This window comes from Aotus nancymaae, unplaced genomic scaffold (assembly GCF_030222135.1).
Source record: "Aotus nancymaae isolate 86718 unplaced genomic scaffold, 86718_ANA_hifiasm-v0.15.2.pri h1tg000083l, whole genome shotgun sequence".
Classification (NCBI taxonomy): domain Eukaryota; kingdom Metazoa; phylum Chordata; class Mammalia; order Primates; family Aotidae; genus Aotus; species Aotus nancymaae.
In genome coordinates this window covers 7,695,845-8,272,560 of record NW_026988498.1, presented here as the reverse complement: position 1 = coordinate 8,272,560, position 576,716 = coordinate 7,695,845, and the positions used below count along the sequence as shown (strand labels likewise).

General features: G+C 44.9%; 12 protein-coding genes and 2 non-coding genes across 36 annotated transcripts in view; 4 read left to right on the top strand and 10 right to left on the bottom strand.

The window, feature by feature from the left end:
• CAMK1D (calcium/calmodulin dependent protein kinase ID) overlaps positions 1-35,191 on the bottom strand; it is a 446,292-nt gene extending 411,101 nt beyond the window's left edge. Inside the window, exon 1 of the mRNA XM_012443436.3 lies at positions 34,755-35,191. Within this exon, the coding sequence (XP_012298859.1) occupies positions 34,755-34,846 (92 nt within the window). The 5' untranslated portion in view covers positions 34,847-35,191. The remainder of the gene's footprint in view (positions 1-34,754) is intronic.
• An 83,776-nt stretch (positions 35,192-118,967) lies between these two features.
• On the bottom strand, positions 118,968-167,489 carry CDC123 (cell division cycle 123). 2 transcript variants are annotated; one of them, XM_064369008.1, is made up of 13 exons: positions 167,171-167,489; positions 165,112-165,183; positions 159,460-159,517; positions 159,160-159,192; positions 153,361-153,456; positions 151,455-151,561; positions 139,808-139,856; positions 133,729-133,804; positions 131,587-131,709; positions 130,401-130,429; positions 122,457-122,585; positions 120,175-120,312; positions 118,968-119,239 (listed from the first exon to the last, which is right to left on the bottom strand). In XM_064369008.1, exons 1-13 carry the CDS (start codon positions 167,242-167,244, stop codon positions 119,213-119,215), a joined length of 1,011 nt encoding a protein of 336 aa, XP_064225078.1. In that variant the 5' UTR covers positions 167,245-167,489; the 3' UTR covers positions 118,968-119,212. The 2 variants fall into 2 exon arrangements, with proteins under 2 accessions (XP_064225078.1, XP_012298847.1); XM_012443424.2 differs by lacking the exon at positions 153,361-153,456.
• NUDT5 (nudix hydrolase 5) lies at positions 167,358-190,472 on the top strand. Of its 9 annotated transcripts, none has more exons than XM_064369009.1 (10): positions 167,358-167,537; positions 172,074-172,177; positions 173,449-173,506; positions 177,793-177,883; positions 179,111-179,160; positions 181,329-181,436; positions 184,709-184,804; positions 185,665-185,766; positions 187,647-187,700; positions 190,234-190,472. In XM_064369009.1, exons 2-10 carry the CDS (start codon positions 172,115-172,117, stop codon positions 190,341-190,343), a joined length of 732 nt encoding a protein of 243 aa, XP_064225079.1. In that variant the 5' UTR covers positions 167,358-167,537; positions 172,074-172,114; the 3' UTR covers positions 190,344-190,472. The 9 variants fall into 9 exon arrangements, 8 of the variants coding, with proteins under 8 accessions (XP_064225079.1, XP_012298855.1, XP_064225083.1 ...); XR_010339694.1 differs by lacking the exon at positions 167,358-167,537 and adding an exon at positions 167,574-167,719 and having other exon boundaries at positions 187,508-187,700; positions 190,234-190,279; XM_012443432.2 differs by lacking the exon at positions 167,358-167,537 and adding an exon at positions 167,574-167,719.
• Positions 174,212-228,361, bottom strand: SEC61A2 (SEC61 translocon subunit alpha 2). Of its 6 annotated transcripts, XR_002478534.2 has the most exons (14): positions 228,245-228,361; positions 224,977-225,044; positions 222,082-222,147; positions 213,328-213,406; positions 207,698-207,829; positions 207,462-207,571; positions 202,110-202,263; positions 200,985-201,145; positions 199,824-200,021; positions 196,220-196,411; positions 195,079-195,155; positions 180,987-181,062; positions 177,920-178,057; positions 174,212-174,314 (listed from the first exon to the last, which is right to left on the bottom strand). XR_002478534.2 is itself a non-coding variant. In XM_021670626.2 (13 exons), exons 1-13 carry the CDS (start codon positions 228,249-228,251, stop codon positions 177,980-177,982), a joined length of 1,398 nt encoding a protein of 465 aa, XP_021526301.1. In that variant the 5' UTR covers positions 228,252-228,361; the 3' UTR covers positions 176,471-177,979. The 6 variants fall into 6 exon arrangements, 5 of the variants coding, with proteins under 5 accessions (XP_021526301.1, XP_021526302.1, XP_021526303.1 ...); XM_021670626.2 differs by lacking the exon at positions 174,212-174,314 and having other exon boundaries at positions 176,471-178,057; XM_021670627.2 differs by lacking the exon at positions 174,212-174,314 and having other exon boundaries at positions 177,979-178,057; positions 180,934-181,062.
• Positions 210,442-210,543, bottom strand: LOC135271595 (small nucleolar RNA U13). Its single transcript, XR_010339721.1, has one exon. It is a non-coding gene; the product is annotated as a small nucleolar RNA U13 (small nucleolar RNA).
• Positions 228,362-232,737: 4,376 nt separating the features above from the next.
• DHTKD1 (dehydrogenase E1 and transketolase domain containing 1) lies at positions 232,738-288,398 on the bottom strand. 4 transcript variants are annotated; one of them, XM_064369068.1, is made up of 18 exons: positions 288,166-288,349; positions 280,591-280,746; positions 277,369-277,580; positions 274,902-275,096; positions 272,972-273,241; positions 269,676-269,847; positions 266,477-266,675; positions 262,440-262,752; positions 259,463-259,547; positions 258,562-258,701; positions 254,017-254,167; positions 252,164-252,270; positions 246,109-246,273; positions 242,768-242,850; positions 241,934-242,103; positions 239,614-239,732; positions 238,216-238,301; positions 232,738-235,147 (listed from the first exon to the last, which is right to left on the bottom strand). In XM_064369068.1, the coding sequence occupies exons 1-18, from the start codon at positions 288,317-288,319 to the stop codon at positions 235,105-235,107; spliced, it is 2,820 nt and encodes a 939-aa protein (XP_064225138.1). In that variant the 5' UTR covers positions 288,320-288,349; the 3' UTR covers positions 232,738-235,104. The 4 variants fall into 4 exon arrangements, with proteins under 4 accessions (XP_064225138.1, XP_064225139.1, XP_064225140.1 ...); XM_064369069.1 differs by lacking the exon at positions 288,166-288,349 and adding an exon at positions 283,252-283,599; XM_064369070.1 differs by lacking the exon at positions 239,614-239,732 and having other exon boundaries at positions 288,166-288,398.
• A 23,225-nt stretch (positions 288,399-311,623) lies between these two features.
• UPF2 (UPF2 regulator of nonsense mediated mRNA decay) lies at positions 311,624-436,919 on the top strand. Of its 2 annotated transcripts, XM_064369042.1 has the most exons (22): positions 311,624-311,729; positions 320,159-320,538; positions 325,819-326,598; positions 336,836-336,996; positions 346,657-346,854; positions 349,660-349,809; positions 351,322-351,425; positions 353,892-353,977; positions 374,685-374,793; positions 384,709-384,822; positions 386,616-386,732; positions 389,778-389,963; positions 393,042-393,245; positions 394,340-394,615; positions 397,290-397,473; positions 401,590-401,729; positions 407,830-407,934; positions 408,283-408,381; positions 413,682-413,849; positions 424,103-424,244; positions 426,503-426,623; positions 435,637-436,919. In XM_064369042.1, exons 2-22 carry the CDS (start codon positions 320,177-320,179, stop codon positions 435,644-435,646), a joined length of 3,816 nt encoding a protein of 1,271 aa, XP_064225112.1. In that variant the 5' UTR covers positions 311,624-311,729; positions 320,159-320,176; the 3' UTR covers positions 435,647-436,919. The 2 variants fall into 2 exon arrangements, with proteins under 2 accessions (XP_064225112.1, XP_064225111.1); XM_064369041.1 differs by lacking the exon at positions 426,503-426,623.
• On the bottom strand, positions 315,453-316,136 carry LOC105710858 (transcription factor BTF3-like). The gene has a single exon (XM_064369037.1). The coding sequence runs from the start codon at positions 316,134-316,136 to the stop codon at positions 315,651-315,653; it is 486 nt and encodes a 161-aa protein (XP_064225107.1). The 3' UTR covers positions 315,453-315,650.
• Positions 351,991-352,824, bottom strand: LOC105710833 (small ribosomal subunit protein eS1-like). Its single transcript, XM_064369015.1, has one exon. The coding sequence runs from the start codon at positions 352,814-352,816 to the stop codon at positions 352,022-352,024; it is 795 nt and encodes a 264-aa protein (XP_064225085.1). The 5' UTR covers positions 352,817-352,824; the 3' UTR covers positions 351,991-352,021.
• Positions 365,455-369,158, top strand: LOC105710913 (peptidyl-prolyl cis-trans isomerase-like 3). The gene is given in 3 exon segments (XM_012443441.3): positions 365,455-368,304; positions 368,306-368,385; positions 368,387-369,158. Coding segments are annotated over 3 exon segments (483 nt in total). The 5' UTR covers positions 365,455-368,145; the 3' UTR covers positions 368,631-369,158.
• Positions 428,506-432,619, top strand: LOC135271587 (ATP synthase F(0) complex subunit C1, mitochondrial-like). The gene has a single exon (XM_064369081.1). It carries the CDS (start codon positions 429,072-429,074, stop codon positions 429,468-429,470), a length of 399 nt encoding a protein of 132 aa, XP_064225151.1. The 5' UTR covers positions 428,506-429,071; the 3' UTR covers positions 429,471-432,619.
• On the bottom strand, positions 433,662-433,767 carry LOC135271593 (U6 spliceosomal RNA). Its single transcript, XR_010339720.1, has one exon. It is a non-coding gene; the product is annotated as a U6 spliceosomal RNA (small nuclear RNA).
• A 43,469-nt stretch (positions 436,920-480,388) lies between the features above and the next one.
• On the bottom strand, positions 480,389-524,438 carry PROSER2 (proline and serine rich 2). Of its 5 annotated transcripts, none has more exons than XM_064369024.1 (5): positions 524,378-524,438; positions 504,985-505,112; positions 502,793-503,012; positions 486,626-486,878; positions 480,389-483,786 (listed from the first exon to the last, which is right to left on the bottom strand). In XM_064369024.1, the coding sequence occupies exons 3-5, from the start codon at positions 502,928-502,930 to the stop codon at positions 482,846-482,848; spliced, it is 1,332 nt and encodes a 443-aa protein (XP_064225094.1). In that variant the 5' UTR covers positions 502,931-503,012; positions 504,985-505,112; positions 524,378-524,438; the 3' UTR covers positions 480,389-482,845. The 5 variants fall into 5 exon arrangements, with proteins under 5 accessions (XP_064225094.1, XP_064225093.1, XP_064225095.1 ...); XM_064369023.1 differs by lacking the exon at positions 524,378-524,438 and adding an exon at positions 517,537-517,696 and having other exon boundaries at positions 504,985-505,115; XM_064369025.1 differs by lacking the exon at positions 504,985-505,112 and having other exon boundaries at positions 524,378-524,433.
• Positions 524,439-569,709: 45,271 nt separating this feature from the next.
• The window catches only part of ECHDC3 (enoyl-CoA hydratase domain containing 3), an 18,004-nt gene continuing 10,997 nt past the window's right edge, over positions 569,710-576,716 (bottom strand). Inside the window, exons 4-5 of the mRNA XM_064369078.1 lie at positions 574,069-574,269; positions 569,710-570,566 (exon numbers count right to left, since the gene is read on the bottom strand). Coding sequence (XP_064225148.1) covers positions 570,246-570,566; positions 574,069-574,269 — 522 coding nt within the window. The 3' untranslated portion in view covers positions 569,710-570,245. The remainder of the gene's footprint in view (positions 570,567-574,068; positions 574,270-576,716) is intronic.

The window sequence follows — 576,716 nt, the reverse complement described above, 5'->3', positions numbered from 1 at the left end:
CCATCAATTACACTGCTATGAACATTCATATGCAGGTTTTTGTATGGACACATATTTTCATTTCTCTTGGATGTATACGTAGAAGCAGAATGGCTGACTCGTTTAGTAACACCATGTTGAACCTCTTGAGGAACGACTGCTTTCCAAAGCAGCTTCACCATTTTACACCCACACAAGCAGCCTAGGAGAGTTCTAACTTCTCTGCATCTTCACCAACACTTGTTATTATCTGTCTTTTTATTACAAATCATCCTGGCAGGTATGAAGTGACATCTGGCTGTGGTTTCGATCTGCATTTCCCTGATAGCTAAAGATGTTGGGCATCTTTTCATGTGTATGTGGGCTATTTGTGTACCTTCTTTGGAGAAATGCCAATTCATCTCCTCCAAATTCTTTTTTTTTTTTTGAGACAGAGTCTTGCTCTGTCACCCAGGCTAGATTACGTGGCATGATCTCGGCTCACTGCAACTTCCGCCTCCCAGGTTCAAGCAATTCTCCTGCCTAAGCCTCCTAAGTAGCTGGGATTACAGGCGCCCACCACCGTGCCTGGCTAATTTTTTTTATTTTTAGTAGAGACAGGGTTTCACCATCTTGGGCAGGCTGGTCTCAAACTCCTGACCTTGTGATCCACCTGCCTCGGCCTCCCAAAGTGCTGGGATTACAGGCATGACCCACCACGCCTGGCTTCTTCAGCCCATTTTCAATTGGGTTACCTACTAATTATTGAGTTATAAAAGTTTTTAACGTATTTTAGATTCAAGCCCTTTACAGATTTTCAAAACACATTTCCCATTCTGGGAGTTGTCTTTTCACTGTCTTGATGGTATCCTTCGATGCACAATTTTTGATGAAATACAATGTATTTATTTCTGTAGCTTGTGCTTTCAAGGCATAAAAATTCACACCTATGTTTTTTTCTAAGAGTTTTATAGTTTTAGTTCTTATATTAGGTCATTGATCCATTTTGAGTTAATTTTTATATATAGTGTGAGAAAATGGTCCAAAATCATTCTTTTATATATGAATACCTAGTTGCTCCAGCACAATTTTTTAGAAGACTATTCTTTCCTTCACTGAATTATCTTAGTCAATAAGATAGTCCAAAGAAAATAAACCATAAATGGAGAGTTTATTTCTGGACTCTTAATTCTAGTCCACTGATCTATACACCAGGACCACACTGACTTGACTTCTGTAGCCCTGTAGTAAGTTTTTAAATCAAACTGTGAGTCATCCAACTTTGCTCTTCTTTTTCAAATTGTTTTGGCTATTTTGGGTTCCCTGTGTTTCCATATGAATTTCAGGATCAGCTTCTCAATTTTCGCAGAAAGGGCAAGCTGGGATTTTGACAGGTAGTGTTTAATCTCTAGATCAATTCGGGGAGTTCTGCTATCTTCACAACAGTAAGTCTTCCAATCCATAGACACTGGATGTCTTTCCATTTATTTCAGTCTTCATTAATTTCTTTCAATGACATTTTGTAGTTTGCAATGCACAAGCATTGAACTTCTTTGGTCAAATTTACTCCTAAATATCTTATTCTTATTGATAATACTGTAAGTGGGATTGTTCTCTTAATTTCTTTTTTATTTTTCCTTGCTAGCATATACAAATATAATGGATTTTTGTACACTGATCTTGTATCTTGCAGCCTTGATGAACTCATTTATTAAATGGAATAGTTATCTAGGTGATTCCTTAGGATTGTCTCTCTACAGGATCATCTTATCTGCAAATAGAGATAGTTTCACTTCTTCCTTTACAATCTAGATGCTTTTTATTTCACTTTCTAACCACCCTGGCTAGAACTCCCACCACAAAGTTGAATGTGGGCGGTGAGAGCAGACATCCTTGTGTTGCTCCTGATGTTAGGCTAAAGCATTCATTCTTTCTCCATTAAGTGTGATTTTAGCTCTGCGAATCGACTTTTTTAAACTATTTGTAGAAAAAGTTATTTTGCGGTGGCTCACGCCCGTAATCCCAGCGCTTTGGGAGGCCAAGGCGGATATATTAAAAGGGCAGGAGTTCAAGACCAGCCTGACCCAACATGGTGAAACCCCGTTTGTACTAAAAACACAAAAATTATCTGGGCAAAGTGACACACACTTGTAATCCCAGCTACTCAGGAGGCTGAGGCAAGAGAATCACTTGAATCCGGGAGGCAGAGGTTGCCATGAGCTGAGACTGTGCCACTGCACTCCAGCCTGGGTGACAGAGCCAGACTCTGTCTCAAAATAAATAAATAAAAAATAAAAGATTATTTTGGTGTTACGTCCATTCATAACAGGATCTAAGTATGCTGATTTCCCAATACACAACTTCCTTAATATTTAGTTATCTTACAGATTTTCAACATTCTTTATGCTTGTACTAGGTAAGAAAGACAATAACACGCTCAAGTAACTCTGAAGTTCAAGAAGACAAAAATGGGCAGATTTAATAAAACCCAGTGTCTTTGGTGAACCAAACACCTGCTAATCTAAAGTCCAAGCAATGGACATTAATGCCAATTTGACAGTTCCCCAGGTTGCAAGTCACTCAGTTCACTGCCGAAATAAGGGCTTTGTGCTGAGCACATTCTGAAATTCTGTATCACTTTTCCTGCTTTGACATTCCCTGAGTTCTCATTCTGTTGCTCACCAAAATTAGTTCCACCACAAAAAGCTCTTTACAGTAACAACAAAACAAATTGGAAAGATCTACTCTAATAGTATTTAAATACATAAATCCTAAAACAAACAGGGATTTGACACTTAGCTAACTTATTTAGTTCCAAATGCTTCAGATAAAAAACTATACTCTAAAACCTGGCTTATGTGGTTTGAGGCCCTAAACAAATTCTATTAGAGCAACAGCTTGGTTAGCTAGAATACAGACAGAAGAGTGCAGTGGAAACGTGTGGGCTTAGAAAGGCCTGGCTTCAAATCCCAGATCTGTCCATTACTAGCTGTGTTTCCTCAGACAAGTTACTTCTCCTCCATGTGCCAACTACAAGACAAACAAACCAACAAAAACACTGCTACTTTGCAGGGATGTTGCAAAGATTTAAATGGCACTGGCTGGGTGCGGTGGCTTACGCCTATAATCCCAGCACTTTGGGAGGCCGAGCTGGGTGGATCACCTGAGGTCAAAAAAAATTAAAATAAAAATAAATGACACATTTAATCAAAGTGCTTGTAAGGAACACAGAAAGTGCTATTATTACTTGAATATTTTTTAACTCTTCAGGAAATCAAGTAGTCCATACTAATTCCTGGTTTTTGTTTTTTGTTTTTTTCTTGAGACAGAGTCTCAGTCTGACACCCATGCTGGAGGGCAGTGGCTCAATCTCCACTCACCGCAACCTTCGCCTCCCAGGCTCAAGCGATTCTCCTGCCTCAGCCTCCCAAGCAGCTGGGACTACAGGCTCGCACCACCACAGTTGGCTAATTTTTGTATTTTTAGTAGAGACAGGGTTTCACCGTATTAGTCAGGCTGGTCTTGAACTCCTGACCTCATGATCCACCCACCTTGGCCTCTCAAAGTGCTGGGATTACATGCATGAGCCACCGCACCCGGGCCATAATTTCTGGATTTTAAACTTTTTTTTTTTTTTTTTGAGACAAAGTCTCACTCTGTCACCCAGGCTGGAGTACAGTGTCACAATCTTGGCTCTGCAACCTCTGCCTCCCAAGTTCAAGTGATTGTCCTGCCTCAGCCTCCTGAATAGCTGGGATTACAGGCATCCGCCACCACACCTAGCTAATTTTTGTATTTTTAGTAGAGATGGGGTTTCACCACGTTGGCCAGGCTGATCTGGAACTCCTGACCTCAGGTGAGCTGCCCACCTTGGCCTCCCAAAGTGCTGAGATTACAGGTATGAGCCACCATGCCCAGCCTGGTTTTTAAACTTTTATGACTAAAATCTTTCTAAACAGTATTAGCATTTTTATGTCTGGGTATGACAGTAAACAGACTATTGCACCTTTCATTTTTTGTATTTTTAATATGAAGAGAAAGTAGCATTTCTGAGCATTTCATGTGAAAGATCCTATGTAAGTTACTGAAAGGTGAGTCAGGCTCACCCACAAGTAGCTTATCATCTAGTATAAGCCAGTGTGATGCACACCATAAGGAATTCACATGCATTACCATTACAAGATATGACAGAGATAAAAACTGCCCACGGGGCTGACTAGTGAGAAGCTAGGCACACATTCCAAAACATGCTTTTCATCAATATATTCCAAATATGAGCTCATGCAATTGATGTTCAACTGTTCTCTCTAAAAGGTGATACAGTAAGTCCTCAATTGTCCAGTAAGTTCTTGGAAACTGTACGAAAAATGACATACTGGAATATCATCATTTTGTTCCACATCATTTCATTTTAACATTGATGAAAAAACATGAAAAATTTGGTTTTGTTTATGTCATTTCGCTTAAAGTCACAGTTTCCAAGGAGAATGGGCTGGTGTGGAAAAACCCACACAATGTCAGAAGTGTCATGAGTATCTAGAAAGACAGTTTTTCTTCTTTTGAAAGGTTTTACTCTTGTTTTATATTCCCAAGTCACCTGAAAGGCCATGTCTCTACTCTGAAAATTCAGCAGGCAACAGCACGATCGCAGGTGCCTTTTCTACCAATCAAACATGCCCCTAGGACCAGCTAATTGGCACATCTGGGATCGCCCAATTAGCAAGACGATGAACACTGACCAGACTCCGAAAGTGAACACGGACTGCTTCTGTACGCCACACCACAGCTGTCAGAGAGCTCAGACTGTCTCACCGATTCTCGGCGGCTGGCACCGTCTTCTTAGGAAAACTTGAGAATTGGCGGAGCGCACTGGCTCAAGCCTGTAATCCCAGCACTTTGGGAGGCCGAGGCGGGCAGATCACTTAAGGTCAGACCAGCCTGGCCAACAAAGTGAAACCCCATCTCTCCTAAAAATCCAAAAATCAGCAGGGCATGGTGGCGTGCCCCTGTAATCCCAGCTACTCAGGAGGCTGAGGCATGAGAAATGCTTGAACCCAGGAGGCAGGGGTTGTAGTGAGCCGAGATTGTGCCCCTGCACTCCAGCCTGGGCGACCGAGGGAGACTTCGTCTCAAAAAAAAAAAGAAAGCATAATTTTCTAGTCCTTCCTACATTTTTTAAGAATTGCTACCCAAGATTTCTCTTTGCAGGATTCAGAAGCAATCACCCGAGTCAAGCTGTGACCACCCCAGGAAGGGAACAGCATTTATTCTACAACTTTATAAGGTGCAGGTCCATTGTCAGTGCTCAATGTAGATACAAAGCTGACCTCCTTTCACTGTTATTTTCAAGACACAACCAGTTCTTCTTTTCATTCCTACTTCCTTTTTTATTTCCAATAAAGAAAAAAGGCAGGCTTTCAACTAAATCAAAATGGAAGTATCCATAAAAATGCACAAGCTACTTCACACAGGCATATACTTTTCATTGATTTCATCTCAAGCTCAAACCATTCATTTTAACTCAAAAACAACCTGACAAATGACCAACTAGCCAATTTTAGCATTATTAAATATGTGAGCCTTAAATTAGTTGAGAAATGCTCTTAAGCATATATTGACTGGGGGACATCATGGTAAGCAAAAACTTCCCTTTTTTCTGGGCAATAATCACATGGAAAACCAAAGTGCCATTATGTTATCCACTTCATAAAAGGAAGGATTTATTTGGCCTCCTTTTGGTTGTCAAACTGAATAATCATTACATAAAATAGCCTTCAAGTGTGACAGATTCCTTGTAGCCTAAAAACCTTTACTCTCATACAAAAATTAGCCAGGCGTGGTGGCACGTGCCTGTGGTCCCAGCTACTCGGGAGGCTGAGGCGGAAGAATCGCTTGAACCCAGGAGGTGGAGGTTGCAGTGAGCCGAGATTGCGCCACTGCACTCCAGCCTGGCAACAGAGCAAGATTCCATCTAAAACAAACAAACAAAAAAAAAAACAACAGAAAGAAAAAAGAAATGCCCCTTCACACCTGGATAGAGATGTCACAAAAAAAAAACTTTTCCATGTCTCCAGTAAACTTTAGTGCTCCATAAACTTTTTTAACCACTAACCCTAAGAAAATTTTAGTCACCTTTGATATTAGGCTAAAAAGAGTAGAGAAGCAAGTTTTATAATTGAAAGGGATTGGAATCAGCTACCTGATTTGTGAAACCCAGTGTGAAATGAAAATGGGGTTACTCTTGTTCTAATAAAGAAATACTAAGGGGCCAATCACAGTGGTTTGTGCCTATAATCCCAACACTTTGAGAAGCCAAGGCCAGGAGTTCAAGACTAGCCTGGGCAATAGAGCAAGACCCAGTTTCTACAAAAAAAGAAAAAATTTAGTTTGCCAAGTGTGGTGGTATGCACCTATAGTTTGCCAAGTGTGGTGGTGTGCACCTGTAGTCCCAGCTACATGGGAGGCTAAGTCAAGAGGATCACCTGAGCACAGGAGTTGGAAGCTGCAGTGAGCTATGATTGCACAATCTCACTCTAGCCTGGGCAATGGAGCAAGACCCTGCCTCTAAATTATATATATACATACACACACACACCAAAAAGTACTAAGGGTTTTAAGACGGAGAGAGTAGTGCATCAGATGAAGCATGGAGCCTTTTGCCCATGGGACCCTGGGCAGCCATGCAGGGTGAACACCCGTGAGGCCAGCCCCAGAAGGAATTGGCGTCTAGGCCCCCAGAGGTCACACTGGACTCCAGAGGAACGCGGCCTCGCAGTCTGTGACGTGGCCTGTGAGCTCGGCTGCATGCCTGGGGTGCCTTCCCTGGCATTAACCATGTGCAAAATCAGAATCTCAAACTAGAATGTTCAACAGCTTGGCTCCTAATACCTTTGCATGTTAACCTAATATGAGATAGAGTTTAAACTCCTTCTGATTGCTATGAAACTACCTGTGACAACATGAAAAGGTCATCTTGCATTTAAATCACAAGAGCCACAGAGATTTCCAAACATACCCTAAATAGAAGCAATCAGCAACTTTGCATATCACACCAGACAATCTTTCTTAATAGACTGGGTGTTCAAGATTTTTAACTTTCCCATTTGCGATCTCCTGGTGTTTTCCAATTATTAAAAATAGAAAGAAACCACTTCAAGTGCATTCCTATATGGTGGCTCCTTTATTACACAGCTTATTTACAATGACTTCTTAAAATTAACAAGCCCTGAAACAAAGTAAATGTGGTCTAAAAAACTCCTGAATAACATTTATAATACATTGTAACAAGAAAAGAAAAATCATCATTTTAGTGCAACAAGGACAACCACAAAAACAAAAAATCTTCAGTAATGAAAGAGCAACGAGCTTCAAGTCAAAGAATATCTCTTCTGCCTGGGCGCGGTGGCTCACGCCTGTAATCCCAGCACTCTGGGAGGCCAAAGTGGGTGGATCATAAGGTCAGGAGATCGAGACCATCCTGGCCAACATGATGAAACCCCATCTCTACTAAAAACACAAAAATTAGCTGGGCATGGTGGCGCATGCCTGTAATCCCAGCTACTCAGGAGGCTGAGGCAGGAGAATCACTTGAACCCAGGAGGCAGAGGTTGCATTGAGCTGAGATCATGCCACTGCACTCCAGCCTGGGTGACAGAGTGAGACTCCATCTCAAAAAACAAAAAAAAAAAAGAAAGAAAGAATATCTGTTCTGCTCCCTCATCTGTATAAGTGACCAGGACAACACCCACTCATACAAGAGAACAGGGACAGAAATAGTCTACATGTTGTAGCCATTTGAAAAAATAAAGCAGATTTTGTCTGAATTTCTGGATATCTGACTGAATTTTCCATGACCTTTTGCCAATGGATACCTAAATTATAAAGATGGCATATTTTTTTAAAGTTCCAGAGAATACCACGTTTTGTTTGCCAGAACCCTGGGAGGAACACTATGTTTTTTTTGTTTGTTTTGTTTTATTTTGTTTGCCAACAGCCTGATTCAATATCTCAGGGTCCTCTGGATGTTTCAAAAATTATCTTTTTCATTTGCCAGGAGACAAATAGCCACGCAATAACAAAATAAGTGGTTGATCTAGAAAAGTGGTCACTAAGCCCAGGCGCAGCGGCTCACACCTGTAATCCCAGCACTTGGGAGGCCAAGGCGAGAGGATCACCTGAGGTCAAGAGTTTGTGACCAGCCTGGCCAACATTGTGCAATATCGTCTCTACTAAAAATACAAAAATTAGCCAGGCGTGGTGGCAGGCACCTGCAATCCCAGCTACTCAGGAGGTTGAGGCAGGATGATCGCTTGAACCTGGGAGGCAGAGGTTGCAATGAGCTGAGATCACACCACCGCACTCCAGACTGGGTAACAGAGCAAGACTCTGTCTCAAAAAAAAAAAAAAAATGGTGACTAAGCCTGTTCCTCTCTCAGCACAGAGATTTCTCAGGAGTGTGAGTCAGGTGGGGGAATCCAGACCCCCGAATCCTCACCTGCAGAATCCTAATAGAATTTCCAGCTCCAACTTCCAGACAAGGCCTGCACAGTGCCTCGGGAGAAGCAAGACAGGAATCACAGCTCTGGTGACTCAATAATAAACTAATAAGGACTCTTCACACTATCACATGAGGGTCCCCTGGCAGCACTCCCTGGACCAGTGGCTGGTGGTGGACCCCCCCCCAGAGGAGGTTCAAAGCCAGTTCTGGAAACGTCTGTTCCATCTCAGTCAGGACAGCCTTCCGGAAGCTTCTTCACACAGCTCTAGATTCAAATCCCGGCCCTGTGAGTTATTCTTTTAGTCATGTGACCCGAGGCCAGTCTGTTCTCCTCATCTGTCAAATAGTACTTAAGCCACAGGAATGCTGACGGGGTAAAGGACCCATCAAGTCTCTAAGGAAGTACCCAGTGCCAAGCAGAAATCCAAACACCATAGCCACGTTATTCATTCATTCATTCATCCATTCATTTAGAGTCTCCTTCTGTTGCCCAGGCTGGAGTGCAGTGGTATGATGTCAGCTGATTGCAACCTTCCACCTCCCAGGTTCAAGCGATTCTCCTGCCTCAGCCTCAGGAGTAGCCGGGACTTCAGAAGCCTACCACCAAACCTGGCTGACTTTTGTATTTTTAGTAGAGACATGGTTTCACTGTGTTGGCCAGGCTGGTCTCGAACTCCTGGCCTCAAGTGATCTGCCCACCTCAGCCTTCCAAAGTGCTGAGATTATAGGCCTGGGCCACCATGCCCAGCTGCATGCTCCAATTTTGGAGAAATCGGCATACAGACCAAAAGTCATAAAACTGCAAAGGGGCCCAATCTATATGGGTAAAAAATGAAAATCACCAGCCGGGCACAGTGGCTCACACCTAGAATCCCAGCACTTTGGGAGGCCGAGGCAGGCAGATCACGAGGTCAAGAGATCGAGACCATCCTGGCTGACATGGTAAAACCCCGTCTCTACTAAAAAAATACAAAAACATTAGCCAGGTGTGGTGATGTGTGCTTGTAGTCCCAGCTACTTGGGAGTCTGAGGTGGAAGAATCACTTGAACCGGGAGGTGGAGGTTGCAGTGAGCCGAGATTGCGCCACTGCACTCCAGCCTGACACTTCGTCTCAAAAAAAAAGAAAATCGCCAAATACACGCTGCTTCCCATAAATAATGTCAAGACCACAACAAGCCATGTTTGAGAGGGGAAATCCCAACGAGGAAGTAATAGAGTAATGGCATTCAGCAGGATACCCCAGGACACAGCCCACCCGGGATACCCAACGAATGGAAGGACAGAAGAAGACAAATGTCATTTATGTTCAGCTTTGGGCCGTTACTGGGCAAGAGTCTTTTTTGGAGTAGCCGCAGCACTAAAGCAGGATCCTAAAGACAGTTCCCTGACAACTCACCCTCTCCCAAGCATAGCAAGGCGGTATCCAAGGAAAAGGTCCTATAAACAGACAAGGGGGAGAGGCAGGGCAACGCCCCGTGGATTAGACACTCACTGCAGCTAATCCACGCACTCAGGGAGCAACCCTCACGTGGAAGACGGGGATGATTTACAGAGACGAAATCCAAAGGAAGAAAGTAGAGGCGGAATGTTCTCAAGAACTTATCAGTAACAAAAACATTTAGAAAAGCAGGCTCTCTAAACCACTGTGGAGACAATTCCGTTACTCAGGATTTTTAAAACAGAACCAAATAAACTCACCATCCATTACTCAGCTTGCGAGGTATTTTGGAAAATCACGTGAAAGAGATCACATGCAAGAAAGTGTCCCCTGCTCTCAAGAAGCTTTCGGCTGCATCAGAGGAAATTCTCCCAAAAGCAAAACACATCAGACACTGAGTGGCTCACGCCTATAACCCCAGCACTTTGGGAGGCCAAGGTGGGAGGATCACTTGAGGTCAGGAGCTCGAGACCAGCCTGGGCAACATTGTGAGAGTCCCCATCTCCACAGAAATATTTCTAAAAATAAAAAAAATAGGACAATTGACTCTCAAGAGTATGAGTTGAAGACTGAAAGAATAAAGGCAGAAAGGGCCAGGCGCAGTGGCTCACGCCTGTAATCCCAGCATTTTGGGAGGCCGAAGCAGGCAGATCACCTGAGGTCACAAGTGACAGACCAGCCTGACCAACGTGGAGAAAGCCCATCTCTATTAAAAATACAAGATTAGCCAGGCATGGTGGTGCATGCCTGTAATCCCAGCTACTCATGAGGCTGAGGCAGGAGAATTGCTTGAACCCGGGAGGCGGAGGTTACAGTGAGCCAAGATCTTGCCGTTGCACTCCAGACTGGGCAACAAAAGCAAAACTCTGTCTCAAAATAAAAGAATAAAGACAGAGAAGCCCAAAGTAAGCTACAAAGCTACAAGCAACTGGGAGCAGTAGGTAGAAGGGAGCAGATCTGAGTTGGCCCTGAAGAATCAGTGATGGGCTCTGGAAGCAGGAGCAAGAACACAGAGACTGGAGTGAGCCTGTGGGATCTGCAGGACACGGGGCTGTGTTTCAGGATGCACGGGGAATGGTAGGACATGGGGAATGGCTAGGAGCCAGCTCTTCTGACCATTACTCTAAACCGGCTTCCTTACCCAGGTTGGTCGATTTTGCTCCCTGAGCAAATTTTTTTTTTTTTTTTTTTTTTTTTGAGACAGAGTCTTACTCTGTCTCATGGCTGGAGTGCAGTGGCGCAATCTTGGCACACTGCAACCTCCACCTCCACCTCCCGGGTTCAAGTGATTCTCATGCCTCAGCCTCCCAAGCAACTGGGATTACAGATACCTGCCATGACACCTGGCTGATTTTTGTATTTTTAGTAGAGATGGGGTTTCACCATGTCGGTCAGGCTGGTCTTGAACTCCTGGCCTCAAGTGATCCTCCTGCCTTAGCCTCCTGAAGTGCTGGGATTACAGGCATGAGTCACTGCATCCGACCTCCTTTTTTTGTTTTTTGTTTGTTTGTTTGATACAGTGTTGCTGTGTTGCCCAGCTAATTTTTGCATTTTTGAAAGAGATAGGGTTTCACCATGTTGGCCAGGCTGGTCTCAAATTCCTGACCTCAGGTGATCCGCCTGCCTCAGCTTCCCAAAGTGCTGGGATTATGGGTGTGAGCCACACATCCGGTCTGCCCCCGAGCTCTTAATAGAGAAAATGTGGCGCATACCCATGTCCCCACCATGCAGAGCAGCAGATGGCAGGCAATGTAAGTATGGTATGAAGTGTTTAAAGGGTTCATAGGGAATAAGAGTTTTAGTTTTTTTGGTTTTTTGGGTTTTTTTTTTTTAATGGAGTCAGCTGGAGTACAGTGGCGCGATCTTGGCTCCTTGCAACCTCCGCCTCCCAGGTTCAAGCAATTCTCCTGCCTCAGCCTCCAGAGTAGCTGGGATTACAGCGGCCCACCACTATGCCAAGATAATTTTTATATCTTTAGTAGAGATGGGGTTTCACCATGTTGGCCAGGATAGTCTCGAACTCCCAACCTCAGGTGATCCACCCGCAACAGCCTTCCAAAGTGCTGAAATTACAGGCGTGGAGCCACCATGCCCAGCCTATTTTTATAATGTCTTTTTTTTTTTTGAGATAGGGTCCCCAGGCTGTCGCCCAGACTGGAGTGCAGTGGCGTGATCATGGCTCACCGCAGCCTCAACTTCCTGGCCTCAGGTGATCCTCCCACCTGTCTCCAGAGTAGCTGGGACCTGAGGCAGGCACCACCACACCCAGCTCATTAGGCATGGACACAGTACCAATTTCCGGGAAGAAAAGGACCACATCTCTCAGTTGCCACTGAAGCCCCAGCTGGGAAAGCAACCAGCCTTAAGCAAGCGCTTGACAAATGTCTGCTAAATGAATACCTGGTGGCCACCTGGGAAGCGGGTCACTTAAGAAGCTTTACCAGAAAAACGATTCCATTACCAGCTCTTACGATTCATCTCCATCTACCACTTCTGTTAAAAATTGCTCACGGCCGGGCGCGGTGGCTCACGCCTGTAATCCCAGCACTTTGGGAGGCCGAGGTGGGCAGATCATGAGGTCAAGAGATCAAGATACATCCTGGCCAACATGATGAAACCCCGTCTCTACTAAAAATACAGAAATCAGCTGGGCGTGGTGGCACGTGCCCGCAATCCCAGTCACTCCAGAGGCTAAGGTAGGAGAATTGCTTGAACCCAGGAGGCGGAGGTTGCAGTGAGCCGAGATCGCACCACTGCACTCCAGCCAGATGACAGAACCAGACTCTGTCTCAAAACACACACACACACACACACACACACACACACACACACACACACACACATACAATGTAAAAGATTTTCTAGGCCAGGTGTAGTAGCTCACGCCTGTCATCCCAGCACTTTGGGAGGCCGAGGCAGGTGGATTACCTGACATCAGAGTTCCAGACCAGCGTGGCCAACATGGTGAAACCCCATCTCTACTAAAAGTATAAAAATTAGCCGGGCATGGTGGTGCACGCCTGTAATCCCAGCTACTCGGGAGGGTGAGGCGGAGGTCACAGTGAGCCGAGATCACACCACTGCACTCCAGCCTGGCACCATAGTGAGACTCCACCTCAAAAAAGGAAAACGAAAAACACAAACACACACATTAGCCTAGGTCGACACAGGACTGGGATCATCAGTATCATCTTGCCGTCCACATCTTGCCGTCCCACTGGAAGGTCCTGAGGGGAAGGATCACGCATGGAGCTGCCACCTCCCACGGTAACAATGATAACAGAACAGTGTAAAAGACTTTTTAGGCCAGGTGCCTAAAATTCTGGATACCTCCTGGAGGACCTGCCTGAGGCTGTTCTACTGTTGACTGTTTTTATCTAAATAAGTAGAAGGAGTATACTCTAAAGTAACAATAAAAAGCACATAGCAAATACATAAACCAGTAACACGGTCTGTACCTCATAACATGGAATTACCAAGCATTAGGTACCGCACACAATTGTCTGTGCTGGGCTTTATGCAACCGGCAGTGCAGTCGGTGTGTTGACCGCAGCATCACCACAAATGTGAGTAACGCACGACGCCACACATCACGACAGGGACAACGAGGCAACAGGAGTGTCTCAGCTCCATTATAATCGTCCCGGGACGCCACTGTCACACACGCAGTCCGTGTATCGCTGACCATGTTTCAGGTGGCAGTTGCCACAGTATCTAACACCTGGTGAACGCTCAGTAAATGTCTGCTATTATGACTACTAAATAATATTAATAACTAATAGAATTAATAATCTTATATTTAATATATTAATAACGTAATGCTTATTTTTTTAGACGAAGTCTCACTCTGTTGCCCAGACTGGAGTGCAGTGGCGTGATCTCAGCTCACTGCAATCTCCTCCTCCTGGGTTCAAGCCATTCCCCTGCCTCAGGCTCCTGAGTAGCTGGGATTACAGGCACGTGCCACCATGCTCAGCTAATTTTTGTATTTTTAGTAGAGACAGAGTTTCACCATATTGGCCAAGCTGGTCTTGAACTCCTGACCCCAAGTGATATAACCGCCTCAGCCTCCCAAAATGCTGGAATTACAAGCGTGAGCCACCACGCCTGACCAACCACGCCCAGCCAATACATAGTTTTAATAATGCTATTTAAATATATTATTAAAATTACGTATTCCTTTATCTTACAGAAGCCAGCATCCTATTTGGCACACAGCAGCTCATTATATACTCATTGAGCAATGCTATCTAATTTCTGACTTCTGGAACTTTCTTAGGCAACAGCTCAGCTCACTGTCCCTGAGCCCCAGTCCCAATGAGGTAACCTTCTACCACTGCACAGTCACACTGTTTTACTGTCTCCCTAAAAAGTTCCCTCAGGACAAGAACCATGTTTTGTTTACCAGCACTTCCTGAGTGCCTGGCATGGAGGGGACTCAACCCATCGTATCTGATGGTTTTGGTTTTGTTTTGTTTTGTTTTAAAGCTGTGGGATCTGCCTCTTAATTCTCCAAAGTCCTGGCTGGATGCGGTGGCTCACGCCTGTAATTCCAGAACTTTAAGAAGCCAAGGCGGACTTTACCTCACTTGAGGTCAGGAGTTCAAGACTATCCTGGCCAACATGGTGAAACTTCCTCTCTACTAAAAATAAAAACTTAGCCTGGCACGGTGGTGCGTACCTGTAATCCCCACTACTCGGGAGCCTGAGGCAGGAGAATCACTTGAACCTAGGAGGCGGAGGTTGCAGTGAGCTGAGCTCACGTCACTGCACTCCAGCCTGGGTGACAGAGTGAAACTCCATCTCAAAAAAAAAAAAAGAGAATTCCTATGATGGGACAGCCACCACCAACAGCGGGAGGAGGGGTCAATGTCCTAAAGAGGCCACCATGACCACTCCGCCTTTTATGACACTACCTAGGTGTCTCACCAGCCAAGGCAGGGCTACCACGTAAAGCAGGCAGAGCCCCTCCCTCACCTAAGCCACCTGCACAACAGACGTGGCAGCAAGATCAGTGCCCCCAACAGGAAGACAAATCCCATTCTTCTTCCCATGAGCTTCCACAGAGACCATCAGAATCACCACGATCAGGCTGAACGTGGCAGCTCACTCCTGTAATCCCAGCACTTTGGGAGGCCAAGGCAGGAGGACAGCTTGAAGCCAGGAGTTCCAGTCCAGTCTGGACAACAAAGAGAGAACCGATCTCCACAAAAAATAATAATAATTAAAAAAAACAATAGCCCGGCAAGGTGGCGTACACCTATAGTCCCAGCTACTAGGGAGGCTGAGGCGGGAGGATGGCTTGATCACCTAGGAAGTGGAGGCTGCAATGAGCTACCACCACACCACTGTGCTCCAGCCTGGGTGACAGAGCAAGACCTAGTCTCAAAAATAAAAATAAAAATCACAGAGCTCACAGAGACAGAATATACTAGTCTCTCAGCATTTCTCACAGTGAGCCTTCAAAACTGTTCACTGAATGAACAAACGAACAGACGAATGAATGAATGCTATGACTCTGGCTGACTTTACCAGCCTCTGACCTCCTCTTTGGCATAATCGCCATGACTGCCGCCCTTTAATTCTAGTCCAGCCCTTTGTGATTTCAAGTTTTCTCTCCCATCTCTTTCTCCAGGCTCACTCTTACAAAAGATAAATTACTTCACAATGATGTATACATTGCTGGGAGTGCCTAATATTTTATACTTCAGAAAATGCTGTAGGCCAAAGGAACAAAGTCTGTAATGGTATTCCTGAAGGCATCACAGAGAGGTCTTTCCTCAGAAGTTAACACATGATAAGGTGTAACACCTATCTATCTGCCTAAAAAATTAAAATCAATGCCCTTTCATTTAGCACCTGTAATCTGTGACATGTGTTATAATCCATTTTTTTTTTTTTTGAGGCAGGGTCTTACTCTGCCACTCAGGCTGGAATGCAGTGGCGTGATTCGGGCCTCTCAAAGTGCTGAGATTACAGGCGTGAGCCACTGTGCCCAACCTGTAATCATTATTATTCTTGTTATTGCAACAAAACCTCACAACAAGCTAGATCCGCCCGCCTCCGCCTCCCAAAGCGCTGGGATTACAGGTGTGACCCACAGCGCCTGGCCAAATTTTTTTTAATAGGACCTTGCTGTTTCACCCAGGCTAGAATAGAGTTGTGCCATCACGGCTCACTATAGCCTGAAACTGTGCCATCTCCCGGGAGCCCAAAACTCTTGGGCTCAAGTGAACCTCCTGCTTCAGCCTCCCAAGTAGCTGGGAGTATAGGCATGAACCACTGTGCCTGGCCAACAAACTTTTATTTTATTTTATTATTTTGAGATGGAGTCTTGCTCTGTCACCCAGGCTGGAGTGCAGCGGTGCGATCTCGGCTCACTACAACCTCCAACTCCCAGGCTCAAGTAATTTTCCTGCCTCAGCCTCTGAGTAGCTGGGATTACAGGCATCTGTGACCACGCCTAGCTAATTTTTGCATTTTCAGTAGAGACAGGGTTTCACCATGTTGGCCAGGAGGGTCTCGAACTCCTGACCTCCAGTGATCTGCTTGCCCTGGTTTTCCAAGTAGCTGGGATTACAGGTGTGAGCCGCCAACCCAGACACAAACATGTATTAAACACGAAGGTATCCCACCCGAGCCAGGCGCTGCCTGTGTGTGAGGCCGGCTCTGCTGGGGCCTGGGAAAGCCTCTACGTAGCCACAGCACAGGATAATCCTAAGTCAGGTCTTCACAGAGACTCTGCGGGGATCGGAGGCGCCTGTTCTCTGCTCTCTGCTCCCTGAATTGGTTCCCTGTCACCTACTTAGGGACACAGGGCCTGGACCCCCCGCAGGCAGGGGGGAGGCAAGCAGAGCAGCAGGGGCACCGACTGCCCACAGCTCCTACTTCCTCAGGAGCCACACACATCCTCCAGAGCTCCTTTCACATCCACAAAGCGAGTGACAAAGGAATAGAGACACAATGGCTGAGGCCACCCAACCTCCAGCACCGACTGCGTCTTCTCTGGTAACCAGCCCTCTGCTCTGTCATGACGCCTCCTAATGACCACAGTGCACATCCTCATCCATAACACAACAGGAAGATGACGTGGCCAAAGCCCAAGGCCTGGAGGTGACGGAGATTAACTGAGGGACCCGGGCAGTTCACAACATCTCAATGCACCTGTTTCACAGCCTGCAAAATGAGAGCGCTAGTCTAGCTGATCATCTAAGTTATAAAGACCTCACTTCTTCTTTTTTTTTTTTTTTTTTTTTTTTGAGACAGAGACTCGCTCTGTCACCCAAGCTGGAGCAATCTAGGCTCACTGCAACCTCCACCTCCTAGGTTCAAGCAATTCTCCTGCCTCAGCCTCCCAAGTAGCTGGGATTCCAGGCACCCGCCACCATGCCCCGCTAATTTTTATATTTTTTAGCAGAGATGAAGTTTCACCATGTTGGCCAGGCTGGTCTTGAATTCCTAACCTCAAGTGATCCGCCTGCCTCAACCTCCCAAATTCTGGGATTACAATCATGAGCCACCATGCCCGGCCCCAAAGACCTCATCTTCTAAGCCAAGGAGTCCCCCGCCCCCAGGTCATGAACCGGTACCAGTCTGTGGCCTGTTAGGAACTGGGCCATAGAACAGGAGGTGAACAGCTGGCAACCAAGCAAAGCTTCATCTGTAGATGCCCCCATTACCCGCATTACTGCCTGGGCTCTGCCTCCTGTCCAATCAGCAGTGGCATTAGATTCTGATCAGAACACAAGCCCTACGGTGAACTGCGCCTGCAGGGGATCTAGGTGGCCCGCTCCTTATGAGAATCTAATGCCCGATGATCCATCACTGTCTACCACCGCCCCCAGGCGGGACCGTCCAGTTGCTGGAAAACAAGCTCAGGGCTCCCACTGATTCCACATTATGTCGAGTTGTAGAATTATTTCATTAGATATTACAATGTAATAATACTGAAATAAAGTGCACAACAAACACAACGCGCTTGAATCATGCCGGAACCATCCGCCTCCCCCGGTCCATGGAAGAACTGTCTTCCTCGAAACTGGTCCCTGGTCCCTGAGAACCACCGTTCTAACCTCAAGAACTTCCAAAGACTGCATTCTGAAGAGGGGCTGGCTTCAAGGTTTGGGGCGTCTGCACGTTGGCAGAAGGCAGGACTGTGCGTGTAACAGTATTTATTTTATGTCACGAAGCAACTGAGAAGCTGGCTTCCTGTGTCTTACCCTAAGCAGGGAGCGTCAGCCACACTTGGATATGAATATTTTTTATCTCCTTTTTCTCACAAGTATAATTAGCTCTCTGGAAGTGCGTGGAGTCGGGTCTCATCTTGGCGGCAGGAACCGTCCTACTGCTGATTCTGGGGATGTGTTTAGAAGTGGTCATGAGGATAAATAGACGGTGACTGTGAGAAGAAGCCAAGCAATGCCATCACCACCACCATCACTGCCAAGCTACACAAAATACTGACACACTACACGTCTGACACCCATAGAGCTCACAAAGACTATAGCTTACAGAGGTCAAAGCCACCCCTATATCCACAGCCAATTCTCAACAGGTGCACAGTGATTCAGGCACACCACCTGCTAATATACTGAAATACCTCGCGTTAGTACAGAACCACAGCCCCACCCCCGCAGGTCCAAACCCACCACTAATCTCTGGGGTTTCTCCCAAGATCTCCCCCCAGCGCCCCGGAAGGACTCAATGCCCAGGATCCATCCAGCCAACGACTAACTCTTTTTTATTCTTTTTTAAGACAGAGTCTCGCTCTGTCACCCAGGCTGGAGTACAGTCATGCAATCTCAGCTCACTGCAACCGCGGCCTCCCGGGTTCAAGAAATTCTCCCGCCTCAGACTCCCAAGTAGCTGGGATTACAGGCATTCACTACCAGGCCTATCCTCTCCGAGTCTTGATGACCTTGTGTGCCAAATGAGGTGAATGACACTCGCTTACCTTCTAGACTTTTTATAAGTCCCAAATGAAATGAGGAATGTGTGATGCTCGGCATATATTATAGTAAAGGCCTAACGTTAATAGACACAGGAGGAATTACGATGTTATGAAGATTATAGCTTTAAAAATGCTTCCTTCTCGGCTGAGCGTAGTGCCTCATGCCTGTAATTCTAGCACTTTGGGAGGCTGAGGTGAGCGGATCACTTGAAGTTAGGAGTTCAAGACCAGCCTGGCCAACATGGTGAAACCCCGTCTCTGCTAAAAAATATAAAAGATTAGCCGGGCGTGGTGGTGCATGCCTGTGGTCCCAGCTACTTGGGAGGCCGAGGTGGGAGAATTGCTGGAACCCAGGAGCCGGAGGTTGCAGTAAGTCGAGATTGTGCCACTGCACTCTAGTCTGGGCAACAGAGTGAGCCTCTGTCTCAAAGAAAAGAAAAAAAAATTTCCTTTTCCTCACCATCAGTGTCACATTCACCTCTGGAAACCTAGCTGTTATCTTTTGGGCAGACGTCCTGTGGAAGTTGGCTCAGACGTTGACCTTGAATCTGAAAGTTATCAACACAAACCTCAAAGTTTCATGGTCTGTTTTCTCTGGCTTTATTTGAGTGTTGTTACATCGTTTTCATTTTTGGTTTTTAAGCGATTGGTGCCTTAAGAAAAATTTAAAAGAAAATTAGAACAGCAACATGTTATCCTTGCAGAGAATTTGAAAAATATGGAAAAACGTAAGGAAGACAGTAAGAATCGGCTGTTAGGCCAGGCGTGGTGGCTCACGCCTGTAATCTGAACACTTTGGGAGGCCAAAGTGGGCAGATCACTTGAGGCCAGGAGTTTGAGACCAGCCTGGCCAACATAGTGAAACCCTATCTCTACTAAAAATACAAAAAAATTAGTCATGATTGTGCTACTGCACTCCAACCTGGGTGACAGAACAAGACTCGGTCTCAAAAAAAAAAAAAAAAATACTCAGCAAGGATAAAACCAAGATTCCACAGTTTGTTTTTTGTTTTGAGACAGAGTTTTGCTCTTGTTGCCCAGGCCGGAGTGCAATGGCGTGATCTCAGCTCACTGCAACCTCTGCCTCCCAGGTGCAAGTGATTCTCCTGCTTTAGCCTCCCAAGTAGCTGGGATCACAGGCATGCGCCACCACACCCGGCTAATTTTTGTATTTTTAGTAGAGATGGGGTATCGCCATGTTGGCCAGGCTGGTCTCGAGCTCCTGACCTCAGATGATTCACATGCCTTGGCCTCCCAAAGTGCTGGGATTACAGGCATGAGCCACCATGCCCAGCCGATTCCACAGTTCTTAAATGGCAGAGCTAGGACTCAAGCCCAGACCTCCTGACCTCCGCTTCCTTCAGTGGGATGCCACAGCCACCTCCCAGCGACTCCTAAGAGCCTACCTAAGTCAGGAATTTTGCAAGTAGGTTGTTAAACCACAGGGAGCTTCGAATCCTACCAGATGGGAGTATTTACACCATGGAAATCAGCAAATGTTACAAATCAGAACTTCCCTCCCACCAAGACCAGTTTATTAGCACACAGCTGACTCCAATGGCTCCTTCCCATACCATAACACATGCACGCACAGAGGGTGAGGTTTGGCTTTCTTTAAAATATCAGTCAGACTTCTCTATCCATTGACTCCACTAACCAGCTTGATGTTAGCAGCCTGATAAAAAGAGAATGATGGCCGGGTGCTGTGGCTCATACCTGTAATCCCAGCACTTTGGGAGGCCGAGGTGGGCAGATCACTTGAGGTCAGGAGTTCAAGACCAGCCTGACCAACATGGTGAAAGCCCGTTTCTACTAAAAATACGAAAAAATTAGCCAGGTGTGGTGGTGCATGCCTGTAATCCCAGCTACTCGGGAGGCTGAGGAAAGAGAATCGCTTAAACCCAGAAGATGGAGGTTGCAGTGAGCCGAGATCGCGCCACTGCACTCCAGCCTGAGCAACACAGAGAGACTCCATCTCAAAAAAAAAATAGAATGAGCACCAGAGTCAGGAGACTCCTAACTTTCCACATGCTCCTTAGCAACCTCTTCACCTGAGTCATTTTACCTTCTGACCCTCCATGTCCTTATCTGTTAAATGAGGTCAGTAACTGCTGCTCATTCACTAAGAGTCAGAAAGAATCATGGATGCCAAAACCACATTGCAAACTGCAAAACAGCAAGCGGCTGTGGAAAACAGTACGGCAGTTCCTCAAAAAATGAAATCTAGAATGACCATCCAATCCGGCAATTTCGCTTCTGGCTATATACCCAAAAGAACGGGAGACAGGCACTCAGACAGCTGCACACCATGTTCACAGCAGTACAATGCACAACAGCCAAGAGGTGGAAGCAACCTGTGTCCATTAACACGCAAATGAATAAACAAAAATTAGCCGGGTGTGGTGACACACACTGTGATCCCAGTTACTGGGGAGGCTGAGGCAGGGGAATCGCTTGAACCCGGTAGGTGGAGGCTGCAGTGAGTGGAGATCGTGCCACTGCACTCCAGCCTGGGCAACAGAGCGAAACTGTCTCAAAGAAAAATACTTAGGGAAAAATATTGTGTCTGTACTGAACATATACAGCCTTTTTGTCAGTATTCTCAAAAGAATACAGTGTTCCAACTATGTACATAACATTTACATTATATTGGGTATTACAAGTAATCTAGAGATGATTCAAAGTACATGAGAGAGGAAGCCGAGGAGGGCAGATCACCAGAGGTCGGGAGTTCAAGACCAGCCTGGCCAAGGTGGTGAAACCCCATCTGTACTAAAAATATGAAAATTGGCCACGCATGGTGGTGGGGGCCTGTAATCCCAGCTACTTGGGAGACTGAGGCAGGAGAATCACTTAAACCTAGGAGCCAGAAGTTGCAGTGAGTCAAGATCGCACCACTGCACTCCAGCCTGGCAACAGAGTGAGCCTCCTCTCAAAAAAAAAAAGTCAAATATGAAGTCTTGTTATTATATCAAATACTATATCCATTTGTCAAAGAAGCTGAAAGGGCCACAGAAAGCCAACACTGTCCATCACGACTAGGGCCCCAAACTCCGTTTTTACTGACCATGCTAACACACACCAAAAAATCCAAGGAGCATAATTCTTGTGCGTTATTGCCAAATGCTGGCTGTCCCCAGTTCATATGCAAAGTACGTTCCGAGACGCCACTGAAAGTTTGTGGTTACTGCTGTTGCTGCTGTCTGAGGCACGTTCTTACAGAAGTGGAATTTTTCATGGTGACCTGAATCCTATTCCGACCTAAAGACGCCCTGGTGTCCACCGCAGCGCCGTTACGGTCTCTGAACTCCTGCCCTGGCCCTGGAGGAAGAAGGAAAGATGGGAGAGGCAGCAACACAGCAGCCTCCCTTTCCAGAGCCCAGGACATTTTAGGGTCCAATTTTGCAACCGTCGATGTAGGTTGGTTTGAGGGTCCTTTTCCCAGAGCCCCAGTGCATCATTCCCACCGGCCTCACTCAGCCCTCAACTCCTCACTTTGCCACGGATTTGAGCCTCCCAGGAATGAAAGTACTTCTTCTCCCTTCTGCCTCCCATTCAAACGCTAATTAAGTCTTGAGAAAAAGTTATTTCCTTAAAATCACTTACATCGTAATGACTGGCAGCCTCTCAACCTATTTCGAAGTATTTATAACTTGTCAAGTTTTAAGGCAAATTCGAAGCAGTCTTTTTTCAAGGTTAAGGAAGTATCAGCCCATAAATGGGAGGACACCTGGGGGCAGGGGACACTGGCCTGCCAGCCGCTCCATGATCCCTGCTGGCTTTGTACGACTTCTCTTTCCCCATCCACACATTTTCCAAAGCTGCACAGGTTTAGGGTTTTCCTTTTTCACAACACTTTGGGCCTTGTACGAGGGGACAGGGTTGTGTTGGGGAGGCAGGCGGGACTGCCACTTGAACATCAGAAACTGTCTGAGGTTTTATTTAATACGATACCTTTAGGATTCCATTTACGGCACCAAATCCAATTTATTGTAAAACCAATTTCAGTGATCTGTGTTGTGGTCATGAAAGACAGAGAAAGGTCCTCTCAACAACTAGAAATATTGACTACTTTCAGTTGGAGGAGCTTTTTCTTCCTCTGCTCAGCCTGTGATAGAACCACCAATAAATCATGACCCTGGATGTTGTGTGACTGCCAAAGGAACTGAAATGGACAGGTCAAGAGAAGGAATCATGCCCGATTTGGAAATTCACTCCCTATGTGTTATGCTAACATCCTGTAACCTGGGACATTGAAAGCTTTTGAGATCTCCTCCCACCTCCCATGCAAAAATCCCCCAGAAGGATATTCTAAATAAATACATGTTCTTACGTGATATATACATATGCATATTGCCATTTTTAAATACTCTAGCATTAAAATAAATTCAGTACCTATAGGTTTTAAACTATGAAACTCCACGATGGTTAGACACTGTAAGAAAGTTACTTAAGTCCTCAAATCAACACAAGTTTCAGTAAGAAACAAAGCAGAAAGCCTGAAGCAGTTTCCCGAGAAGAAAAGCATGTCAAATCAAAGAAAAGCCAGTCTGCCTGCAGACCTCCGCGCAGTGAGAAGGGACTCTTGCCCAGGCTGATGGAGACGGAGACAGATGTTTTAAAACCAGCTAAGAGTGCAGGGAGAGGTGCAGAGAAAAAAATGCGGAGGAGCTACCCAGAGGGAGGGCTGAGCCTGGGACACACAGCTAACTAGGTCACTCCAGCGCCGAAGCTGGGCCAGAGGACGTTTCAGGCAGAGTCTTTTGCTTAATGCTAGCATTACATGAACTAATCACCCCTGTTGGGAGCAAATGTTGAATGGCTCAGCGTGCCTTCCAAATCTGTGCAAATGGCCTCTGAAGAGCAGGGACAAATGAGAGAGAGCGGGCATTTACTGTGCACACACCCACGTGACGCGCACTGCTCTCAGTGGTTTGCACGCACCCTCGTTTCATCTTCACCGCAAGCCTCACATTAGGTTCGAGTGTTATCCTGTTTTACAGATGAGGACGTGAGGCTCAGAATGGTAAAATAATTGGCCCAAAGCCATACAGCTAGGAAGCTGTGGACCCAGGATTTCCACCCATATCTGTGTAACCTCCAAGTCTATGTTCTTAGCCACTCACTGTACCGGGAAGAACAGCTGTGGACTGCTCTTCCCTGGCTGATTGAAGAACTGTTTATGGTTTCTTAAATCAGTTTCAGGGAAGATTAAATATGCACCATCATGCCTATGTGCAACAAGAGCTTCCAAAAATCAATTTCCAACAGATACTGACATGTTCTTCTCCACCGGAACTGGCCCCAAATGTCCAAGGGAAGTCAACCTTGGCTGCTGGAGGCAACTACAGCTTGATGACAGTTACCATATATTCAATCCCAGTTATGTGCCAGGTACCTCACACATGTCACTGAATCCTTACAACAATGCCACGAGGCAGCAACTCCTGTCTCCCTCTTAAACTCAGAGAGATTAAGGAATCTATCCAGAGGCATTCAGCTATGAATGCCTGTACCAGAACAATCTTTCAATCATGTTCTATTGCCTCCCCTACCTGGCCTCAGCAAATATACCCTATGAAAGGCTTACACTCAAGGTTCAGTGTTAACCAGGAGACAGAATCCCCCATTTCTTTTTTTTTTTTTTTTTTTGAGACAGTCTCACTCTGTCGCCCAGGCTGGAGTGCAGTGGTACAATCTCAGCTCACTGCAACCTCCACCTCCCAGGTTCAAGTGTTTCTCGTGTTTCAGCCTCCCGAGTAGCTGGGATTAGAGGCATGCACCACATGCCAGCTAATTTTTGAGTTTTTTTTTTTTTTTTTTTTTTTTTTTGAGACGGAGTTTTGCCCTTGTTACCCAGGCTGGAGTGCAATGGCGCGATATCGGCTCACCGCAACCTCCGCCTCCTGGGTTCAGGCAATTCTCCTGCTTCAGCCTCCTGAGTAGCTGGGATTACAGGCACGCACCACCGTGCCCAGCTAATTTTTTGTATTTTTAGTAGAGACGGGGTTTCACCATGTTGACCAGAATGGTCTCAATCTCTTGACCTCGTGATCCACCCGCCTCAGCCTCCCAAAGTGCTGGGATTACAGGCTTGAGCCACTGCGCCCGGCCTGAGTTTTTAGTGGAGACAGAGTTTTACCATATTGGCCAGGCTGGTCTTGAACTCCTAAACTCAGGTGATCTACCTGCCTCAGCTTCCCAAAGTGCTGGGATTACAGGCATGAGTCACTGCACCTGGTCCCCCACTTTTTTCTCTTTCTTTCTGGGGACATGGTCTCTGTTACCCAGGCTGGAGTGAACTGATACCATCACGGTTCACTGCAGCCTCAACCTCCCAGCCTCAAGTGATCCTCCTGCTTCGGCCTCCCAAAGTGCGAGGATTACAGGTATGAGTCAGCACTCCAGGCTGGAAACTCTCCATTTCTAAGTCCTGCTGAAAGATTTGGAAAAATTGCACATGACATGGAGAACAGATAGCTGAAGGTACAAAATGAACTTGACCTATGGCATGTATTTGGAAGTTACCTTTGATCTAACTGGAGCCTGAATGATCAATACACTGCATAATAAGTGAAAAAAAAAAGAAAAGAAAAGAAAATCAAGTGAAATCTAATTAAAAAAAAAAAAAAAAACTAGCCCAAAGAAAAAGAGATCTCCCTCACCACAGAAGGCCAAACGGGCATAGCGAACATGAACTGAGATCAGGCTGGAATCTTTCCCAAAGTCCATGTGTCCTCCTGGACTAAATAAGCATGGAATTGGCCATTTTGCATCAGGGAAATAACTTGGGTCCACTGACTGGGGCACCAGGCTTCATGGTGGCCACCTCTAAGCAGATCCTTCATTAATTAAAGAAACATAATGGCCGAGCGCAGTGGCTCATGCCTATAATCCCAGCACTTTGTGAGGCTGAGGGGAGCAGATCACTTGGCATGAGGCATTTAAGACCAGCCTGGGCAACATGGTGAAACATCCTCTCTACCAAAATTACAAAAATTAGCCAGGCATGGTGGCATGTGCCTATAATCCCACCTACTTGGGAGGCTGAGGCAGGAGAATCGCCTGAACCCGGGAGGCGGAGGTTGCAGTGAGCTGAGATCGCATCCCCGCACTCCAGGCTGGGTGACAGAGTGAGACTCTGCCTCAAAAAAAAGAAAAGAAAGAAAGAAACATATCCCCGGTGGGCAAGTTGACCAGTAATGTGACAAATCTCCGCTGGACCAATGCCTAAGCCCTTCCAGAGGAGAGAGGAGGAGAGGCAGGAGGACAGAGATTGAAGGGGATTTAAGGAGATTTATTTGGGGAAAGGAAAGATTAAAGAGATTTACAGAGATCCAGCCAAAGAAAAACTCAACAAGTTAACCCCTGAAATCCTCCCCTGAGAGCACACAAATGTCCACCTGGCACCAGCCAAAACTAATTACTGTCCATTCAGTTGCCAAGTTTGAACCAGAAATATGTACTTGAGACATAGTCGTCATTAGCTTCTCCAGGAACAAGCTCCAACCAGAACTCCCATTTCCCAAATCTCACTTTACTAATCAATAAGGACACTGAAGTTTGTTCTCTTTATTTATTTATTTTTTTTAGTGCACTCTCACTCTGTCAGTCACCCAGTCTGGAGTGCAATGGCGTGATCTCAGCTCACTGCAACCTCCGCCTGGGGTTCAAGCAATTCTCCTGCCTCAGCCTCCCAAGTAGCTGGGACTACAGGTGCACAGCACCACGCCTGGCTAATTTTTTGCATTTTTAGTAGAGACGGGGTTTCACCATGTTGGCCAGGCTGGTCTCGAACTCCTGACTTCAAATGATGGCCCGCCTCAGCCTCCCAAAATGCTGGCATTACAGGTGTGAGCCACGGCGCCCAGCCTGTTGTCTTTTTCAATCAAGAAAAACTTTTAGAACAGGCATGGTGGCTCATGCCTGTAATCCCAGAACTTAGGAAGGCTGAGGCTGGCGGATCACTTGAGCCCAGGAGTTTGAGACCAGCCTGGGCAACACAGTGTGACCCCCGTTTCTACAAAAATAAACAAAATTAGGCATGGTGGTGTGGGCCTGTAGTCACAGCTACTCAGGAGCATGAGGTGGGAGGATCGCTTGAGCCCACAAATTCAAGGCCGTAGTGAGTTATGATCACACCACTACACTCTAGCCTGGGCGACAGAGCAAGACCTGGTTTCAAAAAAAACCAAAAAACAAAATATAAAACATCCTGTCAAAGAAAAGTAGTAGTCATAATTCTTGTGTTTACTGTATTTCCCACTGAAAATGTTTGGGCTTTAAATTGCCAGATCAAGTTGGACAGTTTGAGGTTAAAGGCCCACCTGTCAAAGTGATCCAGCTCTTTCGACTGATAATTTTAAAGGCACAAAACAGCACTTTTGCAGTGTTAAACAGCTCTTTCTGCTGCTAACATTTCCAGCCTAGCACAGGCGTTTCCCACTGTGACAGAAGAGGAGGTACCTCAAAGTCCCCCCCAGAATTTCACCTTCAAATTCAGAAATCCCTCCCCAAGGGAGCCCAGAAGCCCAAGGCTTTGAGCTTGCCCTGTAAGTTTCCAGAGCCTCCCAGCACATGGGCAGCCCCAGTGTGCAGACAGAGCAGGTGCTCTGAAAACTCTTGAGGAAACTGAACAAAACCTGCAAACGAACCCTTCTTCCAACCCCAGGTCCTTGGAGAATCTCACACCCCACATCCAGTCCACCAACAGTTCCTACCAGCTCCACCTTTAAAACACATCCAGAATCTGGCTGGGCACGGTCTCACACCTGTAATCCCAGCACTTTGGGAGGCCGAGGCAGGCAGATCACGAGGTCAGGAGATCAAGACCATCCTGGTCAACATGGTGAAATCTCGTCTCTACTAAAAATACAAAAATTAGCTGGGCGTGGTGGGGCGCACCTGTAATTCCAGCTACTCAGGAGGCTGAGGCAGGAGAATCACTTGAATCCGGGAGGCGGAGACTGCAGTGAACCAAGATCATGCCACTGAACTCCAGCCTGGGTGACAGAGCGAGACTCCATCTCAAAAACAAAACAAAAAAAACACACATCCAGAATCCAACCACTTCTCATCACCTCCATGGCTGCTTCCCAATTCTAAACACCATTACCCCTCAGCTGGGTCACTGCAGGAGACGAACTGATCTCCCCACTTCTGCCCCTGAACCCCAACCTTCTGCTGCCAGCACAGCCACCCCAGGATCATGAAAAGCACAAGTCAGATCAAGTTACTTCTGTGCTCAAAACTCCCCAAGGTTCCCCATTTCACTCACAGCGAAAGGCAGAGTCTTCACTGCAGCCTAAGAAGCCCTTGTCAACCTGCCCTCCCCACACTTGCCTTCACCCTCCCCGCATCTGTCTCTCACCTTAGCTCCCCTTATCCTCTCCCTTGACCGCATGGCCTCCTGGAAGCCACTGGACCTCAAAAATGCCAGGCATGGCCAGGCATGGTGGCTCACTCCTATAATTCCAGCATTTTGGGAGGCTAAGGTGGAAGGATTGCTTGAGATCAGGAGTTCGAGACCAGCCTGGGCAACAAAGCAAGATCCCATCTCTACAAAAAGAAAAAGTATCAGCCAGGTGTGGCGATGAACGCCTGCAATACCAGCTACTCAGGAGGCTGAGGCGGGAGGATTGCTGTAACCCAGGAAGTCAAGGCTGCAGTGAGCTAAGATCGTGCCACCGCACTCTGGCCCAATGACAGATGGAGACCCTGCCTCAAAAAAAAAAAAAAAAATTCCAGGCAGGCTCCCGCATCAGGCACTTGCCCTTGCTGCCGCCTTTGACTAGAAGAGTTTAGGTTCAGACAGCCCTTCCAGATCTGCATTCCAGCGTCACCTCAAGCTGCCATCGCCCCACCCCACACATCCCCTTTGGCTCTCGGTTCCTGCCCAACCTGCAGCTTCTAATGTGCTGTTCCTTTACCTTCCTTGCCCCTTGTGATTTCTGTGGCTCTGGAAGAGCAGGCATTCTCGTCTGTTCACTATCTTCTCCTCGGGGCCTAGAATATAGCAGGTGTTCAACTGATATTTTTAAATGTATGAGAGGCTGAATTTACACCACGCCTCAAAACAAGAGGACTGGGAAATCCAAACGTCTAAGGAAGACTGCAGCGGGGATAACCTCGAGGAGAAGTCTAGGGCCTTCCCGTCCCTCCTTTTTTCTCGGTAACGTTCTTCCAAATGCTTCTCATGAACTCTCAAATTCTGAGTAACCCCAGAAAAACGGCAGTGAAATCCATGAGCCAAGTATACGAACCGCCGCAAGTGTCTGTGCGTTCTCTACCCCACCACACACACACATGCGCGCACACACACACGCGCACACACATATACACACGCACACGCACACGCGCACACACCCCACACCACACGCACACACACGTGCGCACACACATACACACGCACGTACACACGCACGCACACACACACACACTACACACACCACACACACACACACACACACACCCCAAAAAGAAAAGTTGAGTCTGTTTTCCATCTGGACTTTCAGACAAATCAATCATCTGTGTCCATAATAGGTGTATTAATGGGCAACTTCAGGCTAAGAAGCGGAGTTTGAGATGAGGGAGGAAAGACGGTGCTTGACCCACAGAAGCTTCTATTTATACTCTTCCTAAAGCAGCGTGCAGCAGGCACTCATTTAATGGAAAAGGAGACACACAGCTATCGACATGAAGTGGAATCAGCGTGCTGGTCCCGAGCTCTCATTTTGCTACTAGTACGGTCACAAAAATGTCCCTCCAGGGCCAAGCGCAATGGCCCGTACCTGCAATCCCAGCACTTTGGAAGGCTAAAGTGGGAGGATTACTTGAGGCCCCGAGTTTGAGACCAGCCTGGGCAATACAGCAGGACCCTGTCTCTACAGAAAATAAAAGAATTAGCCAGGCATGATGGTGCACACCTGTAGTCCCAGCTACTTGGGAGGTTCAGGCAGGAGAATCACTTGAGCCCAGGAGTTTGGGGCTGCAGTGAGCTATGATTGCACTACTGCACTCCAGCCTAGGTGACAGAGCAAGGCTCTGTACCAAAAAAAAAAAAAAAAAATTTCCTCCAAACAGAATTGAGCTACATCTAGCCACACAAAGAGCGCCCCTAGGGAACAAAAGCAAATGCCCTCCTTATACAGGGAGCCACAGAATCTTAGGGTTGCCAATTGAAAATTGTGCCAGGCACAGTGGCCCACGCCTGTAATCCCAGCACTTTGGGAGGCCAAGGCAGGTGGATAACCTGAGGTCAGGAGTTCAAAACCAGCCTGGCCAACATGGTGAAATCCGGTCTCTACTAAAAATACAAAAATTAAGCCAGGTGCAGTGGCTCATGCTTGTAATCCCAGTACTTTGGGAGGCCAAGCTGGGCAGATCACAAGGTCAGAAGTTCGAGACCAGCCTAGCCAACATGGTGAAACCCCGTCTCTACTAAAAATACAAAATTAGCCGGGTGGCACATGCCTGTAATCCCAGCTACTTGGGAGGCTGAGGCACAAGAATCACTTGAACCCAGGAGGCAGATGTGAGAGTGAGCCAAGATCACGCCATTGCACTCCAGCCTGGGCTACAGAGTGAGACTCTGTCTCAAAAAAAAAAAAAAAATTAGCCAGCTACTCAGGAGGCTGAGGCAGGAGAATCGCTTGAGCCTGGGAGGTGAAGGTTATAGTGAGCCAAGATCACACCACTGCACTCCAGCCTGGGTGACACAGTGAGACTCCATCTCAAAAAAAAAAAGAAAAAGAAAATTATTTCATCTTCCCTGTTCCCCTCCCCCCAGCCTGCCTTGATTTTATAGATGAAGAAACTGAGACAGGGCGAAGGCAATGTAGGTCAATGTCCAAGCAGCCCACAGGCCACAAAACGCCTCATGGCTGAGCCAGACCTGGAACCCAGTCTCAAATCCTCCACCATCCCTTGTCCAGCCATCTACAGACAGGAATGACTTCAACTTCAAATGTGCAGTCTATATGAAAAACATGTATTCCTACCCCGCGGAGATGAAGATACATTTTCTAGGGCATGTCATGTTCTGTACTCCAGGGGAAATGAGGTTTGTTGGGAGACTCATTCTGTAATGTGCCAAGTACCCAGGCCTCTCCATTCACAGGCATTTCACAGCCTGGAAATTGAAGAAGTGACTTGGATGAGTCTGGGGTACTTCCTGGACACCACACCGAAGCTTTCTTCCCATCCATGTACTTCTCCAAGTAGTATTTTAGGGTTTTTTTTTAATTTTTATTTTTTTATTTTTTGCTTCAGAAATCAATGAAAGATAGCTACAATAGAGATGGCCTGAACAAATCCACCAACAGAAATGTGTACCCCTCATAATTTGCCATTACATAATATTTACTTGCTCTCATAGTGCGCCGAGGGTCTGAAAACATGCTGACTAACAAACAATAATTCAGTCTCACCATCTTATTCAGAGATATGGGTATGTTCTGGGACTCCCTTTTATAGGAGGCTGAACTGAAGCGTACAGGTTGAAAGGTTTCTCCCTGAGACCTGACTCAGAGGTGCGTCAGACAACCCAGACGAAACCACAAAGCCCAGTCCTTTCTCCGTGTTGCTCTTTGCTTCCTCAATCTCATTTCCACCCCCCGGGGCCAACCTTCACTCCCGTTTAGCCCCCACTCTAACCACACAGACCAAACGCCTTGACCCCTTAGCTTCCAACAGTAAATGCTCTGCTCTGTGAGGCAAGATACGTAGATAAGGCAGCAGATATCAGATTACAAAGTCTGGCAAAGTGAGTGCGCCTGCAGCCTCGTAAGATGCTTTATTTTAAACGCACGTGAACACTGGGAGCTAGCTGACAGCCAAGCTTCTTACAGGGCTTTCCTGGCTTCCTATCTTAAAGACGTATGGTGACAGCGGGGCAGAAGTGACTGGAACTGATGCATATTTTGGAAACAAACGCTGGTGGTTAATCTCTGGTGCCTTTCATTTGTGATAGATTTCATTCAAAACAAGAGAAGGGCCCAGACTCAAAATCCACACTGTAGGGACCAGAAGTCACCTCCACATTAAGACTCAGGCCAGGGTCACTGGTCGTGGCCCAGGGTGGAGCAAGCATCTTGAACTGGGGACCACTTCCAGAAAGTCCACCAAGGCAAAATAATGACAATCCAAAAGCTCTGAAATGCTTCCGAGTTTAGATAATATTATGCTATCACGATTGCCATCATTATGCTTTCTTATTTATTTATTTCATTTTAGTTTTTTGGGACTGAGTCTCACTCTGTTGCCCAGGCTGGAGAGCAGTGGCGCGATCTCAGCTCACGGAAACCTCCGCCTCCCAGGTTCAAGCGATTCTCCTGCCTCAGCCTCCCTAGTAGCTGGAATTATAACCACCACACCCGGCTAATTTTTGTATTGTTAGTAGTGACGGGGTTTCACCATGGTGGCCAAGCTGGTCTCCAACTCCTGACTTCAAGTGATCTGCCTGCCTCGGCCTCCCAAAGTGCGCTGGGATTACAGGTGTGAGCCCCCCATGCCCCACCCATTATGTTTTCTTTACTTTAATATTAAAGTTCAATTTCCAAATACTAAAGTTAAGTCAAATTATCTACTAAGCATTTGCCATTACAAAATCTACAAAGTGTGTCAACCCTGTATGGATAATCAAAAGTGACTCTGCCTATCTGTGAATACCGGCTCCGCCACGTAATAGCTAGCTAAGGTTTGACAGCTCACATAATATCTCTGCCGCCTTACTTTTCTCATTTGCAAATTGGGTATAATAGTAAATACCTGCCTCATAGGTTACTCTGAGATTTAAATGAGTTAATACCCACAAGGCATGTAGAATAATACCTGGTCCTAGGTATAGATTTCAGAATATCACCTATGATTACCATGATTATTATGTGGAGTAAAAACATCTTGATCATCACACTGTTTCTCTTTCCCTCTTCTAGGTCCCCTGCCGGCACTACAGTGGGAAGTTCCTTTGCCAAGAATTGCATCCCAGGCAGAAGGCAATGCTTTGGGACCCTAAGAGAGACCCATTCCCAAAGCTCACAGGGAACAAGGCTGGAGTCCAAGAGGCTGTTCTTCCAGAGCTGTACTCTGGCACCAGAAGGCAAATTCCCATTTTTCCCCAAGGTGAAAACCACCCGCAATCATCTCCAAACAGGCTGGCCGAGGCTCAGCAGCCCGCCACTGCAGAGGTGCAGCTGCAGGAGTCAGTTAGGGGACAGTGCATCAGTCACCCAGAGGCTGGAGGCCAGTGTGGGGGGCTCAGTTGGGAACAAGGCACGCACAGGAAGGCACTCACACACGGTGGGTCCCCACGCTCTCACACCCTCTCATCCTCATCGGCCGCCACAGCTCGGGTCCTGGATGACAAGAAAAGGCCAAGCTTTCTTGGTACTCAGTAACTTGAGCATCTCAGAATCACAACCCCAAAACCGAATAAACCTCAGTGGCAATCTTCAAAAGTTTTGACCCAAACTAACCCCTTACCTGGCTGCACTGAGAGGACACCCCAAATCCTTCTTTATTAAAAAGGTACGTCTTTTTTGTTTTCATTTCAACAAAGCTAGCAAAGAGGTGCCCTTCCTGAAAGGCAGCAACCACAGCAGGGAGACCCCACTCCAGTCCTCAGCTACACCTTTCTCGGGAATCAGAAGCAGAGCTGGGAACGCCGCCTTCACAACCCTCCGGGGGACCCCCCCCTGCAGATCTGCGTGGGGGGTAAGGGAAAATAACTGAAGAGCAGCAAACCCTGAGCCTGGAGGCGACGACAATCTGGGTAATGTGGTGCTGGAAAAACAGACCAAGCACAAAAACAAGCACTCTGAAAAAAAGGAAGGAAAAAAAGAGCACCCAACAACACATTGATCTATCCCATGAAATATCTCCTCCTTTTCTTCCCAGCCTAACCAACACCTTCATGAACCCCTGCAAAATGTACACTTCAGACTGCACATCCGTGCGTGAATACACATACACTGACAGATAATGATCCACAACAAACACTGATCGTATGAGGGAAGAAAATAACTTGAACTTCAGACTCATTCGGCAGGTCCTGATTCTCTTTCACTATCAGCCTCCCCACCTATGCTGAGCTGCTCCAAAACAAAACGAACAAGACCCAACTCCTGGGCAGAAAGGGAACGGCAGCCGAGCTGAGCAGCACATGCTTCGAGCGTTCCTGCCATTGACTTCGGATTATTTCTGGTTCCTTGAGACGCAGCCATCAGCATGGGACTCAACGCAGCCCGGAGAGCACCGCCCGCGCAGCGACGCGCACAGACCCCTCCCTTGGAGATGCGCTCCCCGGCGCGTGCGGCCGAGCCCACGAGAAATGCACAGACCCTCCCGGGAGGCTCTGCCCACGTGTGACCATGAGCCCTGCGAAGCCCTTCCCTTCCATCCTCGTGTGGCCACCCAAAGTCTTGCCTACACCTCGTACGTGCAGATGTCAATTCCATAGGAATACATGATGTAAAGACAAATGGGAATGACTGGAGGCTGATCTTCTCGTGACCACGTCTCGCCAACGCGGTGCGCCCATGCACACGGCGAGTAAACGCACACAGCCGGTAAACAGCCATCCCCACCATGCTCAGCCCACAGTCACGCGTGGGGAGAAGGCAACGGAGAGGGCGGCGGTGGCAGGGGAAGTGGGAAGTCGCCCGCCCGCGTGGGCTGCTCCCTGACAGCTCGGCGCTGCCCCTCCCCCTCCCGGGAACGGAGCCCACCCTGGGGTCGCAGGCCCACGCGTCGCGCGCGCTCGGGGGGCTCTGCAGCGCCGAGAACGGGACAATGAAGACGCAGCGACGGGCCGGGTTCCTGCCGCGGTGGTGGCGGCGGCGGTGGCAGCCGGAGCCGCCCGTGCAGCCCCCGCCGCGGCCACCTCCGCCCTCACCTCCCCGGCCCCACTTACGTTCCGAGGGTCTCCTTGAACTCGAAGATCTTCTTGATGTCTTCAGCCTGCTTTTTCCAGGAGGAGCTGCTCTCGCCGTTCTCCCGGGCCATGGCCGACAAGCGCGGCGCGGAGGGGCGGCTGCGGGCGCGCTGGGGAGGGGGCGCCGGGGGCGCGGCGCGGGCGCAGGGGCGGCGGGGATGCCGGGCGCCGAGCCGGGCAGCTTCGGCTGCGGCGCGGCTTCCTCCTCTGCAGTTTCCTCTTTCGCTCTCGCCGCCGCCGCCGCCGCGGTTCCTCCCTGGCTCTTATTTCTGCTGCTCTCGGGCACAGACTTCCTGCCGCCGCCGCGCGCCGGCTCCTTTGCTGCCGCCTGCCAGCCTCACTTTCTGCTACTTTCTTGCCTCCCTCCCGCTCCCTCCCCGCCGCCTGCCGCGCTCCCCACTCTCGCGCCTCCTCCCCCTCCTCCCCCTCCTCCCCCTCCCGCGGGCTCTCCGCCCTCCCAGTGAGCCCCAGCCGCTCCCCGCCTCCCGCGCGCCGCCTTCGGGGATGTCCCGCTCCCCTCCCGGGAGCGCCGGGCCGCGGCCGTAGCGCCCCCTGGAGCCCCGGCGAGGGCGGGTGCGGGCCCCCGGCAGGTGCGGGGCGCGCGCGGGAGAGCCCCAGCCCCTCGGGGAGCTGGACGCGGAGCCAAGTCTGGGGGCGCCGGGGCTTTCCCGTCTCTGGCGGGAGGGGGCGCCTCTGCGCGGCTCGGAAGCGCTGAGCGGGCGGGAGTGCGCGGCGGCCGGATGCGGGGCGCCGAGGGCGGGGCGCCTTCCCGCGCTGGGGCGGGTAGCACGGGGGACCCGAGGGGCGCGGCGCGGCGCGGCGCGGGGCGGGCGGGGGCCGGTTGTTATGGCTACGGGCGGCGGCGGCTGGGATGCAGGCGGCGGCGGGAGCTCCCCGGGCCCGCGCGGCGGGCGGGAGCTCGTTCGCATTGCACCAAATCGGTTTCACGTCAGTTTCGGGACGGACCCAGGAGGAGCAAGCCGGGGAGCCTCCGGGCGGGCACGCGCCGGACGCACCAGCAGCTGCCTCGTGGTCCCTTTGCGAGCAAAACTCCCAGGGGTGTTTGGAGGCCCTGTGGGGGCCCCGGCGCTGGGCTGGAGGAGCCGGTGGAGCTGGCCGGCCTGGCTACCCTGGCTCACGCTTGGCCCCTTCTCGCATCTCCCTCTCTCCTCCTAGAGACTTAGTGGAAAGTGATCGTCTGCCCCGCAGTCCCCTCGAAGGAGGGGCTCACCTGCTTTCCTAGGGGCAGGCACCCGCTTTCCTAAGGGCTGCCAAAACTAACCCAGAGAATTCCCTCCCGACTCCCATCTCCCAGCTGTACGTTGGCCTGCCCGCCGCACTCCTGGTGTCCACCTGTCAGAGGGCGGCCCACGTGCTCCAGTTCCCTGGTCCCTAACCTGCAGGGGCGGCCTCTTGATCGGAAAATTTTAGTTTTCTTGGTATCAATACTTCCTCTCCCCGGGGCCCCTCCTTGGAGTTGGATAAACAGCCCTGTCTCTTGACTGGGGACACCTGTCCCATTTTCCCAGGACTGTTCCAATTTCACTGTAAAATGAAAAAAAAAAAAAAAAAAGAAGCCTGCTCCCTGTAAAGGAAATTTCATCCAGCACCTTCTACCTAGTTCTGACTCTGGCTGGAGTGGAGGCAGGCCGGATGCTCTCCCTCAGCTTCTTCCCTGACCCCAAAGAAGTCAGAGGACATCCACCAGTGCGGTGGCTCACGCCTGTAATCCCAGTACTTAGAAAGGCCGAGGCGGGCGGATCACGAGGTCAGGAGATCGAGCCCATCCTGGCCAACATGGTGAAACTTTGTATCTACTAAAACTACAAAAATTAGCTGGGTGTGGTGGTGCATGTCTGTAATCCCAGCTACTTGGGAAGCTGAGGCACGAGAATCACTTGAACCCAGGAGGCAGAGGTTGCAGTGAGCCGAGGTCACGCCACTGCACTCCAGCCTGGCAACAGAGCAAGACTGTCTCAAAAAAAAAAAAAAGAATGCCGGGCGCGGTGGCTCACGCCTATAATCCCAGCACTTTGGGAGGCTGAGGCGGGTGGATCACGAGGTCAAGAGATCAAGACTATCCTGGTCAACATGGTGAAACCCCGTCTCTACTAAAAATACAAAAATTAGACAGGTGTGGTGGCGCGTGCCTGTAGTCCCAGCTACTCAGGAGGCTGAGGCAGGAGAATTGCTTGAACCCAGGAGGCGGAGGTTGCGGTGAGCCGAGATCGCGCCATTGCACTCCAGTCTGGGTAACAAGAGCGAAACTCCGTCTCAAAAAAAAAAAAAAAGAAGAAGAAGAAGAAGTCAGACGACACCCTGGCATCCCCATTCATAGGACCTCCACGCTAGTTTCCATCTTTCAAAGATGGAGCTTAAGGTTCTCCAAACTGAGAAGAGCAAATAGAGAATTTACTTGCCAGTTAGATATAGAATAAATCCACAACCCTATTTCCAAGAGGGAAAGGTGAGAAGAATTACTAAGGAACCTCTCTTGTAGTTGGGGTACATTGCCAAAGTCCAAGGCAAACAGCATCCCCTTCAATAAGAAATACATTTGGAAAACTGTCATGTATTTAACTTGTGCCAAAGGTTAGATAATACGAACAATGGGAACCAGAGCATAAGTCAACTAAGATCCCAACTGATGCCCTCCCATGCCCCATAATCAACATCTTCTCGTCCTTCCTTTCTCCTTTCCTTCCTCCCACTCTGTTTCCTTCTCCTTTCTTGCCTGGTTCTCTCCTATGTTGCCCTTGCTCCCTGACCTCAGGAACAGCGAGCGGCCAGAACTCATGAAAACAATTCTCATTCTCAGCTTTTATCTCCACAGCTAAAGAAGGGCTGATTCTCTACTACTCAGCCATAAAAAAGAATGAAATCATGTCTTTTGCAGCAATATGTTTGGAACTGAAGGCCATTATCTTAGGTGAAATAACTCAGAAAGAGAAAGTCAAATACCACATGTTCTCACTTGGAAGTGAAGCGCTAAGGCCAGGTGTGGTGGCTCACGCCTGTAATCCCAGCACTTTGGGAGGCCTAGGCGGGTAGATCACCTGCGGTCAGGAGTTCAAGACCAGCCTGGCCAACGTGAAACTCTGTCATGACTAAAAATACAAAAATTAGCCAGGCATGGTGCTGCATGCCTGTAATCCCAGCTACTAAGGAGGCTGAGGCAGGAGAATTGCTGAAACCCAAGAAGCAGAAGTTGCAGTGAGCCAAGATTGCACCATTACACTCCAGCCTGGGCAACAGAGCAAGACTCCATCTCAAAACAAAAAAAAAATGGGAGCTAAATAATGTGTACTTGTGGACACAGTGTGGAATAATAGACGTTGGAGACTAGGACGGGTAAGAGTGAGGACGGGGAACTGATGAGAAATTAACTAATGGGCACAATGTACCCTATTCTGGTGATGGTTAAGCTAAAAGCCCAGACCTCACCACTACACAATATATCCATGTAACAAAACTGCACTTGTACCCCTAAATCTATACAAAAAAAAATCATTAAAAAAAGAAGGCAATTTTACAGTAACAATAAAGATGAAGGGAAAGCAAGGGAGAAGTTCCACATGGCTCTGTGGCCATGACTTTTCCTACCAGGCTGTAAGCTCTTTGAGATCAGGCTATAAGCTCCTATTAACTTTCTCACCACTGTTTCCCAGCACGTGACATGGTAACCTACCCATACTGACTGATTCACAAATGTGTGTCAAATGGATAAAGAAATAAAATTAGGATCAGGCGCGGTGGCTCACGCCTGTAATCGCAACACTTTAGGAGGCCAAGGCAGGCAGATCACCTGAGGTCAGGAGTTAGAGACCAGCCCAGCCAATATGGTGAAACCCTGTCTCTACTAAAACTACAAAAGTTGGCTGGGAGTGGTGGCACACGCCTGTAATCCCAGCCATTCAGGAGGCTGAGGCAGGAGAATCACTTGAACCGGAGGTTGCAGTGAGCCAAGATCGTGCCACTGCACTCTAGCCTGGGCAACAGAGTGAGACTGTGTCTCAAAAAAAAGAAAGGAATGCAATCGAGTTAAGACTGCTGTTTGGTATTTGTTGTACTGGTAGAACTGCTATAGGGAGCTTTATTTCTCTTCCAAACTTTCTGTAATGATGTTCATTTGACATTGTCAAGCTATTCTCAGCTGGATTAGGTCCTCAAGAAAAAACACACTTTTCTTTCTTTTCTTTCTTTTTTTTTTTTTTTTTGAGACAGAGTCTTGCTCTGTCACCAGGGTGGAGTGCAGTGGTGCAATCTCAGTTCACTGCAACCTCCACCTCCTGGGTTCAAGCAATTCTCTTGCCTCAACCTCCCGAGTAGCTGGGACTACAGGCACATGCCACCACACCTAGCTAATTTTTCTATTTTTAGTAGAGAAGAGGTTTCTCCATGTTGGCCAAGCTGGTCTCAAACTCCTGACCTCAAGTGATCCGCCCACCTCGACTTTCCAAAGTGCTGAGATCACAGGCGTGAGCCACCATACCTGGCCAAGACACAAACTTTTAATAAGGAATTGGATGGGCCAAGGCCAGAAGAATGGCTCCCATGACCCAAAGAAGGAAATGGAAATGCCAAAGACAGATTCGGTCTGCCTTTATGATGGTCCTTTCTCCCTTACTGAATACTACGTAAAATGAAAGCTCTTGATGCTAGAAATTGCAATAAAAACAATAGTCTCCATTCCCTAAGAATGGTTAGACCTTAGCCCTTCACTGTGGCTCATTCCTGTAATCCCAGCACCTTGGGAGGCCAAAATGGGCGTATTGCTTGAGCCCAGGGGTTCAAGACCAGCCTGGGCACATGGCAAAATCCATCTGTAATAAAACTACAAAAAAATTAGCCAGGTGTGGTGGCACATGCTTGTAGTCCCAGGTACTCGGGAGGCTAAGGTGAGAGAATCACCTGAGCCCAGGAAGCGGAGGCTGCAGTGAGCCATGATCTGTGCTTCAGCCAGGGTGACAGGGTGAGACCCTGTTTCAAAAAAAAAAAAAGAAAAAAAAGAAAAAAATGCCTTAGCCCTGTAAACGACCTAATTCCGTTCACTGGAGGGCCCTAACTTTGATATTCTTCAGAATAACTGGCCATCTCCTCCAGTTTGCCATTTTTTTCTGGAGGAACACAGATCATGGCTCTTCCCTCATTTCACCCTTAATTCTGTTGTCAATAAATGATCGACAACATTCAACAGCTCTCAGTCAAAAGCCATCTGTTAGGTCAGGCACAGTGGCTTACAACTGTAATCCCAGCACTTTGGGAGGCCGAGGCAGGTGGATCACCTGAGGTCAGGAGTTCAAGACCAGCCTGACCAACATGGTGAAACCCCATCTCTACTAAAAATACAAAATTAGCTGGGTGTGGTGGCGCATGCTGTAATCCCAGCTACTGGGGAGGCTGAGGCAGGAGAATCGCTTGAACCCAGAAGGCAGATGTTACAGTGAGCTGAGATCGGACCATTACACTTCAGCCTGGGCAACAAGAGCAAAACTCTGTCTCAAAATAATAGTAATTTTTTAAAAAGCTGTCTGTTCCCCATCAATTCCACTCCAGTAAGCTCTGCCAGACAGTCTGGATTACTAAAGCTTAGGTCCTCCACCTTTATATTTCCCTAAAGCCCTTAAAATTTTAGGTTTAAAGAGCCCAAAGAAGAAACACTTTTAGTATCCCATCATTAAAGAGTTACTAATTTTATGCCCATCAAACTGTTTTCCAAACAACCCTCTTACCAATAGATCATGCTTAATGTGGCCCAGGTTCAGTCCTGGGCAAGTTTTGGGGAGAAATAAATACTATGTAAGGCAAATACGCAGATTAAGGTTGAAAATTTCAGACGTATTTCTGTTCAGCCTCTCAAACGTAAAGTGATAAACCAGGAAGACAAGCTGGAGTTGTGGAAAGAACCAGAAGTCTAGAAACGATGCTCAAGTCTCAGATCTGGACTGAGTGTGTGTTAGACACTTCACCTAGGTTGTAGAGGGAGGATGGTACATAAACTAGATGACTTTTTTTTTATTTTGAGATGGAGTCTCATTTTGTTGCCCAGGCTGGAGTGCAGTGGTGCAATCTTGGCTCACTGCAACCTCCGCCTCCCAGGTTCAAGCAATTCTCCTGCCTCAGCCTCCTGAGTAGCTGGTACTACAGGCATGTGCCACCATGCCCAGCTAATTTTTTTGTATTTTTACTAGAGACAGGGTTTCACCATGTTGGCCAGGCTCACCTTGAACTCTTGACATCAGGTGATCCGCCCACCCCGGCCTCCCAAAGTGCTGGGATTGCAGGAGTGAGCTACCGCGCCCGGCCTCTAGATAACTTTTAGAACTTCTAAATCAACATTTATTTTCATATGATAAAAAGCTTATCTGGAATATCATTACTTTGTCTTTGAAAATTTAAGAATTATTTGGCCCAAAAGTATATTGATCAAAATATTTTATTAAGTGACCTTATATAGATACACATAAAAAACTTATTTAAAGCTCAACAGGAAACATTGTTTGGAAACACACAGACAGCCTTATTAAAAGTTGGGGCCAGGCATAGTGGCTCACACCTGTAATCCCAGCACTTTGGGAGGCCGAGGCAGGCAGATCATGAGGTGAAGAGATCGAGACCATCCTGGCCAATGTGGTGAATCCCCATCTCTACTAATAACAAAAAATTAGCCGGGCATGGTAGTGCCCACCTGTAGTCCCAGCTACTCGGGAGGCTGAGGCATGAGAATCACCCAAACCTGGGAGGTGGAGGTTGCAGAGAGCTGAGCTCATGCCACTGCACTCCAGCCTGGGCAACAGAGCAAGACTCCATCTGAAAAAAAAACAAAAACAAAAAACAAAAGTGTTGGGCATTATCCTCTCCATTAAACGGATTGACAACACTCTTAAATTGGGGGTGGGTGGGGCTCTTCTCACAAGTGCTGTAAAACTGTTAGCGTCTTAGTTCCTAGAAATAGTAGTTATGGAGCTCATTTCTTATAACTGCTGGTTTACATAAGTTGTTGGTGGTGTGCACTAGAATCAACACCAAGGAAACACATAACTAAATGAGGAATCACACAAAACTGCCACGTTGGCAGAAAGCAGCCTGTCAGTCAGGCAACAGGAAAACAAAGACCTCAGCGCTGCAGTTGCAGGTTTCTTTTGGAAGAGGTAAAGTCTAAAGGAATCTTCTGACCTGACTCATAAGGAAACTGAGCATGACCCAAGGAGAATTCCAGCTAGCCTGGACGGCTGGGGCCCACTCCTCAGCACGAACCTTCTGAAAGTAGTTGTTCATGCAAGAATGCATCTAGTTCAAAGACAAATCAAGGGGGGACCAGCCCAAAATCTTTACAAAATTCCTCCAAAAAGAAAAAGGAGCTCTGGCAATGCAGGCCTTGTAATAAAAAGAAAAGAGAGGAGAAGGGAAGGAAAGGGAAGGGAAGAGGAGGGGAAGGGAAGTGAGGGGAGGGGAGGGGAGGGGAGAAGAGGGGAGGGGAGGGGGAAGGGGAGGGGAGGGGAGGGGGAAGGGGAGGGGAGGGGAGGGGGAGGGGAGGGGAGGGGAGGGGGAGGGTAGGGGAGGGGAGGGGGAGGGGAGGGGAGGGGAGGGGAGGGGGAGGGGAGGGGAGGGGAGGGGGAGGGGAGGGGAGGGGAGGGGAGGGGAGGGGAAAAAAGAGCAAAGAAATAGGAACAAATAGCAGTGGAGAATCAGCACAGGAAAAACTCCACTAGAGAATAAATAAAATTTGTGTTAAAACATGTCAACATTTTTTTAACTTAAAACATTGAATTAAAGCAAAGATGCAGTTGCTCAGGGAAGATAGGGCAAAGCCATAGAAGGAATTAGAACATGAGCTGGAATTGCTCAAGAAAGAAGCAAGGGCCGGGTGTGGTGGCTCATGCCTATATTTGCAGCACTTTGGGAGGCCGAGGTAGGCAGATCATCTGAGATCAGGAGTTCGAGACCAGCCTGGCCAACATGGCGAAACCCTATCTCTGCTAAAAATACAAAAATTATTTCGTATGGGTGTGGCGGTGGACGCCTGTAATCCCAGTTACTAGGGAGGCTGAGGCAGGAAAATCGCTTGATCCCAGGAGGTGGAGGTTATACTGAGCAGAGATTATGCCACTGCACTCCAGCCTAGGCGACAGAGTGACAGTCTCAAAAAAAAAAGAAGAAGAAGAAGCAGGGTCAGGTGCAGTGGCTCATGCCTGTAATCCCAGCACTTTGAGAGACCAAGATGGAGGATTGCTTGAGCCCAAGAGTTCAAGACCAGCCTGGGTAACATAGTGAGACCCCATTCCTACAAAAATTTTTAAAAATTAGCCACGTGTGGTGGCACATGCCTGAGGTTCCAGCTACTTGGAAGGCTGAGACAGGAGCCTTGCTTGAACCCAGAAAGTCAAGGCTATAATGAGCTATGAACATGCCACTGCACTTCAGCCTCAGTGAGAGAGCAATCCTATCTCAAAAAAAAAAAAAAGAGGCAAGAAATAAAATACCATAGATATAAAGACTACATTGGAAATGGCAAAAGGGCAAATGGAAAATTGCTTAAAGAAAAACAAACAAAAAATAACTCAAAAGGAATAGAGAATACAAATCAAGAAAGGGGGGAAATAAGATGGAAATGAGCAAGATTAACTAGAAAGTTATATGAAATACGTAGGAAGCTCAATTTATGCACAAATGGAACCCTTATGAAGAGACTGAAATGATGCAATAAAAAGTATTTAAAGATGTTATTCAAGAAAACCTTCCAGAAATAAAGAAAGGGTTAAATCTACAGACTAAGAGGCACATTATGTATCGGAAAACACATGGATGGTAAATATCAACATGTGTCCTAATAAAATAAACTACTTATCTCCAAAGAAATAGTCCTTCAGTTTTCTCAGAGGAAAAAAAAAGTCACATATATTGTTGAAAAAAATCAGTGGTGCTCACTATACCTTCAACTCCTGGTCTCCATCGATCCTCCTGCCTCAGCCTCCCAAAGTGCTGTTATCACAGATATGAGCCACCTCACCCAGCCCATTTTAGTTATTAATCTTCACATTAATCCCTTCACATTAATGAGGTAGGTAATATTATTGGTCCCATTTACAGTGGGATTTGGAAAAGTTAAGTAATATACCCTAGGTTACCCAGCATGAGTAACTAAAACCCAAGCAGCCTGGCCCAGAGCCATGCACTTAACTGTTATAATGTCTCTGTCAAAATGTTACTCAAAACATTACCAGAAGAAGGAAAAATGGATGTCAAGGAGACAAACACAATAGATGTCCACCATGATGTAACAATCTTTTTTTATTATTATTTGAGACAGTATCTGTTGCCCAGGCTGGAGTGCAGTGGCACGATCTCAGCTCACTGCAACCTCTGCCTCCCGGGTTCAAGTGATTCTCCTGCCTCAGTCTCCCAAGTAGCTGGCATTACATGTGCCTGCCACCACACCCAGCTAATTTTTTGTATTTTTAGTAGAGATGAGGTTTCACCATGTTGGCCAGGCTGATCTCAAACTCCTGACCTCAGGTGATCCACCCACCTCAGCCTCCCAAAGTGCTGGGATTACAGGCATGAGCCACTGCACCTGTCCATAAAAATCATTTTTAATGAATAAAGAGTGTTGTTTGAAACCAAAATAAAATAATCAAATGACTTCTTTTTAAAAATCCCCAAATGTTTATATTTTTCTTAACCAAACCATTTTTTCATTTCATTTTCTCAGACCTCACGGAACTTTTAAATGAACACATCCCATTGGATGTTTACGTGGAAGACATTAACCTGTCTACTTTAGGCCTGAAAATAGTTCAGACTGGCCGGGCGCGGTGGCTCACGCCTGTAATCCCAGCACTTTGGGAGGCCAAGGCGGGTGAATCACGAAGTCAAGAGATCGAGACCATCCTGGTCAACATGGTGAAACCCCGTCTCTACTAAAAATACAAAAAATTAGCTGGGCATGGTGGCGCGTGCCTGTAATCCCAGCTACTCAGGAGGCTGAGGTAGGAGAATTGCCTGAACCCAGGAGGCGGAGGTTGCGGTGAGCCGAGATCGCACCATTGCCCTCCAGCCTGGGTAACAAGAGCGAAACTCCGTCTCAAAAAAAAAAAAGAAAATAGTTCAGACTTTCTCTGAGACCTACATTTTTGCTTCTTTTACTACTCACATTGAAACACAATCTTGTCAGTTCCTATTAGAATTAAGAGTCTATTCTTAACAACTCAATGAGACAGATTTCATGATGTGCACAGATGCGTTTATAAAATTAAGGACACTACAACATTAAATATACTGCCTCTATTATGAGGAACTAGCCCTAAACAAAAATGGGATTTCCCCTAATTTTCTACCCTCACCTGAATTTTACTTTGTCTATAGCAGATGTGGAAACAGAATCTTATCAATTTACATTGCATCTTAATAGTATATTTCAAACAACTGAGGGAGGTACATTTGATGATGTGCATCAAGCGCATTTATAAAAACCTAGGGCATTAAATCAACAATGCTTCCGCATATAAGCAGAGCCGGGCCTAAACGACCATGTGGCCTCAAAAAAACACTGCCCAAGAACGTTTTCTCCAAAATTCGAGATCCTTTTTAAAATTTTTTCTATAAAAATGTGCCATTATCAGGAGAGGGGAGGCTGATTTTAAGATGTTCTTACTTTATTTTGAACTATTTGAACTACAGACAGATAATGCTGAAGCAAGGAGAGAAACCAATCTTTTAACAAATATCTTCCGATATTTGGTAAATTACCGAGCTAGTACCTCCGAGGTCATTGAGACTATGACTTCTAATTCTCTGCGCTGACCTTAACTACATCCCCCAATCTGCTGGACTGCCTTAATTTCTCTCTCAGGCATTTTTTAGCTTGTACTTGAAATAGACACTGTGGATAGAAAAATGAATGAAGCGCAGTTCCTGCCCCCAAGATGTTAACATCTAAAAAAGGAACACAGACATGTAAGTAGACAGCAAGAATAAAATGCGATTAAGGCAACAATGGAGGTTTGCACGGAGAGCCGTGGGAAAGCACAGATTAGAGAGGGCCAGCTTCCTGGAGGTGTCCTAAGAGGCTTCACGGGAAAAAAAAAAAAGACTTGTAAACTGGAAGGATCAATAGGAGGGTGTGGATTTCAAGCAGAAGAAAAAACACATGCAAAGACATAAAAATCAAAGAAAGGTCTGTCCATCACCATAGTCTAGGTTTGGTTTCAATCACCAAATCTTAGTGGCTTTTACTACCAAAGATTTGCTTCTCACTGCCTTCATGAATGGGCTGGGCAGGGACTGGCAGAGCAGCCACCATCTTGAATTCTGCTAGTCGCTATGGCAGGAACTCAATCCGGGTCTTGAACCGGCAACTAACTGCCCTGTCCCTTTGGCAAACAGCGCTAATGACGTCCACAAATACGTCACCTAAAGCTCTGTGTTCAGGAAGTGGTGGTGTGTGTACCAAGGTTACAGTGTGGTGAGCGTGGAGGGCACAGCCAATGGTGCTGGAGAAAACGTGAAGGGTCTGTTTGTGAAAGGCCTCGGGTGTCCTTCCTTTGGACCAAAATTTTCGTTAAGTGCTTCAGGTGAATGTGACAATCAGGGTTGAAAACACAGCAACACCCTGCCGTCCCTCTCACCGACGGCTCTGTCGCCCGTAGGAAACATAGGGGCTTGTAGTGGATGGCTTTTCCAGTCCCCATGGGGAACAGCCTTAGCCACATTAGAACGTTGCACACCCGTGAAGGAATCCAGATCAATAGCTCAGGAGAAAATTCCAGAGTTCCTACTTTGGATGTTAGTGATGGATTTCAATTCCTAGTGATTAAGAAATCTTCAAGTCCAAAAGGATTTGCCAAAGATGGTCCAATCAGCCATGATTCTGAAATGAAACACCATCTACTATGGGGGGCATTCCTCCAGGCATTAAAGTCAGAGATAGTCAGGGTCAGCGCACAAATCCTAACTCCAGTTAGGTAGAGCCATGCAGTGGAATCGTGTTACTGGTGAGTGGGCGGGTACCCCATGCAGAAGGACTTTGCAGACAGCCTCGTGCAGGAAACAGACCAACAAGTAATTGGCTTCCCCAGTCAGTCTGGTGAGAGCCGTTTGCTTGTTCAGGCTTTTGCCTTAGGGCTACAGCAAAACAACTAAGTGGGTGTGAGAGAGGGGTTTTCTGTTTACTTTCCTTTCTTTTTTTTTTTTTTTTAGCATGACTTAGGTGAAAGGCATCTTGCTATGTCCCAAGATGCTATGGTGCACTGAATATAGAGTACAAACTAGAGCAAGGCATTGTGCAGAATAAAAGCGCCCAGGTCTCATGTGACATGTAACATACTCCCTGACTTCAGGCATTTTCCAGCCCTTTCTTCAGATGGTGGTAACATACAGAGAGGGATGAGATAACATCTGCAAAGCACTTTGGACTTCTTAGAAGAAAGACAGCAGATAAACGTAAGGTATTAATAGTATGCCTTTTTTTTTTTTTTTTTTTTTTTTTTTTTTTTTGAGACGGAGTTTCGCTCTTGATACCCAGGCTGGAGCGCAATGGCGCGATCTCGGCTCACCGCAATCTCCGCCTCCTGGGTTCAGGCAATTCTCCTGCCTCAGCCTCCTGAGTAGCTGGGATTACAGGCACGCGCCACCGTGCCCAGCTAATTTTTTGTATTAGTAGAGACGGGGTTTCACCATGTTGACCAGGACGGTCTCGATCTCTTGACCTCGTGATCCACCCGCCTCGGCCTCCCAAAGTGCTGGGATTACAGGCTTGAGCCACCGCGCCCGGCCTTTTTTTTTTTTTTTTTTTACTAGCTGTCACATCTGGCTCTTTGTTCTTTCCCTGGATTATAAAATGAATGGTTTCAAAAGAAAAAATGTCCTACTAAAAACATATCCACCCACAAGACTTCCACTAGATTGGTGCATTTAATATTAGATGTAAATAACCTTGGACAATCATAAGATTCTTGTTTCTGGCAGGGGTTTTCCAGCTGAAGAAAATCTATTAATTAGCAAGATGCTGCCAATATGTTATTTCCTATGAATGCCTTGGAACTATAGACATTAACTCTTCTAAACCTACACTTTTGGACTCCAGAAACATATAGCAGAAATATATAGCAGTTTTCTTATTCAAACTATAGACCCAGCCGGGCACAGTGGCTCATGCTTGTAATCCCAGCACTTTGGGAGGCCAAGGTGGGCAGATCACCAGAGGTCAGGAGATCGAGACCAGCCTGGCCAACATAATGAAACCCCGTCTCTACTAAAAATACAAAAATTAGCCACATGTGGTGGTGTGCGTCTTTAGTCCCAACTACCAGGGAGGCTGAGACAGGAGAATCACTTGAACCCTGGGAGCGGAGGTTGCAGTGAGCCAAGATTGTGCCATTTCACTCCAGCCTGGGCAACAGAGTGAGACCCTGTCTCAAAATAATAATAATAAAACTATAGACCTATAAGTACAGACCAATAAAGGTGAATGACTTGTAGGTTTTAAAATTTTTTTAAAGATATTGCCAGGATTGCTGAAGGAATTAAGAGTCAGACAGAAAAAAAGAAAGATATTGCCACTGTTGGGCCACTGCGGGTCTCTACTTCTCTAAATGTTTCTGCAAATGGAGGAAGGGTAAAGGGCAAATATCAATCCAGAATGTTACAGGGCAAAAGCTAAGTGCCTCTCCGCATTCCAGGTCCAACTGCTTTTTCCACTGCTCACCAATTGAGGTTTCTGTGGAATTTACGCCTCAGATGGACATAAACCAGTCTATGGGTGCTCGGATGACCACTGCACTCGGGATAAAATATAGGTACCTACCTAATGCAATCGCTGGCCTTAAACTGACACATTTCAGAAAGATGTTTCCATTGCAGCCTTGAGAAGAACCTTTATCCTAATTACATTTACACCATAACTAAGAACAGAGAACAGTGAGGAGGAGCTTAGCCCAGGGTGACTCTAGCCCCTCAGCCTTCCCCAGCCATTCCCCCTAAAGAGGCCCCAGCTTCCAGATCTCAAGCACCCCCCACTCCCCTGAAGGTTAACGATGCTGTTTCCTGCTGAACCAGCCAGAAACAACAGGCAAGTGGATTTATTTTTACCCCAGGCTTTGTCATCTATCATTACTGAAAAACTAAGAGACAGCTTTTGGCTGAGCAGCCTGCAGAATATTCAAGATCTCCATGCAGAATTTGGCCCTCCGTCTGCTGCAACCCATCTTATTTGGAGTGGCCTTCTCCTTCCTGCCAATGCTCCTCATTAGCAAGGATCTCTGCATTCACAACAAACTCTCTCTCTTGGTCTGGAGGCTAAGGGATCCTGTGACGACATCATCATGCAGCACCGATGACGTCATAGCTTCTTGGGTGGAAGCAAGTCATTGGTACCTTGGATGACATGGTCTATTGAACCAGAGCGGGTAACAAATTTAAATAGGTCTTGCAGACTTTCTCAGCACAGACTTAACCAGCAAAAACTTACGTATTGACATCTTACAACTGAACATGTATGTACGTTGCTTAGATAAATGTAATCACTGTAAACACCTGCATGATCTGGGATTTTGTTCATATTTTGAAATGGGAGCTTTTATGTTTACAAGTTCATTAAAAACTAAAAACTTCCTTTGAAAAAAACTTACTTATTGAAGTGCATTCTCCCTAAATTTAAGTATATTTCACTTGTTGAGGGTATCTGTCGCTGGTCTGCAAGACAGAAGTGATAGCGCCAGCTGATCTTACGCCTTCTGGAACCATGAGACCCAGCTGGGCACTGCACTGGTGACTCTCCATTACCTTCCGTGTTACAATCAAACTATTCATTTTAGGTTTCCAGACCTCTCTGTTCATGGAACTGTGCATGCATCTCCTTTCTTGTCTTATTTTCCTGTCAAGCAAAGTTGATTTAAGCCCTTTAAAGTCAATCCAGGCCAGGCACAGTGGCTCATGTCTGTAATCCCAGCACTTTGGGAGGCCGAGGTGGGTGGATCACCTGAGGTCAGGAGTTCGAGACCACCTCAATGTAGTGAAACCCCATCTCTACTGAAAATACAAAAAAAAAAAATTAGCCGGGCATGGTGACACACGCCTGTAGTCCCAGCTATTCAGGAGACTGAGGCAGGAGAATCACTTGAACCCAGGAGGCAGAGGTTGCAGTGAGCCAAGATCACGCTCTGTGGCCCAGGCTAGAGTGCAGCGTTGCGATCTCAGCTCACTGAAACGCTCAGTTTCAAGCGATTCTTCTGCCTCAGCCTCCTGAGTAGCTGGTATTACAGGTGTGCAGCACCACACCCTAATTTTTGTAGTTTTTGTATTGCTAATTTTTATATTTTTCACAGAGACGGGGTTTCGCTACGTTGGCCACACTGGTCTTGAACTCCTGACCTCAAGTGGTCTAGCCACCTTAGCCTCCCAAAATGCTGGGATTACAGGTGTGAGCAACTGCTCCCAGCCAGTATTTGGTTTTCTGTTCCTGTGTTATTCACTTAGGATAATGGCCTCCAACTCCCTTCACGTTGCTGCAAAGGATATGATTTCGTTCTTTTTATGGCTGCATGGTATTCCATGGTGTATATGTACTAGATTTTATTTATCCAGTCCACCATGGATGGGCATCTAGGTTGATTCCATGTCTTTGCTATGATGAATAATGCTGTGATGAACCTATGAGTGTGTATGTCTTTATGGTATAACAATTTATATCAGGATAGCTTTTGACAGATGGGGAAATTGAGGCATCAGAACTTGCTCCAGATCATATGGCTCATCAGAAAAGAGTGGAGCTTGCTATCAGTTTCCATCTGAAAGCAAAACCCACTGTGCTGTCCTGCTCCAGAGAATGTCACTGAGAGGAAGACTGTGGTGGTTCATTTTATGTGTCAACTTGACCGCACCACGGGGGTCATGGTGAAGTAGAAAATCCTCCCCAGTGTGGGAGGGCATCAGCCAATCATCGAAGGCCTGAATAGAGCAAAAAGATGGAGGGAAGAGGAATTTGCTCCTTTCCCCTTCCTGCCTGATTGTTTGAGCTGGGAAATCCAATTTCTCCCACCCTGAAATAAGGAGTTTGAGACCAGCCTGGCCAACATGGTGAAACCCTGTCTCCACTAAAAATACAAAAACTAGCCAGGCCTGGTAGCACGTGCCTGCAGTCCTAGCTACTGGGATAAGGCATGAGACTCGCTTGATCCCAGGAGTTGGAGGTTGCAGTGAGCCAAGATTGCACCACTGAACTCCAGCCTGGGTGACCAAAAAAAACACAAAAGAAAACCTTGGAAAAAGTTCAAGGTCTGTATTTATCACTACTTGGTCCAGAGAATGGCGCTGGGGACAGAGGTCACATCCAGGGGTTCTTTTCTGTTGCTACTGTGGCTACTAGTGTGGGAAAGCCCATTGATACCAATACAGACGCAAAGCCTGTTTCCTTCAGCTGTCGGCCTTCTGCTGAGAAAGGAGAGAAGCCAGAAGCAGGTTTCCCCATCTCTCCTATATGCACTGACCCCACACCTGCTTGCCCATGGCAGTGTTACTCATGCCATTTCCCTAAGGGGTTTAAGTCACCAGGCAATTAAAACCCAAGATGCTGGGTGTGTGGTTCCAAATTTGAATCAGGGCAGCCTTCACGACGCCCAATTATTACTTGGAAATCCAGCATTGCTCTGGAATCCCTGATCACACTTGCATTTCCAAGCACAAAGCTCCAATTTCTTCTTTCTGACCCTCTCAGCCTATTTCCCATGAAATAAACAAGCACAATGCCATCATTCTATCCCGAGCCTTCCTACAGCTCCCTGGCAGAAAGTTCGCGGGGGTTTTCTCTCTGTAGTTCAGCTGACTCAGATCTCTCCTCTCCCCCTGGCTGCCTCGAGGAGGCCGAGGTTCTAGGTTTTCTGGTTTCAAAATAAATTGGCAGAAATCTGAAGTGATGCCAATACCGCCCTCCTGCCCGCAGGCAGCTGGGTCCCAGTGGGAGGTCTCTTAGCAACCAGGCTCAAATCAAATATTTGGGCGTCTGGACACATTCTGATTGGAATGAGATCATAAACAAAAACTTCTCTCTTTCCCTCAGCCCAGTTACTAAGCCCCTGGGTTGCTGCCCTGGACCGGGGAAGTCTGTGACTCATGCAGAACCTTCAGTTACAGGCAGGCCCTGCAATGAGGCATCGCAGCCCCAGACGGCCAGGCCAGAGAGCCGCTTCTATTTCTGTCTTGATAGGTAGCCTTGGACAAGACATGCCAACTGCAACTTTTTCGTGGCTCTGCCTACCTGAAACCCAAAGTTTCAATTTGATCCAGTCAGACCTTCTGCACGCAGATCCTTCCAGAAATCAGAATGTTCCCAGGTTCACGGGGGCATGAGCTTCAGCTCAAGTCAGAAGCAAACCAGAAGAAATGAGGGTTTCCAAGTTGTCTCTTCCTCCATCTGCCATCTCGTCCTTCCTTCCACCTTCCCTGCAAGTGATAACGCATGAGTGAGAGAAGGGGCAGATGGGTGCTAGACAAGCACCCAAGGGTAGTTTCACATCTTTTATTTTCCGACCTCAAATCCCAGGTTTTTCCTATTTTTGTACACTCAGAAAAACAAAATATACCGATTGTGGCTTTGGTTGCTAATTTCAATTGGTATCCTTACATACAGGGGAGATTTTATCTCAGCTTTTTTTTTTTTTGAGACAGAGTCTCACTCTGTCCCTCAGGATGAGGTGCAGTGGCACGATCTCGGCTCACTTTAACCTCCAATCGGCTAATTTTTGTACTTTTTGGTAGGGATGAGGTTTCTCCATGTTGGCCGGGCTAGTCTCGAACTCCTGATCTCAGGTGTTAGCCTTCCTTGGTCCCCGCAAAGTGCTGGGATTACAGGTGTGAGCCACCATAAAAGCTCTATTTTATAGATAGAAAAGCTGAAATAAAGTCTCCCCTGTATCTAAGGATACAGGTAACAACCTTTTAAGATACCGTACCCCGGCCGGGCATGGTGGCGCAGCCTGTAATCCCAGCTACTTGGGAGGCTGAGGCAGGAGAATTGCTTGAACCTGGGAGGCAGAGGTTGCAGTGAGCTGAGATAGCGCCATTGCACTCCAGCCTGGGTGACAACAGCAAAACTCCATCTCAAAAAAAAAAAAAAAAAAATACCCTACTCCTTACCCTGGGAGACAAACATTGCTAGGACCTAAATCAACACTGAATGAATTGAATTAGCACCCCAAACACCTGGAAATGTCATCTCTTCTTTCAGTGGTAATAAGCAAGTGTAAACTAGGCACCATTGGTCTGCCTCCGCCATGCTCTTACTTTGTGGCTTTACAGGCAGCAAGCTGCATAACTCCTCTCGGCCTCAGTTTTCTTATCTGGAAAATGGAAATAATAGTAGTACAGACAGTGCTCTGCTTACAATAATTCAATTTCTTTTTTTTTTTTTTTTAACTACTCAGGAGGCTGAGGCAGGAGAATCATTTGAACCCAGGAGGCAGAGGTTGCATTGATCCCAGATCACACCACTGCACTCTAGCCTGGGCAACAGGGCGAGACTCCATCTCAAAAAACAAGGAAACACCTAAATCAAAAGAAGTCAATAAATAGTAGTAGCTACTGTTGTTGTCAAGACTTTTTCACTTGAAAAACAAGATCACTTGATCAGTTTTATTTGAGCATGAAATAAAAGCACACGGGTTACTCAGTTCTGCTCATAAAATTATAGTAATTCTTGGCCAGGCATGGTGACTCACACCTGTAATTCCAGCACTTTGGGAGGTCAAAGTGAGAGGATGGCTTGAGGCCAGGAATGATACCAGCCTAAGCAGCATGACAAAACCCCATCTCCACCAAAAACACAAAGAATTAGCTGAGCGTGATGGTGTGCACCTGTGCTCCCAGGTACCAGGGAGGCTGAGGTGGGAGGATTGCTTGAGCCTGGGAGGTCGAGGCTGCAGTAAGCCATGATGGTGCCACTGCGCTCCTGCTTGGGTGACAGAGTGAGACCCCATCTTAAAAAAAAAGAAAAAAATTATGGTAATTGTTTATCTAAAAAGCTGCAGAAGAATACAGAACGAGTCAGTCAGCACCCCTGTTTCTATGGCTTAAGGTAAGTGATTTCTAAATCATTCCTTGGTCTTAAAAACCAGCGGCAATGATTGCTAGAGCATTTGTTAAAATAATTATGGTCAAAGGAAATACCAGAGTCTATCACTGAGATTCCACAGCGACCTGAATTCCATACTGAACATCTTCTTTGCTCTCCTTTGGAAATAGCCTGAGGTTTTCCTTTGGGAGGCTCTGGAATCAATTTTTGTTGATATTGTTTATGCTACAGAGGATGCCAGACTTCAAGCACAGAAAGGTACTCCTGCAATGAGCCTGAACACAGTGTCAAGGTTTGACAATAGACACATTTCACCATTTTCACCGTTGTCAGCAGACAAAGAAGCTGGCATTATCTCTAATAGCCCAAAGCTGGAAACAGCCCAAGCCCAACCCGTAAAGACTCTGTTCCCACAAAGAAAGGGAATATCAGCCTTTCACTGAGATAAAGATCCTGTTCAAAATCATATCAGGGGCCAGGCGTGGTGGCTCACGCCTGTAATCCCAGCACTTTGGGAGGCCTAGGCAGGTGGATCACCTGAGGTCAGGAGTTCAAGACCCGCCTGGCCAACATGGCGAAACCCCGTCTCTACTAAAAAAACACAAAAATTAGCCGCATGTGGTGGCACACACCTGTAATCCCAGCTACTCAGGAGACTGAAGCGGGAGAATTGCTCAAACCTGGGAGGTGGGAGTTGCAGTGAGCCAAGATTGTGCTACTGCATACCAGCCTGGGTGAGTGTGAGACTCTGTCTCAAAATATATATATACATATATACATGTCAAGTAAAAAATTCAAACGAAGTAACAATGATTGTATTAGTCTAACAGGTTTGGAACTAACAAAGGGCAACGGGATCGTCTACGTAGTAGATGCTGACATGAAGATCAGCTCTCGATCCCCAAGAATGCAGTGTTGTGATACACGTGGGGACTTTCTTGTTTGTTGTTGTTGTTGTTGTTGTTGTTTAGCTGTGTCTGCCAAGCCTCGGGGCACCACCATTCTGGAACCACCTTAATCCAACGTCAAAGCTTGGTTTTTAAGAAAATGTTTCAGAGACAAGGTCTTGCTGTCACCCAGGCTGGAGTGCAGTGGTGCCATCACGACTCACTGTAGCCTTGAACTCCTGGGTTCACGGGATCCTCCTGCCTCGGCTTTCTGAGTAGCTGGGACTACAGGTGCATGCCACTATGTTGCCCAGTTAATTTTTTAAAAATTCTTTTTGTAGAGATGAGGTCTCACTATGTTGCCCAGGCTGATCTGAGACTCCTGGCCTCAAGTGATCCTACCACGGCCTCCCAGAATGCTAGGAATACAGGCATGAGCGACTGTACCCAGCCTATATATGTATTCTGGGTAAGTGCTTGGTTATCTTTACAAAGAACCCTTCCTTGTAGTCCATGTTGACTGAGCATCTGCTGTGTATCAGGCATTGCTGGGGAAGTAACAGTGACGTGGCATTCTTTTGGAGTTGACGTTCTAGTGTGGGGCACAAACAAGAAACAGACCTGTGACTGTACCTCTTTACAAAAAGCAATGCTCACTTTTAAATGTTACAGCCGCACCATCAAGTAGGTAGGGCTTTTTTTTGAGACAGAGTCTCACTCTGTTGCCCAGACTGGAGTGCAGTGGCGTGACCTCGGCTCACTGCAACCTCCACCTCCTGGTTCAAGCGACTCTCCTGCCTCAGCCTCCTGAGCAGCTGGGACTACAGGCTCACGCCACCACACCCAGCTAATTTTTGTATTTTTAGTAGAGATGGGGTTTCACCATGTGGGACAGGATGGTCTCGATCTCTTGACCTCATAATCCGCCCACATCAGTCTCCCAAAGTGCTGGGATTACAGGCGTGAGCCACCGTGTCTGGCGAAGTAGGTAGGGTTTACTATGTGCATCAGATAGATGAGGACGCAAACTTGGCTGACATCAGCCAGCTGGAGGTGACAGAGAGGCTTGGGATCTGAACCAAAGTCACCTGGTACTTCTCCTTTGCCAATAGCAGGTTAAGTAATTTAGATCAACTCTCCTACGAAAGACAACTTAAAAGGCTGGCTGAAAGATTTGTTTAATTTTCCTACGAGCATCAAAATAATAATAAGGTAGTGAAGAAACATCTTCCAGAATCGAGGCCAGGACAAGCCCAGAAGAGGTTCGCCCAGCCCGCAAAGCTGTTATTCTAAGGCATTTGTCAATCTGGAAAAAAACAGCTTTGAAAATGAGCTGTTCTTTCCATAGTCTCACAGGGTAAAAGAACACAATTCAAAACCCAGGGCCTGCCAAGGTTGGGGATTGAGATACACCACTCCCCATGTCAAGCAAGGCCCTCAGGGTCGGGGAGAAGGGCAGGTGTGCAGCCCTCAGGCTCACAGACAAGTTCAGATTGGGCAGCCCAGGAGTCTCAGACTTTGAACTTGGATTAAGGTGGTTCCAGACTGTGGTGCCCCAAGGCCTGGCAGACACAGCTAAAAACCTCTCTGGAACACGCCACCATTATTCACGTATATACATATATATTCATACATATGCAACGTATTCATACATATGCAATGGCTGATACCACCTAAGAAAATTCAGGCACTCAAGAAAGGAGGACATCATAGCTGAGCATGGTGGCTCATGCCTGTAATCCCAGTACTTTGGGAGGCTGAGGCAGGTGGATCACTTGAGGCCAGGAGTTCAAGACCAGCCTGGCTAACATAGCGAAACCCTGTTTCTACTAAAAATGCAAAAATTAGCTGGGCATGGTGGCATGCAACTGTAATCCCAACTACTCAGGAGGCTGAGGCAGGAGGATGGCTTGAGCCAGGGAGGTGGAGGTTTCAGTGAGCGGAGATTGCGCCACTGCACTCCAGCCTGGGTGACAGAGCGAGACTCCATCACAAAAAAAAAGAAAAAGAAAACAGGACATTAAGAGCTAGGAAGGCAGGAAGAGCCACGAGTGCAAATGGGCTCGCAGAGACTTTAGAAATGGGAATTCTTAGACACAGGCCAACAATACTGTCCACTGCTTTCAAAAACACAAAAGCCACACCTGACAATTTTGGTAACTTGAAACTACAGAAAACAACATGAAAGATTTTTTAAAGGGTCAACTAGAAATTCTCAAACTGAAAAACACAGTCATTGAAGTTAAGAAGTCAACGGCTGACTTAATAGCACATCATCTCAGCTGAAGTGAGAAGTAGTGAACCGGAAGACAGGTCAGAAAAACTATCCAGAATACAGCTTGAAAAGAGAAAAAAAGGAAAACGTGAAAAGGAGAGTGCGTTAAAAAGATCTAACATACATTTAATTGACATTCAGAAAGAGAGAAGAATGAGATACTGGAGCAAATCCAATGTTTGGAAAAATAACAGCCAGGCATTCTCCAGAGCTGATGGCAGACGTCAACTCACGGTTTCAAGAGCCCAGCAAATCCCAAGCAACCTAAGTCTGTAAAAGTCCACACCTAGATACAATGTAAAAAACTGAAGACAGGCTGAGCACAGTGACTATCACGTGTAGTCCCAACATTTTGGGAGGCTGAGGCAGGTGGATCACGAGGTCAGGAGATTGAGACCATTCTGGCCAATGTGGTGAAACCCCGTCTCTACTAAGAATACAAAAATTAACTGGGTGTGGTCGTGGTGCCTCAAGACAGGCTGAGCACAGTGACTATCACTTGTAATCCCAACATTTTGGGAGACTGAGGCAGGAGAATTGCTTCATCTTCTTCTTTTACCATCTCCCATTATACATTATCTACTGCAGTTTCTTTCTTTCTTATTTTTCTTTTTTAGAGACAGGATCTCACTTTATCACCCAGGCTGGAGCACAGTGGCATGATCACAGCTCACTGCAGCCTCGACCTCCTGAGATCAAGAGATCCTCCCACTTCAGCCTCCCAAGTAGCTGGGTCTATAGGCACCCACCACCATGCCTGGCTAACTTCTGTATTTTTTTTTAAGAGACAGGGTCGAGCTATGTTGCCCAGGCTGGCCTTGAACTCCTAGGCTCAAGTAATCCTCCTGCTTCAGCCTCCTAAGTAGCTGGGACTACAAGTGTGTGCCACCATGGCCAGCCTGCAGCTTTTTCTAAAACTACATAGATTTTTTGGCCAGGTGCAGTGGCTCACACCTATAACGCCAGCACTTTGGAAGGTCAAGGCAGGTGGATCACCTGAGGTCAGGAGTTCAAGACCAGCCTGGCCAACATGGCGAAAGCCCGTCTCTACTAAAAAATACAAATATTAGCCAGGCATGGTGATGGGCGCCTGTAGTCACAGCTACTCGGGAGGCTGAGGCAGGAGAATCACTTGAACCTCGGAGGTGGAAGTTGCAGTGAGCTGAGATCACGCCACTGCACTCCAGCCTGGATGACAAGAGCAAGATTCCAACTCTAAATAAAGAAATAGCCCTCAACGGTGGGGGGATGTTCTGATAGGCCTTTTCTGAAAGAAGCCCACACATGGGGGTGGCGGCAGTGGGGAGCATGGGGGGCAGCAGTGATTAATCCCCCCTTAAACGTTCTGCTGTTCCCCACGCCCTCACCCCTGATCAGAAGCAGAAGTGGAGTTTATACAACAGCTCCCCAGGCTCTGGCCTTATGCAAAGCATGCTTCACCACCACCGCAGATCCTGGGAGTTACTTAAAGCCAAGCAGCAGATGGGGCGCCGTGGCTCAGGCCTGTAATCCTAGCACTTTGGGAGGCCAAGGCAGGTGGATCGTTTGAGGTCAGGAGTTGGAGACCAGCCTGACCAACATGGCAAAACCCCGTCTCTACTAAAAATACAAAAATTAGCCAGGCATGGTGGCTCTTGCTTGTAATCCCAGCTACTCGGGAGGCTGAGGCAGGAGAAATGCTTGAACCTGGGAGGCAGAGGCTGCAGTGAGCTGAGATCACGCCGCTGTACTCCAGCCTGAGAGACAATGAAAGATTTTGTCTCAGGAAAAAAAAAAAGGCTGGGCACAGTGGCTCATGCCTGTAATCCCAGTACTTTGGGTGCATCACAAGGTCAAGAGTTCAAGACCAGCCTGGCCAGTATGGTGAAACCCATATCTACTAAAAATACAAAAAAAATTAGCTAGGTGTGGTGGTGCACACTTGTAGCCCCAGCTACTCGGGAGGCCAAGGCAAAAGAATCACTTGAACCCCACCTGGTAGGTGGAGGCTGCAGTGAGCAGAGATCTCACCACTGCCCTCCAGCCTGGGCAACAGAGAAAAATTCCAACTAAAAAAAAAAAAAAAAAAACACCATAGCCAAAAAAAACACCATAGCCAAGCAGCAGGCCCTGAAACCTCTTTACGGTAAAGCAGCTCCCGCAGCATGCTAATTTGCAATGGAAATGCAGCCACTCAAAGCAGCTGTATGGCCGATCTGAGCCGACAAGGGAAGGACGCCCACAGGCTGTCCCTCAAAATCTCTGTTCTTATCAGCCTCGTCTCTCTCCCCGATATGCTTGACAGTGGCGTTCTGCCCCAAATACCAGCCTGTGGCCCCATCTGATGTCCCCTGTCATCTCGGGAGCTTTAGAAGAACCATGATGTTCTATACATGAAATGACACACAGAAGTCACTCCTTCAATCGGGGGGCCTTTGCAGTTTCTGAAGAGTGTTCACATGGTGGAAAGCCTGTGGTTATGAAAGGCTGGGTGTGTGGCCTCAGGTGGATTTGGGGGCCAGAGGGAAGTGACTTGCTGTCTGTTTGAGCAGTTACAGGAACCTTCCCTGCACTCCGCAGCTGCAGCCTCGGAGCAGCACACACAGTGACTTCCCACCTACAGGACTAATCAGTGCCCAGGAAGAACAATGGCCACCCACGTTGCCTTCACATGCTCAAGTGACTTTGCTGCCACATCACTGTCAGTGGGCCACATGCTTTGGTTGGGTTTGCCGATTGTGGAAATGAATTTACACCAATTTGTCTAGCTGAACCCTTGGTCAGTTTTCTGTCCTTGTGACCAGTGGCTGACATTTAGATGATGTCTGGCTGTTGGCTACAGCTACGGAAAAGATCAAAGCTCCCTGATAGAGACCTATCCAAACCTGTTCTTTTTTTTTTTTTTTGAGACAGAGCCTTACTCTGTTGCCCAGCCTGGAGTGCAGTGGTATGATCTTGGCTCACTGCAACCTCTGCCTCCTGGGTTCAAGCGATTCTCCTGCCTCAGCCTCCTGAGTAGCTGGGACTACAGGAGCACACCACCACTCCTGGTTAATTTTTGTGTTTTTTTTTTAGTAGAGACAGGGTTTCACCATGTTGGTCAGGCTGGTCTCGAACTCCTGACCTCGTGGTACGCCCCCTCGGCCTCCCAAAGTGCTGGGATTACAGGCATGAGCCACTGTGCTCTGCCGTTTTTTGCTTTGTTTTGTTTTGTTTTTTGAGACAGAGACAGAGTCTCTCTCTATCGCTCAGGCTGGAGTGCAGTGGCACAATCTTGGCTCACTGCAACCTCCGCCTCCTGGGTTCAATTGATTCTTCTGTCTCAGTCTCCCGAGTAGCTGGGACTACAGGGATGTGCCACCACGCCCAGCTAATCTTTGTATTTTTTTTGTAGACACGGGGTTTCACCATACTGGCCAGGCTGGTATTGAACTCCTGATCTCATGATTCACCTGCCTCAGCCTCCCAAAGTCCTGGGATTACAGGCATGTGCCACCATGCCCAGCCCCAAACATGTTCTAACAGGTAGAGGACAGAGGGCAGGTAGACCCTGCCACGGAGCCAAATGACAGAATTTGGCAATTCTGTAATTCTTCTGAACTCAAATAACCAGAAGTCACAGAGTCCATCAGTTCACTCCAGCCTGTATATACACACACAACTTGTTTGGCCACAGTGGTTTTTTGTTTGCTGTAAGTCACCACCATTTTTTTTTTTTTTGAGACAATCTCACTCTGTCACCCAGGCCACTGATAGCTCACTGCAACTTCCACCTCCTGGGTTCAAGCAATTCCCCTGCCTCAGCCTCCCAAATAACTGTGATCACAGGTGCAAGCCACCATGCTCAACAAATTTTTGTATTTGTAATAAAGACGGGGTTTGACCATGTTGCCCAGGCTGGTCTCAAACTCCTGACCTCCAACGATCCACCCGCCTCAGCCTCCCAAAGTGCTGGGATTACAGGTGTGAGCCACTGTGCCTGACTGAAAATTGCCAACATTTAAAATGTCAGAGATTTCATACAAAAATCTGGATTCCTCCTGCTCTGGAAAAATTAAAAGCCTAGCAACACTTCTGATTAGCTGTCATCACTTGAGGCGGAACGGTCCAACTTAATTAGGATGGGGCACGCTGGGTATGATAGTTCCACCATGCACAAGGATAGGTTTTATTGGGCCTGAAGCTTATATTAGTTGGAGTGACTTCTCTAAGAAAAATAAATTGAATTAGAAATACAAAATGGCTAGGGTCCCTCCAGAGGCCTGAGCAAGTAAGGGCTCAGGACACTTAACTATCAGGTACTGCCACCTCTGGCCCCACCCACGGCTACTGTTTCACACCCGCCTAGTTTGCTACATTCCTCGCCATGCAGGTTTCTGAGTCTGTGACCTCTTGCCAATACCTTGCGGCCACCCACGCCTGTCACCATGCCTAGGCCCCGGCCCTGATGTTCAATATAAACACAGCTGGCCCCGGCTCTGTAAGGAATGCCTCACCCTCCCTTAAACTCCGTAACTAAAATGAAAAATTATAATTTTTTTTTCGAGACAGAGTTTCGCTCATGTTGCCCAGGCAGGAGTGCAATGGTGCGATCTCGGCTCACTGCAGCCTCCACCTCCCAGGTTCAAGCAATTCTCCTGCCTCAGCTTCCCAAGTAGCTGGAACTACAGGCGGGCACCACCATACCCAGCTAATTTTGGTATTTTTAGTAGAGACGGGGTTTCACCATGTTGACCAGGATGGTCTCGATCTCTTGACCTCATAATCTGCCCGCCTTGGCCTCCCAAAGTGCTGGGATTACAGGTGTGAGCCACCGCACCCGAACAATTTTTTTTTTTTTTTTTAAGGCAGAGTCTTGCTCTGTCATCCAGGCTGGAGTGCAATGGCACAATCTCAGCTCACTGCAGCCACTGCCTCCCAGGTTCAAGCAATTCTCCTGCCTCAGTCTCCCAAGTAGCTGGGACTACAGGCACATGCCTTTACACCAGGCTAATTTTTATATTTTTAGTAGAGATGGGGTTCTGCCATGTTGGCCCAGCTGGTCTTGAACTCCTGACCTCAAGTGATCTGCCCGCCTTGGCCTCCCAAAGTGCTGGGATTACAGTAGTAAGCCACCATGCCCAGCTAATTTCATTTATTTAAAAATGTAATAAAAAGAAGTCTTCATGTTTTACAACTCCTTCCTTTGCTAGGTTAAAAGAACAGACGAGTCCAAGCATCTGTGTAGAGTTAATATACCAGGTGGGTCTGGCTGGGTGCAGTGGCCTACGCCTGTAATCCCAGCACTTTGGAAGGCCGAGGCTGGCAGATCACCTGAGGTCAGGAGTTCAAGACCATCCTGGCCAACATGGTGAAACCTCGTCCTAAAAAATACAAAAAAAATTAGCCAGGCGTGGTGGCGTGAGTCTGTAGTCCCAGATACTCTGGAGGCTGAGGTGGAAGAATTGCTTGAACCTGGGAGGCAGAAGTTGCAGTGAGCTAAGATCACGCCATTGCGCTACTCCAGCCTGGGCCAAAGAGCAAGACTCTCTCTCAAAATCAAAAAGATTACATATATACATATATATGTATTATGTATATGGAGAGAGAGAGAGTTGCTTTTCACACACCTCTGTGCTGAGATATATATATACACATACACACACACATATATATGCCACCTGGTATGTATGTATACCCAGGACGCAGAGGTTGCAGTGAGCCGAGATTGTGCCATTGCCCTCCAGCCTGGCCACAAAGCAAGACTCCGTCTCAAAAAAAAAAAAAAAGAAGAAAAAGAAAAAGAAGGGCATAAGCAATATGAATAAACCTCCGCTAGGTCCATAGCTGAATTTCCGTCGGTCTGGGATGCTCACGGGCTCACTGAGGTCGCCCAGGGTCTGGTCCATTGGTCTCTAAATGGCTTTCTTTGGGGAGAGCAGAAGGGAAATATGCAAAGAAAAAAGAAAACGTTTCCTGAATGCATGGAAGACCATGTTGCCACAAGTAGCTTAGAAATGACATGATCTGCAGTATTCATTGAGCAACTGCTGTGTACACTACTCTTGTATACTAAGTCTCACACTAGACACCACAAGCTACTTGCAATTCCGTTGCAGAAACAGACGCTGTCAGAGAAAGTCAGATAACAGATAATTATTTACTATAACAAAGGCTTGTAGGATTTAGAGACTTGACCGGGAAGATGTTCGTGGAGTAGAGAGGACTTGATATGAACCCCTGGGGACGTGGATGGGCAGGGAGAAGGACTGAGAGAACTCCAGATGGAGAGAACAGCACATGCAAATGAGCAGAGGGATGGGGCACGGTGGCTCATGCCTGTAATCCCAGCACTCTGGGAGGCTGACGAAGGCAGATCACCTGACGTCAGGAGTTCGAGACCAGCCTGGCCAAAATGGCAAAACCTCATCTCTCCTAAAAATACAAAAATTAGCCAGGCATGGTAGCTCATTCCTGTAGTCCCAGCTACTCAGGAGGCTGAGGCAAGAGAATCGCTTGAACCCGGGAGGTGGAGGTTGCAGGGAGCCCAGTCTTGGCAATAAGAGCAAGACTCCATCTCAAAAAAAAAAAAAAAAGGAGCGGAGGAGACTCAGACGTGTTTTAGCGGCCCAGGGGGAGGCCAGCCTGTTGTGGTAAATAACAGGAACAGGAAAGTAGCCAGGGGCCTGATCTCCAAGGAACTTCAATGTTAGATGAAGGGCTTTGGATTGTCTAGAATTATCTAGATCACAAGCTTTTGGATTGATTGATAATGGGCTTAGAGTCAGTATTAGAGAATAATAAATACAATGAAATTGCACTCGGGCAGTGCTTTTCAGTTCGGTGAAAATAAACATTGCTACCTATTCCTATTTGATTGTTATTTATGCTCTGCATTATACAATCCAGGCTTATCATAGAAATCTGGGCTGGGAGCAGTGGCTTATGCCTGTAATCCCAACACTTTGGGAGGCTAAGGCAGGAAGATCACTTGAGGCCAGGAATTCAAGACCGGTCTGGGCAACAGAGTGAGACCCCGTCTCTATTTATAAAAATGTATTTTTTTGAGACTGAGTCTCACTCTGTTGCCCAGGCTGGAGTGCAGTGGCGCAACCTCTGCCTCCCAGGTTCAAGCAATTCTCCTGCCTCAGCCTAACGAGTAGCTGGGACTACAGGCACATGCTACCATGCCTGGCTACTTTTTGTATTTTTTTTTTTTTTTTTTTTTTTTTTTTTGAGACGGAGTTTCGCTCTTGTTACCCAGGTTGGAGTGCAATGGTGCGATCTCGGCTCACCGCAACCTCCGCCTCCTGGATTCAGGCAATTCTCCTGCCTCAGCCTCCCGAGTAGCTGGGATTACAGGCACGCGCCACCATGCCCAGCTAATTTTTTTTTTTGTATTTTTAGTAGAGACAGGGTTTCACCATGTTGACCAGGATGGTCTCGATCTCTTGACCTCGTGATCCACCCGCCTCGGCCTCCCAAAGTGCTGGGATTACAGGCGTGAGCCACTGCACCCGGCCTACTTTTTGTATTTTTAATAGAGACGGGTTTCACCTGTTAGCCAGGATGGTCTCAATCTCCTGACCTCATGATTCACCCGCCTCGGCCTCCCAAAGTGCTGGGATTACAGGCATGAGGCACCATGCCCAGCCTATATATATGTATTTTAATTAGCCACTTCTTGAGAGGCTGAGATGGGCAGATCGCTTGAGCCCAGGAGTTCAAGGCTACAGGGAGCCATGACTGCACCACTGCATTCCATCATGGGTGACAGAGCAAGGCCCTTTCTCGAAAAGGAAAGGAAAGGACAGGAGACGGGAGAGGAAGGGAGAGGAGGGGAGAGGAGGGGAGGAGGAGGGGAGAGAAAGGGAGAGGAAGGGAGAGGAAGGGAGAGGAGGGGAGGAGGAGGGGAGGAGGAGGGGAGAGGAAGGGGGAGGAGGAGGGGAGAGGAAGGGAGAGGAGGGGAGAGGAAGGGAGAGGAAGGGAGGAGGAGGCGGGGAGGCAAGGGGAAAGGAGCTCTGGAAGACGGAAGACAGCAAAACCTAAAAGCTCCATTGTAATCCTATCGATAAGAGAAAAACCAGTTAACATCTTGGCATATTTTTTTCCTGTTTCACTTCTAAATATGTATTTATTTCAAAATGGAACCAGTGTATCTATTTTCACATAACACCGTATTATGAGACTTTCCCCATGATATGGAGTATTCTTTGAAAACAAAATGTCTTGGTCTATTTTGTGTTGCTATTACGGAAGACCTGAGGCTGGGTAATTTATCAAGAAAAGAAATGCATTTCGCTCATGATTCTGGTGGCTGGAAAGTCCAAGATTGGGCAGCTGCATCAGGTGAGGGCCTCCACTCCAGGCAGAAAGCAGGAGAGAGTGGAGGTGTGGAAAGATCACAAGGCAGGGAAGGAAGCAAGAAAGAAAAAACTGGAGAAGCCACACTGTTTTTTTTCAGGGCGTCAGACTGTCACCCAGGTTGGAGTACAGCGGCGTGGTCACAGCTCACTGCAGCCTCCAACCCCCAGGCTTAAGCAAGAGTAGTGTTAGTATACAGCAGGTGCTCAGTAAATGCTATAGATTATCTCATTTCTAAGCTACTTGTGGCAACATGGTCCTCCCGAATAGCTGAAACTACAGACTCATACCACCATGCCCGGGTAATTTTTTAATATTTACTTTTGTAGAGATGAGGTCTCGCTATGTTGCTGAGGCTTGTCTCAAACTCCTGTGGTCTCAAACTCCTGGACTCAAGCCGTCCTCTCGCCTCAGCCTCCAAAGTGCTGCGATTGCCTTACAGGTGTGAGCCCTGCATCCAGCTGGACTTTTTTTTTTTTTAAACAATCTGCTCTCCAGGGGACTAATGTATTCCTGCCAGAGGGAGAACTCATTTACCCTTGCAGAAGAGCACTGATCTATTAATGAGGAATCTGTCCCCATACCCCAAACATCTCCCACTAGGCCCTACCTCCCAACATAGCTACATTGGGTATCAAGTTTCAGTGTGAGTTCTGGCAGGGACAAACCACATCTAAGACAGCACAAGGCGTTTACCAGCCACACAAGCTCCCATTTTCCGGATGTATCACAATGTTGTTTACAGTTGCTCTCTGTTGAACCTTTGAGTTGCTTCCAGTTGTTCATTATTATAAATAATGCTGCAATGAAATCCCAGGATATAAATATTGGTCGGGATCTCTCTGATGACTTTGTGCTATGAACTTACTAGAGCAAAGGGCATCAATATTTTTAGGACTGTTGATCTATATTGACAAATTGTTTTTGAAAAAGATTTTAGCAATTTACACATTCATCAAGTGTACATGAAAGGGCTTGTTTTCCTGCAAATGTACCCTAGAGTTAAGTATTCTTCTTATCTTTGCTAATTTGATAAGGGAAAACTAGAATCACAGAATTACATTTAAATAATCATTTTGTTCCTTGAGTGTTTGAATTCTTTAAAATGTATTTTTTATTAATGTCTATTTCTATGAATTATTTATATTTTTGCTTACTTTGCACTTACTTTTCTCTTGGTGCAAAGCATTCATTACATATATATGTACTTTTTTTTTTTTTTGAGATGGAGTCTCGCTGTGTCATCCAGGCTGGAGTGCAGTGGCGCGATCTCGGTTCACTGCAACCTCTGCCTCTCGGGTGAGAGCTGTTCTCCTGCCTCAGCCTCACGAGTAGCTGAGACTATGGGCGCACACCACCACGCCCAGCTAATTTTTGTATTTTTACAAGAGACAGGGTTTCACCATGTTGGTCAGGCTGATCTGCCCACCTTGGCCTCCCAAAGTGCTGGGATTACAGACAAGCATGAGACACTGTGCCCGTGCCCGGCCAATTTTTTTTTTTTTTTTTTTTTTTTTTGAGACAGGGCTTTACCCTATTGCCCAGGCTGCAGTACAGTGGTGCAATCATAGCTCATTGCATCCCGGAACTCCTGGGCTCAAGTGATTCTACCATGACTAGCTAGGACTAGAGGCATGTGTGTATTTTTTGTGGAGACAGGATGCTGCTATGTATCCCAGGCTGTCCTCAAACTCCTGGCCTCAAGGAATCCTCCCACCTGGGCCTCCCAAAGCACTGGGATTACAAATGTGGGCCACTGTTCTGGCTTGTTTTATATTTTTAAAGCTTTTAATATATTTGATTGGTATTTGTTGTAATATGTATTTTAATTTTGCTTATGGTATTTTGACCAAAAAATGTTTTACATTTACTATAATTTATGGGTCTCCCTTTTTAATTTCTTCCATTGATTATTTAAAATTACAATGTCCTCATAGGCCGGGCATGGTGGCTCATGCCTGTAATCTCACCCTTCAGGAAGCTGAAGCGGACAGATCACTTGAGGTCAAGAGTTCAAAACCAGCCTGGCCAACATTTCAAAACCTGTCTCTACTAAAAATACAAAAATTAGCTGGGCGTGGTGGCGCACACCTGTAGTCCCAGCTACTTGGGAGGTGAGGCAGAAGAATTGCTTGAACCCAGGAGGTGGAGGTTGCAGTGAGCCAATATCACACCACTGCACTCCAGCCTGGTGACAGAGTGAGACTATGTCTAAATAAAAAAATAACAATGTCCTCCTTGACTCTGAGATCATTTAGATTTTCTTTGGATTCTTTTTATAGTTTCGTTATTGCATTTTGCTCTGAATCCATCTTGAATTCATTTTGACACGGTTTTATCTCTGATGGTGAAGGTAAACACAACTCGAGACCTCTCTCAGACACTTCATTCTCTTACCTTCATTAATTAAATAATTCATCCTTTTAGCAGTGGTTTGTAAAACGCCTTTATCATAAACTCTTACTACATGTTCTGGGATCTGCTTCATGATTGTCTTCCGTGTTCTGCTCATCTATGTTCTGCTGTTTTTACCAATAACACACTGCTTTCACGACGGCAATTTTACATACACCTGTAGAACTTTTCATTGTTTCAAAGATCTTTCATTCATGTACTTTTTGTTTTTTTGAGACATAGTCTCACTCTGTTGCCCAGGCAGGAGTGCAGTAGTCCGATCTCAGCCCACTGCAGCCTCAGCCTCCCAGGTTCAAGCCATTCTCATGCCCCAGCCTCCTGAGTATCTGGGATTGTAGGCATGCATCACCATGCCTGACTAATTTTTTTAGTCACAAGTGTAAGCCACTGCACCTGGCCTCATGCATGTACTTTTTTATTTTTATTTTTATTTGAGACAGTCTCACTCTGTCACTAGGGTGAAGTACTCTGTCACCAGGCTGAAATACAGTGGCACGATCTCGGCTCACTGCAACCTCCACCTCCTGGGTTCAAGCAATTCTCCTGCCTCAGCCTCCCAAGTAGCTGGGACTACAGGTGTGTGCCACCATGCCCAGCTAATTTTTATATTTTTAGTGGAGATGGGGTTTCATCTCACCATGTTGGCCAGGATGGTCTTAATCTCTTTTTTGTTTGTTTGTTTGTTTGTTTGTTTTTGAGACGGAGTTTCGCTCTTGTTACCCAGGCTGGAGTGCAATGGCATGATCTCGGCTCACTGCAACCTCCGCCTCCTGGGTTCAGGCAATTCTCCTGCCTCAGCCTCCTGAGTAGCTGGGAGGTCTTAATCTCTTGACCTCGTGATCCACTCACCTTGGCCTCCCGAAGTGCTGGGATTACAGGCGTGAGCCACCGCGCCTGGCCCTACATGTACTTTTATACGTTATTCCACATGAAAATGGAGATCATCCGTTTCTCTCATTCCTTTTCTCCTACTTATTACTCAGGTAAAAGCAAATGTTCTGAGAAACATATGCCAGGACTAAACCTAAGAAACAGATTTTGCAATTCTGGGCCTCTTCTTGGGTGAAAAAAGAAAAACAAAATAAAAAGCTTTTTATTTTTAAAATGAAAAGGTTTTTAAAATGAAACACTACTAAACAGAAAAAAAAAAAAACCAGTAGTAAAATCTGAGCACAAGCTGGTCTTATTTTTTTTAATTGAGGACGGGTGTGTTGATCTCAAGGTAAACCTGAGTCTGTGAAGGAAGCCGAAGTTATGATCACCTGAGATTTACTTTCCTAAACAGAAACCTTTCCAACTGAGCATAGACTCCATAGAGGTGAAAATACATTCACTTACTCTATTCTTTTTTTTTTTTTTTTTGAGATGGAGTCTTGCTCTGTTGCCCAGGCTGGAGTGCAGTGGTGCAGTCTTGGCTCACTGCAACCTCTGCCTCCCAGGTTCAAGTGATTCTCCTGCCTCAGCCTCCTGAGTAGCTGGAATTACAGGCGCACGCCACCTTGCCTGGCTAATTTTATGATTTTAGTAGAGACGGGGTTTCACCATGTTGGTCAGGCTGATCTAGAACTCCTGACCTCATGATCCTCCCGCCTCGGCCTCCCAAAGTGCTGGGATTACAGGCATGAGCAACCACTCACGGCCCAGCTTACTCTGTTCTTTAGGAGTGACACATGAATCATCGATGGAGTCTACACTGAAAGTCATCTACTGGGGCTCATGTTCCCATAAAGAGGGTCTGTAGTGGTAGGTACCTGTCACCTTTGTGGCTCCCTCAGTATGGGGTCAACTGTCAAGGATTAGGGAGGACTGCTGCATCCAAGGATAAAACTTTGCCAATCAGCTTGACCTGTAGCCTTTGCCATCATCACAAGCCATAGCACAGCTGAGTCAAACAGCCTAACTGATCAGAGCAAGGCGGCCAGGAGGCCGGGGTCATTGACTATCTCTATAACGGTCCACCCTGCGCTCCCTACTCAGCTATCCTTGGGAAATGAGTACCCCTGTTCACAAGCAATCTCTGGGCAAGATGTGCGTCAGGAAAACCCACCGCCAGCACCAGAAAGCAACTAGAAGTGGTCATCCTCTTAGGAAGAGGCAAGTCAGTCCGCCTGACCATCAGTGATGGCACATGACCCTCAATCAGCACATGCTTGTTGAATGGATGCATGCATGAATGAATGACGCTGGCAATGAAGACGTGTGAAAGGCATCTTAGACCAGCGCACTAGGCTAAATAATAGTCAATATCAGGTCGTGACCTTAGCAGTTTGGAAACTGTACATGGCCTGAACACGTGTGTAATTTCTTTTTTTTTTTTTTTTTGGGATGGAGTCTCGCTTTGTCACCCAGGCTGGAGTGCAGTGGCACTATCCCAGCTCACTGCAGCCTCCTCCTCCCAGGTTCAAGTGATTCCCCTGCCTTAGCCTTCCAAGTAGCTGGGATTACAGGCACGTGCTGCCACGCCCAGCTGATTTTTGTATTTTTAGTAGAGACGCCATGTTGACCTGGCTGGTCTCAAACTCTTGACCTCAGGTGATCCACCTGCCTCAGCCACAGGCATGAGACACCTTGCCCAGCTTGTAATTTCTTTTCTCTGTGTTGAACAGTCCAAAAGAATGTTTTTTTAAAAAAAGATATATGTGCCAAGCAAGCCACATTATGTCCAAATCTCAGATCTAGAGAGGCAGCCTTGTGTTTTTTTCTGCAGATGAGTAAATAAGAATGAGATGAAGGAGAGAGAGGGGCTGTTTATGGGAACAAGTATCAGATGCCCCCATTAAAAACAAGCACTAGGCTGGGCGCGGTGGCTCACACCTGTAATCCTAGCACTTTGAGAGGCCAAGGCAGGTGGATCACAAGGTTAAGAGATCAAGACCATCTGGGCCAACACGGTGAAACCCCATCTCTACTAAAAATACAAAAATTAGCTGGGTGTGGTAGCAGGTGCCTGTAATCCCAGCTACTCAGGAGGCTGAGGCAGGAGAATCACTTGAACCCAGTAGATGGAGGTTGCAGTGAGCTGAGATCATGCCACTGCACTCCAGCCTGGCGACAGAGCAAGACCCTGTCTTGCAAAAAAAAACAAAAAAAACAAAAAAAACCGCTGGTCCAAAAAGGCACACAGGCATCTGATTTCCTCTGCATTTTCTTTGAATTGTGTTTTCACGGAAAGTGATGTTTCTGAATAATATCTTGCCTGGGGCAGCTCATCTTTTCCAGAAGTGGCCATGAGAACAAAACGGGGTCCCGACCAAGGGAACCCACTCTTCGTGTTGCCAATAGTTGGGGTTTCTTTGGTTCACAGTGATATCCTCCCTTCTCTTCATACACACAATAAACCCGTGCATCCCAGCGCGGCAAGCCAGGTGTTGGCCGCTGCTAAAGCATGGTAGGTACAGTCATCAAAATTTTTCTGAAACTAATCAAACCTCATTAAATCAGAAGGAAGACTGATCATAATTGGAGAAAATCTTAATCTCAGCATTTGAAAAAGGAGGATGACAACCTGGCCTAACAGAAAGCTGCCTCATCGAGGCGTCCATGGGGACCACATTAATAAACTGAGAATGAGACACATACTTAATAGGGATTGTTGTCTGGAAAGAAATGCAGAGACCAAGGTACTGAAAACTCCCCCAGAACAGTTTATCTTAAACTATCTCCCACATCTTTATTTACCTTGGTCATTTGTATGATCTTTAAACAAACATTTTTTTTTGAGACGGATTCTCATTCTGTCTCCCAGGCTGGAGTGCAATGGTGCAATCTCAGCTCACTGAAACCTCCGCCTCCCGGGTTGAAGCTATTCTCCTGCCTCAGCCTCCCGAGTAGCTGGGACTACAGGCGTGAGCCACCATGCCCAGCTAATTTTTGTATTTTTAGTGGAGATGGGATGTCACCACATTGGCCAGGCTGGTCTCAATCTCCTGACCTCATGATCGGCCCGCCTCAGCCTCCCAAAGTGCTGGAATTGCAGGCATGAGCCACCGCACCCAGCCAAAAGAATTTTTTTTTTTTGCTCAGTAAATACAGAAAGGCTTCGAATCAGCTACTGCTTGGTTGCTGTGAATTTTAAATTAGAAGTGTCTGAACTCAATGAACCTGCATCACAGACCGAAATTCTTTTCATCATCTACCATAAAACCCACACACGTAGCCGAGCCTCGGTCACCCAGTTCCACAGCCACCACTTTGTGGGTGCAATGAGGCTGGTTTCCCACCTCTGTCTGACTTCTTCCTTGATTCCCCTCCCAGCTTCCATACCTTGAGCTACTGTAAACTCACAAAATGCAAATTCATGTCAATATTAGCCTAAACAGAACAAGTAAATCTCATCAATAATGGATTCCAGAAGCAAAGAGGGATTTTTGAAAGTCGCCTGCCATTTGGATTAGCCCCACACGCACCCTCTTGATCCCCACGAGGGACTGCAGGCAGCTGGAGGCAGGAGAGCCTGGCGGTTAGGAAAACAGGCTTTGGCACTAAACAGAACTGGGTTTCAACCCCAGCTCCGCCTAGGGCATAAGTCCTCTGAGCCTCTGTTTCCTCATCTGTGGAAGTGGTGAGATGGCACATAAAGACCTGGGCACGCTGCTGAGGACACAGAACACACTCAGGAAACCATCGCTGTCACCATCAGCAGCAACAAAGAGTTCCTTCTAAGGAGGAACCAATCTCCCGACTTCTAAATAAGGGACTGGGCAGGGCGCAGTGGCTCATGCTTGTAATCCCAACACTTTGAGAGGCTGAGGCGGGAGGATCACCTGAGCCCAGGAGTTTGAGACCAACCTGGTAACATGGTGAGACTCTGTCTCTAACTGAATAAAAATTAAAAATTAAATAAGAGGCTGAGCATGGTGGCTCATGCTTGTAATCCCAGCACTTTGGGAGGTCAAAGTGGGTGGATCATTTGAGGCCAAGAGTTGGAGACCACCCTGGCAAGCACGGTGAAACCCTGTCTCTACTAAAAACACAAAAATTAGCTGGGCGTGGTAGTGTGCTCCTATAGTCCCAGCTACTCGGGAGGCTGAGGCAGGAGAAACGCTTGAACCCGGGAAGCGGAGGTTGCAGTGAGCCAAGATCACGCCACTGCACTCCAGCCTGGGGGACAGTGAGACTCCATTAGAAAAAAATCAAATAAATAAATAAATAAGGGAAGAAAATGTGAAATCGTTCTTCCATCTCCCTGGAGCTATGGTGTGAAGGGGACATGGAGAATGGAAAATGCTTTCATGCAAGTGACAAGTCGTAGTGACAGTATTTGCTAACCTGAAGATCCAGTCTGTGAATGAGATCACCTTCAAAGGGAGCCAGCTCTGAAACATCACAGCTGTCTCTGCAGAGTTACATGGAAGAAGCCACCGAAAACTGGGCCAGTCCAGGTAGATGGTCCAAAAACATAAATAATTGCTGGAAGCCTGCCAGACACACTGACTCAGAAGGAGTCCCCAGTGGTGTGGGCTGCAGTTCTGTGGCAGGGTTGGGGCGACCACCTTGCAGCACAGCTCAGCCGGCAGCTACTCAGGAGCTCCAACCCCACCTCAAATATCAACAGCCTTGACTCGACAAAGGAACGTTTTTCCAAAAGTTTATGGACATGTTGGTTTTGGAAATGCAAAGCACGTTTCCCTCCAAACCGTCTTCCAAAGATTTGTTCGGTTTTTGTCAGATCAAGCCCACAAAGACCCCAGGGTTAAAGGAGAAGCTGGCGGATACCCCGGGACCGAGCCCAAGCCCGGGGGCCAGTGCCCTGCTTTCTGAGTTGCAGCAACTGGGCAGCAAAATAAAGCCTTCCTGTGCCTCAGTTTCCTCACCTGTGAGCTGGAAATGACAGTGTGTTTATCTCATGGTATTGTTGCAAGGATTAAGTGAGTTGATGCATATAAAGTGTTTAGGTACCTCCCAGTACATAGCAGGTGCTCAATAAATTAGCTGTTATTATTTCTCTTTTTCTAAGAAATGGAGTCTGTTGCCCAGGCTGGAGTTCAGTGGAATAATCACTGCAGCCTCAAACTGTTGGTCTCAAGTGGTCCTCCTGCCTCAGCCTCCCAAGTAGCTGGGACTACAGGCATATGCCATTGCACCTGGCTAACTTTTTTTTAGTTTTGTAGAGACGAGGTCTTGCTATGTTGCCCAGGCTGATCTCAAACTCCTGGTGTCAAACAATCCTCCTGCCCGGAACTCCCAAACTGTTGGGATTACAGGGGTGAGCCACTGCACCTGGCCCAGCTGTCATTATGTTTATTATGAAACCAGGAGGTCACAGAGTAGGGGCCGCAGCGGGGAATTTAGGCCTCCAAGGACAGTTAGGAGTTTTACAAGAACCCTGTGGCGAAGGAGGAGGATTGGGAAGCAGCCTCCCACGCCACGGCGGCCGTTTATTGAGCACCTAGGGTGTTCCGGGGATGGTGCATCATCTCTTGTGGCTGCTGTCACCTCCAGTTTGTTACTGAGGACTGGAGCCCAAAGAGGCAAAGAAACTCATTTGCACCACGACATCCCTTCAACAGCCTCGCCTCGGGTGCTGGACTGGAAAACATGAGTGGCCTTCATAAGCAGGATGTTTATCAGTAACTCCCATGTTAAGAACAGCACTCTGGGAGGCCAAGGCAGCTGGATCGCTTGAGTCCAGGAGTTTGAGACCAGCCTGGGCAACGTGGTAAAAGCCTGTCTCTTAAAAAAAATAATAATAATAATTAGCTGGGCATGGTGGTGCGCAGCTGTGGTCCCAGCTACTAGGGAGGCTGAGGTGGGAGGATCACTTGAGCTCAGGAGTTTGAGGCTGCAGTGAGCCATGATTGCACCACTGCAATCCAGCTTGGGTGATGGAGCAAGACCCTGTAAGGAAAGAAAGGAAAAGAAATGAAAGAAAGGGGAGGGGAGAAGGAGAGGGGAAGCGAGGGGAGGGAAGTGGAAGGGAGGGAGAAAGAAAGGAAGAGAGAAGCACCACCAACAGCCTTCACACGCAAGAGAAAGGCTGAAAATGCGAGCCCTGCGAGGTCATTCTTGTCTCATTTTCTCTTTTTTTTTTTGAGAGAGAGAGTCTCACTGTAATGCCTGGCTAGAGTGCTATGGCACGATCTCAGCTCACTGCAACCTCTGCCTCCTGGGTTCAAGCGATTCTTGTGCCTCAGCCTCCTGAGTAGCTGGGATTATAGGCACGTGCCACCACACCCCGCTAATTTTTGTATATTTAGTAGAGATGGAGTTTTACCATGTTGACCAGGATGGTCTCGATCTCCTGACCTAGTGATCTGCCCACCTTGGCCTCCCAAAGTGCTGGGATTACAGGCATGAGCCACCCCACCCGGCGAGAATCCCAACTTCTTAAAGCAATTCCACAGCACCGCCCATGAAGGGGCCTCAATTGTCCTTTTCTTCACTAGAACATTCTCTGCACACTGCCACTCTCTCATGAGTTCCTGGGTCCATTTCTATACCCAAAGCAGTAAAAGCTACCAAGAGGGCATAGGTGGGCTAACCTGAGTGCCCTAGGAGGGGAAACTGGCACTGGCATTTCTAGTGTTTGTGAAAATTGGTGTCTGCTTCTACTGATGAAGGCAATTCAGGAATGAAGGAGTTTTCATTGCACAGGAGATTTTCGGGGGACTAGTCATCAATTATTGCTAACCTAAAAGACAACAAAAAAAACCTGGTAGGGCCGAGCATGGTGGTTCACGCCTGTAATCCCAGCACTTTGAGAGGCCAAGACGGGCAGATCACGAGGTCAGGAGTTTGAGACCAGCCCAACCAACATGGTGAAACCCCGTCTCTATTAAAAATACAAAAATTAGCTGGGCATGGTGGTACGCACCTGTAATCCCAGCTATTCAGGAGGCTGAGGCAGATGAATCGCTTGAACCCGGGAGGTGGAGGTTGCAGTGAGGTGAGATCGTGCCACTGCACTCCAGTCTGGGCAACAGAGCAAGACTCTTTCTCAAAAAAACCCTGGTAAGTGCTGAATACTGTAAAGAGAGGAGGAAAGGGGTACCTGTGGATGTTCACCATGAATTTTATTATTATTTTTTTGAGACAGAGTCTGGCTCTGGCACCCAGGCTGGAGTGCAGTGGCATGATCTTCGTTCACTGCAAACTCTGCCTCCTGGGTTCAAATGATTCTCCTGCCTCAGCCTCCTAAGTAGCTGGAATCACAGGCACCTGCCACCACGCCTGGCTAATTTGTACTTTTAGTAGACATTGGGGTTTTACCATGTTGGCTAGGCTGTTCTCCAACTCCTGACCTCAAGGGATTCACCTGCCTCAGCCTCCCAAAGAGCTGGGATTACAGGTGCGAGCCACCACACCCATTTCAACTGGAAAATTCAGTTGAATGGGGTTGGAGTGGAGAGATGGGCCAGACCATCTGTTCATGGAGGAAAAGTCCCATCATCTCTAGGGAAGTAGAAGCACCAGCCTCAGCTTCTCTCAGGAGGTTTAGTATCGGCAAGAAAACATTCCTCTAGCTGATCACAGAAGACAGTGGGGATAAAGGCAGCAAAGCAGACAATTATTGAGGACTAAATACATTAATAACTGTTTGAAGACCAAAAAACTCCAGAAAGCAGAAATCCTAGCTTTCGGGTCTCATACAGGACATCTGGTTCACCTAAGTGAGCAAATACTTATTGAACATCTACTAAGGACCCAGAACATGGGGTATTAGGAAGAAGTTGTTGGCCATAAACACTGCAATTCACTGAAACATTCTCACCCTGGGACAGAGGTGGAATCTACTTCATTGGGTTGAATGACGCATCTGCGACAGCTAACCTCAAGTTCTGCTTAGAGGCACACAGCTGTCCTCTCTAGCCAAGGTTGCCCAAAGCCCAAGGCTTTTTTTGGGGGGTGGAAGTCACAAAACTACAGATTCTGAAATGATTCAATTTTTTTTTTCGAAGACGGGGTCTCCCTCTGTCGCCCAGGCCGGGTGCAATGGCATGATCGGGGCTCACTGCAACCTCCACCTCCCAGGTGGAGCAATCCTCAGCCTCCGGAGTAGCTCGGATTACAGGTGTGTGCTACCTACCACACCTGGCTAATTTTTATATCTTTAGTAGAGACAGGGTTTCACTATGTTGGCCCGGCTGGTCTAGAACCCCTGACCTCAAGCGATCCACCTGCCTCAGCCTCCCAAAGTGCTGGGATTACAGGCATGAGCCATCGTGTGCGGCCAGAAGTGATTCAGATTTTGACAAAAATATATTATGGATATCTTCAGGGATATGTGACTGTCCTTCTCATGGTCTCATTTTGCCTTTTCATAGTTTCCAGTTTTGTTCATCACCATGACTGCAAAGAAAACATCTTTAAATCCCTGAGAATCAAATTAAAGTCAAGTCAGGAAACTTTTTCCCACTTAATATTATAAGAACATTTGTCAGGGGAATCCCCTGGCATTCAATCTGAACTCACCCTCACAAACTGGAGAATTTTCTTGAGGCAGATTACTATGTCCTAGACAAGGAAACCCCTACCTCTTGCATGATTTTTTCTTTTCTTTTTTTTTTTTGAGATGATTTTTGCTATTATCACCCAGGCTGGAGTACAATGGCACTATCTCAGCTCACTGCAACCTCTACCTCCCAGGTTCAAGCAATTCTCCTGCCTCAGCCTCCTGAGTAGCTGGGATTACAGATGCCTGACACCATGCCCAGCTAATTTTTGTATTTTCAATAGAGACGGGCTTTCACCACATTGGCCAGGCTGGTCTCAAACTCCTGACCTCCAGTGATCTGCCCACCTCTGCTTCCCAAAGTGCTGGGATTACAGGTGTAAGCCACCGAACCCGGCCGATTTTTTTTTTTTAATGAGAAATTCTCATTCTTAGATGGGTTTACAAAAACTACAGTTGGTTTTGCAAGCGTAAGTGCACTGAAATTTCTGTTTATAATACTAACAGAAGCCCTTTTTTTCAGTTGAAAAGGTCACATCAAATATGCACTCAATTCACTTGGGATTATTTCTATTGGCAAAATACTCTATGTTAAATGTAATTAATGAAGAAAGATCATTTACTAAAAAAAAATTTAAATATCTGACATCTCAAGATTCCTCTATCTAATCACCTCCTAGTATCATCAGCTGGCATTTGGATGAAAAGGAGGGCAAATTAGTATAATCCTTGCCCTCAACTATCTAAATTCTGTGCTTGGGACCCAAACTATTCCAATGAATACGGTAAAATAGCACATGACCTAATCGACGCTTGGATTCACCTCCATAATAAAACAAGCAGGAGGCTTATTCAGCTTAAAGTTATAATTGATTTGATCCTTAAAGTAGTTTGAGCAAATGGATCCACTGGCCATTTTGTTTGGTTGTCATTCATTCATTTATCTACTCAACATGTATTGGGCACCTATTATGGGCTACTATGCTGAGTGTTGGAGATTTCACAGGAAACAAGTAATCCTAACGGCTTGTTTCCATGGGACAGCTTTTTTTTGTAATGAGGTTGGGGGTAATAATGGAAATGCCTAGAACAGTGTTGGAATAGCTTCTCTTCTCCACTCCTCAGAGTCAACTATGGATCTGAAAGATGCCCAGGTGTCTGAGATGAGACTGAGGTGAGACAGTTTCCTTCATTTTTTTATTTTTTTCTTTTTCTTTCTTTTTTTTTTTTGAGTTGGAGTCTCACTCTGTTGCCCAGGCTGGAGTGCAATGGCGTGGTCTCAGCTCACTGCAACCTCCGCCTCCCGGGTTCAAGTGATTCTCCTGCCTCAGCCCCCTGAGCATCTGGGGTTACAGGCATGTGCCACCACGCCCGGCTAATTTTTGTATTAGCTTAGACGGGGTTTCGCCATGTTGGTCAGGCTAGTCTTGAACTACTGACCTTGTGATCCACCTGCCTTGTCCTCCCAAAGTGCTGGGATTACAGGCGTGAGCCACCACACCTGGCCAAGACGGTTTCCTTTCTTACCAGCTTTCCCCAGCCTTCTCAGACAGAAGCTCTTCACACTGCAATGAACTGCTTCCGCGTCTGCCTTTCCAAAACTCTTAGTGTTCTCCTGACGTTTCCACTCAACGCAAGTGCTCTCTGGAATCCAAGTGCCGCTTAAAGGAAGTCTGATGCAGACCAAGTTTAAGATGCTACAGACTGGGGCCTTTCAAATAGGAACTATGCACCGTCCCTTCAGGAGTGCAGAAGCGTCTGGAACGAGCTGTTGGCCGCGGGGATGGTGCCCTACCCTGGTTCGCGTTCTTCCTGGTGCCCGCAGCGGTGGTGCTCTCAGTCCCGCAGTATGTTAGCACAGGCACATTCTAGAGCACATTGTATTTACGAGGACTTCTCTAAAAGAAACTATTTCCTTTTTTCTTTTTTTGAGACGGAGTCTTGCTCGGTCGCCCAGGTTGGAGTGCAATGGCGCGATCTCGGTTCACTGCAACCTCTGCTTCTCAGGTTCAAACAATTCTCCTGCCTCAGCCTCCTGAGTAGCTGGGATTGCAGGCGTGGGCAACCATGCCCTGCTAGTTTTTGTATTTTTAGTAGAGATGGGGTTTTACCATGTCGGCCAGGCTGGTCTCGAACTCCTGACCTCAGGTGATATGCCCGGCTCGACCTCCCAAAGTGCTGGAATTACAGGCATGAGCCACTGCGCCTGGCCGACTATTTACTATTCTTCATGGGCAGTGAAAGACATGTCCTGCTTTGAAACTTTGGAGTTAAATTGCAGTGCATTCCTCAGCCGGCCTCTTACACTTCCTCCCACGGGGGTTTTCATTTGAAGCTCTAAGCTGCCTATTATCAATTCCTTACTACATGCAAGAAGCGTGCTAGGATGCTGAAAGATACAGACCCCTTGATCAGGAATGGGGAGGCTGATGGGAAAAGAAAGTGAAATTTTGATAGGTTCTATAATATGAGTGTATGCCGAGCTCAATGGGAATGCATGGAAGCAAGTGATTACCATCTTTATTTTTTATTTTTATGCTTATTTTTTTGAGACAGGGTCTCACTCACCTACCCAGGCTGAAGTACAGTGGCACATCATAACTCACTGCAGCCTCAACCTCCTAGGCTCAAGCAATCCTCCCACCTCAGCCTCCTGAATAGCTGTGACCACAGGTGCACATTGCCATGCCCAGTTAATCTTTTATTTATTTTTTATTTTTTATTTTGGTAGCAATATGGTCTCGCCATGTTGCCAGGGCTGGTCTTAAACTCCTGGCCTTAAGACATCCTCCCACCTCAGCCTTCCACGGTGCTGAGATCACAGGCGCCTGGCTGTGATGACCTTCTGAAAGGGGCTTAACAGACAGATGAGAACTCTATAGCTGCAGGGTTAGAATTGCAACATTCCAGGCAGAGAGAAAACCGGGAGAAAAAGAACAGATGAGAGAGCATGGTATTGGGGAGACCCTCAGGCACCACCGTACCCAGGAATAACGCACACTGGGGCACGTCGTGAGATGAGGGTAAGAGGGAAGGCGGTGGCAGATTGCAAGGCTCTTGTGTATGTTGTACTGAGGGTCCATCACCCGTCTGTTAAAAATGGGAAACCATGGCCAGGCGTGGTGGCTCTCTCCTGTAATCCCAGCACTTTGGGAGGCTGAGGCAGTGGAGATCAAGAGTTCGAGACCAGCCTGGCCAACATGGTGAAAGCCTGTCTCTACTAAAGATACAAAAATTAGTGGAGCGTGATGGCAGGAGCCTGTAATGCCAGCCACTCCGGAGGTCGAGGTAGGGGAATCGCTCGAACCTGGGAGGCAGAAGTTGCAGTGAGCCAAGATCGCGCCACTGCACTCTAGCCTGGGAAACAGAGGGAGACTCCATCTCAAAAAAAAAGAAAAGTAAAGTAAACAGGTATGTAGTCATGGAACGTGTCGCCCAATCACAGGTCACTCTCACAAAAGCAGGATTTGGAGAAGAAATCCGCCTTCCTCCTTCCTACTGAGCAGGAATGAGGGGGAACAGCCCAGAAGAGGAGGAGACTGGAAGTCTCTGGTGATCAGCAGGACGGGTGCCCCTTGTCCCTGCAACCTGCTTCTTGCCCAGCAGACTGAGAGTTCAAACTGGCTTTGGGAAGTCCTTACCAGCATGGCCCAGCTCCATCACAGAATGGCTTGGAAACCCAGCTGCTCTGGCTCTAGCTAAGCCACTTCACTGCTCAGAGCTTGTCTCCACTGTCCTCATCCCTGGCCTTCCACTGTGGAACCTGGGAGGCCCTCTCAGTAGAGAGCTGGCACCATGCACTGCGCCACTTTGCAGGCTGGGAGCAAAGAAGCCCCTCTCTGTGTGCTGGGCCCTGACTCTGAGACGATGACTGGCTGCTTGGAGAATTACACAAATACTCTCACGGTCCTTACAGGCTGGACCACATCCCCATCCATGCTATGTGTAGTAGTTCACACGGCCCTAACCTGAGAAAAGTCAGCATAATGGATTCTTGAGGTCAAACAAGAAATCAAAACTCAAAGAGTTAGTTTTTTTTTTTTTTTTGAGACAGGGTCTTGCTCTGTTGCCCAGGCTGGAGTGCAGTGGGCAACAGAGCAAGGCTAACTGCAACATCCATCTCCCAGGTTCAAGCAATTATTTGCCTCAGCCTCCCAAGTAGCTGGGATTATAGGGACCTACCACCATGCCCGGCTAATTTTTGTATTTTTAGTAGAGATGGGGTTTCACCACCTTGACCAGGCTGATCTTGAACTCCTGACTTTGTGATCTACCAGCCTTGGCCTCCCCAAGTGCTGGGATTACAGGTGTGAGCCACAACACCTGGCCACTCAAGTAATTTCATATGTAGGTCTCTTCCATAAGCAATTCTTTTTCTTCTTCTTTTTTTTTTCCTAGTGACAAGGTCAGTCCAGGCTGGAGTGCAGTGGCACAATCACAGTTTGACTGCAGCCTCAAACTCCTGGGCTCAAGGGACCATCTGCCTCAGTCTCCCAAGTAGGTGGGGCTACAGGCGTGTACTACCACACCCAGCTAATTTTTGTATTTTTGGTAGAGATGGGGTCTTGCTATGTTGCCCAGGCTAGTCTCAAACTCCTGGCCTCAAGTGATCTTCCTGCCTTGACCTCCCAAAGTGCTGCCACGGTGCCCAGCCTGAAAAGTTCTTCTTACAACACATCTTACAGGATTCATAACCACCACACCACCTCCTCTCCAGGGTAGTTGACAGCACAGTGTTCAAACCCTGGTTCCATCACTGCTTCTGTAACTTTAGACAAATGACTAACTGTGAGTTCTTAGGCAAATACTCACCTACTCTGAACTTCACAAGGGAATACTAGAACCAACTCAAGTGATTTTTGTTAGGACCACATGAGACGATTTAGATAGAAGGACTTGTAAAATGTCAAACATGACATAAAATGATAGCCATTATAATATTGATTATTATTACTGATATGGTTCGGCTGTGTCCCCACCAAATCTCATCTTAAATTGCAGCTCCCATAATTCTTATGTGTTGTGGGAGGGATCCAGTGGGAGATGAATGAATCATGGGGTGGGAGAAACCATTCTCCCATACTGTTCTCATGGTAGTGAGTAAGTCTCATGAGATCTGGTGGCTTTATAAGGGAAAACCCCTTTTGCTTGGCTTTCACTCTCTGCTTGTCTGCCACCATGTAAGACGCGCCTTCTGCCTTCCACCATGATTGTGAGGCCTTCCCAGCCACATAGAATTGTGAGTCCATCAAACTTCTCTTTCTTTATAAATTACCCAGTCTCGGGTATGTCTTTATCAGCAGTGTGAAAGCAGACTAATACAATTACATATGGCCCAGTTTTCATCAGACACTCAGTGTTTTTACAGTTTTGAATAACGGAGAAGATCCGCTCTCATGCTCATGGATGGAGCTGAGAAACATTCTAGAAAAGCTTCTTGGCCAGGTGCAGTGGTTCATACCTGTAATTCCAGGACTTTGGGAGGTCAAGGCAGGCGGATCACTTGAGGTCAGGAGTTGGTGACCAGACTGGCCAACATGGCGAAACCTGTCGTAGTAGGTGGGGCTACAGGCGTGTACCGCCAAACCCAGCTAATTTTATTAAAAATACTCTACTAAAAATATAAAATCTAGCCAGGCATGGTGCTGTACGCCTGTAGTCCCAGCTAATCAGGAGGCTGAGACACAAGAATCGCTTGAACCTGGAAGGTGGAGGTTGCAGTGAGCTGAGACTGCGCCAGTACACTCCAGCTTGGGCAACAGAACGAGACTCTGTCTCAAAAGAAAAAAAAAAAGCTTATTTTGTTTCCAGTTACTGGTCCCAGTCTCACATTGGATGGCATTGCCACAGGTTTTTTGGCAGAACTTCTGAGTCCAAAGTACAGCTCAGCACAAACAAAAGCCTGGCTCAGACCCAACATCTAAATCAATGAATTAGTTCTCCCTCATCCATTAACCTTGGCCTGGCTCAGCGGAGAATCGCGAACTCTAAGCTACTTGAGATGCCTGGAGGACTGCAGCGGAAAATGCAGGGGGCCCTCAGTCTTCCAAAGAAGCAGAGGCCAAAATCACCAAGACGATCTGGCCATCTTAGTTTCATCTAATCTTCTAGATAGTTCTACGGATCAAAATGATGAGTGACCAAAGTGATCAAGAGAGATAATACAAGTGAGAGAGGGGTGTGCTCTCCCACGGTGATAAGCTGAACCTAAGTGACTATATCACCCTACTTACCTTTCTTTTCACATGGAGTTTGCTCTTGTCACCCAGGCTGGAGTGCAAAGGCGCAATCTCAGTTCACTGCAACATTCGCCTCCCAGATTTAAGAGATTCCCCTGCCTCAGCCTCCCGAGTAGCTGGGACTATCAGCTTGCGCCACCACACCCAGCTAATTTTTGTATTTTTAGTGAAGATTAGGTTTTACCATGGTGGCCAGACTGGTCTCTCAAACTCCTGACCTCAAGTGATCCACCTGCCTCGGCCTCCCAAAGTGTTTGGATTACAGGTGTGAGCCACTGCGCCCGGCTAGCATTTTCTTTCTTTCTTTAATTTTTCTTTTTGAGATGGAATCTCCCTCTGTTGCCAGGCTGGAGTGCAGTGGCATGATCTCAGCTCTCTGCAACCTCCACCTCCCAGGTTCAAGCAATTCTCCTGCCTCAGCCTCCCAAGTAGCTGGGACTACAGGCGGATGCCAACACGCTTGGCTAATTTTTGTATTTTTAGTAGAGATGGGGTTTTGCCATGTTGGTCAGGCTGGTCTCGAACTCCTGACCTTGTGATCCACCCTCCTTAGCCTCCCAAAGTTCTGGGATCACAGGCGTGAGCCACATTGCCCGGCCTCTTTTCTATTGTCTGCACTGCCAGATAGAAAGAGTTCCCTATGCTTTAGCTACCTGACACCAGCTACCAGAATTGACAGACTATTGTAAAATGAAGGGGTCTCACACACAGTCTCTTTTTCTTTCTTTTCTTTTTTTTTTTTTTTTTTGAGGCAGAGTTTCACTCTGCCGCCCAGGCTGGAGTGCTGGAGTGCAACGGTGCAGTCTCAGCTCATTTCAACCTCTGCTTTCTTTCCAGGTTCAAGTGACTCTCCTGCCTCAGCCTCCCGAGTAGCTGGGATTACAGGCATGTGCCACCATGCCCAGCTAATTTTTGTATTTTTGGTAGAGATGGGGTTTCACCATGTTGGCCCGGCTGGTCTTGAACTCTTGACAGCAGGTGATCCACCCCCTAAGCCTCCCAAAGAGTTGGGATTACAGGCATGAGCCACTGCACCTGGCCCAGACTCTCCTTTTCAAAGACAGGTCACCGTTCTCAAAGTTGCAGGATCCAAATTTTTCTCGATGACTAATTATGAGCCTGCCTCAGTGAGCATCTAATTACACCCAATGTCATGTACCAGACAGTTCACCACAAGAAAGCCTGGGCAACATAGGGAGAGCCTGTCTCTGCAAAAAGGAAAAATTCAAAAATGAGCCAGGCATACAGTGGCTCACACCTGTAATCCCAGCACTTTGGGAGGCTGAGGTGGGTGGATCACAACATCAGGAGATTGAGACCATCCTGGCTAACACAGTGAAACCGTCTCCACTAAAAATACATAAAATTAGCCGGGCGTGGTGGCATGTGCCTGTAGTCCCGGCTACTTGGGAGGCTGAGGCCAGAGAATTGCTTGAACCCAGGAGGCAGAGGTTTCAGTGAGCTGAGATCGCGCCACTGCACTCCAGCCTGGGCGACAGAGCGAGACTCCATCTCAGAAAAAAAAACGAGCTGGGCGTGGTGGCATGTGCCTGGAGTCCAAGCTACTCAGGAGACTGAGGCAGGAGGATTGCTCGAGCCCAGGAATTTGAGGCTGCTGTAAGCTAGGATCACGCCACTGCATTATAGCCTGGGCTATAAAGCAAGACCCTGTCTCAAAAAACAAAGTAGGCTTAAATTTCAAAGACATGTTGTCAGCCATTGGCCACCATGATCACAGAATAATTCCATATGGCTCCTAACACATATGTAACATTGAGAAGCAATGCCTCTAGTTGCGTCTGTTATAAAAAACAGGTGAGATGGGTGTGATCCCTGAATACCATCTTTAAAGAAGATTCTTTTTTTTTTTTTTGAGATGGATTCTTGCTTTGTCACCCAGGCTGGAGTGCAGTGGCACAATCTCAGCTCACCGCAACCTCCACCTCCCAGGTTCAAGTGATTCTCCTGCCTCAGCCTACTGAGTAGCTGGGATTACAGGCATATACCACCACAGCCAGCTAATTTTTGTATTTTTTGTAGAGATGGGGTTTCACCATGTTGGTCAGGCTAGACTTGAACTCCTGACCTCGTGACCTGCCCGCCTCGGCCTCCCAAAGTGCTGGTATTACAGGCATGAGCCACTGCTCCCGACATAAAGAAGATTCTATTGTAAAATAAACCAGTAAGACTTTCTCAATGAGAGCTGATTGGTAAACAGGAATACTATTTTTTTTTTAAGATGGAGTCTTGCTTTGTCACTCGGGCTGGAGTGCAGTGGCACAATCTCAGCTCACTGCAACTTCTGCCTCCCGGGTTCAAGTGATTCTCCTGCCTCAGCCTCCCGAGTAGGTGGGATTACAGGCATGCGCCACCATGCCTGGCTAATTTTTGTATTTTTAGGGGAGACTGGGCTTTGCATGTTGGCCAGGCTGGTCTTGAACTCCTGACCTCAAGTGATCCTCCTGCGCTGGTCTCCCAAAGTGCTGGGATTACAGGCGTGGGCCATCGTGCTTGGCTGGTAAATAGGAAGAGTATGAGCCAGTTGTTACACTATTGGAGCTTGAAATCTGCCACATGTATCTACACCAGGAATATCAACAAATGCTACAAATGTGGGCTTACTTTTCCCACAGAGAACTGGTTGACCCGCATACTGTTACTGAGACATCACCGCTTCCGTCCAGGTCCTGCTGCTTGCTGCACAGAAAGCCATTCACTGAGATTTCAACCATTGCCAAGGAAGAAGCCTTTTTAAAATTATTATTTATTTATTTATTTGAGGTGGAGTCTTGCTCTGTCACCCAGGCTGGAGTGCAGTGGTGCGATCTCGGCTCACTGCAACCTCTGCCTCCTAGGTTCAAGCAATTCTCCTGTCTCAGCCTCCCAAGTAGCTGGGACTACAGGCACGTGCCCCCACAGCTACCTCCACCTCCCGGGTTCAAGCGATTCTCCTGCCTCAGCCTCCCAAAGTAGCTGCGACTACAGGTGTGCACCACCACGCCCAGTTAATTTTTGTACTTTAGTAGAGACAGGGTTTCAGCATGTCAGCCAGGATGGTGTCAATCTCTTGACCTTGTGATCCGCCCGCCTCGGCCTCCCAAAGTGCTGGGATTACAAGCATGAGCCACCGCGCCCGGCCAATTTTTTGTATTTTTATTAAACACGGGGTTTCACCATGTTAGCCACAATGGTCTCAATTTTCTGACCTCATGATCCGCCTGCCTTGGCCTCCCAAAGTGCTGGGATTACAGCCACCCTGCCCGGCCCTTTGATACTTTTTTTAGAGGCCTGAAGGTCCTTTCCTGAGGAAGGAACTCAGATTTAAAAAAAAAAAAAAAAAAAAAAAAAAAACAAGTTTCAAGCTTTAACAGCAGAAGGGTCCATTTCTATGTTTATCCAAAAACAACCGTCTCTGGGGCTCTTGGCCGGTTTCAGTAGCAGGCTGCGTACCAAAGCCTGGAACCCTCGACGAGGAGAGTCACACACTCTTCCCACACACACACCCTCCTGTTTTCTGCTCAGTGCCAACTTCGGTAATGGTCTACGCAGAAAGCTGGGCTCCCCAGGTACTCAGGAGCATCTTCACGCTACGTAGCCAGACTTAATGTGGTTGACACATAAGGGTTATTAAAAAAAAAAAGAGAGACCAGGTGCTGTGGCTCACGCCTGTAATCCCAGCACTTTGGGAGGCGAAGGTGGGCGGGTCACAAGGTCAGGAGTTTGAGACTAGCCTGACCAACGTGGTGAAACTCCATCTCTAGTAAAAATACAAAATTAGCCAGGTATGGTGGTGTGCACCTGTAATCCCAGCTACTCAGGAGGCTGAGGCAGGAGATTTGCTTGAACCCAGGAGGAGGAGGTTGCAGTGAGCTGAGATCATGCCACTGCACTCCAGCCTGGGTGACAGAGCAAGACTCCTCTCAAAACAACAACATCAAAACCTTCATCTGATGTATTTTTTCCATCAAGAACAATGCTTTCGGCCAGGCACAATGGCTCACACCTGTGATCCCAGCACTTTGGGAGGTCAAGGCACGTGGATCACTTGAGGTCAGGAGTTCGAGACTAGCCAACAAGGCAAAACCCCATCTATACTAAAAAGACAAAAACTTTAGCCAAGCATGGTGGCACATACCTATAATCTCAGCTACTTGGGAGGCTGAGGCAGGGGAAGACTCACTTGAACCCTGGAGGTGAAAGATGCAGTGAGCCAAGATGGCACCGCTGCACACTGGCCTGAGTGACAGAGTGAGACTCTGTCTCAAATAAACAAAATAAGATAAATAACAAATAAATCATAATAATAAATAAATGCAAACAACTAGAAGAATGTATTCACTGATTACAATTTCTGTCAAGGTAGGAATGGCTGATACCAGATCATTTCCTGAGGACAGGTTTGGAGAGGAAGGAGGGGATAAAGAAAGCAAGGGGAAGGATGGGCAGCAGGAAGCAAGACAGCTGCAGAGTCAGAGGTGGCATGTACAGAAGACGTGGCCGACAGCTTCATTATCCCCAGACCCTATCTGATCAGGAAGCTTGTCTTCAGAGCACAAAAGGAGAAATCAACACGAATACACACTGCACCCTCCGCTTTACGCCAGCATCTCCCGGGGCAAGGCGCTCTCACTACATTTTCTCCTGGAACTGAAAACCAATTCTAGGTTACTCTGTACACATTGATCTAGTTGTTAATGCTGTAAAAACACCAGTTTATGTCAAAGCCAGAAAAATGTATCAGATAAAAGACAAGATTAGACTAGTGCCTATTGTCGGCAAGTATCTGAGAAAAAGGCACTAAAGGTGGCAATTTGGAGAAGGCTTGAAATAATACACACTCTTCGGGCTGGGCACAGTGGCTCAAGCCTGTAATCCCAGCACTTTGGGAGGCTGAGGTGGGTGGATCACGTAAGGCCAGAAGTTCGACACCAGCCTGGCCAACATGGTGAAATCCCATCTCCACTAAAGATACAAAAAAAATTAGCCAGGTGTGGTGGCGCATGCCTGCAGTCCCAGCTACTCAGGAGGCTGAGGCAGAAGAATTGCTTGAACTTGGGAGACAGAGGTTTCAGTGAGCCCAGATCGTGCCACAGCACTCCAGCCTGGAGGACAGAGCAAGATTTCATCTCAAAAAAAAAAAAAAAAAAAAAAGTCTTTGTGAGTCTTCTTCCTTTTTTCTTTTCTTAATAAATAGAGATGGGATCTTGCTGTGTTGCCCAAGCTAGCCTCAAACTCCTGGCCTTATACGATCCTCTTGCCGTGGCCTCCCCACATGCTGGGGTTACAAACATGGGCCACCTTGCCCAGCCAGTAAGCCTTCTAAAGATTTATCCTAAGGAGATCAAATAAGAATCCAAAGATATATCTAAAAAATATGTCTACAGAATTTTTTAAATCCTAAATATCTATCAATGAGAAATGGTTAAAATATTATGGTAGGCTGGGCGCAGTGGCTCACACCTTCAATCCCAGCACTTTGGGAGGCCGAGGCATGAGGATCACTTGAGGCCAGGAGTTCACAACCAACCTGGGCAACAGAATTGGACCTCCATCTCTACAAAAATTTTAAACAAAGTCAGGTGTGGTGGCACACACCTGTAGTCCCAGCTACTTGGGAGGCTGAGGTGGGAGGATCCACTGAGTCTGGAAGTTCGAGATTTCAGTGAGCTATGATTGTGCCACTGCACTTCAGTAGGGGCAAGAGAACAAATCTCTGTCTCTAAACAAAACAACAACCACAGCTACACACACACACATACACACACACAAAATAGTACCACCACACAAATTAATTATTCTTAACCATTAAAAATGATGTAGATGATTAGTAATATGAAAATATGAGCTGGGCACAGTAGCTCACACCTGTAATCCCAGCACTTTGAGAGGCTGAGGCAGGCAGATCACCTGAGGTTGGGAGTTCGAGACCAGCCTGACCAACATGGAGAAACTCCATTTCTACTAAAAATACAAAATTAGCTGGGCATGGTGGTGCATGCCTGTAATCCCAGCTACTCGGGAGGCTGAGGCAGGAGAATGGCTTGAACCTAGGAGGCAGAGGCTGCAGTCAGCCAGGATTGTGCCATTGCACTCCAGCCTAGGTGACAAGAGTGAAACTCTGACACACACACACACAGGCTGGATGCCATGGCTCACGCCTGTAATCCCAGCACTTTGAGAGGCCAAGGTGGGCAGATCACAAGGTCAGGAGTTCGAGACCAGCCTAACCAACATGGTGAAACCCTGTCTCTACTGAAAATACAAAAATTAGCCATGTGTGGTGGCATGCACCTGCAATCCCAGCTACTCGGGAGGCTGAGGCAGGAGAATCACTTGAACCTCGAAGGTGGAGGTTGCAGTGAGCCGAGATCACACCACCGCACTCCAGCCTGGGCGACAGAGCGAGACTCCATCTCAAAAAAAAAGAAAAGGAAATATGATCAAAATTATGCTGATGAGTGAAAACTTTTATAACAATATGCTTATTATGACACTGCTCTTACAGATTTACATATTTCTGTATATACATTCATAAAAAAAGAGACTGGAATGTATTTGGCAAAATGAAAACAGTAGTTATGTATGGTAGATGTGATTTCAAGTGGATGTTTCTTTGTTATCTGTATTTTTCTAGTATTTATGCATTTATCACCAATTATTTGCATAGTAAAAGTCATAGTGTTTTGAAAAGGAACATCACCAATGAAAAAGGAAGTGGGGGCAGAGAACCAGCCTTTATGTATGATGGATGTGGCTGTCATTTTTGTCTCTCTTGAGCGAAGGTGATTTAAGGATATGTGTGGGCATGTAAATAGTGGTAGAGAAAAAATAGTCATTGCTGGGATACACAGATTTTTTTCTTTTTGGAGATATGGTCTCATTTTGTTTTCCTGGCTAGAGTGCAGTGGTATGATCATAGCTCACTGCAGCCTCTACCTCCTGGGCTCAAACGATCCTCCTACCTCCTGAGTAGCTGGGACTACAAGCACACACCATCATGTCTAGCTGAAATTTTTTAAGTTTTTTGTAGATACTGGGTCTCACTATGTTGCCCAGGCTGGTCATGAACTCCTGGGCTCAAGTGATCCTCCTGCCTTGGCCTCCCAAAGTGCTGAGATTACAAACATGAGTTACTGTGCCCGATCCACAGATTTTCTTATGTTGGGCTGGACCTGGTTTCTATTCGTGTCTCATCTACCTACCCCTGTCCCCTTAACATTGGTGAGATCTATTCTTTCTAACTTCATTAATGTCTGAGAGATGTGATGTTCACTGAGAACCTTTTAAATTTTTCCAGCCATTGTATATTGGGGGAAATGCCAAGTGCCACTTCTCATAAAACTAAAACATTCTCCATAGCACTTTTTTCTTTTGAGATGGAATCTCACTCTGTCACCCAGGCTGGAGTGCAGTGGTGCAATCTTGGCTCACTGCAACCTCCACCTCCCAGGTTCAAGCAATTCTCCTGCCTCAGCTTCCCAGGTAGCTGGGATTACAGGCTTGTGCCATCATGCCTAGCTAATTTTTGTACTTTTAGTTGAGATGGAGTTTTGCCATGTTGGCCAGGCTGGTCTTGAACTCCTGACCTCAAATGATCCACCGCTTCAGCTTCCCAAAGTGCTGGGATTACAGGCATGAGCCACTGGACCCGGCCCCCTTCAGTACGTTTTAACTAGCCTGTCCTTCACATTTTCTTACGTATTCCCTGAAATAGACAAATATTGAAATTTTGAGAACAAAGCACTGTATATCTCCCCACCTGCATGCACCGCACTTCCATTCTCCTGTCCTGTTTCAACTCTGGCCATGAAGAGGCTTCACCTTTAACATGAAGAGGCTGTTGCCCCTGGGGCAGGGCGCCCTCAGTCTAAGATGTTCAAAGGCATCCTGTGGCTGGGCGCGGTGGCCCACACCCGTAATCCCAGCACTTTGGGAGGTCGAGGCGGGTGGATCACGAGGTCAGGAGTTCGAGACCAGCCTGGCTAACATGGTGAAACCCCGTCTCTACTAAAAATGCAAAAATTAACCAGGCATGGTGCTGGGTGCCTGTAGTCCCAGCTACTCAGGAGGCTGAGGCAGGAGACTCACTTGAACCCAGGAGACAGAGGTTGCAGTGAGCCAAGATCATGCCACTGCACTCCAGCCTGGGTGACAGAGCAAGACTCTGTTTTTAAAAAAAAAAAAAAAAAAAAGTAAAAGTTTCTTTTAGAGAAGTTCTCATAAATACAACGTGCTCTAAAAATAAAAATAAATACACAAATAAATAAAGTCATCCTGTATGGCAGACAGAACAAGGAAGATCATGCCCAACTAGAGTTCGTTGGAATGCCATTGTGAACTTGATTCGGCTCATCAATATCCAACACACCAACTCTCCTTGACCAAACAAAGAATGCATGCTTTTGATTTTCCCTGCAGCCAGCCCTGTCCAGGCTTTTATGGAGAATTCCAAGATCTCAAGCTTCCTACTCCCATAGAATTAACCTGCCAGACAGAGAACCAACGAGTGAAAAATGCAAGACGGTGGATGTGCAGGCCCTGAGCTGGTGGTGGGACCTGGAAATGCTGATGAGTTAGCGAAATCGAGTCGAGTGCAGACTGACATGATCGGGAAGGGATGCTGGGTCATGGAAGACGGGCAGTTTTAAGTTGGCAAATGGGCCAAGCAGAGGCATGCGGTATGCAAGGAGAGGTGAGGATGCTGCCTTGGAAGAGGCTTAGGTTCTTTTCAGAGAGCAGGTTAGAAAGATGAGATTGCACCAAGTTAAGGAAGGTGGTGAAAAGCCCGGGAAAGAGCCCAGGCCTGGGGCTGTAGCAGAAGGCAGCCTTCACATAGCAGTGGGGAATGAGATCTTTTTTTTTGAGATGCTCTGTTGCCAGGCTGGAGTGCAGTGGCACGATCTTTGCTCACTGCAACCTCCACCTCCTGGATTCAAGCGATTCACCTGCCTCAACCACCCAAGTAGCTGGAACTACAGGAGTGTGCCACCACGTTCAGCTAATTTTTTATTTTTAGTACAGACAGGGTTTCACCATGTTGGCCAGGATGGTCTCAATCTCTTGACCTTGTGATCCACCTGCCTAGACCTCCCAAAGTGCTGGGATTACAGGCGTGAGCCACTGTGCCCTGCCCGAGATTAAGGTCTTGAGCAACAGAGTGATGTGATGAAGGCAATGTTCTACAAGTTAGCACAATTTCTTAACAAGATTTTAAGGATGGTAATTCCTAAGAAACCAATAAACACACGAGCACATGTTCTCCGTGTTCTGGGCAAGCCTGCATTCCCTGCTTTTCCTCTTGTGGTTTTCAGCCATCTAAAACAAAGACTCTTTCTTACCCCAACCATTAACCAGTTTTCCTGCTTTTGTTTTTCTTAATTCACGTAGGTTTGCAATAGCTCCACTGAATTTGGCTTTGGATGGAAAAAATCCTCCATTGTCCCTCCAGCTAGAAAAATACCTTCTTCTTTTTTTTTTTTGAGACAGTCTCGCTCTGTCACACATGCTGGAGTGCAGTGGTGCAATCTCAGCTCACTACAACCTCTGCCTCCCCAGTTCAAGAGATTCTCCTGTCTCAGCCTCCAGAGTAGCTGGGATTACAGCCATGCACCACCACGCCTGGCTAATTTTTTGTTTTTTTTTAAAGGTGGGGTTTCACCATGATGCCCAGGCTGGTCTTGAACTCCTGAGCTCAGGGCAATCAGCCTGCCTTATTAGCCTCCCAAAGTGCTAGGATTACAGGTGTGAGCCATTGTGCCCGGCCTAATTTTTGTATTTGTAGTAGATATGGGGTTTCACCATGTTGGTCAGGCTGGTCTCAAACTCAGGACCTCACGATCTGCCCACCTTGGCCTCCCAAAGTGCTGGGATTTCAGGCGTGAGCCACCGCACCGGGCCCATTTTTTCTTTGGAAACAAGACCACAGGACCTGGTGTGCTCCCAAATATAATATGTGCTGAGTGCTCCAAGCCATGTCAGCCAAATCTTCCACACTGCTCCCAGGACCACCTGCCAGTTCCCACCTATGGGTTGGGTGACCCCTCACAGGCCAATAGGAACTCAGGTAGGAGCTTCATGAGAGACAAAGGGGACAAAGCTGAACTCCTACCTGAACTCCAAACACGACGCCTTCGTCCACACAGGAGCCACTGCGGTTGTGAGACAGCCCTCCTGAGGTGCTTCTGACCTGAGAGGATAAAAGAGCTGCTTGGTTTGGAGGGAAAAAGCCTAAAGAAAGTCACCCTGACCCTTAGGCCACATAGGTCTTGCCTCAACTCTCAGAACAGCCTAAATATCTCCAAAGAAATGCTACCTATGGCCAGGCATGGTGGCTCACGCCTGTAATCCCACCACTTTGGGAGGCCAAGACAGGAGGATCACTTGAGCTCAAGAGTTTGAGACCAGGCTGGGCAACATAGTGAGACCCCACCTCTACAAAAAAAAATTTTTTTTGAGACAGAATCTTGTTGTCAGCCAGGCTGGAGTTGTCAGTCAGAGCAATCTCGGCTCACTGCAACCTCCACTCCTGGTTCAAGTGATTTTTCTGCTTCAGCCTCCTGAGTAGGTGGGATTACAGATGCCTGCCACCATGCCCAGCTAATTTTTCTACTTTTAGTAAAGATGGGTTTCACCATGTTGGCCAGGCTAGTCTTGGACTCCTGACCTCAGGTGATCGATCCACCTCAGCCTCCCAAAGTGCTGGGATTACAGGTGCGTAGAAAATGAAAGAGAAGTTCCTCTTCAAAGTGTCCTTGGCTGTCCCAGATATTCGCCCTGACATGTCTAGACAAGCCCAGGCAAGCATTAGATCGTAGCTTCCTTGTTTTTCCCTATTTGGAAATACTTTTGCCTTTCTCAGCATTCCACAAGGTACTTCCTTTTTCTTTGTTCTCCCTTGCCTTTACCTGTTTAAGGAAGTTTTAAGTTAGCCAATCAGATAAAGCCTAGAATGTGAGGTCCTGTTCCAGCCAATGGAAACAGGACACAGCAATAAGGTGAATGCATTAGGTTATAAATGCTCCTGTCACCTTTGTTCTAGTGTGCTCTCATTGCAGGACTGCTGGTGAGTCACACCCTTTCTGCAGAAAGTAAAACTGCCTTGCTGAGAGATCTGTTCTCTCAGTGTTGGTTTCGTTTCTTTGTGATACCAAGTGCCGACACCCATTTCCAACAATTTTGGTGGCCCATACAGGGATTGAACCTATGACCTTTGTGTTATCAGCACTAGCCTGGAGAGCACGCTCTCATCAAAGGGTAGAAAGAAAGAAAACTTGAGCCAGCCTGGGAAGGATCCCATCTCGTGCCATTTGTACAGCTGGATGTGGGTGGACACAGCATACTAGAGTCAAGAAAGCACCACCACCGTCAGAATCATGGGCTATCATTCCAGGGCCAAGACCTACCAAGTTAAAGAACGTTTGAGGCCGGGCGCGGTGGCTCAAGCCTGTAATCCCAGCACTTTGGGAGGTCGAGGTGGGTGGATCACGAGGTTGCGAGATCGAGACCATCCTGGTCAACATGGTGAAACCTCGTCTCTACTAATACAAAAAAATTAGCTGGGCATGGTGGCACGTGCCTGTAATCCCAGCTACTCAGGAGGCTGAGGCAGGAGAATTGCCTGAACCCAGGAGGCGGAGGTTGCGGTGAGCCGAGATTGTGCCATTGCGCTCCAGCCTGGGTAACAAGAGCGAAACTCTATCTCAAAAAAAAAAAAAGAAAATTTGATTTCTGCATACCTTATATATGGCTTCTCTTTCCTTCCTTATTCTGTTTCTAGCTCTTTTGTCATTGATGTAACCAAGTCAGACTCATCTCAGACCATTGCCTTTGATGCATGTGGGAATGTAAAAGGTCAGCAACAACTAACTTCTTTAAACAAGTGTCTCTGTCCTGGCCCTCTAATTGACACAATTATACCTAGCTCCCTCGCTGTGATCACCTGCAGCTGAGACATCAGTTTTTTGTCCCTGCTGAACTTCCGAAGGAGGGGTCTGTGCTGATCTGAAGTCCCTCCTCCATTTTACTAAAGGAACTGCCCCTTCCAACTGTCAGTCTTACCAATGTAACCCTCTCCTTCTCTCTGTCACTACTTCCACCTTAACTAACTCTGGACCTACGCTTAGTCGCTTTTATGTAATATGGATTAATGTAAATGGGAAAGACACCCTAGACATTTTTCAGGTACATATTGTTTCCCCTTCTTTATCGACGTCAGTGGCCTCAGTTTTAGGCCTGACACTGGTTGTACCCGCACTTAACGATAAAACTAAAGTATCTATTGTAAAGGCAAAAGATCTAAGACAGACTTTAGCCATTGAGACAGGATACTGAGATGCAACTGCCTGACTGTAATGGATTAAATATTCCATCTGCACCCTGAATAAAGGCAACTGTTATGCTTATGAGCACAGGAGACCAGAGGTCCGGATTGTCCCCTTTCCAGTGGATGGTCTTGTCAGCCAGGCAGGGACTGGATGGTGGCTCTGTTTCAGAATCCCACAGCCTAGGATAACCTGTCATGCCAAGCTCTCTGTCTGTTGTTTCCCAAAACGACACCCTGTGGGTCAGACCCGGAGGGCAATTAAGCTTCTGCCTTTAAATGCCAAGTTTACTTAGCGCCTCTCATGGCAGGGGGAGAATTTGGCATTCCTTAGGAGCATAGGAGGATGCAAAGAGCTCACACCCTTTCAAGAGCTTACTCCTCAGTCCACCCTTAAGCGACCCCAAGGAGATGTACGGTGGTACTGTAGGGCCTTCACTGGATACTCTGCCAGGTAACTGGAGACGCACTTGCGCTCTAGTCCAGTTGGTCATCCCTTTCACCCTGGCATTTCATCAACCTAAGAAAGTAAAGGAAAATGCCACAGGTCAAGAGAGCTCCCTATGAGTCCTTTGATCCTGAAGTTTATATAGATGTCATTGGAGTCCTGCAAGGCGTGTCAGATGAGTTTAAAGCCCGTAGTCAAATAGCTGCAGGGTTCGAACCTGTGCTGCGCTGGTAGATAACTACCAATAAAAATGTAGACTGGATACATTGTATTCATTATGATCGGCAACGTTTTGTGGACTATACCAGAGATGCCATCAAAGGGATGGCTAAACAATTAGGACCCACCAGCCAAATGGCCTAGGAAAATAGGATAGCTTTAGATGTGATATTAGCAGAAAGAGGAGGTGTTTGTGTCATGATTGGAACCCAAGACTGTAGCTTTATCCCCAACAATACTGCCCCTGACAGAACTACAATGAAGGCATTGCAAGGTTTAACAGCCTTATCTGATGAACTTGCCAAAAGCTCTGGAATCAACAGCCCTGTTACCAAAATGATAGGAAACTGGTTCAGCAGATAGAAAGGAATTTTAACCTCAGTCCTCTCCTCATCTGCCCTCATCATCAGTGTACTTCTGCTTGTAGGATCCTGCATTATCCCCTGTCTCCAAGGTTTCATTCAAAGGCCTGTCTCTACTACCCCCACTAAATTGTTTCCCAATCCTCTTCTACCTTACTCAGAGAGACTACTTCTTTTAGACAATCAAATAGAACAACTGAGTCAGGACATGTTAAATAAGGTTGAAGAGGAATTATAAAATAAGAGGAGTAAATTGTATACATTTATTAAATGTCTGTTGAATGAAAAAAAGATATATAATAAGTGAATCAGCACATAGAAAGGTGCTTAAAATCATTAGAATTAGGCAAATGCAAATTAAAACCAGAGTGACGTGCCACGTCACACCCATGAATGGCTCAGTTTGAAAGACTGACAATATTAAACATCGGCAAGGAAGTGGAGCAACCAGACTGCTCTTAGTGCTAGTGGGTACAGTTACTCTGGATAGCAGCTTAGTGGTATTTCATAATTACAGTGAAACATACACTGACTATATGATCCACCAACTCTATTCCTAGGAATGTGCCCAAGAGAAGTGAAAGCACATTTCCTGAAAAAGACACATCCAAGCACGTGGGGATCAACGTTATGCTCCCTAGTCCAAAAGGAGAGACAATCCAATTTCCATTGCCAGATAATGAGATAAATTCTTAAAGATATGGCAATCTCTCATTATATTACTAGCATGAAACAAAATTTCTTGTTTTATTCATAAAACTTTAATTATAATTTATTTATTTTTAGAGAACGGGGTCTCACTATATTGCCCAGGCAGACTTCAAACTCTTGGAGCTCAAGTGATCCTCCTGCCTCAGCTTCCCCAGTAGCTGGGACTACAGGTGGGTGTGTCACTGTGCCTAGCAAAATGAATGTTGAGGCCAGGCAAGTGGCTCACACCTGTAATCCCAAGACTGTGGGAGCCAAGGCGGGTGGATTACCTGAGGTCAGGGGTTCGAGACCAGCCTAGCCAACATGGCAAAACCCTGTCAAAACTAAAAATACAAAAATTTGCCCAGTGTGGTGGTGCATACTTGTAATCCCAGCTATTCAGGAGGATGAGACAGGAGAATCACTTGAAGCTGGGAAGCAGAGGTTGCAGTGAGCCAAGATCACGCCACCACACTCTAGCCTGGGTGACAGAGAGAGAATCTGTCTCAAAAAAAAAAAAAAAAAATTGAGGCCAGGCGCGGTGGCTCACACCTGTAATCCTAGCACTTTGGGAGGCCAAGGCAGGCAGATTGCTTGAGGCCAGGAATTTGGCACCAGTCTGGGCAACATGCCAAAACTCCATCTCTACACAAAATAGAAAAATCGGCCAGGTGTGGTGATGCATGTCTGTAGTCCCAGCTACTCGGGAGGCTGAGGTGGGAGGATCACTTGAACCTGGGAGGTCGAGGCTACAGTGAGCTGTGATTGCAGCACTGCATTCCAGCCTAGGCAACAGAGTGAGGCTTTGTCTTACCAAAAAAATTAAAAATTAAAAAATTTAAGAAAAAGAAAGACTAGAGTTAAGAAGAAGTTGAAAGAAATAACTTGTAAGTAGTACATTAAATTAAAAAGTAAGAAGTGGTGTATCTGAAGCCTGGCACGGGAGCTCACGCCTGTAATCCCAGCACTCTGGGAGGCCCAGGCAGGCGGATCACCTAAGGTCAGGAGTTTGAGATCAGCCTGGCCAAATGGCGAAATCCATCTCTACTAAAAATACAAAAATTAGCCAGGCATGGTGGCGCGCGCCTCCAATCCCAGCAACTCAGAAGGCTAAGGCAGCAGAATCGCTTGAATCCAGGAGGCGGAGTTTGTAGTAAGTCAAGATTGTGCCACTGCACTCCAGACTGGGCAACAGAGTTAGACTCCATCTCAGAAAAAAAAAAGTGGTGTATCTGACTATATGAACTTTTAAAAATGTCAAAAATTAAAAATCAAACTATTAAAATGCAAACTGACCAGGAAAAATATTTGCACCAAATCTGACCAAAGGGTTAATATTTTCATTTCGTGAGAAAAATCCTTATTAATTGGTTTTTTAAACATGTCTTTAGGCTGGGCATGGGGACTTATGCCTTGCTGAGCACTTTGGGAGGCCGAGGCAGGCACATCACCTGAGGTCAAAAGTTTGAGACCAGCCTGGCCAACATGGTGAAACCCCATCTCTACTAAAAGTACAAAAGTTAGCCAGGTGGTGTGGTACATGCCTGTAATCCCAGCTACTTGTAGGCTGACGCAGGAGAATTGCTTAAACCCGGGAGGCAGAGGTTGCAGTGAACCAAGATTGTGCCATTGCACCCCAGCCTGGACGACAAGAGTGAAACTCTGTCTCAAAAAATAAAAATAGTCTCCAATGGGCCAGCACGGTGGCTCACACACACCTGTAATCCTAGCACTTTGGGAGGCCAAGACAGGTAGATCACTTGAGGCCAGGAGTTTGAGATCAACCTGGCTAACATGGTAAAACCCTGTCTCTACCAAAAATACAAAAAAATGAGCTCGGTGGGTGGCTTGTGCCTCTAATCCCAGCTACTTGGGAAGGCGGCACATGAGAATCATTTGAACGCAGGAAGTGGAAGTTGCAGTGAACTGTGATCATGACACTGCACTCCAGCCTAGGAGTAAGACTGTCTCAAAAAAATATGAAAATGTACCTGTGCGTGGTGGTGCATGCCTGTGGTCCCAGCTACTGGGAAGGCTTCAGTGGAAGGTTCAACTGAGCCTGGGAGGTTAAGGCTGCAGTGAGCCATGATTGCACCACTGCACCCTAGCCTGAGATACAGAGCAAGACCCTGTCTCAGAAAAAAAAAAAGTCTCCAATGAAAAAATGGAAAAGGACATAAACCTATCATTTGGAGGGGAGCGGTGGCTCACACCTGTAATCCCAGCACTTTGGGAGGCCAAGGTGGGCGGATCACAAAGTCAGAAGATCAAGACCATCCTGGCCAACATGGTGAAACCCCCATCTCTACTAAAAAGACAAAAATTAGCCAGGCGTGGTGGCACACGCCTATAGTCCCAGCTACTCAGGATGATGAGGCAGGAGAATCCCTTGAACCCAGGAGGCAGAGGCTGCAGTGAGCTGAGATCACACCACTGCGCTCCAGCCTGGGCAACAGAGCAAGACTGTTGCAAAAACCAAAAACCAAAAAACACCTATCATTTAAAGGACTATAACCAATAGACAAATACATGAAATAAGGCTCAGTTTTTCTAATCAGAAAAGAAGTTAAAATATTAAATTTTCATTTTGCTGCTAAATTAGCCAAACAAAATTTTAAATTAATATAACTATTACTGGCAAGGAAGGACTTTATAGATGGAGAGCAAATAGATGGAGACTGTAATTCACATATTATAAATTGGCATAATCCATTTCAAAGTCATTTTGGCACAAGACCTCAATAGTCATCACTCGTTTACAGAGTCAACAACATTACAATGGAGACGGCCTATGCATAACAGTGTGAAGTTTCTTGTAGGGCTCCTTATAATAACAACAGCAAGGCAGCAATTTAAATGTCTAAACAGACAGGGACTGATTAGACAGCTTGGTTACGCGCTTAGAACCTGGAATCAAACATGGTGAGAAGCCCTGCCCTGGCACTCACAGGTTGTTACCAACCGCTCTCTGAAATTCCGCATCTGAAAAACAGATCATGCTATCACCTGCACCCTAAAATTATGAGGATTAAATGAGCTAGTGCATGGGCTCACACAGCATTCAACTTAGCATACAATAAACATAGTACGTGTCAGACCTTTTTGTTGCCCAGGCTGGAGTGCAGTGGCGCGATCTCGGCTCACTGCAACCTCCGCCTCCTAGGTTCAAGAAATTCTCATGCCTCAGCCTCCTGAGTAGCTAGGATTATAGGTGCGCGCAACCATGCCCGGCTAATTTTGTATTTCTAGTAGAGACAGGGTTTCACCACATTGGCCAGGCTGGTCTTGAACTCATGACCTCGTGATCCGCTTGCCTTGGCCTCCCAAAGTGCTGGGATATTTTATTTCTATTGTAATTGTCCGTAAACTTGTCATTTCATACATAAAAATAAATTCAAGGCCAGGCATGGTGGCTCATGCCTATAATCCCAGCACTTTAGGAGGCCGAGGGGGGCAGATTACTTGAGACCAGCAGTTTGAGACCAGCCTGGCCAATGTGGTAAAACCCCATCTCTACTAAAAAGACAAAAATTAGCTGGACATGGTGGCAGGTGCCTGTAATCCCAGCTACTTGGGAGGCTGAGGCAGGAGAATTGCTTGAACCCAGGAGGTGGAAGTTGCAGTGAGCTGAGATCACGCTACCACACTCCAGCCTGGGCAATAGAGTGAGACTCCGCCTCAAAAAATAAAATAAAATAAATAAATTCAAGACCATGAGTTCCAATTTTTGATTCAGAAATGAAGAGCGGCTGGAACAGTTTGCCTGGGCCACCACATCCCTTCCTTGTAGCTGTCCTTGGCTCAGCCGGCCAGGAGGCAGTCACTTCTTGGTACTAACTCTGTTATACTTATGTGGGCACCTCTGACTTCTATCTAAAAGATTCCATTTTTTCAAGCTTTCTTACTTGTATTTTTATTAATTTTATTGTTTTATTTACTTATTATTTTAATATGCTAAATAAATTTATTTATTTATTTTATATATATATATATACACATACATATATATATTCTCCTGCCTCAGCCTCCTGAGTAGCTGGGACTACAAGGACATGCTACCACGTCTGGCTAATTTTTTTTTTCTTTTAGTCAGCTCTGACTGTTAGAAAGTACTCCCTTGGGTTAATTCTTTTTCTTTTTGAGACCGAGTCACTCTGTTGCCCAGGCTGGAGTGCAGTGGCATGATCTCAGCTCACTGCAACCTCTGCCTCCCGGCTTCAAGTGATTCTCCTGCCTCAGCCTCCCGTGTAGCTGGGATTACAGGCGTGCACCAGCACACCCGAATAATTTTGTATTTTTAGTAGAGACAGGGTTTCATTATGTTGGCCAGGCTGATCTCAAACTCCTGACTTCAGGTGATCCACCCACCTCGGCCTCCCAAAGTGCTGGGATTACAGGCATGAGCCACTGCACACGGCCTCCCTTGGGTTAGTTTCTAATTCACAATCATTGCTCATATGGAAGGAACTATAACCAGCTATCTATCCCCTCTTGCTAAGAAAATTAATGATTCCTGTCTCCTGTCCTGGCATCCACGTGTCCTCGCTGTCCCTTATCAAGCGACTCAACAGACGTTGCAGGCATTTTTTTTCAGACCTAGAAGTTGACAGTTTCCTGGCACCAAGTCAGAACTATGTAGTTCCCAGGTTAGTTAAAAGGGTGTCGAGGTGTTAGATTTCAGGCGTCTAGCTGAGCTTCAGTCCATGCAATTAGGAGCCCGGCCAGAGCAAGTGAATCTTTTAGGCTCCTGGGTGATGAGTCACAAATTCCATATAAGGCCCAACTTCCAGCCCCTGGCACCGAAGATGAATGTAAGTGTTTAATCCTCTTGAGTTGCTGCATTTTTATAGGGAGTTCTAACAAAAAGGGATTACTCCACCCTGGTTATGAGGAAATGCTTTGCTTAAGAAGCAGAAATAGAGAGGGCAGGTGAAAAGGCTTGATGGCTGAAAGAAAACACTTGTAAATTTAGAGTTTTCAAATGTAAAATAATTTTGCTAGAAGACAAACAATGGATTCAAAATGTTTATGGGAAACTTTTTTTTGAGATAGGCTTTTGCTCTGTCACCCAGCTGGAGTGCAGTGACGTGATCACATCTCACTGCAGCCTTGATATCCCAGGCTCAAATGATCCTCCTGCCTCAGCCTCCCAAGTAGCTGGACTACAAGGATGTGCCACCACGTCCAGCTAAATTTTTTTTCTTATTTTTTGATTTTTTTGTAAAGACAGGGTCTTGCTATGTTACCGAGGCTGGTCTCAAACTCCTGGACTCAAGCAATCCTCCTGCCTCAGCCTCCCAAAGTGCTGGAATTACAAGCGTGAGCCACCATGCCCAGCTGGGAAACTATTTTGAATTTAGCATTCCTAACCCACTCAGATTGTCCATCAAATGTGAAGCAATCAAAGAGACGCTATTAAGATGTGCACATGAGAACCTGGAAGATGTATTCCCCAAGTACTCACCATGAAAAAGCTGCTCAGGAACCACTTTGGCAAAACAAAAAAGGAATTAAAGAAAGGGAAAGAAATTGGATTTAAAAAAAAAAAAAAGAAAGATTGGCCGGGCGCAGTGGCTCATGCCTGTAATCCCAGCACTTTGGGAGGCGGAGGCGGGTGGATCACCTGAGGTCAGGAGTTTGAGACCAGTCTGGCCAACAGGGTAAAAGCCCGTCTCTATTAAAAATACAAAAAAGTAGCCGGGCATGGTGGGGGGGCGCCTGTAATCCCAGCTATTCGGCAGACTGAGGCACGAGAATTGCTTAAACCCGAGAGGTGGAGGTTGCAGTGAACTGAGATAGCACCAGTGTACTCCAGCCTGGGTGACAGAGCGAGATGCTGTCTCAAAAAATAATTACCTAATTTTAAAAAGAAGGATTGCCAAGTCTCACCCAGAAGATGTGGCATGTAATAGGGTTGGGGGCGTGGGGAAGTGGGGTGCAGTCTGGAGCTTTCTGTCAAGCAGCAAAATTCTAGAGCCAGAAGATTGAATTTCTGTTTTTATGGGTCCATACCTGTCCATTTGAGGGGGCCTTTCTGGAATAACCCACGGCTCTTTGCAAATATTTACCTCCCTTGATCCTGGTCTCCGATCCATCTCATCTTCCACAGCTACTGATTCGCCTGACTATCCACAATGGCGTTTCTACTGGGAGTTAACACCTGCAGTTTCCAGACCTGGCCTAGCAGTTTCCCAAGGGGTGCATCTCTGATTGTCTTCCAGGGGATTTCCAACTGCAGGGAAGAGAGAAGTGCTGAGTTCAAAGCTTTTGAGCCTGTGGTGACTGATTTTCTGAGCCAAAAGTCAGAACACAAGACAAGACTGCCAAATAAGAATTGACTTTCCTGAACCAAAGGGAAAGACTTTTAAACCAGACAGCTCTTGCAAATTCAGGGTGTATGGCTACCTTGATTGTCCTCAGGGGCCTGAGGGACAGAGACGACACAGCAGAAGCGGCCACCCCATGGGCTCCCCTCACCTGAGCAGGGTGAAGGCACATGGTGCTCCAACAGACTCATAACTGGCACTCCCTGACACCCATTGTCTGTAGGGATTTATTTGCTGATTCTGCAGATGAGAGCCTGAGACAGATGGAGCACATGTCTGATAACTCAGCGTTTTTTGTCCCTAACAATTTAACTCCAACCCCACACTGTGTGCTCCACTTAGCAAGCAAGCTCTTCAGCTAGAAGGCAGTTGAGCAGCCTGGCACTGTCACGCTGGCATGTCCTTGTAAGTAGGGTGGGGTGGAGAGTGGGCTGTCTTACCTCCATCTTAAGTCACTTATCAAAGTATTTCTTCCCACCCCTTAGAACAGTCTATCTGATTATTTTATTTTATTATTATTTTTTGGATAGACTGTGTTGCCCAGGCTGGTCTTGAACTCCTGGCCTCAAACAACCCTCCCACCTCAGCCTCCTAAAGTGTTAGGATTACAGGCATGAGCCACCATGTCCTACAGGCATGAGCCACCATGTCCAGCCTAGTCTGATTAAAAAAAATTTTTTTTAATTGACAAACAATAGCTGTACATATTTATGGGGTGGTGATGCTGCAACAGACATAATGTAGAGTGACGAGGTCAGGGTAATCCACATATCCACAACTGCTGGAAAATGAGGAGAGACCCAAGAGAACAATTTTTTGAATTTGAGTTTTTGAAAATATACATTTAATTTTAAAACCTTGCAAAACAGGCCAGGCACAGTGGCTCATGCCTGTAATCCCAGCACTTTGGAAGGCTGAGGTAGGCAGATCACCTGAGATCAGGAGTCAGAGACCATGCTGGCCAGCATGGAGAAACTCAATCTCCACTAAAAATACAAAATTAGCCAGGTGTGATGGTGCATGCCTATAATTGCAGCTACTTGGGAGGCTGAGGCAGGAGAATTGCTGGAACCCAGGAGGCGGAGATTGCAGTGAGCCGAGATCGTGCCACTGTACTCCAGCCTGGGCAACAGAGTGAGACTCCATCTCAAAAAAAAAAAAAAAAATCACCCAGTTACATAAAAATACTATTTTACAACAGTGTATTATGCATTTTTTTATTCTGTCTTGAACATCTTTTTATATATTTATTGTATATTTGTGCTTTTTCCTTATGAATTGCCTGTATAGCATTCTTAAACCGATTTTTTTTTAACTGCAAAGTCCTATTATTTATATGTTGACTATATTAAGCTTTGATCTGGCATGTTTTTTACAAAGTTTTTTTCTATTAGTTTAGCTTTTGATGTAAATGATGTTTTAAAACATGCACTTGTTTTTACATTTTGTTTGAAATTTTTAAAAAAGAATAGTCCACCTGCCAATAGCTCTGAGAAATACGATTTTCCATCTCATTGCAGCTCTGTGACACAGTAGTGTTCCTTACAGATTGCCACCATAGCAGTCACACAGCGAGCTGGCCTACCTCTCAACGCATCTTGATCGTGGGCTCTCAGGAAGGACAACGCCAGGAATTCATATACAGATGAGCCTTTGGGCCCACCCTTTGTCTCCAGGGCTCCTACAGATGACACATTGGTCTCGGCCACTAAAATGTCCCAGTGCCAGTTGAGAGAGGAAGATAAGAACTGGCAGGCCCCCCTTTCCTCTGGACGTTGTGTCATATTCAGTGAACTCCGCCTCAAGAGAGATAAGAACTGGGGAAGGCTGACTCCTCATGGAGATGGTTTCATGCCCAGTAGACACTTGCCCCGAATCCAGAGAAGATGTAGGTGCTTTGCAAATATTTACCTAGCTACATGGCAACCGGGCGGTGCTGTCAGAGTTCCGTGTCATTTCAGGGCCACGTGCCCCACACCCCATTCTCCCCTCTTATGTTACAAAGGCGAGGTCCTTTCCCATGGCTACCTTCCCAAGTGTTAAAAAACACGTGAAGGTCAAACCCCTTTGATTTCTAAATCATGCTGTTAGCCAAGACTGAACTTCCAATGGAGAAAATTCCAAGTTTGCTTTCATGTGTGAAGTGAAATGACTGTCCCCCTCTCAGAGGCATTTGAACTAGAGCAACTCCATCTTGAATAAGGGCTGGGTAAAATGGGATGAGACCTACTGGGCTGCATTCCCAGATGGCTAAGGCATTTTAAGTCACAGAGTGAGACAGGAGGTCAGCACAAGATACAGTTATAAAGATCTTGTTGATCAAACAGGTTGCAGTAAAGAAGCCAGTCAAGTCCGGTGTGGTGACTCACGCCTATAATCTCAGCACTTTGGGAGGCCAAGGTGGGTGGATCACAAGGTCAGGAGATCTAGACCATTGTGGCTAACACAGTGAAACCCCGTCTCTACTAAAAAAAAATTAGCTGGGCATGGTGGTGCGCACCTGTAGTCCCAGCTACTTGGGAGGTTGAAGCAGGAGAATCGCTTGAACTCAGGAGGCGGAGGTTGCAGTGAGCCAAGATCACGCCATTGCACTCCAGCCTGGGTGACAGAGCGAGACTCCGTCTCAAAAAAAAGAAAGAAAAGAAAAAAGAAGCCGGTCAAAACCCACCAAAACCAACATGGCAGCAAGCACGTCCTCTAGTCGTCCTCACTGCTGCACTCCCACCGGCGCCATGACAGTTTACGGATGCCATGGCAACGTCAGGAATTACCCTATATGATTTAAAAAGGGGAGGCATGAATAATCCACCCCTTGTTTAGTTTATAATCCAGAAAGAACCACAAAAATGGGCAACCAGCAGCCCACAGGGCTGCTCTGTCTACGGTGTAGCCAGTCTTCATTCTTTTACTTTTCCTAATAAACTTGCTTTCACTTTTCTCTATGGACTCGCCCTGAATTCCCTCTTGTGCGAGATCCAAGAACCCTCTCTTGGGGTCTGGATTCTGACCCCTATCCAGTTACACCTGGAGTTCAGAGTTCAGGTCCATCCGTCCCTTGTCAGGAGTATCACAAGCACCACAGCCTTTGCTAGTTCTGCCGCTGATCTTCCCACAGGTACATTAAGGAGACCCAGTGTTTGGCGCTTAAACAAATCACCAGCAACAAAGCACAGTGGAGAGTCCCTCGGGAGCGGAGGGGACGCCGCCAGTGCCTTCAGAGACCAGCTGCCCTGAGCCGCCTTCTCTGAATGAGGGAGGAGCTCCTGGCTGGGGATGTCTCCACCGTACATTTCTAGAAAGACTTGATTATAGAGAATAGAGAGGAAGGCCTAGGTCACTGACAGCACAGGGAGCAATTCAGGCTTTTGTCTCCGTGTCAATGGTGTGGTGAGCCGTGCCCTGGCCCCTGCTGGTGGCCTGAGGGTCTGGGGGAAGGCTGGCATCCACTCTGCACCAGGGGCCTCGACCTTCACTGACACACGCGTGGCGCCATCTTGTGGCGCATCCCATTTCCAGGTTGGAAGCAGCCACAGCCCGATTCTTCCCACTTTACAAATTTTGTGAAATACAGTATTTAGACTATTTTAGACTCGTTTAAGAAAACAGCATAGCCAGGCATGGTGACTCACGCCTGTAATCCCAGCACTTTGGGAGGCCGAGGCGGGTAGATCACTTGAGATCAGGAGTTCGAGACCAGTGTGGCCAAAATAGTGAAACCTCCATCTCTCCTAAAAATACAACAATTAGACGAGAATGGTGGCATGCACATGTAGTCCCAGCTACTCAGGAGGCTGAGGTGGGAGAATCACTTGAACCCAGGAGGCAGAGGCTGCAGTGAGCCAAGATTGTGCCACTGCACTCTAGCAGCCTGGGCAACAGAGCGAGACTCCGTCACAAAAAAAAAAAAAAAAAAAAAGATGGAACAGAGAAAGCCTCAGACAGTAGCGTGAATCCAGCGAGAGACACAGAGGCAGGATGTGGCTGGAGGGCTGGAGAAAAGTGAGATCAAAAGCAATACAGCGGCTGAGTGTGGTGGCTCACACCTGAACTCTAACCATAGTCAATTGGTTAGAATCCAGTCATAGTTTTCACCTGCGCTCCAGGGAAGAGGTTATACAAGGGCTCATTCGTAGTCACCTTGAAGGTGTCTGCTACAAGCTTATTATCATACTATACATTCTAGAAAAGCTTCTATATCCCAAGTCAGAGTGAAATCATTTTTAAAATCTGTGTATAAGAGCAGCAGTTCCATCCACCTGCTCATCCTGTGCCTTTATCTTCCAGGGCAGATTCAGGTTTTGCAGTACCTAAAGCTCTCACAATGTGAAATGCCCTCTTAAAACCATATTCTGGCCAGGTGCGGTGGCTCACACCTATAATCCTAGCACTTTCAGAGGCCGAGGGGGTAGGGATCACCTGAGGTCAAGAGTTTGAGATCAGCCTGGCCAACATGATGAAACCCTATCTCTGCTAAAAATACAAAAATTAGCTGGGCGAAGTGGTGTGAGCCTATAGTCCCAGCTACTTGGGAGGCTGAGGAACGAGAGTCACTTGAACCCTGGAGGCAGAGGTTGCAGTGAGCCGAGATCATGCTGTTGCACTCCAGCCTGGCAACAGAGCGGGACTCTATCTCAAAAAAAACCAAAAACCATAGTCTGCCAGGTGTAGGTGTTCCTCGGCTGTGCTCTGTCCATGCGTATGTGTTTGTGTGTTTCTTTTTTTCTTTTTCTTTTTTTAGGGGGAATCTGACTCTATCACCCAGGCTGGAGTACAGTGGTGCAATCTCGTCTCATTGCAACCTCTGTCTCCCAGATTCAAGCGATTCTCCTGCGTCAGCCTCCTGAGTAGCTGGGATTACAGGTATGCGCCACCATGCCCAGCTAATTTTTGTATTTTTAGTAGAGATGGAGTTTCACCCTGTTGGTCAGGCTGGTCTTGAACTCCTGACCTCACGTGATCCACCTGCCTTAGCCTCCTAAAGTGCTGGGATTACGGGTGTGAACCACTGCACCCGGCCTGTGTGTTTCTAATATCCTTTGTAAAGACGCATTTAGCATTTAGCAGTGCATCAGGCTGCTATTGCCTGGGAGGGCAATTTACAGTGGTTTCTGATTCTGTTAACGAATGGCATCTGCTAGCTCAGCGCTTGTAAGTATGATTTAGATTACGTTCCCTAAACTTATTTTAATTTTCCCACACCTTTACTTCATGTGTTAGTTTGCTGGGGTGACATAACCAAATACAACAGACAGGGGTTTAAGGGTGGCTTAAACAACATGATTTACGGTCTCACAGTTTTGGAGGCTGCAAGTCCAAGATCAGGGTGTCAGCTGGGTGCGTTTCTGAGGTCTCTCTCCTCGGTGTGCAGATGGCCACCCTCTTGCTGTGTGCTCATGTGTCCTTTCCTCTGCGTGTGGGCATCCCTGGTGCCTTTGTGTCCAAATTTCCTCTTCTTATAAGAACACCTGGCCTGGCACAGTGGCTCGCGCCTGTAATCCCAGCACTTTGGGAAGCCGAGGTGGGAAGATCATGAGGTCAGGAGTTAAAGACCAGCCTGGCCAAGAAACCAGCTTGGCCAATATGGTGAAACCCTGTCTCTACTAAAAATACAAAAATTAGCGAGGCGTGGCAGCAGGTGCCTGTAATCTCAGCTACTCAGGAGGCTGAGGCAGGAGAATTGCTTGAACCTGGGAGGCAGAGGTTGCAGTGAGCCAAAGATCACGCCATTGCACTCCAGCCTGGGAGACGGAGCCAGACTCCAACTCAAAACAAAACAAATAAACCAAAAAACTCCTGGGCCCCAGAGATTTCAGTTTAATTGGTCTGGATGAGTATTTCCCATTGATTAAGAAAAAAACTACTCTCCAGGTAATTAGAATACACAGCTAGGGGCCAGGCACAGTGGCTCATGCCTGTCATCTCGGCACTTTGAGAGGCCGATGTGGGAGGATCCCTTAGGCCAGGAGTTCTAGACCAGCCTGGGCGACATAGCAAGCCCCTCTTTCCCCACCACACACACACACATCTGTCTCTATGTTAAAAAAAAAAAAGTGGAGGGATATATGACTAGGACTGAGAATCGCTGGCCTAAATGGATGGGTGAGCTTAAGAAGGGCGTTCATAGTCCAGGTGAGCAGGAGGCCGCGAGGGGAGGCAGCCAGCAGGAATGCCACGGGATATTGAAAGAACGCGGAGCAGGAGGACTTTCTGGGAGCTGAGGATGTTTTAAGGGTCATGGAAAATAAATTTACACACGTCAGAGGGAAATTACGTGGGGTGTATGGAATCAACATCCAACAAGAAAGGCAGGAGGCACACAGAAAGCAGGTTCCTAAGCCCAGCTGGTTGGTTATTACAGATAGGTGTGAGGTCCTGAGGGCGCGGGACGGAGATGCAGAAAGGAGCATAGAGAACACTGGGAAGCGACCTGGCGTGGCGGATCGCCCCTGTAATCCCAGCACTTTGGGATGCTGAGACAGGGGGATCTGCTGGAGCTCAGGAGTTCAAGACTAGCCTGGGCAACATGGCGAGACCCTGTTTCTACTAAAAATAAAAATAAATTTGCCAGGCGTGGTGGTGTATTCCTGTGGTCGCAGCTATTTAGGAGGCTGAGGTGGAAAGATAGCTTGAGGCTGCAGTGAGTCATGATCATGCCATTGCACTTTAGCCTGGGAGACAAAAAATATGTATTATTATTATTATCTTGAGATGGAGTCTCACTCTGTCTCCCAGGCTCAAGTGCAGTGGCATCATCTCGGCTCACTGTAGTTTCTGTCTCCTGGGTTCAAGCAATTCTCCTGCCTCAGCCTCCTGAGTAGCTGGGACTACAGGTGTGTGCCACCACGCCTGGCTAATATTTCTATTTTTAGGAGAGATGGAATTTCACCATGTTGCCCAGGCTGGTCTCAAGCTCCTGACCTCAAGTGATCTGCCTGCCTCGGCCTCCTAAAGTGCTGAGATTACAGGCATGAGCCATGGCACCCAGCCGGATACTGAATCTTGAACACAATAGCGTCAGGACAGAAGCCAGAGTCTCTCTAGTAGCTAAGTTCCGGAATAGTGTCTTTTGCATCTCCAGAGTTTTTCCAGTCTCCATTCTCTCTGGGGAGCTTACACACTTCGCGCTAATTTCCTGAGGCACCTCCCATCCGACCAGTACATGCTTTTGTTAGCCAGCGTTAGTTTCTGTTGTTTGCAATCAAAACTTAACTGATTGCCCACACTTCTTCCCATTATTTGAGTTTTGCCAGAGCATTATTTTGCATTCAGAATCCAGAAGTGAGCAGACCATATCCTGGAATCTTTGTCTCTCCTTTTTTTTTTTTTTTTGAGATGGTGTCCCCTCTGTTGCCAGGCTGGAGTGCAATGGCGCGATCTCGGCTCACTGCAACCTCCAACTCCCTGGTCCAAGCAATTCTACTGCCTCAGTCTTCCCAGTAGCTGGGATTACAGGCGTGCGCCACCATACCCAGCTAATTTTTGTATTTTTAGTAGAGACAGGATTTCACCATGTTGGCCAGGATGGTCTCAATCTCTTGACCTCGTGATTCACCTGCCTCACCCTCACAAAGTGCTGGGATTACAGGCGTGAGCCACCACGCTTGGCCCCTGTCTCTCCTTTCTTAAAACTCATTTGAACATTCTCATTTTTATTTCAAAGGAGACAAATCTGTGGCCACCAAGCGTGAGGAGAGGTGGCCATCTGATGTCCTTTTCACTCATACCTAAGAGCTCATTGAGAGGTACCTGTGTGCTTCAGCGCTGGCCTGTCTTTTGTCTGTTTACAATGTTGTATCCATTCACACTGCATTCATTTCCTCATGAGGATCTGAGACTGGCCAGCACGGTGGCTCGTGCCTGCAATTCCAGCACTTTGGGAGGCTGAAGCAGGAAATTTACTTGAGTCTAAGAGTCTCCAACCAGCCTGGGTAACAAGAAAATGAAAGCAAAGTCAGCCAGGCGTGGTGCTGTGTGCTTGTAGTCCCAGCTACATGGAGGCTATCATTATGCCATTCAACTCCTGCCTGGGCAATAGAACATGACCTGGTCTCCAAAAAAGAAAGAAAGAAAGAGAGAAAGAGAGAGAGACAGAGAAAGGGAGGGAGGGAGGGAAAGAAAGAAAGAGAAAAAGAGAGGAGAGGGAGGAAGGGAGGAAAAGAAAGAGAGAGAAAGAGAAAAAGAGGAGAGGGAGGAAGGGAGGGAAAGAGAGAGAAAGAGAAAAAGGGGGGGAGGGAGAGAAAGAAAGAAAGAGAGAGAAACAGAAAAAGAGAGAGAGGAGAGGGAGGGAGGGAAAGAAAGAAAAAGAAAAGAGAAAGAAAGAAAGAAAAGAGTATTTGAGAGCATTCCTTCCTCACCATTCCTTCTTTCCTATGTTCCTATCTGGTATTCTGGGTTTTTTTGGTTTTTTTTTTGAGACTGAGTCTCTCTCTGTTGCCCAGGCTGGAGTGCAATAGTGTGTTCTCAGCTCACTGCAACCTCTGCTTCCCAGGTTCCAGTGATTCTCCTGCCTCAGACTCCCAAGTAGCTGGGATTACAGGCGCCTACCACCACCCCCAGCTAATTTTTGTATTCTTAGTAGAGACGGGGTTTCACCATATTAGTCAGGCTGGTCTCGAACTCCTGACCTCAGGTGATCTGCCCGCTTCAGTCTCCCAAAATGTTGGGATTACAGGTGTGAGCCATTGTGCCCAGCTCCTGGTGTCCTCTTTCTTTGGTGACTTTTTTTTTTTTTTTTTTTTTTGTAAATTACTAAGATCCCCAACGCTCTTAGCATTACCAGTTCATGCAGAGGAGGCTATGCTTCTTTTGTTAAGTGAGAGAAACCAAGTCTGGCTTTGGGAGTTTGGGCTTTCACTGGCCTGAGAGATATACATGCCTTTTACAAAATGAAAAGCAAATGGTCCTAAAAGCAATAACATTACTTGACATTTTTGAGGCATTTTTCATCTTCAAAGCAATTTGTAGACATTAAAGAATAAGCTGTCAGCCCTTCCCAAATAAGAATCATTGCCTAAGTGCTTAGTACAACCCTGTCCTCTTCCTCAGACCTAAACAATGGGCCCTGCTTATAAACTGTGTCTGAACAAAATCACTTCTTAGGAGGAGAAAACGGAGGGCGGTGGGGGAATGAACTCATGAGAAAGAAGAAAAGAAGACCTAGAATTGACCTAGTACCTTCTGTGAGTCTGGGGTGACAGTTTGGAGAACACTGGGGCTTCGGTTTGGCTCAGCTGCTATTGCCCAGGCTGAAGTGCAGTGGTGAGATCTCGGCTCACTGCAACCTGTGCCTTTCGGATTCAAGTGATTCTCCTGCCTCACCTGCTGAGTAGCTGGGATTATAGGCACGTGCCAACCACTCTTGGCTGATTTTTTATATTTTTAGTACAAACGGGGTTTCACCATGTTGGGCAGGCTAGTCTCAAACTCCTGACCTCAGGTGATCCACCCACCTTGGCCTCCCAAAGTGCTGGGATTACAGGCATGAACCACCATGACCAGCCTCTTCCTTTTCTTGGGGGGGCAGGGCGCGGAGAGGGGAGGGAAATGCAGTGGTGAGATCATAGCTCACTGCAGACTCAAACTCCTGGGCTCAAGTGATCCTCCCACCTCGGCCTCCTGAGTAGTTAGAAGTACAGGCATGCACCACTACATCTGGCTAATTTTTCTTTAAAAAAAAAACAAACCCTTTTTTAGAGACAGGATCTTGCTGTGTTGCAAGATGTTATTTTATTTTGGTTTTCTTTGATTAAAAACACAAATACGCTGGACGTGGTGGCTCATGCCTGTAGTTCCAGCACTTTGGGAGGCTGAGGCAGGCGGATAACAAGGTCAGGAGTTTGAAACCAGCCTGACCAACATGGTGAAACCTCATCTCTACTAAAAAATACAAAAATTAGCCAAGTATGGTGGTGCCCACCTGTAGTCCCAGATACTCGGGAGGCTGAGGCAGGAGAATTGCTTGAACCCAGGAGACAGAGGTTGCAGTGAGCCAAAACTGTGCCACTGCACTTCAGCCTGAGCAACAGAGTGAGCCTCTGTCTCAAAAAAACAAAACAAAACAAAAAACAAAGACACACCTGAACACGTTCTGTTTTTAGGTCATGCACGCCAGAGTTATTGTCTAACCCATAGGATGTCTTAGATTCCTTGTCCTCAATCACCTTTTTGTTTGTTTGTTTGAGATGGAATCTCGCCCTGTCTCACTGGGGAGATCTCAGCTCACTGCAAGCTCTGCCTCCCAGGTTCAAGTGATACTCCTGCCTCACTCTCCCAAATAGTCGGGATTATAGGCGCACACCACCATGCCAGGCTAATTTTTTTGTGTTTTTGGTAGAGACAGGGTTTTACTATGTTGGCCAGGCTGGTCTCAAACTCCTGACCTCAAACAATCCACCCACCTCGGCCTCCCACAGTTCTGGGATTATAGGCGTGAGCCACCATGCCCAGCCTAGTCCTCAAGCATCCTTCCAATGTGTACACATGCCTGCACTGTGTGTGAGTGGTGACTTTACCATGATTTATTCTTTCCTTAGCATGAGCCAAGGACAACATGTGAATAAAACAATGTTTAGTTCCTGCTACAGTGAAGGTTTTGGAAAAGTCAACGTCTTTGGGGAGCAGTTTTGTCTTCTGTTAAAAAAGAAGAGGCCGGGCGCGGTGGCTCAAGCCTGTAATCCCAGCACTTTGGGAGGCCGAGGCGGGTGGATCACGAGGTCGAGAGATCGAGACCATCCTGGTCAACATTGTGAAACCCCGTCTCTACTAATACAAAAAAATTAGCTGGGCATGGTGGCGCGTGCCTGTAATCCCAGCTACTCAGGAGGCTGAGGCAGGAGAATTGCCTGAACCCAGGAGGCAGAGGTTGCGGTGAGCCGAGATCGCGCCATTGCACTCCAGCCTGGGTAACGAGAGCGAAACTCCGTCTCAAAAAAAAAAAAAGAAAGAAAGAAAAGAAGGGGGCTAGGCACCTATAATCCCAGCGCTTTGGGAGGCCAAGGTGGGTGGATCACAAAGGAGTTCAAGAGCAGCCTGCCCAAGATGGTGGAACCCTGTCTCTACTAAAAATACAGAAATTGGGCCGGGCACAGTGGCTCACACCTGTAATCCCAGCACTTTCAAAGGCCAAGGTGGGTGGATCACCTGAGGTCAAGAGTTTGAGACCAGCCTAGCCAACATGCTGAAACCCTGTCTCTACCAAAAATAGAAAAATTAGTTGGGCATGGTGGCACACACCTGTAATCCCAGCTACTCTGGAGGTCAAGACAGGAGAATTGCTTGAACCCAGGAGGTGGAGGTTGCAGTGAGCCAAGATCACACCACTACACTCCAACTTGGGTGACAGGGCGAGATCTCTTCTCAAAAAATCCAAAAAACAAAAATTAGCTGGGCTTGGTGGAAGGTGCCTATAATCCCAGCTACTTGGGAGGCTGAGTCAGGAGAATTGCTTGAACCTGGGGAACGGAGGTTGCAGTGAAAGGAGATCTCACCACTGCACTCCAACCTGGGCAACAGAGTGACACTCTGTCTCAAAAAAAAAAAAAAAAAAAAAGGAAGGGGCTGGGTGTGGTGGCTTACACCTGTAATTCCAGCACTTTGGGAGGCCAATGTGGGCGGATCATCTGAGGTCAGGAGTTCCAGTCCAGCCATGGCCAACATGGCAAAACCCCGTCTCTACTAAAAATACAAAAATTAGCAGGGCATGGTGGTGAGCACCTGTAATCCCAGCTTGTCAGGAGGCTGAGACAGGAGAATTGCTTGAACCCAGGAGGTGGAGGTTGCAGTGAGCCAATATTGCACCATTGCACTTCAGCCTGGGTGACAGAGCGAGACTCTGTCTCAAAATAAACAAAAAAAAGAAAGGAGGGAGGAAGGAAAAAAAGTAGGCCAAATGATCTCTGAAGCCTTTTTCCTACTCAACATTTTCTTGAGGCTGGGTGCAGTGGCTCACACTTGTAACCCCAGCACTTTGGGAAGCCGACACCAGAGAATCGTTTGAGCCCAGGAGTTTGAGACCAGCCTGGGCAACATAGGGAGGTCTTCTCTCTATACAAAAATTTTAAATTAAAAAACAATTATTAGCCTGATGTGGTGGTGCACACCTGTACTCCCAGCTACTCAGGAGGCTGAGGTGAGAGTATCACTTGAGCCCAGTAGGTCAAGGCTGCCGTGAGCCGAGATGGTGCCACTGCACTCCAGCCTGGGTGACAGAAGTCCACCCAGTCTCAAAAATACAGATAGACAGACAGATAGACAGACAGACAGACAGACAGACAGATATATGGATATTTTCTTGACTCTGTTAAAAAGAACATGCCTTTCATATACCGTACAGAGGTCTGAAAGCAGAATGGTGACAACAGCTACCATGTGTCTGGGGCCTGTAGATGATTTATCTCACTTAACAGACACCGGAAAACTCTTCTTACACTTTGCAGGGAATAAACTTCATCAAAAACTGTCACATAAGATTTCTGCTTTTTTTTTTTTAAAGCAATCCACAATTATCAAAAAGAGAAATGGCTGAGATGAGAAAACCTTACTCAGAACTCAGAAAATACAAATCAAAATGAGACTCAAAAACAAAACTGGCAAAGCCTGCTGTCTCCAGAAGGCCCATGCGAACTGCCACCACCTGTGGAACAAAGCAGGTGTTTCTCCCAACCCGTCAAAGGCAACAGCCGAAATGTCTTCTCTTCAGAAGGGAGGACTGCAGGGACGAGCTGACGAAGCACACAGATTTCCATTTTCTGAATTCAAGCACAAGCCTGAGACACCTCAAAGAAAGAACAAATGCCAGTAAAAGGACAATTAAGAACTTACCTTAAGGGCTGTGCGCAATGGCTCATGCCTGTAATCCCAGCACTTTGGGAGCCTGAAGTGGGTGAAGGGCTTGAGGCCAGGAGTTTAACAGCCTGACCAACATAGTGAAACCCATCTCTACTAAAATCACAAAAATTAGCTGGGTGTGGTGGTGCATACCTGTAATCTCAGCTACTCAGGAGGCTAAGGCGGGAAAATTGCTTGAACCCACGAGGCGGAGGTTGCAGTGAACCTCAATTGTGCCACTGCACTCCAGACTGGGAGACAGAGTTGACTTCATCTCAAAACAAAACTAATCTTTAGGCAGGCATAAATGATATTGGGCTTTAAGAGAATATTCCCCGCATATTATCCTACATCTGATATTAACATCAGGAAAATCAATTAAAATGCACTAAGTAAACAGTACAAAAATCATGTTTTAGAAAGTGGAGAGTTGAAGTCCAGTTTTCTCAGGAAAATGTATGCAAAAATGTGAAGAGAATTGTACAGTTTATGAACTATCTGACAAATTTTGCCTGGGTCTTTTTATTTTATATAGTCTAAATGTTTTTTCTTTTTTTGCAGTGGGGGATGGAATCTCACTCTGTTGCCCAGGCTGGAGTGCAGTGGAATTATCTCAGCTCACTGCAACCTCGGCTTCCTAGGTTCAAGCAATTCTCCTGCCCTCAGCCTCCTGAGTAGCTGGGATTACAGACATGCAACACCACACCCAGCTAATTTTTTTTTTTGTATTTTTAGTAGACGGGGTTTCACCATATTGGTCAGGCTGGTCTTGAACTCCTGACCTCAAGTGATCCACCCACTTCAGCCTCCCAAAGTGCTGGGATTACAGGCATGTGCCACCACACCCGGCTAATTTTTGTATTTTTAATAGAGACTAAGTTTCACCATGTTGACCAGGCTGGTCTCAAACCCCTGACCTCAGGTGATTCACCCACCTCGGGCTCCCAAAGTGCTGGGATTACAGGTGTGAGCCAACGCACCCAGCCCAGTCTAAATGTTTTCAATTGGTATCAAATACATTCACATTTTCTTTATCTTGGTAAAGTGCCATTTTGACAAAGCCAGCTTCCAGAGCTAAACTTAAAATCAACCATAGGTCAGTAGGCACCTATGAGCAGTTTAAAAAAACGAAAAGTATTTTTAAAGAACTTGTACGTCACACAACTGGCCTCAGAAATGGCATCTGAGGCCAGGTGTGGTGGCTCACACCTATAATCCTAGCACTTTGGAAGGCTGAGGCAGGAGGATTGCTTAAGGCCAGGAGTTTGAGCTCAGCCTGGGCCACATAGGGAAACCCCGTTTAAGAAAAAAAAAAGGGCATCTGATATACTGAATACAAAGAAAAGATCAAGTACTGAGGATGAAGATTACCACTGTATACCACACCAGGCAGGTACCCTCGGAAACCGTGACGTCTGTATCCTTCAAATTGCTTGGTGATGTCAACTAATACAGAAAGAGCTCTTAGTAGAATGTCTGGCACATCATAAAGCCTCAGTAAATTAGGCACAATTGATACCATCATCACTTAAAAATGGTGGTCTTTTAAAAAGGCCATATGGCAAAACCCATCTCTACAAAAAATAAAAATAAAAATAAATCAGCTGGGTGCGGTGGTGTGCACCTGTAGTCCCAGTTACTTGGGAGGCTGAGGCAGAAGGATTGCCTGAACTGAGGAGATTGAGGCTGCAGTGAGCTGTGATTGTGCCACTGCACTCTAGCCTGGGCAACAGAACAAGACTCTGTCACTATATAAACAAAATAGGCTGCGTGTGGTGGTGCACACCTGTAATCCCAGCACTTTGGGAGGCCAAGGTGGGAGGACCACTTGAGGATCACGAGTTGGAGACTAACCTGGCCAACAGGTGAAACACTGTCTCTACTAAAAATACAAAAATCAGCTGGGTGTGGTGGCGTGCACCTGTAATCCCAGCTACTTAAGAGGCTGAGAATCTTCCTGAGGCAGGAGAATCGCTTGAACCAGGAGGCAGAGGTTGCAGTGAGCCGAAACTGTACCAATGCACTCCAGCCAGGGCGACACAGCGAGACTCTGTATCAAAAAATAAAAATTAAGGCCAGGTGCGGTGGCTCACGCCTGTAATCTCACCACTTTGGGAGGCTGAGGTGGGCGGATCACAAGGTCAGGAGATGGAGATCATCCTGGCCAACATGATGAAACCCCCATCTCTACTAAAATACAAAAAATTAGCCGGGCATGGTGGCACGTGCCTGTAAGTCCCAGCTACTTGGGAGGCTGAGGCAAGGGAATCGCTTGAACCCAGGAGGCAGAGGTTGTAGTGAGCTCTCCAGCCTGGCAACAGTGAGACCCCCATCTCAAATAATAATAATAATAATAATAATAATAATAATAATAAATTAAAAATAAATACAGACTGGGTGGAAGAGCAACGTATTTCATAGAAAGTATTTTATTATCAGAACAGTTTGGTTTCCTATGTTTAAGATCTACTTATTGTTATTTTTACAAGTAGCAAAGTCCCTCCGTTGTTTCCCCCAGGTGAATGTACTTGAATATAAAAACCAGCTGACGTCCACACTGGCCGCCCCACCCTGCATCAGGGTTAGCAGGAAGTTGTGGCTGATGAGCAGCTCCCAGAGCGGTGGGGGTTCCTCTTCTCCAGCTCCAGCACGCTCATCAGTCATCCTCTTGCTGATTTCTCTTCTATCAAAAAAAAACAAGATGCAGTTAAAACAGCACATGCTCCTTGGATGTCTGCACAGCCAAGATCACGTTTTCTGTCAGCAGGTGTAATTTTCTAGAGGTCCTGGCAGTGGATGGCAATGAAGGTGATTAAAAACTGTCATGGAAAACCATGCTTTAACTAATTCATAAAATAGTTTCATCACTTTGATTCCTGAGCAAATTATCCTCAGGTATTTGAATATTTTCTTCTCTTTCTTCTGTACATACAAAAGCTCCTACACAGAAATCCACTCAGAAATATGAATACTCACATTCCCTCAAGTAAAATCACCACCAGAGCAGAGGCTTGGTCTCCTTGAAGCCCACTAACAACATACACGCTTTCTTTTTTTTTTTTTTGAGATGGAATCTCACTTTTGTTGCCCAGGCTAGAGTACAATGGCACGATCTCAGCTCACTGCAACCTCTACCTCCTGGGTCCAAGCGATTCTCCTGCCTCAGCCTCCTGAGTAGCTGGGATTACAGGCGCCTGCCATCATACTCGGCTAATTTTTGTATTTTTAGTAGAGACGGGGTTTTGCCACATTTGCCAGGCTGGTCTCAAACTCCTGACCTCAAGTGATTTACCTGCCTCCGCCTCCCAAAGTGCTAGGATTACAGGTGTGAGCCACGGCGCCTGGCAATATGCACACTTTCTTCAAAGTTACAAGTATGCTGAAAAAAGTTCAAAAGGCACATACAGCCCAAAAACATGTTCTGTCATTCTAATCAATAAATTACGCCTTCAGCTCCTATTTCACATTCAATCAGAAAATGATCTAACTCAGTTACTCGGTTCCATTCATAACCATCAAAGTCTAGGTGATACAGGATTCAATGAAATATCATATAAAAGCCAATCCGAAGGTCCATTTGAAAAGACGGCCAGCACACTAAATGCACATAGACTTTACCAGCTTCAAGAAGTCTATTAGTTTGTAAGCGTCCTCCCCGGTAGAGAGGTCTACAAAGTCCTTGGGCAGCCGGTAACTCAAATAGGGGCTGGGCTGGACTGTCACCTCACTGTTTGTGCAACGGAAAGCTGGGGAATCCTGTACAAAGAAGAAAAAGGAGAAAGAATGTCAGTCCTTTATTTTTAGGCCTATTCTCCGAACTAAAAAAGAACCTAGCAGAACAATTTCAACTCCATGTTTTCTTCTGTGCATGATAAGGAGAAAGGAAGATTCTAAAGTTAAAATGGGCCAGGCACAGTGGCTCCTCTCTGTAATCCCACCTAGAGCACAGTGGCTCACTGCAGCCTCGACCTCCTGGGCTCAGGTGAACCTCATGCTTCAGCCTCCCGGGACTGTAGGCACACGCCACCACACTTGGCTGATTTTTTTTGCTTTTTAGTACACACAGGGTCTCACTATGTTGCCCAGGCTGGACTCAAACATCTGAGCTGAAGCACTCCTCCGCCTCAGCCTCTCAAAGTGTTGAGATTATAGGCTCAGTGGGCTGCTGCACTCAGCCAAAAGTATTATCTTCTTTTACTTTAAGACAAATTCTCCTCTGTTCTCAGGCTGTAATATAGTGGTGCGATCTCTGTTGCCCAGATTTCTGTTGCTCACTGCAACCTCTGCCTCCCGGGTTTAAGTGATTCTCCCACCTCAGCTTCCCAAGTAGCTGGGACTACAGGTGTGTGCCACCATGTCCGACTAACTTTTGTATTTTTAGTAGAGATGGGGGTTTCATTATGTTGGGCAGGCTAGTCTTGAACTCCTGGCCTCAAATGATCCACTTGCCTCGGCTTCCCAAAGTGCTGGGATCACAGGCATGAACCACCTTGCCCAGCTGCCAAAAAAAATTTTTTTTGAGATGGAGTCTTGCTCTGTCACTCTGGCTGATCTTGGCTCACTGCTACAACCTCTGCCTCCGGATTCAAGCAATTCAGGAGAATTCAGGCTGCCTCAGCCTCCCAAGTAGCTGAGATTACAGGTGCCCGCCACCATGCCCGGCTAATTTTTTGTATTTTTAGTAGAGATGAGGTTTCGCCATGTTGGCCAGGCTGGTCTCGAACTTCTGAGTTCAGGTGATCTGCCCACCTCAGCCTCCAAAAGTGCTGAGATTATAGACGTGAGTCACTACATCTGGCCCAAAACTATTTTTTAAAAGATATAAAATCCTCACAAGAGAAGACTACATAAAAATCTCGGGACACATAATTGCATATGTAGCACGATCTCATTTATTTACAAAGCTCTATGTATGTATTTAAATGCATGTTATATATCAAAATATAAACAGTGGTTCTCAAGGTGGTAGAGTCATAGCTGATTATATAATTTTCTTTAAGAATGAGCACGTTACGTTAATAGGCAGAAAACAGCTCTACAAAGTTATTTAAAGAAAGTTTGGCTGTGAAACTGAGAAGAAAGGAGAGAGTGGCGGGTGAAGAAACCAGGTTGAACACTGTTTTGTTTTTCAGATGGGCGATATCTGAATATGACTAAATCTGGATGGACAGAAGTTGGTACAGAGGAAGAGTTTGGAAACAGAGCAGAGGCCATCTGGAGAGAGAGGGGGACACAGTGTCCTAAGGGGAGATGAGAGAGGGGGACACAGTGTCCTGAGGTGGGAGATGAGAGAGGGGGACACAGTGTCCTGGGGGGGGGATGAGATAAGAGGACACAGTGTCCTGGGGGAGAGATTAGACTGAGGAAGAATAGATAAGCTTGTAGGTGTGATGAGAAATCAGCTAAGAGAATTCTCACCAGTAAGTTCCCTTTTCCTGGAAAAAGGAAGTTAAATCATCTGCTGCGAGGAAGGAAGGAAGATGGGAGACGTGAGGAGTGTGAAGGCATGAACCAGGCACTGTGGACATGGAGGAGAAGGCTGACAGGAAACTGCTGGTGCGCACGTGTGTCCCTGTTCTCCATCAGTCAAAGCAGGCGGGGCTGTGGTCAGAAGGAACAGACGCATGCGCTGATCTCGGACCAAGATTCCTCCAGTGGGTGTAACAGAAGCAGCTCAGAAAAAGAACTAAAAAAAGTGATCAGATGATCCTTACTTCTGTATATAAAGTGAAGTGGCACACGCTTCTTTGACCACCACCAGGGGCAAGTGAGCTATTAGTCAAGCTGTGTTACACGCTGCACGGCCCAAGGGTCCCGGCCACTGCTGCCTACCTATGTGTCTGAAGAGCAAGCAGTCAGCAGACTGGAAAGGTTTACGTTCTGTCTTAAAAATGCCTTACCTGCCCTTGAGCATCGACTTCACTGAAATCACCGTTTAAGTTGTTCTCAGATGTCAGTTCTTCCCAGGTGAACAGCAGTGAATCTGTGACTTCGCCAAATGGATTAAAATCAATTAGCCACACCTTTCCCTGGAACACAGAGAGGAAAAACAAAAACAAATACAGTCTGTACTCTTTCTTCTTAGAAAGAAATACTTTTTTATTCGAAGACAGGGTCTTCTGCTGTTGCCCAGGCTGTAGTGTAGTGGTGTGACCACGGTCTGCAACCTGAACCTCCTGGGCTCAAAGGATCCTCCTGCCTCAGCCTCCTGAGTAGCTGGGACTACAGGCATGTGCCACTACATGCAGCTAATTTTTGTATTTTTTTAGAGACAGGGTCTCATACCCAGGCTGGTCTCAAATTCCTGGGTTCAAGCGATCCTCTCACCTCGGCCTCCCAAAGTGCTGGGATTAGACACGAATCAAGTCACCCGGCCAGAAAGATAGTCTTCGTATTATTCTAATATTAAAAATCTTAGGACTTATTTCAAAAGATCATCCCTCTAGGTCCCATCTGATAAAGGGCCACCTGTCTGAATAGAGTAGACAGAGATCTAAGGGAGGGTCCCTGTGAATGTAGAAAGAAGGGACCCACAAAAGCTCTGCCTAAGAGATAACTTCCAACTCCAGCCTCAAACCACATTGGAACTTTAAATCCAATGCGGTGGCTCACGCCTATAATCCCAGCACTTTGGGAGGCTGAGGTGGACAGATCACTTGAGCTTAGGAATTCAAGACCAGCCTGGGCAACATGGTGAAACTCTGTCTCTGCAAAAAAAAATTCAAAAATTAGCTGAATGCAGTGGCACACACCTGCAGTCCCAGCTACTTGGAGGGCTGAGGTAGAAGGATCGCTTGAGCCCAGGAGGTCAAGGCTGCTGTGAGTCATGTTCACAACACTGCATTCCAGCATGGGTGACAAAGCAAGACCCTGTCTCAAAAAAAAAAAAAAAAAAATTCCAGCAGGAAAAGGAACTGTCACCCAAAGGCTCAGCGGCTATAGTCTGACCAAAGTGCTTTCCCCAGAGCCTTCAGTGCTCTGTTCAGGGGAAGCTGGACAGAGTTAGGCAGTGCCTGTGGCTCCAGAGAACAGCGCTCCTGACTTGGGAAGGGCTGCAGCCAACGCAGATTTTTTTTAAACATATCCAAGTAGAAGATGCTGTTTTCTTTTCTCCCTCCCCCTCCCTCTCCCCCTCCCCCTTCCCCTTCCTTCCTTTCTTCCTTCTCCTTCCTCCCTCCTTCCCTCCCTCCCTCCATTTCTCTCCCTCCCTCCCTCTCTCTCTCTCTCTCTCCCTCTTTCTCTCTCTCTTTCTTTCACAGTCTCACTCTGTTGCCCAGGCTGTAGTACAGTGATGCAATCTGGGCTCACTGCAACCGCCTCCTCCTGCTTCAAGCGTTTCTCCTGCCTCAGCCTCCCGAGTAGCTGGGATTACAGGCATGCATCAGTATGCTTGGCTAATTTTTGTATTTTTAGTAGACACAGGGTCTCATCATGTTGGCCAGGCTGGTTTCAAACTCCTAACCTCAAATGATCCTTCTGCCTTGGCCTCTGAGTGAGCCACTGTGCCCAACCCGAAGATGCTGTTTTCTTTCTCTGTGAATGTAGTAGGTGTTCAGTCTGCACAATAGAGCTTGACGGCATACAAAGGGGAGGTAAAAAAAAAACATGCCAACCTCTGAAAGAAATGTCTACCTCATCCTGTTCTGAAACCACAGTGGGCAATCTGGTGACTCGCCTCAGGGAAGGGTCACCTCTGAGCTGAGGGCACTGTGCTGAGGTAGGGCTGGGGCCTCTGCGCAGAAAACAGCACAGCGCTGACACACGGAGAGTGGGGGCGCATGGACCACAGCGCCAGGAATGACAGCCACGGCGTCTGATGATGAACACCTATCGCCATGAACTGGACAGGTATGTCCTTGAAAAGTTTTATCTTTGCTCCTTTTGACTTTTCTCACTGAAACATTTGTGTATTTGTGCCGTTTGGTTACTAATGAATTTGTTTTTTCTATAAATGTGTTGCTGTCATGTCCTGAGCGGGGGTGTGTGTGTGAAATTCCAAGCACCGAGGCCGCGGAGCCAGCATGCCTCATATCTGGCACAGTTTCTCAGCTGAGTGAGAGCAAAATCTTCAGAAAGATCAAACACTGACCAGGTGCAGGGGCTCACACCTGTAATCCCGCACTCTGGGAAGCTAAGGCAGGAGGATCACGAGGTCAGGAGTTTGAGACCAGCCAGGCCAACACAGTGAAACCCGGTCTCTACTAAAAATACAAAACTTAGCCGGGTATAGTGGCTCATGCCTGTAGTCTCGGCTACTTAGGAGGCTGAGGCAGGAGAATCACTTGAACCTGGGAGATGGAGGTTGCAGTGACCTGAGACTATGCCACTGCACTCCAGCCTGGGTGACAGAGTAAGACTCCATCTCCAAAAAAAAAAGAAAGATGGAACATCTTATTAGGACTTGCTTCAAATACCAGAAGCTTCTAGGAAGTGGCAGAGGCCCACTGCAGGATGTTTTCACCACACCCCATTTCGGTAAGTTCCTCATTGTATAAAAGCCCCAGGAGACACCCTGCAAATCTCTCTCGCCGCCTGAGTTGCTTCCTCACCTCCATTCAGCACCCACTTCTTCATTCCTGGAACTATAGGAGACACTATCAGCCATCAATGTACTTCTTGGTAATGATGTCGGCTTTATTTTGGAGAACACTGCTAAGATGTCTTCAATATATGTCACGATAACAAAATGGACATTTTCTAACCTCCAGACCCTTTCTACTTGACTTTTTATAATCAATAAAACCATCTCATTACTTTTTTAAATGGTTACATCATCTTTAGTACAGAAATATGCCACAATGCAAAAAACCAAAACATATTTTTTCCTTTTTTTTTTTGAGACAGAGTTTCGCTCTTGTTGCCCAGGCTGGAGTTCAGTGGCACAATCTGGGCACACTGCAACCTCTGCCTCCTGAATTCAAGCAATTCTCCTGCCTCTGCCTCCCAAGTAGCTGGCACTACAGGCATGCACCACCACGTATGGTTAATTTTCTGTTTTTGGTAGAGACAGGGTGTCACCATGTTGGTCGGGCTGGTCTCCAACTTTTGAACTCAGGTGATCTGCCTGCCTCAGCCACCCAAAGTGCTGGGATTACAGGCATGAGCCACTGTGCCCAGCCCAAAACATATTTTTAAGTGAAAACAAACCACCACTGTTAATTGGCAGTGTACTCTGTAACTCAGAAGCTATCTTCTGGTACAAAAAAATTAGTAAGCAATAAAAAAAAAACAGCTGTAATCAGGCTTTTATAAACTAGGAGAATCAGGACTTTATGGCTAAAACTTTTTTATTTTATTTTTATTTTTGAACAGAGTCTTGCTCTGTTGCCCAAGCTGGAGTATGGTGGCGCGATCTCAGCTCACTGCAACCTCCTCCTCCTGAGCTCAAGTGATTCTCCTGCCTCTGCCTCCCAAGTAGTTGGGATTACAGGCACCTGCCACTGCGCTGGACTAATTTTTGTATTTTTAGTAGAGACAGGGTTTCACCATGTTGGCCAGGCTGAGATCAGATCTCCTGATCTCAGGTGATCCACCTCCCTCAGCCTCTTAAAGTGCTGGGATTACAGGCGTGAGCCACCACACCTGGCCATAACATGTTTTTCATGTGACATATCAAGCACAAACATCGTGAGAAGTTAATTCTGCTTCGAGGAATCCAACAAGCAAAGAGCAGTCAGACTGTCCTTGTACCAGCTGACTGTCCCCCTACCCCAATCAAGCTCTAGGGACCAGACACTGTGTTGCGCACTGGGGTATGAAGGTCAGTAACACAGAATCAATTCCTCCCAAGACCTCAGGCTTGAGCAGAATCATATCTCCACCTCTTCAAAACAGAATCAAAACCATCCAGCAGTGGCAACGTGCAGGGTATTTTGCTTCAAGAGAGGCCAGAACGGGGCATTGTGACGGTGGAGAGCGCACAGGAGCACCTGCCTATATGTGCAAGGGAAGGCTGGAAATGCTTCCCAAGGACCTGGGCACCTGAGGGATAACAGCAATGCTCTGGGAGGAGAAGCGTGGTGCTGGTAGGAAAAGCGATCACATAAGAACAATGACCCTCACATGCAGAGGCCACGCCACGACAGCCTGATGTGGGAACAGGTTATTTTGGTTGGAGTGTGAGACATGTGAGGGCTCCAGAAATATGGCCAGCCCCTTATGGTAACTCTCAAGGCCTGCTGTTCCAAACAGGATGAAATTCATGCTACTTAACAAGCCCTTTAAATTGTCACTGAGATTATGAGGAAGACCGGGAAATCCCCAAGGGTTAGAAACAAGAAGAACCCAAAGCACAGAACTAAGTGCAGCAACTATACTGCTGTGGACACCATGGAAGGGTTTCCCAGCAGATCAGCCACAGGAAGGCAATTAGAACTTAGATACAAACTCCGGAGGGCTGCAGTCTCAGGAAACGGAGTGCCAGGAGACAGTTCTCCTCGCAGGAGACGATGCCGCTGTCTTTCTGTGAATGAGTTTTGCGGAGCATGGTAGGAGCAAATGAAAAAGCCAAAATGTAGGATCTTTGGGATTCTCACAAACAAAAGAAGCAGCCCACTAAATATGAACTCCAAAACTGATTTACAAAACAAACAAAAAAAAACAACCAACCTGAATGAGAGTCTGTAAACGCAACAGGGATTAAAGCACACGGAACTTGGGAAATCGTCATCAATCTGAAGGACAGTATAATATATTGGTGCTAGACAAAAAGACTAAGGTGATCCATACAACATACTGAAGAGGAAAAAATGATAAACATAAAAGTAATACAGAAAAGAGAAGCAGAAATTTTTCTTTTATAAGCAAACTTCCCTGAGGCCTTAAACTCCGTCTGTAACCTCAACCGTCTCTCCAGTCTCTGAAATTCTGCAACAATACCAAACACACGAAGGAACAAACACCAGACAGAGCCAATACTGAAATGTAGACCAAGAAATTACAAAAGAACTAGACAAAATCCATGGGGAGGCATTTTTTAAAATTATGGCTCAAATTCGAAAGCCAGAAAAGAAACCATATATGTGATCTTGTTCACAGCAAAAGACTAACGACAAGGCCTCATCTCTGGAATACCTCAACAGTGCCTACATTTTGAGGACAATAAGGCAACAGAAAAAAGTGAAAAAGACACAAAGCAATGGTTTACAGAAACTTAAATATATGAAGAGATAAACTTCATCCTCATTCACTAAGAAAAATAGAAACAGAAATTATACTGAAACATCGTTTCTCTATCAAACCCAAAAAACCCTGAAAAGCATGGCCCTCTATTATAATGGCAAGCGCTGAGGAAAGCTGCATCCTGGGGGATCTGGTCAGGTGTAACCTCTAGGGAGGGTCAACTGCAGTATCTGTCAAAATCAAAGTACATTTCACTTTTGAGCCAGCAATCCCACTTCTAGGAATTCACCCTGCAGATTCACCTGCAGCGTGTGAAATAACATGTACAGGGTTATTCACCTGGCAGTAGTCTGCAGGAGGCTAGACACCACCTACTACTGTTCACTGATAGGCATGATAGATCTGAGCATGGCTCACTGCAGCCTCAACCTCCCAGCATCAAGCCATTCTCCCTGCTCAGCTCCAGGGAGTAGCTGGGGCTAGAGGTACAAACCACCACACCTGGCTAATTTGTATGTAGAGACAAGGTCTCACTATGTTCAGCCCAGGGTGATCTCAAATTCCTGGGCTCAAGCCATCCTCCTGCCTCAGCTTCCCAAAGTACTGGGAATACAGGTGTGAGCCACCACAAAGGCCTAAAGCCCCTCTCTCTCGTAACTCTTTTTTTTTTTTTTTTTTTTTTTTTGAGATGGAGTTTCACTCTTGTTACCCAGGCTGGAGTGCAATGGCGCGATCTCGGCTCACCGCAACCTCCGCCTCCTGGGTTCAGGCAATTCTCCTGCCTCAGCCTCCCAAGTAGCTGGGATTACAGGCACGTGCCACCATGCCCAGCTAATTTTTCTTTTTTGTATTTTTTAGTAGAGACAGGGTTTCACCATGTTGACCAGGATGGTCTCGATCTCTTGACCTCGTGATCCACCCGCCTCGGCCTCCCAAAGTGCTGGGATTACAGGCTTGAGCCACCGCGCCCGGCCCTCTCGTAACTCTTAACACACACCATCGTCTTTGAAGACAAAAAGGTGAAAATATAGTGATGTCTTCTGACTTAACAGAGTTAAATCAATAGTTAACAGTTATTCTGGGACATGACCATATGAGCCATATCTTTTTGTCCAAAAGTGATTCAAAGATGTCCAAAGGTGATTCAGATTCAAATGATTATCTTACTACAATGAGGCTAATCTAAGCATGGAGGGGGAAATGAGAAATAGTCTGCTGGTGTGTAGGTAACACATGGGAAAACGCATCACCAAACAGCATTTAGTGACCGAAACTTCTTTATAAAGATTGTAAGTCTTAGACAGTGAAACCTCTGCTCTAGAAATTCTTCATTAAGTCAGCAGTAAGTAGCTATACTAACAAGTCACTTTAACTTTTTCCTTACAGAAGTTTTTTTTTATCACTTTTAAGGTTTTTTTTTTTTTTTTTTTTTGAGACAGAGTCTCACTCTTTCACCCAGGATGGAGTGCAGTGGTGTGATCTCAACTTGCTGCAACCTCCAACTCCCGGGTTCAAGTGATTCTCCTGCCTCAGCCTCCTGAGTAGCTGGGACTACAGGCGCAGGCTACCACACCTGGCTGATTTATTTTTAGTAGAGACGGGGTTTTACCATGTTGGCCAGGCTGGTCTCGAACTCCTGATCTCAGGTGATCCGCCTGCCTCAGCCTCCCAAAGTGCTGAGATTACAGGCGTGAGCCACCACACCTGGCCAAGATTTAAGGAATAAACTACTCTAATCCTCTTTTGTCTAAAGATAAAAGTAACTCAAACTGTGAGTCACTTTTAGTTGACTAAAAATAATTATTTAAATATCAAGTGACAAACTCCTGGCCACATTTAAGTGTGCAAACTGAACTATTTTAAGCAGGCCCTGACCTCCGACACAAATGAGAACCAGGATGTAAGGTGCCCATTTACCTACCTGTTGAATAAAGAATCCCTAAATCACGGTACACAACAATTTCAGATATTCTGTCCCCTAATGTTAGGCATATTTTAAGGGAGATTTTTGATCATGGTGAATTTCAAACACCTTAGTTGGTTTGAGAAAATTTTGAGGAGGAGATGGTGTCTCGGTCTGTCACCCAGGCTGGAGAGAAGTGGCACAATCAAGGCTCACTGCAGCCTTGAACTTCTGGGCTCAGTGATCCTCCCAACTCAGCCTCCTGCATAACTGGAACTACAGGCACATACTATCTAGGCCTGGATAACTTTTTTTTTTGAGGCAAAGTATCACTTTGTCCCCCAGGCTGCAGTACAATGGTGCCATCTCGGCTCACTATAACCTCTGCCTCCTGAGTATCTGGGATAATAGGCACCTGCCACCATGTACGGCTCATTTTTTTTGTATTTTTAGTAGAGACGGATTTCACCATGTTGGCCAGGCTGATCTTGAACTCCTGACCTCAAGTGGTTCTCCTGCCTCGGTCTCCCAAAGTGTTGGGCTTACAGGCGTGAGCCACTGTGCCCAGATTGGGCTTTTTTTTTTTTTTTTAGTAGAAATGAGGTCATGCTATGTTGCCCAGGCTGGTCTCAAACTCCTGAGTTCAAACGATCTCCTTGCTTTGGCCTCCCAAAGTGCTGGGAATACAGGTGTGAGCTACTGCGCCCAGACAAAATATTTTTTGAGCAGTGGATCCTTCACACACATAACGAAGGCATGCTCCGCCTGCTTATAAAAACAGCTCTTATTATAAAGAATATCAGATAGAGTTTTTACTTACCCTACTGTCTCTGTATATATCGAACACAACTGTAAAGGAGAAAAAAACTCAGTTATTAACAAACTAATATTTTATGATGTAAATCTCCTTTTGAAAATTAAAGTATGTTTTAATCAAAAACAGCAGAACATAAATGATCTTGAGGATTTAATGCTCCTAAATCTCAAACTTCAAACATAAAAAGCCATCCTGCAAGGTTTTATTTATCTAACTTTGCTTTACTTTTCTCTGTTCCCCAGCCATAATCCCCTATATTTAAAAATTCAAACCAAACACCAACATCATCTCAACCAGTTCCCATTATAAACTGGTTCTATGGGAAGGAAGGAAGGAGTCACTGAGCAAAGTCATCAATCACTGATCTGGGAGAATATGATGAGTAAACTTTATACTAGATAGCATAAAATCTAACTAGGCTTGAAGCATGCATGATTCATCTTATTTTAAGTCAAATCTGCCACAGAGCCCAGTCTTGGCAAGTAGAGAAAATGTAAATCACAGCAGATACAATTTTCAGATGTATGAAAACTCTCACATAATATACTTTCAATTCCTAAAAACAGCCCACAAATGTTTACTTTGTAACTGGTGCTGCCTTTGATCATTCAGAGAAGCTAGAAAGGTAGATGGACTTTGTTCTCTGTAGATAGCCCCTTTGAAATACACAATCAAACATTAAAACAAGAGAACTGACTCAGTAGTCAAAATAGATTTTAATTAAGATGAAATTAACATGGCCGGCATGGTGGCTCACACCTGTAATCCCAGCACCTTGCGAGGCCAAGGTGGGTTGTATCACTTGAGGCCAATAGTTCAAGACTAGCCTGGCCAACATAGTGAAACCCCATCTCTACTAAAAATACAAACAATGAGCCAGGTGTGGTGATGTGCACCGGTAGCCTTAGCCACTCAGGAGGCTGAGGCAGGAGAATCACTTGAACCCAGGATGTGGAGGCTGCATGAGATCACACCACTGCACTCCAGCTGGGTGACAGAGTGAGACTGTCTCCAAATTAAAAAAAAAAAATTAACATACAAACCATCAAAAATAACAAATAATAATACAGTAAAATGTTTAAAATACAGTACTTCAAATCTAGTTATTAAGATATACACCATAGTAAATGAGGTCCAGTAATATTATCTATTTCATTTCATTTTACTGGATCAGTAAAAAAATACTCACAGTCTTCATCTAAGAATTTATACTGTATGTGTTTCTTGAAAAAGTCTTGTATGCCTCTGCAAATATCTTCTTTTTGTTTAGAAATATGATCATAGTATTGTGTATAATCTCTTTGAGAAATACCTGGCAAGAAAATATTTTATATCTTGTTATTATACAATATTCTTTTCAAACACATCAGCATGTGATTTAAACATTTTGAGGAAAGAACCACTGAAGGAGATAAGAAGATCACCCTGATGGGTACCGCAGTACACATGACCCAGCTGAAAAGTTTCATACGAACAGGTGAATCTTTAAGTTCTACACTGCCATGCCTTCTGACTTCTGGAAGAATTTACTGTTTTGTTTTTTCTGTTTTTTGAAATGGAGTCTCACTCTATCACCCAGGCTGGAGTCCAATGGCGCAATCTTGGCTCACTGCAACCTTTGCTGCCTGAGTTCAAGCGATTCTCCTGCCTCAGCCTCCTGAGTAGCTGGGATTGCGGGCGCCTGTGACCACGCCCGGCTAATTTTTTTTTTTTTTTTTTGTATTTTTAGTGGAGACAGGGTTTCACCATCTTGGCCAGGCTGGTCTTGAACTCCTGACTTCGTGACCCACCCGCCTCAGCCTCCCAGAATGCTGGGATTACAGGCCTGGGCCATTGTGCCAGGCCTTTTTTTTTTTTTTTTAAAAGAGACAGGTTCTCATTCTGTTGCTGAGGCTAGAGTGCAGTGGCACAGTCATAGCTCATTGCAACCTCCACCTCTTGAGCTCAAGTGACCCTGCCATCTCGGTCTCCCAAGTAGCTGGGACTACAGGCATGTGCCAACATGCCTGGCTCATTGTTTTATTTATATGTAGAAACGGGGTCTCAGTATGTTGTGCAGGCCGGTCTTGAATTTATGGCCTCATGCAATCTTCCAGCCCTGGCTTCTCAAACTGTTGGGATTACAGGTATAAGCCACTGCACCTAGCCCATGGAAATAGTTATTTTCATGTAATACAATGGAAAGAATTCGAAATCACAAAAAGTCTTGTTATGTAAAAAATTAAAGCAGCAATTTTAAACCTGCACACATAATCCACTGCTGCTGCTCTGATTTCTTCCAAAGAGGTCTCTGCAAATTGGTATTCTCTTCCACTTTCTTTGGGAAAATATAAAATATTCTTTACCAGATGTCTACCATAGTCAGCCCGTATTGCACAGAAGCAGTATTCTTTTCTTGTTTATATGTGCTACTTGTCCTTCACTGCCTGCTCTTTCAACCCATGGAAGAGTAAACACTCCTTTTTTCTGAGTGACTTGCTGACATGATTCCAAACACACTAAAAGGACTAGTACACAAACTCCCTGAATGTGCTCCAGTCCTAGGGAAAAACTCTCTGCTCTGAAATAAGGGCTTCTGTTCCTGAATCGTGCCAACAGGTCCCCTCCTTTAGAATACTTACACTGCAGCTTCTTCAAGAATATCTAGCAATATGAGAAATCAGAACGCCCTAAGTTTCTTTCAGGGAGGTTAATAAATTTCAACATCACTTTCAATGAATAAACAGTGCTGCTTTGATGCTATTCAAATTCCACTTTTTTAGGCTGAAGATAAATTTTACTTCATGGAAAACATGCATAAACAAAATAAAGAACAACTTATCTTCAATATTTAACTTAATTAAATCATAGCAAACAAAATAGTAACCTGAAAGGACAGAAAATGGGTGACTCAGAAGAATACACTTACTTGTCCACATATTTTCTCTTGCTAGAATAATAAACAGTGCCCCAATAATAGAAATAAAGGTTCCAAAACTCGGCTTTTTATGATCCTTAAAATAAGCAGACTATTGCTAAGTACTGCTTAGGAAAATTCTATACAGAGTGTTCCTGATTTCCTAAATCAGCGACCGTGACAACCACCATTTTTATCTCTGGAATTCAGGCAGCCATGATTAACTGACAACACTGTTTCCTGTGGCAACTGAATATGGGCTCCGGCTTCCCATCAACACGTCATTCCAGAGAGTCAGTATCAATCGGTTAAAGGTGGCATCTCAGATGAAAACGGACTGACATCCTTGTCCTAATTACTGGAAATTTACTTCCAACAAAACCTTGTCTTCTTTTAAAGATGACTTTCAAGGATAAAACAAACAAGAAAACTCACCAATAAGCTTGTTTTCCTTGACAAAACATCGAAACTCAGCCCCAGGAATCAATTCACACCATTTTCGGAGAACAAGCTGTAAACAAAGGAAAACATATTTAATATAACACAACTATGTGATGAGGTCTACTAGGCAATTTTATGTCAATACTGTATCTTAATGACTGCCATTATCAAATGGTTTTAAAACAAGAGGCATCATAAAACATTCTTAACATGAGATGTAGGGAATAAAGTTGTGATCTATTATTCTTTTTTTTTTTTTTTGAGATGGAGTCTTGCTCAGTCGCCCAAGCTGGAGTGCCGTGGCGCGATCTCAGCTCACTGCAACCTCCACCTCCCAGGTTCAAATGATTCTTCTGCCTCAGTCTCCCAAGTAACTGGGATTACAGGTATGTGCCACCATGCCTGTCTAATTTTTTGTATTTTTGGTAGAGACAGGGTTTTGCCATGTTGGCCAGGCTGATCTCGAACTCCTGACCTCAGGTGATCCACCCACCTTGGCCTCCCAAAGTGCTGGGATTATAGGCATTATAGGCATGAGCCACCACGCCCAGCCTTGTGATCTATTATTCTAATAACCACAAGAAAATTGTGCTAAAATTCTATGATAAAATGCATCCTTGTCACGTCACTGCCACTTTGAGAGTTGTGTCATACATGCACACCACCAAGAATGTAGTCACATCTTATCACCACAGTGCCCCATGTTCATTCATATGTTCTCTACCCTTGAGGAATATCAAATACTAAAGTAATTCCAGCTGGGCGAGGTGGCTCACGCCTGTAATCCTAGCACTTTGGGAGGCTGAGGTGGGTGGATCTCCTGAGGCTGGGAGTTAGAGATTAGCCAGGCCAACATAGTGAAATCCCACCTCCACTAAAAATACAAAAAATTAGCCAGGTGTGGTGGTGGGCGCCTGTAGTCCCAGCTACTAGGGAGGCTGAGGCAAGAGAATCGCTTGAACTTACGAGGCAGAGGTTGCAGTGAGCTGAGATTATACCATACTGCACTCCAGCCCAGGCAACATAGCAAAACACCATCTCAAAAATAAAATAAAATAAAATAATTCTGAAGTTGTCTACCTTAAGTACCATGAGGTAATCCTTACTTTGATATAATTATTATTGAGGTTTGCCACAATAAATCACCAAAATAACTCTCTTATTATTTTCTCAGTATTTTAAAGTCAATCAATTCTACCCCTGGCCTAAATCACAAATGGGTCTTATTACTGTAATTAATAATTATTGAATATATATAAACTCTCATACACTATTGAATTGTTCCAGTTTTAGAAACAGTACAGCTGGCAAAATGTATGCTTCTTTTCGTGTGTTTATAATGCTCTTTGGCGACAACCAGTCCTGTTCTTCTGCAGCACTGACTGATAATAAATGGCTGGCAGCCCCAGCCTCCCTTATCCTGGACAGACCACTCTGTTTCAAGACCTGTGAAATGGAACTTGAGGGACTCTAGGCACCATTCCCTGAATCCTATCAAGGGCTCAGTATTCCCCCACGTGGTTCCCAGAGTTTCTTGGGCATAACCTTCCATACTAAGCACAGAACCACGCCGTACCATGGTGATCTACCACAGGTCTCTCTTGTCTACCAAACTGTAAATTGTCTATGGGTAAAAAACTAGATTTTATTTATCTTTGTGTTCCCAGCACAAGTATGTAACATATAGCAGGTGTCTCAGAAATGTCTGTCAAATGAAGCAGCAAATATATAAGCAGCCACTAAAGATCATGTTATAAAAATATTTAATGACCTATAAAAATGCATATACTATTTTAAGTAAAAATAAGCTATAAAATGCCATGCAAAGTATTTTATAAAGAGAATGTGTGTATACACACAAACATGTATTTCTTTTTTTTTTTTCTTTTTAAGATGGAGTTTCGCTCTTGTTGCCCAGGCTGAATGGCATGATCTCGGCTCACTGCAACCTCTGCCTCCCGGCTTCAAGCGATTCTCCTGCCTCAGCCTCCTGAGTAGCTGGGATTACAGGCATGCGCCACCACACCTGGCTAATTTTGTATTTTTAGTAGAGACAGGATTTCTCCATCTTGGTCAGGCTGGCGTTGAACTTCCTAACCTCAGGTGATCCACCCACCTCGGCCTCCCAAAGTGCTGGGATTACAGGAGTGAGCCACCACATACAGCCACAAACATGTATTTCAAGAAAGGGAAGTTAAAGACTAAAATGTTAATAGTGAAATTATATATCTGGGTTGTAGGCTCTTTATATTTCCTTGATTGACTGATTGATTGACTGATTGATTTAGAAGGGGTCTCACTATCATTCAGGCCAGAGTGCACTAGCACAATTTCAGCTCACTGCAACCTCCACCACCTCCCGAGTAGCTGGGATTACAGGGGTGCATCACCACACTCAGCTAATTTTTATATTTTTAGTAGAGACAGGGTTTCACCATGTTTGCCAGGCTGGTCTCTGGTCTCGAACTTCTGACCTCAGGTGAGCTGCCCACCTTGGCCTCCCAAAGTGCTGGGATCACAAGTGTGAGCCACAGCACCTGACCATATTTTCTTGTATTTTCAAATTTTTGGTAATAAGTTTCTCATATTAAAAACCAGGAAAATTTCAAGTGGGACACTTTATGTATTCAAAAAAATTTTTTTAATATGTCTTAGAAATTTTAAATGCACTGATTTCATTTTTCATTTATTATAAGCTTTTAGTCAAGCCTTATTATCTGATTTTTTAAAAAATATATAATTATTAAATGAATCCCAAACTAAAATACTACACAGTTCTTATCTATTAAAAGCCCTTACTGGCATATACATACATAATTTTGTATACATACATGTTATATATACATATTTTGGCTACAGTGATTTTACTTAGCAACAAATAAATAAGCAATCGTAGCACGCTAACAGTACTTTATTGGAAAATTTGCATAATGTTTATCAAAATATTATTTTATACAGGTAATAAACATACTGTGGTTGATTTTCACAAAACACAGACGGGCATATAGAATGTCTCTCCCCCACCCTGTCCCTCTGTCTTTCTCCTCAGAGGCAATCAGTGCTAGGTTTCTTCTGTATCTTTCCAGATGTATCCTATGAATATATAAGCATATATAAAGAGAGTGTGTGTGTGTATTTTTTTTTTTTTTTGAGATGGAGTCTCACTGTTGTCGGCCTGGGCTGGAGTGCAATGGCGCAATCTTGGCAAACTGCAACCTCTGCCTCCCAGATTCCAGCAATTCTCCTGCCTCAGCCTCCCAAGTAGCTGAGATTACCGGTGCATGACACCATGCCCAGCTAATTTTTGTATTTTTAGTAGAGATGGGGTTTCACCATGTTGGCTAGCCTGGTCTTGAACTCAAGCGATCCGCCCACCTTGGCCTCCCAAAGTGTGGGGATTACAGGAATGAGTCACCATGCCCAGCTGTGTGTGTATTTTAAATACACACAGACAGGAGAAAACGATACACAGGATTCTACTTAAAACTTTTTTCATTTGAATTACTTGAAGGGTATCACTTTCCTATGCTTTTAAAACTGGGTTTTAAATCCTATACACATGATAATGGTATCTTTCCAAAATGGCAATAAAAAGCAAACTACTGGTAAATTATTCTTGGAGGTAAATAATGCCGCCGCCGCCTTCTTTTTTTTCTTCTTTGAGACAGAGTCTTGCTCTGTCCCCAGGCTAGAGTTCAGTGGCACTATCTTGGCTCATTGTAACCTCCACCTCCCGGGTTCAAGCAATTCTCCTGCCTCAGCCTTCTGAGTAGTGGGGACTACAGGCTCGCACCACCACGCCCAGCTAATTTGTATTTTTAGTAGAGACATGGTTTCACCATGTTGGCCCTGATGGTCTCGATCTCTTGACCTTGTGATAAACCCACCTCAGCCTCCCAAAGTGCTGGGATTACAGGCGTGAGCCACCGTGCCCAGCTGATGATGACTTCTTAAAAAAGACTGTGCCTCAGAGAAAGGCTAAGGAAATGATCTCCTTCTAGTACCTGGCAGAAAGCACCACAGACAGGTCCTTAATAGACAGATCTGTTTGTTGCGTGAATTAACAGCTATGACTATATTATACAGTTATAAAAGTGTTTAATAAGCTGGGAAAATGCTCACACTACACTATTAAGTGAGGGAAAAAAAAATCTCACAAGTTGTATGTAGGAATCTCACCTATAACCACTCTAAGATCTAGTAATTGTTTGGTGACTTGGTAAGTAGCAAATTAATTGGTAAATTAACTGTTCCATGCACACAGTATAATCCTAAAAGATATGTCAATATCTACAGTCTACATATTAAAAATTACTCATGCAGTGAGTCAACAAATTTTGAAAACACGTGTACATATATACAAAAGTAGCTAGAAGCAAACAGACACTAAAGACATATTTTAAAAATTACTGCACTTATTTGAATTGGTATTAAAAAACCAAAAATGAAAACATAATTTTCATGTAAATGTAAAAATGCAATTATGGAGCAAAGATGGCCATCTTCTTTTCAACAAACTATGAGCTGTCAGAGTTTTTGAAAGTTTGCATTTTGACAATGTAAGTGGAAGAAGAACCAGGAATGAGAGCTGAACCATGGAGTCTACATTTAAAAGAAAGTTAGACCAGACACAGTGGCTCAGGCCTGTAATCCCAGCATTTTGGGAGGCTGAAGCAGGTGGATCACTTGAGGTCAGGAGTTCGAGGTCAGGAGTTCGAGATCAGCCTGGCCAACATGGTGAAACCCCAGCTCTACTAAAAATACAAAAATTAGCTAGGCGCGGTGGTGTGCACCTGTAGTCCCAGCTACTCAAGAGGCTGAGGCAGTAGAATTGCTTTAACCTGGGAGGCAGAGGTTTCAGTTAGCTGAGATCAAGCCACTGCACTCCAACCTGGGCAAAAGAGCAAAACTGTGTCTCAAAAAAAAAAAAAAAATTATGTTTCAGATCCATTCATGACAGGTGATGAGCAGTTAGATGCAACTAAGAACCAGATCAAGGTGTGTGTGAGTGTGTGTGTGTATATTTTCGAAACTAGGAAAATACGGAATAAAAATTAAGGTTTAATATGTTTAAACTCATAAATTTCTAACAAAGTTATTTCTTCACTATCTTCTTACTGTTTTTTCTTTGTTTTATTTTTGAGACAGTTTCCCTCTTGTCGCCCAGGCTGGAGTGCAATGGCACGATCTTGGCACACTGCAACCTCCGTCTCCTCAGTTCAAGCGATTCTTCAGCCTTAGCCTCTGGAGTAGCTGGGATTATAACTACCCGCTACCACGCCCGGCTAATGTTTGCATTTTTAATAGAGATGGGGCTTCACTATGGTGGCCAGGCTGGTCTGGAACTCTTGACCTCAGGCTCCCAAAGTGCTGGGATTGTAGGCGTGAGACACCACACACGGCCTATCCTCTTATTCTTTTAAGTTATTTGTAAGGTGAGTGAACAATATTAAAAAAATGGTAAAATGGGGCTGGGCGCGGTGGCTCATGCCTGTAATCCCAGCACTTTGGGAGGCTGAGGCAGGTGGATCACGAGGTCAGGAGATCGAGACCATCCTGGCCAACATGGTGAAACTCCGTCTCTATTAAAATACAAAAATTAGCCGGGTATAGGGATGCGCACCTGTAGCAGCAACTTGGGAGGCTAAGTCAGGGGAATTGCTTGAACCTGGGAGGCAGAGGTTGCAGTGAGCTGAGATTGTGCCATTACACTCTAGCCTGGCAACAGAGTGAGACCCTGTCTCAAGAAAAGAAATATATATATATATAGATCTATATATAATGTTGAAACAATTAGGTGCAGCTGTGAGGAGTATAAAGGTGTTTGTTTTATTAAAGGTGTTTGTGTATATCCTGTAGCAAGTGTGTACTGCATACATATATTGGGTGTATATATACATATATATTCTATATGTAACATATATCCTCTTATGTATATATTTCATAAAGACAAAATTTCAGTGGCTCTAGGTTCCCAAAGAAATTAATCTAAGAAACTTCTTTTCGCTTAAGAATAAATAGCAATTCTCAACATATCTTCATCTACGATTATCAAGGAAAATAAGTTTCTTACCTCATATTCTATAAACGGATCTGGAGAATCATCAGTACAATGAATAAACCTTTGGAGGAAGAAAAGGCAATTGAACCTTTTTGTTACTTGTGTCAGTTTATGCACACACATAACTTACATTTAACACGAGAGTAACACTTACTAAAAGCATCCAGAAACAGGAGACTAATTCAAATTTGAAGAACATTTATTATGCCACATTCAACACTATGCATTAGCCTAGGCACCCTGAGATATTAACTAATTTAAGCCTCAAAACAATGTTATGAGCAAGACTGTACTTTCCAGAATAATTTCTTCAGTTGGCCCAGTATTTGATAGCACAACAGGATGACTATAGTCAACAATTTAATTGTACATTTAAAAAATAACTAGAGAGTGTAACTGGATCGTTTACAACATAAAGGATAAATGTTTGAGTGGAACAGATACCCCACGTTACATGATATGATAATTATGCATGGCCTGTTTGTATCAAAACATGTCATGTACCCCAGGATGGGCGCAGTAGCTCATGCCTGTAATCCTAGCACTTTGGGAGGTCAAGCCAGGCGGATCACTTGAGGTCAGGAGTTTGACACCAGCCTGGCCAACATGATGAAACCCTGTCTCTACCAAAAATATAAAAATTAGCTGGCTGTGGTGGTGGACATCTGTAATCCCAACTATTTGGGAGGCTGAGACAGGGGAATCGCTTGAATCTGGGAAACGAAGGTGGCAGTGAGCTGAGATCACGCCACTGCACTCCAGCCTACGCAGCAGAGCAAGACTTCGTCGCAAAAAACAAACAACAAAAAACACCCATCTCATGTACCCCATGAATATATACACCTATTGTGGACCCACAAAAATTAAAATTAAAATGTTATGAGCTATTATAATCAAAGAGACAGTATAATCTCCATTTTTCTGTCAAAGGGCAAAGAAATTAACACCAGAAAAGCCTAAATTTAGTGGCCACACCAAGACTCAAACTGTCTAACCCCTGATTCTCAACGAGGGCAGGAAGGCACTGTCATTGTACATGGTTTTGTCGTGGGCATCTTAGAGTGAAGCCAGCAGCTTACTTCTCCCTCTACGTAACGTCGGCCATCTAAAGCCACAGTTAATCGAATCCTTCCCACACATGCCCGTTTAAAACTCGGATAGATCCATTCAACCCTCCATTAAGTATACTGCTTCTTCCTCTAAAAATCCTGTTTCATGGCTAGGCTTGGTGGCTCATGTCTGTAATCCCAGCACTTTGGGAGGCTGAGGCAGGTGGATCACGAGGTCAGGAGTTCAAGACCAACCCGGCCAAGACGGTGAAACCCTGTCACTACTAAAAAGACAAAAAAAAATTAGCCAGGTGTGGTGGTGCGCACCTGTAATCCCAACTACTAGGGAGGGTGAAGCAGAGAATTGCTTCAATCTGGGAGGTGGAAGTTGCAATGAGCCAAGATCATGCCACGGCACTCCAGCCTGTGTGAGAGAGTGAGACTCAGTCTCAAAAAAAAAAAAACAAAACCAAACTCCAGTTTTATGAACAATGTTTCATATTGCTTATCAAATGCACCCCGACGCCAAAGCCTGGGCTAGGCAGTGGGAATGTTAAAATGAAGACTCCTTCATCCTGCATGAGGTTAGTCTGGCGGAGAAAGCTAAAAAGCAGACACAGAATTTTCAAAAAACTGGAGAAAAAAATACTCTGACAGCACCAAGGAAGAACTGATTCGCTGACTGCTGTGTGTGGGAGGGAGTGGTAGTCAAGAAGGGGTCCAAATTTAAAGCACACAGAACGTGCTAAGGTAGGGAGGGCAGTGAAGATCTCACCCAGGGCACTTGGACTTCATTATACAGATAATAGGGAGCCCTCCCAGGTTGCCACCCTTCCCCTAAACTGTCCAACATTGTGCCAGGGCAATTTGAGAGCATTCCTACAAAGGTGGACACTAGATTACACAGAAACAAGAAATGAATGGGAGGTGAGGAGACAGAAATACACACTTCAGAGAAGCTTGACAGGGAAGGCAGGAAAGGGGGAAGACATACAGAGGAAGAGATGTTTAGGTGACTATTTCTAGTTTTCATTTTTTAATCTTTAAGAATGACATGATCGAATGTCATGAAGATGTAAAAAAAAAAAATGACATGAATCAGCAGAGAGGGTATGACAATATGGGAGAGAAAAGAAAATTAGATGGGCCAGGCACGATGGCTCACGCCTATAATCCCAGCACTTAGGGAAGCCAAGGCGGGCGGATCACTGGGGGTCAGAGTTTGAGACCAGCCTGGCCAACATGGTGAAACCCCATCTACTAAAAATACAAAAACTAGCCACATGTCATGGCACACACCTGCAATCCCAGCTTCTCGGGAGGCTGAGACAGCAGAATCGCTTGAACTGGGGAGGCAGAGGTTGCAATGAGCCAAGATGGCACGACTGCACTCCAGCCTGGGTGACAGAGTAAGACTCTGTCTCAATAAAAAAATAAGAAAGGGAAAAAAAAGAAAATGAGATGGCTTATACATGGTACATAACTTGTAGTATTAACTTGTAATATATAACTTGCAGTCAAGAGTCTTTTTAAAAAACATACAAACAAAAAAACTTTTAAAGATGGCTTAAGTCATTTACAATCACAACTGAGTTTGATGATTCTTAATTTCCCTGAATATGTGATTGAGATGGAATTCTCTGCAATCAGTTATGACTGATACTACAAACAGCAACAACTTTAACTTACTGGATTGGCTGAGATTCTGAGAACACAGAATTTCCATTACCACTATCATTGGGCACTGACTGATAAAAGATGCATTGCCAAGAAAAGCACATACAAGGTGTTTTTTTAAAAAAGCCAGTGAGTTTTTTCTACATTACTGGAATTTATTGAACATTTATTATGTGCCAGGGACTGTAAAAAGTATTTTACATTTGCCAACTCATTTAATCCTCGCCATATTCTATGACAAAGTGCTATTGTTATCCATGTTTATCACATGAGGATACCAAGGCTCAGAAAGGTGGAATAAAAAGCACGGGAGAGAAAGAGTGCACTAAACCCCGTGCATTTCTCTCAAGAATTAAGATTCTATTGGGAGGCGGAGGCGGGTGGATCACGAGGTCAAGAGATAGAGACCATCCTGGTCAACATGGTTAAACCCCATCTCTACTAATACAAAAAATTAGCTGGGCATGGTGGCGCGTGCCTGTAATCCCAGCTACTCAGGAGGCTGAGGCAGGATAATCGCCTGAACCCAGGAGGCAGAGGTTGCGGTGAGCCGAGATCGCGCCATTGCACTCCAGCCTGGGTAACGAGCGAAACTCCGTCTCAAAAAAAAAAAAAAAAAGAATTAAGATTCTAGAGTTTTTGTTTTGTTTTGTTTTGTTTTGTTGTTGTTTGAGACGGAGTCTTGCTCTGTCGAGCCCAGGCTAGAGTCAGTGGAGGTGATCTCAGTCACACCGCAACCTCTGCCTCCCTGGTTCAAGCAATTCTCCCGCTTCAGTCTCCCAAGTGGCTGGGATTTCAGGTGCCCGCCACCACACCTGGTAATTTTTTTCTATTTTTAGGAGAGACGCAATTTCACCATATTGGTCAGGCTGGTCATGAACTACTGACCTCAGGTGATCCGCCCGCCTCGGCCTCCCAAAGTGCTGGGATTACAGACGTGAACCACTGGGCCCGGCCTCTAGAGCTGTTTTGTTTTTTCTTTTGAGTCAGGGTCTATCACCCAGGCTGGAGTGTGGTGGCGTAATCTTGGTTCATGGCAATATCCACCTCCCTGAATCAAGTGATCCTCTCACCCCAGCCTCCCAAGTAACTGGGACTACAGGTGCACGCCACCATGCTTTTTGAGGTTGCAGTGAGCTATGATCACACCATTTAAATTTTTTGTAGAGATAAGGTCTCAATACATTGCCCAGGTTGGCCTTGAACCCATGGGCTCAAGAGATCCACCCACCTTGTCCTCCCAAAGTGCTGGGATTGTTACAGGAGTGAGCCACAACATCCAGCCTCAAGCTGCTATTAAGGCTCTCAGTTAAAACACAAAACAGAACAACAACACAATACCAGCAAGACTCTAGGCTCAAGCAGTGTTACTGTCAAAAAAGTGAAGAAAATAGCTCTCGGTTACCAAATCCTATTTATATAAGATGGATCTTCCAAAATACCAGTGTGGAAAATATCTGGTTTTATACATTCAAGCACACACTGGTGTGTCCTAAGACCTAGATTTTCTCTGAAAAGCAAAAATCCCTCACTTCAAATCAAACTAACTTAATGGTATATTATCTTGAGGAGTAATAATCTAAAACTAGAAAACTATCTTTCAATTTATGAAAAATTATTCCAACAAAAATTAATCAGTTATTTTATGTTAATAAAAATTAAGGACTGAGCACAGTGGCTCACACCTGTAATCCCAACACTTTGAAAGGCTGAGATGGGAAGACTGCCTAAAGCCAGGACTTTGAGACCAGCCTTGGCAACAAAGCAAGATCCTGCCTCTACAAAAAATATAAAAATTAGCCAGCTTGGAGGCTCATGCCTATAATCCCAGCTACTCAGAAGGCTGAGGTGGGAGGATCGCTTGAGCCCACGAGTTTGAGGTTGCAGTGAGCTATGATCTGCACTCCAGCCCAGAGTAAGGCCCTATCTCAAAAATTAAGGTCATGAACTCCCAAGTTAATAAAAATTAACTACTTTAATCCTTTTTAAAAACTGCCCTTTCGCCCCCAAGGATCAGCACATTGATAAGTCCTACATATATCTAGAGCTTTCTACTACACATTTTCTATCATTTAAGAAAATTATTTTTGGGCTGGGTGCAGTGGCTCACATCTGCAATCCCAGCACTTTGGAAGGCTGAGGTGGGTGAATCACTAGGTCAGGAGTTTGAGACCAGTCTGGCCAACATGGTGAAACCGCGTTTCTACTAAAAATACAAAAATTAGCTGGGCATGGTGGCACATGCCTATAAGCCCAGCTACTTGGGAGGCTGAGGCACCAGAATCCCTTGAACCCAGAGTAGGAGGTTGCAGTGATCCAAGATTGCAACACTGCACTCCAGCCTAGGCTCATAAAGAAAAAAAAGAGAAAGAAAATTATTTTTGTACACATATCCAGCATAGAGACAAGTGAAATATTTTAGATTAGGTAACCTACATGAAGGAGAAAATGGATATAAGAGAACAATAAACCAGAGGTTAAAAAATCAGAATCAGGACCTAGGGCTCTGAACTAGTATTTTACTATCTTAGAAAAGTCAATTGCCTTTTAGGGCTGGCTCTTAGTTGCCTCAGCAGTAAATGGCAGACGATATTAGATGATTTCTTTCTTTCTTTTTTTTTTTTTTTTTTTTAAGAGATGGGATTTCACCATGTTGACCAGGCTGGTTTTGAACTCCTGACCTCAAGTGATCCACCCACCTTGGCCTCCCAAAGTGCTGGGATTACAGTTGTGAGCCACTGCGCCTGGCCGACAATGATTCTTTTTATAGCAGTGACTGTTAATTTTTTCTACTGTTTATCTATATTTCTAACATTGTATTTATAGTGAATACATATTACTTTTATTTTATTATTATTTTTGAGACAGGGTCTCACTCTGTTGCCCAGGCTGGAGTGCAGTGGCACAATTCACTTTTATTTTGACTTTTAATTTTAAGGAATTAGAAAATACATAAAGTACAAAGTACACATGTATTGCTTTTATAATATAAGTCAATTTAAGTTTACTTTAAAACTTAGTATTTTAGCTTCCAACCAACCAGCAGTGTATCATAAAACTGAACTAATTTCCTTTTTTCAATTTAAGTGTATCCAAAATATACAAGGAAAACAAGAAGAAAAATAACAAAGGAATTAGAATAATCAAAATAATATGGCATTACCTTAACGGTAAATGTAATATAGAACTACTACCATTTTTGTTTTGGAAATGTGATTTTTAACCATGTGGGTGTTACGTTTTTTATAAATCTGATAATGAGGACAGTGTCTTATTAATATATTATTCTATAAAGAACAAGGTAGATTAAGGTTATATATTTACCATTTTAAAAATACTAAAGGAAAACCAAAAGGAACAATTCTAAAACATGGGTCTTCATTACCCAATTTTTATAAAGTCTTTTTACATTCTTACAAATATTGATTTCAACCCTTAGTTAATCCTCTTATTGCTACCTTAAAATAGATGTACATTTGTTTATTTTTTTTATTTTTTAGAGATGGGGTTTCACCATGTTGGTCAGGCTGTTCTCAAACTCCTGACCTCAAGTGATCCACCCACCTTGGCCTCCCAAAGTGCTGGGATTACAGGCGTGAGCCACTGTACCCAGCCAGCTTTCTAAAACATATGTGGTATAGAAGATTGTTATATAAGACACTTTCTTATTAAGATGATTAACCAGATGGCCAAGTATCTTCCTTGAAAGGAAAAGAAAGTGCCAAGCTATCTAGCTAAGACTAAATAGAAAAGTCAACAATGACATTTTCAGGAGCTCAGCTGAAATACTGAAAAGAATGTGTGTGAATACTGAAATTCCATTTAGATTCTTGAGGAAGTAGGTTTTGTTTAAAAAATAACAACAACAAGAAACTTCTAAAATGTTTTTCCTGGGTTAGTATTTTACATTCATTTGGAAGATTTCTTTAACTAAGATTTTCAACCAAGTACCCACAGAAAATGGTATTAAACCAAAGTCACTAATTTGTAGTCTACGTTGAAACGAGGCTCTTACGTTGAATTCAAGCTCATAATTCTTGGCAGAATAATTACAGTTCCTAGCTATGAAAATTCTAAAATAAACATAAATGTAATTAAATAATAAATGTTACATCATTTAAAATGTAAGTGGCAAACTAAAAGGATTCTCAGGTATAATAATAGCAAAGATTTTATTCTGAAGAAAAAAAGCAAAATCTGAAAGGCCCACTGTGATGAAAGCTACTATGAAATGATGCCAGCATATTTTCACTACACTTCAAAATTAGCCAGTTAACAGGAATTTTGGAAAGCAATGTTATAGACACAAAATTTTAGAAAGGAAAGAAAAAAATAAAAAAGAAAAGAAAAAAATATACTATCCCCAAACTAGTACTGATGACTAATTGGAATGCAATTTTTTTTTTTAAGATGGAGTCTCGCTCTGTTGCCAGGCTGGAGTGCAGTGGCGTGATCTCGGCTCACTGCAACCTCCACCTCCTGGGTTCAAGTGACTCTCCTGCCTCAGCCTCCCAAGTAGCTGAGAATACAGGTATGCGCTACCACACCCAGCGAATTTTTGTATTTTTAATAGAGACGGGGTTTCACCATGTTGGCTAGGATGGTCTCAATCTCTTGACCTTGTGATCTGCCCCCGAGACCCGCAAAGTGCTGGGATTACAAGTGTGAGCCACTGTACCTGACCTGGAATGTCATTTTTTTTTTAAGGAACAAAATAATGACATTCTTAGTAACCTGGATGGGATTAGAGATCATTAGTCTAAGTGAAGTAATTCAGGAACGGAAAATCAAATATCTTATGTTCTCCCCTATAAGTGGGAGCTAAGCTATGAAGACACAAAGGCATAAGAATGATACAGTAGACTTTTGGGACTCAGGCTGAGGGTTGGCAAGGGATAAAAGACTACACATTGGGTACAATGTACACTCCTCGTGTGATGGGTGCACCAAAATCTCAGAAATTACCACTAAAGAACATATCCAGCCGGGCATGGTGGCTCACTCCTGTAATCCCAGCACTATGGGAGGCCGAGGCAGGTGGATCACGAGGTCAAGAGATCAAGACCATCCTGGCCAACATGATGAAACCCTGTCTCTACTAAAAATACAAAACTTAGCCAGGCATGGTGGTGCGTGTCTGTAATCTCAGCTACTCCAGAGGCTGAGGCAGGAGAATCACCTGAACCCGGGAGGTGGAGGTTACAGTGAGACAAGATCGTGCCACTGCACTCAAGCCTGGGCAATAGAGCAAGACTCCATCTCAAAAAACAAAAAAAAAAAACAAAGAAAGTTTATGAATTTGTATTGTGGTGCATTCAAAGCCATCCTGGGCTGCATGCGGCTCACAGGCTGCTGCAGGTTGGACAAGCTTGGTCTAAAGGAATCATAGCAAATCTGCTGCCTTTGCCAACTATTGGATTAGGCTGGGTAACTGTGACCAATGAGCACGGAGAGGAAGTCTCCCAGGAGGCTTCCAGGAATGCTTTACTCGTTCACATACAGATCAGAATAAGAGGAAACATACCTACCCCTCCTGTTTCTGGATAAGATATGGTCATGTCTTCATATGACAGATACTTGGAACTGTAGCAGCAATCTTTTAACCATTAGGTGACAAACCCAAAATCAAGCCACTAAGTCAAGGATGGCGGAAGGAAAGATCCTGAAAGAGCATGGGTTCCTGGCGACCTTGGTGAGCCACTGAGTGTTCCTAAAAATACCCAATCTCCAGACTCCTCGTTAAATAATGTTTTTTTAATAAAATCCCATGTGTGTAAGCTATTTTCAGCTGGCCTTCTGTTAACTTGCAATTCTGACTGTAACATATTTGTTTCTTTAGTCAAGTCAAGCCTCAAAATAGTATAAACATAATCTCATTTTTATGTTATGTTAACTTTATACATATCATATATAACTACATATTATAATACTAAATATTTTATTCTATAATATTTTAATGGGAAGTATTTTGAAAAGAATGAATCTATAACTTTATTAAGTGAAAGTACAAAGAACTTTTAGAATGGTGTTACCAAAATTATATTCTGGTTTTAGTTTTATCAGCTAGCTGTGGGACCTTGAACAAATTACTGAACAGATTTAGGCCTCAATTTTCTAACCTATAGAAGGAAAGGGTTAGATCACTGATATGATCCTGTCCAATCTAAAGAACTGTACTCCTAATTTAATCTTTTAAGAGCTCTTCAAGGCCTTTGTGACAAACACTCATCTTTAACGAGTTCTATCAATAAGGAATTTTTATGTGATGGCAACACTTCCTGTTATGCAACTGATTTATTAATTGCTAAGCAACTACCAACAGCTATTTCTAGACAAAAGTGACACATTAGTGGTGCCCAGCTAGAAAGCTGAAAGCCCAGTGCTTGGCATTTGCTCCTGCCAGTTCCCAATCATTTATAATAGAAGAAGGATGGCATTCTGTGGGTAAACACTCTAAATCCAAGGCCTCAAACTCACTTGCCGATTTAACTTCCTTGCCATGCAAAAGTCAGAAAGTACCAAATGCAAAACAACAGACTGTTATTCATACCATCCACTGGAACATCTGTTACACAAAGACAAAAATCAAGAGGCGACTTAAGAGGAGGCAGCAGATCATTCAATTGCAAAGCTGATTTAAAAAAACATCAGCCTCAGCCTTAAAAGCAATTCATTGTTAGTTCTGGAAAGGCAAAGGTGTCTTCCACGCTCACTGCAACTAACAATAAAGGCATATAAAATCTTTATCAGTTTAATTATCAAGGAGACAATATTTTCAGTGTAACATATTTTAAGACCTCTTTAAGCATTAGATATCAAAAAGCTTTACAATGGAAAACAGAGGCACAACTTTGTTCTACTTTTCAGAGGGTATCTCCTAGAATGAAAATACTACTGGTTACTAAAACAGGCTACCAACACCTGTGCCAACACAACCACAGAAGATTGACAATTAAACGTCAAAAAACAATACTTGGCCAGGTGCGGGAGGATCACTTGAGCTCAGGAGTTTGAGACCAGCCTGGGCAACATAGTGAGACCCCATCTCTATTACAAACACACACACACGTTTTTCCATAAAACCAGAAACATCAATATAGGTAAAATCCTTATACAATGAACATGCAATACAACTACACTAACTGATGGTTACTTTCCCTTTTTTTTTGAGATGGACTCTTGTTCCCATTGTGCAGGCTGGAGTGCAGCGGCGTGATCTCAGCTCCCTGCAACTTCTACCTCCTGGGTTCAAGTGATTCTTCTTCCTCAGCCTCCTGAGTAGCTGGGATTACAGGTGTGCAACACCACACCTGGCTAATTTTTTTTTTTGTATTTTTAGTAGAGATGGGCGTTCACCATGTTGGCCAGGCTGGTCTCAAACTCCTGACCTCACATGATCCACCTGCCTCAGCCTCCCAAAGTGCTAGGATTACAGGCATGAGCCACCACGCCTGGCCTCTTCAATTAATATAATACTAAAACCATACGCCCAAGCTGCAGAGTTCAGATGCCAGAGTTGATGCATGACCATCATGTAATGAACTTATTTATTCACACCAGGATCTACTTCAAAAAAAGGATTTGAGTCTGAAATGGAATGAACTGGCAGAAGAAACTCAACTGGACAGGGCGGAAGTGGCATGCTTACACAAGATTTTCACTCTCGTTCTCCTGCTTAGCTTCTAGATTCTGTGATATGCTTTATTTTAAAGGCCAGTTTAAAGATGAGTTGAACTGAGATAACTGGTCTGTTTAAGATGTGACAGGAAGACAAACCTAGAAGAATAACTGCTATTTGAAGACAACAAAAGCAGCATAAAGGGAGCACCTGCGGCTCAGTAGGGCAGGTATTCTGTCCACCTACCACGCTGACTGTACAGTCAAATTCTTTAGCTATAGAGTGACCGGCAAAAGGAAGGAAACACAGCAATTCCACTTGTAGAAATTTATCCTAAAGAAAAAACTAGGGAAGTGCACAAAGATTTAGCTCAAGGATATTCACTGCAGCTCTGAAGAAGAGAGGATGGGTCAAATACGTTATGCTACAGCTATCTAGAGGCAAAGCATTAAGGTAATGAAAACTAATGATGAATTTAAGTGTTTAATGACATGCAAAGATGTCACATGCAAAGACGAAACACTGGTAAGTGCAAAAGCAGTCTACTAAAACATATAAACTATAGGATCCCATTTTTTAAAAATCTGTATATAAGTAGAGATAGGTATATTTATATTTATTCATAGAATTCTAGAAGTATAACAACCAACTGTGGGAAGATCCTGAGTGCTGTTTTATTTTTGTTTGTTTGTTTGTTTGTTCTGAGATGGAGTCTTGCTCTGTTGCCCAGGCTGGAGTGCAGCAGCACGCGATCTCAGCTCACGGCAACCTCCACCTCCCAGGTTCAAGCGATTCTCCTGGACAGCCTCCTGAGTAGCTGGGACTACAGGTGCGCACCACCACGCCCAGCTAATTTTTTGTATTTTTAGTAGAGATGGGGATTCACCACTATGTTGTCCAGGCTGGTCTTGAATTCCTGACCTCAGGTGATCCACCTGCCTTGGCTTTCCAAAGTGCGGGGATTACAAGTGTGAGCCATGGGGCCTGGCCATGAGTGCTTTTATATTTCCTGTTTTTATTTAGCTGTAATCCCTAATTTTGCTTTTCTATGATAAACATCTATCAGTTTTATAATAGAAAAAAAATGTCTTATGGGCAGAGATACAGAAAGCCCTTAATATTTTGGGATATTCATTAGATACCATTTACCATAAAGGGAAAAGAAAGAGCTGCTTTAACAGGTCATTTTAGCAGTATGACATAGCTTCGTTATATGGAGCTGTGGTTTATAATACTACAACTAATGTAATTTCATCTACAGAGAAATTTGCACAAATACTGAAACTACTGACATGAGAGAATAAGAGATACTTACGGCTGAGTGAAGTCATGAGTGATGAAATCAGAACTCTTGAAAAGTAGAAAGATGTCGCTGAGGGACTGACATTTCAGAGAACTATTCATTGCTATCCAATACGCATCCTAAAGAATGAAGCACATGCTATTTAGTCAGTATTCCATGTTGGCTGCTATGAAAGCTCAGGCCTATAAACAAAATCAATAATGCATATCACCTCAAGGGTTTAAAGAAAAAAGTCAAGTGGCTCACACCTGCAATCCCAGCACTTCGGGAGGCCAAGGCAAGCGGATCACTTGAGGTCAGGAGTTCAAGATCAGCCTGGCCAACATGGTAAAACCACATCTCTACTAAAAACACAAAAATTAGCCAGGCATGGTGGTGGGTGCCTGTAATCCCAGCTACTTGGGAGGCTGAGACAGGAGAATTGCTTGAACCCAGGAGGCAGAGGCTACAGTGAGCCGAGATCGTGCAACTGCACTCCAGCCTGGGGAACAAAGAACAAAAGTCCATCTAAAAAAAAAATTTAGTGGTACTGTCAAAGGTTAAAGTATGCTTAACAACTAAGAGTGCCACCGCTGCATTTCAGACACTCAGTTATGAACACCGAGATGCCAGGGTCCTCACATTTCAGCCCAGGCCTAGGTACTTCTCAATGCTTTTCTTACTGATGATAAAAGAGAGGGGAATGAAGTATCAGAAACATTGACATTTTGGCTACAAGATTAAGGTGATAAAGAAATAGCCTGACCAGCTACTCTCCAAGAAAAGAGAGATCAATTTTCTTCCTGCCTGTTTCTGGGGAGTGACAGCCGAACACCTGAACTTTGACGGCTGGAGCAGTTACATCCCACATCTATCAAATCTGGGAGAGAAGGAGGTGGGATATTCTGAACCACTACAACTTTAAATGGTGAATGTCTCATACGTATCGACAAAAGATGGGAAGACAAAGGCAAAGGAGGAACAAAGCTCAGTGGAACAAGCCTAAAAATTATAGAATTATTAAGTCATTTTAAAAACATGCCTCTCCTATAGACAGATCAGACACAGGACATAATATAATTTTGAGAAAATTAACAACTGCAAACCACTATCCAATTATTCACACTACATGGAAGAAAAGTACTAAAATACTGGAAAACAGCTCCCTCTGGGGAGTAGGAAATGGTGAAGTAAAACACGTGTCAGGACCCGCTGATTTTCATAGCAAGCTTCCAAATCTATTTGAAATTTTAATTCTTTACACATATAGTATAATTAATTTTAGAAGTAAAAACAAAAAGTAAAAACTTAGATTAAGTACAAATTATCATTCATTTTGGAATTAAAAAAAGGCATGAGATAATTTTTGAAAATGCAAATAGGTCTCTGATTCCTTAAATAAGCTTTGCTGACATAAAACTGTTTTCTATTGGATTAAAGCAACTAAAGGATTTTTCCACAAGCCTTAACTTTCATAAAAATCTTGTCAATGCAATAAAACACAGAAAAAAGAAAAAAAAATCTTGTCAATACAGTATTAAAATAATAGGACATAATTGAAGGAAATATCAGTTGACTTTTCCAATCACTCTATTTCCATAGCCTATGACACTTTTGTTTTTATTACTTTTCTACAGAGAAAAACTTCTCCGTTAAACTGAACAGCCATAGTTTTGAAAAGGGCAGAGTATGAAATTCTAAAATAATCAGTGACACAAGAGGTGGAAACTATCTTTTGGCAGAACACATAGTATTTCACAGACCCAGGAAGGTGTATAGCAAAATCAGGAAGGTAAATTAGTAGAGGGAAATTAATAATAAATTCCACAGTATTTTTCCTAGAACCAGGAATACAATTAGACCCTCTGTAGGGATATGAAATGAAATAGCAAAACAGAAAAATATTCAAACAGTAGAAGAATTACTTATATGTTCCTACCCTTGGGGCACTCCAGTTAAGCTTAGGAAAGACACTGCCCCCGAGGGAATTGATAGCTTCCTGGACTTTAGTGTCAAACTCAGGAAATTCTGGTGCCTACAGAGAGAGAAGAAATCATTGGGCACATCAATATCATCACAGTATGTATGGAAAACAAGATCAAAATCTCAAGGTTATAGTTTAGGGTATTAAAAACAGAATTTAGAATACAAACTATTATCAGAATTCCTGAACTCAGTTAAATAAAATCAGTGATCAAGTACATTTACCAAAAAGAGAAATAACCAGCTGCTTAAAATGACATTTTCCAATCAAAGCCTGCAAAGCTGAAATGACAGATGTCACTAGACTTCTGAGGATGTGAGGAAGAAATGAATGGTTCTCTGTATACCAACATAAAACCAGTATTCATCAAGTGAAGAGAGACAGGTGGAATATCACCTGTAGCTACACTCCAGCTGTCAGAAATAAGATCCCCATTTGAAGAACCAGAAGCCCTTCCATTTGCAGGAAGAGTCTTAGACATGCAGTATCCCCAAAAGCCATGAAGAGAATGAAAAATAAATAATGTAGTAAACTATTTAAACATTGCTATTTCCAGACAAGTTTTAATACAAGCAAAACTCAAAATCTGAACCTTGGTCAAGTTAAAACGTTCTTTCCATTTTGGATGATTTAAAAAATGCACATTTTATATGAGCAAATGACCAAAACATTCTGTGTGTTTGTTTCAACCTGGAAGTGAATAGAAACACTGCTGTTTAACAGGAACTTAAGCCTGATGCCATTATGCCCTGCCTTGAGCCCAGGTCACTATCACAGGAGCCTATGGACATAAGCTAGAAAAAAAGGTAAGTAAGGAGCCCTCAAGAGACATAAAAAACAAAAACTAAGATTCTCCACAGTCATTAATTATCATTATGCCCTGTAAAGAGGACTGCTGCCCCCTATTGGGCAACTACAAGTTCTGAAAAAATCCGGTAATCAACTTCTTCCACAGCAAAAAAAAAAAAAAAAAGACAGAGTACATCTTGAATGAACTAAACTACACATTCCAAGATTACATCAAATACTTATATAGATCCCCAAGATCTAATCCAGTTATGTGAGAGAAAAAAGTGTCACAAGAATCTAAGAAAAGACCAAATAAATGAGTTTTAAAACATGGTCATATATCCCCCAAAACGAGAAACAGCTTTGAGCAAAAGGTTAGGGAATAAAGATGATAGCTTAAGGCCCAATCAGGCTGCCTCTCTTTCTGTTACAGATAAATCTGACCTCTAGACTGGTTAACAACAGTATCTTTTAATTACTTAATAGGCTGCCCCTCTATCTTTCCCTAGACGATGAAATGAGACTAGAGTAATTTAGAGAGGCTTTCAAAATGAACAGCAGCACTCGAGTCCTTTATTTTCCATTCATCTCTCCCCATCCAAAGCAATTACATTTATGTGAGGCCAGTAATTTCCTTACGATGGCCTGAAGCGGCTGAGTTGGCTTCCCTACCACTCTAGCCATAAACCCCACTGCTCTAAGATCAGCACTGGCAGTATTTCCTATAAATGGCATTGCTGCACAAACTTTACAACATGAAAGGATTCAACCTTCAAAGACAAAGCAATTTAATTTTCCTATCCCATAAAACTTGACATCTTAGGATTACTTTATATGTATGCCTTTTAAAAGATGTGGTCAGTTCCCTCAAATCCTCAAAATGACTCAACTTTAGGATAACCTGCCGTAAGAATCTTAAAATGAATTTAAATTATAAAAAGTTTATGCACAGTCTAAAGTGGAAGACTATGTACTGTTTACATATAGCAGAACCTTCTGGGTTATGTGTTTTTAGCCAGGTCTGTGAGCTACTTTACAACATGGCAAATTCTAGGTAAGTGACAGTGACATGAAGTGATTTTTATGGACATGCAATTTCTATCTCATCTGGAAGAGGTCTAATTGTCTTTTCTCCCATACTGCTAACATACTCATTTCAATATTCCTGATCTATATCTTTTCTTTGGATTCTCTTCTGAACCAGTTCTAACATCTGTCTGGTCCCCTCGTAAGTTAAATAACATCTTCAACATGCATGGAAGAGTTTTCTATCTGTATGAGACTCAAGATTTTACCATTTTCTATAAATTATCTATCAAAATCGGGAAACTAACACCGGCACAATACAGATCTTATTCAAAATGTGCCAATTGCCCTAATAATGTCTTTTATAGAAAAAAAAATCAAAACATTTCTTCTGGTCCAGGCATCCAGTCTAGAACCGTGGACTAAATCTAGTTGTCAGGTGTCTTTAATATTCTTCAATCTGCGGCAGTTCCTCTGTCTGTTGTTCTTACCATCTATGACCTCGGCATTTTTGAAAAGTTCAGGGCAATTACTCTATCCAATTTCTGAAAGTTGAGTCTGTTGGATGTCTCCTCCCGAGTAGACTCAGGTTGTGCATCTGTGACAGCTGACATCCTTCCCATGCATCGTATCAGGAGGCATTCATGACAGATCTGTCCCGTCACTGCCAAGGCTAATACTGATCACCCAGCTGCCAGGTCTTTTCAGTGTAACATTACTATTTTTCTTTGTGCAAATAGTAAGTAATTTGGGTGAAGACACTTTGAGAAGATGAAAATATCCTTTCTCACTGTATATTCATCCACTAGTTTTAGTATCTATTTAATCAAATATTACTACAATGGTTGCCAAATAGTAATTCCTAATTCCATCATTCCTTCTACATGTATTAGTTGGTGCCTTTACTACTATAAAGACAAGCTTCCTCTTTTCCCCACTTGCTTAATCACTTACATGTCACTATGGGAGCAGCAATTCTTATTTTAGTCAATGGGTCACAACCTATTCCTATTATTACACATGGAGTATCCCTTATTCAAATGGGTAAGATCAGAATCAGAAGTGTTTTGGATTTCAGAATATTTGGGACCCAAATCTAAACACAAATGTCATTTACATTTCATATACACCTTATGCACATGGCCTGAAGGTAATTTCACTTTTCCCTTGGGGAGGCTGAATAAACTGTGTTGTGCACCTGCATTGTGTCTGTGACCTGTGACATGAGGTCAGGTGTGGAATTTCCCACTTACGGTGCTCCTAAAGTTTTGGGAGCTAGGCATGCTGGGACATACCTGCAGTACCTGCTACTCAGTAAGCTGAGGCAGGAGGATCACTGAAGCCCAGAAGTTTGAGTTCAGCCTGGGAAACACAGTGAGACCCAGTCTTTTGGATTTTGGAGCATGTGAGATTTTGAATTTGGGGATTAGGAATGCTCAGACTGTATTTGTTACGATGCTCTTATTTTTAGACAGTGGGAGCCCAAAGCTGACTTCTGGCATCTTTTTGTCATGTCTCATCGTTGTTTCAGCACTTCCACAGTTTCTGGCACAACAAGTTGTTGCAGGCTCATTTTTACTTTCCCAAACCCAGTCCTGAATATCTCTAAGAAGTTTCAATTCCGTTTAGTAGACAATGATATTTAGAAACCAAGATCAAGATACCAGGTAAGCTCACTGCTACCAGGATGTTACATGTCATTGCTTCTAAAACTTCTTAGTGAACAGTTTGGTAAATATACACACACACACACCTTTATACTATTAATTGCTGTATCTATCATCTTTATTATTTATTTATTATTTTGAGGCAGAGTCTCTCTCTGTCCCTAGGCACTGGTGTAGTGGTACAATCTCGGCTCACTGCAACCTCTGCCTCCTGGGTTCAAACAATTCTCCTTCCTCAGTCTCCCAAGCAGCTGGGATTACAGGTGCCCGCCATCATGCCTAATTTTTTGTATTTTTAGTAGAGACGGGGTTTCACCAGGTTGGTCAGCCTGATCACAAACTCCTTACCTCAAGTGATTCACCCACCTTGACTTTCCAAAGTGCTGGGATTACGGGTGTGAGCCACTGTGCCCAGCCAATCTACACATATTTAAAAATGAGTTGATACTGACAATCCTTACCACTATTAAGATCCAGGTCAAATACCACTTGTCCCGTCAGGCATTCCTGGTGTCCTCAGCTGTAACTGCTCTCTCTGATCTGACAGCACTGTCATCTCCCCATGCCTGTGTCACCTTTCCCCACTGGCTTACAAACTCCCTAGTGGCAGGCATCAAATCATATTCGTCTTTGTTCATCTCACAGAACCCAGTTTAGTGCCCTGAGTATGGCAGACAGATAACATTTACATTACACTGAATGGAATTTTCATAAAAGGAGAGTGATCTGAATGGCATCTGGAGTAAATGAAACATGCAAACTCAGCTGGGCATGGTGGCTCGCGTCTGTGGTCCACGCACTTTGGGAGGCCAAGGCAGGTGGATCATGAGGTCAGGAGTTGAAGACCAGCCTGGCCAAGATGAGAAAACCCCGTCTTTATTAAAAATACAAAAATTAGCTGGGCCTCGTGAAGGGCGCCTGTAATCCCAGCTACTCAGGAGGCTGAGGCAGAGAAGTGCTTGATCCCAGGAGACAGAGGTTACAGTGAGCCAAGATTGCACCATTGGCGGAGGTTACAGTGAGCTGAGATCGTGCCACTGCATTCCAGCCTAGGCGACACAGCAAGATTCATCTCAAAAAAAAAGAAAAAGAAAACATGCAAACTTTCCACTTTGGCATCCGCTGGCAGGCTTCCCCTCTTATATCTAAAGCAGTACATCGGTTTTGAGCAGCTCCACCCCTTTTTTTTAACTTCTACCCTGGCAACCACATCTCTTTCATTAAAATAAACAAGTATCTTCTTATGTAGAGCTGGATTAGAACAAACCCTCCCTAAAACTAGTTTCCTATATTTCTGCCTTTATATTTACTTGTAAGGAATTTCACTAAAAAGCTTTCCCTTTTAACTCAAGGTATGAGGAGTTTCATTCACCCGTTTTTAGAAATAGATCATTTGCTTCACTTACTTCTTTAAAACTATCTTCATTTAAAAATTTTAGGCTGACTTTCACAATAACATGCTTATCCTGAAACACCATAATATGCTTGATCAACTTCCACATTTTTATGTAAAACACTAGTAAAAGTCACATACCTCTCTACTCTTGCTTGAAAGAAACAGTAATTTTTATGCCATTTAAATATACTTGAGGCCAGGTGCTGTAATTCACAACTGTTATCCCAGCACTTTGGGAGGCCAAGGTGGGCAGATCGCATGAGGTCAGGAGTTCGAGACCAGCCTGGCCAAAATGGTGAAACCCTGTCACTACTAAAAATACAAAAATTAGCTAGGCATGGTGTCAGGTGCCTGTAATTTCAGCTACTCAGGAGGCTGAGACAGGAGAATAGCTTGAACCTGGGTGGCAGAGGTTGCAGTGAGCTGAGATTATGCCACTGCACTCCAGCCTGAGTGACAGAGCAAGACTCTGTCTCAAAAACAAATAAACAAACAAACAAACAAACAAATAAATTTGAAAAAGGAAATACAGATTTTCCCTTTAATTTAGGTTCCATAGATTTAGAAACTTCAGAGTTTAATGATAGGCATGATTCCTTCTTGCAGAGCTTCAGAGCTTCACAGAAATAAGTGAAAGCATCAAATAGGCCCTCAAAATATTTCCTTTGTAATCAAAGAGAAAAAGAGGGCAAATCATGTTTGCCTGCTAAGCGTTGCTTCAAGTTATTTTTCAAAATAGAAACAATAGCCCACAGGGGAAATGATACATTAAATGGTAACTACATGGGAATTTAGAGAGGCATGCACCTAAACCTCGAGGCTAACCCTTTCGTGACAGCGTGAGGCTGCCCCATGCTGAGTCTGCTGTGCTCTTACCGTAAGCGTGGCTGTGTTCTCGTCATCAGACCACTGCATGAAAAAGAGGATGAAAACAAAACATTAAATTTAAATACTGTACTGGGTTTCAAAAAGCAGTGCTCCATCCAAAAATTATAAATAAAACCGGAGACATCTTTTCCTGAACACAGAGTACATGTGAAAATACACATCAAAGTAAGATTCTCATGTAATTTCTCATTTGATCAGATGTAAGGTAAGATGTAAAAGCCAGAACCATCTCAGAGATCATTTAAATTAGAACCATCTACAGAGAAGATTATTTTATTTGGTACCAACCTGTATTTCTTCTGCTTCATCATCAGTGTCTGGCTGAGAACGTGTTGGTGGATCATCCCTAAAAAAACACAAACAAAAATCAAGAAAGAAAAGGATTTGGGTACTGTGTGGTCATAATTTCAGGGGTATTAAGTATATTTTTTTAAATAGCCTTAAAATTGGGCTAGGTGTGGTGGCTCACACCTGTAATCCTAGCACTTTGGGAGGCCGAGGAGAGTGGATCGCTTCAGCTCAGGAGGTAGATAACAGCCTGGGCAACATGGCAAAACCCTGTCTCTACAAAAAAATATAGAAATTAGCTGGGCAAGATGGCATGCGCCTGTAGTCCCAGCTCTCTGGGAGGCTGAGGTGGGAGGATCACTTGAACATGGGAGGTTAAGGCTGCAGTGAGTTAAGATCGTGCCACTGCACTCCAGCCTGGGTGACAAAGTAAAATGCTGTCGAATGAATGAATGCCTTAAAATTAGAGAACAAGGCCAGTCACGGTGGCTCACACCTGTAATTCCAGCACTTTGGGAGGCTGAGACTGGACAATTGCTTGAGCCCGGGAGTTTGAGACCAGCCTGGGTAACACAGAGACTCTGTCTTTACAAAAAGTTTAAAAATTAGCCAGGTGTGGAGGAGTACACCTGTGGTCCTATTCAGGAAGCTGACGCAGAAGGATCCCTTGAACTCAGGAGTTTGAGGCTGCGGTGACCTATGATCACATCGCTGCACTACAGCCTGGGTGACAGCAAGACCCTGTCTCAAAAAAAGAATAAAGAAATTATTAAAAGTGCACTTGCATGAAGAGATGACAGAATAAAACCTTTCTGCCCTGTTCTCAGATATCATTAAAAACAAGTGAAAGAGAAAAATACTCCATCTCTGATAATACTAAGAATCATCTAGACTCTGAACCTCAGTATATGAGAAAGTTCTGACAAGAAAGGGAAGATCGAATAGGATAAAGAAAGACCCAGAAGGGAATGTCTGAAGAGCTGTCTACACAGCTGACAGAACTACTCTAGGGGCAAAACCAAGAATCTTTTCTTTGTACAATGAAAACAGGATATGCGGGCTGGTGTCAGGAATTCACCGTGGATCTAGACTGAACCGCTGCAAAGGCTGGGAGAGAGAGGGGAAAAAAAATAGGCACACTGTCTTTGAAGAAGACAGAAGCAAAGCAAGATGTGGAGTCCTAATTAGGGAAAAGGTGCTGGACTGGCGGGAGCAGATGAAAGCAAAAAGAGAAGGCAGATAAGCTGTAAGTCTGCCTTTCTTCATGGTCCAACATACAGAGCCCTCCTGCGCAAATAACTCACCATATTCCCATGCCCAGCTATCTCCAGACCCTCAACTGATAGAAAAATGCAAGTTAGCTCACTGCAACCTTGGTGATACCAGTACTGCACAAAGCCCTCTTCAGGACACAACGCAAGCACCATGTTATAAAATCTCCAGCAAGCCTTTGTCTTCCTGCAGTCAGCTCCTTTCTTGCTGACCTGCCCATTGCACCCCTGCGACCTATTTTCATACTCTCTCTAATAAATTTCCCTCTCTCTACCTCCAACTGTCAGTGAATTCTTCTTACCACCCACGCCACTGGCCCCAGGTAGTCACTGATCACCTGCAACACAAGGGCTGAAAAGGGCCACCCAGCAGCTCATCTTCATTGCCTAGAAGGAAGCAGAGGCTGAAAGAACTCAGAGGGAAGACTCAGAACACCATGCTGGCCCCTCCGCAACACCTAAATACAAATAACTAGCCTAGGAAGGACTCCTATCATTGAGAAAAATAATCATGGTAAGAACCAACATAGCAGCTATGCAAAGACTAAAGAAGGAAAAGGAAGGGGAAGATTCTGGTTAACTTTACATTTTAAAATAACTTAAAGCCTGCAATTGGATTGTTTGCAACTTAATGGATAAATGTTTGAGGGGATGGACACGCCATTCTCCATGATGTGCTTATGTCACACTGCATGTCTGGATCAAAACACCTCATGTACTCCATAAATATGTACACTTACTATGTACCTATGAAAACTAAAAATTAAAATTAAAAAAATTCATTTATGTGTCAGTGTCACACACACCTTGTACACAGGGCCCAAAGGTAATTTTATACAATATTCAGAAAGCAAAAATGTCACTATCTCAGCACCCACGTGGACAGATTTCCGATTTTCCAATTACGGACGCTCAACTCATTTTACTATTTAGCCTTAAGGGAGACAAGGTCAAGAAAGGACTCGTGAACAAAGAGAGATAATGAGGATTGGTGACTGGAGGGAGCCACCACGTGCGTCGGAGCCACCACGTGCGTCGGAGCCAATGAGCGGGCTCGGTTCAAGTATCACCTTACTGTAAAGGCTTCCGGGATGACCCCAGCTTACAGTAATCATTTAAACCCCAAACATGACTTATCAGAATACTTGATGCTTTTTTTTTTTTTGAGACAGAATCTTGCTCTGTCACCCAGGCTGGAGTGCAGTGGTCCAATCTTAGCTCACTGCAACCTCCACCTCCCAGGTTCAAGTGATTCTCCTGCCTCAGCCTCCTGAGAGTAGCTGGGACTACAGATGTGCGGCACCATGCCCAGTTAATTTTTGTATTTTTAGTAAAGACATGGTTTCACTATGTTGGCCAGGATGGTCTCAATCTCTTGACCTCATGATACAGCCGCCTCAGCCTCCCAAAGTGCTGCCATTACAGGCGTGAGCCACCGTGCCCAGTCTGTAACATCCTTTATAATAAACCAGTAAACCTAAGTAAATGTTTCCCTCAGTTCTGTGAGCTGCTCTGGCAAATGAATCAAACCCAAGGAGGGGGAAATTATTTCTAGCTGGCTGGTCAGAAGCTACCTGGGTAGAGCTACCTGGGGGTTGCAATTGACATCAGAAGTTGGCGGGCAGTCTTGTGAGAGTGAGCCCTCAGCCTCCTCCAGGGAAACAGTGTCAACTGAACTGGACTGGGGGACCCCTAGCTGGTGTCTGCTGAAGAACTGATTGCTTGCCTGTTGGTGGGAAGAAAGCCCTACACACGCGGTCACATAGGTCTTCTGTGTGGATTGTTGTGGTGGGAGAACAGAGAAAAAATAGTTTGTATTTTTTCCACTTACACAGACATAAAAGAATACATACTATGTAACTCCACTTTTATGAAATTCTAGTACTGACAAAAGTCAACTAAGGGACAAGAGAAACCTTTCTGGGGAATGAAAGTGTTCCATGTTTTGAATGGAGTGATGGTGAAATACATGTAACCATTTATCAAACTTTGCCAGGTTGTACACTTAAGATTCATGTATTTTATCGTCAATGTACCTCATTTAAATTATACTTAAATTTTTCAAGTTTTTATGTGTAAAAATAACCTACTCTAAAATTACCTTTCAAAATTCTCAAGAGATTGTGAGCTTTCAAAAAGGCTCAACAGACAATGCTCTTCTCAATCTGAGCAAATGGCATCTTCATCTAATTGTTCAATCAGAAATCTGAGAGGAATTCTTGACACATTCCTGTCATCAAGTTCTGAAGGTGCAAGTCCAGGTCATCTGAAACCCACTTCCTCCCCCACAAATGTCACCATCTTAGTTCAAGCCACTAGCAGGTCTCACCCGGTCCAATGCAATATCCTCCCAACCTGTCTTCCAGTCACCTACCACTGCTCAGAAACTGAAATTTGATAAAGTCATTCTCTTGCTCAGGGCTCTTCAACGCCTTTCTCAGAACAAATGCCAGCATCTTTAACGTGACTCCCACACACACATCCCTAACCTTTAGTGTCCTCCCCCATGTCATCAACTGTCAATCTCATGCCACTTACCCTTTGCTCACTCCCATACTCTAGCTACATGACCTACTCCAAGCTTCTTGTGAGTCAAGATCTTCTAGGCCTAGAGCCTTCATTAATGCTGTTCCCGCCATCTGGAAGATTCTTCCCTTCGCCCTTCAAATGACTACATTCCCACCTCGGCCTCCCAAAGTGCTAGGATTACAGGCGTGAGCCACCCCGCCCGGCCTTGTTTAACAGTATTTAACATCAGTGCTTGCCTAAGCCAGAGGCCATGCAAACGTCTGGCCAGTGAGCTCTTCAACATGTTTACACTACTGAGCTCTACCAATTATTTTCTAATATTAAAAGTCATTTCACTTATAGTCTCATTTATATAAGCTTATTATATATAAACTCATTTATAAAGCAAACAGGTATATGTATGTGAGAACAATAAAATTGGCCAGGCATGGTGGCTCACATCTGTAATCGCAGCACTTTGGGAGGCCAAAGCAGGTGGATCACCTCAGGTCAGGAGTTTAAGACCAGCTTCGCTAATATAGTAAAACCCTGTCTCTACTAACAATATAAAAACTAGCTGGGTATGGTGGTGCATGTCTGTTGTCCCAGCTAGTCAGGAGGCTATGGCAAGGGAATCACTTGAACCCAGGAGGCAGAGGTTGCAGTGAGCTAAGATCAAGCCACTGCACTCTAGCCTGGGTGACAGAGCAAGACTCCATCTTAAAAAAAAAAAAAATATATACATATATATATATATATATATACACACACACACACACATATATATATATATATATATACACACACACATATATATATGTATATATCTGTAAATATCCCAAGGTTGAGACTTGTCTGACTTTCCTACTGTTTCCTTAGCCTCAAATTATTCAAAGTTAATGAGGCTCTACATTAATAATCTTCAGGTTACTGAGGGGCTGTGAATACCAAAAACAGAAATATAATCGAGAAAGCTACACTAAAGCCCATCAGGCAAAATTATGGGGTCCAGTTAATGTTACTGAAAACATATAACTCTTACTGTATTTCTATAGTTCCTTCATCCAACAAATGTTTCTCAAACTCCTCTGCTACATCGGGCACTGCTCCAAGAGCTGGGGTGGACAAATGGGCCAAGTCCCTGCTCTCATGACACTGCATTCTAATGGAACAATTAAGGGAATTATGTCAAGTGGAAGTGCTATGCAGAAAAATGAAGGGAGTCAGGGCACAGGGTTATTGTCAGGCTATTTTTGAAAGGCTGGTGAGGGCCGAACACTCATAACGTGACTTGTGAACAGAGACTCGAATGAAAAAATAACAACTTCACTAAATCCTATGATTCTTCAATGTTTTCAAGTTTGCATCCAAAAGACTGAAATACATTAACTTCTTCCCTTTATTCTATGAATAGAGAAACCACCTGAACAGCTTCTAGAAAGTGGGGGTGGGGTCACAGTAGGTCAGCTGTGGGGAAGAAAATGTTGAAAAATTAAATGATAAACTCTAGGAAAGCTTTCTGTTCGAAACAATGAGTTTCTAATCTTGAAAACTGAAGGGTCTCAAAGAATTTTAATGTGCACTTCCCCCACCCTGCTACCATCAGAAGGAAAAGTTGTCATCATACCTGTTTTCTAAAGACAGAGATGAAAGGAACTGCTCAATTTCACAACTCATAATTATTAAAGGGAAAAGTACTCAATGATGAAAATATTGACTGAGCACTGACAAGGAATACAAGACAGAGATCAGCACATCATTTTGGCTAGGAAAGAAAAAGAGCTAAAGGGAGAGAATGGTACCTAACCTAATTCATTCATTTTATGTGTATCTTTATGATAAAGTTTGAGAAATTTTTTCCAATATACTTTACCTTCCTGAAACCACCAGAGTCCCATCATCGAGTAAATAATCCTTCACATTCTGAGGAAGTGGAAGAATGACACTAAAAAAAAAAAAGTACACCAAAAAAGGCGTCATTTTATAAGACCAACTCTAAGCAGAGAGAAAAATGTCCACATCTGATTAATTTTTGAATTACTTGTTTTAATATAAAGTAGAAAATATTAGTGCTGTACATTTGGTAGCAGCAGACATGGAATTAGAATAGTATGATTACCACAATGGTCTTTGTTGTAAACAACAACAAAAACCAGCCAAGTCCAAACAACCAGATGGAAATCACAATCTGAAAGCAATAACCTCAAAAGGATTCTCAGTGAGCACATTTCTGAGTCTTTAAGAAATCAGAGATAAGCAGATATTTGCTGCAACACAGGAAATGCAGCAAAACAAACCAGAAGATGATTAGCATTTGGTCACCTTCTAAAGATAGAGGGCAGAAGTAGTCAAGAACTGGAACCATTCTTCGATTAGCAATGAGCACCAACCGCTAAGAATTCATGATACTTTTGGATGTGTTTTGCTGGCATTCTATTCACCTGATCATCAGAGAGATAAAGCTGCTTAACTGGGCATGCTTTAGCTTAACTTGTTTCAGTTAATCATAATTAAGGATGGCAAAGCCATACCTGAAGTTACTTAAAAACTTATGGGATAATTTATCTTTTACCTTGAAATAATAAATAATCAAAAATCCCTACCACAGATATCTAAAAGTGCTGCTATTATTTTGAGCTTGAGGCATACATATACTTTTAAAGTGGAAAAGATTACAGCCTGCTGGGAGTCAACAGAACATCTATGCCTTATAATATGTCTCATTTATTTATGGAAAAAGTTTTTTCTGGCACATTACAAATAGTTTTTGTGCACAAAAAAAGAGTATTCATGGGCTACATCAGTTTTTAAAATAAATATTTATCAAAGGTACGATTTCACATTCAAAAATCTAGTTCTTCCTTGGGCTTTTAAGTTCATCTAACAAATCTTATTATTATGTTTGTAAATCTACTAAATTTTAACCAATTTCAAATGAGGCTTTGCAATTTAAAAGTCTCCTTAAAAATTTAAATTCTATTTATAAACTACTCAATTTTCTTTTTTAATATGTCTATTGGCTGATTACAAATAAGCTTTCCTAAGTATTTTACTCTTACAAAGCTAAGTAACGAAATTGTTAAGTACAATGAATCTAAGGTTCTACCAGACATTCCAATACTCTTTAAGAACTTGAAACTTTTCTTATCCATTTTAACTGACAATTCTAAGTCAATTACAATTTTTTCAAGTACATATCCGATCTTTATTGAACGAAACCATTGTATAATGAATCAGCAATTACTGAAATGTTGGCTCAGAAAATCAGTAAGTGCAAACCCCAGATTTTCTATCAACATCTTTTAAAAACCTGGCAGATGAAACTGTACATATTAACATTTAATGCCTACTTGATGTTTTTAAGAATATATACATTGTGGAATAAATTTAGCTAATTAACAAATGCATTGCCTAACAGTGATTTTTGTGGTGAGAACACTAACATCCACTCCGCGTTTTTCAAGAATATAACACGTATACCGTTATTAACTATAGTCTCCATGCTGTACAACAGATCTTTGAACTTGTTCTCGTATCTAACTGTAATTACATATTCTTTCACCTTCCCAAATCTCCAATGTCCAGGGTGGTGGCGAGAAGCAATTAAGTCACCGGGTGGCCTTAGGCAGTGATCACCTTGCGCCTGGGCCATTCTAAAAGTAGTGGCGGTGAACTCCCAAACCTAAACTAGGTTAATCCACTACTCCTCCCGCCTCCGACCCTCACTGAAACCACAATTGAGCCTCCCATCTCCCCAGCACACTCCCTGGCTCGCAACAGGACGCAGACAATTGCTGATCTACTTCCCTCTCGACACACTCCCTTCCATGCAGTCGATATAAGGCCTGCATTTTTTTGGATGGCGGTAAGATTCTCCCACAAGTCGCAGTTTCCTTTGGCCGGTTGGCCCGGCGAAACCCCTCCCATCTCACCTCTTGATGGTAACGCCTCGGAAGAGCGGGTACCACGCGGAAAACTGACAGTGCAGCACATGCTCCTTCTTCATCCTCCAGCTGCGAACGCCGCTGCCTTTCCCTCTCCTGCCAGCACCCTCCCGGAACCCTGGGCTCCGGCCCCGGAAGTGCCCGCCGAGCTATTTTGGTTCAAGGACTCTTCCGGTCCCTAAAGCAAGAAGGAAGACGGAGGAAAAGAAGCGAAGGAGAATCCCGGGCCATACGCTCGGCACGCACGCACACAAAAAGACCTTTAGTCTCAAAAGAGTAATTACCGAAGTGCGAGAAAAGAATTTTAAGAAGCGTACGACTCCGCCTTCGTTCTAGGCGCACGCTGACCCGGAAGGTAATCACCTGAAGCTCGGTCAAAGGCGGGGGCTCTACGGGTGCCGGGAGGAGGGTGCGCGCCTATCCTTTTATGACCACGAGAGGCGCCGGTGTCTGGAGCCGTGGCACCGGCATCTGCTGACACTGCTGCCTCCAGCGAGTTCTTTCGTCCTCTTCCCTTCTTCACCCCTACACCTGGGAGTAAGTAACTGGGCGCAGGCCAATCTCAGCACGAGGTCTCTTTGGGGAGGAGAAGAAGAAGGGGAGAGGGAGCACATCTGCATGGTACGTGCAGCTGCGCGGTGTCTGCCAGGCTGCGGCTGGGCACGCGTCCAGGCGCCCAAGAGGGAAACTGGGGATCGGAGCGGCAGAGCCTGGGCTGCTCCGAGTGAAGAAAGCGGGAAACACCACAGCTAAGTGTTAGTTCCAGTGTAAAGGTCGCAGCATCTGCAGAGGAGTAGAATGCTTGGTAGAAGGAATATCGCCTGTACGATCCTGGGGGGGTTCCACTTGGGAGGTAAAAGACAAGAGGTAAATTTCAGAAAGCAGAGGAAAAAGGAGACTTGTCTTCTTGGAGCGTTGAATTCATTTAGTCTGGCCTCGCAAAAGTTATCAACCTAGAAAAAAACCACAGATTTTTATCAGTATTCCTGCAATGATGGAAGCGTAAGACTGGGAGAATTCGAACTTGTAATATTCTTCTTTTTTCCTTTGCATCACTCCTGTCACTCAGCAAAGTTCAGTTTTGTTTGTTTCGTTTAAAGAACGAGAAATAACCAGCTGCTTTTAGTTATTTATTTACTTATTTATTTGAGACGGAGTCTCACTGTCGCCCGGGCTGGAGTGCGGTGGCGCAATCTCGGCTCACTGCGACCTCCGCCTCCCAGATTCAAGCGATTCTCCTGCTTCAGCCTCTCGAGTAGCTGAGAGCGCGCGTGCCTCCAATCTCGGATAATTTTTGTATTTTCAGTATACTTAGAGACGGGGTTTCACCGTCTTGGCGAGGCTGGTCTCGAACTCCTTAACTCAGGTGATCCGCCTCGGCCTTCTAAAGTGCTGGGATTACAGGCGTGAGCCACCGTGCCCGGCCTACCAGCTGCTTTTAAACCCTAGCCGTGTTGCCTACCTCACGAGCTATAGGCTTGCCCCAAGCGTCTGTGTCTAAAGGCGCACATTTTAGATACCGCCTTAAATGTACAGTCTTCCTGGTCCACCTAAGTAATTTTAAATTACAAAGAGATAGTCGCACCGACTGCAGGCCTCTTCAGAAGGGTATTCCTTAGGATAATAATCAGAATTCTCTGCATATTTTGAGTTAGAAACTCTTCTCAGGAATATATACATTGTTTCAGGTTTGGTTTTGTTTTTCTCAAAAATGTGACTGGCTAAGTGGCAAACTGGAAGCAGTGCTTTGAAGAATACATTTTCAAAGCAGAGCATATTGGTGGAGGTTGGGCAGTAGTGATTCATTTATGCCTCCATCCGGAATTATGCAATTGTTTCTGTTTTGAGGGAAAGAAAGAAACAATCTCAAATACTTGTTTTGATTTGACTTAGAAAGTGAAAATATTGTATATTTGTCTGGAAGGTGGTGCCAGAAAGACTTAATGGCAGACAGGAGCTACTGGTCTCTCAAATAATTGTTTTGATTTGACTTAGAAAGTGAAAAACTGCAGCGGAAGGAGATGTTAGCATTGATAGAGATGTATTTAGGTCAGATGTTTTCTAATGAAGATAGGAATTAATAAATGTATGGGAGAAAATAGATCCTGGGAACATAGGAGCAGTACTTTAACAACCCAGGAAACATTTAAGTGTAGGCCAGATGCAGTGGCTAACACCTGTAATCCCAGCCCTTTGGGAGGCCAAGGCGGGAACATCACCTCCGGTCAGGAGTTTGACCAGCCTGGCCAACGTGGCAAAACCCCGTCTCTACTAAGATTACAAAAATTAGCCAGGCCTGGTGGCGCATGCCTGTAGTCCCAGCTACTCAGGAGGCTGAGCCCAGAGAATCGCTTGAATCCGAGAGACAGAGGTTGCAGTGAGCCGAGATTGTGCCACTGCAGTCTGGCCTGGGCAAAAAGAGCAAGACTCCGTCTCAAAACAAAAAAAAAAAGAAAGGAAGAAAGAAAGAAATACTCGTTTTCAGTCGCCAGACACAGTGGCTCACACCTGTAATCCCAGCACTTTGGGAGGCTGAGGTGGGCGGATCACCTGAGGCAAGGAGTTGGAGACCAGCCTGACCAGCATGGCAAAACCCTGTCTCTACTAAAAATACAAAAATTAGCCAGGCGTAGTGGTGAGAGCTGTAATCCCAGCTACTCGGGAGGCTGAGGCAGGAGAATTGCTTCAACCCAGGAGTCGAAGATTGCAGTGAGCCAAGATCACACCATTGCACTCTAGCCTGGGTGACAAGAGTGAAACTCCATCTCAAAAAAAAAAAAGTTTACCTAATAAATGATCATCTCAGATACTTTCAAAGGAATAAGTGCCTGTTTTCTTAGTAGGGCTGTAGGTTTCAATATGCTAAACAACTGTCTCTAAATATTTAAACTTCTACGTGGCTACTTATAAAGTCACCAAATTAAACAGGCCTTGCCTGATCACTCCATGTAGATTACTCTTCCTATCTTTCCCACTCTTCTCATCCTTTTTAATCTTTGTGAAACGTCGAGCCGCTTGACATAAATTTTGTGTGTTTCCTCGGTTTCTCCTTTCTCCTCACAAGAACGTGAGGCAAGGGGGGTGGGGCCTTTGTCCTACTCACCGCCACTTTCCTAACACGCCATCCCACCTTTCACGGTCGGCCACAAGGGACTCAGCCAGGTTACCTACAGTAGTCCTTCAGATACTTGATTTGTAAAGGTACTTTATGAATACATGTACAGTTTGTTTTGTTGTTGATTGTATTTTAGGACAGGGAACCTTGCTGTCTGGGGTTCCCAGCTGAAGATCAGGTGGGTAGTATAATTATCACTTTGAGTCCCAGAAGAAACAAAGAGCAGACTCCCTTTTTCCTCTCAGATACTTGGTAAGAGAGTTGATGCCGGCTGGGCTGTATTTTCTTTGAAGCTGAAGTTAGGTGGGGCAGGTTAGGGAATAATGGGACCTGAGTGCAGTGGTGCAATCACGGCTCACTGCAACCCCCAACTCCTGGGCTCGAGTGCCCCTCCTGCCTCAGCTTCCTAAGTACCTGGGACTACAGGTGCATACCACACCTAGCTAATGTTTTTGGTTTTTATTTTTGTGGAGACAGGGTTTTGCCATGTTACCCAGGATGGTATCAGACTCTCAGCCTCCCAGAGGGCCAGGATTGCAAGTGTGAGCCACTATGCCTGGTCTAAGTAACCGTTCTTAAAAGAAATAACAGAGAAAAACATAGGGGAGGAAATTATCAGTGAATAATTCAAGAAAAATTCCCTGTAAAGCATAGTAAGAAGTTTACAGATTGAAAGGACCCACTTGACTTCCCAGTACAATAACATCAACGTGAAAATGTGACTAACTACAAGCTTCCAGAGGAGGAAATCTGGTCACATGGCAAAAAGATCAAGAATCATAGCTTTGGATTCTCAACAGCAGTATCAGAAGCAAGACAACTAAGCAGTGCCATGCAGTTTCATAGAAAGTTGGCTTTGGGCCTCTAATTCTATATACAGCTGAAATATCAATCAACCATGTGTGTAGGAAAAAAAGACTTTTGGACAGACAAGGTCCAAAAATGAAGGAATAAACAAAGAAAGAGGAAATAGTAATATACAACTAATGGGACAAGGGCCTGGTCTTTTCTCTTTTCTTTCCTTTTATTTTTTTGGAGACAGTGTCTTGCTCTCTGTTGCCAGGCTGGAGTAAGTAAAGTTAGCTTAGGTATAAAGGATGGATAAAAGACTGAGAGGTAGGCATAGAGAGTGGTATATAATGTTTCTGCTGTCTTCCCTTGGAAAGAGTTTAAGATTGGGAGTCAGAAAAATCAGGCTGGGCACAATGGCTCACGCCGGTAATCCCAGAACTTTGGGAGGCTGAGGAGGGCACGGATCACTTGAGCTCAGGAGGTCGAAACCAGCCTGGCCAATGTGGTGAAACCCCATCTCTACTGAAAATACAAAAATTAGCCAGGCGTGGTGATGGATGCCTGTAATCCCAACTACTCAGGAGGCTAAGGCATGAGAATCACTTGAACCCAGGAGGTGGAGGTGGCAGTGAGCTGAGATCACGCCACTGCACTCCAGCCTCAGCAACAGAGCGAGACTCTGTCAAGAAAAAAAAAGTAAAAAGAAAAATCTGATGAAGAAGGTCTCTAAGCGTTAGAACATGCACGGCAGGAGCTTGGCTGGAGTGGCTGAGTGTGGCTGAGACTGCTGTCACTCCCTTCCTAGCTGATCCCGGGGCCTCCATGTTCACGTTTGCATCTATGCCAGTTCCCTCAGAAACTGAGACAGGCAGTGTTGATGGTAGATAATTTTTTTGCCATTTAAGTACTTTGACTAGTGGCCTGTGGGTGAATGTTTAACGCAGAAAAATAATTTTAGCCTAAACAAATCTCATTATCTTGCAGGGTGAACTTCTCACCTCAGGGCGGTAAAGACTGGTTTGAAAATGGAGAGCCAAGAACCAACAGAGCCTTCTCAGAATGGCAAACAGCACATTATTTCAGAGGAGGTATAACTTTTCACTTTCCTTTCCCTCCCCCACATAAATCTGAGTTTAATAGAAATATATAGGCTATTTGTCGTTACAAAGGATGGTTTTTCATTCTTGAAGACAGTTTTTGAAGATTTTTCCTACTCCCTTTTTTGGGCTCGGGCAGTTTGCTCTTGTGTGGGAATAGCGTGTCCCTCTATGTATTAGTGAAATGGAGACCGTAGGTAGATTTGGGCTCTTAACAGAAAAATTCTTAATCCTGACTGTGTTTCCCTAGATAGAAGAAGAGAGAGTAGATGGATTTGAGGACTCAGATATTTCACATGTAGTTGTCACAACTTGGCTGTTCATGGTCCCAACATGAGTAAGAACAATAAAAACTTACATTGTTAATTGTAGTCTCAATTCCAGTGAGTTCTAGAACCACTGATGTCTGTGTGTTATTCAATTTAGCTTTAAAAGTCTCTTCCTGCAGGAACCATTGCAGTGGATAAATTTTAAATCCTTCATCTTGGTACTCTGATCTTGACACCTTTCTGGAATTCCTTTTGATTTAAAATCTTTCCATGTTGTCTGTGAACAGATCTGCTGAAAATTATTAGGTTGCTGCTGGCAAGAAGTGAAAGATAGGATAGGAGGAAAGAGGCTGCTGCTTTATGCGTGCAGTGAAGCCTTCCCCCCAGTTCAGTATAGTGCCATAGGTAAGTTAGTCTTCAGCACCACAACTTCTCAATGTCCAGGCAGAACGAACCTGGGGTACCCATCTCCAGTTGGGTGGGAAACCCAGAAACCCACATATCATGATAGGAAATCCAATCCTGGACCTGGTTTCCCCACAGTCCGCCTTCCTGTATCATCACTGACAGGAAAATACCAATGTCCTAGAAATGCCCATTTCTACATACTAAACTCACCTGTGTTGTACGCACTCAGGTCAGGGGGCAGACCATCAGGAGCATCCCAGGAGACCCTCACCCCGTGTGCTCCCTTCCGGTTACCTCGACTCCCCCTGCCCCCAGGAGTTTTTAGACTGTCATTTCTTTCCACCTGTTAGTACTACCCCTAAGAAATAGCAAAAAGAAGCAGAACTGCCCTTTCAAAAAGCAACTCTGAATACCTACCTACTCTGAACTGAAAAACTTGCCCACAGATTATTGGGAAGGAAGCACGATTATTGGGGGGCTGGGGAAGGACAGAGGAAATGTGAAAGAAAAAACCCTTTTAGATAAAAACAACTTGGTTTGAAAGTTTCCCAACTTCTTATCTGATATCCTTTTAGTTAATTTCAGAAGGAAAATGGGTCAAGCTTGAAAAAACAACGTACATGGATCCTACTGGTAAAACTAGGTAAACTTTGTTTTTTTCTTCTTCTAAACGTTCATTATTTGGGTTCTCAGGTTATCTGTTGAGTGTTTTGCATAAACTTTGATGTTTTCTTTGTAAACTCCGTTTTAAATAAAAAATCTAATCTAGCCGTTTTTCTAGTGATAGGATGTTTGGATCATTTTTAATTGCTGAATACAGTTGGGTTAGAAACGTGTTACAATTAAGTAATCAGAAAACTATTTTAATACAATTCTCCCCAAGTAGACAAGTGTAGACCTAAAACTTTTGGGCCAAACCTAATTGAAGCTGATAAAGTGACAGAATAATTAACAGTACATGTTTCTTCCTTCTAGTAAAATCAGTTTTTAATTTCTAAATTAGAAGAAATAAAGTGAAAACATTGCTAATTTTGAGGTGCATGCCTGCCGCATGGAAATGCAAATCAGGAAAAAAATGTTTTATACAGCTTATTTCATAATATATGTCAATAGCCCTAAAGATATTGTGCTCTTTGACCTAGTAATCCCAGTTTTAAGAAAGTATTAAGGCCCAGGTGTGGTGGCTCATACCTGTAATCTCAGCACTTTGGAAGGCCGGGTGGTGGGGGGCAGCAGTCGTTTGAGTTCAGGAGTTCAAGACCAGCCTAGGCTACATGGCAAAACCACATCTCTACTAAAAGTACAAAAATTAGCCAGGCATGGTGGCATGGGCCTGTAATCCCAGCTACTTGGGAGGCTGAGGCAGGAGAATCGCTTGAACCTGGGAGGTGGAGGTTGCAGTGAGCCAAGATCTTGCCATAGCACTCCAGTCTGGGTGGCAGAGTGAGACTCTGTCTCAAAATAAAGAGAAAGTATTAAGTAAATTAGTATTCAGAATTAAATTTATATATAGAAAATGTTCACCTAAATTTTAAAAGACAGAAAATTTGAAAGCAACCTAAATATCTTAAAAATAGAAAATGAATTGTTACAGCGTATTCCCTTGGTAAAATCTCTGCAGCCACCTAAAAAGCAGATTCTGAAGACAACTGAGCAATATGGGAAAAGTTTATAAGTTAATCATAAAGAAGAAAAGTGTGCATATACTTTTCATACTCTGCCAAATAATGTGTAAGAAAAAGCTGGAAGGAAAATTATAGCAAAATAAGAAGCTGTGTGGTTAACCTTCTTTCTTTTACTTTCCAGATGTTTGCATGGTAATCTTTTGATATTATAAACTATCAGAAAAAAATAGTGTGAAAACAAATTTTTTAGTGAAATATAAAAAGGAATACAACAGAATGAGAACTAAATTTAGTGACCAGATCACATGATACACATTTATCAGTATGAAAACTCCATTTGCAAAGTGATCCAATAAGAGTACGCGATTTCCTTCTGATGAAATATATCATCTAGATGCAAATGCATGGACTTGCTAGTAATCTGAACAACTTTGATTATATCTACTAAACTAGCAAAGCCCTTAATAAGGCCTAATGTAGGAGAGCTGTGGGAAAAATATTAAGAGATAGATAGCATTGTTGAATTAAAACCCAGCAGTAAGAAAGCTAAGCACAGCATGATCCATTGACAGTATAGCTCTTCACTTAAAATGCCAAGGGAGTTTGATATGGAGAACTAAATATGTGAAAGAAGTAGGGGCCAAACCCAATACAGAAATGTGGCAAGGCCCAAGTCTTCGGGAGCACCGTATGTTCAAATGTATTTATATTGTGAAAATATAGAGAGGTTGGAATCCAGTGTATAGTGATACAGTTTGGTTCTCTTTTTCCTATAAAATTAAGTTTATAACACAAAACATAGCCCTTAGTAGGTCTAAAGATGTGTTTGAGGCCAGGCGCAATGGCTCATGCCTGTAATCCCAGCACTTTGGGAGGCCGAGGCAGGTGGATCACTTAAGGTCAGGAGTTTGAGACCAGCCTGGCCAACATGGTGAAACCCCATCTCTACTAAAAATATAAAAAATTCCAGCTACTTGGGAGGCTGAGACAGGAGAATTGCTGGAGCATGGGAGGTGGAGGTTGCAGTCAGCCGAGATTATGCTGCTGCACTCCAGCCTGAGCAACAGAGCGAGACTCTGTCTCAAAAAAAGAAAAAAAGTGTTCGTACCATCTCATCTCTTCGCCTGACTGGTATTCTGCCCTTCCCGCATTTTGTGATCAGGGATGTACCTCAGAATCATACGGGGTATGTACCTCAGAATCATAAATACTCACGACTAAGTCTCACTTCCAGAGCATCTGTTTCAGTAGATTGGGGGTGGGCTCTAAAATCCACCAAATTTGTAGCATGTTCATGTCCATTCCTCCATACATAGGATTTTTTCCTGGCCTCTGAGGAGGACTTAGGTAAAGCATTAATATTTCATACCATAATGTCAGGCTTTGAAGAATGAATCTTTGTACTTTCCAGTAGGCCACGATTGGTAAGTTACAGTTTACGTTATCTGTGACCTGATATAAAAGCCTGTGTGTTCAGGTTGAGCAGCCCTGATCTGAAAATCTGAAATTTAAAATGCTGCAATATCCAAAACCTTTTCAGTGCCAACATGATGCCACAGGTGGAGAATTCCACACTTGACTCTATGTGACAGGTTGCAGTCAAAACATAGGCATACAACACAGGCATTCAGTGTCCTCAGGGGAAAAGGGACCCTCCCCTTCAGCTCAGATATAGCCTTCTTTTTTTTTCTGTTGACAGAGTCTTGCTCTGTTGCCCAGGCTGGAGTGCAGTGGTGTGGTCTCGGCTCACTGCAGCCTCCGCCTCCCGGGTTCAAGCGATTCTCCTGCCTCAGCCAATCAAGTAGCTGGGACTAGAGGTGTGTGCCACCACGCCCAGCTAATTTTTGTATTTTTAGTAGAGACAGGATTATTGGCTAGGCTGATCTCAAACTTCTGACCTCAGGTGATCTGCCCACCTTGACTTCCCAAAGTGCTAGGATTAGAGGCATGAGCCACCACGTCTGACCATATCCTTAAATTTATTTAATTTTCATTTTTTTAGTAGAGACAGACTCTTACTATGTTGCCCAGACTGGTCTCAAACTCCTGAACCCAAGCAGTCCTCCTACCTTGGCCTCCCAAAGTGCTGGGGTTTCAGGCATGAGCCAACACACCTGGCCCAGTATATCCTCTGCACACACACACCCACAGGGGATAACGAAACGGCATGTGTGCAGGCTGGATGCCTCTACAGCAGCTTCCCTACAACGCCCTATATGGAGCCAAGACCTATGTGCATGACTCAATGTGGGGTTCTTTTGCTTATTTTCTGCTCTATGGGGTAAAGATACCACTGAAAATGTCAGAAGGCCTGCATAAGACCCAGAGGGTAAGGCAAATATTTCAAAATCTGAAAAACCAAAATCTGAAACACTTCTGGCCCTCGACATTTCAGGTAAGGAATACTCAGCCTGTACAGCTGTCGCTTGGAACCTGTCTGGGTTGGTTCCAGGACCCCCTGCAGGTACCAAAATCCACAGATGCTCAAGTCCCTTGTATGAAATTGCATATATTCAATATGTATTTGCATATAACCAATGTACATCCTCCCATGTACTTCATCTGTAGATGAATCACAGTACCTAACACAATGCACATGCTTTGTAAACAATTGTTGTACTGTGTTGTTTAGGGAATAACGGCAAGAAAAAGTGTGTACATGTTCAGTACGGATGCAATTTTTTTCCTAAATATTTTCAATTTGGTTGGTTGAATCCACAAATGCGGAACCCATGGATATGGAAGGCCAAGTCTAAGAGATAAAATAGCAGCTAGAGAATCCTGTGTTCCACTGTCTCATTCATGAAAGGGGACATGGAATTAATTTTAGAAACAGAAAAATATTCCAGTGGTGTGTGCCTTTCTTGACATTCAACACAGTGCCAGAGTCACCCTCTGCAACCCTCCCGCCTCTTGTGTTGGTGGACTAGAGGGAGGAAGGCCAGCAGGCTTTCCTATAGCAAAGGAGAGTAAGAATAGGATGCTCTCACTGAAAGCAGAATCCTAAAGCTAGAAGAGGTTTCGGAGGTAACATACTCATTCCTGCTTTTTACAAAGGAGAGAAGAGTCTCCGGGAGGCTGGAGCACTGGGCTTAGCCGGTAGGCAAATAGAGCTGACTTCCCATCAGGTGGACATCTCACAGGCCCTTTGAAGTTGCTGGTGCTCTCACGGGGCAGTCTTGTTCCAAGATTTCTTATAAATGCGTTTATATTTTATTGTTCATGAATTATGGCTCGTTACTGCTTATTTACTTCACCATAACCACGATAATGATGCTCCTCTTTTTGTTTCCCTTATTCCTAGTGTTTGGGATGGGACCGTCAGTGCTCTTCCCAGCACTGTCTTCAGTCTTTAGGACTAACCTTAAGAGGCAGCAGAGAGAGCTATGCCAAAGGTGTTTCATCTCTTGCAGTCTGTATGATGTACTTACCGGCACTGCTTGTTGGTCGGCTCCTTGCTACTAACAGGCATGTTGGGCTGCTGTGAGTTGTCATAGTAGTCCGTTTGATTTTCCTGTGTTCATTTTGACATATTTGCCCTTCACAATTTGGGTACGATGCTGAAAGACCTAGAATTTCCAGAAAGTCTTTCTGTTTTGTTGTCTTAAAAACCAGATTAAATATTTGAACAATTTTAATGAAAAAGTGACAAGGTCCACATTTTAGGGACAGCCAGATAGAAAAGGAGGGTTCTTCCAAGGAGGAGATCTGGCAGCTCTTCCCATTGAGGATGCAGGTGGTAACTCCTTTCTATCCCAAGCCCCAAAGCCACCCACGTCTCATTTCTTTTGGAAGAGATCCTGAAATTGTTTGCTGAGCGGTCTCTTACCACTGCTTTTTTCTATCATAGGGAGAAGAGAGTGAAGGGGGAATGTTTCTTTTATGCCTCTACCCTTTCAACTGCATTAATTGTTTCAGTAACTGGGTTTTCTATACAACTGTGCCCCTTGTTCAAGGCCAGAAAGTAGACTAGCACAGATGTTACCCCAAAACTGAATTGGGTAATAGAAACAAATAGCTAACCAGGAATAAAGCCATACAAGAGAGTAGGACCGTACTGTTAACTCAGTTCACTTTTTCTAGATAAGATCTCACACATGCAAAGTAGAGCACTTGCCTACATTTAACAATTCCTCCATTCATAAATGGGAACGTTCTACTTTCCTCAATTGTGTATTTTAGGTCACATTTTAAAAATCAGAATTATATAAAAATCTCAGTAGTTCATGCTGCGCACAGTAGCTTTTTTTGTTCTTAAAGACAGGACGAGACTTTTCCTATGGCTCCATGTGCATTACCTGCTTATTAATCCGTCACTGGCTGTGCTCCTTGCCCAAAGACAGAGGATCCAAACTAAAGTGTTCTGAGAAGGCGGCAGCTCACATGCTCAGCAGGCTTTCTGTTTTGGGGGCACCCAGAGGCGAGGTGTAGGGTGGCAAGAATTTTCACTGTTAATTTTCAGAAGCTATTTTAATGCAGACCTTTATTGCTGTGGTCTTCTTGACCAATATCATGAGTACATTTGCATGCATTGCATTTAAGAAGTTCTGGTTGTACACAGAAAACCTAAGACAGTTCTCCTTTTTAGCACTAATGACTTTTTTTCTTCTCTGCCTGAACAGAACTTGGGAATCAGTGAAACGTACGACCAGGAAAGAACAGAGTGCTGATGGTAGGAGTGCAAACCTATTCCAACCTGTCAGAAAGGAACTTAGCGCTGTGATTGTAAGAGGGGTTTTGATGGAACCGAGTTACCTTCCATTATGATGTTGTATCTTTTTTTTTTTTTTTTGAGACAGAGTCTGGTAGAGCGAGGCCGGGCGTGGGGGCTCACACCTGTAATCCCAGCACTTTGGGAGGCTGAGGCAGGTGGATCACGAGGTCAGGAGTTCAAGACCAGACTGGCCAACATGGTGAAATCCTGCCTCTACTTAAAAAAAAAAAATACAAAAAAATTAGCTGGGCATGGTGGCTCGTGCCTGTAATCCTACCTACTTGGGAGGCTGAGGTAGGAGAATTGCTTCAACTGGGACCCAGCGGGGGCCGAGGTTGCAGTGAGCCGAGATCATTCCACCGCACTCCAGCCTGGGCTACAGAGTAAGACTCCATCTCAAAAAAAAAAAAAAAGAAAAAAGAAATTGTTTATAGCCATTACTGGGGGAAAAAAAAGAGACAGAGTCTTGCTCTGTCGCCCAGGCTAGAGTGAAGTGGTGCGATCTCAAATCACTGCAGCCTCCACCTCCCAGGTTCAAGTGATTCTCCTGCCTCAGCCTCCCAAGTAGCTAGGATTACAGGTGCCTGCCACCACACCCGGCTAATTTTCTGTATTTTTAGTAGAGACAGGGTTTTGCCATGTTGCCCAGGCTGGCTTCGAACTCCGGATCTCAGGCAATCCACCCACCTTGGCCTCCCAAAGTGCTGGGATCACAGGCCACCGCATGGGCCTATGATGTTATAGCTTTAAATCTCCTATTAGTTTTGCCATGCTACGTAACTAAATCAAGCTTTCTTTATAAGTAACTTCTGTCTTCTCATATATACACTCAGAATGGTGTTTTTGAGGGGAAGTTGTTCTAATGTTTTTAACTAAATGTAAATTAGCATAATTTGAAGCCACACACTGTGTCTAGACGTGTTATGACTTCTAGAAGTCCTTGTGTCCTGTTGAAAGGATCTGGGCAAGAGCCTTTAGTTTGGAAAAGTTACTTGGCACAGATTTATGCTTGTGGACCACTTGCTTACAAGTTGGTGAGGACATGAAATTGGGCAAAGCGCATTCCATTTACCTTCCCCTCCAGGCATGAACGCCTTGACTGCAAAGAGCCCAGAAACCATCCTGAGAATCACTTCTGGTTGAGGGCAGGTTGGGAACTAGGCTTTTCTTAGTGTTCCATTTGGTTTTGGTTTCTGTTTTTGCTGGAAGCAAACAGTAGTGGGATGGCAGCTGCTGGGCTTCACAGATAGGAGAACTATGGGAGCCAGGGCTCCCTCCTGGGGGTGCTTTGTGTTTTTGGAAACCCAGTTGTTTTTGTTTTAAATTTTTTTTTTTTTTAATGGAGTCTTGCTCTTGTTGCCCAGGCTGGAGTGCAATGGCGCGATCTTGGCTCTCCACAACCTCCGCCTCCCAGGTTCAGGCGATTCTCCTGCCTCAGCCTCCTGAGTAGCTGGGATTACAGGCACCCGTCACCACGCCCAGCTAATTTTGTACTTTTAGTAGAGATGGGTTTTCTCATGTTGGTCAGGCTGGTCTCAAACTCCTGACCTCAGGTGATCCACCAGCCTCAGCCTCCCAAAGTGCTGGGATTACAGGCATGAGCCACTGTGCCGGCCTATTTTTGTTTTTCTTATGTTTTGATGAAGGACCAGTAACTTGAGACAAAAGGTCTTTTACCCCAAAACTGTGAAATCAGTCTTGCTAGCATTTATTGCAAACAGTGGAACTTACTTGATTTATTGCTTAGAGTTGACCCAGGAGCACAGGGATGGCTGTGGCCTTACCTGTGCTAGAGCTGCCTCAGGCTGGGAAGCGGTTCTGTGGAAGGTTGGTGGAGGCAGAAACCTTACGTCCTTGACCCTGTAGGAAATGGTTGTTTCAGTTCTGATTTTAGTTTGAAGAAATTGTGACAATTAAACAGGCTTTTTGTTTAAAAGAAAATGTAAACAACATAGAAGCGATTCCTTTTAATTGCATTTTTAAAATAGCTTCCAAGATTAACTGCCAGTATTGTAATGGATGCAGAGTTTCTTAAAGTCTGGGGTTTTCATTAGCTTGCTCTAAACCACGTGCTGGCGTTGCTGACCTCTCATTAGGGATTCCTTGGTTCCATTTCCTGGTGACAGGTGTATCGGTCATCCCTGTGCTACAGAGAACGCTTCACTACGAGTGTATCGTTCTGGTGAAACAGTTCCGACCACCCATGGGCGGCTACTGCATAGAGTTCCCTGCAGGTGAGTCACTCAGCACTGAATTGCTTCTCAGGGATGTGGGCCTGAACCAGGGTAAAGCCTGAGAATTGCAAAGCTGAGCTCTGCAGTTTTCATCTGTCCTTGTGGTTCTAAGTAAAACTAAACCATTTCATAGTCAGGCTCCTCCAGGCCCCCAGGACACCCCAACAACTCTCTGAACCCATGAAGGTGATGCAAGGCCACCGCTCACCCGTCCCACCTCCTCTTGGCCACGCCGTCTCCAGCCTTTTGAGTAATTGCTCTTCCCCAGTTTGTCAGCTTATTTCATTGTCTGTCACTAGCAATCTGCTTCGACAGGAAATTTTCAATAAGTAGGCCAGGCTTCTTTTTTTAAGTGCTGTGGCATGATCTTGGCTCACTGCAACCTGTGCCTCCTGGGTTCAAGCGACTCTCCTGCCTTAGCCTTCCAAGTAGCTGGGATTACAGGCATGTGTCACCACACCTGGGTAATTTTTGTATTTTTAGTAGAAACAGGGTTGCACCATGTTGGCCAGGCTGGTCTTGAACTCCTGACCTCAGATGACCCACCCACCTTGACCTCCCAAAGTGCTGGGATTATAGCCTAGGCCAGGCTCTTAACTCCAAAAAATATGAATGGAAAAGACAGTTTGCTCTGCCCTATGGAAACAGGCCAAGGAGACTCTTCATTTCAGTTAGAATATTTTTCTCCATTGCACAGTAATTAAAGCGCTCCACAATTTATTGCCCTGTATTATTGCAGGACTTTATTGGATTGTTCCCATCTAAAGAGATTAAATCTCATCTGTTTGTTATAAGTGGTATATGTTTTTTTTATTATTATTATTATTATTTTTTTTGAGACAGAGCCCTGCTTTGTTGCCCAGGCTGGAGTACATCTTGGCTCACTGCAGCCTCCACCTCCTGGGTTCAAGAGATGCTCCTGCCTCAGCTTCCTGGGTAGCTGGGATTACAGGCAAGAGCCACCATGCCCAGCTAATTTTTGTATTTTTAGTAGAGATGAGGTCCCACCATGTTGGCCAAATTGGTCTCGAACTCCTGACCTCAGGTGACCACCTACCTTGGCCTCAAAAAGTGCTGGGATTACAGACTTGAGCCACCACACCCAGCCAAGGTTTTATGTTTTAAAAGGCTAGCCAGTGGTAACTTATGGTTAACAACTATTATTTTTCTCATTTCCTCACCATGTTACTGAAAGCTATTTCCATTTTTTTTTTTTTTTGAGATGGAGTTTCACTCTTGTTGCCCATACTGGAGTGCAGTGGCACGATCTCAACTCACTGCAGCCTCCGCCTCCTGGGTTCAAGTGATTCTCCTGCCTCAGCTGTCTGAGTACTTGGGAATACAGGCATGTGCCACGATGCCCGGCTAATTTTGTATTTTTATTAGAGACGAGATTTGTCCATGTAGGTCAGGCTGGTCTTGAACTCCCAACCTCAGGTGATCTACCTGCCTTGGCCTCCCAAAGTGCTGGTATTACAGGCGTGAGCCACTGCGCCCAGCCAGGCTATGTAATTACTTCTAATGTTAATATGAATACTTTCTTTTCTTTGAGATGTGGTCTCTGTTGATGAGGCTGGAGTGCTATGGCACCATCACAGCCCATTGTAGCCTCGACCTCCCCAGGCTGAGGTGATCCTCCACCTCATTTTTTGTATTTTTTGTAGAGACGGGGCTTCACCATGTTGCCCAGGCTGATCTCCAACTCCTGGGCTCAAGGGATCTCCCGCCTCAGCTTCCCAAAATGCTAAGATTACAGGCGTGCGCCACCGTGCCCGGGCTTTTTGTGAGACTGTGTCTTGCTCTGTTGACCAGGCTGGAGTGCAGTGGCATAATCACAGCTCACTGCATCCCTGACCTCCTGCCTCAGCTTCCTGGGCCGCTGGTACTGCAGGCGTGCATCACCACATTTGACTAATTTTTTCTTTTTTTTTTGAGATGGAGTCTTGCTCTGTTGCCAGGCTGGAGTGCAGTGGTGTGATCTCAGCTCACTGCAACCTCCGACTCCCTGGTTCAAGAGATTCTCCTGCCTCAGCCTCCCGAGTAGCTGTGACTACAGGCACGTGCTACCACACTCAGCTGATTTTTGTATTTTTATTAGAGACAGGGTTTCACCATGTTGGCCTGGATGGTCTCACCTCCCGACCTCGTGATCCACCTGCCTCGGCCTCCCAAAGTGATGGGATTACAGGCATGAGCCACCATGTTCAGCCATTCAACTAATTTTTAAGTTTTTTGTAGAGATGGGGTTTTGCTGTGTCACCAGGGTGTTCCCAAACTCCTGGCCTTAAGTGATCCCCTGCCTGAGCCTCCCAAAGTGCTGGGATTACTGGTGTGAGCCACTGCGCCCAGCCAGTTTTTCATTATATTTTTTAATTCCTTTCAGGAAAAAGAGTCTGCATTGCTGCTCCCTTTCTCCTCCTTGGCCTCTCTGTTCACTCCTCACAGTGGCCATGGGCATCCCCTAACCTTCACCAGTTCAGTTTGCTCCTTTCTGACCTTCTATTGCCAGGCCTCAGTGTTTTGTTATGAGGGAGGAAGACAAGATAGGTGATGCTGTCAACATCCTCCATGTCAGGAAGCAGAATATGAACAGGCTACCTGTGCTGCAGACACACAGCAAGCTCCCAAGCCTACGCCAGTCGGCCACCACCAAGTCACAGCTCCTCTCAGATGCTGCCCATGCTGTGCAGAGCAGCGTGGAGATGGTCAGGAAGGATCCGGGTCTGAACAGGAGGACTGGGTGATGCCACCAGAACCTCATTCATCTGCCCAGAGTTTTATTCTTTTGCCTTTTTGTTTCTATAAAAATTCCAGGCTGGGCACAGTGGCTTGTGCCTGTAATCCCAGCACTTTGGGAGGCTGAAGTGGGTGAATCACTTGAGGCCAGGAGTTCGAGAGCAGCCTGGCCAACATGGTGAGACTAAAAATGCAAAATTAGCCTCTACTAAAAATACAAAAATTAGCCGGGCATGGTGGCACACACCTATAGTCCCAGCTACTCGAGAGGCTGAGGCAGGAGAATCACCTTAAACCGGGAGGTGGAGGTTGCAGTGAGCTGAGATCGCACCACTGCATTCCAGCCTGGGCAACAGAGTAAGATTCCATCTCAAAAAAAAAAAAAAAGTTCCAATCCTTAGGTTTCTCTTCAAGACCACTTTTCAGAGTGCTCTGATTCTTGTAACGTAGCGCAGCACCCGCTGCATTAGTAGAATGAGAGGTTCAAAGAAAACTAGATTTCCCGCTCCCACCATACCAACGCTTTGGACTTCCAGGTCTCATAGATGATGGTGAAACCCCAGAAGCAGCTGCTCTTCGGGAGCTTGAGGAAGAAACTGGCTACAAAGGGGATGTTGCCGAATGTTCTCCAGGTTGGTATTGCTTGAAAATTCACCAAGCAATAGACTCCTCAGGGTGGGAAGGGATTATTTGGGTATTCTTTATGCTGAGAATGCACTGAAGAGAAATCATAGATTAGGACTGGTTACCAAGTATAAGTGAGTCTCCCCGCCCAGGAGGAGATTGGAGGCAGAAGGGCCTGAAGTTGGGGGAGAATTAATGAAATTAAATTCTCTTTTGGCCAGGCGCGGAGGCTCATGCCTGTGATCCCAGCACTTTGGGTGGCCAAGGCAGGTGGATCACCTGAGGTCAGGAGTTCAAGATCAGCCTGACCAACATGGTGAAACCCTATCTCCATTAAAAATACAAAAATTAGCTGGGTTATGGTGGTGCATGCCTGTAATCCCAGCTACTCGGGAGGCTGAGGCAGAAGAATCACTTGAACCTAGGAGGCAGAGGTTGCAGTCAGCCGAGATCAAGCCACTGCACTCCAGCCTGAACAGTAAGAGTGATGTGAAACTCTGTCTCAATAAATAAATAAATAAAATAGTCTTTTGGAATTTCTCACACCCTGAGCTTTACTGCTCACCCACCTCATCCTTGTGCCACCCTCGTCACTGGGCCTCCCGAAGTGCTGGGATTACTGGTGTGAGCCACCAGTAATTTTCAATTTGATGTGGTAAAGAGATTTTACAACTTATCAGTACCGGGAGCTCTGGGGAGAGTGTGGGTACCCAAATGCTTTGCAGCCTGTAGGTCTGCTGACCCAATGTGAGAGCTAGTTTTCCTACATCACCTCCACGTCCACTCTGAGCTGCGAGACCCATCTTCCTAAGATTAGTAGCAAAACAAAAGACAAAGGGACTGAGGCATCTGTCCCTTCTCTCCACAGCTGTCTGTATGGACCCAGGCTTGACGAACTGTACCACACACATCGTGACAGTAACCATTAACGGAGATGATGCCGAAAACCTAAGGCCCAAGCCAAAGCCAGGTGCGTGTGCGTTGGCCGTGTTGAAGGTGGCGCGGTTGCGTTGAGTGTGTTGGAACTTGCTGCTAGTTTAATTTAGTAAAAGAATGTAGTCTTTCATGGAAAGAATCGGTCTTTCAAACAGACTTCATCAGTAGTCTTGTCTCTTCCTAATCATGTTTTTTAGCATATTTCTTTTGCCACTTCATTGGTCTTTATGCTTTGTAGAAAAAGTTAAATGACCTATTTCCCTGTTTTCTGTATGAAGTGTATCCGCACCTACTAATACGAGCTGCAGGCTTCAGTAGTGAACAGTGAGAAACTTCAATCCACCCTGGTTTCTGTTTTCACGTATATTGTAAGAATGGCATAAGTTCCCCTGTAGTCCCAGCTGCTCTGGAGGCTAAGGCAGGAGGGTCACGTAAGCCCAGGAGTTGGAGGAGCTATGATGGCGCCACTCCATGACAGAATGAGACCTTGTCTCTCAGAAAAAAGGCCTAAGTAATTGTTAATGTATCAGTGATATTCTTTAATTTCTTATCCTCTTCAGTTGTACATATTTATGTTTCAGTATCCCACTGTAACTAATTTTACGTCTTAATTTTTGCCGGACGTAGTGGCTCACACCTGTAATCCCAGCACTTTGGGAGGCTGAGGTGGGCAGATAGCTTGAGGTCAGGAGTTCGAGATAAGCCTGGCCAACATGGTGAAATCCTGTCTCTACAAAAAAATACAAAAATTAGCCGGGCGTGGTGGTGCACACCTCTTCTCCCAGCTACTCAGGAGGCTGAGGCAGGAGAATTGCTTGAACCCGGGAGGTGGAGGCTGCAGTGAGTCAAGATCACACCACCGCACTCCAGCCTGGGCAATAGAGTGAGACCCTGTCTCCCATAAATCTATAAATAAATCTTAATTTTTGAACTGCAAATATACATATGACACACTGTGGAAAAGTTTTGCAGTTCCTCAGAATATTAGATATATTTTATGAATATTAGAAATATTTTATGACCTGGCATTTCAACTCCTAAGTCTATACCTGAAAGAATTGAAACAAGGACCCAGATATTTGTGTGTCTGTGTTCATGGCAGCCTCTGTGGAAATAACCCAAGTGTTTGTCAGCAGATGAACTGCATACACAAAATGTGGTACACACACACACACGCACGCAGGCATGCACTCACATGCTGGAATATTCTTCCACCATAAAGAGTGAAACATGCGACAACATGGATACACCTTGAAAACACTGCGCTAAGTGAATAAGCCAGACATGGAAGGGCAAGTATTGTGATTCTACTTAGGTGAGGTGCCCAGAATGGACAAACTGATAGAAAAAGACAGTAAAGGCTGTTAGGGGTGGGGAATTGGCGTTGAATGGATACCGAGTTTCTGCTGGGGGTAGTGAAAGGTTCTGGAGATGGATACTGGTGGTGGCTACGTACCATTCTGAATGTTACTTAATGTCACTAAATTGTACCTTCAGAGTGGTTCAAATGGTAAGTTTTCATATGTTCTGTATATTTTACCATAGTATATAGATTCATATCTATTAAAATTACACGTAGAATATGCTTTAAATTTTGCTCCTAAACATTACGTGGAGAATAACTTCGTACTGTTTAACGACGTATATAAATTACGTTAGCAAAGACCCAGGTTTCTGTGAAGTTCTCAAAGCCTTTTCGATGCCTCTTGCATAAAAGTCTTCCAGTGTAACCACTCCAGGCCTTGCTGAAATGTTCTCCTTCTGTTTATTTCCAGGGGATGGAGGTACGTTCTGCAATTCCTGGTGGCCAAGCGTGTGTGGCTTAGTGTAGTGGTAATGGCTGCAGACAAATTTGGGTTGTTTTGGTAGGCTCTTGACGTTAGCTTTGTTTTCACTTGCACTTTGTCTGTTTAGAATTTGTGGAAGTCATTTCTTTACCCAAGAATGATCTACTGCAGAGACTTGATGGTAAGCATTCTCCAGACCGTCACCCAGCTTTCTCTAGTTTTCCCCATTCCCATCCCAGCAAATTGGGTTCTAAATATAACTCCATTTCTTTATCTTTTCTGTATCACTAAAGTCACATGCCTAGAAACTTGTAAAACTGCAGTTGACCACTACTAATTTTCCTTTCTGAGTGGCACAAAGGGTGAAAAGAGGAGCAAAGCATTTGAGTGCAAGCTTTTGGTAGGGGCTTTTCCTGCTACAGAATGGTCCAGATGACATTGCTACTGAGTTGCCAAAACGATTCTACACTTTAAACCTTCAATCCATAGCAATGCAAAGGTGTGGGTAGATAGACAGTTAGCTTTTCCTCAACTACGCTAGTACGACGGATGGTCCTTTGTGGAGGGTATAAGTTTAAGGAGAAATTGACAATATTCCTTCCACAAATACTTGACGTAGCTCCAGTATACTCGGTGTGATATGTTCTTCACATATAAACCAAACTAGTGTGGCCCTTTGAAATCGCTGGTCATGTAGATCCATCGTATAATTCTTGGCTAGTCCACCTTTTAGGGACTTTGTAAACAGTAAGTAAGCTTATGGGGAGAGAAGTCCTTTGATAAAACCACAAGAGGAGATACTGTATGGAGACATGGCATGGGCCCAGCAAGGAGCGCCTTTGACCTGGCTGCTAAATCCCTTTTCACTCACCCATACAGAGGCAGACATGTTTCATCGTGTGAATATTTTATTGGGTCTAAGTGTTGTACATAATTGATACCTGATTTTTCTACTATTTTTAAGTGATTACTTCAAATGTGACCTGAAGCACTGTTTGACCTGAAGCTTTAGGGCCAGCTTCTTAAGCTTTTCCCTGAGCATCAGTGGCTTACAGTTTTAATAAGCAGAGCGCCTGGTTTTGAAATGTCTGTTGTTTGAAAATTGGAATAGATCTTTCAAAGGCTGCTGTCATTTCTTTGTATAAAATCAGATTTCAGATCCCTAGACAGCTTCCACTCCTGCTCCATCTTTCTAAAAACTAGACCTAAGGTGAAAGTCACCTTGACAGCTCAAAGCTAGAGTTAGGCAATCAGACTGAAGAGACACAATAATTTATCAGGTAGGTATTTAGAGAAAGCCATGGCAGTCAATACAGGCAGTGCAGCTTGGAGCCACAGGCCAGCTCGGTTTGAGGCTCTGCTGACCATAATTAGCTATCATGTCAAACAGGTTCTGTAGCCTCTCTCAGCTGTTTTCATAAAACAGGAACAATAATAGGCAGCCCCTCCTTCTGAGAAGGTGTGTAAAAAGTAGGATGCTGTAGGCAAGCGTGAAATGCCGTGCGTAGTTATTTTTTAGTAGAAGAATATCCTTTTTAATAGTCTTCCTTCTCCCTTCCACCTAACTTCACTTCCCTGTTGGTCTTAGAAGAGGGAGAAAAAATAGAGTAAGAGATGGGAGGTGGAGAGAGGGCTATTATGGCTCTAAAGGAGGAGGGATAAAAGAACCAAATCGGCTAGCTTTAGTACAATCAAAATATAGCAAACTGTTTATTCAATAGGCAACATTTGAGAAGTCACAAGGAAGGTAGTGTACTTTAAGATCAGTTTGCTGGCCATGCACGGTCTTCACGCCTATAATCCCAGCATTTTGGGAGGCCGAGGTGGGCAGATCACTTGAGGTCAGGAGCTCCAGACCAGCCTGGCCAACGTGGTGAAACCCTGTCTCTACTAAATAAATACAAAAAATTAGCTGGGCATGGTGGTGTGTGCCAGTAGTCCCAGCTACTCAGGAGGCTCAGGCAGGAGAATTGCTTGAACCCGGGAGGCGCAGGTTGCAGTGAGCCAAGATCTTGACACTGCACTGCAGCCTGGGGGACAAAGTGAGACTCCATCTCAAAAAAAAAAAAAAATCAATTTGCTACAAAGAGTAGCATCTACCAGTTACCAAGCACCTGCTGTGCCCAGGTAAATAGGACATGCTCCCTGCCTGCTGACGTCCCCAAGCTTGTTCCCAAGAAAGTAGCTAGGGAAAGGAGGCTTAATTTACATCTGGCAGCCTCCATCTGAGTGAAACAAATTTTAATGAAAGCCCGTGGTAACGAGGTTCTGAGACCTTATTCTTGGTAGTATACCTCCAGTCCTAACATGCACACCATTTAACTTGCCAGGGGAGATGATGTATCCCCTCGCAGTGGGAAAGACACGTGAACCCCTAAGTTAAGATCCTATATAATCATCCCCATCAAGTTTCAGAATAGCAGATCCCTACTCCAGCTATAAATGAGGTATAGTGACTGGCTCTATAAACTTCCAACTCTGCCGTTTTAACACATATAATCATTATGCCTGATGTTGTTTTCTCATGCGAGCAATGTAATCTTGCCTTTATGGTCTTTATTCTTTGACTAAGATCCTTACAGGCAAAAAAAATGTATCATCAGCATCTAGCGTAGGAACTGGCATATAGTACTTACTCCACAAATACTGACTGAATAAGATGTTTTGTCCTTCATTAACGGCATGAACTAAGATGTTTTCTTTGCTTTCCACAGCTCTGGTAGCTGAAGAACATGTTACAGTGGATGCCAGAGTCTATTCCTACGCTCTAGCGCTGAAACATGCAAATGCAAAGCCATTTGAAGTGCCCTTCCTGAAATTTTAAGGCCAAAGATGACTGGCCATTTTTGTAAACGAGACCACCAGGCCTTCTTCACTAAGACTTTGTCTTCAACTTAGCTTAATGTAGTTTTGAAATTAGCTTTTTCATAAAATAAAAGCAGCACAGAATGCATGTGGTGGTGGTATGGAATTGTAATTACAGGTAGGTTGTGACCTTTTAAATTCGTTAAACTCCAGCCAAAATTAATGAAAAACAATATAATTGCAAGTACGTTTACTCCAACTTTTTAAAGCTCAACAGCAGTTAATGACAACTCAATTACTTTTCTAGTCTAGACTGGTAGACAGGGGTATTTGTATGGGAAAACAGACCTAAGTTCCCAGTTAGCTCAAGTATTTCCACTCTCAACCCCCAATATAAAAAATTCTGTAGCTGGGTATGCAAATAACTGTGTACTCCATTAGAGTTAAAAATAGCTTTAAAAAGAAAAAAAGTGCCAATGAAGGTGACTGCCATCAAGTTAAAAAAACAAAAAGGAAAAAAGGACTTTTTGGCCTCTTCTAACTGAATTTTTACTATGCACAATTCAGCTAGGGTAGTTGAATCCAAGCAGGGTAGGATTCAATAGAATCCTCTACTAGTTTTAAGTCTACCTTTTTACTGAAAGCTGAACCAGCTTTTAAGTAAGGAAAGTGGTTGATTCCATTCACTACCCCAAGGCTAGAAGACTAATGAGAATTCAGGGCCATCCCTCAGGCTTCTGCATAGACTTTAGAATCTCTTTTCCCATCCTTACCTCAAAGACTACTAGAAGTTTCTGAAAACAAATCTTTAAGACTGACATGGTTTGGGGCACTATTATCTTGATGTTAAACTATGAACCGGACCAGCAAGATTAGCCAGTACCTGAAAGCCAATACAGAGTACTTCTTCAGAGCAAGAAGTGCGGGTTGACTCTGATTCCCATGCCTGCAACTGGCATCTGGCAGTTCTCCCAGTGTTCCTGGGCTATTTTCTTAGCCTCTTAAGTGAGTTTAGCTCTTTTTGTGTTGACTTTTTGGCCTCCAGCAGCTCCATGATTTTCCAGGACTCTTCAGTCTGGCCCCACGGAAGTCTCAGGATGATTCTCATCCAGCCATAAGTCATGTTTCTAGCCCGGATCCAGGGGGTAAGCCAGGCCCCAAGAACCACATAAAAGGGTTCTCTAGAAAAAATCAGGGTGCTAATGCCAGAATGCTATGATGTCATCGATTTGTCCACAGGCTCACTGTCTGATCCAAAGATACTTTTATGAGTGAAACTCTTAAGATCTTTACACTGGTCTTCTTAAAGATAACAATTATGGAAATATAGAACTTTACAGATGAAGTTATCTAGCCCTATACATGTGAAAATTAAGATCCAACTACTTCCTATAAAGGTAGCCTTCCCCTACGCCTCTAACCCTTTTTTAAATCCTGATTTCAATCGCAGGCATTGTGATTCTCCAAAGCTCTAGCCCTTCCTTGAGCTCTCAAGGCCACATCCTGTAAGTGAAACCGAGAGAGACGGCATCTGGAGATGGGCACAGCCCAGTATTTCCACGTTGCCCAGTTCCTCCCCAGCCACTCCCCACGGGAATGACCTCTGCAGCTTACCTTTGTCCTTCCCTTCTTCCTAAGAGTGCAACTTAGATGTGACAGCCAAATCCTAGAATGTAGCTCTAAATACCATTTATTTTTTTTTTATAAACATGAGAAACTTGTACATTGGTTTCCAGCATTACAGGCAACACTAGATGTACGTTTTTTAGCGAATAATGTAAACTTGAGTTTTAAGGCAGCGGGTACTAATGCTGCGCAGACTTAGCTCGTGCCCGTTCCAGAAACAAGAAACTGTGAGGGGAGAAAGGGAGCCACCGGTGTCATGTGACAAAAACGATCCATCAAAATGTTTTCCCTTACACACGCACAAAATGAAATATTTGAACATTTAGAAAAACAAAGCACCCATCCCACCAACTTCGGCCTGTTCTTTCACAAATATTTCAAAATACTGATAGATAATAGTGACTGCTAGCAGAATTCCAGTGCCGGATCCAATGGCCCCCAGGAAGTCGGCCAGCACCGACAGGGCACCAATGCACAAACCGCCAAACGCAGCCGCTGTGGGGATGTACCTAGGAGACAGAACCCCGAGTTAGGCGGCGGCGAGACCGTGAACAGCACAGCAGCTAGAGAAGAGACAGGCCACGGCGCAGCAGCCACGGTTGTGTCTAAAGCCTTCCTGAACTCCAGAAGGAACAGGCCGCCATGGGGAGGGGTATGCAGGACACAGCATGGGAATGGGAGCTCAGATCCAGGCAGAGATTCTGACCCTAATTTCCAGAAACCAGTCAACAGCCAAGAAAGATGATGCATGATCTTACAGGAGACTAGATTCCTGGACAGATTTAAATATTAAAATGTTTAATGTTTTTAAATGAGTAACCTTTCCTTCCCTCTTGTGTTGTGGAATGAAGAGTAAGTTTCAAAATGCTTTCTAAGTATCAACATAAGATTTTGATGCTCCACTTCAGTAATTCAACCTCAGCTGCACATTAGAATCACCCTGAAAACTTAAAAATGGGATTTAAAATACTCAAAAAAGCTTAAAATGCGGTGATAGATGAAACAAGAACAGCAGGATGATGAAATATGGAGCTGGAGATTCATCATACTACTCTACAGGCTGTGTTCTAACTAAATAGAAAGTTTGTAAAAATACTAGTGCCTTTTCAACAAATGGTGCTGGGACAACTAGATACCCACATGCAGAAGAAGGAATCTGGATCCCACTGGGCGCAGTGGCTCAAGCCTGTAATCCCAGCACTTTGGGAGGCTGAGGCAGGCAGATCATGAGGCCAGGAGTTCGAGATCAGAGGCTGAGGTGGGCAGATCGTGAGGTTAGGAACTTGAGATCAGCCTGGCCAACAAAGTAAAACCCCATCTCTACTAAAAATGCAAAAATTAGCCAGGCAAGGTGGCAGGCACCTGTAGTCCCAGCTACTTGGGAGGCTGAGGCAGGAGAATCACCTGATCCCAGGAGGTGGAAGTTGCAGTGAGCCAAGACCATGCCACCGCACTCCAGCCTGGGCATCAGAGCAAGATTCTGTCTCCAAAAAAAAAGGAATCTGGATCCCTAACTCACACCAAACACAAAAATTAACTCAAGGCAGATCACAGGCCTAAATGTAAAAACTGAAATTCCTAGGAGAAGAATAAATTTTTGTGGCCTTGGGTTTGGTTAGATAAACAACAAAAGCAGCACAAAGCAACCAAATATAATATATATAGGATTTCATCAAAATTAAAAACTTGTGCACCAAAGGATATCATCAAGAAAGTGAAGACAGCTAGGTGCAGTGGCTCGTGCCTGTAATCTCAGCACTTTGGAATGCTAAGGCAGGCGGATGAGCTGAGCTCAGGAGTTTAAGACCAGCCTGGCCAGCATGGGGAAACCCCATCTCTACTAAAAATACAAAAATTAGCCAGGCATGGTGGCGCATGCCTATAATCCGAGCTACTTGGGAGGCTGAGACAGGAGAATCACTTAAAACCAGGAGGTGGAGGTTGCAGTGAGCTGAGATGGTGCCACTGCACTCCAGCCTGAGCGACAGAGTGAGGCCCCATCTCAGAGGGGAAAAAAAAAAAATAGCTGGCTGTGGTAGCACACACCCGTGGTCCCAAGCTACTCTGGGAGGCTGAGGTGGGGAGGATCACTTGAGCCCAGGAGGTGGAGGCTGCGGTGAGCTGTGATTGCCGCACTTCTCGTCCACTAGGATGGCTGAAATTAAAAAGCCCGAACTAGTGCTGGCGAGGACATGCAGCAGTGGAACCACATACACAGCTGGTGGGAATGAGGAACCGGGCAGCCACCCTGGAAGACAGTTGAGCAGCTCCTCAAAAATGTTCAACACACAGTCAGTTACCATATGACGCAACAGTTCTACTCCTTGAGAAATGAAAACATACATCCATGCAAAATTTGTACAAATATGTTCATAACAGCATTATTCATAAAAAGGGGAAACAACCCAAATTTCTATCAACTGATAAAGTATGGCAAAGCCCAACAATCGAATATTATTCATGAATAGAAAGGAATTAAGTATATGAACTCTGAGGACATGATGCAAAGTGAAAGAAGCCACTTACAAAATTCATCCATTTTATGATTCCATTTATAGGAAATGTACAGAATGGGCAAATCTGTAAAGACAGAGTTAAAAGTGGCTGCCTGGGGCTGGTGGTTGGGAGGGTGGGCTAGTGGGTACAGGGTTTCTTTCTGGGTGGTGAAAATGTGTTTAAAATTAAACTTATGACTAATACTAAAAAACACTGAACAATATATTTCAAGTGAGTGAATTACATGGTATCTGAATTATATCTCAATAAAGCTGTTACCAAGAAATAAAACCCTGATACCTGGAACACACCCCAGACCAAATAAGGCACAATTCCTGGAAGATCCTTTTTTAAAAGCTCTGTGGTGGTTTTATGTGCAGCCAGCCAACGCTGAGAACACCAAAGATCTGCAAGATTTTACCACTGGGATGGGCCTTGCAGTGATCACAATTTCAATTCATAATTCAGGTGTCAGTTTTGACATGGAAAACCAGATTTGTGTTAAATTTTGATTCATTTGTGTGAACAGAAGTACTTTAAATATGAACTTGAACAAAGGAAAACATTTAGCCATGAATGAAAGACTGAAATACAAACACAGGCCTATAAAGGCTTCAACCTAACGGCCTTACCTATTAAGCTCATGAACCATAGAGGTGTCTCTGTGACCCCTCATTACCATTTGCTGTTCTTTCAGCTGTTTAGCTACCTGCCGAGAGAAAAACAACTTTCAAAATCAAACTCTAACATTTCAATGCTTACATCTACCACGTCGCATGCGAAGTGCTCATCACATGCTAACCAGTAAAAAGTGCACTGTCTTATCATTCCCATTAAGCCTGAGGAAAGCAAAGCTTCAGTGCTGCTCCGGTCCATGTTACTCAAATGAAACTGGGGCTGCTCAACCCTCCTTTCATTACCAAACAAGTAGGATTTTGTTTTGCAGGAGGGTTGCAAACCACTGTAATATCTAAGAATTTTTCACTTTTTGGGAACCAATTTTTAGCCCACTATGGTAACACTAACTCATTTAAAATGTATAAATTAAGTTATAAAGAAATGTATCAACTACTATTTTGACAATTAAATATGAATTTTTTTTTCCAAAAAGTTTATTTCACTTTTTAAAAAAACTTTCATTTATTTATTTATTTTTTGGAGACAGAGTCTCGTTCTGTCACCAGGCTAGAGTTCAGTGACACGATCTCGGCTCACTGCAACCTCTACCTCGTGGGTTCAAGTGATTCTCCTGCGTAAGCCTCTCGAGTAGCTGGGATTACAGGCACACACCGCCATGCCCAACTAATTTTTGCACTTTTAGTAGAGACAGAGTTTCACCATGTTGGCCAGGCTGGTCTCAATCTCCTGACCTCGTGATCCGCCCACCTCTGCCTCCCAAAGTGCTGGGATTACAGGCGTGAGCCACTGCACCTGGCCTTTTTTAGTTTTTTGAGACAGGATCTCGCTCTATCACCCAGGCTGGAGTGCAGTGGTGTGATCTTGGCTTACTGCAACCTCCACCTCCCAGACTCCAGCACTGATGCTCCCACTCAGCCTCCTAAGTAGCTGAGACCACAGGCACGCACCACCATGCCCAGTTAATATTTTTTGTATTTTTTAGTCAAGACGGGGTCTCGCCATGTTGCCCAGCCTGGTCTCAAACTCCTGAGCTCAAGTGATGCAGCTGCCTCAGCCTCCCAAAGTGCTACGATTACGGATGTGAGCCACCACACCTTGCCAAGAGTTTTATTTTAAAATAAACCACACACTTACATCTTTGGCTGAGGAACCAGACACTTCAATCCATGTCTTAGAGAAGAATGCACATGATCCCAACATGAAGATGATATAAACAACTACGTGCACAGGATCTTCAAAGATGGCGCCCATGGACTCAGGAGGAGAAAGATAGTAACAAAGGCCTCCAACTGGGTAAGAACGTGCGGGTCCTCCCCCACTGACATCCTACAGCACAGGAGTACAGAGAACAAATGGCCAGCCTAGTCAGTCGGGGATACATTTGTATGACTTTTCAACTTCTCAGAAATGACAGTATTTTAAGTTCAAGGCATCTACAGCTAATCAATCTACATAACTTAAGAATGTACTTTTGTGTCTAATACTTTCACACCTTCAAAATTATATAGTGAGCATCTATTACATGTAAGATATTGTGAAAATACTATGTCATTTTTAAGAATTATATATTAAAAAATCTTCCATTTCTAAAAATAGAAGTATGATTACATTTACAATCAGCCTCTGATTATACTTAAAATCTGAAATTTTCTGAGCTATGAGTATCCAGTATATTAAAGATCCCTATGAATGATTCTTCCATATGAAAATATTAACGCAATCAACTAAAATGTTGACATGACTTAACAGGCTACTTAAACTTTATGTGGTTTGTATGTTATTATAAGAAACAATCTTTTTTTTTTTTTTTTTGAGATGGAGTTTCACTCTTGTTCCCCAGGCTGGAGTACATGGTACAATCTCGGCTCACTGCAACCTCCGCCTCCCGGGTTCAAGTGATTCTCCTGCCTCAGCCTCCCTAGTAGCTGGGATTACAGGCACCTGCCACCACGCCCAACTAATTTTTTGTGTTTTCAAGAGAGACAGTGTTTCACTATGTTGGCCAGACTGGCCTTGAACTCCTGACCTCAGGTGATGCACCCACCTCAGCCTTCCAAACAGCTGGGATTATAGGCATGAGACATCAAGCCCAGCTGGAACAATCTTTTAATAATATTTATAATAACTGGATTTTTATCTACATATTTAAGAAGTCTTAAAGCAATAGGAACAGCATTATTTGCTCATATTAAATATAGTTGCAGGGTATACAGATGGGGGTGAGAAACCAGTTTTTAGTTGCAATGATTAAAGTATCTGGTTCCTGATTTTATTCTTTTTTTTTTTTTTTTGAGACCGAGTCTTGCTGTCTTGCCCAGGCTGGAGTGCAGTGGTGCAATCTCAGCTCACTGCAACTTCTGCCTCCTGGGTACAAGTGATTCTCCTGCCTCAGCCTCCCTAGTAGCTGGGATTACAGGCGGCTGCCACGATGCCCAGCTATTTTTTTGTATTTTTAGTAGAGACAGGGTTTCACTGTGTTGGCCAAGATGGTCCCAATCTCCTGACCTTGTGATCCGCCTGCCTCGGCCTCCTAAAGTGCTGGGATTATAGGCGTAAGCCACTGTGCCCGGCCTGGTTCCTGAATTTATGACTGCCAAATGATTTCTTTTTTTTTTTTTTTTTTTGAGATGGAGTTTCGCTCTTGTTACCCAGGCTGGAGTGCAATGGCGCGATCTTGGCTCACTGCAACCTCCACCTCCTGGGTTCAGGCAATTATCCTGCCTCAGCCTCCTGAGTAGCTGGGATTACAGGCATGTGCCACCATCCCCAGCTAATTTTTTGTATTTTTAGTAGAGACAGGGTTTCACCATGTTGACCAGGATAGTCTCGATCTCTTGACCTCGTGATCCACCTGCCTTGGCCTCCCAAAGTGCTGGGATTACAGGCGTGAGCCACCACACCCAGCCAAATGATTTCTTTACTGTGCCCCTAGAATCATTAATTCCAGATCAAAAGCACTATTTCGCAATAATTCTCTCATTCAGAAGAATCTTAGTCAAGATCATAACACAATTTGTACAGTACCAACTACTCAAAAGCACTAACTGCTCTGAAATTCTGATGAGAGAAGTAACTGCTGCTGGACACTACAGCTGAGGACTCTAACTTTCCTGTCTTCGCTATAATATTAGGCCAGAATACAACAGGTCATCACACTTCTGTGAAATGAACGGAAAAGAAGTATTATGAATAAAGGGAATCCTATTCCCTTCAACTAATATATAAGAGCTACTGTTTTATTCTGTTAAACTAATTTTTTTGACATTCAGTAGAAGCAGAAAGGTATGAGTTGCCATAACTTATAATGCCAAAGATAGCATATTAAGACAAATGCACAGAATAAACACCATATTTCAAGAATAATGGTACAAAAAAAAATAGTATTCTTTGGTGGGGTGCAAATTCTAGAATTACATGCTATGGCAAAGAATAAAGGACAATCTTTTAAAATTCTATTATTTCTGAGACAGGGTCTCACTCTGTCACCCAGACTAGTGTGCAGTGGTATGATCTAGCTTACTGCAGCCTCGAACTCCTGGGCTCAAGCAATCCTCCCACCGCAGCCTCCCCAGTAGATAGGGCTACAGGCACACAACACTGTGCCCAGCTAATGTTTAAATTGTTTTGTAGAGATGGGTTCTCACTATGTTGCCCAGGCAGGTCTCAAACTCCTGGCCTTCAAGCTATCCTTTCTCCTCGGTCTCCCAAAGTGCTGGGAATACAGGTGTGAGCCACCATGCCTGGCTAACATCTATAATTTAAGAGGGAAAACACCCCTTTGTTAGGTGATAGAATTTAAACCAATGAAAATTCAGTACTACTGTAACTCACCACTTCAATAACAACATGGTTAGATTGCTTTAGAAAAACTTATGACAAGGGGGATCTATGAAAGGAAGTCAGAACTTACAAGATTATATTACTAGCAACACTGCTGTCTCTACCATCTAGTTAATAACATGCCTATCTCCAGCCCAGTTCATCACAAGCTAGTTTATTGCCATTCAGACCATGAAAAATGGAAGAGGCCTGGAGGAGAGGTGGCAGACAGGAAAGGATAGGATGAGTCCAGTTAACTCATGTGTCAGCAGCAGCAAGCAGCATTTTTTTTTTCTTTTTGGATACGGAGTCCCTCTCTGTTGCCCAGGCTGGAATGCAGAGTGGCACAATCTCAGCTCACTGCAACCTCCACCTCCCAGGGTCAAGCAATTCTCCTGTCTCAGCCTCCTGAATGACTGGGACTACAGGCACCCACTACCACGCCTGGCTAATTTTTGTGTTTTTAGTAGAGACAGGGTTTCACTATGTTGGCCAGGCTGGTCTCGACCTCCTTACCTCAGATGATCCACCCACCTCAGCCTCCCAAAGTGCTGGGATTACAGGCATGAGCCACCACCCCCAGCATTTTTTTAAAAACATTATTATAGATGATACTGGAATAAGATTACAAAATAGGAAATTACTTTTATGAAATCAACCACAATTTTAGCCTAAAAGGTCATTGAAATGAGATGTAAAAATACTTCCCAGACAGCAAAATAATAAAAAGTACTTGGGCAATCTTAGTTATGCAACATTTAACCAGTTCTTCCAGATAAATAATAAACTCTGCTATAGGTAAGTAACCCTAAAAATATTATAGCAAACACTCCAATGTCAACCTCATCCTATTAAAAATATGACCAAGAAATACAAATTATAATAAACTTCAAGTAATATAAACAAACATAATACTCACAGCCCACTGTCCTAGTAAATTTACTAAAAAGTTGCCACTAAATCGAACCGACAGCATCTGGGAAATAACATACAGGTTTGACACCAAGGCCGACTGGAGGATGATGGGGATGTTGGAAGTATAGAAGAGTTTGATGGGGTAGCTGCTGTACTGTCCGCGGTAGCGGGCCGACTTAATGGGCAGGTCAACGCGAAATCCCTGAAAAAGGAAACTGAGAGTCAGCTGGGGAACTAGGCACATAAGAAAAGAACAGAGACCAGAGAGGGAAAACATGTAACAGTGGGGAGTATGAAAAGACAATGCCGGCTGGGTGTAGGGGCTCACATCTGCAATCCCAGCACTTTGGGAAGCCGAGGCGGGTGGATCACCTGAAGTCAAGAGTTTGAGACCAGCCTGGCCAATGTGGTAAAATCCCATCTCTGCTAAAAATACAAAAATTAGCAAGGCATGGTGGCATGTGCCTGTGAGCTCAGCTACTTGGGAGGCTGAAGCAGGAGAATCGCTTGAACCTGGGAGGCAGAGGTTGCAGTGAGCCAAGATTGCACCACTGCACTCCAGCCTGGGCAAAAAATTGAGACTCTGTCTCAAAAAAAAAAAGAAAAGAAGGCCAGGTAATCCCAGCACTTTGGGAGGCCCAGGCGGGCGGATCACCTGAAATCGGGAGTTCGAGAACAGCCTGACCAACATGGTGAAACCCCATCTCTACTAAAAATACAAAATTAGCCAGGTGTGCTCGCATATGCCTGTAATGCCAGCTACTCGGGAGGCTGAGGCAGGAGAATAGCTTGAACCCAGGAGATGGAGGCTGCAGTGAGCCGAGATTGTACCATTGCACTCCAGCCTGGGGAACAAGAGTGAAACTCAGTCTCAAAAAAGAAAAAGAAAAAGAGAAGAAAACGCAATGCTAACAAAGACGTTCTGTCTTTTAAAGTGTTCACAGTCTGCTTCCTGCTGATGGGTCAAAACAAAAAACAAAAAAAGTACTTGACTCCAATATTTCACATCTTAAAATGACAGTCTGGAGACTCTAATTACAAAACTACTTGTTTCACTTGATCTTAAACCCTGACTTGTTAAACACTAGCATATCAAATGGCATTCTCTTCAAGAGCAACATAAAAATCTACATCCCACTTACTTTGATGAAAAGATTATACTTACTTGGAAATATATAACAACAGCAAACACAAAAACCGTAGCAATGAGATTCATGAGATTGGGTAAGTTCTGCCGATAAAAAGCCTCCCGTAAAGCTCGGACTTTGTCCGTCCTGGTGGCCAACAAATGGAACAGAGCTATGACTGCGCCCTCAAACTCGGTACCTGCAAAATCAAGACAGACACAACCTGTGGACTCATTGTCCAAAGCTGTCCCAAAGCTCAAACAAATAACCGTGAAAGTCCAGTATACAGCAGAAAATATGAGTCAAAGGAATTCACCAATGTTTGCTTTATGAGATAGCCATGTGAGCAGGTTCTAAAAATATCTAGATCATTGAGGCAAATCTATCTTTTTATAGCATAAATCCGAAGTTTTCTCAAGAGACTATTCTTGATGAAAACATACAAAGTAAAATTTACCAAAGCAAAATTTCATTCATAGAGATTTGCCTCTCTTTTACTTTAGGGAAGGAAGAGAGTATTTTTAGGAAAAATAAAAAAGCAGCAAAGCAGAGTAGAGATGTCAGAATTAAGAGATACATGTCGCTCTATCAAACGTGCCTTGAAGTTTAAAGCACCAAGAACGTTAATAATCATTACTATTTTCTTAAGGCTGGGACCAGAGTATTAACCATGTAGGACAGCATCTGACGGAAGTGGAGATGAGGAAGGGGAGAGAATGAAATATTTCAAAACTTCGGTGCTATTACAAAGCCAATTAGAAGAGCAGCAAAGTATGAGTGCTCCAGGTGGATTCAATGAGCAACAGTCTTTTCATTTGAAAAATCTGAATCTACTTCCTTGTTATCCTCTAGGAATGCTGAAATCAGTCAAATAAATGACTCGGCAGCAATGGCTTAAGCAAGGTTAACAAACAAAATTTTTAAAGTCTGTTAGCAACCACTGAAATTTTAAACAAGCAGAGGCTAAAATTTTGATGCTATTCCCTCTGGGGTAGCATTGCATACTCCACAAATCTCTGCTTATTAAGTTTTGAAGAATCCGCATTCCTTATCCCCTAGGAGAGCAAACCAGAATGGCTCTAGGCATGTACTGCGGCATGATGGGTTTGTTCCCAGCACACACCCAGCAAAACTCGTGCAGTTGCAGTCACTGTGCGATGTACCTCTGCCAGTGTTAATGGTAGTGGGACTAAAGGCCTTCCAGACAATGGTCTCACAGATGTTGGTGGCAATAAAGAGGGAAATCCCAGACCCCAAGCCGTAACCCTTCTGTAGCAGCTCATCTAACAGCAGCACAATCAAACCAGCAACAAACAACTGTGGGGAAAGAAATGCAAGTAAGCAGAAGCAAGAACAAACTCGAGGAAGAGGGCGAGGAACGCCGCTGCTATTTCCAAGCTAGGGGCATTTTCAATAGTAAGGCCTACTCGTTGCAGTCTCACTGTTAGGACCAACTGCATCTTTGGACCTGCTTTCAGTTACTCAGGCCAACTGAGAGCAGTAAGAGGACTGGAAATATTGTTGAATTATAAAGCAGGCATTTCAACTTTTAAATTCTATTTACACTTATCTGAATAGTTTCTTTTGCAATGTTTAAATAAAGCCTGTTTAAAAAGCACAACAAAAAATGATCATAGTATTCTAGAATTTATGACAGCAAGAAACTGAAAACATCCCCAATACCTCCAAGGAAGTACAAAGTCAGATGAATTCTGGTATAATAGCAAGATGGAAATGTACACTGCCATCAAAGGATAAGTCTAACTGCTGTGTTGATCCTTTGAAAAAAGCATTATATATATTTTACATATATGTATATCCTATACAATGTGTACAGAATAAAAAAAGTAGAACTCAAATTGTACTCAAGCAACAATGTAAAAATGCATTCTATACACAGAGTGACACAGATTGAATATAAATTTGAAGTCAGTTAAGGTTAAGCTCATAATGTTTTCTTCCCCCGCCCCCTCCTGAGATGGGAATTTCGCTCTTGTTGCCCAGGCTGGAGTGCAAAGGAGCGATCTCGGCTCACTGCAGCCTCCGCCTCCTGGGTTCAAGTGATTCTCCTGCCTCAGCCTCCCGAGTAGCTGGGATTACAGGCATGCACCACCATGCCCAGCTAATTTTGTATTTTCAGTAGAGATGGGGTTTCTCCATGTTGGTCAGACTGGTCTCGAACTCCCAACCTCAGGTGATCTGCCCGTCTGGGCCTCTCAAAGTGCTGGGATTACAGGCTTGACACACCATGCCCGGCCTGCTCATAATGTTTTTAAAAATGAAAGCATACCAACTTTAATTTATGGCATATTGAAAATTCTTAACTTGCTTCTTAGAGAAGACATTTCTGTAAAAGCATGCATTAAGAACAATTCCTAGTCTTTCAAGTGACCTCCTCAGTCATATGACCCCTTTCCTGCACTTGAATGACCTGATCAAGACAGGAAGAAAATATGCTTCCTGCCCCCAGCCTCACACATGTCCCCACTTTAAAGACACCCTCCTGCACAAGTGAGGAAGCCACTTCCAATCCTCCCAGCTCTCAAGCCACCCGCCCTCGTTTTGTACTCACTTTCTATCACCTGTTGGAAGAGTGACCAAACTAACCACATTAGACCATTTTAAGCATGCTTACCTTACACGGTGCTGTTTGTTCCTGAACTGCCATTTCAATGGCTGGACACAGCCTAACTTGTCTATTTACAGTCTTTTAGTTTGACTTTCAATGGACTGGAGAAAGGATAAAATTCTCCAAACTTCTAAGAGAGATCATGCTAATCCTTTACTGCTTGAAAACCAAGTTTGACATTTTGACAAAATAATGTAGAGGTTAAGACTCACTACCAGATTTTATTTAACCACAATCATGTAATGAGTGAATAGATACTCCCCATCATAAATACAGAAACCCATCCTCAGGCTGGAAATGACAGCTGTCCGTGAACCATCAGCCACCAGAAAGCATCGTGACAGGCCTTGAGAAATGACCTCTCCAAAGTCCCACAGCGGCTCTGAAACAACTCTAATTCTCCAGAACCCCGTTCAGAACAGTGTCCACCAGACTACAGAGTGGTTCATATATGTCCTGGGAAAATTAAACTCGGGTTTTCCCAATGGGAGGAAGAAATTATAGAGGAAAAAGAAACGGTTTCTATAATTAAGGGAATAAAAGACAGTAAGTAACATGCATGCCTGTGAAAAGGGATGGGAAACCAGGAAGTGACAGCAGCGTCTGCAGTCATGGGACCAGAACCCTAACCGCATGTTCACAGGGAATGGACATATATGATGAGCCAGTATACACATGGTACTTTACATTTCAACCCTGCAACAGCACCGACACACAACTTAGTTTTGTCAAACTACCTTTGTTAAGTATGTCAGAACATACTTAAAAACAGAATACTCACCTTTATCATGTGCCGTGCTCACTGATATTCTCTAATACTTTTTTACAATTTTTAATCAAGACCTGCTATTCAGATTTCTAAACTCACTAGCTAAAAAACACTAACCATGTGAATGAAACACGAACAAATAGTGAGAAGTACCTTCCATAACTGCATGCAAACAGTTTTCAAAATCTGTTTCTGGATGAAACACACACATCCAATCATAGCTCTACAGCGTATCCACATATTTTCAACGTTAGCAATGCCTCGAAAAGACACAAATGGGTCACTGCCCACCTATAATCAAATGTAACATAGCTCTTTATACAGTAGCACTAGAAGAATTAACCATAACACACATATTTGTATATGAGAATTCGTGTAAATGAATTAGTATCCATCCACTTCACTTGTTTCATTCTTGGACTGGATTTCTGAATACTGAAAATAAACATCAAAATAGCCTAACTCTATTTTGTATCCATTTAAATCCACAAGTGACTCATAAGAAGTCAATCCTTTAGCTAGCTAGCGGAGCATTGTTCAGTGTAGATTCCTTAAGGAGTCTGAATATAACCTTAAGGAAGATACTAGAGACATTTTCCTGATATATAATGTTCTAAGTGCTACATGCCAGTTCTAAAGTGTCTTTTAAAAATCAAGATTATTCTAAACTCTGGGTTGCATAAAGAAAATGCTATAAAGCAACAAAACTTCAGGCAACAATTGGCCTGTCCGTATCCTCAACAATGACTAAAGCATATGAAGAGAGACCCCAAGCACTGAAAGATACTAAAATCAGTCTCCAGAGTATCTTCTTTCCCCATCCAATAAGCCTCTTCCCCTAATTCCCAAGGGCTGTAAATTTACCAATCAAGTGATTTGCAAATGGAGAAATAAACACAAAGTTAATCTCTTTTTTTTTTTTTTTTTGAGACAGTCTGACTCTGTCACCCAGGCTGGAGTGCAATGGCACAATCTCGGCTAATTGCAACCTCTGCCTCCCGGGTTCAATAGACTCTTCTGCCTCAGACTCCCGAGTAGCTGGGACTATAGGTGCCCGCCAACATGCTCAGCTAATTTTTGTATTTTTACTAGAGATGGGGCTTCAGCATGTTAGCCTCTATCTCTTGACCTTGTGATCTGCCTGCCTCAACCTCCCAAAGCGCTGGGATTACAGATGTGAGCCATTGTGCTCGGCCTTTTTTTTTTTTTTTTTTGAGACAGTCTCACTCTGTCGCCCAGGCTAGAATGCAGTGATGGGATCTCGGCTCACTGCAACCTACGCCTCTCAGGTTCAAGTGATTATCCTGCCTCAGCCTCCCTAGTAGCTGGGACTACAGGTACACAACACCACCCACGCGTGGCTAATTTTTGTGTTTTCAGTAGAGACAGGGTTTCACCATGTTAGCCAGGCTGGTCTCAAACTCCTGACCTGAAGTGATCAGCCCACCTTGGCCTCCCAAAGTGCTGGATTACAGGTGTGTGCCACTGCACCTGACAGTTATTCTTTAAGGAAACATCTTCTACCAAATGGGAACACAATGGGCATCAGAAAGCTTCCAAAGAACCTGATCATCCATTAAAAATTCCTGCCCTGGTCAAGTGACAAAACAGTTCCATATCATTAGAAAAGTAATGTCTATTGTTAACAATGCTAAATAAATACTTGAGCAGCCTAGCTTTCTGGACAGAAGTCACACTCATTAAATAATCTTATGTTTTGCTTCCTATATAAAGTTTCTAATTTAAAAAACAGAATGCTAGGGAATATCACACACTGGGGTTTGTTGTGGGGTAGGGTGCTGGGGAGAAACAGCAGGGGATGAGGAGGTTGGGGAGGGATAACTTTGGGAGAAATGCCTGATATAGGTGACAGGGAGATGGAGGCAGCGAACCACCATGACGTGTGTACCGATGCAACAATCCTGCAAGATGCACATGTACCCCAGAACGTAAAGTACAATAAAAAAAAAAAAAAAACAGAATGCTCAACCATGCTAGTCTGAGATAGTCAGATTTCTCTCTATATATATGTTAATAAACTGGTATTTGAGATTATTAAAAAATATTTTTCTGAGCTTGATATTTTGAACCGCTGGAAAAAATTTCCTAAACTAATCCTAATTGCATAAAGTGTACAAGAGGCACTTCCAAGAAAACCAGGACTCCAAATATCCATTGTTTATTAACTTAAGCAAACTTCTTCTCAAAACACAAGAAACATAACTTAAGTACAATCCATTCCTGGGTAATTTCTCTAAATGGTTTTTAAGGATTGTACAATAGAGAAATATCTTCTAAACCTAACATACTTTAAGATACTTAGGACACTTGTAATTATGTTGACCTTTAAAAATTCCATTCCCAAGCAACCATTTAAAAAACCCATCAAACATATTTATGTGTGTATATATAGTGTTTCACTGACTCCAAGATATTATCATTTAAAACATCATTATTTTGTGTACTACTAAGAAAAGAATACTGCCAATTAACTTATGACACAATACCTTATCACAAAGAATTTTAATTTTCTACTTACAAAAACGTATTTTAGGCCTAGAGGTTGATATTTATCATCTAGCTTGACTTTCTATACATAAGCAATAACTTTCATTTCAATGCAAATTGCAACAGATTTTCTGAACACCTTTAGACAGCAACTGAACTCAAACACCAGTTCTGTCAAGAATGCACTCAGCCAGCTGAGGTCAGGACGACGTGCACAAGCTGACACAAGCGCAGGCAGTCACAACAGCATGGCTGCCTCCTGGAGAAATACAAGTGGAAGGCACTGTTTGCTGTACAAAAAAAATCCTGATTGCAGAGACATCAACGTGTGACAAACGTGTAACTCAGAATCGATAAGATACAGTTGATCCATATAGTGCAGTTATAAAGCTATTAGAATAAATCTGAATTTTCACATCAACAGAACTTGAACACATCAAGGTCATACAATGTTTTTTAAAAATTTACACATATCACTTCAGTAATCAAAATACTATAATAATTCAAAAGTAAGAAAATGAGTAAGTGAATCACCTAAAGAACTGTTAGAAAAGAAAAAATGTGCCAAAGTGTTTTGTTATCTGCATAGGAAAATACAGGATTTCTTACCTGAATAATGATAAGGAGACAGATCCCAGCACCCATGTCCGCAGGGTCTCCGTACATCCCCGTCATGACATACACAATGGCTTGCCCAATGGTAATGATCATACCAAATACTGACAAGAATTGGGGGGAAAGGAGTACATGCTTACAACCAAAGACAAAAAAAAGACGATAGAAAACATCTTTCCCACAAGCAGTCTCAAATTTGGAAAAAGCTCTTTAACTGCATGAATGCTCACGTTTCTGGGCTCCATTGAATAAAGCTCTATCTTTCGGTGTATCTCCAACTTCAATGATTTTGGCTCCAGCTAACAGCTGCATAATCAAACCAGAAGTTACAATTGGGGAGATCCCCAGTTCCATTAAAGTTCCTGTAAAGGAAGGGGAGAGAAGTACGCCATGTTTACTGTACACCATACAGTTGATTTAGAGGCGTCCCACTCCCAAATCACCTCAACTGAAACATGTGTGCACATTTTAACAAGCACATTTTCTTTTCATAAACTAATTGCTAAGAAAAGTTATCATTTATTAACACAATCCTGCAACAATGCCCTGAATAAAAAGTACTATAGGCTTGGTGCAGTGGTTCAGGCCTGTAATCCCAGCTCTTTGGGAGGCCGATGCTGGTAAATCACCTAATGTCAGGAGTTCAAGACCAACTGGCCAACATGGTGAAACCCTGTCCCTACTAAAAATACAAAAATTAGCTGGGTGTGGGGGCAGGTGCCTGTAATCCCAGCTACTCAGGAGGCTGAGGCAGGAAAATCACTTGAACCTAGGAGGTGGAGGTTGCAGTGAGCTGAGATGGTGCCACTGTACTCCAGCCTGGGCAAGAGTGAGATTCCATATCAAAAGAAAAAAAAAGAATTAATAGTGAAAAATAAGAAAATCAAATATGCCAACTGTGTAAGGAAGGTATAGAATTAAGTAATTCCACACTGTCAAGACTTTTCTGGGTCACTCTGTCACATCACTCCTTTTTTTTTTTTTTTTTTTTTTTTAAGGGAGTTTTGCTTTTGTTGCCCAGGCTGAACTGCAATGGCCAGATCTTGGCTCACTACAACCTCTGCCTCCTGGGTTCAAGTGATTCTCCTGCCTCAGCCTCCTGAGTAGCTGGGATTACAGGAACCTGCCAACACACCTAGCTAATTTTGTGTTTTTAGTATAGACAGGGTTTTTCCATGTTGGTCAGGCTAATCTTGAACTCCCAACCTCAGGTGATCCACCCACCTTGGCCTCCCACAGTGCTGGAATTACAGGCATGAGCCACTGCGCCCTTAAATCCTGTTTTCATAAATGCTGAAAAGCTGCCCTTCATATGAGAAAACATTCCACCTTAAGGGGAATTTTTTATGTTGCCTCAGATACTTCTTCAATAGCAAAAAGTAAAAACATGTTTTAGTGTTCAAGATATTAGACATCAAAATTTATTATTGCAAAAATAGCTCTCATCCAGAAATAGATTTAATAAAGTTTTAATGAACATTTGATATTAGAAATATGGCACTTCAAATCAGTAGAGAAAAATACACCTTGGCAAAAAATTGGCCATTTTTAGGAAATTAAACCTAGATTCCTTACCTCATACCTCATGACTTACATCAAAATACATGCTACACGTATAGAATTTTTTTTTTTTTTTAGATGGAGTCTCACTGTCACCCAGGCTAGAGTGCAATGGCACGATCTCAGCTCACTGCAACCTCTGCCTCCCGGGTTCAAGCGATTCTCCTGTCTCAGCCTCCCAAGTAGCTGAGATTACAGGCGTGAGCCATCATACCTGACTAATTTTTGTATTTTTAGTAGAGTCAAGGTTTCACCACATTGGCCAGACTGGTCTCAAACTCCTGACCTCAAGTGATCTGCCCTCCTTAGCCTCCCAATGCGCTGGGATTATAGGCATGAGCCACTGCACCAGGCCTCCATGTATAGAAAATTTAAGCATAAAGGATAAATTACAAAAATACTAGAAGGAAACATGAGTGAATAGCTTATAATGCTGAGGAAGAAAGTCTTTCTAAACATAGCAAAATATCTAGAACCCACAAAGGAAAATATGGGATATATGATTAGCTACAACTTAGAAACTTCCATGTGGCAAAAGGCAGCCTAACAGTTAGAATAAAACTCTTCAGGCAGGTGTGGTGACTCACACCTGTCATCCCAACACTTTAGGAGGCTGAGGCAGGCAGATCACTTGAGGCCAGGAGTTTGAGAGCAGCCTAGGCAAGAAAGTGAGACCCTGTCTCTACAAAAAATTAAAATATTAGCCATACATGGTGATGCCCACTTGTGGTCCCAGCTACATGGAAGGCTAGGGCAGGAATATCACTTGAGTCCAGGAGGTCAAGGCTGCATGCAATGAGCTGTGTTCGTACCACTGCACACCAGCCTGGGCAAAAGAGCAAGAGCTTGTCCCAAAAAAGAAAAAAACACTGAGCACAAGTGACAAAGAGTTCTTATCTCTAATATGCAAAGAGCTCCTACAAATCAATTCAAAAGTGAACAAACCAATTTAAAAAAGAAACAGCAGATACATGATGTGTCTGCTCCCGATGAAGCTTTCTCAGGAAAATACCACATAGGAATAGGCCCCCAGCACCCAATCCTGTACTATGTAACCCCGGAACTCTAACAGAAGCTGATCCAGCCCTGTGTGAACCCTAGTCATTTGGAATTTTAAACTAATAAATGAAGAATCTGGGAGTGTGGGGTTGAATCACAAAGAAAAGGTTCACCAATCCCTGCTGCTAGGCCTAAGGTCTGGCCTGGCTCTCCCCTTCCCTGGGGCTTAGCTGTTTACCTCCACTTTAGACCCCAGAAAATAACCAGTTTATTTGGTTATTTTTCCATCCTCCTCGTATCCTTCCATTCTCACCGTATCCTTCCAGTAAGTTTCATGTTTCTGTTTAAGCTAGTCAGTGATTTCCTATTTCTTATTTTTTTTCCTTCATTTAAAAGTTTTTCTTTTTTCTTTTCATGTCAGACGGTCACGTCCAACATCCTAACAAGGCTGGAGAGACGCATATTGCACACATGAGCGTGGATGTCCACTCATCGCACCTACAGACTACGAAAGCATCTAGTTTCCCATTACTTACAACAAAAATGAATCTAACACACTAATAAAAAGTCCACTTATAGAAAAAATACAAACGTTCCACGAAAACATAAAACAAAGTTCAAACTCACCAATCTATTAAAGAAATCAAAATTGCATAACAGATGCCAACTTTTACCTGTCTGACAAAGAGTAAAATACTAATAATATTCACTGTTGAAAGAGAAATGGGTATTCTCGTATATTGTCACTTAGAGTGTAAGATAAAACAGGCCAGGCGCAGTGGCTCATGCCTGTAATCCCAGCACTTTGGGAGGCCGAGGTGGTAGATCACCTGAGGTTGGGAGTTTGAGAACAGCCTGACCAATGTGGAAAAACCCCATCTCTACTACCAATACAAAATTAGCCAGGCATGGTGGCGCATAGCTGTAATCCCAGCTACTCGGGAGGCTGAGGCAGGAGAATTGCTAGAACCCAGGAGGCAGAGGTTGCGGTTAGCTAAGACCACACCACTGCACTCCAGCATAGGCAAGAAGAGCAAAACTCCGTCTCAAAAAAAGATAAAACAACTGTTTTGGAAGATAATTTAGCTTTATCTATCAAAAATTTAAGTTTACATATCTTGTGACCTAAAAGTTGAACTTCTAGAACTTCATTCTATCAAAACATTGCAAAGGCATGTGGTAGCCTTCACTGTAGCATTGTTTATAATGATATGAAACTGGGGGGGAATGTAATATAAGAAAGGACCCTAATGACCTGCAGAAGACTCCCATCTTCCTTAAAATACGCTCCAACAGTCTCCAAGCCCTTCATGATCTGACTTAGACACATCTGCAACATCAGGTCCCCCCACTCCTCCCTCTTTCATTTCTTCTACCCACACTGACCTCCTCAATGTTCCTTTTTTTTTTTTTTTTTTGAGACAGGGTCTGGCTGTGTCACAAAGGCTAAAATACAGTGGCGTCATCTCAGCTCACTGCAACCTCTGCCTCCCAGGCTCACGCAATCCTCCCACCTCAGCCTCCCAAGTAGCTGGAACCACAGGTACATGCTACCATGCCTGGCCAATTTTTGTGTTTTTTGTAGAGCTGAGGGTCTCACTTTGTTGCCCAGGCTGGTCTCAGACTCCTGACCTCAAGTGATCTGCCTGCTTCAGCCTCCCAAAGAGTTAAGACTACAGGCGTGAGCCTCCGTGCCTGGCCCCCATCTTAGTGTTCTTTGAACACATCAAGCACACACCCACCTCAGGGCCTTTGCACTGGCTCTTCCCTAGAATGTGCCTCCCTAGGTCTTCATGTGGCTGCCTCTCTCACTTCCTGCGGTTGTCTTCAAAGATCACCTTCCTAGAGCACCTTCCCCACCCAATGTACCTCCCCAAACAGAAAATATCAAGTCCATGATAACTGGGACATTGTTTCGTTCACTGCTCTAAGCTCTGTACCTAGCGCAAAGGCTGACATCCAGTACAAACTCAATAAATATTTGTTAAATGAATGATCAAATAAATCATGGCATATCCTTATAATAGAATAGTAACATGGCCATTAGTAGCTCATGTAAGATATTAAGTAAACAAAGTAGCAGAATAGTATATACAGGACCTCTTATTTTTTAGTTATAAGAAGTATATAGATATATGTGAATGTACGTGCAAAGAAAAGACCTAAATGGACAGTCACCAATCTACCAACTTCAGAGCTCCCCTCAGAAGTGACATTTTTCTTTTCAGCTTCATATAAATCTGTATTAAAATTGCTAGTGCATTTTTAAAATAATAAACCAATATTACTTTTATAACCTAAAAACATTAAAAAAATATCTGCCAGCTATTTAAAGTGCTTCCAGACTGGGTGCAGTGGCTCACACCTGTAATCCCAGCATTTTGGGAGGCCAAGGAGGGAAGATGGCATGAACCCAAGAGTTCAAGACCAGCCTGAGCAACACGGCAAAACCCTATCTCTACAAAACTACAAAAATTAGCCAGGCATTGTGGCATGCACCTGTAGTCCCAGCTACTCAGGAGGTTGAAGTGGGAGGATTACTTAAAAAAAGTGTTTCAAAAAAGAGGCAACCAGTGTTCCCAAAAGTAAGAAACCTCATGACTAGCCCTACCCTCTTGCTAGTCTCACCGTCCAGCATCTCCAGCCACGATTTCCCAGACCAACCATGCTGTTTGAGGCTTCAGGTTCAGCCCCAGCTGAGCTCCCCTACTGCTTCACACATTGGCCTCCTTTTTCTTTTTTTGGAGACAGATGTTACTCTGTTACCCAGGCTGGAGTGCAGTGGCTCAATCTCAGCTCGCTGCAACCTCCACCTCCCAGGTTCAAGCGATTGTCTGGCCTCAGCACACCCACCGCCCCCGGCTCCAAGTAGCTGGGATTACAGGTGCACACCACCACGTCTGGCTAATTTTTCTATTTTTAGTAGTGATGGGGGTTTCACCATGTTGGCCAGGCTAGTTTCAAACTCCTGACCTCAAGTGATCCGCCCACCTCAGACTCCCAAAGTGCTGGGATTACAGGTGTGAGCCACCACACCCCACATGGACTCCGATTCCAATGTTATCTGGACGTCACCTTCTTTGACACTGAAGATCAGGGTTTTCTAGCCCATGAAAACCCAAGAACAGATTTCTCTATGATTACAGTAATTACACACTGTTGTCATTATTTACATGCTAGGCTTTTCTAGGCAGTGATCACCTCCCCCTCCCTGTAGACACTGAAAAATCATTACTAATCCACATGTTTACATCTGTTTGCTGAACAGGAGTATGGAGGCAAAAAGAGAAGACATGCATACCTCTATTGGAAGCCAGAATAACTCTCATCCAGTAGAAAGGATCTGCAGAATCGGATGACATGATTCCAAACAGTGGGATCTAAAATAGTACACAAAATATTTTATGAAAATGTATTATACAAAGAAAATGTATTATATAAGGTGGGGGCATGAGAATCGCTTGAACCCAGGAGGCAGAGGCTGCAGTGAGCCGAGATCGCGTCATTGCACTCCAGCCTGGGTAACAAGAGCGAAACTCCATCTCAAAAAAAAAAAAAAAAAAAAAAAACAACTACCTCTCATATTCTTTAACAAAAACAAGCATATCTTCAAGGTAAAGCTATTTATTAAAAATAAAATAAAAATAGAAACTTTCCATCACATAGATGAGGGTTAATTTAAAAATAACAAAAAGAACCAGAAAGTAAAAATAAAAAACAAGTCATTACCTAGTGCATTCACTAGGAAATACACTGGTTATGGAGGGTTGTGGTACAATAATGTGAGCATTCCTACCACTACTGAACTGTACATCTAAAAATGTTACGCTGGCATATTTTATGTATTTTTACCACAATTTAAAAAACACTCCGACCAGTGGATTATGGAATATGATACCTGCCTAGTCACAGAATGATTTTGCAAAGCTCTATGTACTAAAGATGGCCAATGTCACTCTTCTCAATGTAAGACTGAAGATGAGATACACCGTGGAATATTACATGGCCACTAAAAATGATGCTGAAAAATCTGTAATAACATGGAAGAAGTACTTATGTCATAAAACTAAATATAAAATAGCAGTTCTCAACCTGGGGTAATTTTAGCTCCCCTACAAGACATTTGGCAATATCCGGAGACATTTTTGGTTGTCACAACTTGGAGTGGAGGTGGAGACCAAAGTGACTCCATCTTGGATGCTAATCTACAATGTTGACTTCTGCTCAACGCTGATCCCAGGAATGCCTACTGATTCCTGCTGTAGTTACAGTCCCTAGTGTAAGAACATGCACTCACTGTAAATCCTGCCTTGAGAACTAAGCAACCTTGATGCTATCACACAAATTACAGGCTGTGACACACACCATTCTTCCATATTCTAGAAGGCTGCCTTCAATTGTCCTGCACAGAGCACATATACCCTTTTGCTATGGTAGATTAGCCCTGGGTCTGGGAATAACAGTGCAGGCCTTTCCCTGTCTCACTGCTGCCCCAAACTACGCTTCTATCCAGAAAATCACCCTCTACTGACAAACTGGATTTGTCTGCCACATTTATTGGTTTCTCAGCTCTGTGAGTCTTTGGGGGTCATTTTGAATACACGGCCCTTCCACAGAACAGGAGGTGCTGCTAGCATCTAGTGAGCAGAGGACAGAGATGCTGCTGAGCATCCTAAAATAAACGGGACAGCCCCCCACCCCCATGACAAGGAATCATCCCACCTCAAATTCTGGAGTGCCACTGTTAAGAAGCCCTAGTATAAAAACAAAGGTACGAAAGTGTCTACGTAAACTTCAACACTGTAAAAATATGTACAAAAACTAAAACTTCCTAAGAAGTCCTAGTATAAAAACAAAGGTACAAAAGCGTATACGTAAATTTCAACACTGTAAAAAGATGTATAGAAAACAAAACTAGGAGGAGATACCTTTTTAAATCCTAAACAGTGATTATCTATAGATGGTGGAATTATCGTTGACTTTTTCTTCTGTACTCTTTTCAAAATGTATCAAATTTTCCAAATGAGGACATTAACTTTTCATTAAAAAAAAAACAAAACTTAACTTCTGATTGGTTTGTATTATATGACCCATGTTTAGGATACAACATGTGCCCTTAACCCCTCCTCAACCATGTGGGGATCAGACAAAGACATTTCAAAAACCTCTATATGAAACTACTTTTTAAGAAAGTTACAAAAGATGCTGGCAGAAATTGTAAATAACTTACGTGATCAACCTAAACATCTCTGAATGTCTGAACTTATTAACTGGGTAACAAAACTGGTAAAGCATGAAGCATGGATATTTTATGTGCACCCTGCAGCTGCAGAAACTCTTCATTCAAAGTGAGAGATGAGGGCAGGGTGTAGTGGCTCAGGCCTATAATGTCAGCATCTTGGGAGGTCAAAGTGGGCAGATTACTTGAGGCCAGGAGTTCAAGACCGGTCTGGCCAACGTGGCGAAACCCTGTCTTTACTAAAAATACAAAAAACGAGCCAGGAGTGGTGGCATGTGCCTGTAGTCCCAGCTACTCAGGAGGCTGAGGTAGGAGAATCGCTTGAACCTGGGAAGCAGAGGTTACAGTGAGCAGAGATAGTGCCACTGCACTCCAACCTGGGCAACAGAGTAAGACCCCATCTCAAAAAATACAAAAACAAAACAAAAACAAAAAACTTTTTTTAAAACATAAAATAAAGTGAGAAATGAGGAGCAAAGAACTTAAAGTATAAAAAACATTGCTGGCTGGGCGTGGCAGCTCACACCTGTAATCCCTGCACGTTGGGAGGCTGAGGCAGGTGGATCACAGGAGGTCAGGAGTTTGAGACGAGCCTGACCAATATGGTGAAACCCCGTCTCTACTAAAATTACAAAAATTAGCCAGGCGTGATGGCGGGCATCTATAATCCCACCTACTTGGAAGGCTGAGACAGGAGAATCACTTGAACCTGGGTGGTAGAGGTTGCAGTGAGCCAAGATTGTGCCACTGCACTCCAGCCTGGGCAACACAGTGAGACTCCGTCTCAAAAACAAACAAAAGAAACCTTACAGGAGAGTCCATATCAAAATATTCTACGAGTAGAAAGCGCTCACTTGGCCTAATGACCTTCCTTAATCCCCCATGGTTAGGTGCTCTGCGGAAACTGAACAAGCCAACCGCCCATAATTAATGGCACACCCTCCTTTCCTGCAGCTAATAAGATTATTAAAATTGGTTTCTAATTTTATTTCACTTAGTTAATTCCACAGCTAGAGGCTCATGTGCAACAACAGTTGGGCAACACCAGGAGCCTATTTTCTATAAATCTGTCACAGTTGCAGAGTTCTAAACTTTGCACTGTATCTAATATAATAATCAGTCTCAACTTTTTTTTTTTTTTGAGATGGAGTCTTGTTCTGTCGCCCAGGCTGGAGTGCAGTGGCGAGATCTCGGCTCATTGCAACCTCCACCTCCCGGGTTCAAGCAATTCTCTACCTCAGCCTCCTGAGTACCTGGGATTACAGGTGCCCAACACCACACCCGGCTAATTTTTATATTTTTAGTAGAGACGGGGTTTCTCCATCTTGGCCAGGCTGGTCTTGAACTCCTGACCTCATGATCCACCCACCTCAGCCTCCCAAAGTGCTGGGATTACAGGCGTCAGCCACCGTGCCAGGCTCAGTTTCAACTTGTTAAGGAACTGTAAGCAGGAAGCCTGCAGTTGTTTCTGTACCCTGAACTCACACAAACGAAAACTGAAAATGACCTTAGAGGCTATTTAATTCTGAACGAGTTTCAGCCAGTCACAGACAGCTAACCAGCCTATTGGCTACATAGAAACCTCTCACCGGAACATACCCAAATGAGGCAAATGCCTAGCTGTAGCCAACTGAGTAACTTCTTGACTTCTGCTACAAAAGCTCATTGCCCACACCCGTGAGCAGCTCTCTGACCCTCCACACATGTTGAACACTGTCAGATGCATGAATCCTTTAATGCTCAAAAAAACCGAAGTTTATCTTGTCTGAAGTTTTCTTTTAACAAACTTGACAAAACACAGTACAGTACTCAGAGAAACAAAGCATTCCCAGCCCTAATAGAAACCTGAACTAATCAGATCGAGAAATAGAAAATCACCAGGGATTTCCAAACCGAAAACCAAACAAGGTATTTCTGGGGGAAGATGGCAAGATGAAAATAAATCACAGCATTTTCCTCCTCTGACACATAATAAAATACATTTTTATTTTTGACACAGAATCTCACTCTGCCACCTAGGCTGGAGTGCAGTGGTATCATCTTGGCTTACTGCAACCTCTGCCTCCCAGGTTCAAGCAATTATCCTGTCTCAGCTTCCCAAGTAGCTGAGATTACAGGTGTGCACCATAATGCCCAGCTAATTTTTGTATATTTAGTAGAGATGAGGTGTCACCATTTTGCCCAGGCTGGTCTGGAACTCCTGATCTCAGGTTATCTGCCTGCCTCTGCCTCCCAAAGTGAGGATATTAGACGTGTAAGCCACCATGCCCAGCCTAAAATAGATTTTTTAAAACATATCAAATAGTAAAAGCTACCAAGAATGAAAAAAAGCTTTGGAAAGAAAAAATTCTGTGAAGCAGCCAAATAAGAAAAGGGATTGTAAACTTAAAACCCTGGTGGTCCTGGGGGAAAAACTCCAGACAGCTGAGGAGGAAGGAGACTCAGCACTAGAGCCGCTCCTGACCCTCACAACGGGAAGCTGACAGGATCTCAGACCTCCCACCAATGTTCCAAATCTGCAGGAAGTAAAACGCACAGATATTCTTATCTTGTTCCCTCCTCTGGCTAAGAGGCAGTAAAAACAGCAGCTGGGAAGAAATGGATGAAAGAGAAGACAGCAACGGAACTGAGCCTCTCTGATGGAAGTGAAGCATAATGGGCCACACTGAATTGGGAACGAAAAATTATTCCCCACTACAGGGCAGCAATCTGGAGCCTAGAATGAAAGACATTCCCCCTCAGTTAGATGGTGGAAAGCTTCTCAAGACAGTTAACAAAAATCCAAGAAGTACTGTATATCTTTAAATACCTACAAGGGACTGGGCACGGTGGCTCACACCTGTAATCTCAGCACTTTGGGAGGCAGAGGCAGGTGGATCACTTGAGCTCAGGAGTTCAAGACCAACCTGGCCAACATGGCAAAACCCCATCTCTACTAAAAACTCAAAAAATTAGCCGGGTGTGGTGGCATGCGCCTGCAAACACAGCTACTTGGAAGGCTGGGGCACAAGAATCACTTGAACCTGGGAGGCGGAGGTTGCAGTGAGCCGAGATCGCACCACCGCACTCCAGCCTGAGCGACAGAGCTCAGACTCCGTTTCAAACAAACAAACAAACAAACAAAAAACAGCTAGAAGGGAATAAGTCAAATGTTTCTAGCATAAAGAAAAGACAAATATTTAAGGTGATGGATATCCTCATTACCCTGATTGGATCTTTATACATTATATAAATGCATTTAATAATCATACAAATACATTCGATTATCATATGTACACTGAAAATATATACATCAGTTACATACCAATTAAATAAAATAATTTTTTAAGTGAAGACAGAGCAGAGCCCAGGCAGCATCACTGTACTTATCTCAGTTTATCTCACCTCCCACCACTCCCTCAGGAAAACTAGCTAGAACCTGTTTGAGATTCAGAAGAAAGAGAATAATCTCCCACACTAGGGAGAGCTGCCTAAGCATGAGAAAGATGAAAAGAAACAGTTTGGAAACAATATAAATGTATTAGAGAAGAAATAATGTAACCCTAAGATGCATAAATTAATTTATTACATGAAACATGTGAGGCTGGGCACAGTGGCTCACGCCTGTAATCCCAGCACTTTGGGAGGTTGAGGTGGGCAGATCACTTGAGGTCAGGATTTTGAGACCAGCCTGGTCAACACAGTGAAACCCCAGCTCTACCAAAAATACAAAAATTAGCTGGGCACAGTAGCATGCGCCTGTAATCCCAGCTACTTGGGAGGCTGAGACAGGAGAATCACTTGAAGCTGGAAGGCAGAGGTTGCAGTGAGCCTGGGCGACAGACTGTGACTATATCTCTATTTAAAAAATAAAAAATAAACCAACAACTGTACTTCTAAGTATTCATCCATTTCATCCAAGAAAAAAATGTCCACAGAAAGACTTATACATGAATGTTCACAGCAAATTTACTTGTTGTAGCCAAAATCTGGAAACAACCCAAATGTCAACAAGTCAATGAATGAACTGTGATAAATTCATATATCAGAACAGTACTCAAAAATAAAAAGGAATGAGTTACTGCTGTAACAATCATATGGATAAATTTCAAAAATACTATGATGAAATCAGACATTAAAGAATACTACTATATGAGTCCATTTATATGAAGCTCTAGAAAAAACAAATCAAATTAGAATAACAGAATGTAGATCAGTGGCGGCCTATGGAGATTCACTGAGAAAAGTTATAGCGAACTTTGAGGGTGACAGAAATCTTCTACCTCCACACAGGTTGTAGTTAACGTGGGTGTAGAAATTTGTCAAAACTCTTCAAAATGTACGCCTAAAAACAGGTGTACTTTATTGTATATATATTATACCTCCATGAGGTTGACTTTTTTTTTAATGATGGGGAGAGGAGTTTCTAAGATGCTAAAAGTAGATGGTAGGAATATGAATGACTATTTTCTTTTTCTTTGTATTTTTCTGTGTTTTTTCAAACTCCTCTCCCTGACCATTTAAAACAAATCTAAAGCAAACTGTAGTTAAAGTACTTTAACGATCAGATCATTTCATCCTTCAGAAAGAAAATATAGTTAGCTTTTCTCCAGATTATGTACCTAATCTGTTCTGCTTCCTAATATAATTTTTTAAAAGTTCTTACATGTATTTAAACAGCTTTTCGAACTCCTCAAAAAACTTTGATCTAAATTGATCTAAAATAAATTATTTGTTTTGTTGTGTTGTGTTGTGTTGTGTTGTGTTGTGTTGTTAGAGACGGCATCTTGCTGTTACCCAGGCTGGAGTGCAGTGGTGTGATCTCGGCTCACTGCAACACACCTCCCGGGTTCAAGTGATTCTCCTGCCTCAGTCTCCTGAGTAGCTGGGATTACATGTGCATGCCACCATGCCCAGCTAATTTTTGTATTTTTAGGAGAGTCGGGGTTTCACCACGTTGGCCAGGCTTGCCTCAATTCCTGAAGTCAAGTGATCCACCCTCCCTGGCCTCCCAAAGCGCTGGGATTACAGGCATCAGCCACTGTACCCAGCCATCTTGACCTAAATTATCTTACTTAATCTTTACAACAACCCTAAGACATAGCCAGGTCACATTTTATCCTCACACTGTGAACTTAATATGTCTGCAAAATTTTATTTGAAAGTATCATTGGGCAGGGTATGGTGGCTCATGCCTGTAATCCCAGCACTTTAGGAGACAGAGGTAGGCAGATGGCTTGAACCCAGGAATTCGAGACCAGCCTGGGCAACATGGTAAAACCCATCTGTATGAAAAATACAAAAAATATTAACTGGGCGTGGTGGCTTGTGCCTATAGTCCCAGCTAGTCAGAAGGCTGAGGTGGGATGATCATCTGGGCTTGGGAAAGTCGAGGCTAAAGTGATCACTCCAGCCTGGGTGACAGAGTGAGATCTTGTCTCAAAAAAAAAAAAAAACTATCATTGAATTTTAGTAATTTTTAAACATAGTACAACCACAAGATTCTATTTTTGTGTGACCCTTTCTCTGCAAAAAAATTTAAAAATTCACCAGGCATGGTGGTGCACACCTGCAGTCCTAGCTACTAGGGAGGCTGAGGCAGGAGGATCACTTGAGCCTAGGAGTTGGAGACCAGCCTGGGCAACCGAGAGAGACCTCGTCTCTATTTGAAAACAAAAAATTCTCAGATAAAAAGCATAACAGGCTGGGTGTGATGGCTCATGCCTGTAATCCCAGCAATCTGGGAGGCTGAGGTAGGCAGATCGCCTAAGATCAGGAGTTCAAGAAAAGCTTGACCAACACAGCAAGACTCCATCTCTACTAAAACTACAAAATTTCAGCTGGGGCAGGTAGATGGGGAGGTTGAAAAAAAAAATTTCGGGCCGGGCGCAGTGGCTCACGCCTATAATCCCAGCACTTTGGGAGGCCGAGGCGGGTGGATCATGAGCAAGAGATCAAGATCATCCTGGTCAACAAGGTGAAACCCCGTCTCTACTAAAAATACAAAAATTAGCTGGGCATGGTGGCACGTGCCTGTAGTCCCAGCTACTCGGGATGCTGAGGCAGGAGAATTGCTTGAACCCAGGGGGCAGAGGTTGCGGTGAGCCGAGATCGCGCCATTGCACTCCAGCCTGGGTAACAAGAGTGAAACTCCGTCTCAAAAAAAAAAAAAAAAAATTTCAGCTGGGCACACTGGCTCATGCCTATAATTCCAGAACTCTGGGAAGCCAAGGCAGGTGGATAACTTGAGGTCAGGAGTTCAAGACCAGCCTGGCCAACATAGTGAAACCCCTCTACTAAAAATATAAAAATTAGCCCAGCATGGTGGCATGTACCTGTAATCCCAGCTATTTGGAAGGCTGAGGTAGAAAAATCACTTGAACCAGGGAGAAAGGGATGCAGTGAGCCCAGATTGCACCACTGCACTCCAGCCTGGATGACAATGTGAAATTCCATCTCAAAAATAAAATAAAATAAAATAAAATAGAAATACAAAAATTAGCCAGGCGTGGCAGCAGGCGCCTATAGTCCCAGCTACTTAGGAGACTGAGGCAGAAGAATCAATTGAACCCAGGAGACAGAAGTTCGGTGAGCAGAGATCATGTCTCTGAATCTAGCTTGGGTCAGAGCAAGACTCCATCTGAAAAAAAAATTAATAATAAAAAGTAAAAAGGATAGTAATACTCAATATATACTGAGCATTATTATCGAGAGATGGATGATGAGATGTTGAACTAATATATTTATTATTTTAACAAAAAAAAATGTTCTCAAATTCTAACCATCAAGACCTTAGAACAATGGCAGCGACATTTATTTAATAGCGGAGTTACATACCTGACAACATACTAAGAAAATGAAGAGCGTTATTGCAGTCCATAGAACCTTCTCTCTAAACTGGATCTGAACAACAAAATATAAAGAATGATCAATTGAAACCAAGAAACAGCACATTTTTGGGGGGGGGGCAGGATTTTTTAGGTTCTTCTTTGGGTCCTAATTATCAGAAGCTGGAAATGTCCATATGTGTTATAGAGCAAGCATTTTGGTTTATTAGGTACAAAGTTTAATAGACATTCCATCCTCTCTCATACATACACACACACACACACACACACACACACACACACGTACACATTCTTCTTGATGACTGGATAAAGATATGCTATATATAAATAATGAAATACAGGCCAGACACAGTGGCTCATGCCTATAATCCCAGCACTTTGGGGGGTTGAGGTAGGTGGATCACCTGAGGTCAGGAGTTCAAAACCAGCCCGATCAACATGGAGAAACCCCCATCTCTACTAAAAATACAAAATTAGCTGAGTGTAGTGGCATATGCCTATAATCCTAGCTACTCCCGGAGGCCGAGGCAGGAGAATCGCTTGAACCCAGGAGGTGAAGGTTGTGGTGAGCTGAGACTGCGCCACTGAACTCCAGCCTGGGTGACAAGAGCAAAACTCCGTCCCCCCGCAAAAAGAAATACTTTTGAGCCATGAAAGGAATGAAATCATGTCCCTGACAGCAACATGGATGGAACTGGAGGAGGTTATCTTCAGTGAAACAACTCAGAAGCAGAAAAAATCAAACACTGGGTTTTCACTTAAAAGTGGGAGCTAGGCTGGGCGCGGTGGCTCACACCTGTAATCCCAGCACTTTGGGAGGCCGAGGTAGGCGGATCACAAGGTCAGGAGATCGAGACCATCCTGGCCAACATGCTGAAACCCCATCTCTACTAAAAATACAAAAATTAGCTGGGCGTGGTGGCGTGCGCCTGTAATCCCAGCTACTCAGAAGGCTGAGGCAGGAGAATTGCTTGAACCCAGGAGGCGGAGGTTGAAGTGAGCCGAGATTGCGCCACTGCACACCAGTCTGGCGCCTGGCGACGGAGCGAGACTCTGTCTCAAAAAAAAAAAAAAGTTGGAGCTAAACAATGAGTCCATATGGACATAGGGTGTGGAATGATAGTCACTGGATGGAAATTCAAAGGGCACAGGGTGGCAGCAAGAGATGGATAATGAGAAATCACTTCATGGGTACCACGTACGTTATCTGGGTGATGGATACACTAACACCACTACACAATACATCCATGTAACAAAACTGCCCTTGGGCTACTTAAATTATACAAATTTAAAAAGAGAAAGAAACAAGTTCTAAAAATTAAACTTTCTTATATTTATATTTTTTAAATCTTTTTTTAAGAGGAAAGAATTTTGAAATCTAGATTTTTCAGTTTCTCTTTCACTTCAAAATTTTTACCTGAAATATTTTGATTTTATATGCATATTTTTTAACTTAAGTTCTGGGATACATGTGCTGAAGGTGCAGGTTTGTTACATAGATATGCATGTGCCATGGTGGTTTGCTGCACCTACCAACTTGTCATCTAGGCTTCAAGCTCCACCTGCATTAGATATTTGTCCTAATGCTGTCCCTCCACTTTCTCCCTACCCCTCGACAGACCCTGGTGTGTGATGTTCCCTTCCCTATGTCCATGTGTTCTCATTGCTCAGCTCCCACTTATGAGTAAGAACAGGCAGTGTTTGGTTTTTGAAACAGCAAATTTAAAGCACAAATCCACATGAAAATGCAATTAACGTCCCCCATCTTGACATGGAATTATTCACTCTTAAATGTCCCTTTCTGAAGTACTGTCTTAGGTAGATTTCTCTTTAAATGTCCCTTTCACCTTAGTAGCAGGTACAACAAACTGCTGAACTTCCTGAATACAAGTTTCTTTACTTTTCATAAAAAAGGTAATTTAAATACAGGCAGTTCTCATCTGCATTGTATGGTGTTAAATGAAACTGAAAAGGAGGCAAAGCAAAACAGATCCAATGTGCATGTGATTCAGTAAACACTGCACTGTGCAAAGGTAGACCTGCCTATGATAGTGGCACATGAATATTTTACAGACCGCAAAGCAAGGGTTTCTCAAGATGCCTTAAATGTAAATGGAACAACTATTTTTACAATCTCAAAGCAATGAAAAAAAAAAAACCTCTATTCTTTTTTTCTTGTGTGAACCTAAAAAAAAACCTCTAAATAAAATAGTAAGTTTAAAATGTTTTTACCTATCTCTACGTCCCTATTCCTATTAGTTTGATGAGAAACTGAAAGTATAAAGAATTTCTAGAAATTGGCCAATCTGGATTAATAATATTTCCAGAATTAAAATACCTTAACTCTAAAAGTCTGCAATGATGGAAGAATGATTTGACCCAGTCACAATTATCTTCTGAATGCATTCCTGTCATTTTCTCTCCAATGAATGAATCAAGAAATGGGAGGTATACATATATGCACAAACGCAATTCATTTACATAAAACAGCTGTACTCATCAAAACCTATCCAGCAGACTGGGTTATTTCTAGCCCAGTAGTCACATCATTAGCAAGGACAATATACGCCTTACACTACGGGAATTATACAGGATCACTGCAGACAGGAGAATACTGTCTTCACTAACACACAGGCCAAAGAAACACTTAGTTTGGAAATGCCACAAATTAAAGAACAGTCATTTCTGAAAGCATGAGATAACCTATCTAGATTTAAACAGGTTTATATTAGTTTTATTCACTCTGTGCCTCTTGCCACGAGGATGAGCAGCAACAGTTTGCCAATTACCAACAGAGAAGGACTGAAGAAGGGAAATGAACCTTGCTGGTTTAGTAGGGTAAGTCCTTGAGCTACCCTCTGTATTATTAAAATATTATACTTACTTTCCTTTCCGGTTTCTGAATTTCTGGTAGAACTGCACAGAAAGGTTTGATAACTTCTAAAAACTTGACTGTAAAAAGAAAAAGAATAAATGTCCCTATTATTATAAAGTTAAAAAAAGATGTATCTTTCTAGAGAATCAAACACAAATATTCTCTTTCGCCAGCAATTCACCCCAACCTTACAGCCCAAAATTAAATAATCATACTGCTCTCCATTTCAAATGATATATAAAGGAAGAGATAGAATTAAAGGTACAAAAAAGCCCAAATGGTTTGATGACTAGTCAGTAGGAACAAAGACATCCAAGCATCCTTTTTCCAGAACTTTGCGTCCTCACACTTGTATCCAATCATTTTATACATACAGAAAGGGAGTGGTTCAAAGGGCATCACGACGTCCAAAGAGAGCAAATGCACTCTACTGTGGTACCCATGAGACAATGCATGACAGAAGAAAACAGGTATCAGACGAGGAAGACAGGAGGGTACCTTGTACACTCAGGAAGTACAACAGGAAATAGGCTTAATCTGCAGAACTGACTTAAACAACTGAAAGATACCGAAATGTGTAAGTCACAAAAAATCACAGAATCACCTCCTATAGTTAACTTTTTTTTTTTTTTTTGAGACGGAGTCTTGCGTGTTGCCCAGGCTGGAGTACAGTGGCATGATCTCAGCTTGCCGCAACCTCTGCCTCCCATGTTCAATCGATTCTCCTGCCTCAGCCTCCCTAATAGCTGGGATTACAGGTGTCCACTACCACTCCCAGCTAATTTTTGTATTTTCACTAGACATGGGATTTCACCATGGTGGCCAGGCTGGTCTGAAACTCCTTACCTCAAATGATCCTCCCACCTCAGCCTCCCAAAGTACTGAGACTACAGGACTTTGACTAGGCCTTTCTGAGTTGATGTCATGATAGAGGTTGAAATTTGGGTTTATGAAACTGTTTTTGGCATAGACTTTTCTAATCACATTAGGTCTAGTAAAAGTGAAGCCAGATTTTGACTTGTGTGTAGGCTTGAGTGAGGAGATGAACAATGGATTGTGGCTGGGTAGAAGCCTAGTATGTTAGAGAAGTTGAACCCATGGCACCCAGCCAGCCTATAGTTAACTTTTTAAAGTATGTAATCTCTGCTTCACATTTCATTGCCTCTCCCAGGTAACGCCAGAGTACTTGCTTATGTAAAATAATCAGCCCAGATAATTTACAATTACATTTCATCAGAAAGTATTGTTTTCCCAGACTACTCTTATAGTAATAAAGGTAAGATAAAGCAAGGTTCTTTAAGGATAGACACCATCTTCTGGGATGGCTTAAGTCAAGCCCTGCTGGAGAACTGGAGAGTGAAGATGACAATCTCTCAAGTTTCTGTCCTTTGCCAAAGGGTCTGCAATGTGGAGAAAGACAAGCCACAGCTAGCTATTAGTTAGGCTCTTCGGCTCTTCCTCCCCTACAGACACTGGATTCTGGGCCAGGCGCAGTGGCTCACGCCTGTAATCCTAACACTTTGGGAGGCTGAGGTGGGCAGATCTCCTGTGTTCAGGAGTTCAAGACCAGTTTGACCAGGTATGGTGGTGGGCACCTGTAGTCCCAACTACTTGGGAGGCTAAGGCAGGAGAATTGCTTGAAGCTGGGGGGCAGAGGCTGCCATAAGCTGAGATCGCACCATTGCACTCCAGCCTGGGCAACAAGAGCAAAATTCCCACTCAAAAACAAACAAACAAACAAACAAAAAACCTGGATTCTGTATATTAACATCCCAAAACTGTCTTAAAGCTGATGTGATTACATTTCCACAGTTAGCCTAAAGTTGACTATATTATCTTTTTTAAAAAAGTATACAAATGATGGCAGTCACTGATGTTTGTTTTTCTTCTGAGATGGGAGTTTCGCTCTGTCGTTCAGGCTGGAGGGCAGTGGCACGATCTCGGCTCACTGCAACCTCCGCCTCCTGGGTTCAAGCGATTCTCCTGCCTCAGCCTCCCGAGGAGCTGGGATTACAGGCGCCCACCACCACGCCCAGTTAATTTTTATATTTTAAGTACAGACGGAGTTTCACCATGTTGGCCAGGCTGGTTTCGAACTCCTGACCTCGGGTGATCCACCTTCCTCGGCCTTCCAAAGTGCTGGGATTACAAGCGTGAGCCACTGCGCCCTGCCAGTCACTGATGTTTTACAGAAGAATTCACTAATTTTCATGAGCGGATGTTTGCTACCTAAGTACTATTAGGTTGGTGAAAAAAGTAACTGCGGTTTTTGAAAAGTAACTGAAAACCGGAATTACTCTTGCAGCAACCTAATATTCCGGACTATCTGGAAAGTAAATATGAATTATGAAAGCATGCATCGCTAACGCAAAACAAGTATCAATCATATCAGGAGAGTTCCTAGAACCTCTCCAACCCTTTTTCCTCCCACCTCAATCCAAGCTACTGTCTCAGATTCCTTGACATTTTATGATCATCTGTAAACGGTATTCACGTTCAAGCAGAGCTGCTGGCTGCCCCGTTTATCCCTGTGATGCAGAATTTTGCCAAGGGTCTCTCCTACTCCCGTTCTGATTTTCCCCCAAATGTCCACTAGTTGGCTAATGGATGCCCTGCTTGGGTATGCGTGACCCATTCATCCAACGAACATCTTCACAGTCATGCAAGCAGCTATGTGCACATATGCGGGGTTGAGTGTTAGGGGAGGGCCCTGAAATGCATTCCTATAACATAAGGCCTTGTCCCTAAGGCTATACAACCTTACAGTGTTCAGTAAGCGCTACAGAATGAACAGTTTAGGGAAAATGCTGTGCTACCAATGCACTCCTTTCCTCCCCTAAAACACACGCCAGGCATCACTTTTTTTTTAATTGAACAAGTTAGGGGAGCTTTATTCAACGCAACATGCCAAGGAAGGATGATGGGGAAATAAAACTACGGGATTTGTTTAATTTAATTTCTGAAAAATTAAAAAGTGGTCCAGGTTCACCCGCTGCCCTAACTCCCTGCCCCCAAAAACCAATGGCCTCCCACCGCCATCCTCGCCCTCTAGCGAGCGCAAACTCCGGGCCTCCGGGTCCCGGTACCCGCTGGGCAAGGCCTCGCACGCCCGGGGGAGCCTCGGCGGAGGCCCCTGGCCCGCGCCCTCCACAGCGGCCCGGAACGGCCCGCGCATCCCCGGCCCGCACGACCCTGAGAGCGCGCCGGCCGCACCGCCCGCAGCCCAGGCGGGGCCTGCGTTCCCGGCCACAGCCCCGCTCCAGCCTCCGCTACTCACTGCCCATGGCGGCTGCTGGGGAGGCCCGGGGGGAACCGCCGCCTCTGCGATGCCTTCGCTCGGCTCCCGCGGCTCGGGCCTCGGTGCCGGCTACTGACGTGCTCCTGCCAGCCCCGCGCAGGCTCCGCCCCGCACCACGTGACCCGCGCGCCAGCCTGGCCCAGCCCCGCCCCCAGACCGGCCGTTGGCCGACGTCCGCCACGTTGCCATGGTAACCGCAGGCGCTGCGACAGGGCGAGCTCGGGCGTAGGGAGGCGGGGCTAGCACTCCTGGGGGCGGAGCTTGGGCGGGCAGCTGTGGGGAGCTGGAGCCGCGCAGGGGCAGAGTGTTCCTGCACCTCGTAGCCGACAGGCTTTCGTGACTCAGTGTGGAGAAGCTGCCGTTTCCTCGCGCGCCACAGCTGACCCAGACCTCCTGGGCACCCTTCGGGGAGGCCACGATCCCGGAGCCGCCCGAGGAGCGCGGAGCTCACAGTTCTGACCCCGAAGCCTGGGGCTGAGCCGCTGAGAGCGGACGGGACCGAACCAATCTTATTTTGCTTCATTCTTATCATTATCTCTTGGAAGTTTGTAAAAATTTGTGACACGTCGTTGTATATAGTTAGAAGCTATGAACGCTCCCGTCTCGACTTAAGCTGGGCTCCTCCATCTTCTCCAAAATACAGAGATCAGGATCGTAAGCCTCCTACCGTTGAACAGTTTTCCTGAAGCCACTATTCTCTTTTTTTTAAGAGCCAGTCTTGCTCTGGCTCAGGCTGGAATGGAGTGCAGTGGCGCAATCATAATCTCCCATCCTGTTAATTCATCCTTACCTCATTCTACTTTGTATTTTTTTTTTGAGACAAAGTCTCACTCTGTCACCCAGGCTGGAGTGCAATGGCGTGATCTTGGCTCGCTGCAACCTCTGCCTCCTGAGTTCAAGCGGATTCTCCTGCCTCAGCCTCCCGAGTAGCTGGGATTACAGGCACAGGCCACCTTGCCCAGCTAATTTTTGGATTTTTAGGAGAGACAGTGTTTCCCTATGTTAGCCAGGCTGGTCTCAAACTCCTGACCTCAGGTAATCCGCCCACCTCGGCCTCCCAAAGTGCTGGGATTTATAGGCGTGAGCCACCTAACCCGGCCTGTAGTAGTCATTTTTACACTTGCCTAATCTCCCCTGCTATGCAGTAAACTTCTAGATAGAGTGCGCATTCTTACATTTTCTACCATGTACACTATCCTACAAAATGATTGACTAAAGTGCAGTTTTGACACTAAATTACGAGCTAATTTCATGAATGCAATACCCTTTCAATAAAGATGCACTAAATTCCAGCCTGGGCAACACAGTGAGACCATGTCTCTACAAAAGGTAAAGAAAAACAAAAATTAGCCAGGCATGGTGGCTTGCACCTGTTGTCCCAGCTTGTCAGGAGGCCTCAGGAGGATGACTTGAGCCCTGCAGGCAGAGGTTGCAGTGAGCTGAAATCACACCACTGCATTCCAGCAGTGGGGGAGTTAGGGGTAGGGGAGATGCACTAAATTGAAAATATCACAGAAGGTGAAGCCTGTCTTGTGCCTCTTTTAGTGCCTATTTCTGGGATAGTTCCATGTTTCAAGTAAGAGCCTGGGAAAGAGTTTTGATACTCTGGATAAACTTTGTGAATAACCCTTCCACTATTCTTTTTTTTTTTCTTTTTGAGATGGAGTCTCACTCTGTCGCTGGGATGGACAGAGGTTGCAGTGAGCTGAGTGGCCAATCTCAGCTCACTGCAACCTCTGTCTCTCAGGTTCAAGCCATTCTCCTTCCTCAGCCTCCTGAGTAGCTGAGATTACAGGCGCATGCCACCTCACCTGGCTGATTTTTGTATTTTTAGTAGAGACAGGGTTTCACCAAGTTGGCCAGGCTGGTCTTGAACTCCTGACCTCAAGTGAACTGCCTGACTCGGCCTCCCAAAGTGCTGGGATTACAGGCATGAGCCACTGTGCCCGACCCCCCACCATTCTTTCTACCACTACATGCCACCCAAGACTTTTCCTTGTTTTAACTACAATGTGCCACCTAATCTACATCCATCAGGGCTCTCACTCTACCTTCATCTTTCATGGTTTTAGCACATCCAATAAGAAAATGTCTCTATGTATAAAATGCTTTGTTTTCTCAAATAGAGTGTTAGCCCATTGAGGACAGTGGGCCACCCATTTGATCTTCGAGTTCTATGTATTTCTAAAGTCCATAAAAATGGCACATAGGGAATAGGTGTCCAATAAAGTATTTATTGATGAAATACCATTTTACTCTTATAGAGTCATTTCTAATGTTTGGTTCATATAAGTCAAAGAAAACAGGGACACAACACTGAAAAAATATAACTTTAATACATTTTTTATTTTTAATTTTTCTTCAGACAGGGTCTCACTCTGTCATCCTGGCTAGAGTAAAGTGGTGCTATATCGGCTCATTGCAACCTACGCCTCCCCGGCTCAAGAGACCTACCTTCCTCAGCATCCCAAAGAGCTGGGATTTGAAGCATGAGCCACTGTGCACTGTTTATTTTTATTTTTGAGAGGGAGTTTCACTCTTGTTACCCAAGCTGGAGTGCAATGGTGTGATCTCGGCTGACTGCAACCTCCGCCTCCCAGGTTCAAGCGATTGTCCTGCCTCAGCCTCCCAAGTAGCTAGGATTACAGGCACGTGCCATCACACCCAGCTAATTTTTGTATTTTTAGTAGAAACAGGGTTTCACCAGGTTGGCCATGCTGGTCTGGAACTCCTGACCTTAGGTGACCCGCCCACCTCTGCCTCCCAAAGTGCTGGGATTACAGGCATGAATGACTTAGCCTGGCCTACTAAATTTTTAAGAGATAAAAAGTAATGAGTATTTGATTTGGAATTCTTCAAATGGTCCCTCCCTGCATGGTAATTTAAAGTGCTGATCCATGTTGCAGTAGTGATTGAGAGTAGAAAGGTTAAGATAACAGAAGACACATTTCATGGCTCGAGTTAGAGAAGACATAAAAAGAAATCATGAAGGGCCGGGCGCGGTGGCTCACGCCTGTAATCCCAGCACTTTGGGAGGCCGAGGCGGGTGGATCGTGAGGTCAAGATATCGAGACCATCCTGGTCAACATGGTGAAACCCCGTCTCTACTAAAAATACAAAAAATTAGCTGGGCATGGTGGCGCGTGCCTGTAATCCCAGCTACTCAGGAGGCTGAGGCAGGAGAATTGCCTGAACCCAGGAGGCGGAGGTTGTGGTGAGCCGAGATCGTGCCATTGCACTCCAGCCTGGGTAACAAGAGCGAAACTCTGTCTCAAAAAAAAAAAAAAAAAAGAAATCATGAACAGGCTGTGAGGTTGAAAATTAGAAATTTGGAAAGATCTAAAATAATCTTTTATTTTACTGGGTTTTTTTTAATTTTTGAGGTGGTCTCCACCTGTCGCCCAGGCTGGAGTGCAGTGGCTCGATCTCGACTCACTGCAACCTCTGCCTCCCAGGCTCCAGTGATTCTCCTACCTCAGCTTCCTGAGTTGCCGGGATTACAGGCATGTGCCACCATGCCCAACTAATTTCTGGTTTTGGCAGGGACAGGGTTTCACCTCGAACTCCTGACCTCATGATCTGCCTTGGCCGCCCAAAGTGCTGGGATCACAGGTATGAGCCACCGCAACTGTCCCTTATTTTTATTTATTTATTTATTTATTTATTTATTTTTGAGATATAGTCTCGCTCTGTTGCCCAGACTGGAGTACAGTGGCATGATCTTGGCTCACTGCAACCTCCACTTCCCGGTTCAAGTGATTATCCCGCCTCAGCCTCCCGAGTAGCTGGGACTACAGGCATGTGCTACCACACCCAGCTAATTTTGCATTTTTATTTCAGATGGGGTTTCTCCATGTTGGTCAGGCTGGTCTCAAACTCTCAAGCTTGGGTAATCCACCTGCCTCGGCTTTCCAACTGGGATTACAGGCAGGAGCCGCCATGCCTGGCCAATTTTTGTATTTTTAATAGAGATGGGGTTTTACCATATTGGCCAGGCTGGTCTCAAACTCCTGACCTTGTGATCCACCCGCCTCGGCCTCCCAAAGTGCTGGGATTACAGGTGTGAACCACCACGCCAGGCCTTATTTTTATTTTTTGAGACGGAATCCTGCTCTGTCACCCAGGCTAGAGTGCAGTGGTGTGATCTTGGTTCACTACAACCTCTGCCTCCCAGGTTCAAACGATTCCCCTGCCTCAGACTCCTGAGGAGCTGGGATTACAAGCATGCACCACCATGCCCTGCTAATTTTTGTATTTTTAGTAAGAGTTGGGTTTTCGCCATGTTAGTCAGAATGGTGTCGCACGTCTGACCTCAGGTGATCCGCCCCGCTTGGCCTCCCACAATGCTATGATTACAGGCATGAGCCACCATGCGTAGCCTAAACTAACCTCTTAAAAAGATCCAATCTTCCATCTCATTTTTGTGCTTAGACTTTTGAAATCTTTTCATTCAAGAAATCCAGAAGCCCTGATGAAAAAAAATGATGATATGCTTTTATTTTTTTTATTTTTCATTTTTTTTCTTGTTAAAAAATACAACATTGGTCATCGTTTTCATTAAACAGATCTTTGTGATTTTACTGATTTATATGAGCGGTGCTAAATTACATGATTTATAAGACTTGACAAAGGAAGAATGCATTGAGGTATATGGGAAGAAAAGGGATATGAATACAAGAGAAATTTTAATGACCAAGGCACACATTTCAGATGTGAATCATAAATCTACCGCTGTGGCTTGAACAACCTATATGCACATTGATTCCGGAAGACATGATCCATTGCTGGTAAAAGTAGAGAGGGCTGGGCTTGCGCAGTCCCCTGGTACTCCCCGCACCACTTCAGAGAAGAAGCGTCATGACACAAGAACAGTAGGCGGTAGAGGCTGCCCAGCACTGAGTCCGGTGAAGCCATACATGGTTTGCTGTTTACTTCAGCTTCCAGCATTTGCTTTCATTTCACAGTGAGGAAGTCAGCTGGTGATCTCTAAGAAATCCCCAAGCACCTGGCGTTAGGAAGGTCCCTCTGTTAAAGAAGAATTCTTTCTTCCTTTCTTATTATTTTTTGAGATGGAGCCTTGCTCTGTTGCGCAGTCTGGACTGCAGTGGTGGGATCTCAGCTCACTGCAACCTTCGCCTCCCAGGTTCAAGCCATTCTCCTGCCTTAGGCTCCCAAGTAGCTGGGATTACAGGCATGCACCACCCTGACCAGCTAATTTATATATTTTTGGTAGAGATGGAGTTTCGCTATGTTGGCCAGGGTGGTCTGAAACTCCTAACCTCAAATGATCCACCTGACCTCGGTCTCCCAAAGTGCTGGGATTACAAGAGTGAGCCATGGCATCAAGCCAGGAAGTGTTCTTTAAACACCACAAATAAACATAATGCAGCAGGGACTTGTAGAGGCAATTCTGATTAACCAAGGGCTGAAATCCCCATCTGACACCCAAGTCAGTTAAAAATAGTAAGATATCACTGCAAGAACAATTCAAAAGAAAAAAAGTTTATGGTAAAATAGGCACGAATCAATTTCATTATAACTAAAACTCCTTAATTTAAAAATATAGTACTAGAAGATCATCCACCCAGAGATTTGTATTTAATGGGACTGAGAATTGCTAGTGTTGGGGGAGATACTTTATACGGTGGCTGGAAAGCAGCAGCAGAGATTACATAAAACGAAAATAGTAGTACTGCCAAAGGACTTTTAAAAAGGAGAGGGAAAATTAATGAAAGTGACATGCATCAAACAAGCCAAGAGGCAGTGTTGAAGTCGCCTCCACGGAGCTGTAACCTCAGAAGGGTTTCCTGGTCATACATGGTCAATTAGGGTCAAGTCTGAAATAATCTAGATAATGACCTAGTTTTCCAGCTCACTCAGAGCTAACCAATCTATAACACTATCATACTTTTCTTTATATTTTTTGAGACGGAGTCTCACTCTGTCGCCCAGGCTGGAGTGCACTGGCACCATCTCGGCTCACTGCAACCTCTGCCTCCCAGGTTCAAGCAATTCTCCTGCCTCAGCCTCTCAAGTAGCTGGGACTACAGGTGCACACCACCGCACCCGGCTAATTTTTGTATTTTTAGTAGAAACAGGGTTTTGCCATGTTGGCCAGGCTGGTCTTGAATTCCTGACCTCAGGTGATCCACCCACCGTGGCCTCCCAAAGTGCTGGGATTGCAGGTGTGAGCCACTGCATCCAGCCACCACACTTTTTTTTTGTTATTGTTTTTTTTTTTTTTTTCTATTTCTGCTATTACACTTTCAAGGATAAATTTGCTGGTTGCATTCATGTATTCATAACCAGTTCCCCTGGTTGTTACACCTATTTCAGATTAAATCATGTATATCAATCCCAACATCTTACAGGAGTACAGTCTTTTCATATTACCCAACAGAGCGGGAGAGAGCTGAGGAAGGAGGCCTCTCTTTTAATGGCCATTTTTTTTTTTTTTTTTGAGACAGTCTTGCTCTGTCACCCAGGTTGGAGTGCAATGGCATGATCTCAGCTAACTGCAATCTCCGCCTCCCGGGTTCAAGCAATTCTCCTGCCTCAGCCTCCTGAGAAGCTGGGATCACAGGCACCTGCCACTACACCCAGCTATTTATTATATTTTTAGTAGAGATGGGGTTTTACTGTGTTGGCCATGCTGGTCTCGAACTCATGACCTCAGGTAATCCACCTGCCTTAGACTCCCAAAGTGCTGGAATTACAGGCAGGAGCCACTGCAACTAGCAGTTTTCTTAAAGACAAATCATGTTTCTTCAAAAGTCATTATCAAGCGAAGGTCTTGGCGAGGATCTCTTCATGCTGCTGCAAGTGAACTGTGCCAATTCCTACAGCGGGTACTGGCAAAGGGGGCCGGCCCACCAGATGGAGCTATAAGTGCAGCAGAGAAGAAATAAAATGACATTTTGACCAGATCAGAGCTCTGCTTAGTTCTACCAAAATGGTGCATGTAATTCTCTTAGCTTGTTTAAACATAAATCATCTCTTTCAAATAATGAGTTATACAGAATAGATTAAAGGGACAGGGCTCCGTGGCTCAATGCCTGTCACCCCAGTGCTTTGGGAGGCCAATGTAGGCATATCACTTGAGGCCAGGAGTTCGAGACCAGCTGGCCAGCATGGAAAAACCTCGTCTCTACAAAAAATACAACAATTAGCCAGGCGTGGTGGTGTGCGCCTGTAATCCCAGCTACTCAGGAGGTGGAGACATGAGAATCACTTGAACCCCGGAAGCAGAGGTTGCAGCGAGCTGAGATCGTGCCACTGCACTCCAGCCTAAGCAACAGAGCCAGACTTTGTCTCCAAAAAAAAAAAAAAAATAGATTGGAGGGAAATACGTCACCACTAACAACTAATGGAATGCCAGGCAAGATGACACATGTTCTTGAATTTGTCCTATTCTTTTTTTTTTTGAGACAGAGTCTTGCTCTGTCGCCAGGCTGGAGTTCAGTGGCTCTATCTCGGCTCACTGCAACCTCTGCCACCTGGGTTCAAGCAATTCCGCTGCCTCAGACTCCTGAGTAGCTGGGACTACCGGCGCGTGCTACCACACCTGGCTAATTTTTGGTATTTTAGTAGAGACGGGGTTTCCGCATGTTGGCCAGGATGGTATCAATCTCCTGACCTCGTAATCCACCCAACTTCGGCCTCCCAAAGTGCTGGGATTACAGGCATGAGCCACTGTGCCCAGCCATAATTTGTCCTATTCTCAAGTAACTATTAGTTGATTCTAACTGTAGAGTTTATTTAATTAGAACTATTTACAAGAAAAATGATTTGAGCCTAGCAAACTGGTATCAAATGAGTGAACTGAGTTCTAATCTAAGCAGGATAGAAATATATACACAAGTATAATTGGTTTTCACTTTCTAAAGAACAATCTAGCCTCCTAAATGACAAGGTAGATAGGTCTACTTACCTACTAACAGAATAAAAAAAAAAATCAAGAAGTATAACAGTGTTTTTTTTTTTTTCTTTTTTGTTTCTTTTTTTGAGACAGGGTCTTGCTGTGTTGCTCAGGCTGGTCTTGAACTCCTGGGCTCAAGTGATCCTCCTGCCTTGGCCTCCCAAAGTACTGAGATTACAGGCATGAGCTACTATGCCCAGGCAAGAAGTATACCAGCTTTGATGTGAAGAAGCCCAGCTGCGCAGATGGATGATATGATATCGATCTGTGTTCCCACCAAATCTCACGTGGAATTATAATCCCTAATGTTAGAGGTAGGGCCTGCTAGGAGGTGATTGGATCATGGGGTTGGGTTTCTCATAAATGTTTTAGCACCATCCCCTTGGCGCTGTCCTTGTGATCATGAGTGAGTTCTCATGAGATCTGGTCATTTAAAGGTATGTGGCATCGCTTTCCAACCCTCCGTTGCTCCTGCTTTCACCACGTAACACGCCTGCTCCCCGCTTGCCTTCTGCCATGATTGGAAGCTTCCTGAGGCCTCCCCAGAAAAAGAAGATGCCATGCTTCCTGTACAGCCTGCAGAACCGTGAGCCCAATAAATCTCTTTTCTTTTTTTTTTTTTTTCTAAGACAGGGTTTCACCATGTTGGTCAGGCTGGTCTTGAACTCCCGACCTCAGGTGATCCACCCGCCTTGGCCTCCAAAGTGCTTGGATTACAGGTGTGAGCCACCGCGCCCAGCCCAATAAACCTCTTTTCTTAGAAATTACCCAGTCTTAGGTTTTGTGTTTTTTTGAGATAGAGTGTCACTCTGTCGCCCAGGCTGAAGTGCAGTGGCGTGATCTCAGTTCATAGCAACCTCCACCTGATGGGTTCAAGGGATTCTCCTGCCTCAGCCTCCAGAGTAGTTGGGATTATAGGCACCCAACACCGCACCTGGCTAAATTTTGTACTTTTGGTAGAGAGGGATTTTACCACATAGGCTAGGCTGGTCTCAAACTCCTGACCGCAGGTGATCCACCTGCCTTGGCCTCCCAAAGTGCTGGGATTACAGGCATGAGCCACCCCACCGGCCTCAGGTATTTCTTTACAGCAATGTGAGAACAAACTAATACAATGGGCTTGGAATGAGCGTTATCGGGTGTATCCAGTCCCACACTGTAAAACAAGTCTGCTCGTCCCCCGACTTGACCAAGGCTTAGATAAGACATGCTGAGGTAGTGGGATGGAGAGCCAAAAGGTGCCGGGCACGGTGGCTCACGCCTGTAATCCCAGCACTTTGGGAGTCAGAGGCGGGTGGATCACGAGGTCAAGAGATCGAGACCACCCTGGTCAACACGGTGAAACCCCGTCTCTACTAAAAATACAAAAAATTAGCTGGGCACGGTGGCGCGTGCCTGTAATCCCAGCTACTCAGGAGGCTGAGGCAGGAGAATTACCTGAACCCAGGAGGCGGAGGTTGTGGTGAGCCAAGATTGCACCATTGCACTCCAGCCTGGGTAACAAGAGCGAAACTCTGTCTCAAAAAAAAAGAAACACGTAGGCCATGCATGGTGGCTCACATCTGTAATCCCAGCACTTTGGGAGGCCGAGGTGGGCAAATCACCTGAGGTCAGGAGTTCGAGAGCAGCCTGGCCAACATGGTGAAACCCAGTCTCTACAAAAATATAAAAAATTAGCCAAGCATGATGGCGGGTGCCTGTAATCCTAGCTACTGGGGAGGCTGAGGCAGTAGAATCGATTGAACTTGGGAGGTAGAGTTTGCAGGGGGCTGAGATCATGCCATTGCACTCCAGCTTGGGTGACAAAGCAAGACTCTGTCTCAGAAAAAAAAAAAAAAAGAAACGTGCATATATATATATATATATGTCCCCATAAACACTCAACATTTTCTTCTGCAGGACAGCCTAAAACTAGATTTTATATTTTGGTTTATCTTTAAAGAATTGAACTGGCAATAGGGAATAAACCCATTTGTTGACACTCCAAGAAAAACATGCACACAAAACACTCCCAGAGAAAAAATGTGATTACCTTGCAGGCCAGCTGCTTTTCAAACCTCGGAGAAACAAAAGACCATGGACCCATGTTCTGAGGTTCCTCCTGACTCCAAATATGATCTACGAGAGAAGAAATTCATTTCAGCACCTCAGGTAGACACATGCAGTCGGTCCCCAATTTACTATGATTCCACCTATGATGGATTTTTCAACTTTAAAATGGTGTGAAAGCAATTCACATTCACTAGAAACTGTACTTCAGGTACTCATACAACAATTCTGTTTTTCACTTTCAGTACAATAAATCTGATAAATTATTTGAAATATCTAATACTTCACTATAAAATGTAATAAATTTTGTGTTAAATTATTATGCCTAACTGTAAGCTAATGTGAGTGTTCTGAGCATGTTTAAGGCAGGCTAGGCTAAGCTGTGATGGGTAGGTTAGGTACAGTCAATGCATTCTTTTTTTTATTTTAAGTTCAGGGATACATGTGTAGGATGTGCAGCTCTGTTACCTAGGTAAATGTGTGCCACGATGGTCTGCTGCACAGATCACCCCATCACCTAGGCATCAAGCCCAGCATCCATTCACTATTCTTCCCGATGCTCTCCTTCCTCTCCCGTGACCCTCGGACAGGCCCCACTGTGTGATGTTCCCCTCCTTGTATCCATGTGTTCTCATCATTCAGCTCCCACTTATAAGTGAGAACATGCAGTATTTGATTTTCTGATCCTGCATTAGTTTGTGAAGGATAATGGCCTCCAACTCCATCCCTGTCCCTGCAAAAGACATGATCTCATTCCTTTTTATGGCTGCATAGTATTCCCTAGTGTATATGGACCACATTTTCTTTTTTTTTGAGACAGGGTCTGGCTCTGTCACCCAGGCTGGAATGGAGTGGCACAGTCTCGGCTTGCTGCAACATCCGTCTCCCAGGTTCAAGCAATTCTCCTGCCTCAGTCTCCAAAGCAGCTGGAACTACAGGTGCACACCACCATGCTTGGCTAATATTTGTACTTTTAGTAGCCATAGGGTTTCACCACATTGGTGAGACTGGTCTCAAACTCCCGACCTCGGGTGATCCACCTGCCTTAGCCTCCCAAAGTGCTGGGATTACAGGTGTGAGCCACTGCACCCAGCCTGTATTTTCAACTTAACAGTATTTTCAACTTACGATGCATTTATTGGGATGTAGCCTCATCATAAGCTGAGGAGCATCTGTCCACCAAAAAAGGAAGGGAAATATATAGAGATAAGCTTAGAGAGATTTCTCTCCATATATTCAAACTCACTCAAATACATGCTTTTCCAACATGGCAGAGCGTTGCTCGTCTCTTTTCCTGGCAAATACAGTTATGTATCCACCACCTCAAACACAATAGAGAGCAGTTCTGTCCACCCCACCCCCAGAATTTCCTCAGCCTGACCTTTCGTAGTCGACTGCAGCTCTCATCCCCATCACTGAACATCACTGATCTTTTCTCTATCCCTTTCCATAATGTCACATCAGTGAAGTCATGCAGTCTGCAGGGTCTGGCTCCTGGAGCTGTAAGATGCGTTTGTGAATGACTCATGCTGTTGTGCACAGCAATGGTTCACTCCTTTCTATTGCTGAGTAGCACGTTATATGGATGTGTTACTAATTGTTTATTCATTCACTGGTTGAAGGACGTTTTGGCTGTTTCTGGTTTGGGCTAATTGCGAATAAAGCTGCTATAAACACTTGCCAACAGATTTTTCTGTAAACCTCTTTAATATTATTTTTTGAGACAAGGTCTCATTTTGTCACCCTGGCTAGAGTGCAGTGGTGTAATTACAGCTCACTGCAGCCTCAATCTCCTGGGCTCAAGTGATCCTCCCACCACAGCCTCCCAAATAGCTGGGACTACTGGCACACATGGCTAATTTTTCTTTTTTTTTTCTTTTTGTAGAAAAGAGGTTTTGCCACATGGCCCAGGCTGGTCTTGAACTCCTGAGCTCAAGTGCTCCACCTGCCTCAGCCTCCCAAAGTGCTGGCACAGGCATGAGCCACTGTTCCTGGGCTAATTTTCTTTTGTAATTAAAAAAATGTCTTTGAGAGAATGGGTCTCATTCTGTCACCCAGGCTGGAGTGCAGTGGTATGATCACGGCTCACTGCAGTCTTGAACTGCTGGGCTCAAGCAATCTTTCCACCTCAACCTCTTCAGTAGGCTAGCACTACAGGCATGTGCTACCACCCCTGGCTAATTTCTCTTATTTTTTGTGGAGACAGGGTCTTGCTATGTTGCTCTGGCTGATCTCCAACTCCTAGCCTCAAATGAAACTTCTGCCTGGACCTCCCAAAGTGCTAGGACTACAAACGTAAGTCACTGTGCCTGGCCTGTGAATGTGTTTTCATTCATCTTGCATAAATACCTATGAGTGAGATTGCTGGGCCATATAGTAACTTGGGGTTTAACTTTCTAAGAAACTTAAGGTTTTTCCGAGGTGGCTGAACCGGCTTGCATCCACCAGGAGCGAATGAAGGTTCCAGTGGCTCTGCTCCTCATCAACACTGAATAGCAGGAATCTGTTGTTTTGTTTTAGTTTTAACCATTCTAATAGGTGAGTGGCCATTGCTTATTTTGGATTAATTTTCATTTCTCTTAACATGAGTGATACTGAGCATCTTTACAAGTGCTTATTTGCCATCCAGTTCTTTGGAGAAGTGCCTACTCAAAGTTTTTGCACATTCTGAAAAATTGGATTATTTATTTTCTTTGGGTTTTTTTGTTTGTTTTGCTTTTTTGAGAGTGACTCTCACTCTGTCGCCCAAGCTGGAGTGCAATGGCACAATCATGGCTCACTGCAAGCTCCACCTCCTGGGTTCAAGCGACTCTCCTGCCTCAGCCTCCTGAGTAGCTGGGATTACAGGCACCTGCCACCATGCCGGCTAATTTTTATATTTTTAGTAGAGACGGGGCTTTTCCATGTTGGCCAGGCTGGTCTCGAACTCCTGATCTTAAGTGATCTGCCTGCCTTGGCCTCCCAAAGTGCTGGAATTACAGGCATGAGCCACTGTGCTGGGCCTTTTTTTTGTTTTTTTTGGAGACAGGGCCTTACTCTATAGCCCAGGCTGGAGAGCGCGGCAAATCTGGGCTTGCTGAAGTCTCAGCCTCCCAGGCTCAAGCGATCTCCCACCTCAGCCCCACAAGTAGCTGGGACTACAGGCACACACCACCACACCAGCTAATTTTTATACTTTTAGTAGAGATGCAGTTTTGCCATGTTGGCCAGGCTGGTCTCAAACTCCTGACCTCAAGTAAGCCACCTGTCTCAGCCTGCCAAAGTGATGGGATTACAGGTGTGAGCCACTGCACCTGTCTGAGATTCAATTTTCTAATAACCTCCACCACCTCTTTTCCTTTAAAAGAGTTGGCCAGGAGTGGTAGCTCACGCCTGTAATCCCAGCACTTTGAGAGGTCGAGGCAGGTGGATCATGAGGTCAGGAGTTCAAGACCAGGCTGATCAAAATGGTGAAACCCCCGTCTCTACTAAAAATACAAAAATTAGCTGGGCGTGGTGATGCATGCCTATAATCCCAGCTACTCAGGAGGCTGAGGCAGGAGAATCGCTTGAACCCAGGAGGTGGAGGCAGTGAGCCAAGATCTCTCCACTGAACTCCAGCCTGGCAACAGAGCGAGACTCCATCTCAAAAAAAAAAAAAGAGTGGAAATGGGTTTCGGATATCTGAACATCAAAGACCCTGAGCAAGAGCAACCCTTTACCTTCAACATGTTTGTATTTGCTCATCTCTTGCTGTAAAGAATCCAATGGGAAGGGGCAGAGCTCCTCTACTCGGATGATGGCAAAGTCGTGCTTCTTGGCCCCCAGAGATTCTCTTTGCTTCATCAGGGAGTAGAAATGTTTGCCAGAGCAGAACACCAGGGTCTTAACCCTGTTGGACAGAAAAGGAACAGCAGGGTGGGGGAGAAATTTTTCAAGGTAAGAATTGTGTCAGAATAAAGGGGAAACAGTACAGATTTAAAGGTCTGGCAAACAAGGCAGTGGGGAGCTCTGCAGCTGGGTTCAGTTACTGGCTATTCCTGGAGATCCTTCTTCAGCAACGTATGCCTCCAAAGTCCACTCTCCCACCCACACTTAACTCCCACTCCACTGACTTAAAGGACTTACTTATATTAGGATAGAGTAGGCTGGGCACGGTGGCTCATGCCTGTAATCCCAGCACTTTGGGAGGCTGAGGCAGGCAGATCACCTGAGGTCAGGAGTTCAAGACCAGCCTGACCAACATGGTGAAATCCCATCTCTACTAAAAATACAAAAATTAGTAGAGCATGGTGGCAGGTGCCTGTAATCCCAGCTACTCGGGAGGCTGAGGTATGAGAATTGCTTGAACCCAGGAGGCAGAGGTTGCAGTGAGCCAAGATCACACCAGTGCACTCCAGCCTGGGCGAAAGAACAAGACTCAGTCTCAAAAATAAATAAATTAAATAAAAATACGATAGGGGAGATCTGTGCCACTTGAGATCTCTTCATGTGAACTACTTTTCCCACTAATTAAAATTCCACCACAGAGTATGAAACAGATATACATATCTTACTTTTTTGGATCTACAGATGAATCCCCAATGACCGGGTTAAATGTTGTTCCTGGTGCCATGTCTTGAAGAGCTGACACAGCTGCCTATGAGGGAGAAGAGGCCACACATCCAGCAAGCAACAGATAGAAGTGACACTGTCCCTTAGGAGGGTCGCTACCAAACATGAGTGGCAGAGTTCTAGCCTAGCACTGCAAGGAAGCCCATATACTAATGGACACAGCGCCTTGCCAAAAAATATCAGTTCTGTACACTTCAGAGTAAAACTATGTTTCTGAGCTTGCATAAAATAGCCTTTTGGAATCTCAACACTTTGGGAGGCCAAGGCAAGAGAATCGCTTGAGGCCAGGAATTCAAGACCAGCCTAGGCAACATAGTGAGACTCCCTTCAAAACCCCTACTCCACCCTCCCCATTGCTGCCCTGTCTCTATTTAAAAAACAAACAAACAAAACAAAAACAAAAAAAAACAGGCCAGGTGTGGTGGCTCACACCTGTAATCCCAGCACTTTGGAAGGCTGAGGTGGGCAGATCACCTGAGATCAGGAGTTCGAGAGCAGCCTGGCCTACATGGTGAAACCATGTCTCTACAAAAATACAAAAATTAGACGGACATGATGGTGAGTGTCTGTAATTCCAGCTACTGGGGAGGCTGAGCTGGAGAACTGCTTGAACTGGGAAGGCAGAGGTTGCAGTGAGCCAAGATCGCGCCATTGCACTCCAACCTAGGCAACAGAGCAAGACTCCATCTCAAACAAAACAAAACAAAACTGGCCAGTTGCAGCACTCCAGCTTGTGATTCTAGCACTTTGGGAGGCTGAGGCAGGTGGATCACTTGAGTTCACAAGTTTGAGACCAGCTTGAGCAAGATGGTGAAATCCTATCTCTACAAAAATATATGAAAATTAGCTGGGTGTGGTGGCACGTGCTTGTAGTCCCAGCTACTCAGGAGGCCGAGGTGGGAGGTTGGCTTGATCACGGGAGGTGGAGGTTGCAGTGAGCCATGATCACACCACTGCACTCTAGCCTGGGCAACAGAGCCTGACCTTGTCTCAAAAAAATAGAAAAAGGCTGGGCGTGGTAGCTCACACCAGTAATCCCAGCAGTTTGGGAGGCCAAGATGAGAGGATTGCCTGAGGTCAGGAGCTCGAGACCAGTCTGGCCAAAATGATGAAACCCTGTCTCTATTAAAAATATGAAAATTAGCCGGCCGTGGTGGTGTGTGCCTGTAATCCCAGCCACTCAGGAGGCTGGGACAGGAGAATTGCTTGAACCCAGGAGGTGGAGGTTATAGTAAGCCAAGATTGTGCCATTGAACTACAGCCTGGGACATAAGAAACTCTGTCTCAAGAAAAAGAAAAAGTTGAAAAGATTGCCTTTTGCACTTGTTTTGGCAGCATATATACTAAAATTAGAATACCATAGAGGTGGCCGGGCGCAATGGCTCAAGCCTGTAATCCCAGCACTTTGGGAGGCCGAGGCGGGTGGATCACAAGGTCAAGAGATCGAAACCATCCTGGTCAACATGGTGAAACCCCGTCTCTACTAAAAATACAAAAAATTAGCTGGGCATGGTGGCACGTGCCTGTAATCCCAGCTACTCAGGAGGCTGAGGCAGGAGAATTGCCTGAACCCAGGAGGCGGAGGTTGCGGTGAGCCGAGATCGCGCCATTCCACTCCAGCCTGGGTAACAAGAGCGAAACTCCGGCTCAAAAAAAAAAAAAAAAGAATACCACAGAGGTGAGCATGGTCACTGCAGAAGGATGACAATAAAAACTTAAAAATATATTTTTTAAAGATGATTACCTTTTGCCTGGTGCCACAATATAATTTTAAGAATCAGGTGGCTCATGCCATAATCCCAGCAGTTTGGGAGGCCAAGGCGGGCTGGGGCCAGGAGTTTGAAAGCTCGTCTCTATTAAAAATACAAAAATTAGCCAGACGTGGTGGCACACACTTGTAATCCCAGCTACTCAGGAGGCTGAGGCAGGAGAATTACTTGAACCAAGGAAATGGAGGTTGCAGTAAGCCAAGATCGTGCCATTGTACTCCAGCCTGGGTGACAGAGCAAAACTCTGTCTCAAAAAATACTGGGTGTGGTGATGCGCACCTGTAGTCTCAGCTACTCCAGAGGCTGAGGCCTCGCTTAAACTCAGAAGGCAGAGGTTACAGTGAGCCAAGATTATGCTGCTGCATGCTAGCTTGGGCGATAAACTGAGACTCTGTCTCAAAAAAAAAAAAAAAAAGCCCCATCAGAAAACTGGTGCTAAAGGTATTGCATTAACTCTTCCTAAATGTTCAGTGATGCTTCCAGGCTTATGAGGTCACCTCGAAATATATAAGGTTGTTTGGAAACACTGGGTAAGAAAGAACCAGTAGACCACTACAAGTGAACCATAAACGAACAGCTGCTATTGGTGAGACTACTTGAAATCCATTTCCTGCTATTGACTAGATACTGACTCCCAGGGCCCCACTAGGGTAAGTCAAGTAAGGTACCTAGTGCAAAAAGTTTAAGGAGGCACTGATTTTAGGGCCGTTAAAGATCGCCCCCAAGAATGAGTACCTCCCTATTCCCCTCTGAATGCTAAAAACTGCTTAAAACGACAAGGCCAGGCATGGTTGCTCATACCTATAATCCTAGCACTTTGGTAGGCCGAGGCAGCTCCATCACTTGAGGCCAGGAGTTCAAAACCAGCCTGGTTATCATGGCGAAACCCCATCTCTACTAAAAATACAAAAATTAGCTGAGCATGGTGGTGTGCTCCTGCATGTAATCCCAGCTACTTGGGAGGCTGAGGCAGGAGAATCACTTAAACCCAGGAGTCAGAGGTTGCAGTGAGCCCAGATTGCACCACTGCATTCCAGCCTGGCTGACAGAGCAAGACTGTGTCTCGCAGAAAAAAAAAAAAAAGGGCCAGGTGCAGTGGCTCACACTTGTAATCCCAGCACTTGGGGAGGCTGAAGTGGATGGATCACCTGAGGTCTAGAGTTTGAGACCAATCTGACCAACATGGAGAAACCCCATCTCTACTAAAAATACAAAAATTAGCTGGGTGTGGTGGCGTGCGCCTGTAGTCTCAGCTACTCGGGAGACTGAGGCAGGAGAATTGCTTGAACCAGGGAGGCGGAGGTTATGGTGAGCCGAGATCGCACCACTGCACTCCATCTTGGGCAACAAGAGCGAGAATTCGTCCCCCCAAAAAAAAAGAAAGCAGCAAAGTCAGTTGAAACTAAAAAGGTGTTCCTGTAATTTAAATATAATAGATATGGAAAATAGAAATAAAAAGGAGTGCAAACAATGAGAAAAGGAGGAAGGCTTATTCGTCAGTTTCCTCTACTTACAGGGAGTCTGAGTAACGTCTTAGGAGAAGCGACAATGAGTGGCTTTCTGAAGTTCCGGACCATCTGCCTTCTCAGCAAGTGGAAGTACTGCGCGGGGGTTGTTGGGTGAGCCACAAACATGTTCACCGTGTCTCCGTCCACCCCCTCTTCCACGCTGTCACACATCTGGGAGAGAAATGGCAGGAAAGAAGAACGTTCAGGTCATCTATTTCAGTCGCAGTGACAATGGGACAGCCAAAGAGAAACACGGGTGCTCTCGATTATAGCAGAAAAGCAATTTCCCAACATCACAGAAATATAACAGCAGGTAAATCTAGGAACCATGAAGTATTATCCAAAGGAGAGTTCTGATGGCTTTCTCCATGGGCCCAATTCTGGGTCATCTAAGACAACTGTTCCCAAACATAGCTGATAGCAAGAATCATCTAGAAAGGACTTTAAAAAAAAAAAAAATACATATTCTGATTACTGTAGGGCTAACATAGGGGAAGGAAGCACTATCATAATCTCACTTTCCTAATGAAATAATCAAAATCATTGTGTGTGTGTGTCTGTGTGGTTTTGTTGTTGTTGTTGTTGTTTTTGAGACAGAGTCTTGCTCTGTCACCAGGCTAGAGTGCAGTGGCGGGAGATCGGCTCAATGCAACCTCCATATCCCGGATTCAAGTGAGTCTCCTGACTCAGCCTCCCGAGTAGCTGGGACTACAGGTGTGCGCCACCATGCCCAGCTAATTTTTGTATTTTTAGTAGACACGGGGTTTCACCATGTTGGCCAGGATGGTCTCAATCTTTTGACTTTGTGATCCGCCCGCCTCGGCCTACCAAAGTGCTGGGATTAAAGGCATGTGCCACCACACCTGGTCGTGTGTGTGTGTGTGTGTGTGTGTGTGTGTGTGTGTTTTAAGACAAAAACAAAATCAAAAGCAGCTAATAGAAAGGTCAAAAAATTGAGGGCAAAGAAGTTAAAGCTCAGAAGATCCTGGTGGGACAGAAAGCCAAGGCATAACTCCTACCCCAAAGGCGGTGGAACAAAGAAAGAGAGTTGACAAAATCTGAAGAATTCTTTTTGTTGTGTTATAGAGTCTCGCTCTCTCGCCCAGGCTGGAGTGCAGTGGTGCAATCATAGCACACTGTAACCTCAAACTCTGGACTCAAGCAATCCTCCCACCCAAGCCTCCTGAGTAGCTAGGACTATAGGTGCCTGCTACCACACCTGACTAATTTTTAAATTTTTGTAGAGATAGGGTCTTGTTTCGGTGCCCAGGCTGATCTCAAACTCCTGGGTTCAAGCGATCCTCCTCCTCAGCCTCCCAAAGTGCTGGGATTATAGGCATGAGCAACTGTGCCTGGCCTCAATCATGATCATCTTCCTTTTTTATTTTTCTGAGATGGAGTCTTGCTCTGTCGCCCAGGCTTGAGTGCAGTGGTGTGATCTCGGCTCACTGCAACATCCACCTCCTGGGTTCAAGCAATTCTCTGCCTCAGCCTCCCGAGTGGTTGAGGTTACAGGCACCCACCACCATGCCGGGCTAATTTTTTGTATTGTTGGTAGAGACAGGGTTTCACCGTCTTGGCCAGGCTGGTCTGGAACTCTTGACCTAGTGATCTGCCTTGGCCTCCCAAAGTGCTGGGGTTATAGTCATGAGCCACTGCACCGGCAGATTTTCCTTTTGTATATTCCCTTGATTCCCCTGACCCTTCACTCCAACCCATAAACCTGGTTAATCCCCACTTTCTCCCTGTTCCATGTCTGCTGGGAACGTAGCTGGAGACAACACAGAATCACACCGATGGTCTCACTTTAAAATGCTGACCAAGAATCTCAAGTGGGCCCTTGACACTCTTAGACTCTTAAACTCTGTTTCCCTAATTCACTCATTCTCCTTCTTTCCCAGGTGACTAATTCACACCTTTAAACTCAGGACCTCCTCCTCCATCACTGGTCTCAACTAATGAACTAAGAGCATGTCCTCACACAAACTCTCACCTGCACCCATCTTCTCTGCCTTCCATCTATTACTACCAACCATGCTCCTGTCTAAAGCTAATTAATCCATTATGTATTAGAGCCCGCTCCATCTTACCCATGCGAGGAAATCACTCAGTTATTCTACCCTCACGCCTACATCACCATTCTGTTCTTCGCTACTGGATCATGCCTATCGCCAAACAGACAGGCCTTATTTCCTATCTTTAACACAAAACAAAAGCCAGCCACGGTGGCTCACACCTGTAATCCCAGCACTTTGGGAGGCCAAGGCGGGAGGATCACTTGAGGTCAGGGGCTCAAGACCAGCCTGGCTAACATGGTGAAACCCTGTCTCTACTAAAAACAGTATCAAAACAGGGCATCATGGCATGCACCTGTAATCCCAGCTACTCAGGAGGCTGAGGCAGGAGAACTGCTTGAACCTGGGAGGCAGAGGTTCAGAGAGCCAAGATTGTGCCATTGCACTTCAGGCTGGGTGACAGAGCAAGACACCATCTCAACACACACACACACACACACACACACACACACACACACAAACACACACACAAAACTCTTGAAACAAATTTCCCCACCAAATACTGTCCCATTTTCTTGTTCTATTTACAGAAATACTCCTCAAAAGAGTTAAGTTGACTTTCCTCCCTTTTTTTTTTTTTTCTGAGATAGGGTTTGTCTCTCTTGCCCAGGCTGGAATGCAGTGGTACAATCCCAGCTGACTGCAACCTCCACCTCCCAGTCTCAAGTGATCCTCCCAACGCAGCCTCCCAAGTAGCTGGGATTACAGGTGTGCACCACCACACCCAGCTAATTTTTAAATTTTTATTTTTAGCAGAGAAGGGGTCTCACCATGTTGCCCAGGCTGGTCTCAAACTCCTGAGGAAGTGATTCACCTGCCTCAGCCTCCCAAAGTGCTGGGATTACAGGCGTAAGCCACCATGCTCAGCTTACTTTCCTCCTTTGAATAAGTTCTAGAGATCTACTGTACAGGATGGTAATTGTAGTTAATGTATTAAATACCGGAAAATTGCTAAGAGAATAGATTTTAAACGTTCTCATCACAAAAAATGGAGAGTATGTAAGGTGATAGCTCTGTTAATTAGCTTAATGCAATCAAATCACTTCACTAGGTATTCCTGTATCAAAACATCACATTTTATACCATTAATATATATAATTTTTCATTTGTGAATTACAAATTTTTAAATAAATACACTTTCTTTTCTCTAGAATCAGGAATCAGGGGTGTCCAAACTTTTGGCTTCCCTGAGCCACACTGGAAGAAGAATTGTGTTGGGCCACACATAAAATACACTAACACTCACAATGGCTAATAAGGTTAAAAAAAAAAAAATTGCAGGCCTTGCACGGTGGTTCACGCTGCTAATTCCAGCATGTTGGGAGGTCGAGGTGGGCAGATCACCTGAGGTCAGGAGTTCAAGACCAGCCTGGCCAACATGGAGAAACTCTATCTCTTAAAAAAAAAAAATCACAAATAATGTTTTAAGAAAGTTTACAAATTTATACTGGGCCACATTCAAAGCTGTTCTGAGCCACAGGCGGCCCATGGGCCACAGATTGGACAAGCTGCTCTAGATATTTCTTTTTCTCTGTTGCCCAGGCTAGAGTGCAATAGCACAATCTCAGCTCACTGCAACCTCTACCTCCCGGGTTCAAGCAATTTTCCTGCCTCATCCTCCCAAGTAGCTGGGATTACAGGCTCTTACCACCATGCCCAGCAAATGTTTTGTATTTTTAGTAGAGATGGGGTTTCACCATGTTGGCCAGGCTGATCTCGAACTCCTGACCTCAGGTGATCTACCAGCCTCGGCTTCCCAAAGTGCTGGGATTACAGGTGTGAGCCACCACGCCAGGCCTAGATACTCCTAAATATGTCCCAGACTTTTGTCCCTCCCATTCCATTAAAACCACAGTCATCAACCATCAAATGGACTCTTGATTTCTAAATCCAGTGGTTCATTCTTACACCTCATCTATCTATTTATGTACTTTTAGTAGAGACAGGGTCTCACTATGTTGCCCAGGCTGGACTTGAACTCCCAGGCTCAAGCGATCCTCCCACCTCGGCCTCTCAAAGTGATGGGATTACTTCACTCCTCATCTTAATTGACATTGACACTCCCTCTTTCTTGATATGTTTCCTTCACTTGATTTCTAAGATCTTCCTCCCACCTCACTGGTTGCTCCTTCTTCACCTCATTTATTCTTCTTCTCTGCATCCTCTGAGGTTGGACTATCCCAGGGCTCAGAGCTCAGGCACCTTCTCTCCTCCACTGTGCGCACTGCTTTGGTGACTTCATCCAGACTCACGACTGCTAATGTCATCTAGTGGCTGATGACTCCAAAATTGCATCCACCACCTACTCATTTCCCCTATTTCTTCAAAAATTAGTATTTTGCATTTCACATGTCATTCTTTAGTTTATCTACTACTACTCTAATCTCTTTTTGAATAAAATTCTCCATGTCATTAGTAATGTAGTCCTGCTGTTCTATCTACCTATCTATTCAGCTATCAACTATTTATACATTTTAGCTGCACACGTGCCAAAATCATTAGCGATACGAAGTACTTGGGGTGACAAGTATTCATCTCTCCACTTATTTATTTATTTATTTGAGACAGAGTCTTGCAGTACTTGATGTGACATGTACTGATATCTCCATTTGTTTATTTATTTATTTGAGATGGAGTCTTGCTCTGTTGTCCAGGCTGGAGTACAGGGGCGTGATCTCAGCTCACTGCAACCTCCGCCTCCTGGGTTCAAGCGATTCTCCTGCCTCAGCCTCCCAAGTAGCTGGATTACAGGCATGCGCCACCACACCTGGCTAATTTTTGTATTTTTAGTAGAGATGGGGTTTCACCGTGTTGGCCAGGCTGGTCTTGAACTCCTAACCTCCAATGACCTACTTGCCTTGGCCTCCCAAGGTGTTGGGATTACAGGTATGAGCCTCTCCATTTATTTTGAAATGAATCAAAAAATAAGATTGATTGATGAATACCAGAATGACAGATGAATAGATATGTGACAACAAAAGTATAATAAAAATTACTGGTGAATTCTAGGGAGTGGGCATATGAGTATTCACAGTAAATTCTTTTCAGTTTTTCTGCATATAAGGACAATGGCTATGACTGGGAGGATATTTACAGTGTTTTCATAACCAGTGAGGGGTGGTGGCTCATGCCCGTAATTCCAGCACTTTGGGAGGCTGAGGCAGGCAGATCACTTGAGGCCGGGAGTTTCACACTAGCCTGGACAACATGGAAGAATGTCAATCTCTACTAAACATGCAAACATTAGACGGGCATGGTGGCATATGCCTGTGGTCCCAGCTACTTTGGAGGCTGAGGCAGGAGAATCTCTTAAACCCGAGAGGCAGAGGTTGCAGTGAGCCAAGCTCACACCACTGCACGCCAGCCTGGGTAACAGAGTGAGACCCCATCTCAGGAAAAAAAAAAAGCTCTTTAGGGGATTCTGATATAAGAACTGCTGATCCTGCCACAAGAGAACCACTTTAATTGCCATAAAACTGTGATACTATTGTATCTGAGGCTTTATGTTTCCAAAGAATATTGACATTCCATCAAATCTGTTTTGCTCAAATACTAAGATATTGTACAGTTAGGTGGGCATTAAGCTCTCTGCAGGAGGTAGGAAAGCACTAAGAAGCAGGAAAACAATTCTTTATTTTTAGTTATATTTTTATTTTTTTTTGAGACAGAGTTTCACTCTTGTTGCCCAAGCTGGAGTGCAATGGCGAGATCTCGGCTCACTGAAACCTCCGCCTCCTGGGTTCGAGTGATTCTCCTGCCTCAGCCTCCCAAGTAGCTGGGATTACAGGCATGCACCACCACGCTTGACTAATTTTTTCGTATTATTAGTAGAGATGGGTTTTCTCCATGTTGGTCAGATTGGTCTCAAACTCCTGATGTTAGGTGATCTTCCCAGCTCAGCCTCCCAAAGTGCTGGGATTACAGAGGGGAGCCACCGAGCCCAGTCAGGAAAACAATTATTTGACTCCAGAAGATACTCCCCTTACCTGCAGGAAACGCTCTATTCGACAGGATGAGTGATCCGGCCCTGCCCCGTCATAGCCGTGCGGAAGAAGGATGACAATGCCACTTTGTAGGAGCCACTTGGCCTCTCCTGGAAAAGCACCATGTGGGATGTAAGAGCTCTTGAAGTGGGACACAGTGGCCTGATGTGACTTGGCCAGGAAAATCAATGTTCGTTTTCTGCCTGACCCCCAAAAACTGCTTTTATTACATGGACTTTCTAGCACTGTTATGCTATACTCAGGGAAATGTCCATTTTGTTGAATGAAAACCTATCAGGGGCTGGGTGTAGTGGCTCACGCCTGTAATCCCAGCACTTTGGGGGGCTGAGGCGGATGGATCATTTGAGGTCAGGAGTTCGAGACCAGGCTGGCCAACATGGTGAAACCTCCTCTCTACTAAAAATACAAAAACAAGCCGGGTGTAGTGGCACACCTGTAGTTCCAGCTACTCAGGAGGCTGAGGTGGGAGAATCATTTGACCCCCAGGAGGTAGAGGTTGCAGTGAGTTGAGATCATGCCACCCAGGAGGTAGAGGTTGCAGTGAGCTGAGATCATGCCACCCAGGAGGTAGAGGTTACAATGAGCTGAGATCATACCACCCAGGAGGTAGAGAATGCAGTGAGCTGAGATCATGCCACCCAGGAGGTAGAGGTTGCAGTGAGCTGAGATCATACCACCCAGGAGGTAGAGGTTGCAGTGAGCTGAGATCATGCCACCCAGGAGGTAGAGGTTGCAGTGAGCTGAGATCATGCCACCCAGGAAGTAGAGGATGCAGTGAGCTGAGATCATGCAAGCCTGGGTGACAGAGTGAGACTCTGTCTCAAAACAAACAAACAAACCGTAACCTATAACAGCGTAGGCCCTGGGCTTTTACAAGTGGAGTACAAACTCAAAGGGGAACATTCTCGGCTTCCTGGACAGCATGTGCCACTCTGTCATCACCACAGGCACCACTCTTAAAAGAACGGGCAGCTCCCAGCCAGGTGCAGTGGCTCTTTGGGAGCCTGAGGCAGGGGATCACGAGGTCAGGAGTTCAAGACCGGCCTGGCCAACATGGTGAAACCCTGTCTCTACTAAAAATACAAAAAATTAGTCAGGTGTGGTGGTGCACGCGTGTAATCCCAGCTACTCGGGAGGCTGAGGCAAGAGAATCACTTGAACCTGGGAGGCGGAGGTTGCAGTAAGCAGAGATCACACCATTGCACTCCAGCCTGGGGGACAGAGTGAGACACCATCTCAAAAAAAAAGAAGAATGTATAGCTCCCACTTTTCTCACAGCCCAGCTGACAACATGGGCCACTGTCTCAAAGAAAAGGCTGTGGACGTGACAAACAGTCTCTGGACAAGTCCTAAGTCCAGGCTCCTCAGGGACTTCTCTTCCTCCCAATGAAAACATTAGAGAAGCATAACTACAGGAAAGATGTCAGGCAGGCATTCAAAACCCGAGAGTGGGCACTCTTGGAAAACGGGATTCAGGGTCTGGGGAAAGACTTGGACGTTGACTTCAATTACTTCGGATTTTTACAGTGAGCAGGTACTGCTTTGGAAGCTTTCAGACACTGGAGCGGGTTTTTAAGGCCCTACTGACTCCTGGGCACAGGCACTGGGTGGCACCAATGCTCCTGCTGACAGGGAGCTTGGGTGTTTGTCCCAGCAACACATTAACCTGCCAGTGGCCACACTCCCATCCTAACAGGGTGACTCTAACTTCCTGGAGGTGCTGAGGCACACAGGAGTCTCACAGGCAGCAGCGGCCCCTTTTTATTCATTTGTCCCCATGAGGCTGGGCCATGAGGGGACCCCCACCTGTACCCACCCTATACGCAGACACCAACCTCCGGAGATGAATGTGTCAAAGATGATCTGGGCACCATTGAAGAAATCGCCAAACTGTGCCTCCCACAGGGGCAGTAACCGTGGACTCTCAATGCTCATCCCATATTCGAATCCCAGGACGGCCTCTTCTGACAGGGGGCTGTTGCTGACCTAATCCCAGGGAAGAGAAGGAAATGATGGCATGTGAGGGCAACGGCAGAGCACTGCACTCCTGGGAACTTATCAAAGGGAGGTGGTGCAGAGAGGGAGCTTGATCTCACTCATCACCACATTCTTTGTTTTTTTGTTTTTTTTTGTTTTTTTTTTTGAGACGGAGTTTCGCTCTTGTTACCCAGGCTGGAGTGCAATGGCGCGATCTCGGCTCACCGCAACCTCTGCCTCCTGGGTTCAGGCAATTCTCCTGCCTCAGCCTCCTGAGTAGCTGGGATTACAGGCACGCACCACCATGCTCAGCTAATTTTTTGTATTTTTAGTAGAGACGGGGTTTCACCATGTTGACCAGGATGGTCTCAATCTCTTGACCTCGTGATCCACCTGCCTCAGCCTCCCAAAGTGTTGGGATTAAAGGCATGAGCCACCACACCCGGCCACACATTCTTTGTTTTTGTGTTTTGGGATAGAGTTTCACTCTTGTTGCTCAGGCTGCAGTGCAGTGGCTTGATTTCAGCTTACCACAACCTCCACCTCCTCCCAAGTAGCTGGGATTACAGCCTCCCACCACCATGCCCGGCTAATTTTTTTATTTTTAATAGAGACAGGGTTTCTCCATGTTGTCCAGGCTGGTCTCGAACTCCTGACCTCAGGTGATCCACCCGCCTTGGCCTCCCAAAGTGCTGGGGTTGCAGGTGTGAGCCACTGTGCCCGGCCTCATCACCAGATTCTTTTGAGAAGAGATTTGCTGCTGAATGTCAGTGATGCAGATGAGAAAAGTTGGGACAAAGAGAGGAAAAGAGGCTGGAATATGAGTATTGCAGTTTCTTCAAGGATAAGCACATATACTTCTCAGCTAACCCTCCTCTGGAGCTGAGTGTACAACTGTGTCCTACAAGCTTTTCAAAAACCTGTGGCCGGGCATGGTGGCCTTCCAACAATTTGGGAGGCCGAGATGGGAGAATCACCTGAGTATAGGAGTTTGGGACCAACCTGTGCAACATGGCAAGACCCAATTGTAATTTTGGTGATTTTGTGTTTCTCTAAAAAGCAGACAAAAATTAGCTGGGTGTGGTGGCACATGCCTGCAGTCCCAACTACTTGGGAGGCTGAGGTAGGAGGATCACTTGAGCCCAGGAGGTTGAAGCTTCAGTGAGCTGCAATCGCACCACTGCACTCCAGCCTGTGTGACAGAGTGAAACCCACGGGGAAAAAAAATTGTCATGAAACAAAGTGAGAAAAGTTAAAAAATAAAGCTCTACCTTTGGTTAAAATCAGTATTCTAATATTGTGTTGGCATGGTAAATCAAAAGGATATGTTAAGATTTTAAAAAGCAGAATACAAAATTATATCTCTGAGAAGATTAAAAAGACATGACAATTAAATGCAATACATAATACCAGCACTTTGGGAGGCTGAGGCGGGCAGATCACCTGAGGTCAGAAGTTTGAGACCAGCCTGGCCAACATGGTGAAACCCCATCTCTACAAAAAATACAAAAATTAGCTGGGTGTGTGGTGCAGGCCTGCAGTTCCAGCTACGTGGGAGGCTAAGGTGGGAGGACTGCTTGAACCTGGGAGGTGGAGGTTGCAGTGAGCCGAGACTGTGCCACCACACTCCAGCCTGGGTAACAGAGTGAGACTTGGTCTCTAAAAAAAAAAAAAAAAGATGTACTAATACATGCTACATGCATGGATGGACCTTGAAAAAACATTATGCCAAGTCAAAGAAGCCAGTCACAAAAGGTCACATGTTATACCATTCTGTTTACATGAAACATCTAAAATAGGCAGATCAATAGAAACAAAAAGTCAAGGAGTGGTTTCCGGGGCTGGAAGGAGGAAGGAGTGGGCAGTGATCACTAATGGGAATGGGCTTTCTTTCTGGGATAATGAAAATGTTCTAAAATGAGATAGTGGTGATGATTACACAACTCTGTGAATAGACTACAAACTGCTTAAGTGTACTCACTGAGAGGTTGAATTTTATGAGTTACAGCTCAGCAAAGCTTTTATTAAAAAAAAAAAAAAAAAAAAACTCTAGGCTGGGCATGGTGGCTCATACCTGTAATCCCAGCACTTTGGGAGGCTGAGGCAGGAGGATTGCTTGAGGCCAGGAATTCGAGACCAGCCTGGGCATCACAGCGAGACCCCTATCTACAAAATATTTAAAATTAGCCAGGCGTGCTGGTGTTTGCCTTTAGTCCCAACTATCTGAGAGGCTAAGGTGGGAGGATTGCTTGGGCCTAAGAGCTGGAGGCTACAGTTACAATTATACCATAAGCTATAATTGCATCATGGTACTCTAGCCAGGGCAACAGAGGAGGACCCTGTCATGCACACACACACACACACACACACACACACACAAAGATTGAGATGTATAATAGAGTGGAGGGAAAAACATACCTTAAGGACCTATTCACTTATGATGCAGAAAGCATGGCCTCTGTCCCTTCCTACAAGCCGTTATTGATAAGGGAACACTGGTCAGTTACAGAATTCAATACAGACAATGAAGGCAGATCACTGCTCAGGAAAATACAGCTATTCTCACTACCAAGATCAAGTAGGAGTTTCTCCTGGGGTCTTCACATACAGGACATGGTATTAGAAAATATATTATTATTATTATTATTTGAGACAGAGTCTCGCTCTGTTGCCCAGGCTGGAGTGCAGTAGCGCAATCTTGGCTCACTACTTCCACCTTCTGGGTTCAGCCCCCTAAGCAGCTGGGATTACAGGCGTGCGCCACCACGTCCGACTAATTTTTGTATTTTTAATAGAGACAGCATGTTACTCCTGGCCTCAATGATCTGCCTGCCTCAGCCTCTAAAAGTGCTGGGATTACAGGCATCAGCCACCACACCTGGCCTAAATAATAAATTAAATCTTCAAGAGTATCCACAAAACAGACACAAGGCATTTAATCAGGACCTTCTAACTAGCAAAATTCAAGACTGATAATAAGTATCAAATCACAATTCAATGAAAGCCTCATCTGAGGTAGGGGATACTGAACATTTCAGTATCTAGTTCACCAATCCGACTTGATCTAAGGGTAGATTTTGGACTAACGTAAAGAAAAGATGAGCTCCATATCCCTTAAGTGATCTGCCTAAAATGTGGCTTTTACCAAGTAAATTCTTTGTTGTTGTTACTCAAACGGAGTCTCGCTCTGTTGCCCAGGCTGGAGTGCGTGGCTCAATCTCAGCTCACAGCAACCTCCGCCTCTCTGGTTCAAGCGATTCTCCCGCCTCAGCCCCCTAGTAGCTGGGATTACAGGCACGCACCACCATGCCTGGCTAATTTTTGCATAGTAGAGACAGGGTTTCACCATGTTGGCCAAGATGGTCTCGATCTCTTGACCTTGTGATCCCCCCCACCTCGGCCTCCCAAAGTGCTAGGATTATAGGCGTGAGCCACCGCACCCGGCCACCAAGTGAATTTTGTATAGGGTGTCAGTAACTCAAGATGGTGTTTTCAAACTAATGGCTAGGGTAGGAAAGAAGATGACATGCCGCTCGACTTATCTTAAGGAGTAAGTTATTTTCATAAACATTATGTGCTAGGCACTTGAATAATTGTTGGAGAGAAATAAATGAAGAAACTCCACTACTGCCCTTATGGTACTAAGAGCACAGAGGCTGCCACACAGAAATACACGGTTTTATCTGGCTGGGTGCAGTGGCTCACACCTATACTTCCAGCACTTTGGGAGGCCGAGGCAGGTGGACTGCTTGAGGCCAGGAATTCAAGACCAGCCTGGGCAACACGGTGAAACCCCATCTCTACTAAAAATTAGCCAGGCATGGCACCTTGTGCACATGGTCCCAGCTACTTGGGAGGCTGAGGCATGAGGATCCCTTGAGCCTGAAGGGTGGAGGTTGCAGAGAGCCAAGACGGCACCACTGCACTCCAGGCTGGGCAACAGAGCAAGACTCTGTCTCCAAAAAAAAGAGAAAGAAATAAATACATGGTTATGTACACTCGTCAAGCCCATCGCACCTTAGGGAACAGGTAACCTTGAGGATGTGTGATTTTGCTTTCCTTAGGTAGGCAAGGAATATTGACTTATCTACATCTTTGACTGATTCTAATGAATTACAGCAATATGCAGATGATAATGTCAACTTGGAGTTGACAAAATGCACATCCATTTGACATTTACATGATTACAGATACGTCACCAGCTTAAGAGAGCTCCAGCCTGTTCTCCAGTGGGTTACTTCCATCCCAAATCGACAGACCTGCCTCAACCACCCATTCAGCAACCCTTTACTTCTAAAAGTACTGAACCCAAAGTTGCCAGCACTTGTTCCTACTTGTTCTAAGAAGCCTCGAACAGTAATCGTCGGCACCTGGATTTTACAACAGCCATAGAGACATCTCACCTCTAGAAACCCCCTCTGATTCGGGTCCATATGGTTCAGGGGAATGTACGTGTCATCGGTCTCCTGGCAAACCACCATTGCATGCCTTTGACTGAAAGTTCCACGGCCAACATCTTGGCCACTTAGACGAACGTTAAAACCTTAAGCAAGCAAGAAAAAAAAAATCAGATTCCCATAAATAACCTAATAATAAGGTGTGGTGACTCTAATTTTTTGAGATGGAGTCTCGCTCTGTCACCAGGCTGGAGTGCAGTGGCACGATCTCGGGTCACTGCAAACTCCACCCCTCAGGGTTCAAGTGATTCTCCTGCCTCAGCCACCTGAGTAGCTGGGATTATAGGCACGTGCCACCATGCCCGGCTAATTTTTGTAGTTTTAGTAGAGATGGGGTTTCACCATGTTGGCCAGCCTGGTCTCGAATTCCTGACCTCGTAATCCGCCTGCCTCAGACTCCCAAAGTGCTGAGATTACAGGCGTGAGCCACAGCGCCCAGCCTAAATTCTTACATACTGGCTTAACGCTGAGAATTTTTCTTAGGATAACAGATAGTAGTTATTAATATATACTGTCTGATATTCAAAAGTCGATAGTTAAGATGAGATTGTATAAGAAAGGAGAGGTGTGAGGTGGCCTGCAATTTTTAGGGAAAACTATCTTTCCAGTACATCAGCCCTTTGTTCCCCAGGCATACCTGTCCTATGTCTATACTACGATGAAGATTGTCAGCATTAATCATACTGTGATTAAATAGTATTGTCAGGAAAGAAAAGTTAACATGTTTTAGAACTTCTCTAGTCAATGAACACAATGGAAGCTAGTTATAGCTCAAACAAACTGCAACGGTAATAGGTAGCAAACATGACTGAAAGCACTCTCTACTAGCTAGACAGAAAATTCTTACCTTGAGCAAGTAAAGAACCCAAGGCAAGAGCTTCCGCTGTGGCCCAGTCTAGCTTGGTTCCATCCATCACCTTCTCCATTCTGGACTGTAAAATTCAGAGGAAGGAAAAAAAGGAACATCTCCTTTTTCACAATGAGTCCAAAATATTTAATGCAGGCTGGGCACAGTGGCTCACACCTATGATCCCAGCTCTTTGGAAGGCTGAAGCTGGTGGATCATTTGAGGTCAGGATTTTGAGACCAGCCTGGACCACATGGTGAAACTGCATCCTACTAAAAATACAAAAATTAGCTAGGCCTGGTGGAATGTCTCTATAAATCTGCTACTTGGGAGGCTGAGGCAGGGAATCGTTTGAATCTGAGAGGCAGAGGTTGCAGTGAGCTGAGATCACGCCACTGCACTCCAGCCTGGCAACAAAGTGAGACTCCATCTCAAAAAACAAAAAAATTAATACAAGAAAATTAAGCATCAAAAACGTAATGCTGAATAAAAACAGAGTACAAAGGGATACATTAGAGAAGGAGAACAATTATATACAGTGGGGTGGGTTTTATTTTATTATTTTTCTGAAACAGAGACTCACTCTGTTGCCCAGGCTGGAGTATAGTGGCGTGATCTCAGCTCATTGCAACCTCTGCCTCCCCAGTTCAAGCGATTCTCCTGCCTTAGCCTCCCAAGTAGCTGGGATTACAGGCCTGCACTACCACACCCAGCTTGTTTGTAGTTTTTAGTGGAGAAGAGGCTTTGCCATATTGGCCAGGTTGGTCTTGAGCCCCTGACCTCAAGTGATCCACCTGCCTCGGCCTCCCAGACTGCTGGGATTACAGGCATGAGCCACTGCGCCCAGCCTACATACAATTTTAAAACAGACAGAACAAACACGTGCTTAGGTTAGTGGTTACCTCTGCGGAGGTGGGAGGAGATAGATCAAGGAGGGGTATGTGGGGAATTGTATTTATAATATCCTTTTTCCTAAGCTGAGTGATGAGAACATATGAATAGTTTGTTGTAATAGTCTCTCTACCTATAATAAAAACTTAAGAGTCAGTGGATTTTTTTGTTTGTTTTGTTTTTTAATTTTTTTTTTTTTTGAAACAGAAAACAGGGTCTCACTCTGTCAGCCAGGCTGGAGTATAATGGTAAAATCTCAGCTCACTGCAAGCTCGACCTCCTGGGCTCAAGCAATCCTCCCACCTCAGCCTCCTGAGTAGCTGGGACTACAGGCATGCGCCACCACACCATGCTAATTTTTTTTTTTTTTTGACATGAGTCTCACCCTGTCACCCAGGCTGGAGTACAGTGGTGTGATCTTCGCTCACTGCAACTTCTGCTTCCCAGGTTCAAGCGATTTTCTTTCTTTTTTTTTTTTTTTGAATTTTTAAAATAATTCAAAAATCTCTTCCTTCTTTCTTTCTTTTTTTTTTTTTTAATCCTTTTAAGAGCTTTCAGAACAAAGCGATTTTCCTTTCTTAGCCTTCTAAGTAGCTGTGACTGCAGGCGCCCACTGCCACACTTAGCTAATTTTTTGTATTTCAGTACAGACAGCGTTTCACCGTATTGCCAAGGCTGGTCTCAAACTCCTAAGCTCAGGCAATCAGCCGGTCTTGGTCTCCCAAAGTGCTAGGATTATAGGTGTGAGCCACCACACCCAGCCAATTTTAATCTTTTCTAGCAATGAGGTATTACTATGTTGCCCAGGCTGGCCTTGAACTTCCGAGCTCAAGCAATTTTTCCACCTTGGCCTTCCAAAGCACTGGTATTACAGATAGTAGCCACTGTGCCTGGCCAAAGTTAGTATTTTAAAATAATTCAGGCTGGGCACGGTGGCTCACATCTGTATCCTAGCACTTTGGGAGGCCAAGGCAGATGAATCAATTGAGGTCAGGAGTTCAAGACCAACCTGGCCAACATAATAAAACCCAATCTCTACCTAAAATACAAAAATTAGCAGGGTGTGGTGGCATGCACCTGTAATCCCAGCTACTCAGGAGGCTGAGGCAGGAGAATCGCTTGAGCCCAAGAGATAGAGGTTACAGTGAGCTAAGATCATGCCACCGCACTCCAGCCTGGGCAACAGAGAGAGACTCCATCTCAAAAATAACATAAAATAAAATAATTTAGAGAACAAAGCTCTTTCATCCAAGCTTAAGAAAGATAAAGACCTTTAACCCTTTGCTCGCCATGTTTTAGCACTGAAAGTCCCACATACCAGAAAACCACTAAGTCCCAGGCCCCAGGACGGTTTGTCATCCCATAGTGATCACAAGACAATACATAAAACTTCAGCATGTTTAAGAAGCTACTTTGGGGGTATATGTGTTAATTTCTGTTTCTTTTATTTAAGCCACCTGAAACAAAGTATTTTCTGCTCACTAGAAAAATAAAAACAGACATTCTTGCATCTCTGTTTTTTTTTTTTTTGAGATGGAGTTTTGTGCTGTTGCTAGGCGGGAGTGCAGTGGTGCGATCTCGACTCACTGCAATCTCCACCTCCCCGGTTACAGCAATTCTCCTCCCTCAGCCTGCCAAGTAGCTAGGACTACAGGCGTGCATCACCATGCCCAGCTAATTTTTATATTTTAAGTAGACACAGGGCTTCACTATGTCGGCCGGGATGGTCTTGAACTCCTGACCTTGTGATCTGCCCGCCTTGGCCTCCTGAAGTGCTGAGATTGCAGGTGTGAGCCACCATACCAGCCAGTATCTCTGTATTTTTTATAGCGTGCATGTATTCCATGTATGTGTAATGTATGAACATGCATAAATAAATAAACACATGGAGGAAAAATAAAAGTAGAGAAAATCTGAGGTAATTGACTATCAGTACCAAAACATCACTCGGATTGGTTCCTAGAACCTAATGACACATAATAAACATCTGTCAAATGAATTACCCAACCAAAAACCCCAGACCAATGTCAGTTCCTTTGCTGAGAAGGAAGGAAAAGCAATAACTAGCCATTTGGAGGCTGCCGACCTGAACATGTGTCTTCAGGAGATGACTGTGCATCTGCAGCTCTCTCGGCACCTCTACAGACTTCACGCCAACAAACCGCAGGAGGTCGAGGGGCACACCTGTGCTCCAGGTGGTGATGTGCGCTTCCGGCTGAGCCAGGCCTTGCCAGTGGGCCTGCAGGTTCAGGGCAGGGGGGCTGTAGTGGGCCATGTTAGCTAAGTGATCATTCAACTTTGCATAGTAGGAGGATTTTATTTCGGACACCTCCTCCTGCGTCATGAGTCCGCCAGCAATGAGGTGCTCTGCATATGTGTCTGGGATGCTCTTTCGGGCTCTGTCCAAAAGAGGAAAAACAAAAATCAATCTGACCTGTAACAATCTAAGAAAGACAGAGACAGTCACTGTCCAACACTGTGGAGCGTCAGCACTCGAAAAAGGCATTCAGGCCGGGCGCAGTGGCTCGCGCCTATAATCCCAGCACTTTGGGAGGCCAAGGCAGGCAGATCACCTGAGGTTGGGTGTTTGAGACCAGTCTGACCAACATGGAGAAACTCTGTCTCAACTGAAAATACAAAACTAGCTGGGTGTTGTGATGCGTGCCAATAATCCCAGCTACTCAGGAGGCTGAGGCAGGAGAATCACTTGAACCCGGGAGGTGAAGGTTGTGAACCCGGGAGGCGAAGGTTGCAGTGAGCTGAGATCACACCATTGCACTCCAGCCTAGGCAACATGAGCGAAACTCCATCTCAAAAAAAAATTTTTTTAAGGCATTCAGCAGGTGCAGTGGCTCACGCCTATAATCCCAGGATTTTGGGAGGCTAAGGCAGGTGGATCACCTGAGATCAGGAGTTCAGGACCAGCCTGGCCAACATGGTGAAACCCCATCTCTACTAAAAATTCAAAAAATTAGCTGGGCATGGTGGCAAGCGCCTGTAATCCCAGCTACTCAGGAGGCTGAGGTATGAGAATTGCTTGAATCCAGGAGGCGGAGGTTGCAGTGAGCCGAGATCGCACCACTGCACTCCAGTCTGGGCAACAAAAGTGAAATTCCATCTCAATAAATAAATTAATTAAATTAAATAATACATAAAAATAAAATAAAAAAACATTCAGGAAAGATGTTTTGGAGCTAGACAGAGGTGGTGGCTGCACATCTTAGTGAAGGTAAATAAATGCCACTGAGTTGTTCATATTAAGAGAGCCAATTTTATATTATGTCACGTTCATCACGTTCATCTCAGTAAGTTCATAAAACAAAATAAATAAACAATGTTAAATATAATTAATTAATTAAATAAGTGAAGGCACTCACCATAATAACCTCTTTTCCAGGCAAGTAAGAGAAAACAAATTTATCTTTGTAAGTTTTTGTCTACATTCAAGTAGAAATAATTAACAGACTTTTTCTATGATTTGGGAAATTCTGATAATTATGTCGAACACTGACCCACACTGTCTATCCAGTCAGCAACCCCCTTTATCTACAAAGGCATGGAACCCAAAGTTGCCCAAGTCTCTGAAAGTTCTAATCTTTCAGGTCTCTTCAATCATCCTTTAACTATAATCATCAGCACCTGGGTGTTACAACAACAATCATCACTCTACATTCATGTAATACTGTAAACTATAAAGTTCATTTACATATATTATATTTAATTCTGATAAAAACGAGAGGAAAGCAGGATAGATTTTTAAAAATAAGGCCCTGGGGCCAGGTATAGTGGCTCAAGCCTGCAATCCCGAAACATTGGGAGGCCAAGACGGGCAGATGGCTTAAGCCCAAGCATTAGAGATCAGCCTGGGTAACACTGAGACCCTATCTAGTCAGGCATAGTGGCAAGCGTCTATAGTCCCAGGTACTCAGGAGGCTGAGGCAGGAGGATTGCTTGAGCCCAGGAAGTCGAGGCTACAGTGAGCTGTGATCATACCACTGCTCTCCAGCCTGAGCGACAGAGCAAGACCCTGTCTCGAAAAAATTAATAAAATAAAATAGGGCCCTGAGGTTCATTGAGTCATTGAACTGCTAAATTCAGAGCTAAACAGAACACAATTAGTTCTTTTGAGAGCAGTCCTCTTTCTGGTACCGAGGATCAGGAAAGCCCATAAAATGTCACCAGGTATATTCCTCTGCTTTAATTTATATCTATAAAGCAATAAACTAGAGGTGGGGAGTCTATTCTATTTTCTAGCATCTAGAAAAGGAAGTCCAAAGTCACAAATTCCCTCTCGGTCACATTAACCAACTGAATAAGCACCATTGGACAGAAATAAAATGCAAACCACAAGTAATTTAAAATTTTCTGGTAGTCACATTAGAAAAGGCAAAAAGAGGGGGCCGGGCATGGTGGCTCACGCCTGTAATCCCAGCACTTTGGGAGGCCGAGGCGGGTGGATCACGAGGTCAAAAGATTGAGACCATCCTGGTCAACATGATGAAACCCCGTCTCTACTAAAAACACAAAAAATTAGCTGGGCATGGTGACGCGTGCCTGTAATCCCAGCTACTCAGGAGGCTGAGGCAGGAGAATTGCCTGAACCCAGGAGGCGGAGGTTGCGGCGAGCTGAGATCGCACCATTGCACTCCAGCCTAAGAGCGAAACTCCGTCTCAAAAGAAAAAAAAAAAAAAAAAAAAAAGAAGCAAGTGGAATTAATTTCTTTTTATTTTTTATTTTAATTAGAGTCTCGCTCTGTTGCCCAGGCTGGAGTGCAGTGGTGCAATCTCAGCTCACTGCAATCTCTGCCTCCTGGGTTCAAGTGATTCTCCTGCCTCAGCCTCCCGAGTAGCTGGGATTACATACACATGCCACAACACCGGTCAAATTTTGTATTTTTAGTAGAGATGGGGTTTCACCATGTTGGCCATGCTGGTCTGGAACTCCTGACCTCAAGTGATCCACCTGTCTTGGCTTCCAAAAGTGCTGGGATTACAGGCATGAGCCACCGTGCCTGGCCACTTCAGTAATATATTTTATTTAAGTCAATATACCCATAATATTGTCATTTCCATATCTAATAAATATAAAAATGATTATTTTGGGTTTATATTTTACATGCTTAGTCTTTGAAATATGGAGTGTATATTATCCTTATAGCACATTATTCAGGACCAGCCACTAATACTCAATAGCCACTCATGGCTAGTGGCTTCCATCTGGGACAGCACGGTTCTGAACATTCATTAAAATCCTCTGAGTTACCTCTTGCCAAAGTGCGAGGCAGGTCTGCAGCTATGGTTTGTAGAAATGAATCACTGAGGTTCTATATCTGGTCCTGCCAACACCATAACAACTAGACTTGGGTGAGGTTTGCCTAATTCCCCTGCTTCCATCTTCCCATCTGCTGAGCTGCTAAATCGCCCTTCCCCTCTTCAATGAGGAACCATGTTGAGTGTGAAGACTATGGGAGGCTGGGCGGGGTGGCTCACGCCTGTAATTCCAACACTTTGGGAGGCCAAGGTGGGCAGATCACTTGAGACCAGGAGCTCGAGACCAGCCTGGCCAACATGGCAAAACCTGGTCTCTACTAAAAATATAAAAATTAGTCAGGAGTGGTGATACATGCCTGTAATCCCAGCTACTCGGGAAGCTGAGGCACAAGAATTGCAACTGCTTGAACCCGGGAGGCGGAGGTTGCAGTGAGCCAAGATTGTAACACTCCAACCCACAACCGTGTCAGCTTCAGCACTGAAAGTTTCACATTCTGCCTGGGCGCAGTGGCTTACGCCCGTAATCCCAGCATTTTGAAAGGCTGAGCTGGGCAGATCACCTGGAGTTCAAGACCAGTCTGTCCAACATGGTGAAACTCTGTCTCTACTAAAAATACAAAAATTAGCCAGGCATGGTGGTGCACACCTGTAATCCCAGCTATTGAGGAGTTTGAGGCAGGAGGATCACTTGAGGCAGGAGGATCGCTTGAACCCAGAAGGTAGAGATTGCAGTGAGTCGAAATGGTGCCACTGCACTCCAGAATGAGTGACAGAGCAAGACTCTATCTCAAAAAATATATATATAAATTCCAATTTTTTGGGGGCATATCATACAAAGGTTTATAATCGCACCTGATGATTTTGTACATGATGGGGTTGGTGAAGAATGGCTCATCCAGCTCGTTGTGGCCCCACTGCCTGTAGCACAACAGATCAATAATCACGTCCTTGCGGAACTGGCGTTGATATTCAAAAGCCAGTCGCGTGGCACGGACCACTTCCTCTGGGCTATCTCCATTGATATGGATGACGGCACAGCCCACAAGCTTCCCTGAAGGATAGAAGATCAAGATGAAACAGGACTGTTGACCCAGAATGACACTGGCCCCCTCTAAGCCCTACTTCCTGCCCAGTCCTCACAGGTAGATATTGGTTTGGTTAAGAACCCAAGCTTTGGAGACCAGCTGGCAAGTTCAAGCTCTGGGACTCATTGTGTGACCTTGGTAAAGCTATAAATCTCAGCCTACTTATCTATAAACCAGGAATAGGAACTGCTGCTTCTTAGTGATGTAAAGGTTCAATGAGTGAATGTGTATCAGTATTAATGCCTAACAGTGCCTGGTAGACAGTAGTTAATATACATATTGTTATTATTATTATTACCATTACTATCTTTCCCCCTGAGACAAAAGGGTCATTAAAGGATGTACCCTAGAAAAAGATAAATTTTCTCCAAAGAAGCTCAGGAATGGATCTTCAGTATCTTCATCAAACTAATTACACAGACAAGCCCAAGAGGCATCCAGTCCAGGCTGTTGGTATAAAAGGAGAATACTTCCTACCATCAAGGAGCCTTGTGATCTGTGAAACTGTAAATGGGTAATAACAGCCCTGTCTTTCTCAAGATGACCAATTTCAGCCCTGTGCAGTGGTTCACGCCTGTAATCTCAGCAATTTGGGAGGGTGAAGTGGGATCGTATGAGACCAGAGTTTCAAGACCAGCTTGGCCAACACAGGGACGCTCAATCTCTATAAAATTTTTATTTTAATTGGCTGTGGCTGGGACTGGTGGCTCATGCCTATAATCCCAGCACTTTGGGAGGCCAATCACCTGAGGTCAGGAGTTTGAAACCTGAGGTCAGGAGTTTGAGACCAGCCTGACCAACATTGTGAAACCCCGTCTCTACTAAAAATACAAAAATTAGCTGGGTGTGGTGCAGTCGCCTGTAATCCCAACTACTCAGGAGGCTGAGGCAAGAGAATTGCTTGAACCTGGGAGGCAGAGATTGCAGTGAGCCAAAATGGCATTATTGCACTCCAGCGTAGGCAACAAGCATCAAACTCTGTCTCAAAAAAAAAAAAAAAAAAATCAGCTGTGCATGGTGGCATGCGTCTGTAAGTCCCAGCTACTAAGGAGGCTGAGGAGGGAGGATCACTTGAGCCTGGGATGTCAAGGCTGCAGTCAGCCATGATTGTACCACTGCACTCCAGCCTGAGTAACAGAGCCAGACTCTATCTCTCAAAAAAAAAAAAAAAAAAAAGACTACCAATTTCCATGGGTAAAAAACAAGCTGACTTTGATTCTTCACATCTTCTTTCTTTTTTTGAGATGGAGTTTTACTCTCGTTGACCAGGCTGTAGTGCAATGGTGAGATCTCGGCTCACTGCAACCTCTGCCTCCTGGGTTCAAGCAATTCTCCTGCCTCAGCTTCCCGAGTACCTGGGATTACAGGCATGCACCACCACACCCAGCTATTTTTGCATTTTTAGTGAGAGACGGGGTTTCTCCATGTTGGGCAGGCTGGTCTCAAACTTCCAACCTCAGGTGACCCACCCGCCTCGGCCTCCCAAAGTGCTGGGATTACAGGCGTGAACAACTGCTCCAGGACTTATTTCTTTTTTTTTTTAAGATGGAGTCTCATTTTGTCGCACATGATCCAGTGCAGTCAGCTCAATGCAATCTCTGCCTCCCAGGTTGAATCGATACTCCTGCTTCAGCTGCCCAAGGAGCTGAGATTATAGCTACCCACTATGAAACCTGGCTAATTCTATTTTTTTTAGATATAGGACTTCTCCATGTTGGCCAGGTTAGTCTTGAACTATTTATTGACCTGAGGCAATCTGCCCACCTCAGCCTCCCAAAGTGCTGGGATTACAGGCAAGAGCCACCATCCCGGCCTTTATATCTTATTTCCTTTTTTTTTTAGACAGAGTCTCACTCTGTTGCCCAGGCTGGAGTTCAGTGGGCTGATCTCAGCTCACTGCAACCTCCACCTCCTGGGTTCAAGCGATTCTTCTGCCTCAGCCTCCCAAGTAGCTGGGATTACGGCACGCGCCACCATGCCCGGCTGTTTTGTATTTTTAGTAGAGACGGGGTTTCACTGTGTTGGCCAGGTTGGTCTTGAACTCCACACCTTGTGATCTGCCCATCTCGGCCTCCCAAGGTGCTGGAATTACAGATGTAAGCCACCATGCCCAGCCTTCACATCTTATTTCTAACTAAACTATTTGACCAAGTTTAGTGGTTGAACACATCCTTTTTCACTAAGGCTCCTGGGCACTCCAAGTTTGAATATCCTAGAGATAAGGACTCTGGTGTTGTACTCATTGTGTTAATCTCTGACTTGCACCAGATCACCCATCCAGTTATAAGAAATTTGAGATGGCACACTTGTGGCTCCATGCTTGTCTTAGGTCCTTGGATTTAAAGATCACATTGACAGGCCGGGCGCGGAAAAAATCAACCAGGCGCTATGTCTCACGCCTGCAATCTCAGCACTTTGGGAGGCTGAGGCGGGTTTCATTTGAGGTCAAGAGTTCAAGTCCAGCATGGCCAACATGATGAAACCCTGTCTGTACTAAAAATACAAAAATTAGCCGGGCGTGGTGGCACGCACCTGTATTCCCGGCTACTTGGGAGGCTGAGGCATGAGAACTGCTTGAACCCGGAAGGCAGAGGTTGCACTGAGTGAAGATCATGTCATTGTACTCCAGCCTGGGCAACAGAGCAAGACTCTGTCTCAAAAAAATAAAAAAAAAATTAGCCAGACGTGGTTATGCGCACGTGGAGTCCCAGCTACTCAGGAGGCTGAGGCAGGAGAATCACTTGAACCTGGGAGGCAGAAGTTGCAGGGAGCTGAGATTGTGCCACTGCACTCCAGCCTAGATGACAGAGCAAGACTCTGTCTCAAAAAATTAATTAATTAATTAATTAATTAATTAAATGAAAGGAGGGATAACTGGTAAGGCTCATTGTTCTGTGTGCACTAAACATTTCCCTAGGAATTCCACGGCGGCCCCAGCAACGTCAGCTCCTCCAGGTGCTACGTACCAATATCGCTGCAGTATAAAGAAGACCTTCCTCTTTCGGCTGGAGTGGTATAACCCAGCTGGTTATTAACAATCAAATGTACACTCCCACCAATTCTGAAATGCGGGAGATTGGACAGCGTGAATGTTTCAGGAACAATCCCTTGACCACAGAAAGAAGCATCGCCATGAACCTGAGTCAGGAGGGAAGGGGAAGGATGGGGAGAAAAGCAACGTAAGGAATTAAGAAATTTAGGTTTCAAGTTGGACTACTTTTTTTTTTTTTTGAGACAGAGTCTTGCTCTGTTGCCCAGGCTAGAGTGCAATGGAGTGATCTCAGCTCACTGCAACCTCTGTCTCCAGGTTCAAGTAATTCTCCTGCCTCAGCCTCCCAAGTAGCCCGGATTATAGGCATGTGCTACCACATCTGGCTAATTTTTTGTATTTTTAATAGAGACAGGGTTTCTCCATGTTGGTCAGGCTGGTCCTGAACTCCTAACCTCAGGTGATCCACTGGTCTCTGCCTCCCAAAGTGCTGGGATTACAGGTGTGGGCCACCACGCCCAGCCTTGTTTTTCACGATTTTAAATAAAACGTCATTTTCACCTTTTATTTCAGAAGTCAATCTTAAGATCAGCTTAATGTACTGGGTAAAACTGAAGGTTTTTTTTGTTTGTTTTTTTAAGACGGGGTTTCACCATGTTGGTCAGGCTGGTCTTGAACTCCCGACCTCAGGTGATCCTCCCACCTTGGCCTCCAAAGTGCTTGGATTACAGGTGTGAGCCACCGCGCCCGGCCAAACAGAAGGATTAAAATAGAGTATTATAAATCATGTGAAAGGTAAACAGAATGTCTGGCTAATGATTCCAAGATTTCTATTTAGAAACACCATATCAGGCTGGGTGCGGTGGCTCACAGCTGTAATATCTACATTTTGGGAGGACGAGGTAGGAGGGTTGCTTGAAGCCAGAAATTTGAAACCAGCTCGGCCAACATGGCAAGATCATGTTTCTACAAAATAAAATAAAATAAATCAGCCAGGTAGGATGACATGCACCTGTAGGCCCAGCTACTCAGGAGGCTGAGACGGGAAGATTGCTTGAGCCCAGGCATCTGAAGGTGCAGTGAGTTATGACTGTGTCACGAACTCCTGCCTGCACAGCAGATTCAGACCCCATCTGGACAGAGAGGAAGGGAGAGAGAGAGATGGAAGGAAGGAAGAAAGGAAGGAGGGAAGGAGGGAAGGAGGGAAGGAGGGAAGGAGGGAAGGAAGGAGGGAGGGAGGGAGGAAGGAAGGAAAGAAGGAAGGAAGGAAGGAGGGAGGGAAGGGAAGGGGGGAGGGAGGAAGGGAAGGAAGGAAGGAAAGGAGGGAGGGAGGGAGGAAGGAGGGAAGGAAGGAAGGAAAGAAGGAGGGAAGGAAGGAAGGAAAGAAGGAGGGAGGGAGGGAAGGGAAGGAGGGAGGGAGGGAAGGGAAGGAGGGAGGGAAGGAGAGAAGGAAGGAAGGAAAGGAGGAAAGGAGGGAGGGAGGGAGGAAGGAGGGAAGGAATGAAGGAAGAGAGGGAGGGAAGGCAGACCAGCCATATCATAATCAAATCCAATTCTGCCTACTCCCAATTTATTCACTGCAAGTTTCTGGCCTGTGAAAAATTAAAATGCATACGATAATGTGGCTATTCATAGACATAACAGAATATTCAATTGCCTTATATATTTATCTATTTCTGTGGAATTTGAAGACTGATTCTAAAATCCGGGATTCATTATCTCCTGTAGCTAAAGGAGATAATATAATTATAAATATAAATAAAATAAATATAATCATTTAATTATATTTAAATGAATACTTATAGAAGAAACATGACCACAGTCCAAACCTCTAAAAGATACTTGTTGTGGCCGGGCGCGGTGGCTTACGCCTGTAATCCCAGCATTTTGGGAGGCTGAGGCGGGCGGATCACCTGAGGTTAGGAGTTTGAGACCAGCCTGACCAATATGGTCAAACCCTGTCTTTAAAAAAAAAAAAAAAAGATACTAGTTGTGTTATAAAAAACTGGGAGAGGGTAGAAGAAGAAAGAATCACAGTGATAATTTGTATTATTTGCCTTAATGCCAAAGGGCTTCATTTAAAAATAAACAAGGAAGAAAAAAAAAATAGGCCAGGTGTGGGGGTTCACACCAGTAATCCCAACACTTTGGGAGGCCGAGGAGGGAGGATCACTTGAGGTCAGGAGTTCCAGACTAACCTGGCCAACATGGCGAAACCTTGTCTCTACTAAAAATACAAAAATTAGCTGGGCATGATGGTGGGTGCCTGTAGTCCCAGCTACTCAGAAGGCTGAGGCAGGAGAATCGCTTGAACCCAGGAGGTGGAGGTTGCAGTGAGCTGAGATTTCACCACTGCACTCCAGCCTGGGCAACAGAGCGAGACTCTGTCTCAAAAAAAAAAAAAAAAAAAAAAAAGTCCGGGCACGGTTGCTCATGCCTGTAATCCAAGCACTTTGGAGGCCAAGGCAGGCAGATCACCTGAGGTCAGGAGTTCAAGACCAGCCTGACCAACATGGTGAAACCCCGTCTTTAAAAAAAAAAAAAAAAAATCCATAAAAACAAAAAAGTAGGCCGGGCGTGGTGGCTCACACCTGTAATCTCAGCACTTTGGGAGGCCAAGATGGGTGGATCACGAGGTCAGGTGATTGAGACCATCCTGCTAACACGGTAAAACCCCATCTCTACTAAAAATACAAAAAATTAGCCAGGGATAGTGGCACACACCTGTAATCCCACCTACTCAGGAGGCTGAGGCAGGAGAATTGCTTGAACCCAGGAGGCGGAGGTTGCAGTGAGCTGAGATTGTACCACTGCACTCCAGCCTGGGCAACAGAGCTAGACTCCATCTAAAAAAAAAAAGAAAGTAAAGATAATAAAGTAAGCAAGAATTTGTAAAACCACTCTTGACATCTTTTTTTACACTTCTCCTGTTAGATGTATAGATACCATGAAGTTTCCAAGAGGGCCATACTTTCAGAGAAATAATGACATCTGTGCTCTCAGAAGGAGCAGGCCTACCAGCCCATACACACCCCTCAGTTAATTCATAAGCCAAGCAAGGAAAACTGCAGTGGAAGCCACAGGCTAAAGCCAGTTGCCTGATGACTAAACCTCATGGATCTGCCGTTAATTTTTAAAACAATCCCAGAATCTTTTTCCAAAAGGTCCTCTCAGTTTCATCATGAATGTCTCCTACCTGCTTTCAACCCTCCCAACCCACAATTCTTCCCAGTTTTCCCCACCTCTAGCCTCATTTCCAGAAGCTCCAAGTACCTGTAAGCAAATGACTCTGTCCCCCGGCTGGGCCGTTCTGTCTGGAGAGTAGTCCCCATCTTGGCGAGACTGCTGCCTGCCACGAGTTTTGCCCACGGCCACAGGGTTGACAGCCTCCAGGTGTGAGGGATTGGGTAGCATCGTCACGTGGAGGGGATGGTGCGCCCCGAAGTCCAGGTCCACAGAAGAGGTCAGGTGAGACAGGACATCTCCAGTGGCTGAGAAATTCTCTGGAAATTCACTTAAGCCTCGCATTTTACGGAACATCAGCTATCGTGGGTACACATAAAAGGAAAAAAATGGCATTCATTACAATGGAGACTAGGGAAGAAGAAGTGGTTTGTTGAAATCATACAATAAAAAAGAAATTTTAAGGCCAGGAGTGGTGGCTCACACTTGTAATTCCAGCACTTTGGGAGGCAGAGGCAGGAAGATCACTTGAGGTCAGGAATTCAGGACCAGCCCAGCCAATGTGGCAAAACCCCGTCTCTATTAAAAATACAAAAAACTAGCCAGGCATGGTGGCAGGCCCCTGTAATCTCAGCTAGTTGAGAGGCTGAAGCATGAGAATCACTTGAACCTGGGAGGCAGAGGTTGCAGTGAGCCGAGATCACGCCATTGCACTCTAGCCTGGGTGACAGAGCAAGACTCGTCTCAAATAAATAAGAGTACATGGAAAATCAATCCAAATACCAGCTCTGTCAATTAACTAAGCTGTCTAAGCTACCTTGGACCAACTGCTTGTATGCTTAGTTGCCTTTCCTCTTCTTTTTTGAGACAGGATCTGTATCTCTCTTCCAGGATGCAGGGCAGAGGCGCAATCTCAGCCCTCTGCAGCCTGTCTCCTGGACTCAAGAGATCTCCCATTCCAGCCTCCTGAGTAGCTGGAATCATAGGTGTACCACCTAATTTTTTTGTTTGTAGAGACCATGCCACCATGCCTCCTAATTTTTATTTTTGTAGGGACAGGGTTTTTTTTGTTTGTTTGTTTTTAAGATGGGGTTTCACCATGTTGGTCAGGCTGGTCTTGAACTCCCGACCTCAGGTGATCCGCCTGCCTTGGCCTCCAAAGTGCTTGGATTACAGGTGTGAGCCACCACGCCCGGCTGTAGGGACAGTTTTGCAAGGTTGCCCAAGCCGGTCTTGAACTCCTGGACTCAAGCACTCCTCTTGCCTCAGCTTCCCAAAGTGCTGGGATTACACGTGTGAGCCACCTTGCCCAGCCTTAGTTGGCTCCCTAAAAGGAATGATGAGCATGAGTTCTACTTTTTAAAATTTATTTCTATTCAGGTAGCATCTTGCTTTGTTGCCCAGGCTAGAGTGCAGTGGTGAGATCATAGCTCACTGCAGCCTCAAACTCCTGGGTTCAAGTGATCCTCTGGCCTCAGTCTCCTGAGTCACAGGGAACACAGGTGCATACCACCATACTTGGCTAACTTATTTTACTTTACTTTGAGTAGAGACAAAGTCTCACGTTGTTGTGCAGGGTGGTCTCAAACTCCTAGGTTCAAGCCATCCTCCTGCCTGAGCCTCCCAACAGGCTGGGATTACAGGTGTAGCCACTGTGCCCAGCCATCACCATCACCATCACCATCACCATCCTTTATCACCAGAATAAGACCAGCAGTTTTGGCAGGGTGCGGTGGCTCACGCCTGTAATCCCAGCACTTTGGGAGGCTGAGGTGGGTGGATCACTTGAGGCCAGGAGTTTGAGACCAGCTTGGCCAACATGGTGAAACCCCATCTCTAAAAAAAAAAAAATTTATATATATATGTATATGTATTATATATGTATACATATATATATACATATATAATATACATTATAAAAATGTATTATATATATGTATACATATATATAAAACCAGCAGTTTTATTCTGTTACAATCAATCGTATAGTGCTAGTGAGAAACATAGCGACTAACCTTACCTCTGGCGGGAACTGCAGTAGGCCTGTCAATAAATTCAGCCTCCCTCTATGGGGCATCCCAATGATGACATCAGTGACCCCACTGTAGGCTGACATCTTCAGCAGCTCGTGGAAAAAGCCCATCATGCTTTCAGCGCCTTCGCCTCCATATCGCTTCACTGTGGAGAACTTGGTGGCCAGAAAGTGGTCAAACTCCTGCAGAACATCACAGCAGATGTGAGCTGCCAGCGGGCAGCCAGCTTCTCCGGTGGAAGGCAGGAAAGTCTGTGTGTGTTGTGAGATGGCCCCACATTCCCCAAGTGACCATAGCAGTGACACTTCACTACGTATCCCAGAGAGAGGCATAACAAGGACATAGCAGGATGGCTTTCCAGGGATCCCAGACAGCAGGAGTGGGAAAGGAAAATGCCCCTGGCCGGGCGCAGTGGCTCACACCTGTAATCCCAGCTCTTTGGGAGGTCAAGGAGGGCAGATCATGAGGTCAGGACTTTGAGACCAGCCTCACCAACATGGTGAAGTGCCGTCTCTACTAAAAATATAAAAATTAGCTGGGCATGGTGGCTGGCACCTGTAATCCCAGCTACTCGGGAGGCTGAGGCAGGAGAATCGCTTGAACCCGGGAGGGGAGGCTGCAGTTAGCTGAGATCACATCACTGCATTCCAGCCTGGGTGACACAGCAAGACCCTGTCTCAAAAAAAAAATACAAAAAAGAATTAGATGGGTGTGGTGACACACGACTGTAGTACCAGCTACTCGGGAGGCTGAGGCAGGAGAATTACTTGAACCCAGGAGGTGGAGGTTGCAGTGAGCAGAGATCACACCACTGCACACCAGCCTGGCAACAGAGTGAGACTCTATTTCAAAAAAATAAATAAAAATAAGACTTCAAGAAGTAAGGATTTGGCCAGGCGTGGTAGCTCACGCCTGTAATCCAAGCACTTTGGAGGCCAAGGCAGGCAGATCACCTGAGGTCAGGAGTTCAAGACCAGCCTGACCAACATGGTGAAACCTCGTCTTTAAAAAAAAAAGAAGAAGTAAGGATTTATTTTTGTTTGTTTTTGATTTTGCTTCTTTTTTTTAACATGGAGTCTCACTCTGTTGCCCAGACTGGAGTGCAGTGGTGCAATCTCAGTTCACTGAAACCTCTGCCTCCTGGATTCAAGTGATTCTTCTGCCTCAGCTTCCGAAGTAGCTGGGACTACAGGTGTGCTCCACCATGTCTGGCTAATTTTTCGTATTTTTTTTAGTGGAGACAAGGTATCACTATGTTAGCTAGGCTGGTCTCGAACTTCTGACCTCAAGCAATATGCCCATGTCAGCCTCCCAAAGTGCTGGGATGACAGGTGTGCTCCACCATGTCCGGCTAATTTTTCGTATGTTTTTTAGTGGAGACAAGGTATCACTATGTTAGCTAGGCTGGTCTCGAACTTCTGACCTCAAGCAATATGCCCATGTCAGCCTCCCAAAGTGCTGGGATGACAGGTGTGAGCCACCGCGCCAGTCAGAAGTAAGGTCTTAAGGATCTTGTCATCTTTTATAGAGTGAGTAGACACATACCTGAGAAGTATTTTGACTCTGAGGAGAGCCAATAGGTCAATATTTCGGCAATCAACATTTTCCTACTTAGAATAAAGTGATATGCTCAGAACAAGAATCTCTGAGGAAAAATAAAAGAATAAAATGGTGTGGGTGTTATATGATCTGTTGTGTTGAAGTAATGAGGGGTGAACGGGGCTAAGTGCAGAGTTAGTGGCCCAATTCCCTCTCTTCAGTAGATATATATCTTTTTTTTTTTTTAAGATGGGGTTTCACCATGATGGCCAGGCTGGTCTTGAACTCCTGACCTCAGGTGATCCACCCACCTTGGCTCCCCAAAGTGCTGGGATTACAGGCATGAGCCACCGCGCCCGGCCCTTTTTTTTTTTTTTTTGAGACAGAGTTTAGCTCCGTCACCAGGCTGGAGTTCAATGGCACCATCTCAGCTCACTGCAACCTCCACCTCCCGGGTTCAAGCGATTCTCCTGCCTCAGCCTCCTGAGGAGCTGGGATTATAGGTGCGCACCACCACGTCCAGCTAATTTTTGTATTTATAGTAGAGATGGGGTTTCGCCATGTTGGCCAGGCTGGTCTCAAACTCCTGACTTCATGGTCTGCCTGCCCGCCTTGGCATCCCAAAGTGCTGGGATTATAGGTGTGAGTCATAGCCCTTGGCCTTTTTTTTTTTTTTTGAGAGGAAGTCTCGCTCTGTCACCCAGGCTAGAGTGCAGTAGTGCGATCTCAGCTCACTGCAGCCTCCACCTCCCAAGTTCTCATGCCTCACCCTCCTGACTAGCTGGGATTACAGGTGTGCACCTTGCTAATTTTTATATTTTTTGTAGAGACGAGGTTTCCCTATGTCTGCCAGGCTATATATCTTTATAGGCAGTGAGCTGACCTCTGCCCTTGCTATTAGATGCTCCTTTTTACCTGAGATTCCAGCATTAGTTTCAACAGATGTTTCCGCTCTTCTGTGGTAAATGTCTCCTTTTGCACTTCCTCAAACCGCCTGGCAAACCAGTCTTTCTCCTCCTGGCTCTGAAGTTGGGAGGTTTCAATAGAAATCTGCCCACAGTAGATTTGATTTAGATAGGCTAACACTTCTGCAAGTGAGGCTTCTTCCTTCCCCATGTTCAATAACCCTGTGAAATACAATCAAAGGGGTCATTTTAAAAAATAATCAATCATGTGGCAGGTTAACTCTGGAACATACCAAAATAATTACTTCAACACACAGTGCTTTGCTCTTTTCTTTTTTCTTTTTTTTTTTTTAATTGAGACAGTGTCTCACTCTGTTTCCCAGACTCCAGGCTGGAGTGCAATGGTGCAATCTTGGCTCACTGCAACCTCTGCCTCCTGGGTTCAATTGATTCTCCTGCCTCAGCCTCTCTAGTAGCTGGGATTACAGGCACCTGCCACTATGCCCAGCTAATTTTTTTTTTTTTTTTTTTTTTTTTGTATTTTTAGTAGAAACTGGGTTTCACCATTTTAGTCAGGCTGGTCTCAAACTCCTGACCTCAGGTGATCCACCCATCTCGGCCTCCCAAAGTGCTGGCATTACAGGCATGGGCCACTGCGCCCAGCCGAGTGCTTTGTTCTTAATAACTTGGGTCATTATTAATGCTTATCTAGATTTTTATCTGAAGGAAAAACTAAAAATATGGTCAAAGGTCATAAAGTAGTAAAACCAGGAGGGGGAGACCCCACTTCCTCCACAAGAACGGATCCTGCTGCTGTATGCCAAGTGTTGATTCTACAGTAATTTGGTGTTTTTGATGACAAAGTTTTTGCTCTTGTTGCCCAGGCTTGAGTGCAGTAGCACCATCTTGGCTCACTGCAACCTCTGCCTTACAGGTTCAAGTGATTCTCCTGCCTCAGCTTCCCGAGTAGCTGGGACTACAGGTGTGCACCACCATGTCTGGCTAAGTTTTGTAGTTTTAGTAGAGACAGGGTTTCACCATGTTGGCCAGGCTGGTCTCCAACTCCTGACCTCATGTGATCCTCTTGCCTCGGTCTCCCAAAGTGCTGAGATTACAGGCGTGAGCCACTGCGCCAGGCCCCGAAGTTTACTTTATATTGCTCAGCAAGCTTGCCCAACCCACAGCCCACAGGCTGCATGTGGCCCAGGACAGCTTTGAATGTGGCCCAACATAGATGAGTAAACTTTCTTAAAACATTGTGAGATGGCCGGGCACGGTGGCTCACACCTGTAATCCCAGCACTTTGGGAGGCTGAGGTGGGTGGATCACGAGGTCATGAGATCGAGACCATCCTGGTCAACATGGTGAAATCCCATCTCTACTAAAAACATATAAAAAAAATTAGCTGGGTGTGGTGGCACGCACCTGTAATCCCAGCTACTCCGGAAGCTGAGGCAGGAGAATTGCCTGAACCCAGGAGGCAGAGGTTGCAGTGAGCCGAGATCGCGCCATTACACTCCAGCCTGGGTAACAAGAGCGAAACTCTGTCGCAAAAAAAAAAAAAAAACAACATTGTGAGATTTTCAGGGTCTGGGAGCAGTGGCTCACGCCTGTAATCCCAGCACTTTGGGAAGCTGAGGCAGGCAGATCACAAGGTCAGGAGTTTGAGACCAGCCTGGCCAACATGGTGAAACCCCACCTCTACTAAAAATACAAAAATTAGTTGGGCGTGGTGGCGGGCACCTGTAATTCCAGCTCCTCGGGAGGCTGAGGCAGGAGAACCGCTTAAAACAGGAAGGCAGAGGTTGCAATGAGCCGAGATTACGCTACTGCATTCCAGCCTGGGCAACAGAGTGAGACTCAGTCTCAAAAATTGTGAGATTTTCTTTGCAATTTTTTTTAAGCTCATTAGCTATCATTGGTGTTAGCATATTTTACATGTGGCCCAAGACAATTCTTCTTCCAATGTGGCCCAAAAAAGCCAAAAGATTGGACACTTCTGGCTTATGGTTTCTTACAACAAGTTTATTGTATTTTTTTTAATAGAAGTATTTAAAGTATTGGCCTTTGAGGGAGTCAGATGCATCACCACTATATTCCAACTGAGCCACGAATCATGTAGCTTCATGTTTTCTACATTTACTGGTTTGCTTTTATGAGGTGCTGAAGAATGAGTTCTTTCTGCAGAGGTTCAAGAAAAGGGCCTTTGGAGGCCCATCTCAGCAAAAAAAAAAAAAAAGAGAGAGAGACAACTACCATCTTGCAAAGCCCAGGTAACCCTCAGATCCCTAAGAGACACTAGAATGATTGTTGAAGGTTGAAAAGCCATTACACCTTAGGGTAGTTTATTACACAGCATTAGGTGACTGAAGCATGACTCACTGATACACACAATCAGAATCTGATATTTGCAAGATTAACTTTAAAAAGTAACATGAGGTAGGATCCTGAAATCATGACTGATGATGCAGGCCCAACTTCTTCTATGTTCCCAGGCTGGGAGAGAAAATAGAATGAGGGGGTGCAGGCTTTGGAAGGGAAGCATCCCTGGATATCCCCCACACCACCACTGAGCTGCTAGGGTTACAGACGTTCTCTGAGTTAGTTTGCCCATCTACAAAATAAAGAGAACAATAACTACTTTAGGGAGTGGTTTTGAGAATAAATTAATATATGTTAAGCACATGGCACTTTAGAGTTCAAAGTTTTTTGTTTGTTTGTTTTTTTGAGACAGGGTCTCCAAACTCTGTTGCCCAGGCTGGAATGCAGAGGCATGATCAAGGCTCACTGCAGCCTTGACTTCCCAGGCTCAGGCGATCCTCCCATCTCAGCTTCCTGAGTACCTGCAACTACAGGCGTGCGCCCCATGCCCAGCTACGTGTGTGTGTGTGTGTGTGTGTGCACAAGAGTCTCACTATGTTGCCCAGGTTGGTCTCAAACTCCTGGGTTCAAATGATCCTCCCACCCTGGGCTCCCAAAATGCTGGGATTATGGGTGTCAGCCACTGCGTCCAGCCAACCCAATGTCTGTGAACCTTGAGAAAACAGGCCTCGTCAGAACTTCTAGAATCCCAAGAACGCTCCTCCCTGACCGTACTTCGACGTGCCCCTCCAGTCTCTTCACGCCTGTGGGAGGCTCAGCTCCGGCAAGGTTGCCACTTCTTCAAGAACAGAGGCAGGGTCCCTGCCTGGTGTGCAGCTCCGAGCTCCCGCCTGCAGTGCAGCAGCCATACCTGCCGTGTGGAAGGGTCCCTGCAGCGTCTGCACCAGGACTTGGATTTCAGGCACGTTCTCCAGCAGGGCTTGTCCAGTGAAGAGGGGGTTGATTTTGGCAGCTTTATGACCATGCTCGCGATATACTGTCACCAACCTCGCCAGACCATGATCAACTAAATCAGGGGAAAATTCAAAAATACAAACAGTTTAGGAGATGATTGCAAATCACAAAAATCAGCTTTTCAAAGAAGCTCTTACAGCCCTAGGCACCTTATTATTTATTTATTTATTTATTTATTTATTTTAGAGACAGGGTCTTGCTCTGTCACCAGGCTGGAGTGTAATGGCACGATCTCGGCTAACTGCAACCTCTGCCTCCCAGGTTCAAGCGATTCTTCTGCCTCAGCCTCCTGAGTAGCTGGGACTATAGGCGTGCACCACCACACCTGGCTAATTTTTTTTTTTTTTTTTTTTGGTAGAGATGGACTTTTACCATGTTGCCCAGGCTCATCTTGAACCCCTGAGCTCAAGCAATTCACTTACCTTGGCCTCCCAAAGAAGGCCAAGAAACACATTTTTACAATTTGTGTTTTTATTTTCAGAACACAAAGACAATGGTTAGCATATTTTGAATTGTTTTTTTTTTTCAGAGACGGAGTCTTGCTCTGTTGCCCAGGCTGGATGCAGTGGCACAATCTCGGCTCACTGCAACCTCCGCCTCCTGGGTTCAAACAATTCTCTGCCTTAACTCCCAAATAGCTGGGATTACAGGTATGTGCCACCATGCCTGACTAATTTTTGTGGGGGTTTTTTTGTTGTTTTGTTTTTCTTTTTCTGAGATGGAGTCTCGCTCTGTCGCCAGGCTGGAGTGCAGTGGTGCAATCTTGGTTCATTGCAACCTCTGCTTCCCAGGTTCAAGCGATTCTTCTGGCTCAGTCTCCTGAGTAGCTGGGATTACAGGCACATGGCACCACACCCGGATAATTTTTGTATTTTTAGTAGAGACAGGGTTTTACCATGTTGCCCAGGCTGGTCTTGAACTCCTGATCTCAGGTGATCCGCTCATCTTGGCCTCCCAAAGTGCTGGGATTACAGGGGTGAGCCACAGCACCTGGCCACTGATTCTATTTCTAACTACTCACTAGCCAGGCTGCTAATCATACTCTAGAACACTGGCACAGGAGTTGGCACAAAAGAACCTTGCTTGTCCCAAAAGAACATGAGGCGTGTAGCAGTTTGGCACCGGCAGAGAGAGAAAGTCCTCTCCCACATCAGGAACTTCCTCCATCACCCTGGCAACCCATGCTCCCACAGACCGCCATTTCTTTGGGAGTTTCTTCTTCCACCAACCCTATTTCCAACCCCTTCCCTCTCTGCCTCAAGCCCTTCCACCGAGAACTCTGGCACTAGGTTTCATCAAGAACAAACCTCCCTGAACGTTCCTCACACTCTAGGCTTCATCAGAACGTGGCTGTGCCCAGAGAGCACAAGTACAAGGTGTAGCTACACAGTGACCCTCATCTGCACCCTCCAATCTTGAAGACAAAGGCAGGTCCTCCTCATTCTTCACTGACATCTCCCTATCATTAGTTCTTTCTTTATAAAACCCCAGTCCTCTGACGGACAAGCAATGGCACTAACTCATCTCCAGTTGCCGAGAGCCATTAAAAAATAATATTGTAGGCCGGGCACAGGCTCACGCCTGCAATCCCAGCACTTTGAGAGGCTAAGGCAGGGGGATAATGAGGTCAGGAGTTCGAGACCACCCTGGCCAACATAGTGAAACCCCATCTCTACTAAAAATAGTAGCTGAGCATGGTGGCATGTGCCTGTAGTCACAGCTACTTGGGAGGCTGAGACAGGACAATCACTTGAACCTGGAAGGAGGAGGTTGCAGTGAGCCAAGATCTCACCACTGCACTTCAACTTGGGTGACAGAGTGAGACTTCATCTCAAAAATAATACTAATAATAATATTGTAGAAGAATGATTAATGAAAAAGCATCAAGACTTAAGGAATGGCTGGGTGCGGTGGCTCATGCCCAGCACTTTGGGAGGCTGAGGAGGGCGGATCACCTGAGGTCAGAGTTTGAGACCAGCCTGGCCCACAGGGTGAAACACTGTCTCTATTAAAAATAAGAAAATTAGCCAGGCGTGGTGGCAGGTGCTTGTAATCTCACCTATTCGGGAGACTCAGCCAGAAGAATCGCTTGAATCCAGGAGGTAGAGTTTGCAGTGAGCTGAGATCATACCACTGCACTCCAGTCTGGGCCACAGAGTGAGACTGTCCCAAAAAACAAGTAAACAAACAAAATTAGCTGGGCATGGTGGCATATGCTTGTAGTCCCAGCTACTTGGGAGGCTAAGGCAGGAGGATCACCTGAGCCCAGGAAGTCAAGGCTGGAGTAAGCTATGATCATGTCACTGCACTCCAGCCTGGGCAAGAGAGCGAGACCCCGTCTCAAGAAAAAAATAAAAAATAAAAAATCTTTAGCTTTGTTTGGTCTGGGTTTATGCTCTAGAATTAGCTATATTTTCAAAAATCTCTCATGCATTCAGGTTTTCCTCAAATGTTTTTTCTACGACTCCAGTAAAGGCTCCTCTCATTCTCAATACGCAACATCTCTACAACCTCACTTCAACTACCAAACTCAGTAACAGAGGAAGTAACCACTGACCTGGAAACCCATGGCTACCATCTCCTGAGGGTCTCCAAATTGTGTCATTTTGCGTAATAGAGGGCTCATATCCTCTGTGATAAAATGTACACCCGTGAATTACCATGGTGTACATTTTAAACCCACCTCCATTTTAAAATGGCATTGTCGATAAATTCAAGTTTCCGTGGAAACTGAGGTTGACAGAGGTAAAAGTCCAAGCTGCTACGAATAGCTAGTTACAAAGAACACTCATCATGGGTCAAATTTTAACTGGTGAAACCACTGCCATCCAAAAGGTTATTAGAGGCAAATTCAATATCTTATTTAATTATTTATTTATTTTTACTTATTTATTTTTTTATTTTTTGAGACAGTGTCTTGCTCTATCACCCAGGCTGGAGTGCAGTGGCACGATCTCACCTCACTGCAACCTCAGCCTCCTGGGTTCAAGTGATTCTCCTGCCTCAGCCTCCTGAGTAGCTTGGACCACAGGCACCAGCCACCACGTCTGGTAAATTTTTATATTTTTAGTAGAGACGGGTTTTCGCCATGTTGGCCAAGCTGGTATCCAACTCCTGATCTCAGGTGATCCTCCCGCCTTGGCCTCCCAAAGTGTTGGGATTACAGGCATGAGCCACCGTGCCTGGCCTACTTATTTTTTGAGATAGTCTTGCTCTGTTGCCCAGGCTGGAGTGCAATGGCATGATCTCAGCTCACTGCAACCTCTGCCTCCCAGGTTCAAGCAATTCTCATGTCTCAACCTCCCAAGTTTAGTAGCTGGGACTTACAGGTGTGCACCACCACACTCAGCTAATTTCTGTATTTTTTTTAGTAGAGATGGGGTTTCACCATGTGTTGGCCAGGCTGGCCCTTAACTCCTGGCCTCAAGAGATCCTCCCATCTCAGCTTCCCAAAGTGCTGGGATTATAGGCATGAGCCACCAAGCCCAGCCTCATATCTGTGTAAAGCCTTAATAAGGCCGGATGTGGTATCTCACACCTGTAGCACTTTGGGAGGCTGAGGCGGGCGGGTTGCCTGAGCTCAGGAATTCAAGACCAGACTAGGCAACACTGTGAAACACTGTCTCTACTAAAATACAAAAAAAAAAAAAAAAAGTAGCTGGGTGTGGCAGCCTGGGCCTCTAGTCCCAGGTACTTGGGAGGCTGAGGTAGGGAATTGCTTGAACCCGGGAGGTGGAGGTTACAGTGAGCCAAGATCGTGCCACAGCACTCCAGCCTGGGTGACCAGCCTGGGTGATAGTGAGACTCCGTCTCCAAAAAAAAAAAATAAATAAAAGCCTTAATAAAAGGGAAGTCTTAGTGAATGATGTGGTCCTCCTATGTAAACATTTATTTTAGCCAAGATAAATATATGAAGAAAGAAGGCCAGCAAAGGACAGAGAGGGGCAGGAAGGTCTATAACATTGACTGTATGTCCTCCCACTTCACTGTTGGTCACCTCTGATGTGGGAGATGCCATGGGTCCATTTCCAGCAGGATTTGTCCTTTGACTTAATTTGCCAACACCAAAAAAGTGATGTATGTGATCCATGGCACCAACGTTCCTCTCAACCAAGAGGCTACTTTTTAGGGTAACAGGCAGATATCACGGAAAAGACTAAATCATTCAAATTCTCAACCTCCTGGTCTAATGCCTAGACCTGACCATATGCCAGTCTCAACTGTTACCATCAGCAAAAAAGAAGTTATTCTAAAACAGTAAGAGCGGGGCACAGTGGCTAATGCCTTTGATCTCAACACTTTGAGAGGCTGAGATGGGAGCACCACTTGAGTCCAGAAGTTTGAGACCAGCCTAGGCAACACAGTGAGAATCCATCTCTACAAAAAACTTTTTAAAAATTAGCCATGCGGCCGGGCGCGGTGGCTCACACCTGTAATTCCAGCACTTTGGGAGGCCAAGGTGGGCAGATCACCTGAGGTCAAGAGTTCGAGACCATCCTGAGGGAGGCTGAGGCAGGAGAATAGCTTGAACCCAGGAGGCAGAGGTTGCAATGAGCCAAGATTGCGCCACTGCACTCCAGCCTGGGCAACAAGAGGAAAACTCCATCTCAAAAAAAAAAAAAATTAGCCATGCATGGTGGCATGCCACGCGCCTGTAGTCCCAGCTACCTGGGAAGCTGAAGTCACTTGAGCCCCAGAAGTTGAGGCTGCAGTGAGCTGTGACTGCACCACTGCACTCCAGACTAGATGACATAGCAAGACCTCATCTCAAAAAATAAAAATAGACCAGGCGCAGTGGCTCATGTCTGTAATCCCAGGATGTTAGGAGGCCAAGGTGGGCAGATCACAAGGTCAGGAGTTTGAGACCAGCCTGGCCAACATGGTGAAACCCCGTCTCTATTAAAAATACAAAAATTAGCCTGGTGTGGTGGCATGCACCTATAGTCCCTGCTATTCAGGAGGCTGAGCACAAGAATCACTTGAACCTGAGGTGGAGGTTGCAGTGAGCTGAGATCATGCCACTGCACTCCAGTCTGGGCAACAGAGTGAGACTCTCTCAAAAAAAAAAAAACGGGGGGTACTCTCTGTGGCCCTGGCAAGGTTGAACAAGTAGAAGCAATTAGAAGAGGTAGTTCTGGCCGGGTGCGGTGGCTCACGCCTGTAATCCCAGCACTTTGGGAGGCAGAGGCGGGTGGATCACGAGGTCAAGAGATCGAGACCACCCTGGTCAACATGGTGAAACCCTGTCTCTACTAAAAATACAAAAAATTAGCCGGGCATGGTGGCGCGTGCCTGTAATCCCAGCTACTCAGGAGGCTGAGGCAGGAGAATTGCCTGAACCCAGGAGGCGGAGGTTGCGGTGAGCCGAGATTGCGCCATTGCACTCCAGCCTGGGTAACAAGAGCGAAACTCCGTCTCAAAAAAAAAAAAAAAAGAAGAGGTAGTTCTGAAGAGGCTGGCTCAGTACTCTCAACCTCTCTCCATTTAGGAGCATTCTCTGTTAGATAATGAGCCAGCTCAGCCTTAATGATCAGATGAAAGGTGTGGGCTTCCCACACAAGCCTATTGTTTCAGATGGTCTCAAGGTAAACTCCATTATGTTTAGACAGCTGAATGGTAATGCACAGAGCAGCAAATAAAAGCCCAGCGTTTTCAGGCTTCAAAATTCTGTCAAGATGAGATGTTCGACTGTGGCAACCTGCTTAAAGAATCACTGGAAACAGGGCAAGGCGCGGTGGCTCATGCCATAATCCCAGCACTTTGGGAGGCCGAGGTGGGCAGATCATCTGAGTCATGAGTTTGAGACCAGCCTGGCCAACATGGTGAAACCCTGTCTCTACTAATAATTCAAAAATTAGCCGGGCATGGTGGCAGGTGCCTGTAATCCCAGCTACTTGGGAGGCTGAGGCAGGAGAATCGCTTGAACCAGGAAGACAGAGGTTGTAGTGAGCCAACATTGTGCTCTGCACTCCAGCCTGGGCAACAGAGCCAGACTCTGTTTTAGGGGGGGAAAAAAAGAGAGAGAGAAATAAGATATATTTTAAATGCCCTCCGTGGTGAAGAGCAAAATATTGAAGTTCCAGTGTGTGATTGATGCAAGATTCAAAGGTCAGGTGCCCAGAAGATAAAGGGGATCTTCAACGTTCATCTAATAAACAGATCAAAGATGCCAAATGATTTTCCTCTAATAAGCAATCTGTATTTATCTTCTACTCCATGAGGATGAATAATGATACAATAATTTTAGAGCATAAATCAAGTACTCAAAATTCGTCTTGCAAATGAGTATGCAACATAAGTTCCAAAAACTGATAATCATGACTGTTAATTCACTAAAACCATCAGCACATATCAAGGTGTCAATAGAGTGGCTAAAAGAAAAAGCAAGCTCAGCAGCACACAGTTCCAAATTCGGCAAACAGTTAAACTCTGAAATTAAAGTTAACAGACTAGCTACAAGGAGACAATGATAATAAATAGCACGCTGTCTTCCCAGACTGGAACTAACTGCCCACTTCTCCCAGGCAGCACAGTCTTGGACCCCGCCATCTGCTCACATAAAAGCCTCAGAGATGGTCCTGGAAATGTATTGTTGGGAGACCTTAAAACTTGACTTCTCCCACAGTCCCGCCTCATTAAAGAGTTGGTTTTCCAGGCTGGGTACAGTGGCTCAGCCTGTAATCCCAACATGTTGGGAGGCCGAGGCTGGAGGAGCAGCTTGAGCTCAGGAGTTCAAGACTAGCCTGGGCAACATGGTGGGATCCCATCTCTAGTAAAAATGATTAAAAAAAAAAAAAAAAAAAGGCCGGTGCGGTGGCTCACGTCTGTAATCCCAGCACTTTGAGAGGCCGAGGCGGGTGGATTGCCTGAGGTCAGAAGTTCGAGACCAGTCTGGCCAACATGGTGAAATCCGGTCTCTATTAAAAATACAAAAAATTAGCCGGGCATGGTGGCATGACAGAACGAGACTGTCTCAAAAAAAAAAAAAAAAAAAAAAAAGCCAGGCGTGGTCGTACCTCTGTGTCCCCAGCTACTCAGGAAGCTGAGGTGGGAGGATCGCTTGAGCCCAAGAATTCGAGGCTGCAGCGAGCTGCAGTCGCAGCCTTGCACCCAGCTTGAGGGACAGAACGAGATCCTCTTAGGAAAACAATAAAAATAGAAAAATCGAGTTAGTCTCTCACACGTTTCCAACAAAGGAAAGAAAAGCCCTTCCAAAACCAGGTCTGGACCAGCAAGATGGGGAGACCACCCAAGCGGGGACCTCAAGAATCCTCAGTGCAGAGGCTGGACGAGGGATGACCCCGACACTGAGCCCCCACGCCCACCCTCTGCTCTCACCTCCCCTTCCTCCCCACGGGCCACGCGTTCAGGCTGGCGGCCGGCTACCCGACCCCGACACCCCACCGCAAGTCGGCCAGGGAGGCTTCGGCATCCCAGCCCCCGCTTCCACCGCCCGGGGCCCATCCCCGACCTGGGGGGCGCTCCAGGGCGCCCCGGGGCTCGCGGGTCTCGGGCTTCCTCGGCCGATAGCCATAAACGCCCCGCTCGGTCTGGTAGCTGCGCCAGAGGAGAGGAGGGGGCCGGCCAAGGCCCCGTCGTGCTGCAGCCACAGTGGCCGAGGCCATGTCCACCGGGTCTCCCAGCCAGGACGCAGAGGCGGGAGGCCCAGAGGGTCCCACCTGGCCTTGGGAAATCCGGGACTCGCCACAAGGAGGCCGGAGCCCCGCCCCTCAGACAACGCCCCCGCGCCTTATTGGCCGAGGGTCCGGATCCTTGCACCCAATCCGAGGCGACGGCACGAGCAGCGAACCACGCCCAGGATTGGGGCGGGACCCCAGGGTGGTGCTGGCGGCTGAGACCGCTGTGCTCCCGCACAAAGAGGATGTAAGCGTCCCGCTGGGTGGTACCTGCTCCTGACACGAAACTGGATGTAGCTGAAGCGCCTGCAGTCTCCCGCCAGGAGTGTTGAACCATCACGCCTCTGCCCAACCGCATAGACACAGTCTAGGTGGTCTGTTACAGAAAGGACAAATTAGCCACAGGGTGGATAGGAAGTGACTGGGACTGAGACCAAGGGACACAAAAAGGAAAGGCTATTTGGGGCAGCTAGAAAATCGATATCCCTATTTTTTTGTTTTCTTAAGAAATATTAAGAAAGGCCGGGCGCAGTGTCTCACGTCTGTAATCCCAGCGCTTTGGGAGGTCCAGGTGGGCGAATCACCTGAGGTCAGGAGTTCCAGCCTGGCCAACACGGTGAAAACCCATCTCTACAAAAAATACAAAAATTAGCCAGGCATGGTGGCACTTGCCTGTAATCACAGCTATTTGGGAGGCTGAGGCAGGAGAATCACTTGAACTCAGGAGGTGGAGGCTGCAGTGACCCACGACTGTGCCACTGTACTCCAGCCTGGGTGACACAGTTAGACTCTGTCTCAAAAAAAAAAAAGCAATATCCTCGGTTGGTCTGTCTCTCAGTTTCCCAAATGATTCTTTTCTGTGGCTTACCTTTAACTTTGCCAGTATGGTAGGGGAGAGAGACTGTATCCTTACCTGGTCAGCTATCCTTCGTTCTAATAAGCTATGCAGCTATACCCCAAACTCCTAGGAATATTATACATACAAGCCCAAGACATCCTTCTTCCTTACTCATTCAACCAGTATACTTATAAAGCACTCTGCCAGGTTACAAAGATTAATAAGGCGCAGTTTCTGCCCTTAGTCCCAGTCTAGCTGTATATAGAACTCAACACACAGGGTGACAGATTCTATGATGCAGGCACGTGTAGGTGCCCCCTGCAAGCGCAGCTACCGTAGTTGGGGACCCCTTTGGTCCGCACTTCGGCAGTCTCCTCATCTTGCTATTTTGGATCTGGTTTTGGAAGGGGTTGCCTTTTTTTTTTTTTTTTTTTTTTTTTTTTTGAGACTGAGTCTCACTCTGTCACCCAGGCTGGAGTGCAGTGGCGCAATCTCAGCTCACTGCAACCTCCATCTCCTGGGTTCAAGCAATTCCTTTGCCTCAGCCTCCCAAGTAGCTGGGATTATAGATGTGCGCCACCACGTCCAGCTAATTTTTTGTATTTTTAATAGAGACAGGGTTTCACCATGTTGGCCAGGCTGGTCTCCAACTTCTGATCTCAAGCGATCCACCCAGGTTGGCCTCCCAAAATGCTGGGATTACAGGCATGAGCCACCGCGCCTGGTTGGGCTTCTTTTATTCCTTGGTCATGAACCTGTGGAAACCTAGCTCTTTGGACAGGTGGGGCTGTGGGAAAAGGAAATTTCTGAGATCTGCGTGTGTTACAGGAAGCTCCAAGTGGAAGGGACATTAGAACAGAATCTTGAGGCATGAGGAGTTAGGCAAATGCACAAAGACAAGAGCACACCAGGAAGATGGCAGTGAAGAGCAGATATGGGATAACTGGATGATTCAAAGAGCTTTGAGCAGAAAGGAGCGGGTAATTACAGGATCAATGTCCCTGGAGCTGATCACAATGAAAAGATAAGTCTTAGTCAGGGGCACGGGCATTGTATATGGTATAAGAAGAGGAAAGGCAGGGAATCAGATACGTACTCGGGATTTGATCATGGAAGGATATGGGAGTTCTTTTCTGCTTCTAATTTTGGTGAAAAAGCAAGATTAGCAGCTGAAAGAGGGAGTGAGGAGATTTGGGAGGAGGTCTGAAAGGGAAGAAAAAATTGGGAGATGATGGGCTAGGAAAGTGGACGTATTGGGAACAGTCACGTTTTGGGGGTTGCCAAAAGCCCACTGACGCTTCAAGAACAGTCATAATGGTTGCGAGTTTTTCTCCAGATATATTCAGTTCCTTTTGCAGGTACAGAGCAGAATAGAGTCAAATTTAACCAGTACGGGGTTTTGCTTAGCAGATGTGATGAAGACATTAGGCAAGGGAGTATTCACAGCACTGAGCCATAGAATCTATGCTGGAGAAGAGGACAAGCAGAAGGGAGGTTGATACTAAAAAAATGATAGAGCCAGTGGACTGATGGTAACAAGAGGCAGAGAGTTGAAGTGAAGACACTAGTGTGAGTGAACTGGTGGTCAGATCGTGGGATGCTTGACACTGAGATTTTTTTTTTTTTGAGTAAGAGTCTTGCTCCGTCGCCCAGGCTGGAGTGCAGTGGTATGATCTGGGGTCACTGCAACCTCTGCCTCACAGGTTCAAGCAATTCTCCTGCACCTGCCACCATGCCCAGCTAATGTTTTTTCTTTTTTGTATTTTTAGTAGAGGTGGGGTTTTGCCATGCTGGCCAGCCTGGTCTCAACTCCTGACCTCAGATGATCCACCTGCCTTGGCCTCCCAGAGTGCCAGGTTTACAGGTGTGAGCCATCGCACCAGCGAAACTGAGATTTGGTATGGAAGGTGGACATTGGTACTACAGGGATAGAGACCCCTTCTTGAGGCCTGTGAACCTCAGGTGAGAATCCTTATGTAGATTGGCAAAGTTCAAAATGTTTCTAAAAGTTCGATAGCACACTGTGTTGGTAAAGGTATGGGCCACAGGTACTCTCATGGCCCATAAATGTAAAATGTAAAGTGGTACAAACTCTATAGAGGGCAGACTGTCAACATCTTACAAAATTAATAAAAATACATTGTTTGACCCAGCAGTTCCACCTTTAGGAATTCATACAGGCCGAGCGCGGTGGCTCAAGCCTGTAATCCCAGCACTTTGGGAGGCAGAGGCGGGTGGATCACAAGGTCAAGAGATCGAGACCATCCTGGTCAACATGGTGAAATCCCGTCTCTACTAAAAATACAAAAAATTAGCTGGGCATAGTGGCGCGTGCCTGTAATCCCAGCTACTCAGGAGGCTGAGGCAGGAGAATTGCCTGAACCCAGGAGGCGGAGGTTGCGGTGAGCCGAGATCACGCCATTGCACTCCAGCCTGGGTAAGAAGAGCGAAACTCCATCTGAAAAAAAAAAAAAAAAAGGAATTCATACAAAGAGCAGACTTTCATGCATGCATTCACACACAATTTTGTACATATTCACTGTAGCATTGTCTATAATTGAAATAAAAGATTGTGAGCACCTAAATATCAAAAAATAGGGGATCAAATAAAAGTCCTCTAAGACAGAATACTATAGAGTTGTAAAATAGAATAAAGCATGACCAGGTACAATGGCTCACACCTATAATCCCAATACCTTGGGAGGTTGTGCTGGGAGAATCTATTGAGGCCAGGAGTTCAAGACTAGCCTGGGCAACATAGGGAGACCTCATCTCTGCAGAAAATAAAAATAAATTAGCGGGGTGTAGTGGTACACACCTGTAGATTCAGCTGTTCAAGAGGCTGAGGTGGGAGGATCAGTTAAGCCCAGGAGGTCCAGGCTGCGGTAAGCCATGATCACACTACTGAACTCTAGTCTGGGAGACAGAGCAAGAACCTGTCTCAAAAAAAAAAAAATGTATACATATATATATATAGAGAGAGAGAGAGAGAGACACACACACACACACCCCCCTTAGGAATTGTTCCAATCCAATAAATAATGAGCTGCTTCATTCTTTTTTTTTTGGATAGGATCTTGCTCTTTCTCTCAGGCTCAAGTGCAGTGGCATGATCACTGCAGCCTCAGCCTCCTGGGTTCAAGCGATCCTCCCACCTCAGTCGTCCGAGTAGCTGATGCTAGAGGTACATGCCACCACACCAGGCTAATTTTTATATTTTTTGTAGAGACCGGGTTTCACCATGTTGTCCATGGCTGGTCTTGAACTCCTGGGCTCAAGTCATCTGCCTGTCTCGGCCTCCCAAAGTGCTGGGATTACAGGCATGAGCCACTGAGACTGGCCGAGAAACCTCTTACATGACTCCACTAGTACTTTAGGATAAAGCAAAACAGAATGAAACTTAAGAACGGCCAACTGCTGCTGGCTCTGCTTTTGCATAAATGCTGCTCCAGGAGCTATGGGAGCTATATCGCAAAACAATTAAGGTGGCCATACTTTTCAAGTGTTTAGACTTGCAAATCTTAAACAAGTAAGACCCATCAGTTTCCACAGACATACACTGTATCACAGTTTCATTTTACGCTCCATTTAATTTGCTTGCTCTGTTCAACAGAGAGATGGGTTTTTGGGTCTGGGCTTTAGTAAAGAATGTCAAGATTTCAAAATCTGTCCAAATGGTCTTTCCCCATTACTTATAACCGAAGTCAAGGTCTTATATTAGTGCTGTTACAAATAGTTTCTTTTCATCGTCTACTCCACAAAATTAAGTATTTGGAGATTGAATGTGATGAAGCACGGATGTTAAAACCATTTCTTCCTTCTAGGAAATGACTCCAGTGTTGTGGTCTTAGCATACAATAAGCAATCAATACATCCCTGTCTGATGAACACATTGGTAACAGGTGGGAAATCAGGGGTAAGACAAGAGGACTGCAGGACTAGAGATAAAAATAGAGAAAAGAGTCCACGCAGTGGCTCACACCTGTAATTGCAACACTTTGGGAGACCAAGGCGGGAGGATCGCTTGCGTCTAGGAGTTCAAGTGTACCCCAGACAACATGGCGAAACCCTGTCCTACTAAAAATACAAAAAATTAGCTAAGTGTAGCGCTGTGCACCTGTAATCTCAGCTACTCAGGAGGCTAAGGCAGGAGAATCGCTTGAACCCGAGAGGTGGAGGTTGCAGCGAGCCGAGATTGCGCCACTGCACGCCAGCCTGGGCAACAAGAGTGAAATTCCATCTAAAAAAATGATAATAATGATTATCATGGTACTAGTTATCTATTGGTGTTACTGGTGTGTAACAAATTACCCCACAACTTAGTGCCTTGAAATAACAACCATATATTATCACACAGTTTCAGGTGAGTATGCCGGACAACTTAGTTGAGGGCCTCCAGCTCAAGGCCTCCCAGGAGGAGGCAGCTGTCTGTCAGTGAGACTGTGATTCCATCTGAAGGCTCATCTGGGAAAGGATTGGCCTCCAAGTTCAGTCGCGTGGTTATTGGCAGGCCTGAGCTCCTTATTGCTTGCTGGCCGGAAGTCTCCCTCCTCAGTTATTCGGCACGTGGGCTTCTCCGAAGGACAGCTCACAACGTGAAAGCTTGCTTTCCTCAGAGAGGAGAGAGAGAATGGAGAGAGGAGAGAGGAGAGAGGAGAGAGAGAGAGAGAGGAAGGAGAGAGAGAGAGAGAGACCGAGTACAGTGGCTCATGCCTGTAATCCCAGCACTTTGGGAGGCTGATGCAGGTGGATAACGTGAGGTCAGGAGTTGGAGACCAGCCTGGCCAACATGGTGAAACCCTGTCTCTACTAAACATACAAAATTAGTTGGGCATGGGGGTGTATGCCTATATTCCCAGCTACTCTGGAGGCTGAGGCAGGAGAATTGCTTGAACCCCGGAGGCAGAGGTTGCAGTTAGCCGAGATCATGCCACTGTACTCCAGCCTGGGTGTCTGAGTGAGACTCTGTTTCAAAAAGAGAGAGAGCGAGCTAGCCCAAGATGAAGCCGCAAACATGCCTTCACCTCTGTAGCACCGTATTCACTAGAAATGAGTCACAAAATCTACTCTGCATTCAAGCGGAAAAGAGTACACAGGGGGTGAAGACCAGGAGGCAGAGACCCTTGAGAGGCAATCCAGAGGCAGAGGCTGCCTACCACACCCCACAGCCATTTGTAGGAACGTGTGACTGAGGGGCGCACAGTCCTCATCCTGTCTCTCCTGCGCTTGCTCGTGTGACTCTCCGCTGGCTGCCGTCACACTCTGCCTTGATAGTCTTCTATTCTTTCTATTGCCACTCTGACATGTTTGTTTGTTTGTTTTACAGACAAGGCCTCACTCTGGCACCCAGGCTGTAGTGCAGCGGCACCAGCATATCTCCCTGCAGTCTTGACCTCTTGGGCTCAAGAGAGCCTGCTGCCTCAGTTTCCCCCAAAGCTGGGACTATACGCCACCATACCCATCATCCCAACGAGTGGGCCAGTATGCTTGGCTAATTTTGTTTTTTAATTTAAATTTTTTTTTTTTTTTTTTTAGAGACGGGGTTTCACTATGTTGGCCAGGATCATCTTGATCTCTTGACCTCATGATCTGCCCACCTTGGCCTCCCAAAGTGCTGGGATTACAGGCGTGAGCCACCGAGCCTGGCCCTGGCTAATTTTTAAACTTTTTTTTGTAGTGACGGGGGTCTTGCTAGGTTGCCCAGGCTGGTCTTGAACTCCTGGACTTCAAGTGATCCTCCTGCCTCCCTTTCCCACAGGGCTGAGATTACAGGCATGAGCCATGGCTCCTGCTGGCCATCCTCATGCTGATGTGTTTCTCAGTTATTTTCCTGTTCCTGGTTTTCCATCCCTATGCTCACTGTCTCAGCTACTACACCTGTCTTGAATGAGACCCCCACTGCAGCCCTCTCAGCTGGGTTCTCAGACATCACTAATTAATCACCCAAATTGCTCGCTCCCTTTTCTGAATTCCTCCAGCACATAGAGACAGTGCTGTTCTGTTCACCATTTTTTTCTTCTACTTCTCCTGTCTCCCAAAAGATGACAAAATATTAGAGAGTAAGGATCATGTTTTTATTTTTATTTATTTATTTATTTTTGAGACTGAGTCTTGCTCTGTCATCCAGGCTAGAGTGCGATGGCACGATCTCTGCTCACTGCAACCTCTGCCTCCCACTTTCAGGCAATTCCCCTGACTCAGCCTCCAGAGTAGCTGGCAGGTGCCCACCACCGTGCCCAGCTATTGTTTGTATTTTTAGTAGAGACAGTGTTTTGCCATGTTGGCCAGGCTGGTCTTGAACTCCTGACCTCAAGAGATCCTCCCGACTCAGCCTCCCAAAGTGCTGGGATTATAGGCGTGAGCCACTGTGCCCAGCCAATATTTATTTATTTATTTATCTAGAGACAAAGTCTTGCTCTGTCACCCAGGGTGGAATGCAGTGGTGTGATCTCGGCTCACTGCAAACTCTGCCTCCCAGGTTCAAACGATTCTCCTGCCTCAGCCTCCCAAGTAGCCAGGATTACAGGCATGCACCACCCCTGCCCCCAGCTAGTTTTTGTATTTTTAGTAAAGACGGGGTTTAGCCATGTTGGCCAGACTGGTCTCAAACTCGTGACTTCAAGTGGAGGGTGAGGATTATGTTGTTAAGCATTCACTATGTCTCCTGTGCTCTGTGAGAGTCCTTCAATTCTAGCATTCTCTATCTCAGTGACTCCCATCCCTAGTAAACCTAGTGGTGCTGATCACAGAGTAGAAACACAAACTTTATTTTACTTTATTGAAAATCAATCTATCAACAGCATCATAAGAGGGCGATGAAAGATGAAAAAGGAAAGAAAAAAATGAAAAATCAGTCTATCTTATCTTTGAAGGGAAAGAAGCAGCAGCAGGCTTTATTTATTCAATTAACTCTTTTTTGAGACAAAGTCTTACTCTATTACCTGGGCTGGAGTGCAGTGGTGTGATCACGGCTCACTGCAGGCTTGACCTGCTGAGCTTAAGCAATCCTCCTGCCTCAGCCTCCTGAGTCACTGGGTCTACAGGTGCACCACCACTCTGGGCTAATTTTTTGTTGTTGGTGTTGTTGGTAGTGTCTGTTTGTTTGTTTGTTTTCTGAGACAGAGTTTCACTCTTGTTGCCTGGGCTGGAGTGCAATGGCACGATGTCGGCTCACCGCGACCTCCGCCTAGAGCTTCTCCTGCCTCAGCCTCCTGAGTAGCTGGGATTACTGCCGCACGCCGCCACACCCAGCTAATTTTTTGTACTTTTAATAGAGATGGGGTTTCTCCATGTTGCTCAGGCTGGTCTGGAACTCACAACCTCAGGTGATCCTCCCGCCTCAGCCTCCCAAAGTGTTGGGATTACAGGTGTGAGCCACCGCGCCTGGCTGTTTTGGTTTTTTTGAGATGGAGTCTTACTCTGTAGCCCAGGCTGGAGTGCAGTGGCATGATTTTGGCTCACTGCAACCTTGGCCTCCCAGGTTCAAGTGATTCTCCTGCCTCAGCCTCCTGAGTAGCTGATATTATAGCTGTCTGCCACCACACCCGGCTAATTTTTGTATTTTTTAGTAGACGGGTTTTACTATGTTGGCCAGGCTGGTCTCAAATTCCTGACCTCAGGTGATCCACCGGCCTCAGCCTCCCAAAGTGCTGGGATTACAGGCGTGAGCCACTTCCCCAGTGGCTAACTTTTAAAATTTTTTTTGTGGAGTTGGGTTCTCGCTATGTTGCCCAGGCTAATTAATATTTATCAAAAATGTTGTATATACCAGCACCATGCTAACTGCTTTGGGATTCAGCAAAGAAGAAGGCAAATGAGGTCCATTTTTAGGAACTTGCAGTCTCGTGGGTTAGACGGCAGTTAAATAATCACACAATGATAATAACAGTGCCTCGAAGGACAAGTGCAGGATGAAACCAGATAACTGGGGGACTCTTACCTAGTGCGGGAGATTACGTAAACTGAAACCCTAAAAGCAAAGTAGGAGTTAGGCAAGCAAATAGAGGCAAACAGCTCAGAGGCAAGTTCAGGTTCTGACATGCTCCTTCTCCTATCCCATTGCCTAGTGAAGGAGGAGGGAGAATTTTTTTTCTTTTTATTTTTTTTTCTTTGAGACAGAGTCTCACTCTGTCACCAGGCTGGAGTGCAGCAGCTCCATCTCAGCTCACCGCAACCTCCACCTCCCGGGTTCAAGCGATTCTCTGCCTCAGCCTCCTGAGTAGCTGAAAGTACAGGCATGCGCCACCATGCCCAGCTAATTTTTGTATTTTTACTAGAGATAGGGTTTCATCATGTTGGCCAGGATGGGCTTGATTTCCTGACCTCGTGATCTGCCTGTCTTGGCCTCCCAAAGTGCTGGGATAACCGGCTATGCATACAGCTTCCATGGAGAAACTTTAGGGATATATTATGGATATATTATGACGTCTGCAGTTCAATACCTTCCAGAAGAAACTAGAAACTTCCAGAATAAGCTAGCTATTTCTTTATTACCCTTAGCAACCGACACAAGAAGTGAATTAATTGCGAAGACTCCTTTGGTAATAACTTTTTTTTTCAGCTGTATTTCTCAATGTGAAAAATACTGTTCTAAATTACGAAGGCAATCACTTTTTTGTTGTTGTTGAGCCTTGAGTCTCACTACGTCACCCAGGCTGGAGTGCAATTGGCGCAATCCCGGTTCACTGCAACCCCTGCCTCCTGGGCTCAAGCCATTCTCCTGCCTCAGCCTCCTGAGTAGCTGGGACTACAGGTGCATGCCACCAAGCCCAGCTAATTTTTTTGTATTATTAGTAGAGATGGGTTTCTGCCATGTTGGCCAGGCTGCTTTCGACCTCCTGATATCAGGTGATCCACCCACCTTGGCTTCCCACAGTGTTGGGATTACAGGCATGAAGTGCCTCGCCTGACCCAGGCAACCACTTTTCACTTGGACTCTGAAATGCTTGGAAGCAGCCGGGTGTGTGGCTCATGCCTGTAATCTCAGCATTTTGGGAGGCCAAGGGGGCGGATCACCTGAAGTCAGGAGTTGGAGACCAGCCTGGCCAACATAGCGAAACCCCAACTCTGCTAAAAATATAAAAATTAGCCAGGCATGGTGGCAGGCACCTGTAATCCCAGCTACTTGGGAGGCTGAGGCAGGGGAATTGCTTGAACCCAGGAGGCAGAGGTTGCAGTGAGCCGAGATTGCACCACTACACTCCTGCATGGGAAGTGAGCCAAGATCGTGCCACTGCACTCTAGCCTGGGGGACAGTGTGAGACTCCATCCCAAAATTAAAGCAATAAGGTTAGGGATGGTAAAGTCTAATCTGTTCATTTGTAAAATGAGGGCTGTGAGTCAGGACCAGTTACAAATGACTTGCCCTAGTTTTGCTGGTTTGCATATGCTCTGGCTGGGCTCTAAGAGTAGACAAACATCTTTTATTCACAGTTCAGCCTTCTTTCCTTTGTATTATCATGGTTATAGATTTAGCAACACACTGGTGTGATCCAGGCAGGCCTTCTTGTTTTATTATATATATTGGTCTGTCTTGTTAGAACTAGATTATAAAATCATGTTTTTTCTTATTCCATGTTCTGATTATGTTGTTAATGGGGATATTTGTATTGCCATGTATGTGGCACTCAGTTGTATAAGGTAAATGAAACATCTTAGAATGGAAGGAAATCTTTTTTTTTTTTTTAGGCGGGGTCTCGCTCCATTGCCCAGGCTGGAGTGCAGTGGCATAATCTCAGCTCACTGCAACCTTCACCTCCCAGGTTCAAGCGATTGTCCTACCTCAGCCTCCTGAGTAGCTGGGACTACAGGTGCACACCTCTATGCTTGGCTAATTTTTGTATTTTTAGTAGAGACGGGGTTTCACCATGTTGGTCAGGCTAGTCTTGAACTCATGACCTTGTGATCCACCAGCCTTGGCCTCCCAAAGTGCTGGGATTATAAGTGTGAGCCACCACGCCTGGTGGAAGGTAATCTTACATAAGAGTGGGAACTTTGTCATCAGACAGCCCTGAGTTGAGATTCTATTTAGCAGTTGTGTAATCCTGAGCATACTATTTAACTATGCTAAACCCGGCTGGGCGTGGTGGCTCATGCCTGTAATCCCAGCACTTGGGAGACTGAGACTGGTGGATCACGAGGTCAGGAGATCAAGACCAACCTGACCAACACGATGAAACCCCATCTCTAGTAAAATACAAAAAATTAGCCAGATGTGGTGGCACATGCCTGTAGTCCCAGCTACTCGGGAGGCTGAGGCAGCAGAATCGCTTGAACCTGGGAGGAGGAGGTTGCAGTGTGCAGAGATCGCGCCACTGCACTCCAGCCTGGCAACAGAGTGAGACTCCATCTCAAAAAAAAGAAGAAAAAAACTATGCTAACCTTAAGTTTCTCCCAATCTGTGAAAACAGGGAAAATAGCACCTATCAAGTAGAAGAATTAGATGGATTAGTGCCTGAAACATACTAAGATAGAGCTGTCCATTTAACCTCTCACTGTTAAAAATTTGAGTATCCTTCATGTAAATCACAAAAAGGGGTATATTTGGTCTGTTAAGAGTTAGTATAGCTGGGCACGGTGGCTCATGCCTATAATCCCAGCACTTTGGGAGGCAGAAGCAGGTGGATCATGAAGTCAGGAGTTTGAGACAAGTCTGGCCAAGATGGTGAAACCCCATCTCTACTAATAATACGAAAATTAGCCTGATGTGATGGCGGGCACCTGTAATCCCAGCTACTCAAGAGACTGAGACAGGAGAATCGCTTGAACCCGGAAGGCAGAGGTTGCAGCAAGTCAACATCTAGCCACTGTACTCCAGCCTGGGCAACAGAGCAAGACTCCATCTCCAAAAAAAAAAAAAAAAAAAAAAAAAGAGAGTTAGTATATCACTTGATAAATAAATGAAACTCCAGGCTATAAGCTATAATGTAATAGTTTCCTCTAAAATATCCTTTTTTGGCTGGGCATGGTGGCTAACCCCTGTAATCCCAGCACTTTTGGGAGGCCAAAGCAGGCAGGTCACCTGAGCTCAGGAGTTCCAAACCAGCCTGGACAACATGCTGAAATCCCATCTCTACTAAAAAAAACCCCAAATTAGCCAGGTGTGGAGGTGCATGCCTATTATCCTAGCTACTCAGGAGTCTGAGGCAGGAGAATTGTTAGAACCTTGGAGGTGGAGGTTGCAGTGAGCTGAGATCAGGCCACTGCACTCCAACCTGGGCGACAGAGCAAGACTCCATCTCAAAAAATAAATAAAGAAAAAACGATGAGTTTGCGTCCTTTGTAGGGACATGGATGAACCTGTAAGCCATCATTCTCAGCAAACTGACACAGGAACACAAAATCAAACACCGCATGTTCTCACTCATAGACGAGTGTTGAACAATGAGCACACATGGACACAGGGAGGGGTCTGTTGGGGGGAAATAGGGGAGGGACAGCGGCGAGTGGGGAGTTGGGGAGAGATAGCATGGGGAGAAATGACACATATGGGTGAGGGGTAGGAAGGCAGAAAATCACACTGCCACATATGCACCTATGCAACAATCTTGCATGTTCTCCACATGTACCCCAAAACCTAAAATGCAATAAAAAAAATAATTAATAAATAAATAAATAAAATATCCTTTCTTTTCACTCCTCCCCCTTCCTTTTTTTTTTTTTTTTAAATGTTGACTACTCTTCCAGCATTTTATTTTATTTATTTTAGAGACAGGTTCTTGCTCTGTGGCCAGGACTGAAGTGCAGTGGCACCGTGATAGCTCACTGCAGTCTTAGCTTCCTGGGCCCAACTAATTCTCCCACCTCAGCCTCCTGAGTAGCTGGGATTGCAAGCATGCACCATCAGGCGGGCTATTTTTTTTTTTTTTAGTGGCCTGTCAGCGCAGCATAATTTGGTTTTGTTATTTATTTATTTATTTGTTGTTGTTGTTGTCGTTGTTGTTTTTGAGACGGAGTTTCTCTCTTGTTACCCAGGCTGGAGTGCAATGGCACGATCTCGGCTCACCGCAACCTTCGCCTCCTAGGTTCAGGCAATTCTCCTGCCTCAGCCTCCTGAGTAGCTGGGATTACAGGCACGCGCCACCATGTTCAGCTAATTTTTTGTATTTTTAGTAGAGACGGGGTTTCACCATGTTGACCAGGATGGTCTCGATCTCTTGACCTTGTGATCCACCCACCTCGGCCTCCCAAAGTGCTGGGATTACAGGCGTGAGCCACTGCGCCCGGCTGTTTTTTATTTTTAGTAGAGATAGTGGTAGGGAGAGTGTCTCACTATATTGCCCAAGCTGGTTTTGAACTCCTGAGCTCAAAAGATCCTCCAACCTCAGCCTCCCAAAATGTTGGAATTATAGGCATGAGCCACCGCACCTGGTCTCTTTTTCATTCTTGTTTAATCCTATTCTGGGCACAGTGGCTCATACCTGTAATCCCAGTACTTTGGGAGGCCAAGGCAGGCAGATCGCTTGAGCCCAGGAGTTTGAGACCAGCCTGGGCAATATGGTAAAACTCTACCTCTACAAAAAATACAAAAAAATTAGCCTGGTGTGGTGGTACAAGTCTGTAGTCCCAGCTGCTTGTGGGGGCAGGATTTCTTGAACCTCAGGAGGTCAAGGCTGCAGTGAGCTGGCATGGTGCCACTGCACTCCAGCCTGGGCGACAAAATGAGACCTTGTCCTTTTTTTTTTTTTTTTCCCAAAGACTTGCTGAGTTGAAAAAGATCCTGTCTTAAAAAAAAAAAAAACAAACCTACACATTCCTGTTTCAGTACACAAGTTTCTCATCCTTTCCAAAGACAACATTCGTTCACATTAATCCTCTTATTAAAATGTTATTAAGTGCTTTCTATAACATAAAACACAGAGATTAGTGAGATACAAATCACAACCCTAAGTAGCTTACAGTCTTTTGAGGAAAACAGATACTTTAAAAAGTATTCCAGGCCGCACGCGATTGCTCATGCCTGTAACCCCAGCTCTTTGTGGGGCCGAGGTGGGTGGATCATGAGGTCTAGAGATCGAGCCGGGCGCGGTGGCTCACGCCTGTAATCCCAGCACTTTGGGAGGCCGAGGTGGGTGGATCACGAGGTCAAGAGATCGAGACCACCCTGGTCAACATGGTGAAACCCCGTCTCTACTAAAAATACAAAAAATCAGCTGGACATGGTGGCGCGTGCCTATAATCCCAGCTACTCAGGAGGCTGAGGCAGGAGAATTGCCTGAACCCAGGAGGCGGAGGCACTCCAGCCTGGGTAACACGAGCGAAACTCTGTCTCAAAAAAAAAAAAAAAAAAAAAAAAAAATAGATCGAGACTATCCTGGCTAACCTGGTGAAACCCCATCTGTACTAAAAATACAAAACTTAGCTGGCAGTGGTGGTATGTGCCTGTAGTCCCAGCTACTCGGGAGGCTGAGGCAGGAGAATTGCTTAAACCCAGGAGGCAGAGTCTGCAGTGAGCTGAGATCACGCTGCTGCACTCCAGCCTGGTGACAAATCGAGACTCCCTGTGTCTCAAAAAAGAAGAAAAAAAAGGTATTTCAATATAAGTTAATGAATGTTGTAAGAAGGGTGATCATAGGCTGCGGCTGGAACCCAGCTGGGGGCTGGGTCCTAACTCAGTATTTGTAAGGTGGTGGTGATTTAAAAAAAAGCCTTCCAGGACTCCATGTTTGGGTCCCCTTCCACGAACTCTCCCTTTGTGGAAGCCATCTTTCTCTCCTGGATTTCCCGTTTGGAGTCCCCTTCCACACACTCTCGTGGAAGCCTGTCTTCCCCTCTTAAACGCCGTCTGTATTTCCTTCCACTCAGGGTGGAAGCTGCTTTCCTCTCTTGGATTCCATCTTTCTGGATTCTCTAATTCTGTGTGAGAGTTAGCTCTTTCTCTCTCCTCCTGTTTCTCTCTCTCGCTCTCTAAATAAATCACTTTCTACAAAAAAAAAAAAGGTTTCCCTGAGGAAATAATGCTTGACTTAACTAGTCTGGAAATACTCATGGGAGAAAGGACGTTCTAGGCAAAGGCATAACGTGCACTGAGGGAAGAGGAAGTCCTGCGGATGCAGGTCATTTGTTATGGCCGGAACTTACACGTGTGGGGAAGTAGCAAGAAACGAGACCTGACGTATAGACAAGAGCCCACGATTACGAGCTTCTGCTAAGGGCTCTGAATTGTACCCTGTAAGCCAGCGGCTTCCAAAGTGGCTCGGCAGAAAGATTGTACAAACCTCTGTCATTACCAGTTGCAATAGCTGAGAAAACTCTCTTTTTTCTCCTCTTTCTTTTTTATCTTCGTTTGTAACCCGACCCCGTCGTCTTTTTTTTTTTTTTTGAGATGGAGTTTCGCTCTTGTTACCCAGGTTGGAGTAAAATGGCGTGATCTCGGCTCACTGCATCCTCCACCTTCCTGGTTCAAGCAATTCTGCCTCAGCCTCCCGAGTAGCTGGGATTACAGGTATGTGCCAGCATGCCCAGCTAATTTTGTATTTTTAGTAGAGACGAGGTTTCTCCATGTTGGCCAGGCTGGTTTCAAACTCCTGATCTCAGGTGATCCACCCACCTCGACCTCCCAAAGTGCTGGGATTACAGGAGTGAGCCACCACACCCAGCTCTAACTCCTTCTTTTTAATCTTCATTTAATCTTCATGTCGTGGCACAGATTCCTAGCGCTTGAAGTAAAAGGTTTGCAGGTGCCCTGGTTTCTCACAGTGTTAAGGCAAAGGGCTGTTGAAGTACTAGTTATTCAAATTGCAAAGCTGCTTGGATCACATTTGTGGTTTCCAACATAATTTAGTAATAGCCAACACTTACAGAGCACCTCCTAGCACATGGTGCTAAGTGCTTTTATTTCAATTACCTCCTCTATTCTTCACAATACCCTATGAAAGAGTACTATTATTATCATGATTTTTAAGAATAAAAAGCTGCTATTTAAACTAGTTGAATAACCAGCCCAAGTTCAAATAGCGAGTAAACGTTGGGATCAGAGTTTGAACTCGTGTAGTCTGAGTGCGCAGCTGCCTGTTCCTCACTTCCCCACCTGGTCACTCTGTCCTCTTTCAAAAACCGCAGGTCCTTTAGACTCATTCTTCTTTCTGCCTACACTCCCAGCTACTGCAGCTTTTCAGAATCACCTGCTGGTGTCCAATTCTGTCCCCTTTCATTCACTAAAGGTTTTGGCTCCTTTCTGTCTTCTTTGCAGAATTTTTTCTTTTCTTTTTTTTCTTTTTTCTTTTTTTTTTTGAGACAGAGTCTTGCTGTTGCCCAGGTTGGAGTGCAGTGGCACAATCTTGGCTCACTGCAACCTCCACCTCCCAGGTTCAAGCGATTCTCCCGCGTCAGCCTCGTGTAGCTAGGACTACAGGTCTGTGCCACCTTGTCCGGCTAATTTTTAATATTTTTAGTAGAGACAGGGTTTCACCACGTTGGCCAGGCTGGTCTCGAACTCCAGGCCTCAAGTGATCTGCCTGTGTCGGCCTCCCGAAGTGCTGGGATTACAGGTGTGAGCGACCACATCTGGCTAAGTTTTGTATTTTTAGTAGAAACGAGGTTTTACCATGTTGGCCGGACTAGTCTCGAACTCCTGATCTCAAGTTATCTGTCCTCCTTGGCCTCCCAACATGTTGGGATTACAGGCATGAGCCACCGCGCCTGGGCTTTTTGCAGCTTTTATTTACTCCAGTCTGTCCATCTTCCCCATCCACACTCACACATTCCTCCTTCCTCTTCACCTCCCTCCTCACCCAGCTTAGGTTCCATGATCCCCCATTCTAATCACTCTCTTGCAAATACCTTCGACTCCCTTACACTTCCCTTTGTCAGTCATTACTGAAGCTGGGTGCTGTGGCTGACATCTGTAATCACAGCACTTTGGGAGGCCGAGGCAGGGGATTACAAGGTCAGCAGTTTGAGACCAGCCTGGCCAATATGATGAAATCCTGTCTCTACCAAAAATACAAAAATTAGCTGGGCATGGTGGCGCGTGCCTGTAATCCCAGCTACTCGGGAGCCTGAGGCAGGAGAATCACTTGAACCGGGGAGGCAGAGGTTGCAGTGAGCAGAGATTGCGACACTGCACTCCAGCCTGGGCGACAGAGTGAGACTTCATCTGAAAAAAACACAAAAGAACAAAAACAACAACAAGGAAAACAAGCCGAACCCTGATTAAACCTAACTTTCCATCTCTTCTGGAGAAACAGGCATGTGTAGGCCAGGCGCGGTGGCTCACGCCTGTAATTCCAGCGCTTTGGGAGGCAGAAGTGGGTGGATCACCTGAGGTCAGACGTTCAAGACCAGCCTGGCCAACATGGTGAAACCTTGTCTCCACTAAAAAGACAAAAAAATTAGCCGGGCGTGGTGGTGGTTGCCTGTAATCCCAGCTACTCGGGAAGGCTGAGGCAGGAGAATTGCTTGAATCTGGGGAGGTGGAGGTTGCAGTGAGGCAAGATCATGTCATGCCATTGCACTCCAGCCTGGGCAACAGAGCAAGATTCAGTCTTAAAAAACAAAAACAAAACACTTCTCTTTATCTGTCATGTAAAAATACAAGAAATATACAAAAGTAAAAGATGCAAAACCAGATTCCTCCCTGATCTCACATTCTCCTATGGTTATATTTTTCTGCTGTTCTTCTCAACACAATTTCTCAAATATGTCTCTACTTTTTCCATCTCCAACTTAGTGTTCAACCATTCCAGTCTGTCCCCTCTACTTCACAGACCTGCATCTGCAAGGTAAGTATTGGCTCCTACATTTTTTTTTTTAATCTGATATGGAGTCTCGCTCTGTCACCTAGGCTGGAGTACAGTGGCGCGATCTTGGCTCACTGCAACCTCTGCCTCCCGGGTTCAAGCAATTCTGTCTCAGCCTCCTAGTAGCTGGGATTACAGGGGACTGCCACCACACCCAACTAATTTTTGCATTTTTGGTAGAGATGCGGTTTCACCATCTTGGCAGGCTCGTCTTGAACTCCTGACCTCGTGATCCACCCGCCTCAGACTCCCATAGTGCTGGGATTACAGGCATGAGCCACCGTGCCCGGCGGCTCCTACATTGTTAATGCAACAAGCACATCTCTGTTCTCATATTCTTTGCTGTCTCAGTAACACTGAAGACAGCTTCCCACTTTTCTCTTCTTGAAGCATCTCTTTTCTTGGCTTTCAGATGCCACCCTCTCCTGGTTTTCCCTTTCTTCATTCCATCTCCTTTTTAGAGATTTCACCTCTGTATGTGGAAGTTTCTCAGGGCTGAGTCCTGGACCTTCTTCTCCTGCTGCATTTTCTTGGGTGATTCCATTGATTCTTCTTGAGACAGGGTCTCGCTCTAGTCGCCCAGGCTGGAGTGCAGTGGTGCCATTTCAGCTCACTGCAACCTATGCCTCCTGGGTTCATGCGATTCTCCTGCTTCAGCCTCTGGAGTAGCGGGGACTACAGGTGTGTGCCACTATGCCCAGCTAATTTTTGTATTTTTAGTAGAGATGGGGTTTTGCCATGTTGGCCATGCTGGTTTTAAACTCCTGACCTCAAGTGATCTTCCTGCCTCGGCCTCCCAAAGTGCTGGGGTTACAGGCAGGAGCCACTGTGCCTGTCCTGAACCCATCCAGTCTTTAAATACTGTCTGTACTGATTGATGACTCTGTATGGCTTTAAATACTGTCTGTACTGATGACTCTCAAAATTTCATCTCTAGGCTGGAGTTCTACCCTGTGTTCCAAGTGCCTATGACATCTTCAGTTTCATAACTAGGAACTTCCAATTCTCCAGAGTTTAACTTAAATTTTACATCATTCAAGAGGCTTTTCCTGACTACTCTAAAACAGCCACCCTCTTCCCTCTCTCCAGGTACTCTGCATTACATTACCCTGTTTTATTCCTTTGTACATTTATGCTAACCACAGCAAATTTTGTTTGTTTATTTAAGATCTACCTCTTGCCTTAGATTGTAATCTCATTCACTGGACTTTCACTACTTGCCAAGTGCAGTTCTAAGCACTTTATAAGTTTTATTATTTGATTTACTTGCTTTTTTTTTTTTTTGAGAGGGAGTCTTGCTCTGTCCAGGCTGGAGAGCAGTGTCACCATCTCACCTCACTGCAACCTTTGCCTCCTGGGTTCAAGTGATTCTTCTGCCTCAGCCTCCCAAGTAGCTGGGATTATAGGCACGTGCCACCATGCCCGGTTAATTTTTGTATTTTAGTAGAGGCAGGGTTTCACCATGTTGGCCAGGCTGGTCTCGAGCTCCTGACCTCAAATGATCTGGCTGTTTCGGCCTCCCAAAGTGCTTGGATTATAGGTGTCAGCCATGGCGCCCCCGCCAATATTAACTTACTTTTTTGACTAGCCATATTAAAAGCTTGAAAAATAAAACAGCTTAATCTCACATTGCTTGTGTTCTCTTTTGGTGGAATTCAGAGAAGCCGGTGTTCGTAAACTGATTTTCATCTCACAGTTCCACAAGAAATTCCAACACGATTCGGTAATAAGTGCTATTATGTTTCATATGTTTCATATTTATATTTGTTTAAATGTACCCTCAATACTTATATTTCATGTTGAAGGGACACATCTCAACACATTTACTTTTGGAAACTGGTAAGCAGAGGAAACGCTGAAAAAATTTTCACCACATCAGAGAGATAAAGAGGTAAGTATTTTTTTTTTTTTTAAGATGTAGTCTCGCTCTGTCATCCAGGCTGGAGTGCAATGGTGCAATCTTGGCTCACTGCAATCTCTGCCTTCCGGGTTCCAGTGATTCTCCTGCCTCAGCCTCTTGAGTAGCTGGAATTACAGGTGTGCGCCACCATGCCTGGCTAATTTTTCTATTTTTAGTAGAGATGGGGTTTCATCATGTTAGTTGAGCTGGCCTTGAACTCCTGACTTTGTGATCCGCCCGCCTGAGCCTCCCAAAGTGCTGGGATTACAGGCGTGACCCATCCCGCCTGGCCCAAGGTGGGTATTTTTTAAAAAGTAGCTTAGTGGCTCATACCTGCAATCCCAGCACTTTGGGAGGCCAAGGCGGGCGGATCACCTGAGGTTGGGAGTTCGAGAACAGCCTGACCAACATAGTAAAACCCTGTCTCTACTAAAAATACAAAAATTAGCCAGGCTTGGTGGTGTGCCTGTAATCTCAGCTACTCAGGAGGCTGAGATGGGAGAACTGTTTGAACATGGGAGGCGGATCGCACCATTGCACTCCAGCCTGGGCAACAAGAGCAAAACTCCGTCTCAAAAAACAAAAAAAGCAGCTTAAACTAGGCTAAATTAGTTAAACAGCGGCTTCTAAAAGATTAACGCTAGATTTCCTCATGGACTAGCACACTCCCAGTTCTCTGAGGTCGGCGGGGGCAGAGGCTGTCGTTAGTGCTGGTTGGCCTCGTTATGATATCTTCTTCTTTTCCTTAAACTCAGGATTTGTTCTGCTCTGTAATTGTAATCTCTTTGCCTGGCCTTTGCTTTCTTCTGTGAAGCTGCCACTAGCTAGATTTTAAGTAGAGAGTAGTATCATGTAGGTCTAAATAAAAACTAAATAGTTTAATTCTCTTTTCTCCCCATATAGAACAGTTCTGTCAATTGGAGCAGACAAAAAGAACAATGAACATTTTTGAGAATGTATTTTCAGAAAATCATGAAGTTTGAAGGATTTTTTAAAATTTTTTTATTTAGAGACAGAATTTTGCTTTTGTTGCCCAGGCTGGAGTGCAATGGCGTGATTTCACTCCAACCTCGGCCTCAGGTTGAAGCGATTCTCCTGCCTCAGCCTCCTGAGTAGCTGGGATCACAGGCATGCACCACCATGCTCAGCTAACTTTATATATTTTTAGTAGGGACAGGGTTTCTATATGTTGGTCCGGCTGGTCTCAAACTCCTAACCTCAGGTGATCTGCCTGCCTTGGCCTCCCAAAATGCTGGGATTACAGAGGTGAGCCAGTACGCCCTGCGGAAGTTTCAATTATTATCAGAAAGCAAAAATGATGGCCTCTTCAGAGTGATGTGTTTTTTCTAGAGATTACAGTGATATCTCCACATCAGGCTTTTGGTGGCTAGCTTGAGATTTCGAAATAAAATGATAGCCAACATTTTCAGTTTATGTAAAAGTCTGCATAGAGCCATAGCAAAAATAACTTGGGTTTTTGGAGTTAGATTTGAGTAGAATAGAAGAGAGCATACTTAGCAGCTTTGTGATACTGAGTAAATTAATCTGTGCCTCAATTTTTATAAAATGGGGATTGTCATTAACTAAAATTGCAAATGTAAAATAGCAAATGCTCAACAAAAAGGCTTTCCTCTTTTTTGATTTTAGGTGATTTCCTTTTAACACCTGATTAAAAGCAAAGCTTGACTTGATTTAGGATGAGAAGGATTTATTATATTTATTAACAGAGAGGTAAAGCTTTTTTTTGAGACAGAGTCTCGCTTTGTTGCCCAGGCTGGAGTGCAGGGGCATGATCTCAGCTCACTGCAACCTCTGCCTCCCAGATTCTAAGGGATTCTCCAGACAGCTTCCCGAGTAGCTAGGATTACAGGTGATTGCCACCTTGCTCGGCTACTTTTGTATTTTTAGTAGAGACAGGGTTTCACCATGTTTGCCAGGCTGATCTCGAACACCTCAGTTGATCCACCAGCCTCAGCCTCCCAAAGTGCTGAGATTACAGGCGTGAGCCACTGCGCTCGGCCACAGGTAAAGCTTCTTTTACTTTTTTATTTTTTTCACCTGGGTGCAGGTAGGCTAAGGCTGAAAAGAGCGTTAGTGATGTAAAGCTTCTTAAAGTAATCATACAAAATGAGAAAAGGAAACCTCGAAGAGAGGTGTGGGTGGCTATCACCAATATGGTGTGTGGCAGGCAGTTCTCATAATTGTTTATCAACGGTGCAAAATAGCAGTATTCATCTTTCTCTTTTACTACCCTTTAAATGATTGACCTATATGTAGTGTATAAAAATAGGGTTTTTTTTTCTTTTTTTTTTAAAGACGGGATTTCACCATGTTGGTCAGGCTGGTCTTTAACTCCCGACCTAGGGTGATTCGCCCGCCTTGGCCTCCAAAGTGCTTGGATTACAGGCGTGAGCCACCACGGCTGGCCCAAAATATAGGGTTTAAAAAAAAAATACAGGAAGCAGCAACACTCAATATGAGAGGATAATTTGCATGCTAAGAGTAAATGGGAAAGCAAACAGTAAATAGAGGCAAATGGGCAAAGGTTGAATAATAGGCAATCTGGACTTCCCTTAGGTATTTGTGGTTGGTAGTAGCTCATTTTGTGGGCTTGGACACCAGGTGGGGCCCCGCATGTCAAGCAAACGTCAAGACCAGTTCCTCTGGCTCCCGACCAGACAGAGCCACCTACTCAGATCATGTTGGCAGGACCTAGCACTGTTGCACGGCCAGATGCATCATTTCAGCAATTCAGGAGAAAATAAGCAGTGTAAACTGATATCCATTTTTAAAATTTTATTATTTTTTGCTTTATTTTTGCTGATACCCATTTTTAAAGGTCGGCCTGGGTTCGCATTCAGAAGAAACGTGGACGCTAGCCATTTTTTTTAAATGGGTGATTTCATTTGATAACTCAGGGAGGTCTTTCCACTATAATTTAAAATTATTTTCTTGCTAGAACTGGGTACTTTCTAAGAATTGTATGGAAAAAGCGTTGATTCTTCTTCGCCCGGGGTGGTTTTTACGTCGAACACCTAGAACTGCTTCTGGAAATTCCCCCGCGGGAGTTTCGATGTCTTTTAGGGCACTATAAAAACTAGACCCATTCCTAAGTGACTCCCACCTTCCAAACCAGCCATATTCTCTAGTTTCTCCAGTTTCCAATCTTCTAAATCTTCAACATCTCCCCTCGAATTAGTCCAATCAAACTTTCCCTTCTTAGACCTATTCCTTACATCCGCATCAGAAAACTCCTATGAGAATCACGTGGCCAAGCTTGTCCTTAATGGCGCTCCGTAACCCTCCTAGTATTCCACCACCCTTCCTCGCCTTCCTTGAGCTCCGCCCCGCCCCATTCGCGCTCCCCCCGCCCCGCACTTCCCTCAAAGTGCCTGCGCCTGCGCAGCTCCAATTCAGGCGCTTTCCCTTTCCTGGCGACCAATCCACTTCCTGCCCCCGGTCCTCGGAACACTCCACCCCTCCGCTGGGGCCCTGGCTTGAGGTGCTGGTATTGGCCACCCTACGCATTGCCTGTCTGAAAAATTCGCACTTCTCATCGAGTGGGGAATTTGGAAGAGCCATTAAGTGGGTGGCACCTCTATGAGTCTTTGCCGCGGACTCATCACCCCAGAGTCAAGCTGAGGGTATCGGCATGCTGCTGGAAGGGCGACCCAGACTGTTTCTAATCGGGCAGTCGCGCGGACCGCCTTTTCCCCGCTCGCCTCCCTCCGCCCCGCCCCCACTCGCAGCCCGGCCGCGCTGGTGAGTGGCGGGCGGGAGGGCGGGCGGGCGGAGGGAGGAGGGGGAACTGAAGGAAGGCGGGCCCTCGGCTGCGAGATAGGTGGGGGGAGGGGAGGGGAGAGCCCGAGCGCTGGAGTTGGTGCTGGGAAACCCGGGGCTAATGTTGACAACAGGCTCGAGGTGAGTCCCGGGGATCCTCCTTCCCCTCCGCTCCAACGTTCGGGAGGAAACGAGGCTGGGGGGCACCGGCCTAGACTCCTACTCCCTGGGGGACCCCAAAGGCGACTCCGCACTCCAGCTCTCCGGGGGCGGCGAGCAGTGGAGGGACCGCGGGTCCGGCGTCGTTCTCCTCAGACCCCCTCTGTCCGAAGCTCCCATCAACGCGGGAGCCCCCGGGCCGGGCCAGGCATGGGGGACGGTGGAGGAGGTGCCTGCCCCACAAGCCTCGGCTGGGCCTTGGGGCTGGAGGCGGGGAGCCCGAGGTGGAGGGGCGAAGGTGTTCGGGGGCGTGGAGGAGAGCGAGGGGAGGTCGGGGGAAGCTCCTCCAGAGCCGGGAGCGAAGCGAGGGCGAGGAAGTGGGGAGGGCGCTTGTGTGGGAGGATGCGGAGTGAGGAGACCGGCCGGGGAGGCTTTGGTGGCTAGGGAGTGTGGGGCGAGAAGTTGGGGTTGGGGCAGCGATGGTCTGCGAAAGTGACCGTGGATACCCGTGGGAAGGGGAGTTGTGGCGGGGAAGTGTGGTGGGTGTAGACGTTCCTGCACCACCAGAGCGGGGTTTGTAGGAGAGGTGTGTGTAGGGGAAGGGGTTTGGGGTGTATCTGGGGATGGATGGTGGGCATGGGCTGTTTGGTTGACTTCCTTTGAATCACATAGGCTGGTTGATTCTTCACTTTGCCTTCAGCCCTTCAAGGCTCCCAGCACTCTCTTCTTGCTAGGACTGTTGGACTAAGGAGGTGATCACAGGATATTTGGTCCCCAGGTTGGCAGAGCAAAGCCAGCTGGGGTACACGCTGGGGTGATGGGACCTTCAGCTCTCTTGCTCTTCTTAGAGGACTTAAACGACACGAAGTGATGCATCAGACCAAAGTGAAACCCTCGCTGACGCTTTATCTCATTTGCCATAGTTCTTAGGTGTTCTTAACGTTGTCAGACTCCATATTTGGGAGCTGGTAAAATTTCTAACAATTCTTAACGAGTCCTTTATACTAAGGATGTTCTTTAAAAAATAAAGTCAAAAACTGGGAGATAGTGTTCCCGTGCTGTTCTGTCCTTAGAACATTTTGAATAGGAGAACTGATAGGTAAAACAGCATTCTCGCACTCTGGAGTATTTTCGGAGCACTCTGATTGGGATTTCATACATAATCCATATGGTACTTCGCAGGGGAATGTCTTTAAAAGGGAAACACCCCCTTTCAGTACCCTCTCCCCCAGTACACTCCATTAGTACTTTTACTAGTAAATTAGTTTTATTTTCTTTTGGAAATTCAGAATATATTTAGAATACCACATAAAATATACAGTCCAAGTGCCAGGACACTATTTTGGGAGCTAGAAAGGTGGTTTTAAAGCATGGCTCCCTTTTAAGGGTAGTCTGAATATAACTGTATTCAGCAAACTAATTGGTAACAGCTAATCGGATTCCAGTGAAAAGATCACGACTTTTTCTCTTTATTATTATTATTATTTTTTAATTAGCAACTGCATCTGTATTTCTCCTTATTATCTTGAGAAAGGATCTGTTTAGAATTCTAGTTTTGACCTGAAAATCTTTTGGAAACACTTTAGATGAAAAGTTTGACTGTTAAAGTTTAAACAGAGCAAGACTCCGTTTAAAAAAAGAAAGAATTTTAGCATTTTATTAAATACCACTTAATGCTCAGTTTTTTAAGTCGACATAAAATAAACATGTATTGAGGTGAATCATAGTTTGTATATTTTATTCGTTTTAGTGTACGTAGTGAAAAAGAGTACTGGGTAGTGAGTTTTGGTCCAGCCACGAAACTCACTGTGTAATCCTGGGTAGGTAACTCTGCTGCTGTCCTTGCAATGTCAAAATTGTGGATAGAATTAGATAAAATCTAATAGTCTTTATCTGGCTTTACAAATCTTTCATTGTATGCTGAATTTCTCAGTGTTCTTTGTGACAGAATATTTATTAATGCCTCCCTCATGCTAGTTACTATGCTAGTATTTTAAGAATTCTTCAAGATAGATAGCAGTATATCTGTCTTGCGGATAAATAAGTGGAGTCAGAGAAGTGAAGTTGCCTGATTTCCATAGCCACCAGGCTGCAGAGTTGGGATGCAGACTTAACATCTGTCTGACTTCCAAGCCTATGCTTGTTGTTCTCACAAGTTGCATTGCTGTCTCTACATGAATTTAGATTTTTGTCTTATTTTTTTTGTTTATGGGAATTTAGTTTCAAGTATACTTTGGGTGTATGCTTGTAGTGTAAGGATTAAGTGATTGAAAGAAGATACCAGTATCAGGACTTAAGGGTTTTATGGAGAATCTGTTTTATTATGCTGTAGGGTAGAGTCTTTTTTTTGAGACAGAGTCTCATTCTGTCCCCAGGCTGGAGTGCAGTGGCGTGATCTCAGCTCATTTCAACTCTGCCTCTCAGGTTCAACGATTCTCCTGCCTCAGCCTCCCGAGTAGCTGGGACTCGCGCTTCCAGCTAATTAAGTACTCTACTAGACGTGGGGTTTCACCACGTTGGCCAGGATGGTCTCCTGACCTGGTGATCCATCCACCTCAGCCTCCCAAAGTGCTAGGATTACAGGCATGAGCCACCGTGTCTGGCCCCGAGTCTAATTTTTGAATGTCTACTGTAGGTTTATTTCACATATTAAGTACTCAAAATGTAATGAACAGATGAATCTTATTAAAGAGTCATAAAAGTTTGGGACTTTGTTGAACTAATAAATTATGATCTTTGTCAGTTTGTCAGATACCATGTGAATTTCTTAATGTTTTCTTAGAAGAACTTAAGATTTTATTTTATCTTTAAAAATGAGACAGGCTAGGCTCAGTGGCTTATTCCTGTAATCCCAGCACTTCAGGACGTTGAGGCAGGTGGTCGGGAGTTCGAGAGCAGCCTGACCAACATGGAGAAACCCTGTCTCTACTAAAAATACAAAATTAGCCGAGCATTGTGTTGCATGCCCATAATTCCAGGTACTCAGGAGGCTGAGGCAGAAGAATTGCTTGAACCGGGAAGTGGAGGTTGTAGTGAGCCGAGATTGTGCCATTGCACGCTAGCCTGGACAACAAGAGCAAAACTCCATCTCAAAAAAAAAAAGAGACATAAATTTTAAGTTCTGATGCCATTCTTTGTAGTTTCCTGTGATGCTGAAATGTCACTTGTTGATGCTTCACATCACAAAATGGGAAATCTATGTAAAATTTTTTTCACATAATGATTAATATCCCTTAATCAGATTGTGTTATTACCTTAGATATTAACTTGTCCCCATATGTTTCAGCCAGAGTCTGCTAAAAGTTAAAAACATTATGTAAGAACTGCTTAACCATTACGAGGGATTCTTTCTACTCTTGAGATTCATAATTCTATGGTTTGTCATAGTTAGTATTTATGAACAAGTCTTCCATCTCACAATTTGTTACTCTCAGGATTCTTTGGTTCAGAGAATGGGTTCAGATTCCAGTTCTGTCAGCAGCTGTGGAGGCCTTGGTCAAGTTACTTGGTCAGGTATCAGTTTACTCATTGATAAAATAGAGAAAATAAAACCCACCTCATAAAGATTTTAGTATTAGAGATAAATGTATGTAAAATGTTTAGTAGGGTACCATGAGTAGTAGGTATTAGTATTATAGTCTCTTCGAAAGTTTACTTGCCTTAATTAACCTTGGTTTCAAACTTGATTCCCAGGCTTCTCCGGCTTAATTAGCTGCAAAGAATGAATTGTGTATAAGCAAAAAACTGAAAAGAGCTGCAGTGTCCAAGGGGCTTGGGCTTAAAAATATTAGAGATCTAGATTTTATCAGGTCCATAAACAAAAATTTCTTAAAAAGCAGTCATAATATAAAATAGCAGCTCCCAGTAACTTCTTCAAGTTTTATCTTCAGAAGTTGACTCAATTCAGTTTGCCTCATTCTTGGAAGCCTCGTCAAAATTCTCCACAAGATCTGGAACTTCATCATCATCCTCCTCTCCAGTAGCAAGTGGTGCTCTTCCATCCACAGAGTGTTTGGGCAGAGCTTCAGCCAGTCTTCTTAAACTAGTCGGACTGTCTGCCCCAAGCTGGTTGAAGATGCTGGGTAGCACTTCTGTCAGCTGCTTTGTCTCAGCATAGCCTGTAAAGGTGAAAGTGTTCGCTGCCAGAGATGCCTGCACTTTAGGGTTGTTAAAGTGGATCACTCTTCCTTGGTTTGTAAACATATTCACCTCTTCAATACCAGAGATATTGTTTACCCCTAACTTCTTTAAGGATAACTGAAGTTTTTTATCATCTGCTGTGGCTGTTCTATGAACCACCTTCCTCTTTCTGTGAGCAGTTCCTTTCCCACCAATGCACACTTGTGCCTGCAGTTTGGCGAGTTCTTCCTGGTTCATTGTTTCTTTCATCTTGTCGGAGCGGATAAGGGGTCGCGCGGGGGACTAGGGTTGGTGCTCAGGGGGTCTCGGGTGGACCAGCTGAGATTAGGCGCACACACGTGGGGATGCAAGATGGCAGCTGGTGGTTTGTATTTGTAATCCTAGCACTTTGGAAGGCTGAGGTGGGAGGACCCCTTGAGCCCAGGAGTGTGAGACCAGACAGGGCAACGTACCGACCTTGTCTCTATTTTTAATTAACAGTATTTTAAAATTTAAAAAATAGATAATATAAATGTTAATGTTTTCTTGGTGTAGTTATAATGCTTTTTCATATTTTAAAGGTAAGAGTGTGTGTGATGTTCTCTCTCTGTCACCCAAGCTGGAGTGCAGTGGCACAATTGTGGCTCACTGCAACCTCTGCTTTCTGGGTTCAAGCAATTCGGCCTCGGCCTCCCCAGTAGCTGGGATTACAGGCGCCACTATCATGCCCAGCTAATTTTTGTATTTTTAGTAGAGATGGGGTTTTACTATGTTGCCAGATAGGTCTCGATCTCCTGACTTCAGGTGCCGCTCACCTCGGTCTCCCAAAGTGTTGGGATTACAGGCATGAGCCACAGTACCCGGCCCGTAATGACGGTTTTTTTCCCCTAAGATGGAGTTTCGCTCTTGTTGCCCAGGCTTGAGTGCAATGGCGCAATATCGGCTCACTGCAACCTCCCACCCCCAGGTTCAAGCAATTCTCCTGCCTCAGCCTCCCAAGTATCTGGAATTACAGGCGCCCACTACCATGCCTGGCTAATTTTTTGTATTTTTAGTAGAGATGGGGTTTCACCATGTTGGCCAGGCTGGTCTGGAACTCCAGACCTCAGGTGATCCACCCACCTCAGCCTCCCTAAGTGCTGGGATTACAGGCGTGAGCCACTGCACCTGGCTGATTTTTTAAATAGGACCAAGAGCCTTTTTTTTTTGGTTCTGAGTTTCACCAGTGGGGTTAACTAAAGCTTTTAGGTGTCATTGTCAAAATAAATGCATAGAACAAGGGAGTGGAGAGCAATGAGAGGGTGAAAGAAAAAGTAGAAGGAAAAGGTAGTTATGAGAAGATACAGGCTGTGGCATGTACCTGCAAACATTAGTGTTTCTATTGGCCTAGGTTGCTTTCTGTGATACTAACATTTTGTTAGAGTACTGAGGTAAAGTCTTTTTGTATTTAAAAAATATTGATATTGCAAATGATTTTTTTTGGTAACTTAGTTTTAAGTGCTGTAATTTAAAACTTATATTTGAAAATATTTAAGTGTACTGTAGCTTTTAATAAAAAAACTGAAAGCCAGCCGGGTGCTGTGGCTCATGCTTGTAATCCCAGCAGTTTGGGAGGCCAAGGCAGGTGGATCACTTGAGGTCAGAAGTTCAAGCAGCCTGACCAATAGGGTGAAACCCCATCTTCACTAAAAATACAAAAATCAACTGAGTGTGGTGGCATATGCTTATAATTCCAGCTACTTGGGAGGCTGAGGTGGGAGGATCACTTAAACCTGGGAGGTGGAGGTTGTAGTGTGAGCCAAGATCCCACCACTGCACTCCAGCCTGGGCAACAGAGCCAGACTCCAGAAAAAAAAAAAAAAAAGAAAAAAAAATGAAAGGCCAACACAATGGCTCACACCTGTAATCCCAGCACTTTGGGAGGCCCCGGTGGGTGGATCAATCACTTGAGTTTAGGAGCTGGAGACCAGCATGATCAACATGAGGAAATCCGTCTCTACTAAAAATACAACAGTTAGCTGGGTGTGGTGGTGACTGCTTGCAGTCCCAGCTACTTGGTGGGCTGAGGCAGGTGGGTCACTTGAGCCCAGGAGGTCGAGACTTCAGTGAGTTGTGATTGTGCCACTGTGCTCCAGCCTGGGTGACAAAGTGAGATATTGTCTTTTTTTTTTTTTTTTTTTTTTTTTACTTTTTATTCATTTATTTTTTTGAGACAGGATTTCACCATGTTGGCCAGGTTGGTCTCGAATTGCTGACCTCAGGTGATCCGCCCGCCTCGGCCTCCCAAAGTGCTGGGATTACAAGCGTGAGCCACTGTGCCCGGCCGAGACACTGTCTTAAAGAGAAAACAAAAAACTGAGAAGTTTAGGTAATTTTCTACTTCTGAAATAGAATTTTGATTTTCTTATATACAACTCTTACATAATTTAGGAGTTAAAACATGAAGCACTGTGCGTAAAAAAAATTAGACAGCTAGTTCTGAGTAGAGAAATATAATTTTAGAAAAGAAAAATCCAGAATTTTCCTCCAAAATACATTTTTTTGTTCCACAGTTACTTTCAGTTAACTATAAATAAGCCTGTACTGTAGGCCAGTGCTATCCAGTAGAACTTTCTGTGGAAGTGTTCTGTATCTGCCCTGCTATGTATGGTAGCCATTAGTCACACGTGGAATTGAGCACTTGAAATACAGATACTGACTGAAGAACAGAATTTCAAACTTTATTTAATTTTCATTAATTTCCATTTAAGTAACCACATATGACTAGCGCAGTAGTTTTTGGGTAACGATTTTGTCCCCAAAGGATATTTAGCAATGTCTGGAGTTATATTTGGTTGTCAAAATGAGGGAGAAGCTACTTGTCTGCACTGCATAGCAGGCAGGGACACTGCTAAAGCTCCTAAGTGCACATGGTGGCCCTTTCCCTCTAAAACCAAAGAATTATGCTGCCCAAACTGTCAGTGGTGCTGAACTTTAGAAACCCTGGGCGATAGCTACTCTGTATTGGCAGATACAGCACAGAACATAAGGATTTTATGTTCACGTTTATTTATAAATCAACTTTGACTAATCCAGATGAAGAGGTTAAAAGTCCAGTTTAATTTGAGGTAGTTTACTGTTTTTGCATCCGAATGTTTGATGATAAGGTTAGAGCAATGAAGTGCGATTTGGGAGTCTGCTCTTCTGTTTTGTCTGTTGATTTATAGGAAGCAAGGGCTTGTTTATGTTTCCTTTCTCAGCCGAAATACATTGAATATTGTATGAAATAGTGAACCACCATCTCATCATGGTTGTCAAATGCTAGGGTTAAATCTGACTCAAAATGTTCACAGATACATTCTACGGTATTTATAATCAAATGACATATTGTTTTGGAGTTGATAGTAGCTGAATCTGAGTGATGAGTACGTGGAGGTTCCGTATATTATACTCTCTACTTTTGTTTCGGCTTGGATTTTTCCTTATAAAAAGTAAAGAACGGGGCCGGGCGCGGTGGCTCACGCCTGTAACCCCAGCACTTTGGGAGGCCGAGGCGGGTGGATCACGAGGTCAAGAGATCGAGACCATCCTGGTCAACATGGTGAAACCCCGTCTCTACTAAAAATACAAAAAATTAGCTGGGCATGGTGGCGCGTGCCTGTAATCCCAGCTACTCAGCAGGCTGAGGCAGGAGAATTGCTTGAACCCAGGAGGCGGAGGTTGCGGTGAGCCGAGATCACGCCATTGCACTCCAGCCTGGGTAACAAGAGCGAAACTCCATCTCAAAAAAAAAAAAAAAGTAAAGAACGGCTGGGCGTGGTGGCTTACGCCTGTAATCCCATTACTTTGGGAGGCTGAGGCAGGCGGTCACCTGAGGTCAGGAGTTCGAGACCAGCCTGATCAACATGGAGAAACCAGGTCTCTACTAAAAATACAAAATTAGCTGGGCGTGGTGGCACATGCCTGTAATCCCAGCTTCTCGGGAGGCTGAGGTAGGAGAATCACTTGAACCCGGGAGGTGGAGGTTGCAGTGAGCCAAGATTGTGCCATTGCACTCCAGACTGGGATACAAGAGTGAAACTCTGTTTAAAAAAAAGTGAAAAACAAGTACTTAGACATGGGCATAACTAATGATAGGATGTGGAATGTGACCAATAACTTATGTTATCACAGAAATAATATTCATTTTACATGCCTTTATTTACTCTTTTAAAATTGCCAAGCTGCATTAATATGTTCTATTTAAAAAATAGTGTCTTATCATTTAAAAAAGTTACTGCATCTACGATACTGACATTCTTTTCCTCTTACAGATTGTCCTGGGTCACATAATGCCAGCTGAGCGTAAAAAGCCAGCAAGTATGGAAGAAAAAGACCCTTTACCAAATAACAAGGAAAAAGACTGCAGTGAAAGGCGGCCAGTGAGCAGCAAGGAGAAGCCAAAAGACGATATTAAGCTCACTGTCAAGAAGGAAGTCAGCAAGGCCCCCGAAGACAAGAAGAAGAGACTGGAAGATGATAAGAGAAAAAAGGAAGACAAGGAACGCAAGAAAAAGGAAGAAGAAAAGGTAAAGGCAGAGGAAGAATCAAAGAAAAAAGAAGAAGAGAAAAAGAAACATCAAGAAGAAGAGAGAAAGAAGCAAGAAGAGCAGGCCAAACGTCAGGAAGAAGAAGCAGCAGCTGCTCAGATGAAGTAAGGCGGTTGATTGTAGTTACTGATGTGAGGGAATGTGAAGATTGGAATATTTTTGGGAAAAAAAAACATTATTTGAAATATAGTGCCCCGGATGCAGCACTTTAAGAATTGAGAGTATCGGTCCGGGTGTGGTGGCTCACGCCTGTAATCTCAGCACTTTGGGAGGCTGAGGCGGGTGGGTGGGCAGATCACTAGGTCAGGAGATCAAGACCATTCTGGCTAACATGGTGAAACCCCATCTCTACTAAAAATTAAAAAAAAAAAAAAAAAGAATAAGAATTGGGAGTATCTTAATTTACTTGTTCCGTTAGTTTCACTGACTATAGGCATGCTTAAAGTACTTTAATTATTAAAATTAAATAATAATACCAATCTTTTTTTTTTTTTGAGACATAGTCTCACTCCGTCACCAGGCGCCAGGCTGGAGTACAGTGGCGCGATCTCGGCTCACTGCAACCTCCGCCTCCCGGGTTCAAGCAATTCTTCTGCCTCAGCCTCCCGAGTAGCTGGGACTACAGGCGCGTGCCACCACCCCCAGCTAATTTTTTTGTATTTTTAGTAGAGACGGGGTTTCACCATGTTGGCCAGGATGGTCTCGATCTCTTGACCTCGTGATCCGCCCGCAATAGTACCAATCTTTAAGGAGTACGATTTGAGGTCTTGGGTAATCTGGTTTATTTTATTTATTTATTTATTTATTTATTTAGAGATGGAATCTTGCTTAGTCGCCCAGGTTGGAGTGCAGTGGCGCTATCTCAGCTCACTGCAACCTCTGCCTCCTTGGTTCAAGCAATTCTCCCACCTTAGCCTCCTGAGTAGCTGGGATTACAGATACCCGCCATCATGCCCAGCTAATTTTTGTATTTGTAGAAATGGGGTTTCACCATGTTGGCCAGGCTGGTCTCGAACTCCTGACCTCAGGTGATCCGCCTGCCTCAGCCTCCCAAAATGTTGGAATTACAGGCATGAGCCACTGCGCCTGGCTGTTTATTTAGAAAAATTTTTTTTCATGTGAAATTAGTGGGGCATGGTTGTGCACACCTGTAATCCCAGTTACTCAGGAGGCTGAGGCAGGAGAATCACTTGAACCCAAAAGGTAGAGGTTGCAGTGAGCCAAGATTGTGGGCACTGTACTCCTGCCTGGGCGACAGAACAAGACTGTGTCTCAGAAAAATAAAAACTTCTTTTCATGGTAGGATAATACTCCATTTTTTAAAGTTGAAAACCTTCAGGTGGCTGCTGTTTCTTGAGTTCTTATATATCAGGCATTATTTAGAATACATTAGCATCTATCCTTAAGACAGTCCCAATGAAGTAAGTTTTATGGTTCTTATTTTACAGATTAATAAAATGAAGCTTAAGGAGGGTAAGTACGTTGCCTAAGGTCACAGCAAATAGTAGAGCTGCTGGGATTTAAAACTAGATTGGCCTGACTTTAAAACTCTTGACTGTTCATTAAGCACAATTCCACAATGCCTCCCATTCTTATCTTTATTTAAATCTATTTTTAACCTTATAAATATGTGCAAGTAAATAATAAACTAGTGGCAAATGTAGTTCTCTTAGAGATGTATCAGAATTGACTATAGTTGAGTAGCGTGAGTGCTTCTCTGAATATAAAACTTATTAGGCCAGGCATGGTGGTTCATGCCTGTAATCCCAGCACGTTGGGAGGCTGAGGCAGGAGGATTGATTAACCCCAGGAGTTCGAGACCAGCCTGGGAAACATAGCAAGACCCTGTCTCTATGGAGAAAAAAGAAAGAATAAATATATAACTTTTTTTTTAATAAAATAATTTTTTAAGAGGGCACTTATTCTTTTTGAGCTTCATTTTATTCTATAAAATAAGGCTCATAAAATTTAACTTCATTGGGACTGTCTTAAGGATATTTGCTAATATATTTTGTACAGTGCCTGGTACATAATAAGAGCTCAACAAACTCTAGCCAGGCGTGCAGGAGTGCAGTGGTGCGATGCCAGCTCACTGCAGCCTTGACCCCCTGGGCTCAAGCCGTCTTCCCACCTCATCCTCCTGGGTAGTGGGGACTATAGGTGCATGCCACCAAACCTGGTTATTTTTGTACTTTTTGTAGATAGAGTTTTACTATATTGCCCCGGCTGGTCTTAAACTCTTGGACTCAAGCAGTCCTCCTTCCTCAACCTCCCACAGTGTTGGGATTACAGGCATCAGCCACCATGTTTGGCCTAAAAAAATTGTTTTTTGGAAATGGTGTCTTACTATTTTGTGTAATCTAGTCTGTAATTGCTGGGCTCAAGTGATCCTCCCACTACAGCCTCCTTAGTAGTTGGGACTATATACGTGCACCAGTGTGCATGGCCAAATATGTAATTTAAAAAGCTTTTGGCAAACACGATTTTGTATAGGTCTAAAACAGCCACCTTTCTTCTCAGAGTTGTTCCTTAGGACTTCTACTTTCTTCCTTTTTTTGGAGGGGGGTGGGGGCATTGATGTGTTGTTAACCCAGGCCAGAGTGCAATGACTACTCTCAGGTTCCATCATAATGCACTGCAGCCTCCAACTCCTGGACTCAAGTGATTCCTCCTATCTTAGCCTCCTGAGTAGCTGGCATTATAGGCTCGTTCCACCACCGCTGGCCAGGACCTCTACTTTTGATAAGGAACAGGAACCTTAGGTCTGCAAGGCTATAGTAGTGCCTGGTTTTAGAACGATGATTCTTGAGAGATTCTTTTTTTTTTTTTTTTTTTTTTTGAGACAGGGTCTTGCTCTGTCCCCCAGGCTGGAGTACAGTGGGCTGGTCTTGGCTCACTGTAATCTCTGCTTCCTGGGTCAACGGGTCCTCCTGCCTTAGCCTGGGAAGTAGCTGGGACTATAGATGCACACCACCACACCTGGCTAATTTTTGTATTTTTTGTAGAGACGAGGTTTTGCTATATTTCCCAAGCTGATTTTGAACTCCCTGAGCTCCTGGGAAAATTACAGATATATGCAAAAATAGAATAGTATAGTGAACTAGTCTCCCATCTACCTAGCATATGTCCCCCTGGAGTATTTTAAAGCATCATAGCATTTTACCCATAAAAACTTCATTATATATCTTAAAGTGTTTTCAGTGCCGGTGAAAACTGAGTTGTTTAATGTATGTACATACTTTCTTATAATATACTTTCACTGCTCATTTGGTGTTTGTGTGTTGCTGGAAGACTTCAAGATACTCAGCTGTTCATGTTCTCAGTGATGGAGGCCACCTTTCTGTTAACATATTATAGCTTTTCGTGGAAAAATCGTAATTATATTGTAACTCAGGGGTGATTATTTCAGAAAATACTTTTTTTGGAGATTTATATATATGTCTGTAATTTTTTGGGACAGGATCTCACTCTGTCACCCAGGCTGGAGAGCTGTAGTGTGATCATGACTCACTGCAACTTCACCTTCCCAGGCTCAAGTGATCCTCCTGTCTTAGCCTCCCAGGTAACTGGGACTACAGGCACATGTCACCATGTCCAGCTAATTTTTAAAATTTTTGGTAGAGATCGAGTCTCACTATGTTGCCCAGGCTGGTCTCAACTCCTGGGCTCCAGTGATCCTCCCACCTCAGCTTCCCAAAGTGGAGATTTAAGTTATATATTTTGTTATCTCAAAAACTTCAAAAAACTTCAAAAATAGGTTGTTTGTCACCCCTCACTCCTGCCTATTTTATTACTTCTGCATTTTAAACTTGTTCTAATCTTTTTCATGGAAAAAGGGTATATTTGTTTTTAGTTATTCTTTTCAGGATAAACTGAGTCTACTAGCTTTTTCTTAAAGGTTTCTTATTTGATAGTTGTCTTCTGGTGCCTTTCTAAATTTTCTAAATCACTTGAATTTTAAAGAGCCCAAACCTAGGGAGGTACTTTGTTAAAGGCTTGGTTAATGTGCTGAGTATGGAAAAACTATATCTAGATCGGGTGCAGTGGCTCATGCCTGTAATCCCGCATTTTAGGAGGCTGAGGAAGGTGGATGATATGAGGTCAGGAGTTCAAGACCAGCCTGACCAACATGGTAAACCCTGTCTCTACTAAAAATACAAAAATTAGCCAAGTGTGGTGATGCACCTGTAATCCCAGCTGTTTGGGAGGCTGAGGTGGGAGAATTGCTTGAACCTGGGAGACAAGAGGTTGCAGTGAGCCGAGATCACACCACTGCACTCCAGCCTGGGCAACAGAGTGAGACCCTGCCCCAAAAAAAAGAAAAAAAGAAAAAAAGACTAACATTTCAAACCTTTTTTTTTTTTTTTTTTTTTTGAGACAGAGTTTTACTCTGTTGCTCAGGCTAGAGTGCAGTGGTGTGATCTCGGCTCACTGCAGACCCTGCCTCCCTGGTTACAGTGATTCTCCTGCCTCAGCCTCCTGGGTAGCTGGGACTACAGGCATGCGCCACCATGCCTGGCTAATTTTTCTATTTTTAGTAGAGATGGGGTTTCACCATGTTAGCCAGGCTGGTCTCAAACCCCTGATCTCAAGTGATCTGCCCGCCTTGGCCTTCCAAAGTGTTAGGATTACAAGCGTGAGCCACCACACCTGGCCTCAAAACATTTTTAATATATTCTTTTAAACATTTTTAATGCATTCTTTTATAGTGCTAATTCTTTTTTTTTTTTTTGAGACAGAGTCTTGAGGCTGGAGTGTAGTGGTGTGATCTCAGCTCATGGCAACCTCTGCCTCCTGGGCTTAAGTGATTCTTCTGCCTCAGCCTTCCAAGTAGCTGGGATTACAGGCGCCTGCCACCACAGCTGCCTAATTTTTGTATTTTTTAGTAGAGACGGGTTTTACTGTGTTGGCCAGGCTGGTCTTGAACTCCTGACCCCACCCACCTCAGTCTCCCAAAGTGCTGGGAGCCACCACTCCTGGTCTTACAGTGTTAATTCTTTGTTCTTTGTGGACAATTTTTTTTTTTGGTTCAAGCATTGTGCCTCAGCCTTCTGAGTCGCTGGGACTGTGGGTATGTGCCATCATGCCTGGCTAATTTTTTTGTATATTTAGTAGAGATGGGGTTTCACCATGTTGGCTAGGCTGGTCTTGAACTCCTGACCTCAGGTGATCTGCCTGTTTTGGCCTCTCAGAGTGCTGGGATTACAGGCATGAGCCACCGTGCCCGGCCAGTAAAATGTCTTTAAAAGTAGTGAAAGGTCTTTTGAATCTTGTAGATTCTTAAATTTAGATAATTTTTTTCATTGGCTTTTCTCTTAGGCGATTTGTGTATGATGCTTCAAAATATATAGAGTATTTTATTTATTTGTTTTGTTTTTATATAGAGAAAAAGAAGAATCTGTTCAGCTTCATCAGGAAGCTTGGGAACGCCATCATTTAAGAAAGGAACTTCGTAGCAAAAACCAAAATGCTCCTGACAACCGACCAGAGGAAAACTTCTTTAGCCGCCTTGACTCAAGTTTGAAGAAAAATACTGCTTTTGTCAAGAAGCTAAAAACTATTACGGAACAACAGAGAGACTCCTTGTCCCATGATTTTAATGGCCTAAACTTAAGCAAATACATTGCAGAAGCTGTAGCTTCTATTGTGGAAGCAAAGCTGAAAATCTCTGATGTGAACTGTGCTGTGCACCTCTGCTCTCTCTTTCACCAGCGTTATGCTGACTTTGCCCCATCACTTCTTCAGGTCTGGAAAAAACATTTCGAAGCAAGGAAAGAGGAGAAAACACCTAACATTACCAAGTTAAGAACTGATTTGCGTTTTATTGCAGAATTGACAATAGTTGGAATTTTCACTGACAAGGAAGGTCTTTCCTTAATCTATGAACAGCTAAAAAATATTATTAATGCCGATCGGGAGTCCCACACTCATGTCTCTGTAGTGATTAGTTTCTGTCGACATTGTGGAGATGATATTGCTGGACTTGTACCAAGGAAAGTAAAGAGTGCTGCAGAGAAGTTTAATTTGAGTTTTCCTCCTAGTGAGATAATTAGTCCAGAGAAACAACAGCCTTTCCAGAATCTTTTAAAAGAGTACTTTACGTCTTTGACCAAACACCTGAAAAGGGACCACAGGGAGCTCCAGAATACTGAGAGACAAAACAGGTGATTTTCAAATGTTTCTCAGAGTTGAGAATTTATTTTGGAGCTCATACTTAAAAATGTTTAAAGTCTTCATGCCACTGAAAGAACTTATGGAAAAGGGCTCTTTACAGGTGATTTCTTAACATTCCAGGAAAATTTCAAAGTAGAACAGTCTTGAGTACTCATGTTTTAATGTGAGTCTACAATAGATTTTGTTTTTGATTTTAAAAGAAATCTGGCAAGTAGATGGTGATTTTTGCTTTGTGTATGTGTTTTCTTCCTGTGATTTTAAACACTCCTTAATAATTGAGGAGTAGATTTTCCTTTTCTGTCACTTAAACTTACCTGCTAATACTTTTCTGTGTGCTTTAATGTTCTTTCCATAACAGGTTTACTTTTATTGTTTTGTATTTTAAGTTATTAATGTCACTGTTGCTCTTTTTAAGAAAATGAATCATTACCAGCAGTATTTCAGATTAGAATTTTGGGAAGTAATGCACAAAATTAGCTGTGAAAAAATTTCTTAAATGCAACTATAAAATGTGTTTGTAGGAGTCTTCTTCCTGGGGGCATTCATTTAAAATTCTAAAGGAGTAATGTACTTTGCCTCTGGTAATTGGTGAAAAGACCTGACTTTGGAGCCAGTTTTGATTGTTAGAAAGTATTGTAGATTATTGTGTAGTATTTATACCTGAGGAGCAACAAGAACCTAGAAGTAGATGTAGTTTGTGGGCATTAGGTCAACTTTTATAGAGGATAGATTTGGAGGAGAACTGAGGGGGTGTAGAAAAGTGATGATAGCCATAGCATGTGGCTGAGTATTAAACTATTTTAATATTTCTACAACTATGTAAATTGCATGGTTTAGAATCTGAAATTACTGTTGATCAGAAATTTGTGTAGGAGAGTATCTTTTTCATATTTCCTTAGTCTGTGTTAGGGGAGGAGTGGTTTAAGTAGTTACCACTAGAAGGTGATTGACTTAACCAGAAGACTCTGCAGGAATAGTGTTGGCCAATAGTACAGTTAGGACTGGGTCAAGGTAGAGACTACGTGGTTAAATCTTTGTGGCTGAAGGTCATTCAGAGGTGAGAATTTAAGATGGCAATGGTGTTATCGATACTTCTTAGTAAAAGAAAAAGGCTTATTACCCTTGTTTTATGTTTTGATTTGTGAGGACCTGTTTAAACTTTGAAGAGCCAACCTCAAAATGTACTTGTACCATCAGTAATGGGCTACAAAGGATTATGGTGGTCCTTTATTCATACTTAGGGCTTCTTATTTATGATTTCCATATGCTTTGTCAATTTCGTAGTCCTTTGTTCATACACATTCTACCTGATACACCATAACTGATTTGTAAGTATCTGATGATTGATTAGTTCTTGGCTACTTTGAGGGAGTGTGTGTGTATTTGCTTTTGATTGGACTCAGAATCTTGGAGAGTGGAGAGATTCTCCAATTTTTTTTTTTTTTATTAAGATGGGGTTTCACCATGATGGCCAGGCTGGTCTTGAACTCCTGACCTCGGGTGATCCACCCACTTCGGCCTCCCAAAGTGCTAGGATTACAGGTGTGAGCCACAGCACCCGGCCTTTTCTCCAATGTTTTAATCCAATCCATTCACCTTTCCAATGCAGGAATACATTTATAGATTATTTAACAGATAAGATTATTTTTCCTCTGAATACTTCCCAAAGGAGCTCAGTTCTCTCTGAGCCATTTCAATGATGGAAACACGGGCTAGGAATTCTTTGTTATATCAAGTGGAAATTTAACTTCTCACAAAATGATTCCCTTTGATTTGATTCTTTTTTCTGGTATGGATGGAGTAAATATACTCAAAGTAGGAGATCCATGAACTTTTTACCGCTTTATAATTAATTAAACACAGGAACTGAGAGTAAGCATTTAGAAATTATTATAGAATTTTCAGGGGCCATGGTATTCTTACTATATTTTTACGAAAGTATCCAATGATTGGGGTAGGAAAGTTGGCCGTTTACCACAGATGGTTTGAGGAACACTGGTACAGGACATATGTGTCTTTTATTCCCATGACAGTATCTCAGATATTCACAGACTGCCACAATGCTTCCCTTTTCCATTTTCCATGTTAAATACCTCCAGTTCTTTCGGTTTGCTTCTTGATTTCTGGATGCTTCACTGTTCTTAGGATACTTGTTTAGTATGCATTCTTTTCTATCTGTGACCTAAAATTGCCTTAGTTTTTATAGCTACCTTGTCATTCTTTTGTTTTTTGTTAAGCTTATTAGCACTAAAGCTTTATTTCTTATATGAACTGCTGACAAGCCAGTTCTTCTTCACCTTGAACTAGTGAAATACGATTTTTAAAGCCTAAATGTGTACTTGCTTATCTCTGTAAACTTTATTTAGATGTTTTTGGTATATTATTTTAGCCTTATAAAAACTTTGGATTTGATTACATGTGTATTTTTAATAGTACCGGCTGGGCATAGTGGCTGACACCTATAATGCTAGAACTTTGGGAGGCTAAGGTAGAATGATCACTTAAGCTCAGGAGTTTGAGACTAGCCTGGTCAACATGGTGAAACCCCATTGCTACAAAAAATATAAAAATTAGCTGGGTGTGGTGGTGTGCGCCTGTAGTTTCAGCTGCTTGGGATGGGAGGATCACTTGAGCCTGGGAAGTTGAGACTGCAGTAAGCCATGATCATGCCCCTGCACTCTAGCTTGGGGGACAGAGAGAGACCCTGTATCAAAACAAAAACTGAATAGTACTTATCCTCTGGTCACATTCAGCTTTGATAAGCAGCTCTTCTATTTTATTATTCAAGTCATTGATAAAAATTTGAAAAGAATGTAGTGTTAAGAATATAGCTTTGTGGGCTTTCCCTAGAAACTTTTATCCATTTGGTACAGAACTATTCATCTGTAGTTATTAGAGAAGTTTACTTACGTAGTGTAAACTGACTTGAGCATTGTCACAGCCTTTTTTTTTTTTTTTTTTGATGTAGAGTCTCGCTCAGTCTCCCAGGCTGGAATGCAGTGGCACCATCTTGGCTCACTGCAACCTCCACCTCCTGGGTTCAAGTGATTCTCCTACTCCAGCCTCCTGAGTAGTTGGGATTATAGGCATGCTCCGCCATACCCAGCTAATTTTTGCATTTTTAGTAGAGATGGGGTTTCGCCATGTGGGCCAGGCTAGTCTCAAACTCCTCACCTCAGGTGATCTGCTGGCCTCGGCCTCCCTAAGTGCTAGGATTACAGGCGTGAGCCACGGTGTCTGGCCATCATGACCTTTTTCTCATGGGAGACTGCCCATTTAGATATAATGATTTGAGGATGCGAGAATCTTAATTACCATATAGCAAATATTTGGCATATGGCTTAATAAATCATGCCTAAGGATAGCTTCAACTTGAGCAGCCACTATAGTGAAAATACAGATATGTGACTGAGCCAAAAAGACATCAGGAATGGATTAGGGCAGAATCCCTACTTGGCCTAATGATAGTTTCCTACCTTCTAAGAGGGTTCATTATGGTGTTCTGCCTGAAATGATCATTTTCTCCCTCTCAGTTGTTACCCAGTAGCTGTTTTTTGTGTTTTTTTTTTTAGTTTTTTTGTGACAGGGTCTCACTCTGTTACCTGGGCTAGAGTGCAGTTGTGTGATCATGGCTCAGTGTTGCCTTGACCTCCTGGGGCTTAAGGGATCTTCCTACCTCAGACTCCCAAGTAGCTGGGACTACAGGCATGTGCCACCATGCCTGGTTAATTTTAAAATTTTTTTTTACAGAGAGGGGAATCTCTTAAACTTCTGGGGTTAAGTGGTCCTCCCGCCTTGGCCTCCCAAATTGTTGGGATTATAGGTGTTGTGAATCACTGTGCTTGGTCCCACCCCACCTTTACTTAATTAATTGATTGAATTTTTGAGATGGTGTTTCACTCTGTTGCCCAGGCTGGACTACAGTGGTGCGATCTTGGCTCGCTGCAACCTCCCCTTCTGGGGTTCAAGCAGTTCTGTCGCCTTAGCCTCCTGAGTAGCTGGGACTACAGGCACGTGGCACCATGCCTGACTAATTTTTGTATTTTTAGTAGAGACGGGGTTTCGGCATGTTGCCCAGGCTAGTCTCGAACTCGTGGCCTCAGATGATCCACCTGCTTTGGCCTCCCAAAGTGCTGGGATTATATGTGTGAGCCACTGTGTCTGGCCTCCACTCCAATCTTTAAAAGAATTTTTGTGAAAATAGAGATGTGGCCTCACACTGTTGTCCAGGCTGGCCTCAAACTCCTGGGCTCAAACAGTCCTCCTGCCATGGCCTCCCAAACTTCTGGGTTTACAAGTGTGGCCCACTGCACCTCTCATCCAGTAGGTGTTTTGACATTTTTCTACATCATAGGACTAAATCATGGGCAATAGTTCTTCCAGTAAGGTTTCTCTGAGGCATGGTAAAGCTAGAAAACTAAGCTAGCTGATATTTAAGACTCCTACTTATTTAAATTTCTTTAAGCCTTTTATTCTATATCTTTTATTATTTTGTTTTTTTGAGACAAGGTCTCACTTTGTCACCCAGGCTGGAGTGGCAGGTTAGAGTGCTCACTGCACTCTTCACCTCCTGGCTCAAGCAATCCTCCCACATCAGCCTCTCAAGTAGCTGGGACCCTAGGCACCCGGCACCACACTTACCTGATTTTTTGTATTTTTGGTGCAGACAGGATTTCTCCATGTTGCCCAGGCTGGTCTCAAACTCCTGAGCTCAAGCCGCCTGCCCTCCTTGGCCTACTACAGTGCTGGGATTATAGGCATGAGCCTCTAATGTGCCCGGCTAATTTTTTTGTATTTTTAGTAGAGGCGGGGTTTCACCATGTTGGCCTGGCTGGTCTTGAACTCCTGACCTCAGGTGATCTACCCTCCTCGGCCTCCCAAAGTGCTGGGATTACAGATGTGAGCCACCGTGCCCATCCTCAGTTTTAAACAATCTAGTAAAAGGTAGGGTGATTTCTTTTTTAAGTGACTTGAGGAACTTTCAGTTATCTATTTTTTTTGAGATGGATTCTCACTCTGTCACCAGGCTGGAGTGCAATGACACAATCTCGGCTTACTGCGACCTCTGCCTCCCAGGTTCAAGTGTTTCTCCTGCCTCAGCCTCCTGATTAGCTGGGACTACAGGTGCCCGCCACCATGCCTGGCTAATTTTTTTTTTTTTTTTCAGTAGAGATGGGTTTTTACCATGTTGGCCAGGCTGGTCTCGAACTCCTGACCTCGTGATCTACCTGCCTCAGCCTCCCAAAGTACTGGTATTATAGGCGTGAGCCACTGCACCGGGCCAATTTAATTTTTATTGAATATAACTCAATTATGTTACAGAATTTGTTTTTTTCAATATAGTGAAATTATGAATTCAGGTTGTAGGCCAGAATTCTTGTTTGAGTAATCCTGAAGTGTCTTTATTCCTTTTTATCTCCCTAATTGATGAAGTGTTATCAAGTTTCTCTTCAGCACCTGTGACTCTTGGTACCTTCATTATTGCAGGCTTAGACTAGCAGCAATGAGTTGACAAAGTTCAGTAAAAAACATTTAAGTAGAGTGCAAACATTTTTTCTTCTTCCCATTCTTTTATTAATGCAAATTCATGAGGCATTATTGACTGATAATTGAATCTTAAAAACACATCAGCCAATAATGAAATGATACTGCTTTTACTTTCACTTTCATTCCAGGTAAATTGTACCTTGCTTCACAAGTAGGTTGTTTAATTAATTGGTAGTATTTAAGCACAATTTTGTTACTTCTCTGTACTTTAGACTTAGTGTTATAGCTGTAGTAAGAGCTCTAAAATTATCTCTTAGATATTCTAATTGTGTTTAAATGACTTTGCTGTAGTAGTAATACCCATTTAAATGGGTACAGTTTTGCTTTGCTATGTTCTAGAGTCTTTTTACAAGATTGAGACATCCATAAACAAATTCTAAAATTAAACCAAAAGAAAATCTAAAATAATTATTCTTTTTTGTTTGTTTGTTTTTGATGGAGTCTTGCTCTGTGGCCCAGACTGGAGTGCAGTGGCGTGATCTTGGCTCACTGCAACCTCTACCTCCCGGTTCAAGTGATTCTCCTGCCTCAGTCTCCCAAGTAGCTGGGATTACAGGCGCCTGCCACCACACCTGGCTAATTTTTGTATTTTTAGTAGCAATGGGGTTTTTTAGGCAATTATTAAAATATGTGATGAAATCATATTTTCCGGCTGCTTTTGGTTGTATTTTCAGTGATACATTCCCATGGGAAATTTTGTTCACATCTTTGATAACATTGATATAAAGCAGAGATACTTCTTGGTCAGATGTGCTGTGTAATATTTAGTTCCCTCATATGGATTTTCAAAAACAAACTGAAAACCTTTTCCTATGAGTTTCATAAAGTTACAAAAAAAATGCCCTGACATTTTTAGTACCTACATTTAAAAATGTTTCGTTTTAATTTCATTAGAATTTCTAAATGATCCTTGGGTTTATTTATGTAGACAGGTTCTCACTCTGTCACCCAGGCTGCAGCGTGGTGGCACAGTCACATCTTAGGCAGCCTCACCCTCCTGGGTTCAGGTGATCCTCCCACTTCAGTCTCCTGAGTAGCTAGGACTATAGGTGCCCAACACTGCATCCAACTAATTTTTGTATATTTTGTAGAGTTGGAGTTTTGCCATGCTGCCCAGGTTGGTCTTAAACTTGTGGGCTCAAGCAGTCCACCATCCTTGGCCTCCCAAAGTGCTAGGACTACAGGCTTTAGCCACTGTGCCTGGCCAATTCTTGGGTTTTTAAATGTTCAGTCACTACAATGAGTTATTTCTCTGGTTTGTCTGTATTTCGTCTTACTGCATGCTGTGGATTTAGTCATTTCAGTATTACATAGTTGTCAAGGGAAGGACATATGGCTACATATGTTAGTTTTATATATAACAGAAATCATAATTATATTCATTGGTATTTTGTCCTGCTAACTGAGTGCTCGGTGTAAGATATTAAAAAAAAAATCTAAACTTTTCTTAAAGACTGTTCTCACTGAATAGTAAAGCACATACTCATTAGGTAAGTTAGTGCTGTTAATAATGCATTTGACTAAGGGTAGGGTGAATCACTGAAGCTTTTTTTTTTGAGGCAGTCTTGCTCTATCACCTAGGCTGGAGTGCAGTGGCGCCATCTAGGCTCACTGCAGACTCTGCCTCCTAGGTTTAAGCAATTCTCCTGCCTCAGCCTCCTGAGTAGCTGGGATTACAGGCGTGTGCCACCATGCCTGGCTAATTTTCTTGTATTTTTTAGTAGAGATGGGGTTTCACCATGTTGGTCAGGCTGATCTCATGATTTGCCTGCCTCAGCCTCCCAAAGTGCTGGGATTACGGGAGTGAGCCACTGCGACTGGCTTTACTGAAGTTTTAAAGTTTTAGTTTGGTTCCAGTAGAACTGGAGAAGAACTGGAATGCAGACTCAGGGAACCATCACAGAATGAAATCACTTATAATGGACTCAGTGCAAAGTCACAGGCAAATCCACATATGGAAGTGAGGAAAAGGACTGTTCATTTTTGTTTTCATAAAGTAGTCATTACCTTGCTACTGCTTATGTATCAGAAATTCTTAGTGTGATTATTATATATCTCAGTGGACTGGATGTTTGTTCTTTGGTTAACCAGAATGTCAGAACTTGTTAAGAGAAATGAAGTTCTGGGTTATATTATTCTGAGATATATTTTCTGATTTCTTTTTAAGTATGAAATAATGTTGCATCGTGATTGTCATTAGGGGTTTTGAAATATCTTAGAACCATTATAACCCTATTAATATAATTTGCTTCAGAATAAACTCTTCAGTTTTTGTTTTTGTTTTTTTGTTTTTCCAACTAAAATGCCGTGGAATAAACTCTTCAATTTTTTTTTTTAGATGGGGTCTGGCTCTGTCGCCTAGGCTGGAGTGTAGTGGTGCAGTCTTGGCTCACTGCAACCTCCGCTTCTGAAGTTCAAGCCATTCTCCTGCCTCAGCCTTCCAAGGAGCTGGGATTACAGGCACCACCATTATGCTCAGCTAATTTTTATATTTTTGTAGAGGCGAGGTTACACCATGTTGGCCAGGCTGGTCTTGAGCTCCTGACCTCAGGTGATCCACTTGCTTCGGCCTCCAAAAGTGCTGGGATTATAGGGATTATAATAGCTCCAAAAGAGCTACCATGCCTGGCCCTACGGTGCAAATATTTTTAAGTAACCTACTTCTGAGCATTACTTATTTGAGTAATTTATTTAATTTTGTCGAGTGTGGTGGCTCGTGCCTGTAATCGCAGCACTTTGGGAGTTTGAGGTGGGAGGATTGCTTGAGGCCAGGAGTTCGAGACCAGCTTGGCCAACATAGCCAGACTCCCATCTCTACAAAAAATAAAAGTAAATTACAGATTTTTTTAAAAAATGACTTTCAGCTTCCAAAATGAGTTCTGTTAGAACTTCTGATTAAAATTTTTAACAAGCTCATTCAAAGTACTAATGTTTCTTTCATAACTATGAATATGTTAAAATGCTTTGGGTTTTTGTTTTAAGTTTTAGAATTCATTAACAAAATTAGTGATAAAATTTTGTTTTTATAATAGTAGTCTGAAACAAATGTTTGAAGAAGAGGAAATGCTCTCTAATGACAGTATTTTTAGAGAAGCACTTTTTAGCCTGGATTATTATGGTTAAAGTATTTCAACATTTTGCTAATGTGTTGGTAGAATGATATCTAATGTATATTTAAATAAAAAGAAAATGAAATTTCTCATTTTAGACCCTAATAGGCCAGATTTGAAAAAGGAAATTACTGGATTTTATGAATCTGTGCACTGATGCACTTGTAATGGGAACGAATCGTCTGAAAATAGAAAATGTTGTTATTTGAATTGTTATAGTATTTAAACAAAAGCTTATGTGAGTAGAAATAGGGTAAAATGGGATAGTTTTGACATCGTTTCAAATAAGTTGGGAAGAATAAATATAGGCTTGATTTTTCTGCCTTTTTCTCTGTAACTTTAGAAGATGGAAGATGGCATTACAGAAAACCTTGTTTTCTTCACTATTCATAAGAAAAGTCAACAAGAAATGAAAAACTTCGAAGTACTACTTTAAAAATAACATAATTTATAATTTATAATTGACTTTTTGAAACATTGTATTTGCATCATAGTTTATAAATTTCGAACGTTATACTACCACATGGATATTTTGTATGTAAAAAATTGGATCCAGCTATATAAATGTCAATAATTTATACCAATATAATAAGACTCTTATTTTATTCTGTACATTTTGGTATTTTCTAATAGTTTTGCGTTTGTAGTTTTGAGCTTAGTGGTGTACTCTTGTAAAGTGGAAGAGTGGTTTTGTCCTTAGTTCCTTGATAAGGGCTGGCCTGAGTAAATGGGTTTCTCAGTGTTTGTTACCTGGATTAATAACCAGTACTTGCACAGTAGATCGAGAATTGGCTGTGGGGAAGATGTGGGCTTTTTCATAAGATAATCTTGATTCAAATCATTATGGAAGTTTAAGGATAACTGATTCTGTTGTTTTTGAACCTGTTCAAAATCTGTTGGTTTTGAAAACTGAGTTCCACACATGCAAGTAAGGAAAAGGACTGTTCATTTTTGTTTTCATAAAGTAGTCATCACCTTGCTACTGCTTATGTATCAGAAATTCTTAGTGTGATTATTATATATCTCATTTGACTGGATGTTAAATATTTTTGTGTTAAATATTTTTGTTTAGCTCTGTATGTCTGAGGAGAGTATGACAGTAATGTAAAACCAAATAATTTTTTATTATTTTGTGATATATTGTTAAATATATTACTGATTCAAATCATTATGGAGGTTTAAGAATAATTGATTCTTTCTATAACCTGTTGCTTTTGAAAATTGGCTTGTGTAGTTGTGTTAGTTTTGGTTAACTCTGTGAGAAGAGTATGACTGTAACAAAATGCTGAATAATTTAAAATTATTTAGAAGTATATTGTTAAATATTGTGGTATTTCAGCAAGCATGCTTCATATAGTTTGAGGAACCAGTGTTAACATTTAATTGTGCAGGTGAATTTGATTATAAATTTCAGATATATTTGAAAATATTAGATTAAAATGTTAAATAAAAATGAAGATTATACTAAATTTGTATGAGAAAATCAAATTATGGAATTTTTCCCATATAACAATGTGTGATGACGTCTATTTTGATAAGACTGTCAGATGATTTCATCATTTGTTTATAGGCGCATTCTACATTCTAAAGGGGAGCTCAGTGAAGATAGACATAAACAGTATGAGGAGTTTGCTATGTCTTATCAGAAGCTGCTGGCAAATTCTCAATCTTTAGCAGACCTTTTGGATGAAAATATGCCAGATCTTCCTCAAGACAAACCAACACCAGAAGGTAAGGTATTCTTAGAAACAAAACATTGTGTTTTCTTATAAGCATTGTCACTTACCTTTTGGCTTGTCAGATGTGCAGTATTGAGAATTTCAGTTTTTAAAATGGACCGGGCATGGTGGCTCATGTCTGTAATCTCAATACTTTGGGAATCTGAGGCAGGAGGATTACTTCAGACCAGGAGTTTGACAGCAACCTGGACAACAGAATGAGACTCCCATCTCTATTTGAAAAAAAATTTTTTGAATAAAGAAATGGTATTAAAACCTATTGATAACCTTGAAAAGCTATTTTTAATGATCCCTGAATGGAAGAGTCTGTGATGAGTTCATTCAGATTCCTTTTTTTTTTTTTTGAGATGGAGTTTCGCTCTTGTTGCCCAGTCTGGAGTGCAATCACGTGATCTTGGCTCACTGCAACCTCTGCCTCCTGGGTTCAAGCGATTCTCCTGCCTCAGCCTTCCAAGTGTCTGGGATTAACAGGCTTGTACCACCACACCTGGCTAATTTTGTATTTTTAGTAGAGACAAGATTTCTCCATGTTGGTCAGGCTGGTCTTGAATTCCCAACCTCAGGTGATCACCTGCCTCATCCCCTCAAAGTGCTGGGATTACAGGCGTGAACCACTGCACCCAGCCTCATTTAGGTTCTTGAGTAATAGATAGATATCTTCCAATTTCCTGGCAATTCTGTTTACTTAGAAATCTTAAGGGTGAAGTATTTGTAAAATATCCTTTTATAATTAAAGAAAAATTTATATTTAATATCTTAAGTAAGAAATACCTATTGTATACTGTGACTGCATTTATTATATTTATATATAATAATGTACTTAATTCCTATACTTTTTTTTCTTTTCTTTCTTTTTTTTTTTTTGATACAAAACCTTGCTCTGTTGCCCAGGCTGTAGTGCAATGGCACGATCTCAGCTCCTAGCAATCTCTGCCTCTTGGGCTCAAATGATCCTCCTGCCAAGTCGCTGGGACTACAGTTGTGCACCACCATGTCTGGCTAATTAGAGACAAGGTTTTACCATGTTGTTCGGTCTTGTCTTGAACTCCTGAGCTCAAGCAGTCCTCTTGCCTTTGTCTCCCAAAGTGGGGAATTATAGGTGTGAGTCACTGTGCCTGGCCTCCTACTCAGTATCTCAAAAATCAGTCTCAAACTTTTTGAATGTTTAAAAAAAGTTTCATCATAGAATTTGTTTTGGTTGACCCTGGCTTGTTTTTCAGAACTTTCTCAGTTTATTTGTTATGATATTTTAGAACCAAAATCTCTTTGTAATATTTAGCATATGGCCAGGTGCAGTGGCTCACTCCTGTAATCCCAGCACTTTGGGAGGCTGAGGTGGGCAGATCACAATGTTAGGAGTTCAAGACCAGCTTGGCTAGTATGGTGAAATACCGTCTCTACTAATGATACAAAAATTAGCTGGGTGTGGTGGCGTGCGCCTGTAGTCTGAGCTACTTGGGAGGCTGAGGCGGGAGAATCACTTGAACCCGGGAGGCCGAGGTTACAGTGAGCTGAGATCACGCCACTGCAAAAAAATAAAAATTTTAGCATATGTGGGTATTGATTTCTTTCTTTTTTTATTTCTTTTTCTTTTTTCTTTTCTTTTTTTTTTTTTTTTTTGAGATGGAGTCTCACTCTGTCACCCAAGCTGGTGTGCAGTGGCATAATCTTGGCTCATTGCAACCTCCACCTCCCGGGTTCAAGCAGTTCTCCCACCTTTCTCCCACCTTAGCCTCCCAAGTAGCTGGGACTACAGGTGCGTGCCACCACGCCTTGCTAATTTTTTAATCTTTAGCAGAGATGGGGTTTCACCATATTGGCTAAAGCTGGTCTCCAACTCCTGACCTCGTGATCCACCTGCCTTGGCTTCCCACAGTTCCGGGATTACAGGTGTGAGCCACCGTGCCCGGCCTTGGTTGGTTTACTTCTTTACCCTTTTTTTCCTAAATGTCATATTGAAATTTAAGCTAATTTTTCTTTTCATTTAAAGTTACTTTAAATGTATTTTTAGACATTTTCCAGAGTTAATAGACCTTGAAAAAAATCCTGTTATTTATTTATTTATTTTTTAATTTTGGAGACAGAGTCTCACTCCATCACCTAGGCTAGAATACAGTGGTGCAGTCTCGGCTCACTGCAACCTTTGCCTCCTGGGTTCAAGCAATTCTTGTGCCTCAGCCTCCCATGTAATAACTGGGACTACAGGCATGTGTCACCATGCCTGGCTGATTTTTGCATTTTTAGTAGAGATGGGGTTTCACCATGTTGGCCAGGCTGGTCTCGAACTCCTGAGAGCAAATGATCTGCCCACCTCAGCCTCCTGAAGTGCTGGGATTATAGGCATGAGCCATTGCACCCAGCCCTGTCGTTTTTTTGTTTTTTTTTCTCTGTCGCCAGGCTGGAGTGCAGTGGCGTGATCTAGGCTCACTGCAGGCTCCACCTCTCAGGTTCAAGCGATTTTCCTGCCTCAGCCTTCCAAGTAGCTGGGGCTACAGGTGTGCGCTGCCACCCAGCTAATTTTTGTATTTTTAGTAGAGATAGGGTTTCACCATGTTGGCCAGGATGATCTCGATCTCTTGACCTCATGATCTGCCTGCTTTGGCCTCCCATAGTTCTGGGATTACAGGCATGAGCCAACCATGCCCAGCCTCATCATTGTTTTAAAAGATCTTTTTGGCCAGGCATGGTGGCTCATGCCTGTAATCCCAGTGCTTGGGGAAGCCAAGGCAGGAGGATTGCTTGAGGTGAGTTTGAGACTAGCCTGGGCAATATAGCAAGACCCTGTCTCTATGAAAAATTTAAAAACATAAAACAAATTAGTCAGGCATGTGGCACAAGCCTGTAGTCCTAGCTACTTGGAAGGCTGAGATGGGAAGATTATTTGAGCCTAGATGTTCAAGGTTACAGTTAGATAATGATCACACCAGGTGCTCCAGCTGGGTGACAGAGTGAGACTCTGTCTCTTTAGAAAAATTTTTTTTCATTAGACATATAACTTAAGGGCAAGAATTTTTTTTCTTTCAGTACTTTAAAGATGTTACTCCTCTGTCTTCTAGCTTGCATTGTTCCACCAAGAATGCTCCTATCTTTTCTTACCTTTGTTCTTATTTATATAATCTATATTTTTTCTCTCATTGCTTTAAAATTTTTCATTATTACTGATTTCAAGCAATTTAGTTATGGTGTAGCTTGTTGTGGTTTTCTTTGTTTCCTGCACTTGTGGTTCCTTGAACTTCTTGGGTCTGTGGGTGTGTAGTTACCAAATTAGGAAAATCTTGACCTTTATTTTTCAATTATGTTTTCTCTTTTCTCTGTCTTCTCTCCTATAGGGACTCAATTACAATTATTTTAGGTTATTCAATGTTGTCCCACAGCTCACTGATGCCCTATCCTTTTTGTTCTTCATTATTTTTTTTTTCTTTCCTTTTGGATAATTTCTGTTGTTAGGTCTTCAAGTTCACTAATCTTTTCTTCTACAGTGTCTAATAACTGTTAATTTCATTTAGGGATATCATTTTTATCTCTCTATCTGAACATACTTTCTTTGTATCTGACATGTTCAATCTGTCTTCTAGCTTGCTGAACGTATGAAATACAGTTACAATAACTGTTTCAATGTCCTTGTCTACCAATTTTGTCATCTGTCATTTCTGAGTTGGTTTCACTTGATAGCAGTTGATTGACCTCCTTTGCACGTCTAATAATTTTTCTACTTCTTTGCCTGCCTGCTCATGTTTTATTGGATATGTGTCCTAGATATTTTGGTATTATAAATATCATTAAGCTTTGTCCTGGGATGCAATTAAGTTACTTGGAAATTGTTTCATCTTTGAAAGGATGCTTTGTTAGGAGGTATGAGAGCAGCCTTTAATCTAGGGCTAATTTTTCCTAATACTGAGGCAGTACCCTTCTGGACTCTATCTGATAAAGTAGAGTCATAGAAGATTCTTCAGTCTCGTGGGTATACAGACTATTCCTGGTCCCATGAGCTTCTCTGTGAGTCTCAATCTCTTTCAGTAGTTATTTTCCCAGTCTTACCTAGTTTCCTCACACATAGGGGCTGATCAGTGCTCAGGTGAACATTTTGTTTCCTTATACATAGAAAATGATCAGTACTCAGCTGAATGTTCAAGGAAAGTCTGCAGATCTTTTGAAGTCTATCTTTGTGCTGGTTTTTCCTCTCTGGTACTCTGTCCTGGGAACTCTAGCTGCCTTGGATAGAGTTTTACCAGACTCTTAGCTCTCATCTTCAACTCAGGGAGACTGCTTGGTCCTGCCTGGCTTCTCTCTTACTTGGCCACAGCCTGTAAAATCTCTTTATGCAGTAAGCTAGGGCAATTGTAGAGCTCCGTTTTTTTGTCTGCTCTCAATCAGGGATTATTTTCCTATATTGCCTGATGTCCAGCGTTTGAAAACGATTGTTTCAATATTGTTTGCTTGAATCTTTAGTTATTTTGGGTCACTGATACAGTACTTCATCTCATCCAGAAGAGGTTTACATTGTCTAGTGATCAGAATATCCTTTATTCAGTTACTTATATGTCTTAGATTTTTTTCATATTAATACATTAGTGCCATCTAATTCTTTTTAATTGCTACATAGTAACATCCTGTTGTATGATTGTGCTATAATTTACTTCTCCTCTGTTGATTAACACAGTATTTCTGGTTTTTAGCTATTGTTGTCAGTGCTGTAACAAAATCTCTGAACCTATTTCTTTCTGTATACATGCTAGTATTTACAGGATACATTCCTAGAAGTAGAATTCTTGGGTTAAGAGAATATATGCATTTTAAATTTCAATATATAATGCCATATTTTCTATTAAATAAACCTACACCAACCCAAATGCCCATCAATGATAGACTAGATAGAGAAAATGTAGTACATATATACCGTGGAATACTATGCAGCCATAAAAAAAGAATCAGTTCATGTCCTTTGCAGGGAAATGGATGAAGGTAGAAGCCATCATCCTCAGCAAACTAACACAGGAAAAAAAACAAACAGCGCATGTTCTCACTTGTAACTGGGAATTGAGCAATGAGAACACATGGATACAGGGAGGGGAACAACACACACTGGGGCCTGTTGTGGGGTGGGGGGTAAGGAGAGGGAGAGCATTAGGACAAATACCTAATGCATGTGGGGCTTAAAACCTAGATAAAGTGTTGGTAAGTACAGCAAACCACCACTATTACCTATGTAACAAACCTGTCCATTCTGCACATGCATCTTGGAACTTAAAGTAAAATAATAAAAAGAAATGTACACACCACTGAATATATGAGAATGACTGTTTCTTTACACTCTTACCATGTTGCAATTTTTAATTTTTAAGTTTGAAGTTTTAGCATCTTTACGTTTATTGGCTGTTTTATAAATGTATTATTTTCCCTGTGAGATTCCTATTTGAACCTTTTATACTCCCCACCCCCTGCCCTTTATCCTGTAGTATCTGTAAAAAAAAAAAAAAATTGATTTATAAAAGCACTTTGGGAGGCCGAGGTAGGTGGATCACTTGAGGTCAGAAGTTCTAGACCAGCCTGACCAACATGGTGAAACCCCATCTCTACTAAAATTACAAAAATTAACTGGGCGTTGTGGAGTGTGCCTATAATCCCTGCTACTGGGGAGGCTGAAGTGAGAGAAATTGCTTGAACCCAGGGGGCGGAGGTTGCAGTGAGCTGAGATTGCACTCCCCCCAGGTGACAGAGCAAGATTCTATCTATTAAAAAAAGCACTTTGTATATTAAGGAAATTATACTTCTTATATGCATTGCAAATATTCCTCCTCTCTTTTTCTCTTGTCCAGTGCCTCTGATTTTTCTATTTTTATTGCTTTTGACTTGGTAGTGTTTTTGCCTCTCAGAAATTGAATTTCTTTTTTATGATTTACGTTATTTTTTAGATACACAAAATATTTATCCATATTATAGATTAAAAAGTGAAAGTTGGCCAGGTGCAGTGGCTCATGCCTGTAATCCCAGCACTTTGGGAGGCCGTGGTGGGCGGATCACGAGGTCAGGAGATCGAGACCATCCTGGCCAACATGGTGAAACCCCTTCTCTACTAAAATGCAAAAAATTAGCCGGCGTGGTGGTGTGTGCCTGTAATCCCAGCTACTTGGTAGGCTGAGGCAGGGGAATGGCTTGAATCGGGGAGGTGGAGATTGCAATGAGCTGAGATAATACCACTGCATTCCAGACTGGTGATAGAGTGAGACTGTCTCAAAAAAAATAAAAAAGTGAAAATTTACTGTCAGATGCATTACATTCTCCAAGGTAGCCACTCTTAACAGCTTGATAGGAATCTGTCCAGACTTTATTTTTTTCCAAAAAATATATATAATCAGATATCTAGAGCTTCATTAACTCAGGTAAGATATTATTTTGCATTTCCTTTTTTGTTTCAATATTGTATTTTTGAGCACTTTCTAAGTCAGTTCATGTAGATACATCTCATTCATTTTAACACCTGAGTAGTCTTAGTGTTAGTCTTAGTCTTAGTCTTTTCGGGCTGCTTTAACAAAATACCCTAGACTGGGCAATTTATTTTATTTTATTTTTTTTTTAGAGATGGGGTTTCACCATGTTGGCCAGGCTGGTCTTGAACTCCTGACCTCAGGTGATCTGCCTACCTTGGCCTCCCAAAGTGCTGGGATTACAGGCGTGAGCCACCACGCCTAGCCGACTGGGCAATTTATGAACAACAGAAACTTATTGCTCACAGTCTGGAGTCTGGGAAGTCTAAGATCAAGGTGCCAGCCAAGTTGGTATCTGGTGAGGACACTCTGCTTCATAGATGGGTGGGTGAGTGGGGCTGAAAGTTCTAATCCTGTAATCACTTGGTCTTTCTGGTGACTGGCTTCATCCTGAGACTATCTAGAGCCTCTACCCTTAGTCACCTCGGTAGCATCAGCTGATGTGTGATCAAAAAGGGGTTTGTTATGAATAACAAAAAACATTCCTTTCACTCAGGAAATTCCAAGGGTTTTAGGAGGTCTGCCAGGCACCAAGAACCAACACCAAAATATTTCTTATTATACCATGCTTTATATATGATAGTTGTATTCTTTAAAGTAAATATTGTCAATATTGTCTTCTAGTTTTTTGCTTTTGCTTATACTTTTCATTAAACAGTAGTTGTACACATGTCAGTGTTTTTCTTTTTTGTGTATGGCTTTAGTGTCCTAGTAAGTCTGTTTAAATATATCTTCTGTAAGGAAAGTAAAGAGTTTCAAGGAGCCAGTGTTGTTTTGTTTTTGATGCTCTTATTTTCCTAAATGATATTTAATGAATAACTTTTCTTAGGGTTAATTTTAATCTACATAATTATTCTGTTTATAATTCTCGTTTGGATAGAAGTATGTGAGAATAGATAAGTTCATGAATGGGCTCATAATTATGAAGTAGGAAATTAATTCCTTTCAGTGTTCTGAGTTTGTGATCTATAGTTGTAAATACTGCATGTATGTACATATGTGCATAGTTTCCACTCTCTCATAAGAAATCTATACATTTCATCTTTCTTCCCTTCTTTTCCAGTTATTTATCAGTTGACTGACATTTATGACGTACAAGAAAATAAAGGCTGAGGGTGGTTACGCATGCCTGTAATACCAGCACTTTGAGAGGCTGAGGCCGGTGGGTCCCTTGAACTTAAGAGTTTGAGACCGGCCTGGGCAACAAGATGAAACCCCATCTCTACTAAAAATAGAAAAAATTAGCTGGGTTTGGTGATGTGTGCCTGTAGTTTCAGCTACTCAAGAGGCTGAGGCAGGAGGATTGTGTGAGCCCAGGATTTCGAGGCTACAGTAAGCCGTGATCATGTCACTGCACTCCAGCCTGGGCAACAGAGTGAAACTCTGTCTCAATTTAAAAAATAAATAAATAAAGGCCAGGCATGGTGGCTCATGCCTGTAATCCTAGCACTTTGGGAGGCCAAGGCGGGTGGATTACCTGAGGTCAGGAGTTTGAGATCAGCCTGGCCAACATGGCAAAACCCCGTCTCTACTAAAAATACAAAAATTTAGCCCAGTGTGATGGCGGGCACCTGTATTCCCAGCTACTTGGGAGGCTGAGGCAGGAGAATTGTTTGAACTTGGGAGGCGGAGGTTGCAGTGAGCTGAGATTGTGACATTGCACTCCAGCCCTGGTGACAGAGCAAGACTCTGTCTCAAAAGAAAAAAAGAAAATTTCAGGAGCGTCTGAATTTATTATAGCAAGGGGGAAGTTAAGCCTTGGAGACAGAATTATATAACCTGTATATTCTTTTCCCAAAAAAGACCACCTCTACTAATCAGATAGTTATCACTGTGCATTAAGCCTTATGTGGAAAGATGTTGAAATTAAACTTTGTCTATATAAACAATCTCAAACTTCTACACTTTGGAACACTGACTTCTGTTCTTTGGAATCTGTGCTTCCTGGGAGGCTGTCCTCAAACTTTGCAATTGAATAAACTCTCTTTAAAACTAGATTCTGACCCTTTTGATTATTGTAGGTTGACAGAATACCATGTAGGTTGGCAGTATACCATGTGCCAGGGATTATGCCAAAGGAGGGATGCTTCTTAATTAAAGGTTTATGGTCTGTTTTTGGAGATATAAATGGTATATAAGTGTGATGTAAATAGTATATCGGATTTTGAGTTACCAAAAAAAATGCTTCTTAGGGGAGGTCGGACTTTAAACTGGATGTCAGGAGTGGCCAGGCTTATTATATATTTTATTTTTTGATTTTAAGTGTCACGAAAGTAGACCTAATTTGTCAAATGGCTACTTAATCTCATATTAATTGCTTAAAACAAATTTAAGAGAAAAAAATCTTTATGCTGTTTTCTAGTCTGTTTTATTATAGAGCTTTTTTTTTTTTTGAGACGGAGTATCGCTCTTGTTACCCAGGCTGGAGTGCAATGGCGCGATCTCGGCTCACCGCAACCTCCGCCTCCTGGGTTCAAGCAATTCTCCTGCCTCAGCCTTCCGAGTAGCTCGGACTACAGGCATGCGCCACCATGCCCAGCTAATTTTTGTATTTTTTAGTAGAGACGGGGTTTCACCGTGTTGACCAGGATGGTCTCGATCTCTTGACCTCGTGATCTACCTGCCTCGGCCTCCCAAAGTGTTGGGATTATAGGCGTGAGCCACCGCGCCCGGCCCTATTATAGAACTTTACTTAAAAAACAATTTTTTTTTTTTTTTGAGATGGAGTCTCTCTCTGTTGCCCAGGCTGAAGTGCAGTGGCGTGATCTTGGCTCATTGCAACCTCCACCTCCCGGGTTTAAGCAATTCTCTGCCTCAGCCTCCTGAATAAATGGGTTTATAGGTGCATGCTACCAAGCTTGGCTAATTTTTTTGTATTTTAGTAGAGATTTCACTCTCTTGGCCAGGCTGGTCTTATACTCCTGACGTCATGATCCATCTGTCTCGGCCTCCCAAAGTGCTGGGATCTCAGATGTGAGCCACCTCGCCTGACCCGTGATTTTTGACTTGGTGTTCAAAATGGTCACCTGTGCTTTTTGATTGAAGAAGTTCCTGTCAGTTGAAACATTCAAGATTCAATAGCTATAAAACTGAAAACGAAAATAACTCATGTTTAGCATGCTATAACCCCAAGTGATGTTAATTACTTGTGACTTATTTTATTGTAGAACATGGGCCTGGAATTGATATATTCACACCTGGTAAACCTGGAGAATATGACTTGGAAGGTGGTATATGGGAAGATGAAGATGCTCGGAATTTTTATGAGAACCTCATTGATTTGAAGGCTTTTGTCCCAGCCATCTTGTTTAAAGACAATGAAAAAAGTTGTCAGAATAAAGAGTCCAACAAAGATGATACCAAAGGTAAATTCTAGAGAAAAAATATTTACATTAAATGCTACAAGAATTAGCTTCAAAATAGTATTAAAAAAAAAAAGTTGTAGTTACTAGTTTTGTAATATGAATGTTGAGTCATTAGATTAAATGAGTGACAGCATTATATGGAATGGAGCATTAAAGGATGACAACTGACATACTTTTAACATGCTGATACATTTAAGTTAATGTGAATTAATTTGAAGTGTTTGTTTATAATGTCTTGTAGTGAATTCCTGTGAGGTCTTGGTCAGACAGGTGCATTTCCTGTGTTTTGGTATTCTTATTTTCCTAAATGACATTTAGTGAATAATCTGATGTTTCTTAGGGTTAATTTTAATCTGTGTAGTTATTCTATTTATAATTCTCATTTGGAGAGAAGTATGTGAGAATAGATAAGGTATTTCCCCCAGGTAGATTGTTAGGGCAGGTATTACCTCTGTGGTGCTCGTTACCTGTACTGCCCTTTCTAGCCGAGATAGAACCAACTCTTACGAAGAAGAGTTACTTTAGAGAAGTCAGAGCTTTTAGGTCGTTAATAGAGTGGAGTTTCTGAATGCCAGTTATATCATGTTTCTCAGGTTTGTCTTGTATTTGCTGATGCTATTCTAATCTAACTCCCATTTTCTCTTACCTGGGTTACTGTAATACCTCCTACCTGGTTGTCCTGTCTTTGCTCTTGTTTCCTTGTCTGCATTCTTTTTTTTTTTTTTTTTGAGATGGAGTTTTGCTTTTGTTGCCCAGGCTGAAAAGCAATGGTGTGATCTCAGTTCACTACAGCCTCTACCTCCCACATTTAAGCGATTCTCCTGCCTCACCCTCCCAAGTAGCTGGAATTACAGGAGTGCGCTACCACGCCTGGCTAATTTTGCATTTTTAGTAGAGACGAGGTTGGTCAGGCTGGTCTTCAACTCCTGACTTCAAGAGATCCACCCACCTCGGCCTCCCATAGTGCTGGGATTGCAGGGGTGATCCCCCACACCTGGCCTATGCTTTCTTACATAAATTTTACTCTCCTAACTACCTAATGTCCTTTAATAACTTTGCATGTACTTGGAATATCATTTAAAATTGTTAACATCATCTCTCGGGCCCTGCATGGTTTCTTTCAAGTTTACCATTCCAACTCTCTTACTTTTAATTTACCTTTCTTCTCAGTCTCTGAAATAGGCCCATCTTCTTGCCTTCTTGCATTGTTCTGTTTTCTGCTTGGAAACCTCTCCTACCATACCCTATTTGACTACTTTATGCATATTAGTTTAATTTCCTCAGATAAATTATATGTTTTTTGAGAGCAAGCGTTGCATTTCAAGCTTTTTTTCAGAATGTTCGACAGCTTAGCATCATTCTGAACATGTAGTAGCTGATCAGTAGATGTTTTAGTAGCCAGACATCAGGGGACATTGGAGAGTGAATGCAGACTCCATGTGGGCAGGAGTTTTTCTCTGCTGTACTCAACAGGTGTATTCATGGTGCTTAGGACAATACCTAGCACATAGTAGGAATTCAATAAAAGTAGAATTAAAAAAATGAATGAATGAGAAGGTAGTAGTGGTTTTTCATCTAGAGGTAGCAAAACCAATTTTTGCTAGTTAAGAGTTTTCATCCTCCAAAATAAGATATGGCATCAAGCATCAGTAAGACATTTCTGCATTCAATGCAGAAATTAGGAGATTAGAGACTACAAGAGATGAAGCTGAGAAATAGCATACTTTCAGTTTAAGTATACATTCTTGAACTCAGGTTTTATTGGTTTTTGTTTTTTATTTACAAAATATTTTCAAACACGAAAGAAGACTGGTATAGTGAACTCGCATTTACCTATCACTCAACTTCATTTATTAACATTTTGTCAGTCTTAATTCAACTAAGGTTTGCTTTCTTTTTCTTTTTTTATTCTACCTGTTTTGCCGTTTACCAATTCCTGGCCATTTTCCTTTGTTGTGTTTCATTTTTTTGGTTTTCTCTAACCCTTCACTGTGAAATGATAAGGATATTTTTCAAATTGATCTTTCTACATCTACCCTTTTCTGACTCTTAATTGATTTTATATATTGCTGCTATGTTAATTTTCACCTCAGATCACTTTTAAATGTTATCTCTTGCATAAAGGGGAGACTCTCAACTCCTTATCTGGGAGTTTGAGAACCTTCTTAATTCAAGTCCACTTTAATCAGCTTTATAGCCCCTCAGCTTTAGCATAGATAGATCCTCACCCCATGTAAATCCTCATCCATGCATAGATCTCTCCATCCAGTCATCCATCCATCTCTTCAGTGAACAAATGGTATATATAATCAAAGAAGGTATAGCCTTTGTTCTCAATGAGCACATTTTTTTTTTGAGATGGAGTTTCACTCTTTTTGCTCAGGCTGGAGTGCAGTGGTGCTCTCCCAGCTCACTGCAACCTCCGCCTCCCAGTTCAAGTGATTCTCCTGCCTCAGCCTCCCAAGTAGCTGGGATTACAGGCATGCACCACCATGCCCAGTTAATTTTGGTGTTTTTAGTAGAGATGGGGTTTTACCATCTTGATCAGGCTGGTCTGAAACTCCTGACCTCAGGTGATCCGCCCTCTTTGGCCTCGCAAAGTACAGGGATTACAGAAATGTGCCACCACGCCTAGCCGAGCATAACGTATATTTTATAAAATCTAAATATATTAACTTCATTTGCCAGGTATACATGCAGGTTCTAAAACAAGTGCTGCAGATTTTGTGAGTCTTTATCTACTTTTTTGCAGCAGAATTTTAATATGACTTTGAATTTAGATATACTTGTTTGTTTTTCAAACAGAGGCAAAAGAATCTAAGGATAATAAGGAGGTATCAAGTCCTGATGATTTGGAACTTGAGTTGGAGAATCTAGAAATTAATGATGACACCTTAGAGTTAGAGGGTGGAGATGAAGCTGAAGATCTTACAAAGAAACTTCTTGATGAGCAAGGTAAAGAACTATTTTACCCACTTTCCTTTTTGACTGCTTTTCACATAGAGCTCTTGCCTATGAATATAGATCTTTTCTCCTTAATTCTGTATTTTGTAACTCCTTGTTTTTCTGTTGTTTTCAGTCCATCACTGTTTTTGGAATTTGATTTATAACAGTACACTACATACCCCAGTATTATGTGTCTGTGAACTTTAGTGATCATCTTAATTTAAAAAATATTAGTTCTAAATATCTTAAATTATATTTTTCTTGCTGTCCCTTCTACGATGGAAAAAAGATACTTATACTTTTCTGAGAACTTGCTAGCATTCTCCTGATTGATTTAATTCTATGACATTATCTTTACAAATAAATGTATTTGAAAGTTATTCTGAAATGATTAATGGGTGGGAATACAATTAGCTTGCCAGTTCATCTGTTAATTTTATCTGTCTTTATAATTGAATTGTATTTTGTATTTAGTAATACAAATATTACATTTATTCCCTAAATACTTTCTATCGAGTTATGAGTTGATTAGCTAGGATTCTCTTATTTATTTATTTTTTTTGAGACAGGACCTCACTCTTGCCCAGGCTGGAGTATGGTGGCATGATCATAAATCACTGCAGCCTCAAACTCCCAAGCTCAAGTCATCCTTCTGCCTCACCCTTCCAAGTAACTGGGATTATAGACGTGCACCACCACACCCAGCTAATTTTATTTTATTTTATTTTACATTTTTTAAAGACTGGGTCTTGCTGTGTTGCCCAGGCTGGTCTTGGACTCCTGGCCTCAAGTAATCCTCCCACCTCAGCCTCCAAGACCCCTGGCATTATAGGAATGAGCCACCATGCCTGGCCAAGATTCTTTATTAGAAGGACAGCTTCTGTCAATATTGCTTTTTTCTCTGTTGACTTTATCTTATTGCAGATTCTTTCTCTATGTAATCCAGGGAGGACGGGTATGGCTGGAGGCTGCCCTAGGCTTTATACCCACTAGTTACATCAGAGGAAAAAGAATTTTTCTCCCACAGTCTGTATATAAATATCACAGAAGGACTGGCAAGTCTTGTGTTCTGCTCACCCATGTGGCCAAGAGAAACAGTTGTGTGTTGTACTTTGATTGGCAGTAGCCACCCCACTCAGAATCACATGGAATAGGGGAGCTTAGTTCTTCAAAGGCAAGAATTGGGAGTGCTGTTAATTGAAGAATATTGGGGAAGGGAGGCCAGGCAGATACAAATAACATTTACTTATAACACTGCATGCTTTTTCTGACCAAGTTTTTGTGTCTGATGCAAAAAGTTTGACTTCTTATATTGATACCTGAAAGACTGTAGTGACTTGATGTGATGATTCTAGAGTTACCTAAACATTCTAGGATAATATCCTAAGAAATGACTGATATTTTCCTGGGCACAAAAATGGGTCTAGATTATCTATTTTCAAAATAATTCATCATTGGATGTTTTTATTCTGTGTTCTCTGGTTATTTTTTTAACCTATTTACAAACTAATTTTACATTAGAACAAGAAGATGAGGAAGCCAGCACTGGATCTCATCTCAAGCTCATAGTAGATGCTTTCCTGCAGCAGTTACCCAACTGTGTCAACCGAGATCTGATAGACAAGGTATTGATGTCTCTGTGTAACTTTACTCAAGCAGATAGACCTTGTAGGAGTCCTCTGATAAGGAATGTCTGTGGTTTTCTGACTATTTGAGCTCTAACCATTTCTTCAAATGAAGTCTTAGTAAATCAACAGAAGCAGACACAATTGGATCTAATTCGTAGATCCTCTGTTATAGAATTGGCTTTAGCATCCTGTCCTTTTCATACATGGATCCCATGGTTTGTAAAATACTGTTTTAGATCAGAGGTGCTAAATGTATGGTCTCTGGATTCGTAGTAGCTTTTGAGGCACTTCCTGGGGTTCTGTGAAGTCAAAATTCTTTTGAAGATAATACTAAGATTTTTTTTTTCTTTTTTACTGTTTCGACATTTGCAAAAGTGATGGTGGGTAGAGCTGCTGGTATTTTAGCATGATTCAAGGTAGTGGAACCAAATTATACTAGTACTATTATATTTTTCACTGCTATGCATTTGCAATTAAAAAAAATCGGTGCCACTTTCACTTAAGAGTCTCTTTGGTGAGTCCATAAAAATGAGTGATTTATTTTTTTTTTTCCCACAAAGACTTTTTATTTGCCACTATTATAAGTCTGAACTTTAAACAGATTCTTGGACTGGTGGTTCATATCCATCAGCTCGTTCAACTTTAGCACCTGTCTCATCCCCAGTGGCTTTTCCAGAACTACTGCCTTCACCATGAAGCTCCATGAGTTTTCCCAATTCAAACTTGGGCTTCTTCAGCATTTTTACTTTTCTTACGAAGACATCATGGAGAGGATAAATAGATTGGCAAGCCTTTTCTATGTCTTTTCCAATGCTGTCTGGAATCAGTTTATTGACCACTTCTTTCAAGTCATTTGTCTGCACCTCTCGCGTCATGATTTCCATCATCTTCTTCCGGATTTGGTGGACCTGTTGGTGCTGAGCATAAGAGGTCTTCTGTATCTGATTGTTGCGTTTTTTAGTAAAACCAACACAGAACAGACGAAGCAAGTAACCATCGGTAGTCTTGACATCAACATGAGCTTCAATCATTGTCTGCCATTTTTTGACCATGGCACACATTTTGTCACAGGTAAGATCCATGCCATGGAAATTAGTCAGGCAGTTTTTGCCCTGCACATCTTCAGTAATCAGCTTGAATTTCCTAAATGCAACTTCATCATTCTGCAAATCAGCAAGACTAACTTCAAACACTCGACCCTTGAGGCCATCAGATGCAATTTTGGTTCCTTGGGTCCTGGTGACTAGCGTCTTTCCAATATTGCTTATATTGAACATAGCGGGTGCTTTCACATCATACCAATCTTTCTTAGAAAATGGATCAACCACTTTCTTCTTGGCTCCCTTTTTGCCACCTTTTGTAAGGCGCTTGTTCTTGCCAACCGCCATGGTGCTGCTCAGAGAGCCAAAAGGCATTTTTTTTTTTTTTTTTTTTTTGAGATGGAGTCTCACTAAGGCTGGAGTGCAGTGGTGCGATCTTGGCTCACTGCAGCCTCTGCCTCCTGGGTTCAAGCAGTTCTCCTGCCTCAGCCTCCTGAGTAGCTGGGACTACAGGCATGCACCACCACACCTGGCTAATTTTTGTATTTTTAGTAGAGATGAGGTTTCCCTATGTTGGCCAGGCTGGTCTCGAACTCCTGACCTCAGGTGATCCACCTGCCTCAGCCTCCCAGAGTGCTAGGATTACAGGTGAGCCACCGTGCCCAGCCAGGGAGTGATTTTTACTACGTTTCAAGTGGAAGACCACTTGAGCCTGGGAGATCAAGGCTACAGTGAGCCATGATTGCTCCACTGCACCCCAGCCTGGGTGACAGTGTGAGACCTTGTCTCAGAAAAATGTCTGTCCAGGTGGTAATGGTCATCTAGATAAATTCCTCATTTTATGAAATTTTAGACAGGGGATTGAAGACAGTTGAGTTTCTTTTGGAAGAATTCTCCTCTGTCAGTTAAGACATCTTGGAGAGAGAGCACCCTTTCTTGCACTTGGGAAGAGAAACAAAGGATAGTCAGAGACCTTGATTGAGGCCGCTTGTCAGGCTTTCCAATTGTCTTAGTTTAAATAAAGTACTCAGCATGCCAAAGAGCCATATATGGGCTATTGTTTTCTAAACCCTAACATTACCAAATTTTACTGTTGGCACTAAACTTTTTTAGTGAATGTGGGGCACACTTCTTATTCTTTACATCTTCTTGAGTATAATTTGTGCCTGTCTCTTTCTCTTTCCTCAGTCACCTTTACTACTTTTTGGTTATCCTTATTCTCATTAATAATTTTCTTGGCTCTTGGTAACTAGTCTTACTACTTTCGAGTTTTATCAAAAAACTTTTCTGATACTAACAATACTAGCTTCTTAAAACCATTTTGAAATGTTTAAGAACAAATAAAATTATTGTAGTAGGAGGATTTCTGTTTTCAGTAACTAAATAGAGGTTTTTAAAGAAAAAGTTTACTTTTTCCCAATAGGCAGCAATGGATTTTTGCATGAACATGAACACAAAAGCCAACAGGAAGAAGTTGGTACGGGCACTCTTCATAGTTCCTAGACAAAGGTAAGTGTTATAAAAGAGAAGTTTATTAGTGTTTTTATGCTGTAGTGATGGTTGTAAGATCAAACTTCTTATCTCTTTAAAAATCTTGATTGTCTTTTGATTTTATTCACTCTGTAGGTTATTAGCATTATTAGCATATTTCTTAGAACTTGTTTCCCATTAATTTTGTTCATTGCTTGGTAGCTCTAATGGGAATATTTCTTCTGATATCTAATTATTTTAAAAGAGAATGTTTAAGAGTAGCTTAACAAGAAGAATTGCTAGAAGCAGTTGGTTGGCATTTTTGCCTCTGAGGAAAAAGTAATAAATGGAACATAAAATTTTAGGAGAGTTTTTATTTTGTGCAAAGATCAGACTAATGTAATATATTTTGTCCTCGGATTTGTGTTTAAATGAAAAATTTCAAGTTATTTAGGTAATTATGATAGTTTAGAGGTGTGATAGCCTGCCTAGAGACTCATTGGATAGAATTAGAAGTCACAGTAATGATTATGTTGCCAGTAATTCAAGACACATTCAGTGGCATAATGCTTTTAGAGAATTCTGATACATTATATTCACTAAACTAAAACTTCTGCTTGACCTGAACATTTCAGGACCACTCATAGACTGTTGATCTTAGACTCCTGGAGATCTATTTCTGTTTATTCAACAATGAATAATTAAAGAATTTTGTTAACTATTAAGATGATTACATATGACATAGCTAAGACAGATACTTTCCCCAAAAGATAAGGATTCTGAGGGATTTCATTGAAGGTTTCTTCAGCAAAATTTTAATGTGGTCCATTCATTGATGGAGGCCCATGATCTCTTAATAATGATAAGATTTCTCAGTGAAACCAAATCACTACTTGTCTTTTTTCTTTCATATTAGTTTTTTAATCTCCTGTTAGCATTATTAATTCATTTTAGTGGTGCAAGGGAGAAGGAATGTGTTAATGAAGTGAGTAGATAATTAAGAATTATGTACTTGAGGAAGTCATATGGATGAATATTTTTATAACATAAAATTACATACTTCAGGCCAGGCATGGTGGCTCACACCGGTAATCCCAGCACTTTGGGAGGCCAGGGTGGGTGGATCATTTGTGGTGAGGCATTTGAGACCAGCCTGGCCAACATAATGAAACCCTGTCTCTACTAAAAATACAAAAATTAGCAGAGTGTGGTGGTGTGTGCCTGTAATCTCAGCTATTTGGGTGCCAAGGCAGGAGATCATTTGAACCTGGGAAGTGGAGGTTGTATTGATCCAAGATTGCCCTCAGGTGATCCACTCGCCTTGGCATCTCAAAGTGCTGGGTTTACAGGCATGAGCCACTGCACTCCAGCCTGGGCAATGGAGTGAGACTTTGTCTCAAAAAAAAACAAAAAACAAAAAACATATATATGTGTGTGTGTGTGTGTGTGTGTGTACTATATATATGTATATGCATATATACTTCATTTAATAGAATTTAAGGTGCTGACAGTTATGACGTATACTATTATGTACAACTAGAAAATAAAAATATTCTCTATTAATTTTAAGGCTTTGATTTTAAGACACAGTCCTCTTTCATGTATATGAAAATGGGAGGAAGGCTGGGTGCAGTGTCTCATGTCTGTAATCCCAGCACTTCAAGAGGCCAAGGCGGGTGGATCACCTGAGGTCAGGAGTTTGAGACCAGCCTGGCCAACGTGGTGAAACCCTGTCTCTACTAAAAAGACAAAAACTTACCTGGCGTGGTGGCAGGTGCCTATAATCCCAGCTGCTTGGGAGGCTGAGGCAGGAGAATTGCTTGAATCCAGCAGGCAGAGGTTGCAGTGAGCCGAAATCGCACCATTGCACTCCAGCCTGGGCCATAAGAGGGGAAAACAAAGTGGGGGAATGTATACCTGGAATAGAGATGAAAATTCAAATTTTTTTCCTCTTGGTATCTTGGCCTAATTTTTTTCAAGTCAGTCTTTTCTTTACCTTATACAATGAAATGTTTTCTTAATTTTTTTTCCAGTTGGTTATTTGAATGAAGAAAAGTGTAGCAACAATTATCTGCTGATTTTTGTTGCAACATTTATTACATAGAATAAAGCTAGCAAAAATAAAAGGCTTGGTTAACAAAAGAAACCATGCGGTTTAGTAATTTGCTTATAAAACAGCATCTTCTCCCTGAAGACCCATTCCTGCCCCACAGAAAGTCCTCAGAAAGCATGTACTATTATTTAGTCTTATTCCAGTAGTATTCTTTATGATGGAATTTATCTGCTTAGCTCAGGAGATAAAAAAGCTGCAAATCAGTAGCAGTTAGAAATACAAACTTGAGGCTGGGCGCGGTGGCTCACGCCCGTAATCCCAGCATTGGGGAGGCTGAGGCAGGAGGTGGATCACTTGAGGTCAGGAATTTGAGACCAGCCTGATTAACATGATGAAATCTCATCTCTACTAAAAATACAAAAAATCAGCTGGTCGTGGTGGCGCGTGCCCATAATTCCAGCTTCTCATGAGGCTGTGGCAGGAGATTCGCTTGAACCAAAGAGGCAGAGGTTGCAGTGAGCCAAGATCATATTATTGCACTCCAGCCTGGATGACAGAGCGAGATTCCATCTCAAAAAAAAAAAAAAAAATGAGTATGAAGTGACAGTTTATCACAAATATTAAAAAATGATGCAAGTATTCTAGAGCCATGAGAACTAGCTCTCAGTCTTATAAATTTAAGTATATAATTAAGTATATTATCATCAGCCTGATAATCAGGAAAGATTAAGTTATTCTAAAATTTATTCATTCGTTAAATAATTCAATAAGGGTCTGCTGTGTACTTGGTGAAAAAGATCATCTTAGTTCCTGAATTCACACAGCTTGATTTGGAGAGGAAGACAGAGTAGTAAGTACCTTTGTCAAGAAGAAGCACAGTGTTCTTGAAGCATAGTGTCAGGTGGAACTGATTGAGTCTGAGGAGTCAGAGAAGACTGCCTGGAACAAGGGTTGTTTAATCTGAGTCCTGAGAAGAATTTACTAGATACGGGATGGGTGGGGAATGGGAATGTAGGGAGAGCACTGTTGACAGAGGCAACGGTATGTGGAAATAGACAAAGACAGGAAAGGTCATGGCATCAAATTCTTGGTAAAACTTCTTTCTTAAATTCTTTGACATTGTCTATCATGTAAAAGTTGATAAAATTAAGTAACATGATAGGTAAGGCCCTTTCTTAGCCAGCTGGTTTTCAACTTCTTCAGTCTTAATTATAGCCATTCTTCCTCCTGCAGAATCTTGATCTGTAATGATTTCTCTAATAGCATTTGCTCTGTCTACTTCCATGCCTTTGCTTCTGCTTTCTGCTCTATCTAGGATGTCCTTTATTTTCCCACTGGAAATCTTTGACTCACCCTTTAAGTCTTTCACAAGAGCTATCTTCTATGAACAGCCTTCTTTTTTTCCCTTATGTAGATAGAGATGTTCTTTATAGCACTTTCAATGTGTCTCCTTATGAAGAATTAGGCGCATTATATTCCAGTTGTTGATTTGCTTCCTGTTTCTCTGCCAGACTTGAAACTATCAGCCCTTCAGGAATGAAGACTTGATTTTTTTCATTTTGTACATCTCCAACACCAAGTATAGTGTTTGGCTTACAGTCCAAGCTTAAAATATTTGATGAATTAATTTTGGTCATATGCAATTTTAAATAATAAATAATGCAGCCCTATAGCTCAAAGTCCAGAAGTATAAAACATTATATGATGAAAAGTATTCTTCCTATCCTTGCCTTCCCATCTCCTCAATTTCCACTTCTCCCAGTGGGAAATCAGTATCTTGCTTATGTATTCTCCCAAAGATTCTTTTGTGTATACAAGAAAATACAATTATAGATTCTTATTTCCTGTTTTTAACACAATGGGCAGCTTATACATATCTTTTCATCTCAGGACATAAGGATTTCCCTTGTTCGTTATTTTAAAGCTGCAGTGTTTCTTTTTGATGAATGTACTATATTTAACAGTTTCAGACTTTCCAGTCTTGCTGTTACAAACAGTGCCGTATTTGAATTTGTACTTCCTCTTTCTCCTTGTGGTTATCTTCGCTAGTGGTTTACCTATTTAGTTTTTTCCTACCAAAAACCTAGCTTTTAGATTTGTTATTTATTCTGTTTAATGATTTTCTTACTGTTATTTTTGGCTTTGTTCTTTATTAATTCCTTCTTTTGGATTTTTTCTGTTTCTTTTGTTTCTTTTCTGGCACTTCATATATGTGTTGTCTGTTGAGCATGGTTTAAGCCATGTCTCTTGGGTTCTTTTTTAGAGAGTCTCGCTCTGTCACCCAGGCTGGAGTGCGGTGGTGAGATCATGGCTCACTGCAGCCTTAACCTCTGGGCTCAAACAATCCTCTCATGTGAGCCTCCCAAGTAGCTGGGACCACAGGCATGCACCACCATGTCTGGCTAATTTTTACATTAAATTAAAAAAAAATTTTTTTTCGGTAGAGTCAGGGTCTTGTTACTTTGACCAGGCTAGTTGTGAATTCCTGGACTGAACCAGATCCTCCTGCTTTGGCCTCCCAAAGTGCTGGAATTCGAGGCATGAGCCACTGTGCATGGCCATCTGTTAGTTCTGATGTGTTAATTTTAGTTTTATTTCTTTTGTAACCCAAGGAGTGCTAGAGTTTCAGAATTTCCAGGTAGAGGGGCTTTTTTTTGTTTGTTTTGTGGCTTTGTCAATAATTGATATTTTTATTGCATTTTGATTAGATTATACTATTTTTATTTTTTGGAATTTTTGAAGTTTGTCTCTGATTATATAGTCAGTTTTTGTGAACATTCTGTGGGCATTATAAAAAAGCATATTTTTGTTTTTATGGTACAAAATTAAATATATTGATCAAGTTTACATGACTAAATAATGATTCCGATCTATCTTCTTACCTTTTTAGTCCATGTGCCCACACGTCATGGCCTGAGAGGTAGATGAAATACTGTGATTCTGGTGTGTTGTATCTCATCTAATAACGACTACAATTTCAGCTTTCTAAATATTACTGTTGCATTATTTGTTGTACAGATAAAACTTAAGCGTGAATTACATACATCTTTTATCATTATAAGGTGTTCTTCTTGGTCTTATTTAGGGCCTTTTGGCCAGAATTCCAACTCATCTGGTATTAATGATTATATGATTGCTGCTTTTTTTTTTTTTGAGATGGAGTCTCACTCTGTCACCCAGGCTGGAGTGCAGAGGTGCAGTCTCTGCCTCCATCTCCTGATCCTGGGTTCAAGCGATTCTCCTGCCTCAGCCTCCCGAGCAACTGGGATTACACGAGTACACCATCACACACAGCTAATTTTCTGTATTTTTAGTAGAAACATGTTTTTTTACCATGTTGACCAGGCTGGTCTTGAACTCCTGACCGCAAGTGATTCACTCGCCTTGGCCTCCCAGAATGCTGGAATTACAACTGTGAGCCACCGCACCCGACTGCTGCTTTCTTTTTATTTGCATTTTGCTTGGTATACCTGTGCCCTTTATTTTATATTTTGTCTTTCAGAATCATTTTATTTTAGTTGAGTCTCTTTTATATACAATTGAATTGACTTTTACTCTCAGACCTATTCTGAAAATATGTTTCTTTTAATGAAAGTAAGGCTGCTTATGATTGGCTTATGTTCTGCAATGTTTTCCCTTTTGTTTTAATTCCTAAAAGTCTTTCATTATGTGGTCTTCTATATTTTTTGATTTAGTGTGCATGCATGAGTGTGTTTTCTGATTTTAGGAAGATTTGTATTTTTATTTTAGGACTTTATTTTATTTTTTTCTTTTTTCTTTTTTTTTTTTTTTTTTAAGATGGGGTTTCACCCTGATGGCCAGGCTGGTCTTGAACTTCTGACCTCAGGTGATCCACCCACCTCAGCCTCCCAAAGTGCTAGGATTACAGGCATGAGCCACTGTGCCTGGCCAGGACTTTATTATTGTAAGTTTGCTTAGCGATTATTTATTTAGACAGTCTCTGTTGCTTTCTGCCATGAGCAGTGGTAAGATTAGTTTGTGGTCTCTTCTTACTTTCTTTAGTCACTTATCTGATATTAATTTTTCTCCCTTAGTGTTTTCCTTTTTACTCTTAAATGTGCTTATTCTTGTATTTGAGTGATATTTAACTTTCAGCATTACAAGTAGGCAAGCAGCACACTTGACTTTGTCTGCTTTTCCATCCCCCCCACTTAATTTTTATGTTGGTAACATATCCTGATAAGGAATAAAACATTTATATTAAAATTTCTCACTGTAATGCGCTTATTTGCTGAGGTTCATTTTATTTTTTTCTTTTCTTTTCTTTTCTTTTTTTTTGAGACTGAGTTTCTGCTCTATTGGCCCAGACTAGAGTGCTGTGGCACGATCTCGGCTCACTGCAACCTCCACCTCCTGAGTTCAAGCAATTCTCCTGCCTCAGCCTCCCGAGTAGCTGGAATTATAGGCGCGTAGCACCACACCTGGCTAATTTTTGTATTTTTAGTAGAAATGGGGTTTCATAATGTTGGCCAGGCTGGTCTCAAATTCCTGACTTCAGGTTATCTGCCCACCTCAGCCTCCCAAAGTGCTGGGATTACAGGTGTGAGCCACTGTGCCTGGCCTGAAGTTCATTTTCTAATAGTTTTCTCAAAAAGCATTCTTGAGGAAAAACTATGCCTTGAATTCCTCTATGTTCAGAATGATGGAGTTGGGGCTATTTTACTTGAATGGCAGCTTGATTGGTTATAATATAGGATCCACAGCTCATAGTTTTTAACCCTAAATATCTTGTAGGTGTCGCTCAAAAGTCATTTGGCATTTGGCATTACCGTGGTGAAATCTGAGGCCAGCCTGCCTTTTTTTTTTTTTCCCCTCCCTTAAAATTGACTTGGTCATTTAAATGGCTGCCCAAGTAATTATTTCTCTAATCAAGTAAATGCAATAACTTTCCTAGGATAAATATGTGTTGGTGTTGATCATTCTGGGTCATTTTTCATGCCCTTTCAAGAAATTTTCATATTGAAAAGTTCAGGGAATTTTTTGGATTTATTTTCCTCAAATATATTTAAATGCTAGTTCTGTTCTCTTGTTTCGGTTTTCTTTTTTAAGTACTCCAATGATGCATATGTTGACTATGCTTTGCTTATTTTCTGGCTATTTTCTTTTTACCAGTCACTTTTTTCAGTGTCGTCTTTTTCTTACTCAGCATTCTCTAAAGTCTTTTCCCTCTACTATACTATCATTTCTTCTTTCAGTTCATCCAGTTTTTAAAAAATTCATGGAAAACTGGCCAGAATTTTCATATATTTCACAATAGTATGTTTCTGGTGAATTTTGTTTGGTAGGTTTTGAGGCATTTGTCCTTTTCTTTCTTATTTTTTATTTTTATTTATTATTATTTATTTTTTATAGAGATGGGGTTTCACCATGTTGGCCAAGTTGGTCTCGAACTCCTGACCTCAAACGATCCACCTGCCTTGGCCTCCCAAAGTGCTGGAATTACGGGCGTAAGCCACCGTACCCGGCCTTCTTTCTTATTTTTTTAATTAAAGAAAAATGGACAGTACCTTTTGCATTGGTGCTATACTTACACTCTTTTTATTACATATCGTGAGTTAGATTTGCCCAGCTCTGTTACTAACAAGTTTCACTTTGAAGGGCATATTTTTGCTGTCATTTCTGATGTTGGTTGCCTTGGGGGCCATTTTCCTGTTCTACATTGGCATTGCATTTCCTCATGGAGCTTTTGCTCAGTCTTTCCCCTTCCTTTTGAGACGCAAAGCTTTTGTTGTATGTCAGGAATATAGGTTTATCACTGAAAAATAGAATTGGAGGATAAGTGATCAAACTACAGAAAAACAGTATGTGTCGATCATTGAAAGAAGCGTGTTGGTTGCATTTTTGATCTTCCCTGTGTGGGCCAGCTTTCCCTTTTCTTTTCACTATGAATCCTGCTGTTACTTACCTTGAAGCAAATTTGGACAGATTTGGTGGCTTCAATCAGACTTTTTTTTCAAAGTTCATGTTTTCTTTACATTACTATCATTCTAGCTTCCTTTAAATGAAAAACGGTTTTCACCTTTATTGGTGTGGGTCATTACTTTTCCTGAGAAAATAAGCCAGGATAGGCTAGGGATGTTGAAGGAAGCACAAACCTCTGAAATCTTAGGTTCTCCAAGTCCTCTGGGTTTGGTGGGCTCCCTAGAGGACTCTTTCAGGAGGTGACTTGAGGACCCAGACTACTTCATCTACACCACTACCATGGTTTCTAGGTTGCCGCGACATGTGAGGCAAGTGTGTGAACTCAGCTTAGTCCTGGATACTTTGGACAAGAAGTGCCATGTTGTTTTTATTCTTAGCCTATTGTTTAGGACAACAAGAACATTTAGAAAGTGTAGGGAAGCATGTGAAGCATTGGGTACCATGGTGGCTTCAGTCAGTAGACATTTATTAATACTTCTCCAATAAGTTATCTTGTTGAAAACAATAAAAGAAATACTCCATATACACCATGGAATACTATGCAGCCATAAAAAATGATGAGTTCACGTCCCTTGTAGGGACATGGATGAACCTTGAAACCATCATTCTCAGCAAACTGACACAAGAACAGAAAATCAAACACTGCATGTTCTCACTCATAGGCGGGTGTTGAACAGTGAGAACACATGGACATAGGGGAGTATCACACACTGGGGTCTGTGTGGGGGAAATAGGGGAGGGACAGCAGGGGATGGGGAGTTGGGGAGGGATAACATGGGGAGAAATGCCAGATATAGGTGATGAGGAGGAAGGCAGCAAACCACACTGCCATGTATGTACCTATGCAACAATCTTACCTGTTCTTCACATGTACTCCAAAACCTAAAATGCAATAAGAAAAAGAAATGCTCGTGATTTGGCTGGTAGAGGACAGTCTTTTGAAGGATGTAGTTTATATGTAGCTTTGACTGTTACTCTTTACATTTCTATTTATTTATTTATTTTTTAAGAGACAGGGTCTTGCTATGTTGCCCAGGCTACTCTTGAACTCCTGGCCTCAAGCGATCCTCCTGCCTCTGTCTCCTGAGTAGCTAGGATTACAGGCATGTGCCACAATGCGTCGCATAAATGCGAGTTTTTATGTTTTATATAGATTTTAATCAATTGAATTGTATCAAAATCTATAATTTGTACAAGTAGGTTTCTAATTTTTAAACATTCTCGTGTTAATAGTATTCTCTGTAGTCTTTTCAGCGTTTAAATAAAACTGTCTCAGTCTTTCTAAACTTCATTACTGTGGGATTTGGAAAGCCAAGGCTTCTGTTTACAGATCCGTAAAATGATGTAATAGGGAGGGACTCGGACCAGGTTGATGTTTCCTGGTTGGCTGTAGATTTTTACTGATCAGAAACGCCTTTCATTTTGCAGGTCTTCTCTTGTCCTTCACTTCCAGGTGTATTTTTACCCTACCTGCAGGATTTGGCTTATCCCTGAGAGGGATGCTTTGATCCCTAGGGAGGCCGGAGTAGAAAGATAGTAATCAAGTGCCAGTCAGTTTTCTGTCATCTTATTTCTCCTTCTTCCAGACACCGTATATTCACACAGCTCTTTCTCCTTTGAGTGAAAGTGATGACTGATAGTCCTCAAGCGGGGTTATAGGGGAGTAAAGAGAGTTGAGTGTAGAGTGCAGGCTGGGATATTCTCCTGGATAGGCAGTGAAGTGGTATTAGAGGTAGCAAGTTCCTCCGAGTCTTTGGCACTTGGGGCAGGCTGGAACACTTTGGGAGAGGGGGCCTTTTGGCATCCTGGCCTCCCTCTCCACCCACACCCTCCCAGCCTGTTTGGGGCTCCTTTAGTCAGATGCTCGTCCTCTCTGTGGCAGCATGCCACAGAGAGGAGAGGCCAAGGCAGGAGGATGGCTTGAAGCCAGGAGTTTGAGGCCAGCCTGGACAACATAGTGAGACCCCATCCTCTACAAAAAATAAAATAAGCCACGCTGGGGGCATATACCTGTAGTCCCATCTACTTGAGAGGCTAAGGTGGGAGGATCACTTGAGCCCAGGAATTTGAGGTTGTAGTGACCTCTGATCTCACCACTGCACTAGCCTGGGTGACAGAGTGAGACTATGTCTCTAAGAAAATTTAAATAATAAACACAGCATAAAAGTATTTATATAGCATTAATATTGTATTAGGCATTATAAGTAAATTGGTATCTGTAGGGGGGCAGTTCCTGGAACCAGTCTTCTGGAGGACTGTATTTCCCTAATGACTAATGATGTTGAACATCTTTTCATGTGCTTATTGGCCATTTGCATATCTTCTTTGGAGAAATACCTGTTCACAACCTTTGCCCCTTTAAAACTGTATTCGTCCTCTGGGCATGGTGGCTCCTGCCTGTAATCCCAACACTTTGGGAGGCTGAGGCGGGCAGATCACCTGAGGTCAGGAGTTCGAGACCAGCCTGGCCAATATGGTGAAATCCCATCTCTACTGAAAATGGAAAAAAAAAAAAAAAAAAAAAAAAAGTAGCCAGGTGTGGTGGTGGGTGGCTTTAATCCCAGCTACTCAGGAAGCTGGGGCAGGAGAATCGCTTGAACCTGGGAGGTGGAGGTTGCAGGGAGCTGAGATTACACCATTGTACTCCAGCCTGGGCTTTGTAGTAAGACTCCATCTCAGTAAATAAAATAAAATTGTATTTGTCTTTTTTTTTTTTGAGACAGTCTCACTCTGTTGCCAGGCTGGAGTGCAGTGGTGTGACCTTGGCTCACTGCAGTCTCTGTCTCCTGAGTTCAAGTGATTCTCTTGCCTCAGCCTGCTAAGTATGGGATTGCAGGGCTACACCACTATACCCAGCTAATTTTTGTATTTTTAGTAGAGATTGGGTTTCACCATGTTGGCCAGGATGGTCTCTTATCTTCTGACCTTGTGATCTGTCTGCCTTGGCCTCCCAAAGTGCTGGGATTGCAGGCATGAGCCACCATGCCTGGCCATATTTGTCTTTTTATGAATGAGTTGTAAGAGTTCTTTATATATTCTGGGCCCACATCTCTTATCAGATATATAATTTGGAAATATTTTCTTCCATCTGAGTTGTCTTTTCACTTGCTTGGTGGTATAATTTGCAGCACAGTTTTTAAAGTTTGATGTAGTTCATCTTTATAGCTCTTAAAGGTTTGATCTGAAGCAGTGTTTTAACTTTCAGTTGCATTCTTTGTTCATTAAATAATGATGAAACAAATCTCAAAAGACTATCATTGTATCTCTTAGCCTTTTTTGTTGTTGTTGAGACAGAGTCTTTCGCTGTCACCCAGGCTGGAGTGCAGTGGTGTGATCTTGGCCCACTGCAATCTCTGCCTCCTGGGCTTTAGCGATTTTCCTGCCTCAGCCTCCCAAGTAGCTGGGAATACAGGCATGCACCACCACCATGCCTGGCTAATTTTTTTTTTTTTTTTTTTTTTTGGTAGAGACCAGGGTTTCACCATGTTGGCCAGGCTGGTCATGAACTCCTGACCTCAAATGATCCACCCACCTTGGCCTCCCAAAGTGCTGGGATTACAGACTGGAGTCACTGTGCCTGGCCTCTCTTAGCCTATTAATTTGGACTCCAGTGAGATGTAGAAATCCCCTTAGATATTTGCATTTTATTTTCTAGGTAATTTGTAACATAGCTATACACACACAAGTAACTGAGATTTCACATTAAGTGTTTATATCTTTTTTTCCTTCAACTTTTAAAGTGTAAGTTCCGGGGCACATGTGCAAGTTTGTTGCATAGGTAAACACGTACCGTGGTGGTTTGTGGCACAGATCATCCTATCACCTAGGTATTAAGTCCAGCATCCATTAGTTATTCTTCCTGAGGTGTTTATATCTAAAGCATACGTATGTGTTGTCACTCAGATCAAGATGGTGGACGTTCCCAACACCCCAGAAGGCTCCTCACCTAAGCCAAATTTTAAGTTAGTATCAGGGAAAGTAGGTAAGAATCTCTTCTTTTCTTAGTTTTTAAATATGGATGCACTTGGTATTGCTTTAGCCAAATGTTGGCTCTTTAGATGAATGTAAACAGAATACTCTTCAGAGGTGAAGTGCTGCACTTAATTCTTCAACAGCTTTTCCTGATCTAGCTTTTAGGAGAGTTTGCTGGACTTTTTGTGAGAGGTTTTCTGATTGGACCTCCTCCTTCCCTCAATTCTCTGTGTTTTTGTGAAATCTGTTAGTATGTTGCACCACTTGGTGGCGCTGTTGTGTTGGAAACAGCAGCATCGTGGAAAAGTCAACAGGGCATTTGGTTGTCGATTTCACAGTAAATAACCCCAATCTTTTGTTTATTATATTTCATTTTTTTGGAATCATCTTCTGCTTTAGTGTTTTCTGTGAAGAAATCCTTTGTATTCTTTAATTGAACCTTAACAGTGTCCTTTCACCTTCGTTTTTTTTTTCTAGGCATTTTTGATCACAGAGATAAGATTAAATAGCTTTCAACAGTCAAATTATTTAGATTTTAAAGAGAAAAAGAGCGATAGACATTTCTTTTAGAAAGCCAATTGATTAGGAGATAAAAACCCTAAGAATTTTTTTCCCCTCTCAGTAATAAAAGTGTGTGTGTGTTTCTGCATTCTTGTTGTTTCTGCTTGCTTGTAGTTAGTGACTGTTTACTAACTTGATAATCATTAACTGCTAGCAGGATACTTAAATGTGTGATTCAGGAGATCTTGAAAACATAAACAAGGTTTTATGATTTAAGGGAAAATAGCATTCTTTTAAAGTGGTTCATGGTTAATTGTTGGTAAACATAATTGTCACCATCTTATATGATTATGGAATTCAGTTTTCACAGGAAGGATCTAACTATTTTTCAGTTGCTTTTCAGAACACTCAAATTAGATGAAATGTCCATTTGGCTTAAATTTTAACACAAATTTGCAGTTGATATGGATTAAAATGTTTTATTTTCTATTATTAATGACTTTCATGTGACTAATGTGACATTTTGCACTCCATCCCTTTCTTCAACTTGTGCACCCTTAGGAAGGTAGAACAGGCAGAAAGCATTCTTAAGCAGGACTAGCCTTGAACAACTATATAATTGATTATTTACAACATAAAGGATTTTATTTTGTGAAGTAATGGATGAACAGACATACGACTTCAAGATTTAAATAGAGCAGGGTGATATTTTGTATCAACTATCCTTTTTATAGGGGTAGAGGATTCTGAGAAAATGGAGTATCTAAGTTTACTTCCATGTGACTGATTCGAAAAGAAACAAAAATCCAAATACTGGAATTACTAAATACCTGGAAAAGTTTAAATGAGTTAAGCTCTCTGAGGAGAATCCTTAACTCATTTTTAAAATCCCTATTAAAGCTGAAAGCATTTTCCTGTGTTGTTACTTCAATGACCTGTGCCTGAACAGGTAGCATAAAACTGTCTTGCTATAAAATGCATAGCTGGCCGGGCACAGTGGCCCATGCCTGTAATCCCAGCACTTTGGGAAGCTGAGGTGGGTGGAGCACTTGAGATCAGGAATTCAAGATCAGCCTGGCCAACATGGTGAAACCCTGTCTCTATTAAAAATACAAAAATTAGCTGGGTGCTGTGGCAGACAACTGTAGTTCTAGCTACTCAGGAGGCTGAGGCAGGATAACCTGGGAGGTAGAGGTTACAGTGAACTGAGATCATGCCATTGCACTCCGACCTGGGCAACAGAGTAAGACTCTGTCTCAAAAAAAAAAAAGAAAAAAAAAAGAAAAAAAGAAAAAGATAGCTATATGTGCCTTTTTTGGGGGGACACAGAAAAGGTCTCAAAGTAGATTGGGCTACTTGGAAGAGAAAATAAAGTGAAGTGCAAGGGACAGACCAACGAACAGCAGAAAAGTGAAATGATCTTAGACTAAGTAGCACGAGGAAGGAAAAAAGAAGAAAAGTGAAATGACATAGTTTAAGAATTTTTGATCTTGTGTTATCTCAAAGTTTGTTGAAAAATGCATAGAAGATCTCTATTGGGTCCCTCACCCAGCTTCCACTGGCCCATAGAAACCATAATTTTGAACCAATAGACCTCTGCTGGCATGTGCAATTGTGTTTTTCCTATTTTAACAACGGCTGTGCTAAACGAAGTGGTGAGGCCCAAAGACTTATTTTTGACCTCACTGTAAGACTCTGAGAAATTATGTAGTCCTTCCTGAAACCACTAAGAGGAAAAATGTCTGTGACATTGCATACAGATGTAGGTGATATTAAAATTGAAGTCTTTTGTGAGAGGACAGCCAAAACATGTGAGAATTTCTTGGCTCTTTGTGCCAGTAACTACTACAATGGCTGTATATTTTACAGAAATATCAAAGGTTTCATGGTTCAAACAGGGAGATCCAACAGGTACTGGAAGAGGAGGTAACAGTATCTGGGGCAAAAAGTTTGAGGATGAATACAGTGAATATCTTAAGCAGTGTTAGAGGTGTTGTACCTATGGCTAATAATGGCCCAAACACTCATGGATCTCAATTCTTCATCACCTATGGCAAACAGCCACATTTGGACATGAAATACACCGTATTTGGGAAGGTAATAGATGGTCTGGAAACTCTAGATGAGTTGGAGAAGTTGCCAGTGAATGAGAAGACATATCGACCTCTTAATGATGTACACATTAAGGACGTAACTAGTCATGCCAACCCATTTGCTCAGTAGCTGTAATAGACCTGGGCACGTAACTTGACAGACTTCTGGAGCACACTTATTGTGGTTTACCCGGTTTTAATTATGTCAGAGATTGCATCATCCTTCTGCTTGTTCATAACTATGATCTTCTGTGAAGATCATCTGGTACCAAGGGGCGCCCAACAGCTTTTATTCCCGTTCTTAAAGCATATTCTTTATTATGATTATCCAAAATATTTTAGTTTTATTACAGAAAATATACTGTTTAATTTTTGTTACATATAAAGATTCATTTTTAAATGCTGAGCCTCAAGTGCAGGCATTTTTGAACAACCTAATTACGTACTCCTACCATAGCAAGTCCATATCCTGGAAGTGTTATTTTATAATAAAATAAAAAATGTTTTAAAGAAAAAAATTCATTGAAAAAGACAACCAAGATAAAACTTAGGTTTAGAAATTCAAGATCTGATTCTGGGAAAAATAAAAATTGAGAAGTATGTAGAAAATTTATATATACATATGTGTATATATATTTTTTTTAATTAAAAAAAATTTTTTTTTTTTTTTTTTTTTTTTAAAGATGTGGTTTCACCATGTTGCCGGGCGCAGTGGCTCACACCTGTAATCCCAGCACTTTGGGAGGCCGAGGCGGGTGGATCACGAGGTCAAGAGATCGAGACCATCCTGGTCAACATGGTGAAACCCCGTCTCTACTAAAAAAAAAAGAAAAAAAAAATTAGCTGGACATGGTGGTGCGTGCCTGTAATCCCAGCTACTCAGGAGGCTGAGGCAGGAGAATTGCCTGAACCCAGGAGGCGGAGGTTGCGGTGAGCCAGGATCGCGCCATTGCGCTCCAGCCTGGATAACAAGAGCGAAACTCCGTCTAAATAAATAAATAAATAAATAAAATTAAAAAAAAAAATTTTTTTTTTTTTTTGAAAAGATGGGGTTTCACCATGTTGGTCAGGCTGGTCTTGAACTCCCAACCTCAGGTGATACACCTACTTTGGCCTCCAAAGTGCTTGGATTACAGGCATGAGCCACCACGCCTGGCCAGAAAATATATTATAAAGAAAAAGAACATCAAAAAGTTTAAGAAATGAGTGGATGATATGCTTAAAAATATTTTAAAACCACCTGAAAATCTCAGTGAAACATATTTTTGAAAAAAATACACATTTTGAAAATTCGTTCAAGATAAAATACCCACATAGAGCAATAATCATGGAAGAAAGTGTTAAGTTATCAGTTAATTTCATCTTATATAGAGTAAGACTAGAAAGCTTTACTGAGTATTTTTAGTCTTTTATGGAACAAATAATATCACTTGTTCCAGAGCATAGAAAACTTGTTATTTCATATGTTAAAAATTCTAAGAAGAAGGAGCAGGAAAATCACAAGCATTGACCAATGTCACTTTTGAATGTCAATATAAAAATTGTAAGTAAAACACTAGCAAATCATATTTAGAACATAGTATATTAAAAAGAATCCAGCATAACCAAAGAAGATTGATCTTAGGAATGGAAGGATGCTCTAACATAGGAAATCTATTAGTATATATAACATCAGTAGGAAAGCAAGGAACTATGTGAATGTCCTATTAATTGCATAAAAGATATTTGATAAATTAGCTTTTGTTTGATAAAATGTAATATTATTATTACAAAAATAAGATGATATGGGGAAGAATGTCTTAGACTTAATGCTAACAGTGTACTTAAGAGTGAAATACCAGAGATACTCATTTGTCTAACAAATGTGTATATTGAGCATCTGCCTATGTTCCAGGCAGTGTTTCGAGTGCTGGCAAACTGCCATGGAACTTAACATTCTGGTGGGGAGGGGTAACAAATGAGTTAACCATAACAAATGCATTATTTACTATGTTAGGTGGTAAATTCCATTTTTAAAAGTAGTGCGGGTAAGGGGACTGTGAGGGGTAGGGTGTGTTAGGTGCAGTTTCCTTGGTGTATTGAGAAAGGGTCAAAACTTGGAGACTGGAACTCCCCTTAGGGAGGGAGTAAACAGTATGGATGTTTAGGAAAAGCATATTCCAGCCCCAGGCAAGGACCATTGCAGAGCCCCTGAGTGAGAGCATCAGTGAGGAGCCAGTGGGCCTGATGCAGGCAAACTGGGAGGTAGCGGGAAGAGGGTGGACCAGTCCCTGAGTCATGAAGATGCTGTTTGCTCCTGTAGAGTTTGTACCTGGGTCTCCTCCCAGTGCACTGCTTTGCCATCTCGGTACCTTTGCTCTTGTACCTGTAATTTAATGACACAAAATTGTGGCAGTGGGAGCAAAAGAACTTCCACATAGATTTAAATCCTGTGTTTGAATTTGACTATTGATTATGAGCTGAAAAAGAATACTTTATTTGTTGTTAAGTGGGTGGAAAATGAACGAAGAGCCTAATATTTTAACTAAAATTTGTAAATTTAATGTTAGTGTAAATTCATCTATTATGTAAGAATATTAAATGCTCATTTGCTCCTGGCTTTTCTTTTTCTTTCTTTCTTTCTTTTTTTTAAACACTAGGAACATTAGGATAATTATTACATATTTATGAGAGTACCTTACAGGGGCCGGTTGCGGTGGTTCACGCCTGTAATCCCAGTACTTTGGGGGGGCCGGGGCAGGTGGATCACGAGGTTAGGAATTCGAGACCAGCCTGGGCAATATGGTGAATTCCTGTCTCTACCAAAAATACAAAAATTAGCCAGGCGTGATCACGCATGCCTGTAGTCCCAACTCCTCGGGAGACTGAGGCACAAGAATCACTTGAACCCAGGAGGCAGAGGTTGCAGTGAGCTGAGATTGCACCGCCACACTCCAGCCTGAGCAACAGTGTAAGACTCCATCTCAAGAAAAAAAAAGAGTACCTTACAGGAACACTTTATTTTTGTATTATCTTTAGGGAGTGGTATGACCTACTTATAAGTAGTGTATTTTCCATGTGACAGCAGCTTTAGACTTTAATTTGATAAAACCTTAAAAATACTTTAAATAAACATTTAAATTTTAGCATTAAATGTTTGTATGTAATGGTTTACACTTTTTGCTGTTTATTTAAAGAAAGATAGGATTTATTTAAAATTACTGTGATAGTACTACAAAGCTACCATATTGCTGACTTCTCTCAGCATCTGTTCCCTTATTTCTGAAATGGTGAGTGTAATATATATATCTTACAGTGTTGTTATTAGGCTTAACAAGTTGAATAATATATATATAAGATGCCTAGGACAGGGCTCAGCACATTAGCAAGAACTAATTTGCTTAGAAATTATAATAGCCCAAGTTTTTGAGGAGTACCATGTTTTTGAGGCTTTTAATTATGAATTTAGTCAGTTTCCTCCCATTAACCATACCTTACTTCTTTATTTTAAAATTTTTTTACCTTTTTGAGACAGTCTCACTCTGTGGCCCCGGCTGGAGTGTAGTGGCATGGTCTTGGCTCACTGCAACCTCTCCCTCCCAGGTTCAAGTGATTCTCACACCTCAGCCTCCCATGTAGCTGGCACTACAGGCACGTGCCACCACACCCAGCTAAATTTTGTATTTTTAGTAGACATTGGGGGGTTTCACCATGTTGGCCAGGCTGGTCTTGAACTCTGACCTCAGGTGATCCACCCATCTTGGCCTCCCAAAGTGCTGGGATTATAGGCCACCATGCCCGGCCTAACCATACCTTTCAAATTTATTTCCATCCTTCTTTCTTCACTGTGTCTCTTCCAGCTAAGGGTTAATGTATCCATCCAGGGAACTTTCCAGATCTAATTCTAAGCCTTTCATGGTATGAGTTCTTTTTCCTGATGAGCAAACATTATCACATATTATTGTATAGTACAGTGATCCACTCAGCACTTTTTTTTTTTTTTTTTTTAAGATGGAGTTTTCCTCTTGTTGCCCAGGCTGGAGTGCAATGGCGTGATCTTGGCTAACGGCAACTTCTGCTTCCTGGGCTCAAGTGATTCTCCTGCTTCGGTTTCCTGAGTAGCTGGGATTACAGGCACCCGCCTCCATGCCTGGCTAATTTTTGTATATTTATTAGAGATGGAGTTTCACCATATTGGCCTGGCTGGTCTCAAACTCCTGACCTTAGGTGATCCACCGGCCTTGGCCTCTTAAAGTGCTGGGATTATAAGCGTGAGCCATCGTGCCCGGCCTCCACTCAGTGATAATTAAGACTTGTATGATTATTTGTTTTTGTTCTAATTGGCTTTAAGCTGTCCTAGTTTTTAAGCTCTTATGTCTAATTTTTATAGTTTTTAGCTTCCTTTCTCACTGTCAGTTCTATTACTTGCTGCTGTCAGTATAGCTGCTTTTATCAGTTCTTTACTACTTCTGATCCTGGGAGTCTTATCTGCTGAGTGTTGAATCATTGAGTAATCAGGTTTTATAAAATAGTATCTGTGGCAGGAATGGAACATAAATTTTAGGTTGTGTGTTGATTCCAACTAGTAGTGGCCACTTGGAGTGCTGTGCTAAGCAGGATTCTGGAGCTTCATTCCCGTGTAATGGGAAAGAGTGCTCTGACAATGGAAGAAGGTAGCAGTGTGAGTGCCACATATTTGCCATTTACTGTCCAAATTAAGATACTGGCCAGGTGCGTGGCACACACTTGTAATCCCCACACTTTGGGAGGCCAAGGCAGGTGGATCACCTGAGATTGGGAGTTTGAGACCAGCCTGACCAACATGGAGAAAACCCATCTCTACTAAAAATACAAAATTAGCTGGGCATTGTGGTACATGCCTGTAATCCCAGCTATTCAGGAGGCTGAGGCAGGAGACTGGCTTTAGCCCAGGAGGTGGAGGTTGCAGTGAGTGGAGATTGTGTCATTGCACTACAGCCTCGGCAACAAGAGCAAAACTCCTGCTCAAAATAAAAAAAAAACTTGGGGGATCTGAGTGGGTTCTGTAGTGAGTGAAATACATGTTAGTGTATGGATTTTGTAATACTGTTTTGCCTTCCTAAAGGCTTTTTCAGTTACTGATTAACACACACACACACACACACACACACTCTTACTGAGATGGAGTCTCGCTCTCTGTGCAGACACACACACACATACACAAACATATTTACTGAGATGGAATCTCTCTCTCTGTGCAGACACACACACACACGCACACATACACATTTACTGAAATGGAGTCTTACTCTCTCACCCAGGCTGGAGTGCAGTGGCGTGGTCACAGCTCATTGCAACCTCCACCTCCCAGGTTCAAGGGATTCTCCTGTCTCAGCCTCCTAAGTAGCTGGGACTGCAGGCACTTGCCACCACGCCTGGTTAATTTTTTGTATTTTCAGTGGAGATGGGGTTTCACCGTGTTAGCCAGGATAGTCTCTGACTCCTGCCCTTGTGATCCACCCGCCTTGACCTCCCCTAGTACTGGAATTACAGGCATGAGCCACTGCACCCAGCCTATTGATTACCTTTTTACTTTAGACCTTGAGGTTTTCAAATAACTTACCCTGAGATAAATGGAAAATATAGAGATGGGGATTCACCATGTTAGCCAGGATAATCTCTATCTCCTGACCTCGAGATCTGCCTGCCTTGGCCTCCCAAAGTGCTGGGATTACAGGCGTGAGCCACTGCTCCTGGCCTATTGATTACCGTTTTACTTTAGACCTTGAGGTTTCCAAATAACTTAACCTGAGGTAAATGAAGGAAATGGCTTGAAAGGCTTTTGTCTTGCACTAAAGAAGTTACCTTGAGGTTTATAAATATGCAGTTACTCAGTAATTGTGTGAGTAAAAATTTAAGCCGTGTCAAAATGTACTGGTTTTTTTGATGTGTGTGATGTTTCATATTTTATCAAAATTACATACTTAGTAAAATCACAGATGTGCAATAAATTCATGGAATGGAAAATGCCCAATTATTAATAAAATTTCAGAATGCTCACTGAACTTTCAGACACTTTTTTATGATGGCAATAAATAGGCATGTCTATATGATTATTAGTTTTAAAATCTTTAATGTGTGAATACATCTGAAAAAGTTGAAATTTTAGAATGAATGATTTTTGATATGTCTTTCCTTTGACACATATCACATATAACTTTTGCAGGTTGGATTTGCTACCATTTTATGCAAGATTGGTTGCTACTTTGCATCCCTGCATGTCTGATGTAGCAGAGGATCTTTGTTCCATGCTGAGGGGGGATTTCAGATTTCATGTATGTATTTAAGCATTTATTTTGTAATATATATGTTCTTATAAGTTGAGTGAGGCTTCTTTAAGAATGTAACTGTTGGTAAGCATATTCTTGAAATTTGATAGTGGTATAACAGTTTAGAATTTACGGCATTCTAAATGCTTGAAATGTGATTTACTTAACAAAGCTTGAAATTGATCAGTGATATTCTAGTAGGGGGTGAGCCGTTGCTGCTACCTTGTTCCCCCATTGCAGGAACTGCACTTTTTGCTTTTGTAAAGTGGAAACAATTCTCCATGGTCCAGACAACCAGAGCCTTCATTGGTATTTCCAGCAGAAACATAATTGGCCACTGTGAGTCAGGGTGTGGTGCCACATAGGATATGCTGCTTTAGATGCTGGGGTCCAAGTGTGTGGAGTCTGCAAGTTGCCATTAATACTCATTAATATTAGCGAGTGCTGCCATAGCTCGTGTTTCTTTGATTCTTGCTTAAGAAATTTTACCTTGGATTATGGTGAGTTTTTTAAAGATCATCCTGGGAAATAAGAGGAGCTTGTTGCCAGACAGCCTTCCTTCCTCTCCAGCCCTAGAAGTATGAACAGACTATGTGTTAGTGGTTCTCCCAACCCATGTTATCCAGTTATTTCCTGGAAGTGCTGTTGCTTCAAATACAGGCCTGATAGTGGGGAAGTGATACCACCAGAGGTGACTGAAAGTGGATATTGGTAGACTGTGAAAAAACATGAAATTCAAGTGTCGTTAGCCAATGGAAAAATGGTGTTTACAAAACTTCGCTTTATGATAAGTTGCTCAAAGCATGTGCAGGAGATGTCTGCACATGCTTTCTCTCTCTCACTGTGCACCAGTCAGTAGTATTGCTAAGCACCCAGAAGAACAGACATAGTTCCCAAGGTCAGGAACTCACAATGTAGTTGAGGACACAAAGTTTAAATACAAAAGCAAGAAGGAAATAAAAATTAATCCTTAAATGTAATAGCTGTAAGGAATCGCATGCTGAATTGCCAAGTGAATTGTTGGAGAGTGGGCGCTTTGAGTGCAGGAGGAGAGACTCTCCTGCAGAGGAGAATGGTCTGTAAGCACTTCTTATTATGAGATTTGTGGTTAAGATGTTTCTGGGCCAACTTTTGCTAAAGTGTTTTTCAGATTTTCATATGTCGTAGTATGTAAAGAAAGGTTTCTATGTTTAGAGAGGTTGGAAACACAACTCAAAAAGTTAAATGGTTTGTTTTGTTTTGTTGTAAGAATCTCAAAGCATTAATATGGTAATGTGCTCTGTGAATCTCCTGGAGGGGCATGAGTATGGAATCCCTCAAAGAACACACTTTGATAAATGCTGCTGGTTCAGAGACAGATACATCAGAAGCTGTGATATTCTTGTTGATATGTTTAATCCCATTGTACAAACAAGGAACTGTTTTACTAGTGGACAGTATGAGTTCAGCCTGGCCAATATGGTGAAACTCCATCTCTACTAAAAATACAAAAAAACTTAGCCAGGTGTGGTGGCGCATGCCTATAATCCCAACTACTTGGGAGGCTGAAGTAGGAGAATTGCTTGTACCCAGGAGGCTGAGGTTGCAGTGAGTTAAGATCGTGCCACTGCACTCCAGCCTGGGTGACAGAGCAAGACTCTGTCTCAAAAACAAAAACAAAAAAACACAAGTTGCTGGATCAAGCATAATCAATGCTGTTGGTGAAAAACTTAAAATGAAGAAAATTCTATGTGTACTCTCTCTTATTTGAAACTTGGGGTGAGAGTTGGGGAATTGGCATTTTTATTGTTACTGTTACAGTGCTTCATTACGAGGGAAGAATACCAGAACTCCAGGAGCACACCTTGGGAACCACTGTTCTCAGAGGAGAGAAGAAAGAGCATTATACATACTTGATCACCATCTACTTCCTCCAGGATCTGGCCTTCCTACCCCCAAATCTATAGACTTTGCTAACAATTTTCTAGTAGGCCAGAAATATGCTCACCACTTACATCTTTAAATCAAAATGATAGCAACAAACACCTTTTCGCAGCATTCCCCCGCCCTCTGCAACTATTCTTTCATTCCTTCTTATTGCAGTGTTTTACAGTCTACTTATCTCTGTTTCTCCTAACATTTACCCTTTGATTCACCATCATAGTAGCACCCTGGCAGAGACCACCAGTGTTTTTACAGTTGCCTATTAGTTGATGTCTCTGCAAACTCGAAACTGCCAGACTCTCCTGCGTTTTAGGAAACCTGCCTCTGGCTCCACCACATGCTAGCGTCGTATCTTTGACTATCTTACTCCAGTGTTCTAAACCTTGGTTTCCATGTCTACAAAGTGGGGATAGTAATTGCATCTTTTAAAATAGGATTGTTCTTAAGGATTGAATGAAATAATGCACATATAGCTCCTCACATAGTACCTGTACATAAATGTGATTTTAATAATAGTTATACCTTCTATACCACCGTTTTCTCCTGGTTCTTACTTGTGTTACTATTCTCCATCTCCTTCACCTTTTTTTCCAGCTGAGTTTCTTTGTTGCGATTGGCTCAGCTTTCTTTCTTCAGGCTCCTTTTTAGTGGGATGTATTTACCTGGCCTTTAATTCACATCTATTTCTCAACAACCCCAAATATATGTCTCTTGCCAGAACCTCTCTCATGATACTTAGAAGGTTTTCATGTACTCTGAGCTAAATTTGTCCCCAAATCAAATTTATATTTTTCTTCTTAAAAATGTCTTTTACTTCATTGAATCTACTTCTGTATTTTCCCTGTAAATTTACAGTGCATTTTATCCAATTGCAAGATAAATACCTCTGCTTTTGCATCTAGACATTTAGGAGCCATTATTGACTAAATTCTTTGATAACTGTCTTCTAAAACAATTCAAATCTGTCATCTCCTCTTTATACCTCCTGCCCCTGTCTTTCATTTTCCATAGCTGGAGTTATGATAGTGGCTTTTTAACCCGGTTTTCCTGTCTCTGTCTTCTACCTAGATCCAGTATATTGCTGCGGTCTGATATGTTTTAGCCACTAAGAACCTCAGTTGAGAAATTAAGCTGGTTAACAGAGCCATATGAAATTTGGCAGTTAAGGAAATCCTAGGTAAAACAGTGGGTTTGCTAATTTAACTGACGATTAGTACAGGTAATAGAAATGAGAAACCAACATTCTCAGATATGTCAGGTGGGAATGTGGTGAAGCAATTTGGCACTAGGTGTCAAGAGCCCTAGAGGCATTCATACATTGGACAACTCCAAGGACATGTCCTAAGTAAACAAATCTATGTACCAAAAAAGCGTGATTCACAATATGACTCTAACAGGGAAAACAGGGTCATCTGAAAGCCCAACTGTGGATTAATAAAATGGCTGAATAATCACAATGCTGAAATAACGGAGAGCCATTAGAGTTGATGTTTACAAAAAACCTTTTTATGGCTGGGTGTGGTGGCTCATGCCTGTAATCCCAGTGCTTTGGGAGGCCGAGGCGGGTGGATCACCTGAGGTCAGGAATTCGAGACCGGCCTGACCAACATGGTGAAATCCCATCTCTACTAAAAATACAAAAATTAGCCAGGTGTGTGCGCCTGTAATCCCAGCTACTTGGAAAGCTGAGGCAGGAGAATCGCTTGAACCCAGGAGGCGGAGGTTGCAGTGAGCTGAGATCGTGCCATTGCACTCCAGCCTGGGTGACAGAGTGAGTGTCTCAAAAAAAAAAAGGAATTTTTAAATCAGGAAGTGCTTTTTTTCAAAAGCAAGAATAAAATCTTACATATAATAAACTTACAGTTAAAATGCTTAGAAAGTGCAGAAGAGAAAACAATTACATGTCAGTATTTAAGTAGCAGTCTTTGGATGGTGGGAATATGAGGAATATTTTTCCGTTCTAGTTTTCTCTGTTCTCTAAATTTTCAGTATGGCCTACTTCTTTAGTGATGAAGGGGAAAACTTTTTTTTTTTTTTTTTGAGTTTTATTTTAAGGATGGAATCTTACTCTGTCACCCAGGGTGGAGTGCAAAGTGCAGTGGCACGATGATAACTCACTGCAGCCTCAAACGCCTGGACTCAAGTGATCCTCCTGTTTCAGCCTTCCAAGTAACTGGGACGACAGGCGCATGCCACAATTCCTGCCTGGGGAGACAACTTTTATTTAACATAAGCAAATTGCAGTCACTGATGTTTTAAAAATTAATCATCTCCCAACTTTTTGATTAAGTTTCTTTATTTGTTAAAATAAGTTGACTACATATCTCCACTATAGGTATATTTATTTCAAAATTATATACCTTGGCAATTGTACCAAATATTTATGTGCATTAAAAGCCATACAAAAACAAATGGAAACTTGTGAGATAAAACATATAAGTAGAATTTACAGTTCCTCTCCCTACTCCAAGTAGGTATATAGTCACACACTCTACTTTGAAGATCACTGGTTCACAAAGGTTTTTTAAAAGTTTTATATCAAGGCAAATTTACTTATTTATAGAGTCAGTACTAATTTTATGTTTAGTCTACAGTAGGTTTTCAGAAAAGTTTGGTGAATGAGTGAATAAACTTCATGTAAAATAAAATGAGCAAATTATGGAGGATAGAAAATCTCTATTTGGGTGAATATCTACTTGGGCCTTCTAGAGGGGCCAGCTTGATACAACAGTGGGTTCTTGCTGTAAGAAAGTAGTAAATGATAGGCCTTAGGAAATCCTTACAGTTCATGTGTGTTCATATATCTGAGGAGTTTTTTTGTTGTTGTTGTTTGTTTGTTTGAGACGGAGTCTTACTCTGTTGCCCAGTCTGGAGTGCAGTGGCGTGATCTTGGCTCACTGTAACCTCAGCCTTCCAGGTTCAAACGATTCTCCTGCCTCAGTCTCACAAGTAGCTGGACTACAGGCACAAACCACCACACCTGGCTAATTTTTGTACTTCTGGCAGATACAGGGTTTCACCCTGTTGGCCAGGCTGGTCTCGAACTCCTGACCTCAAGTGATCCGCCTGCCTTGGCTGTCCCAAAGATTGTAGGCATGGTACACTGCGCTCGGCCTGAAGAGTTTTAATTAGTATATACAGACTTTGTTATTGAATTAATCTAAATTTTAGCTGTCTTTAGCAGAGTTGCAAGCCACATTTTTGCTATGGATGATTGATTATATAAACAAAATCTTACAAGAGGCATTATTGAACTATAAATATATAGAAAATGTTACATTGTTAATTCATGCAGAAGTGTTTTGACATACTTTTGATCATAAGGATTTAAGAAATGAGAGTGAAAAATACTGAATGAGAAGTAAGAATGTTAGTCATTTTTACAAGTTGCAGCCTTTGAAAAGCCTTCAATTTTCTCATCTGAAAACGAGGGAGTGAGATCATTGATTTGTAACACTTCATTTAAATGTTCTATAATTTTGTCATTTTTATTAGATCTTACCTCCTTAACCTTTATAATATTTCAGAATAATTAGAATTAATGTAAATATATGAAGTGGATGATACAGCATGTTAACATGTTTTGAAAACTAGAGGCTGGGTGTGGTGGCTCATGCCTGTAATCCCAGCACTTTGGGAGGCCAAGGCGGGTGGATCACCTGAGGTCAGGAGTTCAAGACCAGCCTTACCAACATGAAGAAACCCTGTCTCTAAAAAAAAAAAAAAGAAAGAAAGAAAGAAAAAAAACTAAAATGCTTAGTAATGCTTAGACTGCTTTGATGCTCCATAGCAGTTGATGAAGAGGATATGCATCTGACATCATCCAAGGAGCTTTAAAAGTATATATGTGTATATCCCAACTCCTAAAGATTTACTTTTAATTTGTAGTTTTTTGCTTTTTGAGATGGAGTCTCACTCTGTCACCCATGCTGGAGTGCAGTGGCATGATCTTGGCTCACTGCAAGCTCCCCCTCCCAGGTTCAAGCAACTCTTGTGCCTCAGCCTCCCAAGTAGCTAAGATTACAGGCATATGCCACCACGCCAGGCTAATTTTTGTATTTTTAATAGGGACAGGGTTTCACCATGTTGGCCAGGCTGGTCTCAGACTCCTAACTTCAGATGATCCTCTTGCCTTGGCCTCCCAACGTGCTAGGATCACAGGTGTGAGCCACCATGCCCGGCCAGTTTCAGTAGATAGTTTTGTACATGCTTTCTTATATGTTTTCCCAAACAAAGACACAAGGTCAGTGTAATTTATAAAATTTTTAAAGTAAAAAAAAGGAAAGATAAATACCAGTTTTATTAACAGCAGACTCAACATTTTGGTGGTTTTTTGTTCTTTAGTTTTATTTTTACCTTTTTTCTCTATCGTTTTTCATGGATGAATTATATTTTATGTATAATTTTCTGTTATTTCTAAGAAGATTTTACCCTGTCATTAACTCCTTAAACATCATTTTAAAAGTTGCGTAATCTTCTTCTGTCCTGTACACTAATTGCTTAGTATCAGTTGAAGCGTAGCCACTACCATCATCATCATTATCCTTACTTTACCAAGTGGGCAAACAGGCTCAGGGAGTTTATATGACTTGCTGAAGATAATATATCCCACAAAGTGATCTTCAGAGCACCGACATTCAGACTCTAGAACTTTTGTTCTTTCATGTCACTGCAATATATATATTAAGCTTTTCAATTATTTGTTTATTCAGCAAACATTTATTTAGTGCGCATTTATTAGAGATACAGATATACAAAGAAGGATAAAATTAGTTATAGTTAATATTTATTGAACGCTTACTGGTCCCAAGCATTATTTTATGTTCTTTACTTGTATTAGCTTATTTAAGAGTCACAAGAACTCTATTAGGTCCATTTTACAGATAAGGACATTGAGACACAGGTTAGGTAACAGGCAGTAAGTGTAAGTGATAGTGCTGGGATTGGAATCCAGCAAAACTGGTTCACAGTCCACTCCTCAAAGCTCAGAAAGGAAAGTAAATTAATAAGAGGAATTTTTCATGTGCATACCTATGAAACGTTTATTTGTGAAAGATTCTTTCTTTATGAAAGCTGTGCTTCTTTCTAAATTACAAGGCTGAAAGCAGTCAAGTTTATTCAGTATCATTTTGTTTTATATTAAAAATGAGAATATAATTCTATTTTATAGTTGTCTCTAATTGCAAAACTATTTTGTATGCTTAAATGATGTCATTTAAAAAAAAGTTCTGGGCTGATTGTGTTGGCTCACGCCTGTAATTCCACCATTTCGGGAGGCCGAAATGGATGGATTGCTTGAGGCCAGGAGTTTGAGACCAGCCTGGGCAACACGGCAGAACTCCATCTCTACTAAAACTAAAAAAATTAGTTGGGCACAGTGACACACACCTACAATTCCAGCTACTCAGGAGGCTGATCTGGGAGGATCATTTGAACGTGGGAGGCAGAGGTTACAGTGAGCTGAGATTGTATCAGTGCACTCCAGCCTGGGCACAATGTGAGACTCTGTCTCAAAAAAAAAAAAAAAAGATCTATGTTCAAGTTGAATTTTTGTGATTTTGTTTTTCATTAATGCAGTTTTGTTGATCCTTGAGATTAAATTGAATTATGAGCTTCCAGTTTGCTGAGTTTTTAAATGAATAAACATGGTTTTGTTTAAAAATTATTGCTCGACAGTGTTTACAAAGGACATTTGAAAAAAAATTAGTAAAAATCAAAAAAGTCTAAATACCTCCTACCTCTGCTTGTTACAGAAAGCAGGTCCTTAAAAATCAAAATGACAGCCGGGCACAGTGGCTCACACCTGTAATCCCAGCACTTTGGAGGCCGAGGCGGGCAGATCACGAGGTCAAGAGATCGAGACCATCTTGGCCAAAAGAGTGAAACCCCGTCTCTACTAAAATATAAAAATTAGCGGGGCATGGTGGCACATGTCTGTAGTCCCAGCCACTCGGAGGCTGAGGCAGGAGAACTGCTTGAACCCAGGAGGTGGATGTTGCAGTGAGCCCAGATTGTGCCACTGCACTCCAGCCTGGCTCCTAGTGACAGAGCAAGACTCTGTCTCAAAATAAAATAAAATGAAATGAAATGAAATGAAATGAAATGAAATGAAATGATGAAATGAAATAATGAAATGAAATGAAATGAAATGAAAAATGAAATGAAATGAAATAATGAAATGAAATAATGAAATGAAATGAAGAAATGAAAATAAATGAAATGAAATGAAATAATGAAATGAAATGAAAAGAAATGAAAAATGAAATGAAATGAAATGAAAAATGAAATGAAATGAAATGAAATGAAATGAAAAGAAATGAAATGAAATAATGAAATGAAATGAAATGACATGAAATGAAATGATGAAATGAAATAATGAAATGAAATGAAATGAAAAATGAAATGAAAAATGAAATGAAATGAAATAATGAAATAATGAAATGAAATGAAATGAAATGGCAGGCCGGGCACACTGGCTCACACCTGTAATCCCAGCACTTTGGGAGGCCAATGCAGGAGGATCATGAAGTCAGGAGATCAAGCCCATCCTGGCCAACATGGTGAAACCCCATCTCTACTAAAAATACAAAAATTTAGCCAGGCGTGATGGTGCACAACTGTAATCCCAGCTACTCGGGAGGCTGAGGCACAAGACTCTCTTTAACCCAGGAGGTGGAGGTCGAAGTGAGCCAAGATCATGCCACTACACTCCAGCCTGGGGGACAGTGAGACTGTCTCAGAAAACAAGAAAAGAAAGTGCTGAACTAATTAATGGCACCACATTATGGTCACTGCTGTTCAAATAAAAGTTATCTAGACTGTAGGTTTGGTTTTCTAATGAAAATGGAATTCTGAGGTTAAATCCAATTATCTTGGTTTGTCTGTTTGCATTGTACTGTTGCAATGGGATTTTGTTGCATCTGATATTTCTTGAAATTTGTGCCTAACTAGAGGACTTACATTTGCAAAGAACTTAAACTTTGACGTACAGCCAGGACTGGTGATAAAAAAGAACAGTGATTGTATTGGCTCTTTTATTGTAATGAATTTATAATAAAAATGCAGCATAGTTTATATTTACAATATACTAAGCCTTAATACCAGTTTTGCTTAGGTGAGCACTTGGCATTCATATTTTTAAAGCAGCATTTCCTAAAGTGTGTTCCTTATAGTATTACTTTAATGGGTTGTTAACTGATAATGGCTAACATTTGAAAAAGGAGGTTGTGTTGCCAAATAAATCTGAAAAACATTGACTTAAAGTTTTCCTTTCTTAAGGACCTCTTTAGGCCTGGTAAAATTAATTTTTTTCTCTAAATTGCTTGACCATGGAACTGTTTTGCAGAGCACATCCTGGGACTGGTGTTATACAAAGCAATTTTTTCTTTAGCTTATAGTAGTTTGAATGTAGCAAGAAATTTTTTTTTGAAATGAAGTCTTGCTCTTGTCGCCTAGACTGGAGTGCAATGGCATGATCTCAGCTCACTGCAACCTCTGTGTCCCGGGTTCAAGTGATTCTCCTGCCTCAGCCTCCCCAGTAGCTGTGATTACTCGGGAAGCCTATAGCAGGAAAGTTTACTCATACGTATTAAAAATATCTGGAGTAGCCTGGGCGAGGTAGCTCACACCTGTAATCCCAGCTCTTTTGGAAGCCAAGGCGGGTGGATCACCTGAGGTCAGGAGTTTGAGACCAGCCTGGCCAACATGTTGAAACCCCATCTCTACTAAAAATACAAAAAATTATCTGGGTGTGGTGGCGTGCGCCTGTAATCCCAGCTACTCGGGAGGCTGAAGCAGGAGAATCACTTGAACTCAGGAGGAGGAGGTTGCAGTGAGCCAAGATCACACCATTGCACTCCAGTGTGGGCACCAAGAACAAAACCCCGTCTCAAAAAAAAAAAAAAATCAGGAGTGAATCCAGATGCATTAAAATAATAGCTTTTATCACAGAGATTCAGAATGTTGATTAAGCATTATCTTTTTTCTCTTAATTTTTAGGTACGAAAAAAGGACCAGATCAATATTGAAACAAAGAATAAAACTGTTCGCTTTATTGGAGAACTAACTAAATTTAAGATGTTCACCAAAAATGACACACTACATTGTTTAAAGGTCAGTGCTGAATTATTTGATTGTTTTTAATTGAAAAGTTTTAAGTTTTAGTTATAAGTGGTGGATAATGTGAAATAATTTAATATTTACTTAATCCAAAAGAAGACCAAGAAAGGAAGAAAAAGTAACATTAAACAGGTGTGCAAAATACAAAACAGTCAAATCTTAGATACTCATGCAGTTTTACCAGTAATTTCATGAAACCTGACAGGACAAAATACATCAAGTAAAAGCCTTAAATATATAAAACTTGGGCTGGGCGTGGTGACTCACGCCTGTAATCCCAGCACTTTGGGAGGCCGAGGCGGGTGGATCAAGAGGTCAGGAGTTCGAGACCAGCTTGACCAACAGGGTGAAACCCTGTCTCTAGTGAAAATACAAAAATTAGCCGGGCATGGTGGTGTGCGCCTGTAATCCCAGCTATTCAGGAGGCTGAGGCAGGAGAATTGCTTGAATCTGAGAGGCGGAGGTTGCAGTGAGCCGAGATCACCCCAGTGCACTCCAATGTGGGCGACAGAGCAAGACTCCGTCTCAGTAAATAAGTAAATAAACAAATAAATAAAACTTGATTAAAATAGCTGCTAGGAGCTATCTACCACAGAGCTACACTTAAATATGAAAATGAGAAAAGTTAAATAAGATGGGGAATATATACTATGCAAATCCTAATAAAAAGAAAGCGGCCGGGCCTGATGGCTCATGCCTGTAATCCCAGCACTTTGGGAGGCCGAGGCGGGCAGATCACAAGGTCAGGAGATAAAAAATACGAAGGAAGAATATTCATTTTTTTAAACAGAAATTTCTTTCCTAGGAATTCATTTTAAGGAAATAATCATAAATATGTGCACAGATTTCTCTGCAATGATGTGTGTCCCACGGTTTTTATAATACACATTGAGCATTCCTAATCTGAAATGCTCCAAAATTCAAAACTTTTTCAGTGCTGATGCAGTGACACGTGGTAAACACCACACCTGACCTCAGGTGACAAATCACAGTCAAAACTTTATTTCATGTAAAAGATATAAAGTATTATATAAAATTACCTTCAAGCTATGTTTATAAGGTTATATGAGACACAAATCAATTTTGTATTTAGATTTGGGTCCCATCCTTAAGACTGTCCCATATATATGCAAATACTATATTCCAAAATCTGAAAAAATTTGAAATCCGAAACATTTCAGATCCCAGGCATTTCAGATAAGGGATACTTAACCTGTAGCAAGAAATGGGAGACAATTTGGATGATAAATAAGAATCTTAAGTTTTAATCTAGTTCATATTATGTAGTACTATGTACTTTGTAAATCATCCATAGGAGGACAAAAAAGGACATGAAAAAATATTCCTAGTAAACCAAAAAAACCAAGTTATTAAATGATACAATATAAACCAAGTTATTAAATGTCTCAATCTGTATTAGTTTAGAAAATAGGCATAAGTGAGAATTTTGGGAAATAAATATATAGTCCAAAACAAAAGGCATTGAGAAAATGTCTGCTGTGTATGTGGCATGTGTTTAAGTACATAGCATCTAATAATAAACAGAAAGGGCTTTGACATTCATTTCCATATATCTTTCTGTGAAAGACATTAAATATATTGAAATTTTTCAATAAAAATGAATGGCAGAATGCGTAAGATGCCCAGCAGTGAACCTGGGTAGACTTACTTCTGTTTTTTACATTGACGTTTTAAAAGTTGTTACGCACATTAGATGTATGATAATTTCTTCCTCTACTAGGATTGAAGGGTTGCCTTTGTAGTTTTCATCATTCTTCCTGTTGCAGATGCTTCTGTCAGACTTCTCTCATCACCATATTGAAATGGCATGCACCCTGCTAGAGACGTGTGGGCGGTTTCTTTTCAGATCTCCAGAATCTCACCTGAGGACCAGTGTACTTTTGGTAAGGGCTTGAGGATTGTGGTAAGAGCTAGAGGTTCTTGATTTACCTGTGCTTCAGAAGTTAAAAATACTGACCAGTGCTGCTTATCTTATTCAGTCATTTGAATACAAACATTTCTTATCTAAACTGGAACATCCCATACATATGAGTTGCCATCCCTGGAGAGCTGTAGAACTTAGAGGGTGTGATCATTAAATCTCTAGTTCTGTTAAACATGGAAGTGTTTTCTTGTCTGTTTGGAAGACTGAATATTTAACAGGCATTCACTGGTTACAGTACAGAGATGTGTCAGTATAGGAGCTTAGCTACAGTCAGTGTACTGTAGAAATTCTAGGAGACAGGGGAAACAGTTATGAAACTTGGTATACCCACAGTTGAACTTATAAATAGTAAAACTTTCTCCTAGTATATGATGATTTACACAGATAGAAAAGCAGTCCATAGGAAAGAGTGAATGTGTTTTTAAAAATTCATCATTTACTCTTGCATTGTTAAATATGAATTGCATCTGTTAGGCACTGTTTTAGGTGCTGTGTATGTGACAGTGAAAAAAAAAGCTCCCATACACACAGAACTTGAAATCTACCACCACCCAACACCCCAGTCCACAACACTGCTTGGGCTCGTCAGTGATTTCCCTCTGCATGCTTAAACCCAGCCTTCTCACCTTGGTGCACAGCGCTCTCTATTACCTGGCCCCTCCCTCCTGTTCCTCTGCTGCTGCTCCCTGCTGGGAACACACTGGTCTGTTCTGTCCACATCTGGCTTGCTTTCTCCTCGGGCCTCTGCATGTGTGCTCTTCCTGCAGTTCTTCTGTCCTTGTCATCCTTCAGATCCTAGTTTAAACGTCACTTTCTCAGAAAAGCCTTCTCTAACCCACCTGAACTAAAGTGGGTTCCCTGTTGTTTAGCATCTCATACTTACTGTTCATACTACAGTTGCAGTTATTATTGAAAAGAATAGTAGTTAATTTATTTGTTGACTTTATTCTGTCTTCTGACACCAGACTATCAAGCTTCTTGAAAGTAGGAATTATGTCTGTCCTGTTCAATAATGAGTTTCCTGCACCTGCCATAGTGCATAACACTAATAAGTACCAAGTATTTATTTTTTAAATTTTTTTGAGACAAGGTCTCCTGCTGTTGCCCAGGCTGGACTGCAGTGGTGTGATTATAGCTTACTGTAGCCTCCAGCTCCTGGGCTCAAGTGTTTCTTCCACTTCAGCTCCCGAGTAACTGGGACTATGGGTGCACACCACCATGCCCGGCTGATTTTTTTATTTTGTAGAGACAGGGTCTCACTGTGTTGCCAGGACTGTTCTGAAACTGCTGGCCTCAAGCAATCCTCTTGTCTTGGCCTCCCAAAGTGTTGGGATTACAGGCATCAGCCACTGGCTACTTTACTTTCTTTCTCTTTTGTTTTTTGTTTCTGTTTTAAGAGATAAGGTCTTAAGGTTATCTTCCAGGCTGGAGTGCAGTGGCATGATCATAGCTCACTGCAGCCTTGAACTCCTGGTTTCAGGCAATCCTCAAGCAGTCTTCTCACCTGTTTCCTGAGTAGCTGGGATGACAGTAGACATCACCATACCTAGCTAATTTTTTAATTTATTTTTCTTTTAATCTGTTATTTTTTATTTTAGAGATGAGGTGTCACTATGTCACCCAGGCTGGAGTGCAGTGACATGATAATAGTTTACTGTAGCCTCAAACTCTTGGGCTCACTCAGTCCTCCTCCCTCGGCCTCCCAAGTAGCTGGGACTATAGGTACCTACTACTGTGCCCTGCTATTTTTAAAATTTTGTTTATTTTAATGTAGAGATGGGGTCTCACTTTGATGCCCAGGCTGGTCTCAAACTCCTGGTCTCAGGAGACCCTCTCACCTTGCTTCCTGAGTTGCTAGGATTATAGGCTTGAGCCACTGCACCCAGCAGATGTTTTTTTAAATGACTTAGTTATTCAGTAATCTTAATGCTTGGTATGATGCTGTTCTAAGAATTAGGAGTGCTGTTTAAAGATCTTCAACTTGTCATTGGTTCTCAACTGTCATCTAGTGGGTAGAGGCCAGAGTGGCTGTAAAACATCCTACAATGCACAGAATAGTCCCCCACAACAAATTATCTGATTCAAAATGTCAGTAGTGCTGAGGCTGAGAAATTCTGAAGTAGATGGTGAGTGACTAGATCTGTATTTGTTAGTTACCTCCTCTGAGCTGATACTGAGCAACCCTAGGCACATCCTAAGACCACGGGGACTTGTAGTTTTTTGTACAGACATGTCAGGTATCTGATACAACATAGAATCCTTGAGAATGAATTCTTAGTTGTCCTTGGAACAGCCAGAGTCAGCCCTTTATTTATATGTTTAGTCCTTAATGTCATTCACTTTTATATTCCAGCCTTGGTTTCCTTAAAGTTCATGTTTTTTGGCAAAGTTATGAAAGATGTTACCTTTGTAGCAAAATTCTCTTGAGTATTTTATTGGATGAAGCCGAAGGTTAAGTAGTCACGGACTAGTATGTCCTAAACATGATAAGTAGTGTAACAGTTAGTGTGCTTACATGCGCTTTGATATGCCCAGCAATTGTTTTTGTCTCACCACCCACACCTCCCTGTGTGTTTTTTTCTTTCTCTCTCTCTCTCTCTTTTTTAAGAGACTGGGTCTTGCTCTTGCCCAGGCTGGAGTGCAGTGGCAATCATGGCTTATTGCAGCCTCCACCTCCTGGGCTCAAGCTGTCCACCCACCTCAGCCTCCCAAGTAGCTGGGACTACAGGTATGTGCCATCACACCTGGCTAATTTTGTATCTTTTGTAGAGATGGCATTTCACCGTGTTGGCCAAGCTGGTCTTAAACTCCTGAGCTCAGGTGATCCTGCCATCTCACTCTCCCAAAGTGCTGGGATTATAGGCATGAGCCACAGTGCCCGGCCCTTTCTTTGCCTTTCTAACCCATTACTTTGAAATAGTAAATCATGGAGAGTAGAAGTTTAATTAGGTGTAAAGGAATCTTAAAAGGAAAGGTTTTGATTAATTTGGACTTTTTATTTCAGGAGCAAATGATGAGAAAGAAACAAGCAATGCATCTTGATGCAAGATACGTCACAATGGTAGAGAACGCATATTACTACTGCAACCCGCCTCCAGCTGAAAAAACTGTGAAAAAGAAACGTCCTCCTCTCCAGGAATATGTCCGGAAACTTTTGTACAAGGATCTCTCTAAGGTTACCACCGAGAAGGTAAATCTTATGAAATCATGCAATAATAGTTAATGTGGGATTTGTGGTAGTGCTAAGCTCATGGAGAGTCTAGGAGAAGGCGGGGTAGAGCTCAGGTTCTTTTACGGTCAACTCTGTGGAAATCATCCTGAGAAGGAATTCTTATGATGAGACATAATATTTGGGACATAGGTTTTGTTTTCCTTTTTTTTAGACAGAGTCTCACTCTGTCGCCCAGGCTGGGAGTACAGTGGTACAATTTTGGCTTACTGCAACCTCCGCCTCCCAAGTTCAAGCGATTCTCCTGCGTCAGCCTCCCGAGTAGTTGGGATTACAGGTGCACGCCACCATGTCCATCTGGCTAATTTTTTGTATTTTTAGTAGAGACGGGGTTTCACCATGTTAGCCAGTTGGGGTCTTGACCTCCTTACCTCGTGATCCGCCTGTCTCAGTCTCCCAAAGTTCTGGGATTACAGGCGTGAGCAACCACGCCCAGCTTTGTTTTCCTTTTATGATAACTTTTTGTTCTAATTGAAATAGTAATTCTAGTAAATTTTTATTTTATATATATATTTGAAACTATTACTTTCTCTCTAGTATTCTATAATGAATTTGTACTTAAATATTTTGCATCAGTACAGGGGATCCTAACTTTAGTAGACTTATTTATAAGAGGCCCATGATCCCTATGAAATCTCATAATTTTGATTGTGGCTATTTGTATTTTTCTGGAAACAGGGTCTGGTGCTTTCTTTAGAGTCTCAACAGCGGTTAATTTCCAGTGAAGGTGAAGAATCACTGACTTATTTTCTTAATAATTATAGTTACCATGTTAGAAACTTCGCTTTTAAGTAAGATATGTTGAGCAAAACATTTCTTGGTGAACTGTACAACTTGACATATAAATACGGTATAGAATTTTTTTCTTTTTAGGATGGAAGGTAATAGGAACAATGTTGCAAAGGTTTGAAAATTGAAACCAGCTTTCTTAGTCAGAGGCAGTAGTTGTTTAAAATAGTTTTGGGCCAGGCACGGTGGCTCATGCCTGTATCCCAGCACTTTGGGATGATGAGGTGGGTGGATTGCCTGAAGTCAGGAGTTTGAGACCAGCCTGACCAACATGGAGAAACCCCGTCTCTGCTAAAAAAAAAATACAAAATTAGCCAGGTATGGTGGTGCATGCCTGTAATCCTGGCTACTCAGGAGGCTGAGGCAGGAGAATCGTTTGAACCCTGGAGGTGGAGGTTGCGGTGAGCAGAGATTGCCTCATTGCACTCCAGCCTGGGCAACAAGAGCGAATCTCTGTCTCAAAAAAATAAATTAAAAAAAAAAAAGTTGGCCGGGCGCGGTGGCTCAAGCCTGTAATCCCAGCACTTTGGGAGGCCGAGGCGGGTGGATCACGAGGTCAAGAGATCGAGACCATCCTGGTCAACATGGTGAAACCCCGTCTCTACTAATACAAAAAAAAAAATTAGCTGGGCACGGTGGCGCGTGCCTGTAATCCCAGCTACTCAGGAGGCTGAGGCAGGAGAATTGCCTGAACCCAGGAGGCGGAGATTGCGGTGAGCCGAGATCGTGCCATTGCGCTCCAGCCTAGGTATCAAGAGCGAAACTCCGTCTCAAAAAAAAAAAAAAAAAAAAAAAAAAGTTTTGGAATTGGTTAAAAGTTTGAAAAGTGTAGAACGGGTAAACAACTTCTCATACCAGCTTCAGTGGAAAGATCCCTTAAGGAATCCCTTAAGGGATGTTTTTGCCAGTTGACTTTGGGTTTATTTATTTGTTGGAAATTGATGGGTTTTTTTTTAAAGTGAGATTATTGAGTGGCACGGTGGCTCATGCCTGTAAACCCAGCACTTTGGGAGGCCAGGGTGGGCAGATCACTTGAGGCCAGGAATTCGAGACTAGCCTGGCCAACATGGCAAAACCCCCATCTCTACCAAAAATACAAAAATTAGCCAAGTGTGTTGGTGCATGCCTGTAATCTCAGCTATTCAGGAGACTGAGGCACAAGAATTGCTTGAACCCTGGAGGTGGAGTAGTGAGCTGAGATCATGCCACTACACCACAGCCTGGGTGACAGACCAAGACCCTATCTAAAAAATATGTATAAAGAAATAAAGAAATAAAGTGAGATTATTTATGTCAAATTATGCACAAAAGAGAACATGTTATTTTTTCATAAACATTCGGTTTTGGTTTGAGATGGAGTCTCTGTCACCCAGGCTGGAGTGCAGTGGCACAGTCTCAGCTCACTGCAGCCTCTGCCTCCTGGGTTCAAGCAATTTTCCTGCCTCAGCCTCCCTAATAGGTGGGATTAGAGGCACCTGCCATCATGCTTGGCTAATTTTTGTATTTTTGGTAGAGATGGGGTTTTGCCATGTTGACCGGGCTGGTCACAAACTTCTTACCTCAGATGATCCGCCACCTTGGCCTCCCAAAGTGCTGGGATTACAGGTGTGAGCCACTGCACCTGGCCCATTTCTGTTTTTAAAGACCTACTCCAGGCTGGGTATAGTGGCTCATGCTTGTAATCCCAGCACTTGGGAGGCCAAGGCACACAGATCACTTGAGGTCAGGGTTTTGAGAGCAGCCTGGGCAACATAGGGAGATCCTGCCTCTACAGAAAATACAAAAATTCACTAGGCATGCTATTGCGTGCCTGTAGTCCCATGTGCTTGGGAGACTGAGGTGGGAGGATTGTTTGAGCCATGGAGGAGGAGGTTGCAGTGAGCTGAGATTGCACTACTACACTCCAGACTAGGTGACAGAGTAAGTAAGACTTGTGTCTGGGGGGAAAAAAAACCTATTCCAAACTCCTGATTAGATATTTCTTTCAATGACCTAAGTACAGTTACCTAGATTGAAGACCTGAAAACTAGAAAATTTGAGGGCACTATGGAAGGATTTGGGAAAGATGATAATAAATTTTATCATAATTAGAAAATCTCATTTTTTCTATTTCTGAAGAGGCTGATAGAGGATTTCTAATGTATTTTCAAAAGTTCTCTGACTGTACAGTCATCGTAAAAATTTATATATTATTTGGTCAGACTACTGTGTAGTTATCTTAATAATTTAAACAAAATTCTCTTGATTTAGGTTTTGAGACAGATGCGAAAGTTGCCCTGGCAAGACCAAGAAGTAAAGGACTATGTTATCTGTTGTATGATAAACATCTGGAATGTGAAATATAATAGTATCCATTGTGTAGCCAACCTCTTAGCAGGACTAGTGCTCTACCAAGAGGATGTTGGGATCCACGTTGTGGATGGAGTTTTAGAAGATATTCGATTAGGAATGGAGGTAACCAAGACTTTTTAATGTCACAAAATTGGAATTTGTGGAGAATTTATTATTTCTAGGTTACTATTGAGCCTCAAGTTGTAAGAATCTGCAAATGTATTAGAAAAAGCTGATAGTCATTTTGTAAGAATTTTATGTAAATACTTTCCTCTTTTTTTTTTTTTTTTGAGATGGAGTTTCACTCTTGTAGCCCAGGCTGGAGTGCAGTGGCACCATCTTGACTCACTGCAACCTCCACCTTCCAGTTTCAAGCGATTCTCCTGCCACAGCCTCCTGAGTAGCTGGGATTACAGGCACCCACCACCATGCCCAGCTAATTTTTGTAATTTTAGTAGGGACGGGGTTTCACCATGTTGGCCAGGCTGGTCTCAAACTCCTGACCTCATGATCGGCCTTCCTCAGAGTGGGATTACTGGGATTACAGGCGTGAGCCACCACACCCAGCTTTTCCTCTCTTCTTTTTTTTTTTGAGACAGTCTTGCTCTGTGACCCAGGCTGGAGTGCAGTGGCACAATCTCCACTCACTGCAACCTTCACCTCCTGGGTTCAAGCAGTTCTCCTGTCTCAGCTTCCCGAATAGCTGGGATTACAGGTGTGTGCCACCACGCCTAGCTAATTTTTTTTCTATTTTTAGTAGAGAAGGGGTTTTGCCATGTTGGCCAGGCTGGTCTCAAACTCCTGACCACAGGTAATCACCCACCTCGGCCTCCCAAAGTGCTAGGACTGCAGTTGTGAGCCACTGCACCCGGCCTAATGCTTTCCATTTACTGTCGAACCCAGATTTATTGTTTTCTTAATTCACTGATTGCAGCAAAAATAGAATTACATTTTAATTATTTTAGAAACAGTTCGTGTAATGATAGCTAAATTTAACATCTAACATGTTCTTTTTATGAAAACATTTTAAGGATAGCCATTTCCTAGAGAGAGAAAAGGACACCTAGAATTGATCACTTTATTAGAAAAGATCTGTTGTTTCTCTATTCAGTGTTCTTTCAGTAATTGATATTTTAAGTTACAGAGGCAAGTTTAACCTGTTTTCATATATATTACTCTTGTTTAATGAAAATTTGTGTTTTTGTCATCTTTTTTAGGTTAATCAACCTAAATTTAATCAGAGGCGTATCAGCAGCGCCAAGTTCTTAGGAGAACTCTACAATTACCGAATGGTGGAATCAGCTGTTATTTTCAGAACTCTGTATTCTTTTACTTCATTTGGTGTTAACCCTGATGGCTCTCCAAGTTCCCTGGACCCACCCGAGCATCTTTTCAGAATTAGACTTGTATGCACTATTCTGGACACATGTGGCCAGTACTTTGACAGAGGTTCCAGTAAACGAAAACTTGATTGTTTCCTTGTATATTTTCAGGTATGTAAGCCGAAATACTCAGTTTGGCATCATTTAATTCATTGCATGTGTTTAGAAAAATACTATTAGAGAAGAAACATTATGGTATTCATATACCATATATATGTTCATAATTAGTTTATATTCTTCGTATAGGAATGCTTTTGGAAATTTAAAGATACGTGTTGGATTCTATTATATAAACATTCTTTTTGTTTTTCTTTTTTTTCTCTTCTGTAAGTGAGGAAATATATAAACATTCTCAATGCATGTAACTTTTATGATTGATAATGATTGCTTATTAATTTGGGGAATTTTTTTGGTACAGTTTGAATTTGGTTCAGTAATTTATGGACTGATATTTAATACAGTAATTCATTAAATTACTTGTGATTTTTAATATATTTGTTGATGTTTTCACTCATCTGTATTCTGGTTTACATCTCAAATTCTTGTTTCTTTTTTTTAAATAGCGATGGGGTCTTGCTATGTTGGCCGGGTTGGTCTTGAGCTCCTAGCCTCAAATAAACCTCCTGCCTCAGCCTTCCAAAGTATTACAATTACAGGTGTGGGCCACTCTTCCCAGCCCAAATTCTTATTTCTGAAAGATTTAATTTTTTTGTTTGTTTTGAGACTGAGTCTTCCCCTGTCACCCAGGCTGGAGTGCAGTGGCAATCTCGGCTCACTGCAACCTCCACCTCTCAGGTTTAAGCAATTCTCCAGCCTCAGTCTCGGAGTACCTGGGATTGCAGGCATATACCACCACACTAAGCTAATTTTTGTATTTTTGGTAGAGGGGGTTTTACCGTGTTGGTTAAGCTGGTCTTGAACTCCTGACCTCAGGTGATCCGCCCACCTCAGCCTCCTAGAGTACTGGGATACAGGCATGAGCCACTGTGCCCAGTCTAATTTTTTTTTAAAGGAAAAAACCTATCACTTTTGAGGAAAATGTGTTACTTTTAATACAGAAAGAAGTATTTGTTCATTATTGATAAATTCTTGGATTGTGCTTTCCAAATCTTAATTTTGGTTAGTTATATAAACTTATGATTTAGACCAAGTACAGTATAAATTAAATTCATATACAAATACAGAGACAGTACTACAACCTCTATAAAGTTAATGTTTCGGAAGTTAACTTGTAGGTTGATTAGTTGGAGCCCAATTACTAGTTCCCATAAAATACAGTTTTCTAAGTGCTGATTAGGGTGAACAACTCACTATCAGTTGCTTTAAATTTTACTAAATGCTGATAGTACCATTCGATTCTATAAAATCACAATTGTTAGTATTTTCATTTACCCATTAATGAGGAAAATAAGTTTAATGTTACAACTTGAGGAATCAAAAATACATCCACCTGGTGGCATGTGTTAAGTCAGGGATTAATATTCTCAGGGAACTGTAGTCAACTTTCTCCTACCACTATTCTTTTGCAATAGAGGGAAACTTACTACTCCTTTACTTTCTAAATTGATGAGCAGAAAGTGGGGAAAGGGGCTTGCAGATTTGAGGGTTGGAGTCCCTGTTGTATGCAAGGACAGGCTTCAGTTGGATACTGTATTAAAAGCCAGAGTTTTGTTACAAAATGGCAGCTATACCAGCACCCAAAGCAGAATCTCTTTCAGAAGAGAATCCTTATTTGGATTCACTCTATCATCTTAGGCTGAAAGTAAAGAAACGCTCAGAAATATTCAGGAGCAAAAGAGACAAAAATATTTTCCAAATTGATTAACAGACAGGAAGGCTTAGCAGAGCCATACCTAGAAATTGGAGTCAGAAGTGAGTGAGACCTGGGAGATGTGGTCTCTGTGTTCCACCTACAACATGGAGTGTACAGTTCAGTACTGGAAGTCTGGGAAGAAAGGATCACTTGGAGCAGTACTTCTAAACTTTCCTGTGCATACATGTCCCCTGGGGACATTGTGAAGATGCAGATTCTGATTCAGTTGGTCTAGGGGGAGGCCTCAGAGTCTACATTTCCAACAAGCTCCCAGATGAGGTCCACATTTTAAGTAGCAAAGACCTGGAACAAACTGGAGAGGAAGAGTAAAACCCCCAGAGGAATACCTGTTCATATACTAGTACATTCTTGGGTTGTGCTTTCAGTTTATGTAAATTTAGGAATTAGAAGAAGTATAAAATAGAATGTGGGAACCCCAGGCTTACAGTAGAGAGGGAGTGTCTGCACAGTGCCATATACACAGTAGATGTTCAATAAATGCTTGTTGATGATTAGTGATTTTTATATATTTCAAAAACCATATCTTCAGCTACTGTTAACTCTTCAAAAATCAAAGCAGGTAGCACAGAGAAAGTAGTGAAAATGTATCACAACAATGGCCTTGAATTTGGTTATATTTGTGAAATTAAATATAGGATATTGGTGTGGGGTTTCTACCTTGTTTTGGAGTACCTGAAAATTTATTTGGTATTTATAATTTTTCCTTGCCTTGAAAAAAACTGCAACAGTTATAATAAGAAGATACAATAAATTCACCAAATAGCTCAAAACTTATATAGACAGAGGGAAATGATCAGAATACGATCATGGCTGTTGACCATTAATAGGAATGGTAGGTATCTTGTACAATCTTTTAGCGTAGTTATTATAATTAGGTAACAGCAAAGTATAGTTTATTTTTACATATTTTGTTGTTTCTTATACCTAAATTTATTTTTCATTTGTTATTAGCGTTATGTTTGGTGGAAGAAAAGTTTGGAGGTTTGGACAAAAGACCATCCATTTCCTATTGATATAGATTACATGATCAGTGATACACTAGAACTGCTAAGACCAAAGATCAAACTCTGTAATTCTCTGGAAGAATCCATCAGGCAGGTACAAGACTTGGAACGAGAATTCTTAATAAAACTAGGTAAGCAATTGATTACAGACATAAAATAAAGGTGATATTTGGCAGATGTTTCTGGAATTTGCTTTATAATGTTACCAGTCAGGGTTTACATTGTATCTTTTCTATTTTCAGTGTTGAGTGTTATGTAATAGTGTTAGGTAATACCTGTGTGGTGCACTTGATTTCACTAAGTAATTTCAAACTGGAGGAAAACAGTAAACTCAGGACTTGAAGCAAGTGATAGTGATGTTAAAAAAACACACACACACAATCCTGTCTACCTCTCTTAATTTTAGAATTTTTGGTTACTAATATAAAATCTATTTTTGATTAAAGCATTTATTTTCGGAGTATATATTTTCAACAGGCATTATTTCCTAAAAAGTGCAAGTAAAGAAACTGTAGAAGGGAGTACCTGTGAGAAGTTTGGACTACCCTACAGGGTTTCAGAGCTTACTGGCAGAGTTGCTTCTATTGCTAAGGACTAGAGAAAATCTAGAGATAATTAGAGGTTCTCTGTATACTTTAGTATCCTGAGTTTATTTTGGAGAGAAGAGTTAACTCTTGAACAGCTTCCACTAGAGCTGCAGGAACCTACATGTCATTAGAAATAACCAGTACAGGCCGGTTGCGGCGGCTCACGCCTATAATCCCAGCACTTTGGGAGGCTGAGGCGGGTGGATCATGAGGTCAAGAGATCGAGACCATCCTGGTCAACATGGTGAAACCCTGTCTCTACTAAAATACAAAAAATTAGCAGGGCATGGTGGTGCGTGCCTGTAGTTTCAGCTACTCAGGAGGCTGAGGCAGGAGAATTGCCTGAACGCAGGAGGCGGAGGTTGTGGTGAGCTGAGATCATGCCATTACACTCCAGCCTGGGTAACAAGAGCGAAACTCCGTCTCAAAAAAAAAAAAAAAAAGAAAGAAATAACCAGTACAAGGTATAGCCATACCTATCTGGTTTACATGCTAATAATTCTTACATGTTTTATTGTAGTCATTTTAAAGTGACACGTTTTAGCTAGGTGCAGTGGCTCCTGACTGTAATCCCAGCACTTTGGGAGGCCAAGGCGGGCAGATCACCTGAGGTCAGGAGTTCGAGACCAGCCTGCCTAACATGGCAAAACCCCATCTCTACTAAAAATACAAAAATTAGCCAGGTATGGTGGTGCATCCCTATAATCCCAGCTACTCGGGAGGCTGAGGCAGGAGAAGCTCTTGAACCCAGGAGGTAGAGACTGCAGTGAGTCAGGATCACGCCATTGCACTACAGCCTAGGCAACAAGAGCAAAACTCTGTTTTTAAAAAACAATAAATAAATAAAAATAAAGTGACACATTTTCAGACTATTAAGCTAGTATTTGATTTTCCACTGTAACTTGGTACATTTAGGTCTATTAGGGGATCTATACCTTCACCAGTTACACTAATTATACAAATTTACTACATTGCATATCTGAAGAACCACTTTTCATGGTAAAGGTTTTATAGGTGCTACTACTGATTGTGCAAGTATTAACTTTTCTTACTACTTAACTCATGATGGCATGTGTGATTCTTTTTGTTCTTTGAACCTTTTTCCAAATGTGTAGGTAACTTTTTCCAAGTTACCTACTTTCTTTTCCTTTTCAAATTTCTAATTGAATACATGATCGCATATCAAGCAGAGTATTTATGAACTTACTTCACTTACTTTGGATCCTTGGAAAATGGTTAAGTCTTAGCCTTGTTTCCCAAAAACCTTAGTGAATTGTACTCTCTGTATAGTGGACATGAGTAAATATTAATGTGACACCTAGTTTGGTGACAGAAATGAGAACGGTTATGCTTTGTCTTTTGTAGATCAAAAGGCTAAAGGACTGCAGGCTTCTCATGAGGACTCTCTCCTTGTTTAGAATTATGGAGGGAAAAATAGATCGCTGTTTATGAATGAAACTGTTAAGATGGTAGCAGCTGCAACTGTTACACTCCCAAGTCTCCATTTGCTTCCTGGTTTTAGAGCCTAAATATCAGGAAGAAGATGTATGCAGAAAAATCTATATTAAATCAGTTTCTTACCAGAAGATAATACAGTATTGTGCCTTTCGTAGTTTTTTGTTTTCAAACACCTGCAAATTCATTGTCTCATGTTAGTTTTATAGTATCCTAATGTTAACATAATAGTTAATTGGAAAACACTAAAACCATTTTCTTATATTTTAAAAATAATTTTTAATAGTATTAAAAAAAGTTTATGACAGTAATTTCAAAAAATACCAAGAAAACCATACCAGTATTCCATACAGAAGATAATCATATGTTAATATTTTGATACATATTTTTCTACTCTTTTTAAATTTTTTATGTTTGTGATTTTATAACTGATTGGTTCTACTTAATACGTTATGAAATTTTTTCTTAATATTATACATATTCTTTTAAAGCTTAATTTTTTTTTTTTTTTTTTTTTTTTTTTTGAGACAGAGTTTCGCTCTCGTTACCCAGGCTGGAGCGCAATGGCGCGATCTCGGCTCACCGCAACCTCCACCTCCTGGGTTCAGGCAATTCTCCTGCCTCAGCCTCCTGGGTAGCTGGGATTACAGGCACGCGCCACCATGCCCAGCTAATTTTTTGTATTTTTAGTAGAGACGGGGTTTCACCATGTTGACCAGGATGGTCTCGATCTCTTGACCTCATGATCCACCCGCCTCGGCCTCCCAAAGTGCTGGGATTACAGGCTTGAGCCACCGCGCCCGGCCTTAATTTTTGTTTTTTAATTGGCAGTATTCATTTATATCAGTGTGCCATAATTAATACAGCTGTTTCACTCTTAGGTTGATTCTAGTTTTATACCACTGTAAATAACATTTTTATTTTTAGTGTACCTCTGATTTTCTCAGGACAGATAAGATTACTGGCTGAGATTTTTATTTTAATTGAAGAATGAAACTAAAATGGTTATAGGCAATATTATTTAATTCTGGTTTGGAAGTGTTCAAACCAGCATTCATGAAATGAGAGGGTTAAATCACATCATCACTAAAGTTTCTTCCTGCTTAAATCCTCTTAAGATTTTGCGAGTGAACAGTTATTTATTTAACACCTACTGTGTATTTATTAATATATGGCCTCTCTTAAATTTTGAACATAGAAGACGAGTTCTTTGTCCTCAAGGGTCTTATAATCTGATGTAATGTTTATGAGATCATCAGAAAAAAATAAAAACATGGTACGTCACAAAATGTAGAGTGCTACAAGTTCTCCACATGCTTTAGGAGCAAATAGGAGAAAAAGTAATATATTAAAGTACTCATTGACAGTTTATGCAGGAAGTAAAACTGAAGCTGAACGTGAAGAGTGGAATGGATTTGAAAGTGCATATTGAAGGGTGTTCTCTATTAAGAAGGATAGTGAACAAGCAAGATCTCAAAGCAGTGTGCTCTGTGACAGAAGTCTGAGCCAACTGCAGGGGAGGGCTCAGGAGAGAGTAGTGGGTAGTAAATCAGTGGGATCAGATGAGGCCACATTGTGTGCCTCTCAAAAGGAGAGAGGGTGGACTCGAATTCCAACAGGAAGAGAATTGACCAGGCAGTGAAATGTGGAATGGACACAGGAGGTGAAAACAAGTTCAGGCCGGGGAGTTCCCTTAGGCTCAGGAGGAGAATGCTGTTACTGAAGAAAAAAATTAGGCTGTATAATGACAAAGCTGCTATAGCTTTTTGCCCCCTTCCCCCCTCTTAATCTGTATAAATTCAGTTTTATAGCGTAATATGATTTCTCTGTTAAAGCAGCATGTTTTTTTTTAATGTCTTTGAGTTTTTGGAGACACTTTAAATATCAGTTGGTAAAGAGTGTGTCCAAGGCTGTATCTTACACATGGCTGAGACTGTACCTTAGCTGCTACTGTTTTCTACCTTTTTCCGAAACTGAGATATACAAGATTATCCAATATAATCTTGCTTTTTGTTAGTTGAAATGTAGGTCTACACATTTAGTTTTTAAAATGTTTCTCACAGTAGTTTTTAATTCTTTTATTTTTATTCTGAGAAAATGGCTGTTAAATTCTTAATATATACTTTTTACATGAACTGGTATAGTAGAGAAAACTAGCCTATATCTATTTTTAATGTTTTTCCATTTCTACCCCCTCATTTCAAGGCCTAGTAAATGACAAAGATGCAAAAGATTCTATGACAGAAGGAGAAAATCTTGAAGAGGATGAAGAAGAAGAAGAAGGAGGGGCTGAAACAGAAGAACAATCTGGAAATGAAAGTGAAGTAAATGAGCCAGAAGAAGAGGTGATGACTATTATTTATAGCAACATAGGGTACATTTGTATAAGACTGTTTTGATTATATGAGCCCAAATTTTTTTAATACATAAGATCTCTTCCTTAGTTGTTTCTTTTTTTTTTTTTTTTGAGACAGAGTCTTGCTCTGTTGCTCAGGCTGGAGTGCAGTGGCGCGATCTCAGCTCACTGCAATCTCTGCCTCCCAGGTTCAAGTGATTCTCCTGCCTCAGCCTCCCAAGTAGCTCGGATTACAGGTGCCCGCCACCACACCCGGCTAATTTTTGTATTTTTATTGGGACGGGGTTTCACCACGTTGGCCAGGCTGGTCTCAATCTCTTGACCTCGTGATCTGCCTACCTCGGCCTCCCAAAGTGCTGAGATTACTAGCGTGAGTCGCCATGCCCAGCCCCTTAGTTGTTTCTTTTGTTTTCTTTTTCTTTCTTTTTTTTTTTTTTTGAGACAGAGTCTTGCTCTGTTGCGCAGTTTAGAATGCAGTGGCGTGATCTTGGCTCACTGCAACCTCTGCATCCTGGGTTCAAGTGATTCTCCTTCCTCAGCCTCCCGAGTAGCTGAGATTACAGGTGCCTGCCACCATGCCTGGCTGATGTATTTTTAGTAGAGACAGGGTTTCACCATGTTGGCCAGGCTGGTCGCCAACCCCTGCCTTCAGGTAATCAGCCTCCCAAAGTACTGGGATTACAGGCGTGAGCCACTGCACCTGGCCTCCTCCTTAGTTGTATGATAGTAAATGTAACTAGTAGTATGTTTCTGTTATAAAATCCATTGTTTAGTTGAAAGTTTTTAAAGAAAGTAATAAAATGCTAATTATAGCATTTTTATTTAATAAGCAATTTAAAGAAAATAATTGTTTAATCTCCGTGTATTTTCTTTTTTTGGACACAGGGTTTCTCTCTGTGGCCAATTTGAGAGCTCAGTGGTGTGATCATAGCTCACTGCAACTTCAGTCTCTTGGGCTCAGGCGATCCTTCCACCTCAGCCTCATAAGTGGCTGAGACCACGTGAACATGCTGCTACGCCAAGTTAATTACTTTTTTTTTTGTTTGTAGAGGTGGGGATCTTGCCATATTGCCCAGGCTGGTCTCAAACTCCTGGGCTCCAGCAGTCCTCCTCCCTTAACCTTTCAAAGTGCTGGGATTACAGGTGTGAGCCATTACACTCCACTTCTTGTGTGTCTTCATCTCACTGTTGAATGTGTACTTTTTAGTTAGTGGGTTTTACACTCTTCAAAACAAAATTACTGGCTAGATATTAATGAGCTTTGCTTTATTTTTCCTAGATCTCTTGGTTATATGAAATCTGAAATTTAACACATACCACAGTAATTGATATGCCCTTTTTGCATCTCTGATTCTATTAAGCGAAACCATATGAAATTGCTCTTTCACTGTTTCTGACTTAGCAAAATATCATTTCTGTATGATTAAAACTAGCAGTTTTAATTCTTTAGGTTTTGTTGTTGTTTGAGACCGTCTTCACTCGATCGCCCAGGCTGGAGTGCAGTGGCACAATCTCAGCTCACTGCACTCTCCATCTCCCAGGTTTAAGCAGTTCTTGTGCCTCAGCTTCCCAAGTAGCTAGGATTTTAGGTGTGTGCCACCACGTCCAACTAATTTTTGAATTTTTAGTAGAGATGGGGTTTCACCATGTTGGCCAAGCTGGTCTCAAACTCCTGGCCTCAAGTTTTCCTCCCACCTCGGCCTTCCAAAATACTGGGATTACAGACGTGAGCCACCACGTTTGGCCTCTGATTCTTCAGTGTCTTTTTTTTTCTTCCAAACTCACTTATGTTTAAAAGTTCCATGAAAATGTGTACATCTGTAGTCCCAGCTACTCAGGAGGCTGAGGCGGGAGGATTGCTTGAGCCCAGGAATTCATATCCAGCCTGGGCAACCTAGTGAGACCCTGCTCCTTTACATTAAAAAAAAAAAAGCGATCAAAATTAAAGGATATCTGGGATTTGCTTCATAATCTGGAGGTAGATTGGGGAATGGGTTAGGGGTATAGAAGAAACAAAACAAGAGAGTTTCAAAAGTTAGAATGAGTAAAGATACAAATAGAATACTGATGAAAATAAAATGTAAGTCATGAAATTAGCAGTTTTTCACTGAAAGTATTATTTTAATTAAATATTGAAAATTTAAATTTGTAATCAATACTTAAGTGTTTTGAGGAAATTTAATTTCAGTTTTAAAGTTTTTACTAATCTGAGTAAATGGAATATAAATATTTTGAGAATGTGGGTTTAATATTTAAAGGAATGTTAATTGTTTATAGCATTCATAAGATAGATTTGCATACTGGATTTTTTAAAAAGCTTTATTAGAATTAAAGAGAAAGAACTCATAATTTAAGGTGATTAAAGTTTTACAGTCAGATGTAAGAATCTGTAAGGCTGTGTTTCCTTTAACCCTCAAGCTTTGTAACTTACTGGATATTTGGAATCGTTTTACTGCATAACAAATGGCTTTGCTATTAGTTAAAAAGCATTGGTTGTGAAAAGACAGTATAGGCAATAATGTACGGTTTTCCTAATTGGCTGGTATTTATAGGCAGTGGAAATGCACCATTATTTATGTTATTTGCTACCACTTTTTCTTTACGACCTTAGAACTTCTTAAGATATAAATAAGTTGGTAAAAATACAGAACTGGAGTATGTTTCCTTAATTGGCTTCAGTATACTAGATGGACATTATATTGCTTTGTTTTCAAAATGAGGTTGTAATAGAAACATTCAGTAATAGAATTTAAGTTGGCTTATGAAGTATTTTATGACAACAAAGGGAAATGAGAAAGTATTTCCGTTTCATATTTTCAAACTAATCTTATGGTGGTTTTGGATTTTGCTACTGCACTATTACACAAGCAGTATCTAATAAATCCAGCATCCTTGGTAAATACAACATTAAGGTGTGCTCATTTTCTTATTTATTTCTCATTTGAAGAATTACATGTTTCCTCCTCTAAGTGCATTTTCTCCTTTTTAAAAATGAACTTTATCATTTTGGTAGTTATATCATTTGTTACCATTACTTACTTTTCCAGTTGGAGAATGCATATTTCACATGATACATGTGTTTGCTACTTAAAAATGCAAACAAAGTGTGCAAAGGGAGGATCCATATGTTGTATCTGGGAGAAGTGAGATGGGACCGTGGTTTACTTTGTGAGAAATGAGGTTGGAATAGTTCACTTCCCCTTTCACTCCAAGACCAATTTCCCATGATCACCCTTCAAACATAGGAGGAGAAATTTATTAAAGAAAGAAAGTACATTGATTATGAAGTAATAAGAGCAATGAATATTCTACAGTTATTTACTTTGAGACAGAAAGGTTAGAATTCAGCTCTTAAAAACAAATGCTGTGTTCTATTTTTGTCTTGGTCCTCAGCTGTTTAAAGTTCTGTTTGAGCTTTTGAAGTTATTCTTAGCTAACAACCAGAACATTTTCTCTTAAATATCAGCTCTATAAATTAAATATAACTGTTTAAATTAAATGTTTGTCTGTGATAACTCCAGTTTTCTCTAGCATTATATCATTTATCAACAGAAAGTACAAGATTCATTCTTAAAATAGCAATAAATTAGTTATTTACCGAGCATTTATTATTCACGGTTACTGCCCTAAGCACTGTATTTGTATTACCATTTCTTATACTACCCTTGCAGGAGGTGGGAAATGAAGGCACAGATAGGTTGAATAATTTACCCAAGATCATAGAGTAGGTGGTGGCAGAGCCAGTGTTTGAACTAAGGCAGCTTGCCTTTTGCTACGCTGTTCCTCTTGCTTTCCCTATCCTGCTTAGGTTTTGTGGTCCGTTGATGAGCACTTCTTTTTTTTTTTTTTTTTTTTTTTTTTTTGAGACCGAGTTTCGCTCTTGTTACCCAGGCTGGAGTGCAATGGCGCGATCTCGGCTCACCGCAACCTCCGCCTCCTGGGTTCAGGCAATTCTCCTGCCTCAGCCTCCTGAGTAGCTGGGATTACAGGCACGCGCCACCATGCCCAGCTAGTTTTTTGTATTTTTAGTAGAGACGGGGTTTCACCATGTTGTCCGGGATGGTCTTGATCTCTTGACCTCGTGATCCACCCGCCTCGGCCTCCCAAAGTGCTGGGATTACAGGCTTGAGCCACCGCGCCCGGCCCGATGAGCACTTCTTAATTCCACCCATTATTATATCAGTGTACACTGGGATTAGGACAAATGAAATTCTTCTTTAAAATTTTAATTTGAAAAATTAATGCATGCTACATTCCCTGAATAATATGAAACATCAAGGATGGATGGGGAAAAGTTAATGTATTTTAGCCTAGCTTTTGAAGGAAAGTGTCTTTTAAGTGTTAACAAAGGATTCATTTTTTCAAGAGCAAATTTAAGAGCTCCTCTATGGCAGATTTAATTTTGAATTATAAAATTAACTCAAAGAACATTAATGCATGGGGGGAGGTAATATATTGATGTACATTTTTATCTTTTTTTTTTGAGATGGAGTCTCACTCTGTTGTCCAGGCTGGAGTGCGGTGATGTGATCTCTGCTCACTGCAACCTCTGTCCCATGGGTTCAAGCGATTCTCCTGCCTCAGCCTCCTGAGTAGCTGGGCTTACAGGCACCTACCACCATGCCTGGTTTTTTGTATTTTTAGTAGAGACAGGGTTTCACCATCTTTGCCAGGCCAGTCTTGAAGTCCTAACCTTGTGATCCACCCACCTCAGCCTCCCAAAGTATTGGGATTACAAGTGTCAGCCACCTCGCCCAGCCAGCATTTTTCTTTTTTTGGGGAGATAGAGTCTCACTCTGTTGCCCAGGCTGGAGTGCAGTGGTGTGACCTCGGCTCACTGCAACCTCTGCTTCCCGGGTTCCAGTGATTCTCCTGCCTCAGCCTCCCAAGTAGCTGGGATTACAGGTACTCGCCACCACGCCTGGCCAATTTTTGTATTTTTAGTAGGAACGGGGTTTTGCCATGTTGCCCAGGCTGGTCTTGAACTCCTGTCAAGTGGTCTCCCCACCTCAACCTCCCAATGTGTTGAGATTACAGGTGTGAGCCATGGCATCCAGCCATTGGTATACATTTTTGAGATGTTTTCATTTTAGGAACTCAAAATCTTCAGCTGTCTATACACTTTTGGGGTTTTGGAATTAATTGCTACATACACTAAAGAATAATGTATTAAAGATAAGACATTTGAGTCATTTGTTTCAGGAATTATTTGGTCATCTTGGCACAGTGAGAAGCAGCTGGGTTTAGTCTTTTTTTTTTTTTTTTTTTAACTCTTAAGGAACCACGTGGGGGTGACTTGTGATACTGGGGTGGAGGGGTAAACGAAGCTGCAGTCTGTGTCTTATGCCCTTTGAAAATCTGTCGGGGCTCTGCCCCATCTGTTTGACAAGAAATTTCAGCTGATGAAAGTGGATGGAAGGAGGGACTGACTGTGAGGGTGGGTTGAAGTAGTCCTTAAGAACCACCAGTTAGAGGGAGCTGAATGGCCAGCTCTTCTGCTTAATAGCAGTGTGCCTTTGGGCAAGTAACTTCACTTTTCTGAGCCTGTTTTTTCATGTATAAAATGGGAACAATAAAGCTTGGCCTTCCATCCTCTGAATTGGGTAGAGCAAACAAAATGAAGTTTATGAAACACCTTCCAAACTGAAGTGCTTTATAAAGGTAATGCTGTATCATTGCTTTCAGCTGGTAATGCTGTTCCATTTGAACTTTTGTTGGTTTCCATTGCCGTTAGATGGGTATTAAAAAACTGTGGGACGTTCAGCCTCTCTAGATTAGTTTCAGGAGGAGGAGAACACAAAAGGCTCAGGAAACTTGTTCTTTGTGGAATTCAAGGAAGAGCTTCTACAGCCGATCGCTTTATTGTTAGATCAGCTGAAGGTAGTGAGATGGGTTTTCAACGACTGATTTATCTTGAATGTTGCCAGCTGACTTTGCCCGCCTGTTGAAAGTAGACTACATAAAGAGCTAAAACTTGAGAATAATAAACAATTAACAAGTATACAGAAGTTTTGAAATCTTTTTAAGGCGTGTAAAGTGTGGTTATGCTTCTCAAAGTGCTTTAATCTTCTCATGTTCTATAATTTCAGGAGGGTTCTGATAATGATGATGATGACAGAGAAGAGGAGGAGGAAGAGAATACAGATTACCTTACAGATTCCAATAAGGAAAATGAAACTGATGAAGAGAATACCGTACGTATGACTGAAAAATTTACTTTTTAAAATTGTGCAACATTTTTATAGTATTTGAATTTCAGTAATAAAAGAAACAAAGTACTTTAATTTTAGTAATAATCAAAAGAAACAAAAACTTTAGATTTTGTTTCTTTTGATTATGAAAAATATTTCTTTAGAAATTCATTTTCAATTTGTTTTCCTAACCATTTTCTTTAAGTTCTTTTAACATTGAATGATGTTAGATATTTTACTCACTTTACTCCTTGAGTTATGTTGAACAAGTTATCAATACTAAAAGGCTCTGCCCTAGAAAACATTACAATTAAAATTTCTGGTCTGATTTTATTGTTCTGTTTTAATAAGGAGGTAATGATTAAAGGCGGTGGACTTAAGCATGTACCTTGTGTAGAAGATGAGGACTTCATTCAAGCTCTGGATAAAATGATGCTAGAAAATCTGCAGGTATTAAATATCGTTTGTTCCAAAGACTCTTCTCAATACAAAACATTGCAGCCCATTACATTCTGGTTCCTTTGAAGGCCTCTCTTATCTAAGTGTCTCTGTCTCTTCTGCCACAGCTTTTGCTAGATTGTGTGTAGACAGCTTGCAGCTGCTTGTCCTTCTTGCATCCCACATCCTGATTTGCTTGAGGTAGAGCTGGAGAAAATGCAACACACACAAGATTTGAAACAGAATAATTTCATTCTGCCAATATTTGCCCCTTCCTTCCTCCCTTCCTTCCTCCCCTCCTCCCCTCCCCTCCCAGTTGCCCTTCCTTCCTTGACAGACTCTCACTCTGTTGCCCAGTCTGGAGTGCAGTCACGTGATCTCAGCTCACTACAACCTCTACTTCCCGGGTTCAAAGGATTCTTGTGCCTCAGCCTCCCAAGTAGCTGGGATTACAGGTGCATGCCACCACCCCAGGCTAATTTTGGTGTTTTTAGTAGAGACAGGGTTCCACCATGTTGGCCAGGCTGGTCTTGAACTCCTGACTTCAGGTGATCCAGCTGCCTTGGCCTCTCAAAGTACTGGGATTACACGTGTGAGCTGCCACACCCAGCCTATTTAAGTTATTTCTAAGACTTCTTTCTTGCAATTTGTTTGGATGGCAAACCATGCAGAAGATAGACATTTGGGGGTCATTTAATTTAGTAAATTCTTACATTTATTAGTTGAATAGCTTCTGTGTTAATGGAAAAATATTCGTTATTTAATGTTTAAAGAAATACTAGTTGTTTAATGTATTTATAGCATTAATAAACTGGATTTTCTAAAAAATACCATCTAGCAGCTTTTTGAATGCCACAGTAATTTGAAGTAACTATATTTTTTTAGTTTTTAGAGGCAAAATCTTAGACTGTTAACTTCAACCCTGTATGCACTTGTTGTTAACCCTTTGGTGACTTGAAGAGTGGATTTGTTCAAATGGCAGGACACAGACCCCACTGGGGTGGGTTTGGTGGAAAATGGGAAGGGAGGGAGTGAGGATACTGGATGTAGATAAGTCCTGAGGAGTTTTGCTAGAAAGGGAAGAGAAATGGGGAGGTAACTAGAGAAGGTCATAGAGTTAAAAGACAGGGTTTGTTTTTTAAGGTAGAAGATATTATGGAGTCTTTATATGCTCATGGAGCAGTCCTTTAGAGTTGAAATATTGGATTTTACTTTCCTTGATGCTGCTACAGCCAAAGGTGTGATCAAGTACAAATTAGTGTTACAGGTGTCTTAGGAGATCTACTGCTTCCTCTATATAGTAAAATAATATGTCTTCATATATCCAGAAAGCTCCTAATTTATGAAATAAATCTTACATTTATGTCATTTAGGAGCCCAAGCAATCAAATAAAACATAATCATTGTAAACCCTGGGAGGAGAGACTAGTTTTCTGCTTTGAGAAACTTCCCATCTTATATGACTCAATAGCCATTTACTCTGCCACTCGATATGTTTATTGGGTACCTACTATGTGCCCAGCAGTGTGCATCAGGCTAAGTATAAAGTGGTAAATACAACTGATGTGGTTCCTGTTCTGATGGAAGGTAGATATTTAACAGATAAACAAATACATCATTTCAAATTGTGTTAATGCTAAGAGCAGAATGCTTTGTTGGAGAGTAAGGGAAGGGCCTTCCTAGGTAGGATAATGGGGAAGATGTCTCTGAGATCATGAATTTCAAACAGGGCAAGTCAAGTGGAGCCATCCCTCCAGGAGAAAATTGAAGGGAAAATGAGAACAATCTGTCAAAGGTCTTGAGGGAGAAAAGAACCTGTATTTGAAAAACGAAAAGAAGGCCAGCACTAATAGAGGGCAGGGCATGATCCTATGTGGGAAGGCAGGGGTAACCACCAGGACAAGACTAAAAGCAGGGAGTCTGGGCAGAAGGCTGTTGTGGTGACTCAGGTGAGAGATGATGCTCAGCTATATAGCTTATGGCAAGGCACATGGAGAGAAGTCTGGATTTGAGCTATTTAGGTGATAGAACGACCTGGCTTATCTGGTGCTGGATTGGATACGGGTGTATAGGGGGCGAGGGGTCAAAGATGATAGTTGGTTTTCCAGATTGGGCCACTGGCTAATCTCTGGGACAGGAAACAAGGGACCAATGGGCAAAAGTTCCCCTTTGGCCATGTTATGTTTGAGAAGCCTGTGAGATGTCAAAATGGAGATTAGAGGGATATGTGGAGTGAAAACATAAATGTGATTGGTGGAGTATATTTAAAGCGTGGGAACAAGTGAGTCGTCCCTGGTGTAAAGTGTGGAGAGAGAAGAGAAGCAGGGTCACGATTGAGACCTGAAGAATCCTAACATTTAGAAATAAGGTAGAAAAGCTGAAGTCAAAGGAACTTAAGATTTTGATATGGTCCAATAATTTTTGCTTATTGACAGTTATTTGAAGAAGCAAGCTGGAAGGATGGGAAGATGTAATCAAGGAGGAGGGAAGTTTGGATTCACATTTTTGCAGATGTGCTTCTTGTGCTGGAGAAAAATTTAATCCTATATTGGGCCCTAGTTTTTAAGCGTTATCAAAATACTGAACAACTGTACAGTCTCTTTGTTTTGATGAAATTGTCATAGGAAGATGCAGTATCCTAGAGATATTAATTCTTCATAAATCAAGCCCTTAAACTTAGTGTAATCCTAATTATATCACACCAGGAAGATGTTTTGTTTTGTTTTTGCAGGGGAAAGAGAAGAGCAGGGAGATCAATGCAGAATGAATTTAAAATTATTTCTGAAAACATCTGTAAGAATAGGCAAAATAGCTAACAGATTTCTGGGAAATGAGTGAAATGCTCTACAAGATATGAAAACATTTTAAACTGACAATAATAGTTTGATACAGGAATAGATGAATGAGATGGAGGATAATCCAAAATAGACCCAAAACATGACAGTTTAATAATATGATGAAGGTAGCATTGCAAGTCAGTTAAGGGAACACAGGCAATAAACAAAAATAAAGCAGACTTTCTGTTTTATTTCCACACCAGAATTAACTGCAAATCTATCAAACACTTGAATAATTTTGAAGACTGTTAGGCCCTGCATAAAGCGCTTTACATCTATTCTCTGCACAGTGCTGTCAGACACTGTTAGCATTCTTTTGCTATAGTTAGAAGAAGCTTGGAAAGACAAGAAACTGGCTTACAAAAGTAAAGATGTGTAAACTGGCTTACACGTGGCTAGGAAGTGGTGGAGTCTATTCTCAACCATTTTACTGTGTTGCCTTCTAGCACAGGATGCTATAAGAAACTTGAAGAAATGACAGGCCAGGAAGAAAATATTTATAGTCTACACAAAGGGTTAATACTTCTATAGCAAACCAATGAGAAACTATGAATGACCTAGTTTTTTTTTTTAATTGTGTGAAAGGTAATGGCAAAATTATGCCCAAGCTCATGAGTAATAAAATAATATGCAAATTAAGATGAACCTTTTCATTTATCAGACCACCAGATATTGAGATTTACAAAGTGATAATACCCAGTGTGGTTTTGTTTCAGCAAAAGTATTTGCAGATGTCAATCCGTCCAGCTTTTTTAGAGGGAAATTCAGTAAACCTGTCAAATGGGCTTGCCAGTTGATCTAAAAATTTACCCCTAGTTAGTAATTCTGTTTATAAAGCTAAATATATGAAGGTGTCACATTGTTTATGGTAGGAAAGAAAGTCCTTCTGTGTTCGGGAAGGAGCATTAAAAAAAATAGTCTTGATTGTCTGTCAATAGATAATCAATTAAATAAGGGCATATCAATGTAATTAGTACTATATATACTCAAGAGAAAGTTGCCAAGAAATGAGATTAAACAGAAGAAAAAATACTTATGTTGAGTATACAACAGTATGCATAGTGGTTGCTTGTGTTTATACGTATATGTTAGTATATGCAAGAAAAAATCCGGAAGATCATACTCCCATTGTTGATAGTTGTTGCATCTTGGGGTTGGGGCACAGGGAAGTGTCTGGAGGAATAGTGTGGACATACTTACTAACACATTTTTGTAGTTAAATATTTTATGAAAAGAATATGTTAATTTTATAATCAGGGAGAGAAATCAATATTTGTCTATCATGCTCCTTTTGAATTTGAAGTAAAAAGTCTTTTTAAATCTTAAGAACCTGTGAAGACTTCAAGCAGATTCTGATAAATTGGAGCTTAAAAAACAAACAATAAAACACGATTTTGCTTGATTTACAAGCCTCTTGAATCTGTAGGACCTGTATCAGAAGACTGTTTAAATGGTGGGAGAGCAGTTTCCAAGACTTTTAGGGCCTTTCAGCGTTCCCTCCCTAGCTTTGAGGAACATTCAGCTTTTTCCTCTTTGCTGCTCATTAATCAGTCCTGTGTTTTCAGTTCCCTAAGTGCACCCTGCCAGTTCATGTCCTTGCTTTTGCACCTGTTCTTCCCCTGCCTCGATTCCCTCTGCATCACCCAAACTGCTCTTTTACCATCTGCTTGGAAGAAGTCGGATGAAGTCTTTCACATTCTTAAATGTGCCATTTCTTTTCAGCCTTTCATGAAAGGCACGCAGCCACTCCCAGCCAGGCACAGGTAGTCACTTCGTCTCCTCCATAGGTGATATACACCTGTGAGGTGTCATAATTGTTGCTATATCTGTCTTAACAAGTTTATGAGCTCTTTGAGGGTAGAGGCCAAGTATTTTTACCATTACTATCTCCAAGCCTGTAACACATGGCAAGTCTTCAGTGAAGGTTCATTTAATTAATTGGTTGGGAAGTTCAGTGTCAATGTTAAAAATAATTGATATTACCAACCAAGGAATTAATCAAATGGTCATAGATTTCATTCATTCTTCAGCACTCCATGAGTGCCTGCTGTGGGTGACGCCCTGCTGGGGAGCCCTGGAGAAAGGGATGCAGTGATGAGCCCACCCTGCCTGGTGATGACAAAGAAAGATGTGGTCTAGAAGGATGAATAGAAGGGCGTAGTGTGTTTGAGGAACAGGGGAATTCGGTAGAACCCGCAGCACTGCGTGCTTTGGAGAGGTTGGAGCCGTCAACAGCAGCCAAGTCCTGCAATTCCTTCCATGTCATAGGCACAGGTGTTAGGTGGAGGGGAGAAATACTCCTTGGGTTTATCCATGTTTCAGAAGGAGTCTTATGGTGGTTGTGATTGTTGACTGTTAGGGCTCTTGTGACTGTTGTGTTTTAAGAAATATAGCATTGAATGAGTTTGTATTTATATTGACATACATATATATATATCTTGGAGTATTTATTATGTCCCTTTTAATTTCTTTTAGCAACGAAGTGGTGAATCTGTTAAAGTACACCAACTTGATGTTGCCATTCCTTTGCATCTCAAAAGCCAACTGAGGAAAGGGCCCCCACTGGGAGGTGGGGAAGGAGAGGCCGAGTCTGCAGACACAATGCCGTTTGTCATGTTAACAAGAAAAGGCAATAAACAGCAGGTAAGAAACTGCCCACCCTGGTCCTGTATTTATAGCTGATTGTGAGTTACCCAGTTTAAGGAGCAACTTTGCTTTATAGGTTCTAAATTCTTTTTGACCTACAAGAGGGTAAGAGTTGGACAGTTTTAAAGCATTCAGTGGTAGAATAATTTTATCCCTTATGTGGTGTTTGTTTTGTTTTTTTGGGATGGAATCTCACTTTGTTGGCCTGGCTGGAGTGCCGTGGCAGGATCTTGGCTCACTGCAGCCTCTGCCACAAACAATTCTCTCACCTTAGCCTCTGTAGTAGCTGTGATTACAGGCACACATCACCACCCAGCTAATTTTTGTTTTTTGTTTTTTTTTTTTCTTTGAGACAGAGTCTTGCTTTGTCGCCAGGCTGGAGTGCAGTGGTAAGATCTTGGCTCACTGCAACCTCTGCCTCCCGGGTTCAAGGATTCTCTTGTCTCAGCCTCCCAAGTAGCTGGGACTACAGGTGCTCGCCACCACACCCAGCTAAGTTTTGTATTTTTAGCAGAGATGATGTTTCACCATGTTGGCTAGTATGGTCTCGATTTCTTGACCTCATGATCTGCCCACCTCAACCTCCCAAAGTGCTGGGATTACAGGCGTAAGCCACTGTGCCCAGCCTGGTTTTGTATTTTTAATAGAGACAGGGTTTCACCATGTCGGCTAGGCTGGTCTCAAAGCCCTGGCCTTAGGTGATCTGCCCACCTCGGCCTCCCAAAGTGTTGGGATTACAGGCGTGAGCTACTGCACCCGGCCCCTTATATGTTTTAAATCATGTATATTTGTAAGAATATATAAGTACCTTGACTTGTATCACGAAGGTTCCACCAGCAAGCACCAGGTAGGGAAGGAAAGAAGGATAGTGACTGACACAGCCCAGGAAGAGGCTCAGATGCCATCACCTGAAAATCACACCAACCCTTCTCCATATCCCTCTCCATTTTTGTTGTTTGCTCTTTCCCCTTCATACAAGATGGTCCCTCAAAGCCGTTTCCCCCTCTACCAAGCTGTTACTTTAGGGATTCATAGTTGGTTTGTCATATACTTACTGAGCATCTACTATGTGCCAGGTACTATTCTATTCCAGGTCCTGAGGCTACAGTGATAAATAGGAAAACGTCCTGTCCTCATGGAACTTATCTCCTACTGAGAGGGAGAGAGACAAATGCACATATTTGCAGATAGTGAAACATGGTATGAAGAGAATATAGGCTCTCAGATACTCCTTTAGATGTATTTAGGTCAATTCTGTAAATTTTTTTTACATTTTAACATTTCTGAGCTCAAGTTGCTTCTTAGAGTCCATGGAATCCTGTGATAATTGACAGCATTTCTTTCTGCTTTAGTGATAAGTAAAATAATGGTGCATCTTAGAATTAATAAAATGTTAGATTTTATTGTATATGGTAGCTGCCACAGTTACCTTAGACAAGTCCAATACCAGGCTCCCACATTCATTTACACAGTCATTTAACAAATATTTATCATTTACCTGCTTCACACTAGGTGCTTCTGTGTGCAGAATATAGCAGCAGTTACCCAGAGTCCCTCCTCTCTTGGGAGCTTTCATTCTGGTATTGGGAGGCATATGAGAAGTACACCAAGTCACGTTGGGGGAATGGCTACCAAGGGAGGGTAAAACAAACAGATTAAGACGATAGAAAGAGACAGGGATGGGGAGGCACAAGGAGAGGGAGGCTGCCTCCTAGTTAGGATGATCAAGGAAAACACAGTAAGTTGCATCTGAGATGTTCTCCCCACTAGAACAACCTCAAACAGATGATGCCTAAATTTTACCCCTGCTTTTGTCAGGCAACTTCTCCTTTACACTGAGTTCAAAATTGTGCAGTATAACACTTTTTGCTGCAGTGATACCACCTATATACCAATTAGAATCGGGGAGTGTGGCCAGGCGCAGTGGCTCACGCCTGTAATCTCAGCACTTTGGGAGGCCGAGGCGGGCGGATCATGAAGTCAGGAGTTGGAGACCAGCCTGACCAACGTGGTGAAACCCCGTCTCTACTAAAAATAGAAAAATTAGCTGGGCATGGTGGCACATGCCTGTAATCCCAGCTACTCAGGAGGCTGAGCCAGGAGAATCGCTTGAACCCAGGAGGCAGAGGTTGCAGTGAGCTCAGATCCTGCCATTGTACTCCAGCCTGGGCCAAAGAGTGAGACTCCATCACAAAATAAAAAAAAAAAAAGGAAGAAAGAAAAAGAATCCTGGAGTGTGGGGCTGGCAAAGGCTCATTTTTGAGAGTTAACCTTGATGGGTTCAGAGCATTGCTGAATCTTCCTCAGACACTGCCGTCGGTGGGCCTTGCCTCTAGCCCAGGCTCCAGCCAGGCTTCTTGGTGCTTTCAGGAAAGCCATACCTTTCCCCTTCTTTGACCAAGGTTTTCTGTGGGAAAAATGAGAGCTTTTTAAAAAATGAGGCCCAAAATTTGGCGTTGTACTGAGTGAGATCTTTGCTAAGACTGCTGTCCTCAGAGCACCTGGAAATGTTAATTCACCACTGTTGCCGGGATTCACAAATCCCAGCATTTTTGCTTTTCGAGGGACTACTTAGTTCTCTGAACTAGACTTTTGTATTTCAGTTACCATGTTTTAGATCTCCTTCGTTCTCTTTTTCTTTAAAAGCTCTTAGCTTCTTCCTCCATCCCCCCATCACCAGCTTTTCTTGGCAAAGTTTCCAAAGGTAATTAGGCCGTCAAGTTGTAAGGCATGCGCACATGGACACGGCCACTACAGATCTGTCTGTTGAATTGTGAAGGGCAGCACATGGCAGCTTCAGTTAGATATATCTTGGTCCCTGTTCCTGTGCAACTGCTAGATAATGATATTCCATTGACACACTAGGACCATGATTTTTGTTAACTAAAAGAAAGTTTCAGAATATCTCTCTTTGAAGGTCAGATTGCACAACATTAATCAATCAGTTTTTTTCTTCCTCCCTTTCATGAAGTACATGAGTATTCATTATCACCTTTGTCAACTCTACACCCCATCTGGCCCATATAGAACATGTAGGCATTGAAAATAAATTAATCAAAGCCTACTTAAAAAAAATTCATGGGCTTTGGAAAATAAGTACTTCAACAGTCTGGAATTCCAAAGTGTATGGATCAAAATAAGACTTTGTATATTTTAGAAGGAATATTTTTGGTTAACATTAGGTAGATTGTAAACCATGTAGCTTATATAATTTTATGTAAATGAATTTGAAGTCCTTGTTTCTTAAAATGTAAGATTTAGTTTAATTTTTAAGGATATATTGTTATTAAATTTTAAAAATATTAGCAGACATGAAATGAGAACTCAGAGTACTTGGTTATTAAGTAAATTTTCAGCGTTTCTAAACTTTATTTGGAATTTTGGAAAATGTTCGGTTTTTGGAACATTATTTGAGGAAACATCAGTGGTATGTTGTGGTCTGAAAAAGAAAGTATATTTTGTTCTGATTTTTATTTCTTTATTTGGCTTTTGGGTGTTGCCCCTTCTGGTGCAACACTTTTTTCTACAAATGTGAAATGTGTTGCCTTATAGGAATCTTTAGTTTTTAAGTGAAAGATCTCTTTGTGCATCAAATTTGTACTCAGAAATAACTTTCTGGTCTTGTAGTCATTAGGGGAAAATATATTGCACCAATGAAGTGAGTAGTTGCAGAGAAAGAAAAAGATAATGCTTTTGGTAATTTATTCCTTTCTAGATTTAAATATTTATGAACTAGAATAATGAATTTAAATTAAAACAAGTTTTAATGTAATACAATTGTTATAAAATGTTTTAAAAAGCTTTTTTATTATTTTAAATAAATGCATAATATAGTTTAATACTGGCAAGCAAACCTTTTTAGCAATTAATATTTACATAACAAGTTATGATTTGTTATATTTTGACTAGAGTAATTGATACTTATGTCATAGTAACTTGAGATTATATATTTTTTAAATTTCAGCTAGTCATGGAGTAGCTGCAAAATACAAGCTAAATCACCTTCATTGCTATTATGTTCAGGAAATTTAGTTTGAGTGACTTCAATATTTTTATCATCTAATTTGCTATAAAGTAGCATCTCTCTTGTAATAGTACGTCAGTAGCTCTGCAGTGAAGGCAGTAGGCAAAGGTGGCATCTGTACATTTGTCTCTTCATTTCCCTGTGTTCATTACTGTCTCTTTTATGTTCTTTTTAAGCACATAATACTCGAGAACTTTTCCTTTTGTAAAACCTGTCTCAGAGTTTATAAAATGTGTTTTTGTTTATCTTTTATTTATAATTGTTTCCCTTTAGGAGAAATTGCTAATCTTATAAATGAATAAGAATATATTCTTTTTTTACCTATAGAATATATTCTATATTTTTTATCTTTCTGATCACATTTATTGTGAAATTTTCTTTGCAATGTTTTTTACTGTTTCATTAGTATGATTTAGTACCATCAGCGTTAGGCTTGTTATTAGGGGATTATGAAGGAAATTTCAAATTTTATCATCAGGAACCTAAAAAGGGGGTAAAATGGCCATTAGAGTTGCAACTTCCAGTTCATGATGATTAAGAAATTACCTACTTTTTTTTTTGATTGAGTCAGAGTCTCACCCTGTTGCCCAGGCTGGAGTACGGTGGCACGATCTCGGCTCATTGCAACCGCTACCTCACGGGTTCAGGTAATTCTCCTACCTCACTCAGCCTCTGAGTAGCTGGGACTACAGACACCTGCCACCATGTGCAGCTAATTTTTGTATTTTTAGTAGAGTCAGGGTTTCACTGTGTTGGCCAGGCTGGTGTCTGGTCTCAAACTCCTGACCTCAGGTGATCCTCCTGCCTTGGCCTCCCAAAGTGCCAGGAGGCCACCATGCCCCACCTATCTACATTTTTTAAATGGGCTTCTTTGCTTGACTGTTTTGTAAAACAGTAATCTACCAATCCCTCTGTATTTGCATGATTCATAAGTGTTTAGGACCATTTAGTACAGCCATGAGAGGAAAGCCAGCCAACTGATTAAAAGGATTAAAATGCTAGAGTCTGTAATTTACATGAAGAAATTCAGACTGCCATGTCTGTTCACCCTTTCACCCTTGCCATCTCTAATAAGACATCTTATTTGGTATTTGGAACAGAAAATGACTTAAAATTTAGCTGTCATTCTCAAAGCCTAATTGATGTTTCATATTTCTTTTTCTTTCTTTCTTTCTTTCTTTCTTTCTTTTTTTTTTTTTGAGACAGAGTCTCACTCAACTGTCACCCAGGCTGGAGTGCAGTAGTGTGATCTCGGCTCACTGCAACCTCCGCCTCCCAGGCTCAAGCGATTCTCCTGCCTCAGACTCCTGAGTAGCTGGATTACAGGCATGCATCACCACATCCAGCTAATATTTGTGTTTTCACTAGAGATGAGGTTTCACCCTGTTGGCCAGGTTGCTCTCGAACTCCTGTCCTCAGGTCATCCACCCAGCTTGGCCTCCCAAAATACTGGGATTACAGGTGTGAACCACCTCGCTGGGACCCAGGAGGTGCTTTTTTAAAAGGTTGTCTGTAGAGCATAAGAACAAAGAAGGGTAGTCCCAGTGCTTGCAGAGAGATATGGAAAACATATGAACAAACAAACAAAAACAAATTTGTTCTCAGTACCTTTTATCAACTATCCGAAAGGATAAAATTAAATAATGTTGAAAGGGATTATCTTATTACACATTGTCTGCCTGTATCAAAATACCTTATGTACCCCATAAATATGTACATTATCATATGCCCACAAAAATAAAATCATAAAAAGAGATTGTCTGACCAGGCACAGTTGACTCACACCTATAATTTTCACACTTTGGGAAGCCGAGGCAGGTGGATCATTTGAGCTCAGGAGTTTGAGATCAGCTTGGGCAACATGGTGAAACCCAGTCTCTAATAAAAATACAAGAATTACTTGGGCATGGTGGCGTGTGCCTGTAATTCCAGCTACTTGGGAGGCTGAGGCAAGAGAATCGCTTGAACCGGGGAAGCAGAGGTTGTGGTGAGCTGAGATCGGGCCACTGCACTCCAGCCTGGGTGACAGAGCAAGACTCTGTCTCAAAAAAAAAAAAAAAAAAAGAAAGAAAAGAAATGGGACTGGGCGCCGTGGCTCATGCCTATAATCCCTGCTCTTTGGGAGGCTGAGGAGGTGGATCGCCTGAGGTCAGGAGTTCGAGATTAGACTGCAGCTGTAATCCTGGCTACTCGGAATGCTGAGACAGGAGAATCGCTTGAACCCAGGAGGCAGAGGTTGCAATGAGCTGAGGTTGTGCCACTGCACTACAGCCTGGCCGACAAGAATAAAAAAAACTCCATCAAAAAAAATAATAATAAATGGTATAACCACTTTGGCAGTTTCTTAAAAAGTGAAACACGATATTCAGTGAGGGTATGTGTTAGAAGATTAAAAAAACAAAACAAAACAAAAACAGATATTTCTAGCTATTTTATTCCTAGCATTTTTCACTTAAGAGATTAAGACAAGGCCAGGTGCGGTGGCTCACACCTGTAATCCCAGCACTTTGGGAGGCCGAGGCAGGCAGATCACGAGATCAGGAGTTTAAGACCAGCCTGACCAACATGGTGAAACCCCGTCTCTGCTAAAAATATAAAAATTAGCCAGGCATGGTGGTGCGTGCCTGTAATCCCAGTTACTGGGGAGGCTGAGGCAGGAGAATCACTTGAACTCAGGAGGCACAGGTTGCGGTGAGCCAAGATCACACCATTGACCTCCAGGCTGGGCAACAAGAATGAAACTCTGTCTCACACACACACAAAAAAGAGATTAAGACAAACATTCATCCAAAGATTTGTGCATGAATGTAGAATTGTATGTGAAATAACCCAAAAGTAGAAACAGTCCAAATGTTCCTAACAGGTGAATGAATATGTGGCATATTCATACAAGGGAATAGAATTCTGCAATAAAAAGGAACAAAGTATTGATGCATACAAAACATGGATGTCTCTGAAAATCATTATGCCAAACAAAAGAAGCTAGACAATAAAGTGCATGTTGTAGGATCTGATAGATAATGAACATTTAGAAAATGCAGACTAGCCAGGCATGGTGGCACTCACCTATAGTCCCAGCTACCCAGGAGCCTAAGGCAGGAGGATTGCTTGAGACCAGGACTTCAAGGCCAGCCTGGGCAACATAGTGCAATGCATCTCTTTAAAACAAAAGAAAAAGAGAAGGTAGGCTGGGCATGGTGGCTGACACCTATAATCCCAGTACTTTGGAAGGCCGAGGCAGTAGGATTGCTTGTTCAGGAGTTTGAAACCAGCCTGGGCAACAAAGCGAGATCCCCCCTACCCTAGCCTACCACTCTACCCCTACCAAAAATTTGTTAAAAAGAATTTAGGCATGGTGATGTGTGCCTGTAACTACAGCTACTTGGGAAGCTGAGGTGTGAGGATCACTTGAGCCCCGGAGTTCTGATGCTGCAGTGAGCTATGGTCACACCACTGTACTCTAGTACATACACAAGACCTCATTTCTTAAAAGAAAATGCAGACTAATCAGTAGTGACAGAGAGCAGATTGGTGGTTGCCTGGGGGTGGTTGCCTTGCTTATAAAGTTTGAAGGTGACGGATGTGCTCATTGTCTTGGTTGTGGAAAGGTTTTCTCTCTCTCTTTTTTTTCTTTTTGTTTTTTGAGATGAAGTTTCACTTTTACTGCCCAGGCTGGAGTGCATTGGTGCGATCTCGGTTCACCACAACTCCGTCTCCTAGGTTCAGTATTTCTCCTGCCTCAGCCTCCTGAGTAGCTGGGATTACAGGCATGCACCACCACATCTGGCTAATTTTGCATTTTTAGAAGAGACGAGGTTTCACCATGTTGGTCAGGCTGGTCTCGAACTCCCAACCTCAGGTGATCCACCTGCCTCGGCCTCCCAAAGTGCTGGGATTACAGGTGTGAGCCACTGCGCCCAGCCGTGGGGAGGTTTTCTCAAGTGCGCATAAATAGCAGAACATATCAAATTATGTTTTAAATATGTGCAACTGATTGTATGTCAGGTATATCCCAATAAAGTTGCTTTAAAAAAAAAATGTTTTGAAGTCAGGACAACATAGTAAGACCCAGGCCTGCTGGTCACAGTGTGATGCTGAGGTGGGCGGGTCACGAGGTCAGGAGATTGAGACCAGTCTGGCTGACACCGTGAAACCCCATCTGTACTAAAAATATGAAAAATTAGCCAGGTGAGGTGGTGGGTGCCTGTAATTCCAGCTACTCAGGAGGCTGAGGCAGGAGAATCACTTGAACCCGGGAGGTGGAAGTTGCAGTAAGCCAAGGTCACGCTCCTGCACTCCAGACTGGTGACAGAGCGAGACTCCGTATCCAAAAAAAAAACAACCCAGGCCTTACAAAAAATGAAAATTAGCTAGGCATGGTGGCACACACCCATAGTTTTAGCTACACAAGAGGTCGAGGTGGAGGATTGCTTGAGCACAGGAGGTAGTGGCTACAGTGAGCCATGATTGCACTACTGCACTTTAGCCTCAATGACAAAGCGAGACCCTATCTCAAAAACATAAAAAATGTTTTGAGCTTTAAAAGGAGATGATAGTTGCAAGGAGTCAGTACTTGATCACTAAGAGCAGAGTCTCAAGCTGAGGTCATTGGGGGAATGGGTAAGGTTTGCCAGGCTGGTAGTTAAGTGGATTACCTTAATATTAATTTTGATATGTGAGATATTTATCTGCTGTCTTAAATATGAAATTTAGTTTAGTTGTGTTTGTAGATAGTCTCTCACCTGCACTTAGTATTTTGCACCTTAGTGTATCTGTCCTAGTGTGTTTGGTGTTCTGGGTGATACATTTGAAGAAAAACATTGACTAACTAGAGTGCATCCTAAGAGAGAATACCAAGAGAGGACATTGGAGATAATGTACAGTATCAGACTGTCAAATCAGACTCCGATGAATCAGAGTTCTTGTGCAATGTTCAGATTTAATGAGAATTTCAAAGATGCCAGTATTCAGGAGGCACAGATTAAGCTGAGAGAAGCCTGGGACTTGGGCACAGCTCCTTACATCTTTCATTCCACATCAGATGTGCCTTTGCTTCACAGTAACTGATGAGGTCTCTTAAATGAGGTATGCAGATTATCACACAGCAGAGGGAATTTAGGTTATAAACTGACATAGCTTACTTAAAATTTTGCACGGAGCCATGGCCCATAAGTTCATGGATCCTATCTTGGTTTGTTTAGTAAGAGCAATCTTAAACCAGGAACATCCTGCTAAAAATAAAAGCATTTCTAGACAAGGACTCATTTTCCCCCATAACCGAGAACTAGATCTCGCTAGGTCAGTGGCTTCGCTCTCCTCCAGTCATAGCTGTCTTCAGAAGTGTGAACAGCGAGTAATGCTGAAGATGGACTAGATCTGTTCTGTGTAAACACCTTTCCGACGGTCACCGAGACACAAGGAGGTCTACAGGTTGAAAGGCTGTCCCTGGCTGTTAGATGTGTGCTTCTACATAGGGTGCAGTGAAGCAGAACATCTGTTTTAGGGAGGTTTGACTTGGTGGCTTTTCCCTCATCCAGGCTTAATGTTGCAGATATTAGGAGACCAGAGAGACCAATGGGTGAAACAGGAGGATTTTATGTAGGTGCACCGGGTCAGTGGACTCACATCGGAAAACTGAGCAAAGGACAAAGAAAATGGGCTACTTTTTATACATTCAGGATGATGTAGCAGCTAACATGTTTTTCAGAAGCCAGAATGAAGAACAGTTAATAAATTTGTAACATGTCTTGTGATTTACATTCATTTGAAATACAGCATTTTGAGAAATGCATTGTACATTCTTTGGGTGGTATCTTGCCCTATAACCTTGCAGCTGGTCAGCAAGAAAAACAGGAGTCTTGAGATGCCTGGGAACTTTGCTGAGAATGTGGGGAGAATAGATAAGACAGGTTTTACAGGGAGTTAGTTAATTTTAAGCAGAGCTGGGGATTAGGTTTTACATTGAACACAACACTGTAAACTTTATTTTATTTTGCAGCAGTTACAGACTATTGCTATTATTTTATTTCCCTCTTCATAATAGGCTTTGACTCAGAGTAATAGTGGTATCTGTTCTTAGGTGGTACTGTCTAGTAATTTATAGTAAAGGAAATCCATTATTTATTTTTAACTTGTTTAATTCTACTTGTTATTTTATTTGAAGTCTGATTTTTTCTTCCTCTCAATTTTCTCAAACTCTTTGTGATCCTTTGTTATTTTCCTCCAGTTTAAGATCCTTAATGTACCCATGTCCTCTCAACTTGCTGCAAATCACTGGAACCAGCAACAGGCAGAACAAGAAGAGAGGATGAGGATGAAAAAGCTCACGCTAGATATCAATGAACGGCAAGAACAAGAAGATTATCAAGGTATAAAGTTGTCTGTAAGAGAACTGGAAATTTTTGATGCCTTTAAGTATCAAAATTGTTACTTTGTCTCACCTTTTTATGTCATATTTTTCCATATTTATGCTGAGAAATACATTTTGTATTCCACTGTCTCTATTTTTCACTCCCTTACTTGTAAAATAATAATAATTTTCACCATATTTTGCTCTAATTCAGTTAGATTATAAACTGCTAGCTGTGTTTGCAAGCAAGATGATAATCCGTTTTTAATTGCTTCACATTGGCAGCCAATTGTGTACAAATTCATTTAACAAACAGTATGTGTTGCTTAATGACAGGGATACATTCTAAAAAATGTGTCATTAGGAGGCTGGGCTTGGTGGCTCAAACCTGTAATCCCAGCACTTTGGGAGGCTGAGGTGAGTGGATCACCTGAGGTCAGGAGTTCAAGACCAGCTTGACCAACATGGTGAAACCTCATCTTAAAAAAATAAATAAATAAATAAAAATTAAAAAAAAAAAAGAAATATGTCATTAGGTAATTTCATCATTGTGCAAGCATCACGAGTGTACTTGACAAACCTGGATGGTGTAGCCTACTACACACTTAGGCTATATGGTCTAGCCTCTGTGAACTGATGGGGCCACCATTGTATAGGTGCTCCTTCATTGACTGGGACATGGTCACACAGCACACAACTGAATTTATCTCCTTTTTTCTATTTGGAGTCCTGGTCTTGAGGAACCTGTCTTCCTTCAGATTTGAGGAAATACTCAAATTAGGATTCTAGTTTTATGTATACATGTGCAGCATTTTTCGGTTAATTGGAATCTTACATATAGAGTCCCTGGATACTTCATAAGCTAGTGTTTTGGTATTTCTGTGGTATGCAGATTTTAGAGCCATAACATAATTGCTTACACAGCACTATACGGAACAAACTGCTATTTGTGCAGGAGAGTGTGTATAAATCAGTATGTGTGGTTTTTAATCTTTTAATCTCACTTGTAGAATATTCTTGCCTAGTTGATACCCAGCAGTGTTTTTGTTTAAGAGAGAGTATTGCTCTGTGTCACACATGGCTGAATGGAGGGCAGTGGCACAATTACTTTAGCCTCAAACTCCTGGGCTCAAGTGATCCTGCTGCCTCTGCCTCAGCCCCTCAAGTAGCTAGGATTGCAGACGTGTGCCACCATAGCTGGCTAATTTTTTTTTCTGTTTTTACTTCCAGTAATGGGTATAAGCAAATCTGGCTAATTTTTAATTTTTTTTAGAGAGGGGATCTTGGGTGTTGCCCAGGCTCATCTTGAACTCCTGGGCTCAAGCTAGGATTACAGACATGTGCCACCATACCTGGCTAATTTTTAATTTTTTGTGGAGAGGGGATCTTGCTTTGTTGCCCAGGCTTGTTTTGAACTTCTGGGGTCAAGCAGTCCTCCTGCCCCTGCATCCCAAAGTGGTAGGGTTACAGACGTGAGCCACCACACCCAGCTCCAACATTCTTTTTTTTTTTTTGAGACAGAGTCTCACTTTGTTACCCAAACTGGAGTGCAGTGGCACAATCTCGGTTCACTGCCACCTCCTTCTCCTAGGTTCAAGCAATTCTGCCTCATCCTCCAGAGTAGCTGGAACTACAGGCATACGCCACCATACCTGGCTAATTTTTGTATTTTTAGTAGAGATGGGGTTTCACTATATTGGCCAGGCTAGTCTTGAACTCCTGACCTTGTGATCTGCCCGCGTTGGCCTCCCAAAGTGCTAGGATTACAGGCGTGAGCCACCTCACCTGGCCCAACATTCTTAATAGCTAACACTGAGTGCTTACTCTTAGGCCAGACACTGTTTTATGTACTTTTGCAAAGTGTATAATCCTCATAACTATTCTTTGAGATTATCTGCATTTTACATTGAGGGAAATTGAACCTAAAGTCCCACAGCTGGAAAGTGATAGGCTGTGATTTTAACCAGTAGTTTCGCTCTATACACTGTGCTCTTAGCTACTGCGTTGCACTGTCTCTTAGGCTGTTTTACCACCTCATAAGATAGCTGTGTGGTAGCCAGATTCACAGGAAAGGGAACATTGTGCATTACAGTCTTATCTCTTGAAAATACTTTTTCAAAATTTCTTTATCATTTTAGTCTGTATAATGACTATTTTTTCTTTAGTCAGCTCCCTGGCAGGACTATTAAACTTAATCTCCCCAACATTTCATTCACTCTGTAGGAGGAATACGTTTCTAAGAGTTAACAGCATTTTCATTTCTGTTCCTAATTACAGAAATGTTGCAGTCTCTTGCACAGCGCCCAGCTCCAGCAAACACCAATCGTGAGAGGCGGCCTCGCTACCAACATCCAAAGGGAGCACCTAATGCAGATCTAATCTTTAAGACTGGTGGGAGGTACAGCAGTCGTTACTCCTTCCTTAGCTGTTTCTCATCATGTCCGTAAGAATAAATTAGAGATTTCTGGATTACAGTTTTTGGCAAAGCCCTAATTATTATTAGCAAAATAGAAAAGTCTTTAAATTGTAGATACTTGAGGGGAAAAAAACCTGCTTTGTACTGTAGTTATGGTTGTTCTGTATTTTTTTATTTTTTGAGACAAGGTCTTGGTCTGTTGTTGCCCAGGCTGAAGTGCAGTCGGATGATCACAGCTCACTACAGCCTCACCCTCCTTGGCTCAAGTGATCCTCCCATCTCAGCCTCCCGAGTAGCTGGGACTATAGGCATGCACCACCACACCTGGCTAATTTTTATATCTTTTGTAGAGACAGAGTCTTGCCATGTTGCACAGGCTGGTCTTGAACTCCTGAGCTCAAGCGATTTACCCATGTGGCTGTTCTTACGAAGACATTGGTTTTAGCTAGATGTTGGCTTTCATTCTCTCTGAGTGGACTTCTTTTTTCTTTGTTTTAATAGGAGGGAGAAGTTATAGATGAGCAAGAGAGAGACATCATAGGCTTTGTATTAGAATTTCTTAGGTCAGAGTTAATCAATATCGATGTTTACAAAAACTAAAAATCTATTTGCTAGACTTTTAACCATGCAGGTAGAGTTTGTTCCTATTTATTTATTTTTTAAGATGGAGTCTTGCTCTGTCACCCAGGCTGGAGTGCAGTGGTGTGATCTCAGGTCACTACAACCTCTGCCTCCCAGGTTCAAGCGATTCTCCAGTCTCAGCCTCCCGAGTAGCTGGGATTACAGGCACATGCCACTGCATCTGGCTAATTTTTGTATTTTTAGTAGAGACAGGGTTTTACCATGTTGGCTTGGCTGGTCTCGAACTCCGGACCTCAGGTGATATGCCCACCTCGGCCTCCCAAAGTGTTGGGATTACAGGCATGAGCCACTGCACTTGGCATGTTTTTTTTAACTATAAAATTTCCTGATGAAATTCATACCAGTTCCACTTAAATTGTTTAATGTGAGATAATTTAAAACTCTATAACGAATTTGAAAGTTAAGTATTCCCTAATAAGACCTTCGTTATGTTTTTTAAGGGTAGGTTATTTAAAGTTTTTCTGGAATATGATCTAAAGACCATGCCATCATCAACTAATTTTGTTTTTTTTTTTTTTTTGAGACAGGGTCTCACTCTATCACCCAGGCTGGAGTGCAGTGGTGTGATCTCAGCTCACTGCAACCTTCGCCTCTCAGGTTTAAGTGATTCTCCTACCTCAGCCTCCCGAGTAGCTGGGATTACAGGCGTGCACCACCACGCCTGGCTAATTTTTGTATTTTTAGTAGAGACGTGGTTTCACCATGTTGGCCAGGCTGGTCTGGAAATCTTGACCTCAGGTGGTCCACCCACCTCAACTAATTTTGTCTAGTGGTTAAAGTGCCAGTGACTTCTGCTGCCCTTACTGATCTCACTTAGAGGATTAGTGTTTACACTGAGGCTCCACAACAGCCCAAGATGTCACTTTGTTGTTGGGAGCAGAGGAGCAGGTATAGATGAGGAGTGTGCTGGGGATGGCAGAATTAGAACATGATTCAGGAGAGTAGCATGGGGAAAACTTATTCATCAGAACCTGTGTCTTTTACTCACTGAACATATTTGTGTGTTCTGGTGGCATTTGTCTTAGAGCTATTTGCTCAGATAACTCTAATCAAATTGTAATCTAGTAAATTGACTTGTTGACCAGGCGGGGTGGCTCACGCCTATAATCCCAGCACTTTGGGAGGCTGAGGCAGGAGAATCGCTTGAACCTGGGAGATGGAGGTTGCCATGAGCTGAGATCACACCATTGCACTCCAGCCTGTGTGACAAAGCAAGACTCCATCTCAAAAAATAAAAAAAAAAAAAGAAAGAAAGAAAAGTGGCTTGTAAAGACAGTTTGGAGATCTGTTCTTTAGCATCTGTTGAGTATAATTTTTTTTTAAAAAATCCAAGTTGGAAATGATATACAGACCTAATTAGGCATAAGGTAATAGGTTATTTTTAATTATCCAAACTTTATTGAAGTCCTTCAATTAAGCCTGTTTTATTACTGCTAAAATGTAGAAACTAACTAGGTTAACAGGCAATGAAAAATGCTCATTTCCTGCTTTTACATTTTCTTAGAGTAGCTTTAAATATATGCCATAGTGTTCTTGATAACATGTTCGCTCCTGTCTCAGCATCAGAGACCAAAACTATTAAAATAGTTGTATTTCGGTTGGTGCAAAAGTAATTGCTATTTTTGCCAATAGTAATAGCAGGCCGGGTGCGGTGGCTCGCGCCTGTAATCCTAGCACTTTGGGAGGCTGAGATGGGCGGATCATGAGGTCAAGATATCAAGACCGGAGCCGGGCGAGCGCTGTGGGCCAAGCAGGGGCTGCAGGGCAGTGGGAGTGCAGACTGAAAAAATGCAGACCACCGGGGCATTACTCATTTCTCTGGCACTGATCCGCTGTTGTACCAGGGGTCTAATCAGGCCTGTGTCTGCCTGCTTCTTGAATAGCCTAGAGAATTCATCTAAACAGCCTTCCTACAGCAGCTCCCCACTCCAGGTGGCCCAACGGGAGTTCCAGACCAATGTTGTCTCCCGTGACATTGACACAGCAGCCAAGTTTATTGGTCCTGGGGCAGCCACAGTTGGTGTGGCTGGTTCAGGGGCTGGCATTGGAACGGTGTTTGGCAGCTTGATCATTGGCTATGCCAGGAACCCGTCTCTCTTCTCCTACGCCATTCTGGGCTTTGCCCTGTCTGAGGCCATGGGGCTCTTCTGTTTGATGGTCACCTTCCTCATCCTCTTCGCCATATGAGGCTCTGTGGGGTCACCTGCCTGTCCCTGCTGCGGCGACTCCATACCATTCCTGGTGCTGGGGTGTGCTAAGCTTTACCATTAAACACAATGTTTCTCTAAAAAAAAATATATATATATATATATATCGAGACCATCCTGGCCAACATGGTGAAACACCGTTTCTACTAAAAAATAGAAAAATTAGCTGGGCGTGTTGCACGCCTGTAGTACCAGCTACTCGGGAGGCTGAGGCAGGAGGACTGCTTGAACCCAGGAGGTGGAGGTTGCGGTGAGCCGAGATTGTGCCACTGCACTTCAGCCTGGTAACAGAGCAAGACTGTCTCAAAAAAATAGCAAAAACCACAATTACTTTTGCATCAACATAATACCTTGATGTTTTCCATCATCACCTGTTCATATTGCAGCTTGACATCTCTGAATAGCATGTTATTTTTGTTCAGCCCTAATCCCTTCGCAGTTCATGTATTGCAAGTATAGTGTCTGAGTAGTTTCTGTAGACTCACTCTGGAATTGGATGACATAAGGGGTATCCAATAGGATTTACCCCTGCCCCCATTGTACAATCATTCAGGACTGCACTGTGGAAGACGAAGTACAAGACAGGGTCTTTACCCACCAGGTTATGATCCAGTAGGGAAGCCAAGTACAGGTACTTGAAAGATAATTCCACCCTCTTCTACTTGAAAGTTAATTCCACCCTTTTCATTTGTCTATTTAAAAAACCTTGGGTGAGAATCTGTTCAGGACAAGACAGGAGACATGTAGGCATATAAGTGCTGTCATCAATGTGCATGTGAACATAGAGGGAAGCCTTTCTTACCTGGCTATAAGGGTTAGTCACTTTTCAGAGTTCCTTCACTTTCTATTTTCCTTCCTCCCTCCAGTTCCCCCTTGGAAGAATCGGCTACACTTGCCCTTTCTCGCTCCAACTTGGGTGGCTTGCCCCTGCCAGTTCACAGCTGGCGGTGGGAGGCACTGCCCACCCCACTGGCCACGCTAGAAAAGGCAGGTTCATTATTGACTCCTCTACCCTTCTCAGTCCCCAGGTCTAGGCAACTTCTGCCTTCACTGGCATCCCTACCTGCCATGTTAGCCTCATCTCAGCAGCACTTTGCATTGTAGGCCCTCCTTGTTCTCCCAATGGACCCTTCCTTGGCATCTGTGATTCTGCTGGGTTCAGGGTTTTTCCCACCCCTTGACCACTGCAGCTCTTGCTGTTGACACCGCCTCCATTCTGTGCTTGCCCTGCCCAGGGATGTCTGTGTTCCTTGGGCTCAGCCTGGGCCCTCTTCTCCTTCTGCACGCTCAGAGGAGGCATCATCCCTCCCAGTGGCCTGGCTGCCATCCAGGTCTCCAGCCCAGATCTCACATTTTCATTTCTGACTGTCCACTCACCTGTGACTCAGAGATGGAAGCCTCCATGCCGCTGCCCTAGCCCCTTTTCCCTGGGGTCTTCAGTGCAGGGAGAGGAAGCACTGTCCACCCCCTTATCTACAACAGAAGAGGAAGTTGTATTATTGATGGCTCCTCCTCCCTCAATTCACTGATGTAGTTCATTAGCAAATCCTCTGCATTCTGCTCCCAAATGGCCCCCACTCTTGCCTGTTTTATTTTCTGCCCACAGCCAGGACCCTGGGTCAAGCGAACATCTCCTCTTGCTTGGGTTGCTGTTGCTGCGTCAGCCTCCTCATCAGCCTCTCTGTCTTTTCTCAGCCCTTCAACCTTTTCCAATTCAGTCTCTCCCTACAGACCCAGTGTTCTTTCTAAAATACAAATTTGATGTCTATGTGAGCCCTTCTGCTTAAAATCCTCCAATGGCTGCTCGTGGCTTGTAGGATAAAAAGTCTAAACTCCTCAGCTTGGTTCGCAAGGCCCTGTGGTGCAGGTGGACATAGGTTAACCAGCTTCATCTCCTGCCTTTCTTTCCCTGCTCCAGCCTAGCTGACCTTTACTTCCGTGTTCTTTCTGCCTCCTCTGTGTGGAAGAGGCAGGAGAATTGCTTGAACCTGGGAGGTGGAGGGAACAGTCTCCAGCTGTTCCCCCTGGAGAACTCCTACTCCTTCAGGTCCTGCCTTGATGTTCTCAAGTCTGACGTAGGTCAGTGCGGGTCTTCTGCCATGACTTAGGGTATTTCTGTAGACCTTGTCCTCCTTAAGTACTGCCTAGCTTGTCTCTGCCCCCCATGAGATTACCAGTGATGAGAGCACAGACTAAGTCTCATATTGTTTCAATTCTGTCTCCCTTATAGCTCTTGGTGCCTGGCACCTAGTAGATGCTCAGTAAATACTTGGTGAATGGACAAAGGAACTTTTGACAATCTACGCTTAGTCATTAAATAAACGTTCTTACTCCAGTTCTGCTCCCTAGCTCTTTCCTGTGTTTTTCCTTTTTTTTTGTAAGAGTCCCAGCTCTTGAGCTAGCCACTCAACCTGTTTTAAAATCTCTTCTTAAAATAGCACCTTAAAAAAGAAAACGTAACTTGTCCATTAGTCTTAAGAATGGCACTCTGTAAAGTATCATGAATGGAATTTTTATAGTCAGTGCTCCTAAAGTATAGGTGTGATAAATGGTAGAATAACAGGCAAACATGGAAACATGAGATTTTTACCCTTTAGAGGACCAAATGTTCTTTGCCATTTTTAAAATTTACATTTTAAGGCAAGGTGTGGTGGCTCATGCCTGTAATCCCAGCACTTAGGAAGGCCGAGGCAGGCAGATCACCTGAGGTCGGGAGTTTGAGACCAGCCTGACCAACATGGTGAAACCCCATCTCTACTAAATACAAAAAAATAACTGGGCATGGTGGTGCATGCCTGTAATCCCAACTACTTGGGAGGCTGAGGCAGGAGAATCGCTTGAACCTGGGAGGTGGAGGTTGCAGTGAGCCAAGATTATGCCATTCTACTCCAGCCTGGGCAACAAGAGCAAAACTCTGTCTCAAAAAAAAAAAAATTCAGTTATTAATATTGTGATGTTATATGGTAGATAAAGGGAAATTTATTGGGAAACTGGTTATAAAGTATTTTACGTCCAGGTGCAGTGGCTCACGCCTGTAATCCCAGCACTTTGGGAGCTTGAGGTAGAAGGATCACTTGAGCCCAGGAGGCGGAGGCTGCAGTGAGTCCAGATCACACCACTGCCACTGCACTCCAGCCTGGGCAACAGAGTCAAAAAAAAAAAAATTAATTTTTTTTTTTTTTTTTTTTTGAGACAGCATCTTTCTCTGTTACCCAGGCTGGAGTGCAGTGGTGCAATCTCAGCTCACTGCAGCCTCTGCTTCTTGGGTTCAAACGACTCTCCTGTCAGTCTCCCAAGTGGTTGGGATCACAGGCGTGCACCACCACTCCCAGCTAATTTTTGTATCTTTAGTAGAGACGGGGTTTCACCATGTTGTCCAGGCTGGTCTTGAACTCTTGACCTCAGTTGATCTGCCTACCTGGGCCTCCCTAAGTGTTGGTATTACAGGCGTGAGCCACTGCACCCGACATAAATTTTTGTTTTCCTGTGGATTTTAATAGACTCCCAGATTTTAATTTGCGTTTATATATTTTCTAACCATGAGATCCTTGAAATAAGAACATAAATTAAAATTTCAGCCCTTTAACCAGTTAGAGGCATTTGCTTACAATGAGTTGAAACAGCAGCAGTGCTGTAAGTAAAACTCTTATGTAGGGTTTTCTGTATTGCAGAACAAGGTTTTTTTTCTACTGTGCTAGTATTGAAAAACTGTGAAGCTTAACATCTTTTGCAAGTGCTAATACTAATATGGTTTAGATGCTACAAATTCATATAGGTTATTTCAGTGCTCCTCAAACTTTAAAATACATAACTCTCTAGACTCATTAAAAAGCAAGTTCTGGTTCGTTTCTTACATTTTTTTAAAATTATTATTATAGAATGCTTCATGAATTTGTATGTCATTCTTTTTGTTTGTTTTTTGAGATGGAGTCTTGTTCTGTCACACAGGCTGGACTACAGTGGCAGGATCCTGGCTCACTGCAACCTCTGCCTCCCAAGTTCAAGCAATTCTTATGCCTCAGCCTCCAAAGTAACTGTGTGCCACCACAGCACATGCCTGTCATTTTTGTGTTTTTAGTAGGGATGACTATCTCACCATTTTGGCCAGGCTGGTGTCAAACTCCTGACCTCAGGTGATCTGCCTGAGTCAGCCTCCCAAAGTGCTGGGATTACAGGCGTGAGCCACTGCACCTCGCCTGCATGTCATCTTTGCACAGGACCATGCTGATCTTCTCTGTATCGCTACAATTTTTAGTATATGTGCTGCGAAGGAGCACAGCAAGCTCTGGTTACTTTCTAACAAGTTCTCCAGTGATGTCAAAGCTGCTGGTGTGCGGCCGACACTTAGTGGCATGGGAGTATACTATCTGACTTTTAAACCCATCTTTTTTTAAATTTTTGTTTTGTTTTATTTTGTTTTTGAGACAGTGTCTTGCTCTGTCACTCAGGCTGGAGTATAGTGGCATGATCACAGCTCACTGCAGCCTCGACCTCCTGGGCTCAAGCAATCCTGCCTCAGCCTCTCAGTAGCTGGGACTATAGACACACACCACCATAACTGGTTAATTTGTTTATTTTTTAGTAGAGACGAGGACTCATTATGTTGCCCAGGCTGGTCTTGATTGCTTGTAAACCCATCTAAGTAGAGTCTGCATTTTTTCATCAGATTTTTTTTTTATATCTTTATGTTAGGTTAAATAGGTAATAGTTTTGTTATAAAATAGTCTCTCGTAGAATTGGATTTAATCCAAAGTGTATATTGTATTAATAAACACTTTTTGAGCGGATAGCTTTTTAAGTCACTCAGAATGATTGTCTCTGAACCAAATGACACCTTACGCTATAACTAGTGGTATAACTACACCTTACTTAGCAACGATTTTGAACATTTTTTTCTGTCATTTACTGCTTTTATTTAAAGTATTCTAGGTTAGTGCTGCTTTTTCTTGACTTCAGGAGAGATCCTTGAAACTTCTCTATCTCAGGGAGTACTTATGTTCTTTCCATCAGTTCACTTCTGGAAGAGTTATGGCTCTTATCCAGCTGAAGATATCCTTTTCCCTATTTGCATCTTACGCTTTGAAAGTTCCTTGCTAACATAGCTTGCTCTGTGAAAACAAACCGTTAGTCTGCTCGGGCTGCCATAACAAAGTAGTACAGCACTAGTGGCTTAAATGACCGAAGTTTGCTGTCTCGCAGTTCTGGAGGCTGCCAGCAGGAATCCTGAGGTCAGGGAGTCAGGGGGAGCTGGTTCCTTCTAAGGGCTGGAGGAGGACTGTTCCAGACCCACCTTCTCACTGCTGGGAGTGCTGGCAGTCTTTGTCTTCCATACCTTGTTATACATTACCGTGGTCTCCGCCTTTGTCTGCACATGGCCTTTTCCCTGTGTGTGTCTGTGTGCACATTTACCCTTTTTATAGGGATGCAGTCCTCCTGGGTTTGGCCCCACCCTGCTCCAGTATGGCCTTGTCTTAAGTAATTATATCTACAGCAGCCTTGTTTCCAAATGCAGTCACATTCTGAGGTACCACAGTCCAGTGTCAACATGGGAATTTTGGGGTTACACAACTGAATCGTAACACAAACCGTGAATTCTTAGCATCTTAGGAATTAGCCGTAGAAGAGACACAGGAGCCACCCCCTCCAGTCACTGCTCCAGTGGCTCTGGTTTTGTTGTAGTTCAGTAGAGAGCACGTATGCTCTGAAAAAAGCAGTTCACTTGTCCTCGGTATCCACAGGGGTTGCTTCCTGGACCCCCTAAGACACCAAAATGCACAGATACCCAAGTCCCTGGTAAAAAAACAAAATGGTGTAGCATTTATATATAATCTATACACATCCTCCCATGTACTTTAAATCATCTCTAGATGACTTGTAATACCTAATAAAATGTAGATGCTATGCCCATAGTTGATATATTGTACTATTTTTAATATTTATGTCATTTTTATTGTTGTACTGTTACTTTTTTATTGTTTGGGGTTTTTTCCTGAATATTTTGATCCATGGATATGGAACCCACAGATGCCAGGGCCAGCTGTAACCTGGGGAAGTCACTTGATGGTGGTGGGTAATGTTGCGGACACTGTCTTGCTGGACTTTGTCCTGCCGTAAGCTCTCTGACGTGACCCTGTTTGTTCCTTTAGGAGACGTTGATCCAGCAGCACGTGTCATTTCATTAGGTCCTGTATCTGATGTTGTGGATAGTGGAGTCCTCCAGCAATTGAATGAGAGCAGTGGATACATCTCAGCAGGTCGGTCTAGAGAGTTGCGAATCTAAACCTGGGACAGGCTGGGGCCAGGAGGCAGAAACACCAGCCTCTGCCAACACCGGAACAAGCCGACGCTTCCAGACAAGGCAGAAAAGGCCTTTTGTAATGGAAATCACTCGAGGGTTCATCTTCTCTTGAGAATGGCAGTCAAGAAATGAGATGGTTCACTTGACTACTGAGCAGTTATACCAAGGAGAGCATCAAGGAGATGATTGAGCCAGAGAAGAAACGGGTTGTGATGGTAATGGTGTGGGGGAAATGAACTTGAGCTTTAAACTTGATTTGAGTTTCAGTGTCTCTGAATTGAACATCCCATGTTGGAAGAAGATACATTTGGGGGCTCCAGGACTACAGTAGAAAAGTGTAGAGCAAGCAGGAAAATCTTCTAGTAAAACCTTACGTGCAGGACAACAAAATGATGAAAGATATCCAAATACCAGATCATCCACCAGGAAGGCTTTTGTTTAGGAATTTGTATCAAGAGGAACAAAGGATGAGGGAGAAAAATCCGTTTATCCATCAGAGTCAGTGATATAAAATGGCCTATTTGGGTAAAAGAAAAATGTGAAGACTGTTTTAGTATACAGAGTGCATTAATTCAGATGGCTTAGAAACGTGATGCCAGCCCAAGAACAGGGATCTAGTTGAGCCCATTGTAAGTATCATTGAAAACAAAACATGCCAGTCAGCATGTCACAGAGAACAAACGAAGGACAGCAAGAAGTGGATCAGAATATTTTGTTGACCTTCATGGGTTTACAGCCTCTGTCTCTAAACAAAGTATGGAAACAAGTGGAGCTTTTATTTTGCTTTTGTTTTCGTTTTGTTTCGTTTTGTTTTCCCCCACTAAATAGAAATGAGGGTTCTTAGTCTCTTTCTGACAATCTGTTAATTTCTTAGGGTAGTTGTCTTTCGTTTGCTTTCCAGTAGGCATAGTACATTTAGTTGAAAGCACATCTGTATGCTACAACTTGATTACATCTTTTTTTCTAGCTATTTTGCATTTTTTCTTTTACCATGTTTCAGTTTCTGCATGTAGATTTAAATAAGAAACAAAACTTGTAAAGTTGTAACATTTCACATGGAAATGCTGCCCAATCTTCACCAGCTTCAGAAATCTGACCTTTGCCGATGCTGCAATAAAGTGTTGTAATTTAGATTTGGCATGGTGGTGTTTGATTTGGTTTGGGTTTTGGGAACCTGTTGAATGGGTACATTGGTGTCTCGCAGCGTCATCTTCGTGCTTTAGAATATATTCTCAGATGATCCGCGTTGTTTTCACCTTCAGGGTTCCATCTCCGCGTGACTTTTCTCAGGTGCCGGAATTAATGTACCTTTGGGGCCAATGGAGAAAAGTAGCCTACACAGACCAATAGAAGGCACATTTTTAGAATAGGCTGAGTACTGGTGAAGATGGGAGCTGGGGCAGCATGGTTCAGCCTGGGGCAGCGTTTGTGATTTGGGTGGGTAGAGCCTGTGCGAAGCAGGTGACTCACAAAGGAACAGCAAGAACCACTCTTGGCCATCTCTTGCTAGGTGTTCATTTTAAGGCTGATTTACACACTCCAAACGGAGTTACTGTAATCACCATTGCTAAAATTTCAAAAATTCAGCCGAGAGTTATCATTGGAAAAAAAAAGGTTTTCTTAAAGGAAAAACTTTACAGATTTCACTTACGGGAAGCTTATTCTCCAACCCTTATCATGGTACTGTTACTCACTATTCTTTTGTTGGGTTTACAAGTTTTATCATTGTTATATTATTTCTAGGTGTTAGATTACTTATTTATTTATTATTTTTTTTGAGACAGAGACCTGTTCTGTCACCTAAGCTGTAGTGCAGTGGCATGATCTCAGCTCACTGCAACCTCCATCTCCTGGCTTCAAGCAATTCTCCTGCCTTCAAGCGATTCTCCTGCCTCAGCCTCCCAAGTAGTGGGATTACAGGCATTCGTCACCATACCTGGCTGATTTTTGTGTTTTCAGTAGAGACAGGTTTTCTTTCCTTCTTTTTTTTTTTTTTTTTGAGATGGAGTCTCGCTCTGTAGCCCAGGCTGTAGTGCAGTGGCATGATCTCGGCTCACTGCAACCTCTGCTTCCCGGGTTCTGGTTCAAGCAATTCTCCTGCCTCAGCCTCCCGAGTAGCCAGGATTACAGGTGGGCACCACCATGCCCAGCTAATTTTTGTATTTTAAGTAGACAGGGTTTCACCATGTTGGCCAGGCTGGTCTTGAACTCCTGACCTCATGATCTGCCCGCCTCGGCCACCCAAAGTGTTGGGATTACAGGCGTAAGCCACCATGCCCAGCCAGTAGAGACAGGTTTTCACCATGTTGGCTAGCCAGGTCTCGAACTGCTGACCTCAAGTAATCACCACCTCGGTCTCCCAGAGTGTTAGAATTACAGGCGTGAGCCACTGTGCCCAGCCTGTTAGATTATTTATTACAGGGAGTCAGGATAATTCTAAATTCATCCTTTATACTTCATATCATACACAAGGCAGACAATATGAAAATCAGCTGTGTGGTGATAATTTACCTTTATTCACCTTTCATCTAGAAAGGATAAAGTCACTAGCAGGTGTAATATGTTTGGGAACCAGAAAGTGGGCCAAATTAGATTCTTCACAACATCGCATCTTCAATTTGAAAGGACAAGCCCCCTGAATTTTAGAAATTTGTATGATTCCCATAACTGTCGGTTTTTTGGGCCTTCTTTTTACCCCTGTGATCAGCAGAGGTAAGCAGGTGTTAACACATCTGGCTGTCTTCCTTTGAAACTTTGATTCCTTTTCAGGAAGTGATAAGCTGTAGGCTTCCCGGCAGCCTCAGGATCTGACTCAAGGTCATCCCCTTACTTCCCTATGGGAGCCTCACAGGTCCTTAGACATTCCACCTTTACATACAGCCCCTGCAAACCTGAGCTGTGCAAAACCAGGCAGCCCGACAGAGGATGCAGATAGTACACAGTGGCTAGGAGAGCCCAGCAAGGATCACCATGAGAACACTGAAAACCCAAACAGAAGTCAGGCATAAAAACACAAAAGAGAACCTCTCAGAGCAAAACCCTGAGAAGCTCAGTACAGTCTTAACCCTGGAGCACTGAGAAGGTTCGGCCTGGAAGAAACACTCATTTTGTAGTCAAGGAATCATGCTGAGAGTTGGGTTAATGCCATTTGATACAGTAGATTGAGTAATTGATGGTTTCAGGATTTTTATGATGAGCAGAAATAATAACCTCATTATAGGAAAGAAATACAGTTGACCCTCAACATGGCGGTTAGGGGTGCTTGACCCCCCGTGCATTAAAAAGTTCACATATAACTTTTTTTTTTTTGAGATGGAGTTTTACTCTCCCCCGAGGTGGAGTGTAGTGGTGTGATCTCAGCTCACTGTAACCTCTGCCTCCCAGGTTCAGGTGATTCTCCTGCCTCAGCCTCCCAAGTTGCTGGGATTAGGGGTGCCTGCCAGTTCACCTGGCCAATTTTTGTATTTTTAGTAGAGACAAGGTTTCACCATGTTGGCCAGGCTGGTCTCGAACTCCTGACCTCAGGTGATCCACCTGCCTCGGTCTCCCAAAGTGCTGGGAGTACAGGCGTGAGCCACTGAGCCCAGCCTGCATATCACTTTTTTTTTGAGACAAAGTGTCGCTCTGTCGCCAGGCTGGAGTGCAGTAGCGCAGTCTCTGCTCACTGCAGTCTCTGCCTCCTGGGTTTAAGTGATTCTCCTGCCTCAGCCTCCCAAGTAGCTGAGACTACAGGCACGCACCACCATGGCCAGCTAATTTTCCTATTGTTAGTAGAGACAGGATTTCACCATGTTGGCCAGGATGGTCTTGATCTTTTGACCTCGTGATCTGCTCACCTTGGCCTCCCAAAGTGCTGGGCTTACAAGCGTGAGCCACTGCACCTGGCTTCTGTGTAAGTTTTGACTCCCCACAAACTTTACTAATATAGCCTGGTGTTGACTGGAAGCCTTAGCAAGATCCTAAGTAGTCAGTTAACATGTTTTGTATGGTATATGTATTATGTATTTTATTCTTACAATAAAGTAAGCCAAGGATATTATTATTAAGAAAATCGTGGGCCAGACGTGGTGGCTCATGCCATATGATCCCAGCATTTTGGAGCCTGAGGCGGGAAGGTCATTTGAGCCATGGAGGTTATGGCTGCAGTGAACAGAGATAGTGCCACTGCACTCCAGCCTGGGCAAGAAAGAGAGTCTGTCTATAAATAAATAGAAAACCAGAAGGAAGAGAAAATATGTTTACTATTAAGTGGAAGTGGATTGTGATAAAAGTCTTCATCCTCATTGCCTTCACACTGAGTAGGTGAGGAGGAGGAGTTGGTCTTGCTGTCTCAGGGTGGCAGAGGTGGAAGAAAATCCATGTGGAAGTGGACCCATGCAGTTCAAACCTGTGTTATTCAAGAGTCAACTGTAGTCCCAGAGTGGTGAGGCCTACCGTGGAGAAGTGAGACTGCAGATTTCCTGCCTCCAACTGTATCATACAATACCTTCATGATACTCAGAGGGAAAAACGCAAGAGATTGTTTGGAAAAGGCAGAGATGCAACATGCTTAGGTTCCCTTCGAAAATTGTTTTAAAGTTTTTATATCTTCGGAGGTAAACTTTCAGCGATTAGGAGCCCAATGTGTTTTGTAGATTTTTTTGTTTTTGTTTTTGTTTTTGTTTTGAGACAGAGTCTCACTCGGTTGCCCAGGCTGGAGTGCGGTGGCATGATAGCTCACTGCAACTTCTGCCTCCCTGGTTCAAGCAATTTTCCCACCTCAACCTCCCAAGTAGCTGGGATTATAGGCGTGTACCACCATGCACAGCTAATTTTTGTGTTTTTGGTAGAGATGGGGTTTCTCCATGTTGGCCAGGCTAGTCTCGAACTCATGACGTCAAGTGTTCTGCCCGCCTTGGCCTCCCAAAGTGTTGGGATTACAGGCGTGAGCCACCGTGCCCAGCACCCAATCTGTTTTTTAATTGCAAATGGAAGGTATACAATTTGAATTTGCTTAAATGCAACGGAGATGATGATGATGATGATGATGATGATTATTTTTAAAGACGGGGTTTCACCATGTTGGTCAAGCTGGTCTTGAGCTCCTAACCTCAGGTGATCCGCCCGCCTTAGCCTCCAAAGCAATGGAGATTATTATAAGGATCCGAAGGTATGAAGCCAAGCACAAGAATTACAGCTGGGCTTTAGCAATGATGCACTCTCGAAAACATATTCTTTCTGTTCCTCAGCCCCGTTCTTCCTCAGTATTAGCCATAACAAGATACCACGGACTGGGTGATTTCAACAACAGAAGTGTCTTGTCCCACTCTCCTGGAGGCTGGAAGTCCAAGATGAAGGTGGGTGTCAGCAGGTTTGGTTTCTCCTGAGGCCAAAGCCTCTCCTTGGCCTGCACATGGCCGTTCTCGCTGTGACCTTGTGTGATCGTTCCTTTGTATGCGGCGTCCCTGGTGTCTCTTCCACTGCTTACAAGGGCACCAATCTGATCTGAGTTACTGGAGGTTAGGACTTCAGCGTATGAGCTGGGGAGGAAGGGTGATGGGCCAACTCAGTTCAGCCCGTAACAGTCATTGTCACTTTGCTGCAAACAGCGCCTGAGTTTTATGTCTTGAAAAGTGCGGACACAGACTGGGTGTGGTGGCTCACACCCGTAATCCCAGCACTTTGGGAAGCCAAGGCAAGCGGATCATGAGGTGAGGAGATCGAGACCATCCTGGATGACATGGCGAAACCCTGTGTCTACTAAAAATACAAAAAATTAGCCAGGTGTGGTGATGCACATCTGTAGTCCCAGCTACTCGGGAGGCTGAGGCAGGAAAATCGCTTGAACCCGAGAGGCAGAGGGTACAGTGAGCTGAGATCGCGCCACTGTACTTAACTTCAGCCTGGGCGACAGTGAGACTGGTATCAAAAAAAGAAAAAAAAAGTGCAGACACTGACTTGATGGACTCTGGAACCAAGTCTGTATGCCCAAGGGACTGCCGGTACAGCTTGGCCGAGCGTCTGTCCTCGGGCCGGTGGTCTGGGTGAAAGGCGTATAGACCGTATGATCCAGGACAGCTCCCCCAAGAGCCATGTGAACTACACAAGGGAAAGATGCGCTCTACACTCAGTTATCCAGGCCTGGAGCTCTGCGTTTTAGATGTGAGGTTTCCTACAAAGCTACACATTGAATTTCTAAAGTTTGCTTTTTAAAGAATGCCAGGCATTTTACACATGCAGCTTCTCTAAGCCATCCTCTGTGTGGCTGACACAGCTCAGATGAGCTCAGTCTAGTGCTCTTCCCTGCACCCAGCACCCAATGTGTTTCTTAGGTGCAAATGGGAGGTATCCAATTTGCAACTTCTTTTTTGTCACCCAGGGCTGGAGTGCAGTGGCCGAGATCAGCTCACTGCAGCCTCCACCTCCCAGATTCAAGCGATTCTCCTGCCTCAGCCTCCTGAGTAGCTGGGATTACAGGTGCCCGCCACCACAGCCGGCTGATTTTTGTATTTTTAGTAGAGATGGTGTTTCACCATGTTGGCCAGGCTGGTCTTGCACTCCTGACCTCAAGTGATCCACCCACCTCTGCCTCCCAAAGTGCTGGGATCGTGAGCCACCACACCTGGTGCACTTAAACTTTTTTATGAATACTTGGAGACCAGAGGAAGACAGAGATTCATTTGGCAGATAGCTATTGATCTCATTCTATATGCTAAGGCACTGTTGTAAGCCCTGGGGATAGAGGTGGGGGGAAATCATTGCCTTGGAGGAACTAACATTCTTCCAGCTGGGGAAACAGACAAGAAATGTGAACAATTCAGTAACCTTAAGCCATGGTATCTGTGGAGTGCTTAGAGCAATGCTTCTTGCGTAGGAAGGATTCCTTTAGTGATCGATACGGTAATTACACCTTTGCGTGTGCTGTTTCCTCTGCTCATGCCCCTTGCCTTCCAAGATTTAGTCCTAGCACCCCCTCTTCTTGGAAACACACGGCTGTCCTCCCGGCCCCCTTGTGTGATTTAGGGGCTCCTCCTTTTGAGCTTTGTAGAAGATGCCTCTCTCCCTGCCTGCAGCCGTGGCGGAGGGATGAGTTTAAAGGGAGAGTGGTTAGTTGGCTGCTGTCTTGCAAAAGGAACAAGCTTGACCTGTGTACAGGAGTCTAAGGTTAGGAATGGGGGCCCCCTGGGAAGTGCCCAACAAATGCTCCCTCCCACCCCCAGACTATGGAGATTTGGAGGGAATCTGCTCTGAACCACCGCCCCACCCTGGTTTGGAATGGGACTTCAAGGTGACTGAAATGCTGCCTGATGTCAGGCTTGCTGGTGAGCTCTCTTGTCTAGTCTAGCTCCACCAGAGGAGCTCAGGAATTTGGAAAATGGAGGCAGGTCTTGCTAGTCACCACGTCCCCAGTTCACACTGACTCTGGATGGCGGCACAGTCACTTAGAGCCTGCTGGTGGCAGTGCTGGCAGGAAATAGCTTGCCTGAACTGATGGGCAGAGAACACTGTCCTAGTGCCACAAACGGTTGGCTTCGTCATCTACGAGATGAACAGACAAGCCTCATGTACACTTGGCACTAGGGAGCATCCAGGTCTGGAACATTGTCACAGCAGAAGCCCAGAGGCAAGACATAGCTACGACAGTCAGAAGACAGTGAGGGTTCCAGGCTGGCCGTGGGGCCCCTCATTAGACGTACGTGGAGCCCCGGCTTCAGCCCTTCCTACCATTATGACCTTGGCTAGTTAATAACCTCTGATCCTTAGTTTTCTTACTGGCAAGATGGGGATAACTTAGTAGGGTCATGTGAGGAATTAATGGGATAAAGGACATGAAGGTCTTACTTAGCACAGTGGCTGTTATAGCATAAGTACTCAAGGAAGGTTAACTATTCGTATTATCACGACCGTAGCATGTGTGTGTCAGGCACAGCGTTGAATGCATAGTGGACCAAGCAGGCTCTGTCCTTGAAGACTTCATAACCCTCTCAAGCATGCAGTCAATATCAGGTTCAGACCTGGGCAGCTAAAATCACACACATGATTTTCAACAACTGTGCTTTATTGCGCCTAGAAACGTACGTGAGCAGTGTGGGAACAGTGGGAATGGTAACCCTTTGGGGAATATGGCCTTGCCAAGTAGAGAAATAATGTCCCCACCTCCCCAGAGACCACTAGCCACTTAAATTCAGGTACAAACCTTTTATGCTCTCATTAATGTTTTTTCTGTATTCCTCTTCCCTCCCAATAATGTTGGAAGGCTTATTTGAATATCAAGGAGAAATATGTGGTATTCCCAGTTTTTGTATTTTGAGATGGAGTCTTACTCTGTCGCCAGGCTGGAGTGCAGTGGCACAACCTCGGCTCACTGCAACTGCCGACTCTGGGTTCTAGTGATTCTCCTGCCTCAGCCTCCGGAGTAGCTGGGACTACAGGCATGTGCCACCACACCTGGCTAAGTTTTGTATTTTTAGTAGAGATGGGGTTTCACCATGTTGGCCAGGATGGTCTGAATCTTCTGACCTCATGATCTGCCTGCCTTGGCCTCCCAAAGTGTTGGGATTACAGGCGTGAGCCACTGCGCCTCGCCAGAATTCCCAGTTTATGTGATTACTTCATCCAAAATGTATCATGGCAGCTTCTGAGCCCTGCAACATGCCCCAACAGTAACTGGCATCTGTCAAACCACCCCAGGTGTTAGTTTCTGAGATCCATCGTGGATGGCAGTTGGGACCAACACAATCCAAGGTGCCCTTTGGAAAAGATGGGAATTCTTTTTCGTTTGTTTGTTTTTGAGACGGAGTTTCGCTCTTATTGCCCAGGCTGGAGTGCAATGGTGCGATCTCGGCTCACTGCAACCTCCACCTCCTGAGTTCAAGCTATTCTCCTGCCTCAGCCTCCAGAGTGGCTGGGATTACAGGCACCCGCCACCACACCCAGCTACTTTTTGTATTTTTATTAGAGACGGGGTTTCACCATGTTGGCCAGGATGGTCTCAATCTCTTGACCTCGTGATCCACACACCTCAGCCTCCCAAAGTGCTGGGAGCCACCGCACCTAGCCAAGATGGGAATTCTTAAACCCCACACGTTGGTGACTTTTTCTTTCAGTAGAGTGGGCCAGGACAATACTCCAGAATCATTTTGAGACTGAAAGTGGGATTTTTTTTTTTTTTGAGATGGAGTCTTGCTCTGTTTCCAAGCTGGAGTGCAGTGGCATGATCTTGGCTCACTGCAACCTCCACCTCCTAGGTTCAAGCGATTCTCCTGCCTCAGCCTCCTGCATAGCTGGGACTACAGGTGTGTGCCATCACACCTGGCTAATTTTTTGTATTTTAGTAGAGATGGGATTTCACTATGTTGGCCAGGCTGGTCTCAAACTCCTGACCTCATGATTTGGCTGCCTCAGCCTCCCAAAGTGCTGGGAATATGAGTGTGAGCCACAGTGCCCGGCCAAGGTGGGATTTTTGCAGGGCTTCGTTGAGAGGGGATTGGCAAAGAATAAGTGAAGGAAGCAAAGCAGGAAGAAGTTTTGAAACAATCAGTTTTGACCCCTTGCTTGTGTGTTTAGCACAAGAGGATGCAGGGGGCAGCTCTGAAATCAATGCACCCACATTCACTCTGACTTCTATGATACAGGGAACACTGCATTCAACATTGAGAGCATGAGGAATTGTGGGGATTTGCTCAAATCCTTAGTAGTTTGTGATCTTGTTCCAAGCCCGCCTGGAATGTGTATCCTCATCCTTCAACACAGGACTGACCACCAACTGCCCCGTGCCATCCTTACGGTACAGTTGCAAGGATGCTTGTCTCTGCCGGACCAGCTCAAACTGATTCACCATTGCTTAAGTTGTTACAGGTGACAAAGCCAACGCTTCCAGGCACGCACAGCAGGAAGGGTTTAACATCCTAATTATTAACACCACAAGCCTGGGAGACCGGCTGCACGGGCATCAGCTGGGACTAGTTAGCATGGCTGGGCGGGCTTGACTCACCCTATACTGGGGAGACGGGTCGGAGTGTTGCCTCCTGTCTCCGTGCCGGGGACGCAACCACCAGCGCTATAGTATTGGATTTTCCGCAGATGGAGCAGCCAGCGTGTCGCCCAGTGACACTGGCTGTGGGTGAAGCAAGGCTGGATGTGAGTTCTGCTCCTGCCACTGACTAGGTAAGTTTCATAACCGAAGCCTCTTTATTTGTATAATGAGAATAAGTTTCTGAAAGTTCCAGGATGATGGTGAAAATAGAACAGAAAACAGTTTCCAGACCTGGGCAGCTAAAACTCCTTTAGTACTCATGCATGCAAGTTACGGGTCAGAAACGAGGTCACAGCGATATGGGGCAGAAAGAGTCCTGCTTCCGTGGCGCTTACGTTCTCCGAGGGAGAGACACATAAATGGTGATTAAGGACAAGGTCTCACAGAGGTCTCTGCTGATGGAGACTGTGTGTGCTGCCCAGGCCACTTTTCCTGGAGGATTCATGCTGGAAGCTGCCAGGAGTGTCCTTGGCAGGCAGTCATCAGCTGTCAGTTCCTGGGATGGTCTGGGCTGCATACGTGGCTGGGGGTAGCTGGGGAACGCCCCATGTAAACGCTGGTCAGTGTGGGAGTGCAGGCCAATGCTTCTGCCCAAGTCTGGGCAACTTGAAAGGGCCGTCCTCACTGGAGGGCTCCTGGGAGCTGTTGCTGGGCCTCTGTCACCACTTAGTGACTTTTTTTTTTTTTTTTTGGAGTAAGTGATTTGCTCTGTTGCCCAGGCTGGAGTGCAGTGGCGTGATCATGGCTCACTGCAGCCTTGGACCTCCTGGGCTCAAGTGATCCTCCCGCCTCAGCCTCCCAAATAGCTGGGACTACAGGCACGTGCACCCAAGCCCAGCTAACTTTTTAAAATTTTTGCAGAGACGAGGGTCTCACTTGGTTGGCCAGGCTGATCTTGAATTCCTGGCCTCAAGCAACCCTCCCGCCTTGGCCTTCCGAAATGTTGGGATCACAGGTGTGAGCCACAGCACCTGGCCACAGCTCAGTGGCTTGTTGGCTACTGGAGGTTGGACATGTGGAGGAGTCCGTGAGGCCAAGAGAGGATTAAGACCTGACAAGGGGTCAGCCCCAGGCTGGGGGACACAGTGCAGGAGAAGAGGACGGAGAGAAAGGACCAAGCACGGCCCTCTGAGGAATGAGGAGGAAGCAACGGGAGGTGGAGAGGGCTGCAGGAGAAGCAGTGTGGGGGCAGGGCTTGTGCCGGAGCGGGCTTGGTCGCTAGTAGGACGTGTAGGTTTTCTTCTAAGTGTTATGGGGTTGGTTGAATCTGACTTTAAGGCTCTCCCTGGATGTGGGGTGGGGAGCAGACGGCAGGGGCTGAAGTGGAGTCAGGAGGGTGAGGGGCTGGACAAGGGACACTGCGCAGGGACAGTGGACGGGAGGAAAAGAGCAGACAGACTCGAGCGTGAGTTCCCAGCAGAGCTGCCAGGCCTGGGCGATGGGCTCCGTGGAGGAGCAGGTGGGGCGAGGGGACTTGGGGCTCCTGGCCTGGTGACTGGGCAGGTGGTGGAATGTGGGAAGCCTCCGGTGGTGCCACCCGTGGGGAGGGTGAGGATGAGCTGCCGAAGTGCCGAGTGCCCCTTCTCCTGGTCTGTGTGCCTGATGCGGCCTCATGGCTTCACTGCTTCCAGGGAGAACAGTGGCCCCTGCCAGGCAGATCTGGCTTCTGGAGACCCTCCATCTGCAGCTGGCAGGCAGAGGTCTTGCCCGGGAGCCGAGGAAGTCACATTGCCTTTGGAAGGGCAAAGGAGGCACTGGGGTGCCTGGGATGTGGGCTTCCCTCCAGAACCACGATAACCAAAGATGCTCTAGAGCCTCCTGGGACCCTCAGGCCTGGGCTGGGACCTGAGGTGTGCAGGGAGCACCCAGTAGGGGCAGGACCTGGAGGGGAGGGGCTGACTGAGCTGACACATCCCTGCGTTTGCCTGGCCGGATTTTCCTTCTGCTTTGACTTTGTTTGCTGGGCATGTGCTTTGCATTGTTCCTAAGCTAGCCTCTTGGGAGCAACGACCGAGGTAGACTGGGCTGCTGGCGTGGGACTATGGAGAGCGTGGCACACCTGGGGAGGCCAGAGGGCTCGGGCCACAGTCTGCTGCTATCCCTCCTGGAGACCCGAGGCTGGGGGAGCAAGCTTCCTTCCCCCAGCAGCAGGCGAGCAGCGTCCACCTGGGCTCGGGCCCTGACCCCTGCCCTGCTGCCCACCTCAGCACCCACTGCAGGAGGGCAGAGGATGGCCTGCTGAGGCTCTGTGGCCGTGACAGTAACTCGGCCCCTCGGGAGAAAGCCGTCTGGGTCCCTCTCTTAGGGCCCAGTGGGACAGAGGCTGGAGGCAGAGGAGTGTTTACATCACTGGTGGCGGCTCTGTGGGGCTTTGGCATCCTTACCCTTCCCACAATCAGCCAGTGTGCCCCACCCGGGCTCCCAGGGTGCCCAGCCCTGCCATCTCCAATCTGATCCAAGTTGGGTGTTAAATGCACAGAAGGCAGCAGAAGCCTGTGTTCCTGGGGAGGAGAGGCAAAAGCATGAAAATTTCTGATCACATCTTACAACTTAAAAGCTGTTGATTTAGGAAGAATTGTAGATGCACCTAAAGTTGCAAACATACCACAGCGTCCCACGAACCCTTCAACCAGCTTCTCCCAGTGGTGACATCCTTTTTTTTTTTTTAGTTGAGACAGAGTCTCATTCTGTCACCCAGGCTGGAGTGCAGTGGTGCGATCTTGGCTCACTGCAACCTCTGCCTCCTGGGTTCAAGCAATTCTCCTGCCTCAGCCTCCCAAGTAGCTGGGATACAGGCACGTGCCACCACACCCAGCTAATTTTTGTATTTTTAGTTTAGTAGAGACGGGCTTTCACCGTGTTGGTTGGGCTGGTCTTGAACTCCTGACCTCGTGATCTGCCTGCCTTGGCCTCCCAAAGTGCTGGAATTACAGGCGTGAGCCACCAGCCAATGGTGGCATCTTATATGATGATTGTCCAGCGTCACAACCAGGAAACTGACGTTGGTTCAATGCTGTTGATCAGACAACAAACCTTACGAAGTTGCACTCACTTTCACATATGCATGCGTGTGTGGTTCTGTGAGATGTGATCCTGTGTATGGGTTCCTGTCACTACGTGTCATCAAGATTCAGAACTTCCACCGCCACAGAGAACTCTCTAATCACAGCACCACCGTCCTTGTCCCCTGGCAACTCCCAATCTGGTCTCCATTCTTAAACTTCTGTCATTTTGAGAATGTTCATACCTACGGGTTGCACAGTGTGGCTGTGCAATGCCCTTGGGAGCCCCGTGAGCCGTTGTTCGTGTCATGTGTTTCTTTTTATCACTGAGTAGAGTTCTGTGGATGGATGGGCCCGCGTTGGTTAACCGTCTCCACAGAAGCGCATTTGGGCTGCTTCTGGTTTTTGGCTCTTCTGAATAAAGCTGCTATGAATATATGTACTGATTTTGTATGTGTGGTAAAATATTCGTAACATAAAATTTACCAGTAACCCTTTGTGTGTGTGTGTGTGTTTTGAGATGGAATCTTGCTCTGTCGCCCAGGCTGGAGTGCAGTGGCTCAATCTCGGGTGACTGCATCCTCCACCTCCTGGGTTCAAGCGATTCTTCTGCCTCAGCCTCCGGAGTAGCTGGGATTTTAGGCACCCGCCACCACACCCAGCTAATTTTTTTATTTTTGCTAGAGATGGGGTTTTACTGTGTTGGCCAGGCTGGTCTTGAACTCCTGACCTCAGGTAATCCACCTGCCTCAGCCTCCCAAAGTGCTGGGATTACAGGCGTGAGCCACCGCACCCGGCCTTTTTTGTTTGATTTTTGAGATGGAGTCTCATTCTCTTACCCAGGCTGGAGTGCAGTGGTGCAACCATAGCTCACTGCAGCCTTTATCTCCTGGGCTCAAGTGACCACAGGTGCGTTGTACTCCATCTGGCTAATTTATTTTTTATTTTGTAGTGCTGAGGTTCCACTATGTTGCCCAGGCTGGTCTCAAACTCTTGGGCTCAAGTGATCCTCCTGCCTCAGCCTCCCACGGTGCTGGGATTATAGGCGTGAGCCACCGTGCCCGGTTTTAAGTGTACAGTGTATGTGCAGGCTTTTGTATAAACATAGAAGTGTTCATTTCTCTGGGACAAATGTCTAAGAGTATGATTGCTGGGTCCTATGGAAAGCGCCTGTTTTGTCTTCTAAGGAACAGCTGCTGAGATGTTTTCCAGAGTAATGTACCATCTTACATTCCACTAGCAGTGGATGAGAGGTCCAGTTTCTCTATAACGTTGCTAGCATCTGGTGTAACGAGTATTTTTCTTGTAGCGGCTCTCACAGGTGCTGGGGCATCTCCTTGTAGTTCTGATTGGCGTTTCCCTGCTGGCCGTGATGTTGAACGTGCCTCCGTGCACTTGTTTGCCGTTCACACCGCCTCTTTGGTGAAACATCTGTTTGTCTTTTGCCCACTTTGTAATTTAATTAGAAGCAGGGCCTTCAGCTGTGTTTTTGCCGTTGGGTTTTGAGAAGTCTTAGGTGCTGTAGATGCGAGTCCTTTGTGAGGTCCGTGGTTTCCCAGTGCTCCTCCCCAGTCGGCAGCTTGTCTTCTCACCCTCTTCACGTGCTTTCACTCGGCACATTTTACATTTTGATGAAGCCTAACTCATTTGATTTTTTCCACGGATGGTGCTTTTGGTATCATGCCTAAGAACTCTACTCGTGGCCGGGCGTGGTGGCTCACACCTGTAATCCCACCCAGCACTGTGGGAGGCTGAGGTGGGAGAATTGTTTGAACCTGTGAGGCGGAGGCTGCAGTGAGCCCAGATTGCAACATTGCACTCCAGCCTGATGTCAGAGCAAGACTCTGTCTCAAAAATAAAGAAAAAAAAAAAGAACTCTAGTCTTTTCGTAACTTTAGGTCTCAAAGATTTTCTCTTTCTTAAAAGTTTTATGGTTTCATGTTTTGCATTCAAGTTTATGATTCTTTTTTTTTTTTTTTGAGATAGTCTTGCTCTGTCGCCCAGACTGGAGTGCATTGGTGGGATCTCGGCTCACTGCAACCTCCACCTCCCAGGTTCAAGTGATTCTCCTACCTCAGCCTCCCTAGTAGCTGGGATTACAGGCACTGGCCATCACACCTGGCTAATTGTTGTATTTTTAGTAGAGATGGGGTATCACCATGTTGGCCAAGCTGGTCTCGAACTCCTGACCTCAAGTGATCCGCCCACCTTGGCCTCCCGAAGTGCTGGGATTACAGGTGGAGCCACTGCACCCAGCCCCTAATTTCATTTTCAGATTGTTCATTGTTAATATGTAGAAATGTGGCCAGGCACTGTGGCTCATTCCTGTAATCCCAGCACTTTGGGAAGCTGAGGCGGGTGGATCATGAGGTCAGGAGTTCTAGACCAGCCTGGCCAATACGGTGAAACTCTATTTCTACTAAGAGTACAAAAATTAGCTGGGCATGGTGGCACATGCCTGTAATCCCAGCTACTCGGGATGCTGAGGCAGGAGACTTGCTTGAAGCCGGTAGGCAGAGTTTGCAGTGAGCCAAGATTGTGTCACTGCACTCCAGTCTGGGTGACAGAGCGAGACTCGGTCTCAAAAAAGAGAAAACAAATGTAGAAATGCAGCTGATACTTGTACGCTGACCTTGTATCCTGTGACATTGCTGGACTCTTCCCTTAGCTCCAGTGGTGGTTTTGTAGATTTCTTAGGATTTTCTTCCTCCAGGATCATGGCAGCAGTACCAGCTTTCCAATATGGATTCTTCTACGTCTTTTTCTTACCTGATTGCACTGGCTAGACTCTCCAGCACAACAGTCAATGAAAGTGGTGGGGGTGACACAGGTGCCTCGTTTCCAGTTTTTTTACCCTGCAGTCTCAACAGAGAAAATCATACACCTACCAAGTGCCAGGATCCTGAGAAAGGGATTGGGTCAGGCAGTCCGGGAAGGCTTCCCTAGAAGATGAGCTGATAGGAAGACGGCTTGCCAAGGCAGGAGTTGGTGAGTCTATGCTCACGTCTCAGCTGGAGCCAGACGTGGAAGAGGGTGGGCTCGGGCGCCTGCCGCTAACGCAGACTTTGCCGTGCGTCCTCTGACAAGGCAGATAGATGCTCCTGTCCTCATCGGACCTGCCAGGACAGCGTCATGGCCTCCAAGGCTCCTTTGCGCACCACAGGCCGCGCCTCATTTCCTGTCACTCCAAGATGGGGGCAGGCAAACTGAGATGTTCCCCGCTGCTCAAGGGAAGAAAGCTGGGGCCAAGCTTGTGAAACTCACCCCAGGGTGCTGCCAGTGGAATCCTGCAGACCTGCTTCCTGTGTTAAGAGCCTGACCTCTGTTCATTCCTCCCTCTATTATTCCATTTATTTGCTTCATGCATCTGTGCAGTTCAGGCTTTGTGCACGGTGTCTCTGGAGGCATGGCGTGGGATGAAATAGGTTAACAAGGCCCTCACTTAGCACACAGCTGTAATTCACAGCACAGGGAGAGTCTCAAATGAACTTTCAGAAAGAAGGTGCGCTCTGGGCTAAAAGAGACCCAGAGCTTGGTCACTTCGGGAAAGGCAGCAGCACATCTGTCTGTGCATGTATGTGTGCGCATGTGTGTGCACATGTGTATGCATGTGCGTGCATGTGTTCACACATGTGCGTGTGTGCATGTATATGCATGTGTGCGCGTGTGCGCGCATGTGTTCACACATGTGCGTGTGTGCTCCCATGTGTGTTATATGTGCATGTGTGCGTGTGTGTCCATGTGCCTAGGGTGTGGTTAGGGCAGGTGGGCAGTTACATGGAGCAGGGCACAGTCAGGCTGAGCCCTAAAAGATGTATAGGATTTTGACAAATGCCTGGCAGCTGCTTTTGGGCCCCCTTATGGCAGATTCCCCAGACTCTCATGGGGACACGACTCATCTGAGGTCGTTATTTTTCTTTTTTTTTTTTGAGATGGAATCTCACTCTGTTGCCAGGCTGAAGTGCAGTGGCGTGATCTTGGCTCATGACAACCTCTGCCTCCCAGGTGCAAGTGATTCTCCTGACTCAGCCTCCCGAGTAGCTGGGACTACAGGCACGTGCCACCATGCCCAGCTTTTTTTTGTATTTTTAATAGAGACAGGGTTTCACCATGTTGGCCAGGATGGCCTCGATCTCTTGACCCGGTAATCCACCTGCCTTGGCCTCCCAAAGTGCTGGGATTATGGGCATGAGGCACCGTGCCTGGCCGAGATGTTAGAATGCAGATTCTGAGTCAGTGGGTCTGGGGTGGGCTTTGAGCATCTTCACTCCCCAGGAGCTCCCGAGGGAAGCTGATGCTGCAGGTCCCAGGTCACACTCTGAGGAGCTAAGCAGAGAGAATCCAATTTGACTTGGTGAATAGTAGGAGACGATGAGAGAACTGCAGAAGTCAGTAGGGGCCGGGTCCAGGTCGAAAAGACCGACCTCTGTTTGGCAGGCGAGGTGCAGCCTCTGAAGGCATTTGGGCCATGGAGTGAGCCAAGTCTGACTTTAGGCAGATTAGCCTGGAGCAAAGGCAGCTAGAGGCAGGGTGCTTCGTCTTCCATCCGCCCACCCACCCATCCACCCGTCTGTCCATCTGTCCATCCATCCGTCCAATCTCCCATCTACCCATCTGTCCGTCTACTGACCCACCCATTTAGGTGTCTGACTAGCTCTCCATCCCTCCATCCCTCCATCCTTCCGTCTACCCACTGACCCATCCACCTGTCCATCTGTCCAGTCACCCGCCCACCTACCCACCCATCTACCTATCTCCCCTATCCATTTACCAGCCACTAGTATTTGTTAGATGGATATCATGGTGTAGACCCTGGGGAAGGATGAGGATGACCCAGTCTCCCCCAACCGCGGGGATCCCAGGGCCCCGTGGGGCTGATCCCTGTTACACATGCAGGGTTGGGTGGATGCACAGACACCCGCACACAGAGCATGGGCAGCCACCACGCTGGTGGGGAAGAGGCTTCCTGAAGGAGGGGGCCCTTGAGAGCTTTCCAGCAGGAGAGGGGGGTCCAGTGAGAGGGAAGTGGATGTGCATGTGTGTGTGTGCATGTGCGTGCGTGTGCATGTGCGTGTGTGTGTGTGCGTGCACACAGGAGCTAATGGTGAGAAGCAGCATGGTGTGTGCACTGGCTGTCGAGGGTTTGGAGCTGATGGGGGCAGAGAAGGCCAGACAGGAGGGCGACCAGTCAGGGTCCCTGGTTACAAACAATAGAACTGGTTCCCATTACATCTGTGTAGTGGCAGCTCATACAACTGACTAGAAGGTTGGAGAACCAGTGTCGGCAGGAGCCTGAGATCCTGCCTTGTCCCCGTCTCTCTGAGGATTGTGCCTAAGTGGAGAAGGGTGTGGTCAGCCAAGATGACAGTGTCATCAGAGCGGTGACAGTAGCTGGAGTCTGTGGGGCGTTCACACACGCCAGGCTCCCTGCGAAGTGCCTCGCAGGACTCGCTGCATGGACTCTTCCCAGTGATGCTAGGAGGGCTCCCCACTGCAGGGGGAGGAAGCAGACTTAAAGAGGGCGGGTCACCCGCCTGAGCTCACCTGGCGGCCATTCCTGGGGCCTTGGCTGAAGGCGAGCCTGGGCTCCAACGCCCAGGAGAGAGACCTGGAAGGAGACCAGGTGCCTGGGACAGCACGCCTGCCAGGGACTGATGAGGTGAGGGGTGAGGAAGAGGCTCAGAGGGGACCCAGGAGAGTGAACTGGAAGGGGATGGCGCCCAGGGCAGCTTCGAGGGGAGTGGGCCTCAGGCTATGTTCAGGAGAGGGCTAGGCCCGTGGGAGTCCTGCGGCTGCAGAGGACGCCTGGTGATACGATTGCCAGGGGCCGATGTGGAGGCGATGGCCACCCCTCGACCAGGGAGGGAGAATCGCGAGGTTGGGTAGGAGGGGCCGATGAAGGAGGTGGAGGGAGGACACGCGGCACAGAGGCTCCCCGTGCCTAGGAGCAGCTGGGCATTGAGCTCCCTGGATACAAAATGGGAGAAGGGTTGGGGCCAGAGCCGGGGTGGGAACTCAGGGCTACATGGCTCATTGCTAGTATGTGGAAATGCAACTGATACTTCTACCCAGGGCTACTCTAGTGTCTAGAAGTAGACACTTCTACTCCAGGGCTGGAGGTGCCTGCGGACGCCAGGCTTGCTTCCATCGCGGCTGAGAGGGGGCTGCTTTAACAAGATGCAACCAGCACGGTGTGAGGGAGACCCCAAAACAGAGGGCAGAAGTGATTGCACCCAGAAGTGTAGACATCCCGGAGAGGGATGTGGGGACAGAGGACTCAGGGACAAAGGACCTGCAGGATGGAGGCAGTCCACTGGACACTGTGTAAATGACCCAGCCCCCACACACCCCATGTGTACACACACACGCACACATGCACCTACCCCTACCTCTTTCTCTTTGTCTCCCTGTCTCTGTCTGTCTCTCACGCCCACCCTTCAGCCCAGTGACCCCTCTGTTTGGTGTGGGAAGAGGTTAGGGTGCTCTGTCAAGGTGAGTGAGGATGGTAACCGATCTGTAACTGAAGGAATTGTGCAGAAGCAGAAGCCAGTTGCTGGAGATCATACCAGAAGCAGGAATCCCTGCTGAGACTCTCTGGAGAGGCTGGGGGTTGCTGGTTTCCCTGATTTCGTGATTCTCAAAGGTGGGCCCCCACCCAACCCCATTCTGACCGGAGTCCGCATACAGGGCAGGCAGCTGGGGTTAGTCTGCATGCGCTGCCCTAACCAACAGCCACAGACAGGTGGACTGAACAGCAGTGGTTTTTGTCCTGCAGTTCTGGAGGCTGGAGTCCAAGCTTGAGGTGCTGCCAGGCTGGGCTCTGCTGAGGCCTCTCCCCTGCGCCTGCGGACGGCAGCCCCCGGCTGTGTCCTTGTGTGCTTCTCGGCTTACTTGGGCAGGGGGAGGTCCTGGCGGAGGGGACACTCTGGGATCTCTTCCCTTTCTTATAAGGACAGCAGTTTTATAGGATTACAACCTCGTTTAACCCTAATTACCTTCCTAAAGGCGCCATTTCCAATACAGCCACACAGGGGCTAAGGTTTCAACATGAATTTCGGGAGGACACAATTCCTTCTATAATGAAGCCTAGGAGACCCTCTGGTTCAGACCTTTGTTCTGCCAATGAGGAAACCAAGGCTCAGAGAAGTTAAGTGATTGACCTAGGGTCACACAGCTGGCCAAGTGGCCCAGCCAGAATTGGAAGGACAGTGTGGGTGGGGATGCCTGCCCTACGTGTGCCCTTTAGAAGCAGTTCTGTTTACTTGAGGGACCAGAGCCGAGGGGAGAAGAGCCCCCCAGAAACCTGAAGACCTTAGCCGAGACCTCACGAAGCCTTCCTGGCTGAAGAAGTGAGTCATAGCGTGGATGGCAGATGGCAACTGCTGGGGCCCTTCTGCCTCTGCAAACAGCAGGGAGTTTGGCAGTGTTTGGGAATAGACTTGGTAACTGCTTAGAGATCCTTCCAGACTTACATTTCTGTAATGGCAATGAGGCCACTCTTGAACGGAAACTTCCTGAATCCAGGAGAAGTCTTGACAGGAGGAAACAGCCTCCAAAAACAGAATTTCCCTGAGCACGTGTGGGCCAGCAGCTCGGCCTGGGGTGAGGACAGGGACTGGGCACGTGAAGGGCAGTCAGCTTGTGTTAGGCAATGCAGATAAGTCACCCTTTCTGTTTGTATTTGCAGATGGGCCAAAGTTTTGGTGGGCAAGGTCAGAGCAGAGAGCAGGAACCGCAACCTAGGTCAAGGTCCGCCCTTGGGAGATGTTTCTGGAAGGGGTGGGGAGGGCGGCAAGAGCCCATCTCCGCTGCAGGGGCCTCTTCCATCTGCCCTGTGCCCACTCAAACTTCTCCGCCCCCAACCACACGCCCCTGGGTGCGTCTGGGCTGCCTCAGATGTTTTTTTGAACCCCAAGAACAATGTTCTCATTAAAAACGTGTTTATCAAAAAACAAATTTTGGGCAATCCCTTCCGAACCACAGATGCCATTTTTAGGAACATGGGGCTTCTGAGCCCTGTGTGGGCAGTGGAATAGTAGCTATTGTCTTTCTGGGTGCGGCCACTCCCAACTGGAAGCAGAACATGGTCTTTGGAGAAGCCACATCAACACGTGACAATAAAGCCGGTGTGTTCTCAGCACAGCCTTATTGTGACCTTTGCTGGGTATTTTCTGTCTCAGTGCAATCAGGCCATTGACCCCCCTTGGAACGCCAGGATAGAAAGGGAGAGTCAAGAAGGCTGTCACTGGGCTCCTGCCTGCTACTGCGGCCCCACCCCCAGCTCCCACGCCTGCCCCTCCACAGTCAAAATGAAGAGCGTTGTCTCCTTAAGAGATTCCAAAAGGCATTTTACAAAACATATCGATTCCTGGGCTCTGGCTTCTTGGGTTGTAGAACCACCCTCTGCAGCTCCACCTCAAATCACACCTGCAAAGAGGTGCCGCTTCTGTGCCCCTGCCAGCTGGTAGTGGTGCCACGCCAGGAAGAGCTGGGGCTGGCAGGGGTGTGGCTCCCATGCATTTTGGCTGTGCCCACCTTTTGTGGGTGGGTGAAGTGAGTGGAGGTAGGGAAGGAGCATGTCATGTCCAGGGACCCCGGATTGGTTTGGTCCTAACTTGAGACACTCAGTCCTGCTGTCCCTGGAGGCAGCTCCTGGGTGGAGGCGGCGGAGTTGGGAAATGTGGCCAGCGGTGAGCGGGCCTCGTTCTGCAGGCACTGGGCTCACTCGGGAAATGAGAGGCTTTAAGAAATGAAAGGCCTTGCAGAAGGCAGCCCGTCTCCCTCCTGGTGAGGCAGGATCTGCTCCTGTTCTTAGGGTCGCCTGGCTGTGGATGTGGACTCCACGCGGATGTGTTAGGACTTGCGGGCTCCTGTGAGTCCCTGAGTCTTCACCTCCCTGTTTGGGTGCTGGCGTGGGTCGTGGGCTGCGAGGGAGGAGGGTGGGATGGCTTCCCATCAGCTCTTCAGTGCCCTGGCCAGAAGCCTCCCTGAATGGGCACAGGGCATGCGGATGATGCCAGTGACTCCACTATCTGGCCTGGGCAGTGGCCATGCTGGTCAACAGCACACAGTAGTGGGCTTCAGCCTACTGCCTGCCACCTAGGCATGCTCACCAGCACCTGGCTGGGTCTAGATGGGGGTGGGGGCAGGGGATGTGGCCCCTGGGCATGCTCACTTCACCTGGCTGGGTCTAGATGGGGGTGGGGGGCAGGGGATGTGGCCCCCGGGCATGCTCACTTCACCTGGCTGAGTCTAGATGGGGGTGGGGGGCAGGGGATGTGGCCCCTGGGCATGTTCACTTCACCTGGCTGGGTCTAGATGGGGGTGGTGGGCAGGGGATGTGGCCCCTGGACATGCTCACTTCACCTGGCTGTGTATAGATGGGGGTGGGGGCAGGGGATGTGGCCCCCGGGCATGCTCACTTCACCTGGCTGGGTCTAGATGGGGGTGGTGGGCAGGGGATGTGACCCCTGGGCATGCTCACTTCACCTGGCTGGGTCCAGATGCGGGTAGGGGGCAGGGGATGTGGGGCAACTGGTTTGTACCATCTCTCTGTGGCCTCTGACCTTCAGCTTCCTCATCCTGCAGTGGAGATAACAAAGGGACCTGCTTCATGAGCTTGTCATGCAAATGAATTGGTAATCAGCATAGGCCCTTGGCGGGGTACCTGCCACATACAGGCCCGCATGTGTTCCACCCTGTCGACTGTCAGTCTTGAGCCTCCCTCTTCCCCATCCCAAGGTGGCAAGTCCCAGAGGCCTCCTGTTTTCCTTGGTGATGAAACCAGTGAGTGTGTATTGAATGGTGCTGTTTGGATGTGACAGGGCCACAGTGCCTTGGACTCACAGGGACTTGGCTTTGTCACCATCTTACCTTACAGAGAGTTTCATTTTCCCTAAGGGATAAACACAGCTTGAATTTGTGGACTCTATGGCCACGCCCATGGGGCGTTAGGGAGAGCCCACTAGTTCCTCACCGGCTCAAAGACACCCTCAGCTGAATGCTCCCTGGGGTCTCAGCTGCTCTCAACTCAGGGAAGCCCTGGGCAGAGCCTGCTTGCCCCACTTCCCTGAGACACCTCCAGACAATGCAGACAGCACCTGGGGAGGTGCCAGGGGCAGGCAGAGGTGATGCCGGTGCACAGATAGAGGAGGGACCCTCAGGCTTCCCCTCCTCCAGGCCTTAGTGGGCCTTGGTGTCGGGCCTTGAGGATAAGGTGAGGGTGGGAGGGGAAGTCCATGAATTCACAAGGCCATTTCCGTCCAGGCCTGTGAGTCACCTCCTGGCCACCCCATCCCATGGCCTCTTCCTCCCCAAGGGTGGAGCCCAGGCAGCCTGGGGAGGGGACTGAGGAGCAGGAAGAGCCAGGAGATGTCAGATGAGAGATGAAGGCGGCCCTCAGCGGAAGCTGCCCAGCCCTGTGATTATAGTGGCATGAACTCCAGCCAGATGCCAGCGGGGTCTCTGTCTCCCTGGGGCTTCATTCCCCGTTAGAGAATGCAGTCCTTTCCTGGTAAGGGGCCTCAGAATGGAATGTTCTGGGACCAAAAGGTGTGTAACGAGTGCTACAAATGCTTGCTCAGTGATGTCAGAGGATCAGGGCTGGCCCTGGCCAGAGGCACAGGGGTGAAGGCTGAGTTTGCTAACCCCAGCTTCTTCCCTCCTTCCATCTGCTGCTGCCCTCACTCAGCCTGGTCTTTCTCCTCTCCCCTCATCTCAAACCTTTCCTTAGGAAAGGGGGTGTGTTTAGACTATAGTGTAAGTGACTGACAGCACTTTGCTGCTCTGCCATCCCCTTTCTTCTCTGTTCTTTTAACTAGCTTGACGTGGTCTTCATCCTGGGCTTCTGAAACTAGGATCTCAAATCCGAGGGTTCCCTGGTGATGTGCCCAGGGCTAGACAAAGCCACAGGATAGCATGCCGCACCTTTCTGAACGTCAATTTTATTAGATGATAAGACAACAGTCATCTACGAAAACAAAGCAGTTGCTGTAATTGTAAAGACAAAACAAGAAGTCTTCTCTCTATATGCCGGTTAAATCTGCTCCCTCCAGACCACTCCAGATCACATCAGCCCCCGATGAGTGGAGTATCCTGTGTTCTTACGATAACCCCCTAGGTTGTAATCCTTTTTTTTTTTTTTTTTTTTGGATGGAGTTTTGCTCTTGTTGCCCAGGCTGGAGTACAATGGTGCGATGTCAGCTCACTGCAATCTCCGCCTCCTGGGTTCAGGCAATTCTCCTGCCTCAGCCTTGTGAGTAGCTGGGACTACAGGTATGCACCACCATGCCTGGCTAATTTTGTAGTTTTAGTAGAGACGGGGTTTCGCCATGTTGGCCAGGCTGAGTCTCAAACTCCAGACTTCAGGTGATCCGCCTGCCTCGGCCTCCCAAAGTGCTGGATTACACACGTGAAGCACTGCACCCGGCTGGTCACCTTTAATCTTGAATGACAGATGACAGGTTGGTGGTGACTGCTGGTATACCAGACGCTTTTCTGAACACTACATTGTATTTTTGAAATTAAGGTTAGAATGTCTTTTTTTAATTATTTTAATTAAAAAATTTTTCTTGCCTTACAGTAAACAAAGACCAAAAATTAGAATTTCTATCCGTGTTGTCCCACATTACTCATTATGAACCTAACCCAGAGCAAAGGGCACTCACCAGCATGTTCTGCATATCTTTACCTAAAAGCTTCAAAGTTTTAAGACGTGCAGATAGGACTGAACCAGGTATAAAACTCTGAGAAATCACAAGAAAAAGTCAACGAAATATATTAGGGGAGAGCCCAGCCCACGAGTTCTACAAGGACCACAGAGGAGGACTAAGAATATTTTATTCAAAAAAAAATCAGTGGTCAGGCGCGGTGGCTCACACCTGTAATTCCAGCTCTTTGGGAGACTGAGGTGGGCAGATCATGAGGTCAGGAGATCGAGACCATCCTGGCCAACATGGTGAAGCCCTGTCTCTACTAAAATATAAAAAGTTAGCCAGGCGTGGTGGTAGGTGCCTGTAATCCCAGCTACTTGGGAGGTTGAGGCAGGAGAATTGCTTGAATGTGGGAAGCGGAGGTTGCGGTGAGCCGAAATCACACCCCTGCACTCTAGCCTTGGTGACAGAGTGAGACTGTCTCCAAAAAAAAAAAAAAAAAAAAAAAAGGCCTAGAAGCCAGGAGAAATGCACATCAGATAAGTCAAGCCCCGGAGCTGGATGGGAGGGCCAGCAGCTGTCACAGACATTGCGGGACCTGGTTCACCACCAGGGATCCTGTGCTGACCCTGACCCTTAGGTGAGGCCTCATTCTGCACCCTCATCTGCTCCAAGCTACTTCTATTTAAAAGGAGAAAGAAATGGGCAGAGGTCTCAGGCAGACACTTCTCAAAAGAAGACACACATGTGGCGAACACATGTATGAAAAAATGCTCAACAGAGAAATGCAAATCATAACCACAATGAGATACCATCTCATACCAGTTGGAAGACCTATTATTAAAATGCCAAAAAATGACATGCTGGCGAGGTCAGGGAGGAAAGGTTACACGTATGCACTGATGGTGGGAACGTAAACTGGTTCCGCTACTATGGAAAGCAGTTTGGAAATTTCTCAAAGAATTTAAAACAGAGCTACCATTCGACCCAGCAATCCCATTACTGGGTAGATACCCAAAGGAATATAAATTGTTCTACCAAAGACACATGCAGCCGGGCACAACGGCTAATGCTTGTAATCCCAGCACTCTGGGAGGCCGAGTTGGGTGGATCACCTGAGGCCAGGAGTTGGAGACCAGTCTGGCCAACATGGTGAAACCCTGTCTCTATTAAAAATACAAAAAATTAGCCGGGCATGGTGGCGTGTGCCTGTAATCCCAGCTACTCAGGAGGCTGAGGCAGGAGAATTGCCTGAACCCAGGAGGCGGAGGTTGCAGTGAGCCGAGATTGCGCCATTGCACTCCAGCCTGGGTAACAAGAGCGAAACTCTGTCTCAAAAAAAAAAAAAAAAAATACAAAAATTAGCCGGGTGTGGTGGTGGGCGCCTGTAGTCCCAGCTACTTGGGAGTCTGCAGCAGGAGAATCACTTGAACCTGGGAGAAGGAGGTTGCAGTGGACCGAGATTGCACCATTGCACTCCAGCCTGGGTGGCAAAAATGAAACTTTGTCTCAAAAAAAAAAAAAAAAAAAGAAAAGACACAGCACATACACACTCACAGTTCATCGCAGCACTATTCACAATAGCAGGGACATGGAATCAAGTTAAATGCCCATCCATGGCGGACTGGATAAAGAAAATATGGTACATATACACCATGAAATACTATGCAGTATAAAAAGAATGAATCATGTCCTTTGCAGCAACATGAATGGAGGTGGAGGCCATTATCCTAAATGAACTAACACAGGAAGGGAAAACCAAATACTGCACGTTCTCACTTATAAGCGGGAGCTAAACGATGAGTATGCATGGACACAAAGAGGGGAACAGCAGACACTCTGTTACCTGAGGGTGGAGGGTGGGAAGAGGGAGAGGACTGAGAAACTACTCAACAGGTACTATGCTCTTACCTGGCTGACAAAATTATCTGCATACCTAATTACCATGTAACGAGCCCACACATTTAACGCCTGAACCTAAAATAAAATTTGTAAAGAACATACATAAAAATAGGGCTGGGCGCAGTCGCTCACGTCTGTAATCCCAGCACTCTGGGAGGCTGAGGCGGGGGAATCACGAGGTCAGGAAATCGAGACCATCCTGGCCAACATGGTGAAACCCTGTCTCTACTGAAAATACAAAAATTAGCTGGGCGTGGTGGCCGGTGCCTGTAGTCCCAGCTCCTCGGGAGGTTGAGGCAGGAGAATCGCTTGAACCCGGAAGGCGGTTGCAATGAGCTGAGATTGCATCGCTGCACTCCAGCCTGGCGACAAAGTGAGACTCCGTCTTAAAAAAAAAAAAAAAAAAAAAAATTAAAAAATTAAAAATACAAGGTCCCTAACGTCCGGTGGTGTCTGAGACTTCTATTTGCTCTTCGGCGGTGCGTCTCTTGCTCTGAGACCTCAGACCCTGCAGTTCCTAACTGTCCCCCGTACCATGAATGAGCTGAGCGGTGACGGGCAATGGGAGAGTGAAGCATTATGGCGCTGCTGGGGATCCCGACTCTCACTGGTTGTGGGGGTCCCGTTTTTGGAGGGTGACCAGTGACTGGACCATTGCTATATGAGGTGACTGCTGTGTTATCCTTTCGAATTCTTCCCCTGTAAGTCCCCCGGCTTCCTGAAGTGCTCCCTCTTTCTGGACATGTTCCCCACTTCGGGTGGGCGGGCTCCCCCCAGTGCCCTGTTTTGGCGGCGTCCTCTCCGCTCTCTGTGGGCCTCCACCCCTTCTTCCGGCTGGCGTGCCCCTACCCTCCCGCTTTCCGGCGGGTATGCCACCCCGCAACCCCCGCTTTCCGCTGGACTCCCTCTCTCCCTTCTAGTGGGCATTCTCCCGCTACGCCACTGGGCCTCCTCCTTTCCTTCCGGTGGGCGTGCTGCCCCTACTTCTGGCTGGCCTCTTGCCACCTTTCTGGCGGGCACGCGTCCCCCATTTCCAGCGGGTGTCCTCCCCAGCTTTCCGCAGGACATGCCCCCCCACTTCCGGTAGGGCCTCCTTCACTTCCGGCGGGCCTCCTCCCCTGTCTTCCGGTGGGCCTCCCTCCTCCCCTTAAGTTGAAGTGCTCCCTGCTTCCTGCGGGTCTCAGTCATCTGCGGGCCAGCACCGCATGTGGTTGCTCGGCCGGTGGTCTCCTGCACTCTCGGCCCTCCAGAAGCCTTTGCCGTTAACACGTGGCACAGTTCCCTGCCTGGGCTCTTAGGCTCTGCCTCCTCTGCCAGTCACGGCGGGTCACGACATTGGCCAGGACTCAGCAGAAGGGATAGGACACGCAAAGCAGATGGCGCACCCACCTCGGCACCGTAGGCCAGTGCGACCTCCAGGGAGTAGGCGGGCCGGCACGGGCCTCCCCGCTGGAGACAGCTAAGCCGAGACCCGGGAACCGCAGAAGAGAAGCAAGGAGGAGGCAGGCGGGGCCTGGGGCCCTCCCCACCTGTCCGGTCGGGTGGATAACCCTGCTCGCCTGTCAGCGTGAGGAAACTGAAGCAGAGATGCACCATGCCTGCGGCGGGTGTAGCAAGGGCTCTCTCTGCGCGGCGTGTTACCCCCATCACACAGGAACAGCCGTCTCCGTGTCATAGATGGGAAACCAGGACGTGCAGGCATCAGGTAACTCTCCCGTCGCCACAATCTACCCAGTCTAGTAACTCCCACACTGAAGCCCGTATGTTACCACCAGGCTCCGTGGCCCCTTCCAGGCTGCAGAGCTGTTAGACACGTGGGCCGAGTTCTCCATCCCTTCGGCCTGCTGAAGCCACCCCAAATGCCCGGTGTCCAAGGCCAGATGGCCCCTCCTGCGGGCCCTAGCGCCAGCTGGGCTGAAAGGAGCCCCCAGGATGCCGCTGCTAGCCACATGTGCAGCCTGGCTATGGAGGACCTCATCCCAGTCTCTCGGGACTCCAGCATTGGGTCTGCTGGTAGCATTGGTTCAGGCGTGGCCCGCGGCCCGGGCTGCCCTCACCTCCACATCTGTAGGCAATGCGAGTGCTGGTTGATGAGCTTGAAAATTCACCATCCACTCCTCACAGCCTGTTCAGGGTTCTCCAGTCTTCCCCACAACGTCCTTGTCCACCACAGAATCCAGTGTAAAAACATGTGGCCTGTAGTTGAATGTAGATGTATCTCCTTAGCCTTCTTCGGTCTGGCGGAGGGCCCCAGTCTGTTATTAACTTGCATGATCTTTATTATTTTTTATTTTTTGAAATGGAGTCTCATTCTGTCGCCCAGGCTGGAGTGCAGTGACGCAATCTCGGCCCACTGCAACCTCCGCCTCCTGGGTTCAAGCATTTCGCCTGCCCCTGATTAGCTGGGTTTACAGGCGCACACTACCGCACCCGGCTAATTTTTTTTTTTTTTTTTTTAGTAGAGATGGGGTTTCACCACATTGGTGAGGGCGGTCGCGAACTCCTGACCCCAGGCGACGCACCCACCTTGGCCACCCAAAGTGCTGGGATTACAGGCGTGAGCCACCGTGCCCGGCTGACTTGCGTGATCTTTACAGTATTAAGCTTCGTAGATTCAGGTGTTTGTGGGACGCTCCTCAAGTGGGGTTTTCCCAGGTCTTCTCTTGCTTAGAGGCAGGTTTTGTCTCTGGTAGGAACAGCAAGAAGTGCTGTTGTGTTCTCCTGGTGTCCTCTCCACGGGTATACCATTTCCATCAGCCCCTTCCCTGATGTCACTCCGTACCTTGATGAAGGTAGAATTGGCCAGGCTTCTCCAGGTGAAGTTATTTTATTTTTGTAATTAAATATTTCATGAAGAGGTACTCTGAAATTACTCATGAAATTATAGTTAATAATTAAATATAATAGAACTAATGGATATGATTAACACAGGTGTGGCCTCATGTGGCTTCCCATTTTATTTAGTGGGTTGTAATGGATTACAATTGTTATTACATTATTTATTTTATGCTCAAATTAGGCCATATTTGGTCAGTGGAGTCCCTTCAAACTGGCTTCTGTGTTATTTTGACCGGTTTCCATCATTCTTTGAGCACTTCCTTGCCGTCTGGCCCAAAAATGTGTTCCAGGCTCATCTTGTCATTTCCCTGCCCAAGCTCTGGAGTCAACCGTCTTAGGAGCTCTGATTGTTTTTATTTTAATTTTTAATTGAATTTTATATTTAGAGACAGGGTCTTGTTCTGTCACCCAGGCTGGAGTGTAGTGGCGTAGTCATAGCTCACTGAGGCCTTGAACTCGAGGCTTAAGCAGTCCTACCTCAGCCTTCCAAGTAGCTGGGCCTATAGGCGTACACCACCATGCCCAGCTAAATTTTTAATCTTTTATAGAAGATGGACTCTCAATGTATTGCTGGGCTGGTCTCAAATTCCTAGGTTCAAGTGATCCTTCTGTCTTGGCCTCCCAAAGTGCTGGAATGACAGACACGAGCCCCATGCCCGGCCTCCCTGATTCTTTTTCGGTGGGGAATGGACATTCAGAAGTCGGTGTTTGGGTGCTGTTTGTGCTCGTGGATACTGGGTGTTGAAGCCCTCAGCCCTGAGTGGACTGAGCTGGGGACACACACACGTACACGCTTTACATCCATGCTTGCTTCTCTGTCTGTCTATAGCTTGGACTATAGGTGCACACCACCATGCCCGGCTAATTTTTCGTTTTTTTTTTTTTTTTTTAATGAAGACAAGGTTTCTCCATGTTGACCAGGCTGGTCTCGAACTTCTGAGTTAAAGCGATCCTCTCGTCTCAGCCTCCCAAAGTGCTGAGGTGACAGGTGTGAGCCTCTGTACCTGGTGAGCTTATTTGTTCTTCTGGACGTGTTGGGTCCCTCGCTTCGTCTGTGACTGGCCTCATCCCATGTTGCCTCCTCCCGGGGGGCGCTGCCTCCCCCCACTGACCCGGGCTCTGAGACTCAGCAGGCCCTCTGCTGCCCAGTAGCTCTCCTCACCTCCACGTGGACTCTGACACGCCACGCCGGGCCTCTGTGCCCAGGACCTAGCCGTCCCACACTTGAGTCCTGATGCCTTCCATCCTCCCCGCAGACCCCAGCCCTGCCCGGCTGTTGTTAGGGAAGTGAGAGGGAGGGGAGCCAATGAGGGCCTTCGATGGCACAGAACATTCTAGTCAGTGGTGCTGGTGGTTTTTGAATCTTCGAAACCCAAGGTAGGGCCTGCAGTGGACGGGCTCGTCCACACCAAGGCACCTGGCTCGGGCCATCTGTGACCCTGTCTGTGCCTCTTAAAAAAGAGAAGCCATTGGCGGTGCCCTGGAAAGAAATGGGCCCTTTTCTCCTCCAGGGCTGCTGCTTTGGCTTCAGGCCACATGCCTGACCCTGAGTGGGTTAAACTTTAACGCTCCCACCGGTTTCGGGTCTGGTCAGGGGATTTTCCACATCTTGCCCTGGTTACTCAAGCATCTGAGAGCAGGCGGGCTGCCAGGGCCTCCCCTGAATCCCTTGGGCATCTGCGCCCCACCCGGGTGTCAGCCTCCGTGGTGCGTGACGAGAGGCCAGGCTACTTCTGGATCTCCCCCCAGACCCCCACTGCTGGGCTTCTCGTACAGGGCTTCTCTTTCTTGGAGGAGGAAGGGCTCTAGGAAGCCCTGGCTAGATGATCGGGGAGGTCCCCTGGGCCAGGGCCCATCTACCACAAGGCTAAAGCAGCCTCCATCTCAGCGCCCTGGTGGCCTGGGCTACTCTGAAGCCTGAGCACTTCACAGTCACAGTTTTACAGTCTTTACCTTAAGAAGTGTCCCTTGAAGCATCTAAGCCATAGGCCCTGTGACCTGGGCCAGCTCTGGCTGCGATGCCACATACAACACAACTGCCAGGCTCCAAGTTCCCAGAGTGGAGGGAAAGAACTGAGAACAAGGCCCTTGTCGCAGCCGAGAGTGAGACAACATTCATCAGCTATGTGATCTGGAAGTTATCTATCTTCTCCATGCCTCAGTTTCCTGCAGTAGAACCTACTCCACAGGCTTGATGCGAAGATGAAATGACCTGATACTGATATTCAAAGAGAGGGTCTTCAGGACAGCACTTAGCTGTATTCTGTCTATTTCTCTCTTTATAAAATGCTGCCATCAAACGCATCCGCCCTGTATCCTGGAGAGCCCTCGACCTTCTCCTTTTTCAAGGCCAAAGACTGTTCCCTAGTTCCTTTGCCTTATTTAGCCAAGGTTTGAAAGCCTGGAAAAGATTTCAGAAAATTTGGATTTAGGGATCTTCTGTCTTGCGCTACTTTGCCAGAGAGTGGCTTGGCTTTGGACACCACACGCGGGCGTGTTCGCACGTTGGCAGTGAAGGATGCGAAGGGCCTGCTGGCCTGGCCTGGATCTCTCCTCTAGGGACAGGCCAGCTATGCCCTGTCCCCCCTGAGGGGAAAATGAGGCCAGGAGAGATTCAGGATTTGGGCATTCAGGAGGCTGCTGGCTGGGAGAATGAGTGACAGGAACTGGCTGCTGGAACAATCCCTGCCCCACCTCGGCCTCTGAGGGGGCTCTTACCTAGGTGGCTCCAGCTGAAACCTCGGAGTTCCAGGCTTCCCACGGGTGGGGGATTCTGACCCCGTCCTGCCTTCTCGCCCATGTGTTGGGAAGCTGGGTGTGAAGCACTTGAACTTCATGTGCATTTTTTTTTCTTGTTCCCTCACCAGCTTCGTGAGACCAATAGTGAATAACAGACACCCTAGGTGATCAGGGATGGGGAGCGCCCTTGTTCCCCTGGAGAAGCTGCCCACCCAGCCCCTGGCTCTGGAGACAGCTCAGAGTTCAGCTGCTCCTTGTAGCGGAACTCTTCCTGGCACCAGGCAATGGCTCCCAGCGCCTTCCCTTATTTCAGCTTCCCAGAAAGTGCCCACCACACTTGCTACTGCCTTTTCCTTCCCTTGACTTCCTCCATCTCCACCCACCCACGCCCTCCCAGCTCGGCCTCCTCCATCTCCACCCACCATCCCCTCCCAGCTCGGCCTCCTCCATCTCCACCCACCATCCCCTCCCAGCTCGGCCTCCTCCATCTCCACCCACCCATGCCCTCCCAGCTCGACTTCTGCTTAACAGCCTGGCCCACTCCCTTCTCAGCCAGTTCTAGGGCCCCAGTGGGCCGTAGCTGTGCAAGTTTTACAGGGAAATTATGTAATGTCTTTCCTAAATGGGTGCCTTTGAAACTGAAAGGGGCTGGGGGACACCAAGCTGCTGTGGCCAGTCTGCATAGGTTGTGTGGGCACCCTGTTCCCGCCCCAGGACATTTCATCCTTCGGCTTCAGGTTGGCACTGGCTGCTGGCTCTGCACCGGCCTGCTTTTTCCTTCCAGAATCACTAACTCCCAGGCATCCTTGCACTCAGCTCAGGCCAGGCCCTGCTTTGACGGCTAGAGCTGGCTTGTCCTGGCTGGCCAGATTGATGGGTACAGTTTCAGGAATTTTACAAGCCAGGTGTTAAATACAGCCATCATTTTGAAATTAGGCAAACGTATAATCAAATAATATGAAGACAGATAATAAGTACTTTAAATTCATCACTTCCTAATCATATCACTATTTTTTTTTTGAGTTGGAGCCTCGTTCTATTGCCCAGGCTGGAGTGCAGTGGCGCAATCTTGGCTCACTGCAACCTCTGCCTCCCGGGTTCAAGTGATTCTCCTACCTCAGCCTCCTGAGTAGCTGGGATTACAGACTCGTGCCATCATGCCCGGGTAATTTTTTGTATTTTTAGCAGAGATGGGCTTTCACCATGTTGGCTAGCCTGGTCTTGTACTCCTGACCTCAAGTGATCCGCCTGCCTTGGCCTCTGAAAGTGCCGGGATTACAGGCGTGAGCCACTGTGCTTGGCCCGTACCACTATTTTCTATGCTTCTAATGTTACTTATGTCCACTGTGTCTGTATGGAGGGAGACCACCACGTGATTGTTTGCTTGTGCACGTCTCTTCGTAACTCTGAGTTCAACGTCGTCAGGTTGGTAGCTGGAAACGGGCCATGGTGGGAATATTTACACCATTGCAATTGGCAAATGCTATCAATCAAGGCTTGATTTATGGTTCTGTTGATTATTCTTCACAGTGATGTTAGTAGTAGATTAAACTTAACAGCACATTGTACCTGTAGCCATTCCATTGTGAATAATACACGAAATGGAGGAAATATTTTTCTCACATTTGGAAATTATTCTGTGATTCAGCAAAGAAGTTGTTTGTGTTATTGACAAGTTCAGAAATACATGCTACCAAAGCCAAAAAGAGGCTTCGCTTTAATAAATGTAGTCAATGCAAAGGTGAGAAATGATTTACTAGCTGTTCCCTTACTAGACTAATGACATTTGTTGGGAGGAGGTAGTGTAAGACGCACCTCTGTCAAATCATGGCTGAATACGTTTGGCAAAAAGTCAATAAAAATTCTGTGAGCACCAGTCTGCTATGTGGGATTGAATATTTTAATGTTATTTGCAAACTGTGTGCTCTGTACCCTTTATGTGATTACAATGTATAATATATAAGTAAACACGTGCACGTACATGCTTCTTCCGAGAGCCAGTGACTGAAGTTACCAGCTCACTGCCGCCCACCTTCACCTGGGCTGGGAAGCTGTCCAGAACTGTAATGTGACACGTGTGTCTCGCTCACTGAACTTGAGGACAGAGTGATCTTTGTGTCTCTAGCACTTTACATGATGCCTGGCACATACCACGTGCCCCCCCGAGACTGCATGAATAAGTGCACTGAACAGTTGAGTGGGTGAAGACTGTTCGATGCATTCCCCATAGCATTGCTGCTTCCTGGAGCAGTCACTGCCCTTCCTGGTCCCTCTGCAGTGGGGTGTGGCCGTGTGATGAGTCCAGTCTAGTGGTACGTGGAAGGGTGATGCCAGCCACCTTCAGGCCTGCCCTCCAGTGAATCCACGAGAGCCTCCAAGTCCCTCTCCTTCCCTGCAGCCTCGGAGCAGCAGAGTCCGCATGTCCCTGCTAGTGTAACTACACGGTAGAAAAGGGATGCCTGGCCCACCAAGTGACTGAGTAGAATAAGCCTATTTTGTTAAGCCACTGAGACACAGGGTCTGTTTGTTACCACCGCATAGCCTCACCCGTCCTGACTAATGGATGAGGATGCTGAAGCCCAGCGCTGGGAGGTGACGTGGGCCAGGCTGCACCTTCTGTGAGGTGGCAGGCCCAGCCCAGAGCCCGTCTTCACTGTCACCTTTCCTCCCACCTCTGCCCATTTCTTCCCTCCTAAACAATTCTTTTGGAAATACAGAGTAAGGTGTGAATCTGAGGTGGGCTTTGTTCTCAGCTCTATTTCAGACTATACCTGGTTAGGACCCACAAATGGTGACGCCCACACTGGCAGCCGACTCAGGAGGCACACTCACCACACAGCCTATCATTAGCGGATCAGCCGGGGGCGCTGATGTCTGGGATTCAGGCTCCCATTAAGTGTTATTAGCCTTAGCCACCGCGAGCAGCCTCCCCGGCCTTGTCACTTACCACTTCCTTTGGCTTATCTGGACCAGATCTGGTACTTCGGCAGCTGGAAAACCAGCTTTGGACGTGACACTCTCTCAGGCTCCAAATGCCAAGCAGGACAAACAGGACTCCTTATTCTCAGCTGAAAAAAACCTCAGCTTAGTTGCACAAACATTTAAATGTGGATTACGAGTCAGGCATTACGCTGTTTACTGTAGTACAGGACGTCTAGTGTAAGCCTAGTATAGGGTAATCCGTGTAGCGTAAGTGTGGGTCAGTATACGGATAGTACGTGGCCAGTGCAATGTCACGCGACAGTGCAGTACGCACAGTACTGTATTCGTGGTGCAGTGTAACAAGCACAACATCGCATCGAGGTCTCTGCCTTGCTCCTTCCTCTCCTGAAAGCCTGAGTACCTTCCCTTTCTTTGATTGCAAAAGGGGAGGCTGAAACCATCAGGTTGAAGTCACAGAGGCCAGATCGGGGCTGTGACTTGAAGGGTGAGCTGGCACATTCCTAGCTCCTCTTTGCCTGGTGATACGCTGGCCTTTGGCTTCCTTGGCCCCACCCAGCCTCTCCTCGGCTGGAATTCCACGCGTGACTTCCGCTTGACCCTGAAGCACCGTTCTTGGCCTTGCTTTCTGTCTTTACCACGAGAGTATACAAGCTCCTCAAGAGGAGTCTCGCTTTGTGTTTTGCTTTTATTTGACTGTATTTCCATTGTCTCATTCTAGACAGCACCATTCTGTGCCTGAGCGTTTGTTGAATGACTATTAGACTGGAAGGCCTGTGTGGGCAGGGTGCCCCACTCATGGCATAGTGCTCTATCCGGGGATTGTGGAGACTCACAGTGCCTTGTGGGTGGCCCCCCTTCCTGACGCCTCTGACTCCTGGCTGGCTCTAGGTCTCTGCACAGGCTGTGGCCTCTGTCTAGAATATTCCCCTTTGCGTCCTTCCAGCCTTCCCTGACCGCTGCCCCCTACCCTGTCTCCCGGCCCCGTGTTTCCCCTGTCATGGTGCAGCCACACTTTCTTGCAAGTAGCTTGATTGCTTGTCTGTCCTCTCCCCTCCCCTGGACTGGGAGCCTGTGGGGTGTGGGGCTGCATCTGTCCTGCTCCCCACCACATCCTCAGGACAGCCCCAGACATGCACAAAAGTACCCACATGCTAGGAGGACGAATCAAGGAAGAGCTGACCACAGCCAGGAGTGGCCTTGTGATCTACTCAAGGGACACCCAGAGGTCACATGGTGGGTGCAGGAAGTGTGGCCTGGCGCCATGTCAGGTTGAAGCTGCCCCTGGTCATCAGCAGTGGTGCTCGGGACCAAGAAAGTAGCCTGGGTCTACCAGTCTCTTGTCCAGGCTGCACTCCCTGCTTCCGAAAGTGTGCCATATGCTCACGGTGATGCCTCCGAGCTCTCTTAGCAGTGTTCACACAGAGATTCACTTCCAGAGCTACTTATTAAACACCTACTATGTGCCAGATGCCACGCTAGGTACTAGGGGTGCAGAGATTAGCACAGTGGGACCCCACCTCTAGGTACTCACAGCCCCGCGCCCGTGCTACGCCTGCGCACCTTGGGGGAACGCGGTGGGTTCTGTTTGCCAGCCCTGTGCGTCGAGATCTCACCTTCCTGGAGCCCACCCCAGAGTTTCTGATCCGTCAAGCGTGGGGCGAGTCTGATCGTGTGTGTCGCTCACAGATTCCGTAGTGTGTGCTCTGCCGGTCAGGGGCCTGCACTCAGAAGCCCTGCCCTAGGCTGTCCTAGCCTGGCAGTTTTGACGAGTCTTGCACATCCACAACCTCATTTAATCTTTCAGCCTCCCTCTCCTGAGTGAATTCGCTGCACACAGCAGAGGAGAACCGGCACTGTGTCTCAGGCCCAGGGCTTCCTGTTGGACGCTGCCCTCTCCTAGCAGCACTGGGTGGATCGAACTGTTCCCAGTGCTACTGGAGTTCTAGGAGAGTTGTGGGGCCCAGCCAGGGGAAGTTATGGGGAATTGGTGGAGGCTTCCCAGAGAAAGGTCAGAGGAGGCCACGTCTGGGAGGCAGTGTGGTGGGTTGCCTTTCTGTTCTGGGAGGAGTGCTAGCTTGGCAGGATGGGCGGAGGCAGAGTGGCTCGTGGGCAGGGCCCCAGGTCCCCACCTAGAAGGCAGAGGAGGGGCAGGTGGTGCTCCCTCCTGGGCAGGGCGCCCCTCCCTCAGGGTTGGGACTTGGGCCTGGGTCATCCCACCTCCCTGCAGGTCCCAGCGGGAGGTCAGGGCAGCCTTGGCCTGAGGGTGCTGTGCATGATGGCCAGGCTGGGGCCTGTGCCCCTGCAGTTCACAAGTCACCTCCTCTATGCCAGCCGAGGTGGCCGTGGTACTCTGGGCCGCATAGTTTCCAATGTCCCTGGACTGGGCCAGGCTGATCCGGATTCGGTGCCACCTCATCAGAAGGAGGCTGGGAGGGAGTGCAGGGAGGGACCGGCCCTGAGAAGGCATTACCACGGGCAAGGAAAGGAGCGTGGAAAAACCTGTGCTGAGACGGGCGGCTTCCTCCCATGCTGTTTCTGAGCAGGAAGCCGGGCCTGCCCTGCCCCAGGGAAGGAAAATAAACTCAGGACACATATTTGTAGAAAGTGGGAAAGCCCTGTTTGTCAGGGGATGTGAAATTTAAAACCAGCTGCTCTGCTCAAGTCCCCACTGACTATCAGGGAGGGGCCCAGGAGGCAGGGTGGCCGGGCTGCTTGTGCCTGGCTGGGGCTGCCTGTCCCTGGTCGGGGCTGGCTGGTTGTCCCTAGTCAGGGCTGGTTGTCCCTGGTTGGAGCTGGTTGGTTGTGCCTGGCTGGGGCTGCCAGGCCCAGGGGCTTTCACTCCTGCATCTGGCTTTGCTCCCGAGTCCCGAGGGCTATGTAGGAATTTCCTGCGGTGGTGATGGGGATGAGGAGGGTGTGAACCAGGCACATGCCAAGCGCCTGACACTGGTGTTGTTGAGGCCCGTCCTGGAGGACAGTCTCTCCCCAGCCCTGGTCCTGCCTCTGCTTGCACGGCCCTGTGGGGAGGGGAGGCCATGCTCTTGTGAATGGCTTTCCATCCCAGCCAGTCTGAGCGCTCTCCAGTTCCCGTACTGAGTCGAAATCTCTCTTCCTGTCCTCTCTGCGGCCACACAAAGTGTGATGGCCTTGCAGCCTTCGGACCCTCCCAGTTGTCTGGACTTCCTGGGTCAGTGTGCTCCGTGCTTCCCACTGGCTCTGGGCTCCTCTGGAAGCTGCAGGCTTTGGTGTGGAATTGAAAATCCAGCAGGGTACACTGATGGTAAAGTATACCTTTGAAAGCAGGAGGATCTGATTTTTAGAAACAGCAAGTAGTCCCCTTGGAATCAAATCTGTATGAGATGGATGACTGAGCTGAGACAAAACCAAAAACCTGGTTTAAAAGGAAAACTTGAGTGATTTTAAAAACCTGGCCTGAACTGGCACTGAAGGTAGTTACTCCTAGAGAAATTTATTGAAAGGATAGTAAGGTTACTGTGGACAAAGTGTGGGGCCTCCCAAGGCAAGGAGACCTCGGTTCCCTGAGAGCCTCAGACAAAAAATGTCAGCAGTGCCCCCGAGGATTACTGGCAGAATCGTGATCATTTATGACAGGGCAGGAGGGGGCACCAGTCTGTAGGGTACCTGTGTCACGATGGAGCTGCCGCTGGAAACGTGTAAGGTGAAACACCACCTCATCCCTACTGCCCCCTGAGCTGAGGCCAGGGCGGAGACCGAGGCAGGCCTGTGGTGTGGCCCTGCCCTGCTGCTGGGTTGGAGCCAGGCTCCTGGACTTTCTTTCCCTGGAAGCCTCCTTGCCTTTCCAGCAACAGCCACGGCTTCAAAGGCCTGCCAAGGAGCAGATCAGGCATCCTGGGAGCTCGTATAGCCGTGCTGTGCATAGGAGTCCTGCAAGTCGGGGCGCTGGAAACTCCAGCAGGCAATTCCAGGTTCCAGAGCCAACTCCTAAATGGGGGAAGGGAGACAGAGGCCACCAAAGGACCTGCCTGGAGCTGGGTCCCCAAGGCCAAGGTCACAGGCACCAGATTTAAAGGGGGTCCTTCTCAGGCCCAGGCTCATCCCCACCTCCCTTTCCTCTTGGAAGCTGCCCTCCACCCCCACCCCATCTTCCTGCCAAGCCTGGCCTCAAATGGCCCAGCCTTCAGCTGCCTTTTCTTGTCATCCCTGCAAGTGGCCCCATCCTATTACTACGCCTTGAAGCCTATCTAAAGATCAGGAGGAGTCATGGGGAGAAGGGGGTCAGGTTTGTTCAGGAAGTGACTCTGTGAGTGGCAAGGAAAGAAGGGAAGCAAGAGGGCAGGACACATTCTGGAGAGTGAGGCCCGGTCGCCAGGGCAGGGCACCTGTGGCAGCACCCAGAGGCCCCTGAGGAGGGGAGTTGAAGCCTCCCTGTTCCATGTGTAAGCGGCCAGGATGGCCCCACCTGGCAGGTGGGCATAAGGAGAAAGGAGCTACCATCCAGCACTGCTCAGTGTTGGCATACAGAAGGGACACAAAGTTTGGATGAATGGATGAATGAATGAATGAATGAATGAATGACACTGTCATATCTGGCACCTTCCCACTGCCACCAGCTGTTTTACATGATAGACGTTTAAATTCAGTTTCGGTGGCCTTTGAGATTGAAGGGCCAGGAGCAGTGGCTCACGCCTATAATCCCACCACTTTGGGAGGCTGAGGCAGGTGGATCACCTGAGGTCAGGAGTTCAAGACCAGCCTGGCTAACAAGGCAAAGCCCTGTTTCTATTTAAAATAGAAAAATTAGCCAGGCATGGTAGCACACACCTGTAGTCCCAGCTACTAGGGAGACTAAGGGAGAATCACTTGAACCTGGGAGGTGGAGGTTGCAATGAGCCAAGATAGTGCCACTGCACTCTAGGCTGGGCAACATTGCAAGACTCCATCAAAAAAAAAAAAAAGATTGGTCTGAAGAACTAAGAGCCTCACAGAAAGCTTCACAGTCACATGGGTTATGAATTAGGAAAGTCACAACCACATGAGCCCCTCAGTCTTGAGTTGGGAAGGTGGGTACAGGAGATGGGACATGCCAGCTGCTCCAACATCTGGGCACTGTCAGGCCTTTTTAAGCCCTCTTACTCTTTGAAAACCGTCTTCCTTAGGCCGGGTGTGGTGGCTCATTCCTGTAATCCCAGCACTTTGGGAGGCTGAGGCGGGTGGATAATCTGAGGTTGGGAGTTTGGGACCAGCCTGACCAACATGGAGAAACCCATCTCTACTAAAAATACAAAAATTATCTGGGCGTAGTGGCACATGCCTGTAATTCCAGCTACTGGGGAGGCTGAGGCAGGAGAATCGCTTGAACCCAGGAGGCAGAGGTTGCAGTGAGCCAAGATCATGCCACTGCACTCTAGCCTGGGCAACAAGAGCAAAATTTGAGAAAAAAAAGAAAACTGTTTTCCCAAGCATAGGTTATTTTCCCCAAATTCAAAACACCAGACACCGAGTGAATGGTCGGTAAAAGGGATACAGTCTGTCCAATTTCAAGGACCAGGAAACTTGTACAGTCGGAGAACTGGTTGGAAGCTGAAGGTGACCATGTGGCATTGCCGACACTGTAACCTGTCAGGGACAAGGGTTGTGTGAGGACTTGGGCCATTGCAGAAGGGCCACAGAGGGCCAGGGCGTCTTCAGGAACAAGGGCCGGTCTCTTGCTGCCGTCCTCACACTCACAGGCAGTTCATGCCATGAAAGGCAAAACGCAGACCCGGCAGTCAGCGGGGCCTGGGCCTAAATGGGAGCCGTCCCCTGGTTGTGCGCACAGGCTGTGCAGGCCCTGCACGCAGTTCCCTTGTTCATTCAGCCCCACCCCTGAAAGGCATTTCCAGAATTTAGGTCACTACCGTTGGCAGCGTTACTTGCTACACAAACACTCTGAGGTTAAAGTTTATGAAGGGTGACCTGTTGATCAGCCACTACGCTCCAGCAGCCTCTGCTTGCAAATGTCAACTCTCACCTGGGCCTAGAGTGGGCTGGTCACAGCAACTGCCCTGATGGCAGCAGGGATGTGGGAGTGGGGGTCGCATGCTGGCCTGGGGTTCCTGCTGTCTGCCCAGCCCCCGAAGAAAGGCCTGAGGCTTTGAGCAGACCTAGACCAGTTGCATTTTCAGATGCTCCCAAACCTCAGAAGCAAGGGTCAGTGGGGAACAGGGCGACCAGGGCTTTAAAGCAGCCTCAGGAGCCAGGAAAACCTGCATTAAACCCAAGCAGTGGAGCAGGAAGGGACCCAGACCGACTGAGCCTTGCTGCAGATCCTCGTGTGCCCAGGGCAGAGGGGTCTAGCTGTGGACCCTGCACCAGATTTGGGGACTGCAGTGGGATCCAGGATGCAGTGGCAATGCTGGGGTGCTGTGACCCGCCGCACTCTGCAGGGTGGTTGGGGCGCTCCTCCCCTAGGCTGGAGTTCGCCGCTGAGGCTGTTGAGGTCATGACTGGGAGTCACCACGTGGCCCCTTCTTAGCTGGTTGTTCCATAGGAAGTTCCTACAGTCTGCAGAAGGAGCAAGCCTGGAGGAAACCCTTTTGGGCTCCTGGGGGTTGACTCCCCTGCCCCGCTCAGGACAGTACCCAGGAGGAAGCATGTAGCCTGCTTCGCTGAGTGATGGGCATTTCATAAGTCTTGTGAATGTGGAATGCAGAGGACAGAGTTCTGTTGTCTTGTTTGGAAGAGGCCTTTCAGAAAGCCTTTATCTGTCAAACACTGGGGGGCGGTTGCCATGGTGAAAAGCTGGGATGGGAGGGCCCCGGCCTTTTCTTCTGTGCATGGCTGGATCCCCCGACAAGGCTTTCATGCAGAGAGAAAGTGGTGATTCTGGTGGTGAGGGAGAAGCCCCAGAGGCCTGGGGGAGGTAGGCCACGTGGAGCTGGGTTCCCAGCCACGCCTCTGCTTCAAATTCAATGACAGAGCATGTGATTTCCCAGGACACAGCGGCTTGCAGCTCTGTCTTCTCTTTCCTCAGCTATTTGGAAGCAGGGGGGCCACTCTCGGTGGCTCATGTCTGTAATCCCAGCACGTTGGGAGGCTAAGGTGGGCGGATCACAAGGTCAGGATCAACCTGACCTGTCCATCATGGTGAAATCCCATCTCTACTAAAAATAGAAAAAATTAGCAGGGCATGGTGGCGCAGGCCTGTAGTCCCAGCTACTCAGGAGGCTGAGGCAGGAGAATCGCTTGAACTGGGACCTGGGAGGAGGAGGTCGCAGTGATCACGCCATTGCACTCCAGCCTGGACTACAGAGCAAGACTCTGTCTCAAAAAAAAAAAAAAAAGAAAGAAAGAAAGCAGGGTTTGTCCATCTAGCAGATTAGAAAAGGAGATGGAACTTGTTCCCCTTACTTAAAAGCAGGGAAGAAAGCCTTGTGAGGAGAGGACATAAAACCTGTTCGGTGACTTGTCATTTCAATGAAAACACAAACCAGTTCAGGTGAGCATTCCTGACTCCTCCCCTTCCTCCTCCCCCCAGCAGCCCTGCCAGGACCACAGGAAAACAAGGCCAGCGCTCACTCCGAGCTCACCATTCTTTGATGACAGAAGTTTAAGAACCCAAGGAAGCAGCTTAGGGAAAACAAGTCTATTAATCTCGCCACGTCACAGCAATGAATACATGCAGAGCAATGCCTTCTGGAGGCCAGTCATTGGGAAGACAGCACAGGAGTTAGGATAAAAGTCCACTGTTGTCATGTTTCATCTTTCTCTTCATTCCTTTTTATGAAGCATTAAATAAGTGATTCCTTAGATCACCTATTGTATAAAAATCATTGCCGTCAAATCCTCTGACAGGTCAGAATCCTCACAGCAAGACGTGTGGAAATTTAAGGAGAAGCATTTCTTTTTTCTTTTTGAGACAGGGTCTCAGTCTGTTGCCCAGGTTGGAGAGCGGTGGCAAGATCTAGGCTCACTGCACCCTTGACCTCCCAGACTCAGGCGGTACTGCCGCCCTGCCTCCTGAGTAGCTGGGACTACAGGTGTGTGCCACCAGGCCAGACTAGCTATTTTTATTTTTATTTTTGTAGAGATAGGGACTCACTACATTGCTCAGGCTGGCCTCGAACTCCTGGGCTCAAGCAGTCTCCCCACCTCGGCCTCCCAAAGTTCTGGCATTACAGGCCTGAACCACATGCCTGGTCAAGAGAATGTATTTCCAATTTTTTGTTTTTTAATAAAACAGTCAACCTAAGGTTTCTGTAAGGCAGTGCTCATCACCTCTGCCCAGCTCTTCACAATAGCTGGTTTCAAATGGGCATCCTACAGTGGAATGCTGCTCCAGGAATTTTGAGTGAGGAATCCTAGAGTCAGAAGTCAGCTTGTACAGCCCAGGAGGGGCTGTGAACCCTGGGCCTGGCGCCGCCCTCACGGGCCTCTGAGTTCCATCAAAATGCGTGGAGCCGAGGGCTCTATCATTAAACACCATGGAAGACATCCTCCAAATTCCTGATGAAAGCATCCCAGGGTCTGTGTCTCTGTCTTTCCTGCCCCTTCTCTCCTCATCCAGCCTTATAGGAGAATGCAGGCAGGGAGAAGCAATGATCAACATTTCTGCCAGTTTTGTGAAGTTGGGTATGCATGTGAGGAACCAAGTGTCAGAAAGGGGAGGAGAGGAGAGGACTCTGCAGATGCCACCATCCTGTGTTTGGGGTTGTCATCTGCTGATGGAACTCTGGTTTGGCCATTTGCACACAGCTTTTGAAAAGCCAAGGACATGGCTAGGGCGATGGCTCACGTCTGTACTCCCAGCACTTTGGGAAGCCGAGGCTGGTGGATCATCTGAGGTTAGGAGTTTGAGACCAGCCTGGCCAACATGGTGAAACCCCGTCTCTACTAAAAATACAAAAATTAGCTGGACATGGTGGCACATGCCTGTAATCCCAGCTACTTAAGAGGCTGAGGCAGGAGAATCACTTGAATCCAGGAGGTGGAGGTTGCAGTGAGCCAAGATCGTGTCACTGCACTCCAGCCTGGGCAAAGGTTATTCTCTCTCTCAGTTCTTGGGAAAAGGGAGATAAGACCGTCTCAAAAAGAAAAGGATAATTTTCTTTTTTTGATTTAAGCATTAAGATAAAGAGTTTGTAAAAGTGGAGGATGATTTACAAGCATCACTTGGGGAGAACAGTGGGGCACTTAGGACTCATCTTTCCATTACAATTTTGCTTTGAAGTATGTATGTTCCTTCTAATTACAGTGAACCAGATGACCTTTAAGAAATCACATCATATAATTATGGCAAGAAAACAAACGCCCCTCCACAAACTGGGTTTGCTAACATATGTTCACGTACAGGTTAGATTAGCAGCAGCTAGAATTTCAACTTCATACAAAGCATATGGCTTTCATTAGTAGGGTTTTAGACATAAGAAGTGACCAAAGTGACCATCAGTATAACTATGAATAAACAGAAGAAACGAATAAATAGAAGGAATGGGTATAACCATATAAAAGAAAGTAACTGAGAATATAACAAGCAATGCAAAAACAAGCTTGAGATAAAACTCTTAAGTTTATTTTCCAAAAATGTGATTATGGCAACAAATAAACTGATAAGCAGTCCAGTTCACCCTACTCACATTGAAGTCATAGGGTCAGAGAAAAGGATGCAGTCCTCATTTATAAAGAGCATTTAAAATGCTGGTTGTATCAAGACCTTCTCTTATTGAACACTGTATGGCATCTTGCTTTGTAAAAAGGAAACACAGCCCTTACAAATCCTTTAAACCCATCCAACATTAACAGGAGGAAAATTTACAGTAACTACTTTTGAAAGTTATAAAATTAAAGCACCTATTTAAGATCATCAAGAATCTATGAGGTTATTATGAGAATAAGAGCTGGATGAGACTAAATATTGCATTTCTAAGGAAAAAAGTATAATCATGCACTTTACATAACTTAAAAGGCAGACAGAATACTATGAAAAATGCCCTTCACAGCACATTTAAGTCTGAATTTAAGTAAACTCAACGGGAAAGAAACAGGCTCTGTTACAGCCCTGGCAGAGACATAAAAACACAAGGGCGTGACTGCTCAGGGCAGCCCTTCCTGTCTATTTTTAGAGGTCTAAGACTCCAGCCTTAAATAGTTTTGATAATAACGTTTGTGGCATAACTCGGCGCGTAAGACATGGTCTGGGAGGAAACTGGATTTTTCGTACTCTGTAAACTCATTTGCTGGTTTTTCCCTACTGAGATGTTGCTTGTGGAACATGACAGTCGGGGGCAGGGATCTTTAAGGTTCTTTTGCTTCATTCTGTTGACTGGCTACCTTGGAACACGCAAAACTAAAATTAAGTGATAAAGGAGATTAGTTTTTTCGTTTGTGTTTGTTTTTGAGACGGAGTTTCACTTATTGCCCAGGCTGGAGTGCAATGGCACGATCTCAGCTCACCGAAACCTCCACCTCCCAGGTTTGAGCGATTCTCCTGCCTCAGCCTCCTGAGTAGCTGGGATTACAGGCATGCACCCCCACGCCCGACTAATTTTGTATTTTTTTTTAGTAGAGACGGGGTTTCACCATGTTGTTCAGGCTGGACTTGCACTCCTGACCTCAGGTGATCGCCCGCCTCGGCCTCCCAAAGTGCTGGGATTATAGGCATGAGCCACCGTACCCTGCCTGTTTTTGTTTTTTGAGACAGAGTCTTGCTCTGCCACCCAGGCTGGAGTACAGTGGTGTGATCTTGGCTCACTGCAATCTCCGCCTCCTGGGTTCAAGCAATTCCCTGCCTCAGCCTCCCCAGTAGATGGGATTACAGGCACCTGCCACCATGCCCGGCTAATTTTTGCATTTTTAGTAGAGATGGGATTTCAGCATCTTGGCCGGGCTGGTCTTGAACTCCTGACCTCATGATCTGCCCACATGGCCTCCCAAAGTGCTGGGATTACAGGCATGATCCCAGCAAGGCTGTTTAGTGAACAATCTTGCTTACTTGGAAGCGGGGAATATTACTTTAATTGGGAACAGAGGAACATTTTGTTGAGGAAAAAGCACTTTGGGTTCACAAAATATCATGGAGACGTGTCCTTAACGGACTTCCCTACTAGGAAGTTAACAATTTCTTCTATTATTATCCATCAGGATGCTGAGGTGGCTCTGTCTACTCAAGGATAGGAAGCGCTGGCATCCTGCAGTGGCTTAGGAGGGTGTTTAGAAGTTTCTGTTTATGTAGTAATGATGCATGTAGACACACAGGGTGCCTATGCATGTGCATGTTGACACATGTGTATCTAAAACCATATACACAGGCTCATGCACACGTCCCAGACCTCGGAGTCCGATGAGACTTGCTTTCTCAAAATTACCACCTATTTCACTCCCCAAACTCAAAATTATAGAACATCATACTCCAAAGGTTTCATTTTTCAGTAAAAAACAAAACTGGGCAAGCTAAATTACATCGAGAAACAAAAGCAAAGTACCATGATGCCTCACCCTTCAAAAACAAAAGCAAATATATTAAGACATTACAAAATGGAACAAGCGTTTCTTTTTTATTTTCTTGGAAAAGGCGGGGGGAATCCTGAGAGGAAGGGATCTAAACTGGCTTTCATGTCATGTACTTGGAGAAAAAGGCAGATGAGAATCAAGAAGGACAATCACACCAGTCCTGCTCCTCCCTGACCCCCCAAAAGGTGGCATTTACACGTCACCGAAACCCATGGGTTTAACAGGTTCTTCTCTCAGTTCTTGGGAAAAGGGAGACAAGACCCCGGCCGGATTCCTTTAGGGAAGAGTCCTCTGTTCGGGTGGCTGGAACCAGTGGTGCGGGCTTAGCCAGGAGGCCCCAGCCTGGCCCCTCTCCACTCCGATGCGCCGCAGAGGGCAGGGGCGGCTCTGGCTCTCACGTCCGTTTTAGGCCCAACAGCTCCTGGAGGCGATGCAGCTCCTCTTTCACCCTCTCTTCGGGGTGGGGAGACACAGGGTGGATCCGGGCCCGCGCGGCCCTCACGAGGTCTCCCTGAGCAGCCCCAGCTTCCGCAGGGCCTCCCTGCGCGCCTCCTCCGAGGAGCCACGGCCTGCGAACTGCACGGTGACGCCCTGGGGCCGGGGCAGGGAGTCTGCGCGGCGCCGCGCGTCCTGGCCGCCGTCGGGCTGCCGGGGCCGGGGGATGCTCTGGTGGCCCCGCGTGCTGGGAAGGGCCGGGCCGGGGCGGAAGCAGAGGGACTTTCCGGTGGGCGCAAAGGTACTGGGCGCACTCTTCAGGGCCTCGTGCGCGCTCGGGAAGCCGTTGGCCAGCGCCGGGCCCCGCGGAGCCTGGCTCCCTGCACGGAGACTCTCAGCGGGGCCCGTCCCGTCCTGGCCACGCGCCGCCTGCTCTGGGAAGGAGCCGCGCCCTGGAGCCCCCTCACCCGCGTCCCCCGCGGCAGGGAAGGTGCCGGCGTGGCCGTGGATGGTGGCCAGCACCTGCGCCCTGCGCTCCTGCACGCTGACGGCCGCCTTGGACAGGGTCCTGCGGGGCTCCCGGGCCGCACCGTTGGTGACGATGATGTTGCTGGGGAAGCGGGGGGCCTTGGGCTGTGCCGGGCGGCTGGGCCTCGGGTCGGGGTCTCCAATGCGGCGGCCCCAGGCGGCTGGCGTCCTCCACTCCCCGGGCTGGCCCTCCCTGGACGGGGAGGTGGGCGAGATGGCTTCACTCTCCGCCAACCTCTCAGAAATCTTCTGCGCAATAACCAGGGGCGTGGGAATGGAGCGCAGTAGTCGGGGGTGCTCCGCCGGCGGGGAGGGGGCTCGTAGTTCCCTCTTCGGGGGCTCGGGGGTGCCGGGCACCGGCAGCGGCGCAGGAACGGTCTCGGTAGCCGGAGGGAGGGTCTCGATAGCAGGGGCGCCCGGAGGTGCAGGAGTCTCAGCATCTTGTTTCCTGTGCTCCTTCCCGGAAGGTGCAGGCCCTGGAAGAGGGGGAAGAAAGAGCCTGTGAGCTACTAGCCCAGGTTAAGTAAAGGCATGAAATTCCCTCTCGCTGAACTGAAAAGAGCCTGAACCAGACCTCACACCAACTTCCCCGGTGCCGCCTGTGAGTAAACTTCCTCTCTCTCTCCGGGTTCCCTGGATTAGGGAAACACAAGGTGGTATGTTATGCTCATGACCTGACGTTGAGAAGGGACAAATCATGATAGCCCTGCAAGTCAGACAGTGGGCACCCAGGAGACATGCCCTCCACGCGGGCTGCTGAGGCTCCAGCCCCTGAGGCTGGGACAGGATGCACGCGGTGACCAGCTCATCAGGGGAGTTTACAGAGGGGAAACTGAGGCTAGAACGTGTGGCATACACAGACACCAGCAGGTCTTTCTCGATGAAGGACACGAAGCTGTGTCACTTTCCTCTATGATGGCGAATGTAACAGGCCTGAGTCTTGACACAGAATGCACCAATCACAGATCACCTGGCACTGCTCTATGCACCTGTCTCCCAAAATAGAGCTGGGCCACGTGGTGGCTCACTCCTGTAATCCCAGCACTTTGGGAGGCCGAGGCAGATGGATCACTTGAGGCCAGAAGTTCAAGACCAGCCTGGCCAACATAGTGAAACCCCGACTCTACTAAAAATACAACAGTTAGCAGGGTGTGGTGGCATGTGCCAATAGTCCCAGCTACTCTGGAGGCTGAGGTGGAAGAATCACTTGAACCTGGGAGGCAGAGGTTGCAGTGAGCTGAGATGGCACCACTGCACTCCAGCCTGGGTGACAAGAGTGAGACTTTTTGTCTCAGAAAAAAAAACAAAAATTCCTGAAATTCGTATCTTTTTATGTTCGTATCTTCATAATCTCACAATATATACTCTGTGGGCACTTAAAATTGTTATGAAAATGCCAGGTGTGGCGGCTCACACCTGTAATCCCAGCAAGTTGGGAGGCTGAGGTGGGAGGATCACTTGTGCCCCAGAATTGAGACTAGCCTGGGCTGCATAGTGAGACCCTCATCTCTAAAAAAAAAATGAAAAATAAAAAATTAGCCAGGCATGGTGACTGCTTGGGAGGCTGAGGTGGGAGGATCATTTAAGCCCAGGAATTGGAGGCTGCAGTGAGCCATGACTGTGCCATTGCACTCCAGCCTGGGTGACAGAGCAAGTTCCTGTTTCAAAAAAAATTGTTATGAAAATATCATGTTAGAGAACTGATGGAGAGGTGTAGCTGATTTTTCAGAGTGTTTTCCTTGGCATGACTATGTGATCTCATATTTTAAAAGTATCAGCTGCTTCAAATGACTTTTGGAACTAGATTTCAAAGCGGAAGTACAATAAAAATGGGAAATTCACATTACTTCTCTTCTTTGAAGAGACGGCTGCAAACCAAGTTCCATATTTCTGTGGAATCCATATCCACAGTATGTGAAGTTCAGTGTAATACATAGCCTTGCTTAAAATACATATATGCATATACATGTGCACACACTTTATTTCTAGTGTAATACACGGCCTTGCTTAAAATACATATATGCATATACATGTGCACGCACTTTATTTCTAGTGTAATACATGGCCTTGCTTAAAATACATATATGCATATACATGTGCACGCACTTTATTTCTAGTGAAATACATGGCCTTGCTTAAAATACATATATGCATATACATGTGCACACACTTTATTTCTAGTGGCTCAAGACAAATGACAGTATTTTATCATTACCAGAGCAAAAATACTTTTTTCCTCATCCCTTCCAATCCAACCCCTTGGCCACATGTGTTTCCAGTATGCTTTCCAATCAAGGAAAAAGACTGGAAGATACTTCTCTCTGCCCATTTCCCTCCAGTTCAGGGATCCCCAACACCCTGGTACTGGTCTGTGGCCTGTCAGGAACTGTGTGGTGAGTGAGTGAAGCGTCATTTGTATTTACAGCCCCTACCCATGGCTCCCATTACCGAGCTCCACCTCCTGTCACATCAGCAGTGATACTAGATTCTCTTTCTTTTTTTGAGACAAGGTCTTGCTCTGCCACCCAGGCTGGAGTGCAGTGGTGCGATCTTGGCTCACTGTAGCCTCTGGTGGGTTCAAGCGATTCTGGTGCCTCACCCTCTGTGCAGCTGGGACTACAGGCATGCACCACCAGGCCCAGCTAATTTTCACTGTCTTTCACTGTGTTGGTCAGGCTGGTCTTGAACTCCTGGCCTCAAGTGATCCATGGCGCCCAGCCTGTAAAATAATTACCTGGAAGCCATTTCTAATTTTCCTTCTTTCTGTGCATGTGTGCATTGTGTATGAAAATGTAAACTCTGGGCCGGGCACAGTGGCTCACGCCTGTAATCCCAGCCCTTTGGGAGGTTGAGGCCGATGGATCACCTGAAGTCAGGTGTTCAAGACCAGCCTGGCCAAAATGGTGAAACCCCATGTCTACTAAAAGTACAAAACTTAGCCGGATGTGGTGGCAGGCGCTTGTAGTCCCAGCTACCAAGAAGCTGAGGCAAGAGAATTGTTTGAACCGGGGAGACAGAGGTGAGCTGAGATCATGCTGCTGCACTCCAGCCTGGGCGACAAGAGCGAGACTCCATCTCAAAAAAGAAAAGAAAAAACAAAAAAAGGAAACTGTAAACCCCGCTTATGGGCCCAGTTCGTTTCCTTCTTTGTTCTAGTCCCTCTGGCATTTCCCTTTGCTGGACAATGAAACTGCCGAGGATGCTTTTCCCCTATAAAAATCTGGGAAGACTCAAAAGGGGATCACAAAAAGTATCTCTGTGCCCCACAGACACTGGCAAACAACGCCCCAGGCCCGGCCTGTGCTTCCCCCTCACCTGCTGCCTGGGTCCCCTCTGGAAGGCCCTCGGCTTCCCTGGCGCCAGGTGCCGACTGCACTAAGTCGATGACATCTTCAGGCTCGGAGGGACTGGAGGTGCTCTCTTCCAGAGACGGGGAGCAGAGGCAGCACGCTCCCCCATCACACAGCACTGGCTCCTCAAAGTCCTCGTCCAGGGAGTCGATTGTCTCCTCAAAAAACAGAAGGACATCCTTTTCTTCATGGGTGAGGTGCTTCAGGCTCTCATCATCCTAGAGAACAGATTTGGGGATTGGGAATGGAAGAAAACAAACAGCAGCTTCACTAGAGAGACAAACGCCCAGGCAAAGTCAGGGTCAGTCCATAGCCCCAGGCGGAACTCACTGTCCTGAGTGCCCTGCCATGCTGCCTGCGTGTGCCTCCCCATCACGCTCGGAAAGGCAGAGCAAATCACGGAGCCTCAAAGCTTTATAACGGGCCCTCACCTTGGGGTTCCTAGCAAGTCAACTTGGGGAATGCACTGGCGAGCTGCTGTCAGCCTACTGCTATCTGGCACACTTGTTTTTCCATAATCGCGGCAAACCTCTGCTTAAAGACAGTTGATTGAACTCACATTTATCTCTTCTCTCTCCAGAAACCTTACTAAAACAAGGGATTTTTTTTTTTTTTGAGGCAGAGTCTGACTCTGTTGCCCAGGCTGGAGTGCAGTGGTGTGATTTTGGCTCACTGCAACCTCTGCCTCCCAGGTTCAAGCCATTCTCCTTCCTCAGCCCTCCCGAGTAGCTGGGATTATAGGCATGCACCACCATGTCCAGTTAATTTTTTTATTTCTAGTAGAGATGGGGTTTCACTATGTTGGCCAAGCTGGTCTCGAACTCCTGACCTCAGGTGATCCACCTGCAGCCTCCCAAAGTGCTGGGATTACAGGCATGAGCCACCATGCCCAGCAAAACAAAGGGATTTTTTTAAAGGCACAAATCACAACGACAAAATAGCAGGAAAAGTGATGACAGAACAAAAGCAGGGCAGCCGGACAGCAGGACAGATGGCGACAGAGTGAGAAGGCCCAGGAAAGCCAGTGACCCACCTGCTGTGTCCCACAGAACCGCCAGAAGCTCAGGCCCTGGAGGTGCTGAGCGGCTCTGGAAGTGTGGGCAAGGTGAAGAGAGCCCAACTGTTTGAAAGTCTCTTTCAGAAGCAATAAGCTCATCCTGGCACAAAACTAGCCACTTACTCTCAAAGGTGACAGAGGAACCCTGAAGAGGGGCCACAGAGCAAAGCTGACGGTGGCGCGCTATGTTAACAAGGTAGGCTACCAGTGTAGACGAGGATGTGTTAACAGTGTGGCCGTCAGTGCAGCCAAGTGGCCGCCCTCCGGACAGAAGACTGTACGTGTCATCTCCGGGGAACCTGAAGAATCCAAAGGCCAAAAAAAGCTGATCCCAAGGGTTCCCCAGCAAGATCAGTCGCAGGGAAAGATGCCAGTCAGTGAATCCCAGCGTAGACCTGTGCAGCGGTTTCTTACTGTCCTACTCTGGAGTATGTGCAGATAGCTAATAACCACCGAGCGTCTAAGGAAAACGGTTATGTGAAAGAGCTATCAAAACAAAAGGACAAAATGCAACTTACAGGAAATGAACTATCAAAAACTTCAAAAAGGTGCATCATCAGTTGTCAGATAATAGATTCTGAATCCATAAACAGCATATGTTTTTCTTTACAGGACAAAAGAAAACTGTAAGAAACAAAAAAAAATTACCAGCAGAAAAAAATGAAAAACGAAATAAAAGCCTAAAAGATAAAGTTGTGAAATCAGAAAACTATGGGAAAAAAAAAGGGTAAGAGAATTAGAGGATAGATCTGGGAGGGCCACTGTGTGAATAATGGGAGTTCCAGAAAGAGAAATCAGAGATAATGAGAGGAAGAAATTATCAAAATAAAATAATTCATGGGAATGCCCCTGAAGAGGAGCACGTTTCCAAATTGAAAGGGGTCATGAATGTACAACCTAATGAAGAAAAAGCAAACAGACCGATGCCACAGTATGCATCATTGTGAAATTTCAGAATACTGAGAGCCAAGAAAAGATCCTGAAAGCTTCCGAGAGTGAAAAAGCAGGTCACATACAAGAGACCAGAAATCAGAGGCAAGGCGGGTGGATCACTCGAGCTCAGGAGTTCAAGACCAAGCTGGCCAACACGGTGAAACGCTGTCTCTACTAAAAATACAAAAATTAGCTGGGCGTGGTGGCGTGCATCTCTAATCCCAGCGACTCAGGAGGCTGAGGCAGAAGAATTACCTGAACTTGGGAGGTGGAGGTTGCAGTGAGTAGAGATTGCACCACTGCACTCCAGCCTGGGTGACAGAGTGAGACTCTGTCTCAGAAAAAGAAAAAAAAAAGATCAGAAATCAGAATTTGACAACTGCCTGTGGTTATGTAAGAGAGCATCCTTGTTTTTAAAATGTACTTCAGTATTGAGGGGAGTATTATATAACAACTACATTCAAATGGTTCAGAAAATAAAGTATGCGTGTGTGTAGATATATAGAGAAAGAAAGGGAGCAGGCTAAAATGTGGAAAAAATTTAAAAATTGGTGAATGTAATTAAAGGGTATGTGGGAGTTCTCTGTGCTATTCTTACAACTTCATTAAGTTTGAAATAACTTGCAAACAATTTAAACAAACAAAAGTCCAGGAATCAGAAAACAGCAACAGACTTCTCAGCAGCAACACTAGAAGCCGGGAGACAATGAGGGCTCAAAACCCGATAAATTCTGAACTAGAATCCAATACATAATCCGATTATTAATTAGAATTACAGAAGAATAAAGATTTTTTTTTTGAATAAAGATGTTTTTTAGACATGCAAGGTCTAACACGCCGATCTCCCATGCCAGCCTTTCTGAGGCGGCCACCAGAGGGTAATCAGGAAGGGAAGCTGCTCCTCTCAACACGGAGTAAACCCAGACAGAAGACAGGAGCCAGGTAACAGGAGCGTCCACACAAGAACGCTGCAGGGAATCCCAGAAATAACGGGGGCTCCCCAGGAAGCCAGCTGTGTGGTCAGCAAGTAGACCAGTAACAGCAAGCCCGAGGGCGACACAGGAAACCACGCAAGCAAATAAAACCGAAACCGTGATCACAGAAAAACCAATGTGAGAGAAAGCATTCATCTATCAATCTGTATACAGCAATACACACACCTTTACCATAACAGATAAAGAGTTGTCTCAGATTGATATATGCATACTTAATATATACCCACAGGAAGAAGTACTGAAAGGATATATAGCAATATGTCAATAGTGGAGGTAAGTAACAAATAGAGTGGAGAGCTGATGCCTCCAGTTGAGTAGGAAATGGGGGTGGCACATGCATAATGACGCTCTTAGAAACCTTGTAGACTATTCGACTCTATAATGCTATGAGTGTGGACGCTGCTTCTGCTGTACTTTGGCTGTTTTTGTTTTTTGGCGGGGGGATGGTGTCACTCCCATCGCCCAGGCTGTTGATTACAGTGGCACGATCTTGGCTCACTGCAATCTCCACCCCCAGGGCTCAAGCAATTCTTCTGCCTCAGCCTCTCGAGTAGCAGGGACCACAGGTGCCCGCCTGCACCTGCTAATGTATTTTTTGTCTTATCAAAAGTGATTAAGAGCTGATCCATGCGGTGTAGACTGATGCTTTCCACACTGATTTGAGAGGTATTCAAATGCCCATGTACCCACAGCATGTAACTCCCAGGCCCATACGGAGCCTGTGGTCTACACAATTTCAGAGGCTGTAGTTGAAGGCATAGTACACTGTTGTTTTGGGGATTAACATAAGAACACATGCAAATTTCTCAAGCTAGCCTGGTCTTATTAGCTTAATCCTGAAAGAAGGACGGCTCAGGAAAAGGAGAGATACCTCGGCGGGGGTTAGGTAGGCAGGCAGAATGGTGCTAGGGAGGATAAGCCATGTGTACCTGTTGGATATAAAGCCACACACAGTCGCTGGGTCTGAAGACTTGTGTCTGCTCAGGCGGGCAGACACAGCTTTCCGAAGTGGTTGTACTGACTGACACTTGCTTTCAACAGGCCTGGTTGCACTGGTGCCCCGAAGGAGAGGAAAGAAGTTACATCTCACTGTGATTTTCCATGTCATTTCCATGAAGACTAATGATGTTGAACATTTTTTCTCCATAATACAGATGAGTACTCCTCATCTGAAATGCTTGGGATAAGAAGTGTTCTGGATTTTTTTCACATTTTGAAATATTTGCATATACATAATGAAATGTTTATGTTTCATATATGCCTTTTGCTGATTTTTTGGAGACTGGGTCTCACCCTGTTGCCCACGCTGGAGTGGAGTGGTGTAATCACGGCTCACTGCAGCCTAGGTCTCCCCAGCTCAAGTGATCTTCCCACCTCAGCCTCCCCAGTAGCTGGGACCTACTGGCATACACTACCATGCCCAGCTAATTTTTATGCATTTTTTTGTAGAGACAAAGTCTCACCATATTGCCCAGGCTGGTCTTGAACTCCTGGGCTCAGGCGATCCTCTGGCCTCGGCTTCCCAAAGTGCTGGTACTGTAGGCATGAGCCACTGTGCCTAGTGTCTAATAGATCTTGATAGCTGGCAGAGTCCTCTAGTTTTGTTGGAGTTCTTAAAGTCCTCCTTCTTTAAGCCTGTTTAGCTTTTCTTAGCCCTTTTTTATTTCCATATACATTTTAGTATCAGCTCATCAATTTCCATATTCACATAAGCACACACATAGCCCTGATGTGACTGTAATTGGGATTGCATAAAAGTTTCTCAAACTGGAGAGAACTGATGCCTTTACAATCTTTTCTCGACGCATGAATACGGCGCGTGGCTTCATGTATTTAGATGCGTGGTTCTCAAAGTGTGATTTTCGGCCAAGAAGCAGCATCTGTGAACTTGTTAGACACATTCTTGGGTTCAATCCCAGATCTACTGCATTAGAAACTCGAGGCATGGGGCCTGTCAGTGTGTGTGGGACGCGGCCTCCAGAGAGTCTAATGCGCTGAAGCGGCAGATGCCCGATGTGACTCTTCAATTTCTCTCGGCGACTTCTCACAGTTTCCAGTGTAGACAACTGTCCTGCCCTCTGTCTACTGAGGTATTTGCTGTGGCTCTGCCTACACTTCTCAGTTAACTTTCCACCATTCTCTCCTTTATCCTCCTCGGGAGGCATGGCCAACTCTGGCAAAGGGCTAGGTGGTAAATATTCTGGGCTGTGCAGGGTTTAGGTAGCAGCTATGCAACTCTACCAAGGTAAGGAATGAGCCTCACTTTCGTTACACTGCACTTTATTTACAAAAGCAGGGAGTGGGCCATGGGCTGTGATTGTCACTTCCTGGTCCCTGCTCAAGTCCATCATTTGCTCTTCTAAGGCAGCGACGCCCGTCTGTGCCCGGCTGCATCTCGCCTACTTTCATGGCTCAATTTCAAACCTCTGCCCACCCCCACAGCATCCCTGAATCACAGCCACACACCTGCATCTGCTAGGCATACAATCCAATACCACGGTATAAATCACGCCCTTGCTGTCTAGAGCTTACCACCCAACGGGGGCTTCAGATAAGAGCACTGGCAACTGCCCGAGAGTGTGGCACTCCTATGACAAGGTGACGTGGGTGTGATGGAAACACAGCAAGCATGGTTACCAAGCCACACTTCCGGGGAAAGGGGTCTGTGCAGGAAAAACTTCCGAGAGGGAAGAACACGTCAGCTGATAACCTGGGAGAACCGGATGGGAGTTAAGCAAGAAGGAACAAGGCGCAGTGAGCCACGAGCCTTTTGGAATGATCACGTTGGTTATAGTGCAGAAAATATTGAATATGGGAAACAATTATTTTTTTTTTTGAGAAGGCATCTTGCTCTGTTGCCCAGGCTGGAATGCAGTGACACAATCTCGGCTCACTGAAGCCTCTTCCTCCTGGGTTCAAGCAATTCTCCTGCCTCAGCCTTCTGAATAACTGGGACTATAGGCACCTGCCACCACGACTGGCTGATTTTTGTATTTTTAGTAGAGATGGGATTTTGCCATGTTGGCCAGGCTGGTCTCAAACTCCTGACCTTAAGTGATTCACCTGCCTCAGCCTCCCAAAGTCCTGGGATTACAGGCATGAGCCACCGCACCCGGCCTGGACCCAGCTGCATGCCTGCTTCTGTTCTGTATTTTCCCATCACGCACTAACAAGCATCCACAGACCCTTACTTGGATGCCCGCACAGGCCTCATACATTTCACCCCAGAGTTCCTCCACTCACGGTCTCACCTCAGGGTTCTTTCTTCCTCTGCTTACTTATTATTTGTATAAAACGAGTCAAAAATCAGTTTTCACTAGGCCAGTGGGTGAGCAGTTTCCCAGGTCTTCGGAGACCTACCTGAGCCCCTCTCGGGTGTGGGGTAGGAGTGGGGGCTAGGCGCCGAATGTATCCCAGGCGCCTTCTCTGTGGTCAGCCTGGCCTTGTGGCCTGAGTCCTGAGGCAGGCCCAGCCATGCTGTGGGCTCTGTCTGCTGCCTAATCCTGGGGGCACGAAGCTGCATTCCGCAGTAAGCCAGATCTGCCTGCTCTGGAGGGGAGGACACAGGAGGCAGAAGCAGAGAGAGCTGTGGGGAAGGGATCAGGGCCTCAGGGCCAGAGAGGAGGCTTGTGGCCCTCAGCAGGGAGAATCTGTCTACCCCTCCCTTGGGAGACTCCGGATGTGGCCTGTCTCAGAGACGCCCAGAAGAAAGAGATGGCCTAGGGCACATGTCATGGGGGCGAGGGCCGGGGCAGGGGCACAGGCAGGGACAGAGAGTGACTGCAGATGGGCCAGGATTTCTTTTCGGGAAGTGAAAACATTCTAAAATTTACTGTGGTGATGTACTTACACTAAATGCCATTGAATGTATAGTTTAAACGGGTGAACTGTATGCTGTGTGACTTGTATCCTAATAAAGCTGTTACAGTAAAAAATACAAAAGCACAAGGCATTGCCTGGTGGCCTGTGGAGGCAGCAGAGCTCTGGAGCCTGCAGTGGAGGCTTCTGCAGAGCCGGGTGCTGTGGGAAGAAGCCTTTGCTAATAACTCAGGTCCCTAAGAACTACACAGATAGGAAATGAGGAGAAGCAAAAGCAGCAGCTTTCTTGGGCAAAAGTGAGTTGGAGAAAGCCTAAGTGTGTCCCTATTAGTTGGGAAGGTAGAAGAAGGCTGACAGCAGAAAAGAAAATTCCCTTCTCACAAATTTTATTTTTTTGAGACAGAGTCTCACTCTGCCGCCCAGGCTGGAGTACAGTGGTGTGATCTTGGCTCACTGCAACCTCTGCCTCCTCATTCACATGATTCTCCCACCTCAGCCTCCCATGTAGCTGGGATTACAAGCATGCGCCACCATGCTCAGCTATTTTGTTTTTTTTGGTATTTTTAGCAGAGATGGGGTTTCGCCACGTTGGCCAAGCTGGTCTCAAAATCCTGACCTCAAATGATCTGCCCACCTCAGCCTCCCAAAGTATTGGGATTACAGGTATGAGTCACCGCGCTTAGCCTAAATGATGTTTTTAATGTACCAGTTTGGATTGTGGAGTAAATGGTAGTTCTTTAAGGATACAAATCTTCAGATGTTAAAAGAACAAGCTAGAAAACCATCCCTCAGGTATTATGCTGACTTCAAGAAATGACAAGCCTCTGAAGGAAATACTGCTTTGCTTCCAGAACATGAGCAACGTATTTCTACCCTCATAGGTATGTTAAGATTTTGAAGAGAGAATCTCTAGTGGATTCAAACCCGAAAGTTCAAAATGCTGAACATACAAAGGTAATGACAGTGCACGGGATCAAGCCCCCATTAAGAGAACAAAGGCCCAGGCTAGCCGATCTCTTTTGACTCCTGCAGAGATGACAGAAAAAAGGTCTGTCCAAGCCCATTCAAGCTCTGAGGGGAGCAGCCCCATCAAAAGCTAGATGATGACTTTTTTAAAAAAGCAACAGGCACAAAAGTCAACAGTCCTAGCTATTCCTATGACAGCACAGGTTTGAGACAGGAGTTTTGTCTGTAGGGAAACGGTGGAAGAAAATCTTTGTTTGGCTGAACAAAAATGCTGAGAAGGCTTAAAATATGCATACTGAAGTAACCCCTACCTAAAAAACTGCTGAATTGGCCGGGTATGGGGGTTCATGCCTGTAATCCCAGTACTTTGAGAGGCTGAATTCCTTGAGGCCAGGAGTTCGAGACCAGCCTGGCCAACATGGTAAAACCCCATCTCTACTAAAAATACAAAAATTAGCCGGGCATGGTGGTGCGCCTGTAACCCCAGCTATTTGGAAGGCTGAGGCAGGAGAACTGCTTGAACCCGGGAGATGGAGGTTGCAGTGAGCCGAGATCATCCCATTGCATTCCAGGTCTGGGTGACAGAGCAAGACACTGTCTTGGCAAAAAAAAAAAAAAAAAATTTTTAATTGCAGACTAAGACAACTGTGGCAACTCCTTGTGAAGGATTTTTAAAAATGAAGCAGCAGAACTCTAGTCCAGACCAAATAAAAAAAAAAAAAAACCCATAAAAAAGCTGTGATGGCTAAGAAAATGTCTGGAGATGAGCCAGGCATCTCTGAACCACCCCTTGCCAACCCCCTGCATCCTTCGTTGGCAGCCTGGGCTAGCTGGTATTCAGGTATTGGGCGAGTGTCATCTGATGCCTTCTTACACACACCACAGTTGGCTCTCTGACACTTGACCAATGCCTTATTGATTTAATAATCCTAGCTGCTGAGAGACCTGCTCGGAGCTAAACAGAATGGGGCGGAGAGAAGGAAATGCAGGCAGCCCCTTCCCCACAGCTCTGAGTGCCGGGCCCACTTCGGCAGCGTCGGACGAGAGACTGTAAATGCAGGTGGGGCATCCCACGGTTTTGGGACAAAGGTTTTAATATTATTATTTTTTGTTTTTTTAGATGGAGTCTCCCTCTGTGGCCCAGGCTGGAGTGTAGTGGTTCGATCTTGGCTCACTGCAACCTCTGCCTCCCGGGTTCAAGTGATCCTCCTGCCTCAGCCTCTGGAGCAGCTGGGATCACAGGCACGTGCCACCACACCCGGCTAATTTTGTAGTTTTAGTAGAGATGAGGTTTCACCATGTTGGCCAGGCTGGTCTCCTGACCTCAGGTGATCTGCCTGCCATGGCCTTCCAAAGTGCTGGGATTACAGGCGTGAACCACTGCACCTGGCTAATTATGGTTATTTCTAGCTAGATACTATTGTCATGTTTAATGATGGCTCACTTAAACCTGTGCTTCTGGCAGGAAAGAGATACAAACCCATGAAGAATGAGATGTGTGTACAGTTTGGATTACAAAACCAAAGAATAATGGCTTCAAAAGATGACAGCTGGGCTCCTGGCTGCCTTAAATGTCTTTAAACTGCTAATACCGATCTTGCTCTCGTATCTCTCTCTTATAGGAGATCTTGATTGAGACAGAGACACCCCGAGTGTGCAGCATTCGAGGTGCTCCGAAGCCCTCATGAGCTTGGGTCCTCCATGGCGGCCTCGCCACTGTACTGTGAGTTCCTAAAAGGAGGCAAACTGAGTCTTATCCCACCATCTCTCAGTTCTTATATGCAGTAGGCATTTATGAGATGTTGACTGAACTGGCCTTTCAGAAAAGCTTCTGAGTTATGTTTTAAAGCAGTTGTCTGACCAGGATCATTTGGATTCCAACTGGGTGAGAAGCCAGGATGAAGGGCGGGGTTATTACTGACTGAGCGGCTTCTCCCTCCTGGCTCCTCTGGTTCGGTTTCCGCAACTGAAGTCACAGAGCAAACAGCACATCACTCCTCAGACTTTGCTCCGGCCCGGCCACGTGGGAAGTCCCCAGTGCTTGCTGCACCTTTTTATCCCAGGAGCCATGTGTGTCAGGTGCTCTTGGGGGACCGAAGGCTCAGGAGCTGCTGGCTGCTGCCTGGTCACAGACTGCTGTATGACTTCAGGGCCACAGCCCACGTGGGTTTGGGCAGAGGGCATTCAAGACAGTTTCTCAAATACTAAATCCTAAAAACTTGCTCATAAATGTGGATCATTGTTTTTGCCCAAACCAGGGGTAAAAATGAAAAAGAGGTAGGCTTGGGATGTCCCCAGCCACCCTCACAAAAGCAGCCATAGGCTTCGAGTTCAGCTCCTTGGGAATCGTGTGGATGGAGAGCTCCCCACTCTTTCAAAGCAGCTAAATCTTATTTTTTCTAGAGGAAGCTTCAGGATATGTGAAGGCAGACCCGACTTCAGGATTCAGAGCGAGAGCCTGCGAACACCGGTGTGAGGCAGCACCCTGCCCGGGCCGTGCACCCAGGGGGTTTGAGAGACGGCGTGAGCCCTGGAGACACTGGCCTTAGAGGCTGACGTCGGTCACCAAACACCCAGAGCCGCCTGTATCAGCCATAGAGAGCTGTCACCTATGGCGTCTCCAGCCCTTCTTGGGCCTTTTATTTAGTGCCTGCATCGCCTCTTGAGGTGGCAGACTCCACAGGCACCGGCGTCAGGAAGTACCGCCTTGCACACATCAAAGCTGCCCTCTTACGTTTCAAAGGAAAAGACAAAATTCAAGGGACACCTCCTCAGCCACATATTATAGGATTTGCACAACTAATTCTAGTGCTACCTATACCTTTCATTAAAAAACATTCACAGGCAGGACTCTTTACCAAAAAATGCACAGACACAACTAGCCTCTTGAGAAATAAATAAAGACATGTTCACTACCATCTTAGAACAGCCTCGACATGACTGCGGCCACACGGATAGCCACGACAATCCTATGTAAGTGGCTATTTAAAAAAATATTTGAGATCATCTTCTAGAATTTACTTACTTTGTGTAGAAATAGGGGTCTTGCTAGGTTGCCCAGGCTGGCCTTTAGCTCCTGGGCTGAAGTGATCCTTATGCCTCAAGCCTCCCAAGCAGCTAGGACTACAGGTGTGTGTCACCAATCTGGCTACTTTTAAAATTTTTAACTTGCACTGACTCAGGAGAAAAGTGTCGAAAGAGCAGAGATCTGTTATATCCCAGGTGACACTCCAACTAGCACTTCAAACTTTAGGGTACTTGTAATTAAAATCAGGCGGTCATTTTTTTTTTTTTTGAGATGATGGAGTTTCGCTCCTGTTGCCCAGGCTGGAGTGCAATGGTACGATCTCGGCTCACTGCAACCTCCGCCTCCCGGGTTCAAGCAATTCTCCTGCCTCAGCCTCCCAAGTAGCTGGGATTACAGGCATGTGCCACCACGCCCAGCTAATTTTGTATTTTTAGTAGAGACAGGGTTTCTCCATGTTGGTCAGGCTGGTCTCGAACTCCTAACCTCAGGAGATCCACCTGCCTTGGCCTCCCAAAGTGCTGGGGTTACAAGTGTGAGCCACCACACCCAGCTCATCTTTTATCTTCTTTTAGGAATAATGTTTGCTTAAAAAAAATACTCTATAAATCAGAACTAGGTTTTCTCTCTTTCTCAAGAAACTCACAGCCTAACTAGGTTATGGTTTATGTACGGAGCCCTCTAAGACGTGCATTTACATGAAGTACAATTCAGAGGCCTAAAAACACTGCTGACTTACTCATCTTTCATGACCTCAGGAATTAAAGGACACCACTTAATTGAAGAAACCGCTATGGTTGATTTTTGTTCTAAAGAGAAAAGTCAAATTAAAAAAGAAAGGATCCGATGAGTTAGAATAAAACTTACAGCTTCTCTCAGAATTTACACTTCCAAAAAAGTAGACAGAGTATGACGTTTAAATATGCTCTAATGCCGTGAGAGGGACTGGCTGCTACGTGCCTGTGTGAAAATCATGTGACTATTTACAAAACTTTAGTAGGATAAATACAAAAATTAGTAGGGCATGGTGGCACACGCCTGTAATCTTAGCTACTCGGGAGGCTGAGGCAGGAGAATTGCTTGAACCAGGGAGGCAGAGGTTGCAAAAGAAAAAAAAAAACTTGAGCAGACTGGGTGTGGTGGCTCATGCCGATAGTCCCAGCACTTTGGAAGGCTGAGGCAGGAGGGTTGCTTGAGGCCAGGAGTTCTAAATTAGCCTGTTCAACATAGCAAGACCTCATCTCTACAAAAAAAATGTAAACAATTAGCCAGGTGTGGCGATGCACCCCTGCCATCCCAGCTACTTGGGAGGTTGAGGCAGGAGGATCACTTGAGCCTAGAAAGCCATGGCTGCAGTGAGCTATGATTGTGCCACTACACTCCAGGCTGGGTGACCAAACAAACCACAAAAACCCACTTTAGTTGTCATTTAAGGTTAAATGCCGTATATATATATATATATATATATATACACACACACACACACATATATATATATTTTTTTGAGATGGAGTTTCCCTTCATCTTGGCTCACCGTAACTTCTGCCTGCCAGGTTCAAGTGATTCTCCTGCTTCAGCCTCCCAAGTAACTGGGATTACAGGCATGTGCCACCACAGCCGCCTAATTTTGTATTTTTAGCCAGGCGTAGAGATGGGGTTTCTCCATGTTGGCCAGGCTGGTCTCAAACTCCTGACCTCAGGTGATCCACCTGCCTCGGCCTCCCAAAGTGTGGGGATTATGGGCATGGGCCACTGCACCAGGCCCTCATTTTGCTAGTTCTAAGGAAAACGCACAACTGTGAAATAATAAGATGACAAGTAAGCTTAGTAACTGTCCCTGGAGGAAGATGCCTGCAAACAGTGAACAGGCCTGAGTGGAAGGCAAGGAAACACGACCAGAACACTCCTCCAGCATCCTGTAATAAGACAGGATATGCAGCAGGACTCTGTGACCCCAAACACACACCATGCAGATGTAACTTGATTATGGGCGTCCTACGAGTGGCTTTACAATGCTGTTTCCATTATTCTACCCTATGATACACAGGGACAGGCCCAGCGGGGAACAGACAGAGACATCACATACACCACAGGAGTGCTACTGGATGATTTACCCAATAGGAAAGAACTGGGTAGAATAGGAATCCTTTAATTTAAAATCACTCGTGCCCATAAGACTGGCAGAATCAAGAAATATGTGCAATACGGAGGAGGAAGGCATGTTTCCCTTTCACCACCTCATCTTTAGCATCAAAGAAAAAGTAATTTAAAAGTCTACGGATAAGAGAAGGAGACAGGAGGAGGAGCGCAGATCCAGACAAGATGGTGGCGGCAGGATGATGGGAATGATGCCACACCTGGACACTAACAGACACCAGGGAAGGAGAAGCTGGCGCCTGCACTGCTTGGGGGTCGGGGGTGCTGGGTGCTGGGCATTTCTTTGAGACGGAGTCTTGCTCTATCGCTCAGGCTGGAGTGCAGTGGCGTGATCTCAGCTCACTGCAACCTCTGCCTCCTGGTTCAACCGATTCTCCTGCCTCAGCCTCCCGAGTAGGAAACCTGAGTTTCCTGTTAGCCCGCACATTCTACGATGGACGGACCCAAGTTTCCTGTTAGCCCGCACATTCTACAATGGACCTGTTTATGCAATTTGTCTGCAGATTCTACAGTGGACCTGAGCATGCCATTCCCCTGCACATTCTGTGAAGGGTTATAGTTCTACAGCTGTTGTCTAAGCTCCCTGAATTCACTTTACAAGCTTGCTTCTTCTAAGAAGACCCTCGTAAGAAACCTCTTTTCATTTTCTCCTAGCCTTGGGTGGTAGCTGGTGTGATGCACCAGCCAGGTCACCAGCCGGGAGGAAGGACCTCGTCCTCTGTCTGCTGCAGGCGCAGCTGAAGGTGGCCCTCAGTGGTCAGTGGGACTGTCTTGGCTAAAAGAAACTGATTCATCAAGGTTATGCCTCCTTCCTGGGGCAGCCCGCACTGGAGGCTGGTCACCAAGTGAGTGAGGGCGCCGTCCTCGCCCCAGCGTGGTGACTGAAGGCTCTCCCAGCCCCAGAGCTCACCGGGGAGCAGCCAAGGCTTGTGCTGGGCCCACACAGCCCAGCTGCTGCATGGAACCAAATCTGCAGCAACCTATTCTCTCTGAATGGACCACAGTCACGAGAGTGGAAGCTCCAGTCTGACGTCCTTAACCCCTGGAGTAATGCTTCAATTTTTAAGCCAATGTATAAATCACACACAACATTTTTATACATACACCAAAGAGACAGAAGGTTAAATACATAACAGTTAGCTCTGCTCCTTGGTGGGCGCGTCTGCAGGGGTCATGCAGCCCTCGCTGTCTCTGGAGTACGTGCATTGAGCTACCACACGGGATCGTTAAGTTGGTTAATATGAGGAATAGACTCAGTATAATTAGAATGGAGATACAAAAGCAACTTTCTCACCCCAGATTCCAAACATGTGACACCCTTAGTATCATGGGCTCCGTCAGGAGAAGACAGCAGGTGCGTCACTGGTGCTCTACCAAGAGAGGTCACGGCACAGAGGCTGTTCAGAGTTTTGCCTCAAGTTCAGCAGGAAAATGAATGTGAAAGGCAAGAAAATCCTTCAAAGACCCTGACTCTTAATTGGCTTTATGTGTTCACTCCGATACCAAGATCACCTGCTGAGCACTCTCGATTTTATCCAGCACCATGGGTGTGAGGGAGTGTTTCAGACTCTCCTAGAGCAGTTGGCCATGCTGAGTTTTGGAAAAACCCTTCCAGAGCAGGGCTGTGTCCTAACTATGCCTGGGAGCACATACGCCACAAATTATGGGAATATTCATGTGTATGTGTTTCTGCATCTGCCTTAAAAATATGTCTTTTTTTTTTTTTTTTTTTTTTTGAGACGGAGTCTCGCTCTTGTTACCCAGGCTGGAGTGCAATGGCGCGATCTCGGCTCACCGCAACCTCCGCCTCCTGGGTTCAGGCAATTCTCCTGCCTCAGCCTCCTGAGTAGCTGGGATTACAGGCACGCGCCACCGTGCCCAGCTAATTTTTTTGTATTAATAGAGACGGGGTTTCACAATGTTGACCAGGATGGTCTCGATCTCTCGACCTCGTGATCCACCCGCCTCGGCCTCCCAAAGTGCTGGGATTACAAAAAATATGTCTTTAAGTAAATTCCTTATATTATTTTTAAAAATTAAAGTTTCAAACTCAATTTTTCAGTATTTTTAGACTCTCAGACATTCAGAGAGTAATTTGTTACATATTTTTCTTTTGGTGAATCAAATTTTTTTTTTTTTTGAGAGTCTCGATCTGTCACCCAGGCTGGAGTACAATGGCACAATCTCGGCTCACTGCAACCTCTGCCTCCCTGGTTCAAGCGATTTTCTTGCCTCAGCCTCCCAAGTAGCTGGAATTACAGGTGGCCAGGGCATGGATTACCATGCCCTGCTGATTTCTGTATTTTTATTAGAGATGGGGTTTCACCATGTTGGCCAGGCTGGTCTTGAACTCCTGACCTCAGGTGATCCACCCGCCTTGGCCTCCCAAAATGTTGGGAGTGAGCCACCGTGCCCGGCCAATCAAATAATATTTATCACATATTACTATAATGGTCTAAAAAAAGAAAATATGCAAGTGGGGGTCTAGAAAATTCCATCATTATCAGTAACTACCCCTATGCCATGTATATCTATCTTCAGCATAACTGGGGCTAATTTTATGGCTCAGTGTATCTGAGGGAAACTGGTGCTCCCACTGGAAGGAGAGGACCTGAGAGGTGCCCCAGACAGTTCCTATTGAGGCCCAGGGGGCCGATTCTCTCCAGTGTTCCTCCCTCTAGGAGTGACTGTCATGGTCTCCCCCTTCCTGAAAGATGAATGTCCTCACTGGGGAAGGTACAAGATCCTCTTAACTGTGCAAACTCTTTCTGTAAAGTTCCCAAAGCTATGCAAGGGTCTGGACGCTGAGAGAGGAGGACAGAAAAGCATCTGTACTTGCATAGGAGTGAGACCTGAGAGGGAGCTGTGTTTATCCCATGGGCTCCTCAGCCCTGCTTCTGCCTGGGATGGTTTTTGCCTCAGGCCTGATCCTGTCTGGGTCTAAGCAGCCATGAGTTATTGGTCACAGCAAGGGATTTGCTCCATGGCTATGGGTAGTGCTGTATATTTGTGCAAAATTTAAGATGATTAAAAATAAAGAGCCATTTCACAAAGAAGTATTCCAAAACACCAAGCTAGTTGACCCAAAAAGATCTGGTAAGATACTCCTTTAAAGGAGAGAGACTGAGGCAAAATCCACCAACCCAGGCACAGGAGCATGAAAGAAAAACTGTCACTCACCAAAGTGAAGCTTCTGGACCGAGAGCTGCTGCTTCGACTCTCCAAGCTGCCGCCTCTGCTCAAGGCCCGGGGCCTGCAGCTGGGGGACGTGTCCGAGTTCATGTCCGACGCGTCTGATTTCTGGTGGGTTACAGGCATCCCCACAGAGTCCTCAGGGCTCAGCTCGATTACAGGAAGCAGGGCAGGAGCCAGCAGCCCATTCTGCGGCAACAGCTCACTTCTAGAGACACAAACACGAATGACAAAAGTCAGTGGGCCTAGACAGTCAAATGCTCGAATCCCTCAAAAACACAGCTGAGATCCACCTCCACTCTCAGACGTGACCATTAGGATACAGGGTATTGGGAAACGCTAAGTCAGCTGGTTTGAGGATGCTGATTGCCACTTCTCCTTTACACTGTTAACCATTCTGAAGACATAAGAATAATTAGGCCGGGTGTGGTGGCTCACGCCTGTAATCCCAGCACTTTGGGAGGCCGAAGCGGGTGGATGACCTCAGGTCAGGAGTTCGACACCAGTCTGACCAACATGGTGAAACCCCCGTCTCAAAAAAAAAAAAAAAAAAGAATAATTAAAATTTTTTCAGAGATGGAGTCTTGTTATGTCGTCCAGGCTGGCACTATACTCCTGGGCTCCAGTGATCCTCCTGCCCCGGCCTCCCGAGTAGCTGGGATTACAGGCACAAGTCACCATGCCCAGCTGGAATAATCTCAAGGAAAGGTGGGTAAATTCAAGATTACTTTGGTGCTGGAAATATGACAGAGTAATGTGGCATCTTCTGCACCAAGGGTCTACGCTTTCAAGCTTTCACACTCGGGCTCGCCCTGTCTTTTCTGCCTCAGACACCACAAACTGTGGTTCCTTCTCCAGCTCCGTTACAGTGCAGACTTGAGGGGAGGTGACAAGAGCTAACACGTTGCCACTGGGAGCGGAGACTCTGTGGAAGCCTCATGCTACTGCAGGGTGTACATAAAAAGTAAAGCGCCCCAAGCTAATACTACAAGGAAGTTCCAGTTTTTACCTCCAGGAGCAAAGACACTGAAACAGTCCCCTGTAAGCCCCTTAATGTCATATGGTCCTCTGATCGCCCCATACCCTGCTTTTTTGTGGAGACAAGGTCTCACTTTGTCACCCAGGCTGGAGTGCAGTGGCAAAATCACAGCTCACTGCAACCTGACCTCATGGGCTCAAGCAGTCCTCCCACCTCAGCCTCGTGGGTAGCTGGGACTACAGGCGTGCACTGCCACACCCAGCTTATTTTTTGTAGAGACAGGGTTTTGTCATGTTTCCCAGGCTGGTCTTGAACTCCTGAGTTCAAGTGATCTGCCTGCCTCAGCCTCCCCAAAGTGCTGGGATTATAGGCGTTGAGCCACCGTGCCTGGTCCTCTGACCCTTTTAGCAGAAAATCCAGCCCAGGCCCTGAACAGTGTGTTAGAGAGTTCAACAAAACCTTCTAGAAGACCAAAGAAGACTCATAGGAATAAGCCTCTTGCTGATTAACAGAGACATGACCATTTGTGGAGAAAGTCCAATCAGCACTGAACACCTTTAGGGGAACCTTGTCATTCAAGACTTCAAGCATTACCATGAAAACCTCCGCTGAGAAACCTTACAAACATCTCTGTAGAACAGATTAAAAAAGACACATTTCTGTCCAATCAGTACACATCAAACGGCGATTTAAGAGCAAGGCTAGGAAACCAGAAGATAAGCATATGCATAGAGTTGCCACTATTCCAAATAGTAAAACGAAGACAAAGTCGATGGCCCTAGGAGAGCTGGTGGGCTGTGGAGCCAGGAGAGAAAGGCCGCTCCTTTCATCTTCCCGTACATTCCAGGGAGCCCTAGAATGCCCGAGATGGTGTAATGCACAAAGCCCTCCTTTCCCCGTCCCGCCACCACCTCAGGAGCAAATGGCCACACTTGGGTATACGGAACAGCTCAAGTAACTAGGTCTTTCCGTCATTCACCTGAAAGGGCTGGTTTTGCCACATGTGTGACTCAGCGCCCATCCCTAGACCCAGGGCCGGAGCCTCGTCACACAAATGAGCCACGGAGACATCTCCCACGCTCCCCTCCTGCCACTCACAAGTGGCCCGCTGCCCAGCCCTGTGGACTCTTCCCTTGCAACGTGAGTTGTATCCACTTCCCTTCTGGTCCCACTCCCAAGTTCAGCACATTTTGGCACGTGCCTGCGTTTACTGCCACAGCCATTGTCTTCATCTGTTTTGTGCTGCTTTACAAGAAACAAACTTCCTTGGCTTGTGGTTCTGGAGGTTGGGAAGTCCACGATCCAGGGTCACATCTGCTGAGGGCCTTCCTGCTGTACCGTAAGACAATGGAAGTTATCACCGATGAGAGAGAGCAAGAAAGGGACAAACTCGCTTGTACAGTGAACCCACTCCTGCAATAACACGAATCACCTCCTTCTGTCCCCGCCTCTCAACATGGCTGTCCTGGGGATTAAGTTTCCAATACGTGAGCTTTGGGGTACACGATCCAGCTGCAGCCGCCATCGGCTGTCCTCTTGCCTGCTCCCTATTCTCTACACTTCTGCTGGGTTCTCCAGCTGGATTAATCTTGAAACACCACTTTAACGTCACCACGCTCCCAAAAGCAGTCAACTTTAACCGATTCCCAGCAGGCTGGAGAATCAAAGTTTCAGCCACTCAGTCCTTACCTGCTTCCATCTGAACCCACCTCCTTTCTAGCCTCAGCACATTCTTTGATGCTTCCTGTTTTCCTGCCTCACCTTAGGCAGATGAATCAGAGGCTTCCCTTCCATGGAGGAGCCCATCTACGCACTGATGCTTAACTCAGGCAATGGATTCGAAACTCTTTGGGACTCAGACCCAGACCTACAGAACACATTTAAGGGGGTAAAGGCTGGGTGTGTGTGTTTTTAGGGAGTTCCACAAGTGACTCTGCCACATAGCACCAACTCAAAGGGAAGACAGATGTGTAACAATGCTCAGTGCCATTACAGGGACTCCATGAGTGCCCAGGAAGGAGTAGCTCCAGGGAGGGTTCAGAGATTTCACAGTAAAAGCAACAACTCAGCCAAGCCCTAAGAGATAGGAGATAGTTAAGATTTAAGGAAACAGCTGGTTAAACAAACTCTTTTTTTTTTTTTTTGAGATGGAGTCTTGCTCTGTTGCCCAGGCTGGAATGCAATGGCACGATCTTGGCTCACTGTAACCTCCGCCTCCCCGGTTCAAGTGATTCTCCTGCCTCAGCCTCCCTAGTAGCTGGGATTACAGGCACACACCACCACACCCGGATAATTTTTGTATTTTTATTAGAGACAGGGTTTTACCATATTGGTCTGGCTGGTCTTGAACTCCTGACCTCAGGTGATCCACCTGCCTCGGGCTCCCAAAATGCTGGGATTACAGGTGTGAGCCACTGTGCCTGGCCTGTTAAACAAACTCTTGAAACAGCACTTTAACATCACCACACCTATGAGCATTCCTAACAGAGAAAAAAGAATCAACAAAGATGTGGAAATGTAAGCCTGTTTGAAACATGGCGAGTGCTCAGGATAAAGCAGTGAACTCAGCTCAAACAAAAGGTACAAGAAGGGTTGCAGAAAAGGTAGAGAGAGGTGCAAACCGGGGGGATGAGGTCAGCTGGACCCCAGTGAAAGCAGCTTTGAGTTCTGAACTTTGCCCATAGGTGGGGAGAACGAAGGGAGGCTTACACCCCACAGAAGCACAGGACCACACTACAGTTGAGAAAGACGACTCTGGCCACGGTCTGAAGGGTGGGCGGAACCAGGAGAAGACTCTGAAAGCAGTGAAGATAACTGAATACCACACACTGTTTAAAAAAGAATGAGGCGCTCCTCCATCTCCACTGAATGAGGCGCTCCTCCATCTCCACGACATTCTATAAGTGGGAAAAAAGCAAGGGCAAGTGCCTGTAATCCCAGCACTTTGGGAGGCTGAGGCGTGTGGATCACCTGAGGTCAGGAGTTCGAGGCCATCCTGACCAACATGGTGAAACTCTGTCTCTAATAAAAATACAAAAAATTAGCTGGGCGTGGTATCCGGTGTCTGTAGTCCCAGCTACTTGGGAGGCTGAGGCAGGAGAATGGCTTGAACATGGGAGGTGGAGGTTGCAGTGAGCCGAGATCATGCCACTGTGCTCCAGCCTGGGTGACAGAGCAAGACTCCGTCTCAAAAAAACCAAACCAAACCAGAATAAGGACTAAAAACCAGCCACTGACTCCATTAACTAAGCTGACCTTGTAAGGGCGAGTTAGAAATCACGTCGCAGTGGTGGTGCCTGGAACGGCAATCCCGGAAGCAGATGGTTAGTGGTTTTTGAATTTGGGTTGAAAAAAGAAACAGAAAAGAGAGAGGCAATAGCTGTAGAGGAAAATGGGGTTGAAGAAAGGCATTTTGGAGTCTTTTTTTGTTTTTTAAGAATAGGAGACACTTGAGCCTAGTCACAAGCTACGGGCAAAAGCAGAGAAGATAAAACTCTGGAAAGGCTGGGAGCGGTGGCTCACGCCTGCAACCCCAGCGCTTTGGGAGGCCTAGGTGGGAGGACTGCTTGAGGCCAGGAGTTCGAGATCATCCTGGGCAACATAGAGACACTCCCCTACTCCACCCCAACTCTACCAAAAATAGCAAAATTAGCCAGGTGTGGTGGTGTGTGCCTGTAGTCTTGTGAGGTGGGTGAATGGCTTGAGCCCTGGAATCTGAGGCTGCAGTGAGTTATGATCACACAACTGCACTCCAGCCTATGTGACAGAGCTAGCCATCTCTTCAAAACAAAACAAAACAAAACAAAACCCCAAAACCAAAAAACCAAAACTCAGAAAAATAATGAACAAGGAATATGATTAGACGGTGTAAAAAAGAGGAAGTCAGATGATTAAGAAGCACAAAAGAGATGTTCAGTCTCACTAGTGAACAAAAAAAGTACAAGCTAAAACTACTGAAGACATTATTTCATATCTACTGGCGTGGCAAAAATTAGACAAAAAATAACACGTGTCAGCAAGAACGTGGGGCAACCTTTGTGAACCTGCTGGGAATGAATTCACACAACCGCTCTGCAGGGCAGTTGGGCAGTGCTGAGACAAAGTATGTCCTCTGCGCTACACAGCCCGCTTCTCAGCCTTCACTCTAGAGGAGCTCTCTCCTAGGAACACAGGGGAACACGTGCCAGGATGGGGTCACAGTGTTGCCTGCTGCTGAGAAGAGGTGGTGGCAGTCTGGGTTCTTCACTTACCATGAACCCTAGGAATAAGCAGAAATGTGGTAAATGCTTACTATGGAATACTGCACGTCAGTTACATCAGCTGGATGAGGCCATGCACAAACCTTCAAACTATTCAATGAAAAGTCAGAGTTAGATTCTTAGCACAATTCTATTCCTGTAAGTGTAAAACGTGGCGCTGCATTTTATATGCATATCCAGGGTCTCGTGCCAGTGGTGAGTCTGGGGCGGGGCATGACTTGATTGTTCTAGAACAGATGGCCACCCACCTCACTCACTGAAGGGCAACTGCGTGTTTCTTTCTTTCTTTTTTTTTCTTCTTTGAAATGGAATCCCTCTCCGTCACCAGGCTGGAATGCAGTGGCGTGATCTTGGCTCACTGCAACCTCCGCCTCCCAGGTTCAAGGGATTCTCCTGTCTCAGCCTCCTGGTACAGGCAGATACTACCATGGCCAGCTAATTTTTGCATTTTTAGTAGAGATGGGTTTCACCATGTTGGCCAGGATGGTCTTGATCTCTTGACCTCATGATCCACCTGCCTTGGCCTCCCAAAGTGCTGGGATTACAGGCGTGAGCCACCGCGCCCGGCCACCTGTGTGTTTCCTTTAGGTACTTGAGTCTGGCTGCTACCAACACAGAAAAGGAAGGTTTCCTAGAGGTTAAAGAAATGATTTATCAGATCATTTCAGCACCTTGGAGCCTCTGAAAGACCCAGTATGTCAGGAGATGATATAGGCAGGTAAGTTATGATTTAATGAGGGAAGAAAAGACAGGCATCACCTAGAAACCCCAGGGCAATTCAGGAAATGTGAAGATGGCATGGGTGTCACAGCAAGAGGAAAAACCCCGAAGGTAAGCTTTTCTACACCACAGCTCAGCTCAAAATTAACCAGGGAACGGTGAACCTGGTCCACTTAACTGAAGAATCTAAGCTGGAACAAACAATACGAAGTTTCCCACATTCTACTAAGGTTTTGCACCAAGTCAATGTGAGGGAAGGAAATCTTGTCTTATGAAACTTGGATTCCCTGCAGACAGCTTCAACCAAATCACAAGGTCAGTACTGTCTTTGGTAGTTCTGAACGTGAATGGAAAAATTACTCTCCTTAACCAAGTGATGCAGAACCAATCTTGCTTAGCACGTCTACGCTACACTTTAAAAAGAGAACTGTCCCAACTCATTGCCGTTACAAACATCTGACAAAAAAAGGTGCAGGTTGGGTCATGTACCTACGCTGCTGCAGTTCCCTCTTATCTCAGGGGGTTATCTTCCAAGACGCTCAGTGGATGCTTGAAACTGCAGAGAGCACCGATCCCAGCCCGTCTGCCGGCAGTCGGGGCTTGATCATTTCATATCTTCTACCTACAAGGTAACTACGCACTTGTCACACTCTGTGGCCATAACTTGTACAGTATGAAGTGTAACAGCAAAACTAATACAAACTTATTTCTCCTTCACAACTTCACAGAGAGAAGATGTTCTGTTCTTACAGTATGTCTTAGCGACCTCAGCATTTGATTTTTTTCTTCCCTAAGTTGAGAACTTTCACCTTTCTACTTACAGGAAGCGCTTGGTGGCTTCTGTTCGGCATATACAAGTTGCCGGCCAGCATCATGCCTCTTCTGCTTCAGGGCCGTTATTCAGTAGAATAAAAGTGACTTGAACACAAGCACTGTGACAGACAGCTGATCTGAGAAGAGGTGGCTACCTAGTGACGGCAGGTGGGGATGCCAGACAAAGGAGGAGTCACATGCAGGAGGGGGCAGATTGGAACGACGCATTTCATCCCGCTACTCAGAACGGTGCACAATTTAAAACTTAAGAAGGATTTATTTCTGGAATTTTCCACTTAATATATTTGGACCATGATGACTTCAAGTGACTGAAACCATGGAAAGCAAACATGGGTAAGAGAGGACTTCGGTGTAGGGTTATAGACCCTCCTTCCTGGTCTAGACACCCACCATTAACCAACACTGTTAAGATACAGTCAAGACAAGCAGAGTTGAGCTGGGAAAGAGGTAGAAATGACAGGATATACACTAGGGCAGGGGCTAATGAGCATACTTATATACTACAGCAGGGTCAGAGTGCACACCTACACGCTAGGGCAGGGGCGGCGTGCGCACGTATACACTAGGGCAGGGGCGGCGTGCGCACGTATACGCCAGGGCGGGGGCGGCGTGCGCACGTATACGCCAGGGCGGGGGCGGCGTGCGCACGTATACGCCAGGGCGGGGGCGGCGTGCACACCTATATGCTAGGGCGGGACCGGCGTGTACACCTATATACTAGGGCAGGGGGACATGCACACCATGAATTATGTGAAGATTTGTTCCAAAATATAAACATATCTTAGGAAAGAAATTGTCTTTAAAGCTACATCCTGGCCAGGTATAGTGGCTCACGCCTGCAATCTCAACACTTTGGGAGGCCAAGGCAGGCGGATCACCTGAGGTCAGGAGTTCGAGACCAGCCTGACTAACATGGTGAAACCCTGTCTCTACCAAAAATACAAAAATTAGCCGGGCGTGGTGGTGTGCACCTGTAATCCCAACTACTTGGGAGGCTGAGACAGGAGAATCACCTGAACCTGGAAGGTGGAGGCTGCAGAGAGCGGACATCACACCACTGTACTCCAGCCTGGCCAACAGAGGGAGACTCTGTCTCAAAAAACCAAACAAACATAATTAGCCAGGCATAGTGGTGAATGCCTGTAATCCCAGCTACTTGAAGCTGGGAGGTGGAGGTTACAGTAAGCCGAGATTGTGCCACTGCACTGCAGCCTGGGTGACAGTACGAGATTCCGTCTCTAAACAAATAAAGCTACATCCCAAAAAGTCCCCGTATGATGACCTGACCGCCAAGCCCTTTACAAAAAGCCATGTTTTCCTTAATCTTCAAGAGTGTCATGAATGAGAGCATTTCACAGCGGGAACTCTTTCTGAATCACCCAGCTCATTACCATGAGTGAGCTTCTTCATATGGGTAAGAAGTAGGTGAAAATAAAGATCAGTAAACAGGAAACAGCCACTGCTGGCCCTAATGCTAGTGGCTCTTGACAACATTTGCCCATGTGAAAAGGCGTCAATGTGTTCTATGTGACAGGCACTTGGCTTTGATTTTACTCAAACGAAGAAGAGACTCCTGCTTTTTCACAGTCTATGTGGTTCTGTGTTAATTCCCATTTTTATGTAATTGTGTATTAATAAAAATGAGTTTTATAATAAATGTACTAGAAAAGTAGTAAATGATGTCAAGACTCTATTACAGTTTTTTAAACTCAATTCACAGATTAAAAGGAAACAGAGTCCGCACATTCTTGGTTTTCTATTATTCAACTTAAGTAGGGCTTTTCAAAACAAACTCTTAACCATTTTCTTTTTTACCCTAAAAATAATTTATACACTACTTTCATGAAAATAAGATTTTACCCTAGTTATTGTGACACAGAGAGCTCTGGGCACACGCCTGGTTCCTTCTCATCGCTTACACCCAAGCCCAGTGTCCGCGTCATCCCTGTCCCTGCCGCACCAAAGCTGCAGATCCACACACAAATGCACACAGCCGACCTCAGGAAGAGGGAAGAGGAGCTGGGTCTCCGACGGCACGCTTCCCTCCTCCAAGTACATCCACTGTCGAAAGCTCTGGTCAAAAGAAACCCGCACTCATACCACACCCACCTGTAAACTGCCAGATACTTCAATAACTAACACTGCTTTTCTTTTTTCTGAGACAGATTCTTACTCTGTCGCCCAGGCTGGAGTACAGTGGCATGATCTCAGCTCACTGCAACTTCTGCCTCCTGGTTGAACGATTCTCCTGCCTCAGCCTCCCAAGTAGCTGGGATTACAGGTGCCCACCACTATGCCTGGATAGTTTTTGTATTTTTATTAGAGACGGTGTTTCACCATGTTGGCCAGGCTGGTCTCTGAACTCCTGACCTCAGGTGATCCACCCACCTCTGCCTCCCAAAGTGATGGTATTACAGGCGTGAGCCACCTTGCCCGGCCTCAATAACTAACATTTCAAAAATCCCAGGTTGCTGTTGACACCACAGGCCAGGCAAGGTGGCCAAGTTTTCATTTTCCTAATCTGTACTGCCAAGAAGCTGGTCTGTAAGAACATGAGGCTTTGTAAAGTGTCTCTCTAGAATCTGGCCTAGCCTTCTCTCCTCTACCTTTCTTTTTACAAATTGAACCAGGTCTCCTGTGAAAGTGCTACTCATGGCCAGGCGCGGGGCTCACGCCTGTAATCCCAGCATTTTGGGAGACCGAGGTGTGTGGATCACAGTGTCAAGAGATAAAGACCATTCTGGCCAACATGGTGAAACCCCATCTCTAATAAAAATACAAAAACTAGCTGGGCGTGGTGGCACGCACCTGTCGCGCCTTTAAGTCCCAGCAACTCGGGAGACAGAGGCAGGAAAATCGCTTGAAGTTGGGAGGTGGAGGTTGAACTCCAGCGTGGCGAGAGTGAGACTCCGTCTCAAAAAAAAAAAAAAAAAAAAAACAGCTGGGCACGGTGGCTCATGCCTGTAATCTTAGCTCTTTGGGAGGCCCAGTTAGGCGGATCACAAGGTCAGGAGTTCGAGAGTAGCCTGGCCAACATGGTGAAACCCTGTCTCTACTAAAAATACAAAAAGAAGCTGGGTGTGGTGTCAGGTGCCTGTAATCCCAGCTACTCGGATGGCTGAGGCAGGAGAATCGCTTAAACCTGGGAGGTGGAGGTTGCAGTGAGCCGAGATTGCGCCATTGCACTCCTGCCTGGGCGACAAGACCCAGAGCCGGACTCTGTCTCAAAGAAAAAAAAAAAAAGAGCGAGCTACTCACGTGGGAACCCCTTCCCGCTGCCTCCCTGCTGCCCTCCTCCCAGGCTTCAAAGCTTAGCTCAAAAACTCTACCAAACCCGGTCAAGCCTTTGGGACTCACTCAGCATTGGCCTCTCTGCCGGGCTCGTTCTATGCCTGCTGTTAACATCCACGGCTTGTTCTATGTGCCATTTTTGCCACTCAGATACAATTGATCACATCAGGTTTCTGCATTTAATTATTTTCCTCAATTAGATGATAAACTCCTTGTAGGCAAAGTTCTTTTTTTAATTAATTTTTTTTTTTTGGAAATGGGGTCTCAATTATATCACCCAGTCGGCCTGGACCACCTGGGCTCAAAAAATCCTCCTGCCTCAGCCTCCTGAGTTGGGACTACAGGTGTGAGCCACTGTGCCCAGCAAAGAGCTTAAACACACACACACCATTTTATATAATACTTGTCACGAAATACAGACTTAATCACTATTCGTTACTTAACCAAAACTTATTTAAAAACTTTAAAACCAGCCAGATGTGGTGGCTCATGCCAATAATCCCAGCACTTTGGGAGGCTGAGGCGGGCGGATCACTTAAGGTCAAGAGGGAGACCAGCCTGGCCAACAAGGTGAAACCCCATCTCTACCAAAAAATACAAAACTTAGCTGGGTGTGGTGGTGTGTGCTTGTAATTCCAGCTACTAGGGAGGCTGAGGTGGGAGAATTGCTTGAACCTGGGAGGTGGAGGTTGCCATAAGCCAAGACCACGCACCACTGCTGCACTCCAGCCTGGGTGACAGATCTCAAAAAACAAAACTCTAAAACCATTTTATTAATTAAAAAAAAAGAGCACCCTAAACACAGACCTTGGATCTAATGGATCTAAAAGAAAAGCTTAAAAACTTCGGAGGAGTTTCAAACACGTTAACATCGGTGTGGCTATCATCCTTTCCCCGCCATCATCTTTACAGATCAAATCCTTCCAACTTAGGAGAAATTAATCTCATCCAATTCATGAAGTTAAATCAGGTGAAATGGGCAGATGAGGGGAATGACTTTAAACACAGCAGGAGAAAGCATGCTTCATAAATAACAATGTTAGAAAGTTGGCACCAATAAACACATTACACACGCTAACCCAGTAACACCGCCCGATATTAACAGGTAATCCATGTCAGTATGAATGTGTATGCACCTACAAGTGTAATCCACGACCAAAATTTATCTTCAAAACGGGCCTCCACAGAGGTACGGAGGCTGCAGTAAAATCAACATGAAGCAACTGCTCTTCAGTTTGCACTATTTCTCAATTTCAAGAAAAAAACCTCGGAAAGAAAAGCATGCTTCCAAAAATTCTCACTAAGCAAACTAGGGCGATATCCCAGCACTGAGGATCACAGAAAGACCCAGGTGGGAGCTGCTGCTGGGAGTGCGGGCAGTTTTGACCTTTCAGAAGGTCAGTGTGGTCACAGTTTAGCACCCTTTTCCTGTGATTCTGCTTCCTCCGAATTGGGATTTCCCTTACTTCTGAAATGCCTTACGTGAGAACCGAGAACCTTACACGCAGATTTAAAAAGGCTAGTAATTCTACTTCCTGGAAGAATAATCATGCTTTCGCTTAGATTTTTTTGTTTTGAAAAACTCTTTCTAAATAATGTACAAAAACAAAGTTGATTTCAAACTGTCTCTGTTGTGAATTGTTTCAGCTGTTAATAGGAGCAGTGATTTACTCACAGGCACACATCACATGGAAGTAATTGATTCGCCCACACTTAAAGCAAACAGGTTCACCAGGTCGCCTTACCTAGAGAGGCTGGGTTAGCAGGCCCAGAGGGAAGAAGTTTTCTACAGCCAGTTCACCATCACTGAAAACCATACGAAAGCCAGATTTTCCTAAAGTAAAATCTCACCTGACAACACTCTTGACTAGACATCTGATTGGGTCTTAGAACAAAAGGAATGACCCAGAAGGAAGCCAAGGGGGGCCACCAAGAGCAGAGTCTAGCTGGGGACAGTTCTCGCTGAGCTGATGTTTGCAAATTGGCATCTGTCTCCGAGGTTTTGGAGAATAATAAAAATTGAATAAAGAAATGTTTGGTGAAGTTAGATGCTGCACATTTTTACTCAGCCCATTTTTGAAAAATGGACAGCTGGTATGTGTCTTACATTTCTGGATTCCTGAGCAAATTATTTAAGGACAGAAGAAAATTCCAGTTGAAGTTATTCTTTTGTGAAACCAGTTTGCGTGCTCTGTCTTTATTTGCTTAGTAAATATTACCCAGCACCCAGTGTGTGCCACATTAGTGAGATAAATGTAGTACTTCTGCTAGGAAGGGATTACTACACCTTATTGTTTTACAGGATTCTACTGTGCTCGCCCAACCCCATCCCCCACAAGAAGCTCAAAATTCTTGGCTGAATTTTTCATCCATGTTCCCAGCGAAAAGAAAGCTGGCTTAGAGCATGTTCCTTTAGCACTGGTATTTACAACACCTGGTCAGACTGCCAGCCGTGGTCTGATTTACATATCTTATCTCAAGTTGAACCGATTTAAATCCGCACCGGGGTGGAACAACCTCACACCAGACCTCCTGCTGGGAATCCAGTGCAGGAAACGTTTAACCTCATCTTCCACAGTCCCTCTGCGTGCCCAGTGATGGATGATGTTAGTAAGGGAAGGTGAGTAACCACCTCCTCCTCCCTGCTCCCCTACACCTCCTGGGAACCCACTAGCAAATTCCTCAAGTCAATCCAAGCCTGTGGGCACAGTCATTTCCCAGGTTTAATAGAGTGGGGAGAAACCTGGGGTTTTTAGCATTTTTTTGTTTTTGAGACAGCGTTTCACTCTGTCGCCCAGGCTGGAGTGTAATGGTGTGATCTTGGCTCACTGCAATCTCTGCCTCCCAGGTTCAAGCAATTCTCCTGCCTCAGCCTCCTGAGTAGCTGGGATTACAGATGTGCACCCACGCCTGGCTTATTTTTGTATTTTTATTAGAGATGGGGTTTCACCATGTTGGTCAGGCTGGTCGTGAACTCCTGACCTTGTGATCCTCCCACCTTGGCCTCCCAAAGTGCTGGGATTACAGGCGTGAGCCACTGTGCCTAGCCTTAACACATTTTTAAGAAATGAGGACCACCAAATGTTTGTAGAAAAATCTGGATGAGTCCAACTAACAGTTCCCATGTTACTATTTTCAGAAGTCCAAGGGCTGCCTATCAACCTCTCATGGAGAAATCAGGACACCTTTGCTCAAGGGGAGAATCTGCTATGGAAAACAGAATAGAGATTTCTCAGGAGACTAAACCCAGAATTACCACTGGATGCAGCAATCTCACTATTGGGTGTCTACCCAAAGGGAGAGAAATCATTACATCAAAAAGACACCTGCACTGCACCTTCACTGCAGCGATGCTCACAGTAACCAAGTCACAGAATCAACCTAAGTGTCCATTGACAGATAAAGAAAATGTGGTGGCTGGGTGTGGTGACTCACACCTGTCATCCCAGCACTTGGGGAGGCTGAGGTGGGCAGATCACCTGAGGTGAGGAGTTCAAGACCAGCCTGGCCAACAGGAAGAAGCCCTGTCTCTACTCAAAATACAAAATTAGCCGAGCGTGGTGGTTTGTGCCTGTAATCTCAGCTACTTGGGAGGCTGAGGCAAGAGAATCACTTGAACCCGGGAGGTGGAGATTGCAACACGCCGAGATCACGCTATTGTACTCCAGCCTGGGCAAAAAGAGTGAAACTCCATTCAAAAAAAAAAAAAAAAAAAAATGCTGGGCACAGTGGCAGCTCATGCCTGTAATCCCAGGACTTTGGGAGGCTGAGGCGGGTGGATCACAAGGTCAGGAGTTCGAAACCAGCCTGGCCAACATGGTGAAACCCCAACTCTACTAAAAATACAAAAATTAGCCGGCTGTGGTGGCACATGCTTGTAGTTCCAGCTACTCAGGAGGCTGAGGCAGGAGAATCACTTGAACCTGGGAGGTGGAGATTGCAGTGATCTGAGATTGCACTACTGCACTCCAGCCTGGGCAACAGAGCGAGACTCTGTCTCAAAAAAACAAATCAAAACAAAAAAAAGAAAAGAAAAGAAAATGTGCTATATAAACACTACAGACGACTACTCAGCCATAAAAATGAATGAAATCATGTCTTTTGCAGCAACATGGATGGAACGGAAGGCATCATCCTAAGTGAAAGTCAAACTCTAACTCTGAAAGTCAAACACCACATGTCCTCACAGTGGGAACTCAATGACGGGGCCATGTAAATGCACAGAGTGGAATAATGGACACGGTAGACTCCGAAAGGTGGGAGGGTCATGGCGGGGGGAGATGAGGGCTGAAAAACTGCCTATGGCGGCTGGCACAGTGCTTACGCCTATACTCCCAGCACTTTGGGAGGCCGAGGCAGGTGAATCTCTTGAGCTCAGGAGTTGGAGACCAGCCTGGCCAACACGGCAAAAACCTGTCTCTACTAAAAAACGCAAACATTAGCCAGGCATGGGGGCACACGCCTATAGTCCCAGATGCTCTGGAAGCTAAGGTGGGAGAATCACATAAGCCCAGGAGTTGGGGCTACAGTGAGCCAGGATCATGCCGCTGCACTCCAGCCTAAGTGACAGAGCAAGACTCTGTCTCCCAGAAAAAAAAAAAAAAATCAAGGGTCAAGAAGAAAAAAGAAAATTAACACAGCAGACTCACCTCATGTACATTTCAGTGCCATCTCATTCTTAAAGTCACACTGCTGTCATTAGCAGAGCTCATGCAGCAAATTCATTGGTTACCTGGTGTAGACGGAGAGCAATTTGTCTTGGAATATGAAGAAACCAAGGTACAATGCCTCTAAGTCAGCTTGATGAGTCTGACAGAGCTGGTTCTAGCTCTCTACTTTGAGTATTTTTGTTTTGAGAGAGAGTCTTACTCTGTCACCCAGGCTGGAGTGCAGTGGCATGATCACACCTCACTGCAGACTCAACCTCCTGGGCTCAGGCCATCCTCCGGCGTCAGCCTCCTGAGTAGCTGGGTCTAGAGGTGCACACTACCACACCTGGCTAATTTTCAAATTTTTTGTAGATCAGGGAGTCTCCCTATGTTGCCCAGGCTGGTCTCAAACACCTGGGTTCAAGCAATCCTCCCACCTCGGCCTCCCAAAGTGCTGGGAGTACAGGCATGAATCACCACGCCCAGCCATGTAATACTTTTAAAAAACTTTTTTTTTTTTTGGTACCTAAAATTCAATTCGACAATTGGCATTCCCAGGTGTCTTCCCCTTGTTCATGCCATCTTATATCTTTATATTTCTTTTTTGTTTGTTTTGAGATGGAGTTGTGCTCGGTCACTCAAGCTGGAGTGTAGTGGTGCGATCACTCGCCACAACCTCCGCCTCTGGGTTCAAGCGATTCTCCTGCTCAGCTTCCAGAGTAGCTGGGATTACAGGCATGCATCACTGCGCCCAGCTAATTTTTGTATTTTTAGTAGAGACAGGGTTTGGCCATGTTGGCCAGGCTAGTCTTGAACTCCTGACCTCAGGTGGCCTGCCTGCCTCAGCCTCCCAAAGTGCTGGGATTAGAGCCATGAGCCACCGCGCCCGGCCATATCTTCATATTTCTATGCCCCCTTCCTCAGTCCCTAACATCCTGTTCAACTTCAAGTTACTCCCTCCATGTGTAAATGTCTACTCCATGGAAGAGCCGGGAAACAAGACCTTCCATTGCATCTTACTTAGAAACCTTTGCTGGTCCATGCCCCTACATGGAAGGCTAACCCCTTTCAGCCTAATCACTGACTCCTCAATTCTACCATGTTGGCCTACATTTTCCCCTATGCTACCCTTGCCGGCCCAGCTCAAATGTTATGTTCTCCAGCTGACGTTCTGCCATGCCTGACAGAAAGACTCTCTGTCTTGTGCTCCCAAAGGGTCTCTGTTATCAATTCACAGTGGACACTGAATGTCTCCTTTACCCCAGCAAAGCTTCATGGGAGCAGGGCTCACGCTGCCTTAGTCACCTCCCTATTCCCAGTGTGTTAGGAACTCAAATCTTCACTACAACTCTTTAAACTCTCTGGATGTTTATTTATTTATTTTTGAGACAGAGTCTTGCTCTGTCGCCCAGGCTGGAGTGCAGTGGCGTGATCTCAGTTCACTGCAACCTCTGCCTTCTGGGTTCAGGTGATTCTCTTGCCTCAGCCTCCTGAGTAGCTGGGATTACAGGCGCCCACCACTACACCCAGCTAATTTTTTGTATTTTTAGTAGAGATGGGGTTTCACCATGTTGGCCAGGCTGGTCTCGAGCTCCTGACCTCAAGTGATCTGCCTGCCTCGGGCTCCTAAAGTGCTGGGATTACAGGTGTGAACCACCGTGCCCAACTGAAATGTTCTGAATACTTATAGAAAATACCAAATGTACCATTTTTGGAGGCAGCAATGGACATGACTCACCTGTTTATAGACTAGTACAAAAGAGTATACACACACATATATATATATATATATATATTTTTTTTTCACTCAGAGAATTCCTTTAAGTAGTATGTGCAAACTAAATGGTTTGAAATATCCTCAGAATCAGATTTGTACAGGAAAGCTATGGTGAATCTCCAGTTTCAAGGTCTGAGAAGGGCCTGAGAAGTCATTCAGTCTTAGCCCAAATTTTCCAGACCAGGAAACCCAGTTCCAGAAGGGTAGACCCTGAGGCCACACAGCTATCGGGTGCTGAAAGCTGACGCAGATCCCCTAACTTCCAGAGCAGTACCACTCTTTTCCCCATGTGCCCATTAACCTAATTGAAAAAATAAAATGTAATCTGTGTACATCACAAAGAGAAGTATATCGGAAAGAGGTGGCTCATGCCTGTAATCCCAGCATTTTGCGGGGGGTAAGGTGGGGGGACTGCTTGAACCAAGGAGTTCAAGACCATCCTGTGGAACACATTGAGACTCACCCCTATCAAAAATACAAAAACTAGCCAGGCATGGTGGCACGCACCTGTAGTCCCAGCTACTCAGGAGGCTGAGGTAGGAGGATCATCTGAGCCTGGGAGGTTGAGGCTGCAGTTAGCTGTGACTGTGCCACTGCACTCCAGTCTGGGTGACAGAGTGAGACCGTGTCTCAAAAACAAAACATAACAACAACAACAAAAAACATGAGGACTTCCAATGACCAGCCCAAGGGCTTGGGAGGCTGTACGTGGTCAGTCTGTGAATACTGTACTGCCATGAACTGATGGATACCCCAGGCCTGGGGTCAAGAACTACAACAGGCAGATTAAAAATGTCGAGCCGTAATCCCAGCACTTTGGGAGGCAGAAGCGAGCGGACTGCCTGAGCTCAGGAGTTCACAACCAGCCTGGGCAACACAGTGAAACCCTGTCTCTACTAAATTATTAAAAGAAAAAAAAATTAGCCAGGCGTGGTGGCATGCGCCTGTGGTCCCAGCTACTTAGGAGGATGAGGCAGGAGAATCGCTTGAACCCAGGAGGTGGAGGTTGCAGTGAGCTGAGATTGTGCCACTGCACTCCAGCCTGGGCGACAGAGCGAGACTCCCTCTAGGAAAAAAAAAAAAAAGTCAAAGCACAATTCAGACAACTGGCTTCCGAGAAGGAGCAGCAGCCTGAAAGAGAAAGCAGGAAAAACCCACAACAGACTGAAGCTTTGGGAAGGACCTAAATATCCAGACCAAGCCCTATACAAATAACTGTACTTACATGCAAAATTTCGCGGTATGAAAGCTAACACAAAAGAGAATCAAATTCTTCCCAGACATTTCTCTAAAGATGTGGCCAGCAAGCCTCTGAAGAGACGTCCAGCATCGTAAGTCGATCGGGAAATGCACCAACACCATACCCACTAAAAGAACCAGAATTTTTTTTTTTAAAAGGAAGGTCAGGCCGGGTGGCTCACACCTGTAATCCCAGCACTTTGGAAGCCAGATGTGGGCAGATGGCTTGAGCCCAGGAGTTTGAGACCAGCCTGGGTAACATGGCAAAATCCAGTCTCTACAAAAAACACAAAAACACAGCTGGACGTGATGGTGTGCGCCTGTGGTCCTAGTTACCCCAGAGGCTGAGGTGGGAGGATCGCTTGAGCCTGGAAGGTCGAGGCTGCAGTGAGCGGAGATCATGCCACTGTACTCCAGTCTGGGCGACAGAGTGACACCCTGTCTCAAAAAAAAAAAAAAAAAAAGGAAATACCAAGTGGTTGACAAGGATGTGGAGAAACCTGAACCCTGATACACTGCTAGTGGGAACACAAAATGGTGCAGCTGCTATATAAAACAGCTGGCAGCTCCTCAACAGGTGAATCACAGAATTACCATAGGACCTGGAATTCTACTTTCAGGTACAGACCCAAAAGAAGTGACAACAGAACTTGTACACAACTGTTCATAGCAGTACTATTCACAACAGCCAAAAGTGGGAACAACCCAACATCTTTCATCTGAATGGGTAAACAGGAAGCGATCTGTCCACACATGGAACACTATTCAGCCATCAAAAGGAGGAAGCACTGATACACGCCGCCACATGGACGGACCTCGAAACACTGTGCTAAGTCAAAGAAGCCAGACACTGAGGCCACAGATTTTAAGATTCCATGTGTATAAACATCCAGAAGGGGCAGGCCTACAGAGACAGAAGGAGACCAGTGTCGCCAGGGGTTGGGAGAGTGGAATGGGAACCGTCAGCTTAATGGGTTCCCTTTTGGAGAGATGAAAGAGTTCTGGAACTCAACAGTGGCGACGGCTGCATAACTTTGGGAATGGAATGTACTTCATGCCACCGACTTGTGCTCTTTAAAGGGATACATTTTACGTTCTATGTATTTGACTATAATAAAAAAGATAAACAGCATCACGTCTTCACAGTGGCAGAGTCTCTGGCAATACCTCGTCTGAAGATACAGGTTCATGAAGAGCTGTCCCATCCCTGTCGGACAAGGCAGATGCTCTGCCCTACAGTCCTTCCCTGCCAATCCTGAATGCACAGATTATAAACCCAGCACCAACTTTCTTCTTTTTTCTTTTTGAGACGGAGTCTCACACTTGTTGCCCAAGCTGGAGTGCAGTGGCACAATCTCGGCTCACCGCAACCTCCGCCTCCCGGGTTCAAGCGATTCTCCTGCCTCAGCCTCCTGAGTAGCTGGGATTACAGGCAGGCCACCATGCCCGGTCAATTTTTGTATTTTTAGTAGAGACAGGGTTTCTCCATGTTGGTCAGGCTCGTCTTGAACTCTTGACCTCAGGTGATCCACCAGCCCCCGGCCTCCCAGAGTGCTGGGATTACAGGTGTGAGCCACCGCGCCCGGCTCCCAGAACCAACTTTCTTAAAACACTCTCAGGTTTCAAGATGAAGGCTGCGAGTCTAGAAAGAAAGCAATTATGGAGGGGGCAGCTTCACTGGGTTCCACAGACGGACACTGTTAGCCGTGATGCCACTGGCTGGACACAACCCGTGCAGAGGGCAGTGCCTCTGTGAACAGAGGCTTTCCGACGGTGGCCAGGAGACCCCTCAGCGTGGAGCGGGGATGGCTGCCGTCTATCGGGGCAGAGTTGCAAGGCCATCTTCTTAGAGCACACAGGCAGCTGTAAAGCCACCAAGTGCAAAGGAAAGTGAAATGCAACGCTGCCCTTCACCGGCAAAGCAAAGAGCTCGGGTTCTGGGATGCTCCTAGGATTCCCCCGGCAGCTCCCGAATGGCCTCTGTGCCACTGGCAGCGGTCCCACAACACTGCAGATAAGATGCACTTGAACTTCTAGTTCTAGAGGCTCCCCTGTTCTCAGCTCTGCTCCACCCAAGCCCTTCCTCTCTCCCACTTCAGGTGTCAAGGCTCCACTTCTGCAGTTATCTGAGATGATCTTCAGAATCAACACACCGTGCCAACTCTGGGCGCCTTGGGTGTCTGAGAACTTTGGAACCAAGGTCAGGTATGTCTTCAGCTGCCGAGGAAGGCTTGCTTGATCTGGTTTTAATCAGTTTCATGTGGCCGTTATCTAGAAATGCTTGTATATTGCAGTTACTGCTCTGTGCGCTGTAGGTGGCCAGTCTACAAATATTCCTGAATGAATTCATGGGCAAATGCCCCACCCCAGCAACCACAGATGCAAACACGCTCAAACTTTCCTAAAACATCGCTCATCTTTCCAGCTTTTGCTCCACTATCACTCTATCAGGGATTTCTGATTTCTAGTAACAGAGAAAATGTGTTACTTTTAAATCATCAGCATCTAAAATTCTCAAGGAAAGCTCATGCGAAGTGCTGTTACCAAGGAATATAATCCAGTAGCTTTAAAATGGCTATTACTAGTCTGGACAAGAAAACACACAAGATTCCATACATACGCTGTCAACTTTGGCAAGAAAGATTTTAGACAACTTCCATCCTTCCCACCCAATCCCAGGTCAATAGGGCATTTGTTTGTGTTTCCATATTGGCTCCACGAACGAAAATACCTCCTCCACCTAGAAAAACAATCAGTAACATTCAGACACGGAACTTGGAGGGCAAACTTTTTAGTGCATGCTGGGGCACTTTTATATAGCGTTTTTTTTTTGTTTGTTTTGTTTTTTTAAATAATGTAGAAAAGTATTTTTAATGACGTTTTCTCCTAAGAGCATTTCCCTCAAGTTTCCACGTATATCTGGTTTGGCCTTTCACTACCTTTCAGAAACACAGATTAAAAAAAAAAAAGTTCACCATTAAAACTGGAGCCAGAAAGAAACTTCTCCCTATAGACCTGAATGTTTTACTGTGTTTAGGGTGGAAAAAGTCACACACAGTCATTTTCCTTTACTCACTTTAAGTTTTCTGCTCTGCACCCACTAGGTTCTGGTAAAGAGTTAAAAGTTTTCTGAGGTTAGTTCCTGCGGTTAAGGAAAACAACAGCAAAACACCAAACAACGAGATGCTTCACTTTAGACTCTGTAAAACAATACTGGGAAACTTTCAAAGCCTTGGAGAAATACTGGAGTTTATTTTATTGTCTTTTGCTCAGTTTCATCACGGGTCACATTTTCTCCTCTATTTTATTCCCTTCCGCCGCGCTGGGTTGGGCAGACCCTGCATATCCCCGCGGGATTCCAGGACGTGGGGGCCCGGGTGGAACAGGTGGCTCCGCCCGCCGCGTCGGACCCGCACCCTCTCCCAGAGGCCGCATGGGGGTCCCGCGGCGCGAGGGACAGGGGTCCCGGGTTGGGAGACAGGCGGTGGGGACCGCGGGGACGCTCTGCGCCCAAGGCTGGGAAACCCGCCTCCACCCCTGCGCACCCAGGACAGCCCCAGACTCAGAACCCAGCGCGTTCCCTTCCGCGCCCCGACCCCGAGGTCCCCGAGGAGGCAGCGACGCCCCGAGGTTGGGGTCGGGCATCGGGCGGCCTCTGCCGCGGCGCCGGGCTCCCCCTGTCGGAGCGGAGAGCGCGCAAGGCAGGGTCCGGCGCCCCTCTCTGCCCGACCCGCCGGCGTCCCCGCCAGACTCCAGCGACGCCACCGCCGCCAGGACGCCCTCCCGTCGCTCCCGCCCTGCCCGGGGTTCTAGGGCCGCACTCACCTCGCGGGAGCCCGCTGCCCGGGGACTCAGGTGTCCACGCCGCCAGCGGCCCGGAGCCCTCACGCCGCCGCCAGTCTGCCCGCGCGCCCTGCAGACTGTGCCGGGCCGTCCCGCCGCGCGCTCGCCCCGTGCGCGCTCCACCGCCCGCCGCCGGGACTCGTGTTCCTCAGGCACGCTCTGCTCGCGCCCGCGGTGCTTAAAGGGCCAGGCCCCGCCGCGCTGGGGGTCCCCGCGGCCGCCTCCCAGGGGCCCTCGGTCAAGCTGTGAAGTTCGAGTAGGGGAATATCAGCGTGAAAATCTCCAACCTCATCCCCGAGCGACCCACGCGGAGAAAAGCATTAGGGATGTGTGACTGAAGCTTGCAAGAAATGGAACATTAATTTAATTTAATTTTTCCTGAGACAGGGTCTTGCTCTGTTGCCCAGGCTGGAGTGCACGTAGTATGATCTCGGCTCACTGCAACCTCCACCTCCCGAGCTCAAGTGATCCTCCCATCTCAGTCTCTCGAGTAGCTGGTATCACAGGTGCACGCCACCACACACAGCTAATTTTTTAATTTTTTGTAGAGATGGGGGGAGGTCTCATTATATTGCCCAGGCTGGTCTCGAACTCCTGGGGTCAAGTGATCCTCTCACCTCAGCCTCCCAAAGTGCTAGGATTACAGGCCTAAGCCACTGCACGTGGCCTTTAATTTTTTCTTTCCTTTTTCTTTTTTATTGTCATCAGCTTTGAGAGGCTATTTTATACGTAATGATAATAATACTGATGCAATTTATTGCATTCCTGTACCCTCAGACACAGCATTTAACGTGCATTCACCACATACATTATTTCATTTAATCCTTAAAATGGTTTTCTGGTTTCTTAACCCCATTTTACAGAGGAGAAAAGCTGAGGTTCAGACAGCTGAAGAAAGTCATGGGAAAATTTTTGACCCCACAGCTCGTTGCATTTTCTTCTTCAGGCTATCACCATGGAAATATCTCCCAAGGTTAATAGCTGGAAGGCTTTTGTAAGTTGGTGGAAGTTGACGGTACCAGGTTTAACTCGGTAGGCAGGGAGAAAGCAAGGGTTATGGGGTTGTATTGATTGGAGGGTTTGTTGTATACTCGAATGGCAAACGTTATAACCACCTAGATTCCCAGAATGTTTCTGTTGATTCCCATTTTACAGAAAACTAAGGACCGAAGTGGTTGCACAGGATGAATCACCCGCAGCACTCAGGGTTGAGCCCAATGCCTTCGTCCTGAGGTCATTTCTCTGCCCTCCCCAGAAAGAGATACCTGATTAAAGGGAAGAAAACTTTTCCTCTAATAACACATTGGCCTCACCTAACTCCCTGCATCTTTAATTAATGTTTACAAAGCACTTTAATCTACCCAACATGCTACTTAATTGGGTCAGTATTATTATCCTCTCCTGAACAAAATCCAGGAGACAGTCAACTCTGACAGCCCTTAATCCTCACTGAATAATGAACCTAAGCTTTCTGGTTATGTTCTTTTTTTTTCTCCCTTCTTACATTTTTGTCCACGTTGTGTTAAATATGAATGCATGTATCATGAAGTGACAGAATAAATTGTAATATTAAACACCTATCTATAGGAGGGAGGTAATATAGCAGACACTGTCTTTAAGGAATTTATTTTATTTTATTTTTTGAGACAGGTTCTTGTTCTGTCGCCCAGGCTAGAGTGCAGCGGCAAGACTGTAGCTCACTGCAGCCTCCAACTCCTGGGCTCTAGTGATTCTCCTGCCTCAGCTTCCCAAGTTGGGACTACAGGCACGAACCACCACGCCTGGCTAATTTTTTATTTTATTTTTTGTGGAGACAGGGTCTCATTCTCACGGTAGTCTCAAACCTCCGGGCTCAAGCGATCCTCTCATCTGGGCTGCCCAAAGTGCTGGGTTAAAAGGCATGAACCACTGCGCTCAGCCCTTTAAGGAATTCAGATCAAGGGGGAAAAAAAAAAAACATTTTGAGAAATGCTTCCCAGAATTATTTTTCTTTTTGTTATTATCCTTCTTGCTTGGTTAAACTTTTACGGCATCTTTTCTTACAGGTGAAAAAGAAATGAGAAGGAAGATATTGAAGAATGATGGGAAAGGAAAAAGGGGAAAAGAAAAAGGCAGAAAAATAGGAGCAGGAAATAAACAAGGAAGAAAATGAGACTGGGAAGGCTTCAACCGACAGGCAGTTAGGGATGGAGACCGGCCCCTGCTAGCATGTCCTAAGTCTTTGTGGGAATTACTATCAGGTGGCCCTCCTGTGGGCTAGTGCAGGCCTGGCCAGGGAGCTAGCCCAGGCTGGCCTCCTGCCCCGAAGCTCCTGCCCCGATGCACCCGTGGCCTAGGCACCTTTGTGACAACCGAACACACAAAGGGACCAAACAGTGAGAAAGGACACTGAAGCCAGGTCGGAGGAGAAGAAATGGTTACAGGGGGAATTTAAAGACAGTTATTTGGCCGGGCGCCGTGGCTCACGCCTGTAATCCCATCACTTTGGGAGGCCAAGGCAAGCAGATCACCTGAGATCAGGAGTTCGAGACCAGCCTGGCCAACATGGCAAAACCCCATCTTTACTAAAAATGCAAACATTAGCTGAACGTGGTGGCGCATGCCTGTAATTTCAACTACTTGGGAGGCTGAGCTAGGAGAGTTGCTTGAACCCAGGAAGTGGAGGTTGCAGTGAGTTGAGATTGTGCCACTGCACTCTAGCCTGGGTAACAGGGTCTGTCTCAAAAAAAACTGAATAAAGATAGTTATTTATGAAAGTACTTGATAATGTCCAGAGGAAAATAAATGAACAAAGAAATATCTAGGGGGTCTTTGTATTGTTACAGTTTTAAAACCTATGAAATTTAAAAAATTTCACTGTAAAGTCACTTGACTTCTTCACAAATGTTTTCTGAGGCTGGTCTTTTCTAAGAAAATCCTGATAATACATGACCCCCAAATATTAAAGAAATATTAATGAACTTTATATAAGTTAAAAATTTTAAAGTAAGCTAAAAAATAAGCTATGTATTTTTATGTTATAAAGGAAGTATATTACTGTATAAAATTGACTTCAGAAACTGTGATATATGTCATGACCACTAGAGGGAGGCAGACAGGAAAGGAGAAATAAAGTAAGAAAATTTCACAACTTTTCTTTTTCTTTTTTTTTCTTTTTGAGACGGAGTTTCGCTCTTGTTACCCAGGCTGGAGTGCACTGGCGCGATCTCGGTTCACCGCAACCTCCACCTTCTGGGTTCAGGCAATTCTCCTGCCTCAGCCTCCTGAGTAGCTGGGATTACAGGCACGCACCACCATGCCCAGCTCATTTTTTGTATTTTTTTTTTTTTAGTAGAGACGGGGTTTGACTTCGTGATCCACCCGCCTCGGAAGTGCTGGGATTACAGGCGTGAGCCACCGCGTCCAGCCATAAATTTTCTTTACTAAAAAAACGACAGCAGTTTGGATCTGACAGGGGAGATGTAAAAAACGTGATTTATTACCTTAAGCTGTTTATCTTTTTTGAGCCTCATTTCCTCATCTGTATAATAAGGCTGTTAACACCTACCCTATGAGGCTAAAAGTATTTTAAAGTGTAACTAAACAAATTGAACAAATAATAGGTGAGAAAAGTTAACAAAATTAGAAAATAAAGAAAAATATGGGAAATTGACCTATTTATTATTGAAACCTAGTCTAGGGCTATACTGATGAAATGTATCAGAATGGAACAATATAACCCAGGAAAAGGTAGTGTAGACTTTCATATGTGATAAAAGGGTCATCAAAAATAAATGAAAAAGAGATGGGATGTCAGTAAGTGGAGGTACGAAACATAGTAATTTGAAAAGATAATCAAGTTAAGCCCTTACATGTCATTATATGCTGAAAGATGTTCCAACTACATTAAATAATTTTAGGGTCGAGCGTGGTGTCTCACGCCTGTAATTCCAGCACTTTGGGAGGCTGAGGCAGGAGGATTGCTTGAGCCCAGGAGTTTGAGACCAGCTTGAGCAACATAGTGAGACCTCTCTGTCTCTACAAAAAAAAAATAACAAAAATTAACCAGGTGTGGTAGTGCACACGCGTAGTCCCAGCAGCTCAGAAGGCTGAGGTGGGAGGATCGCCTGAGCCTGGGGGTGGGGTCAAGGCTGCAGTGACCTGTGATCGTGCCACTGCTCTCCAGGTTGGGGACAGAGAGACCATGTCTCAAAAAAACAAAAAATAAATTTTAAAATTAAGGGAAAATTTAGGTAAATATTTATGTGATCTCAAGGTGAGGAAAGAAAAGAAATGATCAAGAAGGAAATGACCATTAGACTACATTGCATAAAATTTAAAAAATTCTGATGACTAAAAATATTGCAAACAGAAGCCTAAAAGACAAAAAAAAAAAAAAAAAAAAATCGAAAACTACAAACCTCTGCATAACAAATCCAAGAGTTAATTGTATCTTTAGGAGTACACACAAATTGATAAGAAAACCCTAATTATTCTGTGGGAAAATTTCCTCAAAGAGAAAGTTAAAGTGCTTGGTAATTAGCTATGTGTATATCTGTGTAAGTGTGTGTTATTATATTTTAAAGTGCTTAGGCTACCTTGTAATTTCAAAAATAAAAATGTTAAATAATATACAATATTTTCACCTAAAAATTAGAAAATATAATTTAGATTCTAATATTTAATGCTGGCAAGAGTGCAAAGAAATGGGCAATTTTATTTATTCATTCATTTATTTATTTATTTATTTAGCGATGGTGTCTAGCTGTGTTGCCCAGGCTGGAGTGCAGTAGCATCATCTCAGTTCACTGCAACCTCCACCTCCCAGGTTCAAGCGATTCTCCTATCTCAGCCTCCCAAGTAATTGGGACTACAGACGTGCACCATCATGCCTGGCTAATTGTTTCTATTTTTAGTAGAGACGAGGGTGTCACCGTGTTGGCCAGGCTGGTCTTGAACTCCTGACCTCAAGTGGTCCACCATCTTGGCCTCCCAAAGTGCTAGGATTGCAGGTGTGAGACACTGTGCAATCCTATTTTTAGGCAATCCTAAATTGCCAACGGACAATTTAAAATACAATTAGTGGGAACATAAGTTGATGTAGCTTTGCTGAAAAGCAATTTTGTAAAATATTTAAAGACCTATAAACCTTTGTATGTTTTGACCCTGTAGTTCCATATTTAGGGCTTCTATGGAAATAATGAGAAATAATCACAAAGATTTATGCATAAAGATATATAATCTAATCATATATACAATCTAATCATATATAATCTGATCATATATAATCCAATTATATGTGATTACATCACATACAATCTCATCGTATATAATCTAATCATATAATCTCATCACATATAATCCCATCATATATCTCATCATATATGATCTCATCCTACATATAATCTGATCCTATATAATCTAATCATATATAATCTCATCACATATAACCTCCTGATATATAATATCATCATACACATAATCTCATCTCATATATAATCTCATATATTTATATAATCTCATAACACACAATCCAATCATATGTAATCTCATCATATATACATAATCGCATCTTGTATATGCGAATGAAAATGTCTTGAGAGGAGATTGAGAGACAGGCAGAGAGTGTAGCGATGACTTGGTGGTGACTACTTAGAAAACTGGTAAAAGGTAGGAAGAAGGGACTGAAACCAAATCAACCGTTAACACCAAAACTTAAATTTAGCAAACTGAGTAAGTAAATAAGGGTTTACTCCCTAGCACAGCCCTCAGGAAGACTTATTAGTGATAATACACACTGCATATCAATTAGCCGGGCATGGTGGCATGCACCTGTAGTCCCAGCTACTTAGGGGGCTGAGGTGGAAGGATCGCTTGAGCCTGGGAGGTCGAGGCTGCAGTGAGCCGTGTTTGTGCTGCTGTACTCTAGCCTGGGCGACAGACTCAGATCCTTCTCAACAACAACAAAAGCAAACCCTCTTGCTCTTGAATATGTTAAAGAAATAGGAGTGAGTGTTCCAGATGCTGCTATTATAACTACTTAAGGCATTTTATTTTGATGTTAAATAAAACAGTGACCTCAAGAAGTTGGAGACCATGGAGATGCTTGAATTATATATTCATGTACATGGCTGGGCACGGTGGCTCACACCTGTTATTTTGAAAGGCCAAGGTGGGCTGGATCACTTGAGGTCAAGAGTTCAAGACCAGCTTGGCCAACATGGTGAAACCCCATCTCTATGAAAATACAAAAATTACCCGGGCATGGTGGTGGGTGCCTGTAATCCCAGCTATTCGGGAGGCTGAGGCAGGAGAAATCACTTGAACCTGGGAGGCGGAGGTTGCAGTAAGCCAAGATCGTGCCCCTGCACTGCGGTCAGGGCAATAGAGCGACACACAGTCTCAAAATAAATAAATAAACAAACAAACAAATAAATAAAATTCCCACACATGCCATTGACCTGTGGCATTAGGTGCTTCGTCTTCATATATGTTAGAGAACTTATGGGGTAAACATGTTTACTACTAAATGCTGGGTCCTCACCTTCCCTTTGGGCTCATCATCGTCTGTCTCAGGCCCCAAGTCCTCTTCCTTAAGCTCTTTAAAAGGCCTAGACACTCTCTTTCTCACATTTCAGGTGTATACATATTAACACCTTATATCTTTATACCATTTCATAGCCTACAAAACTCATTCACACAGGTTCAATTCTCACGACAGTCTTGGAAGGTGTTATTCCCATTGCACAGAGGAAGAAACTGAGGCTGAAAAGGATTCAGTCTTCTGCTCTGTCTCACTCATGTAGTAAGTGGCAGAGTGTTCGTTCTAGGTCTACTGCTGTCTGCCTTTCACCAGGCTGCTATTCGTGAGTTCCTGGCTGCCTGGTGGAGCAGTGCCTTTCCCATGAATTTGCTGTCTCTAAAGCCAATTAAGGGACTTGTGCTCATATTGTTGACAGTTTTCAAGGTCATTAAATTAGTACTGGGGAAAGCACAACCTTTATGAGAGCTTAAGGAATCATAACACGAGCAATGTGGAAATCTCGTTAGAAATGTGGAAATTACACCTTACTAAATACTCATCTAAGTAGAGAGAACTGATAGATACGAAGAGGGAGGGGAATGGGGAGAATAATTAAAAAGCAGAAGCTGTGTTTCCTCACAAAAGGCTGAAAACTTCATAAAAATCCATTAAGATTTTGATGGAAGGCATAAAAATCTTTCTCAAGAGCCCATAAAGAATTACTAAATGCCAAATACAAAATGCTATTATATACTTATGAAAAGATTTGGTGCTTCCGTATACCAATTAAACCCCAAACAGAATAATGTCATGAGTACAGCGGGCATAGATTAAAGCATCATCTCTGCTGGACACAGACAGAAAGCCCTACATCCACACGAAACTCAGGAGCCACAAGGAGATCACGCGACGGGAGTCATACTACACAGACATTGTCATTTTGCACATCGTCATGTCGCCCTTCAATCTTCTTTGGAAGCCTTTAGCCAGCACTGTCAGAAGTGACAAAGAGCAAAGTCAAGGCTGTGCAGGTGAGAGGCAGACCTGGCCACAGGATACCGGCTGCTCCTCTCTCTGACTCCCTCAGGCAGAGCAGATGGGCTATCCTCATAAACCGCGTGTTATGCTGGGGGAATAATTATTCTCAGTATGGTTTTTCCATATGCCCATTTTCAAGTAACTATGTCAGGAAAGCAGGGATAATTGATACACAGACATAATTCCATAATAGGTTTGAACTTTGTCTTTCATCGGCCCATTTCCCAAGTCTACTAAAAATAACAAAATTAACTCTAATTTTCATTGACTTTCTGTTCTCCTTCCTCTCCTGGGAAGAAGTGCTTATGAGCTCCGAAGAGGAAAAGGCCTGGTTAGATTCAGCAATTGAACAGGCTAAGCAATTAAGATCTGACGCTAGCATGCAATATGATATACAGGCAAGAAGTCACCTAATTTCATAAGCGGAATGACGGAATGAAGTCATTCTAGCTCACATTACATTAACAGTTGTTTTAACAAAACACAAATGTTTGAAGTGTTTCTAAAAGGGCAAAATAATTCATTTCATAAATGCATTTACTAAAAGGTAACTTTCAATAGTGAGCTCCTTTGGTACATTGAGAAAATTCAGGGGCTGGGCGTGGTGGCTCACGCCTATGATCCCAGCATTTCGGAGGCCAAGGCAGGCCGATCACCTGAGGTCAGGAGTTCGAGACCAGCCTGACCAACATGGAGAAACCCTGTCTCTACTAAAAATACAAAATTAACCAAGCATAGTGGTGCATGCCTGTAATCCCAGCTACTCGGGAGGCTGAGGTAGGAGAATTGCTTGAACCCAGGAGGCGGAGGTTGCGGTGAGCTGAGATCACACCATTGCACTCCAGCCTGGGCAGCAAGAGTGAAACTCCATCTCAAAAAAATAAAAATACAATAAAATAAAATTCAGGTTACGGCCAAGTGCATTGGCTCATGTCTGTAATCCTAGCACTTTGGAAGCCAAGGGAGGTGAATTATCTGAGGTCAGGAGTTTGAGACCAGCCTGGCCAACAAAGTAAAACCCAATCTCTACTAAAAATATGAAAACCAGCTGGGCATGGTGGTGGGCACCTGTAATCCCAGCTACTTGGGAGGCTGAGGCAGGAGAATCGCTTGAACCCAGGAGGTGGAGGTTGCAGTGAGTCAAGATTGCACCATTGCACTCCAGCCTGGGTGACAAGAGCGAAACTCTGAAAAAAAGAAAAAGAAAAAGAAAATTCAGGTTACACACAACTTTGAAGGAATGCTTCTTTCTGTTGTTTAAGATTAGCTATAATCTGTAGCTCTGGGCTGGGTGTGGTGGTTCATGCCTGTAATCCCACCAATTGGGGGGCCAAGGTGGGAGGATGACTTGAACCCAGGAGTTCAAGACCAGCCCGGAAAATGTGGCAAAATCCTGTCTCTACGAAAAATACAAAAAAATTAGTCAGGCGTGGTGGTGGACATCTGTAGTCCCAGCTACTTGGAAGGCTGAGGTGGGAAGATCACTTGAGCCCAGGAGGTTGAGGTTGCAGTGAGCTGTGATCACACCACTGCACTCCACCCTGGGGGTCAGAGTGAGACCCTCTCTCAACAACAACAAAAAGATAGCTGGGCGCGGTGGCTCACACTTGTAATCCCAGCACTTTGTGAGGCCAAGGCGAGTGGATCACGAGATCAGGAGATCGAGACCATCCTGGCCAACATGGTGAAACCCCATCTCCACTAAAATACAAAAAATTAGCCAGGCATGGTGGCACACACTTGTAGTCCTAGCTACTCAGGAGGCTGAGGCAGAGGAATTGCTTGAACCTGGGAGGTGGAGGTTGCAGTGAGCCAAGATGGCACCACTGCACTTCAGCCTGGCAACAGAGCAAGACAAGACTCTGTCTCAAAAAAAAAAAAAAAAAAAAAAAAGATTAGCTATAATCTGTAGCTCTGGATCTAGAGTATTTTCAAGCTTGGGTCTCAAAATATAACATTTTATATCTCATCTTCACAAGGAGAAACTGAAGACCCAGGAGAACCCGGAAAAGGTCATGGTTCCTGACCCCACTCTGTAGCTTTCTTCAATGAATGACTTTTCCAGGCCAGGTGTGGCGGTTCATGCCTGTAATTCCAGCACTTTGGGAGGCTGAGGCAGGAGGATCACTTGAAGCCAGGAGGTTGAGAGCAACCTGGGCAATATATTGAGATGAAGTCTTTACAGAAAGTTAAATCGGCTGCGCACAGTGGCTAATGCCTGTAATCGCAGCTACTCAGGAGACTGAGGCAAGAGGATCGCTTCAACCCAGGAGGCAGAGGTTGCAGTGAGCCAAGATTGTGCCATTGCACTCCAGCTTGGGCGACAGAGTGAGACTCCTTCTCAAAAAACGCAAAACAAAACAAGACAATGCTGGAGTAACACACTATGACTTTTTGTTAGCAAAATAGTTTTCAGAAAATTATATGAAAAAAAGCCATCAACAGCGGATCCGGGGAAAAAAGAATATTTAAATCTATTTTGCATATATATAGGCTTCCTTTTTTTGCCCACTGAAGAGATGTCATAGGGTGGCGTTGGTCAGATATCTTTAAATAAGTGAAAAAGTATCTGGTAACTGAAACAGGACGATGGGCATGCTCCAGGGTAGTGTGACATTTCAGCACCAGCCTGACCACCCTCTCTGGGGGCTGATCGCTATCCGCGGACAGCATTGTGTGCTATCTCCAAGGCCTTCCATTTCACCTGGGCTTGCAGCAGCTACTCTGGAGGAGGAGCCTTCTTGGCAGCATTTCCAGATGGTTTTGTGATGACCCAGTTCTCACAGTAAAAGCCACACTGGGAGAGAACAGACAATAAGCGGGCGAAGGGTTCCTTAAATCCTGCTAGAGCAGCTTCTGAATTTCAGAGAGGGGCAGTGCGGTGACCTGTCCTTCACCCCAAGGTTTGGTTTGTTGGTTAGCACGTTTGAGAAGGAAAGAGGGCAGTGTGTGATGCTTGATTCGCGGGAGGCTCAGCGTGGAAATTTCTGATGCTGTTCAGATCAAGGCTCTGAAGTCAATTACTGCTGATGAGAGGCTGTTGCGTTCTCTTTTTTTCTTCATTAGTGGAAAAGGACCAGGAGGCTTGGCATATGTGAATTTCAGGGACACGCTGCAGCTGTAATAATGACTCCGTTCCTTTGTTGCTAGTAAGCGGAAAAGTAGGAATTGAGGCCCAGTTTCTAGGTGTTGGGCTGCCTGAGAAAGCCCTCACAGTCAGGTCCTACTCAAAAACGCTCAATGGCTCCCCAAATTCAGCCTCTCCAGTGCTACATTCTCCTACTTGGCCCCCAAATTACCGCCGCCCTCCAGTCCCTTGCTGTTTCTCTTGCTCGGATATTTGCATTTCTGCTGTTTCCAGAATGCTCTCTGTGGTTCCCAGCACCAGGTCTTTGCTTGGGCCGTTCTCATCCTGCCCTGGTAAAAATTGGCTGGTCCTTGAAGCTCCTTGACTTCACTTTTTTCATGAAAGTTTTCAAGTGTCCCCAACCATTTCCCATGCCTCTTTCTTTCTCTTTCTTTTTAAAAAAAGTTATTTTAAAGACAGGGACTCATTCTGTCACCCAGACTGGAGTGCAGTGGTGTGATCATAGCTCACTGGGTCCTTGACCTCCTGGGCTCAAATGAACCTCCAGCTTCAGCCTCTTGAGTAGCTGGGAGGACAAGTGCTGGGGAAAATGTTGAAGTGCGCAGGGCCGTCGGGACCTAGGGGCATGGCTGGTGGCCGGTCCACGCTGTTGAGATGAGCAGCGCCACTCAGATCACTCAGCTGGGGACTTGGGGGTGGGGGCAGCTGATAGCACTGGCTAGAGGGGACGTTTCTCTGGGCAGACCCCAGTTCTCCAGCTCTAATAGATGCACTTCTTGCCTATTTTTAGGAATTTCCAGAAAAGGAGGTCCTCACTCTATTCTTCCAAGGGAAATGGGAGAGAGCTGGGGTTAGCGAAGGGTACATCTGGGAAACTCTGGAAACTCTTTTGTTTTGGGAGGGCCCTGATGTGAAGAAGGTGTCCAGGGTGGTCGCTCCATCCTGGTTGTGCAGGCATCAGGCAGGAAAAGGAGGAAGGGACACTGCAGCTTGCTGCGGCCACCGAGGGCAGGTGATTGAAAGTAACCTTTCTGGTCTCTGAGAAAAGCCCAGTGTTGAGGGCGGTGGGTGAGGAATGGGGTGGGGTGTTCCCAGGGGCTGGCGGGGAGGTCTCCCATTTCAGCATCCAGGGCTGAACTCTGTGGTTCCCAGAATCAGGGTATAAGTCACGTGGCTGGGGAAGCTCCCAGAATCAGGCTGTAAGTCACATAGCCAGGGAAGGAGGGGTTGGAAGACCCTGTGTTGCTGCACGGAGTGGGGCCTCAGAGTGATGTGGCTGCATGAATACCTCCCATGTGTGGGGAGAGCCAGGAGGGTCCTGCACAGACCCTGACCACAGGCCACTCTTTCGGGCAGGTGCCCACCCCATGTGAAGTCCCCTGTACAGGGGCCTGGAGGGCTGCCTGCATCACAGATCCGGCCACAGCTGCCACTGCGGCTTCCTCCACCCCCGGGATCCAGCCAGGAGAGGAACAAGGACTTTGGTTTTGGTTTAGATCACTGTGGGGGTGTCATATTTCCCTTTAATTCTGAGCTGCTTTTTTTTTTTTTTTTTTGAGACGAGTATCTCTGTCGCCCAGGCTGGAGTGCAGTGGCATGATCTCAGCTCACTGCAACCTCCACCTTCTGGGTTCAAGCGATTCTCCTGCCTCAGCCTCCTGAGTAGCTGGGATTACAGGCGCTCGCCACCACACCTGGCTAACTTTTGTATTTTTAGTAGAGGTGGGTTTTCTCCATGTTGGCCAGGCTGGTCTCAAACTCCTGGCCTCGTGATCCGCCTGCCTCGGCCTCCCAAAGTACTGGGATTACAGGTTTGAGCCACTGTGCCTGGCCTATTCTGAGATGCTTTAATTGAGAGTTGACTGCACGGGTTGGAGGCTCTTCGCCTGGGTCTGGAGTTGCTCAGGAAATCCAGGGGAAGTAACTGGGGGGGCTATGGAAGGTGCTCCACTCTGGGCAGCAGAACCCATTCCTGCCCTCCAACATCAGACTCCAAGTTCTTCAGCTTTTGGATTCTTGGACTTACACCATGACCTGCCTGGGGTTCTTGGGCCTTAAGCCACAGACTGAAGGCTGCACGGTCGCACTGTCCACTTCCTTTTTTTAGATGGCGTCTCGCTGTGTCGTCCAGGCTGGAGTTCAGTGGCACGATCTCAGCTCACTGCAACCTCCGCTTCCCGGGTTCAAGCAATTCTCCTGCCTCAACCTCCCAAGTAATTGGGACTATAGGTTTGTGCCACCACACCCTGCTAATTTTTTGTATTTTTAGTAGAGACGGGGTTTTACCGTATTAGCCAGGATGGTCTCAATCTCCTGACCTCGTGATCTGCCCGCCTCGGCCTCCCAAAGTGCTGGGATTACAGGTGTGAGCCACCACGCCCAGCTGGCTTCCCTGCTTTTGAGGTTTTGGGACTCGGATTGGCTTCCTTGCTCCTCAGCCTGCAGATGGCCTGTAGGGACTTGACCTTGTGATCCTGTGAGTCAGTACTCCATAACACACTCCCGGTTGTGTATATACCTGTCCTCTCAGTTCTGTCCCTCTAGAGAAGAACCCTAATACAAGAATTATTAGAATATACAGGATAGCTACCAGGTTTTCCGGTTACGTATCAACACACAATGTCACCTGTGTTTCTCTACACCAGCAACAAACAGAAAATTCAGTCTCATAAAAATAAAATTAAAAAACAACAATGACAAAAAATAAGGTACTAAGGATACATCTATAAAAGACCTTTATGGAGAAAATTATAAAATTCTTTGTAAGACATTAAAGAAAGCTCAAATTGATATGATGTTTAGAAAAGGAAATACTTTCTGTCATAAAGATGTCAGTTCTTAACTGACTTGTAGATTTAATGTAATTTCTTTTGAAGTTTCAACAAGAATTTTTTTCTGAAATTGGACAAGATGAATCTCAAATTTAAAATAGAAGGAAAAGTGTCAAGTATAAACCAGACAAAGCGTCCCCAACTGAGGGTACCACTCCGTGGCCTGTTGGGAACCTGGCCTTACAGCAGGAGGTGTGTGGCAGGTGACTGAGTGAAGCGTCATCTGTACTCACAGCTGCTCCTCATCACTCTCATTCCCGCCTGAGCTCTGCCTTCCATCAGATCAGTGGCGGCATTAGATTTTCAGAGGAGCAAGAGCCCTACTGTGAACTGCGCACGCCAGGGATCTAGGTTGTGCACTCCTTACAAGAATCTAATGCCTGATGATCTGGCACTGTCTCCCATCACTCCCAGATGGGACCATTTAGTGGCAGGATAACAAGCTTAGGGCTCCACTGATTCTACATCATGGTGAGTTGTAGAATTACTTCCTCACATATGACAATGCAATATTAACAGAAATAAAGTGCACAATAAATGGAGTGCATCCCGAGACCATCCCCCACCGTCCTCCATGGAAAAACTGCTTCCATGAAACTGATCTCTGGTGCCAAAATGGTTGGAGGCTGCTGGTCTGGACCTCTTCTTCCCCAGAAGAAAATGCTCAGGCAGGGGCCACACTCCAGAGAACAAGACTTATGACAGAGCCGTAGTCAATTAAGGCTGTGGAATTAGCCGGGCATGGTGGCTCACACCTATAATCCCAGCACTTTGGAAGGCCAAGGTGGGCAGATCACTTGAGGTTGGGAGTTCGAGACCAGCCTGGCCAATATGGCAAAACCACATCTCTGCTCAAAATACAAAAATTAGCTGGGCATGGTGGCACACGCCTGTAATCCCAGCTACTTGGGAGGGTGAGGCAGGAGAATCACTGGAACCTGGGAGGCAGAGGTTGCAGTGAGCCAAGATTGTGCCACTGCACTCCAGCCTGGGTGACAGAACTTCTGTTCATCAAAGAGTGCTGTAAAGTGAGCAAAAAGCCTAGCCACAAACTTGGAGAAGATATTTGCAATACATATAACCGTCAGTAAGTTAGTATCTAGGATATATGAACTCCGGAAAAGTAATGCAAAAGTCTCAGACAACATGCACAGGCCTTTCTCAGGAGGAACACGAGTGACTCACAAACAAATGAAAATACCATCAGCGTCACCAATAACCAGAGAAACACAGCTTGAAACCACCATGAGACATCTTTCACCTCCACTCAGTTGGTAAAAATGGAAGAATCACTTGGAGAAGATTTGGAGCCACTGGAATGCTCATGGACTGCCGGAGGGATATGGCTTAGCTGCCACAAGGCACCTCGGACCGCAAGACCTCAACAATAGAAATGTGTGTCTCACAGCTCTGGAAGCTAAGGATGCTGAGGTCAAGGTGTTGGCAGCGTTGGCTTCTCCTGAGGCCACTCTCCTTCTATAGTCAGCCGCCTTCGCCTTGTGACTTTCTGGGACCTTCCCTCTTTTTTTTTTTTTTTTTTGAGACAGAGTTTCACTCTTATGGCCTAGGCTAGAGTGCAATGGTACAATCTTGGCTCACTGCAACCTCTGCCTCCAGGGTTCAAGCAATTCTCCTGCCTCAGCCTTCCGAGTGGCTGGGATTACAGGCATGCGCCACCATGCCCGGCTAATTTTGTATTTTTAGTAGAGATGGGGTTTCTCCATGTTGGTCAGGATGGTCTCAAATCCCTGACCTCAGGTGATCCTCCCGCCTCGGCCTCCCAAAGTGCTGGGATTGCAGGTGTGAGCCACTGCTCCTGGCCAGTGTGTCTGTGTCTTTTTAGGAGGTCAGCCATCCTAATGGCTTAGGCTTAACCTAAGGTCTCATTTTAACTTAATGACCTATTTCTTTATTAGGTTGGTGCAAAAGTAATTGCAGTTTTACATGGCAAAACCCAATATTTTAGTATTTATTTATTTTTAAATGTTATTCTATTTATTTATTTAATATATATATTTTTAAAAATATCAATAGCTTGTAGAATGCAAGTAACCACTTGTATTCTGGTTACATGAATGAATTGTGTGGTGCTGAGGTCGGGATCTTACTGCCCCCACACCTAATATAGCGTTTGTTCATCCACTTCGCACCCTCCCTCCTTCTGAGTCTCCCACATCCACAGTACCACTCTGCAGGCCTTTGCGTGCCCATGGCTCAGCTCCCACTTCTAAGTGAGAACGTGTGGTATTTGCTTTTCATTCCTGAGTTACTTCACTTAGGATAATGGCTTCAAGCTACATCCAAGTTGCTGCAAAAGGCATGATTTCATTCCTTTTCACGGCTAGGTAGTATTCCATGGTGTGTATGTCTCACATTTTCTTCACTCACTCATTGGTCGATGGGCACTCAGTTGGTTCTGCATCTCTGCATTCATCACCTCTTTAAAGACTTACCTCCAAATATGGTCACATACTCAGGTCCTGGGGGTGAGGGTTTCAACATATGACTTTTGGGGAGACCCATTCTGCCCACAAGCGGAGGGCACATTTGTACTATCCCTTTGGACTTTTGGGCATTAGCTATAAAACTGAGCCCTAGCAATTCCATTCCCACAGAAGTCTTGCCTTGTCGCCCAGACCACATTCAAACAACATTTACAGCACTATTATTTGTAATAATAAGGGGAAAAGCTAGAAACGGAAACAGATAAATACACTGAACTTACATTTGTAAATAGGATACCACAGAAGTGGAAATGAACTACAGCTGCGTGCTTCAACATGGGTGAAACATAATCCTCAAAAACATAAGAAGTGATTGTACATAGAAGTTAGAGGAAAATGAACACAGTATCATTCCACTTACGGAAAGTTCAGAAATAGGCGAGAGTAAGAGCTGGGCATGGTGTGCACAACGATACTCAGGAGGCTGAGGCGGAAGGATCGCTTGAGCCCAGGAGTTCAAGGTTAGCCTGGGCAGAGTGAGACCCTGTCTCTAAAAAAAAATAAAGGCCAGGTTCGGTGGCTCACATCTGTAAACCCAGTACTTTAGGAGGCTGAGGCAGGCAGATCATGGAGTCAGGAGTTCGAGACCAGACTGGTGAACACAGTGAAACCCTGTCTTTACTAAAAATACAAAAAATTAGCCAGGTTTGGTGGTGTGCACCTATAACCCCAGCTACTCGGAGGCTGAGACAGGAGAATCACTTCAATGCGGGAGGTGGAGGCTGCAGTGAGCTGAAATCACGCCACTGCACTGCAGCCTGGGCAACAGTGAGAGACTCTGTCTCGAACAAAATAAATAAAATTTTAAAAAGGCAGGGCGTGGTGGCTCACGCCTGTAATCCCAGCACTTTGGGAGACTGAGGCAGGCAGATCACAAGGTCAGGAGATTGAGACCATCCTGGCTAACACGGCGAAAACCCTGTCTCTACTAAAAATACAAAAAAATTAGCTAGGCGTGGTGGTACACACCTGTAGTTCCAGCCACTCGGGAGGCTGAAACAGGACAATCGCTTGAACCTGGGAGGCGGAGGTTGCAGCGTGCAGAGATCGCGCCACTGCACTCCAGCTTGGGCAACGGAGTGAGACTCCGTCTTATTAAAAAAAAAAAAAAAAAAGCAAGACTAAGCTCCCGTAGGCAGTTGGATGTACAATGTGGAATTCAGGGAACACCTGGCAGTGTTTCGAGTAGCTTTGGTCAGCTTTACCATTGATTATCCTATCAGTGGTGAAAAGGAAAAAAAATAGTAAGAAAAGCAGATGAAAACTTAATTCCCAGGGGTCTTTTCTACAATGCCCAAAATGCAGTGCCTCTAATACTTCAAAGGCAGCTGCCTAAAGTGGGCTAAGTTTGTATTTGCTCAGCAAGCCATGCCACTGGTGGAAAGAAAATGGATGTGATGGAAACTGAGAAGCACTCCCGGTGTGGCACGATTCAAGCCGAGCTTGCACGCTGCTGGCTTCAGCAGGCTTGTCCACAGCCAAAAGCACAGCCCTGGACACCCGGGGTGGCTGCAATGGAGTTTGACTTTCTTCTCCAAAGTCCTTTAGCACTGGAGATCCCACCCTCTGCATCTGATGCCATTGTCCCTGCTGAGTGACTTGGGAGCTCATCAACACAGCAGTAGCATTGGGAGAGGTGATGCTAGTCTCGAGGGTGACTGTGGAATGTGAGAGCCGGCAGCCTCGGGGCTTGGTAACCACGGTAACAGGTCTTTCCATCCTCTTGCTCCAGGCAGCATCAGCACCTTAAGTGTGAGGCCAGCCAGGCACGGAAGCTCCTGCCTGTAAACCCAGCACTTCTTCTGGAAGCCGAGCTGGGGGTGGGCAGATTGCTGGAGCCCAGGAATTGGAGACCACCCTGGGCAACACAGGGAAACCCCGTCTCTACAAAAAACACAAATTAGCTGGGCATGGTGGCACATGCCTGTAGTTCCAGCTACAGGGAGGCTGAGGTGGGAGGATCAGTTGAGCCCAGGAGGTTGAAGCTGAAAGACCCCATTGTCCTCGGGGTCCTGCCTCTTCTATCCTTCACAGGTGCCTGTCAGGTTGCTACCTTAGCCACCTGGGGCTGCTTCTCTGTAAAATGCTTTAATTTCAAAATGAAAACCAAACACAAATGTCTTAGGAGTTCAAATAAAAACGCTTACTCATCCTGGGGGAATTCCTTCTCCACTTTCAGAAGGGGCCTGCAGGGAGCTTCAGAACTCCTCCATCATCTCCAGGGGCCCTTCCTATGGGGGGATTAAGGGCTCCTGGGAGGCACACAGGAAATATCCCCCTGTAATGTTGCATTCAAATGAGCTAATGAGATAAGCTCCCGCTTCAGCTTCCTGTCTCTGGTTATAATTGGTCTTGCAGCCTTGCTAATCATTTCCGGCAGTTGTTTCTTCTTTGGCTATGATAAATATGAATGCCTTTAATCTGCCATTCCTTCTTCCGGCCTGGGATTCTGTTAAGAGTGACATTTTCTTGTTTTCTACTCTGCCTTTCTTAGTGTGGAAGCATTTTTCTTTTTTTCTCTTTGTCTTTGAGACAGAGTCTCGCTCTGTCGCCCAGGCTGGAGTACGAGGGCATGATCTCGGCTCACTGCAACCTCGGCTTCCTGGGTTCAAGTGAGTCTCCTGCTTCAGTCTCCCAAGTAGCTGGGATTACAGGTGCCCACCACTAGGCCCAGCTAATTTTTTGTATTTTTAGTAGAGATGGGTTTCACCATGTTGGCCAGGCTGGTCTCAAACTCCTGACCTCAAGTGATCCGTCTGCCTCTGCCTCCCAAGGTGCTGGGATTACAGGTGTGAGCCGCTGCGCCCAGCTCATTTTTGTTTTTTATAACACATTTGTAGGTCTAGTTTTTTCTTTTTTTTTGGAAACAGGGTCTTGCTTTGTTGCCCAGGCTGGAATGCAGTGGCACAATCTCAGCTCACTGCAGCCTTGAACTCCTGGGCTCAAGCAATCCTCCCACATCAGCCTCCCAAGTAGCTGGGACTACAGGTGTGCACCAGCACCGCCTGACTAATTTTTTAATTTTGTATTTTTTGTAGAGGCAGTTTCTTGATACGTTGCTTAGTCTGGTCTCGAACTCCTAGGCTCAAGTGATCCTCCTGCTTCGGCCTCCCAAAGTGCTGGGATGACAGGTGTGAACCACCACACTCAGCTCTAGGTCTAGTTTTTAATGCAAACCTTCACTTTTCTTCCTCTGACTGCTGTAAAGAGAATGAGAAGCCTGCCAGCAGCGCCCAATCCTAGAATCCAAAGCTCTGTGTGGTTTCTTTTTCTGTGTTTGCTCTTGAGAGCCCTTAACTTGGGCTTCTGAGGGGTGCCGGGTCCCTGAGGTTCTACACTGTATTTTGTATGTAGCAGAGAATGTGTCTTTTTTCCCGGATAAAATGTCATAACTTTCATCAGGTTTTCAAAAGAGTATACTAAAATAATTGTTAAAACATTCAGTTTCACCATTCTGGGGTTAGCTGCTTTGAGACGCTCTGGGTGTCTGAGTGTCCTCACACGTGGCAACATCAAAGGTCATTATATGGCTGGGTGCGGTGGCTCATGCCTGTAATCCCAGCACTTTGGGAGGCCAAGACAGGTAGATCACTTGAGACCAACTTGGCCAACATGGTGAAACCCCATCTCTACTAAAAATACAAAAATTAGCAGGGCGTGGTGGCACACGCCTGTAGTCCCAGCTACTCAGGAGGCTGAGGCAGGAGAATTGCTTGAACCCAGGAGGCGGAGGCTGCAGTGAGCTAAGACTGCATCACTGCACTCCAGCCTGGGTGACAGAGCTAAACTGTGTCTCAAATAAAAAACAAAACTGTATTTTCTAGGGACTACATGTAGGAAAAGTTTACCTTCTGTTCCCTAAGAACCATGCAGATTTCCTCTTTCCCCACCTCTTCCTTATTTAAAATTTAATTTAATTTATTTATTTTTGTAGTAATTTTAGAGACAGGGTCTGACTCAGTCATCGTCCAGGCTGGAGTGCAGTGCTGCAATCACAGCTCATTGTAACCTTGAACTCCCGGGCTCAAGCAATCCTCCCGCCTCAACTTCCCAAGTAGCTAGGACTGCAGGCACATACCACCACACCAGATAATCTTCTTTATTAGAGAGGGTGGGTGGTGGGTGGGGGGCGGTCTCGAAATATTGCCTAGTCTGGTGTAACCATCCAATGGTTCTTCCTGCCTTCTGCACAAATAAAGACCATGGCATTGAAGTAGAGAGAGAGTTTAATTGATGTGGGGCTGGGAGATGGAGGTATTAATCAAATTGACTCATTGAAGGCTCATGGGTTAGGTGCTTTTCAAAGGCAGTCTGGGGCTGGGCGTGGTGGCTCATGCCGGTAATCCCAGCACTTTGGGAGGCCAAGACAGGTGGATCTCTTGAGCTCAGGAGCCTGAGACCAATTAGCCTAGACAACATGGTGAGACCCTGTTTCATCAAAAAAACTAGCTGGGTGTAGGGGTTCATGCCTGTGGTCCCAGATCACTTTATCCTGGGGGCTGGAGGTTGCAGTGAGCTGTGATAGTGGCACTGAACTTCCTCCAGCCTGGGCAACAGAGTGAGACCCCATCTCACACACACACACAAAATACAAATAAAAGCAAAGGTAATTTGGGGGAAAGGGTGGGAGTGGCGAGGCCTTGCTGCTGATTGGTGGGGTGGAGATGAAATCATAGGGGTCAAAGTTGACGTCCCACCTGGACCTTCCAAAGTGCTGGGATTACAGGTGTGAGCCACTGCACCTGGCCTCACCTCCTCCTTATTGTACAGATGCAAACACTGGTTTCTCAGAATGGTAGATGATTTGCCCAAAGTCACACAGCGTCATAGTGCCAGTGCTGGGACTAAACCCACTTCTTTCCATTCTCCATCCAGTGTTCTTTTTACTCTCAACCTTCAACCAACAAGAGGTCGTCTAGCACTCCAGAACATTCCACGCCCCAAATTTTCTCTTTTGTAGAACACACCAATTTATTTTCTCTAATGGAAGCAATTTCATTCCAGGTGGTAAGTGTCTAACTCATGTTCAGTCGTTGAAAAGAAACCTTGCAAGCCGTTTGCAGGGTCTGTGTGTATTCACCGGAGGAATCTCCTCATCCCTCTCCACCCACAGAGAGCGCGTTTGTGCCGATCACGAGCTGCAGGCTGCAGGCATCGCACTGAGTCACGACTGTGCGTTCCCGCCCCTCATTTCCCCCTGGATTTCAGAGGCCTTGAAGACAAGGATCCTCCGTGCTTTTCTCTCTGAGGGATCTAGCACAAAGGCTGTGGAGAATGGCAGATGTTTGTGAAAAGATTATTGCTGAATACAAATTCCAGTACAGTTTTAAGACAATGTCCTGGTGCCACTCCTGTGGGCCATGGTTCATAAGCTCAAAAGCCTTCCAGGGCCAAGCAGGTAATACATATGAAAGACGCAAGATAGGAGTAGGGCCAAAGGGGTGGTGGAAACGGTGGAAAACTGGGAAGTTCTTGTCCCATCACCTTAAAACCTTTAGAAAGTCTACCAGGTGCAGTGGCTCAGGCCTGTGACCCAGTGGTTTGGGAGGCCAAGGCAGGAGGATTGCTTAAGCCCTGGAGTTCAAGACAAGCTTGGGCAACATAGTGAGATACCATGTCTATAAAATTTTTTTTTAAATTAGCTGGCCATGGTGGTGCAGCTCTGTAGTCCCAGCTACTCTGGGGGCTGAGGTGGAAGGATCACTTGAGTCCTGGAGGTTGAGGCTGCAGGGAGCTATGCTCACACCACTGCACTCCAGCCTGGGTGACAGAGTCATACCTCAACCTTAAATTTTTAAAAAAGCTCTTCAGCAGCCAAATATCCAGCTATGGAGGCATGAAAATGTTGGCCGGGCATGGTGGCTCATGCCTGTAATCCTAGTACTTTGGGAGGCTGAGGCGGGTAGATCACCTGAGGTCAGGAGTTCAAGGCCAGCCTGACCAACATGGAGAAACTCCATCTCTACTAAAAATACAAAATTAGCTGAGCGTGGTGGCCCATGCCTGTAATCCCAGCTACTCAGGAGGTTGAGGCAGGAGAATCACTTGAACCCGGGAGGCAGAGGTTGTGGTAAGCCGAGATCACGCCATTGCGCTCCAGCCTGGGCAACAAGAGCAAAACTCCATCTCAGAAAAAAAAAAAGTTAATAAGTTAATTCCAAATATTCAAACTAGTTTTGAAGTTCAGTTTTTTTTTTGTTTTGTTTTTTTGAGACAGCGTCTCATTCTGTTGCCCAGGCTGGAGTGCAGTGGTGAGATCATAGCTCACTGCAGCCTCCAACTCCTGAGCTCAAGCAATCCTCTTGCCTCAGCCTCCCCAGTAGGTGGAACCAGAGGCGTGCCACCACACCCGGCTAATTTTTTTTGCAGAGATGGGCTCTCCCTATGCTGCCCAGGTTGGTCTCAAACTCCTAGGCTCAAGTGATCCTCCCCACTTGGCCTCCCAAAGGGCTGGGATTACAGGCATGAGCCAGGCCTCAGCTCTTCTTTTGAATTCACTGAGCCATGGTAGAAATGGATAGGAGTCCCACCTGAGCACCAAATGATTTCCCTGAAATGTGATGAAATTCCCTTCAGCAACTCTCAGTCATGGCCTGATCCCACCTGCATCCACCACTGAACTTCAGTTTAGTGTGATCTGCTGTATAGGATACGTATGTGTATGCATACATGGGGTGAGGGGTGGGAGTTCTCTGCCAAGTTTAATCTGATTTCATGACTAGATTAGGGATCTACCTTGGAAGTTGAGAGACCTAGCATTTTACGGCCTTGCTAACCCTCCCTCCTACACAAACACAGCGATGACAGACCTGTAGAACCGGCTACATAATTTGTGGGGCCCAGTGCAAAATGAAAATGCCGAGTCACTCGTTCAAAATTGATTACTGGCCGGGTGCAGTGTCTCATGCCTGTAGTCCGAGCACTTTGGGAGGCCAAGGCAGGAGGATCACTTGAGGCCAGGAGTTCGAGCCCAGCCTGGGCAACGTGGTAAAACCCCATCTCTGCAAAAACTGAAAAAACTAGCCAGGCGGGGTGGTGTGTGCCTGTAGTCTCAGCTGCTTGGGAGGCTAAGGCAGGGGAACAGCTTGAGCCTGGGAAGTCAGAGTTGTGATTGCGCTACTGGGTCTCGAGCTCTAGCCTGGGTTTCGAGCAAGACCCTGTCTTTAAAAAACAAACAAAATAATTGATTACTTTAAGATGACAACAGCAGACCATTAAACCAAGCTTCACGCCCTGTGACTGCATGGGTCACAAGCCCCTGAAACCCACCCTTAGAACCTGGAGCGCCCCTGCAGGGCTAAGACTGAAGGGAACTCTCTTAGGTAATTATCACCCCCCCTCCTAGATGACTAACGAGTCTTCATTAGCCTCTAGTTATCATTAAGCCTTTTCTCAACTGGCTTTGCCGGAGACTTCCTTCCCTCAGGAAGCTCTGACCTCAGGCTCTGCCATTTATGATGATGATGATGATGATGATGATGATGATTTTAGACGGAGTCTTGCTCTTGTCGCCCAGGCTGGAGTGCAATGGCACGATCTCGGCTCACTGCAACCTCTGCCTCCTAGGTTTAAGCAGATTCTCCTGCCTCAGCCTCCAGAGTAGCTGGGACAACAGGTGCCCACCACCATGCCCGGCTATTTTTTTTGAATTTTAGTAGAGACAGGGTTTCACCATGTTGGCCAGGCCGGGAGTCTCGAACTCCCGACCTCAGGTGATCTGCCCACCTCAGCCTGCGAAAGTACTGCTGCCATTATCCTTGTTAGTTTGCCCAGCACTGGGGATGACCAGGGGAGGCATGGCTCGGGGGTCACAGTTCACATGCTCTGGCATCACTTCTCCCAACTAGCTCCTCTGGGAGGCTCACAGCCTTCCTGGCTCCTGCTGGTTGTAGGACAGTGGGAAGTGACACTGGAATGTTCTCATTCCAGAAGTGGGAGGGAGAATGACTCTGGGCACACCCCACAAGGTGTGCAGGACTTCCTGGCACTAGTATCTTTAGTCAGAAGCCCCTTGCATTTTCTGGAGTTCATCCTTGTTGGCTTAGTGGACTCTGGAGTGTGGATGGGGATGACCCCGCTGGGTGGTGCGGGTGCCAGCCCTTCACTGCTCCTGGGAGCCCTGGCCTGCCCCTGCAGCCTCCCTGGTCCTGGTATCAGACAGACCCACGGACACCATCGGCCCAGCCTGCCTTCCTCTTCCCATCCTGGTTCCAGTGTTTGCTGGTTTCTGATCAACACGGGTGGTGAGCACTTGTACCAAGCCTTAGGGTTGTGAGAGGAAAATAAATCTCGGATCCATAATCACTAAAGGGAACAGGCTGGGAACTGCAGTCAGGCAAACCTGCCTCATTTTATTCCTAGGGGGTAGCTACAAATTTTTTTTTTTTTTTGAGACGGAGTTTCACTCTTATTACCCAGGCTGGAGTGCAATGGCACGATCTCGGCTCACCGCAACCTCCGCCTCCTGGGTTCAAGCAATTCTCCTGCCTCAGCCTCCCGAGTAGCTGGGATTACAGGCGCGTGCCACCATGCCCAGCTAATTTTTGTATTTTTAGTAGAGACGGGGTTTTACCATGTTGACCAGGATGGTCTTGATCTCTTGACCTCGTGATCCACCTGCCTCGGCCTCCCAAAGTGCTGGCATTATAGGCGTGAGCCACCATTCCCGGCCAAATTTTTTTTTTTTTTAAGAGCTACATGCCTCTCTCACAATTTGCCCACTAGGAAATTCCTTGTGGGCCCTGAGATCTTTACCCTGAACCAGTACTGTCATTTTATTCGTAAATGAGGTAGCTACAAAGATATTATGTGTAAGTGTGTGTGTGTGTGTGTGTGTGTGTATTTTTTTTTTTCTTGAGATGGTCTTGCTCTGTCACCCAGGCTGGAGTGCAGTGGTATGATCTTGGCTCACTGCCTCCTGGGTTCAAGTGATTCTCCTGCCTTAGCCTCCCCAGTAGTTAGGATTACAGGCACCCGCCACCATGCTTGGCGAATTATTGTATTTTTAGTAGAGACGGGGTTTCACCATGTTTGCCAGGCTTGTCTCAAACTCCTGACCTCAAGAGATCCACCTGCCTCGACCTCCCAAAGTGCTGGGATTACAGGTGTGAGCCACCATGCCTGGCCTCCTTTAAATATTGAAGTCCTCAAAATCATCTTTGGAGAAAGGCACAGACCTGCTTTCTGAGCGCATGTCCTTAACCTTGGTGAAATAAACATGTCAACTGATTGAGACCTGTCTCAGACACTTTTTCATTTACAGGCTGCACCCAGGGCCTCGTGTACACTGGGGAGCTTCGTTTCCCCTTCCTCATGTTCCCAAGAGGTCACCAGCAGCTGAGCAGCACTCACCTCATTCCTGGATGAACAGTTTTCCCCCAACCCTTCTCAGTGGATCACCAAGATGCACCCTGATCCCAAGGAGCAACCCCCTTCCTTCTGAGGAGTTAGGGAATGTGGGGCGGGATAGGTGCTGTGGAGTCTCTGGGGGTGTACGAAGTACACACAATGCCAAACCACCACTTCAAGGGGCAATTCTCTGCAGCTGTCTCTGAGTTCTACAGGTGATCTTGAACCCTCAGGAGCCCAAGACTACACATGGGATAATGAGAACCTGAGAGCTGTAGGGATACCTGGGTTGGGGTCAACAGACCTGGGTTCTGGTCCTACCTGGTAGGCAGAGTATGGTCCCCTGAAGATGCCCGTGTCCTAATTCCTGAAACCTGTGAGTAGGTTGACTCACGTGGCCGAAGGATCTTTGCATATAGGATTAAGTGAAGGCTGGTGAGCTGGGGGGACTGCCTGGATTAGCCAGGTGAGTTCAATGGAATCACCAGCATCTTTGCAAGAGGGAGGTGGAGAGCCAGAGAACAAGAGGCTGTGAGTGATGAGCACGCTAGCTGGGAACACAGCCCAAAACCACCTGGGCAGCTGCAGGGGGCTGGAAGAGTCGAGGAAACAGGTTATTCCCTGGAGCTTCCAGAAGGATTGTAGCCCCTCCAACACCTTGATTTTAGCCCATTTGGGGACCCATTTTGGATTTCTCTTTTTTGAGATCAGGTCTTGCTCTGTTGCCCAGGCTGGACAGGAGTTAGCCACTGGACCCGGTTGGCTTTCAAATATTTAAAAGACAATTTAAAGCAGCAGGATGCTTTAATCAGTTGAAATCACCTGTGGAAGCCCAACGTGAAACAGAGGGAAGGGGAGATTCATTGGTGAAGCCGGGGACCCGCTGCCCAGCAGAGCAGGCAGGAGCAGCACTGGCAGAGGTGGGGCTGAGGTCTCTGGGAGGATGCCAAGGGCAACATCAACCCAGCCTGCCTGAGAAATCAAAGCATCGTTTAAAAAACAAATAAGCTCAATGGGCTAGGATCACTACTCCCTTATTAAAAGCAACTTCAGGACTAGACAAAACAAACTCAGAACTGGAGGAGGATTATTAAACGTGAATTTGTGCTGTACGGCAAAGTTTTTTCCTTGCTCACTTCATGAAGGACTACATAGAGCAAAATGAAAGCATGTGTGTGTGTGTGTGTGTGTGTGTGTGTATTTTTTCTCTCCTTAGTACTGCTATACTAAGCATCAAGGAGGAGCTTGTTAAAAATGCAAATTCCAGCGTGCGCAGTGGCTCATGCCTGTATCCAGCACTTTGGGAGGCCAAGGTGGGTGGATCACAAGGCCAAGAGATCAAGACTATCCTGGCTAACACGGCGAAATCCCATCTCTACTAAAAATACAAGAATTAGCTGGGCGTGGTGGCGTGCGCCTGTAGTCCCAGCAATTCGGGAGGCTGACGCAGGAGAATTGTTTGAACCCAGGAGGTGAAGGTTGCAGTGAGCAGAGATCGCGCCACTGCACTCCAGCCTGGCGACAGACCAAGACTCGGTCTCAAATAAATAAATAAAATAAAAATGGAAATTCCTATATTCCTCCAACCCAGAGATTCTACTGCAGCAGAGCGGGCCTGGGACATTCCAGGTGGTTCTAATATGAATTGTTCCAGAGAGAAATTTTGACAAGCACTAAGGCTTGTATTTGAGTTCCCAAAGTAAAGACAGGAGTATTCCAGGGACTTAATACGACTTTTTGTTTTCTGCAATGCCTTCCCTCCACAAAGTTTTATGAGGTGAATACATAATTGTTCTCTAATCACAAAAATAATTATTGTTAGTGTTGTGTAGAGTTATGTGGTGTTAGCTCTCGGCATATTGTAATCCAATTAAATCATTTATTTCTGAAATTAATAAGCCCTCTGTTTCCTCTGCCTGTTTCAAATTGCTCGAGGAAGGCTGGGTGCAGTGGCTCACACCTGTAATCTCAACACTTTGGGAGGCTGAGCAGGGAGGGTTGCTTTCATTCAAAAGTTTGAGACCACTGTGGGCAACATAGTAAAATCCTGTCTCTAAAAAGTGAAAAAAAAAAAAAAAAATTGGTTGGGTATGGTGGCAGATGCCTGCAGTCCTAGCTACTCAGGAGCCTGAGGTTTGGGGATCATTTGAGTCTCGGAGGTGGAGGCTGCAGGGAGCTGCGATCATGCCACTGTACTCCAGCCTGGGCAACAGAGCCAGACCATCTCCAGAATAAACACATGAATACAAATCAAAATTGCTTGAGGAGTCACAGGTTCACATATTTCTCTGCTGTCAGAATAGGTGAAGTTGAGAGAAGGTGGGATTTCTTTGCTTGTCCTTCGACCATTCCAGGGTCCTTTGACTCCTCCCATTGCTCCTTCGAGTCCTCTAGAAGCCCACCCTGCTCAGCGCGGCCAGAACTTGGCCACGGGGCACCAGGCTGCCGGGGACATATTCTGAGTTTGCAACAAGTCGCTCGCGTCCTGGTAATAAGCCTTGGATTCTACAGCTTACGCCCACATTGCTCATCCCCTCCAGCCTGGGAGCTCTCTTTGCTCTGCGCCTTCTCCAGTTCCTCTTGCTGTCAGTCCCCTGCATCTGGGCGGAGAGTGGGGGGGGGGGTGGGGAAACTCCGTGTTGCTGGCTACATGGAGGGGACCAGCTGGTGTTCCAGAGCTGACCCTCTGGGCAAAGGCCCCAGGCTCACCACGTTCCCTCCTCTGAGCAGGTGCAGCTCTGTACCAGGGTGTGAGCTCGGCTGGAGCAGCAGGTGGGACCTGTCTCTGTGTTCCTCTATCGCTGTCTCTCAGAACCAGGTGCACCTGGGCAGGGCACACACTACACTGCCCCCAGCCTTGCTGCTCCCCAGCCTTTCTGCTCCCCCAGCTTTCTCCCCCCAGCCTTGCTGCCCCCACAGGTTTGCTCCCCCCACCTTGCTGCCCCCCCAGCCTTTCTGCCCCAGCCTTGCTGCCCCCCAGCTTTGCTCCCCCAGTCTTGCTGCCCCCCAGCCTTTCTGCCCCCAGCCTTGCTGCCCCCAGCCTTGCCCCCCCAGCCTTGCCCCCCCAGCCTTGCTGCCCCCAGCCTTGCCCCCCCAGCCTTGCTGCCCCCAGCCTTGCTGCCCCAGCATTGCTGCCCCCCACCTTGCTGCCCCCCAGCCTTGCTGCCACCCCAGCCTTGCTGCCCCCCAGCCTTGCTGCCCCCAGCCTTGCTGCACCCCCAGCCTTGCTGCACCCCCAGCCTTGCTGCCCCCAGCCTTGCCCCCCAGCCTTGCTGCCCCCAGCATTGCTGCCCCCCAGCTTTGCTCCCCCAGCCTTGCTGCCACCCCAGCCTTGCTGCACTCCCAGCCTTGCTGCCCCCAGCCTTGCTGCCCCCCCAGCTTTGCCCCCCAGCCTTGCTGCCCCCCCAGTTTTGCTCCCCACAGCCTTGCTGCACTCCCAGCCTTGCTGCCCCCAGCCTTGCTGCCCCCCCAGCTTTGCCCCCCCCAGCCTTGCTGCCCCCCAGCCCTGTCCATATGCTCAGCCCCTTTCTCTGAAGTCTTTCTTACATTCTGCTGGAATAACTAATTGCGGGGCTGAGACAGGCCGCACCAGGGCCCTGGTTTCTATGTCAGCAAACCCAAACCCAAGTCAGCATTCAGAGCCACATTCTAGGCCCATCAGAAACTGCCTGCTGCCCGTAACTAGGGACCGCGTGCTGGGACACGCATCTCAGGCTCTGCTCCACTGTGACGGATCAGTGCACTCTCTGCTTCTGCGTTCACCCCAGGGAGCTTCTCCCTCAGAACTCAAACCACCTGGAGCCGCCCGATTCACAATCAATCACTGTTTGCTCAAATAATCTCTTTAATATTTTCACGGGCCTCAGTTTACCTTCTGGCTATTCCCATGCTAATTCTTGGCTCGCTCCACCTTCTTGGTAGGAAAGAAACTCTCTTCTTCCCTGATGACGGGCTCCCTGTGCAGCCCTTCCAGAAGAAGGAGAATGTATTTTCTTCCACACCTTGGGGTCTAGGGAAAGGCAACGGGGGTTCTCGCATCTTCTTCGTAAGCGTGACTTCCAAAGCATTCCTTTTATTTTTTATTATTTTTTAATATTTTTGAGATGGAGTTTCACTCTGTTGCCCAGGCTGGAGAGCAGTGGCGCAGTCCTGGAGTCTTGCTTTGTCATTCCTTTTACTAAAAAAAAAAAGAACATTCTTCTTTGTAACATCTAGCCTCGGCAAGTGATGAGATACAGGAGGCTTTTCTCTTCCTCCTCCACCTCCTCCCAGAAGGATGCTTCCTGCTTCCCCCCAAGATTCTTCCACCTGCTCAGCTGTCCTCTTTCATGGGGGCCCGATTCATTCTTTCCACTTCTGTTCCTGCCTTAGTCCTAGGATACCATCTGTAAAGACAATCCAGTTCATAACCCTGAACTCCTTACCCCCAGCGACCTTCATGTCCACACCACTTCCCAGTCCCATCGTCTCCTAGACCTTCTACCCCACCTGAGAAATTCAAACCACCACAGCCCTATGCTGGCACCATGGTTCTATGATCCTGGCTGTCCCGAGCCTAATGAGTGATAAATGTGATGGGGTGACCCAGGGATTTCACACTGGGCCACTAGGCAAGGGCTGTCCCAGATTAAATATCTCACCTCTGAATGTCAAGAAATTAGGAACTCGAACATCAGAAGGGAGAGGGCTTTCAGGCAAGAGGGAAGGTGTGTTCAGGGAATAGAAGTTCAAGATCAGCCCAAACATAATGCAATTAGCAGTGTAATTTTGTGCCCTACCAAATACATTTTTAAGAAGGCTTATTATTCATATCTTCACTCAATGGACTATTTAAAATCAGAGTCAACTGTGGAGAGATAGTTAAGCGGTGACAGACATGACTGAGCTGCTGAATGGGAGTCAGTGCAGATGACATTTCTTTCCTAGGGAATTAATTTGCCATCGAGGCTGGGTACAGTGGCTCACACATCCCAGCACTTTGGGAGGCCCAGGTGAGTGGATCACCTGAGGTCAGGAGTTCGAGACCAGCCTGGCCAACATGGTGAAACCCCATCTCTACTAAAAATACTAAGTTAGCTACGCATGGTGGTGTGCACCTGTAATCCCAGCTACTCGGGAGGCTAAGGCAGGAGAATCGCTTGAACTCAGGAGGCGGAGGATGCAATGAGCCAAGATCACGTCACTGTACTCCAGCCTGGGCAACAGAGCAAGACTCTATCTCAAAAAACAAAACAAAACAAAATAAAACCTGTCATCTTTTCTAGGCAGGAATTGTTCCTCTTCCTATTCTCCAGGTAGGAAAGAAGAGAAAACCAAATGCAAATCCAAACCAAGAAACTGAACCAAACTCCAAATATCCACCTCACCTAAAACAAATGACCACTGTTACTCACCAGTTCCAGCTATTGGAGGACCGACGGCCATCAGGCTATCACGCCATCATATTCTCCAGTCATTGGAGCAAAAGATCAGCTAGGAGGTGAGGTTTAGCAAAGAATACTCAAAGGACTCCACCCTTCCTCCTTGATTGTTTGGACTAGCCTTGCAATTAAATGCTAAAAATATGCCATTGTTTGGCCAATTCACCTCCTATGGACTGAATTGGGTCCTGCCCCAAATTCCTAAGTTGAAACCCTAAGCCCCCATGTGGCTGTGTCGGAAATGGGGCCTTTCAGGAGATGGTTATGGTTAAATGAGGTCGAAAGAGTGGAGCCTTGACCCCATAAAACTAGCATCCTTACAAGAAGAGGAAGAGACATCAGTGAACCCTCTACCACGGGAGGACACAGGAGAAGGCGGCCATCAGCAAGCCTGCACGACAGCCCTCGTCAGACGCCAACCACACTGGCACCTTGATCTTGGACTTTCAGCCTCTAGAACTGTGAGAAAATAAACATCTGTTGTTCTAGTTACCCAGTCTATGTTATTTTTTTTGACAGCCCAAGCTGACTAAGACGTCCCTCACCTCTAGTTGTCACGGAGAGGGTGCAGTGAAATGAGGAAAGAAAGGAACTTGACTTCTTCCCTTCCCCTGCCAATCCAGTGTTGGAAAAGCAGCTGTGGTGGCTTAAGAATTTAGCATAAAATCAAAAACAATTCTCCCTTTTTCATGATTTGGAATTAATGTATTATTTAGACTCAAAGTTTAGCAACATATTGATATTTTTAATCTTTTTTAAAAATTTATACCTGGCCATTTGAATGTTTAATGAATGAATAAATGAATGTATGGAAATGATGCGATGGACCCCATCATAGAGAAGACCTGTATTTTGCCACCTTTCACCTGGTTTTCCCCTAGCGTTGAGGTTAGCTCTATATTTAACCAACCAAGACCTGGCTTGTATGAAGTGTGTGTGTATTGTCTAGACCCTCACCCAAAAGGCAGCGCAGCACAATCATCAGGGCTGAAGGGTGACTTTAGTGGGCTCTGAGAACCTTTGCCTTCAAGGACTCCTTCTTCCATTAAAAAAAATTAAAAATGGCTGGGTGCAGTGGCTCACACCTGTAATCCCAGCAATTTGGGAGTCCAAGGCAGGTGGATCACAAGGTCAGGAGTTCGAGATCAGCCTGACCAACATAGTGAAACCCTGTCTCTACTAAAGATACAAACAATTACCTAGGTGTTGCTGCGTGTGCCAGCTACTCGGGAGGCTGAGGCAGGAGAACTGCTTGCACCTGGGAGGTGGAGGTTGCAGTGAGCCGAGATCATGCCACTGTACTCCAGAATGGGCACCAGGGCGAGACTTCGTCTCAAAAAAAAAAAAAAAAAAAATTAAAAATGATCTTTTGACAACTGCATTCTTCTGATTGGAAAAGAAAGAAACATGAAAACATCTTCATGAGCCCATGAAAGTATCAGGAGCCCTGGGTGCTGTGCCTCAGTGCCTGCGGGGAAGTCTGCCCGGGCAGAGGCCAGCTCCCTGCTTCTGGTGCCTGAATCCTGCTTGAAATACTAGCAGGACTTGAAGCAGACCTCTCTGACCCCGAACTAGAAAACGAAGGAAGGGGTTTTATTAAGGGGTTTTATTATTACAGCCCGGGAGCAAGGCTTTATGTTTTGTCCAAACGGCCAAGCTCCCCTAACAAAGAGAAGCTCTGCCTTTATATAGGCTTACACTCTAGATATTACACGTGAAGGGATCTTAGGTTTACAGCCTGAGAAATTATAAGTGAAAGGGTCTTGGGTTTACAGCTTTAGAAATCACATATGAAAGGGTTCTGGTCTCCAGATGGAGGAGTGGGGTGGGGGTTTGATCTTGTTTAAGTAAAAACAGTGTCTTCTGGAGAGATTCCCCCATACCACGCCTGCTATCTGTAGGAAAGTGATTTAGGACGCAGCCTTTTCTTCTGTTGAAATGCAGTGTGGAGGTCAAGGGGGAGGTGATCCCAGATGCCTGCGTCTCCTTCCTCAGACTCAGGCATCAGGTGTTGCCTGTGAGATGTGGGGACAATCACTTAGTATCCTTAGCTATGCAAATTAGAGAAATACAGAGAAACCAAATCCAGAGAAAGCTTCCTTGTGAGCCAGAAACTTCTTTGAATGGGGCGGGTGGCGGGGCGGGTGCGGGGGGGGGCGTACTTTGCTGAGCTTCTTACAATGGAATGTGCTGGAGGAACTTGAAGGCGCCCTGTGGGCGGGGCAGGGAGGGCTGGATTGAAGGAAGGTGATAGAGTTCATCTGCCCCGCCCTCCAGAGGCTGGGCGGAACTGGGGGGTTGAGTACAGAAATGTCCGAGGGAGAATCTTATTAAGAGGCTGTCTCCTGTGCCAGGACATCCGGAATCACACACCCATTGCTCCCTCGAGCTTCCTGAGAGTGGGATCTTGTCAGGGAAGCTTCCAGGTGCTGATTCTGCCCTGAAGTGGCCTTGGGTTTAGAACATATGTGATTGATTGCATCTGAGTTATGTGAGCAGCTCAGGGCTTGAGAATTCCCCAAAACAGCTCCAGGCAGGAATAAAGCGGGACTCTGGCATCACTTGCAGGGTATGCAGTGTTTAACAATAAACTCACCGGCCCAGATCATCATCTAGGACAATGGTCTCACCTGTGGGGATTTTGCTTTTCTCTCCTAGGGGACATTTGTCAGTGTCTGGAGACATTTGTGGGTGTCATGGCTGGTGTGGGAGAGGCCAGGGGTGCTGCTCAACATCCTGCCAGGCCCGGGACAGCCCCCACAACAAAAAACCATCTGGCCTCAAAGGTCCACGGGGCCAAGGTGGAGAAACCCTGCCCCAGAGCCCAGGTGTGAACCATCATCGATATTCGCAGGGTGCTCTGAGGTCCGCCGGCTCTATTTCAAACAATAAAAAGCAAACAATTACATTTGTGAACTTCTTTCTCTCCACTGCCTCGGCTGAACTGACATCTAGCTAACTGCTATATAAGCTGCTAGACGAGTTACTCTTAGTTTCAGGACTGAAAAGCCAAAATGCTTTTTAACCAGCAGCGAGTCACGCAGCTAGTTTTTCCATCTAGAGATAAATACCCACTGCCCTCTGCTGGACAATTTTATAACTGCTGCATTGAGTGTTGAGAAAAGAAGCAATTGTTGCGGGTCATTCTAACTTAACAGAATGTCTCCGACCACTGACTTTTTCCTTTGAACATGTGATTGATTACAAGGGTGGGGAGTATATGGCTTATATGACCAATTTCCTTCTGCTGTGGTACCCTATACATTCAGATGTTTTTGATAATGATTAGTTATTCCTGTTCCTTCTCTATAAGCACAGAAGTCATGAAACAAGAGCAAAGCTTAATGAGAGAAACAATGGAAGCAGATCCTAGGGGGTGCTTTTCAGATGTTTGATTGCTTAAGAATTATAGGCCATGGCTGGGCATGATGGCTTACCCCTGTAACCCCCGCACTTTGGGAGGCCAAGGAGGGCTGATCACCGAGGTCGGGAGTTCCAGATCAGCCTGGCCAACATGGTGAAACCCCGTCTCTCCTAAAAATACAAAAATTAGCCAGGTATGGTGGTGGGTGGCTGTAATCCCAGCTACTCGGGAGGCTGAGGCAGGAGAATCCCTTGAACTTGGGAGGCGGAGGTTGCAGTGAGCTGAGATCATGCTATTGCACTCCAGCCTGGGCAACAGAGTGAGACTGTGTCTTTAAAAAAAAAAAATTATAGGCCAGGCACAGTGGACAGTGGTTCATGCCTGTAATCCAGCACCCTTGGAAGACTCATTATCAAATCGTTTGAGGCCACCCCAGGAAACAAAGTGACACCCTTGTCTCTACAAAAATTTTTTAAAAATTAACTGGGAGTGGTGGCTCGCTCCTGTAGTTCTAGCTACTCTGGAGGCTGAGTCGGGAGGATCGCTTGAGCCCAAGAGTGTGAGGCTGCAGTGAGCTGTGATTGCACCACTGCACTCTAGACTGGTGACAGAGTGAGACCCTATCTCTAAAATAAAAAATAAATACATAAAATTATGGAATATTTTCTTTTTCTATGAAAATACATTTTAAAATTGTTTTTTAAAAATTTGTTTCACATAATCATATTATACTATAGATAAAAATGTGTTCTGCTGGCCAGGTGAGGTGGCTCATGCCTGTAATCCCAGCACTTTGGGAGGCCGGGATAGGTGGATCACCTGAGGTCAGGAGTTTGAGACCAGCCTGGGCAACATGGTAAAACCTCATCTCTACTAAAAATATAAAAATTAGCTGGGCATGGTGGTGGGCACCTGTAATCTCAGCTACTTGGGAGGCTGAGGCAGGAGAATCGCTTGAACTTAGGAGGCAGAGGTTGCAGTGAGCAGAGAGTATGCCTTTGCACTCCAGCCTGGGCGACAGAGTAAGACTCTGTCCCTCCCCTCCAAAAAAAAAAATATGTGTTCTGCTTTTCTTCTCTCTAAACATCTCTCCATGTTATCATGGGCACATTTTTTGTTACTTTGAGGGGTATACCGATGCCTTCTCCAGGGGAGGACTTGTGAGCCCAGATGCTGCCTCAGCTGCCACCCCTCAGGGATTGTCTCCACGCCAGGGAGCCAGCTGGGCCAGGCGTGTGCCCCTCCCAGCACAACCTTCATCCATGACTGGCAGAGGCTGGGGATGGAGGCCTGGCCATTCTGGCCCAATATGGAGGCACTGCAATGGGTCATTCCAGCTCCAGAACTCAGGGGTGTGCTCCTCAGAGGTGAGTGCCGCTATCTATCTTGGGTGTCTCTTTCCGGGGCTGGGCTGTGCCTCTACCAGCATAGATACTGTGACAGTTCATTTTATGTGACATCTTGACTGGGCCATGGGATGCCCAGCTTGTTGCTGGTTAGACATCACTTCATCACTTCTTTTCTTTTCTTTCTTTCTTTTTTTTTTTTTTTGAGATGGAGTTTCTCTTTTGTTGCCCAGGCTGGAGTGCAATGGCTCGAGCTTGGCTCACTGCAACCTCTGCCTTCCAGGTTCAAGCGATTCTCCTGCCTCAGCCTCCCGAGTAGCTGGGATTACAGGCATGCGCCACCACACCCAGCTAATTTTTTGTATTTTTAGTAGAGACGGGGTTTCACCACATTAGCCAGGCTGGTCTTGAGCTCCTGATCTCAGGTGGTCTGGCTACCTCGGCACAAGCAAAGTTCTAACTGGATGTTATTGATGTGAATCTTCTTAGGTATAAAAGAGAGACAACGTCACTTGGAAGAGAAGCCATGATCAGACGGTGTCGATGGATAGATCTCATCCTCATAGGGCTGAGAAACCAGATAATAGGATTATTACTTGATGCTGCTTGATAGAAAAATAAACTGTCTTTGCTGAAAACTCTTTGACTTATTAAAGGTCCTGAATCTTTCACTTGCTGACCTATAAAACAGAACTTATCTGGGTTCCTGGCAGAAGGAGTCTCCCAGATCCTTAGCCAAAATTACTCTCAAAACAATGACATAATTTGAACGTCTCAAGGTCTCAACAGGCGGCCCTTTGGGGAACTGTGTTCTGGGAGAGACTTATCGTTAAGCTAGACTTGAGGAGTGGTCAAGACTTAGTATCCTCGGCTGGGCGCCATGGCTCATCCTGTAATCCCAGCACTTTGGGAGGCTGAGGTGGACGGATCATGAGGTCAGTAGATCAAGACCATCCCGGCCAACATGGTGAAAGCTCATCTCTACTAAAAATACTGACATTAGCCTGGCGCGGCAGCGCGTGCCTGTAGTCCCAGCTACTTAGGAGGCTGAGGCAGCTTGAATCAGGGAGGCACAGGCTGCAGTGAGCCAAGATTGCACCACTGCACTCCAGCCTGGGCGACAGAGTGAGACTGTCTCAAAAAAAAAAATAAATTAGTATAACTCTTGTAAAAATAACATTAAAATGTGGTCTGGGATTCACTTTCAAAATAGTCTAGAGAGTGAGGAAGCGTGGACGGGTAGGGCAGATGAGCCAAGGTTGGCCATAAATTGGTAATTGTTCAAGCTAGGTAATGTATAAGTGGTGATTCACTAAACTTTTTGAATTTTCCATACGTTTAAAGTTGTTTATAATAAAAATGTCTTTGAAAATGTGCCATTCTAGGCTGGGGGCGGTGGCTCATCCTGCAATCCCCGCACTTTGGGAGGCCAAGGCCAGTGATCACTTGAGTTTGAAACCAGCCTGGCCAACCTGGCGAAATCCATCTCTACTAAAAATACAAAAATTAGCTGGGCATGCTGGCACACGCCTGTAATCCCAGCTACTTGGGAAGCTGAGGCACGAGAATCGCTTAAACCCAGGAGGAAGAGATTGCAGTCAGCCGAGACTGCACCACTGCGCTGCATTACTGCACTGCCGGGTGACAGAGTGACACTCCGTCTCAAAAAAAAAAAGTGCCATTCTAGGTTATATTCCTTTGTCTGCTGTTAGGCAAGGTGGAGCAGGGCATATTAATTGATATGATGCTAAAGCATTGGCCAGGAGTGGTACCTCATGCCTGTAATCCCAGCACTTTGGGAGGCCAAGGTAGGTGGATTATCTGAGGTTGGGAGTTCGAGACCAGCCTGATCAACATGGAGAAACCCCGTCTCTACTAAAAATACAAAATTAGCTGGGCGTGGTGGTGCATGCCTATAATCCCAGCTACTCGGGAGGCTGAGGCAAGAGAATCGCTTGAACCCAGCAGGTGGAGGTCATGGTGAGCTGAGATTGCACAATTGCACTCTAGCCTGGGCAACAAGAGTGAAAATCTGTCTCAAAAAAAAAAAAAAAAAAAAAAAAGAGAGAGAGAATTGATGATACCTGTAATGCCAGCACTTTGGGAGGCTGAGGTGGGCAGATTGTCTGAGCCCAGAAGTTTGAGACCAGCCTGGGCAACATGGTGAAACCCCGCCTCTACAAAAAATAAGAAAATTAGGAGGCCACAGTAGTGTGCATCTGCAGTCTCAGCTACTCAGAAGGCTGAGGTGGGAGGATCACTTGAGCCTGGGAGGTCGAGGATACAGTGATGATGCCACTGCAGTCCAACCTGGGTGACAAAGCAAGACCCTGTCTCCAAACAAAAAGAAAGAATTGATGATACTGACATTGAGAAGAGTTAACGTTGATGCCAAAGAGTGGTAGAGACTTCAGGAATCCCCTCTACATGCTTTCCTGCGCCACTGTTTTAAGACAGTCCCTCTGAGAGCTGAAATAAACAGCCCATTAAGGCAACTGGACACCTCCTTCCGGCACCAGCTAGCTCCTGACTCTTCCAAGGCAGGCTTGTCATTGTCGTAAGCATTTGTCATCTTTAAAAGGTAAGTCCTAGCGATTACTTCACCAACAAGTTCCCTATAACTTATTTTAAAAAGAAACAGAATCAAACTTGAAATGGATCTTTAAGGGAACGGCAGGGCATGATGTCTGCTGACAAGCCCTTCGTTAGGGCCCTGCATTTGTCTGAACGCACACGTGTGCCCCGGGGCAGCTGTCAGCACAGAGGAGTATTGGAGTGGGATTATCTGGGCCTTCGCTGTTGTGAAGATGGATGGTTTCTAAGTGGAACCTCTTCTCCTCACAGTGACCAGGCATGATATTGAGTAAAATAATGGTCAGAAAGAACATCACCAGGCCCCTAATGAGAAGCTGTTGACAGAAAAATTGCTCTAACATTCATCAAAAAGCCAATAAATGCTAAAGAAGGAACTGGAGCTGCAGCGGCTCATAAATCCCTTCTCCAGGCGCCTCTGGCGGGGAGTTTTTGGAAAATATACCTGCTCTGCCTGTTCCCTGTATACTGCTAAATGCAATTCCAGAATCCTAGAACAGGTATGGGGCAGCTCGTGCAGGCAGTTGTCGGGGGGTGTCCACAGAGGCCACTCCAGCCTTTGGTCAGGGGAGCTGAGCTTGGTACCAGGACTGGCTGGGCGATGGCTCACACCTGGAAACACTTGGAATCTCAGCACTTTGAGAGGCTGAGGCAGGTGGATCACTTGGGGTCAGGAGTTCGAGGCCAACATGGCAAAACCCCATCTCTACTAAAAATTAAAAAATCAGCAGGGTGTAGGTGGTGCATGCCTGCAGTCCCAGCTACTTGTGAGGCTGAGACACTAGAATCCCTTAAAGCCTGGGGGCAGAGGATGCAGTGAGCCACTGCACTCCAGCCTGGGCGACAAACTCCACCTCAAAAAAAAAAAAAAAGACTTTCTGAGATTCAGGAATCCTTTATTAAAATACTATTCCAAGGACAGTGTTTCTCAAACTTCAGGTCTTTGCATGTCACCTTCATGATATTTTGGTCATATATTTTAATGCTTATATTTTTATTTATAATATATTTTTTTCCTTAAATTGACCCACTTATAAAAGCCTCATTTGCAGGAAGTTAGAGCTGTATAATCATGAGTTTGACGTGTTAGTTGATTTTTCTGATTGTGTTAGAATAATCAGAAAATGTTTTTTAAAAAGCTTCTCTTCTATGCCACCTAAGGGTGTGTGTGCATCAGAATTGGAGCCCCAGGCGGGAAACACTGGCCTGAAAGATGTGGGTCTATTAGCAGATGCTCCCTGTTTCTCAGCTTCAACCTGAGGACTGTTGGCTTTTAGTTGTTAACTATTTAATTCATCCATGATTCCTCTTGGTCTTTACCTTCCCTGAGCATTCTGGAACTTTGATACCACCAAAAAAAAAAAAAAAAAAAAAAAAAAACCCGTAAAAAACAGTAGAAATGGTATCTATTTAATTTGGGTGTAGAAATGGTATCTATTTAATTTGAGAAAAATGTAAACATGTAAGCACATAAAGAAAATAACAAGTACCAGTATAGCCACTTTGGAAAACAGTCTGGGGGTTCCTGAAGATGTTAAACACCGAGTCACCCTATGACCCAGTGTATCTACTCCTAGGTATTTATCCCAGAGAAGGCAGAACTTACAACCACACAGAAACCTATGCATGGGGGTTCACAGCAGCATTACTCACAGGAGCCAAAAAATGGAAACAATCCAAATGCCCAACAACCGATTAATAATAAAATCTGGAATAGCCACACAAGCAAATAGGATTTGGCAATAAAAAGGAATAAAGTGTGCATGCATGCTCCCACATGGATGAATCTTGAGCATTATGCCAAGTGAAAGAAAGTCAGACACAAAAGGACATTTATGGTATAATCTGTTTATGTGAAATGTCCAGAATAGGTGAACTTACAGAGACAAGAGAGTAGATGAGTGGTTGCCTGCTGCTGGGCGGCTTGGCAGGAAACGGGGAGAGACTGGTCATGGGTACAGGGTTTCTTTTGAGGGTGATGAAAATGTTCTACTTTGGTTTTTTTTGAGACAGAGTCTCGCTCTATCACCCAGGCTGGAGATCCTGGCTCACTGCAATCTCCACCTCCTGGGTTCAAGTGATTCTCATATCTCAGCCTCCCAAGTAGCAGGGACTACAGGCGCATGCCACCATGTCCAGCTAATTTTTGTATTTTTAGTAGAGATGGCATTTCACCATGTTGGCCAGGCTGGTCTCAAAATCCTGACCTCAGGTGATCTGCCTGCCTTGGCCTCCCAAAGTGCTGGGATTACAGGCGTGAGTCATCACGCCCAGTCATCATATTCTAAAATTGATTGTGGTAAATTACATAGCTCTGCAAATAAATTAAAAATCACTGAATTGTATACTTTAGGTGGGTACATTATATGGTATTTGAATTGTATCTCAATAAAGCTATTATTTTGAAAAAAAGCAACAGTAATTCCTTCACCCAGAGTAATCCCATCATCCAAATGCTATATAAGAGTGGAAGCCCTTTTCTCCACCCATATCCCCACTCTCTTACTCAAGAGATAATACCAACATAATGCAGTGAATTACATGACCTGCTTTTATCATGTGCTCTTGCCTGTTTCATAAACGTTTTCTAGAACTTACTGTTAAGACAAGCGAGGCCTCATGTGTTTTGCATTGCTTTGACACACTTCCTCTATGATACTGGTCTATTTATATTTTCTAATTCTTCTTATATCAACCAAAGTTAGAATTTATTCCCCCAGGAAAGCATCTATTTCATTCAGATTATCAAATATACATTATCAAATATATATATATATTTGATTCTCCTGCCTCAGCCTCCTGAGTATCTGAGACTGTAGTCTAGCTACCACTATGCCTGGCTAATTTTTCGTATTTTTAGTAGAGATGGGGTTTCACCAAGTTGGCCAGGCTGGTCTCGAACTCCTGACCTCAGACACTTTCTACTTCAAAATGATAAAGCCACAAGCCTCCTGTCTGTTGGGTTGAGGAAAGTAGTCCTCTCAGACATTGGGATAACCCCCTTTTGATCCCAACTCGCCATCAAAAATCTCAAGCAGCTTCCCATTGGTTAGCAGATGGCTTCAACTCCCTGGATTTTGCCTTGGAAGTCTGGCCCCAGTGTAATTTTCTCTCACTGCCCATCACGTATCGAACACTCCAGCAACCCCTTCTCACATCTGTCTTCCACTGCCTTCTCCCCTTGGGATGTCCTCTCTCACCTCTCCTGGTCCAGCCTCTCCTATTCTTCAAAATACCCTTCATGAAGTTTCTTCCGGCTCTCCAGCTGGAAGGAAACTCCACCTTGTCCAGACTCAGATGGCACCATTTACCTCTTTGCATCTGGGGACATTCTACCTTGAGTTCATTAGTTATTTATGATTTTATTACCTCCACCAAAAGCATCTATGATAGAGAATGCTTTAGGTTGAAGATACAGAAAACTCCATTCCAAATGGCTTAAGTCATAAGGATTACCTCATGTAATGAGGAGTCCAAAGACAGAGTGGTTCAGTCACATCATCAAAGGTTTGGCTTCTTCCCATCTTTCCACTCTGCCATCTTCACTAGGAAGGCTTTTGCCCTCTGCCTTGTCTTCCTCTGAGTACAAGATACCTGCAGCCACAACTCTGGAGAGAAGCCATTACTTCGATAGCGGACAGCCTCTAGGGTGGCCCTCATGAGCCCCCAGCTCTTGGGGTCATCCCTTGTGTGATGTGGAACCTGGTTCTTGCTTCTCACCAATGGCATATGGCAAAAGTGATGGACTTGCTGTGATGACACACATGTGCTCATGTTACATACAACTGTAACATCCAGGTCACCAGGAGACTCTCTCTCCCTTGCTGGCTTTGGTGAAGTGGCTTCCATGCTGTCAGCTGCCACATGGAGAGAGCCACATGTCAGGGAGCTGGGTGTGGCTTCTGCTCAGCAGCCAGGGTGACACTGAGGTCCTCAGTCTGGCAGCCTGCAAGTAACTGCAGCCCACAGCCATTCAAGACTGGAAGTGAACCCTTCCCCAGTCAAGCCTCCGATGAGACTGCAGTGCTGGTTGACCCTGGGATTCCATCTTTGGGAGACCCTGAAGCAGAGGACCCAGCTAAACTGTCCCTGGACTCCTCACCCCCAGAAATTGTAAGATTCAAAAACTGGTGTTATTTTAAGGCGTTAAGTTTGTGGCAATATGGTTACACAGTAATAGATAATGAATTGAACTTCCTTGAATGATTTTCTTCTTTTTTTTTGAGATGGGGTCTTGCTCTGTCACCCAGGCTGGAGTGCAGTGGTACAATCTCTGCTCACTGTAGCCTTCACCTCCTGGACTCAAGTGATCCTCCCTCCTCAGCCTCCCAAGTAGCAGGGACCACAGATGTGCACCACCATGCCCAGCTAATTTTTTTTTTTCCATATTTTTGGTGAGATGGGGTTTTGCCATGTTGCCCAGGCCGCAAGTATTTTTTTTTCAAGAAGCCTTCCAGTCATCTTTCTGGGATTATATCATGTGCTCATTCTTAATCTAGCTACTGGAAAAGGGAATAGAATTACCGAATTTGGCATAAACTAATCAAGGTTTACTTCTGAAAAAAATACATAGGGAAAATAGTTAAGTGTTACTATGACAAATAGGCAAATCCAAAACTTACACATTTACAAGACAACTGCCTGGTCACTTTAAATAGCCAATGTCATTAAAAAAGTGCACTGGACTGTTCTGAATTTTTTAACACTAAAATATTTTTTAAAAGGCACCTAACAACCAAATGCAATGTGTGAAACTTGATTGAATCTTGGTTCAAAAACTATTTCAGGAACAAATGGGGAAATCTGAACATGGACTAGATAATTAATATTAAGGAGCTATTTTAAGTTTTCTTGGTTGAGACAGAGTATTATAGCTATGTGAGAGAACATCCTTATGTTTTAGAAGATATATACTAAAGTATTTAGGACTAAGGCATTATGACTTCAACAACTTATTTTTGAATTGTTTAGCCAAAAACTATTTATACACACACACACACACACACACACACACACACACACACACAAAAGCAAATATGGAAAAATGTTAAATGTTAATTGAATCTAAATGGTGGCTATGGCTGACAGTTGTACTATTTTTTTTCAACCTTTCTAACATTTTTTGTCATAGAAATCTGGACACAGACTCACCTCCTTGGGCTGGTAACTTGGTCTATAGATTCAGTGCAATTCCTATGAAAATCCCAGCAAGTTACTAGTGGACATCAACAAATTGATTCTAGGGTGGGCGCAGTGGCTCACACCTGTAATCCCAGCACCGTGGGAGGCTGAGGCAGGAGGATCACTTGAACTTGAGTTTGAGACCAGCCTGGGAAACATAGTGAGACCTTGTCTACTAAAAATAAAAAATTAGCCAGGTGTGGTGGCATGCACCTGTAGTCCCAGCTACTTGGGAGGTTGAAGTGGGAGGATCGCTTAAGCCCAGGAGGTTGAGGTCTCAGTGAGCTATGGTCATGACACTGCACTCCAGCTTGGGTGACAGAGCAAAACCCTATCTCTTTAAAAAATTTAAAAAAGGGACCGGGCGCGGTGGCTCACGCCTGTAATCCCAGCACTTTGGGAGGCCGAGGTGGGTGGATCACGAGGTCAAGAGATCAAGACCATCCCGGTCAACATGGTGAAACCTCATCTCTACTAAAAATACAAAAAATTAGCTGGGCATGGTGGCACGTGCCTGTAATCCCAGCTACTCAGGAGGCTGAGGCAGGAGAATTGCCTGAACCCAGGAGGCGGAGGTTGCGGTGAGCCGAGATCGCGCCATTGCACTCCAGCCTGGGTAACAAGAGCGAAACTCTGTCTCAAAAAAAAAAAAAGATGATGACCACCTACTTCATAGGGCTGCCTGGCAGTTTTAGGCTCACTAAATCACCATGTGCTTTTGTGTGGTAACTGACCTAAAGCCTCTGGTGTAGAATTAGTCGGGGAGCTGGTGTTCTTTCATTCACTTCATTTGTTTGTTTTCCAGGGTCACGCCAGCTCTCCAAAGATCTCTCAGCCAGGAGGACAGAAACAAATACCCACTTCACTGCATAGCCCCTGAACCTGATGGGGTGTGACCTGCTGGGCAGGGCTCAATTCAGCTACCCCAATAAGTAAACAGTGCAGAGGGAAAGACGAACATTCTAGGCTTTCCAAAAGCAATTTTCATGTGTGGTTATCAGAAAATCCGTATTCACTATCCTGGTGGAAGGAAGCAGAGATACAAATAAACCCAGCATTTATATTTGCCTGGGGATAAATTATATGACACTGCAGGGTGGGGAGCAGATTTTCTTTCTGGATTACTTTCTGCACAGGCAGCCATTAAATTTTTTTTTTTTTGATGGGTTTTCACCATGATGGCCAGGCTGGTCTTGAACTCCTGACCTCAGGTGATCCACCCACCTTGGCCACCCAAAGTGCTAGGGTTACAGACGTGAGCCACCACACCCAGCATGCAGCTATTAAAATTTATAGCAGTCCCTGAGTGCACATCAGCTCAGGGCCTGGAAGCCAGCCTGGAGGCTGGGGGAGTTCATGGTTTGAGGGCATAGCACTAATGAGGAAACAGGAAAGTCCACTTTTGATTTTCATTTGTCAAGAAGTGAGAAGGGTTTGTTACTTTCATTTGTCAAGTGTGTGAGAAGGGTTTGTTACTTTCTCCAAGGCCCTCCTCATGGTGAGCTGGCAACCACAAGGTAGTGACTTCCATAGCAGGCCCTCGAAGGGGAATGGACAGCAGGCAGCCCCACGGACCTGCAGGATTCTTGAGCTGCCCACGACAGCCAGCGCGTCACGCCCTCATCTAGAAACTTCAGCCTGGTGTTTATGACTTAGCAGTAAAAACTCGACTGGTGGTCTGTGGATAAACAAAGCTGGCGTCCCTTCCCTTGCACAGTGGCAATGTTCTGTAGCAAGGGGTTCAGTGCTGGAGCCATTCATTTGTCTTGGGAAACTGTCGTGGGGTAGGACAGCCATTTCTTCAGGCTTCCTGACCCCAGGCTAGCCTCATATCCGCCCAGGGTGAGCTGCCATGCCTGGCCGGGAGGAGGTGTTCTTAACGCGTGGGATGTGTGCACTGCCTCCCGCTACGTCTCCCCAGTGTTTTCATCTGCAGGTTGAGCCTGGAGTTCCAGTTTCACAGCAACTTGGATAACCAGGACATTTGTCATAGAAATAGGAGGCACCTACTCTATGTCCATCGGCGTGGGCAGACAGAGTTCAGTGATTTTTCTTTTCTCAGACAGCTTGCAGCATGGCTGGGAAAATAAAACACACCAGTCTCTATAAGATTTAATTTATTTAAATCACGTAAGATTATTCAAAGCCATAGGCATGACTATGTCTCTGCAGAATCAAGATTTTTTTGCGTGGAGAATATCTCATGGAGATTTGAAATGCATCGCCTCTCCGGAGCAGCCAGGATTGATTCTGCCTAGGAGGAAGTTTCTGATAAGGGTCAGGATGGCGTCCTTTCCTGCCTCCATGAGTTGTCACCTTCCGCTATGTCGGGGGTGGGTCACTTGCTTAAGATGCTGTAAGGAGCACCCCAAATGCTGGCTTCCAACCATAGCTTGCCCGCTGCAGGGCTCACCAGCCTTGCACTGAGGTCAGCACCTCCGTCACTCTCCATTTTGTCCTTTCCCCATGAAATCGTGGCTTTTCATGTAGGCCAAATGCTGTGACATCAATATGGAGTCACAAAAGCAGCTCGTCTGCCGCCTGCTGAAGCTGAGAGGCAGCAGTGGGGTTGGGTGAGTCAGAGGGGAGGGTGGGCTCCTGGGCGCTGCCCGTGGGCCTCAGTCCTCCGCCTCCACTCACGCTGGCTCGTGTGACCAGACGGGTTTTCTCTTCTGGAGGAAGGCCGTGATGCCCTCCTGCCCGTCTCGCAGGGCCAGGTTGTCCACCATGGCCTGGGAGGTAAGGTAGTAAGCCATCTCCAGGTCCTGGGGCAGCTGCTTGTAGAAGGTGGCTTTGCCTAGGGACACCACCGGGCGGCTCAGTGACGCGATCTTCCTTGCGATCCGCATGGTCTCCTCCTGCAGCTGCGCCTCAGGCACCACTTTGCTAAGCAGCCCGTGCAGCAGGGCCTCCTGGGCAGAAATGGGCTCCCCGGTAAAGAGCATCTCCAAGGCCACCTATGGGGAGACATGGGAGGTCACTGAGGTGCTCCCCTGTGACCCGCCCCTGCCACCTGAGTCCTGCCTCAGCCCAATGACCTGCTTCCTCAAATACCACGTCATCCGCCAGCCCCAACTCCTGCCAGGGAGGAGACAGGGTCTTTCCAAGAGTGAAGAAACCACACCAGCCCTGGGGAGCAGTGACTATCCCATGTTCTCTTGCCCCTGCACAGATCTGGTCACTGAGCCCTGCCACAGCTGGGGATTTTGTCTACCTCTTTTGAGAGCCAAGCACAGGATGGCAGCCAAATCAGACGGGTGCCCCACAGACACGCTTCCAGCACCTCTCAGAACACACACCCACCGGGGCGCTTCCCACAAGAAGCACTCATGGGCGCCACTTTGACCTGATTCAAAGGGCAGCCCCCAGTCTCCCAGAGAAGCAGGGATTTACAGACAATGCCTTCAGGGACCAGATGTAGAGCCCAGCATGGTTTTAACTCACCAATCGGCAAGATGTGGCAAGGAGAGGATGCTGTCTCCCCTCCTACAACCCACCCCTGAGGTTCCAAGGCTGGCGAAGAGCGGGGTGGGGGTGGGGATCCAGCTTCCTCCCTCTTTAACATCTGCACCAGTTTGAGCAGCAGGCTTTAACCATCTTTCCAGCTTGGAAATCCCACTGTTCTCATTAGCTGATTAGGAAATCAGAGTCTGCCTGCTTTAGGAAAATGACTGCTCTGGGAGGAAGAGCTTCTCATTTCCCACGTGCTCTCCAGTGAGGCCGGCTGCTTGAGGCATTGGCTCTGGGTCTGAGCAAGGCCAGCTCTGCCTGGAAACAGAACAGCTGCACCAGGCAGGGTGTTTTATAGGGTGCAGGGAAGATGCATTATTTAAATCATGCCCAAGGAGAGAAACTCTTTACAAATGAGGAACATTATTCCTGCCCAGGCTCAGTCTGGATTGAACACGCGGGCTTGATTCCATCATTTCTGCCCCAGTCTCCAGCACAGCCAAGCAGGTCCCTGTGGTGGCCAGTAGAGGGCACTGGTGACCCACACATGTCATCTTAGCCAGCATAAGACAGGCGCCAACTTCCTGTTCAGGCCAGTTTGCAAAGTACCTGCTAGCTTCCCTGTGGATGCAGGAGGGACACGCACGCACTGCCCCAAAATACTCGATGGGCCTGTGCCTGGATGTCCTTGGATGGGTTCACATGCGCGCAATCGGCAAAGACAATGGGCAGGTGGTTTGGGTCAGGTTTATTCAATTGTTACGAATCCAGTGTTTTCTCCTAAAGCAGGCCCACACAATTAGATCTGCAAATCCAGAAACCTAGCAAAGGCCTGAAGTTACAAAAGACTTTTCCTCCTACAAAATTCCCTTTATCAGTACTGTGATTTCTGCTTTTCAGTGTTGACCCCAAGCCATGTTCCTGATTCATGGCTTCAAGTAGCCCAGCATTAATGAGCCCAGCAAGCAAGGACTTGTTGACACAACTCCGAACTGCTTTCAGACAGCTGATTAGAAAAAACTGGGGAGTCTCCAGTCGAGTGATTCAGAGGCCTTCTGGGGGCCAGAACATGAGAACAGAGACCAGGAACCTTAGTAGGGCCAGTTGGAGATTTTTTGCCCCATTTTCTGAGAAGGTCCGTCCTTGGGAGGTAAAAGCTACTTTGGTTCATCTAACTGGGTGAATATGAAACAGGGTTTCTGAGGAATGGGCTTCCTTGGAACCTAAGGCCTGTTTTTGCCATATTTCCCCCTCTTCTCAGAAATATTAATTTTTATCAATTTAAAACTTGATAAATATGGTCTAGCATTAAGTTTCTAGGAATCAAATCTAATAAGCCTTGATTTCAAAAGTTTAAGAGAGAATGGGTTCTTACCCTGACAGTAGGGCTGACTTCAAGGTTTCAAATGCTTACTGTAGAATATTCCAGCATGTCAGGTGTTAAAGAGGACAAGCAGCTGTCAGCACAGGTGTCTTTTATGACAAAGGCCTTGTGATTTGATTTGCAATTATAAGATAGTTTATGAATAAACTCAGACAATCAATTTGTAATACACAAAGTAGAGTCTTAAGAAATATTTACTGAATGGGCCGGGTGTGGTGGTTCACGCCTGTAATCCCAGCACTTTGGGAGGCCGAGGCAGGTGGATCACTTAAAGTCAAGAGTTTGAGACCAGCCTGGCCAACATAGTGAAACCTCGTCTCTACTAAAAATACAAAATTAGCCAGGCGTGGTGGCACACGCCTGTAATCCCAGCTACTATAAAGGCTGAGGCAGGAGAACTGCCTGAACGTTGAAGTGAGCCGAGATTGCCCCACTATACTCCAGCCTGGGTGACAGAGCAAGGCTCTGTCTCAAAAAGAAAAAAAAGAGAAATATTTACTGAATGAGTTTAAGGTAAATGTCTATCTTGACAGAGTCGAAAACATCCCCTTAGTCTGAAGACACTTTGGCCAGCTGTCACCTACTGCAGTGCAGAGTCCCCTCCCAGCCCATTGTCCAAAGTGTGTGTGTTCACAGGTATCTGTCTTCAGGATTTCCCCACAAACACACATTTCTGCAAAAACCAACAAAGAGGCACTGCAAAAGAAGGGAATACTGCCCCAAGCTTCTTGGTCCTGCTACTGGATTTCCCTTGGCTCTTATTTCTCTTGTCTTAGGCATGTGAGCAACTGCTAATTTTCAGAGTTGATACTAAAATAGATAACATACTTTAGAAAGCAATTTCGCTACTTGGTGTGGTCTAAGACTCTGCCCCCTTCTTTACAGATTTCCAACTGAGAACAAGGATGCACTTTTTCTGCAACAAGACCAGTTGGTTTACACGTAAGGGAGGTTTAGTAAATATTATTTTATGCTGTTATAGGAAGGAAGAAAGCTTTGTGACAGAAACAGACTTCACTGTAGTTAGCAAAACCACTTTGCAACACGACTCTTCTTGGGCAGATTCAACAAACCACGCATAGGAGATTCATGTTCCTGAAATGCAACTATTGTAAGCCCAACACACTCCAAAAATCACCTACTCTCAATCCGTTCTGGAACAAGACAGATTGTTGACAAAGAGTGAGCCAGCGACGCTACTATCCCAGGCTCTTGATACTGGCATTTTGTCAGCATGCTATTCTATCTCACGGGCAACCATTCAGTGCAACAAAACTGAGTCTCAATTGTATTTCAAATAAGATTACAAAAATACGTGCCTTTAGGAAGACAAACAAAACCAACTGGCAAACCTACCCAGTGGTACTGATGGTACGCATGATGGAAATGCAGTGATTTCACAAATTGACGCCCGGCGTCAGAAGCTACAGAGGAACAGGCAGGTGGTCGGCTCTTCCCTCTCTGCCATTAGAGGGAACATCACGGCCCATCTAGCTAGAGGCTCTGGGCAGAATGTCCTGATATAAAAGGCACTTTTAACAAGAGGATCTTTAATCATTACACGCATCAGAGGAGGAACTCCGGAGAAGACTAGGAGGCAGAGGTGGGTGGGGGAGTGACATTACCTTTCTAGGCACTGCTCTTGCCAAGGCGACCCCAGGGGTGGAACAGAAGAGCCCGATGTTCACCCCAGGAGTGGTAAAAGAGGACTTGTCACTCGCCACGGCAATGTCGCAGCTGGCAACCAGTTGACAGCCGGCAGCCGTGGCCAGGCCGTTGACCATGGCAATGACAGGGACAGGGTGGTTCCGGATGAGCATCATGACCTGCAGGACAAACACACCCACTTCACTTCCACCCAGGGGGAGGCACGACATTAATGCCTTTTTGTTTTTTGTTTTTTGTTTTTTTTTTTAGACACAGTCTCACTCTGTTGCCCTTGATGGAGTGCAGTGGCAAAATCTTGGCTCACTGCAACCTCCTCCTCCCGGGTTCAAGCGTTCCTCCTGCCTCAGCCTCTCGAGTAGCTGGGACTACAGGCACGGGCCACCACACCCAGCTAAATTTATTTTTGTATTTTTAGTAAAGATGAGGTTCTACTATGTTAGCTAGGCTGGTCTGGAACTCCTGACCTCAAGTAATCTACCCGCCCTGGCTTCCCAAATTGCTTGGATTACAGGCATGAGCCACTGAGCTTGGCCAACGCCTATCATTTTATATGACTCCCCTGTTTGCAGAGCACTTTTCATATGTGTGAGTTCATCAGATTCTATGGAAAAAGGGCAAAAAAAGGCACAGAAAGCACTAACTCCTATTACATATCTGCTCTGAACTAGGCTGTGTAATTTGGTCTTTCCAAGAATCCCACAGGGACAGAGAGCCCTTTTCTACAACAAGGACGTTAGCCTGGGGGGGGCTGCTGCAGGGTCTGTGGCCCCAAGCCCAGCATTTGAGTGGGGACAGACCCCCACCTGCCTTCCTGGCAAACGTGCTGAAGAACAGTGTGGATTTTTATCTCTGGGGAACAAAACAAACCCTTCGCAAACAGTTCTGTTCTCACCGTGCCTGTGCAAGGCTCTAGTGTTAAAAGTCTGAGGCTGGTATTTGGTGCTTCCTGGAAAAATTAAGGTGGAAAAGGGCCTTGAAGGCAGTTTTCTTAGTAATTACTTCTCAAATTACCACCATGAAGACTCTCTCAATCCTATTAAAATGGGTGCCAGGAGGACCCTGCTCTCATCAAAATTAACAAAATTCCTAAAATAGAGCCACTGGCACAGAGAGGAGAGACAAAAATGTGCCGAAGTGACCCCCCAACCGATAAATTTCCAGAACTTATTTTTGCAGCTTATGTTTTCATAACTTAAATTTCTAAATTGCTGCTCTTTGAACCTTGGCAGGGAGAGAGAGAGAGGATGGGAATGAAATTTGGGTTACTTTCCCCAAGGCAGGTATTCAAAGAAAAATGACGTTCATCGATTTCAAGATTTTGTCTAAGAAACTTATCTTTCATACCCATAAACATTTGATATTTGTTAGCTTTCTTCTAAAATAACCAATTATATATTTAAGGCTATGGTATCATATCATATAGTAGGCTTTTTGACTTTTTCTGGGGGGAGGGGTCTCCTTTTGAGAATCTGATAAATGCTAATGACATTTATCTTCCCTAGGGTAAAGGAGGAAATGCATCCTCCTCAGAAAAACGCAGGTGGGCAGATCACCTGAGGTCAGGAGTTTGAGACAGCCTGGCCAACATGATGAAACCCTGTCTCTACTTAAAAAAAAAAACAAAAAAGAAAAATTAGCTGGGCGTGGTGGCACATGCCTGTAATCCCAGCTACTTGGAAGGCTGAGGCAGGAGAACCGCTTGAACTTGGGAAGTGGAGGTTGCAGGAGATAATGCCATTGCACTCCAGCCTGGGTGGCAGAGCAAGACGATGTCTAAAAAAAAAAAAAGAAGAAGAAGAATGCACAGATAAGTAAATACCTGTGCACAACACTGCTCATGGATTTAGGGGGTTCTAAGGCAAGGCTGGGGATGAGCTAGTGAGAGCACTCATTACTAGTCAACTGGAATGAATAACAAGGCGAAGAACTCCCAAGAACTTCTAAAGTCTTGCTGCAAAGAAAAGATTTTGTTGGAGGGTGGGGGGCCTCGGGGAGGGATATCAGGGGCTGGGGTGATAGGGGAGGGATACATTAGGAGAAATACTTAATGTAGATGACAGGGTGATGGATACAGCAAACCACCAAGGCACGTGTATACCTATGTAACAAACCTGCATGTTCTGCACATGTACCCTGGAACTTAAAGTCTAATAATAATAATAAAGATTACTATCTGGAATACACACACACACACACACACACACACACACACACACACACACACAAGTAAATAAATAAATAAAATATTTTCTTTCAGTTGTGAGTGTGGTTGCTCCACCCAGGGAACTGAAGTTACTGATGAAAAGCCAACTGACTAGGATTAGAGTTGAACAATCTACCTGTCCTGTCCACCATCATGTGAATGGCTAGGATTTCATAAAACTTTGCAGAAAAATAGGTAATACAGTATATATTCAGCATTAAAAACATATATAATTATTATTTTTTTTGAAACAGACACTTGCTCTGTCACCCAAGCTGGAGTGCAGTGGCATGATCTCAGCTCACTGCAACCTCTGCCTCCTGGCTTCAAGCAATTCTCCTGCCTCAGTCTCCCAAGTAGCTGGGATTACAAGTGTGTGCCACCACACCCGGCTAATTTTTT

Excerpts from the sequence above, each read along its gene's own strand:
- CDC123 (XM_064369008.1), bottom strand. The coding sequence starts at position 167,244 with ATGAAGAAGGAGCATGTGCTGCACTGTCAGTTTTCCGCGTGGTACCCG. Across the intron at positions 133,805-139,807 it reads ATCCGTTTATAGAATATGAG|CTTGTTCTCCGAAAATGGTG; the intron begins GTAAGAAACTTA and ends CTTTGTTTACAG. Across the intron at positions 130,430-131,586 it reads TAAATTCTTAGATGAAGACT|TTGTGTTCGATATATACAGA; the intron begins GTGAGTATTTTT and ends TCTCCTTTACAG.
- NUDT5 (XM_064369009.1), top strand. The coding sequence starts at position 172,115 with ATGGAGAGCCAAGAACCAACAGAGCCTTCTCAGAATGGCAAACAGCAC. Across the intron at positions 181,437-184,708 it reads CTGCATAGAGTTCCCTGCAG|GTCTCATAGATGATGGTGAA; the intron begins GTGAGTCACTCA and ends TTGGACTTCCAG. Across the intron at positions 185,767-187,646 it reads AAGGCCCAAGCCAAAGCCAG|AATTTGTGGAAGTCATTTCT; the intron begins GTGCGTGTGCGT and ends TTGTCTGTTTAG.
- SEC61A2 (XM_021670625.2), bottom strand. Across the intron at positions 207,830-213,327 it reads TATTCTGGCTTCCAATAGAG|GAACTTTAATGGAACTGGGG; the intron begins GTATGCATGTCT and ends CTTCCTTTACAG. Across the intron at positions 200,022-200,984 it reads CTGTTGTTATATATTTCCAA|GGATTTCGCGTTGACCTGCC; the intron begins GTAAGTATAATC and ends TTCCTTTTTCAG.
- DHTKD1 (XM_064369068.1), bottom strand. The coding sequence starts at position 288,319 with ATGGCCTCGGCCACTGTGGCTGCAGCACGACGGGGCCTTGGCCGGCCC. Across the intron at positions 269,848-272,971 it reads ACAGAGTCATTTGCTTACAG|GTTCATGGCGATGCTTCTTT; the intron begins GTACTTGGAGCT and ends CTCCTGACTCAG. Across the intron at positions 242,104-242,767 it reads TCATCTGTAGATCCAAAAAA|GGTTAAGACCCTGGTGTTCT; the intron begins GTAAGATATGTA and ends TCTGTCCAACAG.
- LOC105710858 (XM_064369037.1), bottom strand. The coding sequence starts at position 316,136 with ATGAAAGAAACAATGAACCAGGAAGAACTCGCCAAACTGCAGGCACAA.
- UPF2 (XM_064369041.1), top strand. The coding sequence starts at position 320,177 with ATGCCAGCTGAGCGTAAAAAGCCAGCAAGTATGGAAGAAAAAGACCCT. Across the intron at positions 384,823-386,615 it reads ACACACTACATTGTTTAAAG|ATGCTTCTGTCAGACTTCTC; the intron begins GTCAGTGCTGAA and ends TTCCTGTTGCAG. Across the intron at positions 386,733-389,777 it reads TGAGGACCAGTGTACTTTTG|GAGCAAATGATGAGAAAGAA; the intron begins GTAAGGGCTTGA and ends TTTTTATTTCAG.
- LOC105710833 (XM_064369015.1), bottom strand. The coding sequence starts at position 352,816 with ATGGCGGTTGGCAAGAACAAGCGCCTTACAAAAGGTGGCAAAAAGGGA.
- LOC135271587 (XM_064369081.1), top strand. The coding sequence starts at position 429,072 with ATGCAGACCACCGGGGCATTACTCATTTCTCTGGCACTGATCCGCTGT.
- PROSER2 (XM_021670622.2), bottom strand. Across the intron at positions 486,879-502,792 it reads GGTCCAGAAGCTTCACTTTG|GATGATGAGAGCCTGAAGCA; the intron begins GTGAGTGACAGT and ends TCTGTTCTCTAG. Across the intron at positions 483,787-486,625 it reads AGAGGGGACCCAGGCAGCAG|GGCCTGCACCTTCCGGGAAG; the intron begins GTGAGGGGGAAG and ends CCCCTCTTCCAG.